Source organism: Aythya marila, assembly GCF_965140915.1.
Source record: "Aythya marila genome assembly, chromosome: 9".
Taxonomy (NCBI): domain Eukaryota; kingdom Metazoa; phylum Chordata; class Aves; order Anseriformes; family Anatidae; genus Aythya; species Aythya marila.
Genome location: NC_139050.1, coordinates 82,501 through 513,100, shown reverse-complemented (window position 1 = coordinate 513,100; position 430,600 = coordinate 82,501). Strand labels below are relative to the sequence as shown.

The 430,600-nt window shown below is 40.1% G+C and overlaps 4 protein-coding genes and 2 long non-coding RNA genes across 21 annotated transcripts; 3 read left to right on the top strand and 3 right to left on the bottom strand.

Annotated features, from left to right (window-relative positions):
- Positions 1-29,362: 29,362 nt before the first annotated feature.
- Positions 29,363-289,805, bottom strand: LOC309881382. Of its 2 annotated transcripts, none has more exons than XR_014318119.1 (5): positions 284,742-289,805; positions 224,422-224,476; positions 223,355-223,473; positions 210,274-210,372; positions 29,363-29,491 (listed from the first exon to the last, which is right to left on the bottom strand). It is a non-coding gene; the product is annotated as an uncharacterized lncRNA (long non-coding RNA). The 2 variants fall into 2 exon arrangements; XR_014318120.1 differs by lacking the exon at positions 29,363-29,491 and adding an exon at positions 171,370-171,642.
- On the top strand, positions 258,883-290,889 carry AGTR1 (angiotensin II receptor type 1). Of its 10 annotated transcripts, none has more exons than XM_082767252.1 (5): positions 258,883-259,020; positions 263,919-263,994; positions 264,164-264,302; positions 279,200-279,477; positions 281,390-284,750. In XM_082767252.1, the coding sequence occupies exon 5, from the start codon at positions 281,438-281,440 to the stop codon at positions 282,515-282,517; it is 1,080 nt and encodes a 359-aa protein (XP_082623378.1). In that variant the 5' UTR covers positions 258,883-259,020; positions 263,919-263,994; positions 264,164-264,302; positions 279,200-279,477; positions 281,390-281,437; the 3' UTR covers positions 282,518-284,750. The 10 variants fall into 10 exon arrangements, with proteins under 10 accessions (XP_082623378.1, XP_082623376.1, XP_082623381.1 ...); XM_082767249.1 differs by lacking the exon at positions 264,164-264,302 and adding an exon at positions 289,842-290,889 and having other exon boundaries at positions 258,963-259,020; positions 263,881-263,994; positions 281,390-281,985; XM_082767250.1 differs by lacking the exon at positions 264,164-264,302.
- An 18,976-nt stretch (positions 290,890-309,865) lies between these two features.
- On the top strand, positions 309,866-333,591 carry CPB1 (carboxypeptidase B1). Its single transcript, XM_082766785.1, has 11 exons — positions 309,866-310,015; positions 310,120-310,195; positions 312,703-312,827; positions 314,573-314,672; positions 319,899-320,000; positions 320,589-320,690; positions 322,894-323,004; positions 323,112-323,202; positions 323,832-324,034; positions 332,102-332,186; positions 333,364-333,591. Exons 1-11 carry the CDS (start codon positions 309,945-309,947, stop codon positions 333,549-333,551), a joined length of 1,254 nt encoding a protein of 417 aa, XP_082622911.1. The 5' UTR covers positions 309,866-309,944; the 3' UTR covers positions 333,552-333,591.
- Positions 333,592-347,290: 13,699 nt separating this feature from the next.
- On the bottom strand, positions 347,291-355,235 carry NCBP2 (nuclear cap binding protein subunit 2). The gene is made up of 4 exons (XM_082767076.1): positions 355,025-355,235; positions 354,648-354,829; positions 353,740-353,878; positions 347,291-353,102 (listed from the first exon to the last, which is right to left on the bottom strand). Exons 1-4 carry the CDS (start codon positions 355,103-355,105, stop codon positions 353,031-353,033), a joined length of 474 nt encoding a protein of 157 aa, XP_082623202.1. The 5' UTR covers positions 355,106-355,235; the 3' UTR covers positions 347,291-353,030.
- Positions 355,236-357,709: 2,474 nt separating this feature from the next.
- Positions 357,710-360,460, bottom strand: PIGZ (phosphatidylinositol glycan anchor biosynthesis class Z). Its single transcript, XM_082767687.1, has 2 exons — positions 360,332-360,460; positions 357,710-359,819 (listed from the first exon to the last, which is right to left on the bottom strand). The coding sequence occupies exons 1-2, from the start codon at positions 360,447-360,449 to the stop codon at positions 358,258-358,260; spliced, it is 1,680 nt and encodes a 559-aa protein (XP_082623813.1). The 5' UTR covers positions 360,450-360,460; the 3' UTR covers positions 357,710-358,257.
- Positions 360,461-366,689: 6,229 nt separating this feature from the next.
- LOC309881112 lies at positions 366,690-376,519 on the top strand. 6 transcript variants are annotated; one of them, XR_014318080.1, is made up of 5 exons: positions 366,690-366,796; positions 367,251-367,367; positions 372,633-373,081; positions 373,319-373,551; positions 374,714-376,519. It is a non-coding gene; the product is annotated as an uncharacterized lncRNA (long non-coding RNA). The 6 variants fall into 6 exon arrangements; XR_014318079.1 differs by lacking the exon at positions 372,633-373,081; XR_014318081.1 differs by lacking the exon at positions 372,633-373,081 and having other exon boundaries at positions 366,712-366,786.
- Positions 376,520-430,600: the final 54,081 nt, after the last annotated feature.

Genomic DNA, 430,600 nt, shown 5'->3' with positions numbered 1-430,600 from the left:
AGGGTACCCACTTCTCCCTAGAAGAAAAAGACAGGCTGGAAGTGGTGTAAGCCAGCAGGCACTCTGCATATATCCTTGTCAGCTTAGACAAGTTCCATGTAAGTTAAAATACAGCAAATTCATACAGTGGGGCTTCATCCCTTAATGGGGATACAGACCTTGTCCGAGTCTCAATGGCTCAGTAAAACAGCCCGTTTCTTTGCCAAATTGCCTTATAAGGCCACAGCAGGGTCTGGATTTACCCGTTACCACAGGGCTTAATGACCTTAAGCACAATGCTGAATTACACCTCCAATTGTAATTTCCATCTGATTAAGCACTGAAAAATGCAGAAGGCTGGATACATATATACAACAGTTGTAGATTGAGTAACACATTGAGCATGCAGTATTTAACCCTCACTCAACACAACTCATGATTATTTACTGAGGCATTCAGAAACGAATGTGTCACTACAAAGCTACAGAACTGAAGAAACTATTTTCTATAAATAAATAAATAAATAAATTACAAGTAAATAAAAATAAAATGAAGCACTTAGCAATAAAGTTTTAGGAAACCTATCACTGAAGTAATCTCATGAAGTAACTACTCCCACTTCCCAAACCAAGTCTCACCGAAGTCATGACTGTGCAAGTAACTACTCAGGAATAGGAACAATGGGTTCAAAGCTATGTGTTTGGACTTAGCCTAAAGCAAAATAAATGCAAACTTGACAGAGCTCCATTTGCAAAATACTCATCAATTTTACTATTGTTGCAAAAGTGTCCACAGTTCAGTCAAATGATCATCAACTAGTCTAGAAGTTTATCTAAACTGGGCATCACAGCCATTAAAAAATTCAGTGCAAATGAGAGGCAGGGTATGGCCGCAGAACAATAATACCATTTTAAAATTACTAAAATAGAACATTGAGTTATAATAGGAACCAGAGCTAAAAGTTGAATGCCAGCCTTTTGTTTTGTTTTGTTTTGTTTTAAGCTTTCATGTTGACCTCTGCTCTACACAAACTTAAATCTGTTTTACATCAGAAGTTGCAGGGACAAGAGAGTACATGGGAAAATATGTCTGGGAGTTAAGAGCAGACTTGCTAGATTTCTGAGCTCCAGTGATATTGGTGACATAACTAAAAAGCAACAAACAGCAGGTGAGAGGAAGGATTTAAATATAAATAAGGACACTTTGAAGCCATAGGTTTTTATTGAACACTTTCACATTTACAAATCAAAGTCACTGTTTTTTAGAAAAATGTGTAACTAAGAAAAAATCCAAAAGCCACAAAATACCAGGCAGAGAAAGAAAAGATATTAAAGAAAAATAAAAACAAGGAATAGTGTTGATATATATTCTCTTGCCTAAAAATAAACCAACTAAATACCCTATTTTCTTTAATTAAAAATCACTTAATTATTTAAGGATTTCTGACTAAATTAAGCATTGAAGACACATCAAGATCTCACTAGTGCTGTGATTAGTGATTTACGTAGTTATCAAGATCTGCCCATTTGGACCTGAATTCAGCCTCTAATTAGAAAAGTTATTAGAAATTCAGTCCCATAAATGCAGCATATACGTACTCCATGCTTTAAAATGGTTAACTATATTAATTTACACAATACATTCATTAGTAAAAGACCAAGCTTCCTTTTTTTCCTTTTTTTTTTCTTCAGTATTCAATATATACAGAGAGACTATGACGACTTAAATGGCCGTGGTTTAACAGATAGCTTCTGCTGTTTTACTAAAGGTGCTGTTCACACTCTATCCATGGGATCAGAGTTCAACTAGCAGTGCATTCAATCTGGAAAAAAGTGGTGGTTACAATAGCATAGTAATAACAGTTGCAGATAACAATCTGAAAAGCTGAAACCACTGAAACATGATGGCTTGCAGTTAGAAAATATTTGTGTGTTTTACCAGAATGTAACCCATTACCCTGCTGACTGGGAAAAATAAAAATCCAGTGGGAAAACATAAAATTAGATCAGAGCTCTCCTAAATGAAAAGAAATTCAGTCTTGCTGAACTGAAATGTGATCATTTGGATGGCATTTCTATCAGCTCATTCATTTAAAACTCAATTTAATGCTATGCTAGAGACTTTACCTTAACAAACACTAATATGTGTACGTGCAAGTTGGATCACAGGTGCAGGCCCATTAGCAGGTCTGTGCAAACTGGCCTCTGTGGGAAACCCACAACTATCCATTGCAAACAGAGGCACAGATTCACCAGCTTTAGGCAGATAACTGAGGTACTGGACACTATAAGAAGTCTCACCAGCTTGCAAAAGATGTCCAGTTTGTCATTAGCAGTGACCAAAAGTGGATGCTTGGGAATTACTGCAAGAAAGGAACTGTAGCAAAATTTAGCATTTTTTTCCCAGGAAACTCTTCCAGCCTCCAAAACTTTGCATCTCTGAGACTTCCTATTAGTCATCTTTAGTGGATTTCTCTTCCATGAACCTGTCCTGTGCCCAATGAATCTTCACAAAAGGTCAGTTCCCACAACACACGGGGACATCATAGTCAGCACATGGCCATCCGCCACATGCAGAACTCAGTCTGCTGAGTCTGAAAATGCTGTCTTCATTAAATGCCCACACTTTTGGTATCAGAAAAATTGTGGGCACTTCTACCTCTCTGCATCAGTCATGATCTTCTACAGTTTTTACATACCTCCCCTGCATATCTGCCCAGCTCAGTTTCTCAGTCTGAAAAATCTGGTTTATGCAGCTATTGGAGGGCTTTTCCAACCTTGTCTATGATTCCATTCCTTGTATAAAGTATGTGAAGCCAGGACTCCATGCATCCAAGGTTGCCCTTCTGCTTTTCTTCCTGGGGGAGGGTTTTCATACACCTTCCTCTTGTATGAAGGATTCAACTTATTCATGTTGAATCATTCTCTGAATATTTCTGTTTTGTTGTTGTTTTGTTTTTCTCCCAAAGAGGAAGCCTTAATGACTGTTCTTATCTAAGACCTAACTTAGATGTCAGGCTGGTGTTTTGAAGAAGGAAGAGTTAGATCAAATTTTACTAAATTTATCAGGTGAAGATCTGAGTGTTTCTGTTTAGCAAGATAAAGAAATTCATGCTATTAATGGTTGCTATTTGACAGTGGTTTCTTTTCAGTACATGAAATGAGAAAACAGAGCCAGTTCATTATGAAGATAGTAAAAGTTATAATAAAGCCAATACAGGCTGAATCCTACAATTGCATGTGGGAAATATAACATATGAAAATGCAACATCAAAGAAAAATGAGCAGGGGATGGAGAGCAGAGAAACATGTAATGAGACTAGTCAGACTAAAGTCTAAGAAAATTGGTTAAGGATAACAGAACTTTGGAAATGGTATCCTACAACATAAGTAGAAAATGGACTGAAAAGAGTGAGACCCAGTCAATCTGTAATTATATTATAAGGACCTGAATAATTTTCCTCATTTCTTCAGATGGAGAAACTGAGGCTCTAAGAGACACAGTATTGACTGTCTCACTTGGAACAGCTCAGAGATCTGGGATCAGACCTACCCCAACTTGTGTTTTGCCCACATCTCTTCCAAATATTTTTCATATTAACTCTGTGTCTAGATAAAACCTGATAACCTGTCAGTGTGAAATTATTAACTCTCTTAACAGCAAAGGCAAGATGTGGGGTTTGTGGCCCAGTATAAATTATTGCTGTTTGTGCAGTGTTAAATAAGTCCGTTGATCAATGGTGCTCTGATGATTTATTGACATCATGCTGCCAATGAGAACTCATGCTGAAACTTAAGATGGATCAAAATTAATTGTGAAATATTAAGGTGAATATTGTATCTTTCAAGGACTTATAGAACCAATTGTGCATTTATAATATTTTAACATAGAAAGCAAAATACATCTGAATAATAAGGACTCTATCCCTTTCATCAGTTCAAAGGGCTACAGCACTAATAGCAAGTAATTGTTTTATCATGTTTTCTTGCAATTCCACAAAAATGGCTCAATATCCCAGTGTCAAAATCAATTCCTAGGTTGCGTACTAAGTATCTTTGTTTTTCAAAAAGACCAAAAAAAAGAAAAAAAAGCCATAAATCTAATTTCACTTGGTTATGAGTACATTGTTTTCACATTTCAATTAAAAAATCTAAACGGCATGAATTCCCCAGTGAACAAAATTTGACTGTTATTAAAACAGATTAAACAAAACACTGCAAAAAGTATTTTTTTCTCTCATGAAAGATTCACAATGCCACACTGCCTTGGTTGGTATGATTATTTCTAAAATTTGATTAATGATTTATGCCTCATTTAGGGTGATACTGTACCTGCCTGGTACAGATTTATTTAGCAGCAGTCTGCTATACCAAGAGACTGCTGTTCTCCTTTTCTTTTATACATGTATATCCCTACACTGGCAGCACTGCACAGGAAACTGGTCTATAAACTATTACCATGCACTGAAAACCGTGTGGAATACCAAGCAGAGCTTATCTAATAAGCATTTAATTATTTGCATTGCCGTTAATTTTTGTGTATTTTTACAGTTCAGATCCATACCTTTTAAATTAGAAAGAATTGCATGAGGAATATGGGGCCATATTAAGAGTTAAAATATTTGTTATTATACTTCGGACTTACTCAGGCTTTCATCTGAGACGCTTACTGTTTGATAACTGTGGTCAAGTGTTATCTTCCCCATTTCACTTTTTAAGAACCTGAACCACAGACAGACCGAGCACCTTCTAACACCGTTGGCAAATAGTGCAGACCAGAAGAATCAGATATACAGAGCAAAACAGTTGACACTGAGGACAAAAAAACCTACATTATAAGCATTTATTTAAAAAACAAACAAAAACCAACCAAACAAAAACCAACTTTGGACTAGGTCTTGTTTGATCCCACAGACTGGGTGCCTATTAGTAGCTGGACTCCACCAAGATGTAGTTCTGGAGCACATCTGGTTTACTTTTATCCAAAACTAATTCTGGTTTATGTAACCAACACATGAATGAGGGCACAAAAAGTGGAGATAATCATAAGACTTGCTTTAGAACTACGATCTTCATGCAAGCTAAAATGGAAAGGCAGACTCAGCCTTTACAAAGTCAGCTGGACAGAGCCCAATTCAAAGCCCTGTGGAGCCAGCAATGAGGTGAGAAGAGGACACTTTCCAGAAGCTTCAGTAGAACTATTTGGCCACCACAATTAATCATTTGGTTGACACATCTCCTTGGCGAGGTCTGCCTCCACAGCTCCTGGATTCATATTCTGTCTGAAATTCTGAAAAACTTGCTTCATACCATGCATCATATTGTGCATTAAAACTACCCACATCACAGGCAGTCTTCTAAATATAACAATAATCTTCAGGTGATGCCAACAATTTGTATTTACTGGTTGTGTGCAGTGCTCTACTGAGCCCGGCCCCTCTACAACAGTCAGCTGAGCAACAAGAGTAACAGTCTCCAACTCTGCTATGCTCTGTCAGCTTTCTTAACTGTTTCAAGAAATTAGTTCTAATGACTTTGCTATAACATTTACATTAAAAGACAATGTACTTTCTAGCTCCCTGATAAATGTATTGGATTATACTCACACATCATATGCTGGGAGACTACTTGCATATCTCAAATACCAGGGAGTTTTCCATACTCCCAGGATTCAGAAATCTGGGAAAGCAGCAAAATTTAGATTTCCTGAGTCAGCCTTGGTGGATTTCCATGCCTGTGTAAAGAAAATGAACACTGAGTTTTGTTTGTCATCAGAGACTTGCTCTATCTGTGATGAGAACAGGATAACTGAGTGGTCCTGTGCAGATCCATGAGCTGGATTCAATGATCCCAGTGGTTCCCTTCTAACTCAGGATATTCTCATTTTTCCACTGTTAGCTTTACTTTGGATAGACAAGGAGAAAAGAAATTTAAATCTAGAGAGAGACAGAAGTCAAAAAGTATCAGAAAAGCTCCAGACCAAAAATCTGAAAGAATCTCAGTTTCATATAAAGAGGCAGTAGATTAGTTAGTTTACTCTGTTTTGACTTGAGGGATTTTCCTTCATGTGAACAAAGCATGCCCAAAACATGCCTCTTCTGAGGATTTTCACCCAGCCAATGTTTCAGTCTAATGTAGACTATAAGAAATCTGGCCCTGAGTATTGTGTTTATACCCCAAAATTCCCAAGGTCTGGAAAAAAAATTTTGAGTTTTACATTGAGTTTTGATTTACAAAGGTTTGCATGTGTACGCAGGCTTTTTATACAGAGATCCATTCTAAAGCAGGTTAAGGTACCTACATGCTATGTAGACATAGCCGTCGAGGCTTTTTTTTTTTTTTTTAAATAAATCAAAGAATACAAAAGTATCGTTTAAAAGTTGACAAGGATTTAGGACTTATTTTTTAGCCCCTTATGCAACCAATTGCTACCTTGTATACCTAATAAAATATAGTAGAGCAATTCAAGTTGATCTGCAGGCAATATAACTCCTACTTCAAATCTACCTAAATACAAAAAGTAATAAATTACAGTTAGTGATCCTTGCTTTTTAACTGGCATTCCAAGTCCATTTGCCTTTCTCATGTATTTTGAAAAAGATAAATGCTCAACACTTAAGCTGCACATAAGCTAAGAAGCTTTATATTATATTATTCCCAATAAATAAAAATATAAATGCTCGTGGTCATGCAATTTGATCTTTGAGTACACGGCACTATAAATCTAGTCATGATGCATTTCCCTTGAAAATAAATAAGACCTTTTATTGTAAAAATCCAGGACAAAAAGATTCTTTCTTAAGGGCATAAACACCTAATAATCTGAACAGAAACTTAGCCCTAAAAGTAAAGACAGTAAAAGCAACAATTGCTCCAGGGCATGCATACTAACTGGACACATGTTCTCCATGCCAGACAGAAAAAAAGCCCTTAGACAGGAAATTCTATGGGACAGAACTGTTCTATACTCAGCCTAGAGCGCCATGCCAGCATTATGTGGTACTTTGTATTTATTGCAGGCAAGTTTGGTATGGAACTAGTCCTCTGCATCTCTCTCCTCATATTTTCTTGCCATTCCTATTCTTCCAGTACCATTTCTTGTCCTCTGCTTTTGATTCCTATGATACTTACATCAAATCTCCATTTCTTACCTGTCAATATCTCTACTATCTTGCAAACAATTCCCTTTAAGTTCACTCTTACTCTTTTCACAGTGGCAGTCCTCTCACTCAGGATGCCCCTTTTTCTCTAAGGTTGTAATTTTCTGTAAAAAAAAAAACAAGGGAAAGTATGCTTTTCCTAGATATATCATAACAAAAAGTCTCTGGTCTCTCTCTTTTTTTTTTTTTTTTTGAATATGCATATGGGTACTACAATATTTGTATATATACTATTTAGTCACCTCATCACAGGAGATTCCTTAGGGTGTAACCAGCACCTACCTATTTTCTCCTCCATAACATTAAATTGTCATAATCTCTTTAACTATCACCACTTGCCAGTAACTGCTTTTAGTTTTTAGTATGTTAAACATATTAACACCGTTTGCACTCTAAGCACTAAGAGCACACAGATATGTTTACTTTCCATACATAATCATGCTTAAGATAAAAATAAATTGAATAAAATAATAAAAAAAAAGGAGTAAAGGATTTTCATGAACAGGACTAAATAAAAAGTATATAAAGGAATATCTGTATTGTTTTGATTACTCACACTATTCTGATCTTATGTCCTCTGCTTCACAACAGAAATCATTCTTTTGCTCTAACTGAAGTTGCCAAAATATAGCCTTCATCAACATTAATTCAACACACCATCATCTAAAACAAGGTGATAAAGCTGGTATTTATATCTATCAGGGGACTGACTACAGATGATGACAACAACCATCTCAAAAGGCATAATTCTCTGCCACAGTGTATATCAGTATTTTTCTTAATTATTTCTGACATTTTATCTATTACTCCAAGAACTTTCTCAGAGGGTGAAAATAAAGGGAAAAAATTGCTTTTGTGCCATAGATGAAGAAATACATCTTCTGCACGTAATTCCCAGAAGAAATCTTGAAAATCTTACGGGGTCAGGAAAGAGGTAAGAAAATAGTATTTGTCACCCTTGCTGCATTGGTCATCTAAACTTTACAGTAGCACCTGTGACTTATCTGCCACTCCTCAGGCAGGAAGAAAAGTGAGAATAAAGAAGTATATGGGGGAAAAAAGAGTATCATGAAAGTAAGTATCACCTGGATGCCTGCCTAAAGCTTTTGGTCTTTGAGCTACTTACCTTCTGTTTCTCCATTGCTGATGTCCATTCACTTCAGTTATTAGAAACCATACACAGCAAAAAATGAAAAACCATATAGCTGAGGTTATGGCAAGGACAAGAATGCACCAGGCTTAGGACCAGCAAATAATGTTTGAGAGTTGCCGGGAGAAAAATTTTCCAGCTGACAAATTGTACAGATGCAATAAGAGTGACCAATGTTCACTATCTACAGAGAATAGTAAGATTAGATGAATCAAAAATAGGCAGCTCACAAAACCGAAGGATGCTTTGAAAAAAGCACACGAAAAAGTTTGTTACAAGTCACTGCTTTTAACATGAGTTTGATTCAGAAAGGACAACAAGTTGCAAGGAGCAACTTGTCATAGAGCCCTAGAGAAATTTCAAACACAGTTGGCTGCTTAGCTTAATGACACCATTATTAAACTCAAGATAAGTAAAACAGGCTATAGAAGACACGAGCTTCCTGTTCTTATCTTAAAAACCTGAAAACACTGCAGCTGTCCCACAGCACTATACAAAAAAACCACGCATCATCTGGTTTCCAGCCTTGGAGCTAGTTTCTGCACAGTCTTCTCTCACCCTCTGAATCCTCCATCATCCTCTGTTGATGACCCGCCGGCATGAAGATAGTGATCAAAACATGAATTTCACATAGTTGTTGGACCTATTTTATATTGCATTACATGGATACAAATCAAGTTAATAGCACTCCATGGAAGCTCATATGTATAGAATTATATTGCTAGGTATAACAGTGTTTCTAACAAGTGTTAGGACAAACCAGGAGCATGTGAATTATTCAGTATTTAACAGAACGAAACACATAAGTTTCAGATATTCACTGGTCAGGTGGCTTGTCCTTATTCTACACTCAATGAGAAATGAAAAGTGCCTTTTCCCCCTTCTTCTAGTGTTGGCTACATGGTGGCCTGCCTTTAAGAAGGCATTTACTGCCTACCTCTGAGAGATAGAAGAGGAAGGGTGAATGATTTTCATGCTCTGGCACTCACTGTAGGCTGTTTAATTTGTCAGGACTACTAGGCCATGGTTTTGTACTCTGACAGGTTTTTGTTATTCCTGCTAATCCCATTTCTGTTGTGTAATGTGCGTGGCAGCATCTGGTGACAACAGAATAGAACACCTAATTGTGAATGAATACAGAGCGCCCTGTTCTGCCACATTGCCTGTTGCACTATTTTTGCATTTTTATGGTTGAGGGTGGGCTTCCAGGAGCTGCAAAGCAGACAGCCCATTGTTGTAATCAAATTTTCCATTTGCATGTGTGTGTTCCAGCAGCCTTCGTGTTTCTACGGCCCCCAGGATTCCCTGACTTTGGCTTTCTGGCTCCTTCTTCTGAGTAGCGAGGATGATCATACCTATTTATTAAACAACCTCTCTTTACTTTACAATTAAGTCACAATATGAAGCTGACAGATTTACATGCATTTGGGTGTGACTGAAGTGAGCAGAAGGTGGGGTGGGTGGATGCAAGACCTGCACGACTGCTGCCCCCACCCATGGCACAGCAACTTCACTCACTTGCTAGACACAAGGACCAGCCGCTGCCTGCAGATCCCCTTGCCATCTGACCATCTATTTATCTGCTCCACCTGTTCTGATATTCCAGTGGCTCACTGACTCCAAGTCCTATTCCACTTTGCCAGTCAGGGCATACAGAGCAAGCATAGAAACTCTGGGCTATGCTCATGTAGAGGAGCTTAGCTCCTTGTAGAGTACAATGACTATAAATGCTCCCAGAAGGCAAGATTAGATTATGTTTTTAAACAGTAGTCTTCCAGATTTCAGAGGAAGGAGTGGAGTTCAATAAATTCAAAACTTCCTGAGAGTAGATTACTGATTTAATCAAATTCTTACACAAATACTCTCCTGATAGGGTACTGATCAGATAGCTTCATCTCTGTGTGACCTAAACTGGTTCCAACTAATATTAGTATAACAGCAAAATGCCCTCACTTAGAATGAAAAATGTCTGAAAATATCATTTTGGAAGAAGCTTGGATCATGGTTGACAATTGGTGCGATATAGTTACTCAAAACATGTACAGATCAGAGTGGTATTGAGTTCGACAAAATGGACCAAGGCTATTATTTATAGAACAAAAAATATTTTGAGAAGAATGATAAACCTTTCTGTCAAGAGGTCTCTATGTGTTTTCAGCTTAGATTATTATCAGTCACAATCACAAGTATTGCATAACAAGACCGACAAAATTTACTGCCAAAATCAATCTTCCAGAAACTGTCAAAAGATTAATTAAGACAAAGCTCTAAAAACACAGAGATCTGAAATACATGACTGACAACATCAAAGACAAAAACTTCAAGGAGGGTGTCCAGAATTACCAATTAAAATGCAGACTTGAATTTTCTCCTGTAACACAATTTTTCTCTCAGTAAACTACACAGCTCTTCTGTATTTACCACAATAATACAAAATCAAAACATGAAACCTGTTGGATATGGCAACCTAAAAAAGATCTAAAGCTGGTATAAAATTTAACTGTTTATTCACACATTTTTTTTTTTAATATCCTCTATATTATAGGATGTCGAATTTACTAAGTTTAGAACAGGTGGTCAAACAGTAACAGTAAATATGAAAGCAGTTTCAGGACTGAAGCATGAAGCAGCATACAACTCACAAATGAAACTAAGATCTTGTCTTACACTTTCTCTTATCTGCTACAGTTCGATTCTAAACTGAGTTCTAAAGAAAAATAAGATAGTGTGAAAGCAAAAATATTTATGTACGCTATGCATACAAAATACACAAGCAAGGGAGAAATGTTCCTCCTTATCAAAGACTCGTATTAGATGTATCCTTCTTCTAAGCATCTGTGGACAAGTTCCTCATAAATGATGCCTTTCATCAATAATGGGAGCTGTTATTCATTATCATCATCTGTTTATAATCAATGAGAACACTCTTGAAAACCAATCCAATTATTTAGGTCAGTAGTTTTTAACCTTTTTCTATTTGTAGACTCGAGCATTTTCCAGTGGATGTGAGGCTCTGCTAGAAATTTGCTCATGTAGATAGCTGTCACTTTATCTGGCACTTACAACAAACTGTCTAGAATTTATCCCTTCCCCTCGCATCCCCTCAAGAAAATGCTTTTAGTCTCTAAGAAAAGAAAAGAAAAAAAATATTAATCAAAAAAATATATATTTTGTCTAAATTAAAAAAAAAAAAAAAAGCATACATGAATCCACACATTTTAATCACCTTGATAAAACACGCATGTAAAATTTCCTCAGTTTGTATCTAAAAGTCACACAAATTATTTTGATTACAATACAGGAAGGATGCAGTTCTGCTGACATTGCCCCCAGCTGGCACAAACAGTTAAGTTGGTGCTATGCCCCAGTCCTCCTTATCCAGCTTATTGTGATCAATGAATTGTGCTGTGGAACCAAGACTGATCAAGTAGGGACAAACACCTCTAAATCAAAATTGCTCTCAAAAAGTACTTTTGTGACACTGTATCCCAATAGCATTGTACATGCTACAATTCTCCAGAAAATTTTGAACATGGTTTTGAACAGAGAGGGAGGGAGAAGATTACAGGCAAGCAAGGGACAGCTCCAATTCCCTAATTCGGTAACAACAGTACAAATTAAAAGGTTCCAACTGCATCCAATATGTGACTTTATATTCCTAATCATGCAGTAGAACAAATGCAAGACAGATTGGGGCTGCCTTAGGAAGGAACATTGGCTGAGATCTGGCCATGCAAGCTTCTGGTGTCCCACCTAAAGGTACATTCCACCTTTACGGGAGATCAGTAGCAGCAGAAACTGCTCCAGGCACACAGGCTGTGTTCTAGGATTGTTCTGCTCAGAAACAGAACTGTGTCAAATAAGAATTGCTACAGCAACCACTCATGAACACAGACTGAACAGACAAGACAGTTGTTTGCAAGAACTTAAAAAATATCTAATGCCATTTTACTGTTTATTATAATTATTATAGTTACTGGAATACAAAGATTGCATATATTTTACTGTATCTTCACTAAACTACTGTGAACGTATTTGTACAGGCACTGTGCCTAACGCAGAGTTGCATTTAACAGATCAGGCTCTTAAGTTTCCAAATCAGTTCAACCTCTGACCTCTTAAACAACCAAGGAGAATACCTACATCAGCTCTGTGCAGGCTTTGGTAATCCCTAACACAAACCCCCTGGGAAATGCTCTGAACCAACAAACTCATTTCACATGTTGGAAGCAACGAAACAACTGTTGCACTACTTCAGCAAAGTAGCTGCTGAAAAGTTCCTAAAGGAAAAGCAGGCTGGGGAGGGGGGAAGAACTATCCTGGTTTTAATGAAAAACAAACAAAAACAACCAACTAACCAACCAACCAACCAAAAAAAAACAATTTAGGACTGACTACTGTATTTAAATTAAATCTACTTGCTTTTTAAACAGTTGAATAGATGCTTTTTAATTATTGCTAATTGTTTAAGATATTGTTGTATGCCCCTGAAGATTTAAACAGCATAAATTTAATTCCTTTAAAATCTCCTTCAGCTACAAGCAATACAGTAAGAAGCCCCATAGGTATGGCAGTAAAAATAACCATAAAGGCATAAGCATTTAAATGAGGAGAGCACGGAATACTTCCCACTAAAAAGAGAAAAGCAAAGGAGAAAAGAGGAGAGGAGAGGAGAGGAGAGGAGAGGAGAGGAGAGGAGAGGAGAGGAGAGGAGAGGAGAGGAGAGGAGAGGAGAGGAGAGGAGAGGAGAGGAGAGGAGAGGAGAGGAGAGGAGAGGAGAGGAGAGGAGAGGAGAGGAGAGGAGAGGAGAGGAGAGGAGAGGAGAGGAGAGGAGAGGAGAGGAGAGGAGAGGAGAGGAGAGGAGAGGAGAGGAGAGGAGAGGAGAGGAGAGGAGAGGAGAGGAGAGGAGAGGAGAGGAGAGGAGAGGAGAGGAGAGGAGAGGAGAGGAGAGGAGAGGAGAGGAGAGGAGAGGAGAGGAGAGGAGAGGAGAGGAGAGGAGAGGAGAGGAGAGGAGAGGAGAGGAGAGGAGAGGAGAGGAGAGGAGAGGAGAGGAGAGGAGAGGAGAGGAGAGGAGAGGAGAGAAGAGAAGAGAAGAGGAGAGAAGAGAAGAGAAGAGAAGAGAAGAGAAGAGAAGAGAAGAGAAGAGAAGAGAAGAGAAGAGAAGAGAAGAGAAGAGAAGAGAAGAGAAGAGAAGAGAAGAGAAGAGAAGAGAAGAGAAGAGAAGAGAAGAGAAGAGAAGAGAAGAGAAGAGAAGAGAAGAGAAGAGAAGAGAAGAGAAGAGAAGAGAAGAGAAGAGAAGAGAAGAGAAGAGAAGAGAAGAGAAGAGAAGAGAAGAGAAGAGAAGAGAAGAGAAGAGAAGAGAAAAGAAAAGAAAAGAAAAGAAAAGAAAAGAAAAGAAAAGAAAAGAAAAGAAAAGAAAAGAAAAGAAAAGAAAAGAAAAGAAAAGAAAAGAAAAGAAAAGAAAAGAAAAGAAAAGAAAAGAAAAGAAAAAGCTATGTGTTTTGGAGACACAAGAAGCAAACCATGAAATACACAGTTGAAACATTTAGGATGACTAAGAAAAAGGTCTATGTTCACTTGTTAAGGAATGCGCTAAGGCAGACTAAAGCATATGAATGGCCCTTTCACAGGTCACAGATTCTATTCAGTTCTTGGACATTGTTATTATCCAATAGAAATAGATGGGCCTAATTAATATTCTGAACATACCTGAGAGAACATTCTTAAGGAAATCATCCTCTGGTGGTTTAGGTTTGTTGTGTTTTGGGGTTTTGTTTTTTGTTGTGGTTTCTTGGGTGCTGTACATGCTTTTTGGTTTTATTTTTAACAAACAGCAGACATTACAAATAGCTTCTGGTTAATAAAGTATAAGTATAAGCATAATTTTGGTGTTAAAAGTTTAATAAAAAGTCTACTTCTGAATATATTTGTTTATGCAAAGACTTTTTTTTAAATTTTAGTAAACAGTTTTGCCATATAGATTAAAGCTGAACTGCAGTCATTTTGCAAGCAATTATAATCTTGGCACTTTTCTGAACATAATATAACAATTACCACAGCAACTGCATTTTTATCAGAGCACTGCAAGCATGCTGCAGGTTAATATCAGTGTTCAGCAACTTCAGATAATATTTCTAAGATGCTCGTGTTTAGCCAATTTCAAATGTAGCAGGCAGCTTCTGATATGAACTGAGTTCTGTGCTTTTAAGATAATGTGGTTATATAGACCCTGATTTTATATATATAGTTGGACTGATGTCCCCCTTACAAAATCCTGCTAAGGTTGATGAGAGTCTAGAAAATCAAAATGCAGGGCCAGCTCCACAGCAAGAAAGATGAACTCTGATGACAAAGTTAACTTTCCAAGGAGCATCACAGACTGCACAACTAGGTTAGGATCCCAGCTCTCCTATGGTGTGATATTGGGTGAGCCTTCCCCTTGCACAGCCTGCCTGTTTACATAATCAGTTTTGGAAAGCATGTGCTGTTGATGAGTGTTTGCGTGGTACTAACCACTGCCTTAAAATGATGTTGTTACTATCCTAATCTACACTGGATTTTAAAGATACACAGTTTGGTTTCAATTATGTGACTCCTCCTGAGCGATCCCAGAAAGAAATATCCTAATTTTTTGAGACTTGGTTCCTCTCACTGCTGACCCTTGCAGGAGTTTTGCTGTTGACTTCACAGGGAGCAGAAGCAGGCCCAGAAAATGGATAATCGCCCTGAGTCATTTGAGCTGCATCACTGCATTTTGAATTCAGGACACTGCTTCAGTACAGTGACTTGTTCTCATCTTAAATGTCTGGATGGCATACAAATATAGATAAAAGTAGATGACTAATTATCACAAGGCATGCATGGAGGGAAGCAGTAAAGAGGAGGGTAAGTTTGTGGGTTACTCCCACACATAAATCCTCTATGTGTCAATGGGTGAATAGACCCTACTTTAATCTATTGTACAAAGCTGTTTTATAACAACAATAAGCTGAAACAGAGAAGAGACTATATTAGAAAGGCAAATATCAAAATACATCACTACTAAAATGCTTGCAGGTAATCATGTAATTCAGTTCTGTAGTACACCCAGAAATAGGAGTCAAGTGTTTTGTACTGAAACCTTAATAAGGCGTATGTGGGGAAAATAAATAAATAAATAAATAAATAAATAAATAAATAAATCCCATTGAAATAGATAGGCCTATTCACTTCAGAGACAGTGAAAAAGAGAGGAACTTTCTTTGTCTTGCCACTTCAGGGCCCCTTGATAGCATTTTCCTTTTTTATTGTCTTTTAGATATAGATGCCCCTCTGCTTAAATATCACCAAGGCTACTAGTAACAAATACCTAAATACATGTATATAACAGATGCGTAAGTGCATCTTGGGATAAATACATTATGGACAATTAACTGTCATCATACCCCTCAATTACATTTTCACCCGCTCCTGTAGCGTACAGGAGTGTACCCGCTCCTGTAGTGTTAACCTGTGGCTTGTTAGTAATAGTGTTGTAAAGCAACTCTAAGGTTCAAAGATAGCTCTGCAAAAATCTGTTTTCCTCTTTTCTTAAATGTGCAGTACACAAACAGAAACAAACACATGCAAAAAAGAGCACTACCTTTTCTTTTACCAGCTGACACTTGACTGAATGAAAAATTTTAATTTGCCTGCTGTGTCATACAGGAAAGACCATTTGCATGAAGCAGCCGGACTAATTCTGATTTCACTAAAGTAAAAATTAACCTAGAGAAGAAGCAAGTGAAACTCATTTTGGCACATTTTGTAACATTATTTTAAATGTCAAATTTCTCAGCCATGAGGGGATAATATAATAATCACATACAGCATTTGAGATAATTTTGTAACACACATCATTTTTAGTCAAAAGTAAAAGAAGTTGTTAGAAACACAACTAAGCCTGATACATATCTAGGCTACAGTATAATTGTCTACAATTTTGCAAAACGAATATGTGTATAAGTTAAAGTAGCTATTGGATATCCTTACTATAATCACACTTAAATCCATAATAGTTCCTGGAAGGATTATTTGTTGTTAAATATGTGAGCCGCATAATTCAGTAAGCTCTGTATATGACATCAATGGAGTGTCTGTAAAGAAAAATATTAAAAATATACTGTACAAATGGTCTTGTAGCTAGAAGCAAATCTAGCACAGCAATACTAGCCTTGGTTAATATCCCAGTGGCATTTGTGTTACTGGTATATTTGTTTATGCTTTAGTTTTATATTATTAACAGAAAGCTTTTTTTTTATTCCTCTCCTGTATGCTTCCAATGTTAGTTACTATCTCTGTTAACAATTCTGGGCTACTGCATTACTTGGGAAGGGAAACACAGATAATCTGAGGCTTTTCGGAGCTTCAGGGGGAAAGATAGGGTGAGATTTGCAATCAATCACATCACTTTCCCATTATACAAGGGATGCCACCCAAAATCTCACATGCTGGATTCCAGCTGACCCACTCCACCATGAGTTGACAGCTTCCTTTAATTGTGTTGCTAGTTCTTTGCTTGTCTTTAAAATGGTCTGTGAAGCAAAGTTGAAGGACAGGACAGTGAGGTATTTACAGATAATATTGGAGAACAGCATTTCATTCTAAGATGCGAGTGACTTACCTGAGAGGTTGGTATTTATTTATAGATGAGAATCAAATATGCATGGCTCGATCAACATTGACGCAAGGACTGTCAAATGGCAATGTTTCATTGCGTTCAAGCAGTCCTGTAAAGAACTGGATTATCTGAATTAATGATAACAGCCACTGGCCAATCAGCATAAGCTGTGAAGAGTTACAGCATCTTACTTTACTAAATCCATTGTTTCCACAAAGTTTAATCATAGTTGGATGACACAAAACCAAATACAACCTGTCCTGCTTAGCAATGGCTGTCAGCTAATCTGCATTTTGAAATCATATATGAACAAAATATTACCAAACAGCCCCTTCAAACGGGTAGGAGAAAGAGCAAGAGAAAAGACAAATCCAAATATTTGGTAAAGTGTTAGCACTAGCTATAGGGGGAAAATAGTACGAAAGAAAAGTATGGTTAAAATCAGGAAAACCTTCTGCTACCTGCTATATACAAATCCACCGCTGTCTGGATGCCTTACTACTTGGAAGAGTTTAAAAAACCTGAAAGACCAGACCAAAGACCAGAAAAATTTGTCACGAGGGAAAATCCTACAGGATCCAGAACCTGGACTGGATGATACAATAGGACACCCTCATTTCTAGCATTCTTTTCTTGGCAGCTATTTACCTCTTTTGCTAAAATGCTGGCTCCATAAAAAGAGTTGCCTGTCTTTCCTGCCTCAGATATTTTTTTCTGTATGATTAGAAAATTTATCAAAAAAATAACATCTTAAAAAAATTATCTCCTTCAGATACTGAACTGAAGAATATGAACTGCAATGCTTTGGGATTCTAAATTCTGTAATGATGATAGGAAACACCCTGCCATCTATTGTCTAAGCTCTTCTATTGACTAGCCAGTGCAAAATTAGTATCAGTAGCATTTCCATTGACCTATAAATGGCCTGAGCAAAATCTCATAACAAATCCACAGTGTAGTTGGAACTCATCTGTTGTTTCCACTTCCTACTTTGCAGATGAGATAGTCTCAAAAGAGTCAGGGTAGGCTGAAGACTGGTTGGACAACTCTATAAGTGAAGTCTCAAGACTCTTGTCATTCTAGCTGTCTAAATTACTTAAACAGGACTCAGAGGGACTTAAAGGGGAGAAACGACATGACAAACAATTATATTCTAACACACTATTTATAACAATGCCCTTTCAGATTATTGTTCCACTCAGACTGACACATTACTGTAATCCCAGGGATAAATCAAGGGATTTAGAGTTAGATCGTTCACAGCTTGTAGGCATAAAAAAAAAAAAAAAAAAAAAAAAAAAAAAAAAAAAAAAAACGAATAAAGAACTGACATTCGGGAAATATAGTGACTCAAGGATAAATTCTGCTGGGATGAGCTTAATTTATCAATGTCAATAACAACGGTGAACGCATCGCAAGAATACATGCATATTAATTGAAAATAACTCAGATTAAATCACTGCAGTTTGACATTTTAAGATAGGCACTTTATCTTTTCAAGAAATAGAGCACTATAAAATCTTTAATCTGAAAACACATCTTAATTGCATGTTATCACCTCCTAATTGCTTCTATATTATATTAAACATTTTGCTAATTACTAGCCTGATCATGGTGTAAATAGCTTGAGGCTAGAGCTTATAACCAGCAGAAGACAACTGGGCACAATGAGGGCCACAAAGAAGTTTATCACTTCAGTGTATTATCATGGACTTCCATCATTAGCAGTGTCTATCACTCGTTATCTCTGCTTCCCTTGTGAGATAAAGAAGAGAGGCAATAATGTAGATCAGAGGTTGGCTTGCATTTCAGTTAATCCATCTATTTCTAGCTCTAGATTTCTAATATTCCCTGGAGACAAAAGTTGTCTGCCTACTGCTGTCACTAATATACTGCTTGAAGACTGAGGCCATAATGCTATTTGCTCTACTACAACACTGGGTAATGGAGGTGCTCCTGGACAGCTGGAGGTGCATGCTGCATCTGAATCCAAAGGACATGGACGAAATGCATTGCTATGAGCAATCTACCCACTTAGCTTCAGAACCCAAGTAATACAAATACAATGTATAGACAGCATCTCAGGCAGCTGTTTGTGCATTCATCAGGAATGAAAATTATTTATGTATAGGTAATAAAAGTGATTACACAAAAATGCCAGGTAACCTAACAATGCAGGCACTCGTTTGGGCAGCAACTAATAATTTAGGCACAGTAATTGTTTAGATAATTACTGCTACCTGAAATTAGCAGACCAGAATATTTTTTTTTTAAAGGAAAACAATTTTATCCAACAACGCATTCAAGAATGAAGTGACTTTGTGAGTTACAAACTGCAAGGTAAAACAGACTTATAAAACATGATTTCCATTTACCAAAGGGGAAAAACAAACAAACAAACAAACAAACAACAAAAACAAACAAACAAACAAACAAAAATAATAATTTGGTCTGTTCTCAGGTAAAACAGTTTTTCTTGCCTTGGCAGAACATCAGTTTGGCAAGTGCAAAGAGGAGGTGGTGATATATGGCCTATGAATTTTTCTCCCTCTGTTTAAATTAGACTTTCACCGTAGCTCCTTTGTCTGGCCTTACTGCAAAATGCCAGAGGCCTAAGTTTGTCCCTGCTTATAAAAGCTTACTTTTATATCCTTCTTTGCATTGTGGCAGCAGCAACGGATCCATGCCTGGAGCTTCATTTGATACAGGAAAATAACTCACAACTTCTTTTACTGAGCAGAAAGTATTCAAGTCGGGCAGAAAGAAAACAGACTGCAAATGAGGGAATATGAAAGACAGATGAGTTTAGGCCTGAGTCACGAGATGCCAAAGCAAACCATTCTCAGCTCCAAACTGTTTTTCTCACTGAAGACCACGCTTCATGAAATTGCACACAATTAAGCAATAAGTAAGCAGTGTACAAATCTGAAGAAACTCTGCCCTCTTATCCACAGGGGCTGACTCCTCAGCATTGGGACACATGACCCTTTTTCCAGCAAAACCAGGGGCACGGTCCCTACTTCGGCTTTCCCCTCCTAGGACCTTTACACCTACTGGACTCTCTTCTGTGCCATTTTTTCCATAATTTATTCCAAGAGATATATCACACTTTACCTAAATTTCTGTTTTTCATAGATTTGAACCTGTGCTTTCTCAGGGTTATCATAAAATAAGTCAGAGAATTGCGGTTAAATAAGGCGTGAGTGCTAACCATGGCCTTGGGTACTGCTTGTCGCTTAGTTCATGCCCATCTCCCCTGCGGCTGCTGTGACTCCTTGCTGTCCCATCTCTGCACCTCAGTCCCTTCAGTGACACAAGTTTCAGCATTACATTGACAGGAATCTTGGGCTGTGAAAGATTGTGTCAAAGCTTCAGAAACTGGGCTTCCTGTCAAAATTTCTCAGCTGCGAGCATACAGAGGAATGAAATACAGCACAGCTAACCTGAAGGAGGCAATGACGCACAGCTGTTTTATTGCCTGGTACAGGTAAGACATTTTTAGGGAATATATTCTGCCTTTTAATGAGCCCACAGCAGAAGGCCCTGGATTTATCTCAGCTGCCAGAATCCTTTCACTTTCAGGTTCTTATTATCTTTCTCTGTTTCCTTCTGTCTTTGTTTCTAGGCTGTGTCTGTTAAAAGCGCTTCAGCCCCTTTCTTCAGCTCCCAAGCAGTTGTTAGAAGTGCGTCTGCTTTCCCCAAGAATTTCTTAATCTGCCTTCTTTATTTCCTCTTAAACCTATGGGAAAGCTGTGCTGTGTTCTTGCCTGCCTTTGTATCCAAAGCGAGGAGAGGGAAATATTTCCTGGTGGAATAAATATTCTGCCATGGCAGACTGGTGCAAGGACAGGCCCCCTGTGTGGTAGCAAGTGGTTTTAAGAACTTATTACATTAAAAGACGGGGGCGCACACAGCTTAAAGGAAAGTCTGTACCATACAAGATTGGACTTTTGCAAGGGCTTATTTCTGTGGTTGTATTTTAAACCCATGCTACACAAGTTTCATGATATTTGCTTCTGTGTTTTCTCCTCTGTATTCACATATTTTATCTACACAGCCACTAATTCTTGATATAAATGATGCTAAGCAGTAAAGTATGGTCCATTAACTTGTTTTTTAAAAGTATCTAAAATTTACGAAGTGATTTAAATAATAATATAAATTATATTAAGTATGTGCAGCAGCAGAGGGTACAGCCTCCTAAACAGAATGAATTTCTCCTTGGAGAGCACTGATTAGTTCATTTTTCCTAATGCATCTTCTGTTATAGTCAGAAGTTCCCTTTTTTCCCCCTCACTGTCTTACTTATGAAGCATGCATATGTATATATGTAAGTTCCATTTATATATTTGATAGCTAGATTAAGTGGTATCCTACTTCACCTCCACAAAGGGCACAGCACTTCTCAAGGTGGTAGCTACGTTTCTTAGGCAGGGGAAACTGAGGACAAGGTAGCCCATCTGTGGGTTCTTGACCTGCTCAATATATGGGCTGACCACTTCCAAACACACAATCTGTTGCTAAGAGTCTAGAGAAATGTGGATGAATACTGTCGTTTCTCTCGATGAAATGTATTGTTGAGGCCAATTATAAGGTATTGTCCATTAAAACTGATCTAGCAGTTATTGCTCTGTCAAAAAGGTATAGCAGATGGCTTTGCTCTGCTTTCTCGAGTATCTAGCAATGCACCTCTGCTTCTCCTCTCCCCTCACTCTACTTATTCACACCTTGTTTCCCAGGGCAGGGAGAAGTCCCCTTGTTCCCTCACATGTGCTTTCCATACTCCTAGAAAAGAGGCTGCCATCTGGCCTAATGAGTTTTGAAAAAAACTGCCTTCAAGATAACTTTTTTTTACTTGCAGTTATGTTCCTTTGGTGGTTGTTTACCAGCACCCTGGTCATTTAGACTGTAGTTTAAGATGCATCATGGTTGTTTTTTTCCCCTAGAAATATCAATGTAGGTAGTGCTTTCCAATAAGTGGACATTAATTCATGCTAAATTACAGTGGGATTCCCATGAAATTACATATTACATCCACATGAATACTGAAAGAAATCATTATGATTAATGGTATAATTTATACGTGCATGTTGATGAAAGAATCATAATCTAGACTAAATTAGTAGAGATTTATGTACTAATAATTTTATTGTGCTCTAAGGTCCAGATGAAAACCAACTAAGTGATGTTGTATTGACAGCCAGTTCACATTATCATACCTTAAAGGGGTAGTAAAACAGTATCAAATAAACAATTTCTAATGTACATTAACTCCATTTTACTTTTTTTTTTTTTTCCCTGCAGAATCTTTATTTATGGCACTTCTAGGAATAAGGTTTCCATTCCTTTCATCTTCACATATGTGCCAAAGAATCTAGGTAGATGAGATGAATGGAAATATTTAAACATAAAACAACTGACTTTTAACAGAGCGAAGTAAACAAACTGATCTGCTCTGCCCATGAGCTTTTGAGTGCGTGAAGGCCATGTGGCTGCATGCAGGGAGCTGGTGCAGCTCTCCCCAAAGCTCATGGCACCCCAGCTCACTACTGAGGACGGCCATGGCAGCACCCTACACTCATCCAAACTACCCATGTTGTTGACACCCACACCACACCTGAGCCACTCACCAGCTGTATCCCAAACATTCAGCGCACTCCTGTCTTGAATGCAATCTTTATTGATTTTTAATAGCTTAATGCAGACAGTGGAATTTGGGGAGTAAAGGCACCATGAAATGAATTCATCCTTGATTTGCCATATAGGAAAATACCAGCAGAAGCACCTTTCTCATTGGAAATATTTTTTGAAGTGTTTATTGCTCAAACTGAAGCACAACTGAAGCTGATGGTAATGCAGGCCTTTTAAAAACTGAGTCTGTGTTGCAGGGACCATGTACCAGTGTCACACAGTCACCTTGTGCAGTTCAAAATGCAAAATGCAGCTGATGGTAAATATATGAGATAAAATGCATTAGTTAATATTCTAAAGAGAGGGTTGCAAATCATTTTACATTAATCACTAATCAAATGTTTATAAAATGCATCTCTGTATGTAATCACCAGCTGATCTTACCTCTGAAATTCTTACGAGAAATAGAAAGTGGAACATACATTAAATTCTATTTCAGTTACATTTTAAAAAGGATAAATTGCTGACTGGCAAAATCTGCAATTTTTTTTTCCTAGGATGCTCTTAGAACATCATCCTTTTCATATATTCTTTAAAGAAATCGTCTAATTTAGTCAAAATAGTCCTATGTTTTTGCAATAACTTTCTTTATTAATCTATAGCAACTCGGATAGGACTCCTCCCCAGGGAGTTGAGACTAAACTATTTGTAATTTCCTAGAAGCAAACATCCCCTGATCTCTTTGTCTAACACTGTAGTAAGATGAGACAACAGCAGCACTACCACTTATTGAGTAATTAAATTAGTAATTTAGTAATTTTAGTAATTAAATTAGTAATTTAAGCAAGATCCAGAATGTCTTCCCCTCCATCCTCCCTTTTTATGTTAAAATGTTAAAATTTGCTATTTTAACATTTTGCTGCTGGGGATGCATTTTCGTTATAGTACAAAGCTGAATATGAGAGGCAGTGTTTTAAATTTTACACAATCTCAGATATATTAGTTCATAACAAAGACTGTTGGAGGATTAACTCTCTTCTAAAGGGAACCCAATGTCAATTTGCAAAAGGAGAAATTACTAATGGCAACATACTAATGACAAGCAACCTTTTTCTATACATTTTACCTAGCTATTATTTATGGAACCTGCAGCCACCACTATACATTATGCAGAATACCTAACTAATTTTCAAAATCCTCGCTTAAAACTGAATTCAAGGGAAAGACCTCTTGATCTTACAAAAGGCATTATTGCCGGAGATTAAACTGCTTGATGCTATGTATTGTTCTAGCTGTAGTCAAGAGGGAATATTAATTGAGATGTTCCATGGATTACAGTGTGTATTCCACAGTGGTTCACATGTTTCCTGGTGGTCTTTCCAACAGGAATAGCACAAATGAGGGGAATAAGACGGATCATTTTGAACCTTAGTTGTTAAGCCATTGTTCTGTCGTGCACAAAAGGTAATGCTTGGTTGATTTGCTTTATTTCTGAGCTGTTCTGATTTTTTCCTTGTGCACCTAATCTCCGCCACTTCCTCTGTGAGTCATCAGCAGCTGGACCCAGTGAAACCACAGGAATTGGCTCCTGGTAAAGAGCTCTAATGGTGCTATTACTCAAGTTCAAATCTCTTTAAGCCTAGTAAAGAAGCATCATGAGTCATATGGTACAGACAAGAGTTCTTTTGCATTTGCTTCTTTAGGAAAATCAAAACCCATGCTTTGCTTTTTCAAAGTGATTACATTGGGTGGCTCCTATACCTATTTCTCTCTGCCTGTCCTTTGCAGTAAGGATGAAATGTTATTTTTATTTGAATTCCTCATTACTTTTTCCTTGTACTTAACCACTCTACTGGCTATAATTAAAAGCAAGTTCTTAAAAAATAAAACAACAAAAAAATTTACAACCATTTGGCTCTTCCCTTTCTGCTCGTTTTCATTGCACAGAAGTGCAATATGAGTCACACCTCTGATTCAGCTGATTTGATTAGTTGTTGCTGCCATACTCCTGCTGCTGTCACGGCAGTAGTCTGTATTTGTGGCATACATTCCTGCTGTCTGACAGAACAGGTGGATATTGTACAGTAGATTGAAAAGAATGGTTTGAATGGTAATTGTTCTGCATCCCTGTTACACAAACCCAGCAAAAGTTGGGTCTGTAAAATGAGTATCTCATGATTTGCCTGCAGATACTAGGATGGTCACATATCTTATTTAAACTAAGGCCAGATTTTCAACTGTAGAAGAGAATAACCTGGTCAAATGAAATTTACAGTTTGAGATGGTCAGACGTTGTTCATAACCTCTGTTCATTTAGATTCTAAGGCTTTTCTATACAAGACAATTTGAAAACTTCAGAGAGCTCTTTGACTCTTGGTAAGAGTTCCTTTCCCCTTCTTCAATTAAAACAAGTCATCCTTAACATTTAAAAATGGTCCTTATTAAAAGAATATCTCAGTTATTATCCTCTGAGACTAGCATTTTGCCTTCTGATGAAGTCTTGCATGCTGGTTGTAGGAGCTTTACTGAATTGTAATGTAATACTGCTCTGCATAGTCTGTGACAGCCTGTTAAAATGGGCAGTAGAAGAAGAAAAGGAAAAAATGAAAGAAAAAAGGAGAATGGGTAAAGGAAGGGAAAAACTCAAAGGGAGATTATTGTTCAGTTTACCAAGCAGAGTAAACTATATGGTAGTTAAGAGATCCTCTTGCAAAGTGGAGGGGCACCTCTGACTATAGAGGTCTTTGAATTATCTGTAAAACATGACATTCCACATGCTTCACAAATCAAAAGTATTTCAATGAAAACACAAGTAGCAGTTAACCAATAGGAAGAACTGGAGAAACCAAATACAGAAAACATGAAACCTAAAGAGAATGAAACTGTAGTCTCTAAATCAGATCCTTTATTTATTAGTGCAGTTGTATTTAAATGGATGAAAATCTCCAACACAGGCATTCCCAAGTTGCAATCCAAATACCACAAGTCATACACAAGTGTCTGCAATGGTGACTTGTGACCCCATGTACAGCTCCAGGCTGAGACTGCTATCACTACTGTTGCTGATAGCAGTAGTTGGCACGGAAAAGTTTGAAAATCATCATCCTAACAGAAAAACAGTTTTCCCTTTCATGCAAGATATTCATTTTAGTCAAATAGCGTGCCTCATCTAAAGTTTGCCTATTATTTCACCTAATAATCACCTATTATTTCTCCAGTTTGAACAAATCTATATGTTTTTATACTATAAATGCAATCTAAATACCAACTTACCAGCAGTGCCAAAATTTAGAATTGATTACTTCTGCCTAAGCAAAGATAGTGCTATTTCTCTTGATATATTTTTCAAGCTAGCTATTAAATCAGTGGCAGATTGTAAGTCATGATTCTGCAGTAGAAAAATCCAACAAAAATTTGAAGCCAATATTGTGCACATTTTTAACGTGCACTTTTTCAAATATGCTCATCTGAGCTGTTTGTTCTGCTATGGAAGAATTTGTTTTCCTAAAGGCAGGGAAAAAGCATAAACTGATAACATTTTAGGTGGACTGCAATTCTCCAACTTGGAAGCTTTACAAAGCTTTATGGCATTTATTTCAAATTAATTGATGCAAGTATTTTTTGTGCAATTTTTAGAATTATTAATTTGTTCAGCCTTTACCTTGTAGCTATACAGTTGACAATAGTGTTTTAAAAATTGTGATACTGACAGTTTTCCGACTATCAGGTACACAGAGGATAAAGCAGAACCAAAGAGCTTTCAGTTTTCATCCAATTCTAACAGATTTAGAATTATAAACAAATGTATTTGTTTTGCAGTAGAAGCTGGTTTCATATTCTCAAAAATGTAAACAATTTGCAGCTGCTTGATTTTTTGCTGCTATCATAAATATTCATTACAATTTTCCAAGATCTACAAATATAAGGTGACCTTACACCCGCTCCCTCCCCCCCCCCCAAAAAAAAAAAAAAAAAAAAAGTCTTGGGTGGTATAGAGCACAAGTCATCACTTCACCTTTCTAAGAATTACACAGACAGCTGCAAAGTCTGTGCTGCCCATCACATGCAAGGCTTCTGGCACATGTTTTTCTGTGTATTTTGAACAGAACTAATGAAAAGCCACTGCATTAAAGCTGTGTTAGAGGAGAGTCTGATAGCACAGTTTTGGTACAAGTATAATGTCCCTGAGAGAAACTGTTAGGTGTGTGATCAATAGCTCTGAACATGACTTTTAATTACATTACTACATATTTTTTAGTTTGCACCACAACAGTTTTCTGGCCATAAGAATGGTAAGAAAATCGAATGAGAGTGAATGGAAGAATTAAAAAAAAAATAATAAAAATCACAACTGGCAAAGCTAACTATTCTGTTTGCAAATGCATTAATTGTTCAGCAAATAACGCTGACACTAAATTATACAAAAATATATCACATTGTGTGACAATTTATTACATGACAAGATATACTGTGTTATCCTAACTTTACTCAACAAACAGGTACATCTTCCTCAACCTTGCAAAGTTCTGTGTTTTTTTTTTCATACAACTTTCTCCTTCAGTATTTCCACATACAGTCTATAACAGGTATGTTTGTGTTTCAGGTGAATTTATTATGTTCCTAAAACTAATAAAAGACTGTATACGGAGACAGTAATTGCATCAGTACCATCAGCCAGTCAGATAAGCCAGGGACGGGAAGGTAGGGGGTCCTGACTAATATGAGAAGATGTAAGAAAAGACTTGAGAAGGTGAAGTAATTCCACTCAGAAAGATGCAGGACTTTGAGGGAGCTGATCTTCAGTGGAATAAATTGCTTCAAGTGATGCCGAATTACACCGGCTTGCCTTAAACAATTGGGTCATCTGATATGTAATTTAAGTACAGCCTATATGACCCAGATTTCTAATGGTACTTCTCAGCAAATAATGACTAAAATGACACATTAGTGACAAAAACTAGGATTTGTACCCAGATTCATAGAACATTTTTCACTAAAGGACTACATCCACAACACACTTTTTTCCTGGGGTAGTCACAAGGTATAAATAAATTATGGGTAATATTTTCATAAGTACATATATGATTTAGAAATCTATGCCCCATTATTTAAATTGAAGGAAAATGTTTAAAATTATTTCAAAGGGATTGAGGTGCTGAAGTACTATAAAAAAAATCCCACTAGGCTCCTTTTACATTCCATGTCTGACCATAAATGCTTAGATGTCCCTTTGAAGGTCAGTTAGCATCCAAGCTGCTTTCAGAACTCTGAATTAGACCCCTAAACAACATAAGTGCTTTTGAAAATGAGAGCTAGCAAAATCTTGCATGTATGTTGGTTTTATAAGTTAAGAGTATCTGAAAATCTTACCTGTAAAGTTCAACAGCTTTATAAGCCCTTGACCAAAACCCAACATTCTTCATCTATCAACATGAGAAAGTAAACTAAGCACAGTCCTATAAACAGAGAAAGTGGTTTAAGTTTATTTTTTTTTTCTCACTTAAAAACATGCTCATATTTACAGACCTAGGAATCTTTTGCAAATACTCTTTGGAACTTTTGCATATATAACTGTAGCTTAATGTTTTCCCCTTAAATATGCCAATTACTTTCAAAATTTTCACCTCAATTAAACAAATGAAGAATAATCTCCTAAGAAGAGCTGAAACAACATCGTATATTTTGATACATTTTTATATACATATATATTTTTCTGATGTGAAGCCTTTGTATAGAAGGCAGTGTTATATACAGTCAACTGACTATTCATGTTTATAGGATACAATCCTCCAATATGAAAGGTCTAAATTTTCTTTTCCTCTCTGTGGCTTTAAGACAATTTGTCTTAAGCCTATGAGACCTGGAGAACTACTGAAGTAAATTGAGAAAACAAATTTGACAACTAGGTACTCATTTTCCAAGCTAAATTTTTAATTGTGGATATGGGAATTCTCTATGGCACTGAACACTATCCAGAAAGCAAAATGCTCAAAAAACAGTATATATTGTTGGTATGAGAATAAGAAAATATCTCTGCCTGATTCTCCTTGAAAATATTAGTCAAGTCAGTGTAATGCAGTGCTGAGGATACTTGAGACAGATATATTATTTGTTAATGTTTACTTTATGATATGTATGCAACATTAAACACTTGGGTAGATATGCGGTTAATATGAAACCATGCCTAGGTACCTTTATGATTTTTTCCCCTCAAAGCACCTAAAACATACTTTTATAAAAACTACTTTTGGGAATAGAAAAACTGTACAGAGTGATTTTATTTTAAAACAAAATCACATTTCCAATCCTATTCCTCAGCAAGTCATATCCTTTTTACATTTCACAGAAATGACATGTCATTAGGAAATGATGCTACTCTTGGTTACATGGGCATGTCATGTTACAGTACATTAGAAAACATGATGTGCTGACATAACCATGCATGACCATTATTCAAAAGACACTTTATATCCTGGCAGTTCAGTAAGAGGCATATTTAATTCTCAGCACACATATTCTGCATATATTATAATCTACACATGCAAAATGTAAAAGATCAGGAAAAAAAATAAACAAGAAAGGAAACAGGGCAATCATGAAGTCAAATTATCCTTCAGCATTCATCCACCTTCACATCTCAGTCCCCCCTTATACTGCATATGCAGAGTTTTCAGCATAGTCCCTGAGTGATCATTTATGCAAAACAAACCTCAAACAAATAGAAATAATTACTTTGAATTTTATTTTAGAAAATAAAATCACTTTTCTTTACCTCCATAGCTGTTATAGTTGACCTTTGGATTTTATTCTTTCTCTGCTTTTGGTGTGTGTTAACAACATCTGGGACTCATCACGCTGTCCAGCATTTCAACAAAGATGATGTCACTGGTGCCAAATACTTTGACAAACATGGCTACTGCATAAATCTAAAGAACTGAAACACCAGACAAATAATGTTTATGATTAGAGAAAAAATGAATCATTTGTACCATGAGTTTAAGTACTTTAAACAGACTTTCTTTCCAGAGGGAATACATTGACTTAAAAATGTAAAAGCAAGTATTTATTTATTTATTTATTAACTCTGAGAGTTTGGAAGAGCTTTTGATATTCCAGCGTTCGTTACAACTTTGGGGAAGGTTAAGTTAACCCTTTGAACAAACATTCCTACTGGCTTCCAATTCACTCCAACAAAGTAACTTAATTGCCAGCTAAATTGAATTCAAACTGCTCTTAGAGAACATGAACTGACATAGCTCAGCCCTGATGACAGGGAAATGAAGAACAGTGAATTTGTTGCTGACATGCACCAAGGGGTCCCAAACTCTCAATTCCCACATCAGTGTGATTTCACCGCACAGAAGGGTAGGTGCGCAGTTGGCCAAGGTGTGAGTTGTGTGCCAGAGATGCACACAACTTACAAGCATCACGACACCGAGCATCACCTGCAGTGCTGCTGGCAGGGCAGGGAGTGGCAGGACAGCAACAGAGGACAGCTCTGTGCTAGGCTGCCTGGCCCCACCCTGCTGAGAGAGCAGTCGGCAGCTGCAGAGACCACTCCATCTACCACCTCTTCTTCAGCCACACATCGCAGGAGGAATTTCTTTCTTAGCCTTTTCTTCCTGTGCACCCATCCGAAACCTAGCAGGCCTTTTCAAGGATTGCTTTGTTAAATATATAATTCTAAAGGGAATTATTCAGTTCAGTACTGACCACTCCCACCAAGAGTTCATAAAAGCAGCATGACCCTACCAGTCTAGCAGGGAAGGGATGCAGGAGATTCCCAAGAATGCAAGTTTATCAAGTGGAACAGCACCATAAGTGTTGCATTTCTCTGCTGCCAATGTTCACCTACAATTACAGGAATTGTGATCCACGGTTTATCCAATAAGAGTGCAAACAAAAAAGGTGAATAACAGAGGCATAGAATCACCTGGTCTTGCTATCAAGCCTAAACCTGGCACAGCAGTGATTCTGAAGGGCAATAAGTGCACAGGTAACTTCTGTGACATGGTCACTGATACATATGAGAGCCAGCTTAATCATGTAACTATCAAACAAGCAGAGAAAGATGTATTTCAGCTAAGGTATAAAAGTGAAATTCTAGAATACACATAAAATGGTAAAAAAGCAAACAAATTACAATATAGCAAAGGTGTCAGATAAGGATTTGAGTCCTTTAATCACATTGCTAATAAAGTTTGAATAAAATTAAGTCACCACCATTTATTATACCTGACAGAGTACAAGTTTAAATATTAAGCTAAAATATGATTAACTCAGCTTTCAGCTGACTCCGAAAGCATTCATCTGCAATTGATATTGGTGAATACTTTCACACCAGCAACTATTACTTTCAGCCCTCGGGTACAACATCTTGCACCCAGAAGTAGCACGAACATTTTTTTTCCTCCCCCCCCCACAGGAATATTAACCTTTATACAACTGTAATATCTCCTTACGCTTAGTCATGACAATATTTTCCTTTTGCTTTATACCACATGCCTTAATTTAAAATCTCTCTGATAAAACTAAAAGGACAGGGAATTTTATAAAACAGAATAATCCTGCTGAACATGCAATTAATTAATGGAAACATGGAGATGGATATTTTTGAAAGCTCCTTACAGGCTCTAGACAAACACTGTGAGATAACAATGGCAAATTGTTTGGCTTACTAACAGTAACCAAATGTATGCCATTCTATCAAAACATTCTCAGGAGGATATCAAAGACTCTTTTTTAAGTAAACATCTTGTGTCATCCTTTTACTGAAGTGGAACAAGGGTCTCTAATAAAAATAGTATATATCAAGGACCCTCAAAGAGGTTTATATATGTATTACTGAACTTTGAAAATGCAGCCTGAGAGGTACACTAATAATTTCACCCAGCTGAGCAATAAACATTCCTGCCAAAATAATTATGTAAAATTACATAAACCCTTTTTAAAGAGAATGCGTTTCAAGGAGATGTAAAGTATAGACTCAGTTACTTCAGCTTTTTTCTTTTTTTTTCTTTAAAGCTGTGTTCTCAGAAAGCATTTTAGTGGGTAAAATTTCTCTCCTTGTAAAATACTCCAAATTCACACCTGCTTTTAATGCATAGTACCTAGGTGGCATATGGTGCAAACTACAAAAAGTTTAGCATTGAGAAATAAGAAAACCACAGCCAAAATAGAAAGGCTTTTAACATCTGAAGCAATTCATAGAATAGCAATGAACAGATAAAGGCAAATACTTTTTCATCAAGGAATACTTTAACTTTTAAATAGAGTATGTAATCCAAAGGGAGTTATGAAATACTTAAAGCACTTGATCATTCTTAAAATGCAGATTGCAGTGCTGGAATGCTGAGAAAGAAAGGAAAAAATCAAACAAACAAATAAAAACAATTAAACACTTTTTTAAAAGAACCTTACAGTATAGCAATGGATCTAAGTCTTGGGAATTACATTAGTAAAACATTCATGCATGTTCCTGTTCAAACTTCACAGAAGAGTACTTTTCTTAAACAAATAGGCTAAAATTAAGAAACTTAAGGATAAACACAAGTATTTTGTCAGATTTGTCTTCTGTAATAAGTAAATCTGTTCTTCAAGTTTCCCCAAGGTGCTCAAAAAAAACTTATTCTAAAAAGTAGTAAAAATTACATTCATTTAATTCGCACAGAATAAATACCTGAATGGAAAAAAATATGCTGCCATGAGGTCTGAACTAAGAAGTTTTTTGCATGAAACTATAGGGAATTTCAGCTTTTACAGTGCTTCAATAATTCTTTCTTGGCATTTCTGAGAATTCCTAGTATAAATATAACATAAGAAAAAACTGCTTGATTGCAACTTGATTTTTAGAATCAGAAAGGAGCTCCCTCAAACAGATTTTTAGCACAGATTCCTCTAATGAACCTGCAAAATGTTTTCTCAAAGCTTGCCCTAGAGAAGCTTACAGGAAACTTGGACAAAATTTTCAAGATCCTAGAAAAAGTGAGGACATTGCTAGTTACCAACTCATTCCTCATAGTTCTTTAGTTCTGACATCCATGAGTCAAGGCTGCAGGAAATGCTCCCAAAATCTGTGGGAAAACAGGTGTAAGAGGCTGAGATGGTGGCTGACAGGATTATCACCCTCAGAAAGGCAGGGATGCCGTAATATTGGTTCTCTTCATCTTCCCTTTCTTTCTTCCTTCTAGGTGGTGAACAGACTGTAAAATGAGCACTACAGAAATGTGAAGAGAACTTTCTTCTGGTCCTTCTATCCTTTATAAATCTACCTATCTAAAAACAAAACAAAACAAACAAAGAATAAAAATCAAAGTGCATAAAAGTTTTAGCATAAGAATAATCAGGCTGCAAGAGACCAAAGTATTACCTCCAGCAGCGGCCAGTGGCAGAAACGTGGGGAAGAGCAGAGGAACCTGGCTTGTACTTAAGAGATCCCCCTGTCTGGTTGTACTTTTCCCAACCACTGGCACGCAGTGTACTTGGGACTTCCTCTGGTTGCTGGAGGCCAGGCTGTTCACTCTCTCATGGCCCTCTCTTTATGCTCACTAACCTGTCACTTTTGCCAAGGGATAGTATAGGACAAAACAGAGATGACTGTCAATGAGAAGAAAGAGCAAGAGGAAATTCTTTAGAAGAGTGATTGGTGTATGTACTGCTCAATAACCAAAGCAGAGGAGTAAGGTCTGTAATTCCAGAGAGGGAATTGCAAAGCCCCATGCAATTGTTCAGCAACTGAGGGCTGATCTACGTCATACAGGTTTAGCTGCACAATGTCCAGGCCTAACTAATTGCAGTTCTAACTGTAATCATTTTAGTTGTGATTTTTAAAATTATTATTACTCCTTTGTATCCAGAAGGCTGGTAAGTTGTTGATCTTACAGAAGCATAGGCAGATTCAATTTCTATAGAAAACTTAGTGGTATGTACAATGGGCAGTTCAAAGCATGGCACTAAATCATAGCAACAAGGAATTAAATCATAGTTAAAGGCATGGCCTTCCTAGATGAAAGACAACTAACAGCATTTTTTTTTCCACAGATTTCTTTAAAATTTCATGAAAGAAAATCAGCAACTAATGCAAGTGAGCCTTACAGCTGCTTTAACATTAATTTCATTGGAGATGTGGTACTAGTGATATGACCAAAAGAATGAAATAATAGGAAATGGGAAGCTGAAATACTGGAGGGAAGAGAAGTACTTTTAAAATTTCTGCTGGCAGTATCCAATAATCAATTTAATAATTCACTGTCTAACATGTTCCTCACAGATTATTTTTTTCAAGATTTGCTGTTTATTATTACTTCTTACAGGCCTGATATTTCCTTTCAGACTTTCCTGCTAGATCAGAGTTATATGAGACAGACAGCTTCAGAGGTATATAAAAATATATCAGAGGTATATAAAATCAGTCAAGTAACTGTATATTCAAGGATTTGGTGCTACATTCCAGCTGTTCTCTGGAAGAGCAAAGACTTGGGAACTATCACATGAAAAATGAAAAGAGTTGGCAAGGACTACTAATTAGTTCAGAAGAAACTGTATTATCATGATATACTAATAGAAATAAAACTGGCAAAAAGAAAATCTGCCTTTTCTTAGGTAGAATTCTTCTTTGTCCCCACATCATAATAATGACCATGTTAGAATTGCTCAGGTAGATAACAAACAATCTGAAATTATTCATTAAGACAAATTACTACAACTTCCTGCCTATATTCATTCAAATTTTATTACTAGATAAGCTATCCCACTGCAATTCGCTGCAATTAATCAGAGCCAGTATGAGTGGAATCCAATGGATCCCAATTCGCTGCAATTAATCAGAGCCAGTATGAGTGGAAATGGAAGAATCAGGCCCAATATAGCCACAGGACATAGATGTTTAGCAGTGGCTCCAAGCATACTTTCCCCCCTCTTTTCTAAAGTTTGGCAGCTTTCTTTCAGAGCATTTCTATCAAATAGTTTATATGAATGAGATAAAGAATTTTCTGGCTCACAGTCTGGAATCTCTTCCTCTAGATCTTGGAAAGATTTAACACGATGATGAATAAGCATCTTCAATTTTTAATTTATATTATTAAAACACTCCGTTATGATCGACAAGTTTGTGGGTTCATTTTAGTTTTATCTGAATGATGAACTATATTCTGACTGCAGCATTTCAGACTATACCTGAAAAATATCAGGCTCCAGATCCAGATAATTTTCTCTCTTCCTTTCCTGTTTCCCCCTCCTCCTCCATTCTTCTCCTATATTTTACTGCCCTTCTGAAAAGAGATTTTCTCCTTTATTTTCCCTTTATGTGCAGACCTTCCTTCAGACATAAGTTTAGAATGTAGTTTTCTCTTCATATTGAAATTAATATTCCATTGAATCAATTGAGCAGGAATGCAAATGTCTTCAGATTTTTTTTATTTTTTATTTTATTAAGGAGAAAAAATATTAAGTGTCTTAGCTAGAAAATGTACTCTGCTGCCATTGTGAACAACTCCACCTTCTCTCTGATTTCCTAGGCTGTGTATTTGAGCAACAGTTTTTTGCTCGCTGTTGTATTCTGGAACAGGTGAAATATTTCAGTTATCCTGTATGGCCAGATTGGAACCACCTGCCAAGACACGAAGGACTGGCATAGCCCGGGGGCAGGTTTCCCTAGGAATGTAATAACGTACCTGGTGCAGTTCTAAATGGCCCCTCTCTTAATGAAACAGTCCTGTGCTACATTCGGGATTCTGGATCTATTTTTCAGAGACTTCAGAAATGGCAAAGAGAAATGGTTTCAGCAGGAGATAATGGGCTTTATGACTTTTCCCAAATTATTCCCCTTTTTAGTAGCCATCATCTTGTCGGGTGACATCTGTAATGATTAGAGGATGATATTTTAGACTGACAACTGGGCTGTCATTCACACTGTCAGTCAGCAAACATCCATGTTGCCCAGGGTTACAAAGCTAGTTTATGCCTTTGTCCTGTAGTATTTAGTGCTGCTGATTCTATACGTTGATTTCAGATGAAGCGGTTCTGACAGCTAGTGCCAGAGGCAGGCAGAGAACTCCTGTTGATGGTGGAAGTCCCGTGGTGCTTTTGTGTGCGACAGTTTTAGTGCTTCTGCAGCAGCCCATCAGGTAGGACGTAGCCCTATAGTAGTAGGGTGGATCTAGTAAATTCCTCTGTTTTCAAAAAATAGAAGGCCAATATTTAATCTATACCCTAGAAACACATCTATTTTAGGCTTAAGTATCTGAATAGGAGCTTTCTTAAACCACGCAGTTGTCTGCAGAAATATTACCCTTAAGAAGACCATAATGAAAACCAGCCCAAAGCAGCAACTTGAGGCTCTGAGGATGAGCAGTCCCTATGCTTTCCTCAGCTTAAAAAAGCACCCTCACCAAATCATCCGTAAGAATAAAATAATTGTGCTACACAGCAACACCTTCAAACTGCACAACTGTCCCTTGTTACACAGTCCAAATACCTGCCTACTCACTCACTGCCTTTGTGTGCATCCCTGGCCAAAGCAAAGGCCTCTGCTTGTCCTGAAACCAGGACAGCGTTTTTGAGAACACAGCTTTGGGATCCAAAATCCAGATTTTCAAAGGGAAAGAGTACCAGCAGTTCTCAGAAACATCAAAGCAATTTTTTGAGTGTGTACCAACTCTGATATTCAACACCTAGAACATTACCATCAGGAAATCAAGAACAGAAACACCAAAGACAGCTTCCCTGAAGGTTTCTTTCATCTCTTTTTGCTTCAATGTATTCTTCTGTTAACACAAAAATAATAACATTTCTTACAGGAATACTGAGCAAACGGGATTCTCACAAAACTTAAAAATTTATAACTAATGAACTAGGTGATAAATTAAGATAAAGAATGCTAACATCCAGTTTGTTATCAGTGAGCAGCTAAGTTATTTGTTATTATTTATTTCCAGACAGGTAACAGTGCAAGACATCCTAGCACACTGTTTCACAGACCAATTTGAAACTCATAACACGCATCTGTGACATCTGCCTTCTGCAAGTAGGCTTGCAGCCTTGTCCTCAGAAAATGTAAAATGAAAAGAGTGTGCTCAGAGCAAATTTGCCTAAAAATTCAATGAAAGTGCCTTAAAACACAGGTAGAAATTGCATAGTCTGAAGGCAAGGAAGTCCTTCAGTAATGTTTCTAGCTAATGTTTCTGAAGCATGTAAAGAAGTAATCCAATTTCATAAATAAGCTGGACAAAAAGGATGCCTTCCACAAATCTTATTGCCTATTTTATGCATGTGAGAGCATAAAGTCCCTACTTGGGTCTGTCTTGCAGCCCCTGTGTATTCCTGGTGCTCTACTACAGGATGTTTACCAATTACAGCAGCAGAGAAGCTGAAAGTGGAACAGAACAAGCATTTAGATACGTGTGGACAGGGTGTTAAAACAAAAAGGAAAAAAGCTGTTTGAAGCGTGCTTTGGTAGCATTGTACTGGAGCAAAAACACCCCTCTAAAGAGCAACAGGAAAGCAATAAAATCACTATTATTTATTTACACTAACTTTTTTAATAGTTCACTGTGATTCTTTCCAAGTAGTATCTCACAAAACTGGTTGTTAAGTATAAATTAAAACCACTCAAGAGGTAATATTTGTAAAGCACTTTTGCATCCACAGATGAATGCTGCTGTATAATATGAACATTGACATATTTGACAAGGCAACAGAGTTAAGTGTGATACAGAGTCAGACCAAAGATTTTTTTCTTGTCTGAAAAGCCCTTGTTTTGTTACTAATATTAGAGCTACAGAGGCCTATTTGACAAAAAGCACCTCCTAATTTGAGAGCTGTAGCTCTTAAGCTCCATAGTAGCAGCTATTTACCTGGTTGGCTCACTCTTCACAAAATGTGCCCATTAAGCTCAGGGTATAAAACCAAAAAAAAAAAAAATAATAACAGCCACTCTACTGAGCATGACTGAACAAGCAACTGTGCTGGTATGTGTTTGATAAGAGACAGCAGAGGAAAAGGAGATAAACCTTGGGACGTAAAACAAGAGTTTACATATTATATTTAGAACAATAGGGAAAGCTATTATTGACTTTATTGAGAATAACTCATAGCAGCACAAATTCTCTCTGGTTGCAAGTGTTTGGAGGATTTTCCCTGAGGGAAGTTTTATGATATATATACATACATACATACACAACACCAGTTTATGTCAAGGGAATTTATGCATGCATTCTCAACCGAGAGTAAATTTTAGCCCTTTTCTTGTTCACTGATGTTACACAAGCATTTTCCTGGCTTGGCAGGGCTAAATTAAATTGGGCAATGTTCTGTGTGTGTTTGATGTCTGCTAAATGAAGTGAGCTTCCAATTCGTCATATTTACTCAAGCTCACTCAACTCTCGTAAAAATTAAAATGTTCCAGTTAATTTAACAAGATAATTTAGCTCTCTCAAATCTTTCTTGCTCAACGTTTGTTGCTGTTTAGAAGTGGGGGGTATGTACTGCCATGTAATTCTTTGGACAGCTCTGAGGACTTAATAGTTAACAGTAGACATTTTAGGTGCTGGTCTGACACTGTGTTTAATCTCAAATAAGTTCCTGAGCTGCCACTTGAGAGGGAAAGTCTAAGATCAGGCTCTTTGGATTCATTATTTAAAGAAAAGGGGTCATGCAAAAAGATACTGAATATTTAGTAAAGAATCAGGGTGGATAAGGTAGCACCTCTGGATAGAAATAAAAGCTTGCACACTGAATAACTTGGATACAAATGGAAGGTAGTGAAGGGCTCTGAGAACCAAAATAATCAACATATCCACACCTAAAGCTATTTACGCTCTATACTTGGAGATAACAGCTCTGTCCTGAGATGAATGTCTGCCTTGATCTTGCAACTCTCTTACATCAACCTAGACAAGGAAGCCAAAACATCATGCAGTATCACTGGTGTATATGCACTACAGTCCACTGAAATTAATACTTAATGAAAGGAATCAAGAGCAATAATTTAAGATTGCCCATACCTATAAAACAGAGATTACTCACAGGAACTTGTAGTATTGTCTCTCTGCAAACTGGCATCATTGGATGTTATCTGTGGGCTTGAGCAGTAAAAAGACAAAAAGGTGCAGTAACTATTAAAGGTCAGAAATCCCATTATAACCAAAGGGTAGGTCATGCAGCATATTGAATGACAGATAGCAGCACCAAAACATGTGCTGTATAATAGGTCCTCAAAGATCCGAAGCACTGAATTGTAGACAACACTGAAATACTATTCTCATGTTCATTTGGGGCTACAGTAAGAATCGGGGGTAGAATGAGGGTTAATTTTCCTGGCTGGCTGTATTTAATCACATTCAGTTGCTGGTGATCAACTTGCAGAAAGACAAGAGACTGTGCAAACATCTCAAAGGCCTTTGGAGAGATTTGTAGGTATTGAAGGGACAAAGTAGTGGATTGTGCACAGCCTTTCCTCTCCCCAGAGGAGATGGGCTGTTTGCGACCTGGCCCATGTCTCCTACTGCAGAAGCTGGAAGACTGGGGGTGCCAGGATGGTGCATGAGATACTGCTTTTGGCTTCACTGCACTTGAAAATACTACTCCTCTTGATGGAGCAGACAGGAAATTTTGAGAGATCAGACTCCTAACAGAATTGGATGTCTAAAGCTAAGCAAAACTCTTCTAAGTCTCACATATGAGTGACTTAACACACTCCGCTTTCAGTCTTTCTGCAATTTGCTTTGACACAGTGGAAGACACAATCACATTTTGGAAAGAATTCATTAAACAGCCTAGCAGCCTAGCAATATTCAGTATACCCTGAAGAACATGCAGACAGGTGAACTACCAAAAGCTAATACAACATGCAGAACAATTTAAACAAAATGGTGCTGGGGACTTGAATAAAATTACAGCTATGTGCCCCTCTTGCTGTAGAATCAAAAGCAAATCAGAGTGCACCTGGTTCTGTTATGTAAACCTTGGTGTAAGTTTGCCAAAAAGTTTGCAAACCTGTCAGCAAAACCAGGAAAAGAAAAGAAGGAAAAAAAAAAAAAGAGAGAGAAAGAGCTGTTAAAACACCTTCAACAATCAAGAATGACAGTAATTCACCCTTGGAGACATGCACCTGTATGTGTGATGAGATACCACTACCATGATAACAAATATACTCTTGATAACAAATATACTCTTTTTTTTTTTTTTTAAATGTGCTTTAATTCTTGCCCTCTTCCCCCTAACCCTCCCCCCGCTCCCCCCGAACCTTAGAGTGTTTTAGAGTGTTTTCATTTAAAATCCATTCAGAAAGACAGACAACATGGACATCAACAATGGTAATATCAAATGACAGTGAAAAGCAAACATGATGCAAGAACATGATGGCAAAACTAAAATTATCATTAAATGACTTTACAGTGCTAAAAGCATTTCAGGAATATAGCATGATTTCTCATCACTTTCTATGAAAGGGATAATGCGGAGATAAAGGGGAGCTGACAAAAATAAAATTAAGAATAGCCAAGAACCTGAAAAAAATAAAAATCAAAACTTCACCTGAAGTTGAAAGTACAGGATTATTTACATTAGAAAGGAGACACATAAGAAGGGCATGATCCAAGTATGAAACCTGAATAGCTGGGAAAGGTTAGGAGCTTCACTTCAGAAAAAGGGATTTACTGAAATGAAAAGGTGGCAAATGCAATGATGATAAAGAGAAACTTATTATTTTGGTTTCATAATTAAACTACGGTAGAGAGCTGAGTATGATTTTTTTTCAGTTTTTCATTGTACAGTGCAATGTAGTCAAAATGGACGTGAAGAATTTATAACAATATACATAAATGTATAAATCTAACAAACTTTTTGAGAGAAAATAAAATATTTAACTTAAACTTCACAGTATTGATTCGAGTTCTTTCATTTGGAAAAAGTATGTTACAGGTATGGGACCCTGTAGGAAGAAGAACATGGAGTGGAAGGAGCTGCAGAATCTGCAGTAAGAGTGTGGAGGGCTCAAGGCCAAACCAGCTCCCTAGCCACCCATAGCTGATGGGAATTCCTGAGATCAGGATTTCAAGGTGTCTTTTCTATAAACAAAAGGGAAAGGGCTTCCTGGAATGCTGCTGAAGCCTTGCAGCTCTCCTGTGAATGGAGGAGGGAACTGATATTAAAGGAATTTGGCAAAATGTTATCCTTTTATAGCTGAGAACTTGAATCTAGTAACAAAAAAGAGAGAATGAAATGGGAGCCAGAAGTGGAGATAGCAGAATAAAATACATTTTCAGCTCCGTTCAGGGTAAAAAAAAATAAAATAAAATAAATGCCATTGTTCAGCCCCTATATCGAAGATAGAAAAAGCACACACATGCACCAAATTCACAGGCTGAGCATTACTTGCAGCTCTTTCAGATGATGAAAAATGCAGATGAGGTTGGTAAGACGATGGAGGGGTTTCTGCTGGCTGCTGCAGCATGAAGAGGTTGCCTTCCATTCAGGACAGAAAGTCAAATGAGGCCCATGTAACTGTTCAAAATTTATTAGAATGACCTTAGTTAAGCTTTGCTTCCATGCACACTATGGTATACGATAATATAGCCTGGAGCAACAGCAGTAGTGGTGGTGACACTTCCTGAAATATTTCTAGTACTTGAAAGCCATTGAATTTGTTAAAATTTCTAAAAGGATTATAACAGGATGAACTGTATTTTTTTTTTCTTTTACTTTCTCCAAGCCATTATAATACTATTACACAGAACTTTTCATCTTCAAAGATCTTTACAAATCTTAGCAATTCACAGTAACTGAACAGTTATAAAAATATAATAAAATTCATTTTTGCTGTCTTGCTAATTTTTTCTCTTATTACTTGTAAGAATTAACTTCTTTAACTGGGATGGTTCTGTAAATGTAAACATAAAACTCATTGCTAAATTGAATGTTGTAATAATAATAATAACATATTTTCTAACTCCCTGCTATTCCAACAGTAGATGACAGTACTTTTCTCCTTTCAGTGTTCATAGCTAATTCATTGCTGTTTTATTATTTAAACCACAAGCAGGAATAACATCAAAAAAAGCACTACCAAAGAAATCATTTTACCAAATATAACCATATCTAATATCTGTGGCAGATAAGACTATAAGGAAGTAATTTTATTATTCCCCTTTTCCTTTCTGAACAGTTGCTCTAATAACATGTAAAATTTTCACACAGCTTTCACAACCACGTAATTTCTCTCCTTAACATTAAAGGTCTGTGCTTACCAACCAGGAGCAAATGCCCTCTGCTCTTGCTCACTTTAATGGATGCTGAAGGCACCCACCAACTGACAGGACTGACTCTTCTAGGCTTTACTTCACATCAAGAAAAAATTCATTACACAACACAAGGTGCTTCTCAGTGCAAGGAAGGGTACCTGGATCCAGGCCTTGATGAAGCAGTTCTGTGCACCTAAAGACTCACAAGCACCTTTACCCATTTATTCCCAACAGCACGTGGGAAGCTCAAAGGCTGCTAGCTTGCTCCTGGAGACCTTACTGATGCAAAATGCCTATTGAAGCTGAGCACTTTCTGCTCTCAGCACTATTACAAGTGTCCCAGTTTGAACAGTCTAATAATACTTAGCAGTAACTTCTTTGAAGGCAGAGAAAGGGTCAGGCTTTTGATGGCCCTAAAGCATTTCCTAACTGAGGCCTAATTCTGCAACCCTTTTTCACACTGAATAGCATTTAGCTGTCCCAGTGACAGTGTCCAAGGTGACAGCTTGCACGGAACTGTCACTGCAGTGGCAGAAGAAGGAACTGTAAAAATTAAATTTGCATGTAAAAATGACTGGGCATTAATATCACTCACTCATTCTTCTATCTTAGCTTCCTCCACAGTAAGAAAGTATTTCACATCATCAAACTGTATTTTGCAAGGGGTCCAATAAATTGTCATGAACATCTCAAAAACTCTAGAGTTCCTACTCTTGGCAGAAGGAAACTGAGGCAATACGTCCTCCACAGCAAGTGGAGTCAGAGCAAGAAAATGGGCAAGATCTAGCTTCTACACAAAGACAGGTTTGTAGCTTACTGTGGAATGTAGAGTTTTTGGCATGGCTGAGTGAATAGAAGACTGCATACCTAAAATAATAGAAAACAGGAGAGTGGCAGGTCATAAACATAAAGAAGCCTGCAAAGAAAAACCTACTCATTTTTTACCTCACAGCATCCTTTCGGCATTTTTTTGTGTTTTTGTTTGTTTGTTTTGTTTTGTTTTGTTTTGTTTTTTTCCTGTCAACCGATTCCAATACTGAACACTAAAGCCTGGGTTCTGGCCTCCTGGTAATAAGTAATTTGCAAGAGCGTGGTCACAGAGAGGTCAGAAAACCATGTAAATTTCTTGGATGGGAAATCTCTTTTCACAGGAAGAAGCAGTAGGTGGTAGAGAGGCTCCCTGCCACAATTTTGCATTCCCTAGACATAGTGATATAGAAAGAGACAAGAGAGCAACACTGTCTTCTCCTGTTGGGCACCCTTCAGCTGCCCTCTGGGGCAGGGATGGGTCCCAAGCCTCTGGATACACTGAAAATGTTGCTATAAGGGATAGAAACCACCCTCAATCTCAACACAGTTTTTCTGCTATTAGGCAAGCAATTTCTTGAAACGGGGCTCTATGGCTGCATATGTTACAGTGAGTTTTACTATACGCACAGTTGCATGTGTTTAACTTCTACTGTCACCTACCCAGAAAGCGGAATGAGATAATACACCTTCCGGTACTGGACTGGAAGATTTACTGGAGTAAATCTTTACTTCCGGTACTGGACAGAAGATTTACTGGAGTAAATCTTCTGGGAGATTTACTGTAGTGTTTGAATTTAATTTCACTGATGAATGCAGTTTGAAGAACATGGAAGCTTAAAGAACATGCTGCAGGAACTCTTACATGTTCAGCCAGGGTTGCTCTCACCCACATGCAGAACCAACTGATGGGTTGATTTGGGATAGCTCATTATAGAGAAAAGTCTAATTCATTGAGAAGCATCATTCTTGTGTGCTTTTCACTTCTGGGTTACCCAAGAGGACATGACCCATTCCTATGGGTCTTCTCTCCTCTCCCATGCCATATGACATGCCTCTACTGTTTACTCTGCAGACCTCCACGCAAAACAGCTGAATAAAACCCTTGGCAAACAATAATGGGAAATACTTCACTAAGGAGCTGGTACTGCCGTGATGCATACAACCCACCACCGAGTAAGTCATGCAGCTTCCTTCCACGTGTCAAACAAGCAGTTCTCATTGTGTGTATTGTGAAATGAGCATTCAGCTTTGCCAAATCCATTGTTCAGCTGCATCTCAAATCCTGATTGTTTGGTATTGGAACTATAGCAATCTTACCAAATGAGATTAAAATATTTTTTACCTAACAAGATTTGAGCTCTGAATATTCTATGATTAATCTCATTATACAGACAACAAGACATAAAATATTTCAGACAGCATTATACATCGTGTTTCTGTCCAAACATAAGTATTAGGATTAAATACAGTGGCAGTGCAATAAACACCATCACATGTCCCTTCTAGCCTTTGTGCTAAAAAAACGATGGCTGGTCTGTGCTATTTAATATTTAGGCTCAAAGATCACCCCTTGCTTTTTATTAATTTGACAAAAAAAAAAAAAAAAAAAAAAAAAAAAGCCTTTTCTCTGGATTAACACAAATAAAACTGAAACACTGTGGAATATAAAGGCCATGGGTTGCATTTTGCACAGGATAGGTTCTGGTTGAATGAGATCTGGGACGTGTGCCAAATTAATAGAAAAAATCCTGTTCTTCCTCTCCAATAGCCACAATGTTCATTATTAAGAAAAGCATATGAACCACAGGATTTGATTTTAATAACACCAATGTCTTCATTAATCTGTACTTTCCATTTAGCCTCATTATTGAGTAAATGCTGAGTTAATGCAGCACCTATTATTGTTGGATTTTCCATGAAAAACCTCCTTTCCCTCTTCTTTTTTTATTCATTCAAGCACTATCAGGTGTGTGTGTCGTGTTTTTAAACAGGCCGTCTGCTGTCAATGGCTGTTTTCTTACCTCAGGTCTATGCAGCTACTGCAGTAACGTGCAGTCTACAGTGCAGACAGTAACAACAACAACAACAACAACAAAACACCACCAGCAACAAAAGGCCCAACAATACACACAAGACATCAAAACCTTGATAAAACCTCTCCTAACCAAACCCCATATTTGTTTTGGTATTTTAAATGCAGTCATGTCAAGGAGCCTCTTACTATCACCTGCAACTAAGCTGATCTTTCCTGGATGCTCCATGCTGCCTCCTTCTAAATCAAGATTGCTGATGGCCAACATTGCTTTGTATCTGCTGAACAAATAGTGGCCTTTTGTCCAGCACAAGTTCCTAAACAAACTTAATCTCTCTAACACTGTGACAGATGACATTTAGATGTCCTTGTTACCCTTCAAATGAGTTTTATTGACAATCACAGAACAAAAAGAAGGCCCAGATAAAGCCCAACGTTTTATAGGCCTGCTAACAACATCTTAGTTCTTAATGCAGAGGGTGTAGAGAAAGCCTGGAGTTGCCCCCATTTTCCCCTGCTTTGCTATATCACCATGACAACAGATATAGAAATCACTTAGTGACTTCTAGAAAGAAAACACAGTGACACAGTACCCCTTGTATGGCGAATCAAACTAAAGCCTGCATTCAAATGGCTATTCAGCATGGGCATTCATGTAGAGGATGGGGTGGATTTTACACAGGTAACAACAACAGAAAGGCCAGCAAGCACTCCAGCCACAGCATATGGTAAAGTCTCTGTTTAATTAATGCATCCTAAATAGAATTTATCCATTTTAAATTTGTTTTCTTTTACTTGAAACATCATTAATGTAAAGGGCAACATTAATCAACATCTTGCAACTTAAAAGGGCATTAAAAAGTGATCTCACCCCCCTCCCAACACACACACACACACATCGCAGCAGAATCTTTTCAAGTACTTTCGCTAACTGCGTCTGCTTCCAGGCAGGCTGAGGCCTTCGTCGGAAGGCAAATCTAGAGAGGCCTCTACCGGCCAGCCTGGCAATGTGCAGCTTTTCTATTTTTAGTGGACTTGGAAACGCAAACAGTGAAGTAACTGCAAGTTTTTATCTTAAAGTCGCACACAGAACGGATTACTGATAAATATATTGTGCAAAACATGGGATAATTGTGCTTTTTTGAAGCTACCGTGTATAGTATAACTTTGCTTTAAAAAATTAAAAAATAGGAAGACTAAAGATTTATCCTGGCTGTGATGTATTTACTTCTATGACATTTTGAGATATTTTAAGATTATAGGCCTAAAAATTAATGGGCAATCATTTTTCTTTGTGCACGGGGTTCACCTGAAACTTGGGATTTAAAGCTACCTAAATTTGAAAATGTTGTATGTGGCATTTTATATATGCATTTCTCACAACTAGACTAAAACATAAATCAAAACTCAGAGAAATTAAATCAAGAGCACAAGAAAAGGAAGTTATTGGGTGATAGAGGAACTCTGCCTCTCTGGGCTTTCCACAGTGACAACACAAAGAACTTCAAAATCTCTCCTCCAGGTTCTTGGAGGTAAAAGTTAATATTTTAACAACGGTCAGTGTGCTCTATGCAAATATCAGTAGTTCTGGGGGGGGTGGGGGGGGGGAAAGCAAGCAAGAAAAAAAAAGCGTTTCTGCATTTTCTTCAAAAATATGAAGTGAGTTTGAAGATAGTTAAAACTAAACTTTCTTTTTTTTAATTCCTGGAATTCATATGGCCAAATATCAACCAAAACCATGGGAATAAGAAATAGCTACCTAAGAATCACCTAGTGCTTCACTTAAAGGAAACTTCTTAACATCTAAACCCAAGGAAAATGGGCAAACTGACAGATCTAGTGAAATGAATCCCTAGGTTGAAGGCTGAAAAATGACACATACAAATAAAGTGCAAAATGTTGATAGTGAATGTAATTAAACCTGGAAGTATTTAACTCAGGCTGTAGTAGGCTTCTCCAAAATTTAAGCTTAACTTTCAAAGATATTATTTTCCACAAAATAGAATAGTCATCCTCATAACTCCTAATCTTAAAGATAGTTAATATATGTATATTTCTTTTAAGTCTGCATTGAAGACTATTTGCATTATAGTTGTAGTTAGAAAACTTTCAGTTCTTGGGTGACCTATAAATAAATCTTTTTTTTTTTTCCTAAAATAAAATGGTCTAGTAAATATACAGTACTATTTACCCAAATCCTAACATTTATACAATAAATATACATCACTAATTTATTTGTCTTTCACCTCAAAGAAATGGGGGAAAAATGTTATATTGTTTTAATTTCTCTTGGATCCAGTATCAATAAATATACATCACTAATTAGAAAGGGGGAAAATGTTATATAAGAGAATAAACTGCGCGGGTTTAAGATAATCAGCATTCAATTTTTTTTTTGTTATTGCTAATTTCTGTATTTGCCCATACCTCCATATAAAAAACAGCTAATTTTACCCGTGATTACCTTTCCCCAGAAGGGCTGGAGTGAGGAGGGGAGATGTAATACAGGTCAATTCCTATCTCATGGTCAACGCAGTCTTAAAAAAATAAAGAGCAGCTCTGCAGCTCACCCAGCCAGTCCCAACAGTGACACCTCCTGGGGCAAGCAGGCTCCAGACAGCTGCAGGATTTTCTATGCTTTGAAGTACAGTGAGAGCTCCCCTTTGCAGAGCTGCACAAGTTACAGTCTGGGAGTTTCTTTGAAGAAACTTTTTGGTACTGAGGCACTGCAGGGAGGAAAAGGAACAATCCTGTTTAATTACATCAGTTTAGCGAGGACAGCACAAGAAGCCAGGAGCCATGTGGATGGACAATATGACAAATTAATGGTATCCTTCGGATATTTCATTTTAAAAATGGATTCAGTTAGGGAAATCATGTTCCAGAAATAGTTTTGCAGTACATCCAGCAAGTGTGTGGCAAACAGTAGCCGCTATGGCTTTTTTTTTTTTTTTTTTTCCTGGCTTTTGGTGCTTTTGTTTTGTTTTGATTTTGTAGTACAAGCTCACCTATGAGGAAAAGCTAGAAACACTTAAAATGAAAATTTCTACAAGATGTAGGCAATTTCATAAAATATATTTAAAAACTATGGGCCAAATAGCTTAAAATCTACAAGTCCTGCAATCTCTCCATAACAGGCACAGATCTTTGAACAACAGGAACTGAGTGAAGTCATGAGAATTAGACTTTGTAAGAACAAGACAAAATGTCCTGAAAGCAAATTGATAAAACATATTGGAGGAAAAACATATTCTAAATATGCCTAGATTTAGAATTTCCTTTACCCATCATTCTTCATGCACTTAAGATAACCAACCAAACAAAACACACACACACAAACAAACAAAAAAACATGCAAATGAAAAACAAGACCACCCTTTTGCAAGAGGAGCCTTTTCTTCCTTTAGATTCCTGCAGTACTAACAATGAATAAAAATATCACCAACCAGTTCACAAAGGGCAAAATATCCACAACGGTCTTTGATGTTAGCCTAGTAAAAATAAATTTTAAGAATCATACATTTTTAGGACTACAGACCGTCAACATTTCATAGAGGAATCTCTGGCATGTGGTAATTTCCTGACAGAGGTAGAATTACACAGATTTGGTAACATCAAAGGGTAAAAAATCTTTCACAAATTGGTTGAGAGTTTTTTACTTTACTTTATTTTACTTTTTATTTTATTTTATTTTACTTTTTATTTTATTTTATTTTATTTTATTTTTAGTGAGTTCATTATTATTTCTAAGAATCCAAAGACACAGCATATGTATAGCCAAATAATAAACACTTTCAATGTGTAAATTTGCAGGAAATGATTCTGTGGACAAAAGATACACAATTCCAATCAAATCTAACAAGTGATCGCTCAGATTTCTAGTAACTAGAAAGCATGTAGAGCACTAGGAATAATAATAATAATAATAATAATAATAATAATAATAATAATAAGCAAAACCTCTAGAGATCTGATTTTGCAGGTAAAGCCACAACAGAATTTTCTGCATTTTTATTGTAATCATTTGATAAATATGCAATTTACTGATTATAATGAAAAATCCAGAATGAATAAACTGGAAGTTAGAAAGTCACAAAAGAGAAGTTAATCACTATTCAAGGAAAGTATTTTGGTATTTTTTATTCAGCTGTAAATGTAGTAGAACACACTGCGTAAAAAAAGGAAAAAGTATGAAAACATATTATTCCTTGTTTTGCTAAAAAGCCGAAGAGCCTTACTTCCAAATATATTTTATTAACATTCTTCTGATTTTGTCCCACAAAATAATAAATATATAAAAGAAATACTGTATATTAGCTGTCACATAGTGACAAACATATCCAATACATGGAACAATTTTAAAAAAAACATTTTAAGAGTTGTATCTGTGTTTAATACAGAATATGCACAATGACTTACAAATAACTTATTTTACATACTTTTTAAAATTTTAAGGCATTATTGAGTTGCATGTAAATTGGAGGGAAAAAATCTCCCTTTTCTGCCTAAAGTACAGAGCTCTTCTTTAGTCACATTTGAGATACTGTATTTACTTTCTGATAGTGTGTTGTTGTTAATATATGATAAGTTTGGCACAATTAAAAAAAAAAAAAAAAGTTTGCAAAAGACCACAGAATACAGCAGCAGAGATAAAAGACAGTGGGGGAGGAGAAAAAAAAAAGGGGGGGGGGGGGGGAAGGACATGACCTGGCCTTATACCTAGCTGCACATTTGTGACCAATATTAAGGCTTAAGGAAGCCAGAAATTGCAAAATGTATGAAGTTTTCCCAAGTACCTAAAGTAGTAATTCACCTAATGTCTACAACAGCCAGGAAAGAGATACCCTTTCTGTCTTTGTGAAGCCCATTTATCCATTTCACAGGGGATTTCTGCAGTGTAAAGCTCCAGAAAGCCCATGGGCTGGTGGAGGGAGATGGCATCGAGCCGCACAGGGCAGCCCAGGCAGCCCATCAAGAGCAAAGGCACAAAACAGAGCCAGAGGCAGCTCCAAGGCTGCCAACACAACTGCCTACAAAAGCTGCCAATGAGCCAGAAACTGCTTGTGGGAAAATATCACTTACCCTTAGCATCTGGGTCCCATGATTACTGTCCAAAGAAACAGACTGGTAAGATAATGGCAGGATAAATAGAACTCCTTTTCTCCTCTTTCTTCCCTTCTACTCCTACAGATTTTTGACACCCCTTCAACTTGTGTGTGTGTGTATAAAAATAAAATTTTTTGTTCTTTTTAATCCTTGTGTTACTCATGAAGTAAAATGAGCCTTCCTACATCATCTTTAAAAATAGCTTTTGCACACTTCCCCTAGCTCCCGAAGTACAAGACATAGTGGGGCTATTTGTTACCATTATTGACATGTTTGTGGTGAGCTGCAGGCGTGTTTACAGTAGAAATGAAGTCCCTGCTCTCTTGGAGGTAATCCTGGGGTGTCTAAAAGGCTCACAGGAGTCCTTGACATGGATGCTCTAAAATTAATTTCTATTCCCATATAAATATAATCGTCTCATCATCAAATATTTATATTTTCATTGATTCAAGAAGGGATCAGATGTAAAAGTTCCTGGCAGCCCAAGAAGAAAGCCCCACTCGGTCTCTACTACTGGGGTTGAGAAAGAACACGAGAGAAAAGGAAGGGCTTGGCACTTTCCAGTTGCAGTATAATAGAATGAGAAATGGGGCTCTTGCAGCAAGTAAATAGGGCTAAGTAAGAATTGGCTCCCTTAGGTGAAGGGTGTCAAAAATGCTAGGGAACCTAAAGGACAGAAATGTCTTATATATATATACAGTGAATTGGCCTGAACTTCCCTAAATTACACACAAGGTTGCCCAGGAAATTTTACTGTCATTAGCTTTTCGCCAGTATTGATAGATTTCCATTTCCATGCATTATCTACACACCAAAGGGGGAAAATGGTTTCTAGCAAAAATATACAGTATTATCATCTCAACAGCATAGGCTGCTTTTTCTTGTAGAAATTCATTAAGAGAAGTAAACTCTAGCCAGAACTGCAGTTTGTACTTTTGCACCACACTGAAACAGACTTGGACAGCTGCTCGTTAATACCATTCAGTTATGTATAACATCTACAGGGTTCTGCAATGTCCGGGTGTTAAACAAAACATGAGCTGACATCATTCTGTGGCTTTTTTTCTAAAAAATATGGTCTCATGGTGGTTTACAGGGAAAAAATCACACTGCTTTTTGGTGAACTGCATATAAAATGGCTGAAGAGAACAAGTTGCTGTTCTGTACAGATTTTGATATCAGGTAAATCTCTATCTCTGCATGCACAAATTCATGTTTATAAGCAGAGACCTACACTAAACATTTTATTAAAATATTCTTCTTGGTAAGGAATAAGGAGCTTAGAGTAATATAAACAAAATTTATAGGAATATCTGTGGGCTGCAGATATATTTAAGAGTATAACCAGCAATAAAATATTCAAGAGAGACTATCAATAACATAAGAGGAAATTGTAAGTTGGATTTCCTGTATAATAAACGAAGCAATCTGGATTCAATAGCATAATTAGTTTTTTTGTTTGGTTGGTTTTTAAATTGTCACGGACAGAAAGGTGTTTGATTCCAGCAGTGGACTCTTTTGATTGATGGGCTATTTGATTGAATGGTGCTGAGAGATCTTCATTTCTATTCCTGTGCAAACTAATGAATTCCAAAACCCATTCAAAATGTATAGCATTATTTATACTTCCATTAAACAAATCAGAAAAATTACTACTGAAGAGTTCTGGTTCCTGCTTATGCATTGGGTAAGGTCTACATTCAAAACCAAATTTACCTCCAGTGTGAGGCTGAGCTCAAGAGAAAGGTACCATATACATAATTGGCACTAGGCAGCTTTGTACTTGGAAACAAGAAAAAAAAGCGTATGTGAAAATGAATTGCTTTTAGTGAATAGAAGTACAGAATACTCAGATACCTGTGATGTACTATGCAATCCTCATTTTCAATACTGTAGAAGGATGAGTACAGAAGACTGTGTTTGATAACTCTGAGTATGGTCAAAATGAAACACACCTTAGATAACATGTGTGTGCCAAGAGATGCTGGGCTAACTCTGATTTACATTAAGAAAAAAAGTTAATAGTTATATAAAGACATATTAAAAGGTTACAGATGAAGTCAGATTTCATATGCAGATTTTCTATATATTATCTTGTAGTATCATAGTGCTGTTTCTAGAATTAAAAAAAAAAAAAGTTTTATTTGTTCTTTTTCATAGCAAGTTAGTATGCAGAATATTTTGCTTGCTTTTTCCATACACATTCAGTTTATAAGCTTTTTCTTTCAATTATCTTAGTGTCTTGAATATTTAGTGACATGCAGATCTTGCTTACATTCTACATTTTCTTATTTCATTCTAATTACTTCAAAAACTTATACAGAAGCTGCATCATAATATTACTTGCTTCTACTTGACCGAAAATCATGTACATTTTCTTGAACATGGGAATATTTATAATTTTTATATGGAATTGCTTAAGAAGGCACACCATTTGAGTAGTTAGGCCAAATGTTCCAACTAAAACATGCCACCTGCATTTCAGGACAAAAAGAAATATTGAGGCTTACTTATTTTAGAAGAAAACCAATGTCACTTCACCTTTAACGATTTTATCGTTTCTACATGCCCAAGAAAAAAAATGTCAAAATTCTCACTAGTAAAGCAAGGAATATATATTCATCTTGAAAAACCAAATGTTTTCCCTAAGATTTTTTTTTTTTTTTTCTTGTGGAAAAAGAGTTATGCTTTTATACAGGCAAGTGTTTCTTTTCTCTTATGACACCAGCTGAAAGTGCAGAGAACTAGTTAGCTGCACACACACTCCATGTTCATCCTGTATTCTTTGGAATAACTGTCCAAATTTTATTAAGATTTTCTTATAATGATGTTATATGATGTTCTTGTTGTGATACCTGCATATGTAGAGATCTTAATATTGATTTACTATATCTTTTGCCCATCCTTGAACAGCGTAGATAGCAATTACAGCTGTTGGTGGTATCTATTTTGTCTTTTCATAATTGTCATTTCTGGTTCTACTTAAGATTAAAATATGAAAATTGCATCACGTGCACATGAACAGGGCATCAGCTAAGTTATCAGCAGTATCATGGCAACATCATCATTTTAAACACCTTCCTCTCTATCTTTTTTATGAAAACTGCATACTGCAATATAAACTTTTAGAAGGAATTACACAAGCAGTCCTGACAGAAAGCCCTCATTCAGATCATTAATATCTTCCCCCCAAAATCATCAGGGACAGAGAAACACCTGTACAGCTGCACCAGATGTTTCTGAATAATTTTGCTTAGCTTGCTGTCTGAGATTCTGAGATTGATCAGTTCAAAACTGATTCCTTAGCTAGATCTAAAATCATTTACAGGCTTCCTATTGCCAGCATTTTGCTCAGCTGAAGTTGCAGATATGTTGTGGAACACACGCTATTTTAATTGCACAATGGATTTTTAAAAAGCAGTAAAGGCAAAAACTAGCATTAATATTAAGTTATTGTTCATGCTCCCCAATAATTAACATAAATCATATTTCAACCACATGCTTGGATGAAGGGTGTGTAATTTATACAAAGAAACAGTAGAAAATATTTTCAAACTTCCCAGGTTTCTATTTTTAGAGAAGCAATTTTCTTTAACACTAGAAAAAGACATCTTGTACAGGGTTGGCCTGGAGTGGGTTTATTTACAATCTGTTCATGTACAAAACACAGCTGAGATAATGGAGAGTAAACTTCAGACGTAACATCCTTGCAAGCATCAACATTATCTACCAGTCCTCCTGAGCAGGGCATTTGATCACTTGTCAGTGAAGTTATCTTCTATTAAAAATGAAGTTGAACAAAGAAAAACAGAACGAGAAGAAAAGAGTAGGTATTTCACTTTTGTTGTTGTTGTTTTCTTTTTTTGGGGGGGGGAGGGGGGTCTTTTTTAAAACACTCTGTCTGGTATTTTAAAAAATCTTTTGCACATATTTAGATACAGATGAGAACAATAAGATACCCTGTAATAATTAATATATATGCAATCTATAGCGTACATTCTCTTCTTATTAGAGGCTGTGGGTTTTTTTTTGTTGTTGTTGTTGCAATCTAGCTAATAAAGGCTTTCTTTTCCACAAGAGAATTTTGACAGGGTTGACTCCAGACGGCTTTCCAGCTGAGGTCTGGGGCCTTGCTGAACCTTCAAAATTTTCCCATTTGAGCTGCATCAAAGTGAAGGAAATTCAAGGATCACTAACGTCTCAGATGGTAGCACTTGCCCTAACAACCAAGGTTCAGGAATTCTTTGGAGCAGGCTGAGGTCATTTTTCTCCCCTTTTCTCCTAATGCTTTTCTCTATTAATCAGAGCTCACAGCTCAGATTGGTCTTCAACTTCCTCCCAATCCTTGCTAAGCCTGTCATTTCTAGCTATTATTTACTTTAATGGACTTTGGCTGATCCCTTATGAAGCTTTGGATCTGAGAATAATAAGGCTGGAGAGTAACGGGCACAGACATGGGTGTGGGTTTGCCTGCAGATTAACCGTGGCAGATGGGCTTTATTGCGGTTTCCTGTGTGCCGAGTGTTGATTGAGGGGGTATAATGAGAGAGGTGGTGTCTGCACAATGGCTGCAGCCACTTCATTGCACCTCGCGTCTAAACAACCCCATTTTTCTAAATCTTTGGGTTGTGAAATTTTAGGAAGTCAGAGCACAAGAACAAGTACAAAAACAACTGTAAATAACCATGAATGTTAATCCAACCCTAATTGGTCCCTTCTTTCATTATGGGTACATTTTGCTGAGCTTTTTTTTCCCTTTTCTTTTAACAAATTAATTATATGGACAGTGATGCATACATTTGACTTTTATAAGTTTAACACAAATATTACTTCATATCAGTTATATCATTATTAATATTAATGTCCCATTAGTTTTGCATTATTAACATCAGCAGCAAAAGCTTACCTTGCGATCATCTTGTTATGCTTTAGGTTTTTGTCATCTTGGGGAAATTTGTTTGAATTAAATTATCTATTGTCTAGATAATATCAAAAATAACAGCAGGAAAATTGCTTATATCTGGCAAAATGTGTCAAAAAATGCTTTTCTAAGTCCAAATGTCATTAATTTTCATCAGCAATCAGATAATAAATTATTTTCAGCTATAGGTACTATCAAAAGATCTTTTACAAATTCACCATTTTAAAGATTTTACTTAATTCCTCCCTTTCACTGATGGATTAAATCACAACTATTGATTCTTTTCTTCTTTTGGGGCTTTACCCATCTGTCCTAACGCTTTCATCCCAGCACCCCTTGGCTGAGAGAAGTGTTCTACAAATGAACCAGTGAAAACCTGGAGAAGATTCCAGGTCAAGTTTGTGTACAAGAGTTTAAATTTTTAGTGACAGTCTTCCCTTACTGAAGACGAAAGTTTCCACACAGAGCTGTACAAGCTAGCCCCACCAATTACCCTCCTCCTTTGAAAACTATTATCAAGTTTTTCAAAACTTCTTTCATTTCACTGTTGTCACTTGATGAAAAGGAAACTAACCACCATGTCAAGACAACTCAGCTGCCTGGCAACCAAGGGCCACATTTTAATTCTGACTTGCTTCTGGTCTTGACTAATGGAAAGTGACTATGTTAAGCCAGTCAGAGGAGTTGTTTGTCACTTCTGAAATGCAAACAAAACTATATTGTTTCAGAAGTCCAGGATGTGATTGATGTAAAGATTTACAGTAACATCATTCACTTGCCCTTGTGTTTTAGTGGGATTGATGTCATATTTTTTCATGGTTTATTAAACACTTTGCAATAGTCCAAATACATGATGTTTTTTGTCCCAAAGGATCTAAAGAGATTTTCCTTATGCAAGAAAACTGGACTCCAACTTGTGAGACTTAATGATGCCATTCAACATGTGCCTATAATTTAATATGAAACATCGGGCAAGAAACAGGAATGTATATCAAACTGACCAGAGGAAGAAAAAAAAAAAGCCAGCACAGAAAGAAATCAGCAGTTTTGGGGGAGGGGAAGAAAAGATACACTGCTAACTTGCCAGTTAAATAAAGCCTGCTGGTTAAATAGAGCTTTCCCACAGCTGTGTTATTTTTTTTTCCCACTTCTAATACCAACACAAAAAGTTTAAATTTTGCTCTCCACCTCTTTCACAATATATGCACCAACAAATACAAAACATGTATATTGCACCAAATTGTAACTGAAAATATTGTAAGATCAGCATCAATTATCCTGACAACGTATGACATATTCAAACAGGTTTTAACAGTTTGTTTTCAAAGTTATCTAAAATAAAATCCCCCCTAAGTACAATTACATTGTAAATTATTTTTGTAAAGGTCAGATTAATTTTTCTAAGAAATTAATGATCAGAAGAGGATGAATGAATTTACAGACAGTTTTCTCCTCAGGGACAGGGGGACAGACTCACACACTCTCCTTGCATATGTATCATTTTTGTTATTATATATTCAAAATATGTGCATGTGTAAGCATATATATGCACACACAAAAATATAAACAGAAAGAAAACCACAGTTGTTGTGGTAGTTTCTGTTTGATTTCAATAGTATAGAACACTTTTCAAATGTCTATTATTAATTGATGCAATAATATGATGAATATTCAGGACAGCAAGCATAGTATAGATTTTGCAAATACACTTACATCAGCATCATTGCTATATTAGAGCTATAAGAGGACCCTTATTCATTTTTAAAAACAGATAATTAAAATTGAAGCATAGTAATATTTGCTGTCATCACAGTTACCATGTAGGACTCTTGGGAATGGTCCATGAGGTACCCACAATATCAGCTGCCTGGGTAGAAGCTTGCCAAGCAGTCCAAATGCAGTGGTCAGCTCAGCAGCAGTGCTGTGCCCTCCAATGTAACAGGATAATGGATATTGATTGCATGGGGCTGCAAGGAGCTATCATGCAGATCCAGTCCCCAGAGTAGGACAGTATTGATACCAGTGCTGTAAGCAGCTGTCAGAGCCAAACAAGAAGGCTTTTAGCTGTGGACCATGCTACAAGAGGTCAAAGAGCCTGGCAGAGGACAAGCAGAGATAGCCCAGGGCTGTTAACACTTGTTCTCCTCGTATAGCCAGGCTCAGCACAGAAGGATGCAGCACCCCTTTTACCTGCCCCGAGCCCATTGGTGTGACGATGCAAGGCTGTGCCTAGAACCTCCCTTCCATAGTCAGAAAGCACCAGGATATGGGGTCCTCCTAGGAAGAGGAATTTTGCTATCCCATTCAGGAGGCTGTGAAAGTACAGTGTTTTCTCGTTCCAGTCCCAGCCTCAGCAGAGGCCAGTACAGGACTTTGAAAGAATCCTGCATAATTGCACCAAAGCACTGAGGCCTTAGGGCTTGGATAAATAAGTGAATACCACTTAATGCTGATCATAAGAAAAAAGGTAAATTAGATGCGTAGATTTGTTGGGCAGATGAAAAAAAAAAAGTAAGGATGTGTGCCTGTCCACCTTCCAGAAAATAAAGATCTCTGCTAAGGCCTGTTACTTCAGCATTTCTCAATGCATGATTAAGCTGAAGCATTAGTGACCTCAAGGAAGGAGGAGGAGAAAGAGGAAGGGAAACAGCTGCCCAACCCTTCCACTGACTGGAAGTCAGGACTGGATCAGACACAATAACTCCATTGACTCAGGAAAATAAAAATACGTTCATTCAGAAAGATTATCTAATCAGTCTAAGTCTGGATATTAGGTCAGTGGATACCCAGTCATCTGGTAAATGTGTTTGATTTCAATAGTATATATAGCATATAGCATATAGCATAATATAGCATTACTCAGTCAATCACCAATCTCAGCAAGTCCTTCATCTCCCAGAAGGAGTGAATTAAGAACATGCACATTCCAGATCACAGCATTTTTACAGTCCTCATCATAGCCAAAAAGCAAAAGCTGGGTGTAAAACTGTCTCTCTATAGCCAAATTACACAGATAGCATGTTGTAAATCAACTTCATTCCAGGGAAGGCGAGCTGTAAACTACCTATCATTTTACATGGCTACATATAACCATCATGGTGGAGGAAACATGAAAAAGTCAAGAGATATTTCTAAACTACCTATGTCTCTGGAGTAGCTCAAGAAGCCACATAATCTAAGGTCCTCAGTTAGTGTCTGCTGTCTTTTTCCTTATGGAAATGAACATGTAGCTTTCTAACTGCCTTCAGCTTCTGCTGAATTAAACACATTCCAGAGTCTCTAGAGCAGCTCTTAGGCAATTGCGCTCCCCCTTGCATTCTCATGGGTAATCCTTCTGGGCAAAAAAATACATAACGAAGCCCTCAGCTGACAATTTGGGAGGCCTGCCACTGGTTATTGCCATCAATTATTTTTCAACTGATTCAAAGGTAACACAAAGACTGAAAGCTCGTAGCTACTTCTTTTGAGAAAACAGAGTTGGCTCAAAGTCAAAACAGTTCCTCTTCATCCTGAGGATTACCTGAAAGTTTCCAGTAACCTACTGGAGACTGACTCAAAATTAAAAAATAAAAAATATATATATATTTTTAAATAATATTGCAATATTCTATATTCCTTTCCGAAAATAAACATACAAATGAAATTGCAATGCAACTGACTGAAACCTTCTACAATTGCTCCAGGTTCATAAACATTTCATGAACTCAGATTAAATTTCAATTACAGTGCAAATACTTCCGTGAGTGGCAGAATGAAAGACTCTTGTTCTACCCTGGCTTTGTATGTGTAGTCAGGTTGCTTGGGACCTCAGGAGGTACAAAGCTCCAACTGAACATGCTGCCCCAGGTGGGACATTCTCTGTCCTGCAAAGACTGCCAATATCTAAGGAGCCTTTCCAACAGTGAGAACAACAGCACAACTTGCATTTCAGCAGAAACGCTTGGCCAGTAGATTCACTATAGGGCATAGCCTGACACATACAAAAAACATACAGAGAACTGTGATCATAAAAAGACTATTTCCAAACAGGCTGAAAAATATTTTGGCACAGTCAGAAGCAACAATAGGGGAAGGCCAAGCCTATGTGAACCGTTAGTTTCCCTGTCTGCCACAAAAAAGACATTTTCCTGCAGTTCATGGTTAAGCTGCCCTTTGCACAAGTTGTCTGTTTTTCCATCTGCTTCAGCTAAAGCTCTTTCATACCTTGTATACTGTTATTTTCTCTCTTTCAGCTGTTACTGAGCTCACCTTCTTCCCACACCACAGACATATTGCTATTCTGATCCCTTTGCTAATTCTCCTTAGTGATGGCATTCACAGCTCACACCACCACTCCCAGCAGGGCAGGCAGACCCTTCCCAGCCCCTGATTTCAGCTCCCTAGGCTCTCCCCAAGCTCTTCACCTCGCTTCTGCAAGGTTAGGGCTCTTCAGCTGTGCTCATAGTGCCCCCTGTCCCCAGACAGGTCTCTCACCCTACAAGCCCTTGAATCACGACTTCTTGTTCCTCCAGATGATGCACCAATGCCTCATGTTGTGCTTCTTTGTCATCCTCACATTGTATGTTCCTTTCTGCAGTGAACATAACTTATTTGTATTGCACACAGAGCCCTGCAAATTTAGGGGACTATTTTAATGTGAGATAAATAATTACTATAATTAACAGAAAAACAAAATACCTCCTGCCAATTTGTCACAACTAAACACCTCTTTCCTTGCCAGATATTTTCATATTTATAACATGTACATATAAGATCCCTCTTGCTTCTGTGTAGGGACATGCATCTCCCATTATCAGCAATGGGAATTATGTGTGTTCACTGAGGGGAGACTGTAGTCTACCCAGGCTTATGGGTTATGCTAGCTGTGCTTTATTGGATAATATGGAGCATGCCAACAAAAAAAAAATTAAAAAAATGTATCTTTTCCTTCTTCATTGTTCAGAGAGAGAAATATGAAATAGGAAGCCCCTGAACACAATCATGCTTTTAATTAAGTGCTATTGCAGGTGCTATATTGCTCCTATTTCCTGTAGCCATTTCTAAAAGAGCAATAACAAAAACTATCTGCAAAATAAAGTGATTAGGGATCAAAATTAGCTAGAGTTACTAGGCTGATGAGAAATTTAAAAATTAGCAATTTTAATAAACCAGATTTTGAAACTGTAAACATCCTTGTATGGGTAGATGCTGAAAAACACAAAACTTCATTTCACTATCAATTTTCTGTTTCATCTGAAGAAGTTCATTATCTGTTAAATTGAAGGGAAGCCTCCAACAGAGGAATGCTGTCTAACGATGGATGTGTTTGTGTGTGAAAGGATAGCCTTTTTTACCTGTTTATCAAAAAAGACATTCACAGACTAGTTAACAATATAATTCACTACTTTGTAAATATGAAGTACAATACATACATACAATCATATGACAGTGGTTCATTTCTGTCATCTGGTTTTGGCACATTAATACAAATTTAGTCCAAACATGCAAAGTTAGGTTGCAAGGGATCCTGCCATCTGGTTTTAATGAATATCTGGGGTCCTTTTTTCAGTTAAGCTTTTCTTATTGTGTTTGTGTGTTGCTTTTTCCAAGCTATCTGCATAATTGCTTAAAGATTTTACTGCAAAATTAATATCCTCACTGTGAATGAGGGAGAAGGGCAAAAACCAGGATGACAAAGGCTGAAATGAGGTGAAAGGCAAATTCAATTTTTCCTTGCACCATAGAAACCTCGTCAGGACTAGCTTTATCTGGTAATCCACATTTAAACTTTAACCTGTAGGGGGGCTCTTTGTGCTAGTTAATGTAAGCATAAAAAGAGTCTGAACAACTAATCAGATTAATCATATTTTGTGAGACTCAAAAGCTTCATTAAAAGGACCTCGTTTCCAGGCTACACATTTCAGAAAGGGAAAAAAAGTTGGCTATGAAAAGGAAAGAGTAACACTGAAATTCAAAAAGACACAGACTGTGTGTCTCCTGGAATTAAACCAAACAGAGTAAGAACTGGAACAACACTCACCTTCATAAAATACACCTTGACCATGCCAAAACAATTAGGACATTTTACTATTGAAATTTTGCATTCCCTACATTTACAAAGCTTTATCTTATGCACAAGAGAGAACTATTTATTAGGTAAATACAGTAAATGTCTTACCTTTTCTCATATTTATGGAAGTCTCTCTCTCCAAAGAAGTAATCATATTTCCTAAGTATTTCAGGTGACCACTCAGAGACAAGAAAATTTGAACTTCAGAAGAATAAGAACTGGAACCTGTTATCTGTTGTCAGGTTATTTACAGCCATGCAAGAAACACCACAGTTCCCTAAAGAGCACGAAAGTGGAAGAGCAAGATATTTTCCCAAGTTAGCACTGTGTTGTATTTGTTTTCAAAACCAGTGTAACTATATTTTTAATTAAAAAAATAAATAAAAATGCCACAAATGAAACTTCAGTGAGATTTTGTTTGCACTTTTGGAACAAAACATGGTTTAAGAGTCAGAATCCCAATCTCAGAATTTTGGTCATTATGTTCAACAAAAACAATTTGCACTTAAGGCAATGTGAAGCCCAGTCAGCAGAGCTATTGTGGAGTTAGTGAACACCTGAAACCAGAGGGAACAATGATGCAAATGAACAACAAAGCTGAAAGTCTTACATTCAGAAGGTTATTTGATGCTGAGCAAATGAAACACTTAAGCAAACATTTAAATACATGACATTAAGAGGTGGGCAAAGAAATCAAGACATGACATCACTGGGAAGATCACTTGAAATTACAAATATCCATTTTCCAATCATGGAACTGGGGAAATGGACTTAGTCTCACTTTTTTTTTCCAAGCAAGATGGTGCATCCTTATGCTGATTAACAGCCAAACTGTTTCCTCGTATTGCACCATCACATTTTAATTTTTCTTTTTCCATAACTTGCCAAGATCTCTTAATGTAGGCTCCATGATCCTCCATGCAACAGGTAAGTTCAGTCCTGAGCCACTTGGTTAACCTAAAAATACATTTTAATGCACACACTGAATTCTCCACTTGATGTGGTTAAGCATAAATTAATATGTTTTCAAATATCTGTTTACTAATTTTATGCATAATTGTACTGAGACTATACTGCCTTACATAGTTATACTGAAAGGCACTGTTCGTAGCCTGGGTAAGGAGATAACAGATGAGGGGAGGAGAAACCTTCTGCGGAAAATGACCAGACACCAAGAAATTGTCATTACACTGCATATTGCAGAACGGACGGACACATCTTGGGTACACTAAATCCCTCTCCCATCTTCATTTTTGTGGAACCAATGTCACTGCATGTGCTGCAGGGGCTTCAAAGAACAGCAGCTCAGCTTTCCTACGCTCCACAGGCCTTACCTGTGATAGAGCACACAGCTTTATCATAAGTTTTCATTTTATGGCTGCATTTCTGAGCGTGTGCCACTGTGTGCCATTGTGTGCCCTGAGGTCTTCACTGTTTCTTCATCAAACCAAGCAGCTGTCGAAATGTGCCTCAGCTTCATCCAGCACACATTCCCCAGCTTTCTCTTCCAAGGAAAAGGAGGGGAGAAAGGCCAGTCAATGCCAAGGTCTTGCTTGCTCCAGTGAGGAGCTGAGATGCAGCCAAGGACAGGCTCACAGGTTCCTAGCATAGATGCAGACTATGATACCATTGAATATCGCACAAACCTAAGTTACTTACGAATTGACTTCAGCACATGTTTGCACCACTGTAAATGTGGAGCAACTGCACCGGCTCTAAGCCAGTGCAACCTAGAGCAGAATCTAGCCCTTCAGATAAGCAAGAAATGCTGTCCTAAAAGTACAGAAAAAAAAAATAATTGCCTAAACACACACACGCACAAAAAAAAAAAAAAAAAAAAAAAAAAAAAAAAAAAAAAAAAAAACATTCATAGGTCTGACCTACAGATATGACTTTAAGTTACCCAAACCTAACTCTAAAAAAGAGAAAAGCACTAGGATGCATTATCATTTATCACCATTTTGTGTGTGGTCAGGTTTCCTCAGCCTTCCTCTCTCACCTTGTTTTATGGTGAATTCCAGCGGAACTCACACAAACATTCACAGAGAGCACAGCACAAACAACTATAATGAAGAATATCCCCAGTCAGCTTGTTACCTGAGCTGTGGTACTTCCCAGTCCATAGCAGAGCAGAGGTGATGGCGTTAGCTTTCAGCACTGCTCAAACTGCTGGGGAAGGTCTAAGCTTCCTGTTTGCCTTTGTACTGAGCTGACCAGGAGTTGTTCACATGCACATGTTCACCACATCTTAGCTGAGGCTAATGACTAATAATAGCCAGGAGGAAGCAAACTACTGCAGCTCTTCTGACTACACTCCGAGTATGTTTCTTACTTTAGGAATTGGGAGCCTCAAAGGTGTAAAATCACATGCCCATGCCCACAAATGTTTGTTTTGGTGACACTCACAGAACTGGACTCTTTGAACTCCATGTTTGCACTCAGTCCTCCTGGCTGTACTCTGTTTGCAATTCAGCCACTGGGGTGCAGGAGTTAGAGCTGGGTGCCCCCGTTGCTCTCCCCTACAGCAGTGCAGGTCATGCACAAAGCCTGGGTCACCTTTGTTGCCACTTGTGCTTCTACCTCAAGAGGACACGTCCATTTCTGAGAGACAGAACTGCAGAGGCATGCAGCAAACTTCAAAAGCTGGAATGGTTCAGCTGATTCAAGCTAAAACGTCCACATTTGTTCAGCCAGAATCTAGTAAATGCACATTTTGAAATTTGTTGTTCACAAAGATCTTAAGAATCTTTGTGACAGTATGATGTTAGTTATTTATGAATGTCCAAACCTGCTTTGCTTTAAATTTGTCAGTCTGTCAAAACCCAAGCAACTGGGGGACTGCTGAGACTGTTGCCTGATGAGGTCAGGTTCACATTACCTGAGCTGCATAATGTCACCTGTCTCTACTCACTCCAGAGTAGAATTTTCCCTCTTCAGGAAGAAAAGCTATTTAACCCCATCAACAATGTATGTTCACAACCCTCTGAGATAATTCATATTTGGTTGCAAAAGCCTACATTGATCTCCAATACGCAACAACAATAAAAAAGTAACATGTTTTATTCGTATTTGTATTAGAGAAATTCTTTTTAAAAGCAGTACAAACCTTATAAAAGACACCACTGGAATGCCCACAGGAAAGCAGCAGACCCAGTACTTTCACCACTTCAAACAAACAAACAAACAAAAATTGTTTTGCAAAAAGAAACTCCTCTCTTTTCTGTAGTTCTAGACTCTGCAGATCATTAGTTTGGCAAAGATATTTTGATCATTTGCAACTCCTTGGTAAGAAGCTTCCCACAAGGCTCACAATGCTCTAAGTCACCTTTGTTTCTTTTCTTTGGCCTCCCTCTCTCCAAGTTAAAACTCACGCAGACCAAAACAGTACTGCTGACCTCAGCAGCATTGTGAAGGAGGAATCTGTGGCACCCTAAGGCCTGATTGTATAAACACATGTAACGGTATCAAGAGAGTGGAGTAGGGAAACATTCCCATGACTGCTTGGTAGGGCTTCATGCCTACCAGGCATGTGTAAAGACAGCTTCACACCTATGAATATTGAAAAGAGTCAGACCCTCTACTGTGTTCTGAGATCTTAAATAATGATGGGGACACAAGTATGAAAATCTTTGCACTCAGAGAGCAAGAAAAAGAAAACACATAGGAAAGGTAACAATCGACAAAATTTGCATTTTTTTTCTATGTTACAAGTAATAAGGTTGCATTTCTTTCTTCCATCTCCTGTCACCCACCTTCTGTCCTTGCTGCACCACCATCAAAACACTCCTATCTCCAATCTTTTAAGTACTTCCATGAAGTTATGTCTAGTACACTTTAAGACACAAACATTACGTGGCAACCTCCAACAGGGGAAGAGTAAACCAAGTTCCCTTTACTGTCAGGGCTGCCCCAAACACAGGAAGGATTTCCATCCTTTAAAATTCCTGATAAGAATGACTCTGCACCGGGAAATGCAAAATTCATCTTATAACCCTGTGAAGTTCTGTAGAGAAAGCCTAAACCTACATATTTGGTTAGAATGGATTTCAGTGAATGTAATAGCCAAAAATATAGAAAAGGATTATTCCCTGAGTCTCATAAAAGATGTGGAGGGAAAGAAAGAGTACAAAAGATCAGGATAGTTCCCTAAATTGTCTGGATGTGATCTGAGCCAATTCCCTGTTGTTTGGATTTCTGTTTACCCTTGCAAATCTGAGGAGACAGTTCACCAGGGAATCCATTGGTTTGCTATATTTCAGAATGTTATTTCAGCTGGGGAGCCACTGGACAAGCTACGAGCAATTTTGCAGCTGCAAATGTATAATGTCTTAGTTTTTTAGTGACGAAGTGGCATTGTATTCTTGAGGCATTATAATGCTGTAGTACAGTGTTTAATTCAGATGGTTAAGGTAATAAAATAATAGTTTTCTATTGACCAAATTGCTGTTGAACCAAACAGTTCATTTCTCTACCTCGACATGAAGAGAAATAAGGTATTTTTCCAGTGTTTGGCACCAAAAGAGTATTTATAGGATTATTGTAGTTACAGCCCCATCTGCATCCTGTTCCACTGTCAGCTGCATAGAGGAAAGAGAAACAGAACTGCACAGTAACAGAGGAAGGACAAGCAGACAAAAAACATACTCTTAGTATTTTCCTCTCTCTTATACAAAATCAGATTTCTAAATACAATCACCTACCGTCTCATTTAAGAGGCTGCACTTTTCACCCATGATGAGAAAGCATTGGAATTTGCTCTATTGAAATCGTAGTTTGGGCACATTGCTAACTCATGTTTGCAAGCTAGTATCATCTAAATTACAGTTTTATGACACACTCATAGAAAAAGAAGGTTATGCACAGTGAAACCTAGTTTTAACTAGCAATGTAGTAGTCAGTTTAGTTGGAAAATTTAGACACTGAGGGAAAGATGCTTCTAAAAGTCACATTGTCTGGAGGAACAGATACACTGCTATCTTTCAGACTATTCCATCACAGGCCTTAATTGTAGTCAGTACTTTACAAAGTGCTTTTTGTAATGAAACAATGATTAACAATGAATCCATTGTTATGGATTACACACAAATCTCGGTCGCTATAGCACAGTCCCACTCTGTTCCTCACTCATCTCTTGCACAGCAATTCCCATTCTTTTAAATGTTTAAACTCTCTCCCCATAATTTGCTTGTAAATATATGAAACCCTTTATATTGTCATGCTTCACCTCTAGGTTCCACCCACTGCACGCATGCAGAAATGAACATGGCTAAATGGGTTGCATAAATTCATGCTGTAAGTTAGTATGAGGATTGAAAAACGAATTCTATTATATTCAGTTCTATGCTTGGAACACAGTTTCTACGACACAAACAGAAACTAGACGGAATGTAGACAAAAAACTGCTGCATTTGCCTGGCAATTCCTTTTTAAATGGCCATTAATTATTTATATCTCCCTTCCTGAGTGTCCAGGTTGAGATCACCTTAAGGAACCTCAGACTAAGTGCTCAAGATCAGTGGCATATTTGAAATCTTTCCCAAAAGTTGCTCTCATATTTGGTTTGAAAACTAATAACTGCTAACCATACTGTGCACCTGGTGAGGACATGCTGCTTGGATCCCTGATGTTGGGGAGCCTCATTCTGCTCCCTGGACCAACAGCACATTTCTCTTGTCTGTCAGCAAGAGAAGCAATGGGAGCTGTGCCTTCACAGTCCAGCAGAGGATCGAGTCTCTTCTGGAAAAATGTGTACTTCTAAACTTAAAAGGGCTCATGACAAATAAGCCAGAGACATTAGTGTCAGTACCAGGTTTTGGGACTTGGGTAAAAGTGTACTGAGTTTAGAACTAAAGATATGAAGCACTGCCTGAATATCGAGTATTAATTTAATATAAGGGAGAAATATAGTCAGGTACCTAACAGCCCTTTCTCTTACACTTCTGTCAGTAACTCTTTCAGCTCTCCACACAGATAGATCTTCTGTCTTCTTGAAACAATAATCACATAGGTGAAATTTCCAGTATTTTCCATTATTGCAAAACTATTTTTCCAAACTATTTTTCTTAGGAAAACATGCTCTTAGGGCTTCAGAGTACCATAACCTTTAAAACATAGCAGAAGAAAACAAATATGTTCCAGCGAAAAATCAACAATTTTACTTACGTAGTCAGGTATGAGCAATGACGTGCAGCTGGCTGGTGGTGGGTCACCTGCAGAAGAATTTGGAGGGTCTCTATTTAAGAACTGGGAAGTTTGGATTAGAAATGTGCATGACTTGAGGGAGCTTTAAGCAATTAACTCTGCACATGAACAAAAGTGAAGCACAAAGAAACACTAATTGGAAGAGATCATTAATGCAATCCGTCCACATTCTCCATCTATACACTCATTACCTACTGACAACAGCAGTAGGTTTTGCCCATATGAGGAAATGGACCAAAATAGCTGTTGCAGAATAAGCCATTTTTCAATAGCCCTCTGTTTGTCCCTGTGTGGACACTGTAGGAATAATTAGAGCACTTATTCTATTCTAGAATAATCAGTGCACTAATTATTCCAGACTAATCTTTTATTTCAAAACACTTTGTCCACAAGGGGAGCTATTGTGAAATAGCTGTGCTCCTCTGCTCAATTTCCATCTCTAAAAAGAACGTAATCCATGTTGTTGGAATAGCTGTACCCCTGGACTCCATGAACAAATCAAATTATAGGCAAGTTCTGATTCTCCCAGTGCTCATGCTGATTTGCTGAAGTAAATGAATATACACAGTTGTTGTGAAAACAGGATTCAGCTGTATGGCAATGGATGAGCTCCTCTTTTAGGAGCTTTTCCTTTATAAAATTATTTTAGTCACATTTGCATCCAAGCTTATTACTGGATTTAATGACTGTAGTGTATAGAAGCTGACATGGTAGATAAGACTTTGCCCACTCTTTTGCAAAGTGTGAAATGCTGAAATTGGATGAGCATATAGTATAAATAGCTAATTTGCTGGGGTAGTTTTACCCAGTCTACATGTTTAGAAACACCACTCATCTAGCAGTTTTTTGTGACACAAAGCAATTAAACTAGAAACAAAATATGACTAGACAGTGACCCCACAGGGCTGTTAAAATCCATTTAAAATGAAGGATGGGAATGGTGCCGTCAGATCTTGCTAAGCTTGGAGGAGAGTCCCAATACCTTGGCCTACCTACCACTCTACTCTAAGCAGCCCAGCTTACCAATTTTGCAGAGTTCCTTACAAAGGCAGATTCATATATATATATATGTATGTATTTATTTATACATGTATGCATATTTTTATACATACATATACATATATAAATATATATATATATTTAATTCTACCCCTTTTATATATATTTTAAATTCTCTGTGGAATATCCTACTTTGTAAAATTGTATACAAGACATTTACGTGCAATAAATTGTAATCTTAATACTTTTGTGTTTCATACAGGTTGCATTGTCTCACCATCCATCCTCTATCTTTGTCTCACCAGAGGAAAAACAAAGGCTGTTTGGAATGTGTTTCAAAATAAATGGCATCATTACTTAACACATATTTCAATAACATTTCCAATGGACATGGGATATTACTTGTTAGGGTTTTACTGATATCTCCACTGTCTAGCTAGGATCTAAGAAGTTGTCTGGTATTTCTCAAAGGAGATTCATTGCTTTGAAGCATTCAATCCCTTCTCATAGTATTATTTTGTTATTAATTAATTAGACTTTTATCTTGAAGTTTATTTACCCAAGATACATTGTTAACCATTAATTGCTCCAAATTTATTATTAATAATTTTTCTAAAATGTGTTGGAAATGGACTAAATTATAACAATTTTTATTATATTGTATACCCAGAAATCTACACTGAAAAAATGTTATTAAATAATTTCTTACTGGATGGAAATATTGACATTTCCAACATATTTGTAGCTCCAAAAAGCTTTGCTGATGGATTTATTTTCACTTTACCAAAATAAAAGAACAAATTTGATTTGTGACAAATACTATCTACCCTATTTAAGGCAGCTATCCTTTATAAGACAGCTTTTCACTAGTGATTCCTATAATAAGTTTTTGCTCAATTAAAGTTTGTGTTCATTTACAAGATGGATGCAATTAGAAATACAAGATGTTCTGTATTCTCAGCTAAGACTGTGCTATTATCTTATGCTTCTCATGTGCTACTGTAGCTGTTCTACCCTGAATTGAACTAAATTATGATTACTAGTTAAGAACAGAAAACACTGCCACCTTTACTTCTTTCTGACAGTTGCTTTATAAATAAATACTTCAAATTACAAAAATGTTCCCAAAGAAATAGGAATTATGTTGAAAGAACCCCACTGCTGCTCTAACAGTTTCAGCAGTGAGTCCTTCTCACTGTATTACAATAGCTCCTGCTGTTTTACCTGGACTAAAGCAATGCCAGACTCCAGCCTTGTATTTTTTTAATGTTTAAAACCATCTGGGATAAAAAATAAAACCAACATTTTTCTATCTTCAAGCTTTTGATTAGAATCAGAATGGAAATACTAAGAAGAAATTTTAAAATGTCCCTTTCTCATTTCCAATAGTTGGCTAAGAGCCATGCAGCTACATTTCAGTTTTACAGTTATCTCAGATTTTACAGGCAAGAGTCTAATTTTATTTTATTTGTATTTATTAAAGCCAACTCTAGCATAGCGGTTCAGAAGATACAGTGTAGTGAGGCAGATAAGAGAAAAAACGTGTTTAGCATTAAAACAACACTGAATTTGAAGAGACATACTTCCCCATCTGCAGCTATCCTACAGCTGGTGCTGTGCTCTTACAATCATTCTTATGAGGAAGTTTCACATCAAATTTCTCGATCTTATTGTCATAATCATTCAAGTGAGAATCCAGGCTCCAGATATTGCCTTTACTGCTGTACTAAGGTATGCTGAAATTTCAAGTGTTTGGATAATTTCACCATCCTGTTGCTTTAGTACTGGACTATTCTCATTTCTTTTTGGATGCAACATGAATTACAAAATGAAAGTTATATGATGACACTCCTCCTTTTTTATATATGTGCAGACCTATCTACTCAAACCATGCCTAACAGGAAGCAGAAATTTAAAATACTTTATGTTTTAAATTACTTCTTCTTTCCTTTCTATATATGTTTATGTACATTTACCCATTTAAAATGCACATCAAAAAATGCAGATCACAAAAATTACAGGCTACAGCATTTCTCCTCACCATTGCTTCATGATAACAGAAACACAAAGTAGTAAAGGTTCCAGAGTGAAGAAAAGCACTGTGGTTTTACACAATAAGTGACTCCAGCAGCCACTTCTGGTACACCAAGAGCAAGCATTTTCTATTTTTATTATTTAATTATTTTTAATTTATTAAGCACTCTTACGAAGTATGAAGGGAAGAGGGCAAATCTGCTACTGCTTCATTCTTACCCAGCACCTCGTGATCTAAAGCCAACTACTACCCATGCATTTTAATTGTCTCACTGAGGTCAAAGGGATTGTTGACTTGTCTAAACTGGTCCAAAGTGATAAGTAAGAGACCTAAATGATACATAGAAATTGTTCCAAAACAATATAAACAAAACCAGATCAGCTGTCTTGCCACTTACTCCCATGGAGATTCCAGAAAAGCAATCCATAACACATTGAATTCTTTCTTTTCATTTTCATTCTTGACAAACTATTTTTTCATAAGCACAAGGGTAGGAAAATCAACTGCCAGATGGCAAGCTGGGGTATCAGCTATTGGATCCAAAGGTATACTGAAAGTAGCCAATATTCTCAAGCAAAGACCTTTAATGATGTTTGAAATTGAAAGCCCTCTATTTTTGGGAAACTAACATAGAATTAACAAAATGGACAACTGCGAAGTGGATCCACAGAGATGATCACTGTGCAAGCTGAGATCAAAAGACAGTGAAATAAACCCAGGAGAGCAATTTAGGCAGTGACTCTTGTTATAAATTACATACACAGAGCAACTCCTGAAGATAATCAGCTTTTCATGCCAGGGGGAGAGAGAGCCTGTATATAGATCTATGCTGAATCCATCAGAGGTATCTTTTGCAGTTTTCTTTTTGTTGGTTGTTTTTTGTTTTGCTTTGTTTTTGACGTTCTTGTCCCTGTTTTTCACTGGTATTCCCTTCCCGAAGCATTACAGAGCACTTTCTGTGTTTTATCACTTGCCACCTTTGCAGATGCATTCAAAGTGTTACACATTACTGAAATTAGCCCTCCACGAGATCCTGGCAGTTTAGAACAGCCTCAAGCAGAGAAAGAGATAAACACATATTTGTACAACTATGAAATGCCTCAGTTGAAGGTAAGCAAAGAAATTAGACTTGGAGAGTTCATAAGGGGAATGCAGATCATAAAATCAACAGACTCCCTGAGATAAAAATAATGACCAAGCACTTTAAGGCTGTAACACACAGAAGATCACATGAAATGAGCTTGGCAAAGCACAATACACAGAACAGTCATTTGCAAACACCCATGCTATGCTCAGATCAGGGAACCATTCCATACAACCTCACAGATTTCAGGATTTGTTTTATGATAGAATACATAGTGCATTTCCAAATGTACTTTCCAAACAGACCATAACATAATCTCTGTTTAAAAGTTGGGCTACTTTCATTTTTGGGTTTCCTTCCTAAATCTAGATCACTCTTCCTAAGATTTAGAAGGGTTTTAGACTTCTCTATTATAATTAGTGGATTATTTTTTTTTCATCACTCAAGAGTGTATTTGAGCATCAGTTTTCCTGCACACCATCACTGTTAAGCAAGTAACACAAGCAACTGCAGTAGCATGGCTCCAGACATTCACTAGTTCAACCAAAATAAATGTTCAGGCTTTGGAAAATCCAAATACAGATTCTCACATCTATTTCAAAATGTTTACAGAACTTGACAAATACAACTTGAAGGTACCTCTAGACTGTGCTAATAATTAGTTTGAGAAAGAGATAAACCTTCAAGTTCACAGAGGAATCCAGCTTTTGTCTCCTAAATGTTAGAGAAAAACATCCTTTAAAAACAGATTATTCTGTAGCTGGTGATTGTAGAGGCTGATTTTAGCAGGTGCTTCTGGCTCCTCTAAGTCATTGGTCTAAATGGACTATGTGAAATAAAGTGGATACTTGCATGCACTGCCATTTTCATCTATGGACCTAACAAGCAAATGACCTTGTAAAATTACATTTTTCCTATTGACATCTAGTACTCTTCACAATTCTTTGCAGAGTCCAAATTAAAGATCAGTTGATGTCCAGACATTCTACAGATTTATTTCACCAGAGAATAGGGAAGGAACAAGGTCCACTGCTATGCCCTTCTACTACAGCACACAAATACAAAAGGACAGACAAGGTGAGGGAAAAGCAGGACCATGACTGAAATTCACCCAGTGTTTTGGCTACCAGAGCTGGCTGACTATACAAACAGAAAGATTTTTCATCCCCTGAAGTGGAGCAGCAAAGGGCTTCTGTGGCTGCCAGGACACCTAGTAGGGCTTCTACATTTTGAGGCATGATTCCTTGAGGCAATATGACTGAAGGGATGCGGCTCCCTCCAGTGCAGGGTTCTGCTTAAATGCAACACTGAGCCCTGGAAAAAGATATTAACTCATTCCTCATTTGAGCTGCCAAACGCACCAGAAATACCTGGCAGCAGCTCCCTGCCATGCTGCCAACCATTCTAGGTACACAGCCAGCTATTTCACTGATTTCAGAAGAACTCAGAGGACTTGCAGAACAGCAGCAATAGCAGTGGAAGAACAAAAACAACATTTGATTTCTTCTCACAAATGTCTGTCCCAGACTAGAGTGAAACTCACTCAGGCACAAACCTCCAGCATTAACTACTGCCCTGTATGGCCCGAACCCAAGCTCAACTTGCTCTATAAAATCAGATGATTAAACAACCAATAGCAAGCAATTGCCTCTCCTACTCTCAGAATGTTTTATGTTCATGTCACAAGCAATCCTGCAAAGCCCTGATAGGTATATTCATTATTTATGGTCTGCCATAATTATATTGAGCACTTATAGCTTAGCCTGCAGGAGGCAGTGTCATGTGTGGAAAGAACTCATCAATGCTAATGAACTTTTGCAGGGAATTTTGAAAAACTATGATTTCACTTAAAAACAAGAAAAGCAAAAAAGGCAATAAGTTTAGTAAGAATATCTGGTCTAGGGTAAAACTGGGGCAGGATGCCATGGGTTTTAAACATGATTTTTTACCCTCAACATTTCCAGATTTTCACTCAATTTAGTCAAAGAGATATTTTCCTCTCTAAAAAAGACTTTGCTTGAGCATTTAAATAGCATTAGTTCAAATAAAAGACAAGAGCAGAAGACTGGACAATATCTGTGTTGAATGCATTGCATTAACCAGTGCTGTTAACAGCAAACACCCAAATTACCAGCTGTAAAATCCTGGCCTCCCTTAAGTTTCCTTAGTAACTACCATGAGGTCCAAATGGACCACACTTTTAACCAAAATATTTTGGGGTTTGACTTTTAATGCCCTAAAAGGAGCAATATGTGAGCAGAAAGGACCATGCAAGTGCTAGAGTTCTAACTTGTGATTTAAGATTTAAGGACACTGTCACCACAGCTTTTTTCCATGGATGTGGGAAAGCTATGTAATTCCTCTGAAGCTCAAATATCTTTGTGTAAGACCAGCATATGAACAGGATTGGTTTTCCCCACAAGGTAACATGAAATGCTTGACTGATAATACAAGACATCATAACGCTTTTGCTAGGATAACTATAGTGTTATGGCACAGAGTTTGACTGAGCAGGAGGAAAAACAAAACACAACAAACAAACAAAACAAAACAAAAACAAGAACAACAACAACAACAACAAAAAACAAACAACAACACAAACAAACAGATTTACAAGTTTGCATCAAAAGTTTAGAACAACTGCTATTTGTGAAAAGGGGGAACTCTCAAACTTCTTAAAGGAGCTAGGCTGTAAATTTGAACTTTTGCAGTTGTCAGTACCAAAATAAGTAAGCTTCAGCTTGGGTGAGTTACTGGGCTTGCAGGATTCAGTGGATCTCCCACATCTTTGTACAGCACAGCTGAATTGTAAGTTAGAGACTGGTTCTGCAAATGGTAATCACCATGTAGTTACAGGGCTGTACAACAGGGTTGTTCCTGTCTTTCTGATTTTCCCCTCAAAATAAGAACTGCAGTCCATCTTTCATCTCCTGCTGACACCGTCTGGTGTCCCGGCTCTCAGTTCTCTGCACAGACTTGCATAGACTCCACCTGTGTTTCTTAATAGCAAGAGAATTAAGTAATAGCAAGTGCCCACCTTCAGACTAGCTACCTACCTACCTAGCTAGCTACCACCCACTGATACCATACATACAGCCTCCTTTTAATATTAAAAAGAAGAAAAAAAGTGATAAATCTGGATGTAGATCTTTCTTGGCGTTTTTACTAATGCAATTTCCACGACTAAAAAATGAAGAAAATTGCTGGTTATTCTAAAAACAGTATGGAAACTATTGGCATATATAGCCCCATTGTATAATCTGTAGGATTATACAAGATAATAAATGTTAAGGTCCAGCAGTGTAAGAAGCTGGAAGTGGTAGAAATGATGCACATCAATAAACTGGCAATACCAATAAGGCTTCAAATCTAAACATTCAGCTTTGAATTGAATTAGTGAAAAGAGATATGATAAAACAGACACTCAGCACAGCTGTGCACAGAATGCCAGACTTAAAGTCTTAAAGTTTCTTTTTTTTCCTCTTTTTAATAAAGTCTGCTAACTTGTGTTTAACAGTACAATGAAAGGTTGGCCATGAAAAGATATTCAGAACTTAAAAGCTAAAACTGGACTATGTTTCATTTTCTTTTTATTAACCATCAGTGAGTGTTCTGCACAGACACAAGCCATGAAACTAACAATAGAAAGAAATTAATTAGATGACTGTATTTCAATCTTGTGGTTTTCTTGACATTTTATACCAAAGGAATGCAGCTCAAGCAGTTTGTAACTGACAGCAGTGCCATGAAATTGCACTACAGCCTTGATAATTATCTTCTTCATTATTTTTATAATATATAAAGAGATAAAATACAATATTTCCCTTTCATTTTGTAATAGTATGAAGTATAATGGAAGTAGCTGAAGGAGGATGTTTGTCTTACAATGCTACAGTTTAAATCTAGTGACAAGGAAAGTATCACATTAATGATACACAGAGAAGAGCACTACAAGCAGCCATCCATTATATAATTATACTATACACACTATAAATATATGGATAAATATATACCCCAAACTTTTGTTACTTCCTCTCTTTCCTTAAATTTAAAGAAATGCCAATGACAACTCACCAGAAATAAAAATATATTAATCAAATTTACATGAATTTCTTTCTTTGTTAAAATCTAGCATCATCAAAGCTTTCTGATGACACATAAAGGGTTGGTCATTTTTTTATATAGCAGATGCAAGTACTTCTGCACTATACAAGCCCAGAAAATGAATACAAGCAAGAAGAGTCCCTTTGGCTGCAGATGGAGACTTGAAAGGACTAAAGGTCTTATCATATACTATCACAGAATCACAGAATCGAGTAGCAGTAGAAGAGTAACAATTCCATAATTTGGCACATTATTTTAGACAATATTCAGAAAAGGTAAGAAGGGAAGACTCAGCTGGAACATCTCAAATACACACAAAGAGATAAGTTACAGTTTCTCTGTCTATCCCAGTGTCAGCTCAATTTGGTATATGAACAACAGAAGTTGGCTCCAGATGGCTACAAACGAAGTCATTCTTTTACTTTTAGTAAAGCAGAGTTTGAAATCCGGATAACTTCAGGAACAGCAATTTTGCAGGTAGTTTTAGCAGAAGCTGCCAAATTAAGCCTGTAGAGATATGAAGCATTTAAAGCAGCTGTGGAGAACAGTAATCTCCTATCTCTGAGCATGAACTCAGTATATTCTCTTGGTGTGACACCTATAATAGGTATCACTATCCAAGTTTTAAATGAATCTGTTAAAACTTTGTGGGAAAATAAATAAATAAATAAATAAAAATATGGCTGCTTGCCCTGGTATTGTATGAATGATAAAACATATCTTTCTGCCTTTTCAAAAACATATTCCTTTAAACATATGTGACAGCTCTAAGCAATGTAGCCACACATATACTTTTGTAGTGAGTTTTGGTTAAATCTACTTCAGCCATTCAGCCATCCATTCCTGTGTCATACAGCTCAGCTGAACCAGTTGCTTTCCAGAAATGAGGAATTCTGGGGCAACACTCACTCTGCTTTACTTGCCTTTACAGCACAAGAATACACAACAAGGGGTATCCAGGATGGCCCTACAAAATACACCCCATACACTTTGTGTGTGCATCCACCACACTTCCAATGCATTCTCTGTATACAATCCACGCGCCCGACAGATCTGATGCTTCCTCATTACAAGTGATTCACTGTGTGTGTGACGTAGGGCCCACCCATATGCATGTTGTGAGTCCAGAATTGTCATATCATGAGAGATCAGCTCCATGCTAACAGTACATCTCTTGGACACAATCAACTATTGCAATCGTTTCCAGTGACACATTGGAAAAACACCTTTAAGTGCACCTAAAGTCAATCAGATCACAAGGGAAGAATACTTTTCTGTTCTAAAACACAGTGCAATTATTCAAGAACGTTCTATGCAGTGACATACATACCCCAAATGCTTATTTTCATTGGTTTGCAGTGGATCAGAATGGACTTTGATAATTCAGGGCATACAAATAATAAAGAAATACTTAGAAACAGTCAGACCTTTGAAATAATCCAAGGTAAAAAGTTTTCTTTTAGGAATATATGAGCAATGTGAACTTACCCTCACAAGGTAAACATTTTCAGAAGACAAGTCCTTGGAAATCTTCATAGTTGCAAAAATTGAAACAAGCAAACTAGTGGCTAGTTTAAGGTATCACTCCTTTGAAATGTCCAAACTTGCTTAATTTTCAGAAACATTTTGCAGACAGTTTCAGCAAAAGTCCCATTGTTATACCCATTATTATATACAAGAAGAGCTTCCATAGCAGAAATAAAGGAATTCAAGTCAAGCCTCAAGGAAAACAAAACAAAAGTCAAACACAAACACACATCTCACGCACATACATACAGGAAGGCCAAATCCTTCTGAAAATTTCATGTGACTTGAGTATCCAAAAGTACATGCTGTCAAAATTGCCCGTTAGAACAGAATCAGAAAGTGATTTGGAGGACTGAAGACCTTTCTACCCACAGGGTGTTCGTTATTTGCCTCTCAGCTTCCGTGAACTTGCTAGCGCTCAGCCTGCTCACATCACTTTTCAATCAGTCTATGTTGAACAGTTGAGTTTGTACCAAAGATGACAGCAAGTGCTCACACAAATCATTTCATCAATTTAATGAAAAGTTACTGATGGTTACCTGAGAGCATCTGAGACATACTCATTTAGAAATGTATAATTTTGTTGTTTTAAGAAAATTCAGACACATGGGAAAAACAGTACAACTAAATTTCCAAAGAATTGCCACTTAAATATGCATATGCTGTTTTCATTTGCTCAAGCTGAAGTTATTATTTTCACTTTGTCATTGCTAATTCAATAGAATATTAAGATTACGAAAAGTTTTAAATACATAGATAGGATCATTAAATTACGCCTATTCACATAAATCACTGTGAAGCTGTATTACCTAAGCACCTAAACTACCTCCATGTAGAAAAGAAATAAAGAGAGGTAGTTTCTAAAATGGAGAGCTTGAAGGAACATAAAGCATACAGCAGATACTCTATTAGATTTCTTCATATGGAGGCATCGCTGCAACAGTGTTGTTTCTTCAAAGAGGTAGCCCCTCAACAACACAAAAATATACAGATTTTCAAACACGGTGAAATATTTTATAATATGAACATCCTAAAAAGGGGAAATCAATAAATTGCATGAAAAACTTCAAAGACGGACCTCCTGTCAATGACAGAGGTTCTTCAGCAATGTAAAGTCTTTGAAGAAGGAATCCCAGTGCTGGGAAACCTTTGAAGTGACAGAAAGCAGACATTTATAATTACAGAAAGGTGCGGTGTCCAGCAGAGATAGTAAAAAGATATAACTGGGGTATGTGTGGGGGAGGTTGAGCGGTGGCTTGGGCCCTGAGTGGCCCTGTTCACTTGAAGCCTAAAAGCCCACAAGGTCAACTCTATATCCATATGAAAGAGACAATTTGTGAAATGGACAGGTGGATGGGACTTAAACACCAAATCAATGCAGCTTTCACACTTTTAGCCCATGTTTATTAAACAAGACATCTCTCTCTTCTCTCACTACCCCAGATTCCAGCACACGCATCACCACACAGTCCGTTTTCACTTCCCAGCGTAAAATTCCCTCAAGGGGTAATCTGAGCTTGTTTTGTCCATTGGCTTGGAAACTGGCATGTACTATGAAATGGGGTCATTCAGCTTTAGAGGGATTTTTCTCGATGTTTTTCATGGGTGTATCACTCCTTCCTGAAATTCCTACTTCCCTCTCCTTCCCTGTTTCTTGTCTATTTTTTAATTAAGTGTTAAAGAAATGCAGGGAAATGAAAAAAATATATATATCCTCGAAGAATGCTGTGCTTGGGCTGTGGTGTTCTTTGAATTCTTGGGTACTTGAAAGGGAAGATGTGAAAGCACAGGAATGGATTTTTGTTTTCCTGTCAGACTATGAGGTACATCTCTACGGTGTTTTTGGAGCAGACCAGGTGGATGGATAGAGGGAGAACAGCTCACTCTTGCTCTTACCCTTTGGAACTCCACAGCTCCTGATTGTCCTAAAGCACAGGCCCAGCTCTCTTGCTTCTGTCTCAAAAACTTAACTTAATCACTTAACTACATCCCAAATATTTATTTTTAACTCATTCCTTGCCTGTGACATACTAGAAGTAAATCATTTACAGAAAAACAACTGCCTGATGCAAGTCAAGATCTTCTGGAAAGCTTAAAGGAAAAACAAGCGAGCAAATCAGCCAGATGATGCCACATCATTTTCACCTAGTTGGTCTTTCTTGTATAGCTGGCCCAGCATCTGGAAGCAGGACTGCTCACAGCAGGCTGAAATGGGTCCTCCAATCAAGATGTCTGGTGTCAGGAGGACTCTAGAGCATTCTATAGCTGCGCCTGTGAACCTTAAATCCACACAGTCCTTAGCCAGTAAAAAAAAATGCACTACTGAGAAGGAGAAAAGGGCTATTTTTTCCTTGTGCTTCCCTGCAGGCTTGCATAGATGAATACTTCCAAGCAAAAGCTGGTGGAATATGACATTTTTTTAACACTGAAATAAACACATGGACCATGAAGTTTGTTACCTTTTGGAACACGGCAACTGCAGATCTCAAATCCAGTTACTAACCCAGTTTGTGAATGGGAAAACTGAAGTCCTGGACAGACATTCAGCCAGGCTTTGTAAAAGACCTTAAAGTCTTTAGGAAAAGCAAACCAACGTTTATTACTGCAGGAAATTTAGAGTAGACAGCATTGAGTCTTTTTCTGTTTTTAGATAACCTTCAGTCCCAGGTTAAGGTCAGAGCTAGAGAAAAAAATATCAAAGTCTAATGCAGGCTTTAGAGAATTGCTGAAAGATTTTTTTTTGTTGAACTCTTTTGTTGGTCAGATAGCAACTGTATAATTATGCAACAGCATTTTTAAGGAAGTGTTATAGAGAAAAACTCAAACTACAGTACATATTGTGGCACTGTATTTGTTTCCTCATGCATCAACAATTTAGTTTTTCTTCTGTTCAAGAGGTTAGCCTGAAGGGAATAAGAGAGAAGAAATCACAAAAATTATTACCTTTTTATATCTTTCTAAAAGTTATGGCATCAGCTACATGATGTGTATAGTAAAAAGAAGAGAAAAAAAAATCCTAAATACCAATGGAGAGACTGTATGGAAACTCAGAAGGCAATTAACATGCAGACAAAATTTTTAAGAGTAGTGATGAAATTAAGTATTGTTGCCAGAAGATGTTTACTACTTAAAATATCTTTCAGGTCTTTCAAAATATTGCTTGGAGGATTTGGCATGACAAAGAAAGCAGATGTCAGATAACACATAACACATCAAGAAACCAATAATATATTCTGAGCTTAAGAGTCATGCTGGTGATATGGGACAAAAATATGCATGGGCAATATGAAATAGCTTTTAAATAAAACAAAATCAAAAAATATATACATGTTATTTTTGAAGTGTCTACATATCATGTAAATTTTGTGGTACAGAAAGTTAGGCTACAGACAGGATGAACTCAGCAAAAACTGAGATTACCTTAAATGCAACAGATCAGTGGAAATTGTTTTCTGATGCATAGCATTCCCTAGCTTTGTAATACGCACTGATAAGGTTTGGGACATCTGATTGGTACACAGCACTGTTTATACTGTCTATTTAAAGCCAATGCTTTCATAGAATAAGCAACCTTAATTCCCAGATGAACTTTATTATAAAAGAAGGTTGCAAATGTAAAGACCTTTCCAAACTGAGAAGCAAGGAGATCTTCCTTATGGCTGCTACATGATAATCCTTCTGTAAGTTAACACCATGTTCAGTATATTCTGACATGAGATGACATGCGAAGACCTGCACCTATTGTTACCTGTCTTTTCTCCTATTCCTCCCTGTTAGTGGCATCTCTTGGCATTTGTTGCTCATTCTTATAGCCTAGATCCTAGGCTATTTCTGTAGCCAGTTCAACACAGACTTCTAAGAGCAGTGGCTTTACCCCTGAGCAGGGTGAAAACATACTCTCTGCTGATAATTTGAATTGGAGCAGTACTCCTCTGACAACAGTAGAATAGGTCATTAACAGCAGTCTGGGCAATGCCTTACTCACAAATGAGGTCAGAGTGAAACAAAATTAATTTTCTTCCTATTGTTAGTGCATTAATTACACCATAAGTATATCCTCATGGCGTGGTAAGAAAGGGATCTAAGTGACTATTCACAAAGGAACATGCAGTAAAGCCTTAAAAATGAGGACCAAACACCCTGAATTTAATACCATAAAATAAAATATGAGCAGACAGTAGTATGATTTAGGAAGATGAGGTATTTCTGGTTATTGGAAAGGCTTCAGGGTTCATTTGAAGGATGGATGATTTGTCTTACTGTCTTATTTTTAAAAGAAATTAGAAAGAGGCAAAGAGGTTCTCAGCAGATAGGATGATGAGGGTAGCCTTTTCATGCATTTAAAAGAAAAAAAAAAAAAAAAAAAAAGTCAGATTTGGCCATGGTCTAAGAATCAAGAGAAAGAGGAATAAAGAATGAGCCAAAGTATAAAGAATGAGCCAAAGTTACATGCCTGGTTGATATTCCTATTTTTTTCCCCGCTATAGATGATTATAATTTCAGTGAGTTTGCCAAGATGTCATTTTTGTCATATTCGTTTTTGCTGTTCTTTCCTTATATTTTGTCTGAGAACACAAGAATCAGATTTATGAAAAATGTATGCTGTTGTCAAGTACATACAAGTAATTTCTGTGAAGTGTTAACTAAGAAGGACTTATATGCCAAAACTTAAGTTTATGTTTGTTTTTAAGCACTTTTTATTTTCATTCTTCTGTGGGAATCATCAAAATATGATAATGTATTGTTTAAATTCTAAACTTCAAATATAATAAATTAACCTGAGACAGGACCAATGCTGAGAACTCAGTAATTCTTCTTATACCTATTGTATTTCAGGCACCTCTCTAGCTCCCAAATGCCTTTCAGATTCTAGAAATACCTCATAAAGGAAAAAAAAAAAAAAAAAAAAAGACTTCTTTTTTCAAATATCAATCAGAACAGATTGCTTACTTCATGAAATAGCGCCTTCCACACATGCAGGAGCTGCACATAATGATAACTTGAAATTAGCAGCTGCCAGTATAAAGCTATCAAAACAAACAAGGAAAAGAAAAGAAAAGAAAAGAAAAGAAAAGAAAAGAAAAGAAAAGAAAAGAAAAGAAAAGAAAAGAAAAGAAAAGAAAAGAAAAGAAAAGAAAAGAAAAGAAAAGAAAAGAAAAGAAAGGAAAATGAACAAACAAAAACCACACAAGTGTTTTTAAAACTTCTCCCAAGCAGATTCTGTATTCAATTCTATTCTATCTGGTAAAAATAAATAAATGTTGTGCCGATTTTCAAGAAGGGTCAGAAAGAAGACCCTAGCAATTACAGGCCTGCCAGTCTCACGTCAGTGCCTGGTAAGATCATGGAGAAGATGGTTCTCGAACTTATTGAGGCGCACCTGGGGGACAAAGCAGTCATTGGTCCCAGCCAGCATGGGTTTGTGAAGGATAGGTCCTGCCTAAACTAACCTGATTTCCTTTTATGATAAGATCACCCGTATGGTGGACCAAGGGAAACCAGCTGATGTGATTTTTTTGGACTTCAGCAAGGCTTTTGACACAGTTTCCCATAGGATCCTACTGGACAAAATGTCCACCATACAGCTAAATAAAAACATCATACGATGGGTGAGCAATTGGCTAACGGGCAGGGCCCAAAGGGTTATGGTAAATGGGGCTGTGTCAGGCTGGCGGGCGGTCACCAGTGGGGTCCCTCAAGGCTCCATTTTAGGGCCGGTACTTTTCAATATTTTTATAAACGATCTGGATGTAGGAATAGAAGGTATTTTGAGCAAGTTTGCTGATGACACCAAACTTGGAGGAGTTGTGGACTCGAATGAGGGTGGAAAGGCCTTGCAGAGGGATCTGGATAGGTTGGAGAGCTGGGCGATCACCAACCGCATGAAGTTCAATAAGAGCAAGTGCTGGGTCCTGCACCTGGGACGGGGAAACCCTGGCTGCACGTACAGACTGGGTGATGAGACGCTGGAGAGCAGCCTAGAAGAGAGGGATCTGGGGGTCGTGGTAGACAGCAAGTTGAATATGAGCCAGCAGTGTGCCCTGGCAGCCAGGAGGGCCAACCGTGTCCTGGGGTGCATCAAGTACGGCATCACTAGTAGGTCAAGGGAGGTGATTGTCCCGCTCTACTCTGCGCTGGTGCGGCCTCACCTCGAGTACTGTGTGCAGTTCTGGGCACCACAGTATAAAAAGGACATGAAACTGTTGGAGAGTGTCCAGAGGAGGGCTACGAAGATGGTGAAAGGCCTGGAGGGGAAGACGTACGAAGAACAGCTGAGGTCACTGGGCCTGTTCAGCCTGGAGAAGAGGAGGCTGAGGGGAGACCTCATCACAGTCTACAACTTCCTCGTAAGGGGGTGTCGAGAGGCAGGAGACCTTTTCTCCATTAACACCAGTGACAGGACCCGCGGGAACGGGGTTAAGCTGAGGCAGGGGAAATTTAGGCTTGACATCAGGAGGGGGTTCTTCACAGAGAGGGTGGTTGCACACTGGAACAGGCTCCCCAGGGAAGTGGTCACTGCACCGAGCCTGTCTGAATTTAAGAAGAGATTGGACTGTGCACTTAGTCACATGGTCTGAACTTTTGGGTAGACCTGTGCGGTGTCAAGAGTTGGACTTGATGATCCTTAAGGGTCCCTTCCAACTCAGGATATTCTATGATTCTATGATTCTATGATTCTATGGTAACATCTACATGCAGTTTCCATAATATGTTCATTTTTCAAAAAATATCAATAAACAAAAAGGGCATGGATCACATGGATCAGACCCCAAGTATTCTTCATGCAGAAAACAGTAAAACAGTAAAAACAAGTGCATATATTTCAGCCTTATCCTGCAAGCAGTGATGCATGTGTGAAATTCAAGGCCACTAATTTTTATCAATATTCAAGGCCACTAATTTTTATCAATATCAGTAGGATTAAATCTCCTTTTGACCATTAACTTAGCAGGATCAACCTTATATGTGAAATCTAACACAAAAGAGAGGACAAAAGTCACCACAGAACTGAAAATGTTAATTGATACAGCTGAGTCTTTTTCTTAGGACTTCTGCTGTTTGGCTACAGTCTGTATGTCCTTTGTGAAAGAAAATTGTATTGTTTGAAAGCAAAAGCAATGGAAAAGAGTAAGACTTCAAAGATCACAGCATCAAGATTTCTAGGACTTTCTAGACATCATGAAAATGGATATTTAGCTATTTCAGAGTGAAACGACAGCAAATAAAAGCCTCACATGCACAAGAAACAGGGTGAAGAGCAAAACACAAGATAACTAGTAGCTGGGGTATGGACTATGTTAGGCATTAGAAGAAAATAGTTTTGTGGCTTGTTTCCATCATGCAGATTTTTGCACGTATCTTCATTACTGAGAGCTCAGTTCCAATGCCTAAACATGGCTCTATGTCCCAATGGTATCTCAAAACATGGAGATGGTAGATATGATAAAGGACACACATAGAGCAGGACTTCAGAATCCCTGTGCCCTGGCTGCATAGTCACACCATTCCCTACAAAACCAGGGTGCAGCCACCTCATGAACAAAAGCCTGAATCCACATCATGCACAAGTCTGATCACAGCCAGGTGCTCACTTACATTCTGCAGTCCAGAGCACTTATTGTGGTCCTACCCTGTGTCGGTGATGGTGATGACTGCCCTTCCTCAGGCATGTTGGGGTGGGTACAGACCCTAAGTCTTCAACTTAGGCAAAATGAATCCAATTCCCACAACTGATAGACGACAAAGACTTCAGAGACACCACTTCTTCACTTTGAAGGATGGCAGGATACAGAACAGGAGGGAAAGAGGTGAGCCTTATCCTAAAGGGACTATGGCTGCTTAGAGAACCCCTCCACTATTTTTTGTAAAGGGAAACCACATGGTCCAAAAGCCACAGGGAAAAAGGAAAGCAACAAGGCAGCAGAAGATCATTCTTACTGCTGTATGGTTTAGATTTCTTGCAAATAACAGGGATTTGTTATGTTGCAGGAAAACTAAGTATCTAGCTGGAGCCCTCCTGCAGAAATCAAGGCCTGAAGTGCATAGGTCTTTGACCTTGCATGATTTTCAAGGACATTTTTCTTAGCTTTTTTGCAAACTGTTAAAACTTCAATGGTGGTACCAGTCTAAAATCCAAAGCACAAATGTCAGATATCACCCAGATTGTTCACTTTTTGATTTCTCTACAGTATATTGAAGGATTATTAGAGCATTCAGAATTAATCTGTTCAAATTGTTATTGTTTGGAGAGCATGCATTTTTCTTAGAATCACCTACCATTCATACCCATAAACTATGCACGGTATGGAGGGTTGGATAACATCAAAGGAAGCAGATCCTTTTCAGTAATATATTGTATTGCGTAAATCAGCTTGAAAGGTATTTTTCAGCTCATTTTGATTTTTATGCTTCCTTTTTCCTGCTGCTTGATGTAAAACTGACAACAAGCAGCAGAGAGATGCAAGCTTCCTAGTACAGAAGAGTAAACATTTCTCTTAACAGATGGAGTCATTTTCACTTTTATTGTCATTAAAAATTTCAAAATTCAGTGCAAGTGGAGGAGCCAACAAGCTAGCACTCAAGGATGCTGCTTTGTAGCTAGATTTTTAGAGTTACTTGTATATTATGTTTAGAAGATCGTGTAAGACAGTATTGGATACAAATATAGGTTAGCTTTGAAGAATGTGGTCCAATACTCTGAGTAGGACTGTGGTAATTGGACTGTGAAGAATAAGACAGACTAACTAATTTGAGTCACTGAACTGTTGTCACCCCGAAGCTGGTATTCACCACAGCAACACTGGACTGCTGTGCCTGCTCTCCAGAACAGAACAGATGAATTTTCTGTGTAGAAAGCACATAGATGCAGGTGACACTAGAAGGGCAAATATATAGGTTGAAAACGGGGCAGTAATGCAAATAAGGCCACTGCTTAGGCAGAGGGAGAAAACGCTTCTGTTGGAAGCAAATCCTTGGAGGATACCTGATGGCTGAGTTGGCAAAACTGGGCAGCCAAACTCTATTTACAACATATGACATCAACATATGACATCAGAACATCCATAGGATCGATTTTTCTTTGTCCCAGTGTTTATTAATCTTCCTCATGTAAACATTCATAGAATGGAATCACAGAATGGCTCAGATTGGAAGGGACCTTAAAGATAATCTAATCCCAACACCCCTGCCCCTTTCACAGCACAGTCACAGAGGAAGTTGCTATTCTTGTCCAACAACCTAGGGGGATATGTTATACAGTAATACATACATTACTGTAAGCAGCACCACATAATGAGGAAATCATTCTTCCAGTTAGGAAAAATACTGTAAATAATTATTAATTTTCTTTCTTATTTGGCTGTCCAATCTTGTACTGTCTGCAGTGTGTTTATTTTTTCTATAGTATAAAGACATTTAGCATTTAGAAATGTTTTACATAAATTATTTTGGAGAGGAATACACATTATGAATCACAACGGTTTTAAACTACAACTGCATTTCCAGACTCTTCGAAGCTGGCCCAAATTTAGATATAAAAGCTCAATGTACAACGTATCCTTTAAGTATTCTATTGTTTTATACACTTAAGTAGCTGGTGGTAAATTGTAAACTGCTAAAACCTGCAGAGATCCTTTTATAAAGGGTTTAATAAGCCATTTAAGATTTAAGCCAATGGGTTATTAATTTACTTCAACATTTGTGAGCTGTAAAACTAACTACAGCATTTTGTTTTCAAGTGTAGCTCATAGACTTTACTCATCATAAAAAGGATTTTGTTTGTTTTCACAACTTCTTGTTCTGCATCTTCTTTCCTACAGACCAATTTGTAAGAGCATTATGTTTGCCTGAAATGGGCAGCAATTTAATTTTCTTTTTGCTTCCCTAATGTATCAGCAGAATCGGATAGATGCTTCAAATGAGTAAGGAATAATAATATCCAGAGAAAATTACAGAAATAAAGAGTAAATAACTTAGTGTTAAAGAAGGATTAATATAATGGGATCACTCAGAAACTATCAGGATTTTTAATGAAATTAAAGTATAACCCATAGTAATTTAAAAATTCAGTTAAAGGCTATGTTTAAAATTACTAAATGTCAAGGGAAAATATATAAATTATGAAAATATTTATTATAGAGCTATGACTGGAACTACCCATTTACACAAGCCTAAAGTCACCCATTGAGTTTATATGCATTGATACTCGCACTAGATTATTTAGCAGAAAATTATTAAGGGAAACGACTTAGTTCTATTTACTTTCAAATATAGTTAAGATACAAATAAAGATACAAATGCATTTTTACTGTACTTCTTGCATTAGCTCCATCTGACTTTTACGATAACTGCTTTTAAATTAATGTGATTTTCTGAAGTATATCCTCTTGTACACGTGCTTATTTGGCAGATTTACTGACACATAGGGATGGTGCAGGGGTGATAGCTGTGCATCAGGGAAGAGGCTGAATTGCTGCTGCATTTGTTGAGCTCCTGTCCATCACACATCACAGAGTTACATCCACCCAACTCCATATATACACCTAGAAGGCATGTGCAAACACAAACATCTTGTATTCATGAAGTTTTCTGTGCAAACACCAGCAATTTTTTTGAGCAAAACATTTAACAACTAACAAAGATTTTGTGACCATACTCTAAAGAAGGTTGGCAAATAGTTTAGAACAGGAGCCCTAACAGAAAATCTGCTACCACTAAAAGACTAAAGCAAATGAAGAGATGCTTAATGTATGTCAGGATCACAAGGTGACATCTCAAACCCATGCATGTCTTGAAAGATTTTCAGTGGAGTTAGGATTCCACCCACAGTTTATGGAAGTTTAGGATGAAAAGTCTGTGGACAGCAGTAGCACAAGTTATTTGATACAAGCTATTAAATAGCTGAAGCTAGGAAAGCTTTCTTTACATTGCAGGTGTAAGACTTCCTTGCCAGTTTAAGCATGTTAGTCAAGTTTGGGTGTCTACACAGATCAACCAAAAACTAATGGAGAAAACAGGGCAGATTCTAGGGCATGGTTATGCAGAAAGTCTGAGCAAATTTTATCAATCATTTCTTTTGGATATAGAATCCAATTCTGACCATGAATTTTTTGTAGGTATCTCTTGTTCTCCACAGACACAGCATGGCCAAATTTTAAATCTTGGGAATTTTACAGGCAGTTCTGCTTTCTTCTCTATTTGTCCCATGTCCTGAGCAGTCCTGTTACTAACATTATACTGTGTAGGTATTGAACACTGGCAAGTGTGGAGGAATGGAAGCTGGCAGAAAAGGACTTGAAAATACCCTTCAAGGTTTCTACAAAATTAGTCCAATGAGGAAAGTAACACAAATGCCCCTTTCATGTACAGCGAGTCAATCATAAACTGCATTTGCTGTTGACAACATTCTGGCCATTGCCATGGACCTTCCACAATTACTGTGAGCTGCTAAGGCACGGTATGATGAAAGTCATTAAGCATGTAAAATCTGAATTAGCTCATTGACCTAAGTTAAGTTATTCCAAAGTTAGAACCACAAAACTACAGCCAATATCCAGATATAAATGAAAAATTACTGTAAATTCTAACTTCAGATGTCTGGATGGACTCTATAAAGCCTCTTCAAATATAATCAGACAAATACAGTCAGTCACAACAGTATTAAAACATCAAAATGGTCATGGTCTCTCAAATATAATTAATTTTGTCCAGTTTGTGAAAAGAAACATTTTGGGAGAGAAGCAAGAGCCGAGAGATCTTTTTTGTTGTTTGTTTGTTTTGTTTTTGTTTGTTTGTCTTGTTTTGTTTTGTTGTTGTTTCAGGTGACTTGATGATTTATTTCCAAATCTGAAATGGTCGGTGCTTTTCCCTTAAAAGCAAACTAGGAAAAAATGTGGCTTTAAAAACAAAAACGCATCTGCAGAAACATTTTCCTGAATGTATTTCTCTTTTGATCTATTTGAGATGACCAAACAGTAGGTTTTCTTTTATTCAATATCTCTCTTATAGCCAGTATATTCAATTATATTTGATGTACTTTAAAGCTACATAGAAAACGTGGAACAGAGAAAATAAAGGAAATAAAACTTTAAAGGAAACAGCAGTCGTTATTAGCACAAACATATACATATGTATATCTCCTGAACTGAATCATTAATTTCCCCTAGTAATTTAGTGACACCAATTACTGAGTTTTGTCTACCTTTTTCTCAGGGTGTGTCCCTAGCCTAGTTCCTTTAAAGTTTTACAGATCCAACTTCCATTAGCAGCAATGCAGGCAAGAAGGGAAAACAGATGGGGATACAATTACAACTTTTCTCTGCAATACACGAACTTAACTAGAAAGAAAACCAGCTGATTTTTCAAAATGTAACTGTGCAAAACACCAAACACAAAACCAAGACTTAGGTAAATCACAACTCCTCCAGTCCCTGACACAGACAGCAAGCAGAGCAGGACTCTAAAAGCAAGTAGGTTCTTTGTTCATGGTCCCAAGTTCTTCCTAACCAGCACTCAGCTCAAATCACTCTTGTTATCTTGCTCTCTCCCAGAGCAACATTAGCAGTGATTCTCTCCATAATGCTTTGGCTTTTCATCCTGGTCTCTTGCTGTCCCTTGCTACTTGCAAGGCATACTCCTGTCAAACTGCCCAGCAAAGCACTTCCGTATATATAACTATGCTTCACTTTGACTTGACACATAGTTTGCCTTTTTTACTGTTGAATCCCAGACATCTGTTGTTGTTGTTGTTTTGTTTTTTAACTTTGACTTTCCCTATACCTTCTACTAACCCTGCACTATCAGACAGTTGTCAGAAGCTGCTTGGTTTGAAACTTCTGTCCTAATGACAATACATACCCTTGGCATGTGTGTTTAGTAACAGCCTAAAAGCAGACCTTAGAATAGAAAGATATAGAAAGGGACAGAGTTTATGAAACCTAATAGTCAACTAGATAATGCATTTTAAAATTATTTAAGTCTTAGGGGCCTCAGAAAGAATCAAGAACTAATGCTCTCAAAACTCCAGGTTAATTTTTAAATACTATTGGAAGCATACAAAGGTTTGACCTCATTAACTAGAAGGTATGAAGCATGGTTTAACTTGTGGTTAAAGCAGTGCTAGCAGTAAGCAGTATTGCAATGAACAGCTCTTTTAGCCAAGATCCAGGAAAACTGTGCATTAATTCTTGAACTTCTCCTGAGTTCTCTGGTTTCTTCATTAATTCCTTCTTGAATTTGCTGTTGGACAAAAACAAGGAACCACATGGCTTTGTACTGCGCCTTACATAATTCTTTGAGTTCACAAATCTTCCACTGGATCTGAGTTCAAGGGCTTGCAAAGGCAGCATTTTATCCAAAAGAGTTGGCTAATAAATAGTCGGCAGGCATAAATACCTGGTAGGAAGTTGTTTAATTTCAGAAGGGGAAGGGGACAAAATAAGTCAGAATATCAGAATTCAATTAAGAGAAAGGAAATTGAGTTAAAGCATCACAGGTGCTCGTGAGACCATATAGTGCAGCGGGCTCACTTTGAAACAAAATGAACCCACAGAAAATCATCTGAAACAAAAAGTACCTGAACAAAAAGAAAAGAAGCAAAGTATGAAATAGCAGCTGCAAAAATCATTAAAACATGGGCTCCATCAAATTTAACAGTTTACCATAATGTTAATTGATATATATATAATACACAAGAATGATTTGTGCATTTGCAGTATAGCAATACAAGCAAGAACTCTCGTCTCTCTGCTTTAGCAACATCAAAATAATTATCCTGTTTATCAACCTTAATGTCAGTACAGTACACAAATATTGCCCAGCCTCATTGTGAAACTATCTAACCTCTTTCTTGTCTGTGCCTCAACCAGCCCAGATTTTCTTCTCAGCCCCAGCCCACAACTACTGCTGCTTTACTACCAGCAAGACTCCAGCACATCCTGACCCTAGGATTTTACTATAGAAATTTTTCCCATTCCTATATGTCTGGCCTTTTCGTGTCTCTTTGAGCTCATCTTTATCACAGTCTCACTGCGACAGTCCCCTATCCACAGGAAGTCTTAAGTCTACAACTATACCAACTTGTTAGCAATAACTGCCTTGAGCCCACACTGGATCTGCCATTTGTGAAGTGTCCCTAAATGTTCCTGTTCTGTCAGCAACTGTTTCCATCATTAATTTCATTGTTCATTTGCCTTTCTGTGTCACTGCCCTCATGCAAGGTCCTTCTTGACAGCTTACAAAAAGAAGCCTTTTTTTTCCTCCACAGCAAGCACAACTTGCAGACTCTCCTGCTGCCTCTTTCCTCTAGGGACTTCCAAACATACAGGCATCTGACGTCCCTAATTATCCTGTCACAGAAAAAGTAAGCAGCTTTCAAACTGCTTGTAGCATTACCATCCAAGGGAAGTAGTCAAGTTCCTATTGTATGAATTGTTTAAAACTAAACAGTACAAAGCATCGCACAACCACACAGGGAAAACCCAATATTGACAAGGGACAAAATTTGGCAACTTAAAAGGTGTTTTCTGTCCCCACTTTTTGTGATATCTTGAAGTGCTTTCCTGCACTAAGGTAGAAATTGTCACATTTCTTCCAATGTAAACAATGGCTCTAGGTTTCATTGCATTCCTTTACTGCCTTACCTTAGTTATCCACCTGCAAGTGTCAGTTTAATTTTCCTTAGCGATTTCATCAATTTTTCCTGTAGTACCTAGAGAGGATCTACCTTTGTTTCCTGCTTAGTATACTGGAGGAATTCAGCACAGCTCATGGAAGCAAAAGCATAGCTCTGCAGCAATCTGAAATCTTAACTCTTTTAAGAATCTGGTCTCTCAAACTATACATGGACTGCAATGGTGCTGGTCACTTCTCAAATTCTGTTCTGCCTTTGCCAAATGCAGATGAATTGGCATGCTTCCATTCATCGAGACAGGAGAGCATGGCTAGGGAAGGCATGGGGAGCATGCACATATGTGTACCACATGGGAGTGCAGATGCCTAGGGAAGCACAGGGGAGGAGAATGAGTGGAGAAGTCATGATTCATAACCAAGCAGCCCCTCTTTCCTCACAGAGAAGAAGCAAAGGAAGAATGCATGCATGGTCACGTGGCTTCACATTTCCACTGTGACCTGAGGGATGCTTTCTTCAAATATGTAGATGTTCAGAGTTTAGCCAAAAAAAGGACCCTTTGACCAGGGATGAGTTAGACTTGAACTTTACAATTAGTCCTCACAGCCTTCATTTTACTGTTTTAAACCTTAATATCTATATCAATAAATAGCAGACTCAACCATTGTCCAGGCTCCTCTCAGGTAAAAGTCAAAGATTTTTTCAGCTGCTAAAAAAAAAATAAAATGCCAAGGGGAGAGTAGAGCTAATATCTTGTAGCATTTATACATTTTCTGAAGCTCTGTGTAAATTGTAAAGCCTCTTGTTTTATTGCACACTGTTGGAAAAGTTGGAGCTGGAATCTTGTAATGTCAGCTGAGAGGACCCACACACAGTCACCACAACCCCAGGAAGAAAAGAATTAACAGCCTTCAAAAATTGAAAGGTTTTTAAAAGATATTTAAAAGGCTTGACTCACAGCCAAGTGTTAAACAGTAAATACAAGTTTTAAGTGTCTTAACGATTGAGATGAAGTATCATAATTCAGCAGCATGGAATGGGACCTCTTACTGGGAGAGGCTAAAAGAAGAAAACTAAACCAGTACAAAAGGAACTCCCTCTAGGGAAGATCTCACACATTTGGGCTTGGAGCCTAGTTAGAGTAGGCCAAAACCTGATACTTTTATCTCCAACCTTTGACCTTGACATCTGGAAACTTAGTTTCAGTCAAACAGAAGGAAGTTTTCTTTTCTATTTCAAATACTTTATAGAAGAAAAACTCCAAGTATCTACAGTCAACTCTGTTAGTACAAACTACTTTTATTTGTGCACTTGTAGTGAACTCTAAAATATGGAACATTTGTGCAGGAAATGCATGCGTCAGAACTTTTGGGAAAAGAGAGTAACTTGGTGAGACTGGCACATTGTTCGATGCTTGTATGGGATCCAGATAACAGCCCAGATAAACATCTCCAAGGGGGTGCTGAAGAGTATAAAAGGTCCAGTTCCTTTGATGTTCTTAGATGTTCTCATTTAATAGCTATCAGCCTGGGTGCCAGAAATAACAACATGTTTAAACATTCTGTATCAAAACACAAATTAAATTCATTTAGCGTGAAACCTGTGTTTCCAAAGTTCATTTTCATCTTTAGCTGGAACACTAAGTGTGATGTAACTCATGTTCTTCAGTTATTTTCATTATTATGTTTATTACTCATTTAAGAGGCATTTTTTTGAACAGAGGGATTAATGAATTTAGACTGCACATTATAACATCAAAAGGTTTGGTTTCAAATAAGCCCATCTGAGCTACGGGAGATTTTCTCCCCTTATATGAAGCTAAACAGCAACTTCAAAAACATATCTCTGTTACAGTATTATTTTCTAGTTGACTGAAGTCATGGGTTTTATGTCAACCTGTTATATTTGCATATAATAAATGACTATTTATTTGTATTGTCCAAGCGACTTCTTTAACCCTCAGATTGTTTAGAAGTCAGATGTTTTCCACAGATACAAGCTGTCTCCTCAGAAGGATTTCTGATCATGTGAAAGAACAAAAATAATAAGAAAGGAATTATCTTTTGTTCTTCAAATGACTGAGATCAGTTCATCAGTGGGTAAGAAGACACACAAACTGCTCAGGCCATTGTTAAACTATTATAGCAAACTAAGAATAAAATAGGAAATGAACACATTAAAACATAACATTTAGCAAAAATATTTGAAACCTGGATATGTTCCTTTTGATCACTAACATTTCTGTTTACATGTGAAATTATTTTTTTTAACCCTCTATTGATTAATAGCAAATGTGCAAAATCTCATCGGAAGTGCAAGCAGAGGTCTTAGAAATCAGCCTGACTTTACAACTGAAGGCAGATTTCTGCTGAATTTTCTGTCTAAAATATCTTTAGGATATATGGAGTCCCCCCAGTCAGTGATTTCACTAGAAATACTAAAACACTGCTTAGCACACAGGCCAAAATGCCAGTTTACTCCAGACAAAATATTTTACTCATTTTTAGTGAGCCTAGACAACTTTACAGCACTGTCTTTAAAAGACTATAATGTCCAAGGTAAAGGTCATGCCTCTGCATTTCCACATGCAGATGGAGTAGCTCTCATATACAGAAGATACAGTCTTCAGCTAAGGAAGTTATTTCAAAAGCTTCACCTTTGTTGTCATGAGAATTTACTGTGTCTTAAGGAACTGAGTTAGTAGGAAATATTTAAACGTATCAGCAATTGAAACCAAAATGTCTTCTTTGAAAGTGTTATAAGTACACTTAAATACCTTGAAGCTGCTTTTGATAAACACTGTGAAAGACCAAATTTGTTAAAAGCAACAACAACAACAACAAAAAGAGTCAGCAAATTCTTCTTTGGAAGGAGTTAATTACATATTTGTCTCTGGTCTAGCAAACAGGTACCCTTGTGAGAGACAAAAAAATGGAAAACTGCTCTGACATTTTTAACTATGAGAACGTAGTTTTGCTTCTTATTGTTTTCAGCAAGACTCTGTCATGTCTAGACAACTTGTATTCTTACTACTGCTTGCCATTGTTGAGATTTGTATCCTGCTTCTCAAAAACAGTTCAGCAATTCCCATCTCACCTCTCATACTAGAAGAACAACTAATAGCACTGTATGAAACACCCCTCATGCCTTCCTTCCTCATCTCAAACAATCCTATGATGCACCTTAATGTGCAGTCTGCAGATGTTTACTTGTCTCTTTCAGCTCTATTTTTCATGAAGGCGGACTAACAGAAGAAAACACACATCCACTTAAAAATCTTTTCCCCTGTACTTTGTCAACACACCTACACCATCCCAGTCAATATGTATATATCTGTATAGCAAGATGAAGTCCTTTCCACAGTCTCAGCTTTAGTTTAGGTAGCGGACTGCTGCTCCCCTTACCTTGAGAGCATCTTCAGGTCCTCATGAAAGGCCATCCCGTCGAGACTAAGCATCTATGTGTGTGCGGTTGACTGCTATACAGCTGCCAAACACAGCTCCTAACAATACTTCATTTAGCTCTTCATTCTTAAGTCCTTCAGGCTCTAGGAGGAAGGACATGCTATTTAGCTTAAATGTTGTAGTTTAATAAGACATCATTCACATTTGTTTTCTCAAAACTCACCAGAGCTGTGGGATCTGATCATTTCCAAGTTCATAGTTAGACTGTAGTTATTGATGCACATACTCATAGAACCTAAAACCATTACAAAGTTTTACTATATTTTTTTCTTATTTTTCCATTAGCATGCTCCAAGCACACAGTGTACAGGAAGATGAAAGGCCAGGTGATTTTAGTGATCCATCTCACAAGTCCATTAAACAACCAATGCAAAAAACTCAACTGGAGAAGTATTGACCTATTTCATCTTACATATAAGTGCTTAGAGAAGAAAATAAAGTTGATACAGAAGTTAATTGAACCAATAAAAAAAAGAACAACGGAGACACAATTTGACAGTCAAAATAATATAGAAGGGGAGAGCTACTTCTGTTTTTTCTTTACCGCTCTAAAACCAAATAAATAGAAGGACTGCTGAGACAGACGTGTTTTTTCATTTCCTAAATTTTCTTACGTCTCAACTACACAGTACAGCAAGGGGCATATTACCCTTTTGAAGCCCAGACCTAGCATTAACATTTATGGGAGTTATGCATACATCAAAAGGAAACCCTACTTTAAGCAATTTAAAAATCTGAATATTTTTTCTCTCTGACCAGTGCAAATGCAGGATTATCTGTAACAGAGTGCAAAATTGTCTCATGTTATTTTTGCTGCTGAATACCTATAAGGGAAAAAAGATGGAGAAGGAGAAAGGGAATAAGAAGATAGAGTGAGAGTGGATGAGAGAAACAGGGAGGAAGGACAAAGGGGGAGAGAGAAATGCCTTTCCCACTCTGATCTGAAAACTGTTTAGAACCGGTTTCTACTCTTTTTCATGTGCTTTTCTTATCATTTTGGGCACCAAAACCATAATTGTTTATATTTAGAACTATTTGTAGAAGCATTGCCCTTCCTGAAAGACTTTCTTACTGCTTTTTGTCCACTTAAGGAACCATCTGTACATGGCACAAGTTCAAGATGTTTAAACCCTCTGTACGTAATGCCATGAAGTACTTGTACTCCCTTTCATTTTTTTTCAGTGCCTTCTGATCCTACAAATTAATGTATGTTCCCATCATTATTTTGTGATTAAAACCCCTTGATCTTTCACAAATGCAAAAAAGGATTCCTTCCATATATTCCCATTAGAGAGAAAGCTGATTAAAGGAGTCCCTTATTCAGTTCTATTCTATTCCTTTCCAGTTTAATCTCTTGGAGAAATAACTCCACTTCCTTTCCCTAGACTATCTTTAATATATTTTCCCCATACATATTCTCTTTTATCTGTGTAAATTTAAATTCAAAAAAAAAAAAAAAAAAAAAAAGTAAACTTAAGCTCTTCCTTTAGAGAAGCAAGATGGTTTTGTGAGCATTTAACAACTTTCACTATGAAGTCATTGTACATTTGCTCTTGGTCATAGAGCCAAAAATCCCTGCTGAGAAACTTGGATTAGTGAATCAGAGATGTTTTCAAAAAATAAAAATAATTAAAAAAAAGGTCTGGACTCCACAAATGCACACTTTCCAACGATACCATGTTTCTTTGGAAAACACGCTGTCCTTGCTGCTATTCAAGACAAATCCCACAGATGTGACACCATGATAATGTGAGGTTGTCAGCTTATACTGCAAAGAACTTCCCTGTACACTGCACATCTGAACAACACGCACCCAACAGAGATGCTATCTCCAGTTGGTATTGAACTGTATGTATTAGCAGTACTAGACCCCACAATTCCCCACTGCATTTCTTATTATATTGTGTACTTTTCTTCATGAGATATAGAGTGAATTAACTGTAGAGAAAGCATTAAGCTTGCTGTGGCTGGGTTGGTTTGGTCCTTTGTTTACAGCTGTCTTGGGTACCTCTGCATTCTCCTGGCATCTAAAACATGATTCCTAATTTAAACCTCTTGCCTGTGCAAGGGGCCTTTCTTATAACAGAGCCTGTCACCACCTGTTTTCAGAGAGGATTTTTCAGAGACAAGACCATGGCCATTTGAACAGTTTGGAACTGGAAGTATTTCCTGTACAGGTTTCTAGTCATGAAATGTAATTGGGCCTCTAAAGAGAAACTTAAAGCTGGCCAAGTAAGATTCCTTTGGAATACAGCAAATGGGATGATTCCCTTGAAATGTGACCAGTGTTGATCTGGGGTTTGCTGCTCTCTTAAGAAATACTAACAAAAATATTCACCAGGCTGTCAAACAGACAGCAACAGCAGTGAGAGACAGGAATATATTTGCATTAAAAAAATCACCATGCAAAAATTTCCTTGTCAAAACTTTGCAAAGCCAAGATAAGAAGTTAGCATGCACAAGACAATAAAACAAAATGACAGAAGTAGTAGCTGGCATATTAGTTGTTATTTGAGTGTTAGTGATCAGATCAGATATGAAATAATAAAGAATTTTAGATGTAAGCTAAAACATTTATTACAGGTGCTTAATCATGAAATCCGCTTAATCGGGACATTTCCCAAGGAACCAAATTAAGCCTAATGATACTTAATGGCAAGGACTGCTGCTTAATTGGGGTGGTAATTCCAGTTAATTGGGATTCCTGCAGGTGAGTAAATGGTACTCAAATAGAGATACTGTATCTGGCCTTCATGATGTTCTGATATTGGTGGTGCTTTGTCTTCCCTAAAATAGCCTCTCCTGTTACTGGATCAGCAAAGCAAAATTACTTCTGTGCTCCCATTTTGGTCCTTACAAGCATTACTTAAAGTTACAATCACTCTCTTTGGGCAGGCAGTACAAGAAGCCTACTCTGAAATCTAGTGAATCTGGATTTATAGATTTATTTGCATTTAATCACAATAAAAAGATCACATTCAACCTCCTGGTTGTGACCAAGGTGAAGCTTTTTAGTAAGCCCTTAAAAGATGCACAAGGATATTTGAAATTTTTTGGTAGCAATTTCAACTTAAAAACAGCATGTCCTAACAAAATTGATTTTGCACTGGCTTATGAGGACAAAGATTTTACCACACAAAACAAAACAAAACAAAACAAAACAAAACTACCCTGAAGTCATTTAAGTCATTTTTCAATAATATGAAACGGAAAGACCTACATTCTCATGGCACACTTGCTATTGCTTGAGGTTTTGTTTCAGTCCATCACATGTACACAGGCACACACACACAACTCTTTAGATTATTTTTTTTGCCATTATTGAAATATGCTCAAACATTACTTAGGCTGCTACATAGTGCCACAGACCTTGAAACTAAAAACCAGTAATGGTAGTCATCTTATTAGAAAGATATGTTCTATCATTGTTTCTTGAGGTCCTTATTATCCTCTGAAAGACATGGTATACTGCACTTGGTGTGCCACTCTCTCTTGCTTAGCTGGAAGATAGGCAAGTTGCCAGTTCTTGGGAGAGAGCTGTACCAGCAGCGCCTGCAGCTACCTGGGGAGAGACACTCTTCTCTGCAGGTTTCTAAAAGCAGTAGAGCTGCTGCCTCTGACAAACCCAATGTGCATCTCTCAGCTGCTGGGAATTTTGGAGAAGGAGGGAATCTTGGTCACTGCAGCCCATACAAAACTTGGGCAGGCCGTGAGCCATTATCACCCAGAGTGCAGCCAGGTTGGCTGGAAAGAGTTGATCCCAGTCAGCTGAGAGAGGTGGCTGCAAGGTTCAGGTATGTTGGACAACAGCATCCCCATGTGAGCTCAGATCTAACTGGAGCCAGGAGATCCGCAGACAACAGACCAACAGACCTTGTCTCCCACAGTGGCATCTGGCCACCCCTCAGTGATCTTCAAGGGGGCTGCTGCAACCCAAGCAGTGTCTATACACAAGACAAGGATACCCCCACAGCCCCCATTTCTCACAGAAAGTGGGATGGTGTTTCTGCCAGAAGCAGCTGCTCCTGACTTCTGGCTGCTGCTGAGATCAAAACCATACGTTATTTTTCCCCTCCCACTCCAAGAAGTGATTCATCATCTCAAAATATTTCACAACAGAAATGTTATGAACAAAAGAAGGAAACATTCTGCAAGCACTTGGAGGGGGTGGGCTGGTTTTCCTACATAATAGAGTACCTGTTTGTAAGTAGGACTGTGTTTCACTGCTCCAGCTGAATACCAGCAGTAGCTCAAACTTGTACTAGAGACTACTATCTCTGCACACAACATTGCGAGCCTCTGTCAGGGTACAACTTCAGTCCCAAAGCAACGCACAATATGGGATTTTGATTCAGTCTTACAGTAGAGGGCTCCAGAGTGAGAAATCAGACACAGTAAAATATTAGCCAATAAAAGCACCAAGGTCAGATTTTCAGCATGCTGGGTTTTCCTTTCTCAAGCATTTATAAGCTGCAGATCAGGTTTTGCAAAAGGAAAATGAGAACAATAATTTAAGAATGAAAATAGATTGATCTTTGTTGTGGAGCTATTTAAGGTAAGTGCCGCAGTTAAAATGCAACAAAATTCTCAGGTGAAATACTACAAAAAATTTCACTTCAAATTTTCTCCCTCACACCACTTTCATTTACCTCAGATAAACTGAAATAACTGGCAATTTAATCATTTGACTAAAAATTATCAAGATATTTGTCAAGCTGCTGAAGTCCTCCTTCAGAAGACATGTTCCAGCTGAAATCTGTACTGCAATGACTACGCTGGTTCTGAATTTGTTACTCACTGCATCATGTGAGTAAGATGAGTAAGAGTGCAGCTACAAAATAGTCAATATATACACAAAGAGAAACCTAAGTGGAAACCATTTTTCACTCTGATCTACACTTGAAGTTACAGATTCTTCACAAAGCTTATCATAAAATATTCACAAAACTTGAAGAATATCAGCATTATTCAATTATTCACAATGAATTGTTAACTTAAAGTCATAGCTTTTCCTCTTCTTCAGAGCACCCACACTCGGCAAATCACTCACTGCGTAAAGTGAAGATGCATCCTACGTGTGAAACTAGCTTGGATGAAGGATTTGCCCAACAATATCTCACTAACAGACTCCAGACAGGACGAAATCAGAGGTTACCAGCCAAGTATATCCCTGAAGGAAGAAAACAATATTAAACTACTAAAACAAGTGGGGTAAACAGAACAATTTCTCCATTTTAAAATCCAGTTCATAAATTTTAACTGGTTTCCACTGGTAGGTGGATGCTGCTAGCTTTAAAACAAAGAAAGGTGATCAGGATTTTTTATCCTCAAGAAATGTTACTCTAATGAGAACTTGCACAGACTGCCTGAACCCACCAGGAATTAGCTGAGGGATTTTAATGGACTCTACAGCAATTTTCACTGTGTAAGGGAAGAAATTGAATGAGTTTAAATAAGTAAAATGTAAATTAATAATCACTATCATGAAAAAGTTGAAATGTCAGAAAAAAATTTGGTGAGATAAGATTAATGAGGACACCAAAGGAAAACGAGGAAAAAAAGAGAAAGTAAACAATACTTAGAAAAGTCAAGACTGTTAGTGTTAGAAATTAGTTATTGCAATGAAATACAAGGGCTCAGAAATGATTGAGTCAGCAGGTGATCAAAAACATAAATGAATATTAAAATAATGAAGGACAATAAGGCAAGGTGAACTAACTGAAAATCAACCTAGAAGGAGTTTAAGGAATTAGTAATGAACAAAAAGGGACAGCTCCTCAGCACGTAGAAATCCATCAGAGCTATGTTGATTTAGACCAGCTGAAGAGCTGGTCTCTGTGCAGTCAGAAAATACAGAAAAAATGACCTTTCACTCCTGAATCCTAACTGGAAGAAAGAAAAGAAAGCAACCACCAAGATAAATTTCTGCCAGGAGCATAGCAGGCTAAAACTTCTCAGACAAATGATGTATTCACTCAGAAATGCAGTCAGAAGTCTGACGTAACTATCTGTGAATTTGGATCAACTCAACAGATAGAACTGGACGAAAATAAATAAATAAATAAATAAATAAATAAATAAATAAAAAAAATACAGAACACATGTAATTCTGAAACATTTTGATTTGATGTTTTTGAAAGTATAAGGGTTTTCATACAAAATATTTTAAACTGACAAAAATTAATAACTGAAAAGGTGCTAAAAATCCATTTCAAGTTCGAAAAATGTTTCACTTGACCTAGAATAATTTGGGGTGGTTCATTTTGTGCAGAAAATTGAAAATCAATTCTTCTCACAGCTCTAGCTCAGGCCGTTTATGTAGATTCTGATATTCACTCTAATCTCAGAAGCATCCAAAATACAAACAAAACTATATATTTCCAGCATGTACAAGTGATTAAACAATGCAATATTCATAAACAAAAGACCCTATTCCAAATTCAACTGAGAACAAAAAGATCTGTATTTATGTTTAGAAACAAAGTTCTTACATGAATGAAAGATTATATGATATGACTCATGAATAAACTTAGTATGAGAAGCCTCTACATACGTAGGTGGTAAGACTTAGCAATGCAATCAAAATAATTCCTGAAAAATATTTTTCAATCCACATCACACAAAATTGACACAATATCCCAAAACACAGAAGAAAAGAAATCCACTAATATATGGCAAACAAGATCCCAATGTGCTACTCCCTTATAGTCCTGGGCACAAAGTTGAGCAAAACACACGCCTAGCCACAGAAAGGAGCTTTAGAGAAGACGGAAATCGTGTGAGCAGAAAAATATGGACACTACCTGTTCTGGGAGGAAAAGTGCTAGTAGTATGTTAAGGACCTCTGTGCTCAGCAGAAAAGATGAGACAATTCTATCTTCTGTGTTACACAAGAAACCACAGCATTTTTTTCCTTTCTCAAGTCTCTGAGTACTCATCATGACCAAGACCACTGAAACCAATGGTTGTAGACCTATATAAAATCTGGTGCAACTGAATAAAGAATTGGACTCCAGTCCCTGACAGCAGGAATCCCTCATGTCTCTTGAGCTCCTTTTCACTCAAATTAGCAAAATTCCCGACTACCACCTGATACATTCATACTTAATTTTGCCATATCTTCTGTAAGTGTTGTTGTTTTAACAGATGTTGCAATATTTACAGATCATACCTTACCTTGACTCTGTCATGACCTGTAGGAAAAAGTGTCCCAACAGAGAAGATAAAAAGAGGAATCAGCTCACCTAGACTCTTCCATCTGTAACACTGCCTTTACTGTTTTTTTCCTGCACTTTTAACAGTGATATATCATGTTTTGTTTTACAAAAGCAAATTCATTAAATGCTTATAAAGAATTCTGAGTTTCACAGAGGGAAAACTTTACCAACATTCAATATTATTAGAAATAGCATGTGGATTAAGCTAAAGTAATCTATCTCAATTTAAGTCAATATAAATATTTTTGTAGCGTCTCTCCAGTACAATCTTCCTGCTAACTGCTGGTAAATGGCTGCATTCTAAGACTGGCTTAAAAAATTGTTCACACAGTCAAAATTGTATCATGTGCATTTTAAACAAGAGTAAAGCCAGAAGCTAACTCTAATTCCACCCTCCTCTGCCTTACCCAGCAAACTCCACAGTAATGTACATTTTCAATTACTCTCCATTCAAAATTCAACAATTCAACAAACTGTCATATTAGCAACAATTGTGTCTTATTGGCAAAACCTAACACTATTATTACACAGAAACTGTCAGCACAAAAAATAGTGTAATTTCTAATTGAAAGAAATGTTCATGCAAAGTTCCATCCAACAGCAATGGATGGCACAATTTAGGCTATATAGCTTCTAAGCAGAGAGCAGTCATTTAAATATCATTTTCAAACAATCTCTAGCTCTGCCTCAGAAAATATAGTAGCATCCAACATCTAATTATTATCGTGGAACATTCTATATACTGTATCTCAGAACAACATGAAAATTAACTTCTATTTGTCTCTTCAAACATTGAATAGTTTAATGTTATGATAAATCAAAATGAACTAAAATTAATACCTATTGGGTGCAGAATACCATTATACTAATTCATAAAGCACAATTCACGTTTTCTAGTACAATGAATTATCTTGCTAATGAGGGCTGAAATATAACAGAGCAGCTAATAGAGAGACTCTAACTCACGTAATATAAGTTACCATAGTCAGTTACTTAGTTTAATCAGGTAAAGTATTATGGTATTACATTTTCAAGTTCCTTGGGGAGATAGTGTCCCCTCTGGCAGAAAGCAAGGTTACATGGTCATCTTCATCAGCTGAGGCTGTCATCTAAATTACCTCACATTTACTACAGGCTTGGGAATACACAGAGCAATTACTAATGGCCAGCTGATGGGTGGTAACATGCAGTCTCAGCGCCCACAGTCACTGCATCTAACCCAACAGAAAATGTAATATAATTTGATATAATTTACTTCACGAAAAAAAAAAAAAGAAGAGGGGTAAGTTGTCTCAGATATACTCTATCCAAATGGGCAGTAGCCACAGAAGCACTGATCCCTCATGTTTTCTTTATGAGGTCATACCATGAGGTCAGACCATGAGGTCTCTCCACTGTGTTCAATTCAAAATGGGAACAATACAGGGAAAAGACTGGGCAGAATCTCATAGGGGTGCATGCACTTTATGGAACCTCAGAAAAGCCAAAAACATTGTGTTAATAATGGGGAAAAATACCATGTAGTTAGTGCAGCATCACATATGATTAAGGTGAGTTCTACTTCAGAACTGTATGAAATGTTTGCAACAGAACATGATGAAACCATTTAATATATGATTGACTTCTGTGATGTTAAACTTGCACATGGAAGGACTACTAGAGCTAATGAACCTTAAATAATAGTCAGGGTGCACCTGTGTACACGTGTCATTACAGCATTGCTCAATTTCTAAATCCGAGAGGCTTGATTATATTTTTCAATTTTCTTGAACCCCAATCTCAAAGCTAAACTGTTGTCCAGTGAATGACACTCAGGGAAATGTTTGCAGCAACCCTAACAAATGAAAACCACAGCATTTTGCATGGCTCTTTCCTGCTAATGCAGTCCCAGTCACATCTGGTGTTCCTTTTATCCTAAAACAAAGATAAATTCATATGCAAGAACAAAGAGATATACATGTCATTTGGTGTTATTTTACAAAAGAAGAAGAAGAAGAAAAAAAAAAAAACTTTCTGGTTTTCCCATGTCAGCAATCAGAGCTTTAAATCCATGAAAGGAGATTTGCATTCATTATTTAACCACAAGGCAAGACAACATTTTTAGAAAGCATCCAAGATTGACTAAAGTTCCCCTCGGGTCTCCTTTCAGACATATCTTCTTCAACCCCTCACACAACAAACATTCCACTAGAAAAATGCATCTGCCAGGTTTTAAGATCTTTGCAATGCTCCTTATTTGCATATTATTTTCCTAGCCCACCCCCAATCAATAATACTTACCTTTCTGTTGCAGCATTTGATAGTTCTTAATCCATCCTGCAGTATCTCACTCAGCCTGCAGCTCTGGATGTGTCCTGATTTTAGAGCTTGTCATCCCTGAACATATTTCAGATAATTGTTTGATTCTTTTCCTAAATCCACCAGCAGTTTTGGAAACTTGCATTACAAATAAAATGATGAATTTCTTTAGCTTCAAAACTGCTGTTATTAATTATTACCATGGAAAATATTATTTAGTGACTTAGGGCTTGATCCTGTTCCCACCAACCTTGATTTCAGGGCTCCCATTGCTGTTAGAGGAAGTAGGATCAGGCTTTTAACTTCCAACGGATTAAATACATCATTAGTAGAGTTTAATTGGACTTTACAACATGATTCTGCTTACCTCAGACATCCTGTAAGACATCAGCACATTGAAATGATGAACGGTGGCAGTGAGAAACTAAACACTGGGATAACGCTGAAGGTGATTTTATTTCTTCTGTGTTCTGTAGTGTGTGTCAGTGATGGCACTGCTGCAGTGAGTGCTAGAAATGGAATTGCTGCAGGTAACTCCTGGAGCACAGCCTGGTGCTGGGCAGAATTTCTCATAAGCACAGCAAGACAACCTGAGCAATCTCAGAATGCAGAAGGAAATGGGGTGGTAGGGTAGATATTTTTGGCATTACGTGGATAAGGAACAAGACTTAAAATCCAGTCTTAAACTTTTGCTTGTTCTGCAGCAACTGCCATAAGCAAGCCACTACAATAAAAGCGGCATTAAGCACCCACTGAATAAAGAGGAAAAAACACATATACAGACATTCAGGGCATATTTTAATTGACCTTTGCAGCATGAAGATTTAAGTCCCATTCTGGGAAATCATTACTTATAATGCTTGATCAACTGTATGCACCTCTGTGCCCCAGACTCCAGTTGAACTGACTTCATATGTGAAGTTAGGTAAACATATAATTATGTGTAGGATTATCACACTTCAACTGTAAGCTCCCTGGGCCAGGCTATGTCTACCTCATTATCCTTTAGTAAGCAGAGTCCATAGTATCAAGCAATACTGTTACAATTGTGTGCTGAATTATGCAGCTCACAACAGGCAAAGTAGAGCACTTGGATGCTGTTCATAGATTATTATTATGATTATTTTAAAACTGAAGCACTTACCACACCAAGTGATGCAACTGCTTAAATTCATTTCTGGGTGAAATATGTGTGACTACTTTAAAGATATATTTCATATCGTTCAAATTATGTCTGGTTGCTTCACATTTAGACTAAAAACATAATAGGTTTTTAGTTTGGCAATCAGAGCCACACATGTTGACATGTAAATTTACATAGGCTTAAGCCATGATCTGCTTTTTTAACAAAACCTAACATCTGATCCCTTTTCTCAGAAATATCAGTACAAGTAAAATCCTGTTGACTCCAGTGGCAACTACTTAAACGTTATACCAGTTGGAAATATCTACCAGCATTACAGAATGTGTCTGAGGGTATGTCTACATCAGCATTTTATTTCAAATCAGAAACGCATTTTGCTTCCTAGTCATCCCCATTCAGCACATTTTGCCTGCATTCTCAGACTGCACAAACTGAATTCCTCTTGGCTAAAGCTATACTAGAAGATGTGCTTCCAGCATATCTACTGTACATCTGCTGCTAATGGGTATTCAGTCCATGGGACCAGAAGAAAACTGGATACATCAAAATCCCATGACTTCTGTGATGCACGTTGGGTCCTCATCTCCAACTGTATTACTCTACACATCAGGCTCTTTTTTTAGAAATTACCAGAACATTTGGGCACTCAAATTTGGTTGCCTATTACACTTATTCCATGTATATTATTTTATACAATGACTTTCGTAAACATTTTGATATTTCCTCTAAATAAAATAACCGATCAGAGAGTCCTCTTCCATACAGGGACAAGCCCAAACATTCAGCTACACATGTATTATTTCTTCCATGCTCCCAATTACAAACTCTGTTGCAAGGTCATAACTAAACACTGATGGAAAAGTTGACATTAGAGTGCTTCATTACCCAGCACTAAATTGAATTTAGCTTCACCCTAAACATAGCTTCTAGTTTCTGCAGCCTCTCAACTAGCACTGTAAATATTTGCTGCTCTTGGCTTAGACTGGCGCACGCTTCGTTGGGTTAGAAACTGGCTGGATAGCCGGGCCCACAGAGTTGTGGTAAATGGAGTCAAATCCAGTTGGAGGCCAGTCACTAGTGGCGTTCCCCAGGGCTCGGTGCTGGGGCCGGTCCTCTTTAATATCTTCATTGATGATCTGGACAAGGGCATTGAGTGCACCCTCAGTAAGTTTGCAGATGACACCAAGTTAGGTGCGTGTGTCGATCTGCTTGAGGGTAGGAAGGCTCTGCAGGAGGATCTGGATAGGCTGCACCCATGGGCTGAGGTCAACTGCATGAAGTTCAACAAGGCCAAGTGCCGGGTCCTGCACCTGGGGTGCAATAACCCCAAGCAGAGCTACAGACTGGGAGAGGAATGGTTGGAATGCTGCCAGGCAGAGAAGGACCTGGGAGTGATGGTGGATAGTCAGCTGAATATGAGCCAGCAGTGTGCTCAGGTGGCCAAGAAGGCCAACGGCATCCTGGCTTGTATCAGGAACAGTGTGACCAGCAGGGCTAGGGAGGTGATCGTCCCCCTGTACTCGGCTCTGGTGAGGCCGCACCTCAAGTACTGTGTTTAGTTTTGGGCCCCTTGCTACAAGAAAGACATCGAGGTGCTTGAGCGGGTGCAGAGAAGGGCGATGAAGCTGGTGAGGGGCCTGGAGAACAAGTCCTACGAGGAGCGGCTGAGGGAGCTGGGCTTGTTCAGCCTGGAGAAGAGGAGGCTCAGGGGCGACCTTATCGCTCTCTATGGGTACCTCAAGGGAGGCTGTAGCGAGGTGGGGGTTGGTCTGTTCTCCCACGTGCCTGGTGACAGGACGAGGGGGAATGGGCTTAAGTTGAGCCAGGGGAGTTTTAGGTTAGATGTTAGGAAGAACTTCTTTACTGAAAGGGTTGTGAGGCATTGGAACAGGCTGCCCAGGGAAGTGGTGGAGTCACCATCCTTGGAAGTCTTCAAAAGCCGTTTAGATGTAGAGCTTAGGGATATGGTTTAGTGGGGACTGCTAGCATTAGGTCAGAGGTTGGACTCGATGATCTTGAGGTCTCTTCCAACCTAGAAATTCTGTGATTCTGTGTGATTCAACTAGCACTGTAAATATTTGGTTGATGATTTCCTTTATGTCCTCTCTAATAGAAGTTCTTATACTAGGATACCTATGAGGAAATCAATGATATTAGAAAATCCTTTTTTTTTTTTTTTTTTTTTTCACTCACTCCTCCTAATCTCTGTGGCAATTTGCAATTTGCAAAGCCCAATTTGTCCTTTTGTTCAGTTTCACTAATCCAAGACGAAGATCGTAAAGTCTCCCAAGTGGTCTTTAATTAATAGCTGACATGAATATACAAACGTTCTCACTTAGACTAACACTGGAAATTAACAAATATGTCTGCAGTCCCTCAGGATTTATTGACAGTCCTTTCTTAAACTATTGCTTGCAGAGCTGTTGCTTATCTACCCTCAAAATATCTTTGTTCAATGTGGCCAGGTGGCCTTCTTCCCCCTCAAATGGTGATATAACTTCATGAAGGAAAATGACTACATTTTAGCTCACATTTTTTTCTGTTCCACTTGGTAAAGAAACATGCCAAATACATTAGGGACACATTGTCCAATATGTTCAGATCTCAACCTACAGTTCTGTGAAGTGTTTTCATAGGAAAACCCTCCAATACACTAAATTCTTCCCTTTTTTAAGGATATAACAATACACATATGGAAAGACAGGCCAATGCCTCATAGAAAAATGGAAAGATAATTTACATATTTCACACTGCATCACTGATGTTAACTCAGTGCATGTATGGCCATTCTGCTGCATATGCACATGATGACTTCCTTGACATCTACATTAGTTGCATTAACAAAGACAACAGAGAAATGTACTCTTTTAAAGAGTGCTATTGAAAGCACCAGAATGCCTTTGCTCTTTTTAATACCACTTCCTCCTTCCCACGGTTCAGCAAGGCTGTTTCTGGTTATAACAACATACAATAGAACTTCAATTCCTCTTTGTTTCTGGAAGCTTGTATCAGTAAGCAGGGTAACAAATAGTTGAATAGGTTACCGAAGTTTTCTGTGGTTAGTACTTGGAGCATACTACTTACATGTATTTATAAAAGTCACATTCACAAGCACACTTGCAAATGAAAACCTTCTCTCTCCAGCCAAGTTCACCCCAGAACTGCTCCATGCACTGAAAGGGACGAAGCCACATAACAGTCTTGTCACTGCTATTGAAATTTAGAAGATATTAAATACAAAAGTGTCTATACAAAGCAGCAGCAAGATTCAACAGAAGAGATCTTCTACTTTGCTATTCAGCATAACCAGGAGAAGTAAAGGGGCAACCAGTAAAGTAAGAATATCTAAAGTATTTGGGGATTTGCAATGAAGTATAAACAAAAATACCATTATAATAAGTATTATAGCAACTGAGCTGGGCAGGTAAGGTAGAGCAAAGTTCCAAGATACAAAATATCTCAGATGCATCCCGTGATTCCCATTCAGTGGGATACATAACATTGCACTTTTCCATAGGTTTCGCTAGTACCACATAGGCTGGGCTTGTTCAGCTCAGCAGTGGGAAATTTCACAGAAAAAAAATCTGTAAAAAAAATAAATTTCACAGAAAAGATCTGATAAAGTAACTGAATATTGGCAAAAGATTATTTGCAAGTTTGCTTGAAAGCAGAGAAGCAGCGTGGGTGGTTTTTTTTTGTTTTGTTTTGTTTTGTTTTTTCTTTAAGTAAAAAAGGTGTAATTACTTCATAGCGGTTAGTGTAAGTAACAACACTGAACAAATTGCAGTGATTACAAAATCCTCTATAAATATGGGTAGCACTATTCTTGACAATAATTAGTGTACAGCATCTCCTCAATAGTATCATGATTAATATTTATTCTGATGTTGTTTTTGTTCTGGGAGATGGGAGGGGACAAAAGGGAAGGGAGATAACATTTAAGTAGAGCTGAGTATGTTTTTGAAGCAGAACCAAAAGCACAAAAAAAATCTGTTTTATTTTTCTGGTTACTGTCATTCCTTCCTCCCCTCAAAAAGGCAATGCAAATGGTGCTGGTTTTAAAAGTAAAGTCAGAAATTATGTGGAGTTGGAAATGCTGAATTATTCATGAGTTCTGATTGAATGGGATCATTATCTCTGGTCTTACAAGCTAATAAATACTGTCTAATGCCTGGGTACTGTTTTGATCTAATGGTGTCAGAGGGAAAAAAATAAATAAATAAATAAATAAAAGGACTTATTTTTTGCAAGCTAGAGCCTAAATTGGGGAGGAGCTCCCTGATGAGTTCGTTGCAGGAAAACCATGTGTTTTTTTTTCCCCTTCCATTGACTACAAGGTTCACTTTGCAGTTCTCAGTTCCATTTGCTGCAAAGGCATTTTAACTTGGCCATGAGGTTAAGATGTTGCTCTGTGCTGTCTATACAATGACTTACTTATTTCTTATAATTTCTTATTCCTTTCCTATTTCCAGTAGTATCTTTATATTTTCTACCCCTCCCCCTGCTTTCCAATCTCTTGCACCTCACAGTACAAAATACCCCAAACATTCAAAGAGGCGGATAAAGCAAAGTAAGTGATTATGGCATCTAATCATCCACCTGTCAGCAGTCAAATAATCTTAAATTGCACTGTTCCGTGTTTTATTTCAGAATTGACTGTGGTGAGTCTACCCTCACTTGATTTAGGAACCCAAATTAAGGTTCTGCTGAGCCAGCGATCAAAGAAGGAGGGGAATTTGTTAGAGGTGCTATGCCAATGTCCATTGATAAGATGTGAAATAACAACAAAAAAATCATTCAAAAACTGTATAAATTAAAATGAAAGCCAATATATTTCGTTGGATAGAATTTCACATGCTTTCTTGAGGATTACTTTTAGAATGGGACTTGTTTCAATAAGAAGAAATAATTAGGATATTATTACAAGTTTAAAACCCCTCATAATTAGATAGGGATTAGTAACTTCGTTTTCATATGATTAACACAATAAAACCCATTTTTCCCCAAAGTAATTGGAGACCTATTAAGCAACATGAGATCATATATCAAGGGGCCTTTTAGTAATTCTGCAGTTTGTAACATTTACACAGACTGAGTCTTCCACAGACAAAGTCTTCCACAAAACAGCTGGCTTCATTCTGTCAAGAAAATACTTAGTTTTGGTTGTATTTATTTTGCTGTCTAACACAATCCTTGAAATTATATCGTTTAATTAAGGATTTTTTTTTAAAACTAGAGTTAGAAATGTGTGAACAGCTAGGGGAAAACTGTGAACACTTTCTCAAATACTGCATCAGTAGTGGAGTGCTCTGCCCCAGTTTAGCATGGGAGAACCTACCTGGTACCTCTACATTTAAGGGAGTATCTCCTAATATTTTGCACATTCCAAGCTTACAAATGCCTAGCAATATGTTTTTGTTCGTTTGTTTGTTTTTGTGTTGTTGTTGTTTTTTTTTTTTTTGCTAGTAAAATCATGTTAATGCTTAGCTCTGTTATGATAACTAGGCTGAATATGAAGCAAATTATTGACACATTTGCTCTTTGTACACACAGTTCATAAGCAATAAGTAATAAAGAACAGATGCGATATAAATTTAGTTTTGTGGGTCTATTCAGTAGAATAATTCCCCAAACATTACCTTTTCATTCTCCCTTTTTAGTGTTTTTAACTGCAGCAAAAATACAAAATTGTTCCTTTTGCTGTTATTAAGTGGGGACGTGATCACCCTTTCTGGTGATGCCAGTCATTGCAGCCAATGAGACCTTCAGACAGTAGGCATTATCTGTCACACTCCTGGACCAAAATAATAAATAATATGCCTGGAGGTGCCGCGTTTTGTGACTGCTAGTTTCCCTGCATGGCATATGCCTCGATAGACTCAGATGAGAGGCGATTGCACAGAACTGTGATTGTGAGATGACTTAGCAGAACCCATGATGATGTCCAAATGGCCTCCTGCAGAGGGAAACAGGGGTAATTGTTTGTCAGGGGAACGAGCACATCTGTATGGAGGCATCCTCTGCAAACCAAGCAGCCATGTGGAAAAAAAAGAAACAGAATCACAATGCAGCGATGCTGCACTGGAGTCTAATAAAACGAGTCACAAAAAGAGGTGGGAAATGAAACAATGTATTAAATGACCAGGTTAAAAAGCTGTTACAGGTGTGCACTAGACTGAAAACAAATTGAGTCATTTCCAGGCAGTTTTGTTCTTTTAAAACAGTCAGGTGAAATTCTAGGAGTCCCAGCAAGGAAAGTTAAAGCAGCAAACCTGTGAAATGTAAACACGTTCCCAAAAGCGAAAGCAGGCACATAGCAACCAGTGTGCCTGTACATTCTCACTTGTAATAGGGTGGTTTCGTAGCCCTCATCTCTTTGCTGCAGTATTTTCTTCTTCCAGCTTTTTAATTTTCTATTTACTTTTCATGTGATCACTGCATAGAAAACTAACATCCTCCCAACATCCTTTCTATAGCAAAGATACTGGATTTCAGAAACGAGAACCCATCAGTGTCAAGCCAGACAATTATGACATCAGTCACAGCAGTGGGAACTTGCCTTTAATGTCGACAGGGACAGAAACAGGCCCTTAGAGTATATTAAGGGCTTTATTTTAAACCCTTTCAGCATCTTCTGTTTGATCAGAAATAAACTGAAGCAAACAAGCTAATTAATCGTTTACTGAACTAATTCCCCAGTCTTTTCAACCCACATCTTAATTGTTTATTTTCTAACTACAGAAGAGCAGACATACTAATCTCAACAGTAGGAAGATTCCCTGTAAATCAATTAATCGATTACAGCTTTATTGATCTATAGGCTATAGAAAGGAGCCAAAATTCTTCAAGCTTCATCTGTACTCATAATCTACTAATTACACCTTACCAATGGACATCTGGAAAGGAGTCACAAAATGAGAGCCAGGAGTTCCTATACTAACTTCACTACACTAACATAGAAAAAATGTTCTTTTGTTTGTTTAAATGATGTTATGTAAACTCTCTCTTTAAAAAGTTAGCAGAGCATTTAAAAATACCTTCTAATCAGATCTACTTGCAATCAAAAAAGCATCTAATTCACAAATTATTAAATGAAATTTGCAAAGTGAATCAAACAAATAATAGCTTTTATTTTTCCCTGATGAGTGACTTGTAAAACTTGGGCCAAAAAAGGGTATATAATTATTTCAAGAAACAAAACATTACAGAAATCAACATAGCAATTACTTTGCACTTTTCCAAAAATATAGGTTGATCTTTTAACAGAAAATGATTCTCTGAAAAGTTAGTCTCACTGAAAAAATGTTCCAATGAAGCATTTTGACTTTTCTGAAATATCCTTGTTCTCATGTTTTCCTTCCATGTCTTTCTGTCAAAATTATCCACTGCAATTGATCTAAATTTTCAATTGCTTCCAAACCTTCAAAAATGATACTTTTGGGGAACTTATTCTCTCCCATACAACAAATGTTATATAGCCCTATTCACAAATATTTGTGACAAAGCTTTGAGTTTAAGAATGCTTCTTCAAAAATAAAGTAAAAATTAAAATGTAAAGTAAAAATTCTGGGGCTTATACAGGGCATGCTACTCTGTAGATGAATAGAGTTTGGGGCTATGTAACACATCCCACACTGTGGGTAGCTGCAAGGTGCACAGGCACACATTTTTCTACATAAAGTCTCAGAAAAGAATATGGGAACATCAGTTAAGGAATTGGTGGAAGTGCTGACCTGTTTCACCATCAGCTGAAAAGAGAGTAACCCTGTAAAAGCCCTTCCACTGACATTCAAGTTTTCCTTTTTGAAGGGAAAAAAAAAGGAGTTTCAGTAACAACAATTATCAATTGTCTTGTTAAGGCAAAATACACATGGTCATTAACAAGGTGGCAATATCTGAGGGCCAGTCACAAATTTCTTTCAAAAATGTTTTGATGGGACACTGGGCTTGCTTAAGCCCAGACTAAATGCTCTTGATTGATTGTTTCCCAAAGCAAATTACAAATTGAATAAAAAAGCCTTTATTTTTTTTCCCTAAAAAAATCATTTTCTTTTATCCTCTGCCTCAAATATTCACAAAGGTGAGTTTCTTACAGGCAAACCAGCCATGGGCAACAACAAAATACATGCTGCTGAAGAAAGAGGGGTTTGCTTTCTCGGTGCCTTGCCCACATTTCCCACTATCTGACTAGAGCTGCTGAGGTGTACCTCCTGTCTCAAAGTAGACCAGGTGGCAATGGTAACATAACTGAACATAAAGATGTTTTCTCTGGGTTGCCTGAACAAACAGAACCCAGACCTGACGAATAGCTTCCCAAAAAAATCTACATACAGCTGAAGAAGAAATAAACATGAAAGTACAAAGTGGTGAGGCGATCTACTGTTTAGGCTTTACTTGTTGGTTCTGAGCTCTCCTCTTCTCTGCTTAACAAAAAAGTTTATCTAGCTTTGTGGTGCCACGGGATGCCATGTTGTAAAGGTCATATTCAGAGCAATTACCCTTCTACTAAATTTAGCGTCCATGGAAATACACAGAATTTCTATTCTACATATAATAAGTCATATATTTTTCTACACATAGTATATTCCAATTTTGAACAACTCCAAGGCAATAGAAATCTTTTCTATTTCTACTATATTGTGTGCACAAGTAAAGCCTATGTTTTTATGTGATTGGAAAATTATAAAAAAAAATTTTAAAAATACTTAAGTAACAGTGATGTTAAAAATCACCATTTCTCTCCTCAGCTTTTACCACTGATCTTGTGAATATCATTTAAAACTGTTTTATTACACTACTTAAGGGTTTTTATGATTTTCAATTATTAAAACTGTACTTCTGAGTAAGTGTCCTTCTGTTGTAACACTGAGAATTTGTATCTAATTGCCAGGATACCAGCCTGTGCTTTAAAACTGAACATTTAAATATTTTAAATGGTGCTTTATTCCTATTAGTTTTGAAAATGATGAAGATCAACCACAAAAGTAAACTGGCAGCAAAGCTCTGCTTTAGCAGTGTTTGTCAGGCTGCACATACTGTCATCCTGACTTTCGCCATGCAGGAGACAATGAAATACTGCTAAAGACACATCTACCAAGGAGGCAGAAGCAGGAGTCTATAATTTGTGCCTTCACCCACACCAGCATTTTTGTCCTCCAAAAACATGGGAAGCAATTGTTCAAATCCTCTTCACTTTCTTCATAAGAGCTTTTTCAACTACATAGAATATGTCTGACTAACTCACTGAAATGTGGCTGGGTTAATAGAAAATATACCGCAGACAGTAATAATAAGGAAAGTTTTATTTTACCATGTTGAATCTATTGCACCATACTGACCCATTACATATCCCCTCACCTATACACAGAGGCTAATCAAGTAGAAAGAAGCAAAATTTGATGGGCAAAATCTGTAAATCTGTGATTACAATTACTGTAAGAGGAAAAAAAAAAAAAAACAAACAACAAACAAACAAACAAAAAACTTGCTTTGGTTTCATATAATATAAAAGCAGACAAAGTACAGTAGGAGCAAAGTCAGATAAATTTATAATGTCTTTTATAATGTCTCAGTACAATTTTGATAACCTTGCAATGATACAAACCATAGAAAGAATATTTATTATAGAACTAACCGAATGAATTTTACAAGTCCAGAAACTTTCTGAAAGGGACAGAGTAACTTACTATATTTGCAAGTGAACACTAAATATTTCTATATACTTGTAATGGAAAATGTTATTGAATATAATGGATGAACTTGCTAAATAACTAAATATGGTGAATTTTTATGGATTACAAAATGAAGCTAAGTGGATATCAGAATTTCTTTTCTGTATGAAGTAGTAAAAGCAGTAAGATGTAATTAGACCTTGAAAATGAAATGGTACAAGCAACTTATAGTAACTTGTAAAGAACAATACATAAAATGTGAAAGGACAGCACGCATTATAAAATATAGTGGAGATATTAGGATGTCTGCATGATAACTCATGAAGAAACTCATACTGCAGAGAAGTACGAAGACTTCATAGGAATCCAGGCCTTAAGAAACTAATGCAAGATTTGTTCTTGTGTTAAGATAAGATTTCACTACCTCAATACATAATTTTTTAACATAGAAAATCAAAGTAAGAATCATTAGAAAAAGAAATGGTGTGCCAAATGAAGTCTAATTTCTCTGCTACATGCTTTACTTCAGGGGTTGTATTAAAATCCGTAATACTAACAATGTGAGTGAGTAATCATTTGTTGAATTGTGTCCAAATTGGTTGCTGACTAAATCAGATCAGATTAAATAGATTTGGCAGCTTGAACTCAAGATTACCTATTTTTTCATTTTCTTTCCTTAATTTCAGACATCACACCTTGCCCAGTTTAACCCCCTGGCAGTCTATTAAATCATCATTTTTCAGTACAAAAATAGCATAAACAGCCTAAATTCTACTTTGCACAGAACTGAAAACAAAAAAGTATTTAATTTAGCAGGCACTCCAAATGAAATATTTCCCCTCCTACCAGGCATTACCTCTCTGTTCCAGCTGTACTTTCCTATCTTATTGTATGGTTCTCTGGTAGAACCTTTTAGTTGCTAGAAAAACCTGTAATGAAATTAACACACTGGCCAGCAATAAGTCACAGCTGGTAGTGATGGCAGGCAGCTCTAAATATGTCTCCATTACTTGTCCTTATTCAACAGAAAAATCATTGTTGTATGCTGTTATATACACACATGTCGTTGTATTTCACTAATCTGTGCACATGTATATGTATAAACTTGTATCTTACATAAGCTTTCCTAATTTAGCAGTGATCTCAAACAGTATTTTAGTATAGTAACATCATCTTAAAATGAATGATCATCAGTAAACATATATGTGAGCTTTCTAAGAGGAATCAAAGTGATGCCTTTCAACAAGGTATCTGTCCTGGAGTATAACTATGTTGAGATGCTTTTTACCAAAGCAAAATAAGTTTGTAAAACGTGATTTTATTTCCTAACAGCTAGTGAAAAAAGCATTTCAGAGATTTTCCTTGGAAAAATAGAGCCAAAGATATCAATACCTTATTACACTATCAGATCACTCTTCTGTGCCAGCATTTGCCTATAAATTTTCAGTTAGCACTGCTCTTTTTAACTTAGAACACACACCATGGGATCAAGGGCCCCATATAATCCCTGGCATCTTCAGGAGCTGAAGGAACTGGGAACGTCACAGGTGGTGCTTAATCAGGATGTGACAACAGCACCCTTTGGGGATTCATTGCTCCATGGAGAACTGATCAGGGCCAGGCATACTGACGGCTGGCCTTAAGGAACCCTTTAAGCTTATTCATTGTACAACCCCGTAAGGCCAACAAAACTCCTCAGGAGAGCACACAACATAGCTGTAGTATGCTCATGTTCAAATGGCACAAGAGGCAGATGCTGGACATGTCCTGTCTCTCTGTGCCAGCATATATGTCATAACTACATAAAATGGAAAACTCAACAGGAATTATTGAGAACTCTTTGTAACACCCAAGCCACTCACTTGAAAGTCCCTAGTTTGAACAAGGTCCAGCAGAAATTGAGGTAACCAGGAGACTGTCCTGAAGTAGGTGTCTCATGATATGCAGTTATGCCTGTCATCTGGGGAAGCATCAACAGAAATGATACATCCTTGAAAAAAAAAAAAAAGTCTTTCCATAAACATGATTTTTGTGGAAAAATAAATGAAGCATTTTCCAGTTCTTTCCACTGGTGACCTAGTCTTTCTTTCTGGCAGACATCTCCAAGAAATAGCATACAAAACAGAAAAATGTTGATTTGCCACGTTCTACCTCAGTCTGATTTAGCATAACATTGCAGTATTTTTCTGTGTCTTTTATATCCCCAATCACTTGATTACTGAGTTGCATCATTGCTGAACCCTGGCCCATAAAAACTGAGGGAACACAATGACAGTCAGCCAAAACATCACAAACAGCTGCTTGTCTAGACATATTAGTAGTGTCCTGAAACTCTGGCAGCCTGGTAACATAATCTAAAATAAATTGCACCACTATTCTTGAAATGTTTCATTGTGATTATGTAAATCACATTTATTTTCACTGGAAAATAAAAAAATGCAGGCAAAAGAAATCATGAATCATTGCCCCTTGGTTCCTAACTAAGGGTATGATTCAAAGGAAGGTATCTGCAAGCTTTTTTCTCTAACGAAAGACTCCTAAGAATAGCATATTCTATAGCATGAGGGGACAAATTAATAACAGTGTTACAATATAATTATTTTCTTTCTGTTGTGTGTGCTTATTTTACTGTTGCAATTATTTGTTTATAAGCCATTAAGTTATCTGAAAGGCCTATTTGATATTCTACCTCTGATTTAATTAGTAGAAGACAGTCCCTTTACAGTAAACAAAGTTTAATTTTGTGTTTAAATTCTCAATTGAATTTATCATTTCTTTGCTTATTTATATCCATTTCTAATTAAAAATATATGGTTTTGTTCAATCAAAATGTGCGATTAAGTCCTCAAAGTATGTAACAGATTGCCACCAATGGCACATAGCATTGAGAGTCCCCACAGAGTCACTCTGTACTCAAAGTTACTGGTTCCTCAGCTTGTGAAGAAAAATAAATGAGAAAAAGAAAAGCAGAAAATGGTCTCTGATTTGCACTAGCCATGAAAGACATCTGTAGTCAAAGCAAGGAAGAAAATCGAAAGCCATGGGCCTGAACTCTGGGAGCTTTACTCCCGTGCCCTTATTTGTGTGATTTTTCAGTCAGTTACCTCAGGCTGTCAATGATCCGAACTGCAACTTTTCCTGACTCCAACTATTGCACCTTTGAAAAACTGAGCATCTTTGAAGACTGAGCCCTACACCAAAGGGCTCCAAGTTTCAAGTGCATTTAATGGCTAGAGATATTCTGACTACCTTGGCTGCTCAGATAGGGCCTTAGAGGTAGTTAGAATGAACAAGGGGATGAGAATTTGACTGCTTGTTTTTGTCACTTTAATATTTGGCATTTCTGTGGCCTAAAAAGACTAGGGAAATCATTTAAGAACTAATGAAGAGCTATTTACCTCCTAAATCTTCTTCCCTTGAGTAATGAAATAATTACCCTCCCATAATCATGGAAATATTCAACTTGAATCTTAAATTGAGCTGTTGTGAAAAGTGGTAGTAATGTTACATAGGTGATCACCATGGTAACATTGGGAAACTGCACTGTTGGCAAGCCAGGAATATCACGGACTCACAGAATCACAGAACTGAAGGGGCTGGAAGGGACCTTGAAAGATGATTGTGTCCAACCCCCCTGCAGAAGCAGGTTCCTTAGAGCAGGCTGCCTAGGTAGGTGTCCAGACAGGCCTTAGATATTTCCACAGAAGGAGACTCCACAGCCTCCCTGGGCAGCCTGTTCCAGTGCTCCATTACCCTCACTGTGAAGAAGTTCTTTTGCATGTTGGTGCGGAACTTCCTGTGATCTATCTTGTGACCATTACTCCTTGTCCTGTCCCTGCAAACCACTGAAAAGAGGTTGTCCAGATCCCTCTGTCCCTCACACCTCAGGTATTTGTACACACTGATGAGATCCCCTGTCAGTCTTCTTTTCTCCAGGCTGAACAGACCCAGGTCTCTCAGCCTTTCCTCATAGGAAAGATGCTCCAGGCCCTATATCATCTTTGTGGCCCTCCGCTGGACTCTTTCCAGGAGATCCCTGTCTTTCTTTTACTGGGGAGCCCAGAACTGGACACAGTACTCCAGGTGAGGCCTGACCACAGCAGAGAAGAGGGGGTGGATCACCTCCCTTGACCTGCTGGCCACACTCCTTTTAATGCACACCAGGATCCCATTGGCCCTCTTGGCCACGAGGGCACACTGCTGGCTCATGGTCAGCCTGTCATCCACCAGGACCCCCAGGTCCTTGTCCTCAGAGCTCCTCTCCAGCAGGTTGTCCCACAGCCTCTACTGATACGTGTGGTTGTTCCTTCCCAGGTGCAGGACTCTACATTTGCCTCATTTGGTTTCTTCCTGCCCATCTCTCCAGCCTGTCCAGGTCTCGCTGAATGGCAGCACAGCCTTCTGGCGTGTCAGCCACTCCTCCCAGCCTTGTGTCATCGGCGTACTTGCTGAGGGCAGACACTATTCCTTCATCAAGGTCATCGATGAAGATGTTGAATAAGATTGGACCCAGGACTGACCCCTGGGGAACACCGCTTGTCACAGGTCTCCAGCTGGACTCTGTGCCACTGATCACCACCCTCTGAGCTCGGACAGTCAGCCAGTTCTCAACCCACCTTGCTGTCCACTCCTCTATCCCACACTTTCTCAGCTTTGCTATCAGGATGTCATGGGAGACAGTATCAAAAGCCTTGCTAAAGTCAAGGTAGATGCCATCCACCACTCTCCCCTCATCTACCCAGCTGGTGATGCCATCATAGAAGGCAGTGAGGTTGGTCAAGCACAATTTCCCCTTGGTGAATCCATGCTGACTACTCCTCATAACCTTCTTCTCTTCCAATTGCTTGGAGATGGCATCCAGAACAAGCTGTTCCAACACCTTTCCAGGGACAGAGGTGAGACTGACTGGCCTGTAGTTTCCCGGAGCCTCATTCTTGCCCTTCTTAGAGACCAGAGTGGCATTGGCTATCCTCCAGTCTTCATGCACCTCACCCGTTCTCCAGGACCTTTCAAAGATGATAGAGAGCGATTTGGTGACCACATCTGCCAGCTCATGCGGATGCATCCCATTGGGACCCATGGATTTATGTGCGTTGAGCCCACTCAGACACTCCCATGTCTACCAGGGAGGAGCCCTCCATTTCCCAGATCCTTTGTCCTATTGCCAGGGGCGAGGAGTCCCGGGGAAGTGTCCTTGAAACAAAGACGGAAGCAAAGAAAACATTCAGTATCTCTGCCTTCTCAGCGTCTCCCGTGACCAGGACACCCCCCTCATTCAGCAAGGGACCCACATTATCCCTAGTCTTCCTCTTGCTGTTTACATACTTGAAAAAATCCTTCTTATTATCCTTTATCTCTTTCATAGAGATAAAGCCTCATCTCTAGGTGGGCTTTAGCCTTCCTCGTCACATCCCTGCAGGCCCTGACAACACATCTATACTCCTCCCAAGAGGACAGGCCCTTTTTCCACATTTCATAGACCATCCTCTTCCTTTTGATCTTATCGATGAGCTCCTTGCTCATCCACGTGGGTTTCCTGCCCCCCTTCCCCGATTTCCTATTCCTCGGGATGCACCAATCCTGAGCATGGAAGAAGTGCTGCTTAAATGTATCCCAGCTCTCACAATTACCCTTGCCTTCTAGCAACCTATCCCATGACATACTCCCAAGCAGGTCCCAGAAGAGGTCGAAGTTGGCTCTTCGGAAGTCCAGGGTAGCAATCCTGCTTTTAGCCTTGCTTCCTTTGCCTAGTTCCATCTGGAACTCCACCATCTCACGGTCGCTGCATTCCAAGCTGCCCCCAACCTTCACATCCCTAACAAGGCCATCCCTGTTGGTAAGAACGAGGTCCAGGAGCACCCCACGCCTCGTTGGCTTCTCCACCACCTGTGTCAGAAAATTGTCCTCAACACATTGTAGGAACCGTTTGGACTACTCGTGCCTGGCTGAGTTGCTTACCCAGCAGATGTCGGGGTAATTGAAGTCCCCCATGAGGATCACAGAATCACAGAATTTCTAGGTTGGAAGAGACCTCAAGATCATTGAGTCCAAACTCTCACCTAATACAAACAGTCCTCCACTAAACCATATCCCTAAGCTCTACATCTAAACGTCTTTTAAAGACCTCCAGGGATGGTGACTCCACCACTTCCCTGGGCAGCCCGTTCCAATGTCTAACAATCGTTTCGGTAAAGAAGTTCTTCCTAACATCCAACCTAAAACTCCCCTGGCACAACTTTAGCCCATTCCCCCTCATCCTGTCACCAGGCACGTGGGAGAACAGACCAACCCCCACCTCGCTACAGCCTCCTTTAATGTACTTATTAGAGAGCAATAAGGTCGCCCCTGAGCCTCCTCTTCTCCAGGCTGAACAAGCCCAGCTCCCTCAGCCGCTCCTCGTAGGACTTGTTCTCCAGACCTCTCACCAGCTTCATCGCCCTTCTCTGCACCCGCTCAAGCACCTCGATGTCTTTCTTGTAGCAAGGGGCCCAAAACTAAACACGGTACTTGAGGTGCGGCCTCACCAGAGCCGAGTACAGGGGGATGATCCCCTCCCTAGCCCTGCCGGCCACACTGTTTCTTATACAAGCCAGGATGCCGTTGGCCTTCTTGGCCACCTGAGCACACTGCTGGCTCATATTCAGCTGACTATCCACCATCACTCCCAGGTCCTTCTCTGCCTGGCAGCTTTCCAACCATTCCTCTCCCAGTCTGTAGCTCTGCTTGGGGTTATTGCACCCCAGGTGCAGGACCCGGCACTTGGCCTTGTTGAACTTCATGCAGTTGACCTCAGCCCATGGGTGCAGCCTATCCAGATCTTCCTGCAGAGCCTTCCTACCCTCAAGCAGATCGACACACGCACCTAACTTGGTGTCATCTGCAAACTTACTGAGGGTGCACTCAATGCCCTTGTCCAGATCATCAATGAAGATATTAAAGAGGACCGGCCCCAGCACCGAGCCCTGGGGGACGCCACTAGTGACTGGCCTCCAACTGGATTTGACTCCATTTACCACGACTCTTTGGGCCCAGCTATCCAGCCAGTTTCTAACCCAACGAAGTGTGCGCCAGTCCAAGCCAAGAGCAGCCAGTTTCTTGAGGAGAATGCTGTGGGAAACGGTGTCAAAAGCCTTGCTGAAGTCAAGGTAGACCACATCCACAGCCTTTCCCTCATCCACCCAGCGCGTCACTTTGTCATAGAAGGAGATCAGGTTCGTCAAGCAGGATCTGCCTTTCATAAACCCATGCTGACTGGGCCTGATCGCCTGTTTGCCCTGCAAGTGCCGCATGATGACTCTCAAGATAATCTGCTCCATGAGCTTCCCTGGCACTGAGGTCAAACTGACAGGCCTATAGTTCCCCCGGTCTGCCCTCTGGCCCTTCTTGTAGATGGGCGTCACGTTTGCTAGCTGCCAGTCAACTGGGACCTCCCCCATCCTCCGTTTTGCATTGATGTATTTGTAAAAAGATTTTTTGTTGTCTTTAGTGGCAGTAACCAGATTGAGCTCCAGACGAGCTTTAGGCTTTCTAATTTTGTCCCTGCACAGCCTCGCAACATCCTTATAGTCCTCCTCAGTGGCCCGCCCTTTTTTCCAAAGATTATAAACCCTCTTTTTTCTCCTAAGCTCAAGCTGCAACTCCCTATTGAGCCAGGCTGGTCTTCTTCCACGTCGGCTCGTCTTTGGGCACGTGGGGACAGAACACTCCTGTGCCATTAAGATTTCCTTCCTGAAGAGCGCCCAGCCTTCCTGGACTCCTCTGCCCTTCAGAACCGCCTCCCAAGGGACTCTACCAACCAGTGTCCTGAGCAGCTCAAAGTCAGCCCTACAGAAGTCCAAGACAGCTGTTTTACTGGTCCCCTTCCTGGCCTCGCCAAGAATAGAGAACTCCACCATTTCATGGTCACTCTGCCCAAGACAGTTTCCAACCACCACATCTCCCACCAGTCCTTCTCTGTTTGTGGGGCACTACCCCTGATAGGCTCAGTAACTAGCTGCATCAGGAAGCTATCTTCCACGCTCTCCAGAAACCTCCTAGACTGCTTTCTCTGGGCTGTGTTGTGCTTCCAGGATATGTCTTGGAAGTTGAAGTCCCGCACGAGAACAAGCGCTGATGATTTCACAACTTCTGTCAGCTTCCTGTAGAACTCCTCATCCGTCTCCTCATCCTGGTTCGGCGGTCTATAACAGACCCTGACCAGGATGCTTCCCTTGTTGGCCTTCCCGCCCCCTAACCAAAGGGACTCAACCTTGTCATTCCCAGCCTCGAGTTCCACAACATCGAAAGATTCTCTAATACAGAGAGCCATACCACCACCCCTTCTGTGCTGTCTGTCCCTTCTGAAGAGCTTATAGCCAGTCATTGCAGCACTCCAGTCATGAGAGTGGTCCCACCACGTCTCTGTGATGGCAACCAAGTCATAGCCTGCCTGCTGCATGATGGCTTCCAGCTCCTCCTGTTTGTTACCCATGTTGCGTGCATTAGTGTAGATGCACTTCAGCTGGGCCATTGCCTTAACCCCCGGCCTTGCCATTGTTCCCCCTGGCACAGCTCCAACAAGCCTTGTTTCAGCCCCATCCCCCTTCTTACCTAGTTTAAAGCCCTCTCAATGAGCCCCGCCAGCTCCTGGCCCAGGACCCGTTTTCCCTTTAGAGATAGGGACCCGTCTGCAGCCATCAGGCCGGGTGCCGAGTAAGGCGCCCCATGGTCAAAAAAAAACAAGATTTCTGTGCTGGCAGCAGCCCCCGAGCCATGTGTTTATCAGGTGGGCTTTTTGTGTCCTGTCAGTATCTCTCCCTGCCACCGTAGGGATAGACGAAAACACCACTTGTACTCCCGCTCCCTCCACTAATCACCCCAGCCCCTTAAAGTCCCGTTTGATAGCCTTGAGGCTTCTCTCTTCAATGTCATCACTGCCTGGACTATCAAAAGGGGATAATAGTCAGAGGGGCGAACCAGGTTGGGAAGCTTCCTGGCAACATCCCTGACCCTGGCCCCAGGGAGGCAGCAGACTTCCCTACAGGTAGGGTCAGGCCGACAAATAGGGCCCTCTGTTCCACGGAGAAGAGAGTCTCCCACAACAATTACCCTTCTTTCTTTCTTGGTGGAGGCAGTCCTGAGGCGGAGTCGACTTCCTTGCCCTAGGCATCCTCCTGAGTACACTTTCTACCTTTTCCTCAGCTACCAGTCTCAGTCTCCAGGGCCTCAAACCTGTTGCATAAGGGCACCTGGGAAGGTGTGGCCAGTGGGGGAGGGCATCTCCTGCGACGTCGAGCAGGGACCTGTCTCCATTCCTCCTCAACTCCCAGGTCCCCTCTCTCTGCCCGACGGTGACAGGGCAGGGGGTCCACCCCCATTTGGGGTGTCTCACCCCGGTACTTCTCCTTGAGGCCCTGCAGGGAGTTGCTTCACCAGTCTATCTCCTGCTCACACTCCCTGATATCCCTCAGCCTCTCCACCTCCTCCTTGAGCTCCGCCACCACGTGGACCAGGTCATCCACCTGCTCGCACCTCACGCACGCAGTTTCTCTGCCTCCCACCGATGGCAGCAACAGGCTCAGACACTCCCCACATCCAGTGACCTGAACTGCTGCATTTTTGAACGGGTAGTCGGTCTGGGTGTGTACCGACTTTCTGGAGAGCGCACCGTGCCTGGTGGAGACCATTGCAGCCTAGCTAACGGCTGTCGTTAAGGAGGTGTTCGTATGGGCGGGGGAGAGCGCTCTGCCCTTCCTGCTCGCCCTGCCGCGCCACTCCCTTCTGATGCACCACACCCTGTTTGCCTGCCCTGTTCGCCGTGCTCCCTAGGGGCAGATTTTGAACGGCCGGGAGGGGGCGCTGCTGGCTCTGCCTACGCCTCGTCAGCCTCCCTCAGGAGGGCTGCCAGGTCCTGGCGGCTCCCTCAAGTAGTCTCAATGCCAGAAAATTTAGCCCTTCCTGGCCTGATCCCCAGTTCTGCTGCAGAATGCGTCTGCCCTGGAGCCGATCGCCTCAGCAAGTAGGCTCATGATCATGAGGCTACTACTAGCTGCTCGTAGAAGGCCTCATCGACTTCCTCCTCCTGATCTGGAGACCTGTAGTAGACCCCTACCACCATGTCTCCCATACCAGCCCAGCCCTTAATTCTTACCCACAAGCTCTCCACTTGTCCTTCACCCTCCCCCAGCTGGAGCTGGGTACACTCTAATTGCTCCCTCACATAAAGGGCAACCCCACCCCTCGCTTCCACAGCCTGTCTTTTCTAAAGAGGACATAGCCCTCCATGACAGCGTTCCAGTCATGCGAGCTGTCCTACCGCATCTCAGTGATCACAATGAGATCAATGTCCCAATTGATCGTGGTCACAATTGTCGTGGGTCACAATGTCCCATGACCGAACACAGATCTCGAGCTCATCCTGTTTATTTCCCGTGCTCCATGCATGGGAATATAGTTTTGCTTTTCCCATAAGAACCAGGGTTGAACTCTTCCAAGATCCCGTAATACAAGTAAAAGTGAACATTTATCTGTCTCACCCACATGGGAAAAAGGCTTTAAAACAACAACAACAAAAATAAAAAATAAAAAAATAAAAATTAAAAAAAAAGAAAAAAAAACAACCCAACCCATCAGTACACCACCCATAAAGTGAATTTATAATGTGACATCGCTGTTTGTTGGCGCTGTATTATTATTTTATTTTATTTTTTACCTCTGTACAAGACAGGTTCCAAAAGAACAATGCTGTGGGACTACAGGGAGAAATCAGATTTACTCATATAACTTATGTAATTAGACATCCTGCAAAATATTAGAGCAGTTACCTTTTAAACTGTGGTTATTTTACAAAGAGAGCCCTCCCATTTTGCTTGATTTTTGACTTCTCACACAAGATAATTTTCTAGACCAGCAGTGGTCATTGCATCTGAAGCTAGTTCACTTCAGGGTACCCAGTGCAAGTACCCTAAGCATGTGCTTAGGTTCAGAGAACTATTCAAGGAACAGTGAAAGGGATGATCAATACTACAGATATTGTTTCCATCAGCAGTCTGAGAGATACAATGAAAGACCATACACTGAATCCCTACCAGAAATGGTACAAGATTAAAACCTCATAGATAATGTAAAACATGAAGGACAATATAGAAGAAGCTGAGTAACTTCAGCTAGGGTTTCACAGAAACAAGGGGATGAACTAATGTGCTTTTAAATAATCCACCACAAATAAGTGATTGGAGGCTCTGTATCAAAGCTGAAGGACCTAACATTTTCCCAGCACAAGGGTACCATGATTTCCACTTTGATGTCTGTTTTTCTGTCTACATGCTGTGTGGTATGAAAGGCATGACTATTCAAAGGGCAGACTAAGCATTTGGGATACTAATCTTACATTAAGCAAGGTAGAGAAACTGAACTGTCAACAACGTCAGAGTACACAGTGCTGCAGAGATGGCAGATAAGATATCCAAAAGGCATTGCCTGTTTACAGCTAAGTGGGATTATGTGATCCTAAAATGTAAAGTTCATTAAAAATCCAGATGAGAAAATAGAAGATCTTGAGAAAGGATGTATAATTCTAGGAAATTACCAGGAAGCAAACGATTAATTCCTCCTGAAAAGGACATTCTACTGCAGAATAAACATACTTGAGGAATGTTCACATTCATTCTTTGGAGAAGATAAGGAAATCTTTTTGCCAGGCTGTTGCAATAAAATAGCAAGCAGTAGGTTAGGTGAGAACAATAACAAAGACAACATATGTAGACTCTGAAATGATTCTGTTCCTCTTGAACTTACAAGTGAGCTACAGACTGCTACTACTTTTCTTCCATTATGCACAGCAGAGCTTTATCTCCTAAAAATGGCCATCTGTTTAATTTTGAATTACTTAAACCGTTACAACATGTGAACTGCAGGATGAACCCAAGAGGACTGTCCACAGCTGCTCACTGACAATATCAAGCTTGGGATGGGACTGGTGGAATGCCATCATTTGGCTGTAAGCTCCCTGCTACCCAGCAGTTATGGTGAGTGGTCCACTGCAAAAGGTAGCCAGAATTCTATGAAACAGGAGTAGAGGCCACTGCCACATAGGATTCACCCTGTCCGCTTAGCACAGAAAGAGAAGATGGAGACAGCACGGAAAGAAGTAGGGTTCAAGAACACTTTGACAAGTGTAGAGAGGTGCTGAGGCAGGAACAGCATGTGGTATCAAGTAAAAAATACCTGCTTTAGCCAAGTACAGATAAAGACAACTCACAGACTTTTAGAGTGTTGCAAAGGCAGAGATCAGTGCAGAGCCTTAGACTTTGAGCAGCACTTCTTTCTTCTGTGGACAGCAGGGGCACATGACTAACGCAAGATTGCCTACAGTTCACTCTTAAGAGACTTCAGAAGTTGTAAGAGACCTCTTTATTCCCAGAGAGCCTGGAATAACCATTGTAACAGATGACACGTTCATAGTAGACTGTGGTCGTGTGAAAGAAACAGGAGATTTCTCCCATGGAAGAGGTTCTGAATCAAATGCCCCTTTCACCGACTCTGCCATCCAAGCAAATTCAAATTTACTTGTCAGCCTATGGTCAGCTGCCCATCTCAAAAGCCTTTCCATTTACACAAACATAGCACTGTCCAACTCCTTCCCTTCAGCAGGACCATATGGATTATCCTCTCATAACCCATTCCCAGAGTGTTCTCTGGAACGATCCTAGCTTTGGTCAGGAGATCTGAGAGGGCTCAGCACTCCACATGGCTCACCCCCCTCTAAATCTGTAGAGAAAAGAAACAGCTCTTTCAAAAGAAAAGTTCAAGCTCTGTGCCAAAGAACACACAGTTTAGGAAAATGGGTCCAAAGCACTGAAGAGCGTTATCTAAATATTTCATTACCTCAGTGCAACCACTTATCCAAATGAAGAGGGATCCAGCTCATTCCTGCCTCTCCTGGAAGACTCAGCTCTCTCTGCCTGCATCTGATCCAACCTGCTCACAAAGCCCTATTTCCTTTGATCTAAAGTTTAGGATTGAAAAAAAAAAAAAAAAAAATCTAGTCCAGGTAAAGATTTTTTTAGGTCGGGTGGATACAAGCCACAGTTATTCACTAATTAACATCTTCCCCATTGTGCTCCAAGAGCATTAGTATTATCTAGGATAGATTCTTATCTCTGCCTTTTTCTCTGCCCCTTTGTTCAGTTTTGGGCCCCTCGCTACAAGAAGGACATCGAGGTGCTTGAGCGGGTGCAGAGAAGGGCGACGAAGCTGGTGAGGGGCCTGGAGAACAAGTCCTACGAGGAGCGGCTGAGGGAGCTGGGCTTGTTCAGCCTGGAGAAGAGGAGGCTCAGGGGTGACCTTATCGCTCTTTTTAGGTACCTCAAGGGAGGCTGTAGCGAGGTGGGGGTTGGCCTGTTCTCCCACGTGCCTGGTGACAGGACGAGGGGGAATGGGTTTAAGTTGAGCCAGGGGAGTTTTAGGCTAGATGTTAGGAAGAACTTCTTCACTGAAAGGGTTGTGAGGCATTGGAACAGGCTGCCCAGGGAAGTGGTGGAGTCACCATCCTTGGAAGTCTTCAAAAGACGTTTAGATGTAGAGCTTAGGGATATGGTTTAGTGGAGGGCTGTTAGCGTTAGGTTGGAGGTTGGACTCGATGACCTTGAGGTCTCTTCCAACCTAGAAAATTCTGTGATTCTGTGATTCTGTGATTCTGTGAAAATCTCTTTGACCAACTCTGACCTGACTAATAGGTAGTGAAGGTCTTCACTTTTTTTCCCCCTCCCTACTCAAAAGTAAAGTTTATCTCAAAAAGTTTTTCTGTTACACTACTTAGAACCATATTCAAGTTAGGAGTGTATTTCATGAATGATTTATAAACTGAATGCTTTACAGGCTACAATTTTCACATAAGGAAACAAATGTCCTATGTACATCAAAGGCACACCCTACTGGAGAATAGGTTTCTGCATTGCTATTGGAGCAGTAAACTCATAATTCATTTTCCATTTGCTAGTCTTGGCCACTGTATTGTATAAGCAAGAAAATGCCATACAACGAAACCTTTTCCATTGACTGTTCTGACAGCAACTCACAAGAACCACTAGAGACCTAAAAGGAAAACTCAGACATTTCTGGGTGGGAGGCAAGCAAGGCTGCATAGTGTGTGGCTCTGTCCTTATGCCCCCTAGACCAGTCAAGTGATTCAGATCTCATACTTGGGATACATGTCCACAATGGCAGTGGGGTCCTTGTATATGGAGACTAGGAAAGAAAGAGATATTACTTGTTTATTTACTTGCTTCCAAACTGCAGTCCACCATGACCACCACATCATTTCCTACAAAACTCTCATCTCCCCAGTGCTCTCCAGGTCATTTATGTATATGCGTAAACCCATTGTCTCACTCCCCATTGGGAATTCCTCTCAGTTTGGCAGCACCTAAAAATTTAATAAGCTACTTGCTGGCCCATTATTCAGGTCATTAATGAAAAATAAGAATAATATCAGATCCAGAACAGAACCTTCTTGATGTTCACCCAACATACATACTGGTAGTGAACCACTGATAATTCCTTGCTTTTTACATATCTTTACATATTTCAATGTCTTTCCAGCAATTGAAATAAAGTTGTGTTCTATACATTTTCACTTTTCCCACTCCTTAAACATAATTACTAACTTCACATTTTCTCTCATCTAGGTAATTTTCTGTCTTTCAGAAGTTCTTATGGGTGGCTGTTCAAGACTCCAAGATTTCATCAACCAGCCCATTAACTACCAAGTAAAAACTTCACCTGTGCAGCTGATTTGAAAACATCTAAATTTTACCTATATTACATCAACTGTTTCTATCTTGTTCTTTCCTTGTGGTGCTGGTGTAATCCACATTATTGCAGCAGACCTTTATATTGAAATCCAACACAAAAGACATAAAACACTCAAATCCTTCCACTCTCGCCTTCCAATAGCCTTTCCTCCCTCTCAAATATTTTCTCTGATTTATATGCTTGCAGCTGGCCTTAGTGAGCTAACCTAGTTTCTGCTTTGTGTGATCTTCCTTTTCATGTTTGCAGTACGTGAAGAGCTCTTCATTTAGCCAACTCGGGCTCTTACTGTATTTCCTATCTTTCCTCCACAATGGGATAATTTGCAGTGCCCTTAGCAGCATTTCCTTAAGGAACTGCCAGGTCTCTTACTACATTTTTTCTTAGACCAGCCTCCCAAAAATCTAACCTAACTGTGTGTAGAGCAGACCTATTCCCACAAATGTAAGTCCTGATAAGGACATCAAGGATCACAAAAATCAGGTTTGTGGTACTCTCATTTATTGTGTTTCTTTGTTTGTTTAAATTTCAGACAGTTACCAAACTGTTGATAAACATTTTTTTCTCTTCATGCAGGAGTGGCTGAGTACCCTCTGGGTACATCTACACACTTCCACATCTTCTGAAAAACAGATTTTCTTCAAACTATTTTAAATTGATTGATAATGGAATTCATTAAGAAGTGAAGAATACAAACAGTGACTGGTCATGACCTCCAGCAAAAATAATACGCAGGTGATAGCTATGTGTATTATTTTTCTTGAGATGCTAGTCTAATGATTCCAGTCTCACTTCTCTAGTGTATCCCTGCCTCCAGTTCATTCATCCTTTTTCCTTGAAGTCATTCTGGTCAATATTGTGATCTTTGGTATTCCCAAAGTTTCTAAGTGCAAGTGGCATCTGTCGGCATTGCAATACAAACAAGAGCACAAAGAGGAATAAATGTAGCATACTACAAGACTAGAGAGCGTCAGTCTCTTAGATCTGCATCCATTAAGATGTTTTTGTTGTTGTTTTTGTGTTTTGTTTTTTTTTGTTGTAGATGTTTGTTTGTTTGAATTATTCACCTGCTTTTGATGGAGTTACCAAGGTTTGGATTCCCTTCACTTTCAAGTGATCCCAAGCTCCTAAACTTGAGGTAAGTACAATTTTTTACACCAAACATGTGAGAATTTTCAGTGCATAATATAATCCAGAAAAAAAGTCCATCCAAGAGTAGTGATTTATAAAAAAAAGAGGAACCAAAAATTAATCCTTGTACTGTACAAAGATTTTAGTGAAGAAATAAGAAGAGAATTAAGTTATCTCATCTTTTCAAAATAATCTAATTTAAGAGCATGTATGCCATGGACTTGTGCTCTTGTTATTTAGCCACCTTTGAAAACCCCTCCTCTGCACTACCAATTTATTAGTGCTCCCTTGTCTCTAACACTACTGAAATAAAAGCATAGCTTGTCTGAAATTGGGCTACCACAAATTAGTAAGCATTTTATTTCTGATAAATTGTATTGATACAAGCAACTTGTATTACTCCCCCATAAAAGTTGATAAAGAGCAACACATAGGACTTGCATTCATCAATACTACAAATTGTTAATTGAAACAGTAACTACCCTGTAGTTTATAGAAATGACTGGCAGACGCACTAGACTTACTATATTTGGTGACCTAATGTGTCCAGAAATTAAGACTACAGTCAAAAAGAATAAGGCTAGAGGCCATTTAGGCCTAAAAGAATAAGGCCTAAGGTAGTTTAAACTGTGATTGGAGAGCTGTTAATTTCCTCTCATGCACAGAAGGTAGCTGGTAACGGGAAGCTTGCTTATGCTATGTGCATTACACCATGGTTTGATGGTTCAGCTGCACAGGCCAGAAAGGGCACAGGCTGAAAACTAATCCCTGGCAACATCTCTACGCACCCATTTATCCTGGAAAAAACATCCATAGATAAATCACCCACTATAGATGATCCAACCCTTGAGGCCTTAAAAGATTGATGGTTTAGATTCACAAGCCACTACTTCATCAGCAAATTCTGATGTAATTTATGTGAAGAGCTAGATTCTGAGAAGTTTGTCTAGCCATATTTACTCAATGAACAATCTCCTCGATATTAACAGGAGAAATTCATAAATCAACCTACTTTTTAGGGTGAATAAAATCCAACCCATGATTACTAGTGGTAATACTTCATGTTATAACACTTTCATATGGTTTAACTGTCTATTTTGCAGGAGTAGACACCACTATTCCCATCCAGATGTAATAAAATCATTACTGAAAAGAGGAAATACATTGTGAATTTTTATCCAAGTTCTGAGGAAAAAATAAAAATAAGAATTATAAATTGGATTTTTAAAGGACTAATTGGATTACTTTGATTTTATAAAAAAAATGAAACATAACACAACACAAACATAACATCAGAAGAATTTCTTTGCATGCTCATAGGAAAACAATATTCATAAACAAAATTATTTTGTAAGATGAAGTTTTATTAAGAGATGATTTTAAAGAATTTTGTAGAGTTCTAATATCACTCCTGTTAAAGCCATACCCTGTTTGTAAGCAGAAAAATCCTTCTTCTTGAGTTTACTTGTCAGTGGAAGTCTTCATGTACAGATGACTCATATAGAACTAGACAAAGATTATATATTCTCTACAGAAAGCAAGTATTTTCAGAATTTGCCAGGCACTGTTTCTGGTCCTCATTTTTTGATTTATGGCAATACATTTTGATTGACTGCTTGACTGAGGAGTGTCCTGGGTAAGACCCACTTGACATTCTCAATCGTTTTCCTGAAGTCTCCAGAAAATGAACCGGTCCCTTTTGCTGTTCTTTTACCAAGCCTTATGACTCTGTATCTTTATATGGAATGAAAGACTCCAGATCTAAAGATAATCAAGACCACATGACTGAAGTGTGAGCCAATTGTATGCAGATCTAGGATCCAACACTGTAAGGTTAATACCTCCTTGTTGAAAGCATATAATCATTTTGAAGTATCTTCTTTGTTTTGTGTGTTTTTTTTTTTTTTTTTTGCTTTGTTTTTAAAGAATAACAAAAAACAGAGCCTGATGTTATGTGCCTGGGAGTAGCTATCTAAGCTTCAGGCAATACAAACGCTGCTATTACTGGGGAGTAAAAGCTCTGCATAATTAACAAACATCATCAGCCTTACAGTTCCTGTAGAATGTAGTAAGTTCCTTGCCTGAAGGCTGCTCTCAGCCTAGTAAGTCTGTTTACCCTGTCCAAGATTAGATTAGTTTAATTATTATGAAAAAGACTGCTAAGATCTTACAGCCTAATTATGCAAATGTTTCTAAATGTTCACAAAAGTAATTTATTTATTTGGAGATAAATGAATCTGTTTTGTCATAAACCAGATTGCAGTCCTGGCAATGTACAAGCAGGGTTATGTGCCCTTAGGCATATCTTTCACCACAAATATCAGTGGGACCCCTGGATTACAACATTTATAAATACATAAGTGGTTTTTATCAGGTTTTTATTGTTTTTGTAAATTATTATAATCCCAGAAAGAACTATCGCAGGTTTAATACTCACCAACCTTGTTATGAAAACAGGGTTTCTCAGCAGAAGCATTTAAAAGATGCTAACAGCTAAAACATTCCTAGTAGACCTATTAAGGTACACCTGTTTTATTATGCTTTGGAACTGATATCTTCTAGAGTTCTCCTCTCCTAGTACAGAGTCTTGCTGCTAAAATAACCTGCATCAATAAAGCACTATTATTCTAAATACTGTGGTAACATTCAAGGTAGACAGTGCTAAGCATAACTCGAAGCAATTCCTTTTTACATTAGAAATTATGTAGGTTTACCTTGTAAACATCATTGCAGTTCAGAGATTTAATTCTTCATCTATTTGTAATTACATGACAACACATGAAATAGATGCAGAAAAACTGTTCTATATTTAGCTACTGCTGTAGTTTCATTGCTATTATCATGGAGATAATCCCTAGGCAGCACACTGCTGCCTTCTGTGAACTCATGCACATTCAAGACAGAGGGCAGAGTACTTATATTTTGGAATGGTAGACGCTTAAAACCTGATCTTGACCTCCACCCCCCAAAAAAAATAACAAAAAAAAAAAAATAAGGCTTAATATGTTGCACAACTATGTAAAATGGAGCAGGACATATGCGCAAAATAAGACTGGCCTTCAAAGAGTTCAAATCTTTTCATAATGAGACAGTTCATCTGTGGGTAGGAGATATTTTGCACACTGCAGAGCATACACCCCTAACTCCTGGAGGCATCAGCTTCTGAGGGAACTAAACAACATGCACCTTTAAAACACAGCACAAGAAAAGTTTAGCTGTATGCTACCAGCAAAGCAGGTGAAACAGAATCACATCTCTATGTAACTGGGACACTTGGAGCCAAGTTCATTTAAACACTATTGTCTGTTTGATGCTGTAATGCTTTCTGGCATCAATGTTTGTTTTCTATTTGAGACATCAGCATGACATTTTACTGGAAATATACTGTATTAAAACCAACGCAGAGTGACTTCTTGATTTGTTTCTAAATTAACCATTCCTTAAATAAGCAGGGAATCTCTATATGGGAATTATACCCACAGTTCCGTGTATTAAATGGAGGATGTGAGCAATGATTTTAACTGGCTGCAATGACATCACCATTATCGTGGATATTCAAGACATTAGAAGCTGTTTGCTGTCAGTTAAATGATCACATCTCAAGTGCACCTGCTTTATAATTATTCATTTGGAGCAGGATCATTAGCATATTCCTTAAGTCATTTACAGGCAATTTGACTCTACTGTAATGATTTTTTTCCCTCTTTGTAACAAATTAATGATATATATAAATACGTGAGTACAAATGAAATTCACATAATTCATACCATAATTAGTGTATACCGAAGGACTGAAGGTTGTCTAACTTGCCTTTTTTTGTTGTTGTTAACAAGGCTAGAGAATGTGGAGAATCATATGACTAGTTGATAGGCACACATGAACACACAGGAGCATGTCCAAGCACCTATAGTATGTATTTTAAATACCGGTAACTCCTTTGGGGATTTTCCACAGCTCACATGCTGACAGAACTTCCCTAAAACCTCCATCATTAGTGCAAGATAGTGCTGATCTCACCTTGGCTTGCATACAAAGCTCTTTATAGAGAACATTACTGCTGGGGTGAAGGATACTGTAAGACTGTCAGAAAACTGCAGTGCACACTCATTTTGGCCCAAAGAATCACTTTTCTGTAACACCTGAGATGCCATAATTGCCTACCCTAGGCAACATCTCTTCCTCACAAGATGCAGTGGCCTGCAAAAATGCACAGCAGAGTTTGCACAGATCATTCCTACGTATTATTATTTGCTCTTAGCATGTGGTTAGCCAGTGTCATGGAATTTCTGCAGAGAGGCAGTGAGGAACAAGGGAATCAAGTCAAATTCCTTCATTAATGATATGCAAGCGAAGGGCAGCATGGTTCAGCAAACTACTGGGTTGAAGTCCGTTTACCAAGAGGGTCTCTTCTGTCTCCAGCAGCCCTGTTCATTACATTGGCAATGTGACAGTGAGCAGGAGACCTTCTGCAGGCACACATAGAAGGAGAGATGGGCATGGGAGCATTTCTTCTCCTAACATGCCTTGCCAAAAAAATGTGTGGAAAACACCCACCATTTGGGGAAATTTCTATTATACAGCTGCTCTTCAGGACTAACCTGAGAGCATCTGAGAGAGAGACATCTATAGATAGGGTGAAAAAAATATTTCCAGCTTCCTTTCAGGTGATGGCAGACGGTTCCTGAGAGTGCTAGAAAAGCCCCAAAGGATATCCACAGGAGCAGTATCACCTCTGCCCCTGCTGAGCAGTCCCTCTCGGACAAGTGTCTAAGAGGAACTGAAAGTGACCTTGGAAAGTGTAGTTGCATATGAGCATAGGAAACTTGGAGGTAGCATTTTTTAACTCCAAGCACCAGACCAAAGACCAAAGCATTCTGGATGCCATACGTGATTTTGTATGACTAACAAATGCAAAAAAACTCTTGGATTTTTTTTTTTTTTTTTTTGAAATTATTTTTGTGCTAGACTTCTGACTAGAAATCTTGGCCTTAAAAACACCATGATTTTTCTATTAGCTTCTGCTGCCATCACGATACCAGTCAGTGCTGGTGAACCAATGGCAGATGAGAAACCTAGTAGCATGATGCAAACATCCCTGAGCTCGTGATCTGTTTCCCTAATTATCCTGAGAAAATTACAGCACCCTTTATGGAACAAAAGCCTTATAAAAAATAATTGTTTGTTATATGGTTATCAAATTCTCTAGTTACAATGTGTAAATTTGACAGGTGCATAAAAAATTAAATCAACTTATTTACTAATGTCATCAGTGGGTGAAAGTGCCACTGTTATTAAAAATGTTACAGAAAGCTGAAGAATACTAATCACCAACGGACATACCAGTTATAAAAATCAAAGCACAGAGACACTGTGATGGAAGTAAAAGGAAACTGAGCCCTCAGTTGTTTTAATTTTTTTCTTCCAGGTGATAAACTACTCATACTTAGATAATCTCACAATATAACCATACCTACTGTGCAGGATATATATCATTCCCAAGTATCAGTTAGAAATGGAGATTCAAAAAGACTGCTTAAACCTTTGTATATTACACTCACTCTATCAGGGTAATTTACTGTTTTTAATATACAACTAAAACGTTACAGAAAACAAAACACTGGATTATAATTTATTTTACATTACTGAAAGACACTCCCTCCAACAGTGTATTCTGCATTATTGAAAAGTGAGCACTTGCCTTCCTTTTTCTCTTGGTACAGCTCCTGTCACCATTACTGGACCAGATGGCTCTGCTCTGCAGCCCTTTCTCAGGATCTGATGTCTGCGGTGTGGCATGGGAGAGGTTTTACCTCTCCCAAAATGAAATCTGACAACTCACCAGCTCTTAAATATGACCTGCCCTGCACATCCCTGCATAACAGCCATGGTTAGTTACTTACCAGACAATAAAGCACAGATTCCTCATAGGATTTCTCCTACTTTCCACCATGACAGCAACTGATTAAAGCAATTCACAAACAGAAGAAAGCATTCGTTATTCCTTCACTCAGTGATGGAAAGCATCAGTGCCACAACAGAAAGCCAAAGGAGAGTCCCATACCTATATTCTCCTACCTAACACAGACTCTTCCTTCAGTGCTCAAGCCAACCCAGTCTACCTGCCCAGCTTTGGATAAACAGCAAGTCCTCAGCCTGCAGCTTCTCAGTGCTGTGATTCTTCCCTGGCTCTGAGCTGCCACGTTTCTCTTTTGCCTTCTCTACTACACCCTCTCTAAATCCCCCTCTCTTTCCTCAGGACAGAAGAATGGGAATTCTCCCCGGCCATCAAATAAGCCCTGGAAATAGTAAACCATTATACTCTGCATTGTTTCTAGGCCAAATTAAAGCTGTGCATCTGAAGCTTACCTGAGCCAGCACTTTTCTTTTCCTTCTAACTTTAAAGACCATTTTACAGACTTCCTTGACATAAAGCTGCATTCACTCAGGCAGCAATGTGCAAGTTTGAAGAAACCGGTAATACATATCAGAATAATGCAGAGAGCTCATCACGACTCATTCTTACTTTCTTGGTGCTCACTGAAAGCAGTTTTAGATTCGTGAACTGCATGATACCACTGAACAGTACCTGAGTGCCTTCTCTGGGTGACAAACTTACACAGTCAATTTGTTGGACTTGTATTCAGAGCCAGGGCAGAGCAGTATCATTCCAGTTCCCTCCCGCTGAATGCTCCTTTCACCCTTCTTGGGCCCCTTTAGCCATAGCCACTGACTCACCACAGCACCATGGATTTCCAATGCCTTTTAACTTAGGGAAACAAAGGGCAATGGACCTTATTTGCTCTGGATTGCTGCACTATGGTGTGTGCAAGTGAAGCAGAGACCCCTTTTCCCCATATCTTTGCTATAGTTCTATTTGGATCACCTACTGGTGTGTCTACTGAAAATACATGCCCAGTAAAGCAGTTATCTTCTTTACCATCAGTTCAGGTGCATCGACATCAGACTGTCGTGGTTCCCCTCAAGTGGGCAGCCGAGCTCCACTACAGCCGCTCTCTCACTCCCCCTCCTCAAAGAGGAATGGGGAGAAAATATGATGAAAAGGGTTCAAAGGTTGAGATAAGGACGAGAAGATCACGCAGTAATTATTGTAACGGGCAAAACAGACTTGGCATAGGGAGATAGTAAGATTTATTGCTTATTACTAACAAACTAGTGAAGTGAGAAACAAAGGAAAGAAACTAAAAGCACCTTCCCCCCCATCCACCCTCTTCCGCCTCCTCCCCCCGAGCAGCGCAGGGGAACGGGGGAATGGGGGTTATGGTCAGTCTATAGCGCTTCTTCTCTGCCACTCCTTCTCGGTCACTCTCGTCCCCTGTGCTGTGGGGTCCACCCACGGGATACAGTCCTTGATGAACTGATCCGGCGTGGGCTTCCCACAGGCAGCAGCTCTTCCAGAACTGCTCCAGATATGGGTCCGTACCACAGGGTCCATCCCCCAGGAGAAAACTGCTCCAACCTAGCTCCCTCACGGGCAGCAGCTCCTGCCAGGTCACCTGCTCCTGCGTGGTCTCCTCTCCACGGGCTACAGGTCCGGCCCGGAATCTGCTCTGGCAGGGGTCTTCCACAGGTGGCAGCCTCCATCGGTGCAGGGCCACCTGCTCCACTGTGGTCTCCTCCATGGGCTGCAGCGTGGAACCCTGCTCCACCGTGGTACTCCATGGGCTGCAGGGGGACATCCTGCTTCACCATGGTCCTCACCACAGGCCGCAGGGGACTTCTGCTCCAGCGCCTGGAGTACCTCTCCCCCTCCTTCTGCACTGACCTTGGCACCTGCAAGGCTGTTCCTCACTCCTCTCACTCTCCCAGCTGCTGTGTGGCGCAGCATTTTTTTCCCTGTCTTAAATATGCTCTCACAGAGGTGCAAAACAACATCACTTATTGGCTTGCCTCTGGTCAGCAGTGGGGCCCTTACCAAACATGGGGCAGCTTCTAGATCCTTCTCACAGAAACCACCCCTATGGCCCCCTGCAACCAAAACCTTGCCACGTAAACCGACTACACAGACAAAAGATAAGGAAACATTATGGCATCTGTATGTTGCAAAGGCAAATAACCAAATTTAAATCAAGCGCTACATCATTTTTCATCTCTGACTATTCAAAAGTTTAAAAAAATAAAATAAAGTAAAAGTGCACTACACAGTACTTCACACTCAGAAGAGATTTATTTCATTTTACTGAGGCTTTCTGTATCACTCATCACTGAGGTATCCAAAACCAACATGTTTTGCTTATGAGAACAATAGCCTGTAAATTTCTGAATTTGAAATATTCATGAGAAATAGGTAATGACATTTACAGCTTAACACATGTTGGGCTTCTAATGAAAGATCAGAAAAAAAAAAAAAAGCCAGAGTGTAGTGTAGCATTATTCTTTGTTTTAGACTATTCTGAAAAACTCATTCTACATAGGAAAACAGCAAGTGGAATTGGGGGGTTTCCAGTTATAGAGGTCATTGTCTGGGAGAAGATCTATGGCTTACCCAAGACAGGGTGTCCCTTAGCACTGCTGAGTAACTCTTGCACAGCAGCATCCCATGAAGTGGAAGGGAATGTTATTTCCTATAGCATGGAGCAGGTCTGTGGCCTATCAGTTATAAAATACTGCTAAATTTTTTACCCTTCTTTGCATTTGATATGTTTACTTTTTAAATTGCTTTTTTTCCCCTCTGAAAATGTATCATTTGGTAGAGAACATCTATTTTAACTGAATGGCTAATCCCTGTTTTGAGATAAAAGAGTAATGATAAAAGGGTCTGACAATGTTATGCCTTATTTCATTTTTAAATCAACATTATCACATCATTACAGATTTGCCAGCTCTATACAACAATTATTCAGTTGATTATTTCAGATCCCACACCTCACTAATGCTAAGTCTTGAAAACTTTCTTTAAATAGATATTGCTCTTATGATACTTAGAAGCATTTCTCACAATTCAGTCTAGCTTCCCAAATCCTGAACATGACATGTCATAGATATTGCAAATATTAAATTACAACAAATAGAGCACTGATGGTAAAAACAAATCAAATCAAAACCATATGTTCATTTCTACATCAAAATTTAAAGTATGCTGTGATTCTGGTTGCAAAAATTTATCTCACTGTATATTTACTATTGATCTGTCAAAAGAATACATTACATTGAATTTGATCTCTCCTCACTTCACATCAAAACCATTCCTTAGCTCACAAATTCTTTGTAATATAAGGAAAAAAAAAATTAAATTTTTAAAGAACGCATCTAAACCAAGGCTGAGTTTCCCATTGGTAATGAGACTAAGCATGTTAAAAGGGATCTACATCTTTGATTAACAGGAATTTCAATACCCTCAGAGCACCTGTTGACTACAGTATTCAACGTTCTGGATAGCCTTGTGTTAATCAACACATACATGTTTAGATACATACATGTATGTGATACCCAAAGAACATGCAATAAGCCAACTTAAATTGGTTCAGCCTATTCCCTCTGCCTTCAAAGGGCATTTCAGTGACCTGGAACCACTCTTCCTCACCCCACACAGAGGCTGAAAAGTTCATCTTATTTGCTTAACTCAGGAGCAGAAGTTATAACATTAGGTGCTATTTTCATTTCTCTTTTTCAAGAGTTCTGACCTTCCTAGACAGGCATCAGGTGTTCTTACCAGGAGGATGCCCTCTGCTCTTTTTCTTCTACTTGAAGTGGGAGCCCCTCTCTGCTACATATAAGATCTTGTCACTCTGTTGTCACATGGCTCACAGCTTCATTACAAGCATTTTGCACATCTCTGGCTGGAAACCGTAGATGAGAACAGCTTTTTAATGTTTGCTGTAGTCTGAAAGAATTGTGCATTTATTCAACTGAAAGCAGTAACAACAAAGGAAAAAAATATTATTTTCAATGCTACTTTCACTGCACATTTCCAAGATGAGGCACTGAAGCTTCATTTGCAGTCTGTTACAAAGGATATCAAGACATATTTAATATCTAAATTGTGCACAGCAGCAATACAGAAAGAAGAGACAAAATTGCTGACTATGTAACTCAAGACTGGGCGACAGAACATGCTGCTCACATTCCCTGCTCGCTTAATGTGCCTTTGTGCAGAAGCTGACACATCTGTATAAATGTTATAGGATGCTGGCTTGTAATTGAGGTCTCTCATTGCAAAAATAAGGTCTACGGAATTAAGTTTCTGAAGCGTCTGCCTACTAAAACTTGAAGATAATTAAAGCAGTCATCCACAAGATGGCTCCCTCTCTCTGTTCGCATTACTGACTCAGACCTGAGCAGAGAGAACATAAATAGTATTCAGGTCAAAAGTGAGATTACGGTTTGGAGGAGTAAAACTGCCTCCACAGGGGAAGAGCTGACTTAGCTGACTTAGGGCAGCCTATGTGACGGTCGGGAACTATACATCGTCCGCTTTCTACAGACTGGAAAGTAGATGAAGGGTTTGGTGGGGTGTTTTGAAATCACGTCAAATTGTTAAAATCACGTTAAAATAAAGGCATGCACTTACTCCATCTGTACTCTAAACTAGTGGCTTCAGTTCCTCAGCTACACACCTCAGAGGCAGTGTCTAAATTAGCAATCCCTGCCCTTCAGGGCTAACAGAAGTGTTTAGCTTCTGGACTGGATCTGAACAGATAGCTCCTGATGTACTACACACATGGGCAGTGAGGCTTCTTTGCAAAGGGGAATTGAAACTGGCATTCCACATTTCGCAGGGGGGGGGGGGGGGGGATTAAAAAAGAAGTGCAGTAATAATAAAACACATTTCCACTGATTTTCTTTACAGTTTTTTGTTTGCGAAATTTTAATTCATCTCTTATACTACACCTATGGAAAATATCTTTGTGTCATCTGAAAGCATATACAGTTGAGTGGCTTTAAAACCTACTGGACTCACAGAATCCTTTCACACACATTTATCCTGGACCATTATGTATCTTTGCCTTATTTTCAGTGTAATGCAATTTACACTGTAAATTAACCTTGTTAATTAAACAATTAAATTTACCTTGTTCTGTTTATATGCTTATATATGCTTACCTTAAACTTGGGGATCAGACTTATTCTTGGGAATGAATGCTACAGATTTATTTATGAAATGATTGTTTAGTTCTAAAGAAAATTCTCAGAAATCATATTTCACAACAATCTAAATACATTTGACTGAAACAGAAATTGTAGTACCTTGCCTTATTCCACCATCACCAACAGCTTTACACTAAGTGATGATCTGCTTATACAGATACTCCTCATTACAAAACGTGCTCTTTCTATGCCCAGCATTTGAAGTAGCTTATCTTTAGGTGGTTCCATCAGGTGGATTCAGGATAGTTGTGCTTTCAAATAACTGCCCTTATGAGCAAGACACAGACACCAAAACATGAGACTGGGAACATTTGTCACACTGTGGCTTCCTCTGACTCCCAGCAGTACGCTGGGGCAGGGATAGGTGCAGGGAGCTGTCTCTATCCCCCACTCTCTATTTGCTGCAGAAAGTGGCAAAGGGCTGCAAGCAAAGTCTTCAGTTCTGTGGGATTCCTAGCATGGTTTGGAGCTGGTGCCATACGGCTTTCTTAAGTATATCATGGGAATAAACTGGGGCACCCTCTTACCACGTTATAATCTGAGGCACCTCCAACTTCAGGCTGCCTCATCTTTACCACAGCAGAAGAGTATATCACTGGCAGCTGCAGCAGGTGGGACGCTGTGAGATTACTGTATAATTTATCCTCACACACCCATGTTTATTGACCCTAGAATATAACTTCCTTGGTTGTACTCATTTTGGCAGAGGATCTGTGTGGTGTGGTAGACAGGTACCTTCTTTCTTCTTGCATCATCATGATGTTGTCTCTGCAGAGCTGTAAGAGGGTACCAAAAATGCAGACCTACATCTGACTTGATAACAGACAGCAGAGAGCACTGCTACTATAGGTCTACTTCATAGTCTGAGCACAGGAAAATACCTACAGTGTCCCCTGAGATTATGGTATATTACATTAGCAAAATGGGATTAGGTCTAGCATGATAAGGAGGTCTGCTCTCCCTATTTTATCTCACGCATACTAAAGCAAGCACTCCTCGGTCCATATCACATGATGTTACTTGGAGAAAACTGATCTGTAAAGAGCTGCTATTCTGCCCTAGCTGCTACCAGCCACAAGAAGGACAAGCAGCTGAGAGATACCAAGGAAAAAGAGAGAAATGCTCACAATCCTGTCTTTGCTCATGATGCCACTTACACTAGCTTTATGCTGAAGCAACCCCATCATTTTCTGCATGGCTGCACTAACACACACCATCAGGAGAACAGTCACACTCACATACTTGCACAGCAATGTGCAGCACATCACTGGATCCCATCAGCCTGTTCTGCCTCCATCTCCCATCATAAACTCATCTCAGTGTTCATAGGGAGTTTCTGGCACATTTCATATGTACCATTAAAATTAAGCAAAGAAGAAAGATTTTTTTTCCTTAAGTTTTCTTCAGCTCTGTCAATACCTGTTAATAGTTTCACCTGCAGCTTTGTAACTACCTTACCTCTCCAGCACATCAGACAGTCTGCCCCCAGTGCTATCTCACAGCCCAGGTAATGACCTCTTCCTCAAAAACCATTCCCGCTTTCTCCTTGTGCACCCATGTACAGAGTTCAGTTATCATTTGGTAGGCTGTACATAGTAAAGTACCTTTTCCTTCTGTTGAGGTGGGAAAAAAGAGGGTTGTGATTTATAACGAATATAAAGGTTGTCCTGGCAGCAATATGATTCATCTCCATACTGACAAAAAGCATGGAAGAGTTTTGAAAGAAACACAAGGATATATCCCTCACTTGCTCTCAATCAGTATTAACTAAATGTTATTTCATTGTCAGAGAAGCTTAAGGACATTACTAGAACCTTTAAGATCCAAATCTGATGCCATACTGATTTGAATTTCTTGTGAGAATCTTATTTTTTAGAACCAGTTAAAAAGAAAAAAAAAAAAAAACACACTCACACAACACCAAGCACTAACATTTTTGCTTGCAGCCTTGTAATTTCTCTGAATCATGCTGTGTTGCTGACTTTTAAGTAAAAGTCTTTATTGAAATCCACTGGAAGTTCTATTTAAGAACTGGTGGCAGGGTATGGGCCATTGACTTCAGTACAATTACCCCATGCTGAACTGCCTGCATCTGAGAATCTGTCCTTTGTCCTTCCTATAAACTTAGGCATGCTTAAGATGCTTCACACAAATAAGACATTCAACTGAGCAAAAACATGCACGGGATTCCTTTGGAACCTGTACGAACCTCTCTTCTTTTAGCTTTTGCTTCTGGGGGTCTAATTTATGCTTGAAGATGGACTCAACGTAAAGCCAGTTCGCTTTCCCTGCATATCAAAGTTTGCATTAAAATTGCTGAAATTGCTGTCATTGCATCATAGAATAATTTTTATTTTTTTTAACTTTCTATGAACTTTTAGAAGAATGCCTATGTCATCATTATTGCCATAATTCTTAAGAAATTACATTAAAAATCCAAATAAGGTCAACTGAGTGGTAAACAAAAATGGTGTATTTACCTCTGCTGGGATGTTTCAATATTTGAGGAATATTTCATGTCCACAGAGATGCAAAAGGCAAGTCATTTGAAAAGCAGTGTGCATGCAGAATATCATCATAATGCTCTGTAGGACCAATCTGAGCCCATCAAAATCAACCAAAGTCTGTCCACTGACTTCAGAGACTTTCAGCACTGGTCCTCAATGTGCATTTTCTCAACCTAAAGAATCGTTAGGCATTCTAACACCACTCTGTTACAACCAGCACTTTAACAGACTCAAAAACTCTCAGAACAACACACAACTAGAGTCTGATGCTGTACCACCCTATGGACTGCCCAATCTATTTTCTTTCCACAGTGGTGAGAGGAGCCAGACATATGCACTGTGGCAACTGGAATAAATGGCACAGATGGAGAAGTGTTGGATGCTGACAAGTTTAAGATCTAAGAGCAGCCCCTCCTCTAAAAGGAGATTCTTTACTACCAAATAACACCAAAGCCAGGATTAAAGGCCAATAAACATAATTATTTAGTGTATATTAAACGGGGCTTGACACTAGGAATGCAGATCAGTAACACTGGGAATTTTCACCGGATATCAAAGCACTTCCAAAATACTAATGGCCTGTGCAACCAGGCCCCCAGATTTGGGACCCAGCCCCTGAAATCATATTGCCACAGCTGAGATCAACAGAAGTCGCCACTGCAGAATTATCTACACTGAAATAAAAATAAAATAAAATAAAATAAAATAAAATAAAATAAAATAAAATAAAATAAAATAAAATAAAATAAAATAAAATAAAATAAAATAAAATAAAATAAAATAAAATAAAATAAAATAAAATAAAATAAAATATATATATACATAAATAATAATAATAAAAAAGAAATTCTAAAACCTCTCTATTTTGTTTCAAAGAAAGCTGCAAAACTTACTTTCCTACCAAGCACCGCCAGAAAAGCTTAAGTGGCTTGTTATGGAAACTGTTGTCATGTCTGTTGCATATTGACTCTGCAGAGGGAATATCAGTCACATGTTCTTGCATAATTTGAATTAAGCTTGTATGTAAAACAATTACTATAAACATCAATTTTTTTAAACTGAAAATGTTAAGTAGAAGTAACTTGAAAAGCTAGGTCTGTAGCTTGAAGTGGCTAGGTCTGAAAGCAGCCCTACTGTTTTGCTGCTAGTTAACTTCATTTTACACTTGCATGTATTTTTGGTGTAAACAAATGCTGGAGAAACTCAGTACTTGAATATTACAAAATATAAATTGCTTACCTATATTACTGACTTCTATAAACTCTCAGCGCACACAATTTTGTTCACAAGGATTTCTAGAAGCAGCATTCATTGTGAATACCTGTGCAAATATTCACAATTACACCCTGACACAAGTGATTACCACACTATATTTAGGGTGGTCAAACACTTCTTCCTCAGCCTCTAGCTGGCAACCTCCTGCTGTGGGACAGGTACCAGCAAAACATACATGTACACCTCTCTAGAGTGCATCAGCAAAGATCTGTGAATGCAGCCAGGGGGAGCTGAATGTGTCCTACAAGTATGCTCACTACCAAATCCTGGGTACTGCATACAGCAATGGCAGTTGCCCTAACCCCAGAAGCACAAGCTGAGCTGCTGCCTTATGATGAAACCAATTTATGTAGGTTGAAGACTGGACCAAGATGTTCTAATCTCAGCATTAAGTATTGAGAAAGATTTTATCTGCATACGAGAAGCGTACACTTTTGAAGAGAAAAAAGAAAAACAAAACCACATTTCTCATTTGAAATAAAACAGTTTAGATTTCAGTCAAATTATCTACATTTTCTCAGCTAGCTCTAGGTGAGTTCGTTTTTTTTTTTTTTTCCATTTTGTATTTATTTAAGAGTTACACATTTGCCCATCCCTTTTTTTACCCACTCAAGCCAGAATATGAGAAGACTGGGAATCCTTGTGGACAACATGTAAATCTTTTATATAACGAGCAACTTTCCAAAAAGCTTGGAATTCCTGTAAATTACTTTTTCCTGTCATGTGGATGAAAGATGGCTTTGACCCTTTATATAAAAGTCTGACAATCTTAACAAATATCTCCAAGCTATAGCAGCTAACACATATTTATATGAAAGATGGCTCAGAATAATTGATTAGGTTTGCTAAGGTTCCAGTTAAGGAACTGCAGCTGCAATCTGCAAAATTTATTTATTTATTTTACCTTCCCTTACTGTTTTCTTGCATAACAATTTCTTCCTTATCATTGCTTATTTTCATGTGGAGCATGTTTACTTATTTGTTATGGTCAGTAGACACTTCATTTTAATTACTTCAAAGATAAATGTATTTAAAAGCACTTGGCTGTGATTTCAGGTAAGAAAAAAAAATAACAAAATTGTTATAAAGCAGCATAGGAAAAAATGGCAGAAGTATGAGCCGCCAACACCTGAAAAACAGATAAAGTAATGAATATACTGTTTGTTTTGCTTTTGCCTAGACCTTTTTCTAATGAACATAGTAGTGGCAACATGGTAACTTTTTTACTACCTAAATCTTATCAGAGGCTACTGTACAGTTATTTATCAAATGCAAACCTACAACTTCGTTACTATAATTATGTAGTAACCATCCAATTAACTCCTGGGGTAAATGCATATTGCTCTTGCACTTCCTGTTCCAATACGCATTCAGCTTTCAATTCTTTTCCTTACCATGTGTGTGTTATTGGAGCAGTTATAAGGCCCTTTAGACATATGAATCCCACTGTTACTGATACTGGGCAATCAGATAACTTGAAAATGCAAGGGTAGCTTTAAGAAGTTGTCGCTAGGTAGTAGAGATTTATCATGAAACACCATGGAAGGCAGCAAGACAAGAAATTCCACTGTGCTGTAGACACCTCCTGTCCATTCCAATATGGATAAGTCAAGAGGAACCAGACCATAAACTAGCATCAATCACTGTAATTTCAGTTAAATTCATGAAGTACATGAAATATCACCAACCCAGAAAAAAATGCCTTTCTTGCCATGTCATATGATGACCATTGAAAGAAAAAGAGAAAAAAAAAAAAAAAAAAAAAGGAAAGTAGAAAGAGAAAAAAAAAAAAAAGAAAAAAAAAAAAGGAAGAATAAAAAAAAAAGAGAGAGAGAGAGAGAAAAGAGACAAAAACCACAACTTGATATGGCATGAGATACTGATGTAATCTAACCATACAGGTCCAGATGCCAGTGAACCTTGACAGATGCAAAATCCATCACTCTTTCAAAATGACTGCTACAGAAGCTTTACATGAAGCCAAACCAATAGTAAGTAAGCTGAGGCACAAAGCAGAGGTGTTACCTCCGAGCACCTCCACCCTACCAAGGCAGCGGCAGCCCAGCATACAGCATGTGGCCCTCTCCCCAGCATCACGCAGGGCTGCACATCCCCCACCTCGACAGCCCTGCAATGCAGCAGCCACATCGCAGCTGCCTTCTGATCTTCCAAGAGGCAGTTCAAGGGCAGGAAGAGAAACTTTGCTGTTTGGTCTTCTAAAATAAACGTAATGGCCTTTTTTTGTTATGGAAATGTGAATAAATGGGATATAGATTCCTTTCCAGAAACAGGCCAAAGAGAAATTTAAGAAAGATGTAAGCAAGTTCTTCCTGAAGATGTGCAGCCCATAAAACTGTCCTGAAATCCAGCATGGATGAGTCTGTTCCTTCCCTCCAAACCACTTCTGGGAATACGTTTATTGCCCTCATCCTCTTTCGCATTCCCCGATCTCTTCAAGGGCATGTTAAAAGAATTGCTTGGAAAATAGAATTTAATTGCATTAAATAGCAAATTAATCTTTTCCCCCTAGATATTCTACATTGTGACACCACACCAAAAACAACTGAAAACACAGCCATGCAAGTGAAGTCTCTTGTAAAAAGTTATTCCAGAATATTGGCTTCTATCCAAAAGGTAAGACTAACGGAGGTAATTTAAATATGCTTGAACACAGGAGCAAATGCCTAAGCTCTGTCGCTTTCTTTGTTGAAACCCATTCTTTCAGAAAATCATTTTCTTTACCCATTGGACAACAAAATGCATTGTCAAGAAATTTTATAGCAATAATTATAAAAGATGTCCATTTGAACCCATTGAGGTCTTACTGATTTTATAACACCCAGCAGACTTCCCTGCAGGAGAACACTATATTTATGTTAGCAATATATGCGAGAATTGAGATCGTAAAATTAAATGACCACATAGAACTGTCATTTATATGATGAGCACCTACATATGTGAAGGCTGATTTATCTTGCCAGATAGGGTAGTACTAAATGGTCCACTCTCAGTCAATGCTTTTAATCACGCATTTCTTCACCACTTCTGCAACATTACACTTGAAGGACTGGTAAGCAGTTTGCTATGAAATGTTAAATGGCTACTGACAGTACAAGCCCAATGGAAGTGCTCACTAAAATAGAAGTACAGTACATATTGTATGCAATTGTTTTATGAGAGACATTATGGTTACTAGAATAACATTTCACCATTACCAACTGCTGAGAGAAAAGTCATTAAGATATTTGGCAAGCCAGTGTAATTTTTCAGCAGAACTACAGTACAAGACCTCGGAATAGCTTCTGTACAAAAAGGCGAGCTGTCTCAAGAAAACAACTTAAGTCTTTGGTGTCATTTTATTCAGAGGGGTTTATTTTCAGATTCCAATGAGAAAGTTATTGTTGCTGGAGAGTGAACAATTGAGCCTTAACCCTTATAACACTGCAATTTCAGAAGCACTATAATAAATCTTGCAGCAGTGTTTACATTAAAAATCTCTTTTCCAAGGAGCTTTTATGGTCTGTAGTGTCCTTCAGACACTTTTATGAGAGATTTCTTTAAACTATTGTTCTAAAACTAAAGAGAGATTAAACGTGTGTTTAAGCACTGTTAAATGCTGAGATGGAAACAAACAAAACTCAGGTCACTGTTTTTATCTCTGCCTCTTTCCATGTTTTCTGCAAATTCCGCAGCAACAGAAATGAAAAATGTCCCCCTCCCCAAGGGAGGGGGGATCCACATGGGACAGAGTCCCTCTCAGGACCACCGCCTGTGTCCACAACTGCGCATTTGTCATATGGCCATCACCATATTAAATGGGGACTCACAAACACACGGATGTCATTCCATCCCAATCGTTTCCAGTAATATGCCTTTCCTCTTCCTAGAACTGTACTTTAATGATGTGACGAGACATTGCAGCTTCAAGGTACAAACATTTTCAACCAAACAGCCACTATGCATCACCGAACTAAATCCTTTTCTCTACAACAAGAACGGTATTGCCATATTACAGTATTATCACAAGGTAACAAAACATAAGGAATGAGGCCCATTGCAACCAAACACTTCTAGTTGTCAGTGTTTCCAATGGAAACACTGATTTCTGGTTAACACAAGCTGACAGCAGAGCTCACAAAAGCCCCGTAAACAATTCAGGCCAGCATTAAACAAACTGCTATTTTATTCCTCTTTAGTTCTTCATGTGCAACCATGACAATTTCCAAATGATTAGAGGTTTCAACAGGACTTGCTATTTATTGGATTTGGAAGAAGGCAAATTGGATGTTTGATTTTTTTGTAATTTGTTTTTGTATACTTTCCACACAAATACTTCACAACAGAAATTAAAACATACCATCTAGATTCAAGCTCAAGGAACCATTTGTCTGGTGATCCATTCACTAACAAGAATAAATGAGCAGAAACATGGTCAAATGTGGTAACAGTTTCAAAGATGAAAAATCATAGTTTATTATATTTGCCAGAACTAACACCCCCCAAAAAGAAAATATGCATCCCAGAAAGTGATGGTGGAAATGAACCAGTTCTCAGGTAAAACCATATGAATACAGAGGTATATTGAAATTTCTGGCCAAAGCCATTCCATTCAGAAAGGTGGGTCTCCCGTTCCCAGCAGAAGCTTGCATCTGTACAGCTCTTAATTTGCAAACTCTGCCATATATGTTTGATTTTGCCACTATAAGCAATTCCTACTGGTCTTCCTATTCTTTTATTCATAAGAATAAAATGGAGCCACTCACTTAAAGAAATGGTTAAGTCACTGACAGCATTCACATTCGTGTCCATCACCTCTTACTGCACTATGTCACTTAACTAGGACTGCTCCTAATGACTACCAAGTGATCTCTGTAGTCCCTTAAGGCATTTAATTGTAGGGCAGATAGCGGAAGGACAAGAATTTTAGAAGTATGGAGCTACACTTTGAAAGCCACAATAGAACAGAAGAAAAAATTAATGAATGCAAAGTTAAAAATATTTTCTAGAACTCAGCAGCTGAACTACACAACTAACATATTAAAAAAAAAAAAAAAAAAAAAAAAAAAAAAAAGCATTAAAAGGCACATTTATTTTTCTTACAAAAATAATGGCCAAGAACTTAAAGTAACTGCTTTTATAATCATTAAACTACTCCTCATACATCAGCAAACTAATTTTCACAACTTTATTCTGCAAATTAACTGCAATTTATTAAAGATGTATTTTAACTTTCCTGTCTCCTAATTTCATGAGTTTGTTAGTACTAGAACCAGACAACCAAATCACATATGGGAACACATATCTCTAAGTATTGATAAAAATTTTTTCCCTTTGGTCTGAACAATGAATAAATTTCCCTTTTATTTTAAAATTCAGTTATCACCATTTTCCCTCAGAAAAAAAAAAAAAAAAATCCTTTCATAAAGCTTTTACAAATAATTGTGAACATACACACAGATAAACTCAAACAAATGTTTTGTCTTTAAAGCTCATCTGTTGTGCCAGAAGGGTGTGTTCTTCATCATTTTTAATTTAGAATGCTAATTTTACAGAACGTGTGAATTTAGAGAGAGTTCTTCACAGCTGCTATTCCCATTAGAGCTCTCTCTGAAAAGTTAATAACATTAACAGTTTTTCTATTAATTTTACTTGACTTTACACTGTGTTGTTTTTTGTGTTTTTTTTTTTTAGGATCCCAAGAGAAAGGAAAATAACCTTAAACTTACAAACATTTAAAAAAGAGGTTGGTAAAATTTCCCTCATTAAATTGAAAATATCAGAGCTGCTAAATGCTTCACCAGGCTTTCCCAAAAGTCACCATCATTTCAATATCAATTAGCAAAAATAAAATAAAATAAAAATACAAAGCAAACAAACAACCCCCTGTTTACCTAAAACTTAAATTCATTTACAAAATTTTATGCATTAACTGGAAACACACCAGTAATTGCATCAGATGTTCTAGTGCACACCTTTCTTATTTTCTCATGCAACCTCTGATGCAAGTGACTCACAGGTATGCTTTATGCTTTAAAATCTTAAAAGATGTTGGGTTTTACATTTCTTAGAAGAAAATGTCGGCTTTTAGGCCGTTTGCAGTTTCCCCATTCAAAGGAGACTGTTTTCATATCTGTAAAATCTTGGGTGTAGTTCTTCAAACACAAACTGCTGCTTCCCTTTTTAAGAACAGTTCTTAGTATTAAACTGCTGAATAGCAATACTTCCAGCAGAATTTAAGGAAAGATACACTTCAGCCCCAAAGTGGAGCTGGGATAATGTGATAAGTAAACAGGATTACTTGTTTAAGCATTCAAAGTTCGACAAGCGGGAAAGCACAGAAAAAAACAAAAAAAAAAAAAGTAATAAAATTTGCACAAAGCAAACTTATTAGTTATTAGTGCCTGTGGGATAGTTTTGCAAACATAAGCCTACAGCATTCTAGGTTTACCACATATGGACCCCATTTACATAAGTGAAGTTATGCTGGATTTATGGTGCTAAGACTGATACAGAATTTTGTGCATTCAAACAAAGCAGTGATTACTACCATGCCTTTCTGACAAAGGAAAAAAAAAAAAAAAAAAAGAATCCCTCACAGGTCTCTTCACTATTTTGACAGATTACTTAGCTATTTCATTTACTCAGCACTTAGACATGGTGAAGATTTGGGATCTGATTCTCTTCTGTGCTACAAAAATCTGATGCCAATAAAACTTTCTTCAAGTCCGCATATAGTGAATATTTATAGATAATAATGGGATAACAGGTTCTTAACTCTATCAGCACATTATTTTCTTGTAATATTTCTGCTTTACATCATGTATTAAGGAGCCGTATTCAGTCCACATGCAAAAGCTTTCAGGTAATATCAGTTGTTTATCAACCACCTAGTAAAGATGAAAAGCATTTTTCTGACAAGAGCTCACTAAACTCTTAGAATCTTAGAAGCCTTCTGTATGCCATTTGATGTATTTAAAAAAAAAAAAAAAAAAAAAAAAAAAAAAGGAAAAGAATGGTATAGATTCTTAGATTCTCAAATTTTTATAGAAAACCTGTAGCAGCAGCAGATCGTCCCTCCTATCAGTCCTGCCCCAAGCCATAAAGTAAGCATCCTTCCTTTGGAAACTACAGGGCATCCAAAAGGCTGCAGAAATTTCACAGCTTTTTACCGCATCAGACAGCTCTTTCGTTCAATTAAAATAACAATAACAATAATAATAATAATAATAACAATAACAACAACAACACTATATTCCTTTCAACCATGTACTGCTGTACCAATCCAGCTCTTTTAGCAACTTTGCTACAGCTCTGTGGTTGCCTTCTGAAAGGAAAAAGGCTTGCAGCATTCCCATAGCAGCATCACTTGGCATTTTGCATAGGCTGGTTTGTCACCAGTCCTCAGGCACAACCAAGATTACAAAGTGCTGTTCAGGTTCCCAAGATGCCAAAGTGTCTGAATTTTAACAGGCTTGTTCAACAATGTTTGCAGGTGCGGCTGGAGTGCAACACAAGTGCAGGTCAGACTCAGATTTGACGTAATAATGTCACTCAGTTTGATGCATTTAAATTCAGTTTAAGCTACAGCAATGTGCTGCAAATCCCAGAGAAACAAATCTGTCATGGTGGAACAGCAACTGGCTACTATCTCAAAGGGCTTTAATGTACAACTTCCCTTTCAAATGGATTGTTTGGGCTAAGGAAGGAATTTCTTTAGCCAGACAACTGGCATGCCAATAGGAATGTGTCCACCTGCATCACTGCCCAATTTTTTAATGAAGCAGAATAAGAACAAAAATTGAAATCTGAGAAATAACAAAAATGAAATGTTGTCACAAATAGAAGGCTAAAAGGCCTCAACTTTTCAAACAGAACACTTCATATTACTTGTAGGAGAAAGTGAAATGGCTGGAGTTTTATGGAACAAGGTATGTTGCAGACGTGTCACCCTTCACTTTGGCAGGTGATCCAAAGGGAAATACACACAACATTTAGGCTTAAAAGAAGGAAGCTAAGCCTAATTTGTAACAAGGTACCCTGGGAGGTACCTAGACCTATTCAATACCTTATACTTAAGTGGAAAATAGTACTGCTATCTTCACCCATTTGTGTCTGCTCGTCTAATTGATAAAAATGACATGATGTCTCTTTGTCATCAGACACAACAATCAGTGCTCCAGGCACACACAAACCTAGTAAAATTATTCCCAGTGATATCACTTAAAAAGTTTTTTGAGAAAATCCAACCACTATTGTAAACCTCTAGTGCTATTCAAAGAAATGTCAGTGTTACTTGTCAAAGAACTGTTGTTTTACCTCTATGAATAAATGCAATATATTCCTTCTAGGAGTTTCTTTCATAGTTTTGCAGAATTGTGAAATGAGGTATTCCTAATCAGGAAGGGAGATTTGAAGACAAAAAGAAAGATTAAAACTGTGGAAAGGACCTTTGTAGGTATTGTGATTACAGAAATTAACTGCATTTTTTCATAGGGCAGATAAAATTTTTAAATAATAGTCAAGAAAATGGTATCAGAAAGAATATGCTAAATGAGTTTTATTTAGGAACCACCATGTTTAACTGGGCAAAGTCTCAGACTTAAATTATCTGCCCGCAGTGACCCCTGAAAAAGGCTTATTTTTGCAGTTTGAATATAAAAAGATCAGAAATGCTAATCATTCCATCTGGAAATCAAAATCATAAACTGTTAGATTAATGAATGCTACAAGTAGCTCTCACATGCAGAATAGCAAAGACATTGTTAGCAATTTGTTTTGACAAAAGTGATTAGAATATTTATTCTTTGTTAACACTTCTACATGTGGGCCTGGAAAAACGAAACATGTTTGTATAATTCTGTAATACACAAATCTTTATTAAAACTCAGAATGTTGCTAAGTTAATTATATGATATTACCAAGAAAAGGGATAATCAAGAAACCCTTCACAAATTCATAATCTCAAAGGCAAACAATGCTTCACTGGTCTAATCTGTAGTGCCACTTAGAGCTCTTTTAAATGGAATTGCTAATTTTTACTATAAATTATTAAAATGGAGGAAAAGCAGAACTGCTGATTATAGTTGTTTCTGATCATAAGAAATGCAACAGCACCTAAACCGTTACATCTGGTTTAGCTGCTAACAAATAGTGGGTCAAGAATGAGAAGGACAAAATGTGAAGGGTTGTTTTGTGATCTGTATTGCTTCTGCTTATTCCATTGTGTGTAACACTTGTCCAGAAATCTGGAACAAATATGTTTTCTTGAAGAAAAAAAAAAAAAAAAAATCGTGGTTTTGCCTACACTGAAAGTAACTTAAAAAAAAAAATAAAATTAAATTTAGTCTATGATTTCAAATTTCAATCCAAACTGTAGAGTTTCCCTCCTCTTTTGCTGTTAAAGTAACCACTAGTGCAGAAAACAGGCAAAAATTACTAGCAATTATTCACAGATTTCTAGTTCCATAGGAACCATGTAGTTCAGGGCTTCCAGCATAGCATAGGCTAAAGATTGAACACAACGATTTCTCGCTCAAGCCCCTTAGTTGTGGTTGAGATTTACAAAGACATTCCTCCCTGATTGCTAGCAATAGAGAATCTTAACCTCCTTCAGTTCCAGTGATTAATTACTCTCACTATATAAACCAATTTTGTCTGCCTTCAGTTTCCACAACACGGTTTCATTATGCCTTTTTCTACTAGATTGTAGAGCCCATCTAGTATCAGAGCACATTCTCCTATGGGAATAATGATAGGTTATAGGCATCACAGTTTAGATGAACAATTCCTTTTATGTTTGATCCCAAATGCAAATGGTTTCAGAGCAAAATTTACTTTTCACGTGTCCTTAATTTTAGAAATGTTTGTTCTGAGAAAGTAAGTGGAGGTAAGGAGTGGAGGAGAAGAAAACAAGCAGCAGGTCTGGGGAAGGTAGAGGGATATGATGTTTTGAATTGTTTTAATGTTTCCAACAAGGAGCAGGGAGTGTTGGTAAACACACATATTTTACTGTGCACAGCAAGCAGAAGTTCCCCTACCTGACCTGCACTCTCACATTCATGCTTTCTCTGATTACTGGCAAGGCAGCCACTAACCCAAAGCGAAGGACAGGCTCCAAACTACGCTGTGCTTTGCTGTTGTGAGGAAACTGCTGCTGTGCCCAATCTCCCCTGTGGCTCAACTATGGTTTCCTAGAGGAATCCACCCACATATAGTTGTAATCTCTGTCCAAGAGCAGCAGCCTTTAGGCCTAGTACGCTAGCAGAAAAGAGGAACATAGGGAAGCACCAGTGCAGGGAGAATCTGCTACAAAATTCAGAATTAAGGCAGTCTGCATTTTCTCATTCGTTTGGTACAATGTGTTTTTGTTATCAACTCTGTTCATATCTGCAAACCGTTGTCACCACCTTCTCCAGGCAAGCAGCTGCCTCTGAAATGTTCAGACCCATCTCTTGGCAGCAGCCTTTCTAGCGGTGCACCAGTGAAGCATTGCCTCTCCACAAAGCAGCAGCTGCTAATGCTGGTGCGGTACATAACAGTACGGTGCCACAGCAGGTTGGGTCCTGCAAGAAAACAAATTTCTCTGGCCTAGATCATTTGACAATTGCTATCGCATGAATAATTCAATTCACAAAACCTAGCAAATGCAAACAGCAAATAAAACAGCAACCTGGTACTGTGCTGTACAGCCAGAAACGGCACCAGTTCAGCCAAAGGGCATGACAGCTGCTTGCAGATCGTGACGGCCATAGCCACTGCATGCTGCCTAACCACCGAGCCAGTGGGAGGCATCCCAGGAAAATATTTCCATGTTTCCAACTATATGGCTTGCTATGCTGGTCCCGTTGCTTTCAGTTAGTAAAATTAGGTCTTAAACCTATGAAAGTAGGTTCATAGTAATTCCACCTCAAGATTAACTAACCTGGTTTAAAAGCATACATTCAGCTAAACCCATGCAATTTCCTCATGTCCATAAAGCCTTTAGCTTTGCCTTACCTTCTTCTGGCTTCTGGGATTAAAATTGTTTGCAAGGACAGAGAGCATGACAGTTCTGTTCAGAAACATTTTCCCAGCTTTAACTTTAGCAATATGCACAGGAAATGTACATTATTGGAAAGATATAACGCTTTCTTTTCTACCCTTAAGGTTTTTTTTGTTTTGTTTTGTTTTGTTTTGTTTTCTGCCCTGGTCTCACCCTCTTAAAGCAGGGAAGGAGAAAGCATTTAATGAGAACTTTGCCACTTCTGCCTTGAATTTATTCTGCTCATCATTTAAGAAATTATCTCCAAAAGCAGAGGAGACTGCAGCTCCAGCCCAGGCTGCATTGTGGGCCGTCTCACACCTTTTGTGGTCCACCTCCCTTTTGTGGCTCACAGGCAGCAGCCTGGGAGCGTGGAAGCCCCAGGCACAGGGTAGCCCACCTGGCCGAACAGACAAACAACCTCCACATTGTCTGCATCTCACTTCATAGCTGGTGTGCTTCCAGTGAGCTGCTTGGGTAAAGCAGCAGGGAAGCAAGTTAAAACTTCACATATTTGCAGAAATAACTTTGTCAAATTGAACTATTTGCATTGAGAACTTGGATGAATTAGCAGCCCCAGCGCTGCAAGTGTTCTGACTCAACCTGTTCAGTGTCCAGCTTAGTGAATGCAGTGGCCAGTAAGTGCCCCATGCTTGTGGGGGCTATTCATACAGGAACAGGAAAACAAAAAACACATTTTTTTTTTTTTTTTAATAACAATAAAACCTGGCTGTAAAACTACAATTGTCAGGGATATTTTCCAGGTTAGGAACGTTTGACACCCAAATTCACATTGCCTCTTTTATGTTTTTCTGCTTTGTTCACACTAACAACTCCCATCTCACCATTCCTGCTTACCCGCAATCACTCCATCACATAATGCATTACCGACTTCTATTTCTCCATTGTGCATAGCCTCTTCTGGTCAGAGAGGCTATCACCTTTGGTTTCTTTGTTCGTCAAACATCTGTCTACATACAGCAAGAATGTAGCAGGATATCAACGGAGACACCTAACTGTACTGTTTACACAGGAACTCTGCTGTGTCATTTTATTTGACCAGATAAATGAACAGATGACATTTATTGTGATTGACCTTGCCTTGACAACTACTGAGAACTCTTGACACATACATCCGCTTATAGAGGCAAGATGGATAATTTCTCCCAGGCCATAGTCAGTGTGAGGTTCCTTGAATAATCAACACCTAGCTTATAGCTTGACTTTGATAACGCATGTGGTACTCAGGGACATTAATTCAGAAACATTTAGCCAAGCTCTCTTCTAGGGAATTAGTAGGGCTATCTTGATCAGAAGTGGTCAGCTAAAATCTCACACAATCCGACTGCCCACATCTATGGTATAAATGCCCTACCAACAAACAACAAGAAGCCTCTGGTAGAGTACAACATAAATTAAATATTACCCATACAAGGAACAGAGTGACTGAGAGTGATAATGGTGAGGCCTGTTCATCCAACAAAACATGTTTTCTTCTGCGTGAAGAAAAAAGTGAAAGGCGTTTACAACCCTAATCACCCAAATTAAAATAAAACAGACTAGAAGACATCAGCAAGGTAAGCAGAGTTGAGCTTTGATGAAAAGAGTACTTTCAGACTTTCAGAAAGAGATGGCTTGTCACCATAGCAAACAAAAGAAGAAAAAGTATTGATAACTGAAAGCAAACAAGAAATATATTTTACTTTCAAAAGAGAAAGAAGGAAGGAAGGAAGTCTATAGAAACAAGACAAAACTGGTCATTCAGGAAGAAAAAACTGATGAGCATAGTGAAAGACAGGAACTAAAGAGTTAGATCTCACCAAGAAGAAAACAATTAAACAATCTTGTTCTATAATATGCACAGATTTATTAGTTTGGACTAGAGACTCTCTGTTGATAGACCTGCATCCAAAAGGCACTTCCACAATTTCCTGCCAAAGCTTGAGATTTTTTTTCTCCGAAACTAAAGGGTGGGGAATTGGGGAGGAGGAGGGTGGAATGACTTGAACTGCTCCTTAGTCTGCCCTTGGCCGCTTTGCCACACCAGCAAGCACGTTGTGCTAAGGCTTCCACATCACAGCCTGTGCATAAGTTGGTTCTGCAGCACCTCACCAGTCTCAGTCTCTACTGAGCAGAGTCCTGAACACACCAAATAGGACACTTTTCCCAGCCTTTATTTTCTGTAACCCTGGTCTGCTAAGCAATGTCATCCATGCATGCCTCTGACAAGCACGCACCCTCTCCCCAGCCAGTTCTGCCCGATCCAGCTGTGTACACTCACTTTCCCGGTTGGTCCTAGCAGAACTTTCATCTCCTCCTTGCTTCACAATGGGGTGCGCTCACTTCTCACACAGCTCCCACTTGAACGCATATTAACAGCTTATGCTAGTGCTCCAAGTTCCACAGAGCCCAGGCTCATGCAGGGAGACTTATGAAGCCCCCTGAAATCACCATCCTTCCAGGTAAATAAGTCTCTGACAACCCTTACTACACATAGGGCTTTATGCTGCATTTGCAATTCAGATGCCTACTCCAAATATAAAGCACATGTACTGTACGAGGGAACTTTCAACATAAAGGAGGTATGAAAGTGGAACTGATTCACACTCTCTGCTGCAATCAAACTACCAGAGGATGCTGAATGATTCCCTCTGCTCTGATTTTGGATGCAATTATCTGACCTCGTTTTTTGCTTGTGACATTTTCTCGGGCAGTGCAGTGCTCACACATCATTCAAGCCAGCAGCACTCAAAGCATACAAATGTGAGTGTATGTGTATGTCTCTGAAATGGGACAAGGCGTGGAGTAAATTAAAGGCTTTTAAGTATTACTGATTAAGAAAGAGAGAAAACAACATTTAAAAGCCTTTTAAATTGCTATTCCTTCCTTTTGATCCCAAATTTCTCTTTGTTTTGTTCTGTGCAGCTGGCTGAATGATGACAGAGTGGCTTGCAATTATCTGGATGACATTAGATGCCAGCTGAAATGGACACTAAAGGAAGAATCCAACATTCTGCATACATAATTCCTACTCCGTTTGGCATTGAACCAAGTCAACAAATATAATTCCCCCCCCCAGTTAAATCCCATGACCAGTGATGCTGCTATGGTAACAGAAGCCCAGGAAGGGAAAAGATCTTGGATATAAGCAGAGTTTCAAAATCCTGTAGAAGAGTTTTGACTCCAAACTGCACATGCCTTTAAGGTAAATCCCCGAAGCTCTGCACACTGAACATTTACACATATGCGACTGATGTGGTCTTACAATGCCTGGCGAATTCTGAAGGGCTTTCATTAATTTAGTGACTTGCATTTTCAGTCTTTGTAGGGTTCTTTCAAATCACAGGTACTTCTCCAACAATTCTATGAAGCTTACTAAAATAGACCTTAGAAACTGAGCACAGTTGCCAAAATAATGTTATTGTTTTCCAGAATCTGTTTCAAAGATAGTTATTCCAAATAAACTTAAAAGTTATATTCCTATATTAGCACACCAAGCAGTTCATAGCAGGTTAGTAAATCAAATATTCCATACTGCTAGCTTAATAAGATGGGGAGTCATGCATGAAATGACTGCCAGGTTAATGACATAGGGAGCCATGCATGGCATGTATTTGCATATAATAGCACAGAACATTCCCCTAAATCCTCTAAATTACTCATCAGTTCTTAAATAGGCATTTAACTAAGCCTTCATCCAGAATCAAAAAGAAAGAGTGAGCCACCTATAATTGAAAAGAACGATTAATAAAGACTAAGCAAAACCTAAAGTGCCAGCTTGTAGGAAGCTGGAAAATCTGCACATGCAAACCAATCAAGCCATACCAAATGTGTACAGCTGAACATAAACAGAACAGGTTTGTTTCTGGATATAAATTCTTAATGGAAACTAGGGCGTGGCTTTATATCAGGTGTTGTGCTATGGGATGTGCTAAAGGGAAAACATGACAAATCTTAAAACCAAGGCTGGAGCACAACTTGCAAAGAGGAGACATTGGGAACAGCATTTGTGCCCATTATTCCTGATGACTTACAGGCTCAGACTGTACAAGCTGAAAATTTTTCTTTGGTTTACTTTTGCAGAGGCCTTTTCAGACTGCCAAACATACATTCTTTCATGCTGTAGCTCTTGCTTTAGGCTCCATTTGTAGGAAGAAATTTGTTTTGAAGAAATAGGACACTAAAACCTGAGCGAAATTGGAGAAGTCAGGGCACGGAGAGAAGTCTGGAGCCTTCTCCCTAGGCAGCAGTTCAGAAGAACTGGGCTAAGAGTACCAAGATGTACTTAGAATCACGCAAGATGTTTCAACCCTGGTTTGCTTTTTTCTTCCTGTTGCCTGTTATAATTGCTCAAAGGGCAAGATCTTCAGGGCAAAGACTTTCAACGTGTTCGCAAATGGGCCCCCAGAGCATGCTCAGGGCGTCTCCATATCTCTGCAGTATAACAGGTTTTGTTCAAACACATTCAAGCACAAATACCTGTAATAAACACAGGAAAAAAAAATACTAGCTGGAAAAGTTTCTGCCTCACTTTAGCAAGTAGTACCTCATGTAAGCATCCCATCACCATCCCTACACAGAACAGAGGCATTCTCTTCTGGATCCTGGCTTACTCTTTCCTCCACTCACACAGAAAAACCTCCCTCAAAATCCTGCCCCAACATCATTTTTATATAACTGGATTCAAATGTCAGTAACTTCAGGCTGCAGATTACAATCTGAGTCATAGATTTATAAAACTGAAGTTTCTAAAGCTTGCCCAGAGGTATATTATTATTCCAGCATGCAAGAAGATAATATGCTTAATTTTTTTTGTTTGCTTGGATATGAAAAACAATTTAATCATTAATTCAAATTAAGCGAGTTTGGAATAACAAGCCTTGAACTTTCATGCAATTGCAAAAAAAGTTACATTGGATGAATAATATGGAGAAGGAGAGGAAATAAAGAAGGAGAGTTGGAGGGAGAGGAAATAAGAGTTTTGTAAAGTGTTAAAATATATCCACTGTATCATAAGCTGAGATCTTTTTGGTCAGAGAAAGTTCCTCAGCCTAGATAACAGCAGTGAAAAAAAACATGAACTTACTTCCCTTCCCACTCTCAACCACTGAAGTATCAATTTCAAAGCCTAAGCAAAATGAATTGCCAACATTATTAAATCCAAGCTCCCCTTTACTTCTTCATAAAATTAAAAATGCAGATGTTGTGTTATTGCCACTTCATGTATGCCAGTTTATAATTAAAAAAAAATAATACTAATAATAAAAAAAAAATAAAAAGGATACAAAATATAAAGTTCCAGAGAAATACCAGCTCATCCTTTTTGTAAGCCACAAAACATCTCTCTCTCTTCATGTCTTTAAAGACCAGGTATCACTGTAATGCAAAATGCTGACCATGGTTCACTTACAGTTCATTTTCCAGGGAAGAAAGCCAAGTTGATATTGCCAAAATATAATTTAAAGACTCACAGAAGTGCCAGTGTCCTAACTGAAATAATTTTACATTGTGAGAGGTAAGGGATGATAAGTAGTGCTCACTTCCTGAAGTAGCTGAAATATACTGGTATGCAATATAATAACTCTTTTGGACAAAGAGCAACTCTTTTAGGCAAGTAAACCATTTTGGAGAAATCTGTGCTCAGTCACTCAGTTATTAATATATTGCTATGAGTTGGTAAAGTATTAAAGGAACATATAAATAGGTACTATTCAACATCAACAAAAAGACTTCCAGTGTCTACATTTAGCATCAAATACACTGAGGAAATAAGTTAAGAAAAAGAAGAAATATCTCTTTATCTAAAACTATGTAGCCACAGTACCTAGATGCTTTCTAAGGATGACTTTCTAAGGATTAATGGAATTTCTATCCTTTCTACAGATTTGCAACATTTTCATTTCACTGAATACCGATAGTTACATTTTAGAGATCAAAGCATAACATTTCTCAGTTGTAAGCAACCAGAGGAAAAGCCTACATTTTATTTACCAGGAAATATTTATTTCTTCAGAATACAGCTCTTTCTAAACTATATCCTTATTTCTCGTAGACTAAGGCTCAAGCTATTACATAGCTTTTAATTATAAGTATGGTCTTTTGTGTTAAGAAAGATAAATGTCAGATGAATTAATTATGTATCTATAATTAGACACTGCTGAAAATGAGCTGAAACTTGTTTTGACATCTTCTTTGAAGAATGTATTTGTACATTGCATGTAGCACTGTGCACATGCATTTGCAAAACCTGAACCAAGTGAATGGCAGCTATGTACAAAAGCCAGTAGGCTTTACCAGGGTAAACAAAATCAAAGAAAAGCACAGCTGAGGAGTTAATAAGCACTGACTTACAGGAGGGAAATTCATACTAGACAGCTTCCTCAGAAAAAGCTAAATGGCCATCAAGAGGAAAGGAAGTCTCAGACCAGGAACACATGATAAAAGCTGTACTTTGGTGATTGCAGAAAGCTTTATTTTAAATATACCCCTCTAAGTGTTTAACTAGTTTCCAAGAGGCTTGACTGTACTTTCCTCATCTCATTTTTTTCCCCCTACTAATCTGGAGATAGATTGTACCTTAAAGCAGAGCCAGGAGCAAGGTGTGTGTGCTTAAGTGGCAGGAGCCCAAGAGTAAGTGTGGGAGGCATTGTGTTTCAGCAACAAAGCATCACTCCCTGCTCCCTCACAGAGGCAAAGGAGATGAATCAACCTTACCACTAACTGTGAATTCAAGTATGAAAAGCAGCAGCACACAGAACATGTTGCAGGATGTAAGCAAAGTCTCTTCTGCCTTTCACACAATCTAGGAATTTAAAGAGGCAGTGCCAGCAACCTTTCTATGCGAGTGGCCCTACGGATGAGGTAACCACATGTGAGTTTAATAACAGTAATAATAATAGTAGGAGTATTTAATGAAGACTCCCAACGAACTATGTTATTATTGTAGGATAATGATAAATGGTTTGACAATGCTGTTTCTGGGACTGAATAAACAATTCAGCCTTATCACAGCTGTTGGACTTCAACACCCAGCATTTAAGTGCTGTTATGGTCAGAAGAGTGACTCTGGAAAAATAATACCTTCTTACTCAAGAAAGCTGCTTCTTCTATGTATTCTGAGTCATATCTGATACCTTTACTGACAAAACAAGTTGTTACTAATGATAGCATGGAAGCACTAATCCCGATCTAAGAGGGGAGGCTGTATCCTAGTTTGTCTCACCATGACACAGGTCTGTCTGTGGCATGTAGCCCAGATCACCACCAGAGATGCGATGCAGGAACACAGGAGAAGAATCATTCCCAAACACCTGGGATTAGGCACAGCGCAATATTTCTCTTTGGAAGACTAACCTGTTTGTCCCTAATCCAAGCAACCCCTTTGCTGAAGTGGGAATAAGCATAGGCATTTGCCCTGCAAGCATGCTCCATGCCACACGTACATCTGAAAATCCATGTCACCAAAGAAGAGAGGCTTTACATTTGATCTCTTCCTTGTGCTTCACTGCCAGGTTCAGAATCTGCCAGCTCCCAGCTAGAGAGGACAGCCCTGTCTAAGCAGGCACTGTGACTAACCCTGTCCCCATGCCACCCTTGCCAGGTCATGCATCAAGAGGAAACCTTCTAAAGAAGAAGGGACTGTCGGTCATATACTTACTTCTGCATGACTCTGAAACAAATTAACTTTCAGTCAGGTTAAATCCTCACAGCTGCATAGATCACTTTAGCTGGTGTCAGTGATTTTACTGATGGGTTTACACTCAAACGGTACCAAAAAGGAGCAATTTCCTTGTTGCTCTTCACAAAGCCTATTCCAGCAGGTACTACTTGGCAGAGCCTTGCAAGCGTGCTTTTGCTGGTGCTTGCCAGCTTATCCCTGCACTAAACTGGCCACATGACAAGTGAATATAAAATGGTCTGTGGGACTTCTACCATAGCAGGAGCACATTAAACTGAGAAGTTTCTATAAAAATGAAATGACTAAACATCTAATTTTTGGTGTTCATTTTAGAGTTCCCATAAAAAAACTGAAGAGGAACAGGAAAATTCCCTTATATTCACTCAAATTTCTTATTTTCTAGAACCTTAGAAATAACTTCAGTGTTTCCATATCCGTAAGGAAACTACAGCATAATGGTTCTATTTTATGCCAATAACCTTCACTTTAAAGGACAGAACCAGCAGAAAGGCAAGATTTTCTCCTGGAAAGCTTTCCCTAAATGCCAGCAACACAGCAGTGCTTTCATACCCTCTCACTGAATTCAAAACAACTTGAAACAATCGTGGGCACTGCTTGCTATCTTGTGCGAATCAGGGAAGGGAAGCAGCTTATTTCCTGATTAGCAGTTTCTCAGTGGTAGTAGTGGGAAGGGAGAATCTGCCTACCAAAATCTTAGCTCTGTGGAAATATCAGCCTGTCTATAAACAGATGGTTGCTCCTCACGAGATACTGTCCTCTCTAAGAACGCTGTTCTACGTCCTGAACCTCTTCCAATGCAGCCCTGAGCAGGCTGCGCTCCTAGCAAAGGTGAGGAAAGTTAGAAATGGAACCAAGCCAACCTGTGCATATAAAAGCTCTAAATTTATTACTTTCAATTAAAATGAATGAGGATAAGGATTGCTTCCAAGTACATCAGCCAAAGAAAGTACCTGCTGCAGGAAAACAAAAGACACCGGTGTATACATGAAGGAAATTATTCATATGTTAACAAAATGTGTGCAAGTTAACATACATGGAACTGGTAAATTGTTATTCACCTGACAAGTAGTTACTACCTAGGAACAATGGGTTAAAAATCTAGAATTATTCTTTTTTAAGCCAGTTTCTAATCTGAGAGATACTTATACACCTGCGCACCTGCTTTTACCAAAAAAAAAAAGTGGGGGGTGGGGGATCTTCAAAGCCAAGTACTTTATGCAGCACAAACAGGAATATGATGTTCAGTTGGCAAGCACAAATTTACCTCTAAAGTAATTTGTTCTCTTAATTCTTCTATTAACTTTGGAGTGTCTTAAAAACCCTTAACTCTTTCTAAACTCAACAGCAATAGAAACTACTGAGAACTACAGAACTAGCTTTGTGATGAAGAAGAATCCTCAAACAAAAGATAATGCTTCTTATTTATCTAATGCTAATGTTTTTTATTTCTGGAAAAAAAAATAAATTCTTATAGTGATATTTCTCATTTTGGTTTTATTTTTGCTAATATTGCAGCCAAAAAGAGAAAACAATGTCAAGGTTTTGAGCTTGGGAAGTTTGCACAGAAATTTGGAAAAGGACAGAAATCAAATAATTTCTGTCTCAGTTTAGCTAATATTGCCTACATAAAAGCAGTGCTGGGAAGCCAGGTTCATTATTTGTAGTAACATATTTTTCCTTGTGCAGAAGGCCTATAGAAGCCTCTCATTAATTGAGATGTTTCAAGAGCTTATCATTTCTAAGATGGTAATTCCATCAACCTATACCACAAAGCACAAGAAATGTGCCTATTTCACAAGGTGTGGCAAAAAGGGACAACCCATTTCTGTTAAATTCCTACACTTAAGCTTATAGAAAAAAAAATAAAAAAAAAAAAAATGGAGGAGTAGCTGTAATAAATCAACATAAGCCAAAAGCCTTTCTGAGCACTGAACAATCCTGTAATCCTCCTCTGGGTGAAAATTTCTTAGTGTTCTTAAGAGCGGTTTATAAGCTACAGGGAAGTTGAAGCTTAACCTGCGGCACAGCACAAGGATTTTTAGATGCTCCCAGGATGACTTTCAATTATAGCCCCTGTTCTTGGGATCACACAACTAGTCACTTTTAGCAGGACACGATGCTGTCAGAAACTATGATGGCATTAAGCTTTCTTATACTAACATCACCACAGCATAGCTCTTGGTGGCACAGGTTTGTGCAACAGTCAACAAAACTGAAAGCAGCCCACGGTCATAGCAGTGAAGGGCCAAGAAGGAACCACAAGCTATAACGACACTACCTAAGCTCACCAGGCTGGGGACTGGGCTAAAGTTGATGTGCCTCCCACCCTCACATATTTGTTGATTCCTTCAGGGAAGCTGAGCCTCTCTACAGGCCTACTCACAGGCTGCAAAACCCAGCTGCCCTTGTAACTCTGGCAAGGGTAGATGGGATATGTGGTGGCCATCCATCCCATTCATACTGTGAAATATTTACAGCTACATTGTGCAGGTCTATGTTTTCTGTATGGCATTCCAATGCATCTGTGATATGAAATTAATTGATGGGAGTCATGAAAATACATGCCCATACAATTGAAACAAGCATTGTACAGACTGCAGCAAGCATCAACGTAGGAAGAGATGTTTCTTCCATCAGACTATGATATAAGGCTTTTTTATCTACAGAAATTTCCAGGACACCAAAAAGAGAGCTAAGATCTTCTCTAAATTTGGTCCATGATAAAATACAGACAAACTGAAAGAGACTTATACGAGGAGGTATTTGAGATCTCAAAGTAGCACCCTAGTGCTATAGAAGTGCCACAGAAGCTACTTCCCTTATGGCCGTTTCTAGCATACAATTAACCATAACTCATTATACATCTTGTGGTACCACATGTCTCATTAACAGCTGGTCAGGTAGAGCTCCTGACCGGAGGTCCTCCTACACCAGAGGGCAAGGTTTCAAAACAGGCTTTGAGAACTATGAATAATTTAAAACATAACACTATGCCCAGAATTCCCAAGTTCAGTTTGTCCGTAAATATACGATTCATTAAAACATCCTTGAGTCAGTATTAAAATCGGTATGATAGTTAAAGCTTTGAATCTGACACGATATTTAGAAAGGGCCTATACAGACTTACGGACTTGGCTTAGAGCTTGGATCCAGAAGATTAGTTTGGATTCCTAGTTTAAATATAAGATTCCTTTGTCCTAAGAACAGTCACTGCATCTCTTTCTATCCCAGTTCCACATCATTAATAGGGAATTTTGTTCATTTCTTTCCCCCTGCTGCCCTAGAAGAGATTCGTGACAGCTCAGACTGCACTTCTATCTTACACCCTGCACTACAAAGCTCGAGTCTTCACTGGGACAGATAAATGCCATCGAGATATAACTAATATCTCTTAAAACAGTAGAATTAAAACGTGTATGTTTATACACAAGCATACTTCCTAAAACTGGGGACTAAAAAAGTGCACTTCATTAACTTACTTAAGTTCTTTCCTATAAACCAAAAACTTCACTAGTTAGTCCCAGAGGACTTTTCAAAATTGATTTAACAGATGAGCGCTCTTGGGGACTCTTAGGAGAATTCACTAAATACATGTAATTCATGGATTATTTACTTTGATAAGTACAAGCACTTCAGATTTATATCCTCCATAAGATATTTTCAGACAAAATTCTCAAACACAGAATTTATTCATCTATCATTCAGGTACTGTCCCAGGGTATATACTGTCCCTGTTTTGGTTGGGATAATATTAATTTTCTTTACTGTAGCCGGTATGGTGCTGTGTAGCTGGTTGGATTTAGGATTAGAGTAATGTCAATAACACACTGATGTTTTAGTTGCTGCAGAGCAGTGCTTACACAGAGCCTAGGACTTTTGGCTTCATGTACTGCCATACCAGCGAGGAGGCTGGGGCTGCACAAGAAGCTGGGAGGGCACACAGCCAGGACAGCTGACCCAAACAGGCCAAAGGGATGTCCCATACCATGTGGTGTCATGTTCAGCAATAAAGACAAGGGAGGTTGCCTGGGGGGCTGCCATTGCTCAGGGACTGGCTGGGCATCAGTCAGCTGGTGGTGAACAATTGCACTGTGCATCTCTTGCTTCATTTTTTCTTTTTTTTTTCTTCCCATTTTTTTTTCTATTAAACTGGTTTTATCTGAACCCATGTTCTCACATTTTTCTTTTAAATTCTCCCCCACCCCATGGGGAAGGGGAAGAGCAAACAGCTGTGTGGTGCTTAGCTGCCTGCCAGGTTAAGCCACATGTACTCAGCCACATTATATTGAATTACGGTATGTATATACACACTGCTTACAACTTTCAGTCTGAAATTTACTGTTCCACCACAAGTCTCATACTGACTAGAGAGAGCTAAGAGAAAGCTAGCAATGTTCAGTTTGAATGAACTTTTCCAATCAAAGGTAAGTGTTTCACCAACATAGTTTAAATAGGAACAAGGGCAGATGGAAGCTGCAAGACAGTTTCTATTCTCTGAGAGCATTCAATGCCATAAAAGTATGAAAACACTAGATGGCAATAACAACTGTACATGTATTGTTCAACTCAAATTTACTCCTGTTAAGGCAGTTTATCAGCATCTAGGCTGATACACTTTACAAAGCACCATACTTATAAATAAATAAATAAATAAAAATAGCTGTATGTTAGGGTTGTTTTGTTTGTTTGTTTTTAAACCTAACCAGACTTCCTCGAAGGACTAGTTTTCACTTCAGGTTTCTGCAGTGGTTCACAGTAAACTCTGCTTCAGTGTGGATCAGGCTGGCATCTTTGTTATGAGACCTGAAGTTACTATACTAGAAAAGGGCAGAAACTGTGGAACACTGATATAGTGTTGTCATTCCTACTTAAGTATTTATTTTAGAATAAATAGAATACATAGCTTAGAATATACAGCTATACAACTGCTTAGAATACACAAACATCACAAAACAATCATATGCACTTGTTAGGATGTTAGCCTGAAAATGCATTCATAGCCCAAGAATGTATTAATTAATGAAAAGAAACCTTTATAGTTTTGTCTTTCATAATCAGGAAACGAAAAAAAAAGAAAAAAAAAAAAAAAAAAAACAACACTTCGTAAGTATCAGTAATGAAAATCATTTATGAATCAGACAGAAAGTTTGAATCATTCAAAACCTCACAGTAATTACTTTAAAAACCGTGATCAGACGACAAGTATCAAGAAAACCAGAAAACTCTATAGACCAGCTGGTTCCTTTTAGGATGGGAACTTGTCTCAGTATAGTAACAGCTGAGAGCCATAACCTTAAATCAGTCAATTGCTATTTGTACCTTCACAGTATTGAGGAAGCCTGGTCATGGATCAATGTAACTGCCTAAATCCTGCACACCTGCAGATTCATCGCACCCTAGTTTTGCTTGGAACATTCTCCAGGACCACAGCTGCAATTTTCTAGGAAAGTGGGGCTGGAGAGGACACTGCAAGGAACCAAACCTAGCTCTTGCCAGTCACAAGCTATAGCATAACCAAACCCCTTGCAAGCCACTTTGTCCTCAAACTCAACACTCCCTCAGTGGGAAGAGGCTGCCCCACAGAGCTCTGTCCAGGCCACAGGCATGCCTGCTGTATCATGCCCTGTTTCAATTGCTTGACTGCCCAGTATGAAGCCCACAAAGTTTCCTCATAGTGCTTTATACACAGAAGGTCCTAAATAACAGACACAAAGATTTCTGTGCACACACCCCACCAAACCAGATGTGTTTACAGGCAAGGGACCCGCACAAAAGCCGTGAGGCAGTTAAGGCCTTGCTGTGGGTTTGCCTTCTTGCACATCAAGGTTACCACATTCAAACCCTCTTCACCCACCTCACTGTGCCCTCCAAACAATGTAGCCACATCTGACCACTTCTGTTCTGTCATACATGTAGGTTATTTTCTGTTTGTGCATCCTTGGGCCCTTACAGACCTCAGCTCTCTACAAGGACTCAGTTCCAACAGAACATTTTTCCCTATGGAAACCTAATGTGAAAGCCTTCCTAAGGAAGGCATCTCTAGTGTTATAGAGCAAACAAGCTGTTCCATCAACAGTGCAAACAGTTCATGTTGACACTATATTACTGAATAGTTGTGGGGTTTTTTGTTTGTTTTTTCCAAATGACATTTTACCCATCAACACTACTACTCCACTACACACTATGCAATTTAACACACTGATTTTGGGTCACCAAGAAATGATGTGAGATATTTGATGCGTTCAAATGAAGGAAGTTTAAATGACACACACAAAAATTTCAGAATTCAAAAGTTGCAGACTTTCCTGTGAAAATAAAAATATTCTAATTTCCCCACTGATCCATCCCTAATCATCTAATTTCCTCACCTGCCTCAACAAACCAAAAACGGTTAAATTCATTAAACTTTTGACAGGTTTTTAGATCTAGAATTCAAGCTGGCTTAGCAATCCATCGGTATAACTAGAAGTAAAACCAGGAGTGATTCCTATCAACTTTTATTCCCCCCATTTATAAAATCTCAAGAACAAGTTAGTCTTTGGTTTAAAGAGTTTTTAGTTATTCCCAGCCCCTATAAAGCAAAGGGTAGTCTAATCATTCAAGTTTGATTAAGGAAAATTACCTACTACAGACAGTGATTAAATGCATATATAAAGCCTACACTCAAAAACGGTCAGTTTAAATATAAGTTTATTATATTTTCATTAGTAAATGAAAAAGAGGAAAGTAGCACAGAAATATTTAAATGGCTGTTTTGAGAAAATTTTGAGATATGAAACCCTGCAGAAATAAAGATATCCTAAAGTAAACATACACGAAACATATTATACATTGTACATTATGCAATGCTAAATCAATTACATATGTTGTCATCTACATATGTTAGAAATGCGACAAGTCTAATTTGAGATGTCTGTTTGCAGCTGAGTTCACAACGGTCTTATAAAGGATACAGAGCTCATCAGACACAAGACCTGCCAGCATCCACGATGGGGCAAGGGAATGGTGCCTTCCTAGCTCACAAGCAGTACCTAGATGAAGGAATGGACAAATTAAGACTCTTATTAAGCACTGTAGCAATAGCACTGAGCTTCCTCCTACACTCAGTGTATACAGACCCAAGTCATCATTTTACAAGGAAAAAGCTACTGTTTGCTAACTCAGTCTATATACAGAAGTCATCTGGGATTGCCATCATTATAATGAAAATGTAGTCAACAATCCTTTTATTATAACAGAATCCATCTCTCCTTCCAGTAACTATAGACTTTGCAATCTGAAAGAAAAAAAAATAGAGCAATTTATTTAGGTACAAGAATAGAGAAAATAGGTGTTCTCAGTACACAAGTGTGGAACAGTCTCATTGAGGAAACAAAGAGCTTTCTTGTTGTGAGTATGCTGTCACATACGGATTTTAGAAACAAGCAATATGGAAATAAGACAATTTATGTCCATACTCCTTGTATGTGAATCAGTAACAGTCTGGTAAACAGATTGGGAAAACACACACACACACACGATGTCCTTGCTTAAGTAAGAAAAATGACAGGAAGAGCAACTGCAATTTTCATAGTTTCTACACTGTTCACATCCCTGACAGAAATTCTAATGAAATATTTTATACTCTCTATTGTTTACAAAAACATCTTTACTTCACTGTTCTTGCTTTCAAAAGTTTATCTCCATGAAATAATGTTGCTATGAAAAAGCAAATAAATCATGTGATGACCAGAGACGGGAATTCTCTTACTAAATCATCACACTAAGGCTTATTTCCTCAGAACTTCATCTTGTAAGTCATCAAATCAGGTGACACAAAACAGCTTGGGGAGAGGTATGCAACAAAGACAGAAACACAAAATGTTTCTCCTATTCTCAGGGAAAAAAAAAAAAAAAAAAAAATCAGTTTAGGGGATCTTGGGAAATACTTTCCAGTGGGGACACCTATCTTTCTGTATTGCTTCTAGGCTTCCAACTATGCTGTCAGGGAAGGGGTGAGGATAATCCTGGGAAAAAAATTGCAGGCATAGAACTTGATAGTTTAGCTTTTACTATATATTACAGATTTATTGGTTTATCTACAGCAGATCCGTATTTGCAGTGTTAGCACCACCCACCTTACATGCTCTGGTTGGGGAAGCATGTATCAGTATTACCTAACCACAGAAAATGGCTCCAAATTAAAGCCTGTCTCAATCATGAAGCAGTTACAATCCCCTGAAAGTAAAGCATCACTGACCAGCAGGCAACGTTGGCGAGCGCCATGGCACCGAGACCAGAGTATGCACCTCACTATCAGTCAAACACTCTTTCTAGCATCAGACTAAAGAGACCCACTGAAGTCAATGATAAGGTTTCCATGGAAATCAATGAGGTCTCAGTAAGGCTGTAAAGATGCAGCATTAATTTTTTCAGCCTCACTTTCATACACATCCATTCCCTCTCTAATATCAGTTCTTATACTATTTATATAACTCAGAATCTAATCAAGACATGTACTCCTGCTTGCTGGGAGCCGAAAAGATCATGCTGATTTGTTACTTTTCTTTTATTATTTAGGAGGTACTCAGTTACACTGGATACATAGGCTCTATAAAAGCCTTTACAGAGGTGTTGAGAAGCACTTGGACATCTGTACACAAGAACTTTTACATCTAAAGACCTATGACAGTTTCTAAAGCAAAAATTGTTTAAAACCCAGCTCAGTAGAATTTAAATACTGCAATTACTGTGTTATTAATAACCAGAGAACTAATTTTTTGCTGGCTAATATAAATCTCATGAAAAAAAAAAAAATAATGCCTCAGTAAGCATCTGCCACGTAAGTGTTATATAATTAAATGCCTAAATTGTATTTCCTCTCTTCTCTACCTATTTGACACTGCTTTGTAAAACGTCCTTGAACTTGTTAGTTTATTGCTTCTGTTTTTTTCTTCTTTTTTTTTTTTTTTTTTTTTTTTTTTTATTCACAGTTGCTAGTTTATGTGGAAGCATTCAGAAGCATGGAAATTAATAACTGCAGAAGCTGTGAGATGCTAATGGCATTGTATTTCATACAACTAAAACATGGGCAACAGACTATATTACTGTTGCAAAGTACAGCATAAACTACAAGAAAAGATTTTAAATTATTTACCTTTCTACTTCAGCACAAATGTCCTGTAGCCAATTATCATGAGATATTGCCTAGAAATTAACCAGTCATCTTGTGTTTCTATCTCCAGATTTACAATTAGTAACGCTATTAATGTGGATCCTGTACTTAGCATCACTAATTACATTGCTATGAACTAATGGTGTTAAAAATAGCAATAGCCATCAACTACCAATTAATGCTTAATGAGAGCATATAAACCCTGGCATTGTAATGAATTTCCAAATTATTGTTTCTTGTGTGTCTCTTGAAATCATACACACAAAAAAAATTGTGTAGCCCATGAAGTAAGACGGTGACTAAAAGCACATTCATAAAAAAAAAAATGTGAATCAAAAACGGGACCAGGAACAATAGGAAATTAAGGATTTAGCCTACAACTTCCAGGCAAGTAAACAGTTAAACATACATTTTTAAAAGGGAACCTCTCAAATTTTGACAAAGGCAAGGAAGTTGGTGGTCACTGAGTTGTTTAACTGTTGACAGTCTTGGGCACAGCAGGACAAGAGGCTAAAATGCAGGAAGGACTGTGAACACTAAACAGCATTAATAAACCGTTTGTATATTGAGCTGTTGCAGTGCAGAGTAACACTGAGTTTTTCCATATCCAAACAAGGTTTGTTCCTCTGAAGGCTATGGTATATGTATCAAAAATGAACCCTCACCACTTCCACAATGAAATATTGCTTGTGCTGTTTACTCCAGCAACTTTCAGCAGCAGATGCTGAAAAAATCCTTTGGCAGAAGAAAATAAAAGCCCACCACAAGTCTGCTCTCTATGAACCAATACAGGACCAGATGCATCCAGGGCTGGAAGGTAAAGACAGAAAGAACAGGTTGTGGAACAGAGAGAACCTGCCAACAACATTAAAGAAAATATGTACTGCTAAAACAGTGAAGGTTATCTTTCCAGGAAGGAGCCAGTTGGACAAAACCCCTGGAATGGATAACCTTTGGGACCAAATCCCTGCTGCTCATTGTCATCCTTCATGCATCCTCTGAGTGCCAGGAGAGTTGAGATTAGTCCCACGACAGTGACTGCAGCAGAGAGCATAGGGAGCACAGAATTAAACTGCTTTCCTGTCCCCAAAATGTAAGAACAAGCAAACGATAAAGCAGATGAAGAAAACTGTGGTGCAATCATAGCCAACTTGACCAGCCCCAGCCTGACACCAAGGAGCAGGACACCTGCTTCCCTGCCAAGGTGTGCAGCCAAAGGGTGATATCTAAGAACCTGAGGAGAACATGACCAAGGTCTTCCATGCCCTGTAAGGTAAATGCAGCCTGGGGATGCCATAAGCAGCTCTTCCTTGCACAGAGTGGTTTAGCAGAGAGAGCCAGCCTCACATCTTCACGTGGCGAGCGCTCCAGGCTGGAGCAGCAGCCTGGGCAACGTGCTCCATCGGCGCAAGTTTCCCCAAGGGATACTTTTCCAAGCATGCTATTGTTCACCAGACAATGTAATGTTTCTCATCTTTGCTCACTAAGCTCTGCATGCAGCTTTGATCAGAAATAAGTCCCAGCAATTCCAGATATCTCCCTAACTGTGCTATATCATGAACACATGCTGGGACAACTGTAAAAAGACAGCAATTACCACCGGGAATAAGCTCCATGTTTCCTGTGCTGTTTTGCATGTCTTTGCAAGAAACAGGAGACAAGACAATCCCATACAAGGAAGACATTACTCGTTGCTTCCATTCTTGCTTTATCTGTGACAAAGTTGAGTAGTGGAAGATATCCTGTGCAGAGTTGCATGACAAGTGGATTTTTCCCTCCTTAAATTTCAATTTTTATTAAAAAAAAAAAAAGTTTTCTCCATGCCACCCGAGCAAAGCAGGTGGGGATGACAAGAAGAGAAAAAGTAAGAGAGGGTATTCCCTAGAGAGACTGGAAGACCACACACTCACTGAAAACAAAAAATGAATCTACATCTCCTGCACACCAAGGAAAGACCACAGCCACTTTGCTGCACAGTACTTTGGACTCAGGCTGTCCTAGACCTGAGTCACCTCTTCCAAAGGAAGTCTGAGATAGCTTTAGCTAATGACAAGACTTTTCTTCTCAGCAATTATCCAAACAGATCTAATATGAAAAATTCACCTCCAAACACGCCATTCATATTTCTCATACTGAACTGCAGGTTAGATACATCAGGACATATAGGAGAACACTGTAATTTATATTGCCATCTTGGGAGAAACAGTATCTTGATTTCAATGCATGTATAGTTGTCTGTTTTTTGTTTTTAACTTTTAAGTTCAAAGGACTAGTTTTTTATGGTTTTTGTATGTTTATTTGTTTGTTTGTTTGTTTTTTTAACTGTACACACTTGTACAGTGGCCTCTTACAGCTTTCAAAGCTAATATATTGAATTAGCTTTTATATCTCTCTTCTAGTTTCCCTACCAACAGGATACTGTCTCAGCTAATGTATTCAAATTATCCTAATAAACATCTGAACATTACATAATTATGGTAGGATTTTTATTCTCCTCTTCTTTGAACCCTTACTGTGTACAGCTGTAAACAGTTCATGAAAGTAAGAAAAATCCCCTTTATTTCAAGATTATTTTTATATTTTCTCATCTTTCACTATCAGGCATAGCAAACTCTAAAGCACTAGAGGTACTTTATTACTAGAGCAAACAAGCAAAATGAGAATGTTTTTGTAATGGGAACCAACTAATTTTGATCTGTAATGATTCTAAAATATGAGAATGGAAACGTTTTCTTACAGCTAAGCTCTTCACAATTTTTTGATCTAAAACAATCTTACTAAGCCATTATATACCTGCTTCAATTACTTCTCTAAAAGTAGGCATCTATGACATCTTTGCACAGGAAATTCAAACGTACTTGTCCAAGATATTGTGCTGTACAAAATAGTTGAATTTCCTGCACTTCTAAAGATGCAGCCATGATAACAAAGTCAGGCATTCCAACTGACTATGAATGCTCAGCCAAACCTGCAGCATCTCTGTCTCCTTTCGCCAAAAGCATCAATCTATCATGCCTTCATGGTGGGAAAACAGGCTTTATCTGATGTATTACAAAGGATTCAGAGCAGAACTGATAGTATACAGCTGGGATATTCTGGAAACACATGTTGGGAACACATGCTGGGATTCTGGGAACAGCAGGGAACACACATGTAGCCTGACAACCACTGTGGTTAGTTTATATGGTTCAGGGCAAATACTCAAAGCAAGAGTTGCATAACTATATACAGACCCAGACTCTGTATGCATGCAGTATTCACTGCTGGGACCATGATAAATATCATGTCTCTTTCTCTGAGATCACGTAATTAATTCTGAAACTTACCCACTGTTTTAAATTATTTGAAAAGTATGTTAGAGCTTAAATATTGCAATCTCTAGCATAATTCATGGAAGTAGATTTTTGTTTTTCATTCATGCTACATCTATTTTTTTTCATTCATTATGAAATATGTTTAATCCAAATACATTAAATTCCTCTTCACTTCTTTCAGTCTTTTTACTTCAGAGACTGATTTTGCCGTGTTTTTCTGCTTCCCTTCATACAATCCAATTCAGTTTAGAGTCAGACATTCACACACCAACTTAGGCATGCAGAGATTTATTCTTTATATTCCACTGGCTCCATCATATGGTGATATTTCTCTCCAGGTTCATTTCCATACTGGAAGAGCTAAGTTCCTTTCAGAAAACTCCTAATCAGAACACTGGTCCATCTATAAAAGGACTTTACAAGAAGCAAAGATTACCCATGCAAAATGAGAGTTATAGATTAAGTCTTCTTTAGAAAACTGCAAATGAATCTGCTGAAATGTGCATCATCTTAAAAAGATGACAGCCCTGATATAACTTGGCTGTGAGAATATTCTACTTTACAGCAAATGAAATATGATCAACGTAGGTTTGTATAAAATAAAATAGTTGAGATCCTCGACTCTTCCCTGTCTCCTTCACAAGCAAAGAATCGGGGCAGTGGAGCTTAAAGAGCAATGCAAAAAACATCACCCATATTTAAATTGATTAACTGAATGTGGACAATAAAGATGAAATACATCCATGGTCAAGCAACACAGTTCTCCTAGGTTATGTGTACATCACTGTAATGTCTTAACACAATATTGCTGGGAATGCTTCCCTGGCTTGTTCTCTAAAGATTAAAATAATGTGCAATATATCTACTATTCCTGTATCAGTAAAGATTAAGTATTTTTGTTTATTGCAATACTGATAAAAAATAAGTTAGAGCTATTAAAACAGGTTTTATTTCCCCTGCAATCTAAGCAAAAAAAAAATACATCTGAAATTTCCATTTTTAAAAGATGCTGAAAATACAATTCCTAGCTCTTTTGCTTTTGAATCCATTTTTCTTAAGGTCACCAAAGAAGATTGTATACTTCAGTAAAGAACTCTGGTGTACTGACACATTTAAAGCTTTTCTTTTCTTTTCTTTTTTTTTTTTTTTTTTTTAATGCATTATGGGCAAGAACGTATCAGTTTTATCCTACCCTTGTGAGAGTCGGTACATTTAAATATTTTAAAGTTTTACTTTTAATAAGCAAAAAATCATATTAAAGATTAATTATAGTCTATGACGTACACCCTCCCAGAATACACCACCTGAACCATAAGGTAATGAAGTACACGGAAAAGAAAAAAAATCAGTAGAAATATATATATTAAATATATATATATATATATATATATATATATATATATATATATATATATCTCAAATGAGTATTTGTGGATCTGAAGAGTTATTCATCCTAATAATAATGGATAGATTTGAGATACTTTCTTAAATGTCTGATTCAGTAAAGACATGGCAACACATTTGCACCATGGGAGATATTATTCAGTACATGCAGCAAACAACAGTCTCTTAGTAGAGTCATCAGCCTCATTACTGCTTACCAGAGATGTGCATACATTCAATTACGTCTCGAAGTGCATACTGCATATGCTTTAATTTTACTTAATGAATAAGCTCTTCTGAACAGTATCGGATCCCAGAAATCTGAACTTTGTATAAGAATCTGAATTCACAAAGCAACCCAAACTTTGTCAGTGTATGCACTGATGTGTGAATTCTGACGCTTAGTCCAGGTATCCATCTCTTAACCTCTGCACTTGCATCTTTTGTCTCTCTTGGCTTTCTACTGCACAAGCACAAGAACGCTATATAAGAAAAGTAAATGTTTGTTCTTTGATTGAACTCTTCGGGTAAACGTTCACATAGGGTGTTACAAGGTATAGAGACTCTAACACAAGGTGGTGCTCTCTTCTTATTAAACCGCTTGTTGTTTGGTTTACACGTTGAAAGGAAAACGTCAGGTTTCTCTAAAACTCAAAACGCTTTTCAGACATAGAATTTCAATGTCAGTAATTTAAATAAGCACTAAAGCGCCTTTTTTCCCCAAAAAGATGTTTCATTGGATGAAATGAAATTAAATCCCTCGCTGCATTTATCAGTTCTTCTGTCATAGTTCTGTCTCCAGATCTTTCAGTCCATCATCCAATCTCTCTAGCCATTTCTGACTTTTTTCCCCTCCTCCCACTATCTGCATGTCATCAGGACTGAGATTTTCAGCTGGGAAGGGGATACACAAGCTCTTTTCTGCTGAGAAGGGGCGGGGCAATAAAAATCTGTTTGTTAGGTTTGTATCAAGTGGTAACTAAGGATCCCTTTGAGAGTTTATGAACAAAGTCTCCTCAAATCACACAGGTTCCACCCATGAGACTCGACTCCAAGCTCAATCCCCTATTAAAGATCTAACCGTGGTTTACTTCATACTAGCATTACTAACAGGAAGTGTCAGCATTACAGTTTTTGCCACTTCTCTCCCCTGAGCAAACACTGGTGGGCCTTTATTGCCAGAACTTCCAAATCAACCCCCAAAGCACCGATCACAATTCTGTCCATGAGAATGACTGCGCATGCAGCTTTTCAAGATGGGGGAGAGGTGGTGGGGGGACACAACAACTCAGCTTGCTTGTTACAAAAGGCTTTCTTTTAGATACAAAGAAATATCAGATCTATTTCAAACTGCACATTTCTGCCAGGTTTTGAATTTTCCAAGGTAACATTGGTAACAAATACAGCAACACCCTGTTGACAGCAATCATCACAGACAGCACTCCCATAAATCCTGTGTTTTTTTTTCAGTGCAGTTCAGACACATGGAAACCTATGCATTACCTTGGAGTATGTGAAGTCCTTCAGCTCAGTATGCGCAAAATCATGGGTAAAAAAACTTGTCCCTAGTCTTTTACAGACCATTCTGACTTTCTTGTGAATATTGGCCATCTGCAGGAACCCTCTTAGAAATGCATGCTATAGACTGCAGAGGCACACCTTGTTAACTATAAGATTAGTGCATTTAATCTCTCATGAAGACACCAGTGGTGGAAATTTCATACTGAAAATTGGATTCTTGCCTTTTTCAAAAATGTAAGCTACCAAGTAGCTGACTACCTTTTCAATCACCTTTGAAAATTCCATGACAAATTAGAGACAGTGGAAATTCAAAAACAAAATCAACAAGATGAACATTTCTCATCCCATCTTTAGAATTAAAGAGTATCACAAGAATAGTAAGCATATGATAAATTAGTTAACTTTTAAAGACCTGTGTTACACAAACATCTCTTTAATCAGATTACTTTGGTGCCGTAGGAGTGTGCCATCTTATATTTCCTCAAAGAACACGCTGTTCGGTTACTGTAGCATTTCTATATCTGGATTAATTAGAAACGGAAATGTGGATACAATTAAGTTTGAAATTAAACACACTTTGTAGCAGTGAAGATAATCACTGCTTTAGAATGATCTGGCTGCTCCAACCTGTGAAGTATCAAGCTATTCTCTCAATTAATTGGAACAGTACTGTGTGTTCTTGGAACCAGCTAACCATGGCACACTGTACAGAATATCTACGGACATATCAGTTCTCTGACCTATTATTTGACCTGTATTATTTGATTATAAGAATAATTAATGTTGCTACGCAATTAGTGATGTCAAGCATACTACTTACACTTCTAAATGACTTTGTTTGATTCCATCTCTTATTCTAGCTACTGTTGGTTTGCACTTCCTGCTGTATTCAAACAAGCAAACTCAAGTGCCACAGAATTCAAAGTCCTTTCCTGTGAACCAGAGCAGAAGTGATTATTAATTTCAATTTCTATAAAGGGTCTGCACCAACAGTATGTTCTCTCAAAACAGTTAAAAGACAAGTCCCTTTCCCCAGTACTACCTGTTCTTGATGAAGAATGAAAAGTTCAAGTGCAGAAATCAAGCAAGGTTCAAGACCACAGTGACTGGGATAATACTAGTGTAACTCTGTTCATCTCTCAGTAGAAAGACAGCAGAGTAAACTACATTTTATCCTAAGAAGAAGATGCAACAATAAGGTGATGTTCTTGGGGCTACGACTCTAAGAGCCCTGTTAGCAACAGGCCATTGGGAAATAAACTACAAGGCCAGTCAGTCTCACCTCTGTCCCTGGAAAGGTGTTGGAACAGCTTGTTCTGGATGCCATCTCCAAGCAATTGGAAGAGAAGAAGGTTATGAGGAGTAGTCAGCATGGATTCACCAAGGGGAAGTTGTGCTCAACCAACCTCGCTGCCTTCTATGATGGCATCACCATCATAGAGTGGAGAGTGGTGGATGGCATCTACCTTGACTTTAGCAAGGCTTTTGATACTGTCTCCCATGACATCCTGATAGCAAAGCTGAGAAAGTGTGGGATAGAGGAGCGGACAGCAAGGTGGATTGAGAACTGGCTGACTGTCCGAGCTCAGAGGGTGGTGATCGGTGGCACAGAGTCCAGCTGGAGACCTGTGACAAGCGGTGTTCCCCAGGGGTCAGTCCTGGGTCCAGTCTTGTTCAGCATCTTCATCAACAACCTTGATGAAGGAATAGTGTCTGCCCTCAGCAAGTACGCCGATGACACAAGGCTGGGAGGAGTGGCTGACACGCCAGAAGGCTGTGCTGCCATTCAGCGAGACCTGGGCAGGCTGGAGAGATGGGCAGGAAGAAACCAAATGAGGCAAATGTAGAGTCCTGCACCTGGGAAGGAACAACCACACGTATCAGTAGAGGCTGTGGGACAACCTGCTGGAGAGGAGCTCTGAGGACAAAGACCTGGGGGTCCTGGTGGATGACAGGCTGACCATGAGCCAGCAGTGTGCCCTCGTGGCCAAGAGGGCCAATGGGATCCTGGCGTGCATTAAAAGGAGTGTGGCCAGCAGGTCAAGGGAGGTGATCCACCCCCTCTCCTCTGCTGTGGTCAGGCCTCACCTGGAGTACTGTGTCCAGTTCTGGGTTCCCCAGTAAAAGAAAGACAGGGATCTCCTGGAAAGAGTCCAGCGGAGGGCCACAAAGATGATATAGGGCCTGGAGCATCTTTCCTTTGAGGAAAGGCTGAGAGACCTGGGTCTGTTCAGCCTGGAGAAAAGAAGACTGACAGGGGATCTCATCAGTGTGTACAAATACCTGAGGTGTGAGGGACAGAGGGATTTGGCCAACCTCTTTTCAGTGGTTTGTGGGGACAGGACAAGGCGTAATGGCCACAAAATTGAGCACAGGAAGTTCCGCACCAACATGTGAAAGAACTTCTTCATGATGACAGTGACAGAGTGCTGAAACAGGCTGCCCAGGGAGGCTGTGGAGTCTCCTTCTCTGGAGATATTCAAGGCCTGTCTGGACACCTACCTAGGTAGCCTGCTGTAAGGAACCTGCTTTGGCAGGGGGGTTGGACACGATCTTTCAAGGTCCCTTCCAGCCCCTACAATTCCGTGATTCTCTGTGATTCTGTGAAATATAGCACCACGAGAGCCAAAAGCATTTGTTCCTTCACAGAGAGGGAGATCAGCTCTGTTTAGTTAAGAACAGAGATCTCCAAATCTGCACTATTATTGGAACACCTGAACAGGTGAGGAAAAAAGGGAGAATGAAAAATTAGAAGAATAAAATTTAAATAAGCTCTCTCTACCTAGAGTTGGTATGGCAAATTTTAGGTAGATCAAACTTTTAAATTTGCTTTTCATGTTTTAAAGCATCCACCGTACACATGTGAACAAAATAAACAAATAACAAAGACAATGGAAAATTATCCAAACAGCATAATTAGAACACTACGATCTTCTTATTGCCAAGCAGTTGGCTTTAACTACTGGACTACATGGCTCATGTCCTAATTAATAGAGAAATTCAATGTTATAAAAATTTCCAAATCTTCTTTTCTTTTTTTTTAAACCCGAGATGGAGATTTCCAGTATCAAGCAATTATAAGTGTCTTAATCCACTCAGATACCTCCTACAAAGCTTAGCATGTGGCAACAACATTTTGCAAGTCTTGTTTTTTGCCTTCACTGCTCTGATTTTTATTTCTTAACATCTATCAATAAGCTTTTCATATTTCATAATCTTAGTCACAAACCAGCTTTGCTGAGGATGGGAAAGTACTTTGTGGTTTCCTACAAAGCTACAGTGTAAATGAAGCAGAGATTCTTTTACAAACCTAAGGCAGCTGAGCAGGTCTTTATGCATCAGGTACAGAAACCGTCTTGGGAACCTGCACAACAAAGAGTCCTACGCCATATTCCCCACAAAGTGTTCAATTTTTATTTGTAAATGTAATAATATTGATAGGCAAAGAGGATTTAAATATCCTCTTAGGAGTTGGACTCGATGATCCTTGTAGGTCCCTTCTAACTTGGGATATTCTATAATCCTATCACCATGGGGCTATTTAAACAAATACCATAGACTGAGAAAAAAAACTTCTGGGCCATGTTTGTCATTAAGCAGTAATCTGATAATTCTCATGCACAAGTGCTTGTGGAACATGGGATAAGAATAAAGTAGAACAAGCCACGGAAGGTGCAAGATTGAGAAGAGTCCATATAATCATAGAACAGTTTCCTTTTTAATCCCGACATCCTTCTGTGAGCCCCTGGCTTTCCTGCAGAAATTTCCAGTATGTCAGAAAAATCTCATAAGTGGCTATTAATCCACAAAGGATATTTTTGCTTTAAAGTTTGGGGGGTGATTAGTCAATCTGGGTTTCATTAATCACTAAGAGTATTTTAAAAAAAAAAAAAAAAAAGAATTAAAATGGCCTTACTTTTACATACTCTAAACAAGCATAGTTTTTAATAATAGCTAGACATCTTTCTTAGAGCTTCTCAATAAAGAAGTATGCAAATACATATTAGTTTCAAACATATGATGAGTTCTAGGATAAACTCAGTGGACATTACAAGAATATGAAGTGTTATATGTTTCATAAACTGACATGCACAAGTTCCTGAGGCATATCCTGAGTGGTGACAAGCCCCATGGTGCTTGCAGTAGCTATGTAAGCTTCACCATCACCACTTCTCCTATGAAGCTTGAAAATCTTTTAGTCCTAGCTTTTTCCACTGGCTCATTATGATACTTGAGGAAAATCACTTTTCCAAATGGAAAAGCACAAATTTCCCCAATGGAAAATTCAGTAAGTCCAATGAATTCATATTCTTAACTCCCCAAGATGCTTCTGACATCTTCTCTGTCATATCTTCTGGTTTCCCATCTCTAAAATTATGGCATAATACACCTCACTGAAATGCTGGCAGAAGCCAGTTACGAGCTCTTTCATAAGTCCCTTGCTTACTGTTCCATGGGCACCAATGAACTACAAATGATGCTCTCTGAAACCACTCCTACACCAGTCACAAATCTCTGCACACAGGTATTCTGAGGTCATCAGTGAGGGAGGAAAAAAAAAAGGGGGGGGGGGGAGAGAGAGATTTTCAACCCAAAGCTTTTTTAATGTGCAGCTCCATTAGAAGTTAAGCAATCATCTTATTGAAAATGGCACAGTTAGTTCTGTAATCATTCCGCTATGTAACTTCACCAGTATTGCCATGATATCTGAAATATACCCCTAACACATTCTGAAGACATGGGATTTGAAGTGACTCTACACTTTGCTACTCAGTTACCAACCTCACTTTGGATAAAAACAGGAAACGTTATATAACCCTTACCATACAATTGTCACGATCAGAGGACAGCAGACACAAATAGATCCACTCACACAGGGCTGAGAAACGAAGGAACATTTCAGATCTAAAGCACAGCAGGCACTATTTTCCTGCTGATCTTTTCTTTGCAGCAAAGCGATGGCCCTGGTGAATAAATGACCAATCTTAGTCTTTTTTTGTTAAAATGATTTTTGCCATTTGGGGGCTCCAGACCTCTCCCTTTCTCCCTAGGAAGGCCTGTCCTCTCTGCAAGTTGCTCTCTGGGTCAACAGCAGGAGGTAGGGCTGGTGGCAGCTGCCTGAAGGGAGAATACAACAACCTATTACTGCTTCATACAGGAACAGCAGCCAGCTCTGATTTTGTGAAGAAAGAGAAGGAACACTTGTTTTGCCCTTAGCCATCTCCCCTATTTCATCCCTACCTATAAAAGGTATTCACACAGCCCCTACTGAGGTCTTGCAATCTCCACTGCCCTTACAATACTTACGCGTTAAAGAAAAGCATATCATATCTTTGTGCACATCAAAAATTGTGGTACAGGAAAATTGAGTTGCTTGAGATTGCTTGTAGGAGAGTGAAGTCACTCCACATTTGCAGAAAACCTCTTATAAAGAAGCTTACTCCCCAGAAAATTGCCAGTAATAGCAATGTTGATAACTCTGCAAAACATAGATACTACACCTCTTTTTCTTTCAGGTGCAATAGTTGTAAACATCATCTGTGCCTTCCATTTTAAAATACTTGTAAAGTTCTTAAAATACTTTAAAGCTAAGCTGAAGAATCAGCCATCCATCTTGCAATAGATCAGACAGGCAGAATAGGGTGGACTTAGCTTCCTCTACAAAATCCCTGGACAAATGCTTCTACAACCCCAACTCGGTGGTCCATGGTGGAAAAATACCAGTCAGTAGTGTACTCTCTGCAAACATGGAGCTGTGGGCACACCAGTATCTTAAGGCGGAGTGGGAAGAGAGAGAGAACGAAGTATGCCACGGGTGTCTTACAGCTTAAAAACTTTTCTGAAACAGAACACAAGGAGACAAACTGCTTCCAGAAAGTGAAGGGTTTTCAAATGACAGATTTCACTTGCTACCCACTCTTCTTCTTTTCCAGGTTGTCTATTAATTCACCATGATAATTTGGGTAATATGCACAGTCACTAGCTACCTAAAGGAATTGTCAGACATGATCACCAGCGTTTCTGAATAATCAAGGGTGGGTAAGTCACATTATTTTGGTATGACTGTACAATGAAAGCTGTGTTTAAGTGGTTTTCCTTAGCTTAGCCACTATTATATATAGTTGTAAATATTGACTTACTGGATCTACACAACACATTTCAGCTCTGCTTAAAGGAGGTAACTCATCTTGACTTGAGATTACTGTCATTTCATATACCACGTCTTTTAAAATCAGAATACATGCCCAATAAATATGTTTCACAAAACTTATATTAAGAAATTTATACTATGGGTGAAGATCACGTAGAATTTTATTTTATTTTATTTTATTTTTTTGATTTGCATAACTGCTTAAGTAACACTTTTGGGGTGAATTGTCTCAACGTAGGTATCATTTTTTCTCTTTGGCAGGGTATGCAGTATAAAAGTCAAGCTAGACATTTGTCTCAGGTAAAGAGGAATGAAGCATTTGTTGGCTATGCTGTTACCAGCTTCCTGGTACAATTTTTGGAGAGAATAATTATGCAAAGTGTGGAATTTATTATTTATTTCCAAGTTATATTTAGTACACAAAAAGCTAAATCACTTGTTCAACTACTATATGTACTGTAATTACACTCTAATTTCAAGCTTTTGGTCATGCAGTTAGCATAAGTAGTTGTAATTACATATTTAAGGCATGTAATCATGTAATAATTAAGATACACAATTCAATTATATAATTAAGATATGCAAATATGTAGGACCATCTTGTGACATTGATTTTAAGTAGACTACCCCATTAATTCTGAGGAGAGTTCTGCTTAAAACACATTTCACAACACAGCTTGCAAAGAAGAATTACACAGACGAAGAAAAAACAGACACGTTATTATACCCTTTTGGATATCTGCCTGAAATGTTAAATAAAATAAAATTGAACTATCAGATTTTAATCGTATTTACAAGCTTGGTTCTTGTCCTAACCTAAAATAAGTAAATAAAAATCCAGCGAGCAAGAGAAGTTGTATTCTTCTCCAAATGGACCAAAATATTTGCAGACTTGTTTTTAGGCAAGCATTGGTACAGAGAAAACAATCTCCACAAATATCCTACTACTTCTTAATTACCTGTTATGTCCCCAGAAAGACATGTTAAACAAGCAAGCCAAATAGCTAATCATCTCTTTGCATGTTGCAATACCAAATATGGTTTTCATAGTTTATTTCAGAGAACTAGGAAAGGAAAGAGCAATTTTTCTTGATTGGATGAAAACAAGGGAACACACAAAACAGAGTCATTTCCACTGTGGTTGTTTTTATGCTCAGCAACAGAAAATTTTTATCCAAAATTACAAAATCAAGATTACTGACCTCAATTTTACTGCATTATATTTATGTTAATGCTTTTAGCCTTTTTTCCCCCCTTCCCACAATTAAAACATACAAACAAAAGACAAACAAAACAAGGAGGACTCTGTGCAGAACACCACAAGTAAAGTTTAATGGCTCCTTCAGGGGTTTTCTCTCTAAGAGTAGAAGAGCAGAAGCAAGAAAGCCACTGCCAGAGCAAGGAGGGCAAAGTAATTGTTGCACTGACCTACAGAGATTATGCAATCACTGAGCCTCAACTTCCATACATGCTCAGCACTAGCAAACCAAATTAAGAAGGGGATTTCAAAAAAGATGGTAATACCTTGATGAGTAGCCCAGGATAGATAAGTTTCACCTTTCCCTTTCCTTTGACGTATCTTAAGGAATAGGCATTAGAAGTTGAGAATCAGTCTTCTACTAAGCAAAGTGATAAGGAGAAAAAGCTATCTCACCACAATGAGTTTGTTTAATAGCAGCTTGGTAGTAATGTGTCAGGAGAAATATGTGAAACGAAGGAAAACGCATCACTGAGTATATCCAGGTTGAAAGGAAGCACCAAAATACCATGGTATAACTCCTTTTACACCAATTTCCCTCTGCCATTCATAGCATTTGATTGTATGTAAACTTGTGATAAGGCTGTGTTGGGAAGTCTCTTCTATTGAAATGGGCGTATCACAGGGCAGCCTAACTGGGACTCAGAAATCCTCAAACTGGAACAGTGGTTAATTCCTGGTAACTCACCGTTATGCCTGACAGATTTATACTTGTTCTAGAAATAGACAGAGGAGCAAAATAAATAAATTATTTTTTATAAATTCTGTAGGAGATTTTTACTGTCTCTCTCTCTCTCAAAAAAAAAAAAAAAAAAAAGCCTCTGGATTCAAGATATAAATCATTCAATAGATCTGCATCAGTAACCAGTATTCAATAACCAGTATTCTCCTCAGATGACAGAAATGCTTTAAAGATCCTACTTAGAATATTCATACAATCTAGGGTGATTTTTAAATTTTTTTATTTTTTTGCTAAGATTAATATATTTTATCATTCTTTTAGTATTCATTTGAAAGATAAAAACATACATTCATAGTTCAGGATCTTAGGATGCTCCACTGCCTATTTTGAGTTTAAATAAACAACCATACCCATATGCAAGTATGCAATAAGAGAAACTGAATTCTGCCAGGAGAACATACGCGGGCAATGCTATTTACATTTCTAGGTACTAGAAGTCAGGAATAGATAGCTATTGTACCCAAAATATATCCCACAGGACAGAGAAAAACAAACAATCTCACTAGAAAGCTCAGAACTAGAGCCTATTCCAGCAGCAATTAGCACAACGTGACTCTGATTTTTGGTGGCATTTCTATTGCACGCTTTGCCACTCCACAACTAACAAATACCATTTATAACCTGGCGAGCAACATCTCTGCAGGTGATCTCAGCTATTTTCAAAGTACTCTTTTCTCTCATTGCTGAAGAATAACACAGCTTTGCTTGAAGAAGAATTTGTAGCCCTTTGAAGGGCTACCACTAGCATTTCTCTACTGGCAGTATTTCAAAGAGAAACAACTGCTTCCCTCTAAGGCCCTGAAGTTCTTTGGAGAAGGGAAGGCTACTCTGAAGTGTTATAATGCAGAAGCACGCAATCTTCTGTCTGAAATTCAAGTCAAAGTGAGAGGTCTTGAGGGATCTCACAAAAATAGGATGACACACTCCTATTCCTCCATATTTTCCACCTTATCTTTACATAGCACAACCAACATATGGTTTTCCTGTAATTTCAGAGGATTTTGCCATGTAATACTGGCAGTTGGGAGCTGATGCTGTGAGCCTTCCCCCCCTTCCCCCCCCAAAAACATGGAAAGAAGCTGACAGATGGATGCATATATTCATCTTTATTTACTGCTAACAACACCCAGACCCATGGTGATATGGTTTGGCCCATATCCTTTCAGCATTTCCTCTGGCCATTCCTTGATTTTCATCATTAGCTTACAAAGAATATTTCTACCTAGACATGTGGTTTTCTTTCCTTTCTGGATGATTACTGTACTGACATACTTCAATTTCAATTCCTTTTTGTCCTTATCTGTTTTTGAAGAACTGGTTAAAAGAAGAAAATAATACAAAAAGCTCTTTTTTTGTACACTTTTTTTTTTTTTTTTGGCAGATATTGAATAAGTATCTCTTTTCCAAATGCCTTAAGGAAGGTGAAGAGGTTCCCTTTTCTCTAACGTTTGTTCTGATTATTGATGGAAGAAATTAGCTCTCTGAAGTTTATCCTGTCATGAATTTATCCCTTGCTCAACACACACTCCTGACTCTTTCTCTGCATATTAAACATTCATGTAAGCAGGTTAGACTTCAAGCTTTCTACAGAGAAGATGAGTTCCTAACAGGAGCTAGCCTTCAGCTCTGACCTAATAGACCACAGTGTATCCCAGAGGCAAACCCTCACGTTGTCATCCTGCTCAATACTATTACAATGGCAATTGACCACTGCAAACGTTAAGATCCTGAAAGTTATTAGATGTTATAATTTAAATACATAAGGATTTTGATATTATGGGTAAATCCAGTAGTAGACTAAAATAACATATAGCATGCAATTTGGCAAACATCCTCAAGGAAGAAGTTAACACATTGCAAGACAGCAATTGCAAATGTTCACATGAGCTTTCACAATAAATGTGCTTCACACACACACACACACACACAAAAAAAAAAAAAAAAAAAAAAAAAAGTGTCAGTTTGGAGTCTATTTTGTGGGTAGTCTTAACATAAAAATCATGACTTGAATGATAGTGTAATATTTATTATTGCCAACAGATGTAAAGAGGGAAAATATATTTTCCTACTGAAGATAGAAATGATAATTGCATATATAGTATGCATCTATATCATATTAACCCAGTATACCAATCTCTATCATCATCTGTGGATCAAATTTGAGCCCCTTACGTGCAGTGTCCTTGAGATAAGGTGACTTCTGCACATCTGTACTATTTTTCATCACTTGCAACACCACAGCCCAAGTTCCTTCTCCTTCTATCCCTTGCCTTTGCTGTCTCACAGACTAACCAGGATGAAAGGCAAGGGGACTGTGTATAACATAGTCCTTTAGTAATACACAGGCCACAAGCATCCTCAAGAGCCTATGAAGGACTCACCTCATTTCTCCTCATGAGGATCCATCTTCACATCCATATAACCATGAATATTTGGCATTCAGTAATACCAAAAGCTGCTAACAAACCCAGAGGACAAGTCTAAACAATGATGGTGTCATAGGAGCATTGATCACCAGTGACCTTAACCTGTAACTCACTAACGTTGGTTCACACATCGAATGGCACAGGGACTGCGTGTTTTTCAATCATGAAGATGGTGTCAGCTACTTTAAAAATGTTCTCCAAGATGTGGTGAGAGGAAGACACACTTGTATATGCATTATGATTTGACACCAACCTCAAGATGCATTCAATTAAGGTGTCACATCTCACCTCAAGTGGAAACAAAGAAATCAAGTAGTAGTACAATAGCATTTAACAGCTGATAATAGTGTTTCTGTCTGATTTGCTATAATTACACAGATTGAACAGTCTGTGTTACAGGCAACCATTAATTACCAGTTCTATACCCCAAGTATATATTTTTCCTCAGAGTTTTAATGCTAGGTCCAAATTCTTTTCATAAGAGAAGTAATCCAGTAACATTTCCTTCCACACCAAAAATTTTTTACTCCATGTAGTGCAGACATTTAATTTCTCTGCTGGCACTCTCAAAAGCAACTAATACTTCCAAGAGAAACTCCATGTGAAATACCAAATTCTTATCAAGTCATTTGCTAACCAAGTATTTTAAATATATCTAAAATCATTTCATGGCACAACTGCTGCCTTTCACATTTATTAGTAGATTTTTAAAATGTTTATTATATTAAGTCATTCAAGGGCAGAATTCACCATGACAATAATTTAAATATGTTTTGCATTTCAGAAGGTTTACCATAAGACAACTTGCAGTGCCTGCAAAAATCACGTGTAATATTGGTAACATTATTCAGCCTATACATTTACTGCGCTCCACTGCTCCAAATTCTGAGAGACTTAAAATTAATACAAATAATGAACTGTTTCTTACTAACTATTTGTGATAATCATTTATGTCTCCAGAGCATATAACTCTGAAAGCGGTTTTGGCAAAAGTAACAGGCCTGTCAACCGGCTTTTCAAAAACATGCATTCCCACTACATTTATATAAATCTGATGAATCCAAAGCTAAAACTACTTAAAATAAGATAAATAAGAATATGCAAACACAATTCTTTAAAGTGAAGGAACACTTTGGAACTCTTTTACTTGACTGGTGACTTGTGATAGAGGACTGTGAATAATTATTGTTAGACAACAGGAATAATGCTATATAAAACAATTCTGAAAGCCTTCTTGCAAAAATGTACACATACATTTACTGAGAGCAAAGTGCTAACTGTAAAAGCAAATAATGAAAAACCTTGTTAATGGGGAATTTAGCTTTAAAATAACTCCATGATTTAGCTTAATGTCTCCTCATGTTGATACAGACATTTTGGAAACTAAATCTCTTGAGAAGAGTGCAGGCTAAATGCAGCTTCCACAAAGTGATCCATTAAAGTGACCGAGAGCACAAACCCATGTGTTCCACAATGCTGGATTTGAGTCTGTTTCTATTTCTCAGAAAGAAATTATCTTTCAAATTAGACTAATCTGATTTCCTAAGATATAAAGTACTCACAAATTGTAACCTGAAGATAAAAAAAAAAAAAAAAAAAAAGCATATGAACACTGTTAAGCAAGTACACAGTGACGTTACTAAAGTGACAACTACATATTAAATTACAGAAACAGTACCAACAAGAAAATAAACATTTTAAGACTTCATAGCAACTTCAGCCCATCAATAACCCCAGTGTAAAGATATTGAGACTAGGAGTCTATACTGAGACCTGCAACTATACACCATACTTACGGAAATTATGTGTTTCACTGCAATTCTGGTAAAGGCATGTTCTAGCTATGACAACTCAAGAACCCTCCAGAATGTTAAGCATAGCTACTTATTCTTAAAATTTTAGATGTGAGCCTCATACCTTGTTTCTTCCTGTTGTTCCAGTTATTACATGCTGAAGTCATTTCATATTGTGGGTGATCAGATGAGATGAAATAAAGAATCAATGTGTAAGTGGTTCCTGTTGTTTAACTTTGAGGAAGTACAACTTTTTCAGCCATCCAATCAAGGGATTAAGGTAGTTGTAAGGTTTCTATCACATTACTGAACATTCAGATTCAAATTGATATTCAGAATCTTTCAACATCTTCTTCATTAAAAGAACTTTGCATCAATACAAGTAACACGAGGAAAATGAAATAAGGATGATCATACAAAAACCTGTTTCCTCCCGTGAGAGTAAAGAACCCTTTGATGGCTCTCCCTCCTTCACTTTATTTGTCCTTAAGTCACCTTGGAGGCTTTTATACTTCCTACAATAATGCTTGATTTTGCTGTGGAAATGAGAACTTTTTTCCTCGTTAACATAAAAACAGACATTAGACTCAGCAGCTGCTGCTGAAGGACTTGTTTTCTTCCCTGGCAATTCACTGTCATAAGCATCTCCAAGCAGACAACACAATGTTGTGCATTGCTACCTCAGGTTGCAGTACCACTTAAACCAACTAAGTTTGGCCTCTCTTCTTCGTCTCTCTTGCTGAAGTATAAACATTTCAGCATTTCTTAGCCACACTATGGCTTAAAGGCACTACATATTCTCATAGATTAATTGAAATAATTGCTGAGGCAAACAGCTCTGGGGCAGACACGTTCTGCAGCAGAGCAGGGAATAGCAATAGGCAGGGCTTTTTTTCAGCATCGAGGCCACTTGAGGCAGCTGAGGGAGCTGCCAGGGCCCGGCAGCCCTCACAAGGGTGGCTGACAAGGTGTAGGCGCAGCCAGCAGCACCCCCTCCCCGGCCATTCAAAAGCAGCCCCTGGGGAGCGCGAGGTGAAAGCAGCAATTTCTGTAGGCAGGGCCCCTTGCTGCTCTCTTGCAGGGGTCTTTCCCTTCCGTACCGGTAGCCTGCTTGTGAGGAACCTGGCCATGGTATCAACCAGGCAGAAAACTTCGCTAAGAAAGTCAAGCGCCTGGTACAGCCCACCGACTACTACCTGCTACTGGTCTTTCAGGCTGGTAATAATGAGGTAGCAACGAGAAGTCAGAGCAATCAAAAAGGACTTTTGAAAAAGGCTTTGGGGTGACTACTTAAAGGATCAGGGGCACAGGTTGTGTTTGCCTCTATCTTTCCAATAGGGGGGATCGATGCTGACAAGTGGGCTCACCACATTAACACATGGCTTCAGGACTGATGCAACCGGCAGAACTTTGGGTTCTTTGATCATGGGAAGGTCTACGTGACACCAGGCCTGCTAGCACCAGATGGGATGCACCTCTCTCAGAGAAGGGTAAGGATTTTGGCTCAGGAGTTGGCAGGGCTGATAGATAGGGCTTTAAACTAGAGCTGAAGGGGGAAGAGGATAAAACCAGGCACTCCGGCGATGAGCTAAGGGATGGTGCACTAGAATCAGAGGGACTGTGTGCTAGTGAGGTCCTTTGGTCAGCTCCACAAGGTGCTGCATGTAGGGAGGCACATTTGAAGTGCTTCTACACAAACACATGCAGTATGAGGAATAAAATAGATGAGCTAGAAGTCTTGGGCCAGTCCCACAGCTACGACATCATTGGCATAAGCGAAACCTGGTGGAATGAGTCCTGTGGCTGGTGTGCTGCAATAGATTGTTACAGGCTCTTCAGGAGGGACAGGCAGGGTAGGCAGGGTGGTGATGTACATGTATATGAAGCATGGGCTGGACTGTGTGGAAATTCAAGTTGGCAATGGCAAAGTTGAGAGCCTCTGCATAAGGATTAAGGCATGAATAAATAAAGGGGATGTCGTTATGGGAGTCTATTACAGACCACCTGGCCAGGACAACAACGCCAATGAATTATTCTTTGCAGAACTAAGAGATGCCTTGAGATCAACTCCCCTTGTCCTTATGGGGGATTTCAACTTGCCAGACATCAACTGGGATCACCACACAGCTGACACGAGCAAGTCCAGGAGGTTCCTAAAGCACCTAGATGATAACTTCTTGGTGCAGGTGCTAAGGAAGCCGACTAGGAAAGGTGCCCTCCTAGATCTGTTGCTGGAGAACAAAGAGGGTCTTCTGGGAGACATGGCAATTGGCGGCCATCTCGGTCATAGTGACCATGATGTGGTTGAGTTTAGAATTTATGGTGACAAAAGGAAGACTGCCGCCAAAACTTCAGCCCTGGATATAGGGAAAGCAGACTTCAGGCTGCTCAGTGAACTAGTCAGCAAAGTCTCCTGGGAAACTGCTTTTGAAGGCATTGGTGTCCATCAGTGCTGGTCAGTCTTTAAGCACTGCCTCCTAAAAGCACAAGATCAGGCGATTCCAAAATATTGAAAGTCATGCAGGCAGGGCAGAAGACCAGCCCGGCTGACCAGGGATCTTCTACTGGAGTTTAGGCAAAAAAAGAAAGTGTACTGCTGCTGGAAGGAGGGTCAGGCAACATGAAAGGAATACAGGAATGCTGTTCATGTTTGTAGGGAGAAAATTCATGTAGGGAGAAAATTCAACTAGAGTTGAAGCTGGCCATGTCTTTGGGAGATAATAAGAAAGTTTTTTTTAGATATGTGAACGGAAAATGGAGAACCAAAGAAAACATAGGCCTGCTACTTGATGGGGAAGGTCTTCTCACATACAATGGCATAGGCAAAGCAGAGACATTTAATGCCTTCTTTGCCTCTGTCTTTAACACTGACGATGGGCTTTGGGACCTAGGGTGCCCTGAGCTGGAAGACCATGACAATGGGAATAACAAACTCCCAACCGACCCTGAACGTGTGCGGGATTTGCTGCTCCATCTGGATCCATACAAGTCTATGGGTCCAGCTGGGATCCATCCCAGGGTGCTTAAAGGGCTGGCTGACGTCATCGCAGGACCTCTCTCGATTATTTTCAAAGGTTTTGGGAATCTGGAGAGGTCCCAGTAGACTGGAAGCTATCAAATGTTGTGCCAATTTTCAAGAAGGGTAAGAAAGAAGACCCCAACAATTACAGGCCTGTCAGTCTCACATCAGCACCTGGTAAAATCACGGAGAAGATGATTCTTGAAGTTATTGAGGCGCACCTGGGGGACAAAGCAGTCACTGGTCCCAGCCAACATGGGTTCATGAGGGGTAGGTCCTGCCTAACAAATTTGATTTCCTTTTATGATAAGATCACCCATCTAGTCGATCAAGGGAAACCAGCTGATGTGATGTTTTTGGACTTCAGCAAAGCTTTTGGCATGGTTTCCCACAGGATCCTACTGGGCAAAATGTCCAGCATACAACTTAACAAAAACATCATATGATGGGTGAGCAATTGGCTGATGGACAGGGCTCAAAGGGTTGTGGTAAATGGGGCCACATCTGGCTGGTGGATGGTCACTAGTGGGGTCCCTCAAGGCTCCATTTTAGAGCCAGTCCTCTTCCATATTTTTATAAATGATCTGGATGTAGGACTAGAGGGTGTTTTGAGCAAATCTGCCGATGACACCAAACTTGAAGGAGTTGTAGACTCGGATGAATTTGGAAAGACCTTGCAGAGAGATCTGGACAGATTAGATAGCTGGGTGATCACCAACCACATGAAGTTTAACAAGAGCAAGTGCTGGCTCCTGCACCTGGGGTGGGGCAACCCTGGCCATACATACAGACTGGGCGACGAAACGCTGGATTGCAGCCCTGCAGAGAGGGATCTGGGGTCTGTGGTTGACAGCAAGTTGAATAGGAGCCAGCAGTGTGCCCTGGCAGCCGAGAAGGCCAACTGTATCCTGGGGTGCATCAAGCACGGCATTGATGGTTGGCCGAGGGAGGTGATTGTCCCACTCTACGCTGGTGTAGCCTCACCTCAAGTACTGTGTGCAGTTCTGGGCACCACAATACAAAAAGGACATTAAACTGTTGGAGAGCCTCCAGAGGAGGGCTACGAAGATGGTGAAGGACCTAGAGGGGAAGACTGATGAGTAGCAGCTGAGGTCACTGGGCCTGTTCAGCCTGGAGAAGAGGAGGCTGAGGGGAGACCTCATCACAGTCTACAACTTCCTCGTAAGGGGGTGTCGAGAGGCAGGAGACCTTTTCTCCATTAACACCAGTGACAGGACCCGCAGGAACGGGGTTAAGCTGAGGCAGGGGAAATTTAGGCTTGACATCAGGAGGGGGTTCTTCACAGAGAGGGTGGTTGCACACTGGAACAGGCTCCCCAGGGAAGTGGTCACTGCACCGAGCCTGTCTGAATTTAAGAAGAGATTGGACTGTGCACTTAGTCACATGGTCTGAACTTTTGGGTAGACCTGTGCGGTGTCAAGAGTTGGACTTGATGATCCTTAAGGGTCCCTTCCAACTCAGGATATTCTATGATTCTATGAAAAGGGAAGGAAATACTCAAGATTCTCTTCACAAATCATATTCATGTTTAAAATAAAAGCTCATGGTTCAATTCTCTAAGAACTTAAGTACTTCCAAAGTTTGCTTTCTTCCTTTTCTCCCTTATTTCATCTTTAAAGATGAATGGTTCTCTCCTTACCCATTTTTCCTTTTGTAGCATTCAACAAGTAGAAAGTCAGCCCTTTTCCACATACAACAGCTAAGATTGGTGTGTTTTATTAAAAAGAGGTGAAACAGCATCTCACTTCTTATACCTCAGTTATGTTCAATCAACCTGACAAAAAAATGCTCTGGAACTCTTAAATGTCAGAGCTAATTTTGTCAGATTTGCCTTTCTTTTGGAAGAAAAGAGCAACGATGATGCAAAATTGTGCCAAAATGCCTTTCTGAAGACCCTGTTGGTTTCGGTGTAACCTTAGGGGTAGAGGTTTTCCATCCAGTAAGACTGAAAACACAATGTTCCCTTCTAAACAACCTGCTGTCTTCTGGCTAACTGCCAGTGTATGGATGTACTTCTTACAAGAGCATCTATCCAAACTAAACACTAGGGAAAAAGTTGCAGTCCACAGGTGATGGAAATTATCTGCCTCCCTAAGGAAATGCTTCCTCCTAGTCACTAACCCTTTGTCTTCAGTAAAAGGCAGTAACAAATTCCCACCAATCTTCTCAGGCAACCTAGCTCCCAGGGCTCTCTGTGACATTGCACTGCTATACAAATGTAAGATAAGAGCTCAGAGACCTTTGAAGTCTCACGCAGAGCAATACTTTACTAAGGTGACTATATACAGAAAAATAGCTGTTTATAGCTTGCACTGGCTTATCACAGAAATGGGGCTCTCTTTCTAGACTGTTTAAAGAATTGAAAAATATTGCCTCTTTTCCAGTAAAGTACTCCGGGAGCTACTATTTATATTGTGGTAGTTAATAGTCAAAAATATATTATTTGGTTTAATCTAAGAGTATAAATGCTCAGAGGGTGCAAACTTCAGTTAAACTAGAAACAGTTTTTTATGACACTGCAAAAAACAATGTTGTCGTATAGAGCTACGAGCTATAGTAACCATCCATTATCACAGTGCAATTAAACAACCACTTCACCTACATACCAACAGCACAGCTTTCTCTATTTTTCTAGCACAGCAGAGTCCAGTAATCCCCATCGAGTTTGAGTGTACTTTAGGTTTACGTTTCATATTATTTTTAATTATAATGTAAATTAGTAATTTCCATCATTTACTCACAGAGGCAAAGTGATATATTTGAAGAGCTAAATAAAGGAAAATATCAAAATACACTTCCATAAGTGAAATACTCAAATCTTCAGTTTCCTCAAGGACAGAGATATTTTCAGAATAACCATTCATGAAATTCAGATTGAAATCAGAGTCTTACCCTTCCTGTGTTACTTTTCTCATTTGCCTCACCTCATTTGTTTAAGTACTAGCTGATTTTGTGTTACAACTTTGGCACAAATATGCAGCTTTCCAAGAAAGTCAGGGATGACCATAAGTTCTGAAACAAGGACTACCTAACAAAAATAGGACCAAAAAGGTGTTGAGGGATTTTTTGAAACAGCAAAAATCCCATGGATTGCTGCAGCTGAGCAAACCAAGCTACCAGGGCAACTATGAGAAGTTCCCATGACAGTGTTCCAACATCGCCCAATTGAGGAATTTAGAAAAATATTGTTACCAGCTTCAAGGACAAGGTCTACGTGACTGCTAATCACAAGGGGGTTGTTTTCTTGTAGTTGTTTGTCTGAGTGTTTTTGACCAATAATCTTGTGCGAGACACTATCCGCCCCTGTTAAGTTCACTATAAAATTTAGGCAATTCGGGCAATAAAATGGAGCATGATCTGACCATACTGGTGTCTGTCGTGCTTTCGGCCGTGCTTCTTGCAACAAAAAAGGGACATTTAATATCAAACCCACTCAACATAAACAGTCAGTCCTGTACAAATTTCTACCTGACTCTTCTGATAATGATAGTAATGGATAAAAGTGCAGGTTGTTCAGTCTTATACCTGATTATACACACATTATCTACCTACGTCTTTCTTTGTCAATATTTTTCTCAGATAAAAATCTGTTGAATTACGGCACTCTATGATTGATGGCAACTGTTAAAGTGGTGCCCTGAGCTACATGTGTGGGAACAGTCTCATTGCTTAATTTAGTAATGAAGCATCCAAATCAGATTGCCAGAAGCTGGCAGTTACCATACACTAGTTATGTTCTTGCATCCTTTTACAATGACTCCTCTTCTGGCCACAGTCAGATGCTGCATGCTAACACTAGGGAGACATTGGGCTGTTTCTATATGGCCATTTTGACGCATTTACAAAATTTAAATAAGATTGATAATATCATTAATAAGTCCTGTCTGACATAAATAACCTACTCCTAATACTGGACCACTCTCCTGTCATTTGGAAATGTAAAACAGGCATATGGAATTTGTTATTTTGTTTTTTGAGTCATACACATTACTCAAAAGACAGAAAGTTTAAAGATTAATGAGAGCTGATCACAGTGACTTGTGTAACTTCAAGATGAGGACACTGAAAAATGCAGCTCCTTGGCATTTATGGAGGAGGGTGTGTGGATGAATCACAAAATTGATAGATACCCTTGTTTCAGAAGGCAGCTCTTCTGCCAAGTCATGTTCTTTTTTATCTAATCCAATTAAGAAATCATAATAAAATCTACCTTACTACTTTTCCTGTATCAAGTATTCTTTTGCAAGATATTCATAGCTGTGTATGCAACAAACTTCAGGGGGAACATTTCAGTGCTATGGAGCACCCACAGAAAGGGCAAGTCTACATTCTACCAAATCTGTGTTCTTGCTCATCCAAGAGGGTCCTGTTTCCAGCATAATACTAAGAAAGCACAATACTTAATAGCATTAAATGGAACAGTTTTCACCCTAATAGAAACCACAGCAACAATGTTAAAGAGACATTTCACAATGGTCCTCAAGACCAGAACATTCGCACAAAGACACAAGTCCCATAAATTTAGCTGGTATCCTAGAGGCAAAGCAGACTTCACAACTCAAAGCATCAAAAGATAAACAACTGTGGGCAATATTCAGCTTTAGTAACAGTCAGAGGCTAAGAATAACAGAGAACATTGAATCTCTCAACAGCAATAAAATCTGCCCAGCATCACTGGGTCTGGCTTAAAAAACAAACAATAAAAAACTGTTAATGACTGGGGTCCAACGCTGCTCAATGGGACTTGTGTAAATAATTAAATAAGAAAAGCCAGCACTTTTTTAGTTTACATGATCACTGAAAATAAGGATGGAAAGGCAATACCATTTTTTTTCCTATTATAAAACTCTTTTCTTTAAGTACAAATGGTAGACTAACAGTATCAGGAAATCAGGAAGATGCGGGGGGGGGGGGGGGGGGAAGGGGAGACGGGGGTGATAAAAAAAGAGCTGTTAAGAAAAAATTCTTTTTGTCCAGTTAATGTTATAAAGTTACCAAAATATTTGTTTCTTTCTGAAATAACAGTAATATTCACTACAAAGAAGAAGATTTATTTTACTCATGGCCTTTTCTCCAAGGTATTTTCAAAAGTCTACAGATTTGGCCCAGTGTAAAAATACTAGCAACATTTCATTTTGCCAAACAGCAGCATGTAACAACCACGTGCACAAGTACACAACTGAAGCCTCATAAGTTGGTGCAAATCCTTCTACAGCTTCCCAGGCCCCTGTTTCTTGCCTTTTAGTCCAAGATGTGGCTCAGCACCCACCAACCCCCCACCAATGGGACATGCTCCCACTACGAGCATCTGTGTGAAGCTGTGGGGAGGCCGCGTGCTCCGGTTGTGTGGGGCCTTGAGTGTCTGATATGCTCCATCCTTTAGCCTTCACACTGGCAAATTAAATAAAGATGCTATTTCGCTTCTTTACACAACTGAGTGGCATTTTAATTAGTCTACAGTTAGAAGTGTTAATCACACGATGAAGTGAGGCGATAATTCACAGCTAGTAAAACTTCCTGCAATGGTTTTACAAGCACCAGTATACAGTTTACCACATCTGTTTTAAAAGGAAAAAAAAAAAAAAAAAAAAAAAAAGAGAGAAAGAAAAAAAGAAAGAAAGGGAACCAACCACACCACAACGGTGCAAACTCTTTTTCAATGAAAATCAGCTTCCAGAAATCCATTCCTAACAGAGGGTTTTTATTCCTCTTTGAAAGGATACTCTAAATCCCTAATGATTTCTTTCAAAGGGCTTTATATATTAACTTTATTTACTATTTTCATTTTGATAGATTCATAAAAATATATGCATAGTAATCCAGGCCTCTCCTTCCTGAAAGCTTCTTTCCTTCACTCCACTGAAAATACTGTATTAACAACTTTCGTTCTTCTATTTTTCATGTATTCTACTGGTGAAAAGCTTTTCTGTGCAGCAAGTTTTCAGAAAGGGAAGCTGTGTTTATTATTGAAAACACAGATCCAAAAAAAATGTTGAATTTAAGCAGCTGAGATCAAGCAGCAGTATATACATGCCACCAAGTTTATTTTTTATTTTTTGAAAAGAATGCAAGACCTTCACAATAAATATTTTTAAATTAATCATTCATTTGCTTATTTTTGTGGGGAGCACATTTGTGCAAGATGATTTATCTTCTGCACAGCTCAGCCATCTGGCTGTTCTGAAAGCCTAAAAGAACAGGATAGAAACAAATAGCTAAGCGATTCCTTTATTTTTCTAAGGAATATGATGGGTGTGGTGGGGCTGTTCTGGCAGGCTCCATGCAAAGGATGGCTATAACATAGCATCATCAATTTGATAGACAAAGTTTTTCAGTGCCATTTTAGATAGAATCCTAAAATGTACTTAACACTCACATCCAGTGTTTTCAGTGAGCAGAGGTAAGCAAACAAGTAAGTACCTGAGAACTCAAAGGTGCCTCTGTACACAGATGCATCTCCAATTCTGATTAGCACATTTAATACAAATTTACCTATCAGATGCAGACATTAAGATGAACTTCATTCTAACATGATAGGAAGCATACAGAAAGCTTCATAATTCCAAACTACATTATAGTTACCAGACGTAATAAATGTGCAAAGTGTCTCTCTGCACAGACTCTTTAAATTAAAAATCTGAAGCAAGAAAGAACCCCAGCTTTTTTTCCCCTCCCTCCATTTTCCGTTACTATTTTAAAGCACTCTTTAAAGGTTTCTTCATCAACAAACCAGACCCATGAATCAGTTTAGCAAAAGGCTAACATGGCATCATCTGCACCTATGCAGAATTTTCTTTTGTCATGATTAATCCATGACTCTGAATATCTTAAATGAACCAAGCCACAACAACATAAATGTCCTTACTTATTTAAGAGTGTGGTTTTGAACAAAAATTGGGCAAATCATTTCAAAGTCTATGGGTCAAATAATCAGGATATATAGAATTTCTCATATTTGTTTCCCTTTGAATGTCAGGCCTCAAGTCAGCAGGAACATTTAATAACTTGTCAATAATTTGTGCATGGAATGATCTGGTAAAATCTTGTCACAGTCCATGCAATTCATATACATCTTTTATCTTTCATTAGATATACATGTCAGAGTCACTGTCTATGCTTTTGTCTTTGAATGTAATCACATATGCAAGAAATCAGAAATAAGACGGCATTCAAACCACACACTGCATTGTATGAGGACTACTAATTTCTTAGTAACGCTGGCTTTTCTCATAAAGGACAAGGAGGAAATCAGCTTCAAAAACATCACTTTCACACACATTATTAAAACTTTTAGCTTAAGAAATGGGGCAAGGGTAGTTACAGACCAGTCCAACATGGTGCTTTGTTATCCATATGAAATATGGAGCTTGGCTCCAATGAGCTTGCCTTGGAGCCAAAACCGAGGGAGGAGGAAGAGGGGATTACTTGCAGGCCAGAAGAAAGTGGGTGTGATCACGGGTAAGTGACTAAACAGACCTCCCTTGTGCATCACATCCCCCCCCACACCCTGCTTTTTGCCCTTTTCTCTTTTTTTTTTTTTTTTTTTTTTTTTTTTTTTTTGGCTAGTGCATAGAGGTTACACTTCTCTTGGTCCAGAAGCACAGAACTACTACAGCAGTCTGATGTATTCCAAGCCATTGACTACAGCTAGTAGAAATATGCAGGATGAAATACATTGTTCCTGGCATTTTAATTCTATTTCAAACCAGAATATCTAAAAATCTCATATGAAAATCCTTTCAGGTTAATCTAGTTCATTTTTCACTCAGTGAGGTTCATAAATTATCTTGCCTAAAAACAAACAAAACAAAACAAAAAAAGTATTTGAGCAAAAACTCATCCACTATTACTATAGTGCTCATTGCAAATATTTCCTTTTATTGAGGTATCTTCCCAGTGTTTTTCAGAAATTGATTAGTTAATCAAGTAGCAAAATAAAATTTATGTGGCAGACGTTTATTGTTGATCAGATCAGAAATTATGAAATTGAAGTCCAAAGAAATTATGTAGCTCAACACCAGTCTTACATTTGATAACCAAACCCGTAGAATAAGATAGGAAGATAACTTAAGGTTACGTCACTAGGAAAAAATAAAACTACCACTTTACATTTACCTCACTATCACACAGGAAAAACAAACAAAAAATTATAAATGAACTTTGCTATTTCTTCCACCGAATCCTAAAGTTTCCACAGGTGTTATTGCTGTTGTTTGTTTAGTGTGGTGTATTTTTCATTTTGGTGTTTTGAGAAAGAGAGAGAGGGGTGAAGAGGATTTTCACCTGATGGGGAATTCAAACACGCTTTTGTCCTGAAACTTGCACTAATTGTACAGAAGTTCATGAGCCTTGTGCTGGCAAGTGTTCTTAAAACGTAACCTTATGGCTCATTTATGTAATTCCCAGTTCTCTGGTAAAAGAGAAACTATCAGCATTGTGTGCAGTACAGCTGAAAAAGTACTACTCTTACCGCTCCTTCTTCAATATTGTAAATAATGGGAATATTTTTTCCCCATGTTCTCAAATTCATAGCTAATTCTAAAAGAGAGCATCAGCACCTGGAAACACAAACAAATATTATCCAGCCACTGACAATAGGTTCACACATTGACCGGCTATTTGCATGAGAAGCCATCCTTTCACACTGAGCTGCAGAACAGCCCAAAAGCTGGTCCTTTATGAACAATAAGTGGACTTCCCCCACCCTTTTTTCTTAGAGCAAGTCAAAGATGTACAGAGTGTGAGAACACGCGTTGCTGCTGCTCATTCCCCACCTCATACATGCTGCCCCCTGCACCCCTGCCAGGTGGGGGTGTTGGGGATGTTTGTCGGGGAAACAAGGAACCTCCCTGCAGGGCCCCAAGCTCAGAAGAGCCTCACCCAAGTTCACCCTTTTCCTACCATCTTATGACACTTTATCACCCCATTTAACACACACAGACTAGTGTCCTCAGGCCATATCATCACACACTTCTGTTTAAAAGCAGCCAACGCACCAATAAAAGTACAAAAAAGTCCAGAGAAGCTAATATTGAGATTTCAAGTCTTTCAAAGACAAAAATTTGAAACCGGAGAGCACCTTTCTTTAATTGCACAACAGAAATGTGGATTTCACTTTGTAATTAAGGCACCCCAGTTTTAACTGTTTCACCCACACACACACTCTTCTTTGGAAGTGAAAAACTCTACTCATAGCCTCCAAAAACACTAAAGATATAAATTTAGAAATATCTTAATTTAGCTACAAAATAATGTTTTAATATTTTTTAGTTACTAGAGGATAAAATGCTTGGTTGATGGTTCTTAGTGTTATCAAACTTTGCAATTAACTTTTATTTGATCTTCTCCTGCTTCCAAGGAGAAAGTCATGTCAAGTATTTTGGCAAAGGCCCTTCAGTTCAGATTCTAGCAGAATTCATTATCAATACCACTGTATTGTTGTATCCAGGTAGGACATGTATGATACCTTTGGCATTATACTAGCATGAATTGTCTCACATTATTTTATATATAATATATAAAATGCACATATACGCACATGACAGACTATAGCCAAACATAAAACACAAAGTTATTCATCAGATTATGAGGAAAATAAATGGAACAAGGATATTATGTCCAATCTGAACAGTCTGCTATTACCAGTCATATTTTTAAAAAAGCAACACCTGAGAAACTTTATTTCAATTCTCATAAGACTGGGGTTCAGATCATTAAGATTTCAAAATGAATTTTCAAAACTTTGGCTTTATAGTACAATTTACATTTAGATGCAGCAGAATACAAACAGCTTGATGCATAACATTTTTTTCTGTTAAATACGTAGCACATTCTCAAAATTAACGACTTCTTCAACAGCACTTGCAAATAAATATAGTTGACCATTTTTCCATCTTCTAAACACCATAATCTCTCTTTAAGTATTAAGAGATGTCATGTTCTGAACTTTTATGGATCATAAAGCTTCCATTGTATATCCAAAGGTTACTAAACTTTAAACAGTTGACTGAGATTTATGAGGCAAATGCAAAATCTGCTTGCATGAGTCAGGCTTCGTAACTAAGCAAGGAGAAGGTAGCCCTAACCATGGAAATAAGGTATATTATTCAAAAACACTCCAGGAAATAAGGCATGATGGGGTAACAACATCATGAAAGCAAAATACCACAGAAAATAAACCACAGGAAAAAAAAAAATCAGGAAATGGAGTAAGTCAGATTTTGTTCCATTAAATAGTAACAAAATTAGAAGTAAGACATGTAAAGAAAACAAGATAAAGATTTGTCATCACTGAAGGGAAACGGAAGCAAAAACAGCTAGCAACCCCATGGGACATATAAAATAAAATCAGGATGCAGAAACGCAGAGCAGCTCAAAAATTGATGGACTTAAAACCTTCACTTTTTCACATCACCAAAGTGAAAGAGATTAAAATCAGAACTGTAATGCTTTAGGAACATGTCAGCCAGATCACATTTGCAAAAGATGCCCATCTTGATTAGCTGCAAGGGAAACATTCATTTCTACTAGATTTTGGATGAGAATGTAAATGAAACTCTTATCATTGCTTGAATCCCTGAAATGCAAATGTAGGGCTCTGATTTACCACTAACATTCCTGAAAAGCTTCTGACTTTCTTACCTTAATATCTCTAAAGTGAATGATCTGATGAGGAAAGAAAAAAAAATAAAATGTTTTGCAGTTCCCCTTTCCCCTATCACCTCAATGTTGAGTGACTTAGCCCTCAAGAGTTAAAACCAAATCAAAAGCAAACCAAAACCCTCCAAACTGACACCACAACCACCAAGGATGACATTATCTGTATATACTGACAGAAAGAGGAGGGGGGAATAAAAAACAAACAAACAACAAAAACAACAACAAAGACAGTCAGAAGCTGCAAAACTAAGCAGGATGGATGAAGGAAGAAGCAGCTGCTACTTCAACACTTCCCAATGTTTTTCTTCAACTCTTAAGCCCTCTGTTTTCAAAGTCTCTGGGGCCTGACATTGCTGGGTTACATTCTTGTGCATAATGTTTGCCAAAGAGGAGGAAGCTCCACACTGCAGGAGCTGTCTCATCCTTGGGGAGAAAATGTGACCCGTGCTCTGAGCCCCAAACAGGCCCATGCAGGCATGCCTTAGGGGCAGAAGCTAGGGTTGTCCATCACTGCTCCTGCTGCAGTGTCAGTCTATGGACAAAGATTCAAACCAGTAATGAATGAGCCAGACTCCAACTATGAGGACAAGTGAGAAAAAAAAAAAGGGGGGGGGGGGGGGGGGGGGGGCAAGAAAGTACTCATTCGAGAAGCAAAACTTACAAGATTACAAAAATATGAGAGCAACATATGAAGAGAAAAATAATAAAATGGAAATACCAGTACAGGCCTGAAGAGCTGCTTCTCTTTTGCCATGCAGTGAAGCAGAAATTTAAAATGTTATGACAAGGGATATTAGGATGATAACCAGAAATCAGGGAGACTCGAGACATTTAAGAAGGCAGGACATAAATATGCCTAGTTTTTCTGCTAGGCAACAGCTCTAGAAACCTCTGGTTTACTCCTAGAGACTGAAAATTTACAAAAGATCAAAAGTTGGACAACAGATTACATTTACAGAGCATTACACTCTACAGATTGCTAGATAACATCCTACATAACAGCAACAGATCTTTGATCAAACTCTGGAAATTGGTGTTTATATTCAAAGTAACTGCACTGAGCATAGTTTACATTCTGGAACCCAATTTGGACTCCTTTAAGCAAGTAGACAAGGCCAAGTTCAGAGCTGTGAGGTGTTGAGAGCTCTCATTGCAGTTTTTGCAGCATGGAGGGCAGACTGGATAGAGAAATTATCTGAGTTTTAAGACTGGCTGGAAATTTTGGAATAATTAAAAGAAATCACATAGATCTAATCTTCTACATGTAATGGGAAATATTAACTTGATGATCAGGCATAGTGATGTTGACTTACTCTAGGTGACAACCTGGCACAGGGATAGTCCAGAAGGCAGCTGGCAGCCTGTGGCTGGTGCTGCCCTCAGTTCTCCACTGCGCCAAGGGCTTCGAGTGCTCTGGGACTGCTCGGCTGCCTGCACACTGTTCTGAGCACAGGGGACTCACACCTCAGCTGTGAATCTATTCTGGAATGTACTTTAAAGGAGCTTAATAGAATAATAAAGGAGAGTGCATACCAAAATATGGCTCATACCACTGAGCTTTTTTTTTTTTTTTTTAAGCAGTAGAACTCTTACTGTTCTACATGCTACAAATAAAAGAGGTTTTATTTTTTAATTTTTTCTCCCGAAATGTCAAGACTTGTCCTACTTAGGAAAGCTTTTTTAATTGAAAGAAGAGTTTGAAAACACTTTTGTAAGTATCTTATGAAAAACAAAAAAATCACTCAAATTTTTTCCATTCATTTGTCAATTGTGCATAAATAAATGAACGGATTTTGCTTAAAACTATTTTTTCCTTTCAGTTGCCTTTCTTCTGATCAACTTTTTAACTAGAAGATTTCCTTTCCCTCCCATTTTCTAGTTACAATTCCTAGTGGAACTGGGTTTAAGGACACACAGCAGAAGGCAATGTTGAATTCCTCAGCATGCGGGGCTTCGTGTGTGACACACATGGCCACATGGCACCAGCACTATGCATGTTCTGACTGCCACAAAAGGCACCACAACACAGATGCAAGAAGTCCATACCTTCTTTCAATAACCATTTTTAAAGCCTACTTTGATGTTTCTTCAAGTACTGCAAGAAGTAAAAACTTAAAAACTTCCTCAGAGAAATAAAAATAAAAATAAAAATAAAAATAAAAAAGATCCAAATGTCTTTTCAAGTTATTTCTCCACAGAATCTATTTGATTTTCAGATTTTCAGTCAGTTCCATGAAAACATAATTTCTCAGTAGGGAAAAAAGAAACAGGACCATATGAAAATAAACACGACTGGTTCCTGACATGGTCCTCCAAGCTCTGTGCCCTTCCTGAAGGGATTTTGGCCCCAGATTTGCTCAAAGTGGGAAGAGTTGACTGTTCCCAGCCCTCCGCCAGGTGCTATCTGGTGACAGGAGGATCCTTCCAGCGCATTTCAGCAACCAGCCAGCTTGACAAACGTCCTGCAAAACTGGAATATTGTATCTCAGCAGTACGCAATGGAGTTTTGCCAAATGTCTAACAGCCCTATTATTTCTCCCTGACAGGCTGTTTTACAGAAGTTATTATTTTCTAATTACACTAAATGAAAGTATGGGTCATTGGACGGAACAGAAGGATATTTACATTGGGCCTCTGACATCATTATAACAAGATAAAGAGCAAATACAGGCCAGAAATGTTCCATTCAGAGTGACATTACAACTTGCTATACCATATATTTACCCAAAAAAACACATTCTTATCACAAAACAGATATTTCTCCTTAACATGAGACCACCAAAATAAAATAAAATAAAATAGAAGAAGATCGGAGTAGAGAAATACTCAACGTTTCAGAAAAGTGGAAAGAATGTAAGAGCAGTAGTGCTGTGACAATTCAGACCAGCTAGAGATCTAGTCTTAGCAAAGCAAATTTATTGTAATTCAAAATGATTAACCATTAACAGTCAATTACATGCATACTGCTAAAAACCATAAGACAAATGTGTGTCTTAACAAGTATGAAAGGTACACTGATAACAAGACCCTCCTTGGTTTTAAATGGACTTTAAACCCAACTTTCCCTCCAGGTGTTTTATGTTAAGTAGAAGTATCTGCCTACTGTTGGCATTTATCTCACTTCTCATGCACATAGCACTAATTTGGCAGTATTGGGGTCTTATGATAAACAATCCCCATGGAGCTTTAAAATTCTGCCTAATAACTCATTCTCTTTTCTTTAACATTCAACTGGTCATGGAGTGGATGAAAATGGTTATTAAATGGGCAGAGTCAGCCTTTCTGTACCATTTGTGCATTATCCAGAAAAAATGAGGATGCATCTAGAAGGAAATAATACATCTGACATCTTTGAACAATTTCTTTTCAACTCCTAAACTGTAGTAGTTCTATTGTGGCAAGTACAGATGTTATATCATTTGTGATGAGAACTAAAATCAATATCTGCCTTGTAAACTGCCGTTAAAAAAAAAAAAAAAAAAAAAAAAAAAAAAACCACCATACAGCCATTCTTTTTATATATATATATGTATATGTATATTTCGCAGTACAGTCATGGCATATGTAACAGTCAACATATTACTAGACAGATAGTACATAGCATCAGTAGTTCCTATTCATAGGAATAAAAAGCAGCAGTATATATGAAAACTATTCATATTCTCTGTCTTACTATTAAAAGATGCTTGAGGGGAAAATCTTTGCTGATAAGCATATTCTGACAACATAAAAATGTAACTGTACATTGAAATTATAGTCAAATACCTATTTGTGTAATTTTCTTTTTAATTTTGTTTTACTCAGACTTTTCAAGCTTACTTTTGATAATACAAGAATAAAATCAAATCTGCTTAGGAGGTGGAAGTTTCCCAGTTAAGCATGTGTTAAGTCTGCACTGCCGAACAGAAATATTTAGGCAGCCTCAACAAAAGCCACTTCCATCAGTTCCACTATTTAAAAAAATTAATCATCATTTAGAACAACATAATGTTAGGTGAATGCTATTATGAATTCACTAGTAAAAATGCCTGTAATATAACCTCTGAACATAAAACATTTCTATTTTCAGAAAGAAAATCGTTATAATGCATGGACAGACACACGTTTGCATCCTTGACTTTTGTTATCCAGAATGAATTAGATTTCATGGCAAAGAAAAACAAGGGAAGGTCTAATTTTCTTGGAAAAAATGTGTGGCATTTTATTTATTTATTTACTTACTAATACACTATTAGAGCAGGGAACACAGAGTTCTTCAGGAAGGTGGGGAGGTCTGGCAGGTACGTCTTTATAGAGGGTAAAACCACACTTAGATGTAACCTGAAAACAGAAACCGGTAGTGGATCACTGTAGCAATACTACCATTTCAACAGCTAATCATAATTCACCAATGGCAACTTTTACACATGTATCTCACCACAAGAACGCTGCATCACCTGTATCCCATGAAAGAGATCAAAAAACTTTTGAATGAAGGTAGCAGAACATGGTGCTCTTGAACAATCTTGCAAAGTCACCTGAACTTTCAGCAAGATGCATTTTAGTCTTGTCATTAACCACTCTGAAGAAAAACAATATGAATCAAAATCATTACTGCCTTAAAATCTAGCAGTACACCATCAGTCTGGTAGCCTGGCCAAGAGTCCATTCCTGGAACCTCAAAAAGCATGTGTGCAGTCGAAGGTTTTTTGTTGCTGTTCTTGTTTTGTCTGAAAAAAGTGAAACATATCATATCTACCCCCATTACAACTCTAAATTACCTGGGACGAATTTTGTTTTTCTCTAAACAGTCTGTGTGTATTTGAGCATGGGTTCACCTATCACACTGTAAACAATGAAACTCATCCTATGAAGTTCAAACCAACCCAAATAAAGATGTGAAATCCTTGTGTTTTACCTCCCAGGCAGCTATGAGGTCTGGCAAGGTAACAGATTCAGATCAGTTTAGATTTTGAAATTACTGCTGTGCAGCATTCTGAGGCCTCTACAGCATGCATTTTTAGAGCTGTAGACCATGTCTGTGCAATGTCTGTCAGTTAACTGACAGTTAACTGCAGTTAACTGCAATGTCTGTCAGCAACTAGTTAACTGCAATGTCTGTCAGTGACTAGGTAATGAAATTTATCACCTGGAAGATAAGGGACTATTTCTGAGGAGATAACAGAGCTCAGATTTCTGATGTTCTGGCAAAGTGCTGCCTGCACACGTACACAGTGCTGGAAAGGGTGCCAGGCAGCAAGGAGCATGAGTTCAAAGCTAACATCTGCAAGTTAGGCAGTTCACAGTTTCATACCTAAATATTCAAAAGCGACCCTACTCCACTCCTAAGTGAGAGATGAAACAGACCAGATAGTGAAAGGAAAAGCAGGGTAAGTAATAAGTCTTCATAAAATGGTAATTATAAAGAGGAAATAAATAAATCATAAATAATTAAATAATAGGAGTAAATAAGAACACATTTTGACAGCAGTAAGAAGAATCTAGTTAGAACAGATTACCTGAAAAGAAGTGGTGTCTGTAAATGGGAGACAAAAACATTCCTTTGAATTGACATAATTTCATCTTGCTGAGTGCAGGTCTTACCAAAGGCCCTCCTGGGATTCTCCTAGAGAAGAGGTCACTAAAGGTCCCACTCCATCCTACTTGGCCACCTTAGGGTTGCTTTTCAACCCATGTTTATTTTAGAAAATAACTTCAGAATAAAAATAGAGCCGGGCATGTAACAGTCCTCAAGATGTGTTGTGTACTCTGCTGATTAGTTTCATGGTTTAAAAATTCATTTTGAATTTCTGCATATACATTCAGTGTCACGTTCTGTTATAAAAGAAAATTCTTCTACATAGAAGGTCTGCACAGTGGCCTTGTGATCTACACACTTAACGTGATCCACAAAACACTGCATTCCCCACTGGACTTTGAGGGTGTTTTGAATTTCACAAGCTAGTGAAATCTGGTCATCTGTGAATTCATGAAAAGTGAAAGGCAGCAAATGCGTCACTTTCAAGTCTGAATGAGCATTTCTTCTCTGCCACAGACCCCAAACCTAGCAGTCATTTAAGCCTGGAGTATAATGAGCCAAAATTATCAGGAGAGCTGACCACAGCTGATATATTCTAAAGAGGAAATTGTTTTCATCAAAACATACTGTCATTAGTTTCTCCACATATACTACAAAAGCTGAAATCATAAACACAATAATGCATGGTTTCAAAACATTAACTGAGGCCACAGAGGCAGCTAGGTTAAAGAATCCACAAAGATCTCAGTGTTCATATAGAAGGAGTGAAAAACTCAAAGTGAGGACCTTCTGAGAAATCAGAAACTGAAATTATATATATTCAGGATAAAGTACTTATCTGAATATTTTAAAGGGTTTATTTCAGTTTGGCTGAATAAATTAATTTTACTCCCCATCTTACTGCGCTGCTAAGGATCAGTTAAATGAGTTGTCCTGGGCCACAGACCTGAAGCTTCAGCTTTAACCTACAGGAAGTGTGTAAGCAAGCGCTGCTTCAAAAGCATTGACCAACCACCTACTGACTACTGTGAACTTGGGATTTGACCTAGAAATTCATTACACTGCTGTTGTCTCAAAAATATAACTTTCTGTCATGGTCTAACTGAGAGTAACAGGGTTACATACAACTTGGACAAACACTTCAATTTCTCTTTGTATTGAAGTAACTAGGCAATTGCAGAACTTTCATGTTCTTATAACTGGAAACTCTTTTTTAAAATACAAATGTACATTTATACATGGTCATTTGGACAATATTAGGTGAAGTACCAAAAAAAAAAAAAAAAAAAAAAAGCTTTTATTTTTCCTGATATAACAGCCACCATAGGCTTCTTCCAGTTTTTCTATTTTGACATTGAGTAAGTCAAGTGCTTTCATCTCCTCTTGTACAGGGAGTTCTCCAGTCCTCTGATGATTCTGGCTGGACATTTCAGTTTGGACCCACATCTCTTGATCATAAATGATTAGAATTGCTCAAAAACATACCAATAAAGGTCTCAAGTGACTGAACATGAGTATCGGTACTCACTCTGGGATCACTTCATTTGATATGTTTCATTTTTCCACAGCCATGTCACACTGATGGCTCATACTCTTCCTGCGACCAACCAATGCACACAGATCCTCTTCTTCTTCAACTATTTCAATCTGTGAGCCTCCAGAAAAGATGCTTTGATTCCCAGGTACACAGCCCTGCGGTTTGTTTTATTGATTTTCTATTATTTTTTGTCTCCAAGCCTGTCCCATTCTTTCCTTTATAATATAAAATGGTCTGCTGCCTTCACAGTCCCTCCTAATTTTTTTTGTCAATTGATTTCATCAGCATAACACAATTGTTTGTGCCAAAGTTATTTTAAAAAATAAAAATAAAATTCAAAGTAATTTTCTCCAAACTAATCCTCAAGGAAATAAGAAGTAATCTTAATCCAGACAATCTTTCTTTCATAGCTATTTGCTGTTGACATATTTAACCAGCTCTTTATGTGTTGCGTACATTTTCTACCACTTACTATCATTACTAATAGGTTTTCATTATTCCTCCTGGTCCATAATTAATAATTTCCCAGCATTAGATTTAAATGGCAAAGACTTCAGAGTCTAGTCAAGTATATAAAGTATTGAAACTATCAATTTTGTTGTTCAAGCCATAGAAGATGAATTTTCTCTTTTCCCTTATGCACTAATAGACAAAGATTGCATTTGCAGCGAGACTTTAAAGTAAGAGAGCAAACATAACTATGGAAACAGAACCTGAAAAATATTTTAAATATCCACCAAAAGAGCTCCAAGCAGGGATACAATATGGAATCACCCCAAGAAACAATATCCTGAACAAAATGGGAGATTACAAACCATAAGAAAATTCTAGGCTGCTTCTTCTTCTACTTAGCCTTTCTTTGGGAATCCATTCCTGATTAGGAATGACAAGGTTTCATTGCCTGCTTTCTTGAATATTTATTCGAAAAGAAGCCAGCTGTCCCCATCACTGGGAAGCACATTCACTTTCTTCCCCTACCAATCAAAGCTTATAGTCTGCCATCTTCTCTTCCAAAGACCTTTAAAAATTTGATACTTTCTCTTGCTATTAATAACTTTCCACAACTCCAAACACCATTCCACAATTTTCAAAAATACAGGCAAATAATATAGCTTTCTAGAATACTGTACATCACAGAAACCTCTCACTAAAAGTAAAACTTCTTTAAACATATTCATTAAGTAACACAACTGTACTGACTCTTGGTGAACACACATAACAAAGAATCTTGGATCTTCTGGGAAGTTTTACACATACCACTTCTTTCTATGTTTCATTTCCTCATGAAAAAATACTTATCACTCCTATTCCTTGACTGGTCTCCACAGGCTCAAATCCTGTAATGCAGCAGATTTCTGAGGAGTCTCACAGCACAATTTTCATATTGCATGCTCAGAGCACCTTGCAGAAAAACTTTTCAAACTTGGAGGAATTATTTATTATTGTAGTATAAATATTCACGCAAAAATACAACAAAAAATTTTAAGCACTTAATAAGTAAGAAAGCATCATAAGTTAAATCATTTCTTACATAGCCCCTAGTGAACCCAGCCAAAAATACCGGAAAAAAAAGTTCAAGAAGTGATCCTCAAAAATAGCACATTGGTATTAAAAATAACCCAGGACAAATGAGTATCAATCTTGTTTAACCTTAGGTTTAAAAATAGGATGGTTTTATTCTGTGGTATTATCCAAATAACTTAAATCTCCACCATGAAGCCGTGAAAATTAAAGTAATCTCTAGCACAAAAGAGTCATTACAACAGAGCATAATAAGAAAACAGAAGGTGCCAAAGCACAGAAGTCTACCAAGAAAGGAGCTCATCTAGAGTGTATTAAGGTAGATTTTACATGTGGTCATTGGTCATTATTACATTGTAGGAATTTTCTGTACACCAAGAAGTGTAACACTCAGAAAGTGTTCTGTAAACCAAGAAGTGAAACACTCTACTGGAAGGAGGGCCAGGTGTCATGGAAAGAATACAGGGATGCTGTTCGTGTTTGTAGGGAGAAAATTCATGTGGCCAAAGCACACCTAGAGTTGAAGCTGGCTGTGTCTGTGAGAGAAAATAAAAAGGTTTTTTTTAGATATTTGAATGGAAAAAGGAGAACTAAAGAATACATAGGGCCGCTCCTTGATAGGGAAGGTCTCCTCACAGACAATGACATAGGCAAAGCAGAGACGCTTAACGCCGCCTTTGCCTCTGTCTTCAATGCCGATGATGAGCTTTGGGACCCAGGGTGCCCTGAGCTGGAGGACCGGGACAGTGGGGATGACAAACTCCCAACCGACCCTGAACGTGTGCGGGATTTGCTACTCCACCTGGATCCCTACAAGTCCATGTGTCTGGATGGGATTCATCCCCAGGTGCTTAAAGGGCTGGCGGACATTATCGCGGAACCTCTCTCGATTATTTTTCAACGATCCTGGGAATTTGGAGAGGTCCCGGTAGACTGGAAGCTATCAAATGTTGTGCCGATTTTCAAGAAGGGTCAGAAAGAAGACCCTAGCAATTACAGGCCTGTCAGTCTCACGTCAGTGCCTGGTAAGATCATGGAGAAGATGGTTCTCGAACTTATTGAGGCACACCTGGGGGACAAAGCAGTCATTGGTCCCAGCCAGCATGGGTTTGTGAAGGATAGGTCCTGCCTAAACTAACCTGATTTCCTTTTATGATAAGATCACCCGTATGGTGGACCAAGGGAAACCAGCTGATGTGATTTTTTTGGACTTCAGCAAGGCTTTTGACACGGTTTCCCATAGGATCCTACTGGACAAAATGTCCACCATACAGCTAAATAAAAACATCATACGATGGGTGAGCAATTGGCTAACGGGCAGGGCCCAAAGGGTTATGGTAAATGGAGCTGTGTCAGGCTGGCGGGCGGTCACCAGTGGGGTCCCTCAAGGCTCCATTTTAGGGCCGGTACTTTTCAATATTTTTATAAACGATCTGGATGTAGGAATAGAAGGTATTTTGAGCAAGTTTGCTGATGACACCAAACTTGGAGGAGTTGTGGACTCGAATGAGGGTGGAAAGGAGGGATCTGGATAGGTTGGAGAGCTGGGCGATTACCAACCTCATGAAGTTCAATAAGAGCAAGTGCCGGGTCCTGCACCTGGGACGGGGAAACCCTGGCTGCACGTACAGACTGGGCGATGAGACGCTGGAGAGCAGCCCTGCAGAGAGGGATCTGGGGTCTGTGGTTGACAGCAAGTTGAATAGGAGCCAGCAGTGTGCCCTGGCAGCCAGGAGGGCCAACCGTGTCCTGGGGTGCATCAAGCACGGCATCGCTAGTAGGTCAAGGGAGGCGATTTTCCCGCTCTACTCTGCACTGGTGCGGCCTCACCTCGAGTACTGTGTGCAGTTCTGGGCACCACAGTATAAAAAGGACATGAAACTGTTGGAGAGTGTCCAGAGGAGGGCTACGAAGATGGTGAAAGGCCTGGAGGGGAAGACGTACGAAGAACGGCTGAGGTCACTGGGCCTGTTCAGCCTGGAGAAGAGGAGGCTGAGGGGAGACCTCATCACAGTCTACAACTTCCTCGTAAGGGGGTGTCGAGAGGCAGGAGACCTTTTCTCCATTAACACCAGTGACAGGACCCGCGGGAACGGGGTTAAGCTGAGGCAGGGGAAATTTAGGCTTGACATCAGGAGGGGGTTCTTCACAGAGAGGGTGGTTGCACACTGGAACAGGCTCCCCAGGGAAGTGGTCACTGCACCGAGCCTGTCTGAATTTAAGAAGAGATTGGACTGTGCACTTAGTCACATGGTCTGAACTTTTGGGTAGACCTGTGCGGTGTCAAGAGTTGGACTTGATGATCCTTAAGGGTCCCTTCCAACTCAGGATATTCTATGATTTTAAGTATCTGTGTAGCAAAACCACTACCTATATTAAAAGTTGGAACTTAAATAAAAACAAAAGTATTCAAAGATGAACAGCTAAATAAGGAATCAAACAATAAATTTTAGCCACAGAGTTACTGTAAGGTAAGTAAATAACATTCACCATCACAATTGCCCTGACAGGCTCAGATTCAACTTTTTATTCAAGAAAGACTCAGCACCCTTCCCGCCTCCATTCTTGCCCTAGCAAAGACAGAACAGGATCTGTGCATGCCTATTTACATCCTTTTCACTGTAGTATCCAATCACATAGACAACTGGCACACAGCAACTAACAGAACTGACACTGCTCCAGCACCATCCAATATTGTTATCTTTATAGAGATAATTATGCAAGGTAATTGATGATACTCTGTCATTACCAGTAAAAAGAATTCTATCTTCTGATCGAGAATGCATCCTTTATGTAAATACTAACGTCACACTACTTCTGCAATTCGAGAAACGCAGGCAGGAAGAAATTGAAAGTCTTGCACCTTATCACAGCATGTCAACAGCAGATCTAGAAACAAAATGCAGAACCCCAGACCTGGTCCAAAGCTCTATGGCATGTCACATAACAACTTCACTCAAAGCAATAGCAGAACTGAACATCATCTCCCCTGCTTCCAAGTCTTTTCCAAATGACAGTCTAGACACATTAGTAATGCCCTGTGAAGGTGAATATGTTCAAAGTATACGTCTGTGCAAGAACTTGAGTTCCCTACATTCTGCATACACTAGATGTTTGACATATGAAATAGAAATGCCAAGAGAGTGAAAGGAGAAAAAAAAGCTTCACTTTCTCTAAGAGCATCAACATTAAAAGTGAAGGCATTAGAACAATTTTATCATACACAGGAACTTTTTTCTATTTAGAAATTTACAGCTTCCATCAGGCTATAAACTTTTAATACCAAATACATGACAGCCAAGCATTCAGATATCACATGGCCTCCACAGACACAAATGGACAATGGTGTTATTGCCCCTTAAAAAGTATTCAAATAGGGATCCAAATATGAATGTACCTGTACAATCATTAATGTCAGTTATTCTGCTGATGTAGATCCAGCTAGTTTTTTTTTTCTCCATTTAAATCTTATAAGTCTCTTACTCTGATCCTCGTTTTAAATTTCCAGTTGCTTCCATGATATTTGTACCTCAAAAATGTTACTAAATGAAGCTGTTATAAATAATAATAAAAACAAATCAAGCAAACATAAAAATCTACCTACTTTGAAATAAGCTTGTACTGAAGTTATTTCTATAGAAGGTAGGGAAAAAATCACAATGCACCTGTAAAAGCTTCTTTCCTATTACCTACATTGCAGCTCTCCTAGGCAGTTTTACATGACTTATAAGTTTGTTGTTTTAATTAGCTAAATCATGTTTTTCCCATATAAAGGTGTCTTCTGAAAAATTCATTCCTCTTCAGAACCCCAAGTTTTTCACTGTTACCAGATCCAAAGCAATCTAAAGTTTAACTAAGTCTTTAGTGTTTATAATGAAATCTATTTCTATTTGACTCAGCCATACTAATTATATGCTAGCCCCATATTTGCTTCATTTATATTTTGTCTTATTCTGATTGCACAGAGGAAATGCTAGTATTAGCCAAATTGAGCAGAGAACCCATGTCAGCCTGGGACCATTCATGAACAACCAGCAGGGAAGGAAAAGATAGAAATCCATTTATTACTTCTTATAACAGATTTTTAAGATGTGTGTGGACATTTCTGACATTACCTGTTATGCTGGATATATACACTAAACCACAACAATATTTAATATACTGAGAATTGCTTATATATCTTGTATTACTTAGGAGTGCTTGCTGTGCTTTATGTTTAAACCAGATAACACAGATGGTTTCCTCCTCCACAACTGTATAATAAATCAAAATTGTAAATCCCCATTTATTCTGACTGCCTTGACAAGACTCCTTTGAAATTATAATATATTTCATTTAAGAAATTTTTTAAATTTTTCCATGTCAAAAGGAATCTCCTGGGAAGGAAAAAAACAAACATTCTCAAAATAAAGTAGTTAGATTAAAATTAAAATATTATAAAATAATAAAAAGTGGAGCAGATTCAGAGCATGGTATTTTTTGTCTACAAATTGAGCATGAAGGTTTGTTGATTTGAGGGGGGAGGTATCTTTATTCTTTTCATCAATATAAATTGGACTAGTGGGAGAAATCTTTTGCTTGGGTTTTATAGCTTCTGTTGTAACCAAGGAATGAGGGTCCATTCAATATTATGGCCTGTTTTCATTTCAGCAATACCAGTTCAACTGATGACGATTATTAAGTGGTTTAGCAGACAGAGGACTAGAAGTTGGAAAGTCCATGTTCAACTAGTTTTTTTCTCGCATAGTCTATTGCTCCATCTCTCAGTTTCTCTAAAATTTACTGATATAACATAAGGAATAACATTCTGTATTTTGCCAGTTCAAACTTTACAATAAAACACCACAATACAAAGGGAAACATTATTTAAAGTGTAATGCATCAAGTCATTAAGACAAAGTCCCCAACTCCAGTCAAGATGTGGTATACGCATCTGATATACCATCTGTTATGAGACATATGCCAGAGTCAGTTTTGCTAAAAAAAAAAAAAAAAAAAAAAAAAAGAGAGAGAGAGAGAGAGAGGGAGAGAGAGGGAGAGAGACATGATTTAAAAAAAAAAAAAAATAGGTTAGACAATAGAATAGGCAAACAAAACTGTCAGGGAGTGTAAAAATACATTGACATGGGTCTTAAAATATGAGTCAAGCCTCCCAAGGTTGTGCTGGTGAATACACCATGGGTGTATTTCTTCCTTAGCCAGCACTCTAAAATTGTTATCACAGAGACTGACCAGATACCCTGCAATACCTCTGTGTCTCTTTTGTGATTTGCAGAGCTCAAAGAACTGTTCAGAAATAGTAAAATTATAACCAGTTTCTGTTTATAGATGGGGCAGCTGAAGGGCAAAGAGTGAACATTTATGTAACAAGCCACTAGCAGAGCTCGGTATTAGTCTTTAACCATTAGACCACTAAAATTCTTAGTTAGAATGTTCATATGATTTCTCCAAAGGCAGAAGAAATGTAGTACCATATGTGAAAACGTAAGGAAGCCAAGCTTCGTTAATTTTATTACTCATAAACTACTCATGGAAAAAGGAATCCACAAAGGAGAAGCAGGCATCGTAGACTTTTTTTTTTATTGTTCACACTGACAAAGAGCAGGATGACTAGTGGTAAACATCATTTATTTTCCTTTAAAGTATTTGCTCAATTCATCCAAGCCTCTTACAACCTTGAAAATGGATAGTGCATTACAAAATGTCCTAAGAATAATTATAGGAAATCTAGAACAGAAAATTGACCATGTCTATATAAATATCTTAATGTCTACACAGGAATATCCACCTCCCACTGTTCTTACTTCCATGTTGCCAGGAACCAGCAAAACTGATGGCGCTGCTAATATTTCTTTCCATATCACATTTTTCCTCTCATGAACTGATACTTCGTGTTTCACTCTAACCATATTCAAAAACAAAACGAAAAACAGCAGCACCTGGTCTGTTATTTCCCCATGATTTTAAACATGTACAGGAACAAAGAATTTGTTGTCTCTCATATTTTTGCCTCTCATATACTGTAAGTTTGTTTTATTTAAGTGGTGTACATGAGAGTCCAGCTATCCTCTCTAACCACTGCACCTGATGAAATGCATCCTGATTTAAACAGATAATAAGGGTTGGAACAAACTAAGGTTGGTAGAACATACTTGATGCTTCATGAAACTGAATGGGAGATTGCATACTGTCTGAAAGAAGCAGAAATTAAACAGAAAAAGAATGGCTCCCAGTGATCAAACTGAAAAAAAAAATGATATTTGCTAAATGATGGAAGAGACCAGCAACATAGACTTTATTTTCTACTGATTTTTCTACTCAGAAAGTAACCAGCAGCACTAGTCCTTACCATTAAGGATAACATTGTTTGTTTGTTGCTTTTCTTTCCATCATAATAATCAAAATTTCACTAAAAATAAATTGTTTTTTAAAAATAAAAGTTCTGGGACACTAAAGCATTCTGACTGAATTAAAGTAAGGAACTAAATGATGTCCTCTTAGTTGCTCCAGTTTTTGAAGTAATTGATGAAGCCTTTCCATTACTTCAAAGGAAGTCAGATTTAACTCTTGCAGACAGTTTAGGTGGGGGTTGGCACTAAAATACCCTAAAACACATAGAAAAGAACAGTCACTTCTGTTTGTACCAAACACATTCCATAGAAACAACTCAGTGATGGCAATTTATAGCACACTAAGTAAAGCTGAGGAAGAAAATGAAAATTGTTTTCATAGGAAGTGAAACTAAATTATGTATTTGGTTCTAGTTTTGTAAATTTAATTTAATTACACTTTTTTTAAAATATTATATGTCAGAATAGTCCATTAACTCATTGGCCAACATTCCACTGCAAGGACTGCATTACAAAACCAATTTTGATTTAGACTTTTAAACACTAAATCAGCTGTTACCACACAGCAGATATGGTTTCCACATAACTCTTAATTTGAGCTCAAGCTTCAAGTTTAGTCACTCATTGTATGATTCAAGGCTGTCCTAATTGCAGCCCCAGGACAAAAAAAAATAAAAAAAAGAAAATTTACCTCAAAATACATTACCAATCATACTGAACTACTATTACCTTATTAATAAGAATTAAATACTGCCTACAACTGATGCAGAGAATGTATCTCACCAAGAATGCTATTTCTAAATAACTAAGAATAAGAGAACTCTTTGGTCAAGAAGGAAAACATTATTTCAAAGTTGTCTGGATCTGTGAAATACAGGTTTGGATAGAGGTCAACAGCATAGGAAGAATGAAATCTCAAGCTTATTAAAATAACAATATTTTGCACCCTCTTCATGTGCTTCAGTATATTTAAAATGGTAAGCTAAATTTGCAGTGCAAGAGCTTGTAGTATATTCTCTCTGAGCTGTACCTATTGGTTGCCTTACTAAGGTTTTGTTGGTTTGTTTTTGGTGTTTGTTGTTGCTTTTTGTTAAGTCTCTCCCTCCATAAAGGCTGCAACCTTGCAACACTACCCCACCAGAACTTCATCTTGAAGACCCTTGAAGAATTATTGTGCATTACTCTATTAGTTCTCCCGCAAAGGAGGATCTTAAATGGAAGGACAGGTGGGGGGAGTGGAGCAAAAATAAAATGCATAAAATTACCATATGCTGAATAATTAATATTTTTTTTTCTGTTAGCTGATGAACTCCTAAGATTCTTCCATGAAGAATGGAAGATTCTTCCCTCTTCAATTATTTTACAGTTCTATATCTAAAAGCAAAATCCCTACAAACTGATCTATGTTGGTAACACAAGAGAGTAAAGCACAAAGACTATGAGGACCAGATACGATTATCATCTTTAAAATGCTTCAGTTGACTTTTATGGATTTTAGATTTTACTATTTCATTTTATTGCACAGCAACAAGGACTAAGATACAGAACACAATACATGCAAAGGAAGAACCCTTTCAGAAAAGGCTGAGTATATCCTTTGGCACCATTTCTGTATTGTCTTTAGAAGAGATTAGGAAAAAGAAAAGGCAGCACTATCTCATGGCATGGAAACTAATGATTCAATACCCATAAAGACACACATGTTCAAATGCCCCTCCACACTCCTTAAGCTCCATTTAAAACGTTTGTAGAACCTACCTTAAGGAATGCAAGCACCCCTTAAAAGGGTCTCATAGCCTGTAACTTAGGTTGGTCTCGCACTGTAGGACAGGGCACACTTTCTCATACATCAGCCTTATCTTTCTAGGGCTGGTATTCAACCTTTATATATGTGGATATATAAACCGCTTCACTTCCCAAATAAGAGTACAACTAGGGCCTTCATTTGGCAACATGGATTTGGACCAATTTAATGTTTACAGAACCAACTGTTTGAGAAGTTTCATCACTAAGTACATTCCCAGAAAGAGTGGATATTTTTAACCATAACTTATGCTAAAGCAGAAGTGAAGCTAAAACTCCTAACTGCCCCACTGCCTCCTGACATTTATTAGGCTAGCTGAATACAGTCAGGCCAAAGAACAGTTAAATGCTTGGAGCCATTCTTTCAACATTTGTTAGCGATAAGTTTTCACGATGCTTGTTGTTTTTTTGTTTTTTTCAAATGATCTATCAACCAACAAAATATCTTAGCAGCAGCATTTTCCCAATGTACACGTAAGTAGGAGAAAAACACTTAAAGGATCACAGAGCAAAGAACAAGAAGTTCACAGAGACAAGAAGTCAGAAATCACAGTTCTACACAGAAATCCCTACCATTTGCTCTGCTGACTGATGGCGGCGATAACCATGGTCTCATCGCTCACAAAGCATCAGATCACATGCTCCTTGCATTCGGTCACAGTGCTCAAATGCAAGATGTCAGACATGAGCAACTAGGAAAGAGAAAAGGTTTTTTTCATTTGTTTGTTTTTGTGTGTTTTTTTTTTTGTTTGTTTTGCTTTTTCACAAAATAGCATGTGCAGAGTGACAAAAGCTACTTTTTCTGGCAGAAAGCTCACATGCACCAAAGCACATGGACACTAATATTAAAGTTAATTAAAATACACTTTAAAAAAATTATGAAGAAAAATTCTCTGAAAAATCACTACATAGTTCTGACTGAGAGCTTGCAAGAATAATCAGACAGGCAATAATTATGGGAAATAGCACAAAGCACACCAAAAAATGACATTGCAACCACACATCCAAAAAGAACAACAGGAAACCAACACTCCAGCTCTTGGTCTGTACTGGGAAACACTCAACAACTGAGCTGAAGCTTCAGCTCAGTAGTAGTTCATTTGGTACTTGTGGTTGAGTGGACAATATTCTTGAGCCTACTAAAATCATACAGATTTCTAGCCCCAGTTTGACTTGGAGGTTCTTTAGAAAAGGTTTGAATGTTTCAAATATATTTATTATCAATCAATGGGACAGAGGATATACCTCTTAAATGCAACTTTTGGAATTGATCACATAAAATAAGAACAATTTACCCCATATACCCTTTCAGGGACAACATAGTTTATCCTGGAAACAGCAGCTGCATTCTGTTGCAGGGTAAAGAAGAAAGCCTTAAAATATTAGCTTCTGAATTGAATTTAGTGTCAGGGAAAAACAAAACAAAAAAAACTTACTGAATTTAGCAGTCAACCCAGACACTTTTGTTGAAAGCTATTTTTTCTCCTTCCCCAGACAGAGATAATAATAGTCTTGAATCACCCATTCATTTTTCCATTTTTCACACATTTAAACTTAAATCTCATAACAGTTTAGCTCTGACGCCAAGGGGAAATGACCACACAAGTCTGATTGATTGTCAAAGAAGAAACATCACTTACAGTGCCTTCTGGAACCAAAGTCTTTCCTTCAAAGGCTTTAAATGCATCCAATGACCTTTATTAAAAATAGAAAAAGTGTTTTTGTTTAAATACTGTCATTGTTTAAATTAATTAAACAATGTTTCCACTAATAAAGCAAGAAAAAATCCTATCAAGTTGTCTTGAATTTATCTTTCTTTATAAGGATAAAAGTTAGCTATTATTTTAGGACCCCAGGAGCAACAAAGAAAAAGATTAAAAAATAAAATCTTAGAAAAATATCTTATTATACAAGCACAACAATAAATAAGTTTCTTACCCTAATCAAAGTGGTCATTTATCCTGTAGCTCAAATAAATAACATATTTGGAAAAAAGTGCAGAATTTGGAGAGGATTAACTGTTTTGTCTATTAATGCATTATATTCACAAGGTGTTCCTTCTGACAGTAACCAAGAAAATACAATGTCTGTATTCATGCACATGCACCAGCTGCAGGGCATCGCCAGCTGCTGCGTGGATTTCAGCCCGCTGTTATCTGGAAAGGACTGATGTATCCCACTTGGTATGGACCATTTGCAAGGTCTGTAAATTGACTAAACTTCTACAAATTTCAATGAAGATTGCATTATTAATTATTTTCTTCCACCCTTAACATCTTATGTCCGATAAGCCACTGTTCTGCTGCTTACACAATACAAACACAGAATTTTACTGACTAGTTTCCATACTAGTCAGTATGTTTCCGTACTAGTCAGAGTGAAAGCTGTACCATATCTAGGGTATTATAGATACAACAGGAAATTCAAAGAATCTTGCATTTTGCCCTGTTCCTAACAATACTTGTTGCAGTCTCTTTACAAAACAATCTCAGCAGACAGCTTACATTTCTCTCAATGATACTGGCCCCATGGCTCTAATTCTTTATTAGCATCACTACACTCAAACATATTATTGACATTTAATACTTATAGGAGAGGAAAAATCCACGACCTCTTCCATCAGGAAGCTGTTCATCATTGGATTTTATCCAAAGGGAATGTTAATGATGATACAGAAATGTGGTTAACCATTTTTCATAAATATAAATGGCATCTCCCATTTAGGATATGTTTCCTGTTTACTGTGGGAAGTGCAGTCAGAGGTGACATATTAACCTTGGTTTGTTTGCATGAACTTTTAATCTTCAAATGTGGACAAGCTGACTCTGAAGTTATTCTACCTGACAGATGAGAAATTGCTCCATCTTGTTCGCTCATGACAGAAGATTTAAGCAGATTACATGGGGCATCAGATCAGGCCCCCGTGCATACATTGTACTGTGCAACCATAATCTATATGGTGAGACTTTTCGCAAGGCCCTGATGGGCAATTAAATTACAGGATTTATCAAAAGAAGAACCTAAGAATTGCCCTTGTGGCTCAAAACTAAGGTCCATGCGGCCCTGTGTGTTGTCTCAGCAGAGGCAGTAAGAGAAACTATTGGGAATAGCACAAGAGCACTGTGGTCCCTCTGACTTCCCCAGCGTCTAAAGCTCACAGCTAATAGGAATGCCAGAGGGCACATCTCTGTCTAGTCTCTTTAGTATCCTTATGGGCATAAGCAACAGCCTCTGCCTCCTTCATGGTAATCTTCCTGAGGATGCCTAAGGTTTTGTTGTTTTTTTTGGCTGCTGCACTCCAACACGCTGATTTCAGGAAACTGTAAATGATAGCTCAACAAGTTATCTGCCAGTTCCGATATCAGCACCTTGCAGGCATGTTCCTTCCACAATGTATCACCTGCACTACTTACATTGGAACTTATTTGCTGTCTTTTCCTCCTCTCAAAGTTTTGCAGATATCCTTGCTATTTGCTCTAAGAGACAATGAACTCAAAGCACTATCATAACACAGACACGTTAACAAATATCCAGTAACTGAACAGTAAAAATGGGTAAAGAAAAATCCAAGGGGATGTTCAGTTTAAGAATGAGAATCTTGTTAAGAGTGATGACAGGCATTTATTATTATTTATGTCAGAGTGGTAAGAAATCCACTTAAAGAAAGTCATTGCTTTTCTGTACTAAGTGACTAGGGCTTGCAGCTGAAGGAATAAATTAGATTTGTTATGTCTATAAAACTTTGAAAGCACAAAAAACAGTTATTTCTTTTCTCCTATGAAATTTCAGGAGTGACACGTTAGCATTAGCCTAGAGAGGGTAAGATGAGTCATCTATTACTATTATCAAACCTTTGATTTGACTAGAGCTGGGAAAATTACAACTCCCTTTTGAAAACTCATGGCATTCTGTTAAAATAGAATATTAGCATCCACCTCACAGCTGCGTATGCAGCGATTACCTAGAGGCAGCTTTACAGCTGAATATATAAGGCTAAGTCCTGACTTCAGCAGCTCGTCTGTTGCCCCAGTAAAGTTAGCATGGGCAGCAGTTCACACACAGCACAAGACCTAACAGGGTCAAATGCAGAACCTGCCACATAGCTCCCCAGAAGCAAAGCACGAAGAACATGACCCACAGTCATCAGAGTTGCCAGCGTTACACAGCACTGTCTCTGTGGCTTGTGTGCCTTTGGGAAAGTAGAGCCATGCTGCTTGAGAAAAGAGACAGAAGAGCTGCATATGGCTTCTTCCTCCCTACAGGAGGGTTCCTCACCTGCTCTTCTCTTGAGAAGGCAATAAGCCTGTTCTCAAACCCACCCTGCTCAGGGCAGAGCCACAGGAGACCTCAGCACTGAATATTTTCAAAAAGTTATAAAAACTTTGCTCCATTTTTGGAGATCTCTTGCTCTCTCTATGGCATTTTCCTTTGGCTATTCAGCTCTGATTAATAGGAAGCTACTCCAAGTCACGTGTAAAAAAAAAAAAAAAAAAAAATGGACCAGAATACCAACTCCTCCTTTGCCATCCTGGTGATGAATTAATTCTGCTCAACTTCAAAGCAATCAGCAATTTTATGGTTGTTAAATGAATTTACGTCCTTATTTACCAATAGAGCTGTTCACACAAATGAAGACAGATTACGCAATAAAAATGTCCTGAGTTACATCCCTAAATAATGTTCAATTACCATTAGGTTTTGCTGTTTGGGACCTGTCTTGAGAATGCTGAATGCTGTTGTATTGCAGTATATTTAAAATCTCTGACTTTCTGAAATGTTATTGGTACAGAGTCTCCTGTATTTCAAAATTGAATTATTTCACAATTTATTAAATAAATCAGATTCTAGCACAGCATGCAGAATGGATTCCAGTCACTGGTATTTATGATGCTTTTCCAATGTAAACGAGCCATTGCCGATTATATTTATGACCTTTTTCATTTGTAATTTCATTTATAAAAATAATAGCTGTTTATACAAACAGTAGCAAGCAGGTTGCATTGCAAGTGAATGTGTGTATACTTATGTGGAAGGTGAATATTACAAGGGGTTGATACACGTACCATACACCTAAACTTTTACATTATCAGCTTTTTTCCCCACGGTTTTGTTTTTTGGTCTGTTTGTATAGCATAAAGGCAGTTCATCATCCTTCTCAAATATACCGGGTTATTACTCATGTAAATCGTTCACTCTGAGTTACTCAGTTTCCCTGATAACAAAAATATGATTACACAGAAGCACCACACAGTGCTTTGGAGGTGAGAACAAACGCATTAAATCTGAAATAAAGGTAGCATAACATGGCTCTCACTTCCCAACAGCTGTTTGGCAGTGCAATGTGTGGATGTGACAGTAATGACAGCATACTGTCCTCAGAGGCAATAAGGCTCGTATCTAGACAAGCATAGAAAATGCGTCAGAGTTCCAGGGAGCCCCAGGATAGACACCTTGCTGCACAAGATGTATCACTTTGGGCTGCAGGAAAGCAGGGAGCAGGCATTACTACAAGCAGCAGTGATCTCCCTACTCAGGTGGGAAAGCTTTAACATTGTGCCACTACCAGAGCAGTATAGATAGCAGATAGAGTAGATTTAATAATATATTCTTATTCTTTCTTGCTGTTGATAAGTACTAAAATATAGAATTAAGGTTCTATTCTGGCCTCCTTAAAGGAACAGCATATTTACTTTCACATAATTTAGTCAATTTGAGAGAGAAAGAGAGTCTGCCTTCCCCTCCTCTGTCCCCCTCAAGCTGGAGGCCGCTGCTGTTGCTGACAAGCGAATAGGGTAATGCACCAGAATCAGGATAACCACATGAGAGAAGTGCAAGACCACTGACAGCTTCTAGTGGAGCATGAGAGAACAAGGCATGTGTATAAACCTACAGCCAAAAAGCCCAACAGACATGTCCAACACAGAAGGGGAAGAACAAGTATTCAGTAAGCTCTTTACATAGTTTCTATTATACTCTCTTCTGACAAGTGCTTTCTAACAACCCAAGTCAGAAAAAATTGCAAACCTAGCAAAAGCCCATTCATCTGCAGATGTAACCGTGCTGACTTGGGAGGAACTGTGCTCTCCCCCCTAGGCAGACTTTGCACATACTCTGTGTGAATGGGTGTCAACGCTCCAGGCCCAGCTGATCACACTGGGATGCATCCTGCTACACAGTGGCGGCTTTGCTGCCTGGCTAACTCAAGAATGAGCCTTCAAAGGGGCCTCCCCTCAGTGCACAGCAGTGGGGGTGCTCAGTGAAGGAGCCATGTCTCTTCCTCAAAGACTCCCTACCTCAGCTACCACTAAAGACCTTCTTTTTTAAAGAGAGAAACCATGCACAAGGTACTAGAGAAGGACTGTAAGAAATAAGAGCCACCAAAATGCATCCGATTCATCTTCTCTACCAAAATCAGTGGGGAGCTACATGACCCCTCAGGTACAGTGCAGTTGATTATAGCTCTGTACCATCACCTATCTTTTTAACTTGGAAAAGGAAAAGAAAAAAAAAAAAAAAAAAAGGCAGCATTTATCAGTGATAAATGTTCCTGGGCTGGGGGAGGAGGGGGACAAGACCGTTTGCCCTGGGTAACTAAACTGAGGGTCTTTTTCAGCTCGCAAGGTATTACTTTCTGTTGCAAGCACAAGAAACAGAAGAGAAATGCAGATTGATGTATATTTATCACAGATTCCACCTGGAAGTTCTAAAGGGCTATCATTGCCAAAGGATTGTTATTAACCATACATACACATTGAATTTCCTACAAAGTCCATATTTAATTACTAACAGACCAGTTCTATATCCTCCTGCATATCAAGAATTAATTTTTTAAAGTATTAATGTAAAAATAGAATCACAGAATTTCTAGGTTGGAAGAGACCTCAAGATCATCGAGTCCAACCTCTGACCTAACGCTAGCAGTCCCCACTAAACCATATCCCTAAGCTCTACATCTAAACGTCTTTTAAAGACCTCCAGGGATGGTGACTCCACCACTTCCCTGGGCAGCCTGTTCCAATGCCTAACAACCCTTTCAGTAAAGAAGTTCTTCCTAACATCTAACCTAAAACTCCCCTGGCGCAACTTAAGCCCATTCCCCCTCGTCCTGTCACCAGGCACGTGGGAGAACAGACCAACCCCCACCTCGCTACAGCCTCCCTTGAGGTACCTATAGAGAGCGATAAGGTCGCCCCTGAGCCTCCTCTTCTCCGGGCTGAACAAGCCCAGCTCCCTCAGCCGCTCCTCGTAGGACTTGTTCTCCAGGCCCCTCATCAGCTTCATCGCCCTTCTCTGCACCCGCTCAAGCACCTCGATGTCCTTCTTGTAGCGAGGGGCCCAAAACTGAACACAGTACTTGAGGTGCGGCCTCACCAGAGCTGAGTACAGGGGGATGATCCCCTCCCTAGCCCTGCTGGTCACACTGTTCCTGATACAAGCCAGGATGCCGTTGGCCTTCTTGGCCACCTGAGCACACTGCTGGCTCATATTCAGCCGACTATCAGCCATCACTCCCAGGTCCTTCTCTGCCTGGCAGCTCTCCAACCATTCCTCTCCCAGCCTGTAGCTCTGCTTGGGGTTATTGCACCCCAGGTGCAGGACCCGGCACTTGGCCTTGTTGAACTTCATGCAGTTGACCTCAGCCCATGGGTGCAGCCTATCCAGATCCTCCTGCAGAGCTTTCCTACCCTCAAGCAGATCGACACACGCACCTAACTTGGTGTCATCTGCAAACTTACTGAGGGTGCACTCAATGCCCTCGTCCAGATCATCAATGAAGATATTAAAGAGGACCAGCCCCAGCACCGAGTCCTGGGGGACGCCACTAGTGACTGGCCTCCAACTGGACTTGACTCCATTCACCACGACTCTTTCGGCCCGGCTATCCAGCCAGTTTCTAACCCAACGAAGCGTGTACCAGTCCAAGCCAAGAGCAGCCAGTTTCTTGAGGAGAATGCTGTGGGAGACGGTGTCAAAAGCCTTGCTGAAGTCAAGGTAGACCACATCCACAGCCTTTCCCTCATCCACCCAGCGTGTCACTTTGTCATAGAAGGAGATCAGGTTCGTCAAGCAGGACCTGCCTTTCATAAACCCATGCTGACTGGGCCTGATCGCCTGCTTGCCCTGCAAGGGCTGCGTGATGACTCTCAGGAGGATCTGCTCCATGAGCTTCCCTGGCACTGAGGTCAAACTGACAGGCCTGTAGTTTCCCGGGTCTGCCCTCCGGCCCTTCTTGTAGATGGGCATCACATTTGCTAGCCGCCAGTCAACTGGGACCTCCCCCGATCGCCAGGACTGCTGATAAATGATGAAATGTAATGCATTCTTAAATAGTAACAGCCTTTGTAAACCATGCAGATGCACCAGCAACTGTTTAATTAACTTGGCAATGCCAAATGGTAGGAAGAAATCATTTTTCTTAGAACTATTCTCCCTTCTCTACTTTTCAAGAACAGTTTTCAGGATACAAAATGATAGCTGTTGACACCTTGTTGGCATTTTGGTTTGATAAAGATAGATTTGGGATACTGTTAGTCCAAATAATATTTAATTATTTCTGCTTTCTCATTCAAATCGAAACAGTTCATAAGAATTATGCTTGGAAAATTTGGGCATCTTATTATTCAGCTAGGAATCTTCTGCTTTATTCTTCATAAAAAAAAAATTCTTCAACAACAGGTAAGCTAAATAATATTCTGCCAGTCAGTCATTGCATTTCAGGGAGATTAAATGGATTCTTAAGAAAAAATGGGTATTAGTGACAACAGGATAAGTGAGTTCTCTCTGGTACATGCTCTTCAGGGCATGCATGGGAAGAAGGATGGATTCAGAGAAGGCTGAAAGGCTAACTTGCTTATGAGTGTTTTTAAAAAAAACTTTTATAGCAAATATAATCTTATAAGCAAATTGCCCAGAATAGAACCTGATTCACTTTGCCATATTTTAACCATTGTTAAAGCTAATATCTAGTAAAATCAGTATTCATCAACACTACTTACGTATGCATTAAGTGTCATATTCAGACCATTTATACTTCAGGGCAACTGTCTTTCAGCCAGTGCAGCAAAACATGCATGGGCTAATAAAAACAACGATAAAATTATTTAGCACACAGGATGTGGAAAGATTTGGCCAGGCAGGTATTTGCTGCTCTCCAGGAAATTCACATTGAACATTATGATTCTCTGAAAGCTAATTCCAAAAAGCAAATATGACCCAAAAGAAATCAAGTGTGTTTCAGATCAGGATCTTCATTGAGAACTATACACATTGCACAGTCCTCACCAACAGATACAGCTATATTTTACCGTAACAAACAGAAATATTTAGAAACAGATAGAAGAACAGCACCAAAGCAGAATAGCATCACAAGGAAGACAGAAAGTAGATAAATGATATGTTATGGCAGATGCAAAAATGATAGGATTAAACAAATAGATATGTATGTATCCAAGGTTAATGCTCAAGCACAGTAGACAAGGAACATGAATGCAAAAGAACATTCAGAAGAGAGAAGCCAGAGGTTCTCTGTGCAAGGGACTGAAAAAAGACAGAATATCTGGCAACTGCACATGGAACAGATTTTCAGGAGAGCATGGTAAAAGGGTGTCTTCTAAAAACTCAATTCTGTAAGTGAAAAATAGTTTTGCCTGTCAACAATACAATCATTCCTTTAGGACTCAGGATCAGAGCAAAGGCCTACATAAGATCTAGCAATAGGCTGTGACCTGTAATTTTCCACAGGAGCGATTTTATTTTACAGCACATACAAAGCCACATTCTGCACAAGAGACAGTTCACTGTAAAGAACCACACCCATTCAGCTACTAAGGTCAAGTGTGAATTTTTGGAGGCTGAAGAATGGAACAAAGCAAATACTGCTTATATATTTCTAATCTTTAGCCAAACTCTCATTTATCAGTATTAGTCATTTCAGATTTGCTAGAATTGCTCAAAGTGGAACTAGTCCCACTGGATCTCTTATTTTGCATTCAACTCTTACTGGTGTTACCACAGACCTTCTCAGCAAGCATGTCTCTGATGCCGTGGCTATGACTGCTGCATATGTTAACTAGCACAGTAAAAGAATACTTAATGCAACATGTGTTTTGACTAAACAGCTGTGAATAAGAGAAATCTGCTGCTTATTATGCAATAAACTTCATAATTAAAACCAGATACTATTTAAAAAGAGTGAAGTACTCACGTGTAAGCTAAGAGATAAACTCAGAAACAAGAAGGTCAGAAACAAGGAGACTGATGAGGAGTTTTCGCATTGCTTGCTGTAAAATAAACCGACAAGCACTGCTTTCACATACAAAAAAGATATGGCAAGGCTGCACACTGACTTGCTGCTTACAAGCAAAACACATTTCTTCAAACCATTAAGTAAAACAGATGAGCATTTTGTTAACACTGAGGTAGAACACAAAGTTCACTTTGTCCAAAATAGAAACAAATAATTTCAAGTAACTGGCATTTCTCTCACTGCTTTGTGCTTTCCCATGACTGCAGACATTACTGCATGTAAACCTACTTTTCAGAAAGACTGTTGTAAGTAAATTTGCTCTCCAAAAACATGTAGCATACCCATGGAAAGTGATTTTCTCAGACTATGGAGAGCATCATTCTTATACCTGAAACAGCAAACTCCTGCAAGGACACAGGAAGATAAAGTGGAAAAGATGTTAAAAAGATAAAAAAATCACACGTGTCAAGTATCAAATCTTTCCATCTTTCAGCACAAAGGTTTAACAGAAAGCCACAACCCAACAACAGGACCAAGAAGTGATTAAATAAGCTGCTTCTTTGCTGACACATCTTGTCTGAGGGAAAATTTACAGGGGAGCATATGATTTTCACAAACATTTTTCTGGGTGTTTTATCCTCCCAAGATTGAAAACATGGGAACTTTTGCTATGGACAGATGTACACTGTCTGGAGTATGGATTCCTTGTGCTGTTTTTTTGTTTGTTTGTTTGTTTGTTTTTAAGTTTACACCAGTGCAAAACAACAATTCAGAGAAATTAAAATTAAAGCACAGTTAGTTGGACAAAATAAGGTTAGCCTGGACAAACTTCTGACACCGCTGTACAAGAATCAGCAGAAATACTATCTATAAGACAAGGCTGTCAATCAAGGATTTTTGCCTCAAGCAAATGATATATCTCAAGAAATTTCATTCCAACAGCATCTCTGAGCATACAGAAACACTGGCAGTCATCCTAGAACAGGACTTTCATTAAGTATCCCACATGTGCAACTCTTCAGATTTCATCTAAAGGATGAATTAGTTATTATTTTCATGCTGTCACCATTCTAGTAACTTAAAATGGAAACACACCCAATCTCTCCCCCTCCTGCATATACAAAAGAAAAAAAAAGAGAGAAGACAAGAGAAGTGCCAGACCTTTTACTTCATTTTGTTCACAGGACATTTATATACATGCTTTAGAAGAAATAGCCATATGGGCACTGTTTTCAGTTTTTACTGTCCTCACTGATGAGAAACATTAGATAAAAAGCTGCTCACCCAAAATCAACTGTGTGTCTGTAACAGAGAAAGAACTTGACGGTGTTAACAAAGTAGCATTTCTTTTTATTAGAGCATCATTGAAAGGGTCTTTTTGCATTGTTTAATCTAAAGCTTTGATTTCTGGGAAGAATGTCAAAGCTAGCAGCTTCAGTCCCTCATTGTTCTTTTAAGTCATTAACAAAGACATTGACTTTACACTAAGCAATAACAAATAAGCTTTAACTGACATTTCAATAGCATTTCTCTATTAATGTTTAACGTTGTTGAGAAAAGAGTATCATTTCACCATTAGCAGCTTCAAGGGCTTATGGTCCTCCATGAGGGCTGACTCTCTTGCTTTGCCTAGCACTGCTTACAAGATGTAATTCTTAGATAAAAGCCTTAAAATTTTACCCTAGAGTGCAACAGAAGCATTTGCACTTAACAGCTTTTCATGAGCACAAATAAGCCTGCAGCAATGAGAAATCAACAGCTTTATTCCAAGTTAAGGTTAGCTACTGTGTGACATCAACTCTGCCAATTCCAGGAGACAGCAGTGATGTGAGGTCCTGATGCAGAGCACTAGCTTAAAAGAGCAAGCACGGCTCACTACCACATGGTCCTAACCCTCAATACATACAGAAAAACAAAATACCTCCAAAAATGCAGAAGATCTTAATTGGGATTTACCTAAATCTGACATCAAAGTTAGAAACAAAGACCAACAACCTGCCTTTAAATTCTTAGTTCTTCCTCCTGAGACGTTTCAGTAATAATCTGAACTTTTATGACTCATTAATTGTATCTGAACTTGCAATTTTACTTATCTGGGTAAACAAGACTCAGGTTTTCCAATACAATTGCTCCTCTACAAATCTTTCCTTCATAACTGGAAAAGGACTGTAAATAAAAATAAAGCTAAAAACATCTGTGATTGCATACATGCATTTAACCCTCCAGATCTTATTCAGTTCATTTATTCAGTTCAAGTTTCACACTGCATAGAGCTGTAAAATAAAGTACATATTCTGAGAAAAAGAGCAGTTAAGTTCCCTAAACTCGAGTTCTCTAGACTCAAAGACTGATTCAGGATAGCAACTCATCCTCACAAATGAGCCAAATTAAATTATGGAAAAAACATGGTGCATATCTCCTTACTACTAGTAAAATGTACAAGCAATACAGTTTTCTGAGAGAAACTACATTTTACAAGTATAGATATGTGCCCACCATAGTCTCCTTCAAATCCATTCTTACAAATAGCTAAATTTCTTTCAGTTCATTTCTACCTCCCTTGTTTTTGATCCCTCCCCGACAACATTAAATTCTGTGGGTTTTGTTTGTTTGTTTGTTTGTTTTCTCTTCCTTACAAACTGAAATAAGAGTGAGCTCTCCAGGGCAAGGCTAATCACATTGGACAACTTTGCCTTACTAATAAGGGTTAGAGCCCTTTATCAGCAGTTTTAAAGGTCTTAAGACAACAGGTTGCCACTGAAGAATTTCTGGTTAGAGGTTACAGGGCTGTGAAGCGGACTTAAAGACAAACACACAGTGGTTAATCAAGATCAGTGTTTCTGCCAACTGCTTTAATTTTACTGTTCTCAGCACATCATCAGTTACTACCTGATCTAGCTCAGTACACAACATACAGACAGCCCACGTCACAAGGTGCTTGATACTGGAGCTGCACCCAGCCATGATTATAGCCTCCCAGTTTAGTAATGAACCACAAGTCATTAAAAAGAAAGCAAATCATGATGATAATAAATAAATAAACCAACAGAAAACCTACCTGACCAGATTATATCACCTCACTCCCCTTCAGCCTCCCTCTTCACCACTGGGCATTTTTCACAGGTGGGGCAAGCAGAAGTTCACAGCAATCGGGGCACCTCATTAACCCCACATGGGCTGTCAGTATTGCAAAGCTGCTTCCAATATTCAAGTATTTTTAATCATATGCCATCCCCATCAATCACAATCACTGTAGGTGCCTTGAAGATATTTTTAAATTGGTAATGCTCTTCCAAGATCAACTTAGTTTTGTTTTTTTTTTTGAGCAAATGTACAACAGTTAACCAAATGTAATATGTTTGCCCTGATTTGGGGAAGAAGACAGTTATGCAGTTGAAAATACAAACATAATCTAGCAAACTTGATCCAAACTTCTATATTCCTATATGCTTTAGAGAACTCTTGCATTTCTTTTCAGCTAGGAATATCCATACTAACCTTGAATAAAACTATGCTCTGATTTCTCAAAGGGAGGTAGGGCTTCTAAAGTTACATAAAGACTGATGACAATAACAACATGTACTTAAGCACCAGTTTTCACCCTTGTGAGCTCTACAATAAGAAAATCAGTGGAAGCAAGTTACACCATCTTAAGCTGCAGGCATCAAAATTAATTATTTTACACCAATGCATGCCTCAAAAGGGACCACTGTCATTAGCATAAGTGTTACTGCACATTGTGAATATTATGTGTGGGTTTTTTATGTTTATAAATCCCTTTTGGCCATAATTGTTGTGTTATTGTTATTTGTAATAAAAACACAAAACAAAAATTTGAAATCTTATTAAAATGTATGCAGTGAAACATGGACTAAAGTGTATATAATCATCCCACAACTTCAGACTTTATGGACAATATCTATCATGGTAGGTCTTTAAGTATATTAATTGCATGGATTTCAAGTATCATTAACATTCATTCAATATTGTTATTCCAGAAAGCTTCCAGCTAGGATTAGGACCTTTTGGAAACAAAATTTAATTTGCAGAGAAGATAATTTTAATCTATTTCAATGTATTAAAAATGAAGGGAAAAATCAACTAATATTGTTTTAAACACTGGAGACCTGGCCCACAGCTTACAGAAATTAAAACCAACCCCTTCATCGATAGCAGGCAGTAGAGCAGAGCATAAACGAAGCGGGGCCCCAACTGGGGCCCAGTTCACCACACATTCCCTACTGCAGGGAGGTGTGAGCTAATGCACTTTTTCATGCTCTCATCACCTCAGCTGAGTCCCCTAACTAATAGAGAGAGCAGATGCTGAGGTGGAAACAGACGGTGCATTAATTGCTTCTTTTAGGATTAGCATTAAAGTGTGTAATGTGTAATATTTAACCCCCACCCTCAGAAAACACCCTCTGCTCCTGCACTTTTTGATCAGCCACTAGCACGCTGCAGTGATAGAAAAGAAGGATTTTGCCTTAAGCCAACAGAACATTTATAATCATTTGACTTTGTACAAACAGCATAGCTTAATCTTGCTTCTGTTTCTGAATGCAATAGTTGTTTGCTTTCTAAAGTGCTACGAGGCAACATTGAGTCGCTGGTGCCAGATACCGTATTTATAATTACATCTCAGAGTCAATTTATGAAACAATTTGTTAACATATAATAACTGTTCTTGATGAGAGGAATATTTTTGAAGGGCAGTTCTGCAGACAGTCACTCTGAAACTCCTGGTACTTAATCTCATAAATTTACATTTGTTAACTCCAGGCTCCAAGCAATTTTTCCTATTAATTACTGCTTTCCGTCCCAATTTTCTCCAAAGTTTTGGTAGTCACAATATGTGCAATTTCCTCCCTCAGATTATTTCACAGCATTACAACTAGCTTTAAAACAACTCATTTTCTGCTCAGAATTTACTATGTTTTAGAAGTGAACAAAATATTTTTTCCTACTTTCAGCTCTGTTATAAAGACCAACTAGCATCTGTGAGTACTCCAGTACCCTAGATATAAGCAAAGGAAGAACAAGGAAAGAGTTCTTGTAACTGCCCATGAATTTCTTCAGGAAGAAAGGGGAGAGAAGTCTTACACAACATTTTTTTCTACCCCCTTTTAATAGAAGCACTGGATATGATATAGCATAAGATTTGGCAAAAATAATCACAATTTTCTTGCTAACAACTGTGACTTGTATTAATTGAATCATCCCCTTCAGAGGGAGAACACACATGCTGCAAACACTGCCTGAAAGGAGAAAGGAAAATTCCACTGAGAATTTGATCTGCCACTTACTGTTGCTGAAATAACAGCTGATAGCACGAATCACACCAACCAATCACACCGCTAACATCTCTCCCATGTTAGTTTCCACTATCCCTATCTGTGAGTTGTTGCTGTATACATCTTAGCTGTTTACCCACCTTACAGATATGCTCCTCAGGACTCAAGAAGCAAAAGGAAATGATGTTACCTTTCTGGTAACATCAATGGGCTTTGGATAAGATCTTTGAGCCACAGACAAGGGCAGAAAAGGCACCTCAGCTGTCTTGAACCAGCAACTATCAAGTCCTTGTCTACAAAATCAAACAGAAAAGAAGAAACCTCAGGAAGGTAAAGTTTCAGGACTGGTACCATATAACCCATGTAACCCATATATGTAAGACCGACATTAATTAGCTCACATGCAGCAGAACATTTTAATTAACTAACCACCATCAATGTCGTCTTTTTTCAGTTAAAAAATAAAATCTGAAGAACCTCAAAAGAAGTATTTCATTCCCTTTGTATGTGGAGGGGGGGGGGGAGAGCAGGTAGAGGGAAGCAAAGAGAGCATTATCGATTACATGACACTCTTCAATGTGAGAGAATTATGAGGAAGATAAACTTGACTGAATCACAGAATCACAGAATTTCTAGGTTGGAAGAGACCTCAAGATCATCGAGTCCAACCTCTGACCTAACGCTAGCAGTCCCCACTAAACCATATCCCTAAGCTCTACATCTAAACATCTTTTAAAGACTTCCAGGGATGGTGACTCCACCACTTCCCTGGGCAGCCTGTTCCAATGCCTAACAACCCTTTCAGTAAAGAAGTTCTTCCTAACATCTAACCTAAAACTCCCCTGGCTCAACTTAAGCCCATTCCCCCTCGTCCTGTCACCAGGCACGTGGGAGAACAGACCAACCCCCACCTCGCTACAGCCTCCCTTGAGGTACCTATAGAGAGCGATAAGGTCGCCCCTGAGCCTCCTCTTCTCCGGGCTGAACAAGCCCAGCTCCCTCAGCCGCTCCTCGTAGGACTTGTTCTCCAGGCCCCTCATCAGCTTCATCGCCCTTCTCTGCACCCGCTCAAGCACCTCGATGTCCTTCTTGTAGCGAGGGGCCCAAAACTGAACACAGTACTTGAGGTGCGGCCTCACCAGAGCTGAGTACAGGGGGATGATCCCCTCCCTAGCCCTGCTGGTCACACTGTTCCTGATACAAGCCAGGATGCCGTTGGCCTTCTTGGCCACCTGAGCACACTGCTGGCTCATATTCAGCCGACTATCAGCCATCACTCCCAGGTCCTTCTCTGCCTGGCAGCTCTCCAACCATTCCTCTCCCAGCCTGTAGCTCTGCTTGGGGTTATTGCACCCCAGGTGCAGGACCCGGCACTTGGCCTTGTTGAACTTCATGCAGTTGACCTCAGCCCATGGGTGCAGCCTATCCAGATCCTCCTGCAGAGCTTTCCTACCCTCAAGCAGATCGACACACGCACCTAACTTGGTGTCATCTGCAAACTTACTGAGGGTGCACTCAATGCCCTCGTCCAGATCATCAATGAAGATATTAAAGAGGACCGTGTAAATTTAAGTCAGGAAAACAAGCATGTTTAGATCAGTCCAAAATGAAAGGACTGAACTTAATTAAGTAGCATCTGGCTTAAGGCAAATCTCATATCATAAATGCTTTGGATAAGTATCTGCTGACCAAATCTGGACTTGTTCAGGACTTTCCAGTAACTGCTATATAGCAGACTTGTTTAGAAGCAAAGTTTAAGGTATTAACTTTAGTCTATTTTAGAATCTGTTTGCAGCCTACATAAGAGATCAAGCCATACAAAAGACTATCTAAATATTGCAATTTGCAATTGCTCTCAGGCCTACCTGAATGTGAATGACTGCCATTATCCACAAAGATGAAAGCAAGCTCTAAAAGTAAAAGAACATGAGAGGCTTAAAAACTGGAGGGGGAAGCTCCTGGACTTATCAAAATTGTCAATAAATTTCAGGAAGCAGAATAGGACAGCACTTGAAAGACTAGTGATGCTACTACGGCAGCAATGTTTTTATTTCTTGCCAAAAAGATGGTGAGTGACTTTGGCACAAAGCACTTCAGTTTTATAACTTTATAGAGCTCCTAAATTCAAATGCAGAGGATGAATCTATGAATGCTGGCCAGGGCCTGTCTTCTAAATACAAACCAGAGTTAATATTGCTGTAGGAAAGAAAGATGCTACCATATAAAGCATTTTACAACAGGAATAATCAGTATGGCAAAACCCCCAAGCACGTACAAAGGAACACAATTAGCCTGTGTAAAAGACTATACCATCTAGCTGCCTCAGATAGCAGCGTCTACACTGGATACCATGCAGTACCTTCTATATGCCTCCATCCCAAAATCTCAGTCACTTGGTTACCACTACACATGTATAGTGTAGGCATTTTCCTACCTACTGCTTTCTCAGTATCCCTGACAAGACACCAGCCCTTTTCCTGATACCTGTCTTTCAAATAAACATTCATTTGCTCCCTCTCCTAGGAAATTGGCTTTAGCCAGTCTTTCTTGATCTACCTTTTGGAAACACAACAGCAATTTATGTTCTTAATCATTAGCTACATTTTAAGTTTCCAGACACAGAAGGATTATAATACAACTACTTAATTAAAAAAAAGAAAAAAAAATAGTGAACTGAGCACTTGCACTTTTGGTCCATATCCTCATTTCTTAATTGGATGACCACTCCAATTTTCTCCAAGTGCTTATTTACTTCCCTACTCTAGAATTGGCATTTCATATACTCATCTCCCATAAAGCCTGTTTCTTTTCAGTCTCCTGACATCCAAGTCATGTTTTCATTGCTTCTCTCTATCATCAGATTTTTGCAGCTGTAACTCCTCTCCATCCAGCTGGAGTTCAGCCCATTTAAGCCCCAACTCAAGGGGGTGAACTTGACCCCTTGACCCTGAACAGATCCTTCCATTTTCTCTACAGCTTACAACAGTTGCTCTCTTCAGTGAAGCCTAGATATGACTAATTTCTACTATCAGAAATCACTACTTATTTTCACTATCAGAAAAGATCCTCATCTAGTTCCTCTCTTTTTTTTTTTTCCCCTTCTATCTGTTTTCTCCTAAAGCAAGGCACATGGATGCACCTTGGTCGGCTTATTGCAACTAATTCTTCTGCCACATTTCCACAGCTACATCACCTACTTCCTTGGCTGTTCAATACTTTTTATTCCTTCTTTCAAAAAATAACACAAATCAGTATTCTCTGCTACTTTTTAAGCATTCATATCACAGTGTTGTGTCACTTTCAAAAGAAAGCCATTGCATCCTGCGATTCCACCAGCTTGGACTCTCCTTGCTGTACAACAGAGCTCACCAACCTTGTGTACACCACAGTCCCTCTTGTGTGCCTGATAATTTAAGACAAAATTTGAGCATTCTGCTCCCCCAGACAGAAGTTTCAGTAATCAAATTCAATTATCAGAGATGTCCTACTTATGACTCTTAAAAACTTTTAGCTTTCCTTGGTCTGCTTCAGTAGTGATGGGGCTAGAAGGGTGAACCTGCCTTATCCAGGTGCATGGTGTTGACTCCCTCTTTTTTTAATGATCTTCTGGATCTTTCCTACAACCTTTTATGCATTTCAAACATTTTTGTCTACATTTACTATCTCTGTGTCCTCTCATTGTATTTGGGAAAAACTGGTTTATTCCTCTGGGCTTGTAATAATTTTGTAGCTGCTATGTGAATTGCCTTTTGGATGAGATAACTGAGCTACATCAATTCTCTGTACCCACTCACCTCATAGGGTTAAAGTGCAAATCTAGAATGATGTAATCTCTTTAATCCCAGTACTTCCCAGCAAACTAATAAAATGAGGCAAATTTAAAAAAACAATGCTACAGGAACCTCCTACATTTTCTTTAAAGCAGTATGTAAAATGGACAAAAATTAAAAAAAAAATAAATAAATCAGTGAGCTCTGATCAGGAACTACAGGCATCCCCGAGACAACACAAAACAGCATGAAATAAAACAAGTAGTGGTTCAAGCTTTTTTTTTTCCCCAGAGTTATGCAATAAGAAAAAGGAATATGTTATATCCATATTCATATAACCTTTGCATTTAAATTTAAAGGCATGAGAATAACACAGGTTAGAATTTGATTGTACAAGTGACTGATGATTCTGGAAGCAAATATTCTTTCTAGCAATGTTTTGGTGAGTTCTTTTTCTAGTCATATTTTATTCCTGGATAATTTCACCACTTTTTTTAAAATAAAATAACATTTTAAATGAAATCCTGTTGATATTTGTTTCTGCCAATTTTGCTCTACAAAATTCAGTTTTGCCTGCAGCAGCATTTCAGTTTTGACTTACAACTTTCACTGGGTGAGGCTAGTTAAGTCTCATGATATCACTTTTACATAACCTAAACAGAATTAGGAGTTTCCCTAAAAGCAAACTGGTTTCTTTCTAAGCCATGTTTCAGGCAATGCAGGAATGCTGAAAAAAAATACAAGTCCCAGACGAGAAAATACTCTGTTGTTCCACTGCATTTGGAAGCACTATCTGTTTTTTAAAAAGTGTGCCAAGAAAGGCTCAAAATGAGTCTTGGAGAGTTTGGAGATAGAACATTTTAGGTGTTGGAGGAATTTCTACAAGCTAAAGAGAAAAATAGCAGAAAGAAGAAAGAATAATAATTTCTGGTATGTGGAGCTTCCTACCCAGGACTGTCTGTTCATTCTTCATGAGTAAGGCAGCATCCTAAATTCTTACTGTGAGTTTCTATTAGACATCCTACTGCACCTAAGCCAAGTTCTTATTTTTGCTATGAATTTCCCCTATTACAATAATCTATAGACACATACCACTAAAAGTAGGCAGAAGCTGCTGAATAGCACTTCTGTCATCTTATTTTGCTCACATTTTTCTTAATCTCTGTGATCTGTCTATGGCAGTACATTGCCACACAGCTGAAACAACCCAAACTGCTTTCTTTTCATTTTCCCTAATTTAATACATTTGTGGGGCAATCCAAAAACACCTGATGAAAAACACCTGGTGATGGTATTTGGGTACCCATTTTCAACCTAATCAGCCCTGAATTGCTATTTGGGATTCATTTACCCTCTTCTCTCAGTAATAATACAGAAGAAAATGACAAAAAAAAAAAAAAAAACTTGCATTAGAGTAACATATCTTCATGCAATTTTAAGAAACCAGAGTTCTACAACAATAAATAAATAAATAAAATCCAAAAGACTTAAAAAAAAAAATAATAAAATGGGAATGCAGGAGATAGGTACTAAAATACCTTCTTGTGAATTCATATTCTTTCTCTTTCATTTCCTGATTATTACAAACTTTTCTTTCTTTCCTTTTTTTTTTTTTTTTTATCAGTTCTTAAAAACAAATAAACTTGATGCTTTTACTTTCTTCAGAACACACAGGGAGAAGAGATCCCAAATTAATGTGCAGGGGCAGAAAAATCCTGTAAGGTCTTCATAAATGGAGAAAGGGTAGGAAGCTGCTGCAGAGGAAGGAAAATCATGACTAAAATTCAGGATTCTGAGAAGTAGCAAAGTTTGCAATGAAAATGAGGCCTGATAACAAGCTATCAGAAAGCTTTCTCCTGCCAGCTCACTTCTCCCCATGCAACTGTGGAGACTTCACTACAACTATAACTTCTAGGTAAGTACAACTGTTCTAGGACCTGTTTTTTCCACCACCAAATTAGAATTAGCTTTTCCCTTGACCAGGAGTACAGAAGTAAATGGGAAAAATAGAAAACAAAATTCAGTCTATGAGAAACAGAGTGGTATATTTTGAGTCTAAAAAATCTGAACAACATACTGTGCTGATTTTATGCTGCTTGGATACAAGGAAAATTACTGAGAATGTTGCTGATTCTGTGAACTGATAAAGACTTATTATATCACAGAATCACAGAATCACAGAATTTCTAGGTTGGAAGAGACCTTAAGATCATTGAGTCCAACCTCTGACCTAACACTAACAGTCCCCACTAAACCATATCCCTAAGCTCTACATCTAAACGTCTTTTAAAGACCTCCAGGGATGGTGACTCCACCACTTCCCTGGGCAGCCTGTTCCAATGCCTAACAACCCTTTTGGTAAAAAAAGTTCTTCCTAACATCCAACCTAAAACTCCCCTGGCGCAACTTAAGCCCATTCCCCCTCGTCCTGTCACCAGGCACGTGGGAGAACAGACCAACCCCCACCTCGCTACAGCCTCCCTTGAGGTACCTATAGAGAGCAATAAGGTCACCCCTGAGCCTCCTCTTCTCCGGGCTGAACAAGCCCAGCTCCCTCAACCGCTCCTCGTAGGACTTGTTCTCCAGGCCCCTCATCAGCTTCATCGCCCTTCTCTGCACCCGCTCAAGCACCTCGATGTCCTTCTTGTAGCGAGGGGCCCAAAACTGAACACAGTACTTGAGGTGCGGCCTCACCAGAGCTGAGTACAGGGGGATGATCCCCTCCCTAGCCCTGCTGGTCACACTGTTCCTGATACAAGCCAGGATGCCATTGGCCTTCTTGGCCACCTGAGCACACTGCTGGCTCATATTCAGCCGACTATCAACCATCACTCCCAGGTCCTTCTCTGCCTGGCAGCTCTCCAACCACTCATCTCCCAGCCTGTAGCTCTGCTTGGGGTTATTGCACCCCAGGTGCAGGACCCGGCACTTGGCCTTGTTGAACTTCATGCAGTTGACCTCAGCCCATGGGTACAGCCTATCCAGATCCTCCTGCAGAGCCTTCCTACCCTCAAGCAGATCGACACACGCACCTAACTTGGTGTCATCTGCAAACTTACTGAGGGTGCACTCAATGCCCTCGTCCAGATCATCAATGAAGATATTAAAGAGGACTGGCCCCAGCACCGAGTCCTGGGGGACGCCACTAGTGACTGGCCTCCAACTGGACTTGACTCCATTCACCACGACTCTTTCGGCCCGGCTATCCAGCCAGTTTCTAACCCAACGAAGCGTGTACCAGTCCAAGCCAAGAGTAGCCAGTTTCTTGAGGAGAATGCTGTGGGAGACGGTGTCAAAAGCCTTGCTGAAGTCAAGGTAGACCACATCCACAGCCTTTCCCTCATCCACCCAGTGCGTCACTTTGTCATAGAAGGAGATCAGGTTCGTCAAGCAGGACCTGCCTTTCATAAACCCATGCTGACTGGGCCTTATCGCCTGCTTGCCCTGCAAGTGCTGCGTGATGACTCTCAAGATAATCTGCTCCATGAGCTTCCCTGGCACTGAGGTCAAACTGACAGGCCTGTAGTTTCCCAGGTCAGTCCTCTGGCCCTTCTTGTAGATGGGCGTCACGTTTGCTAGCCGCCAGTCAACTGGGACCTCCCCCAGTAGCCAGGACTGTTGATAAATGATGGTAAGCGGCTTGGCCAGCTCCTCTGCCAGTTCTCTCAGTACCCTTGGGTGGATCCCATCCGGCCATCGACTTGTGCACATCCAAGTGCCGTACCAGGTCACCAACCATTTCTTCGTGGATAGTGAGGGCCACATCCTGCTCCCCATCCCCTTCCACCAGCTCAGGGTACTGGGTATCCAGAGAACAACAGGTATTGCCGCTAAAGACTGAGGCGAAGAAGGCATTAAGCACCTCCACCTTTTCCTCATCTCTTGTAACTAAGTTTTCCCCCGCATCCAGTAAAGGATGGAGATTCTCCTTAGTCCTTCTTTTTGTGTTGATGTATTTATAAAAACATTTTTTGAAAATGTACGTATCTATGTTTCCCTATATAGATTCCCTTTTTTGGCTTCATGTAATTATACCAGACCACACATTGTTTCCAGTCAAATTGCATTAATGTTGAGGTAAATTTTTTTTGTGGTTATAACCATGTGCTCAATGCTAGAAGCCTAAATACAGCAAAAGAAATGATAGTTCATGGAAAAAATGTGCAGGATCCTGACACCTATAAATAATTTATTGAAATATGAGCAATAACATCTATCTAGCACTTCCAAGTAAAAGTTTATAGGGTAGTACCAATTCACTAAAATTAGTTCGAGATTTAAAGGGGATTTGTGTTTTATAGCTGCGTGTCACAACAAGGATGTAGTATGTTTTATGTCAGTGGTTCAAAGACCCCTGCATTCCTTCACTGGTACAACACTGTTCCAGCCAGGCTGCATCAGCTCCTCCTTCAGACAACAGGTATCCACAAACTTGCAAATTGGTCAGGAAACACTCTGAACTGAATATGAACTGTGCATGGAAGAAACACATTCTGTTTTCCAGTCTGATATTGTATAAACTCACTTTAGGATAGAATAAAACTTGTGGTTTGATATTGTATAAACTCACTTTAGGATAGAATAAAACTTTTGGTTAAAAGTTAGCAAGGACAAAGTAAACAACATCTTGTTATCTGTAGACCTTCTGTTATGTTTAAGCATCTTGTTATTTGAAAACTTCCCAGTATCTGTTAACCATTAGTCAGGCTGAGACTTGAGATAACTTGAGTCAACTGTCTGTTATGTCTTGTTAACTGAGACTTCCTGTTATCTGCCAACCCTCAGTTAAACCGAAAGACAACTCAGCATTTTTACAGCTTGGAAAACAACTGATTAAGCAAAGGTGAAAAGTACATTACAAGGAAGACCTACGACCTTCCTCCCAAAGACCACTGCCCACATCCCGAAGACCCCGGCCCACAATTCTTGGAAGGCTTTGCGCAAGCACAAGGACTGATAAGCTAATTAGCATACGAAGTGAGAGTAGGCGGGGTTAGGTAATGAATATGTATAGGTGCTAATAGAATATTAATTGTTTTGCTGTATAAATATGAGATAGTTTGTCACTTCAAACATGCACGATAGGCAGAAGGATCCCCCATGCATCCAGCGCTGCAATAAAGAATATACCACTTAAAGAAATTTCGGCTTTGATCTTTAAATCAAGTCTCTGCTGAAAATTGGCTTGAATGATTAAATGTATTCATAAATATAGCATCACTCCTTTACTGTAGTCATACCATACTTTACTTACCTGCAAGGAAGTACATACATTTCATCCAGTACACTTCTAAAAGGATATGCTTGTCTTTGTGCTAGTAGTATTTTGACTTCAGCAATATTTCAACATCTAATGATAGTTGACTGCGTAACATAGAATGAGCCTGACCCGTTACGTATGTTTCAGAGGAGAAAATTAAGAACATTAGTCATCATGATCAGAATTGTCTTTCTAAGCCTGCTGGTCCAAACTGCTGCTATAAAAGGCAACAACATCAAAATACACCTCTGTATTTTGGATAAATTTTTTTTGAATTAAATATATACAATGTATGCTTTTTACATATTCTTATCTAGGTATACAGAGAATATAGGTATGTTATTTAGACATGTTTGTATTCTTACTTTGTATGTACACTAAGAAAGTCTTTAAGAAACTGTCATTCACCTTCTGGAATTTTTATTTTCTAAATATCAAAGCATCCTAAATGCTGCTACTCATTGGTGTTAAAAACTTAGAAATATAAATCTATTCAATAAACACACACACAAAAGCACCTGATAACCATGCTACACTCCTCTTGTTGGTCTGTTGCTCCTATCCTCCTATTTACACAGTTCATTTAATAAACCATTCCAGCCCACTGCAATAAACTAAACAGTTTAAACAAGCTAAACTAAACAGTAAACAAGCTAAAGTAATCTAAATGATGTACAAACTAATATGTTCTTACCATTCATTAAGATTTCCTAGGAAACAGTTATACTTTTTTGAAAAACAGTTAAGGTCAGAATAAACAACACGGTCTCCATACATGCAGTAAAACAGGTAACATCCAAAAGCTATGAAACAGAAGTGTCAAAGGCACACCCTGGCCTGGCTGGGCTGCCCAAGAGTACTAAGAGACAATGGCTTAGAATTAGGGATGGGAGTGTGCTCTGGCCAAGAATTAAATAAAGAAAGCAGCCACCTAAGTTAGACTTTTCAGTCATATGTAATCATATAAAGAACTAACACGGTTCTTGGGCCATTAAGAACCAAAATTGGAAACAAACAACTAGGTCATCTTAGCATTCAAATGGAAGGGTAGTTAGCCACACTAATTAGCCTCATCCTCTGCCCAAAGATTTCCCTGTGTTTTTATGCAGAGCCACAATGTCTGTAGGCCCTCCACTACCTGCAACAAGGGGTGGAGGGCCAGAGAGAAAAAGTACAGAAGTGTCTTTTCTCCCCATCACAGCCTCACAGCACAGAGCTCTTGCAATGGGAGGGAAGCTCCTGGCTCCTGCATGTTCACCCAGGTGCTCTCACAACTCTTTGGCTCTGTAGCTAATACACACATTTTCAGTTCCATATTGGCTAATTAAACTGGATTTTGATAAAAGTGGCAGACATCTGAGGAAGAATTGCTTCCACAGTGGAACAGGTTCCGTTCCATGCTCAGAGACTTACAGCTGTTTTTTTGCAGTATCAGGCTGATGAGGACTAGAATTTAGCTGCTCCTTATCTTACTTAATAAAATGTTTGCTTTTACTTATAACAACTAGATTAGAAAGTGCTGATCACAGTGGTTTGCAGATAGTACTGCTCTGGGCCTCAGACAGTAGGGGCTTGAATTCTTGCTCTGTCAAAAGCTTCCTGAGAACCTCCAGCAAGTTACTGAGCATTAAGTGGCCTAATTCCCCTGTGAGATGACAGTAATAGTGCTTCTGCCCTGCCCAGTTTTATCCCACGGGAATTGGGAAGGGTTGGGTTGGTAACTGATAAGTCACTGGAACAACTGGGGTGTTCAGCCACAGCTACAGTAATCCTCATCCTTGCTCTTAAATACTCTGAGGAGGAAAAAAGTGGTGTTTTTGCATAAGGAAGAAAAGAAGCTGTTTAATTCCTCTGAGTTAAAAATACAGTCTTTTACTCTTCTGTTGGTTAAATTTCTTTTCAGAAACAGCAAAAATCCCTTGTAATAAGAAAAATAGTGTTTCCTCCAAGCAATCTGCTCAGAGAAAAAAAAAAAAATCATCTTTTTGTGCTTCTGCTTAGCTCAAAGAACATGGTAAATAATGTTACGATGGTCTTATGGCTGTGGTTTTTGGTAAATTAAATAATTCCAGAGGTAAAAATTGAATTCTACATCTTTCCACAGTTAGCCTGGAGAGGAGAGGTTTTTTACATAATAATTATCACTGATAACACTGCACACTCTCCATTAAAATTTAATCACAATGATTAGGTTTAATAAGAAGTGGAGGCAACTCAAACACCAATCTTTGTTTCTCCTCTCATTCCGAAGTATAAATATGTTTTTATGAATACGTACTGTTTTCAAGTTTGCCACAATGGGAAGTCTTGTTTGTTGTTTTGAGAAAAGACATTTTAAAATGACTAATTACACATTAGTCCAAGCCCATTTTTCAGGGATGATTAAGCAATGCAAACAACAGCTTGCTTTACCATAAGCACAGCCTTTTCCAGAAACTGATAATTTTATGATCAGTTAGAATTAAATGGGATATTTCTTAGAACCTTCAAGCACCTTAAATCATGAATATGTCAACAGCAGGTTTCCAAACTATCCTGTTCTACTCAACAATTAAAGAACTTGATAGAACTTGATAAAGAACTGAAGGAGCCACCAGTGTTACAGCTGGGATTTCTGTATTTCCATTTTTAACATGCTCTTGTCATATTTTAACTCATTTCTACGTTGAACCTCATTTTTACATAACATTTGCTTTGGATAAGATGAATTTACTCAGGTAGAGTAAGTAAAGAAAGGGTAAACAAATGGCTAAGATGTGTTCCCCTACTAACACTACTCAATTCAGTTCACACATAGTGTGACATATTGAGAATAAATCACACAAGCTTTCCAAAATGTACTTCACCACTATAAGCACTGCTTCCGGTACTAAGGAATTTAAACAAAATCCTTTCTACAAGAACACTTTCTTGGCTCAAATTTTGCCCTAGCATCACCTGAAACATAAATTATGCCAATAGCATGATATTGCATGGAGATTGAAAGAGATTCTCAAATGGACATGAGAGTCCCTGATGGAAATGGCTGTCTAGCTTCAAAGGCTTTAAGATCATAAAGAAATAAACAGGATGAGCTCAAGATCTGTGTTTGGTCACAGGGCCACAATCTCGTTGCAGTCACAGAGACATGGTGGGACAGCTCGCAGGACTGGAACGCTGTCATGGAGGGCTATGTCCTTTTTAGGAAAGACAGGCTGGGGAAGTGAGGGGGTGGGGTTGCTCTTTATGTGGGGGAGGGTGATGGACAAGTGGAGAGCTTGTGGGTGAGAATTAAGGGGTGGGGTGGTATGGGGGACACTGTTGTGGGGGTGTACTACAGGTCACCAGATCAGGAGGAGGAGGAGGTCGATGGGGCCTTCTACAAGTAGCTAGTAGCCTCATGATCATGGACACTGGTTCTCATGCAGGACTTCAATTTTCTGGACATCTGTTGGGTAAGCAACATGGTCAGGCACGCGCAGTCCAAACAGTTCCTTCAATGCATTGAAGACAATTTTCTGATGTAGGTGGTGGAGGAGCTGAAGAGAAGGGGGTGCTCCTGGACCTTGTCCTTACCAACAGGGATGGGCTTGTTAGGGATGTGAAGGCTGGGGCAGCTTGGAATGCAGTGACCATGATATGGCAGAGTTCAAGATGGAACTTGATGAAAGAAGTAAGGCTAAAAGCAGGATTGCTACCCTGGACTTTCGGAGAGTCAACTTCAACTGCTTCTGGGACCTGCTTGGGAGTATCTCATGGGCTAGGTTGCTAGAAGGCAAGGGTGCATGTGAGAGCTGGGCTACATTTAAACAGCACTTCTTCCAAGCTCAGGATCAGGGAAGGAGGAAATCGGGGAAGGGGGACAGGAAACCTGCATGGATGAGCAAGGAGCTCATCAATAAGATCAAACGGAAGAGGGTGGTCTATGAAATGTGGAAAAAGGGCCTGTCCTCTTGGGAGGAGTATAGAAGGGTTGTCAGGGCCTGCAGGGACGCAACAAGGAAGGCCCACCTAGAGATGAGGCTTGCAAAAGAGATAAAAGATACTAAGAAGGGTTTTTTTTTAAGTATGTAAACAGTAAAAGGAAGACTAGGGATAATGTGGGTCCCTTGCTGAACAAGGGCTGGTGTCCTGGTAACGGGAGATGCTGAGAAGGCGGAAATACTGAATGCTTTCTTTGCTTTAGGGACTCCCCCCCAGGACTCCTCGACCCTGGAGGGAGGAGAAAGAGTCTCGGAAATGGAGATCTCCCCCTTTGTTAACAAGGGAGTGCTTTGGGAGCATCTGAGTGGGCTCAACACAAACAAATCCATGGGTCCCAATGGGATGCATCCACATGTGCTAAGGGAGTTAGCAGAGGTGATCACCGAACTACTCCCTATCATCTTTGAAAGGTCCTGGAGAACAGGAAACGTGCCTGAAGATTGGAGGATATCCAATGTCACTCCGGTCTCTAAGAAGGGCAAGAATGAGGCTCCGGAAAACTACAGGCCAGTCAGTCTCACCTCTGTCCCTGGAAAGGTGTTGGAACAGCTTGTTCTGGATGCCATCTCCAAGCAATTGGAAGAGAAGAAGGTTATGAGGAGTAGTCAGCATGGATTCACCAAGGGGAAGTCGTGCTCGACCAACCTCGTTGCCTTCTATGATGGCATCACCAGCTGGGTAGATGAGGGGAGAGCAGTGGATGGCATCTACCTTGACTTTAGCAAAGCTTTTGATACTGTCTCCCATGATATCCTGATAGCAAAGCTGAGAAAGTGTGGGATAGAGGAGTGGACAGCAAGGTGGATTGAGAACTGGCTGACTGTCCGAGCTCAGAGGGTGGTGATCAGTGGCACAGAGTCCAGCTGGAGACCTGTGACAAGCGGTGTTCCCCAGGGGTCAGTCCTGGGTCCAGTCTTGTTCAGCATCTTCATCAACAACCTTGATGAAGGAATAGTGTCTGCCCTCAGCAAGTACGCCGATGACACAAGGCTGGGAGGAGTGGCTGACACGCCAGAAGGCTGTGCTGCCATTCAGCAAGACCTGGACAGGCTGGAGAGATGGGCAGGAAGAAACCAAATGAGGCAAATGTAGAGTCCTGCACCTGGGAAGGAACAACCACACGTATCAGTAGAGGCTGTGGGACAACCTGCTGGAGAGGAGCTCTGAGGACAAAGACCTGGGGGTCCTGGTGGATGACAGGCTGACCATGAGCCAGCAGTGTGCCCTCGTGGCCAAGAGGGCCAATGGGATCCTGGCGTGCATTAAAAGGAGTGTGGCCAGCAGGTCAAGGGAGGTGATCCACCCCCTCTTCTCTGCTGTGGTCAGGCCTCACCTGGAGTACTGTGTCCAGTTCTGGGCTCCCCAGTAAAAGAAAGACAGGGATCTCCTGGAAAGAGTCCAGCGGTGGGCCACAAAGATGATATAGGGCCTGGAGCATCTTTCCTATGAGGAAAGGCTGAGAGACCTGGGTCTGTTCAGCCTGGAGAAAAGAAGACTGACAGGGGATCTCATCAGTGTGTACAAATACCTGAGGTGTGAGGGACAGAGGGATTTGGCCAACCTCTTTTCAGTGGTTTGTGGGGACAGGACAAGTCGTAATGGCCACAAAATAGAGCACAGGAAGTTCCGCACCAACATGCAAAAGAACTTCTTCACAGTGAGGGTAATGGAGCACTGGAACAGGCTGCCCAGGGAGGCTGTGGAGTCTCCTTCTGTGGAAATATCTAAGGCCTGTCTGGACACCTACCTAGGAGGCTACCTAGAGCAGGCTAGCTCTAAGGAACCTGCTTCTGCAGGGGGGTTGGACACAATCATCTTTCAAGGTCCCTTCCAGCCCCTTCAGTTCTGTGATTCTGTGATAATGATCATATTCAGCATTCACTGTGTCCTGTGCTGCAGTTTGTAAAAAGAAAAATAAATAAATGCTTTGAATGGCATGATCTGTGTAATATTTTTACTTAATAGCATGTAGCATTTAGAAAATGCATTTCAAATACAGTGTTTTGCTGCCAGTTCCCAGAAAGAACATTGAATGTTCACGCAGAATGTGTGAACATCCACAAAGACAGATTTAAACAGCGAAGCCAAGCTACATGATACATCTGCCTGCAATGAAACACCATTAAAAAGTAAATCCTGTAAGTCTGGGGGGAAAAGGCTGATTTCCAAAAGCAAAGCAACATGTTTGGGTATATAAAGGACTCCAAATATCTGATTCCTCACAAATGGAATGGTTTTACAAGAGCCTGACATTTCTGAGGGGCATATAAAAGATGTTTCGTCTTGGCTCTCCCTGCCCCAGTCAGGTGAAAGGCAGCAGGAAGAGAAGCAGAATAAAAGGTTCCTTATCAAGAGTGTGCTTCATTCATTTAAAAAAATGCTAGATCTTTGACACGAACAAGACAAATGAGGAAGATAAAGAAAGGGACGGAAACACAGGAAAGAAACACATCCTGCAGCAAAAATAACCTCATACCTGCCTGCTTTAATATTAAAATAAATACTGAGTCCTGCAAACCAGGGTTGATTTCACATCCAGCTTGGTCTCAAATATTTTGTTCACGTGGGAAGACAGGTTTATGCCCTGCCAGTCCTATACCAGCCTATGCAGATGGACAGGTCTGTGTGAGCAACAGAAGCAGCCTCCTGCATTTTCTTTCCACATCCTACACAGCCCGTCTGCACCTGCACCCAACAGCCAGACTGCACTGCAGCCCTGCCAGCTGCCAGCAGCCACAGAAATGAGGTAAGAGCACGTGTTCATTGAACAGTACCATATTTCAATGCTGCTGTCTAGGATTTTCCAGGACGAACTTTATGTCATGAACCCTTGAGAAAAGTTTGTAGAGCAGAACGGGCTCAGTTCGGGAAGCCCAGCCCAGCCCTCTTCAGCTTCTGGGCTCATCTGGCTCTGGTCTGGCTTCCCAGCAGCGCAGGACCCAGCACTTGCTGCTGATGTAGGGGTCCCTACCTCAGAAAGAGATCTCTACCTCTCTCTCTTCCACTTCTTAAGACAGCAAAAAATGATATGGCTCTGCCACATCAGCTTCCTTCAGATCCCTGGGAGCTCTGACAAGGTTTGAGGAGGACAGGAGGTCTGCACTGAGGCAGACGGCCTCCTTCTGATGCAGACAGGAGAAAAAGCTCCTGGAGAAGGGCCAGAGTTCTGCATTAATCTGGTGACCTGACAGTTTCATCAAGCAAGGACTTACTCTGGAAGTAAAAAAAGTCTAAGTCTCCTTCTCTCCTCTGCCCATACCACCATCAAAAACTACTTCACCAGCAGAAGCAGCAGCTGCCCACAGCTGGGACACACTGCTCTCACTGCCCAGCCACAGCCCCACTGCAGGCCTGCAGCGATGCTAAGCCAGGGCCAGCAGCCTGCCCTTGCTGCCACCTGCATGGCAGTCTTTGCTCTCCAAGCACATTCCACATTATGTCTGCTTCTGGACTCAACGGTCCAAACTCCCAAAGCAGTTGTTGTTAAACTAACAGCCCAGAAAAACCCCACCTAGACAGAAAAAGCAGTACATAACATACCATATTTTATAAAATTTAAGAAGTGATGTCAACACTTTCACTTCAGTTCAGCTTCCTAAATTCACATAAGTTGATCAAAATATCTACTACTTATCTACCAAAATAATACCAATTAAACTTTCCAGTGCTGAGAAGATGCCAAGAATCAAAACATTGGCTTCCTTGGAGTCTTCGCATTTTTCAGCCCCCCTCTCCCTCCCCCCCCCCCCATTTTGCTGTATGCCACAATGACTATAGGGCATACAATTAAAACATAAAAGCTGAGAAAGAATAAAGTTAAACTGCATACCTTCCTAGAAGGAGATTAACTATCTTAATTACTTGAGAACCTCAACAGAAAAGAAATAATAATGTAAATTTCCATAGCCCTGGACAGGCAGACCTTGCGGATATTAATACCACTGCTGCTCAGAAGTCTACCAATGATCTCTCTCACTTGTCACACATTCCTCCCTCTCACACTTGCTCCTTCTCTGACATACACAAATACATATTACCCTTAGCAGAGCCTTCTAGCCTTAGCAAAAGCTTATAGTCTCCAACAGTCTCACGCAGATGACAGCAGTGACATACATTCCTGTTCCTACAAGACAAGCTGCTAGCATTTAGTCCTACAGCTATACAAGCTTGGGTTCAAGAGCAGGGCAGCGAGACTCACAGTGTTTACCTTTCTTCAAAATTTTCTTTACTCAACATTTTCCAGTAACTTTCAGTTGTGGTAGACAGCAAGAGAACACACACTGAAAATGCAGTTCATTAACAAAAGAGAATGACAAATTCTAAATAATAGATGCAGTGACTTGGGATCAATTCCTGGTCCCTTTTCTCGGGAAATATTTAGATGTGTAAACAGGACATGACTGAAATACTCATTATGATAGGAGGAGTGTCTTTTGATTAGAAGTGTTCCTAAAGAAGCATTTTTAACTTTTCTCATCTTCAGGCAAATCTTCAGCATGCTCAGATCAGCTTGCTACCAGGACATGTAGGGGTTTCCAGTACAGCGGCAGATCTGCCTCTGAATTACTTGTTCTATGTTAAGCAAGCGCACAGCCATATTCTACGTGCAAAAGTGCAATCAGTTTCCTGACATAACCAACAGTGGGAAAATACAACAGAAATACATAATAAAAAAGAATAACAACTAGAAGCAGCATGCCACAAATCTCACAGCCTGCAGTACTTTCCTAAAGCCTGGTTCTTGAAGTCCTGTGCCATAGGGATCCATGTGTGGAATGACAGCTTTCAACAGATAAAATATTTTCTTCTCATTCTTGCAGAACAAAAAATCTATGAAAATGTGAACAGCAACAACAACAAACACCTGCAAGTTTCAGATACAAAACATTACAAACATATTACTAAAAATCAGAGGTTTTAAAGACAATGTTATTTTGAGGTCCCAGTGAAGAAACACTAAAGTTTATAAACAATTTGTTCTCAATATTGTACTAGTGATCTTAGTAAACATCACTATTGGAAGAGGTATCTACTTGATTTTATACAAATCAAACTGCCCAGCACAGTCACCTTCAAGAGTTGTTTAATCTAACACAAGTAGTGGAATAAAACCTACTCCCCAAAGCCCTTTCTGCATTACAGGCACCTCACTCAATTTTGGAAGGAAGAAGGCTTTTTATTTACACAGTTCAATGAAAACGGAATTCTAGTCATCAAGTCTATTATTCACTGGATGTTCTTGTAAACCACATGTCTATAATGAGTATGTGTTTCAGTGCTCATCATATTAAAAATCTGTTACTGAGATTCCAGACACAAAACTCCTAGCAATGAGGAGATTCTCCTAAAATTACATGAAATTACATCTTCTCTCATGTGAATACTCTCCAGAAGTGGACTGAACTCAACAAAGATATGTAGAACCAAAATCAATTTATACATATATTTAAAAAAAAAATAAAAATAACAGTAGTTATTTTATATAAATAAAAAATACGGTGGTGAGGCACTGGCACAGGTTGTCCAGAGAAGCTGTGGAAGCCCCATTCCTGGAGGTGTTCAAGGACAGGTTGGATGGGGCCCCAGGCAACCTGACCTGGGGGGTGGTGTCCCTGGCAGGGGGTTGGAGCTAGATGGGCTTTAAGGTCCCTTCCAACCCAAGCCATTCTAGGATTCTATGATTTTATTCCAGTAAAAGTACAGTGATCATCTACTTTTGCTATCCCTTTCCTAAAACAACAGGATGATGGAAGGTAATAAAGGGAACAACTGGTTGCAGGCATCCGGGGACATTTTGGGACTCTAAATAGCAAGGGTTTGATGTGGGCATTGAGATTTGGCTTCAGTTTCTTCAGCTCAGCTTTAGGAGAACTGTTAGACCACTTGAGGACAAACCCCTGTAAGCTACAGGGTAAGGTAAACACCTTACAGAGGTCTCCTCCCCACCAGTTTCATCCAGCATATTTTACCATGGAAGAGAGAGACAGAGTTGTGCCTGTTACCCCAGCAATATCTGCCAGATACATTGATACTCATTGGAATTGTGTAATCACATCACACATACAAAGAAACATTTGGATAGAATAAATGTGTCCCACATGTCAGGAGCCCCACTTAATACAACCAATAACATGTCTGGGAATAAAAGAGCAAACTGCAGTAGTTGGCTTCAGGGACTGCAAAGGCCTGAGTAGTACTTACTGGCAGTGGCTTCCAGTCCTTGTCATGGGACTAAATCTGTCAACACACACAAAGTTGTGCACATTAGATGATACCTCAGCATGATCTCCTCAGAGAGGAAGCCAATTACAAACTTCCCCAGTGCAGGAGGGCAGCAAGCAGCCAATATAAATGGTTCCAATCCTGACTGTTCTGATGAAAATGCAGATGTTTTGTTCTTGATGTGACATAAATAAGGTCAGAGCAAAAGACTTTATCATTGGTGAGCTACTGGCTCCATGTAACACACCCGTGATCCATCCGGGAACAATTAAGTTCATGCAATACACCTCAGTTCTGTATTTCTATCCAAACCTCCATTTTAGCTAAGAGACTTTTAAAAACAAATTATAACTGGCCAATTCCTTGCTGATAATACACCTGCAGATGCTGAAGAGTAATTTTATTCCAGCAGAGTTATTACTGCAGAATGCAAATGTTTCCTTATGGTGTGCCTGCTCTCATCACTAAGATTGCTGTCAATCCTGATCACTCTTAGCCACAGCAAATTTACATTACCAGTCCCATCCTAGGTCACCACATCTTCCTTAAGAGGACCTTCAAAAATGCAGTGGATGTATAAAAGACTAGAAAGCAATGTGCAGTAGGGCAGTTCTCACTGGAAGCATTAGCTCTGTCTGTAACCGTGGAGCTTAAAATAAAAACAGAACTCATGAAACGCTGTTCCTGGTGAGCATGGCAATGTCAGAAACCCTGCCTGTTCTGTTTACCAGATCCAGGTTTAGAAAAGAGAAACAATAAAATAAAATAAAATAAAATAAAATAAAATAAAATTAAAAAAAAAAAAAAAAAAAAAAAAAAAAAAAAAGAAACAAAGAATCCCTCACAAAGTCTTTTCATGTCAGCAGTGACTTGAAGAGTGCACCTCCCGGGACGCCCGTTCCAAAGGGGGTAACAGACCTCCTTCCTTCTCCGCCCCACTCCCTGAGAATAGTTTGTCAGATTCATTGCGCCTTTTTGCATATATCGCAACTTCGCTAACGATGATCAGATCAGATCACTTCAGGTGTGCTCGCGGGCAGCCCGGGGAATTCCTAGAGAGACTACAAACGTTTGTACGCCTCGTGGCTGCTCCTTCGGCCAGCCGCAGGCAGGAGCATCCTCCTGCCTCTAAACCAGCAGCCTCGCGCCCTGTGCAGCGCCGGAGACGCCCGTCCAGTCCCATCCCGTCCCGTCCTGTCCCGGACACCCCCGAGCCCCCTTGCCCGCAGCGGGGAGGGGTTTCCGGCCGCGGGCGTGCCGGTGGCCTGGGGGCTGGAAGTGGGAGGGAGCCGGGTCGGAGGGGGGCACGTCCCGGGAGAGGGGTGGGGAGAGCCGGCGGCGAACAGGGCTGCGCCGCAACGCCCCTCGCTATAAAGCCGGGGGCCGCGTAGCCGAGCGAAAGGAGCGGTGCGGCCGGGGAGGGAGAGCACGGCGAGCCCAGTCACGGGGCTGTCCCGTCCCGCGGCGGCCAGCCGCCGCCGAGCCAGGTAAGGCAGCCCCTGCGGGCTGGCCGGGAGCGCGCTGTTGGGCCCCGGGGGAGAAAGGCGCCTGGAGGTCGGGGCGCTGCGTCCTGCTGCTCCCCCGCTCTGCTCCTTCGTAGGTGGCAGGGCAGGCTGCTGGCAATTAAATCGGGGCGGCTTGCGCTTCGAGACCCACTCGCTAAGCCAACACTACGCGTTTGTCTTGGTTTTGGAGACGGATAAAGGTCCCCCACATTCACGACCGTGCCCTTTGCATGAGCTCTCCTGGCCTGCACCAGCCTGAAGGCAGAGCAAAGGCACCCTTGGCAGAAGGTGCGGTGCTGGGAACAGTCACCTCCTTTCCCCAGTGAGGCGACTCCGCAAGCCCGCAGCAGCCAGCCCCTTCGCTCTGGGCAAGATCAGAGGAGCACTTGAAGTTTTCATTACTGTGCTAAATCCATGAGATAAATTAATCAAAAATCACTGAAAGCAATGCTGATTAATTTTTAGACTTGTGCAAACATTTGTTTTCTTAATTAATAAATAAAATGTAGCAGCCAGGCGATACAACTTCCACCAGTTAGCAACTGGTACCTGTTTCATCAAAAATGGGGTAGCATGCTGTCTCCATAACCAGACTTGTCCCTTAGCCAGCTCCCCAACTCAGCTTCAACTCATAAAACTAAATTCAATATGTTCTTTGACCTTTATAGGTGAAATTCTGTAACACTTACTGTCCTCCTATTCTCCATCTGTTAAAAAATACTAAGTTATTAACAGCTAATTACAGATACAGAAGCAAATCAACAACTAGATCACAGTATGTATGAGCATTAATTTGCAGGATTCAATCTTGCCAACGTGTATATTTCTACAAACCCACTGGAATTAATGAGTTGTATGGCAATAAATGACAGCAGGACTCTGTCCAAAGCATGCTACAGCTTGCTGTAAATTTCCATCGCTTCCATAAGCAGCACTATGTATCTCAAGTGTGCGGTGTGACATAGCATGAGGCAATCTAGTAAATGGACCCAGTAAAATCACAAGCATCAAGAAGGGATGAAAGGCTTTTTGTTTATTTGGAGGCAGGGAGGGGGGAAGCAGGGTCTGTCATCTTTTTTTTTTTTACTTACGTGAACCTGCACCACTAATATGATTAGATTTTTGCCTGAACAAGGAGAATTGAGCATGGCCTGAAGTAGGTTAATTACCATGGTGATTTAGAAGGGCTCTCCTAGCTCTGGTTTAGTGCCTGACAAATGTTTCATGCTCCTGACTTTGGCAGCTCATTTTGCTTGTTGCCATCATAATCTCTTAAATTACAGTATCTTTCAAAACCATGAAGTGCCTACAAAAATAAGCTCTCATTCATATATTAAGAACTTAAAGAACTTTAGCAATGTGCCTTTCCAGCAGGAATGTGGTGTTTCTGTACACTTCTCTCTACAGCTTGAACTACATAGCAGAGAAAAATCAGTGATTTCTATGGTGTGCTTCCTAGCTTATTACTAAACTGAAAAAGCAAAGTGGTCCTGTGCAATTAAGAGATGGAAGTCATCTTTACCATGAAATAGTTGGTTTCATTCTCCCCTTAATTTTGCCAAGGTAATAGATGGAAAGAGTTAATTCTTACACTGGAGTAGGTAAAAGTGGGCCCATTTCCAATGATATGAGATGTCCTGCCTTCTTGCTTGGAAAAAAAAATACCTTGCTTGGGTTGGACAGCACGTGCAAACTGCAACTAGAAGCTACTGCCTTAAAATACAGCAAATACCAGCCTGAAATGCTAGTATATACAGCACTGCAGAAGTGAGGAGAGCACTGCCTTTCAGTTTAAAATGTCACAACTCCACAACCTGTTTAGGACAAGAAGGTGTGAGATTTGTAGTTGCTCCCTGGTGAATATTACCATTTTTAATTATGTTCAATATCTAAAAAGATCTGGAAGTGCATCTCATTTCTTTTGCTACTACTTGGAGTACTACTTAAAAGAGGCAAATGCACACCAAAGATGATTTATTTACACTTTCCAGAATATGCTCAAAACAGAGACTGTGTTTGCAGACATGGAGATAGGAATTGGAGAGGGTCAAATGAAAATTTTCATTTCAGATAGTGGGTAGCCAGTGCATTTTCCTACACTTCTAGGCTTTCTCCGATGCAGTAATTTTGTTCTGTTTTCTATAAGGGAATGCATTTAGGGAGTTCTCTTTTCTTTCACTTCTATGGTTTCTTACTACAGCCACACTGATTAATGTGGTAGCTTAAAGTTTTGCATAAATCACAAACTCACAGTCCCAGTTAAACTCGTATTTATGCAAAAAGTATAGTCTTGATTGAAAATGTTTCAAATAGTTACAGATTGCTCTCATTTGCTCACTCCCTCTCCTTTCCCTTGGATGTCCAGAAGCTACTAATGTCACCAGAAGTATTCATAATCTCCCTTGGGTCTATTACTGTCCAAATTTTAAGCATCTAATCACAATGAGAACCACCCGATTGTTTGAGTCACTGGCATGCATCTCTGCATCCGACGCTTCAAGTGTCCTTTTCTCCCTTAGTAGCTTCATGAAAGGTCAAATTTTGCCACATGTTGGGTAGAGAACATGGATATTTGTCTATTATTTTAACCTACTATTATGTTAGACTCACTCTACTTGGTTAATCTTGTGTGTTTTTTTGTGAAGTCAATAGTTATTTTCTTACAGGAGTCACCTCTATAAAAGGAGAAATAGACTAAATTTAAATCTGAATGTATTACACCTAAAGCTGAGCTGGGGACATAGGTTATTAAGATTCATTGAGATATGAATAGATGTTTGGATGGTATATTAGATATGCCAAAGCAAGTGACCAAATGGATAAGCAAAATAAAACTGTCACCTACCTGTGACAGGAATACCAGCAATCAATCAACATGCATCCTCTGGCAACCAAAATGCTAACCTAAAGAGAGGTCCAAACAAAACACCCACAGTTTCCTTAGCTATAATGAAGGGAGCTTGGACAGGTCAGTGAAACAGCACAGACTGTGTGAAAGAGACTGCTGGGTGGGGAATTATTTGCTGGGGAATTGGATCAGACTGATTCCAACAAATGACAGAGCAGAAAGGCAAAAAGGAAGTCAAGTAAGTACCAGCATTCCAGCATTAATTCTTCTGGACTCCAAGACTGGCTAAAGGGTAATTGCACTTCAGACCCCTTGCAAATTCTTGCATCCATTCATTTTAAACCATTTATCTGCAGAAAGTATAATCTGAGAATTCTTTCAGTCTTCAAACCTGGGAAGGCTTCCAGCTTCAGGAGCAGGGACAGGGCAGCATAAGCCTGCCTACTACAGGCACATGGCAGTCTACTTGCGTTGCAGACTCTTACTGCGTGTTTATCAAAATAACCTTTAGGTAAACTCGTTTCAGCTTTTAAGCCTTACCTAGCTTACTGCTGATGTCTGTGCCTCATGCTCTCAGTTGTGCAACAATTCTATCAGAAATGTACTGGTCATTTGCACTTATGTTGTGTTCTGCCCTGTGTTCCTCTGAAATGTTAATTAGTAATTTTGCAGTATTGGGTAGTAACTCTGACTTTTGACAGTTCTTCCTTAGGGAAATTGTAGCATTTTTAAGAAGTCAGCCTCTGTTACTATCAGGTTTGAGAAGCTAGGTGAAAGAAAATTGCCAAGCAATTGTAGAGACATTTTTAGTATTTTGTAGAATTCTGAAGACAAAATGGAAAATGTGTTGCTTATGAGAAGAGGGAAGAGTGGAAGGAAGTCTTTCCCTATTTTACTCATGTAGGGTTAGCTTCCACCACCCTAGCAGGAATGAAGTGTTGCTCTTGGTGAGAACTGAACCCATGCTACTTATCAAGACACAATGTAGGAAGGTTCCATTCTGAAATTGTTACTGTCTTTCAGGTGAGTCAGAGCAGTTCTGGAATGAAAATTTTATGCAAAGTTGAAATTTTTGCACATACTCACAAAGTGAGTTCAAATGCATTTGAGAGTTTTAAGTAGACACAACAGGATTTTCTCTTAGAGCTTAAGAGTGTATAGACTTCATGTAGGGGGTCCAAATACTGCATCCTGAAGATCAGAAAGGTTTCAGCGAAGCTGTTTTGCCATATACAACTGCTATTGCAGAGTAAGTTCCTAATCGTGGTATCATTTTGCACCTCCTCCTTCTGGTCTTAAAAATTCTACAGTGAAAGCAAGCCAGTAAGCTTTTGGTAACCGCAATATTTCTTTCAGTTCACTCTCCGTCAACAATAGATCACTTTCAACAATACAGAGTCATTGTACTCAGAGCACTCATACTATGTTCTATACCATGTTCTAAAACTTATTGTTTGCCAAATTAAAAAATTGACAGATGTACTCTAGAAGCTTGTGTAATTTTTGAACATTTTGGGGAATTTAACAAAACCAACAAATAGGAGAAGTTATGATGCTTGCCTTTTTTTTTTTTTTTTTAACCTTAACTGTAACAGGCAAGTGAAGAGAGGCTATCTTTACTGTAAATCCTAACAGCTGTGATTGTTTGAGACTGCACATAAAATAGAATGGCTGGTCTAATCATTTACTGACTTATCCTCAGATAAATGATAGATTAGACTAAAATTACTTTGAGCTTTCAACTGAATTGCAACTAAGAGTAGAAAAACATGCTCAGAATGGCATGCTGTTACTATTCTCTGTTGCACTGCCTTCTGAAAGAACTACAGATTTGGGGCTGTCAAGCATCTTTTACAATTTTCATTCCATTTGGTTTTTGCTTGATAGCAAAACTGTCCAGGTATCTGCTATATAACAACTCTGGCTAGAATGCTTGGTTACTATTTGGGGTGTTTATCTGCTTTTATTGTAGTTGAGTAGCATTTCTCTTATAGGCACAGAAAATAGGTAATAACTGAAGACTATCTCACAGCAGGAAAGAACAATCAGATTGGCAATGCATCACTGAATGGCATGACTGAAGACAAGACAAAAAGCGGGTAACAAAGGTAACATTGGCAATATTTAAAGCAACTGGTATTGAATTTGGGGAAGGTCAATACTTAGACAGTATTTCACTGTTTGAGGTGAAGGCTTTAATTAGAGTTAAGGCCAGAACAAAGAATGATTTAACCAAATGCCTAATTTCACCTATTTAATCTGTTCCTTTATTTCTAGGTCAAAAAAAGAATAATCTGATACTGATCAGTTGTTTCCTATTGGTACCTAATAATCAGTAGATGAAATACAAGAAATTCTCAGTTTTCAAGTTTCAAGTCCTCTCAGTTCTCTGAAAATTGAGAGGGATATGCTGAATGTGAGTACTGTGCCTCAGCATTTCAAGCTCAGAGGACTCATGCAAATAGTAAAACATTCCAGAAAACCACTGAACAGCTGTACCCTTATGCTGGGGGGCTTACGCAAGGGAGAAAAATGCACTAGTTGACTTCCCTAAAAATGTTCTATTGGCAGTCATCCTCCATTTAACCCTGTATTGTCACAGCCTTTGCTTGAAGCAGCCAGCGCATGATGTACAAGATGCAAACTGAACTTGTTTATTTAGAAACCATGCATGTCCCTCCCAAACTGAGTTTATAGGAGTATGTATGTCTTCCTTTCATCTTTTTGTCTTTTTAAAAAAAAAAAAAAAAAAAAGCCTTTTTGTCTTTTCTGTTTCCCATTACCTCAGACTCAGATGATTTTCCTTCTTCCCCTGCCTCCTTTTCTCCCCTTATGGGCCCAAGAGCTAGTCTGATACCATTCAGTTTCTGGTAGTTGTGCAGGATTTTGTTCCTCAGGTTCTTTACTTCAGGTGTAACAATCAGAAAGGGAAAACATGAGGCAGGAAGACGCTTGTTTTCAAAGTAAAACTCTAGCTTTGCTGCTGGACATGTCCCTGTTTTACTATTGACTTGGTTATTAGCCAACATCAGCTTTGCTAATATTAGCAGATTACCATAGGACAGTTGCAGTTCTTGCTCAAATCAGGCTTTCATTTAGGTAAAGGATATTTCTTTACCCATGTGCTTTCAAAAAAGCTCTTGAAGAGACAAGGGCCCTAAAATACTTTTGACTTAAATATTGGTATTATCATGCTGCTCCATTTCACCAAGTGCTCTGAAGTATACAGTGAAAAAGTCATGTCAGTACAGGGCAGCCACATACCCAAGCATGCTCTCACTTCAAACAGTAATATTCCTAGCACTGAAGTAAAGCTCACATGGCATGTTTTGGAGGGCACAGTGCTACACCTCCCAAGGATCTTTGCAGTCACCTGTGCTTGAGAATCAAGAGTGCACTTGACTCAGGATGCACTGATTCACAACACCTTAGGTTAGCTTTGTGTGGTTTTGTGGGTTTATTTGTTGTAGCATTGTTTTCGTTTTTTCTTTTTGGAGAGAGTGGGGAGCAGGGTGATGGAACTGACATGCTCAAGAGATCATATAATACAAGGGCATTTCACCATTTTGGGTTTTACCATCCTTCTTGGTTTTGCTAGCTATATTACTGGCCCTTGGTACCCACAGGAGAAGTCTCAGAGCCAGGATGTTAAAGAGTTCACTGATGAATTTTATTTTCAAAATAGACCAATAAATTTTACTTTGATAAAAAACAGGAAACAAGCTATACACATTTGGCAGAACATCTATCTTGCTATCATTCTATTAAGTGTGCTGCTTTCCAGACAAAGCACTAGGGATTGCAATATCTGCTTTTTGCATGGGCGGTAATATCTCTCACACTGACTTGTATTAAGGTGTCTGTATTTGAGCTTTCATTCTCTGATTAACCCCTTAGTACCTCAGTAGTCCAATTGACATGTGTCAAAATCACAGGTTCATTGCTTGTCTTTATATTTGGCTACTCATTGAATTTTCACCTAGTCCTTATAATGATGTGCCCTTAACAGGAGTTTTGTTTAAGTGAAATCACAATTGGTTCTCTATGTTTTCCATGTTATGCTTACTAACAGTTACAATGCTACTAATTTATCTAGAGCTTAGCAGCATTACCCTTTTGAAAAGATTATTTTTTTTTTGTCTGAGTGAACTCTTGTACTTTACCAGTTATCCAGTTACTGTTTTCTTTCAGTTACCAGTTGCTGTTTTCTTTCCTTTCTGCCTTTGGTTTCCCTTTTCTGACCCTAATGAGGTATTCATTAGGAAGCCTCCATGCTGATCCTTTGCTTTTAATCTTTTAAACTTCTCCCTCCAGGCTGTTACTTACATTCTCATTTTTTAAAAAAGGCTTTTCTGAGGCATAGTGCCATAATGCAGTATTTTCCCACCATAAGAATATCTAAATTAATTATATAACAGAACAATAATCAAGGGTCTCAACTGGACCCAGTGAAACAAATCCTGTTACATAGTGCTGAATTATGACACATGGAAAACAAAGCTGCTTTTGAACAAGGGCGTCGAAATCTAACATCTATTTCCTTACACAGAAATTTACAATACACTTGCTTTCACTTTATAAGTTCTCCAGTAGGACAAACACTATTTTTCACAGTGAAGTTGAAAAAAAAAAATATTCAACATGGAATTTGTTTTTCCCCAGAGCCATAATGTCTTGATTAGCAGGAAGCTGTGTGAAAGTCACCAGCCATGGTGTCAGAAATGTAGTGCTAGATCTTCCATGTTAAATGGTTTAATTAACATGACATATTTTAGTGACATTGATAATGTCCATGTCCACGTATGAATGCTGCATCTGCATGAGTGTTTATTTTTTAGCAAATGTTTTCATTACTCAAGCAAAAGTTTCTATCAGTCACTTTAACCACTGATGATAGGTGGGAAACAGGGATGTGATTTGTCACAGCTTTTTAGTGAGAGTATATTAGATAAAAACATGCAAGTTTTTTTTCCCCCCTTCTTCCACTTTTTGACAGATTAGCTGTTGTTGCAGATGAAAATATCTGTACTGCATACATAATGTATTTCTCAAACTTGAAAACTCTTCAGTGGCTTGTTATTCATTAACTTACACTTGCCTTCTGTGTTTGCAGGGGGAAAAAGTAAAAATACGAAGCACAACCTGCAGAAGGGGCTGTGTGTTAAACTTGTAGAGCTCTTAGGTGCCTCATGGCCCATTTTGGTGACTTAGTTCATGGCAGGAAAAAGTCCTCCTGAATGTACAGGTGAAGCCTCACACACATTAGATATTTCCATGCATGTTAGAACGTTATCAATGTGCCACACAAGTTGGAGCAAATTTATGCACCTTTCTTACTGTTTTAAAAGTACATACAGAAAGGCTGTTCTTTATACCAGTTCCTGGTACCAAAAAGAGTATCTTGCAGAGTTTACTGCTCATATTTAATATCTCACTTTTAACTAAAGAAAACTGTTCAGGAGCTTGAGTTACATATATAGTGTTAACTTTTACCTCTTCATCTTCTAGTTTAGCAGAACATGACAGTGGGAGAGGGACTACCAGGGAAGCCTCTACTTGCACTAACCTATAATTCCACAAAGAAGCCCCATCACCCATCGTTGTCTACAAAGTTATTAGCTGTGTCCCCTGCCCTTCCTCCTGCAAACATCTATAGAAAACAACAGAAACCTAATTAGAATATCCCTTTCAGTAGTTTTGTACTAGTAACACCACTGATTTTGAGCTGCTTCCTTCACAGTAAATAAAACTAGAGATCTGAAACCTTGCACCTTGATTAAAAAAGAAAATAAAAGAAAGAAAAAACAACTTTTCTCCTAGAAAGACCACTTACTTTACAAGGAAACAACTGCAGCTCTGCCTTTCTATTCTGTTCTCTAATGTGATCTCTGCCAATGACAGAGAAGATGCCCACAGCAAGATGCAATCACTGTCAGTATGTCACTCGTGCATTAGACATTTTAGAATATTATTTTTAATTTAGATGCATGAATTCTAATTTTCTGCTAAATTATCAACCACCACTAGTTTGAACTCAGCAAATTTTACTTATTTTTGCCCATGTGCTGGTAAGTATACACTTAATTACCTCAGTCAGTAGTACCCAGACTTTCACAGAGTAGACCATAATACCCCTCTTATAGCCATTCCTAATCTGGCTATACTGCTTTTTTTTTTTTTTTCAGCTTCCATTTAGTAATACTTGTCTTCTATCATGTGATGACCCATGCCATTGTTATTTTATCATTCTTTGCAGAATTTAAGAGATGTTTTATCATTTACCACCTTTTTTTTTTTTTCTCCCTTGAACCAAAATCAGAAGAGTCCAGGGTTTCACCACATACTACATGTATATTTCATTTCACACAAGTTACCTAGCAGTACAACTGGGCTTAATAAACTAAAAGATATAACCATTAAAAGACATAACCATTTACCTTGTCATTGACTCATGTCAATTAATAAAAGCTGAAGATGTAGAAAGTCTTCAGTGTGGGGGGCAGGGGAGTCTGGAAGAGACCTGCATAGCTGTTACTTTCTCACAGCCCATGTTTGGGAGTAATATTGTATTCCTGAGAAAAAAAAATATTAATTGTTGCAGAAATTGCTCTGGCTAACAGCCATGTTAAATGATGCGCATTTCTAATATTTTAGACTTTAAAGTGTTAAGGTTTATATGCAGCAAAAACTGTTAGGAAGAACCCATGCATACATGTACCCTCTTCATGTCCTGGAGTCAGTTTGGGAATAATAGTTTGTGAGCAAGAAATCTCCATGAGACACTAATATTTTTGGTTTCAATTCAACGAGCCTTAGTCTGTGTGAGTAGCTGTTACTCTCAAGGCTCCAAAGCATCACCATAACTGTGATCATCAAAAAGATAAATCCCAGAATGCAAATAACCTCTAAAGTGGCAAAGATTTCATTTGACTCACAAAAAGAAAGATTTATGTAGCACTCCTGAGGTTCCTAACTTCTCACCCCTTTCTGCTGTATAAAATCAATTTCTATATTCTGTGAATTTTCCTTGGGTGTTTTAACAAATGAACAGCTACCTCTTTTCTTACCAATATTGGTATATCTGGTCCATTCAACCCTTTGTGTTTGAACACCTTAGGAAAGCCCCCCACCTTCTTTCCTTTCAACATACAAAACATTTCCATCTGCATTTTCTGTATTGTCAGTGTCCCTAAAAAACACGCTTTTTTGAAAAGTCCTTCTTCACACAACACCAAAAGAGCAATAGTTTACATACGAGATTTTCAGCATTTGCCCAACTTCATGAGTAGTGACATCAGTAAGAGTTTCCCAAAGTTTGACTGAGTTTCAGGAATTTTGTAGAAAATCACATAGTTACTATGCATATGATTTAAGCTAACCCACCAGTTAGCAAAAGTAAGCAGCAGGCTTACAGAACTCTAATGCATCATCTGTTAATTGTTTTAGATAACAGAAATGCGTTATTTCTGTCACAGGATCTTTATCTACATAGGATTGTGTAGACTCCGCATTTTCCTGTTTTCAAGAAGTTGCAAAGATAAAACATTTGCAGTATGCCATCAAAAGACTAGCCCCACTACTAGTATTGCAAAGATAAAACATTTGCAGTATGCCATCAAAAGACTAGCCCCACTACTAGTACAACACAAGTTGCCTCAGTGAAACCAGAGGAAGAGCAAGTGACTGAAGTACAAACATGTCAAGTGGTTAAAAAAAAAAAAAAAAAAAAAGAAATCACAGAATAAGATCATGCAAATGAGAAGAGAAATCCAGAAAACTTGCCTTTACTTGAGCATTTGAGGCGACCTCAGCTTGATAATTGTATTCATGCCTTTTCAGTGGTATTGCATTTCAAATTGAACACAAATAGCTAAAGACCTTCAGTACCACAAAGGCAGCCGTGCAAGTACCATTTCTTCCTGTCAGATTCAGTTCTGGTCTTGGCAATGCACGGAACAGTTGGGACCTGCAAGTTGAAACCATTGTCTTTATACATGTGAATATTTTTTAAAAGAGCTGATCAACATTGTCTCATCCTTGAACAGCAGTAGAAAGAAGGGCTCTTATCTTACATTCAGAGCAGTTTGTGGAAGTGGTCTTTATTTCCCCCAGAAAGACCACCCTCCAGGTGATAGCTATGTTCTAAAGGACTGGTGAAACCATTTGCAGATACTAAGATCTTGACAGTGAAACTAAGAAGTCTTTCAGTGTTGGATGCACAAAGACATTCACTCTAGCAAGAAATAAGAACAACCAGAGGCTGATGATACACCCAAGAGCATGGAAAATGTCTTGTAGCACCTTATTAAGCCCTTTGTGCTCTGAACCACCACAGTATTTCTGCTGCAAGGTGGAAAGGAAGAGTGGTAGTTAATGCTGTACCTGATGAAGGTACCCACAATCTTGAGTGAAGAGTACCCCATAGCTTTTAAGACAGAAACAGGTGTATTAAATACCCAGTAAGTCCAATCATGATTTTATGTGTGATTTGAAAACAGGTGAGGTATCTCCCGTGTGATACCTGGTCTCTGTTCTGTTAGAAGAGGGCATAATAAGGGTTTTCAGCAGTGCCTTTTACTTCAGTAAGTTTTCCCACCACCCTGTTTCTACTTAGCCTTTTTAACATCAGGCTGAAATACAGATCTGGATGTAGGCCAGAATTAATATAAGCTCCCTTACTCCTCAGATTGGAGGAGTTCACCATAGCAGTTTATAGTTCATTCTCCGTGGAAATGATGTGCTAACAGAAATTTCAGGTGTGTGTTTAGGTGTCCAGAAGCTACATTTGCGTAGGACATGTATTGCTATGCAATTAAAAAATACTTTAAAACTTATTCTGTGGAACTAAGCTATCAGAATAGTAACTTAAAATTCGTCAAATGATTTCACTTGCTCTTGGCAAACCTGAATTTGATTTCCATCTTTTATTAAAAATAATCACATGGGGCACACTATATTTTATATAGGCAATTCCAGCTGCAATAAAGGAAATGTGTTAATCCACTCATTTACTATCATTTGGAGAAAGTAACCGTTCAGTACGTAACCTTTCACAGTTCAAACTAATATCACTTTTATTCGTTCTGGGACTTGATGGCTTCATTCTTCTTAACTATGGACTCTTTTGGGTACTTCAAAAATACCCTAAAGATACTGCATAATGAGGCATCAGATTTGAAATTATGAATGTACAGTTAGCTGTATGTTTATAATAAAACAGTACCTTATGTTATGTTGCCCTTCAAAAAAATCTTTTCATGTTGATATTGAAAACTGTAGAAGTTCTAGTATTTCCTTTTTGGGCACTATGCAGTAAATGGTTAAAAAAGGGAGGAACTGATAGGACCCTGATAAACAGCCTTTAGGTTAGCCTAATACTCACAGATCATTTTTCTCTCTTAGGAGGGCACTACTCTTCCTTTCTGATAAAGCTAATGGCTAGAACAGAGGTGCAAAACTCCATGCTGATTGATAATGATAGGTAATACCCTCATTTCAAAGAGCCAATATATCCAATTGTCTTTGGTGTTTATTAGACAAAGAGGCAATTCTTTACCCTGTGGTATAAACCAGAAGAATGACTACCTTCTGTTTTAACAGTGAATTTCTTATATTTAAAAAGAAATTCAGCTACAGGTTTAGTAACCTACATGAGAAAAGATCTTCATTTATATCAAGACAGAACAAGTGTCTGTCCCATGGGACATGGGGATATCATTTAGAGATTCACCTTTCAGGCATTTTTTCTGAAGCTTAACCTTTTGATGTTTAGTTTAAGTACTGAACTAGAACTCTTAAGGTAGACGTTTATTTCACTTTATCAGTTTATTTATTTAAAAAAAAAATAAACTAAAACTAAAAAGTTTAAAACTAAAGTTAAAAACTAAAGTTTTAAGTTACTGCTGCATGGATAATTTTATATTTACATCTCCTAAGGATATATAATACCTAATGACATACTAAACACCAGAGAGTTTTAAACACACTCTTACAGTCTTGTTCAAAGAATGAAATAGAGTTTGCTATATTGATGATGAATATATTGAAGATGAATAAAGAAGAAAGAGACCAGAAAATTACATGAAAAATTTTAAGATACCCAGAGGTACACAGTCACACCAGAAACAGTGATTTATTACGCCACCACCTGATCAATATTCTTCAAGAGATTAGATGAATACACTGCATGTTGAGCATTGTTAGTCTTTCAGTGTTGTCGAATCCAGTTCTGCATTTATTAAACCCAAGGATGGTTTTCCTCCACTTAACAGTGAACTAAATTATGTGTGTTTACAGGAAAAAGCTCCCAGAAAATGTTTACTGCTAAGCACGTACCTAGAAGATGTGGAAAATGAAACCTATAAACTAAAATACTTCCTGACAGTTTACTTTTGGCTAGCCATAATGAGTGATCTGTGGCTCAGTCAACAAACTTTTGTACAAAATAACCTAACCATTGCCACGCCAGCACTTACTAAACCACTAAACTCTAATGAGGTTGAGAAACTAGTGAGGTTAAGCAATCCTTCCTTGACAGTAACATCTGTGAATAAATTTTCATAGAAATATATATATCAACTTCCCAACTTCTGGGAAAAAAAAAAAAAAAAAAAAAAAAAAGATGGAGGGAATAGGTAGCATTAACTTTGGCCAAAGAGCTAAGTAGCATAAATAAGTATTTCCAATGTTCCTGAACTCTGCAAGTACTACAAAAGTACAGGCAAAAACTTGTCCAATCTTTCACTGCTCCATCAGCAGATGGAATTCTAACTGTGATATTATTAAACTGTATGTTGTTGGAAAGAGCATGCAGAAAGTTTCTCATGTATTACATCGTAGTATTATTAAGCATTCAGTAATAGTACTAAGCTTTAATAGAGATGTTGCTTTTCTGAAGCCAACATTTTTCTGTTTAAAAGAGTTTTCTAGCACTTGGATTGCTCTTCATTCAAGGCATGATCCATTTTGCCTGCTTCTTTCAGCAAGTTTCCCCTTACACCCATGGGCTTTGCATCTAGACTTTCAATTTTAACAAGCTGAACTGGGTCAGAGTATCCAAAAACTAGTGCAGATCTCTTCCACTCCTAGCAGGATAGGACAGCTTTCTCAACTCTCTCCAAAATCTTGGGGATTAACAGAAGACCTTCAGTACCCCCTGAGAACAGAGGCTGCAATAACAAGACTGGCCTTGGTGCTGAGCCAGTCTCCTGCAGATGACTAGGATAACTGAAAGCCACTCCAAGTTGTTCTCTTTCTAAGCAGAAGTGGTCTGGAGGTGCTCTCGGTAACTCAATTACCAGCATGGTGGGAATGGAACCCCAATTAATTGAGGTCTTAAAGAATTTCATGGGTTCTACATGCTGAAGAACAGCTTACTTTCTACAGCTAAGTATTGTCTTCAAATAGTGTAACTGCAGGAAAATGTCTACAAAGAAAAAAAGTAATCAGAAGTTTTTTATTCATAACTCCACAGTGACATAAACTGGTGTTTTAGAGGTGGCATTTCACCTATAACACTGTTTGCCACATGCATTTCTAACACTCAGTGCTAAAATGTGCAACTGAAAGATTATTTTCATTAATTATGCATTTTAAATCTGGCTCTGTGTATCACTTTAATTCTCTCTAGATGCTTCTGCTTTTAGAAACTTCAAGATATAACCCTCATAGGCTTGTACAGTGTTTTTTCCAAACATCCCTTAAGTTCCCTGACACTGTATAACCCATTGCACATGAATATAGAACAAGACACTGAGTATTTCTACTTATCTGGCACAAGATAATACAGTTAATATAAACTTTTCAGTTCTTCTTTGCTCATCTACTAGTTTCAATAAAATAAATATGTCATCACAACACTAATAACCTTTCTTCTCTATCTGGATCAAAATATATTTGCCAGCATTAGAGGACTGGTTAGCTAAATAAATCATTTGAAGCAGAACCATCATCACATCCTGAGTGTCCAAAGGTGTAAAAACATGCCCAGCTGTATAGCAAAAAACAGAAAGTCTGCGTGTATGTATGGCTGGGGAGAAAGATATGTTTTCAAATTGTGACATTGCTTACAATTTCTTAAATATATACTACAGAAGGTCTAAAAATCACCAAACTGTAGACTCACATTGCCATTTCATCTAAAATTAAAAGTAGTTCTGAAGCAGCATTTTCATCAATAAAAACATCTTCCACTAAATAGGAAAATACATATTGGAGTCAAGTTAACTTAGAATTACTTTAAATAATAACCTGTGTGATACTTGAGGAAAAAAAAAAAAAAAAAAAAAAAAGAGTTGCATGTTTAATAACAGGTAGAGTTTAAAAAATTATCTATGAGTATGTGACACTTTTTTAAAATCTACACTGTTTAGGTAAACTATATATCCACTCTCCCTGTAAACATATTTTTTCTTATTTTGGCTTAAACCCTTTAGAGTTTAAGCTGCATATATCTGAAAAACTCAAGCATCAGGACCTTGCTCCATAACTTACTAGTGCATAAATCAGAGTCAAGGTCTGAAAAAACAGAAGCATACCAGCATAAAGGAAATTAGACATAAGCAAGTAGATAGTAAAATAAATTTAAAATGGCTCACACTGGTACATTATACTTTACATAAATGCAGATGTTTATGATGGGTATTTTGTCTTACATTGCATTTTAAAGAAATAATCTTGAAGGAAAGTGATACTGCGGAAAGTGATGACATTTCATTATGAAATAATAATCCTATTTTTAAATAGGAAATACAGACCTCTAGTGGTGGAAATATATATTAATCATAGAATCATAGAATATCCTGAGTTGGAAGGGACCCTTAAGGATCATCAAGTCCAACTCTTGACACCGCACAGGTCTACCCAAAAGTTCAGACCATGTGACTAAGTGCACAGTCCAATCTCTTCTTAAATTCAGACAGGCTCGGTGCAGTGACCACTTCCCTGGGGAGCCTGTTCCAGTGTGCAACCACCCTCTCTGTGAAGAACCTCCTCCTGATGTCAAGCCTAAATTTCCCCTGCCTCAGCTTAACCCCGTTCCTGCGGGTCCTGTCACTGGTGTTAATGGAGAAAAGGTCTCCTGCCTCTCGACACCCCCTTACGAGGAAGTTGTAGACTGTGATGAGGTCTCCCCTCAGCCTCCTCTTCTCCAGGCTGAACAGGCCCAGTGACCTCAGCCGTTCTTCGTACGTCTTCCCCTCCAGGCCTTTCACCATCTTCGTAGCCCTCCTCTGGACACTCTCCAACAGTTTCATGTCCTTTTTATACTGTGGTGCCCAGAACTGCACACAGTACTCGAGGTGAGGCCGCACCAGCGCAGAGTAGAGCGGGACAATCACCTCCCTTGACCTACTAGTGATGCCGTGCTTGATGCACCCCAGGACACGGTTGGCCCTCCTGGCTGCCAGGGCACACTGCTGGCTCATATTCAACTTGCTGTCTACCACGACCCCCAGATCCCTCTCTTCTAGGCTGCTCTCCAGCGTCTCATCGCCCAGTCTGTACGTGCAGCCAGGGTTTCCCCGTCCCAGGTGCAGGACCCGGCACTTGCTCTTATTGAACTTCATGCGGTTGGTGATCGCCCAGCTCTCCAACCTATCCAGATCCCTCTGCAAGGCCTTTCCACCCTCATTCGAGTCCACAACTCCTCCAAGTTTGGTGTCATCAGCAAACTTGCTCAAAATACCTTCTATTCCTACATCCAGATCGTTTATAAAAATATTGAAAAGTACCGGCCCTAAAATGGAGCCTTGAGGGACCCCACTGGTGACCGCCCGCCAGCCTGACACAGCCCCATTTACCATAACCCTTTGGGCCCTGCCCGTTAGCCAATTGCTCACCCATCGTATGATGTTTTTATTTAGCTGTATGGTGGACATTTTGTCCAGTAGGATCCTATGGGAAACCGTGTCAAAAGCCTTGCTGAAGTCCAAAAAAATCACATCAGCTGGTTTCCCTTGGTTTCCCTATTATACTCATGCAACTTCAAATGCAACTTCAATTTAAATATCACCATGCTGAACTGTGTCATTTCCCCAACCACTCAAAAGAAAAACAACTTTCAAAATAAGCCCAATTGCACTGTTCAGTCATTCTTCAAGCATTGATGTTTCCAGAGGAAAAAGTTGCAGAGTTGAAAGCTACTTGGGAAGTGAAGGGAAAATAATGAGAGTAGCCTATGAAAATGGAAGAGATGTTATTCTTTTCAGCATAAGTTATGAAAGCCATAACATAGAAGGACAGACTTTTGAAGTATTCTCAAAGAAACAAATACAGAGAATTCTTACAGAGAAGGTCAGAGTACATAAATAGTTTGTGTTTATGAGACAGCAATAACTAGTCCTCTGCTAGCACAAAATAAGTAATACCCAATTTAGAGTTTTGATGCAGTAGGACTATATCCTAGAAAGATCACAGGCAGTTTATTTGCCATTTCTATAGAGCTAGCATGAATGAAGGTGACCAGCTCCAACTCCTGCAAGGGGAAGATACAAAGAATCCACATATAGGTTACAGAATTAAAAAATATAAATATTTTTAGTAAGTTTTTAAACTGCACCTTAAGACAAGAAAACGCTAGTACACCTCACTTCTACATGATTCTTATATGTAATAGTTAAAATAATTAATTGCTGAAAACGTTTAACTGCTGCACGTTAGCATAGGGTAAGCCAAGCATAAGTTAATTAAAATTTATTTCAGATCAGGGCCCCACTCCTGTGAAACACATGAATATGGATAAGGCTCCACTTAACTTATGGAATAAGTGAGAGTAATAATTGAGTATAATACAGTTATTTGGAAATATATTAGCATAGGTCATAAAAATACACATTTATAAAGCTAATACTGTATATTCAGAGCATTCCTCTGAAGCAAAAAGTTAAACACAGTACTGTGACTCAGAAGATTACCAAAACCAAACACCACAAAATTGACAGCAATTTCAGACTGATTGTTCCTTTATGCAAGACTGAATAGGACAGCTATTCAAAGAAAACGCACAGCCAATTACAAGGTCCTGTAAATTCTACTTGTTCTCATATCAAACCACCTTTTGATCCAAAATTGCAAAAGCAACAGCCAACTTGACAGTTACTAATAAGAATCTTTTGAAGCTTGCTTTCTGTTCTTGTTGCTCGTGAACCAATGCACTGGCAGTGTTCCAGTTCTATACTGCCAATGCAGTTCCATTTCAGTAATGTTTTGATTTATTGTCATTTACCATGAAGTCAGATGACCTCTGTGGAAGATAGAGGCAGTGATGACAGGAGGCCTATGCACACAGCAAGGCCACACTAGCTTGAATTACCAGCCTTTGCCTTTGTTTGCCCAAGTGTTTGCATTGCTCTCACCCTCCTCATTTCACATATCAACTGTGGACTAAAAATACTTTTTCATATTTACAATTTCAGTGAAAGTGAGGCTGGAACATTCACTTTGAGAAACCTGAGAATGTAGTGCTGTTCTAGCACACCATCAAAACCACAGGATAAGGGCATCTCCAAATTAAAGAAATTAAAAACATTTCTGTCTTGAGCTGCTACATGTCACCTTGGGAACAGACTGGCAACAGGCATATGCTGCAGTGAACAGATTTCACTTATGAGACTGGTTTGGAGCCACTAGACTAGGGAGTGCAGCAAGCTCAGCTTTGCCATTCCACTGGGAATCTGCATATGAGTGACAACAGCCATGGGGCTCCCAAAGAGTATTTCTTCCTTCAGTTCTGGAGCATGGTTTTATAATTGCATGAGCACAGGTTTTCTACCAGAATATTTGCTCAGACAGGAACTGCAGTCAGTACATTTATATTCATTTATCTTCTAAATCCATATTTGTTAAACAGTAATTCTGTCTCTGAACAGACTCCTTCTCCATTTGATGCAGGGCATTTGTGGAATATAATCTTACTGCCAGGTGAGCAGTAGTACTGCTCAAGAACCCCAGGAAAGCAGGGGAGAGTCTGAAGTAGGTATAGGACTGGTATTAAGGCAGTGGTGATAAAGGGGGTTGTTCTGTTGGGTATAAAAAATGTAGTGAGATGAGACATTTGGGAGGTATCATTAGTTTCTCAACAATTAGAAAAATAAAATGCAAGAAATTAGGAAGGGGAGGGGAGCTAAACTCCCAAGATAAAGGAAAAAAGCTTATGGCACAAGAAGGAAGTGAACATAGTTAATATATTGAATGTATGATTCCAAACATTTCACAGCCTCTCTTCTACCTGTGTAATAATCTTATATAAAATTAGAATGCATCATCCTCAAACAGAAGTATCTTCTCATTTGTAAGAAAAGCAAATAATCCACCTACCATCAGAAGGAAAAAAACACATTACCTAATGTCAGGGTGGCTAAACTGTGGCAGGGTTGGTCAATCAGAGTTTACTTAGTCTGTCAAAGCAAGTATGAAAAACAAATTTTTGTTTAAAAATTGACTTGGGACATCTGCGTACCTATTTATATCTGATCAAGTTCTCACAGAAAGCCATGGTCAGTGTGATCTTATCTTTCACCAGGCAGAGTGCTTTTTAACTTGCACAGACCCAGCATTCCTTGTTTCAGTAGACAGTTTCATTAAGATGCATGCTCACCCAAAAGCAGCAATGAACAGAAAGATAAATAATAGTTGGTAGAGCAGTCTGAATCAGTTCACGATCAGTGACTTCTTATAATCATTGTAATTAAAAGTAAATAAAAGGTCACAGGACAGTAGCATACAACAGGGATTTGCTGCTCACCAGATAATATGGTTTGAGATGGATGTTGACATACAATTCACAATCACATCAATTCAAACCTCTTGGAAAAATCTCCTTGTGTATCAGCCTTCAAATGATCCAATTATCATTATATTAACTCAGGTCATTTCAGATGCTTTAAATGGTATTACCAATGTGCACAATTTCAGTTGCAACATTTTCAAACACATCAGTACTTCTCATACAGAAATACCTGCTTTGTATAAAATGTGTATAACCACTAATCTAGTCATGGAGAAATTTCTTGCTCAGCCTTAACTGCGCCCTGGTCTACTTTACCGCATGTCTGGCTTGCAATGCTCATGTTCTTGGTAGAGACTTCGCTTTGGTTTCTTACTGCTTACTTTGGCCATTATCTCAATGGGAATATAAGTGAGCAAAGGCTTCTATAGTGAATAAACCACACAGCACCTTTGCAGCAAGGCAAATATTGCATTGTGGAATCTACCAGTTATTGTCAAACCTTCCTGGGCACTTCCACAACCAAGGGTTGAGATATGAGTATTTCTTGATCTTGCAAACTTTTTATGTTGTCTCTCCCTGTCCTGCAGGCAGCATGACATTCCACAGAGGCAAACACCAACTACTCTAGATTTGGCGCAGTTTGAAAGCAGGAAGTTGAGCTCAGGACGCATTACACTGCCACACATGATCAGAATGGCACACATTTGTTTTCGTGAGATGCATTTGCTTGACTTTTTAATGTCTTAAACATGGTTAAAATCGCTGATGTCATATTGAGCCATCTTCACCAACCAAGGAAACAAGACAAATTCACATAATGAATTGGAGATGTTGGGAGGTGTTGCACTGCGTATCTTGACAAAAGGTTTGTCACTGCTTGCAGTTAACTAGATATTCCAATTCTGATAGAATTAGCAAGAACCTACATCTTGAAATTGCACTGTTAGCTTAATTGAAATGAATCAGCTAACTAATGCAGACCTAATAATAGAACATAAAATAAGACAGAAACAATAATAATATAATAATATAAAAAATATAAAAATGTATTTCTAAATAATATTGAGTATATATATTTATATATTATATAACATCATATAATATTAATTTTATATTAATATTAAATATATTGATATATAATATGTGAGTTGTATATACAATTATAAATTATAGAAATATAATGAATATAATGGTTATGATAATAAATAATAATATAAAATCTTAAAAGATAATAAAGTGAGAGCCACAGGGATACTTTGCTCAAAAGGTACAGACTGCAACCCCTGTTTTGAGTTTGGTCCCTGACTTTTCTACAGGCTTCCTATGTGGACTTTGCTGAGGTGAATCTATGCTTCACTTTCCTATTAAAACTTTAAAAAGTTTTTTGGGGGAGGTTGGTTGGTTGAAAAAAAAACTAATTTTTTGTATTCAAAAAAAAACTAATCTGTATTCATTTATTTTGTTAATGCAACATGTTAATGCTTAAGTGTAGTTTCTGAGATATCCGAATAACTTTGCTCATGAGATATAGGACCTATCTATGGAAAAAAATAACCTAGATAACTGTACATTCGTTTGGTACTTTGAGTCTCTGTTACAACATATGTTCATTAACTAGTTGTATTTTGAACTGTAAATTTATTAAGTAATTGAAAGAAGTTTGTTGGCTTTCATTTACATTAAAAAATAATCTAACAATGTACACCGAACTCCTAACATTGTTACCTCTGTTTTATTCCACAAAGTCTACATTAAAATAGAAATCAGTTTTGAAAACATTTAAACTTGGCCCCCCATATGACACCTGATATACAAAAAAAAAAATTTCCCCTTGTTCTTTGTGATCTGAGAATCAGTATGCTGTTTGCCTTGGACTGGTTTGGGATTTATTTATTTAACTACTGAACTGTTACATACTGCACTTGTGAACAATGGCTCACTTCCAACTCCCTACAGAGTCACTGATAAAGCTCCTGCTATAGGCATTGTATCAAGACCGTCATGAATAATCTGGTCTTTCATGCCGTATCAGAAGAAAAGCAAAGTGAAGGAAACTTGGTTAATTTTGGGTCTACTGGTTCCATCTGCCTGCATTCCAAACAAAAATGATCCAACAGAATTGTGTGGCATGAATTTCTGAATCCAGACAACGCAAGTTCCAGACAAACACATGCTTCGTAATTAAGCCAGCTGATATCTGTGGTATTAGGGTAGAACCCCACAGGGAATGAACTGCAAGTTCACAACTTTCAGATTTAGAACTTTCTATTCTGTTCTATTCAGATCTAGAAAGAGAAACATATCCTCATGTTTTTAGAAAGGAATTGTGATTGCACAGAAAATGGGAGCAGGATATGGCCCAGGAATTATAAAAATCAAGAAAAAGTATGAAATACTGGTAGCATTAGCCATAAGATGCATCCATGGAAAAAAAAAAAAGAAAAAACATAAGTAGATCATACTGTGTATATTTGTGAACAAAAATAAAGAGGGCAAAAAAAAACATTTTCATTGCTTTCCATTAAAAGTGTTTCAGGAGGTGTACTGATTAGCAATTGGGCCTATAATCCAGTTTTCAACTGAAAGCCATAGGTAGCAGTCTGTTAACGAAAAGTTGATTTCTTACTCTTCCATGACTTATTAATCAGAAATTGAATTTATTACACTGAATTATATCTCTAGTTAAACAGAAAATCTTGATATTTAATTGAAATTTTAAAAAATAACTAAATACCTTATGAATTACTTTTTCCTCCCTCTTTACCTTTGCCCTGTAGGTGTGAACTTCACATTGTTTCCCTGAAACAAGTGTACAAGAGATCAAGATGGTCCCAAACTATCCTACCGAAGAAACCCTTAAAAGAATCTACGTCGACTGTCCCGTTTCAGGAAGGCACAGTTACATCTACATTATGGTTCCAACTGTTTACAGTATCATCTTCATCATAGGCATATTTGGGAACAGCCTAGTTGTTATTGTCATTTACTGCTACATGAAACTGAAAACAGTGGCCAGCATCTTTCTGCTAAACTTGGCACTTGCTGACTTGTGTTTTTTAATAACTCTGCCACTCTGGGCAGCCTACACGGCCATGGAGTACCAGTGGCCATTTGGCAATTGTTTATGCAAGCTAGCATCTGCAGGAATAAGTTTCAACTTGTACGCCAGTGTGTTCCTACTCACATGCCTTAGTATTGACCGCTACCTGGCCATAGTACATCCAGTGAAGTCACGAATCCGGCGTACCATGTTTGTTGCCAGAATAACTTGCATCGCCATCTGGCTTCTTGCTGGTGTGGCCAGTTTGCCCGTCATCATTCACCGTAATATATTCTTTGCTGAGAACTTGAACATGACAGTCTGTGGTTTTCGGTATGACAACAATAATACAACACTTCGGGTTGGGCTAGGCTTATCCAAAAATTTGCTGGGATTTTTAATTCCTTTTCTAATCATATTAACAAGTTACACCTTAATTTGGAAGACCCTAAAGAAGGCATATCAGATTCAAAGAAATAAGACCAGAAATGATGATATCTTTAAGATGATTGTGGCAATAGTATTTTTCTTTTTCTTTTCCTGGATTCCTCATCAAGTATTCACTTTTCTTGATGTATTAATTCAATTACATGTAATAACAGACTGCAAAATCACTGATATTGTGGATACAGCTATGCCCTTCACTATTTGCATTGCTTACTTTAACAACTGTTTGAATCCTTTTTTTTATGTTTTCTTTGGAAAAAATTTTAAAAAATACTTTCTTCAGCTAATAAAATACATTCCACCAAATGTCAGCACACATCCCAGTCTAACAACGAAGATGAGCTCCCTTTCCTACAGACCACCAGAAAATATCCACTTGCCCACTAAAAAGACTGCTGGGTCTCTCGAAACCAAGTGATGCGGTTTATAATATACCTTTTTGAACAACCTTGTGAACAAAGCAGCAAGAATGACAAAATTCATCTGCAGTCACAAACATCACAGCTTACTACTCATTACTGAAACATTAAATCACCTCAGAGAAATCACACTGAAAAGATTTAGCAGTGGCCTTCTATTTTAGAGTATGTGGAGGACTACCTGATTTTCATTTTGTTTATCTTTGTTGAAAGCAATGTATATGACAGACAGGCACACCAGAGTTTGTCAGCATCCTGCCATTTGCGCAGAACTACAAAACAAAGGTAGTTGTTTTTTTTCTTTTACTCCTAAAAAGATCTCTGAACTTAAAGGAAAAGCTTTTGTAAGTTACATGAATTATGAAGGACATGTTTTACAAATGAGCTATTCCAAGTTTTGTTCCAGGAGCTGAGAGCTAAATGGCTTGGCTTTCTTTCTTTTCTTTTTCTTTTTTTTTTTTTTTTTTTAAACACGAGTTATATATCAGAGTTATATTATAACTTGTTTTTCAAATATATGCTGTATCTACAGCCCCAACTTTAAACACAAATGGAAATTTCAGGACCTTGAAACTGGTCTCATTCTAATTTGTGCTACTATTTCTCATTTTAAAATAACAAAAGTTCATAATATATGCAATAAAAAGCAGGTTTATTTACTAAGTATAGAAGAAATATATTTTTAGATTTATACTCCTACTTATAGATTTCAAACGTTGTTTCATAAGCGTTTTTATCCCAGTATGTATTTTTATAGTAGTAACATATATACACACACAGACACATGAATGGGGTTTACTCACCTTTCTCAATAATATGCCATGCTGACTCTGAAGAAAATTATTTATGGAGTGGGTTGACTGCATAATTTTAGTCATTAAGTCAAAAACTATTTGAAACGTGAGTTCTGAGACAAAGGAGATCAGAAACTTTCAAACTATTTTTGTAAAATATCCAGAGTACTCTAAGAGAAAAGTACCAGCTAATGAAATCCACTCTGTTTTTCAAATTCCTGGACTTTTAAACTCAGACTGACAAGCAGAAGTGTGACAATTATTATATTATAGTTTAACAAATAATGCTTTTAATCATATCACTAAACAATGGAGACCAAACTTCATTATTGACTTTTACTTAATTACTCTCCATTTATATAAAACAGATCTTGGAATGAGGAGCATACTACATAAATCAGAACAAAAGTCTGGCTCAAACTCTCCATACAAATGAAGGGGAAAAGGCGTTAAGCATTGTAAGAAGTTCCAGCTAATGATATCCTTATATAACCTTTTCATATTTGCTCTTGATTCACTCCCATTTATTTTCTTCAGAGATACATGAACTCATAAATGCTTTTCAACATAACAAAGCTAAAGAAAAAATCCAGAATTTTACATGTCATGTAAGCAAATATATGACCCTCAAGAATTTGCAATATTTATATTTAATGTGGCTTAGCTAGCAAGTGGCTGGATTTTCCATTTTCTACTTAAATGTCACAAGATATTGCGAGTTCAGTAAAACTTCTAAAGCTTTATATTTAGAAAATGCTCTTTCTTTGGAGGTTTATTTAATTGAAAGCTAGTATTTAAAAAAGAAAAAAAAAAATTGAAACCTGAATGTGACATTTAATGAGACAGGTAAATTGTTCTCACATACAATACTCTCTATTTAGCTTATATCCTTACACATGCATGTGAGGCAGCCATTCAAAAAGAATATAAGTCACATGCATTATAAATATCATCCAGAGCAGCAACACTGCCCTAGCACTCAGTAAGCTGATGTGGGACCAACAGAGCTTGCCATCATCTGTATAACATTTTGTTCATATACACATATACGTATGTCAAACTGAGTCAGGAGCCTCCAGTTCCAGAAGTAACTCTTTCTCAGGCATAATTCAGTGTGCTGTGCTTGCCACCTGCTGGATGCAGCCACAAAATTGTTGTTCGTCTTAAAAGTTGCTATAGGAAAAACAGCAGTATTTTCCTGCTGCTTGAAAGATCTGCAGATCCTTACCCATGGCAAGACTACTGTAGAAGTAACTGCCTCCTGGACAGATGATCTTGTATTTGGGAAGGGGCTAAGCTGGCATTTCCTCACCACCTGCTGATCCCTTTGGTCACCAGTATCCCATACTACAATAGATAGTTCAGTAGAAAAAACAAAGCACATTTGTATAAGTGATAACTAAGTATTTAACTGAAAGGATTCACTTACCACCAGGAAGAAAAAGCAGCAGAATCAGTAGTGACCACAAATGATAAAAATGACTGTATTGCATTGAAATATAGAGCAAAAAAGATTGGTTGGTGATTTTGACCACTTCAGGCCAAATCCTGCATGTTTCAGAGACTCTGTATCCTAGCTGTTGGTGCCACCTGTGCCTACCTGTGTCATGGGAAAAAGCAGGAGCATGCACATCTGGCTGAGCTACTCCAGGAAAGGCAGGAAAGGATTGCAGCTGGTGTGCTTTGAATAGAAGACCAACCTTGGATTGATAGGCAACAAATAAGATTGGGGGGAAAAAAATGTTCTAAAGGGTAGGAGAATGATCATCAGCTGCCAAGGATAGTGGATCCTAGTTTAGCATTTCCTAAAACAAACAAACAAAAACCCCCACAAAGTGATAGGTATTAAAAACCACATAAAACCAGAGATAAAATCTTCTAGCAACTCTAACTGGGCAGCAGCAGAACAAACTCCTCTGGATCACAGCACGGTTACTGTGTACAGCCAGATCCTGCCAATTCAGCCAACCCCACAGAGCCCCAGACTAAGAGCTAGTTGATGCTAGCCTTACTCCGCAGCTCAGCCACACCATTTTCTTCACCCATCCAGCTGCCGTCAACACAAGTGCTAACAAACACCTAGTTGCTGAGCCCCACACTCCCCCTGCCCACCTGCTTGCTTAAAATATTTTGCTGGAAACCTGTATATGGGGCACACAGCAGTGTCAGTGTTATCAAGCCCTTCTAGTCACAGCCTCCCATTGAACTACTTTGAATTATTCTGACCTCCAGCATGCAAGAGGCATAGACTAAATAAAAGTCTGTTGTGCCTCTGGCCACCAACAGGGAGGAAGGAGAAGGCCAAAGAACCTACCCCTTGCCAAGAGAGCAGGAAGAAGTGAGATCTAGCTCTGTACGACTACCATTTTGGGGGAACTTTAGACTGATCCTTTTTAATTCCATACCAAAATAAGAACTAGTTATATGTACTTTAGAACAAACACCCACTATCTTAAAGAACACAAAGTTAAATAAGATGCAACAGGATGTTAGTTTAAACAAGTATCTTAAGCACTTTTCCTTCTCAGGGTAACCTAAGTAAAATGCTTGACAAACTTAGTCTGCCCCTGTACTTTCCTGGTTTGAGGAACTCAAGCCAGTATTAATGGGGACAGCCTATAGCCCTAAATCCAGGAATCACTCCTCCTGAGCTATCACTGTTACAGGCTGCTGACTTGTCTGAATGTATACTTCCTGCTGGCAGAATAATAGTTAGATTGCATTATGTTTAACACATACATGCAGAATATTTATTTCTATTTATTGTGCAATTGTGCTTTATATGACTCATGTTTCACACTCTACTCACTTCCACGTTACATGCCTATCTGAAATCACACAATATAATCTGCACTGGTTAACCTGAATTCAAACAAAACCATTACAGACACAGTGGGAATTCATTTGGCTCCTCAGCTCAATAATTATTTTATGTTTATACAGTTAATCAAGATGTTTCAGAGTACATACTAGGCCAAGAGTCCTTTCCTTTACCAGAACTGCTGTTTAGATGATAATCAACTTGGACCTGTGACAGAAGCAGAGAATATAGGAGGATTCCCAGGTTTGGGCTTGCTTGCATAGCTTCAGCAATGATTTATCTTACTGGCCTCTTTTTTTCAGTACACTGAAGTACAAGTGTTCCCACAGAGTAGCTTGCCATGGAAAGAACAAACACATATTAAGGGGGAATGGCATGGGAATGGCTTAGAAAGGAACTTGCCCATTTTGGAAATACTTAGTGTTGCATGTAAATAGATCTTTCAGTTAAGTATTAAAAACTTCCAGAAAGTTTTGAGAGGCTCTTAAGTTTCTTTAGTACCTCCTGCTCAGTTCAGAACATACCGAACCACAAAACCCTGACCTTGCGAGCAGGGTAAGACAGCTCTGCTCTCCTCCATTACAGGCTTGGCCAGCACATCATCCCACCAGCTAGCAAGAAGCAGTGAGGTTGTTCTATCAATCATCAAGTCCATTTCATCAGTGACCTCGCTACCAAGGCTGAATTAACAAATCCTCAGTGCTAACCACAGGGCTGTCAAGCCCATTGTCACTAACAAGTTCTGCAGATATGGCTAGACACTGAAGAAAGAGGTACAGATAATGTTTGAGAACATGATTGTGCAAGTCTTTTTAGTGGGCTAGTGCTATGGCCTTCGGCTTTAAAAACACCTGATAAATAAAGTAGCAGGAACTAGATATTATTTTCATTTAAATATTTTTGTGCAGTCAGAATCTGTGAAGTGGCAGATGTCAACGTTTTCTACTTCAATAGAACAATCTTTATATTGTAAAAAGGCTACTACTGTTATAAGAACTTTTGTTGTCTGAAGCATTACCAAAAACATATATCATCAATAGATTATGTGTTTGTGAAATCCACCTCCGCTGCTGTATTAGTCCACCCAAAGAAAAGAGAGATGTTTCTGTATTATTGTAAGTTCTCCAGTATATCAGTGTATCTATGGCTATATCTTAGGCAATGTCATTCTTACCAAAGTATTTCTGTTGAATGCTGTAATACTTTATACCACTGTTCCTCATTCCTTGTAATCTAAAATCTAAGCCAGCTCCCCCTAAACTCCAGACTGAACATGTTGTGTCCATAATTCATTCTGGATAGGATACCCACATAGCACCAGCTAACTCCAGAAATCACACACACACAATAGGGGATCAGCAATTGGCTTGTGTTTCCAAGGACCGGCTTAATTAATTAAGTTTCCTTGAACTGAATATTCAGCAAATTGCTCATTTTGCTATATACAACTTAGAGCTTAAAGCAGAATCTAGGCTTCACATTTTAGAAGATAAATTAAACTATAGGGACAGATTTTAGAATACTGAGTCAAATATAAAGTCATATTAAATTACGAATATTTGGTCTTTAGAACAAGCTTTGGTGTTTCCAAGCAGTGCCACATTGTGTTCTGTGAAGCCCAGTGGCTTCAGCAGAAACAGGATCAGGTTTGAGCATAAGAGGGGGACTCTTGTTTTGGTGTGGGTTTTGTTGTTGTTTTGTTAAAAGAACAGCAGAATGGATCACATTTCCACTTTGAATTTGTATGAAAAATAAATTGAATTTAATTATTTTGCATATCCCTAGTAAATGCCACCTCAGATTAAGTTTTATACTGTCACACACCAGGAGGAAAAAAAAAAAAAAAAAAAAAAAAAAAAAAAAAGTAGAGTTATGGGCCAGACCTATAAATTTCTTATAACTTACTTACTGAAAAACTGATTTTCTATGTATTTTAATTATTACTTAGCTTTATATATTGGCAGTGTTGTGAGGTTGCAATAAAGCACAGACCCTAGTGCAAGACAAGATATTCATACACAGAGACATAGAGTCCCTTGGAGCTTTAGAATCAGAGAGCAAAAGTTTGTTAGAACAGAGTGGAAAGCAAAGCCTGTTACTGAACAAACAAAAAGACTGCAAGGATATTTTCATCTTGCAGTTAAATTAAAAATAAAAACTAAAAATGCCATGAAATAAACAACAACAACAAAAAATTATATCATTAAAAATAAGAAAATAAAAACAGCAGAAAGGAAAATACTGAAAGGCTTTAATGTTGGGAGCTTATACAAAACTGGCTGAAGAACACCCACCCTATGTGTGTTCAACAACTTCCCACTGATACTATCAAGCAAATGTAAACTTGGTTATTTTTATGAAATTGAATGAACAACCAGAAATGTTTCGAGTCAATGAATGTATAGGTATCATTTAAGATATTAGCTGATTTACTACTATTGATTTCTCTCTCATTAAAAAAAAAAAAAAAAAAAGTTAAATTATACAAATTATACACTGGATGCTCATCAAATAACTGTACCGGGAAAGGCAGACAATGTACCACATATAAATTTACATCAGCTTAGCCTACCTAGCTTGAACTCCTCCTCAGGCTCAGCAGAACATACAAACACAAAAGAACAGAAACCAAAAAAATTTAAAATAATTTCACAACAATATTACATATATTATAGTAGTACTATATATATATTTAATTTTGCTGAAGAGTTAAATACTATATGATCTACAATAACATTGTTTTCACAAGTTTTTATTCAAGTAGCACTTTTTTGAAGCTTTTGTAAGAATTCAGTTTGGCACTATAAAAAAACCTCCAAGCACAGTAAAAATTTGAAGACTCAAAGCCCCTTCTTGTATAAAAGCACCTATAAAATTAGAGAATGTCTATAATTTGCAGGACACCTTTCAAAGCAAGGATAAAAATAAAGGTACATGAGATGTAATTTAACCTACTAGAGAACTGTTAATGTTAAGCCTGTTTTTTGTGATATGATTACTCTAAATGGAAGTGTAAAGCAGCACACACAAAGGCATTCTCTATATACTAGACTGTTATACACTGCAGCATGTGCCTGATAAATACAGCCAAATAGTATTTCTGTTATTCTTGAATTTCTCTGTTTATTTATGATAGCTTTCTATAACATCACCTGTACATTTTATATGAGAGTGAACAGCAGATTTGCAATGCTCTGTTTTAAAAAGATTTTGCAAACTTTAGACAGGTTTTTCTCTCACTGAATTTTGCAAAACAAAGTAAATCATTTGCCACAAACACCTACATCAGAATGATGATATTTTGAAAAATTGGAAAAAATAATCTAAAATACATTTAACAGCATTGGTTCAAATTAATCTTCACAGATATGGTTAGATTGTTTCTTCCAAGTTTTGTTTTTCATCAGACCAAAAAGTAAATGTGTTTTTAGCTTTACTTCCCAACATCAGTAGCAGAACAAAGTGCAGGGTCTGACAAGATCACTGGATTCCTAGTGAAAACGAACATTGTCCTACAGCTCACCACCTAAAAATTCTGAAGTTGTAATGTGATTTTGTTTTGATCAAGGCTTGTGAATCAATTCCCATTAATTAAAGAAAACTTTAAAACACTTACTGGAAAATTACATTGTACTTATTGTTTGAATCTAGATAATATTCTGTCAAGGGTTATGCTCCTACAATTCTTTTACCTGTGCTCTCTTACAGCATCTAACTTCAGTTTTCCTGTGGGGCTTAACTGCTAATGTGGATATCCCATATGCTTCAGCAGCTGAGTAGACTGGCTCCAAAACAACATCAATATTCCTTGTTGTGACCCACAAATAGGTGCTGGATATAAATGGGGCACTCAACCATGATACTGTCAAGACTCCAGAAAAGTACGCAGTACATTTAAAAAGCATATTCCAATTTTAACCTCTTACCTCCAGCCCAAAGGAAGATTGCAAACTTAACATGCAAGATAAAATTTTTTCTTTACACTTCACTGCTTATCTTGGAGCTGTCTAAAGGCTGTTTTCTACCAAGCTAATTCAAATATTTTGACAAGGCTATTCCATGACGAAATATGCCTTTATCTCTCCTGTCACATCTTTTGATTGATGATCCACCTATGTCAAAGGAGAAGCTGATCAACACTGCAGAGCTCCACAACTTCCAGCTACAAGCAACAACAACACTTGCACTTGTACCGAGTAACAGCATGCTCAGCACATGTTAAGTCTAGTTTCACCCACCACAACTCATCATGATGAGTTCACTCATCAATAAATCCGTAGAGGCAATGGCATCCTGAAAAAACTGCTGTAGATAGGGTCATCCCTAAATTTCACTTACAGTGACATACCTGCAGTGTTTGCTGTAGTGCATTATAACACTGACTGCCATCCAGCACACACCACGTGTGCTCCATCAGGCTGCAAATATGCGCTTGTTTAAGGTTTTAAGGTTTTAGCCAAGCCCTGTTAATTAACCGTATCTACACTTAACTGTTGCTTTCTCTACAGTCTGGTCTCCTAATACAGAGAAAATTCATGTGTAGCTGTTACATTCACCACAGCAATGAAGAAGAATACACATGACAGTACAAAGAATGTGCTACATATCTGTATTGATCCTATGCTGTTTTCAAATGCATGTTTTCAGAGAAAAGAGGGGAATCTAAGACTTTCTCTATATGCTTTAAATTCGGGAAATACTTGATTTTCCAAAAGCACAGTGCAATTCTCTCAGAAGCTTTCTAACAAAACAGGGGGGAGGGGGGACGACACAAGTTAAAAAATTCAAACATTGTTATGCACAAATTTTGAATTGCAATTTATGACTAAACTTTTAATATGATTACTTTAAAAAATAAACTATTTTTCTGGTCCACTGTATTATTGTACATGCATTTGAGGGCATCTTGCTGACAGGCATTACAACGTTTCATTCTCCTTCAGAATGCCTCTGAAGGAGAAGTAACAGTAGATGTATTTTAAGCTGAGGGGAAGAAGTAAAACAGAACTAGAAACATTTGAAGATGGGTCAATGCAGATGTAGTTCCTAGAGCTGCATTACACACTATTACTTTCACTGCACTAAAAATGGGCACATTTCAAATCAGGAACCTATCTATGCAGAAGTTGTCTGGAGGCTTGTTATTACCTCAGGCAATTTGAAGAGTATAAATCTTCAGGCTTTACAGTAATCAAAGTTGCAAACATGCTTTTAAGTGCGCTTTAAACCCTCTAATATTCTACACTTAAATTTTCAAATTCCAACTTCTAATAGCAAGCCTGGCCTTTGATTTAGAGAAGGGAAGTGAAAGCAGTTCTGGAAACATGAGCCATAATCCTGTCACAGTTCTTCTAGCAAGCAAACATGGCAGTCTAAAAACTGCTCTGAAGATTTCTATAGTGCAGTACTACAATCTGCTTGCTTTATTTCCATCTAAAACTGTATTGCTGTAATAGTTATTGGGCATGATTATAACTGCTAGTCTGTTAAACGAGATTTTGCATTTTTAAGATTATTGAAAAAGAGAAAAATACGCAGTCACCTGTGATGCTCAAGAGCTTTGCTGTGGGGAGTGGTACCATGGTGTGCAAAATAAATTGATCACACAAGCATGAACACTGGTTGAAGCCCATTCACATTATGTCAGCTGGATTTTTACCACTGGCTTGAATGAAAAGACAACTCTCGGTTTTAAGAATCTCATATGCACCTTTAATTTCAAAAGCAGAGCAAAAACAGCACCTGAACAATCACTTCATCTCCTCCTGCATATGGATCAAAATATAGCATGCAGCCACAAGAAAGCTACTTGCATCATCACAGCATATACACTGTGCAATCAGCTGGGTTGCTCCACACAAAACAGAGTCAAAATGATGGAAGCAAGAATTTGGTCCAAGTAGATACTTGGAAGTGTTGTAATAGATACAGACAAGACAACTTAAAAGGTAACAAAAAAAATCCTTATGCTATGAATCTGCTATAGTGGGCGTCTTCGTAGCATATATTAATCAGGAAATTAACCTGGTGTTTTTCTGCCTCACTATCAGAAAATTTGCAGTAATTTGCATGAACACCATGTACAGTGTTGCTTAGTAACAGAGACAGCAGAATAAAGCCATAAATTGGGAGGAGGAAGATGAGGCAGGAGGAAATCAAAGCAGCATGAAAACTTTTATTGGCACTTAAGCATACTTTTCCCTGATTGTAGCAGAATTCATGAAACAATTACAACCCCATGACAAAGGATGGTAATGATTAGCCCTTAAGAACTACTGTTATTTTCTGACAGTTTGGAAACTGTTTTTGTTTATTGCAGGAAAGGAAATATCAAATCTTCTTTGGACTACCCAAAACCAGAGACAGAGATTAACACCAGCTAATTACCCAGTGCCAGCATTTCACTAAAGCTCCCACTGTAGAATAGATTTATGGAATAATTTAGAATTGTAATTAATTCTTGTCACCCAGAGTTTTTAAAGTAATAAGATGCACTTCTGTACCCACTACTTACATAATGCTGTACAAAAGTGGAAGATATATATCATTCAAGGAATTATTAGGGAAAATAATAAGGAGTTGCAACACTATTTTAATAAATTCAGTCAGAAATACCAAAAAAGATAAATGTTATAAGAATAATTTATTGTTATAAAGCCTACATCAAGTCTTTCAGACATTTCAGCAAAAACTGTAATACCATTAGGTAAACAAATAAACAAAAGCTTTCCCATAGTAGCTAAAAATGACTTCTATTCAAGATTTTGTGTTCTATGATTATTAGATTAAGAGCATACAACAAGATTTACATAGAACAGAGTATTTACAATTCCTCATAGCAGTGACCATGTTTCAGATATCACCACATAGACCATGTCTTTTTCCAGTCAAACTACTTAAAAATATATATAATTGTATCCCTACAGCAACTTGACTGCTAGATTGCAACACCCTGCTTTGTTCAACTGCTTATTGTAGAAAAGCAATATTGAGAAATAGACTGTATTTTTGTTTAGGTTTGCATTTATTACAATTGTTTTCTCATTTAGAGAAAACATATCCATGGTCTCTTTGTTCTCCTCTTCACATGCCTTTCCAAATAATCTATTCTTCTCTTGACCCAGGAACAACCATTTTGTTGTTGCTACTACTGCTTCCCAAAGAAGGCCCTGTGTCTTGGTATTCTCTAATGCCATTACAATCTTGGCTTTGATTTCATCACGAGTTCACTAAATTTTGAAGGCTTCAGTCATAACCTTAATCCATCTGAAAGTGGCTCAAAGCTTTAGACAGACAACAGCTTACTCCAAACACCACTTCCAAGCCCACCATTAACACGTAACTGTAAAGCCAGGCAGAAATGCAACAGTCCCCATGCCACCCAAGCAGAGCCATCTGTCATACTGTTAAGCATTGCAGGCTGCTTTCTCTGGCCAGAAGAGGCAACCTTCTTCAGCCTGTGCTTCTGCCACTGATATGTACAAAGCAGCAGGATTTTCCTGTTCTGGTCTTCCAAGTGAGAGCATGGAGTTGTAAGGGAGATGCACCAAAGCAGAGAGACCCTGTGTTAGGGCACGCGTGGTGCCACTCATGGTCATTACAGAGCCAGCTGTCCTCCATACAACACAGCTCCTGCTCTCATGAATGCCCTGCTCTCAATACTATTGTCTAGGTCTATTGCTGGTGGTACGCTGATCTTCCACTAACATACTAACATGAGGCTAATCTCATGAGCTTCTCAACTTGACTGCCAGGATTTGTTCAGTTCAGAACTTGGACATTTAGTCAAGTTTGCATCCCAGGCAAACAATCTTTTTTTTTTTTTTCCTCTAAGAAACTCAAGCAATCGTTTTTATCTAATCTACAAATTCCCAGTACTCCTCCAAATCACATTTTCACCCACTTCCTTTGCTTTGTTGTTGAACTTCTTGTTATGCCCGATTTTAAAATGCAGTGTTGTGCAGAAAGAGTCCATGAACTTACTCAGTGAGTTCATTTTTACATTTGTGATGCTGGATAAACAATAAATAAATGCCAGCTTACTGTATTGAGAAACCCAGAAACAAGACATCACATCTTAACCATATCGTGCTTCATATATATTAAAACCACTGAGCTGTTAGAAAACCACATATAAAAAAGAATTTCTTATTACAAAAGTATCTGAACTTACCTGAGAATCTACCCAGCCATAACTTGGAGGTCATAACATGTACCTTTGAAGATTTCTTTTTACATAAACATCACCAGTTTAAATACGTTTTTTGATAGATAATTTTTAAACCTTTACTTGTAACCTCAGGAATATGAGAGACAGAAGGGATAACTAAAATTTCTTTGCAAGCACCATCATCTATCAAATGAAACATGCAAGAAGCAAGGAATGAATGCAAGGAAAATACTACAGCTACACAAAGTACTTAAGAAATAGTAAGACTAGACTCAGGCTAACTCTGCCTTGTTTATGCATGCAGTATTCTATTTGCTAGAAAACATTTTCTCTCAGGCAACTGTTTTAAGATGGAAGCAACATGACATAATCTTTTGACCACAGCCCTTTAAGATTGTTTATTACATCACACCCCTCACGTCAGTATCAAGTGCATCCACAAAGTCTAAACCATTTAAATTTTCATTGACAAGTTGTTAAATACTCCCGTTTGCCAATTTTTCCAAGAAATACAAAAACTGCTGTGAAAGAGGATACTATGCAAAGTTAGATTCACAAATAAAAATAAATCATGCTAAGACAACATTCCATGTTATTTCCTGAGGGACAATACCCCATAGGATTTCCTGAGCTGAGACCAAAACAATGAGAGACAATCTGTAAATTAATGCTCGACTCCAAACACAAGGACTTTAGACACCAGAAGAATGACTATTCCCCACGCTCAAAAAAAAAAAAAAAAAAACTAAAAAACTAAAAAACTTTTTAAAAAACATATTTGTCAGCTCCCTTGTGCAAAATATTTGTGGTTTTCTTTTAAAAAATGATGAAGCAAAACAGATGCTGCAGTGCAGAGAGCAAAACAAAACAGAGAACAGTTGTTTTCTGGCCCTCTAGTGTGCCATCCATGTTATTTGAATCATGCAAGACCTCATTAGGCCATGTGCTGAGCAAGGATGAAGCCCTGCTGCCTTGGGAGCTGCACATGTGCAACTGAGATCAGAATTTGGCCGTGTGCTTTCTTTCCCAACCAAACCAACCTAATCCTCACAATATAAATTCTTACAGATGCACAGATAAACCGAGCCACAGTGTAACTTCACTGCTGGAAGAGCTCACGTTCCCAGCACCAAACACAACTCACAGATATCAGATTCGCACTCTCATTAGGACATCAACCAGTAAAACATTTACTTCATTTAAGCTAGCACAAAGGGCAAGGAGATCTTTTTAATTCTGTCACACCAAAATTCACCAAATTAACAGCTTACCTAAGCCAGCAGCAGAGTCTCAACACTGTGCACCAATGGCTGGCTCAGCTGCGGCATTAGTCCTGGAGCCTGGTACAAGTTGCTGGCCAAAGGGGAAGGCAGTTACACAAGTCTTTCCCTCTCTACAGCCTAAATATCTTGTTTTCCTTTCAAATCAGGGTTGGGGAAGACCCAGCCCCAAAAGAGGTACCCCATCACAGAGGAAAGAGAGGAGCTAGGTAGGCACTGCACCCTCCCATACTGCTCTTGACAGGACTTAGGTGCACTCTGAAGGAAGTGCCTTGCTCCTGAGGGAGCAGTCTCAGTGCCCTGAGGGCACTTATGGGCCTTAACCAGACCAGTCCCACCTGGCACCACATTTCAGTCCAGCCTGAGGCCACCTGTCCTAATCTAGGCCAAAATGAAGGATACCGTTTTCCAGTCCTTCCTGAGCATGGGCCCCCTGGGTTCAGACCTGACCCACAGACTGATGGCTTATGTTTGGTCGTGCTGCCCCTCATTGGGCCTGACCCTGAAAGAAATATGCTGTCAAATCTGAAATTACTTGGGTAGTGGTCTTGGGAGCCAGAAGTTGACCGTGGAGGAGACTGGGATATAGAAGTTTTCCACACAAACTTAGCTAGCACCAGGGTTGCACCCCACATGAACACCTAAATCACACCTTGGAATTCAAAAAAAAAGACCCTGCTTTGGTTGGGATTGACAGAAAAAAATCAGTCATGTTTTAACATCTAGCTGCTTTTTAAGATTGTCTCATCTGGGCTTGAGTTTAGTTGGAGATTTAAGGTGATTCAAGATAAACCAAAGGCTTCTCCTCTAGAATGCATTAAAAAGCCACACAGGGAAATGATGGGCAGCACGGTCTGGCTTTGGCCTAGTGATGAAACTCTTGAGCCAAGTAAAATTGGGTATTTATAGCTACATTCCTTAGCCATTTCCTGGTCGCCTGTTTAAACTAGTAACCAGGCTTGGTTTCCATATTTCAAAGATCATCCTGCTTTATCCATTCATAAACAGATTTTTTTTTCTTTTTTTTTTAAAGAGATTATCATTTCTTTTTATAGCACCTGTGAAAGCAAAATGTGGCATCTCTAGTACTGGAAATTTTTAAGAACAGGTAGCTCGGCCAGATATCAGGAATGACAGAGATTTTCCATTTGGGAATCAAACTGATGGACTAGCAAACCTGTGAGGAATTTTCTGGTGGTTTAGAAGGCACCTTCTGAGGCAGAGGGTTAACTGATGGAATAATTCACTTAGCTTTGGATTTCTCAACTCTTGCAGAAGTTCATAATAGCAGACTAACTTAACTGCTGTTTATTAGAAACAGTGTTGGCCTCAGCACAACTTGGGAGGTTTTTTTGCCTTTTTCCTTGGGATGGTATTCCTCTAATAGGTGTTGTTTCAACATTCTTGAACTAGTTTTGACTCTTTTAGAACTTGCGGCCTCTCTCAAAAAACAGCTTGCAAATTCTGATGACAGTGTATATATTTCAAAGAAGTCAGGAAAGTCTTTCTTTGCTATATGTTGTTTGTTAGTATGTTCTGAAAGAGGCATGAGTCCCAGTGGCTTATGTTTGTGATGAACCCTTTGTGTTGTGAACACGTGCATTGCAAGGTTCATCATTTTCTCTGCAGATCTTATAAAACCTTAAAAACATAAATGTTAGTGTAAAAGACTTCAAGCTTTGCAAACCTTGTATATTCTGCAATACAGAAGGTTCTTAGATTACCAAATCTATCAGTTAATTGTCCTTACTTGTAAATTGTAACTCACTCCTCTCCCCAAGTCTCAAAAACTTGGTCTAGCTTGCAAACAAGTCAGAAGTGACTCCTTTTGGGGTCAATTAAGGAGTAAAAGCAACAATCTAAAAGAAGAGGAATGGAACTGAGTTCTGAATGATATTGAAACAAAATTTCATAGGAGCCATGGCAAGATAAACAAATGAAAGGCTTCACTTCTGTTATTTACAGAATGTCAAATTTTCTTTTTAAACAAACCTTTCTCAGCTACTTCACAACAAACTAATTATATTTTTATAAGAAGACCATAAACCTTAAACAACTGCTTTACTAATGTGCAATTTGGGACAAGAGGGAGAATAAATAAATAGATAAATAAGTACCTGAAATAGTTTTAAAGCATTTTAAAAAAAAATCAACTTGTAATATTCTATAGCCCTCTGTAGTGATCCTCCAAGATCTCTACATCCTTGTGACTGCATGGGATTGTGGCCTAAGTCAGCAGTTCTCAAAATGCTGTCCCTAGTAAGCAGACTGTTCCTCTAAGTTTCCAGATGCTACACTGCAATAAAAGAAGTACAACATACATTAAACATTTTTCCATGCAAGTAATTGCTGCTGTAATGTTAGAAAATTCACTAGTGGCGTTCCCCAGGGCTCGGTGCTGGGGCCAGTCCTCTTTAATATCTTATCGATGATCTGGATGAGGGGATCGAGTGTACCCACAGTAAGTTCGCAGATGACACCAAGTTGGGTGCATGTGTTGATCTGCTTGAGGGTAGGAAGGCTCTGAAAGAGAATCTACATAGGCTGGACTGATGGGCTGAGGTCAACTCCATGAAGTTCAACAAGGCCAAGTGCTGGGTCCTGCACCTGGGGCGCAACAACCCCAAGCAGCGCTACAGGCTGGGTGATGAGTGGTTGGAAAGCTGCCTGGCAGAGAAGGACCTGGGAGTGATGGTGGATAGTCGGCTGAATATGAGCCAGCAGTGTGCTCAGGGGGCCAAGAAGGCCAACGGCATCCTGGCTTGTATAAGAAGCAGTGTGGCCAGCAGGTCTAGGGAAGTGATTGTCCCCCTGTACTCGGCTCTGGTGAGGCCGCACCTCGGGTACTGTGTTCAGTTTTGGGCCCCTCGCTACAAGAAGGACATCGAGGTGCTTGAAAGAGTCCAGAGAAGGGCAACAAAGCTGGTGGGGGGTCTGGAGAACAAGTCCTACGAGGAGAGGCTGAGGGAGCTGGGATTGTTCAGCCTGGAGAAGTGGAGGCTCAGGGGCGACCATATTGCTCTCTATCAAGTACCTTAAAGGAGGCTGTAGCGAGGTGGGGGTTGGTCTATTCTCCCATGTGCCTGGTGACAGGACGAGGGGTAACAGCCTAAAGTTGTGCCAGGGGTGTTTTAGGTTGGATTTTAGGAAGAACTTCTTTACTAAAAGGGTTGTTAGGCATTGGAATGGGCTGCCCAGGGAAGCTGTTCAGTCACCATCCCTGGAGGTCTTTAAAAAACGTTTAGATGTTGAACTTAGCAATATGGTTTAGTGGTTGACTTGTTAGTGTTAGGTCAGAGGTTGGACTCGATGATCTTGAGGTCACTTCCAACCTAGACAATTCTGTGATTCTGTGAAAATCAGTAAAGGAATGAAGGTCAGCACAATTTGTGAATGGGTGGGACAGGCAATCTTTCTCTAATCATGTGGCCTATTCCAGAAACAAACACAAGAACTCCTGATGCAAGTGTATTTGAAATGCAGATTTTTGTTTTTGTTTTCATTTTTTAATGCTTTGTGCTTGTCAGACTGCTTATACATGCTTACATAGTTTGTGTTCTTGCAGTCTCCTAGCCTTCTTGAATGTGGTTCCTCCAGGAAGAATGAATTACAAAAGAAAAATTATATAAATTAAAAGTCCTTGTAGATTACACTGTGGAAAAAATAATAATAAAGAAACATAACGCTCTTACCTCCTAGATCTCAGTTACAGAAAAATAGCATCAGTGAGAAAATTACTACTTTCATAATTACTTTTCTCAATAACAGTTTTTTGAAATCCCATGGAAAGCTCTCAGACTGCATTTTAAACTTTGAAGCTGTGAAGTAGATCAAAGAATACATGTGTTTAGTCTCTATTATTAAGGAAACTGTACAGTATTTGGCATCTACAGGCAATGTGAATTGTGTGAAACTTGCAGGATCATAACAGCAATAAACCTGAAGCACTATGTGACCCAATGATTTAAATACAAAATAAGTAAATAATATTGCCAGTTAAATTGTTTGTATTTTTTTTCTCTCCTTCTCAAGCCATGCATACAGTGTTTTAGACAAAAATGAATAATGGTTAGAAAGAAAAAATGGTATTTCTTTCTAGACAGAAAAGTTACAGGAAAGTATTGCTTTCCCATGTTTTATCCAAATTATATTTAAAAAATAAATAAATAAATAAAAATCTGAATTGAAGAGATAGAAAATAGTATATGATTAAATAGATTAGATCACCTCTGGAACAAATTCAGTCAAGAGCATTTGTGTTGCTATATACACTATCTACAAATCTTCAATACAAAATCTTCAATAGTTTTAATAGAGGGAGCAATTTAATAGAGAGAACACTTCTTTCTCTCATTCATTGCCTTAATAAGTCCCTCCGTATATCTGTTTCTTATAAGGCATGGCTACATTTGCTAGAGTTATATCTGTAAAGAATGTGGCCTCTGTGTCACTAGCCCAGCCTTTGCAAAGAAAAATTCATAGAGAAGCAAAATACTGAGGAAGATGTTGTGCCTGAAAGCACAAGTTCATCCTCCAAAGCAACATCTATCCTTTGCTTTGTCAATTTTCCAACAACAGCTGCTAGTTATCTGTCATATTAACATGCTTTCAATATATTGTGCTTGAAGTAGCTGGACCCACTTGAAACCAATTTGAAAAACATGTTTATAGAGAAAGGCGAAGGAAATGACCTGTAACATTGTAGACACAATATGTTCCACATGAGAGCTCCATCGGTCAAGTTTATACCAACTCAGTTGTTTTATTATCATTCAACATCTCCAGTTTTCATTTTGCTGCTGTTAGTAGATTGGAAGTCAGAGGTATCCCAGACCTATCTTCCCAATATTTTCTATGATTCTTTGGTCCCAGAGATGAAGCAGCAGTAAAACAGCCATTTAAGTGAGGAGCTTCACTCTCACATTCCTGTGTGTCTGCAGCAGCATGACTAAACCAGAATTTGTTTACTTAGTAGGTGAGTGAGAGGAGTGAGCAAGCTGTTATTTCTTTTCTTTCACAGTTATGAAAAGACAAACATGATGTTCAGAGTTAGTGCTACAGAATTTGGTGTAATATGACAGTTAAAAAGATTTCAGTTTTAATTATTTTGCATGTTAGGATGGCACTCTAGAATGTAATGAAGGAGAAAGAGTTGATGGAAAAAAATCATTCATCTTTTGTTCTACATAAAGTTATTAAGTTTATCCAGAAGTATTTCCACATTTGCTACAGTGCAGAAACTAAGGCTCTTGTCTTTAGTAATATATACTTTTCATTCTTCGGATTTCTGCTTGCTAAATTTTACAAACTTCATGTGCCAGTAAACTAAACAAATTGTGTCTTTCATGCAACTTTGAAGCTTAGAATGTAAACTGAAAACAATAATAATAAATTCCCTACAAATACTATATCTTTTTCCCCTTCCATAAAGAAATAGAAATATATGCATGCTTTTACATAAGTATTTGAGAAAAGAAATACTGCAGACCTGTTGCTGTCATTTGGCTCTGATAATTTTGAATGTTTTGGTGGGATTGCATTTAAATTCTCAAGCCTAAATCCAACATCTACAGAATCTTTTGTGTTTGTCCATGTGATTTTAAAATGGAAGTTACAAGTGACCAGTGGCATTTTTGAAATAATGACTTATTCATAGTGTCATCTGATTAGGAGGAAAAAAAAAAAAAAAAAGATTGACTAAAACACTTAGCTCTACACATTCTCTATCAGATGTTCAAGATGCCGTTGTTCTGCAGAAACATGCTTGTTTCAGTTGTGGTCAAACACAAGCTGATCATAAACTTCTGATGCAATGCCATTATGGGAAAGACACTGCAGTGCTACAATGTGTGACATGAAGAGTTGTCAAGAGTTAGGAAAGTACTGATGCTATTAGCAAAGTTTCTATTGATTCCTTTTCCAAAACACTTGTCTGGTAAGCCATGGTTAGAAGAAAAGTTGAGACTGAAACAACACAGAGCAAGACAGTAAGGAACAGAGCGTGTGCCTGGTTTAAACAAAAGCTTGTTTAATCCATCAAGTACTTTGTCTAGCAAAATAAAATCTAAGGTGATAGGATTATTCCTCAAAATATCACAGAAAGGAAAATGAAGCCCTTCTTAAGCTAAGGCATAGTGCTGGTACATGAATAATTGAGTATCAGCTTATCACAAACAAATTCAGATTATTAATTAAAAGGCAGTTTCCAAACATCAGAAGAGGGATGATCAGGAAGTTTTCTTATGGGAGTAGAGGGAGCAACAAGCTAAACAGACTTAAGGTGGCACTTGATATGTTTGTAAAAAAGATAACACGGTGTGATGCTTGAGAAAGCAAGGAACAAGGCTGGTTTGGAAGCACAGAGACCCTGTTCCAGCTGGGTCACTGCATTACACAGCTCCTGATTTTGAGGTATATGTTAATCCAGAACATCAGGGGAAATAGATACAAGGCCAAATTTTTGTGTACATAGAACATCCTGTGTCTGTAAATTACATTTTTTCCAGCTTGTACTACGTTCTGGCAACAGGGAGTATTTATTTAAATAATACTTATACAGCAAGTAAATGTGAGCACGTACAACTTGCAGGGTATCTGAGCATGCAATTACAAATTCCTAACTAATGACAACCACATTTTTTTAGACAGAACTGCATCCCCTAATGAACTGAAAATTTGCTGATAAAGAAGATGCAGGATGAGCTGTCCTCATCTCAGTCTCTCAGTTCTTATTCTCAGCCTGGATTCCCACTTCTTACTACACCTTCTGAATTTCTTATCTGTGTTTTACATCTGATCAGCCAGGTGAAAAAGAAAAAACAGCTGAAACTCAAGCAGCTTCAGTTTTTAAAGACTATTCCTAGCTTTTCTGGTCCATGTGTTGCAGCCAACTGCTTTGCCACCCAGTTTGAACTACATTGATGCCAAGTCTTACAAAAGATGTTTCATATATATATATATATACAAATACACATACACACATATGTATATTTCCAGCCCAGATGTCCTCATTTTGCTGACAGCAAAGCTTTAAGCCAAAGTAATTGTCTAATTTCTACCACACCATATAATGGAAATGCTGAGCATATTACAGCAACCTTTAATATACCAGTTTCAACAGGCATATTAATTTACCCTGAATCTGCGGAAAACCCTACAGCAAGTTTGCATCAGGACTTACACTGGCAAAATTGCAGTGCTTTGCCCTGTGCCACATAGCTTCATGAGCTCAAAAGCCTGAAATATTAGGCATTGCAGCTCTGTGCTCCATTTATTAGCACAGGGGTATTATACAGGTTTGGAAATGTCACCATCCCAACAGGCTTCTACAAATTCTACAAGGAGAAAAGTATGAACTATAACTCACCTTGAAGACAAATGCAAACTTTCCATCTGTAAAAAATCTTAGAAAGCCTATAAATCTATTCTTCTTTGAAATATCATGAAGCTCTGTACAGCAGGACCAATGAATCTTTATAGGATTTTTCCATTCAAAATGGAAATCAGATCACAATGGTAGGATAAGGAAAAGCAGATCTTATTGTCCCCTTGGACCTAGGTAAAATTCCAGAAGTGCTTTTAGTCAACTCCCTCACCTACAACTTACACTGCCACTAAGTACATAACTGCCTTTGCCTATATATCACTTCTGAAACTGTAGATATTAATCAATCAATGAATTAGATTTAAAACCAACGACAACAACAAAACAAATTTTACATGACAGGAAAAAAAATGGCAGCAAAAGAGGGGGAAAGAATTCCTAAGCCTTCCTATCAGCACTCTGCTGCTGAATAGACAAAAAACAGCTAACCAGGGGAGGAACTTCCTCTTTATAACTTATTTATTAATACATGTATATTCATATGTATTCCATATTTATACATAACTGTGTATATTTGTATATTTTATATCCAGCCATGCTCCTTGACCAGATCACATCCCTTCTGATGACACATGCGCCAAACCAGCAGCTGAGCTGCTGCACTGCATTGCTGGAGCCCTTAGTCACAGAGCATCACAGCTGTGACATACTAGCTGGAGAACAGAGCACAGGGCTTTGGGATACCTTCTGTACTACTTCCATGAAGCACTACAGCAACATTTCCACATCAAAATGTATCTTTTTTGAGAAAAAGTTTAAATAATTCACATAAAATATAAGGATTTCAGGTAGATGTGATGTTTCAGGAGGTAGCAGATCAAAGCATGGTCTCTCTCTCTCCTCCCTCACCCTTTCCCAGCAGATGTGATTTCAGGGTTGGAGAGTGGGAAGTGCAGAGAAACACAAGTAAGAAGCAGCCATAAATTAGTAGCAAAAAGCCTCTGTCTGAAATTGGACCTGCATAGTCCCAGTGTTTGGGATAGCTGTATTACAATGTAGAGTTTTATAAACTGCTTCTAATCAAGTTGGCAAAAATAATATTGTTTCAATTATACTCCACCATTAAAAAGGGGGGGGAGGGGGGAGGGGAAGAGAGGAAGAACAATTCAATTTAACAATACAGACTTGCATGAGCATAATACAGCAGAATCTGGACACTGAATTTAAAGCCTCTATCTTATCATCTCTAATGCCTAAACATTTCTACATGTATAGACCAACGTATTTCCCAAGAACATTGCTGTTTTATGTTCCACAGCTTGCTTCTTTTCCTTGACAAGACCACTTTCATACAAATTTAGCAGAATTGCATCTGACTGAATTAATTTCCAGACAAATTCATGAAAATAAGATTACACTATGTCTACATGAGAAAATTGTTTGCACTCCATATGTTTTTTTCTTTATACTGTGAAGTCTGCCAGTTACTGAAAAATAGTAAATTATTCATTCTTGAGAAGCCCAGTTTTGTCTTTAGCCATTGACTTATTTCTGTGAATAAAAGGAGCTTTTTTATCTAGACAGAAATCCATGCCTCAATCAGATTTGGTTCCACACACTTCAATAGCATGAATTTGATTTCATTATTTTTTCCTATCTCACAAATAGCTAATAAAAACGCCTAAATCAGACAGGGTCTCCTCTAAATTTGAGCTTTGTTTACTTACATATTCACAGAAGAACAAACAGTGCCAAGATTAATTTGTTCAGATTAATTTACTACCCCATACACTTAAAATGAACGAGCTATCGCTATGATTTTTGCAACTAACGTGTTTTAATAATGACATCCCAGTATATATTATTAGTCAAACAAGTTGCTTTGGGAAGAGTTTTATGAATATTTCTTATTAACTAAGAACCATGAGTCTTTTGAAAGGGAGCATATTGTTAAATGAGCAAATTGGTGCACAGAATACCTAATTTGTAATACTTGATCTATCTTTTTGGTTTCATAGTTTTTTCTTTGTTAGTCTGTATGTTTAACAATATGACACCACCAAATTATCTCCAAGCTCTGGTGGTAAAAAAGAAGAGGGAACTTATTTTACTGAAGACAGATAATTAGCTGAAGCCTCCTTGCTTTCAGTGGAGTTCCACTTTCTTCTGAAGCTTGTAAATTTATCTTTCTTCACTAAATGCAGACTAAGAAAATTTGTTCATTTCTACAGTCTTGTTTTTCTGAAATGGTAGAACTCCCTGACCTTTTCCCAGGTCTAGCAGTGGTTGATACAACCTGCCTTTCAGCAAAGGGCACCAGATTTCAAAACCATTCAGAGCTGAAGGTAACGTATCTAAGTGCTGAGCTTCAAACATTATCAAGTCACAAACAAGCTTCAAACATTGTCAAGTCACAAACAAACATTATCAAGATCACAAACAAGCTATACAGGAGAAGAATGTTCATGATTTACCTCATCCACAAAGGACAATACACACAAATAACAAAACAGAACAGTAGATTACTCAGCAAGCTGTAAAAAGGAATTTCAGTTAAGCCTCAGTGTGGAATAGAGCCATTGCACTCAGTCCACTCTCTTCCTTGAACCTATCTTGCTGGTGTTTTTGATGCAGCCTGGACTCTCCCATTACATTTCATCTCCCTTTACTCCCACTCATGGTCACCCTGCTGTGCTGTGTTAGCTCCAATACAACTTCACTATCTGGATCGCATTTAATGAGATGAAATGGAGATTCATCTGCCTGTCTAAATCCGTATGTTAAAACTGGAAGTGGATGATTGCACACTGACAGCCTGATTTACCCTCAGCCCCCTGTGGAGCCCAGAATTGGAACTGAGGAATACTGAGAGAGACAATGTGCTAACAACCCATATTAGATATCCTGGAGAGATGTCAGCAGTGGGCAGATACTCCTGTATCTCCTTACAGTATAGCTCTAGCACCCACTTCAGCAGCATCTGGTTCTGGCATTGATGGAAACATTATATAGGTGTAAATGGTGTGCTGATCCACACCAGAAAATAAACTCATCAGATACAGCAAAAAGTTGAAAGACCTGGTTCCTATCAGTAAGGTGCTGAGTGTCTGGTTACTCTTGTACTTTTTTAGATTATGATCTGTTCAGTATAGGCATGATGTCTCACTACACACCACGTGCTGATTTCAATGCCTTAAGAATTTTACGGGAAGGGACCTTAAGTTTTTTGGATCTTTGAGCTGTTGCTGAGTCCTGCCATGACCCAGCCAGTCTTACAGATGCCAGAGTATGCTTGAGTATGAGAATCCACCACAGCCTTGTACAAGGCATCCCAAGGACAAGCTAATTAAACAGAAGACATCCATAACAAATGGCTGTGAGGTCAGTCCTAATTGCTTCGTTAAATGTCTTTTTTCTGCTTGGCACTAAACAGTTAGATTCTCAGTGCTTGGCTTCAGGGAATTCTGGCACTGCCAATACCTTTATTCACTGCTTATATTTCAGTATATTTCACACTCTTTTCAAGCATGTAGGAATTCAAATAGTATGCACAAATATCCTCTAGCTAAGGATATAAAATATTTTTTGAACACTAAGCCATTCATTCAGTGGTCATATGATAAAGCTGGAATACATTCACTCTTAATTCTAAACAATGGTAAAAAAAAATCCCACAGGAGGTACCCTGCAAGAATCCACTGACCCTGCAAAATAACAATTACACATTTTGTTTCTCACCTGATGAGTCAATAGCAGAAGTAGAAACACTCCTAAGTCATGAGACCTACCTCTGTGGTCCCTAGCCTAGATCTCATCACTCTCACTCTTCCCTCTCCCAGTTCCTGCTCACATGTTAAACTGCATCTACATGTATAATTGGGGTGAGGGGGAAGATACCTACACATAGCTACCAAACAGTAGGCTATAAGCATGTCCGAGGGTACACAAGTTGAAAAATCCTTTGATGAATTACAAGATGCAATATTAATAATATATAAATACATAAAATAAATATATAAATAATATAAATTATATATACATATATAAATATAAATACGAATAATTATTTATATAAATAATATATAAATACAAAGAAAATACCAGCAAAGTTTGGAGTAGTGATTCTGCTGATCCCAGCATCTTCAAAGTACTCTCAGAGGTCTTCAGAATATATTCAATAATGTCACTCTTCAAAACTAATATTAGCCATAAAAACATATTACTAAATAATGGTGGTGAGAGGGTCCCCATAATTCAAACACGTGTGGCTGGTCTGGAGCACATGCTAGGATTTTGCTACATGACATCGAGATCTAGATGATTCTGTGAAGACATACATAAACAGGGTTATGATTTGGGCATCGAGAAGTTTCTCACTGATGTTTTGGAAATTAATAAATATCAAACAGTATTAAGAAGGCAAATTTGTCAGTCCAAGATTATAAAAACTGGCAATATTTTGTGACTAAAAGATAGTAGACTTTTTCTTTTTCTTTCTTTCTTTTTTAAATAGGTCAACAAACTATCTGATTCATGATATCTATAAATATTGAGAATTCCTAGAAAAAGAGGTATTGTTTAGCATCAGACTTTTGGACTCAGTTTGACAACAAATGGGATGAAAGGCTTTAATAGAATGCTTCTTTAAAGGATGCTTCTGAAATGGTAACCCTGATGCATATTTTTTCCTTTTATCAGTATGCACTTAACCTTCATAAGTTTTTCAAAGTGGAATACCAGAGTATTTTTATTCCTAAAACTGAAGAAATCACTTCTTTATCATATCTTTATCATAAAAATATTGAACAGTTATATTATACAGTTGGGAAGAAAAAAAAAAAAAAAAAGAAAAAAAAAAAAACAAACAGTGCTTAGAGCTAGTTTATGAGCTAATCTAACAGTTAACCATCAATCCTGAGATGCAAAATGAAAAATTTAAATAATATTCCAGGCCATTGTTTGGTTGACTCCTTTTTGACCTAGTCTGTGATGGAAACAGAAAAGACTGTCATCAGAAATTATAATATTCAGAAATTCTTGCCAGCTCAGTAGCTTATGGCACTAATGCTGTGTCAGTGACTGGAAAAAGGAAAAAAAAAAAAATATATATATATATATATATATATATATATATATATATATATCTCCAACTGCATGAAGAAAAAATATGTATCTTAAAAGTAAACTCAGGCATTGAAATCTGGCAGTCTTCTATTTCCAAGATGTTTCTCAGTGCTCAACAGGGAATGACGACATTTGTTTGATTACTTCTTATGATCATTTATTCATCGCAAGATCTGGGCTTGATCAGCTTCACATTATTGTTTTTGCAGTGTTCATGGGTCCACACCATTTTATCTAATTCCGTAGATCTCATCAACTTTAAACTGAAGTTTCTGAAGACTTTGCAGTATTGTTTTGGCATTCTGTCAGAATAACTCCTGCTGTCATCCTTCTTAGAGACTTGACTAAGATTATTGCAGGGCAAGAGCCTGCAGTGCTACAAATTAGGTCATTAATTGTAAAGTAAGTTCAAACTGTATGATTTGGCAAACACAGCTTTTGAATAAGCAGGTTCAGTAGTTTTGGAATCTCCTTTTAAGAACATATTTATCATGGGTCATATTGTTAAGTATAAACTGCTGCATTTTTGGTACATTGATTTTTAAAGCGTATTTATTGGATACTCTGTATATTAGGCTGCTGCAGCTTTACTGAGCTGACTCCAGAGAATCTCATTTTAAAAGTGCAGTGTCTGATGCCACAGTCATCCTTAAAATGGTCATCAACAATACTACATTCTGCACTTTGAAACTGTCAATATATCTTTTATTCTGAGACTAATATATTTCATTTTCACACATTATATTAAACGCATATATGCAGATTCCTGCAAAATAGCAGACATGGTGTCAAAAAACATCTTCAAGATTGTCTGTGTCTGAAACCCTGGAATCTACCAGGTCCCTTAGGTGTAACAGAATTGAGCTCAATTTTCATTTTTTATATATTTATACACTGATTCTTTTAGGGGCTGCCTTTCAAAAACATCAGTCACCTCAGGTCACAGCACCAGCAGACAATTAATGTAACATTTAATGCCAAGTACAAGTTAATGAAAATTAAGCAGATGCAAGCACTTAGCATGATACAAATCCACTATTCTCAGACATTTTAAGCACAACATGAAAGGAAAAAATAAAAATGTTTTTGTGTGACAACATTTTATACTATCTTGGCCTACAGGTCATTCCTACTGGAGAGTTAATTTAAAAGATGTTTACCTCTGATTCTCACATGACTAAATTAGAGAACATGCAAGAATCAGTGAATATATTATGTGGAGTACGTGTACAACTCTACTGTGACTAGAAATTTCTACACCTTCAGTTCTGCAGACATCTGATTTACTTGGAGAGAGGCAATTGAGCAGTGAACAAGTTCAGTACCTTTCCTCTCTGTTGAGAAAAAAAAAAGGATGATTCATATGTCCAAACTGTATTTCCTCTTCCTCTGTCAGTCAGCCCCAGTCCATTTGGGAAAAGAGACAGAGCTGTGTGATTAAGATGACTGATCACGCTGCAACAACATCTTATAGATGTCTGCCATTACATAAGGTGATAATATAGTAAATAAATACAGTAAATAAATAAAAGTAAAAAGTATAAAGTAAATAAAGTAAAGGTTGTAATCCAGCAGCCAAACTTTGAACAAAAATAAATAAATTAAAAATAAAAATTCCACAAATAACAGAAAAGAACAAAATTAAATTCAGTTTCTCAAATCACAAGTTTACTCAGCTCAAGTAGTGAGATTCCTTAGCACTCTCCCCCCACACCTTTGAGAGTTTCAGCTGTTTTCACAGGTGTGAATTAAAACAAACATTAGAAATCGTATGCAAATAAAACATGGCCAAAGGAATAATCAGTCAGCTGATCAGTAGGTTGTTCTGGTGTATTTTTGATAAAAAGGAGGACAAAACAAATTTATAAAAGCAGTCTAGAAGAACTGAAAATGTGGTTTTCGTCTTTGAAATAATGTGGGCCTTCTTGGTTCTCCTGGGTGCTGCAGCTGTGTCTGCTTATCCGAACAATCTTGCTTTTGATGGGTATGTAATGACACAGAGCTTATATTTGCAGACCTTCTTCTCCATAAGCTAAAGACTTTCAATTGACCTACCTTTTTAAAATCCACCTTTCTTTCTCCTTTCAGCCATATGGTGTTTCGTGTGATTCTACAGAATGAGGGCCAGGTGGAAATCATCAATTCCCTCGCCAGCAAAATGCAGGTAAAATAACTTGAGGAAGGAGCTCTATTGCATGCATAAAGAATGTTTCTTGTTTTCCTCAATTAATGAATATTTAATAAATAAATTTAAAAAAAAAAATGCTACTGAAATAAAGGCCTAATTCATTCATTGCATTAGGACTGTTTCTTCAGAAGAAACAGACAAGATGGTAAAGCTATTTACATAAATACATTCCAGTGCCTTCCTAGAAAGTCCGGTTAACCCAGCTTGAACATCAAAGTGCCCACCAGGATTTATTAATTAAATAAGTTAATTTGAAATTATATATTCCTTGTGGAGTTCTTTCAAGAATGTATTAGATTAAACATGGAACTTCCAAGTATAAGAATTTTTAGCATTATAGGCAAAATGTTCTGTTCATGAAAATAATCTAAAAATCTGTGCTCCCAACAAATTGAACTTTTCTTTGGCCTCTAGCCTCTGCTGTCATCTTTTCTTCACTGACTTTGCTTTAAAGTTTTCTTTCTCTCAAACCAAGCTGCATTTTTTCATACTGACCTTGATGTAGATATACGATGACATAATGACATGAGAAAAAACAATAAAGACAGCAAATGTGTTTTCAATATTTCTCTTCAGCTTTGATGTTGTAAAATAGCTGTTGGTGAAAAAGACACCATTATCTGTAGCATGAAAGGATGGTATTTTTAATGCAGCGCAGATGTGGAGAACTATCAGCAGCAGGCTAGTATAGCATGCTGAACCAGTACTCTATAGAAGAACATACTACTGGTATGTTGCTGCCAGTATTAAGAAAAGTAATATACCACACTTGCTTCCAAGTCTGTAGGATAAAGAGATGGTTTGTTTTCTTTTAACCAAAGAAAAGATTCCTGAGCTACCATTATTGTACAAAACAATCACTTAGGAGTGATGTAGCAGTATATACTGGAATAGTCATCTCACTTAAAGTTGCATGGTTTCTGAATATGCCTACCAGCCCCAATTTCATTTACTTTTAGGAGATGAAAGGCTGAAAAGGCACTAGGATGGCAAAACAGCTTTGTTTCTGTTGGCTTTTAATAGGTCTCTAATTTAGAGATCTTGAAATAATATCTGAAATAGTAATAGCACTGTCATTTATCCATTCTGAACTAAACAGCATCTTTCAAAGGCAGACTCCTCATACCAACTTCAGTGAAATGAGTCTTGAAAATACTTATACAGGCAACAGTCTTTCCCAGCTGATATATGTAAAGTATGTAAATAGTCATAGTCTCCCTCTACTATAGCTGGGAGGCCATTCCTGTCTAATGCTTATATACGAACACCTCAAATAGAATATGTACAAAGAATGAAAAAAGTCATAAAGATAACCATAAATTTTGCACAGCATTCAAAAATCCATATGTGTTCAGATGCTGTAGTAATAGAAAAAGACTGTTCAGGATACTCAGAGTAGACAATGTTCCATATGTTCTAAAATTCCATTCTCCTTTGCATCAGATTCTTTCAAATGAAGTTCAGAATATTCTTATGGATTTCAGAGCTACCTTCCATTTGATTTACAATGATACTTGTTTTCTTCTGTTTCAATTTTGAAAACAAAAACACCTTTATGGCACACTTGAAATAACAGATTACAACTGTCCTACTAAGCCAAAAGTAAGGAATGGTAAGGTACTTAGTATGATCAAAACATTAAAGAGTATTAAACAAAAGAAGGCAATAACAAAAATAAAATGAAGTAAATTATATCAATTATCAGAAAATTCTAATTGTCTTAAACTGGGATTACCAATTTATTGTAACATTAAGAAGATCTTGCTCTCTGCTTATATTATTTTAATTCTAAGTTAATAATGTTTTGTTCAGACACCAAGGAGAGGGTATATTTAAATACCCTTATTTGGATTAGCAACCTTTACTCCAGCAAAGTATACTGTTTAGAGTCAAGCATATACAAACATGTTAGGTACAAACATGTACTCTGTACAAATGTATGCACTTGCAACTAGTAACTGGTCAGAGGTGGAGCTCAATATCTGCACAACACTAACACTGCACTGTTCAGTCTTAGACTGGGGTCTTCTGTGAATTTAATGCCACATCTACTAGCAATATAAAGATCATCTTTACAGTGAGTCAAGGAGTTGGATTTTATAGGTGTGAGCATCCCTAGTCAGAAAACTAAGCACTGATTTTTGACACTGTGCAAGATCAGTGCAGTCCCTATTAAGTAACATAAAAGTTAAAAAATGGAATACACACAAAAATCAAGTTAATACTTGATATTTGTGAAATTGTCACCACTGTTTCCAGAAATCTGCCATATAAATTGGAGGATCAAATAAAATCTTGTTAATCAAGTTATGTTTAAAACTTAGGTCAATATTTCTGTCAAGCAAGACCAATTCAGTGTAATACAGGAATTAAATTTGTTGTACTAATCACAGTCAACATAACTATTACACATACACTTACCTAAAACTCACAGCCACATGTATGTATTTATTAGTTCATATATTTGTTTGGCCTTCTTTCAGGTTGATTTTTGGCAGCCAGACTATGTCACACTGGTAAAGCCAAAAATGCAAGTTGATTTCCGAGTTGAAGCTGACAAGGTTTTTGAGGTTGAACATCTTTTGAAGGAAAACAAAGTGGAGTATAGGTAAGTTTGTTCTCACTACTGTATTTTGAGTAGGAGGAGATTAAAAACTGGGTAAAATGTGTTTAATCTTTTAATTATTGGTCAACTCATCTTCCTGTCACAAACTTTCTGCCTCCTGTGGATGCCTCTACTGCATTCAGATTTCCTGTGACAGTTCAAACAGACTGTACCTGCTCTGCATTAAAGGGATAAGGTGATATATTGATAGGGGTAGGAGACCAGAAGTAAGGACTTACTATCAGATATTTCCCCAAGGTGAAAGCTCACTGCAGTGCGCTGGGGACAAAAAGGGCTTACCATTAAGACAAAATGCAGCAAAGGTCTAGAAAGAGCCAGAAAGCGCATCAGAAAAGTTCACGTGATACTATGAGTGAATTGAAGTCAGAAAATGGTGAGTCCCAAGAGCATTCATGAGAGGCTCCCCACTGAGTTGTCTAAGCTAGAAAACAATAGCTAGAGGGACAAAAAACACAACAACTGATGACAAAAAAGAAGACAGCTGCTGGTGAAGGACCCAGGGAGTGAAGAGAACTGGACACAAGTCATATAGCAGATCCATGACAGTGATTTCTCCAAAGAAAGAGCAATTAAGCTCAAATATTTCAAAATGTAATACCCAGAAGTATTTCCCAAAGGAGGAGTTACTATACATATGCTAGTTTTTCTTATGACATTATTGAACTCCCTCAGGTCCATGCACAAATCTTTTGATTGCAACAAAGGCCATAATGTCTGGAAGGTGTCCCTGACAAACTTCAGTGGAGTTTGTCCTTGTGACAATCCAAGCAGTTACACTTCTTTTGAAGTGCAGCTACAGTGTCGTGGAAATGTCAGTGTAGTCATTTGCACTGTTTGTTCTGAAGGTTGGTGGTGCCTCACAAACTGGCCTCCTGCTCTTCCATACAAATCACAGATGATCAAGGACATACATGTATCTTGAACGAGTAAAAATTTGTAAGAATATTAAGACAAGCATTGGAAACATCAGAAAAGTTCATTTCCTTGATAGCCAAGGTTGAGATATTAGCAAAAGGTTCTCAAGACTATGCTCGGTGATGAGATATGCCTTTGTATAAGCCCCAGGAAAAGAGGAACAGGAGAAATTCAGCCAATGCAGTAGGATACTGCATTTTTCTTACTGTGGTGTGTTGCTACTTTAATAGCCCACCTTACAAGCAGTAAAGTAGTTTGGCGGATGTATCATGCCACCCGCAACATGCACCTAAACTTTGAAAGCTTGGTTTGACAAAGAAATTAATCAGGCAAACATCTCAGCATTGCTGCAGGATGGTGCTGCAGTCTGTCTTTCAGCGCCAACAATTCAAGAAAGAGTCCTTTTCCTCTCAAGGCAGAGGCAATCTGGTAACATGAGATTAGTCCGAAGGAAAGAAGGCTGATTTCAGATGCAGAGCTGGTTTTCTACATGCTATTGTTTCAGCATTCTTCCTAAATCAAACTGTTGGCACCCTGGAGGTTTGCTGGGATGGCATTAAGTAGGCAGGTAATAGTTAGGATGAAGCTATTGCTCCACAAACATTGTCAGCAAGGATGAGGCAGGAAGTAAGTTGAAACTTGAACCTACTGTGTTATTTTCAAATGGGGGCCATAAATCAGGCCCCCATATTTCACTTCACATTCAACATGGCCTTAATTCTGGGCAGATTCTTAAATATCTAACTGGTTCTTGATTTCCTGCTAGTAAAGTGTATGCCTCTCTTTCCACTTTTCATGGTGGCTTATTGCAGAGTTCTGATCAACAACCTGAAGACTGCACTGGATGCTCAGTTTGACAGCAAAGCTCGTAGCACCAGTCACAGCTATGAAAAGTACAACACCTGGGAAAAGGTAAAGTGTGGAAGTTCATCAGCTTGGTAACTTGGCCATCAGAATGGCTTCTGATATTCTTCCAGCCTTCTCCCCTTTTCCTCTTCTGTTCCATCCATTAATATGATAACTCCTTCTCCAAACTCTCTCTCTTCTCCTTCACTCATTACACAGCTAATCCGCACAACCCATCACAACCTATACATATTTTCTCTACTGCTCCCAGCGTTGTGGGAAATTCTGGCAGAAATCCAGTGGCCAGGCTAACATGCTTCACTACCAATTTACTTTCCTTTTCCCTCTTTCTCCTATCTCTTCTGCTAAAAAGTGTTTCAGCAACAACTTGATTCTATCCCCTGACACAACTGTAGATCTTCGTCTTCCATCATAAGCTCTCCCCTCTCCCTCCTTTCTTCACAGCCATGATGATTTTTCCTGACACATAGTCTTGACCATGTCATCCCCCACTTTACATCTTTGCAGCGGCTCCTTATACCCATTGCATCACAGTTGCAAGTATGCAACCTGCAATTCTCGCATACTTGCATATTCACAAGTATGAGAATATCTCTTTCCTGTTTTTTCCTTGAAAGAATCTTTCATTTCTGTGCTGATCTTTGGCTTACCTGTTACATTTTCAAACAATAAAATTTGTGCTTTCTCACCGGGTGATATTTATAGATCTACATGTATATAGAAATATACAGAACTATACATACAGAACTAATTAATTTTCCTCCTCCAGAACTCTCATAAAAATAATTCATTAATTAAATCCTGCTTCTATAAGGATATCTAAAAATAAGAACAAAAGCTTCTCTGACTCTTCTAAGGTTATAAAACACCATCATCCATAGTGTCGACTATTATTTCTAATGTCCCCTTGCCAGTCTGTCTAGATCCATCTGCTGTCTCCTGTCTTAGTTTGTGACTCTTTGGGTAGAAATGCTTTTTTGTATGGATGTGATGACTTTTTTTGTGAGCATCTGAAGGCACCTGGTACAAAGGGAGTCTGCTCAAATACTAAAATAATAAAGGCTAGTTCTTTCCCTTAAATAATTAATAGATTGAAGGACAAGCTCGACATCACAGGCAAAGCCCCCTCCTGCCAGCCTCACCTTCCCAGGTGCCCTTACACATCAGATTTGGGGCCCTGGAGCTTGAGAGACCGGTAGGTGAAGAAGAGGTAGAAGGTCTACCCAGGAGGATGCCTAGGGCAAGGAAGTCGACTCCACGCCTCAGGACTACCTCCACCAAGACAGAAAGAAGGGTAATTGTTGTAGGCAACTCCCTTCTCAGGGGAACAGAGGGCCCTATTTGTTGGCCTGACCCTACCTGTAGGGAAGTCTGCTGCCTCCCTGGGGCCAGGGTCAGGGACATTGCCAGAAAGCTTCCCAACCTGGTTCTCCCCTCTGACTATTATCCTCTTTTGATAGTCCAGGCTGGCAGTGATGACATTGAGGAGAAAAGCCTGAAGACTATCAAACAGGACTTTAGGGGACTGGCATGGTTAGTGGATGGAGTGGGAGTACAGGTGGTGTTTTCGTCTATCCCTACGGTGACAGGGAGGGAGGACACGGAAAGTCCACACATGGCTCAGAGGCTGGTGCCAACACAGAAATTTTGTGGTTTTTTTTGACAATAGGGCACTTTACTCAGCACCCAGCCTGATGGCTGCAGACGGGTCCCTATCTCTAAGGGGAAAACGGATCCTAGGCCAGGAGCTGGCGGGGCTCATTGAGAGGACTTTAAACTAGGTAAGAAGGGGGACAGGGCTGAAACAAGGCTTGTTAGAGCTGTGCCAAGGATAACAATGGTAAGGCTGGGAGAGAAGGCAATAGCCCAGCTGAAGTTCATCTACACTAATGCACGCAGCATGGGTAACAAACAGGAGGAGCTGGAAGCCATCATGCAGCAGGCAGGCTCTGACTTGGTTGCCATCACGGAAACGTGGTGGGACCACTCTCATGACTGGAGTGCTGCAATGTCTGGCTATAGGCACTTCAGAAGGGACAGGCAGCACAGAAGGGGTGGTGGTGTGGCTTTCTATATTAGAGAGTGTTTTGATGCTGTGGAACTTGACGCTGGGTTAAGTCCCTATGGGTTAGGATCAGTGGGAAGGCCAACAAGGCAAGCATTCTGGTGGGGTCTGTTATAAGCCGCTGAACCAGGATGAGGAGACTGATGAAGAGTAGCTGACAGAAGTTGCGAAATCATCAGCACTTGTTCTCGTGCAGGACTTCAACTTCCCAGACATATCCTGGAAGCACAACACAGCCCAGAGAAAGCAGTCTAGGAGGTTTCTGGAGAGCGTGGAAGATAGCCTCCTGACGCAGCTGTTTAGTGAGCCTGACAGTGGAGGTGCCCCACTAGACCTCCTCTTCACAAACAGAAGGACTGGTGGGAGATGTGCCGATCGGGAACTGTCTTGGACAGAGTGACCATGAAATAGTAGAGTTCTCTATTCTTGGCAAAGTCAGGAGGGGGACCAGTAAAACAGCTGTCTTGGACTTCTGGAGGGCTGACTTTGAACTGTTCAGGACACTGGTTGGCAGAGTCCCTTGGGAGGCAATCCTGATGGGCAGAGGAGTCCAGGAAGTCTGGGCACTCTTCAAGAAGGAAATCTTAATGGCTCAGGAGCGGTCTGTCCCCACGTGCCCAAAGACAAGCCGGCGGGGAAGAAGATTGGCCTGGCTGAACAGAGAATTGTGGCTTGAGCTTAGGAGAAAAAAGAGGTTTTATACTCTTTGGAAAAGAGGATGGGCCACTTGGGAGGACTATAAGGATGTTGTAAGGCTGTGCAGGGACAAAATTAGAAAGCCCAAAGCTCATCTGGAGCTCAATCTGGCTACTGCCATTAAAGACAACAAAAAATGTTTTTACAAATACATCAACACAAAAAGAAGGACTAAGGAGAATCTCCATCCTTTACTGGATGCGGGTGGAAACTTAGTTACAAAAGATGAGGAAAAGGCTGAGGTGCTTAATGCCTTCTTTGCCTTAGTCTTTAGCGGCAAGACCAGTTGTTCTCTAGACACCCTAAGCTGGTGGAAGGGGATGGTGAGCAGGATGTGGCCATCACAATCCACGAAGAAACGGCTGGTGACCTGCTACAGCACTTAGATGTACGCAATTCGATGGGGCCAAATGGGATCCATCCAAGCGTACTGAGAGAACTAGCAGAAGAACTGGCCAAGCCACTTTCCATCAGTTATCAGCAGTCCTGGCTATCAGGGGAGGTCCCAGTCGACTCGCAGCTAGCAAACATGACACCCATCTACAAGAAGGGACGGAGGGTAGACCCAGGGAACTATAGGTCTGTCAGTTTGACCTCAGTGCCAGGGAAGCTCATGGAGCAGATTAACTTGAGTGTCATCACGCGGCACTTACAGGGCAGCCAGGTGATCAGGCCCCGTCAGCATAGGTTTAGGAAAGGCAGGTCCTGCTTGACGAACCTGATCTCCCTCTGTGACAAAGTGACGCGCTTAGTGGATGAGGGAAAGGCTGTGGATGTGGTCTATCTTGACTTCAGTAAGGCTTTTGACACTGTTTCCAACAACATTCTCCTCAAGAAACTGGCTGCTCATGGCTTGGACCAGCGCATGCTTTATTGGGTTGAAAACTGGCTGGGTAGCTGGGCCCAAAGAGTTGTGGTGAATGGAGTCAAATCCAGCTGGAGGCCGGTCACTAATGGAGTCCCCTGGGGTTCAGTACTGGGGCCAGTCCTCTTTAATATCTTATCGATGATCTGGATGAGGGGATCGAGTGTACCCACAGTAAGTTCGCAGATGACACCAAGTTGGGTGCATGTGTTGATCTGCTTGAGGGTAGGAAGGCTCTGAAAGAGAATCTACATAGGCTGGACTGATGGGCTGAGGTCAGCTCTATGAAGTTCAACAAGGCCAAGTGCTGGGTCCTGCACCTGGGGCGCAACAACCCCAAGCAGCGCTACAGGCTGGGTGATGAGTGGTTGGAAAGCTGCCTGGCAGAGAAGGACCTGGGAGTGATGGTGAATAGTCAGCTGAATATGAGCCAGCAGTGTGCTCAGGGGGCCAAGAAGGCCAACGGCATCCTGGCTTGTATAAGAAGCAGTGTGGCCAGCAGGTCTAGGGAAGTGATTGTCCCCCTGTACTCGGCTCTGGTGAGGCCGCACCTCGGGTACTGTGTTCAGTTTTGGGTCCCTCACTACAAGAAGGACATCGAGGTGCTTGAAAGAGTCCAGAGAAGGGCAACAAAGCTGGTGAGGGGTCTGGAGAACAAGTCCTACGAGGAGCAGCTGAGGGAGCTGGGATTGTTCAGCCTGGAGAAGTGGAGGCTCAGGGGCGACCATATTGCTCTCTATCAAGTACCTTAAAGGAGGCTGTAGCGAGGTGGGGGTTGGTCTATTCTCCCATGTGCCTGGTGACAGGATGAGGGGTAACAGCCTAAAGTTGTGCCAGGGGTGTTTTAGGTTGGATTTTAGGAAGAAGTTCTTTACTAAAAGGGTTGTTAGGCATCGGAATGGGCTGCCCAGGGAAGCTGTTCAGTCACCATCCCTGGAGGTCTTTAAAAGACGTTTAGATGTAGAGCTTTGTGATATGGTTTAGTGGAGGACTTGTTAGTGTTAGGTCAGAGGTTGGACTCGATGATCTTGAGGTCACTTCCAACCTAGACAATTCTGTGATTCTGTGACACTTTCAAACAAGTATTTGACTTCGGTGGACTGTTCTCACAAATCCCTGTCCAGTGCTTCTGTCAACAATTCAAAAATGATAATAAATAGAAAAGCTATGAAAGTGAAAAACATGTCAACATACAGAAGTTCTAAGGCATTCAATCTACTTAATATAAGAAGGAAAAAAAAAATTATTTTGTTAAGAGAGTTTAAGGGATGACAAGACCATAATCTCTAAATCCTATGTAGGGTCAGCATTCAAAAGGTTTTGTAATCCACCAACCAGACTCCAATGACATGAAGTGCTAGATAAATTCATACCAGAAAATATTAATTCAGGCAGTCATCGCAATAACTTGAGAGGTTGAGAGGTCTGCAATGAACCACTGTCACTGGAGGGAAAAAAAAAAAAAATATATATATATATATATATATATATATATATATAACTTTAGTTTAAGTAGGAATTAATTCTTAAAAATCTATAAACTCTTCTGGCTTGAAATCTATGAATTAGTTACTCTGGACCTGAGGACAGAGACATCAATAAATTATTAATTTCTATTATTTAAAAATATATCCTTATTAAACAGATAGCTGCTTGGACTGAGGATATTACTGTTCAGAACCCAGACCTTGTTTCTCGCAGTGTAATTGGGGAAACATACGAAGGACGGCCGATGTATCTTCTCAAGGTAAGTGCTTTGATTTCTCTATATTTTGTGCACTAATACTATAAATTTAGCAACACTCCTGTGAGCCACGTGAATGGTCTACCTCTATAATCTCTCCATCTGTCATTTGCAAATCCATTTGCTCTAACAGGATCTATAAATGTTGGGCTATCTAGCAACAACAAATTTGTTTGTATCTTCTTTAGGTACAATTTTTTGGAATAACTTTTATGAAAAAATAAGATACAATTAATTAAATACGGATGAGAGAATTAAGATTATTCGCCCAAAATTGCATAAGCATCTCTTATCCAACCAAACAAGACCAACTACTAGAAACACTACAAGAAATACAAGTGCAGAATAATCAAATAATCGTGGGAGAGAAGGCTTATCTACATTAATACAAATAAAATCATTATGATTGTATGGTGTTAGCTTGAATATCACAGTCAGCTACAGTTGAGAAGACTCCATAGACTTTCATTTAATCAAGGAATGCTACATTTATATGAAGTTTCACACTCTTTAGGTCAACATGCTGTCTGACTTATTCTACATACAAATTATCTCATTTGGAATCTGTTTTATCTTGTTTTTTATCCATAGTTGGGAAAAAGTGGTACAAATAAGAAGGCCATCTTTATGGATTGTGGTTTCCATGCAAGAGAGTGGATCTCCCCTGCTTTCTGCCAGTGGTTTGTGAAAGAAGTCAGTAAGCTTAACAATCAAAATGTGCTTTACAAAACGCAACTATTTTTAACTACTTAAACTAGATCTTAATATCTGGCCCTGTAATCTTTGGGCAGCTTAAGACTACATGAGCACGTGTAAGTAACAACTAAAAAGGCTACTTATAGTCTGCAAATTCATCTTTGTACCTGTAGTCAGAGGAAGGTAAGAGACAAGTAAACAAGTCTAGTAATACTATAGTTATGTAGTCATGTTCTTTACATAGTCATAAAGAACAGGAAAAAGAGAAAGTTCAGGGACATGTCAGAAGGCATCCAAATGTGTCAGAACAGCTGCCTTCTCCAGAACCAGGTGCTGGATTCCCTGCAAGCAGTCTTTCTCAGTAGAACAGGAATGATGGAAACCTACCCTCAGCTAAGCACAGTCAGAATGCACTGAGGAATGCACTCAAGAGGAGGAAGATTATAGTTTAAGCTCCCTAAACTCCACTTAGGAATAGGGAAATGTGTATATTTCCCTTTGAGCTGTCACATTAAGTTGCACAGAATGGCTTCTAAAACATTAAAACATATTCAAGAAAGCCTCACAGGTGCAACTGGCTTCACTTCAGGCTGGGACACTTCAGGCCATAAATGAAAAAAATTACCTCATATCTCTTTCCCTTCTCACCATCACGAATATAAAGCAGGTGGGAGTTATCAAACATTGCACAGTCTTCTGTAAAGAAAATAGGTACATTCTTCTTCGGGTGCGGAGGGGAAGGCTGGGGAATCAATCATCTTATCAGAACAGCTTACTGATCGAATCTCAAATTTTGTAACAATTTCTGCTTGAAGATTTAAAACCAAACTAAACAAACAGAAGGAGTAGCTGGAATTTAAAACCCAAATAAAGGAAAGCCAAAGTACTTGAGTAAGCCATGCTGGCAAAGACATTGGTGGCAAGTATAATCTCCATCTTCCCAGACAGCCATGCGGTTTTGTGTAAGGAGCAGTAGAAATTGAAAGTGACATGTCAGTGGAGTCAATGGGAATGTTATTTCATTATCTCCCAAAAAGGCTGCAGACAGCCTTATGTGCTACCATTTTTCTCACAGCTGTAGTGATGTGAATTGCTGACATTTTTACCAGCTGATCACTTAATTCATGGATGTACCTGACACCAACAGAGGCTCTGCACAGTGGATTCAAGTGTAGATAGGTAGGAACACTTTAAAAGCACAGTCCTCTGAAAACCATCAGTGGTTCACCTGGGATTGCTTTTAGACATAAAAGTCAAAAACTACAGAAAAAACATGAGCAAGGTAGATTATCATATGTATCTAAAAGGAAAGAAAAGAAAAAAAAAGGCAAAAAACAATAGACTAAACAAATAACAATCAAAAAAAAAAAAAGGGGGTAAATTCTAGTGATCTAATATCGCTTTTCTATCCAACTTGTCTGCTTCCTAGTTACAGGAAAATAGATGCCATTCTCCATTGCATTGCTCCTTATGTTTTCCTTTATGTCTGTATAGAGTAAAGGAATCATGGGCTCACCAAGCCTCTTAGAGCAAATTTCCATGACTAATGGAAATTCAGTTGACACTGACTTAAATCTGTGAACAAGCATACAAAGTGCCAGGTCATGAGCAATCAGGATATGTTCTTATGTACATTACTCAATGTATGTGACTGGAAAAGTGCAAGAAAAAAATGTGCCTCCCTAATAATACATGTACCTGACATTATGACTGGAAATGTGTAAGGATGTTCTCTGAAATATGCTTTATAATTCTTGTTAGTTCTGAAATTTGTCTATACAACAGATACCAAAAACAGGAAAAGATTTGAAAATAAATAATTTAAAATAAAAACAAACCTTTAAGTTGACAGGATGTAGGAAAGATATATGGACCGGCACTCTGTTCTGTCTTTAAACAATAAATTAGTAGATGGTAATCTCTCCCCAGGGATTTATTATCCTGTTCAAAAATCAACACTGCTTTAGCATGTAATTTATCCACCAAAGTAAGATGGCTCTCCAACAGCAGTGTGGTTTGAGTCAGTCTAAATCATCTAGGTATATGTAACATCAGAGCTGCCACTTCACATGGTGGAGTGACCTGCATGACTTTGCCTACCACATTAATTCCTTATCTAGACCCAGGCATTTAAATGCATACTGGAGGTGTTTTCATTCCATAAAGATATCATCAATTCTTTCTAACTCTCTCCAACTAGGCTGTTGAGACCTATGGAAAAGATAATGTCATGACCAGACTTCTCAACAACCTAGACTTCTATGTTTTGCCTGTTCTTAATATTGATGGTTACATTTACACTTGGACAAATGTAAGTACATTCTTCTTTCTCAAAAAAAAAAAAAAAAAAAAAATCTGGCTAAGCCAATGGTTAAAACTTTTCTTACTTTTGATCTGCATTTCACCATTTTATTTTAGGACCGTATGTGGAGAAAGACACGCTCTAAAAACTCTGGTAGCTTTTGCATTGGTACTGATCCTAACAGGAATTTTGATGCTGGCTGGTGCAGTAAGTGGCTCCTAACGGTTGCTGCAACAATAATACAGGAATACAATAGCCAAAATATTTAATTATAGGTTTTCCCCTACATGTTGGTCCATCTCATTTTTGAGTCAAGATCACCAATATAGCACTGTAGAATATCTTGTATTAAATTTGGGGGCAATTTGGGGAAAAAACAGTCCTTGTTTACTAGTGTCATCAGTATGGCTACTTCCATGAGAGAAGAGTTCAGAACAGAAGCCAGAATAGTTCTATTTTGATTGGTTTCACTCAGTGGAGAGGGGTGCCTTTTGAGTGGTTCTCACCTCACTGGCTCCCGGAAGCATCTTAGAGTTGAGGGAGATATGCAAGGAAAAGATTAAGTACTGAAGCAAATGATTTACCAAATCATTTAGACAAAACAGGGCTTTGCATCAATACTCATGTCTTTTCCCATATGCACACAATACATACTACAGAGCATATTTACTTAATACTATGTCATGTTGTCCAGTGTCTTAACTATGCAAGAAGAAATTCTCTCTTCTGATATGTGTGTGTCAGTAGGATATTTACGAAAGTGGTGTAGAATCACTCTCTTAACAACCAACTTTTTTTTGTTAAATATTCATTAAATTTACTATTTTTTTTTCCAGGTATTGGGGCCTCAAGAAGACCCTGTGATTCTACTTACTGTGGCTCTGCACCTGAGTCTGAAAAGGAGACCAAGGCTTTGGCTGATTTTATTCGTGAACATCTTTCTACAATCAAAGCATATCTGACTATTCACTCCTATTCCCAGCTGCTACTGTTTCCTTATTCATATACTTACAAATACCCAGAGAATTATGAGGAACTGGTAAGTAGAAGCTCTTTGTCATTTTGATATAATGAAAAGAATAAGAAAAAATCACTCGCTGTTTAGGTCTGTAAGACTTCAGGCACTTAGCTGCTCTTGGCTTGGACTGGCATACACTTTGTTGGGTTAGAAACTGGCTGAGTAGCCGGGCACAAAGAGTTGTGGTGAATGGAGTCAAATCCAGCTGGAGGCCGGTCACCAGTAGAGTTCCCCAGGCCTCAGTACTGGGGCCAGCTTTCTTTAACCTTTATTGATCATCTGGATGAGGGGATCGAGTGTACCCGCAGTAAGTTCGCAGATGACACCAAGTTAGATGCATGTGTTGATCTACTCAAGGGCAGGAAGGCTCTGCAGGAGGATCTGGATAGGCTGGACCGATGGACTGAGGTCAACTCCATGAAGTTCAACAAGGCCAAGTGCCGGGTTCTGCACCTGGGGCGCAATAACCCCAAGCAGCGCTACAGGCTGGGTGATGTGTGGTTGGAAAGCTGCCTGGCAGAGAAGGACCTGGCAGTGATGGTTGATAGTCATCTGAAAAGAGGATGAAATAGCTAGGGAAAAATGAGGACGTTTTTGTCAAAACTGTAACTAAAAACAGTTACACACAGAACAGTTGGAAAAAAAAATCAGTTCTGAGGCCTTTCTAAAGAGGCCTCAACTCAAACACACCTTTTATGTGGAAGAAGAGGGGATCAATATTGTGTTTTAAGTTACAACAACTCTTTTATCTATCCAAGATTAAGGACACACCCTAGTACCATTTACATAAGATAAAACAGTCTGGAGTATAATCTAGGGAAAAAAAAAAAAAAAAAAAAAGAGTGAGGTTAAAAATATTAAATCTATATAAAAGTTGCAAACATTTTATAAGGCCAATAATCAACAATCAGGAATAATAAAATTACCTCAGTTCTTTGGCATAATAGCAGCTAGAAGCTGTTGGCAGGGAAAGCAGCATAGCAAAATAAAACAAACAAATCTTGATTCCCCCTCTTTTCAGGATGCTGCCAACAGTCCAAGGCAACAACATTAAGTATGCCGGTCTGCTGTGGACGCTTGACAGATTTATGATCTCCCAAGTAGATGTCATAATTTCAAAGCACAAATGAAAGCTGCGGCCAACAGTGAAGTTTCTTGTTGCATTTTTTTACAGCCTAAAAAGAGAGGATGAAATCTACATGAAAATTTTGCCTTCTCAATTTATTTTGCAGAAGGTTTTAATTGTAATTATTCCAGGGAACTAAAGTAACTTCTTGTCTTCAGTTTTTACAAAAGTATTCACATTTCACACATTGCAGTTCAGTCTCAAGTAATAAACAACATAAAACCCTTGAGCTGCTTTATTGTCAAGATCACAAAGTTCCCATGTGTTAAAAATTTGTATGACATTCTGCCCAACTATTTGAATCAAGAGCAAATGTGATGAAACATAACTAAAAGTACAGCATGTTTCTCACAGTATTAAATCAAAAAAGTTTACATCAACAGCCCAGTATTAAAAAATATAGTAAATCCTATCCATTAAAACAATCCTTAACAATAAGAACTTATGTGATTTTTCTACATTTTCACATTCTTTTATCAAATTATAATTTTGTATTATCAATGCTCTATTCCAATATACGATTTAATGAATCACCCTATCGTTCTGCAGTTTTGATCAGTACGAATTCTTTTCCTGCCATAGAGAATGAGTCTACAATTACTATTCAGCATAAAAAGTTAAGAATGCTTAAGAATGCAAACTGTATATTTCTCTTCAACCATTTGATTTCATTTCATAAGTGAGTCTTTTTACTGTCACTTTACCTTATATTTTATATTGAGCCCAATGATCCCAGAGGGCATTCCATTATTTTCCTTTACAAAGCAATCACAAACCTCACCATCATGACAAGGTGACCCACTGAGGTATTTTCATGTCTTAATTACAGGAAAACATTTCTTTTACTGGTGATCCCAACAAAAAGACAGTGTGGTCCCAGAGAGGTTCAGCTTCTGTAGTATTTTACTTTAAAAAGATTTTTTTCTTGCCAAAAGTCCTTTTGAAGAATAAGATCAGAGTATCATCCAACCAAGCTTGTCTATAGTTGGGGTTATTAAACAAAAAGATCCCAATTCACTCCAACACCAGTGAATTAAACAGAAATGCTGACTTCCACAAGCTCTGGGTCAGGTTCAAAAGTGCAGCTTTTCAGGCTACTTCAAATAACTAAAGCACATTAATCTGAGTTGTGACTAAATAAATTTAAGGATTTTCCATCAACAATTGTATTTGCTTAAAATGATACACCTACAAAGAGAGATATTATGTTGCATGCCAATCATTATTTCATGTCTAAATTTACTGTATAGATTTGGAATTTAGGGAAATCTGAAAAATTAGATTCTCAACCTTTCATATAAATTGTTTAGGCAAATAAGAGGACCATAAGTCAATTGTCAAATGAAGAAGCAAAAATTATAGTGCCATTATATTATCTTAAATATTATTTTTACTCTGACATATGTAATAAATTATAGGAAATATAACTACAATTTCTTATCTCTTTCAGTGAGCAGCTTGACATGGTTAAACAAAATTTCATGTCTGCTTATCATTAATAACATTATGTTCCGTTGTATTTAATTAAAGGTAGCATAATACACTGGGCTTTGTGCTGCATTCCAAAGTCTGAGATACAAATGGCACAAAAATTGAGTAATTTGAGATTGAAAACACTAAGCCTACAGAAGAGAAAGATGTAGAGAAGGCTTGTACCTTCCTTTCATGCAAGAGTATTGAGCAGCGTCCAATATCCTTGGGGCTTAAAAGACTTTGTTTGCTCACTGCCTCAAGAAACCACCAGAAAGCATAAAACTATTCTGGTTTTGATTTCTCAGGTAGAAAACGGCTCTCTGTGAGTCCAAGAAAAAGAAGGATGCTTCATCCTTCATTGCTATAGATAATCAGAACAACTTCTAATTTATTGCAACTTGCTTTGAGTGGACGATTAGGACTATCCCTCAACCACCCCCAGTACTAGGCTGTAAAACAGGTGATGAAAGTCACATATGTCTATTGCTTCCCAAGCCTTTACATCCTTCTGCTCAGAGGTAGGAGGAGCTCTGAAGACCTCAACCCCACGGTACACAAGAATTTTCCCCCAATTCTTCTCCCTGCAATTATGGTTGGGTGGTTTTGTTTGTTTGTGTTTTTCCCTCCTGGGATGCTACACAGAACTTTCACCGCTATCCAAACAATATTTGAACAAATACAAACACCCAAGACAGGAAAATCTAGGTCAGAATTTCTCAGAAGTTACACAATATTCCTGTGATGACTCCTTGAAATAAATATGTACTCTGATTTGGTGGATCACATTTTGCTTGCTTCATAATCCTCACTTGTCTCATTCTTTACTATACCCCAGAGAGCTACCCTGCACACAGAATACATGCTTGAATCCATCTTCTGCTGAGAACAGAAGCATTAGGTCTTCACAATTAAAAATGTGCTTGGCAAGGCCAGCATCTCTCTCCACCCCAAAAAGATTCTTTTAATCTTGATTTTACTATTCACATATTTGTCCTCTTGCAATAAAAACCTGTGCATTTAATCACAATTTTCATAAAAAGTTCAGCCCATATATTTTAATCAGTTCAGATTTTGGCCATGGTTTCCTATAATGTCACCTTATAAGAAATAATAAATTATGAATAATGCTTTCCTCATTTTCAGCAAAAACAAATCTAGCTTTATCAGTTCATGTTTGTATTCACATTGGCTCTGAACTATGAATTAATAGATCAGAGGAATGTCCATCATGCTCTCTCTTCCTTTCCAGGTTCAATTCTATCTCTTAGCAGAGCAACAAAATAGGGGCCAAATACATGCCTGCAGCCAGCTCATATTCTGTTAGATTAGTGTATTTGTATTATTACTGTTTGGCAGGCTACAGATTATTATATTAACTCACAAATGAATATAATTTTCTAGACATGGAATGTCCATATTTGTTGTTGTTTAAGATCACTGAAATGAGTCTTCCATGTGGGGTTGGTCTACCATTTTGTTTCTTCTTAAGCCCTTAAAATAGAACATAGTAGAAGGTAGAGATATGCCTAGAGTCTATCCAGCATGCAAGAAGAATGAATTTCAAATATATTGTATGACTTTGTAAATATTAGTCTGATTATTCAACCTGATGGCTAGGAACAAAGTCTTTTAATTCCTGATTTAATTCTTAAATGTTTAAGATACATGAATACCTGTAGTAAGGAATTTTTGAACATCAAAAATCCTTTCATCTGAGGGATTCAGACATAACAATTTTTGAGTTGCAAAATCTCCTGTTGTTTTATATGTGCTGTTTCAAACTTCTGTGATTGTACTACTTGTTACAAGTAAATATTCAGTAAAGAAACTGGGAAGCACAGAAAATGCAAGCAGGCAGAAAAGCAAAATTTGGAAACTCTTTCACTGAGCTTGCCACAACAGAACTACTTGGTACTGACAGTCTATTGTAAAAATGATGTTTTTAGTAGCAGCTTCTTCAAGATGAAGTTGATGTGTGAACCTGGCTCCAAGACAAGATTCCCCAGTTGTATGGCAGGTTCACCTTAACTCAGTCACACTGCAAACCCTCTCACCAGGGATCGATTTCTTACTTAGTCTAAGACTGCCTTAGAGGAACTAGCTTGCAAAGAAAAAAGAAGCACTATACTAAAGTCCTCCACTTGGCTGGATTTCCTAGGCTCTTAGGGGAGATGCTTAACTATCAACAACAGAATAGTGAACTAAATTACACATCAATCATGGACCTTGAGAGGAGTCTGTTTTTACTGGCAAAACAGAAAGCCTCACAAGTTTTAGCTTCACTTGGCTGAAGTTAACTTTGCAAATACCACCTTTTCAGCCTCTCATTACAAAGGAAATTAAGGGAAGCTTAAGTAGCACACAAGACAGAAGTGAAGGGAAAATACAGTTTTCAGCCTCAGGCAAATCAATTTGCAGTCCAGTGAGAGAAGAGAGCAAGATGTCCAGACAATCAATGAACAGGCGTCTCCAGATCACCACCAGATTATGATGGCAAAGGGAATTGTCTACATGCAGCAGCTGCACAGTCAACATCCCTGAGGTGTTTCTAAATAGTCAGTTTGCTGGCAAGTCTGTCCCAAAGAGTAAAATAAAGGAGCTGCTCCTCCAAAAAATTACCTATTAACAGGCAGAAGATGCTTAGCCTGATAAATTACATTGTTAGTTCAAAACTCCAGATGCCGTAGAGAGAGGCCAGTAAGCCACATCCGTCATGAAGTAAATGTTCGTAGCTGCAGTTGTAAACACAGATGGATGGGCAGTGCAGGAAATCCTACCTCTGCTGAGGTGACCTGCCCGCTGAGTTCAGCTGCAAGTCAGAGGCTGAAGAGCCTTTTCTGCTTGCAGCTACAAAGTATTAATCTGGAGTTATTTGGAGGACTTCTGGGCACCAGTTGTTTCTTGGCTACTATAACTCTGAGCAGAATTTTCCTTGTAACAGAGAGATTCTTGACAGTCAAAAAAAAAACAAACAAACCACAACAATTGAGTTAAGCTAGTTATAGAAAGAAATTTTGAAAATAGGGTCAATAGTAAAGAGTATTCTCAAAGGTCAAAAAGACAGCCATGCCTCTCTTTGTAGCTGTGCAAATAACACACTAGCATGAAATGTTGCCTATTATTTATATAGCTCTGTATAAGTCACTGAGTTAGTTCCTCTTTACAGATGGTTTTGAATACTTTTTTTTTTTTCCTCTTATTTTATATTTAGACCCACGAGAATCTACTTCATTTTTATTATTCCTGTTTTCTATATCACGAGAAAGAGGTGACTTTAGTTCCTACAAACTTGAATTTTGTTTTGACCTTCGGATTTTGGACTATAAATCTATTAGGACAGCAACAGAGACAGAGTAGCTTAACAAAGAAAAAAAAAATCAGATATCAAAACTTCTGACAAAGATTCATTTCATGTTGAAGTCATAAATGCTCAGTCATGTTCTTCAGCTAATGAAGAGGGTCATTTAAAATACCACCTTGATCTCCAACCTGGGGAATTTAAGGAAGTTGTTTATCTGAATTCCAGTCTCCATATAGCTGAAAACTCCAACTGCTCTTTCTACAAATCTCTCTTTTTACAACTTCCAGGCTAATAATAAAATATCCCTTGGGTAAAAAGACTTCCTGACATACTTTTTGCATATCTGTGCTGGTATGACTTGACGCAATCATTTGACAGAGTGAAAGGTATGCCCCACTCTTTGCTTACAGCAGCTTTGCTCTTTTGTTGTCCCTACAATGCATTTTTCTAAAGAGGGAGCAAATATTAATTACCATCAGGTCCATACATAGGATAAAACTATCTTTCCAAATTTTGTTTTCACTTTTTTTTTTTTTTCTTTTTTGGAAAGAATAAGAATCAGCTTACATTTACTATTACGTCAGTTTACTATTGGCAAATTTAACTCAATCTCAGCTGCTGATTAAATGTACATATTATAAAAATAAAAAAGAAGCCTGAAAAAAAATGATATCACTAGAAAATACTACTCTCCAACCTCTACAATTTCCTCAACAAGTGATAAAATGATTATGAATTAAAAAAAGAGTCAGTTTGAGGGGACTTTAGAACAAAAGAAAACAAAACCATACAAACAACAACAACAAAATCACACTGGAGAGAGCTCAGCCACCCCAGTTGTTATGAATCCCAGACTGTTAAATGCAAAGCAACATTATATCTACAATAGGGTTGTGTTTTGATAACAGAGGCCAGAAACAAAACCTCACATTCAGGTACAGACAGTTTTATAGATGGAAGGACAAGTTTCAAATACTCTTTGGCCTACCTTGCTTAAATATTCTTTATACAATTAAATGACCACAGATTTCTATAGTAAACTCCTACAGTTCTGGGATGTTTAAAATCCAGCACCTGGGAGTGGAGAAACACTTGCAACCCTGTGCTAGACTAGGCAGCCAGTAGTAAAGCAAACACATTTTGATGCTGTTTTGTAGAAGCTAAGACAGGTCTCTCACTAAACTAAGATTTTTCTAAACTCATTGTCCAATGTGCATTTTTGAGTAATTCGCAGGAATACTTGAAGCATAAGGATGAACATAGAATACATGTATTATACGATCTCTCTTCCACTGGGAAGTAAGCCAGAGTATAACCTACAGAGAAAGAAAGGGCTTGAGGAAATTCCTAGAATAGTAAGCTGTTCAGCTGTAAGCTATAAAGAAAGATATGGCAACCCATCGCTTATTCTTATACTGCACATCTGTTTTCAAAAATCACTCATATTTATCATCTGCTAGTAATAGTTTTCATGTTTTATTACCAACATGCTGTATAATGTAGAACTGGAAAAGCCACACGTTCCAAAGAAAAGCCTGTAATTTTCCTTAATGCAAATATACAAAGCTTCACAGTGCTATTGATGGGCCTGATCCAACCCTCACTGAAATCAGTGGGAGTTGAATGAGTCCTTCTGTGCACAGGAAATGAATTGAAATTAATGAGACTACATATGGTTCCAAGGTAATTTATGCCTTTTCTGGCTGTTAATATTTATAAGACTTTAATCTGCTTCCACTTACAGGAGTGTTCAACTTCACTGACTAAACTGGCTCTACTCTGAATTTAGAGCTCCATGAACAGAAGGAAAAGAAAGGTTATTGTGTGTTCACAATTTACTGTGCAAGGTTATTTAGTTTTAATCTTGTACAAGTTTCTTCTCAGTGTAGAAGGTATTGTTAGCTATTGTCCCTTACCTAGCCAATCTATACAGCAGGCTATACACCAAGAGAGCTATACACAAACCGGACTATACTCCAGACTACAAACCATTAGAGCTTGAAGAACAAGCTCAATACTGACAAGCTGTGCATTGGCAGCTACTGACACCTAATAATTTTCAAAGGTACACAAGAGTTCACAAATAAAAACTTTCCAAACACTGCTTTTCAGATTATTTAACAGTGCATTTACTTAGATTCACTCAAAAAGCTTCTAAAAATATGCATTTATACTTCTTCCCCTACAGAATTCCATCGCTAGTGCTGCAGCCAAACAGCTGGCCACTTTGTACAATACTGAATACACGTACGGCCCAGGAGCTACAACAATCTGTGAGTACTGGCCTAAACTTACCAACTATACTAAGTGCTAGTCAGACTCTGAAATGCAGTTTTTTAGTGACTTTTGTTCCTCTTAATAAGCATTCAACTTCCTTCCTCACAAGCATATTCCCAGAGGTATATATGCAATCGCTTATGTCTAAAATAGGGAATAATATATGCCATAAGGATACCAGGGAGTGTGTGGCCCCAGGAAGGTAAACAGATGTGATAAAGTGTTCAGGAATTCATGTGCGTAGCATGAATTCCCAAAATCTGCCCAGTTTAGATTTAAATATAAAATCTGACCCTGAATTTTTCTATATTGCCAGCATATATAAGTCAAAGTAAAAAATTATTTGAATGCTAAAGAATAGTTCAACCACTTTACCAACTCCTTTAATTATTTCTTTACCTTTGCATTATGGTCTGAGAAATGTACCAGCTATAATTCCATTCTTTTATACTCCTTGGGAACTCAGCTGTCAGTGCATAGCCTTAGCTGTGTCAGAAGATGATCTGTGGCCAGTTCTAGATTTCTAGAACTTGTATACATCAATATTTAAGAGCTCTTAATTGCCTTAAGTACAGAAACTGATCTCTTCCTAATCTTACTTTTCTTAAATAACTTTTAAAACCTTTGATAAGTAACCCCCTTTAAAAAAAATATGGACATTTTTTCCTTTAAATGTATTTTAGTGATGCTTAGCAATTTTGGAAGCTCCTTCCTTAGGAAAAGAAAAAGAGACTACTTTCACTGTACCAAAGTACTAGAACGGTAATGTACTATTCTTCCAGAAGAAAAGGATCCAACTAATATCCCAGATCTGTGGTTCTTTCAGATCTGTATGAATCTCAAAAGTGATTTCTCTTTTGCAAAAACTACTTGTTTCTGCTATCAAATCTTTCTAAACAGCCCCATAAAAGCATGCCATTCTCCTGCTCCCTAGACACCATGGCATGCCCACAGTATTGATAAGGAGGGAACAGGATAACTGGTTAAGATTTCCATGTACACATCAGCTGAAATGGAGCTCACAAGTGGCCTAAATCAAAGAAGTCTTGCCACGACAAAGAGAAGTTAATCAATTCACTAAATATACTTTTTTATCACTTTATTCTGTATTTCTAGCTTTGTGACTTGACATTTCCACTTTTTCAATTATGTTTTATTTATTCTTTTTATCAGATCCTGCTGCAGGGGGCTCTGATGACTGGGCTTATGATCAAGGCATCAAGTACTCTTTCACTTTTGAGCTCCGAGACACTGGCTATTATGGGTTTCTTCTCCCTGAATCTCAGATAAAGCCAACCTGTGAGGAGACTTTGCTTGCTGTTAAATACATTGCCAATTATGTCCTTGATCACTTGTATTAGAATGAAGTTCTAAAAACTATTAAAGATTTATTCAAAGGCATCTTCCTCTTCATTCTTCAATAGTTTTTGTTTGTTTTTTTTTTAACTTATTGCTCTGAATCACATCCTTACTCCATCATAGGTCAATAAAAAACTTTGAGATAAATTATATATTTTATAAAGGCAACTGCTATAATTAGGGAGGGGGAATGAAAGACAATCCTTGCTGGTAAAGCATGCATGCCCGTACACTTGCCTGATCTTTTGAGATCCACATCATTAAGTACAAGTTTTCAATTACTTTTCCCTACCAACCTTGTCTCCGTATTTATTTATTTTTTATTTGGAATTACCTGGCTATATTTCAATGCTAACAACACAGTGTTTGGAGAATTTCCCTAGTGACTGGATTTGGCATAAATAAGCCAATCCTGTATACACGTATTTTGACTGTTAAAACACATTTTTAAAGGAATGGCACTCTCAGGCAATGAAATTGGATGTTGACTTCACTGGAATTGCACAGATAGAAAAAAGAACGTATACTAATTCTCTCACAAAATAGAATTGTGAAGACCGTCAGACTATTAATGTCTGACCTCCAAGTCAGCTTGCACTGTGGCAGCTACTGACTTCTTCCCATCACTAATAGGTGGGATTTCTCACTCAGGTTCCTATAATTTCTTCTGGTAAATATAGCACATACTTCTGTCTTTAATATCATGACTTCCATGTCTTTCACCATGTCTTCTGTTCTCCCTTGTCTCTGACACTCCTTCCCCTCAAGCCCTTCCTAGCTTTCTCTCTTTATCTTTCTCTCTTTTATTGTGTTCAGTACAGTAACCTTCCAAACTGAAAGTTTAATATTTTAAACTCCTGACAAACCAAAAGGTGAGAAAATACAAGGAACAGGAAGTTGAAACATTCTTCCTTTCTTCCTGAAATGATATCAAAATAATTTTGGGCTTATTAACCTAAAACTTGCTTTAAAATGCTCTACAGCTGTACAGCCTACACTCACAATCTTTTCAAAGAGCTGACCAAAACCTACCTCAGATTAAGACTGTTAGGACTTGGTTTTGGTAACCATAAAAACCCCAGATGCATTACATCTGAGTTAATATGTGCAGTTTACAAATCAGAAAGATGAATTATGCTTACAAGTAGCAGAGACAATCAGCAAATTTATTTTCCACTGTGTAATAAAGCATGATGCAATCTAAATTTTATTTAAACAGTGTGTGAAAATACCCATGTTGTTTTTTTGTTTGTTTGTTTTTAAAGTGTCCTGTGGGCCATATTCTTCCCTGATGCAGCTCAGTTAGGTCAATGTGACCATGTGCTCTAATCCAGGGGACTAGTTTAACTTTTGAGTATGGTGGTGTATTTAAAACTTGCAACAAGATGACTTTACTAAAAATAAAGGTTGAGATCTACCAGAAAAGACAGATGAAATCCATTTGCACATCTCAGTGATGAACATGGCATAGAAGACTCATGTCAAATGAAGCATTTTATAGTAAAGATGGATATGGGACACCAGACACATCCTGAGGGGAGTTCCTTGTGGGGGACTTCAACTTCTCAGACATATCCTGGAAGCACAACACAGCCCAGAGAAAGCAGTCTAGGAGGTTTCTGGAGAGCGTGGAAGATAGCCTCCTGACGCAGCTGTTTAGTGAGCCTGACAGTGGAGGTGCCCCACTAGACCTCCTCTTCACAAACAGAAGGACTGGTGGGAGATGTGCTGATCGGGAACTGTCTTGGACAGAGTGACCATGAAATAGTAGAGTTCTCTATTCTTGGCAAAGTCAGGAGGGGGACCAGTAAAACAGCTGTCTTGGACTTCTGGAGGGCTGACTTTGAACTGTTCAGGACACTGGTTGGCAGAGTCCCTTGGGAGGCAATCCTGATGGGCAGAGGAGTCCAGGAAGTCTGGGCACTCTTCAAGAAGGAAATCTTAATGGCTCAGGAGCGGTCTGTCCCCACGTGCCCAAAGACAAGCCGGCGGGGAAGAAGATTGGCCTGGCTGAACAGAGAATTGTGGCTTGAGCTTAGGAGAAAAAAGAGGTTTTATACTCTTTGGAAAAGAGGATGGGCCACTTGGGAGGACTATAAGGATGTTGTAAGGCTGTGCAGGGACAAAATTAGAAAGCCCAAAGCTCATCTGGAGCTCAATCTGGCTACTGCCATTAAAGACAACAAAAAATGTTTTTACAAATACATCAACACAAAAAGAAGGACTAAGGAGAATCTCCATCCTTTACTGGATGCGGGTGGAAACTTAGTTACAAAAGATGAGGAAAAGGCTGAGGTGCTTAATGCCTTCTTTGCCTTAGTCTTTAGCGGCAAGACCAGTTGTTCTCTAGACACCCTAAGCTGGTGGAAGGGGATGGTGAGCAGGATGTGGCCATCACAATCCACGAAGAAACGGCTGGTGACCTGCTACAGCACTTAGATGTACGCAATTCGATGGGGCCAAATGGGATCCATCCAAGCGTACTGAGAGAACTAGCAGAAGAACTGGCCAAGCCACTTTCCATCAGTTATCAGCAGTCCTGGCTATCAGGGGAGGTCCCAGTCGACTCGCAGCTAGCAAACATGACACCCATCTACAAGAAGGGACGGAGGGTAGACCCAGGGAACTATAGGTCTGTCAGTTTGACCTCAGTGCCAGGGAAGCTCATGGAGCAGATTAACTTGAGTGTCATCACGCGGCACTTACAGGGCAGCCAGGTGATCAGGCCCCGTCAGCATAGGTTTAGGAAAGGCAGGTCCTGCTTGACGAACCTGATCTCCCTCTGTGACAAAGTGACGCGCTTAGTGGATGAGGGAAAGGCTGTGGATGTGGTCTATCTTGACTTCAGTAAGGCTTTTGACACTGTTTCCAACAACATTCTCCTCAAGAAACTGGCTGCTCATGGCTTGGACCAGCGCATGCTTTATTGGGTTGAAAACTGGCTGGGTAGCTGGGCCCAAAGAGTTGTGGTGAATGGAGTCAAATCCAGATGGAGGCCAGTCACCAGTAGAGTCCCCCAGCACCTCGAGTACTGTGTTCAGTTTTGGGCCCCTCACTACAAGAAGGACATCGAGGTGCTCAAGAGAGCCCAGAGAAGGGCAACAAAGCTGGTGAGGGGCCTGGAGAACAAGTCCTACGAGGAGCGGCTGAGGGAGCTGGGATTGTTCAGCCTGGAGAAGTGGAGGCTCAGGGGCAACCTTATCGCACTCTATAGGTACCTTAAAGGAGGCTGTAGCGAGGTGGGGGTTGGTCTATTCTCCCATGTGCCTGGCAACATGGTTGTTTGAATGGTAAATTGTGCCAGGGGAGGCTTAGGTTGGATTTTAGGAAGAAGTTCTTTACTAAAATGGGTTGTTAGGCATTGGAATGGGCTGCCCAGGGAAGCTGTTCAGTCACCATCCCTGGAGGTCTTTAAAAGACGTTTAGATGTAGAGCTTTGTGATATGGTTTAGTGGAGGACTTGTTAGTGTTAGGTCAGAGGTTGGACTCAATGATCTTGGAGGTCTCTTCTAAACTAGATGATTCTGTGATCTGTTTCAGGTCTGTACTCCAGTAGTTTGCACAAGAAGCTTAAACAATTTAAGATAAAGGCTGCTTTAATGATTAAAATTATTTTTACACAGAGCAAATGGGCAGAGCATTAGAACTTATACAGCCCACTTATATAAGCATAAAGAAAATGTCCAGGTGATTTATATAAATACACTTTCATCCAAACTTTCATTGTCTTAAAGTCAACAGTAGCAAGGAAAAGTTCACAACACATACTTCCAAAATGATGTTAGCTGGGATATGTTCTTGGAATTGTCTTAAAACCCACCCTGGATCTTCCCCACCACTGAAATCTCCTAATTTGGACCCAAGGCCACTGATTGTCCTACCTGAACTCGATCTGAAGCTTATAATTAATACTAGTTTTAAAGACCAAGACTTCATAAAGCAAACAGTGCTATACACTACTATGTGTTTAAGGCTCTCACACTCACCACAGTAGCATTTCTCGCAGTATTCTCAGTCTTGGTACTTCCTGGGGCCCCACATGTTCCTACTGTCATTAGCAGGAGAACTGTAAACAGCCATAAAGAACAAGTTTGACGATAAATGATTAACTCTTCCTTTCAAGAAAAGCTGTAAAGAATTATCCTCTCCTGATCAATTGTCTATACGAGTAACGGGGGCCTGATTGGGTCAAAGTGGGTAAGAGTGATAAATAGCCCCTCTGGGCAGCTTTCTCACATAGCTGCAAAAAATGTGTTTGGCATTTATTAATGCTGTTTGGAGCTTGGCTAATATGGTCCACACTGAAGAAAGATGGAGAAAAGCCCTATGTCAAGATATGACCTGCCTGATCTCCCATCCCATCTTGAGCCATTGCTAGAAGCTCTAAACAGAGACTTTGTTGCGAGGACATTTGTTGTCGATGGAAGGAAGACAAGTGCGGTCAATATGAGTGATCAGCAAGCTCCATTTTATTGCCCAAATAGCCTAACTTTTATAGTGAACTTAACAGGGGCGGACAGTGTTTCACACAAGATTATTGGTCAAAAGCACTCAGACAAACAGTTACAAGAAAACAACCCCACCTGCAAGAAAAGAACCCCTTGTGATTAGCAGTCAGGTAAACCTTGTCCTTGAAGCCAGCTGCTGGTAACAGTATTTTTCTGAGTTCCTTAATTGGGCGATGTGGGAGTCATTGCTGTGGGAGCTTCTCACAGTTACTTTGGTAGCTTGGTTTGCTCAGCTACAGCAGGCCATGGGATTCTTACTGTCTCAGCTGCTTTATGTCTATGTGACCTATTTCAGTTAACCATTCCTCTACAAGACTTGATCTGTCCATTGGCACTCCTGCAATTACCACTATTTTTGGCAGGTCCCTAAAAAGATGCACTCAAAACAGGTCGTGAAACGCATGTTATAGAGAAAAGATTTCTCCAAGAAAATCACCAAATTCAGAGGTCTGAATGCTAAGTGTTCTCCTCTTTTGGCTCTCATCCTTGGAGGAGCACAGGACACAACATGGCACACACACTATCTTTACGTCACTTACCTTTCGGCTCCTTCCTTTTTCTCAGGCTAGTGTCTGATAGTAAACTAGCACAGAGAAGTCCTGGGGTTTTGACAAAAGATATGTGCCTTTGCACTTACATGCCTCTGAGAATCATTTCTGAAAATAAATTACATGTTGTGCTCTCTTTCACTTCCTGGAAGAGAATACAACGTCATCCCTGATATTCACAGTGTATCGGGCACCACCTCCCACCACTGTCTATAGTAGTGCTATTATTTGACTTGTTTTTTTAAAACTCTCCTATGATTTTATGTCTCACACAAGCAAAATACCAAAAAGCAGCACTTGCCATTAATTGTTTGCAGAGAAAATACAATAATAAAAGTGCATAAACTGTAGAGCACAAAACTAACTCCTCTTTAGCTTTAGGCTCTCAGATACCTCAGCCACAAGGTCAGCATAAGACTAAGCAGAGCACAGCAATAAACCACACACCATTGATTAAAGATACCAGGATGAGTTTGGCACAGAGTTCACAATTAGCAGAGGTAGCAAGGTCCAATCTAAAACAACACTTTCATTCATATTTATTTCCAGCAAAGAAACACATCCACTAGCCCCCTCCAATTAGCCCAGCAATAGCCAGATTAAACCAGTCCTCACACACACAACAGATCCATCTGTTCTTTGTCACCAATGAAACAGAACCCATATGTGAAAGCAGCACATACCAATAAAGAGACATGTCATTCAGTTTTGCAACAGAAGTGAGGGGAAGGATAATCAACGTTACCAGTAATAGCACAGGATGCAAACAGAACATACTGACCAGAGCCAAATATGTTACAAAGAGCAGGAACATAAATTATTCAGAATACCAATATTTTTTTTGGCTACTTTTAACTAAGTGCTAACAATCAACCAGGGATTATCCTGACTAAAATTGTATTGTTTTGGAAAACATCACAGGCCTTTTGCTGGTTACAAAGTGAATTGCTGATGCTCTGCACCATTCATTTCTAGGAAGATTGCAGGCAACCAAACACCGTTACAAATGCAGGTGATGGGCAGGTCACTGCACCCAGCAGCTCCAATGGTGTCAGGGTCACCCCAGCTAACTTAAAAAGTGTGACTACAAGGCAGAACATGGCACCCATTTGTTAGCTCTGAGCTTCACAAAGCCATGTCACAGCAAGGCAGTGCTAAGATTTCCATGCTCTTTCCAGCACTCACTAGCAACTCTGGTCAAATTACAGAGATGTATAAAAAGAATAGCAATCACACATGTTATACCATATATAACCTATGCAGCTTGGAACATAAAACTAAGAATACACGGAGAAATTTAAGCTGAGAAGACATGCTGCTAGCACGTAAGCTGTTAAAACAGAGACAAGAAAAAAAACAGCAGAAGCAACAAGTCACAATGCTTCAAATTTCAGCACTGCTTTCAAAAAACATAGAAAAGCCACGAGCAAAACTGATGGATAATATATTTTTGTAGATGTCATTAGAGTTCCTCAGAAGCAATTCCTCAGTTTTGAAGTGGTTCTTACAAATAAACAGGCGAAAGACGGGATAAGAAATGAAAATGCATTACATGGGTGATGGAGGTACATTTTGTCATTTTTTAACAGCAAATTTTTTTCAATAACCCTAAACAAAACTTTCCAGTGTTCTCCAGCCTGAGTCTTTTTCTTGTTTTCTTAAAACCAAATAAGTCTGTACAGAAACAGTGAATATTCTACCAATGTAAAAATATAAATAGAACCAACCTCTCAAACAATCCGTGGTTTCAACTTTTCTTTCACTGTACATTTTAGGCTGAGTCTTTACTGTGAACACTAAGTCCACACTGCAATTTTGTAGCATCTAAGAATATTTTTAACCATAATTATGTTTATGACAAAAAGTCATGAAAAAAAAAAAAAAGAAAAAAAAAAAAAAAAGATGATTAACTATTCAGCCCTCATATACCCCTTACTAAAGGCAGAGGGACTGGGGCATTTGTCACAAGAGACAAGGCTGAGAGGTCTGGGACTGTTCTGCCTCGAGAAGGAAAGGTTCAGGGGGATCTCATCAAAATGTATACATACCTGAAGGGAGAGTGCAGAGAGGATGCAGGATGTTGACCTGATGCAGGTCAACTAAGGATTGAGATGAACACCTTCTAATTGATTTATATTGCTCCTTTGAATAGATAACAAGAAAAGGAGCATGCTGTTTTCTTGGTTAAGAAACACATCAAAAAGTTGCATCTTTCTCATATAAAGCTATTGTTTTAGGCAAATGCATTCAGTCAATTAATTTCAGTGCTCCAAAACTCAAAAGGGACTAAGAACTGATGAAGTGTTTTGAAGACAATGTACTCTCCATGTGCCAGCTCTCATAGCAGTGATATCAGATATCAGACTGCTCGTGGAGGAAATGCCCCAGTATAGATCACAGCTGCAAAGGCCTGACAAAAACAGCATTATACAAATTCTTGATTCTTTAACATACAAAGCAGGTAACTGCATACAAAACCAAATGAAGTACAGTAAATCCAGACAGTTTTGTCAGAGTTAAACATGCTTCCAGGGCTGGTATCGCCCAGTTTGCTCAAAGTTCTCTAACAGCTACTGACACACAGCGGTAATTCAGAGAATTAAACTTGTTCTTAATGATTTAGACACAACAGCCTCAAGATCTCTGGTAGAAATTAAAACTGTGCTTGCAGTTCAGCCCATTCTGAACATTGCTTTGCTGACATATGGCCTCAGCATGCTTCCTGTCACTTTGAATTTTTCTAAGGACAGATGTGGCCCAGTGAAGCAGGTTGCCTCTGTGCTCCCCACTGCACTCCTAACAGCTGCATTACAGCTGCATGCACAGTCTTTTACAATAAGAGGAGAGGAAAGTGTTGCTCTGGAGAGTGGGGTTGCATCCCCAGGAAATAGGAAAATATATTCTGAGATAGTAAAATATTTCAAATTATATAAAAATTTTCCTTCAAATCTATTTTAAACAAAGCACTTCAGCTTCTTGCCATACATGAAAGCATTTTAATTTCTGCATTTAACAGAAGGCCTAAGATGCTTAACTCCAGACCTCCTCAAAGAAAGCATGAATCATGTTGCTTTAATACAAAAATCAACTCCCAGTTTCCTGAGTTCATGAGGAAAAATAAAATATTCATTTTTCTCTTTAATACATTGATAAAATAAACCATAAGAATAACAATAAAGACTGCAAGGAAGAAAAAGAAGATTCATTCAGGAGGAATGGCTGTCATCCTGCAGATCCCTATGTTGCTATGACATGGATCAGACCACAGAACACAGCTCAACATCACAGTGATCTTGTGTCCAGAAGTGATAGAGCTCAGAGAATCAGCGTTCCTACCACAGCCAATCCATAATCTAATTAACCTGCTAGAACAATCAAGAAATGCTAGAAAATTTTAAAAATGACAAACAAAATTGAAAGGCAAACATTGTGATGCAACACTGGCATCTTTGTTAACATATAAATTGCACTTTGTTAACATATAATTGCACTTATGAACATGGCCCCTTCTCCACCATTGCAAATGCTAAACACTCTCAGATTATGAGACCATAAATACAGCAGTAGATGCAAATAGCCTGTTCGTCAATGATATTACCATGCCCCTGTTTAGTGTATAAATATAATAACTTCACGTATATGAAGTTTAAGAAATTCAAGTGTTCAAAGGATGCATTAGGAATGTTCTAATGGCCAGGTTTATAGTACCTTCAAATCCAGAATCTGAGATTCTCTCCTCTTAAAAAAAAATATAAAAAAAAATCACTCACAAACAACAGCTGATGTTCTGTTCAGCCACTTTCTAGAATGCATAGTGATGCCACCAAGGTCAGTGAAGTCACCCTTCATCCATTCTGGGGTAAGCAAAAGGAGAAGCAGGTTCTCCTTGGGGTACGTTCAGCTAAGGAGTTCAGGCCTACCAAAATCAACAGCAACTCCATTCAAAAACGAAGTTGTGAATACTGGAAAAAACACTGCATGTTTTTTTTATCTTATTTTCACATAGCTTCTGATAATTTTTCAGTGTTTTAATGTCACCAGAAATTGATTTTGAAAGGTATAATTTTATATTGACTTGTAGAAAACTATTCTTACATTTTTCTCCTACAAATGGAAATGCTGTTCATGACCCAAAGGCTTTCTGTAAGGTTCATAAATAGCACTTTTCCTTTTCAAATGGAATTAGAATTCCTAATGACACAGATGATTTATACTTTCCCTTTTTTAATATGTATCTTTGAATCATATCTGAAAAGCAATGATACAGCCTTCATAGAAGTGGAATACATATTCCTCCATTTAAAAGGAAATCTGAATGGAGAATGCTTCAATTCTAGCTTTTGTCACCGATATTTCATTGTGGTTTCAGTCTCTCATCTCTCTATTTATGTTATACTGTCACAGTCAACAGTTGTGGCAACACACTCAGCAATAAAAATGTTTAGATACAATGAAGAATAAATGTATATATATATATTGTTCTTAGCACAAACTGAATTTGTACGACACTTTAAAATTAGAATATCCATTGCACCTAAGAACTTAAAAAACATTGTTTTTGATAAAAGCCCTATACTTGACTTCTTGGTTTAGACCTCTGTGCATTTTGCTTTTTTGTTTGTTTTGTTGTTTTTTAAGTGTACTAAAATATTTAGTCAAAATTATTAAGAACTAAAGTATCAAGAACTGAAAGATTGCAGTACCCTCACATTAACTTCAACCCAAACTAAAATCTGCATGGCTGTATCAGTATACCCATAGAATATACTAATTTTTCCTAGACTTAAAAGCTGTTAAAAAAACCTCTTCCTGAACAGACCAGGTGCCAGCCATAGCCATTAAAAAGGAAAAGCACTGTGCCTTCTGTGGTGTGCACTGCTCGTGGAGCACTGTCATCTACAAACTACTTGGCTCAATCAGGAAGGCGATTCACAGAGAAACAGAACCACTCACTCACGTACATCAAAGTGATTTTGTTTTCTAACAGGGAATGAACTAATCTTAAACAATTCAGTCCCAGACGAGTTTTAGTTCAATTAAATATGTGTAGGGAAAAATGCATGATCAAACAGAATCAGCATTGCATCCAGAGACTGCTGAGGGATGCCATGTATTTATTCAGACAACAGGGCCTCTTTTAATCTTTCATTAACTTTGCCTTGGTGACCATTTTATGTCTAGAGTCTGAGATATTGGATTAGCACAAAACAGCTGGAATCTCCCTCACTTTTCACATCCTGCCAGCCTCCTGCATTCTTTTGAAGCAAGGCCTTTCTCTGCCAGCCTCTGTACATTGACTAATACTTGTTGGCCCTCACAGCCCTGGATTCTGAGAATACTGTCCTGCAACTGATTTTGGACACTTACCCTGATGGATGTTGAATCTCTCCTACCAAAAAGATGTGATTACTTTTTGTGAAGTTGTTTTGCTCAGTGTCTCTGACTCACTTTGAGAAATAGCTCAGGAGTCAATACTGCTCCCACACACTCTTGACAGAGTTCCCCTGGCATGTTAGCTGCAGCCATTTCTTATAAAACTATTTAAGGCTGAAAGAACTACTTGAACATCTGGTTTACTTTCTCACTCTCCAGTATCTGTAGCCCAAAGACGCATTCCCTTAAGTGCTACTAAGCACTCACCTTGGGCTGTTCATAGCATGCCTTACCCTGGCTGTGTCAAGTAAGAGCATCACCAAAGCCGTTCAAAAGGAGAAATGAAAGACGCAATTAATTTACATGGAGTACCTTTGGCATTATGCTTACCCAAAATATTCTTAGGTTTCTCACAGACATTCATTTGGTCATAAATTTAAAGAAAAGAGATCACTCATCTGCCTGCAGTAATTTTAAAATAATCCATGTTAATGTTTATTTAGTCCGTATTATCCCTCTAACATTGCTCTTGATTCTTGAAAAAGACTATCTCGTGGAAGACATGCTAGACCAAAAGAGGTCAGGGCAAGTACACACACCAGTTAATGCATGTACATGCTAATGCATGTACTTTCTTAATCTATTTATTCATCTTTTAGGATATTCACCATACATCAACAGGCAGAGGTGGCCCATGCAATAAAACTCTCTGTTTTTGTCAGTATGTGACTCTGCAGTCACATACATATGAACATACAAAGCAACTGCTTCTATCCCAAAAAGATTTTAGGACATTAGTCAAACTTACAGAGGTTTAAATGAGTTTGTAGGAGAGCAAAATTTGCCTGTGTGGCAAATTTGCAGCTCCAGATGTCCAAGCATGAGCACAAATGAAAGCACACAAACATCTGCACACAGGTAAACCGATTTCCAGAAAAGGATCCAAGAAAGGAACTGGTTAGATAATAATTGTGTGACAAAGAGGCTGTGCTCAATGAGTTCTAGGTCCAGATAAGGGCCATCTTACATATACACAAGAAAAAATTATGGACATAAAGATAAGATATATCTTAAACAGCTTTCCTGTTATTAATAGCTGCACAAGTTCTAAAACATGACTGAAGTCTGTCCGATACTTACCAAAGGAAAAGCTATCAAGGACAGGTAGGTGATACACATCCTGTTCCCAGATCAACAATAGAACTCCTGCTGCCTTCAGGAAGCCAGAAACTGAACCATGATCACTAGAACACCTAAGGCAGAAGCAAACTAAAGCAAACTAAAAAGCATTTTTAGAAGCATGCTAAAAAAATAAATAAATACATAAATAAATTGACATATTTCTATGCCCCCATTGCATGTGTTGACAGACAGAACAAGCAGGGAACATTTTCCTAAAAAAGGAAACGTTGTTTTATCCATCTGTTCCTCCTAGCTCTTTAGTGTACAGCTCTCAGGCTTTGGTAACAAGCAGAACAGCCTTATGATGCTTTAGGTTTATTTATATTCATGAGAATAGTTTTCTATTGCAGTTTGGAGTTACGCTGACCTCATTCAATACTCTCAGATAAAATCCATGAATATTCCTGAGAATCCAGTACTTTTATCAACAAGGAGAGCCATGCTGATTACTTAGATATTAAACACAAAAGATCATACAAACTAAACCCACCATTCTTTTCCGAGATCACTCTGTAATCACGAAGAGGAGTCTTTTCACTTTTTAATATTTATGTTGGTAAAGTGTCGCCCTCCCAACCAGACATGCAGAACCCTTCTTCAGTTCTACAGTGCTCACTGGTATGAGGCATACTACACCTCAGCAATAAGGCACTTTTACCTCTGTTACTTTGGGGTATTTTAGAAGATCACTAAATCAGTCACCAGTCTCTCTTGTTTTGGAGAGAGTCCCAACATGAAAAAGAATTTATTCAAGAGAAGATATTGCATTAGCTGTATGCTGAAATGATGTGCTTTCAGAACACGTCGTTCCAGAACAACCACTCAACTTAGCTGACTGCCAAGGACTCAGAGCATCTTGGAGCGAGACACAGCTTCTCATGACATCTTGTGGCAGCACGACAAGCTGACAGGGTTTTTGGTTTGTTTTCATAAAAAGCAATTTAAAATGTTGCAAAACAGTGGTATTACAGAAAATCAAACACACAACAAAAACCACCAATTTATAATTAAATTAAGGTGAACAGAGTGGCAAAATTCACTTATTTGAGAAAAATTTCCCATACAGAAAGCATAACAACACGAAGCACAAAAAAATAGGATTGTTATTTTAAACTAATAAAAGAAAGTCAGAAAACTGACACGAGTTCATGCAATTCAAGCTACATGTGGGTGACAGATCTAAAGACAAGTATGTCTTTCTAACCCCTAATACATTCTTACCTATTATAAGTACAATATCAGTATCTCCTTCTTAAATTGTTGGCTTGCAATGTCCAGAAACTTAGCTACAAATGACTCCATCAGGCTAAATTATGTTGATATTTATGCTACATGTAATTGGAGAAATAACAAAATAGCATTTTTTTTCCATTTGTTTTTAAAATTGTGCTGAGGAAGAAGCATCTTTTAATCATAGCTGAAATGAATTGGGGATCCTTATCGAAAAATACTGATCCCACGGGAATCAATAAATGACCCTCCCTAAAAAAAAAAAAAATAAAAATAAAAATAAAAATAAAATAGAAAAGTCAGAGATACCTCTAACTTAAATAAAATTAAAACCAACAAAGTAACTTAAGATATAGTCTTATATCTGAAAACACGCTCATTCACAAGGCACTGAAGGCGATTTTCCTAGTCACTGACTAATGTTTAACTCACACCGTTTCTCGACTGAAGTTATTTCAGTTTCTTACTATGCAACTTGACTTCTGAAATCCTGATTCAGCCCTTCATCCAGGCTCTGAGAAAGTGGTAGATATTCCTGCAAGGGCAGAAGCAACTGGCTTTGTCTGGACTTTCTTGGAAGGGAACAGAATAAAATACAAGCAGGTTTCAGGCAAGCAACGGAGAATGAAGAGAAAGCTTCTGGGAGTCTGTCTGAGGAACATTCAACCAGAAATGCTGCTCTTTCTGAACAGTCAAGGGGATTTCAAAAGCACCTGTCTGCTCTGGTACACTCAAGGGAGTGAAACCATTAACATAGGACTAACTCGTATTTGGCTTCCACACATGAAGAACAAAATCTACATTCAGTTGTGCACTTTTAGGTTACTGATTCTGCCAAATTTAGCCACCACACAAAAGGTGAAATGAACTATGACTCTCCAAGCTGCAGAGGGAGGGATACATGTGAAAAGCCACTCCATGGTTTTTTGTTTACATTGAGTACTGTGAACTGTCAGCAGCCACTGGAAATTCAGGCTGAGGTGCTTCAGGGATGGAAGTGAAAGGAGAGCAGTGTAAATATATACTCAACTCAACCGATCCCAGCCTATATAGCAGTATGTCAGTACTATCAGATGCAGTACTATATATGCCTGCAACTACTTTGGAAGGTACTAAAATGAAGCACGTAATGCCAGTCCTGTGTGAAGAGAATTCAGTTTGCTAGAACTTTATTTCATTTTTAAGACATTTATTTTGTAAAAATAGGTTAAAAGAACTGAGCCTGCAAGCATTGCTCATCTTTCCAAATCATGTGTGAGAACTGTACTGCACATATTTCTTGGTCTCCTTACACTCATGTTACCACGTCATGAAATACATTTGTGCAGTTAGGAAAGACAGTTTTGTAGGCAGAAGATCAAGAGGTTCAACTCCTCAACCAGCATAGGCTTCTCTAACACTCTGCGTAACTCCTCTTATACCTTAGATCAAAAAAGTATGTAACATAAAGGACACTTTCCAAGAAAGATACTCTAAAGACATTAAAGTCTGCAAAGTGCTCAAAGGACTATTCTAACTCCATATAAGCAAATTTGACATTAAGACCCTGTCTGGTACCTTGACAATCTACATACATTTACCTTATGTTTAGTACAGAACTTTATTTCATAACATGCTAGAGACTGAAAAACAGATTTATGGCACACATGAATTTGCTGGAACACAGTTATAGCTAGTAAGTAGGAGGTTGTAAAACTTGGATTGGGAATCTAATAGTCAAACATCCCTTTAATATCACAGAAGTGCTTTTTGCAAAATTTTAGGAGGTTGCTAGGGGAGAAGAAAAGTCACTGAAGTTATTCCTTATAAATTCCACACTGGTTGCAGCCTTTCAGATGTACCAAACTAGAAAATGTACTACTGCATATTAAATAATTAACAAATATACACACCAAAATCCGTAGAAGTGAGTCATATCACAAACCACAGATCAGGAAGTCCTCTCTTCCTCCAGTACCAAATCCCACAGTCCTTACATGGACATCAACTGGCATAAAAACCTATTGAACGTAATTGTTGGGGAAGATACAAACCCTGCACATCTCATTCAAGGGTTATGGGTGTGGGAACGAGGTGACTGAGCTGTCTTGATTGAACCCTTCTGAACAGGTCTGTTGAACAGGGGAGTGGAATTTTGTGGCTGAAGTTAGAGAGGTAAGTAGGCATCTGCTTTCCAGGACACCACACCATGCTGGACCAATAATGTTCTACAGGAAGTAAGACCAGCTTGAAGCAATCACAACTTCTCCATTTTGTGTTGAATATAATATGGCAAAACACATTATAATAAAGTACAACTGCGTTGTTTTTTTTCAGAGAAACAGCAATGGGATACAGTCCTGATCTTTAATTGCTCCCACTCTGAAAGAAGGTTTACAGATTAAAATTAGTGGGGCTTTTTGTCCACTTTTACAACACAAAAGAAAGCAAAATCATAAGACAGTACCACACGCAGCATGCTGTGCAAAACAGCTTTCAGCAGTTGTGTGCTGTCAGAAAATAAGCACATACTAATTTTGTAGTCGCTAGAGGGAGCCATCTGGCATTTTTCTTCTGCTGCTCGTCAAATGTTCGAAATTCAAAATTCATGGTTCTGCTACGGGAAAGATTTGTGTCAGATCCAAACATACCAATTAGTAAATGCTGCAAAGAAGAGTTCGGATACGCAATTCTCCCTCTGTCTCCCAGTCTTTAGCTAGAAGCTAAAATAATTTTGGAGAACATTATCTCACTTAGGTAAAGTGTATCTTTGTCTTTGAAAGTAGGGTGGGAAGCAGGGTGGCAGAAAGATCATCTTCATAAACTGTGGAACGCATATACAAGAACAAGTTTCTCCTTCTTTCAGGATGAGGTTTAAGAAGGAGTTCAGCAAACTGTCTTCTTCCTGTAACCGTGTTCAACTTACAGGGACGCAACACATCCTCACAACCTTTGAGGTAGAAACATTGAGTGCAGGAAGTTACACACCCTTAATATACAAATGCTACAGTTATGGAATCTCCTGACCTAGATCATTCACTGAGAAATTAGAACGAAACATAATAGACTTTGCCCAATCCTTAACTATAAGGTGCTACAGAAAATAAAATGTAACTGGATGGAACGTTAAGTAGGAACTGCCAGAAGACAGACATGTAAATCAACCTTCAGTGAGTCTTCACAACAAAGAAGAGGCCAAAGACATCCCTATCTTAATTTTTAACAATCCCCTCTTTCATTAAGGTGTCTAAGCTTCCACTCCTAGTCTCAGATGCTGTATTACTTTATGGATACACTTCCATGAACATACCTAGTTATGATGAACAAGTATTTAGAAAAGCTAATATAGGTTACATTTCTGTGAAAGTGCATATCATCAGAGTGAACTATCTTCTCAAAAAAAATAAATAAATAAAATAAAAAAGGAGAGAGAGTCTGCACTTCCAAAAGAGAACCTAATCACAATGAATTTTCATGTTAGAAAACTAACCAAGCCCTGCACTGAAGTTTTACAACTTCAGTTATACAACACTAGCTTCAGCAGAGCCATGCCTGATTTGTATTGGGGAATGCAAAAATCAAACCAGGTTCAAGTGTTTTCCTCTATATTCTCTTTTGAGATAAATCTAAGACTTTAAATGGTATGTCCATGTGCTCTTAAATCCCATTGTTCAATACCTCTCCAAATAGAAAACCTCACATTAAAACTTTTTACTTCCATATTAAAAGAATCTGAAAGCCTCATACTACTAATAAAAAGCAATATAAAATCATTCTAACTCATTATAACCTTCCCCCACCATCTCATTAGAAACAGGTCAGGAATAAATCAAGTCACTTCCAGCCACCTGGCTTCCCATTGACCAGGCAAAACAAGAGAGAATCAGGATCCCCTAATGAAGACAGGCTTTAGCTTTTCTTGTAAGGACTGCAGTCAAATGTCAGAAGTTCTAAGCTCTTTCTAAATGTTATTCAGTACAACGTAGACGGATACGTAACAGAGCTGCTGCTCCAAACAGAACACACAGAGCACAGCCCCTTCAAGCATGCTGTCTAGTCACAGCGGAATAGTACTGTTACTGTACTCAGTAAGCCAGCCAGAAGTATAGAGAGGATGTTTTTATTAGACACCACCGAAATCCTGAAGGATATTGCTTGATCTAAACAAATTTGATTAAAACAAGAATTTGTCTTTTCTTATGGTATCACATACATTGGTTTCTTTCTAGAGACTTACTCATGGTTTTTCATTTGTTAAGCTCTACAGTTTTTGAGATTATTGTTACATTTTTTTTTGTTTTTGTTTTGTTGTGTTTTTGTTACAATTTTTGAGATTATTGTTACAATAATAACAGATGTGAACTTTTTTTTTTTTTTTTTTTTTAAGACTTACCTCACATTGCTTGTCACCACATCGAACATTGACATTAAACACAGCACCACCTAAAACTGAACAGGTGCATATCAGCCCTTGCCTACTGGTATGCTTTATTCTATTAAGCTCATATATCTCAAAAGCAGATCCTCTCAGGAAGGTAACATTGCTCGTTTGCATTCTGTGGTGCTTGGTGAATCACTGCAGAGTAAGGTTCATTTTCTTTTTTTTTTTTTTTTTCTTTTTTTAATTTATTTTTCATATACATTTCAATACTATTAACTCATTTCTGTTCTGTAACCCAAAAAATACCAGAATGAAGAGCATTAAGCAAACATCTTCACTTAAGAACAGAACAAGACTTAAAAACCCAGTCAAAGGGAAGGAATATTCCCTCTCCATCTTAAAAGATAGTAGAACGATGGTTGTGGGCAAGAGTCTGGATATAGCTCATTTCTTTCACTGACTCCATTTTAAGAAATAACAATCCACTTTAGTGTTGCAGCTTTATTTGAAAGTGACTTAAGAGTTTTGTTAACACCAATTTTTATACAAAATTGATACAGTGAAAAACAAACTTCAGAGGTTTCCTAGGGCAGATTACAGGCTGTAAACTCATCATCAAATGCAATATATAGAAAAAAAAAATAAAAAAAATCTGTTCAGTTGTTCAGTCACGTTTACAGACCTGCATCGAGTAATTCTGAAAATCTGGTTTTACTCTTTGCCATCTAGTTTTACTACTGCACAAAAAGCGCCCACCCAAAGCTTCACTTATTAAGAAAGGAGTCTTACTACCATTCTACCTCACTGCATTTCCAATTTATAGTCACAGTTTTGACAAACTGTAAAATAGAAATACATTAATATTTCCAACAATATGTTAAATTAGTAACGGTCAAATTTTACATACCTGATATTTTAAAGGAGTTTAAGAAGCTATGGACAACAAGACACTCGGACAAAACGTTATGTATTACAGTTTCCAAAGAACTCAGAAGTCCATTAACAACAAAACAAAAAAATCCCAAACTCTGTAACAGTTTCTTTCTAACCCTACCATTTCAGCAGTTCAATTTCACACCTGCTGGGATCTAATTTTTTTTCTATGTCTACAGTACAATATCCCATCACATGTACTGGCAGTATTAGTAAGATCCAGAAAATTAAAAAAAAATATAAAAAAATTTAGAGTCCTGCAATTCTTTTACCAGTCTTACCACATGCTTGGAATAATGTAAGGCTCCTCACAAAATTAATCATTTTTTGTTTGTTTGTTTAACTTTTATTCTTACCTTTATCTGCAATTGGCTTTCTCAAATAGAAAATCTATTTTGAGGACAAACTTTCTCATTATACATACAGTTCCCCAAACACCCCATTTTGACCAGGGCAGGGAGAGAGCAGGGATGGGGTAATCTGTAAAAGCTTGGTTCCATGTCACCCTTGTAGTCACAGGAAAGATACTGTTCCTCAAATAGTAGGCTGTAGAGAGCTACCAGACAAGAGCAAAATAGTACTACTCCAACTACGAAAATAACTGGTAGTGTAATTCTTGCACTTGCTATTCCCTGTATCCCATGAAGCAAAACGGTTCTGAATCATGCCATGTCACGCAATCACATTATTCTTTGTAGAAGACTGAAAGGATCTGTTTTCTCCTACCTGTTAGGCTTGCTTCTCACTTTATGATTATTGGGCTCAATCTGAATTGCTTTGTTGTGGCCCTTCAAGTATATGTGCTAACTCCACAAAGGAGCAGCATCAGTGTAAAAGGCTACTAATCAGTAACTCCAGAAAATCTGCAACTTTAAGTATTTCCTGGAAATTGGAACTTCACTTCCTGTTCATGTTCTGCCTTTTCCTCTCATCTCTGAAACACACATAAATCCTCCTTTATGACCCCTCTCCACCCTGTGATACTAATGTAAACAAAATCCAGTGATAGAATAATCAAGTTTTTGCCAGGGAAAAAGAAAAGCACCATACTGTTAAACCTTTGTTTCTTCTGAAAGAGTTACAGCAACTTCCAAAGACCAAAGTCTCATGCATAATATTGCTCAAAACTTTGCTCCCAGGTCCTTTGTATTAATGTACTCTGCAATGTTTTGAATCCTGGTATTAAAATGGAAGAGATACTGAACATTCCATGCGATTACAGGAACACTGAATATACCTGTGAAATTCTATTTATGTTAAAGCTGTGTGCAACAGACCTACTTTGTGCCTCGTGACATTTACAATGCAGATTTAGTTCTACTGCGAGGCTGATGAGTCATTTACTGTTCATTGGCATTGAACAGTTTTGCCATAGCCACCTCTTCCAGCATCATAGTCTTGTCGATATTCATCTCGGACCTTACAAAGGAGAACAAAAAAAAAAAAAAAAAAGTCTGTGAAAGATATAAAGAAAAATATTTTCTCAAAAACTATTGCACCATAAGACTATCTATTTCTCAAGAACTATTACACCATCAGACTACACAGTCAAACTAGAGACCACTGTATCTAAGTGTCCACAAGAAGTTGACAAGACAAAAGAGAATGCAAAGTGTGTCATGAAGAAGCCCACAATACCACATACACAAATTTCCTTTTTAAAGGAATTGGGCATTATTAATCAAGACAGCCAAAGTGAAGGTGGCTAGTCTCATTTTTTCATCAATAAAAGCATCTGCTACCTGCTCAACTGTAGGTAAGCTAAGTGCCATCCTTTGTGTTCTTGACAGTCTCACATTTTCTGAGCTTCATTACCCGGGACAGCCAACAAGTTTCTAAAAGTACTTTCAGTGAAATAAATACATGAAAAACGTTACATGTTCTTAGTGGATATCATCACCACAGACAAAATGTCTTCAGAATTAATGCATATTACTATCTTTAACAACAAGCCTGAAGTTGCTGTTTCTTAAGTCGTTCTGAGTGCGTTAATTCAAATAGCAATTATTCGGCAAAGTCACCAGTCCTTTAAAAACTGGACTGTACAACAACCTACCTGGCCCCCCGATCTTCCACGACCATACTGTCTACCCTCCTTAAAACCTGCATCCCAGTCTGTCCTTATGATCCTGTCATCAAGTCTGGTTCCATTAATGTACCGCATTGCATTTTCAGCATCTCCTCTTGCATAGTATCTTATAAATAAGTTAAAGGAAAAAAAAACAGGCTTCTAATAATTTCTGCATGTGGAAGGAAAAAATATATCCCATGAGCTGCAAAACCAAGTATTTGTTTGAATCAGGTTCCTGCTCAGATATTTTTAAAGGTGCCTGCCATTACGAAGCTACAGGGGCTAAGAAAACTAACATTAAATCAGAGTAACGTGCAGGAATGTACATGTCAGAAGTACATACATTGGGTCAAGTTGTGGAGCCACACTCTCCCTCAGAAGCACCAAGGTATGTTACCAAACAAAGAAAGAGAAGCCCCACATGTGTTCCTGTCACATCCAACTGCCATCACCTCAGCATAACAGAGTGATCCTCAGCAACACTTTGGGCCAAAGCCAATGCATCAATCATGCAATGCACCAACAAAAACCCTCAGACACGTACTTACGCTTACAGGAACCCACCTTCCCTTGGGCACCAAGGGCAGGTTCGTCCTTCAGAGCTGGACTGGCTGCAGGAGCCCGGGCTGAAGCACCAGGCTGAAAGCGGCCTAAGGGCCCTTGCCTTCCACCCACTATGCTGCCCAGAATCATAGACAGGGTTGGAAAGAACCTCAGAGCCCATCTAACTCCAATACCCTGCCATGGACAGGGATACCACCCACTAGATCAGGCTGGCAAGGCCCCATCCAGCCTGGCCTCGAGCACCTCCAGGGATGGGGCACCCACATGAGGGCGCCTCAATCACTTTGTGCTCAGCAGCTCCCCCACAGGGCCCCCCAGCACAAGGATACTCCACGAAGCAGAACCCGCAAGCGGTTTTCTTCACTTTGTCCAGCCCCATGATGATCTTCTTGATGTCGCCACTCTTGCCAAACAGCTCATGGATCTGTTCTTCGGTGGTGTAGAAGGACAGGTTCCCCACGTACAGTGTGCAGCTCTTCCGCAGCAGCCGCTCCTGGTCATAACGGGTTCCCTGCAGGACGGTCGCCAAGTCAGCCCATCTCCTAGGTACGGCCGCCAGGTCGGCCCATCTCCCGACCACCCCCGTCACTCCGCCTCCAGGTCAACCCGTAAGCCAGCCACCCAACCGCCAGGTCACGCCGCCACGCCGTCGCCCGGCCGCCAGGTGACCCCGCGCCCCGGCCCCGCTCCCGCTCCTGCCGCCCACCCGGAAGTGCTGGTCGCGGTACTGGCTGAGGTCCACGTAGGAGTCACTACGCAAGATGCTGAGGCTGCCCCCCGAGCACATGCTGCCAGCGGCGGGGCGCGTCGCGGCTCTCGCGAGACCCGCGCCCGCCGGGGCGGGGACGGAGGCGAGGGGGCGGAGACTCTCGCGAGAGCGCTTAGTGCCGGGGCGGGCGCGGCGGGAGGATGGTGTTGCGGCGGCTGCTGCTGGCGTTGCTGAGCGACCCGCGGCTCGTGCAGAAGCTCTCCGAGGCGCCGCCCATCCGCGCCGCTGCCCGCCTCACCGCTAGCGCTCTCAGCCGCGGCCAGCTGGGCGCCCGCCGCGCCGCGCGGGAGCTGGGCCCCGGCCTCGCCCGCCTGAGGGATGCCTTCCTGCGGCCGCCCGGCGGATGGCCAGGGGCGCCCGGCAGCGGGAGGGGCCGCGGCGGCCGGCCCGGGGCCGAGCCCTGAGCGGCGGCACGAGGAGGAGGTGGAGGTGAAGGTGGAGGAGGAGGAGGAGGAGGAGGAGGAGGGCCGCCGGCGGGACAGAGGAGGAGTTGGAGGAGGAGGAGGAGGAGGAGGAGGAGGAGGAGGAGAGGACCGCCACTGCCGGACAGGAGGAGCGTGACGAGGCGAAGCTGCTGCCATGGACTTACTTCAGCGCCGGCCCGCACTCTCCGCAGGACACGACAACACGCAGAGGACGGACTCAGCGTTAAACATCAACCAAGATACTGTCAGCATTGCCACTTTAAGTGCTTGATTAAGAAACTTGAAATAAAACCACATTTCGCACCGGAATTCCGTTAATAATTCCTGTCTGTACAACAGTAATGTTCTACATTTGTATGGCAACTTCAATACAAAAAGCTCCGAGAGTGCTTGATGATGAGGATGGTGGTGATGGATAGGATAATGCCCTGCTTTACAGGTGGGTGCAGGAGTTTGGTAGCTTTCCGAAAGGCACACCTTAAGACAATGGTAGCAAAAAGGGTTTAGGGGAAAAAAAAAAAAAGCCAAATACTGCTCTCCTAACTATAAATAAAGAAAAAAAAATTATTCATCTTACATAACACACAGGGCTGCTTTACTGTCATCGTTGTTTCTAACACTGTCCATGAGACTAAAATTGCCATCCCACACTGTGTTTTACTATGCACAGCTGCCTAGATGCTTAGTTAACTTGGGAGGGAGGTTTCCAGTCTTGCTCCAGGTGAAAGAACCTTGCAAACCAGATGAGATGCACGGTTTCCTGCACTGCTGGTAAAATTAAACTTCCTGCCAACAAAGACTTAGGTGTGCAAGGATGGAAAACCTGTATCTGTAGTATAAGTGATAAAAGTAGCAGGTGAGACAAAAGCAGTGTAATGTCATTCTGAATTAGTGTTTGTAGCCCAGAGTCTCTTCCTGGCTCCATCTCAGGTTACCTGTGTAGCAGTGGAAGTGTCAGGTTATGGAATTGGTGCTTCATCAACTCTGAACAGTTTCAAGATCTACCCTGCTTATACAGCCAGAGATTGTAAATTTCAAAATAATTTTCAACTTTTAAAGAAAGCTGTTTAAAAACACCTCAAAACAGTAAATGGGATGTGGAATACAAGCTGTGGCACAATACTGTTGTCCCAGTATAAAAGAGCAAAGAGGAAATGAACTTGGAAAATACAGCTGGTAAGTGTCATGATGCTTTTGTAACTTCTTCACTACTGGATGAGACATCAGTACAAACACACATGCAACCCCTCCCCCTACCTCACCAAAAAACACACACCTTCACTATGCAGGCCCGTCAGTAATGAGGGATAAAGGATATTACAGTGAACACGTAGGGGAGGCTTTTAACACAATATGCTTTATGAGAGAGATGTTCCTTAAAAATCTAGACTGAATATTTAATTTGGAAGATCCTGATTTAATTTGGCAAATCCTTCATGTGGATTTTTCTTAGCCTCCCTTTAGACTCTGGTATCAACCATTCTTGTCTCTGTTGAAAAACTGGAAAATAAGGTCTTATGTAAAGTTATATGGATGAAGAACTGCAAAAAGCTTTACTGCCATTATAAGCAGAAAGAATTAGTGTCAGATTCAGTTCATAGAGAGAGGTGTTACAAATGTACTGAACTAGTACCTCCCTCCAAGTCAGGATGTTTCTGCATTTGAAGTTCTAAATGTTCTGAAATAAAATGTTTAGTCATGCTACAGTATCCTACTTTAAAATGAAACTGGTCTCAACTAGGGCACCAGGGCTGTGATCCATCATTCCAATTAAGCTGGGAGCTGATCCTGAAAGGTGAGGGGGCATAGGGAATGTGACTCCTCCCTGGTAACCTGCACGCACTCCTGCAACAGAACTGGTGCCCCTCTAACCTTGCCATCAACCAGTTCAGAGATCTGTCTGGTCAAATGCATAAAAGGAATTGGGCCCCTCCAAGGTGCCAGTTTTCTGTCTGCACAGCTCCTTGAATCAAGCATTGCCGGGCACAGAGCCACCTGAGAGCAATGAAAGCTGTGACACTCACCTGGAATGCAAAAAGGACTTGCCCCATTTCAGGAGCTAAGCAGCAGATAGGCTTAGTCACATCAACCAGTGACCTCACATTGCTGTATGTAATATTTGTGCAGAATTTCTACAGGAATGAAACTGGCAAAAACAATGCTTGGATTTTAGGATTTAGCATAAGTGCCTATGCTGAAGTATCTTCCGAGTTCTAAATCAGATTCTGTTAGATCAATACTAGGGATTTTTCAAGACAGAACCACCTAAGAGCATCTCAGACAATAATATCATGATGCTAATGCCTATATTGTGACTGCAGTCTGGTCTAATGAGTGAGGAGGTTCTGTCTAGTCCAGTAACCTCTCTCCGGCAGCAGCAGTGTTAATGTCTGTTATCAGTAACACAGTCCACAAGCCCTCTATCCAAGTCTGTAAGAACTTTTAAAGTATATCTCATGTGAAAAGAGCTAAGCTTGAATCACAGTTTTTGTGGACTCTAAGTTCACCCTCTCTCATCAGGAAAATTACACAAGTTCTTAAGAAACACCACAGGGACTGAATGACTCGCATCTAGCAAGAGCTGGCTATCCTGAGGAGTGTACGAGCATGAAGAAAGGGAATGAAGAGAATCAGGGAGCTCATGGGCACTGCCCATACTGAGCATGGGACTGTGACAAGGGGGGTCTGACAGCACATTTGTGCAGAGTCAAAGTGTAGTGAAAAACTATCACATTGTTCTAACATCTAAGGGCTCTGATGATCTCTGCCTAGCTGAAGGATGTATAGTCCTAGCTGACTTCTCCAATTTTCACTGAAGAGGAAGGATATTTGTGGTGGGTCTTCCATTGATAAGTGTGGAAAGATCAAAGTCTCGTTCTTGAGCAAGACACCACACTTTGTAATTGTGGCTCTGACTGTTCCAGGGATTATAACAAAAAAATGGCAGTCATTGCAGGTAAAATTCTTTGCTTGCTGCCCTAATGTTTGGCAGAGGGTTTCTTCTTCAGATCCAGCCATATCGATTACTTCTATATTTGTGTCCCTTTTTTTGATATTAAGCAGAGACCTCGGAGGCATGTAGGTGTGAGCAAAGAGTAGAGTATAGTGTCTTGTATGGTTTGAGGACCCTGGAGAATGCATGAGATGTTCCAGGTGAAACAAACATGGTATCAGTCCCCCCTGGTGTAGCCACCCAAACACCAAAGCCCCAAGGACATTGAAAATAATAATGACAGATTTCCACTTCATAGCTCTGTTCTGTGATGTGTTGAACAGGACTAATGGCAAGATGAGAGGAATGAGAAAACGAGGTTCTTGGTGACTGAACAGGGAGAGGAATGCCAAAGGAACAAAATAAAACAGCAGTAATTTTGGATTGCCCTCGGAATGCACAAATACCCTAGGTGACCCACGGTAGTATGATTTGACCCGCATTAATTGATAGATGTATTTCTTTAGCATTTTAAAACCGGCACCAATGGCCAGAATATGTAAGATCCCAAAAAGCATTATTCCATTGACTGTAAAATGCGTAACTCGTGGGTGACTTCCATGCTGCGCAAGATTATGAGGATTGAGATTATAGCTGAGAAAATTTAAAGGAGTTACTACAATTTTGTGGTTCAATTGAGCTATTACATCAAATAGGCTGCTCTTTTTAATGCTGTAAAAGTTGTCTAAGCCCACAGAGGTAAAATATAAGGTGTCAGCTGTTATGAAAACAATGGCAGTAAAACATGCACAGGTGATTAGCTTCAATAAGGGGTTTATGATAGTTTTAATGCTCTTTTGGGAGTCAACATTTAAACCTGCCCAGTAAAGCAGGGGCATTAGTGCAAATGCCAAAAAGGTTGGCCTATTGAAAAACCCAGCAGTTGTTACAATACCTATGAGAGGGCTGCTTGTAGGCTTTACTGAGCTGCTGTCAGATTTGTTGGAGGAAACCAATACCAAGAGAAGAGCAAAGAGAAGTCCTTCAAGCGTGTTGGTAAATGTTCTTGTGTAAAATACCAGAGTGACATACGATCCAGCCAGAAGTACCAGCGCTTTCCATGGATCTGCTTCCCAGGAAGGAGCTAATTGATACACGCTATAGTCAAGTACAAAAGAAAAGATTGTAAAGAGAAGACGAGGTGATACAAGAAGGGTGTAGCTGTTGATGCAACTTGAACATATGTCCAACTGCTGCAAAGACTTGACCACCCAGTAGGTAACTCCAGAAGTCATTAGTGGGAAAACAACTGTTCTGCAAGGAGAGCTGGAATGGAACTCCCAAGGGTAATAGACCTGTAGGTTTAAAATATCTCCTACAAAGGAAGAAAGAACAAAAAAACAAACATACATATTACATTTTATTCAGTAATTCGGCAATAGGGATACAGCTTAGTGTAAAAGGCATCACGATGCAGTGCAGTCCCTAAATCTTTGGGACTAATGTCAACCATGATTTTTTTAGGATCACACCATTAATTTTAACCAAGTTTCGGAGACAGAACCACATCTCTTAGGGCAGCACGGCTCTGGCCAGCGCTTACTTGGCAGCAGCTGCCACAAAAAACAGACCACCAGGGGCGGCCGCCGGGCTCCCCGCTGCCTGCAGGGGCGGCGTAGCAGAGAGCACCCGAAGCAGGGCCGGCAGCTCCCCGCCTCACCTGCCGCCTTTGTGTCCCCCGGCCCGGGACCACGCCCGGGACCACCACCGCCCACGAGCGGCGGCGGTGGCAGCGGGGCCCCCTCACGTCCCGAAGCCCCGCGGCTGCCCCGCCCCATCCCCCCCCTTCCCCCGGAGCCGCCGCCCTCCCCCCCCGGGTCGCCTTACCTGCCATGACTTCGGGTGACTGGAAGAACTCGTCGGGATGCAAGTAGCCGGCCTGTGGCAATAGGCACCAGCCCGCCCGCAGCGCCGCCAGCACCGCCCACAGCCGCCACGCCGCCATCTCGGGACCGGCCCGGCTTGACGGCGGCTCCGCCGCGCCACCAGGGGGCACTCGCCCTCTGCATAGTCATGGCGGAGCGACCGGGCGCGCAGGTGCGGGCCGCTGAGGGGGGACCACAGAATGGGAGTTGCTGGGGGAGAGCAGCCAAAGGTAGTCGGCTCCTCCAGGTGGATGGAATCTATGAGAAACACTCTGTAGTCAAGAGATTAGTCTCAGGCGAGGATCTCAGTGAAGTAGTAATTTATTCGCGATTGCAATGGCGGGCGCCCCACAAGCAGGAGAGCACACCTACTAGTCACACAATACAGTTTATATACTTTATTTCTCGATGACGAGGCTCTCCTCTGTTTCCCTATTGACTGGGTAATCCAGGTTCACAACCTATCCGATGCTTCACAGACAATACATGTCCTTCAGTTGCCAGCCTGTTACTTTTCAAATTTATTTTGACTTTTTTACTGTTTGAAGTGGTAATGTTTCTTTACTTATCTGACTTGACACCGTGATTTTTGCCTAATTGTTCAAAGGAGTCTGGTTGTCTGCAAGCTTTCTTGTCACTGCAAGCATATCTCAATACCATGTTCCTTACCTCTAAACAATGTAACCCTGTGCTGATTAAGGAGACATTGAGAAGGCAAGGACAATTTCAAGATAAGGACTATATATCTCGAAATAGGACATTGGAATTCATGATAAGGAGACAGCAAGTAGAAGAATCAACAAAAGCCAGTTCTTGCGGTTAGGAAACGGGCCAACTCAGCAGAATCCTGATCAAAGGTGGAAAGTACACTGTGAGGAAGACTCGGGGTCTTCCTCCCAAAGACCACTGCCCACATCCCGAAGACCCCTGCCTGCCATTCTTGGGAGGCTTTGCGCAGGCGCAAGGCGCCAAAGAGCTAATTACCATGAGAAGCGAGGGAAGGCAGGGATAGATGATTAATATGTATAGGCGCTTATAGAATATTAATAGCTTGATTGTTCAAGACTGCTCTCCGCTTTGGATATGCACGATAGGCAGAGAGATCCCCCGTGCATCCAGCACTGCAATAAAGAATATACCACTTAAGGAAATTTCGGCTTCAATCTTTGAATCAGTGCAAAAACATTTTTATTCCCACAATTCCCCCCTTTTCTTCTTTATAAATTGTTGATTTTTGCAAAACATTTCTCTAGGTGCAATTTGGTCTATATCTTCCTCTTCTTCACTTTCTTTGCTTTCCATCTCCTCTAATACCACCTTATCTAAGTAAGGTGGTGGCTCCGTGGTCATTTGTTTCAGTAGTGCAGTTTCGATTAACCACTGTACTAGTTCTCTTACACAGGGGATAATGCAACAACCAGTGGCTGACAAAACTCCTGCTACTACGATCAAGGATGTAAATATGAACACTACCATCCCTTTCCATTTACCAAACCAAGATTCCAACCATCCAGTGATGGAAGTGTTTGTTCCTAGGTTTTCTGCCAATTCACTGGGAAGGGTGGTAAGCCCTTGCAATGTTCTAGTTCCTGTGCCATTTGGGGCAGTATTGTTGGGTATAAAAGTGCAAAAATGGTTGCTCAGTATCACACACACACCCCTCCTTTCTCCACGAGCATCATACCTAATGCTATTCTGTTTTCCCAAGCCATTTTGCTGGTGGCATCTAATTGTTCAGTGATTCCTCTTATTGCATCCCTTGTATAATTTATGAATCTCTGTGGATTATAGTAAATATAATGTCGTGGTTCCGCTCGAGTGGGCAGCTGAGCTCCACCACAGCCGCTCTCTCACTCCCTCTCTTCAAAGAGGAATGGGGAGAAAATATGATGAAAAGGACTCAATGGTTGAGATAAGGACGAGAAGATCACACAGTAATTATTGTAACGGGCAAAACAAACTCGGCATAGGGAGATAGTAAGATTTATTGCTTATTACTAACTGTTGGGAATTGGCATACAGGACGTGGACATGTGCCCGTGGAACAATTGTTCAATCTGAGCTTGCCTTAAGCAACTGGGGTAGGCCTTAGAAAATCTCATGGCCTGCTGTAGCTGAGCAAACCAAGCTACCAGAGTAACTGTGAGAAGCTCCCACAGCAATGACTCCCACATCGCCCAATTAAGGAACTCAGAAAAATACTGTTACCAGCAGCTGGCTTCAAGGACAAGGTTTACCTGACTGCTAATCACAAGGGGTTCTTTTCTTGCAGGTGGGGTTGTTTTCTTGTAACTGTTTGTCTGAGTGCTTTTGACCAATAATCTTGTGTGAAACACTGTCCGCCCCTGTTAAGTTCACTATAAAAGTTAGGCTATTCGGGCAATAAAATGAAGCTTGCTGATCACTCATATTGAGTGTCCCTGTCTTCCTTCCGTTGACAACAAATGTCCTCGCAACACTAACAAGCTAGAGAAGTGAGAAACAAAGGAAAGAAACCAAAAGCACCTTCCCCCCCATCCACCCTCTTCCACCTCCTACCCCCGAGCAGCACAGGAGAATGGGGGAATGGGGGTTATGGTCAGTCTACAGTGCTTCTTCTCTGCTGCTCTTTCTCGGTCACTCTCGTCCCCTGTGCTGTGGGGTCCCACGCATGGGATACAGTCCTTGATGAACTGATCCTGCGTGGGCTTCCCACAGGCAGCAGCTCTTCCAGAACTGCTCCAGATATGGGTCCATACCACAGGGTCCATCCCCCAGGAGAAAACTGCTCCAACCTGGCTCCCTCACGGGCAGCAGCTCCTGCCAGGTCACCTGCTCCTGCGTGGTCTCCTCTCCACGGGCTACAGGTCCTGCCTGGAATCTGCTCTGGCAGGGGTTTCCACAGCCTCCATCAGTGCAGGACTCCGTCGGTGCAGGACTCCGTCGGTCCGTGGTCTCCTCCACAGGCTGCAGTGTGGAACCCTGCTCCACCGTGGTACTCCATGGGCTGCAGGGGGACATCCTGCTTCACCATGGTCCTCACCACAGGCCGCAGGGGACTTCTGCTCCGGCGCCTGGAGCACCTCTCCCCCTCCTTCTGCACTGACCTTGGCACCTGCAAGAATGTTCCTCACTCCTCTCACTCTCCCAGCTGCTGTGTGGTGCAGCATTTTTTTCCGTGTCTTAAATATGCTCTCACAGAGGCGCAAAACAACATCGCTTATTGGCTCGGCTCTGGTCAGCAGTGGGGCCCTTACCAAACATGGGGCAGCTTCTAGATCCTTCTCACAGAAACCACCCCTATGGCCCCCTGCTACCAAAACCTTGCCACGTAAACCCACTACAATATAATTACTCCAATCCCCATTCTTATTGATTGTTACCTACCAGAACAGTGACTCAAACCCTGAAACAATTTGATTCCTGGCTTTCTGTTCATCAGGAACTCCTCTAGGCACCCCAATAGAATCTATGATACTCCTAAGCTTCTTTCACTTCTTCTGGGTATTTCTGAGAGAGGGAGTTAGGAGAATACAATAACTCACTAACCTTTTACTGACTCCACAATCAGTAAGATTGTAAAGTAGGTAGGTTTATTCAGCACTGGGCAGCATGGGTGGTAGTCCCGCCAAAGTCGTGTGCAGCTGACACGGCAACTTGCTTTGGTTTTATGTAGTAAAGAGTTACATATGCATGAAGTTTCACAATATGCCTATACATATTCATAACCGGTCCCCGCTTTGTATTAAGATTAGTTCCAAGGAGTCATTTCCATAAACTCCTCCCATCTGCACTTGCGCAGTGTATTCTGGTGGTGGTCGTCGGGGGTCATGGGGATGAAGATTGATGACTCTTCCTCATCACTGCTAGTTGACCTCTTGTCTTTGTGCAGACTCAGTTGCTCCTTGGTTCTTGTCCATCCGCAGGACCAGTTTCTACCAGTTTCTTAAGATAGGCTCACACTCTTAATTAGGAGACTGACCTTGGTAAAGGGGCCCAAGGCTTCTTGCTTTAGTTAATTTGCACAGTGCACCATAGTTAGCAAAGACACCAAGTAGCATCCTAGTTTAATGCCGTCAGCGCTCTATCTCTACTTGATAAGATTCTCCTAACTCCCTCTCTTACTGAAAGCCATGTATTGTCTGTGAAGCACTGGATAGATTGTGAAACTGGATTACCCAGTCAATGGGGAAACAGGAGGGTCCCGGTCATCAAGGAAAAAAAAAATATATATATATACTGTGTTATGGAACTAGTAGGTGCACTCCTGCTTGTGGGACACCCACCATTGCAATTGAGAATAAAAATGCTGCTTCACAGAGATCCTTGCTTGAACCTATGTTATTGGCTACAGTGTTTCTCACAAGGTGTTAGTGTTTTAAGTTTTCCCAGCTAGGGCAGTTATGATAGTTGTAAGTATTTTTCAGGGGTTGCCTGTCCGGATTCCATTAAAACAACATAGTACCTGCTGCACCACCTGAAATGCATGGAGATTAATATAACTGCTAACAAGCCTTTTCTTTCTGGCTTCTTTCAAGACTATCACAATTGTTTCCACTCCTTTCAGCAAGTAGATTGCCAAAACAAACAGGAACCTATAGATCTGGAAGACATCCATTCCTCTAGATATATCCATATTCTAAGCACATAATGCCACCATCTAATTTTCTTAAGTGTACTCCAGCAGCATAAGACAACAATTCAGCACTTGATTCCTTCTTAAAGCTTAACAAACAAGCCACCCAAAGACACCAACAGACCTTAAGCTGGACCAGTCCCCTCTAAACAAATAAATAAATAAATGCTTAACGAAGAAAATAAGTCTGATGGAGCTTGCTTCTATAAATAGAAGGCTGATGAGCACCACCCAAAATGCTGCATCCAATAGTTGTGTCATGGTGATGGAAGCTCACCTGCTTGACTGACTGCTGAAATGAAAGGGAAGGCTGGTAACAGAGGCTGTAATCAGAGGCTAATTTTCAGATTAAAAACAGCCACTGTCGCTGCATTGTAGAAAACCAGATGTGGTTATCTAATGGTGGAGTGTGTTTTTGATTGTATTGTAATTTTGAACACACAACAAAACTAAATATATATATATATTAAAAACAACAAACAAACAAAAAACAACACGTGGGGAGAGCAGCTGTGGCATGGTGGCGAGTCCCTGGGAAAGCCATCGTCTGGCAGAAGAAAGCCCGGGGAGACTTTTCAGAGGTAAGAAGCCTTCAAACATATGGGGACCCATAACTCATGCACCGAGCGTGCAAGACAAATGTCCGTGGCACAAAGATTGAGGATGACTTCTCAGAGGTAAGCAGGTTTCCCTTTGTTTCCCTGTCCTCTCAGGAGCCCTCCTTACACTCTTTGTGCACTCTTGAGGCCCGCAACTTTCATTTTTTTCCTCTACTTAGCATTCCTAGTCCCTGCTATGGGGAATAATTGCCTCACGTGACCTGAAAATTAAACTGATATTCACATTTTAAAAAAAGGTACAGTGCTGAAGAAGCTTCCAGGGCGGAGTGTAGCTGCACTACAGAAAAGATCCTGAGGCCTCAAGCCTTAGATGTTGATTGCACTAGGAAACCGGGCATGCTGACTCTGAGAGGAACAGCAGTACGGAGTGCAGAGCAGAGCAGAGGCGCTGTGGCTAAGCTCTGTGATGAGATGGGAACTTAGTTGTTCTTGTGCATAACTGAGACTGATTTCCAGTGGAATAACAATGCTATTAACAGGGTGTTCTCAGACGCCGAAAGCAAAGATACACTTGCCTTGGACAGACCCTGAAATGGGGCAGAAGCAACGATAGGGATGGACAGTTCTACCTCAGGGCCACCGAATGTATTTGGGCAAGTTCCAGAAGAAATTTTTGAGCAATTCCAGCTTCCAGAAAAGGTGTTCGTGTTCCTCTTGCAATATGCAATGAGAGAGGACCAAGCATACCCGGACCTTCCCGATAAAAACAAAAACAAACAAACAAACAAAAAAGTTGTTTGTTTTTTTTTTTTTAAAAAAAGGCAACACAGAGGCAAACCTCTGCCCTAAATTGTGTAAACGCATAAAGCTGTGAGTGGCGTTTTTTTTGTTTTGTTTTAGCTCGCACATCAGCACTGCTCCGTAAAGCTGTGCCTGCCGTTCTGCTTCCGCGCACGCGCGCAGCCAGGTGGCTCGCCTAAGGCGGGGGAGCCGGGCGGCGCCGCAGGACCTCTGCGCGCGGCGAAATGGCGGCGCCCTTCTCTGAAGCGGGGCCGGGCTCGGGACGCCACGCCACGTCGAAGCGCGGTGCCGCGACGAGGTTGGTGATCGGGTCGGTGCCTCCCCCGGACGGGGCGGGGCGGGGCGGGGCAAGGCGGCGGGCGGTTCGGGTGCCACGCGATCGGTGGCTTCTGCGGAAATGGCCCTTGTGCGGGGCGGAGGCGGCGCCGGACCAGACCGGGCGTGCGCGGGGGCCTGCACTGCGCAGGGCTTCTGGGGGCTGGGGGAGAGGGGGGCGGGAGGAGGCGGTGGCGGCGGGGGAAGGGCGGGGGGGGAGGTGCGGTTGCGTGCGCTTGGCCGACTCCCCTCTGGGTTGGATGGGTGCTCCGTCCAGAGGCATGCTGTGAGCTGTAATTCTGTGGTGCCGGGCGGCTACGTGGGCTCAGGGGTGCGCGGCCGGTCTTTCCCCGGGTCGGGCCGTGCGCGCCGGGAGGCGCAGGTTGCCGCTGGCTGCGAGCGCGGCTGCCGGCGGTGAGGCGAGCGAGAACTATCGGGGGTGCCTCCCCGGAGCGTCGGGCTGGGAGGGGTCGGGCTTGCGGCGGCCGGGCGCGGGTCCTCGCTGTGCTTGATCATTGGACTGTGCCTCGGAGGCTTTCCTCTCCCTGCGTTCTGACAGCCGGCTCTCTCCATGTTCTGCGGTTCACCAGGGCAGAAGCAGCTCCCCGCCGCTAGGACCCCTGCGGGGTTTGTTGCCGAGTGAGGGTGGTACGGCAGGAAAACTAAGGAAGGCTGCAGCTGGCGTGCTGCAGTCACAGGTTGTCCAGGTAAGTCGTAGCGACCTTCGGGTGAAATCGAGGCGTGAAGGGGATTTTGTTGGCTCTTTAGATAGCTGTTCCTACCGAAGATCCCACAGATCACAAAATGTAGTCGTAACCTTACAGTTTCTACGTTCTATAGCATTTTGTGAGAAACACTCTGTAGCCAATAGTTTAGACTCAGGCGAGGATCTCAGTGAAGTAGTAATTTATTCACAATTGCAATGGCGGGCGCCCCACAAGCAGGAGAGAGTGCGTCTACTAGTTCCATAACACAGTTTATATACTTTTTGATGACAGCACCCTCCCCTGTTTCCCCACTTGAGTGGGTAATCCAGGTTCACAATCTATTTGATGCCTCACAGACAGTGCATGGCCTTCAGTTGCAGGCTTGCTAAATTTCAAAATTCTTTTGACGTTTTTACTGCTTGAAGTGGTAATGTTTCTTCACTTATCTGACTTGACACTGTGATTTTCACCTAATTGTCCTAAGGAGTCTGGTTGTCTGCATTTTACAAGGTCGCCTGCTAAATTTTCTTATCACTGCACCCATATCTCAATACCACATTCCTTTCCTCTAAACAATATAACTCTGCAAAAATGACATTTTTATTCCCACAGTCTGTAGTAAATATACTGGCAGATGAATAAATGAGCACGTGACTCTACAGCTGAAATTAAATAACGTGCAGTTTCTTCTGTGTTTTATCTTTCAAAGCACGTTGCTGCCGAGCGCCTGAGCTTTTTGCTCACATTACCAAGGAAAGGAATGGCTGCGTTCTCCCCCACCCTTCTTTTTTTCTTTCTTCTCCCTCAATGACTGGGACTTAAAATGTTTTTCTCAGATGTCCACGTGTAAATTTATGAAAAAAAAATGCTGATGGTGTGCACTGACAGAATTGGGTGACTTTTTCAAGGTAGAGAGCAAAGAACGTATAAATTCCTAGTATGTTAGTGTTACTCTGTTAACAAAATCGATGTACTAGCCACTTGCTGTTCCTATTTTTTTTGGTTTGGCTTGGTTTTCCTTTCAGTAGTCTTTCCAAAGACCTTTGTGGAGGAAACTTTGTCCCACTTTAGCTTTAAGAATTATCCTAGAAATAATGAGCAAGCGCTTGCAGGGCTTTCCAGAATGCTAGTTGTGGTTGGTCAAGAAAGACTTGGGATGCAATTCCTTTCACGGAATCATAGAGTGGTTTGGGTTGGAAGGGACACTTAAAGATCATCTAGTCCATCCCCCTTGCCTCAATCAGCGGCATCTTTCACTAGGTCAGGTTGCTCAAAGCCCTATCCAGCCCAGCTTTGAGCAACTCCAGTAACGGGGCTTCCACAAATTCTCTGGGCAGCCCATTCCAGTGTCTTACTACCCTCATTGTGAAGAATTTCTTCCTTTTGTTCAATCTAAATCTGTCCTTTCAGTTTATAGCTGTTGTCTTGCCCTGTTGCTACAGGCCCTGGTGAAAAGTCCTTGTCTGTCTTTTTTATGAGTCCATTATACGTATTTAAAGGTAGTAATGAGGTCTCCCCAGAGCCTTCTCTTCTCCGGGCTGAAGTGTGACAGAGCTGCTGGTGCTAGCTTGCAGGTCAGTGCCAAACTACCAGAAGGAGGTTTTTACGTGCTTTTCCAGTTCCTTCAAAGGGAAGCTGAAGTACAGACAAGCTGACTGAGAACACTCCAAAGCGGTAGTTGCAAAACTTTTTGTAGGATGCTAGCTCTTTTCCTCTGTGAGCAGAAGGAAAGCTTGTTCGGGCACAGGTATCTGTCACAGGGATGCAGCTCTCTCGTTACTACTTCTGCTGACTCCTGAAACGATCCTCTGCGCTGGTCCGATATCTCTGCCCATCTGTGGCAAAAGAGTTTGTTTCTCAGATTGCAGAAGCAGCATTGTGGAATTTAGGTTTTGGTAGGTATCAAGGTTGTACCCCTGAAATCTCATCTATCTCAAGATACTACCTATCCTTGCAAACCTTGCTTCTCTGAAATCCAAGTTGTTGTCCTTACTCCAGTAATGCCAAAGGGAGAAATGCTCCATTGAGAGATTATCAGAAAGACAGAATCTGTATTGGCAAGCCTTCATCCCTTGGAATCTGTGGATTCCTTAAACTGGTCCTGGCATGAGTATTAGAAGCAAATGCTATCCAAGAAAAAAAAAAAAGATCTCTCATTTATAATTCTGTACTAGTTCCAGCTGACTTTGGTGACAGAATCATTTAAATTGGAAGAGACCTCCAAGATCATCGAGTCCAACCTCTGACCTAACTAACCAGTCCTCCACTAAACCATATCACAAAGCTCTACATCTAAACATCTTTTAAAGACCTCCAGGGATGGTGACTGAACAGCTTCCCTGGGCAGCCCATTCCAATGCCTAACAACCCTTTTAGTAAAGAAGTTCTTCCTAATATCCAACCTAAACCTCCCCTGGTGCAACTTTAGCCCATTCCCCCTCGTCCTGTTGCCAGGCACATGGGAGAATAGACCAACCCCCACCTCGCTACAGCCTCCTTTAATGTACTTAATAGAGAGCAATATGGTCGCCCCTGAGCCTCCACTTCTCCAGGCTGAACAATCCCAGCTCCCTCAGCTGCTCCTCGTAGGACTTGTTCTCCAGACAAGAGTTTGTTGCCCTTCTCTGGACTCTTTCAAGCACCTCGATGCCCTTCTTGTAGCGAGGGGCCCAAAACTGAACACAGTACCCGAGGTGCGGCCTCACCAGAGCCGAGTACAGGGGGACAATCACTTCCCTAGACCTGCTGGCCACACTGCTTCTAATACAAGCCAGGATGCTGTTGGCCTTCTTGGCTCCCTGAGCACACTGCTGGCTCATATTCAGCTGACTATCCACCATCACTGCCAGTTCCTTCTCTGCCAGGCAGCTTTCCAACCACTCATCTCCCAGCCTGTAGCACTGCTTGGGGTTGTTGCGCCCCAGGTGCAGGACCTGGCCTTGTTGAACTTCACAGAGTTGACCTCAGCCCATCAGTCCAGCCTATGTAGATTCTCTTTCAGAGCCTTCCTACCCTCAAGCAGATCAACACATGCACCTAACTTGGTGTCATCTGCAAACTTACTGCAGGTACACTTGATCCCCTCATCCAGATCATCGATAAGATATTAAAGAGGACTGGCCCCAGTACTGAACCCCAGGGGACTCCATTAGTGACTGGCCTCCAGCTGGATTTGACTTCATTCACCACAACTCTTTGGGCCCAGCTACCCAGCCAGTTTTTAACCCAACAAAGTGTACACCTGTTAGAGGACGCACGGCCAAAAGCACGACAGACACCAGCAGAGTCAGATCATGCTCCCTTTTATTGCCCGAATAGCCTAACTTTTATAGTGAACTTAGCAGGGGCTGATAGTGTTTTACACAAGATTATTGGTCAAAAGCACTCAGACAAACAACTGCAAGAAAACAACCCCCTTGTGATTAGCAGTCACGTATATCTTGTCCTTGAAGCCAGCTGCTGGTAACAATATTTTTCTGAATTCCTCAATTGGGCGACGTGGGAACGCTGTCGTGGGCACTTCTCATAGTTGCCCTGGTAGCTTGGTTTGCTCAGCTACAGCAGGCCATGGGATTTGCTAAGGCCTACTCCTGGTTGCTTAAAGCAAGCTCAGATCGAACAATTGTTCCACGGACTCATGTCCACGCCCTTTGTGCCAATTCCCAACATACGCCAGTCCAAGCCATGAGCATAGTAATAGTGAAAGTGATTTCACTCTACCAAATAAAAACATAAATTACTTTTTTTGACTGTCTTGAAAGAACGGTATTGATAATAGGTGGGAAAACCAGAACTGTTGCATTTCTAGAATTTTAGGTGGCCTGAGAAACACACAGCATGCACTAGAGTAGCTGCACGAAAGTATCTCAAAAATGGGCTCTTGCAAACAGAAAGACGTCTGGGAGGTTACTGATATTTGGTCAGAGTGGGCTGACTCAGCCATCATTCTGCCTTTGTAATATTTCATAGCGGTTTTGCGATATTGCTGGTCTTCAGCTCATGGAAGACTTTTCTTCCAGGGATTTTCCTTGCTGCTTTTACTTCAAACATTACCAGGAAACAAAGTCGGAAGTTCTCATGTGTCCCCTCAAGGCTAGAAGCTGGTTACCCAGCAAGAGGCTTGCTTGAGTCATGAGTTCACTAGCTGATTAAATAACTGGCCTGGGACAGGAGCGTGTGGAACAAAATACTGCGCACAGCACAATCCACGCATTTGGTTGCTTAATGCCACAGAGCTATGCTTTTGTAGCAGGAATGTGTCAGAAGCAGCAGTAATCCAGGGAAATGACGCAAACCTGGAGGTAGGCGGTCAGCTTTGTGAGCAGGGAGTGCTGGTGTGGTCCTGCTCCCCTGACTACACCTGTTGGAATTAAGTAGGAGAAGAGAGTATGGATGTGGTATTTCAGCCCTTTCAGGGAGCTGAACATCACCTGAAAAGATTATGATATCCCTGCCCTGAAGGACCTGCCCGCCGCAGTCTGTAGCATTGTGTGCATTTGTAGATTGATGGGCCTGAGAGTAGAGCACTGTGGGATGCTGGGGCTGGGATTTGATTTGGGGATTCTCCCCTCCCCTCCCCCAGCCCCACGAGCTTATGTTTTATGTTTAAGCTTGGGAAATAAAAAAGGAAAGCCTTACAGAGCCTCAGCTCCACCTAGGAACGAATAGCAGTGTGTTTGCCTCTGGAAGAACTTCCCACTGCTGAGGATGGATGGTGTGGATCCCAAAATGAGGGGGTTGTGTGAGAGCTGGTGATAGTGCCAGCAGGACTCCACAGCTGACAAGAGACATCGTTGGTTTTGATGTCCATCACAACAGAAAATGCTCGTCTCATTCAATTTGAGGAGGTATCAAACTCACAGACAAACAATATCAGTGAGGCTCTGTTATGCAGCCATGGTGAAAGTTTAACATAGCAAAGAAACAGTGTGTATTAGGTAAGGTGAAAAAGGGAGTCACACCTCTAAGAAGTCCCATTTTTTGGTCTTTAAGCTTTTTTTTTTTGGGGGGGGGTAGGGGGAAAGAGATGAATATTACCCTCCAGAAAGGTTACCAAATCCATGTCAAAAAAGGTCAGCTGCTAAAGCTTTTATAAATGATCTTTGTACTGCAAGTTTCTTTTTTCATGAAGCCAAATTGAGATAAATCCAAAAATGTCTATGGGTTTAAAATAACGCTTAGTAAAATATTCTTGTCATTCACAATAATAATGGAGTGAATGAACTTGTTCCACAGTGACCTTACTTTTTTTTTTTTGTATTCCAGCAAACTGTGTACAGTCCCAGGAGTACAGTGTTGTGTAGCATTGTCATTCTGCTCCACCACTCTAATGTCTAACAAAGTAATGCTTTCTGGATGTTGTCTACAAATTCTTTCCTTACTTATGTAAGAAGTCAATGCATATATTGCATAGTTTGTCATAGAGCATAGCTGAAGCATATATTGCATAGTTTGTCATAAAGCATAGATGAAGTACTGTTATATTTATATTTATGAAGACAGCCGAATCAGAGAGAGCAGCTCGGCGACTCCCCCCGAGAAGGCCATTAAGATAAAACAGTGAACTTTCTACCATATATTAAAAAGCCTGGAGGAATTAGCATAGCTTGCAGAAAATTATGCTGGAAAGAGATGATATTTGACAGCAATCATGAAAATGTCATCTTTTTACCAAGAATGATGAGAATTGATGCGTCTGCCCTGTGTTTGGATAGGTAAGTGAGTTAAGAGGAGCTGAGCATAGAGTTTGCAGGGGAAATGGGAAATGAATGAGATCATTTAACCTCTTTTCCATGCATTTATAATCCCATACTTTTGTTATTATCCAGAATTTTTAATGTAACTCTCTATTTCAACTGGTTCAGTTGTATGGATAGCAGCTAACTATAAAAAGAACTGAAATCCTGAAGTGTCCTTGGAGCTGCTAACTCTACCTCTATATGTTCCCTAAGAAAATGTCACAGATTTAAAGACGGTGTGTATTAAATGAAGGATGAGAAGAAACACCTTTTTCGGATATTTGCACTCCTCTTCTTCAGCTCGTGCAGAAGGCTGACAGCCTGCCTCACTCTCATTAGTGCTGTCCCACCAGCTCCTTTTGGAGCTCAGCACTGCGTTTGGCCTGCTGCAGTCTTCCCAATCCCCTCATTTCTATGCTGCAACACCACCATCCACTAGAAGTCAGGTAGGATCTGAAGACCTTTGACACTGCTAAATGATCAAACCTCAGCTGTCAGTTTTAGCCCTTTGTATTCCAGTTGTTTGCTTTGCTGGGCGATGGTTTCATTTTTTTATTTTGTAATATGTTCTTTGTAGAGGTTATTTTAAGCAGACAAGTAGGTAGCCTCCTTCCTTCAGTGGATTTGTGCAGGTTTTGGCTGAGCTTTGCACATCTGAACAATTGCCCATTGGTTGTTCTGGTCTTGACACATCTCTAAAAACTTTGTCTGCCTCGCCTCTCCTCTTTGTGTATTAAGATGCACATTCGTGCAAAAATAATGTATGCTTAAAGATGCCCAGTGGTTATGGGGCATTTTCAGCATTTCACATATAAGGCTCCATGTTTACTTAACTACTTAAGTGGAGTCCTGGCTTTAAGCGTAGGTGTAGCTAATGATTGTTACTCAAGTGGTTATAAAATTTAAAATGTTTGTTTGTATATATATAGATGAAACTGAGTCTGTGGAGTGAAAGACTTTTCTGCTTGTTGCATATACTCATGTATCAGCAGGCTCATATGCAAGCTGATTGAAACTGGATGCCAAGCTGTGCCTTTTTTGTTGCCTGGAATATGCAATCTGTGCGCCTTGGGTGTACCTTGTCTATTAACTATCTTTTACATTGTGTCACCCCATTAATAATATGAGTGGATGTACCCAGCACCACCTTGGGGCTACATAGAACGTGGAAATTTCTAGTATGTCAGTGTTACTCTGTTAACAAAACTGACTTACTAGCTGCTTGCTGTTTCTGTTTGTTTGTTTGTTTGTTTTTGTTTTTTGTTATTCTTTTCAGTAGTCTCCCCAAAAGTTTTTGTGGACATGTTGTGTATCTTTTCTATTCTTCCAGGATTCATTTGTCAGGAAAGATGACCATGAAATCCGAGGGTTGTGGACAACCATCTACCAGATGATTGTTGCAGATGCCTTTGATCACGTTATTTGTCCTTTTAGCTTGCTCTTTCCTTTATCTTGAGTTGAATTTTTTTGCAGTGCTATGTTTGCAGTGGTAATATTGCTGCTGAGGTGCATTTAATTAAAAGTGATTTTAACGGTAATTGTGAATTCATTGAGTGTGGCTTTGTATAATGACTCCCATGATCATAACATTTTTTTCCATTGTCACAGATATGAGAAAAGTTCTTTCCAGCAAGATGTAGAAGGAATTAATTATACCTCTGCCTCATCCTGTGAGACCAGAAGACATGGAGTAATTGTAAGCTGCGATTCTCAGGAGACGTACTAGGAGTCTCGGGTTCCTTCTCTGCCTGCCCCCCAAGGCCTTTGGGATGAGAAATCTTAGGCTATATGTTTTTCCCTGTGAAATACTGTTGTGTTAAGGGGTGTAGCTGACGAACTGTTATGGGTCTGGTCGGATTCAGGTTACTGAACTATAATGGTCTCATGGTCACGGATTCACCTGTAACATAGCATGTCCTTGATCTAGTCACGTTCAATGAGTACTACCACGGCTAGGAACAATGCAATGAAGGGCAGCTTATTTTGGGGGTGTGGTGGTTTTACCGTGCTGGGCAGCTAAACCCCACAACCGCTCTCTCACTCCCCCTCCTTTAGATGAGGAGGGGGAGAAGTAAAGCAAAGAACAACTCACGGGTTGAGATAAGGATAATTTAATTAAAGGGAAATAATAATAATAATTAAATAAAGATTATTATGAACTAAACAATTTAACTAAGGGGAAATAAAAAGGGAAAGGGGAAAAGGGAGGGGAAAAGGGAAAAATAAAAAGAAGGGAGGAAAACAAACAAATAAAACAAATGAAGGCTATATGGAAGTGCAGAGGAAAGAAATTACTCTCTACTTCCCACAAATGAGCAATGATTGACCACGTCCTTGAAGCAAGGCCTCAACGCACGTAGCCGGTGTTCAAGAGGAGGCCCGACACTTTCCCAACGAGGGCCCACCCCTCCCCTCTTCTTCCTGTTCCCACCTTTTATTGCTGAATGTGACATCACATGGTATGGAATTTTGATTGGTTTAGGTCAGCTGCCCTAGTGATGTTTCTCTTCTCACTTTTTGCCCACCCCCTAGGAGGGTTAGAGAAAGGCCCAATGCTGTGCCACTGCTGCTCAGCAGTAGACACAACACTGGTGTGATAACACTGCTGTTCCAGCTACAAGTACAGAGTACGGCACTGTATGGGCTGCTGCCAGGAAAGTTAACATTCCAGCCAGACAGGGCGGGGGGGGAAAGGGCAGCAATGGTGGGGGTAGGCCTGTGCCGTCTCTGCTCCCTGGGCCAGGTGTGCCAGGGCTGGTCTGTGCAGAGGGAGTGATGGGCGAGTGTGACCTGGGCTGTGGCTGCTGTGGAGGAGCAGGTGAGGGAGGGTCTGGGGCTCCCTGGTGTAATACACAATAAATGTTTGTTCATTGTCTTTTGTATTATAAAAACAAGGAGTTCCGTTTGAGGAGCAGGAGTTGCAAAAGCTCCCTGCTGAAGTAAGATGTATAATACTTGGCTAGACACTATGAAAATTCTTTTGCTTAATGTAACAAAAAAGAGAACCCCCTCCCCTTCTCTCCTTCTGCATCTCAGTTGCCTCTTTTGTTCAAAGACACTGCTGCAAAGTTCATGTAACCATCTCCTGATAAGTTGCTAAACTAGTGTATCAACATCCTGCATTCCTGTCTCACGCTGGGCCAACATGACCAAATAAAAAAAGAAGTTGAACCACAACGCGGAGGAAGACTACGGCCTTCATCTTCACGACCACCAGAGGGACAGAGACAACCCCCTAGCAACAGTGCGCGCAGTCGCAGAATACACCAGGATGTGCTGCGTAATCCTGAAATCACCAAGATATAAAAAGGGACCGTGGGGGGGGTGAGGTGCGCGCCGTTGGCGGAGCCGAGACTCCCCGGCCGCCCAGCGCTGTTTTGCTTGCTGTTGCTTACTCAATAAATTCCTTTCTATTATTAATGCAATGCTCTCTGAAAATTAATTAAGGGGGCAACTTATAACACCTGGTATGGGGGATGGAAGGATGTTGAGGAGGCTGGGTCCTGCGGGATCGGCAGCTGTGTTAGCATTCACAAAGGCACATAACCACAAAGTGATTATATATGAAGGTGCTTTTATTTGGCGCTGGAAGTTAGGGGCATGTCTGCCCAAATACAACTTTGATTTGCTCACACAGCAAACATTTATAGAATTCAGAAACATACATTTGCATAATATACTCGTAATCAGTTATCTTCATATTCATTGGATAAATGTATATTCCATCTTCTATAAGCACAGCCCCTTTATTAATCTGATTGGTCCCTTTACTTATCTCTATTTACCTTTTTCAGTTACTTAGATACTTTACTGATTACATTGGATTTCAATGGTATTTACCTTAGTTTCCAAACTATTCATTCACCTAGCAATAATCTCGCAGATACCCATAATACTTATCTTGACTATCTCTTGTTTAGATTAAATAAACATTTATGGTATGCATTGCTAGTAGCAATACTGGTTTCACTACCAAGACACCTGCTGCTTTGTTAATGTTTACCAAGAGCTGGGGTAGGGAAAGCTGCAGGGGGTAGGCGGCTGGTTAGGAAGCACAGATCGGGCTCTGGGATGGTGGCTAGGAGCATCTTGCCCCGGAGCATGCAGGGAGTTGTGGTCTTGGGGCTCTGGCCTTCTGGTCGGCCACATTGGTTTCCGCAACATGCCGGGAACGGTAGTTTCAAGTTGCCACTCGGCACGGAGCCATTTAGGATGGGCAGGTACTTCCTCCGCGCTAGTGGAGCGGGGTGCCTTTTCTGGTAGTTTCCGTCTGGTGTTCCCTCAACGAGCAGACGGCCTGGGAAGCCGTACCTGCCGTTCTGCTTCCGCCCATGCACGGAGCGGGCTGGCGCGGCGTCGAACAGCGAGCGGTGCTGTAGAAGAGTCGCTGCATGGCGCGTCGCTCTCTGCTGGCGAGAGGGAGGTACTGCAGGCGGAGACGACGCGCATGTGCTGTGGTAATTGCCAAGATTGGTGCCCCGCAGCATGCCGGGAGTTGTGGTCTTTGGGCTCCGAGCATACATTCGGCCACTTTGGCTTCTGTGGCATGCTGGGAAATGTAGTTCCAAGCCAGGAGCAACATGGTGACGGGTAGGAAGGGTAGTTGTTTCCTCTGCACCAGTGGACCGGGGTGCCTCTTTGCCGCTTTCATGTGGTTTTTCGCACGGATCCCACTGCTTGTGTTAACGATAAAACGTTTTGAGAAGCCGTGCCTGGTTCCACGCAAGGGGACGGCGAAAAAGCAGTACAGCCGGCAGGGCCCGGCGTGCATGCGCGGTAGTGGTGCGTCGCCCTATGCCGCCACCTGCTGCTGGGAACGTGATACTGCAGGTGAAGCAGCTGGGGCAGGGAAAGCCCCGGCGGGGCGGGGGGTGGGGCGTCGGGCTGCAGGGCGGGAAGCTGGGGGCTGGCTCCGGGGTATCCGCAGAGCCAGGTGACCTGAGGGGCTTGCTGGGAGTCGTGGTCTTTGGGTTTTGAGCTTCCTGTTGTTATAAATTAAGTCTCAACTCAATCTGAATTTAGTAATATTTGTAAAAGAAATATTTATCAAAGGTATAAAAGGCAAGTAAACAGCGCTGGGTGTGCGGGGAGTCTACGCTCCACCAACACGTACACACAAACATCAAACATTCTAAATATACAGAACATTGCTTTTACATACTAAACCTGAGTATGCCTATACAATCAGAAAAGGTAACAAACAATCCTTTAAGTTCCATGACTTAACAGTCTCCATTTTCCATTCCTTTTGAACAATATGTCTTGCTATAAGTTGTCAAGCAACTCGGCCTTCGGGCCTTATGTATCCCGTTCTTCCCGGATCGAAGAAAAGCATATCCATCTCCTTTTCAAGGCCAATGAGGCCTGGGTCAAAAGGCACATCCAGGTCACCAGGGGGCGTAACAGCAAAAGCTTTCGACGGCTGTAGCAGCAGAGGGGCCGACGGCGTAGCAGTAAACGAGCCCACAGCTCCCTCACTGTCTGGCAAACCACACGTTTCTGACTGTGGTCCCACACAGCTCTTTAAGGCCTCAGAGACTGCTCACCAGGTGCCAAGCAATTCCACTGCAACCTTGTCGTTTTTAGTTGCAGAGTCCCATACCTTGACCTTAACTTGGTCCCATATTTCAGGGTCATAAACTGTCTGATTGTTAATAAGGAGAATAAGCTGTAAAGTTACCAGGACAGTCTTTGTTTCTAAGGACGTATGATTCCCCATAATGCGCAACTGCTTACCAGTGAGGGGCAGTTGTGTGCGCAGGTTTGCTTCTCTCAGCTTGAGCTTCTTTCCAGCTCCAGTGCATCCATTTCCAGCGACTTTCAGTACGAGCTTCTCTGAGCGGTTTGCTGAGTTTGGCCGAACCCATCTTCATGAGGCAATCAAAGTGTTCCTGTCCTGGTCTCCATTCTGCTAGCCTGTTCCTTTTCATTCTTTTTTCCTGCTTCTTTATTGATGACGTAACTTCATCGTGTTGCCTTTTTTTATTTTTTTTTTATCTTGAGGACAGGCCCCCCTCTTATACCCTTCTCCCCACAGCAGTCCTTTTCAAAAACAACTTTTCATTGGTCAAACAACTTTGCAAATAACAGCAATGGCAAACACCCAGAAACTTTGGTTGGAGAACAAGCAACCCGAGACTGCATGGAGTCACCTTTCTTTGTGCCCTCTAAACTCTTTTACATTCCTGATGGCCTCATCGTTAAGAGTCTACTGTTATCATTAACCACGGGGTTTGCCGACCCCCATGGGCACACTCCCACATCTCCCCCTTCTTTATTAATAGCAACTATTTTCTCGACAAGAATGACCGCTCCATATACATGTATAACACTGTCGGCCATGTTGGTTTCCATGGCATGCCGGGAAATGTAGTTCTTCACATTGCTGCTCAGCTTCCTAGCTGGGAAGCGCATGTTGCTCATAGCAGTTATTTCCTCCCTGAGACAACGTGGGGTGTGGTTTTCCACGCGGTTCGCACTGCTTCCATTATTGAGAAAACTGTTTGGGAAGCTGTGTCTGTCGTTCTCGGGATGAGGGCGGTAGCGCCCTCTGCCACCACCTGCTGGCGAAAAAAATCAGTAACGCAGCAGGAGCCATGTAGGACTTCTCAGAGGTAAGCCTTCAACGGACGGGGACATCTAAACTCATGCACCGAGCATGCGAGACAAATGTCCGTGGCACGAAGATCAAGGACGACTTCTAAGAGGTAAGCGGCTATCCCTTTGTTTCCTCGTCCTCTCAGGAGCCCTCTTTACAATCCTTATACACACTTCAGGCTCACAACACTCCTTTTCTCTTCTACTTAGTATTCCTAGTCCCTGCCTGACCCGACCCCCTCCCCCCCCAAATACATTTTCTAAGGACCTACATGCTTTGCTCCTCCTGAGGTCCTACAGGTCCCTTAAATCTGCACAGTGTCCTTTCCAGCTTGTAGTGTGCCACTATTTTTTCCCTGCTTCTTTTGAGAATGTCTGTACCCTTCTCATATCTTGATTGGGTTGACTTTTTTGGACCCATCTGCATAGTTTCGGACCCATCTGCATTGTTTTTTAGATAGTCTACTAACATACGTTACTACTTCTGTGAGTCATTTTACACTTCAGTATAGTATTTTTGTGGTTTGTAATCTGCTACACTCCTAGATTATTTCTACCTATGTAAATAAAAATTTCAGCTAATCACAGTCAAAACCAGTTTTCGTTACCTACTTGGTCACATTGTCATTTCAATGATCAGAACTGAAGTAAAAGCACAGGAATTGCTGTTTTTAGTAACACTCCACACACTGTTGAGCTAAGCCAAATAAAAAACACAGCTGCTGCTCCTCCTGCTCTCTTTATCCCTTCCTGTGCTTTGCCCCTCCTCTTTCCCAGGTGATTGGGCCAGGATGCTGGGTGGGGCCTGATGGTATACATGGGAATATAAATGTTGTTTTTGCTGAGTTACATTGTTTAGAGGAAAGGAATGTGGTACTGAGATATGGGTGCAGTCATAAGAAAGCTTAGCAGGTGACCTTGTAAAATGCAGACAATCAGACTCCTTAGGACAATTAGGTGAAAATCACAGTGCGCCCACCATTGTCAATCGTGAATAAACTACTGCTTCACTGAGATCCTCGCCTGAGCCTAAGTAATTGGCTACATAGTGTTTCTCACAATTTGGGGGCTCGTCTGGGATCCAGTCACCTACTGGGGAGCTCCACTGCTGCAGCAGCAGGAAGGCATGCCCCGCTGATTTCAGTGGTCCTGTGCATCGATGGTGGCGGTTCTGCAGAAAGCTGACAGTGGGCCCGAGACTGGTTAAAGAGGCAGGATCTGTGAAGTAGTGGAGAAGGGAAGAAGGTAAGCACTCCGGGTTTTTAAGAATTGATCCGGTAACTCTGCACAGACCAAGGTAAGAAATACTAAGTATTGCCTTGGGGGTTGGGTGAGACTCTGTGTGATTTGTGAGTGAGACGTACTTCTGTATGAAGCGAGTGTGGAGTCCTGATCCGCAGTTCCGTAGCTCTGTGAGGGGCGCAGCCGGAGTTGGACAAAGCATGAGATAAAGGAGAGAAAGGAAGAGTCTCGGGAAATTTGGTGTATGGTAAGCCCTTGCACAGGGAAGTGCTGGCACTACACCAAGGAAATTTGGTGTATGGTAATCCTTGCACAGGAAAGTGCTGGGTAGTACACTAGGGAAATTTGGTGTACGGTAATCCTTGCACGGGGAAGTGCTTGGAAGTACACCAGGGAATCTGGTAAACTCATAGGTGTACGGTAACCCTGGCACAGGGAAGTGCTTGGCAGTACACCCCCATTTTCCAGAATCGGAACGTTAGTTTGTGGTACACTGCAGAAGGGAAATTTCTGTAGCAACATACTGACTAGGGCTAGGAAAAATGGGAAATATGAGTTCCAGGGGACAGGGAGATATCCCTGGGGGAGTGCCTACCAACAGTTCTTCCTGAAGAATGATAAGAAATTGGAAACATAATCCCAAAATTAGAGGAGATTGTAAAAGAAAAAAAAAAAAAAGGTTAAATATTGTGTATCAGTCTGGACAAAAGAACTAATTAAGGAAACAGCAGTATTTTGGCCAAAATACAGGTCTGATGAAAATTCAGGCTTTAAATTTATGTGTAAACAATAAGATTCCTTTTTTGGAGAAGGAGCCAAGTTATGCTACCTATAATCCTAATATTGTACCTGTGGCAGCAGCAGTCACTCCAGGAAGGGAGACAGGGACTGTAATTAACACTGTCCCTAAAGAAGGATCATACTCTAGGCTCTGGCAAGAATTAGAACAAGGTAGAAGATATATTGAGAATTTTGCCTTCCCTGATACTAACAATGCTAACACTAACTGTGTATCCTCTTATGTGAACTACCCCCCCTCCTTACCAGCAGAGAGGTTAGGACTTTTAAGAAGGAGACAGCTAGGCTGTTGGGGTCTTTATTCGAGGACCCCAACAGCCTAGCTGAACAATTAGACCACTTCCTACGAACTGACTTATACTCTTGGGGAAGGGAATTATGTCTATAAGTATGTTGTTTACAAGGAAAAAAATGGGAATGATCAGGAGGAGAGCTGCTGTACAAGAATGGGAAAGAGCTCATCCTCCAGTACCAGGGGTAATACCGGCAGAGCAGAAATACCCACTTGCCAATCCTGGCTGGAATAATAATAGTGTGCAACACAGAAATCATATGAGAGACTTGGGGTCAGAATGAGAAAGTACTCAGGGATGAGTCCTGAGGATCCCAAGGGCTCTTGAAAGTTCATTGTATGATTAAAGCCTGGCAAGATACGTAGAAAATGCTCCAGAAGGTGGGGGGATGTAGTGAACAGTCACTGGGGGACCCTCCTGCGGGAGGCCCTGGAGGTGTGTGTCCGGAGGGGAGATGAGAAGGAAAAGCAGAGAGCGAAACTAATGGTATTGACGGTGCAATGGGTAGTGAAGCAGAGGGTTGGAGAAAGAGGAAGAAAATCTTCAGGGGGAGTCAGGGCCAAGATGGAAAGGAGAGGAAGAGAGATGGAGGAATGGCAGGCAAAGAAGGCTACCTGTGTTGTGGCCTGAATCCTAGCAGGGATAGGCTTTGATAAGACGTTCTAAGTGTGGCCAGGCTGGCCACTTTGAATAGGAATATCCAGAGTGGAAGAAGGAGGAAAGAAGGAAAATGGGATGAAATATGGTATACTGATATGTTGTTTCAGCATCCTGGAGGGAGAAAGGTATGGAATTAAGTCGGCCCTTGACTGAGACTTTGGTGAAAGTACAGGCTGTAGAAAGATAGAAAGAAGTGTTTAAAAAAAAAAAAGTTACATAACACACCTTTTAACACCTTCAGTAATGTTTGACAGAGCTGTTTGAAGTTGAATGAGCAGGGAAAGGGGATGTAGGCATTATCTAAGTAACAGTCTAGAAGTTTTGGTATATTCGCTGTGGTGTTTGGTCAGTTTCCTAAGTATCAGGGAGGGGGATGGGGGGGGACAGCCTGTTCCACCAGGAGCCACAGACTGCAGGGGGGCTTCTGCTCCGCCACCTAAAGCACCTCCTCCCTCTCCTTCTGCTCTGACTTTGATGTCTGCGGGGAGGTTTCTCGCTCCTTGCTCTCCCAGCTGCTGTTGAGCAGCAGGTTTTTGTTTGTTTCTTTGTTTGTTTGTCTTCATGGATGTGCTCTCACAGAGGCACTGACTGTGTTGCTCATGGCTTGGCTCTGGGCAGCAGTGGGCCCCTTTGGGGCCGGATGAAATTGTCCCTTATCTGCCACGGGGAGGCTTCTGAATTCTTCTCGTGAAGAAGAATCTTCTCTTTCCCCCTTTCCCCCCCCCCCCCCCCCCCCCCCTTCCCCCCCCAACCCCGCGAACCTTGCCATTGAACCCAACCCAATACACTGGGGCAGCTAGGTCATTACTGGCTTGTAAAGTATCAGGGATTAAATTAACTAATGAAACCCTAAAAAGTGATGGGGGTAGAAGGGGCTGGGATAACAGTGCCACTTTTGGGGATACCAAGCTGAGACTAGGGGATAAAATGATCACTGGGCAATTATTGCATGTACCCAAGGCAGGGACTAACTTGTTGGGAAGGGATTTGATGATGAAATTGGGCATTCAACTAGTAAATTGTTAGAGTGGAATAACAGTTAATGGAGTGCTCTTAGACCCTGAGAGCAAAGATATACTCACCTCTGACTGGAAAGACCCTGAAATGGGGGCGGAAGCAACAATACAGATGGACGGTTTTACCTCAGGGGTTTACAGGGCCACCTATTTATTTGGGCAAGTTCTAGAACAGATTTTGGAGCCATTCCAACCTCCCGAGGAGGTGTTACTGTTACAAATATGTGGATGATCTTTTATTGTCAGAACAGGAGAAAACAGTTGTGAAGGAAGCTACTAACAAGTTATCTAACTTTCTGGGAAAGCAGGGCTTCGGAGTATTGAGAAATAAATTACAATATGTAGAAAGAGAAGTCAGGTATTTAAGGCATCTAATGTCTGAAGGAAAACAAAGAATAAATGCAGAGAGGATTCAGGGAATTGCTGAAAATTAAGAAAGAACTAAAAAGTTTTAAAAGGGAGATTTTTTTTAAGCCATGAAGTCTGAAGGAAAATGGATACTCCCTGATGGGAGAGAAATGCTGAATGAAGTGATAATGAGGCAAATATTAACTGTTTTACATCAAAAGAGTCATTGGGAGGTGCAAGCAATGTGTGATGTTGTGCTAAGAAAGTATGTCTGTGTAGGAATATAACTTTAGCGAAGCACATATGCAGAGGATGTACCATATGTCAAAAGGTAAATAAAAAGGTCTTCTGTAACCCATCTAGAGGGGGATGGGAGCCAGGGATTTGACCTTTCCAAAGTATAGAGGTAGACTGAGTTACTTGTTTGTCCTAATTGACCATGTGACTGGATAAGTGTAAAGCTTTACTGCGAGGGTTAAAGCAGGCCTTAGAGATTGAGTGGGATTTTCACAGCCCCTGGCACCCCTCCTCTTCTGGGAAGGTGGAGCAAATGAATCAAACATTAAAGAAGCAATTAACTAAACTAGTGTTAGAAACCCAATTTCCTTGGGTAAAATGCTTACTCCTACAGGTTCAAACAGCACCAAGAAAGGATATAGGAATTTCACCATATGAGATGCTGTTCAAATTGCTCTATTTGGGCATAATGGATGAAATACCACAATTCAAAACAAGAGAGTTTTCTTAAGAACTGTATTCTGGGGTTGTCCTCTTCTTTGTCATCTCTCAGGACCTGTGGGTTGTTGGCTCAAACCCCACGTTTGGAATTCCCTATTCACCACCATCACCCAGGAAACCGGGTCCTGATTCGGACCTGGAAAGAGTCAACTCCAGCCTGAATGGGAAGGACAACTACTAACCACTGGAACAGCCATAAGAACTGTGGAAAAAGGTTGGACTCACTATACTCAAGTGAAAGCATCTACCGACCCTAGTACCTGGGAAGCTGTTCCTACAGAAGACTTGTTGGAAGTTGAAATCGAAGAGAAAAATCTCATAATGGACTCTGAGTAGGATAAAAGCTTACAATTGTAAACTAACCTTTTATTTTCACAGGTAACTAAGAAGTGTGACTTGTGATTGAGAGAAAGGACAGACCTATAGTGAATTGCAGGGCTCCCAAAGGGGGGATTGTTATAGTAGTAGTGTACATCTTATTCTTTGTATTGATAATTATTTGGAAACCTAAGGTTTAAAAATAATGACAGGGAAAAATCGATTACTAATTTTGTTTTTAGTGATTCTAGGCCTCAGAGAAGGCCTCGGTCAATTGGCAACTTGGAAAAGGCATGACCAGATAATAGCAAAAACAGGATACCCCATCAAAATATGGGTGACTGTGACAGAGGGTTATGTACCACAATCCGTCACGTTTGATGCTTGTGAGGTGTTAGCGTGTGGAGATTTAAATGCCCAACGACAATTGAGCAGAGAGAACAAATAACTGGGAGAGACCCAACAGCCAGATTGGGAATAGCTGTATGGAAACGATCCTCTATTGCCATCAGAGAAAGGGAGAAACTCAAGGAGAAAACAGGAGAGAAAACAGGATGCCCTCTGAAATGTGGCAGTTCAAACATTTGAGATTCAAACAGGGTATTGGGATGTGAATGCCTGGATAGAATGGGTCAAATATACCATCCAGAGTCTCAACCGTAGCTACTGCTATGCTTGTGCCTCGGGATGACCAATTGCCCAGATAGTACCCTTCCCATGGGGGTGGACCAAGGATTCCCAGGGGATGCAATGTATGATTACATTGTACCAAAAAAAGACTGCCTGGGGAAATGAGGCCTGTAAGTCTCTCTTTGCTGTTCTTGCATTATAGCAATATTGCAGTTTCCCCTGCATTCTCTACAGCTATAGGTAATCATACAGCTTGCCTCTCACAGCAGGGTGTGAGTGCTACCCAGCATCTGGGAAAATTTGCCTTGTGCGACCAAGCACTTGATGGGAAACTGCTCAAGACTAGAGATCCCCAGGGCAGATCTCTGGTGGTACAGTGGAGGGAAGATCTTACGGTCCACCCTACCATCTAATTGGGAAGGCACTTGTGCACTTGTTCAATTAGCTATACCCTTCACCCTGGCATTTGAAAGAGAAACATCACAAATACCCAGAAGAAGTAAAAGAGGCTTAGGAATATCATTTGATGATAGAGTATACATAGATTCTATTGGGGTACCTAGAGGAGTTCCAGATGAACATAAAGCCAGAAATCAAATTGCTGCAGGGTTTGAGTCACTGTTCTGGTGGGTAACAATCAATAAAAATGTGGATTGGATTAATTATATCTATTATAATCAGCAGAGATTCATCAATTATACCAGGGATGCGATAAGAGGAATCCCTGAACAACTAGATGCCACCAGCAAAATGGCTTGGGAAAACAGGATAGCATTAGATATGATGCTCGCGGAGAAGGGTGGTGTATGCGTGATGCTGGGCAACCGTTATTGTACTTTCATCCCTGACAATACTTCCCTGGATGGCACAGTAACAAGAGCATTGCAAGGGCTTACCACCCTTGCCAATGAAAATTGGCAGAAAATTCGGGAGCAGACACTTCTATCACAGGATGGTTGGAATCTTGGTTTGGTAAATGGAAAGGGATGATAATGTCCATATTTACATCCTTGATCATAGTAGCAGGAGTTTTGACAGCCATTGGCTGTTGCATTATCCCCTGTGTAAAGGGACTTGTCCAGCGATTAATTGAAACCGCATTATTGAAACAAATGACCGTGGATCCACCATCCTACTCAGACAAAATGATGATATTAGAGGAAATGGAGAAGAAATAAAGTGAAGAAGAGGAAGATATTTACCAAATTACACTTAAAAAAAAAAATAAAAAGAGTTTTTGCAAAAATCAACAGTTTATTAAAAAAAAAAAAGGGAAAAGGGGGGAATTGTGGGAATATAAATGTCATTTTTGCAGAGTTATATTGTTTAGAAGGAGGGAATCTGGTACTGAGATATGGGTGCAGTCATAAGAAAGCTTAGCAGGTGACCTTGTAAAATGCAGACAACAATTGTCCGTAGGACAATTAGGTGAAAATCACAGTGTCAAGTCAGATAAGTGAAGAAACATTACCACTTCAAGCAGTAAAAACGTCAAAAGAATTTTGAAATTTAGCAAGCCTGCAACTGAAGGCCATGCACTGTCTGTGAGGCATCAAATAGATTGTGAACCTGGATTACCCACTCAAGTGGGGAAACAGGGGAGGGTCCTGTCATCAAAAAGTATATAAACCGTGTTTTGGAACTAGTAGATGCGCTCTCTCCTGCTTGTGGGGTGCCTGCCATTGCAATCACAAATAAATTGCTACTTCACTGAGATCCTCGCCTGAGCCTAAGTTATTGGCTATGGAGTGTTTCTCACATACATGAGCCACAGGTGTCCTATCAGAGAGCTCTTTCTGCCTGAGCTGCTCTTTGGGGTAAGTGCTTTTTTCTTCCTTCAGTCAGTTGCAGGTTGTTTTTTTTTTTTTGTTCTTTTTTGGGGTGTGGGTCAGAGTCTATGGGTTGATGTGTTTCCAAGTTGAAAGAGAGAAGTATATCTACTTAAGGTAAAATCTAGTAGGATCATTTAAAGTAAATCAGTCTATATAATAGTAGGTGCCTTTCTCGCATGCAGTTCTTCCTCAGGTGAGTAATTCTTATAGTAATTCCTATAGCATAAATAATTCTTTTCCTGTGTTTCATTCATGATGTTTGTAGTGTGCCTTTTTATGTGTGTGTTTGGCCTGGAGCTGTCCTGCCTGGCAATTAGTGATGGTAGCTAATATGGTGGTCCATCAGTGCAATAATACATTGTCCTGACTATTTTGGAAAAGACATCTGGTCTGTCTCTGGGTGAATAATCAAGCTCTGGGTGAGTACTCAAGGGCAGCTGGCACAGAGTCTTTTTTTCTTTTTTCCAGCAGCAGGTAAACCTTAGGAGGAACTGGTCAAAGGAAACAGTGCTTTCTGGAACTGTCAAGTTCTCGTTCAGTAACTCAGTGACTAGTTTGATCTACTTCTTAGGTATAGAGGTAAGTGGACTGCTCTTTTGAAATGATAAAATTAAAAAGATGAAGTTTGTCAAACGTGGCAATGCCTGTCTGCAGTCTCTTTATTGCTTTTGCTAGTGGTGGATAACACTTATAAGGAATCGGTCAAAGGAAAGAGCGCCTTCTGGAACTGTGAAGTTTTGCATTGGTAACTCAGTGACTGGATTGACCTACTGTTCATCTCCAGAGGGATGCAGACTGCTGTTTTGAAATTAAAAAAAAATATGGCACTGCTTTATGTGCTTTATGGAACCCAGAAGACCGCCAATCTATGGTGCCTGGAGGACCACTGCTCTGCATGGCAGTTAAAAAAATTTGATTTGGAGACAGAGAGCAGCAGAAGTAAAACAGCTGGGAAGAGATAGGTATTGCGGTAGGTAGAGTGTGGTTATGAGGTGCCTCAGAGTGTGCTTTTCGTCTTGTTTCTGCCATTCCCTGGTACAGTCCTGGAGAGGTGAATTCCCCATGTTGTGGAGTGGTGCAAAAAGGTTTTTTGACAAAACTAAAACAACCCCTACAATCATCCTTATTGGCATTGGGAACTAGCCAATGGCAAGTTTCAAAGGTGTTACCGAGATGGGAAAATGCAGAAGACCAAGACCACAAACTAATAATAGATGTACTTAGTATGGTTCAAGATAATGTATCCTTAGCTCTTAGTTGTATGCAAGCACAGTTATGGTTGCAGGCAACAGCTGCCTTGATCATTAGGGAAGGAAGTGAAGGCATTTTTCTGGCTGAAGCTATGATCCCATTGTTAACATGGCTACTACCTTTGTACGTAATGCCACAGTTTATGTTATCCACCCAATCATTGCACTAGGATTAAACCATGAGAAGACAGTGCTCTATCCTTTGGAGCATAGAACATGGGCACGGATGGAGAATGGGAAATGGCAGTCTGTAAATCTAGAATCACGTGTTACCTGGGAACAACAAGGATTTATTTGTGAAAGCAATACAATTGATGCTCAGGATGTATGTTTTGACACGGAGCAAGGTGTGTCAAACTTTGAAATTCATCCAAATACTAGTCAAAAGACTGTGCTTGTATATATTGGTCAAGGCTGTGTGTGTTTAAGAACTTCTTGTGATTTTGTAGAAATAGATAAGGAGAACATAACTCTCCATAGCAAAAATCATTGTAACTTCTGTATTTGTAACTTTGTCAGAATCGTCGGGTGTGATTTTCTATATTTGGCACCAGTGGTATCCCACCAGCTGGTCAAGTCTAACAACACAATGTATCGTAAGTTATTACCTACACCTATTGGGATGAACCTCACACTAGTGAAGCAACTAATAAAAACACCAAGACCTGATTAAAATTTTAAAAGGCAGTCAGGAAAATGGAGAGAAGACTCTAATCACTGTCCATCATGATACAAAGGAAATAAGCAGAGTTTTGCAAAGAGTAAAACAAGACACAAATCACAACTGGTGGGATACACTCTTTAGATGGTCGCCAACTGCAAATGAGATTTTGAACACACTGAGTCACCCAATTATTGTTTTATTGATATTAGTTGGTATAAGTTTAATATTGTCTTTTGTATTACTTGTTTGGAATTGGAAATTGTTACAACGAATGTCCATGTTAGCCTCCTTGACAAATGTGCATGGCAAGGTATTGAGGGGTACATATCATAAAGAGTGGGAAGAAAAATTTTCGTATTAAGTAAAAGAATTTACTAGATTTTCCAGAAAAGAGGGGAATGATATTGTATAAACTCACTTTAGGATAGAATAAATCTTGTGGTTAAAAATTAATGAGAACAAAATAGATGATATCTTGTTATCTGTCGACCTTCTGTTATGCTGAAGCATCTTGTTAATTGAAACATCCCGTTATCTGCCGACCCTCAGTTAGGCTGAAACTTGAGATAGCTTGAGCCAACACGGCATTTCTGCAGCTTGGAAAACAGCTGATTCAGCCAGCCTTGCATTCTTTAAGCAAAAGGTGAAAAGTGCATCACGAGGAAGACCTACGGTCTTCCTCCCAAAGACCACTGCCCACGTCCCGAAGACCCCAGCCCACAATTCTTGGAAGGCTTTACGCAAGCGCAAGAATTGATAAGCTAATTAGCATACGAAGTGAGAGTAGGTGGGTTTAGGTAATGAATATGTATAGGCGTTAATAGAATATTCATTGTTTTGCTGTATAAATATGAGATAGTTTGTTAGTTCGAACATGCACGATAAGTGGAGAGATCCCCTGTGCATCCAGTGCTGCAATAAAGAATATACCACTTAAGGAAATTTCAGCTTCGATCTTTGAATCAGTTTCTAAGGACGTATGATTCCCCATAATGCGCAACTGCTTACCAGTGAGGGGCAGTTATGTGTGCGGGTCCGCTTCTCTCAGCTTGAGCTTCTTTCCAGCTCCAGTGCATCCATTTCCAGCAACTTTCAGTACGAGCTTCTCTGAGCGGTTTGCTGAGTTTGGCCGAACCCATCTTCATGAGGCAATCAAAGTGTCTGTTCCCGTCCTGGTCTCTATTCTGCCAGCCTGTTCCTCTTCACTTCTTTTTCCTGCTTCTTTATTGATGACATAACTTCATCACATCGCGTTGCCTTTTTTTGTCTTGAGGGCAGGCTCCCCTCTTATACCCTTCTCCCCACAGCAGTCCTTTTCAAAAACAACTTTTCGTTGGTCAAACAACTTTGAATATAACAACAACAGCAAACACCCAGAAACTTCCATGCCTTAACGGCTGGAGAACAAGAAACCAGCTGGAGAACAAGAAAACGGAGACTGCATGGAGTCTCCTGAATCACCCTTCTTTGTTCCCTCTAAACTCTTTTATATTCCTGATGGCCTCATCATTAAGAGTCTAATGTTATCTCAACCACGGGGCTTTCTAACCCCCATGGCCACACTCCCAAATCTCCCCCTTTATTAATATCAACCATTTTCTCAACACGAATTACCACTCCATATATAATATGCCTAACTCCCCACTGTTAGGTAGAGATTTATTAGAGCAATTAGGAACAGCAATAAAATTTGAAAAAGGGGAGATTACTCTGGAGGTAAATGATCAACAATATATACAGATAATGAGTTTAGCTCTAGTCAACCTTCCAATGGAAGGAAAAGTTAATGAAGAAGTTGTAAACCAGGTATACCCAGGGGTATGGGCTACTGATGTACCTGGGAGAGCTAAAAATGCTGTTGAGATTAGGCTCAAGGAGGGAAAGCAACCAGTAAGGATTAAGCAGTACCCTCTAAAGTGGGAAGATAGGTGTTATAGAGCCTTAGTACTGAATAAGGAGATATTGGGGAGGCAAGGACAATCCCCAGACAAGGACTGTATATTTCGAAACAAGACACTGGAACCCATGATAAGGAAGCGGCAGACGGACAGAGAAACAAATGTAAGGACTATAAATCTCGAACTGGACATTGGAATTCATGATAAAGATACAACAAATGGAAGAATTAGCAACAGCCAGCTCTTGCAATTAAGAAACATGCCAACTCAGCAGAATCCTGACCAAAGGTGAAAAGTATACTGTGAGGAAGACTCGGGGTCTTCCTCCCAAAGACCACTGCCCACGTCCCGAAGACCCCTGCCGACAATTCTTGGGAGGCTCTACAGAGGCGCAAGGTGCCAAAAGGCTAATTAGCATGAGAAGCGAGGGAAGGCGGGGATAGGTAATGAATATGTATAGGTGCTTGTAGAATATTGATAGATTGATTGTATAAATTCAAGACTGCTTTCCGCTTTGGGTATGCACGATAGGTGGAGAGATCCCCCATGCATCCAGCGCTGCAATAAAGAATATACCACTTAAAGGAATTTCGGCTTCGATCTTTGAATCAGTACTCTAGAGGATGCCTTTCTCTGTAAGGCTGTAAGCTGCAAGTCAGTTGCCCACAGCAATGGGATGAATGCTAAAGATGAACTCTATCTCCAGTACACACACAAGTAAATCACTAGTGCACCAGATAGTGGCTTACAGTATCAAATGCATGCCTTTCGGTGCTACACATTTAATTTCTGCAGAAGGTGCAGAAACTGATGCCTGCTTGAATCTCACACTGATGAGCCACAAATCAAAATGACCTTACTGTAGCTGACTCTCAGAATTTTTAGGCTTGTAGAGAGTCATCCTTTGGCTAGGAGCAGCTCTAGCTACATTTTGAAGTTGCAGAGTGTTCAAACCTCATGCAGAGGAGTGGAAGAAGCACAGAATGGCACATAGAATTTCGCGGCATCAAAGGAGCAAGAAACTGGGAACTGAGATACATGCAGTTTTTATGCTACAGATGCGGAACTGGGAAATAAAGGACTGGGAGAGATGGAGAAAAACGCTTGTGGTCCTTGTTTGCAAGACTTAAAAGCGACCTGGGAAGACAAAGCATATATCGTCTGATCTTTCCTACAATCCATATTCCCTCTATAGAAGCTCACCTCTTCCTCCTTCAGAGGCCTAAAGACATCTCCAGGATTCAGGAGATGTTACTGCAAAACTGTCTCATGTGGTAAGTCTGTACAATACAAGAACACAAAGCAATCTGCCTGACAAGAGCATGTGTTGACTTGTCATTGGCCAGGTGCTCAAACACATGCCTTCACCTCCTGGAATAAGGGCACACAACATGTCTTCCTTGAATTAAACACAACTATAGATAGATTTAGCTCATAGGGTTCCGGTTGATTATGCTTACTACAGAACCAAGATTAGAGAAACTACTGCAATGTAAGTAGTTATGCTAATAACAAGAGCCCATAGTGAAACTGAAGCAGAAGCTTAAGGGAACAGATTGGTCACAAACCATTCTCTGTGACGGTAATGTCCGTGTGAGAACTTCCATACTTGTGGATATGTTCAACAGCCTCTTGTACACTGTCCACAACCTCAATGCAGCACTCCAGATCCCCATATTCAGCACAGAGAGATTTCACTTCTGAGGGGCTGAACGTCAAGTAAGAGGCAAACTTTGGGCTAGCATGAATCTTCACCTGCAATACCAGAAGTATTTTGTGCTGTAGATTTTACCAATGCATAACAGGTGAAAACTGCAGCTTGTTGTTCTGGGTATAGCTAGGATGGAGTTAATTTTTTTCATAGCAGTCCCTATACTGCTACATTTTGGATTTGTGCCTTAAACAAACCACTGTTTTGGCTGTTGCTACACAGTGCTCACACAGTTTCAAGGCTTTCTCTTCTTCCCCCACAGTGAGAAGGTCGAGGGTCTGCTAAAAGTTAGGAGAGGACATAAGCACAACTGATTCAAACTTAACCAGAGGGATAGCCTTTGCCATATAATGTCATAGTCAGCAATATAAAATGAGGGGACGGGAGTTTCACGGAAGGCAGACATTGCTCAGGGAGTACCTGGATACTGATCTATTTGTGGCAGGTGGTGAGTGACTACTTTTATCACTTGCCTTGTTTTTCCCTTTCTTCTTCCTCTTTCCTTTGCTAATTAAGCTATATTTGTTTCAAACCATGAGCTTTCTTGCTCTTGCTCCTCCCATTTGAGAGCATGAGGGAAAAGTGAGCAATGTGTTGGGTGATGCTTAGCTGCTGGACTGGGGTTAACCCACATTTGTAAATCAAAGGTTTGCTACATGCAGTGCAAAAAAAAAATAGCCTCAGTTTTCAGAGACAGCAGATTGGTGAACTAGCAATAAGGCACAATAGCTGAAATGCTATGTTGGCTATCTATCAAGACATGCTCGTAGTTCAGGGTTCATTTTAAATTATTTAAAGCTATTACATCATTTAAAGAAAGATATCTGTCTGGAGAACAGTACAACACTAGTAGTGAGAAAACAGCTACACACTGCACCTAGCCATTGTACCTGTATTTTTAGAAAGTATGTGGTCTGTAAGTGGTTGTAGCAAGCAACTTATTTCCAGGTTTGCAAGTCTCCCCTACAGAAGACTTTACCTGTTTTTAATCCTTCTGTTTTGTAAACTGACACCAGCCCTCTCCAGTGTATGTTTCAGGCACAAAAGAGTTACTGGGCCCAAAACAAGGCAAGGACTTTCCGTTATTTTACAGTCCTGATAAAGAAGATCTAATGCACCATCAATCTCTCAGATCTAATGCACTCATCAATCGTGGCAGCTAAGACACCTCAACAATGAGAGGGAGGAGTGGAAGGGCAGGTGCTGATCTCTTCTCTCAGGTGACAGAGACAGGACCCGAGGGAATGGCACAGAGCTGTGACGGGGAGGGTCAGGCTGGATGTTAGGGAAAGGTTCTGTACCAAGAGTTGGCTGGGCACTGGAACAGGCTCCCAGGACAGTAGTCACAGCACTGAGCCTGCTGGAGTCGAAGGAGTGTTTTGGCAACACTCCAAGATGCATGGTCTGATTTCTGGGTGGTCCTGTGTGGAGCTAGGGGTTGAGCTTGGTAGTCCTCATGGGTCCCTTGCAACTCAGGGTACTCTATGATACTTCAGACTTGCTGATTAGAATCCCTACCATTGAAGGCTTTCAGAAAGGTGCCTGGAAAATGGCATTTTCTTCTGCAACTATAAATTTTGTTGATACTGAAATCCTGACCAGTATTTGCATGTTTCCTGTTCTCAAGTCAGATTAGACAGCAGTAACATCAAGTCCTTCCCACTGTATTAAGGGTTGGGAGCTGGTGGGTGCTCGTGGAAATCCAGCAGTCTTCACACAAAATCCATAAATTTATCCTTCCCCCCTCCCCCTCAAGAAAAAAAAAAAAAGAAAGAAAATAAAACACAACCAACCCAGATATTAAAAAAAAAAAAAAGACAAAAAGAAAACACAAACAAGTGAGGACTTGCTGCTCCTGACTAGCTATCTGTCCAGCTTCTCTTAATATGACTTCTTTAACATTATCAAAACAAGACCTATTTTACCATGTTTTCCTGCATGAATCACTGCTTGTATACACTATTTGCCAAATGCAAATGCTATGTGAAAAATCCATGTTTTAAGTGTAATTTAAAGTACTTCACAAATATTTCTCTCCTCATGCATCTCTGCTACAAAACATTACACGTCAAAGCAATTTTGTAGGATAGCGGCTTTTCACTGTTCCTGTGGAACAGTGGGAGGGGAAAATAATGGGCAGGAAAATGGTGGGAATAAAGGCAAGTGAGGCAAAATGTTTAAACAATGTGGATGAAGCAGATTAGAGAAGGAGAAACATAAAATGGGAAATGACTGAGGTAAGAAGAGAAGTTAATAGATTTAATCAGAATAGTATTTGTGTCCGGGAGGTTGCCAGCCATTAAGTCAGAATTGAGAACAGTAGAGAAAGGGTTGTGGATATGCTCTTCCAAGGCAGAGAATGATTTTTTGCTATGTAAAAGGAAGTAGTTGTATCCCAGCAATGGCATGCAGCCACCCCGAAGAAGCTGCTTTCAGATAGTTTCTATGGAAAAGCTTGGGGTTGCACGGAGAAGCCAAGAAAGTTCTCCGAAAGTTCATTTAGGTGTACAAAGAGATGTGGGTAACATAAGCATTATGTTTTCGTAAAACTACATAGGGCTATGTCAGCAAGACCAAAGGCTCCTAAAATGAAAAAAAAAAAAAAAAGTAAATAAAACAAAACAAAGACCAACACAAGTATACATGACTACATTTATGACAAAGAATTTGAAGAGCATGTGAATTATTATTATGTATGGTTATTATTATAACCATGCCACATATTCCAAATGTGAAGTTCAGTTACACTTAGGACATCCAAGTCACCCTCTCACAGCTTACTTATTTGTGTGGCCTTCTCAACGCTGGCATCTGTGTCCACATACACATGACAGATCCCTTCACTGTGTCCCATCACTGGAATTCCCTTAGCAGCTTTCTGGATATTCCTGACTAGCTGGGATGAACCATGTGGAATGATTAGATCTACCAGCTTCTCCAAATGGCAGAGATCTTCCACTTCCTTGCTTGTATTCACACGTGAAAGTTGTGACACAGTCAATGGCCTGAATTCTCAAGTTCTGCCTGTGCTTTTTATACATGCTACAGCAAAAAAAGTTGTTGATTTAATTCTAGACACTTACTAGTTGCACTGCATCTTTGACTCCATGAATGGAGAGTGCTTCTTGAGTCAGATGATGAAGGATTTGATTGCTATATGTTGCCTCTTTCCCTCCTTTTAGTAGCAAGCCATTTTCACTAGCTACGGCCAAAGAAGACACCTGTCAGAAGGGAATTAAAGAAAAACAACAAAAAAAAGAAAAAGTGATCGGACTCCTCTGTGAGAATAACATCTGCAAAATAGAGTAAGAACAGGATTCTGAATTCTGCTGACTTACTCAATATTAATATATGACACAAAGAATTTTTTCTGAGTCAGAACATGTAACTCCAGAAATTAAGTATCTTAATGTTTCAGGAACAAACTTGAGCTTCAGGGTACTACTGGCAAAGGGAGACTGCAGTAAGTCAAAGGAAACCCTGAACATAAGCTCTGGCACAAATTCGGTAGCTGTATAAAACTATTTCAGATGCAAGAACTCTTATCCCTAAACATTCTGGCTGGAAGTAGCTAATAAGCTCTTCCTATGAAGAACATTTTTGTTGTGCTGTCTTATACAGAAGCCTTTTATTTTATTGCACTGATTTCACGTTTATAACCAGACGGTGTCCTTGCCTATGGTGGGGGGGAATAGATGACCTTTAAGTTCCCTTCCAGCACAAATCATTCTATGATTCTATGACACCTCCCACTAGACCAGATTGCTCAAAGCCGCATCCAACCTGGCCTTAAATACTTCCAGGGATGGGGCATTCACAACTTCCCCAGGCAGCCTCTTCCAGTGCCTCACCACTCCCACAGTAAAGAATTTCTTCCTTTTATCTAATCTAAATCTGCCCTTTTAGTTTAAAGCCATTACTCCTTGTCCTGTCATTACACTCCCTGACAAAAAGTCCCTCCCCAGCTTCCCTAAAGCCTGCTTTAGGCACTAGAGGGCCACTATAAGGTCTCCTAAGAGCCCTCTCTTCTCTAGGCTAAGCAACCCCAGTTCTCTCAGCCTGTCTTCATAGGAGAGGTCCTCCAGCCCTCATCAGCTTCATGGCCCTGCTCTGGACCTTCTCTAACAGATTTATTTCTTATGTTGGAGTCCCCAGAACTGAATGCATCACTCCAAATGGGGCCTCACAGGAGTGGAGCAGAGAACGAGAATCACCTCCCTGGACCTTCTGGTCATATTTTTGATGTGGCTCAGGATACAGCTGTTCTTCTGGTCTGCAACTGCACATCGCTGGCTCATGTAGAGCTTTTCATCCATCAGCGCTCCTAAGTCCTTCTCTGCAGGGCTGCTCTCAATCCACTCATCAGCCAGCCTGCATTCATTTTTGGGAGTGCCTTGATGATGGTGTTGAACAGCGCACTTAGCCTTCTTGAACTTCATGAGGTTCTCATGGGCCAACCTCTTAAGCATGTCAAGGTCAACTCAGACCAACTCCTTTTCCCTACTAGTGTCCTCTGGGTAAAAACAGTCACCATGTTTGATATTCTACTTCATCCTGCTGTACACAATTTGACAAGAATACTGAAAAAATAAGGAATACTTCAGAAAGATACACTAAATGACAATGATCTAGGAACCTTGCCGTACCCAGATACTGTGTGTCTTTAACATATAAAACTAGACATTAAAATGCAATTTGATTGTGTCTTGTTAAGAATCTGCCTCTCTGAAGATCAGCATCACAAAGGAAAACTGCAGAGACAAGCTTATTTAAATAAAAAAAAAATCCAGTCTTTAATGGGTTTCAAAACAGTTTGTTCCCTTTAAATAATAATAGAGCATGGCTATACTTCAGAACTATTGGATTTCTTGAAATCTATAGGAAGCAGTCCGTGAAATATGATCTCAGAACTTCGCCTTGTAAGTATCAGAGGCAAACATGCTATTTATATATGCTCATTAGAAGCTAAACTGTTAGTCTGCAATTGTATCACCTTTACTGCAGCTCAAGACTGAACTCTGAGCACTGACTCAATTCCATGTATACTATCTCCAGCTAGCTATCAGGCACACGCTACTCCATGGAGAAGTCAAATTCCCTCTGTAATTGCTTACCCAAACCAGTATGAGATGCAATAGCAAACTATGGAGGAAGCAACCTCTCCTCTGCACTCAGAGTCCATCCTACTATCAGCTACAGCATGGGAGAGAAACCATATTATTCAGATGCAAAGGTATCAAAGATGATCCTCTGAAGTTACATCGGAGAACTTGAGGATGGGGGCTGGCAGGAAGAAAAGTAACTAACAAGACAAACCTAAGTCTGTAAAAAAAAAAAAAAAAAAAAAAAAAAAAAAAAAAAGAGAGAGAAAAAGGTTGGGGGGTGGGAAGCCAGTAAGAATCAGCCTGATAAAATGTTTACAAATGAGATAAAGAAGGCAGCTATGCAGCTATGCAAGGCAAGAGACCCAGTAGGCAAAGATTGGAATCCAGGAAGGCAGACTAGAATTTGACAAGGAAAACTACTGGTTTTCTATGAAGAACAGAGCTAGCAGCAAGGAAGTAATAATGGCAGAAAAGGAAGACTAGTGTCTTTTCCTTTCACATGAACTTTGCCTAGAGCATACTCCCCTTCAGTATGAAACGAGGACAAACACTCACAAAATCCAGTTATGAAATATGAAGCTGCCCTTTGGCAGTCTCTTTTTAAGTGCCCATACCCCTCCCTTGCTCCTCAAATACTTGTTCATATGTTAGAGAAATGTTCAGTCTTGCTAAAAATACTGGCAGTAAGAGCCTAGACTTATCTTTCCACAAGTGAGTAAAAGCTACCATTCTTTCTCAGTGCAAATGCATGGGGCAGACCACTCAAAGCCTAGAACTTCTACTTTGTGCTTTTTTTTAAGCACATATTCTTAACAGTTGCAATTTGTTATTAACCATCTATATTAAACATTTGAGGTTTAATCGTAGCCTGCAATTCATCGGTATTTGGCATGGACAGGAAAATGCTCACTGGTAGGAACATCGAGAGTTACAAGTTAAGCAGGGAACCTGCTTAACCAATAGAACTCACCAATAACTCACCAACAGAAATACACTTTGGTTATCAAATATCTCTCTGACCTCCTCACATACCTCTGGAAGACAGTCAGGACGGGACTCAAAAAAAAAAGAAAAAACACAAGAAGGACCCCAACAGGCACTGTCACCTGCTCCAACTCTAGATCTTTTGCTATGCCGTTTCTCCAAACTATGAGGCTGATGCTGTCCTGTGAAGATGCTGCAATCTGACGTAGCCCAATAGCCAAGCTGTTCAGTTTTGATGTAGACAGACTTAGACGTTTCAACAAAGGAAGTGCCAATCTTCCTAGAAAAAAAAGAAAAAATTATGCTCAAGATAGATTTATCTGTCTAGTTTCAAGAAAAAGTGACCTAATGGTCAAACTAGGAAAAAAAGCATTTGTTTCCCACACCACAGCAAGAAACCTACCTAAAATGAACAATGTAAAGCATTAAGTTTAGTAGCTACAATAAAACGGCTCAAATTTGACAACGATTTCACGTATTTGTGAATCATTTAGGTGTATCACATATATACCTAATATGATAGGAATGATTTGCATATGAAGTAACATTCGCAAAGACAAAGTTTGTCCTATTTCTAGTACCATTACACAACCGTGTACCTGAATTTCTTACAAATTTCTACCCTTGCAATATTCCTGGAAAGTTTGGGCAGTAATTGCCTCTTTCTATTTCACAGATAGAAATCCCAAAGAGCAGAGGAACACATAGCATTTCAAATTGGGCAAGAGCTGCCAGAGTTTTCTAGTCTGAACACATTCAGTTTGGAAGTTTACTCAGAAATGTCCCTCCAGGCATTCTCCTCAGTAAAAAATGGTTGCTGTATGTCTTTTACTGAACATTACAATTTGTGATGTGCCAGTTTCACACATTTTCTAACCCAAGACCAGCTTCTTGATGCACCACTCTAACACAAAAGAATGGATTTAGTCTATGCTGCCTGAACTGTACTTTCCTCAGTCAGAAGGTAATGTGGTTCTTTCTGGAAAGCATCATTTTTAAGTAACAACCTTCCCCACAGGGGTCAAACATTACGTTAACCAGCCCAGGAGAATATTCACGCTATTTCATGCATGACGATAACAGGGAAGATACTTGCTAGATTTAATTTCTAAAGTGAGCAAAAGAAAACACTATTTTAGTTTTAGTTTTTTAAACAACGCTGGGGTTGCTGCTTTCAAAGGCCTCTCTGTCTTCTCTGATGAAGAAATCTCTTATGTAATTACAGAAGCTGCAGTTGTTTACACTGACAAGCTCTCAAAGTCCTGGGTTCCCTAATCTGTGACGGCCATAATAGCCAATTGCAGGTGACAGAATATTCTAGTTCTGCTCATTTCCCTTGAGGCCCAGAAAAGCTCATGAAAACAGGTGTTTGTGGTGGTTTTACCGTGCTGGGCAGCTAAACACCACAACGGCTCTGTCACTCCCCCTCCTTAGATGAGGAGGGGAAGAAGTAAAGCAAAGAACAACTCATGGGTTGAGATATGGATAATTTAATTAAAGGGAGATAATAATAATTAAAGAAAGATTATTATGAACTAAACAATTTACTAAACAATTTTGACGCCCATCTACAAGAAAGGCTGGAGGGCAGACCCAGGAAACTACAGGCCTGTCAGTTTGACCTCAGTACCAGGGAAGCTCATGGAGCAGATTCTCTTGAGAGTCATCACATAGCACTTGCAGGGCAAGCAGGCGATCAGGCCCAGTCAGCATGGGTTTATGAAAGGCAGATCCTGCTTGACGAACCTGATCTCCTTCTATGACAAAGTGACGCGCTGGGTGGATGAGGGAAGGGCTGTGGATGTGGTCTACCTTGACTTCAGCAAGGCTTTTGACACCGTCTCCCACAGCATTCTCCTCAAGAAACTGGCTGCTCTTGACTTGGACTGGCGCACGCTTCGTTGGGTTAGAAACTGGCTGGATAGCCGGGCCCAAAGAGTCGTGGTGAATGGAGCCAAGTCCAGTTGGAGGCCAGTCACTAGTGGCGTCCCCCAGGGCTCGGTGCTGGGGCTGGTCCTCTTTAATATCTTCATTGATGATCTGGATGAGGGCATTGAGTGCACCCTCAGTAAGTTTGCAGATGACACCAAGCTATGCGCGTGTGTCGATCTGCTTGAGGGTAGGAAGGCTCTGCAGGAGGATCTGGATAGGCTGCACCCATGGGCTGAGGTCAACTGCATGAAGTTCAACAAGGCCAAATGCTGGGTCCTCCACCTGGGGTGCAATAACCCCAAGCAGAGCTACAGGCTGGGAGATGAGTGGTTGGAGAGCTGCCAGGCAGAGAAGGACCTGGCAGTGATGGTTGATAGTCGGCTGAATATGAACCAGCAGTGTGCTCAGGGGGCCAAGAAGGCCAACGGCATCCTGGCTTGTATCAGGAACAGTGTGACCAGCAGGGCTAGGGAGGGGATCATCCCCCTGTACTCGGCTCTGGTGAGGCCGCACCTCGAGTACTGTGTTCAGTTTTGGGCCCCTCGCTACAAGAAGGACATGGAGGTGCTTGAGCGGGTCCAGAGAAGGGCGACGAAGCTGGTGAGAGGCCTGGAGAACAAGTCCTACGAGGAGCGGCTGAGGGAGCTGGGCTTGTTCAGCCTGGAGAAAAGGAGGCTCAGGGGTGATCTTATTGCTCTTTACAGATACCTTAAAGGAGGCTGTAGCGAGGTGGGGGTTGGTCTATTCTCCCACGTGCCTGGTGACAGGACGAGGGGGAATGGGCTTAAGTTGAGCCAGGGAAGTTTTAGGTTAGATGTTAGGAAGAACTTCTTTACTGAAAGAGTTGTTAGACATTGGAACAGGCTGCCCAGGGAAGTGGTGGAGTCACCATCCCTGGAAGTCTTTAAAAGACGTTTAGATGTAGAGCTTAGGGATATGGTTTAGTGGGGACTGCTAGCGTTAGGTCAGAGGTTGGACTCGATGATCTTGAGGTCTCTTCCAACCTAGAAATTCTGTGATTCTGTAATTTAACTAAAGGGAAAAAAAGGGGGGAAAAGGGAAAAGGGAGGGGGAAAGGAAGAAAAAGGGAGGAGAACAAATGAAACAAATGAAGGCTATGTGGAAGTGCAGAGGAAAGAAATTACTCTCTACTTCCCACAAATGAGTGATGCTTGACCACATCCTTGAAGCAGGGCCTCAACGCACATGTTCAGGAGGAGGACCGACGTTTTCACGAGAGCCCACCCCTCCCCTCTTCTTCCTGTTTCTATCTTTTATTGCTGAGTGTGACATCATATGGTATGGAATATCCCTTTGGTTGGTTTAGGTCAGCTGCCCTAGTGATGTTTCTCTTCTCACTTTTTGCCCACCCCTAGGAGGGTTAGAGAGAGTCCCGATCCTGTGCCAGCATTGCTCAGCAGTAGACACAACACTGGTGTGATAACACTGCTGTTCCACCTACAAGTGCAGAGCACAAAACTGTATGGGCTGCTGCAGGGAAAGTTAACATTCCAGCCAGACCCAGTACAGTCCCCCCGTGCCCTGAGATGGCCGGTGCCCGTGCGGCCCCAGGCCTGACCTCCGGGTCGCCCAACCACCGGGCCCTGGGACGGCAGGCACCTGTGCCGCCCGAGGCTGGCCCCCCGGGGATATGACAGCCGGCCACCGTGCCCCGGGAGTGCTGCCTCCCGCGCCGCATGAGGCCAGCACCTTGGAGCTCGGGACGGCCAGCACCCGTGCCTCCCAAGGCCGGCACTTTGTGGCTCTGGACGATCGGCACCTGTGCCACCACAGGCCGGCCCCACGTGCCAGGAGACGGCTGGCATCCGCTCTGCCAGAGGCTGGCATCCCAGGTCCGAGGAGTGTCTTCTCCTGCGCCACCCGAGGCCGGCCACCCGGGCCCCGGGAAGGCTGGCATCTGCGCTGCTTGAGGCCGGACCACCGGGCCCCGAGACTGCCGGCACCCACGCCACCTGCGACCAGGCCCCGCGACGCGGGACGGCTGTCCTCTGCACCACCCGAGGCCGGCCCTACAGGCCCGGAGACACCTGGCACCCGCGCCGTACCAGGCCCGACCCCTGGATTGCGGGATGGCCAGCCCCACAGCCGCCGAGCCCGGCCCACTGGGCTCCGGGACGGCAGGCACCTGCACAGCCAGAGACCGGGCCCCGCGCCGCCTGACATCCGGCACCCGCGGCGCCCGAGGCCAGCCCCACGGACCTGGGAAAGCCGGCACCCGCGCTGAACAAGACCGACCCTCCAGGGATCGGACAGACGGACACCGTGCCGCCCGAGGCTGGTATCTCAGGCCCCAGGACTGCCATCCCCTGCGCCCCCAAGGCCTCCCACACGGGCCCCGGGAAGGCTGGCACCCGCGCCGCCCGAGACCAGCACCTTGGGGCTCGGGACGGCCGACCCCCGCGCAGCCCGAGTCCGGCCCCACGGGTCGGAGACGGCTGGCATCCGCGCCGCCTGAGGCCGGCATCTTGTGGCTCGGGACAGCCGGCACCTGCACTGCCTGAGGCCGGCCCCACAGGCCTGGAGACGGCTGGCACCCGCGCCGCCCGAGGCCGGCATCCCGGGCCCAAGGTGTGCCATCCCCTGCGCTGCCTGAATCCGGTCTCACGGGCCCCGAGACGGCTGGCACCCGTGCCGCCTGAGACCGGGCCCTGCGCCGTGGGAAGGTCGGCACCCGCGGCACCCGAGGCCGGCTCCACAGACCTGGGACGGCCATCTCCCAGGCCCTGGGACAGCAGGCACCCGCGGCGCCTGAGGCCGGCATCCCAGGCCCCGGTATGGCTGAACACTGCCCCACCCTAGGCAGGCACCACGGGTCCTGAGATGGCCAGCACTCGCCCCACCCGAGCTCAGCACCTTGCGGCTCGGGATGGCTGGCACCTGTGCCACCCGAGGCCAGACCCACGGGTCCCTGGGCAGCCATCTCCCCCGCCACCCGATGCTGGCCCCACGGGCCCCGAGACGGCCGGCATCCGCCACACCTGCAGCCCTCACCTTGCGGATTGGGACAGCCAGTACCTGTGCTGCCCAAGGCCAGACCCTTGGGGCTTGAGACAGACGGCCCCCATGAGCCTGAGGCCGTCCGCCCCGGGACACCGGACAGCCGGCCTCCTTTCCGGCCGATGCCAGCCACCTGGGCTCCGAGATGACCGGCACCAAGACACCCGAGGCCGGACCCCAGCGGCTCGGGACGGTCGGCCCCCACTCCGCTAGAGACCAAACCCCGGAGCTCGGGAGGGCCCATTCCCGGTCCGCCCGAGGCCAGACCCTGGGCCCTGGGACCACCAGTCTCCGCGCCACCCAAGGTCGGCCCCCGGGACACCTGGCCCCCGCTCCGCTTGAGTCCGGCCCCCCGGGACAGCAGGCCCTTGCGCCACCCGTGTCCAGCCCCCGATACCCCAGGGTGGGTGGCACACGCGCCACCCAAGGCCAGCCCTTGGGACTTGGGATGGCCGGTCCCCTGCGCCACACAAGGCCGAACCCCAAGGGCTCGGGCTGCTGGCTCACGAGCTGTGGTGTAATTGCCTGAAGCAAATAGGAAAATAAAACTAACATTCACACAATAAGGGTTAGGGTAAGTGTAAAGGTTAGGGTAAGGGTAAGGGTAAGGATTAGGGTTAAAGGTAAGGGTTAGTGTAAGTGTTAGGGTATGCTAAGGGTAAGGGTAAGGGCTGGGGTTAGGGTAAGGGTAACAGTGAGTGTAAGAGTAATGGTAAGGGTAAGTGTAAGGGTTATGGTAAGGGTAAGGGTTACGGTTAGGTTAAATGTTAGTGTAAGGGTAAGGGTTAGGGTAAGGTTTGGTGTAAGGGTAAGCTGTAGCCTAAGGTTTTGGGTTAGGGTAAGGATAATGGTAAGGGTAAGAGTTGGGTAAGGATAAGTGTTAGGGTAAGGGTAAGAGTGAGTGTTAGGGTAAGATTAAGGGTAAGATTTTGGTAAGGGTAACAGTAAGGGTAAGAGTAAGGGTTAGGTTAAGGTTTAGGGTTAGGGTAAAGGTAAGGGAAGGGTTAGGGTAAGTTTTAGGTTTAGGGTTAGGATAAGGCTAAGGGTAACGTTTAGGGTAAGGGTAGTGGTTAGCATAAGGGTAACGGTAAGGGTAAGGTAAGGCTTAGGGAAAGGGGTAGGATAACAGTTAGGGGAAGGGTAAGTGTACATGTAAGGGTAAGGGTTAGTGTAAGGGTTACGGTAAGTGTTAGGTTAAGGGTAAGGGAAGGATAAGTGTTAGGGTACAGTTTTAGGGTAAGAGTAAGGGTAAGGGTTAGGGTAAGGGTAAGGTTAAGGTTTCGGGAAAGGTTTAGTATAAGGGTTAGGGTAAGGGTAAGGGTTAGGGTAAATAAAACAGTAATGTAAGTGTAAGGATAAGGTAAGGGTAAGGGTAAGAGTAAGTGTTGGGATATGTTAAGGGTAAGGGTTAGGTAAGGGAAAATGTAAGGGTAAAGGTTAGGGTTAGGATAAGGGTTACGGTAAGGGTTAGGGTTATGGTAAGGGCAAGGGTAAGTGTTAGAGTAAGTGTAAAGGTAAGGGTTAGGATAAGCCTAAGGGTAAGGGTAAGGGTTAGGGTAAGCCTAAGGGTAAGGTAAGTGTTAGGGTAAGGGTAATGGTTAGGGCAAGGGTATGGATAAGGGTTAGGGTAAGGGTTAGGTTAAGGTAAGTGTAAGGGTAGGGGTAACTGTAAGGGTAAGGGTAATGTTCAGGGTAAGGGTAAGCATTAGGGTAAGGCCTTTTTTAGGTTTAGTGTTAGGGTAAGGGTGATTAAGGAGACTTTGGGGAGGCAAGGACAATCCCCAGACAAGGACTGTATATTTCGAAACAAGACACTGGAACCCATGATAAGGAAGCGGCAGACGGACAGAGAAACAAATGTAAGGACTATAAATCTCGAACTGGACATTGGAATTCATGATAAAGATACAACAAATGGAAGAATTAGCAACAGCCAGCTCTTGCAATTAAGAAACATGCCAACTCAGCAGAATCCTGACCAAAGGTGAAAAGTATACTGTGAGGAAGACTCGGGGTCTTCCTCCCAAAGACCACTGCCCACGTCCCGAAGACCCCTGCCGACAATTCTTGGGAGGCTCTACAGAGGCGCAAGGTGCCAAAAGGCTAATTAGCATGAGAAGCGAGGGAAGACAGGGATAGGTAATGAATATGGCGCTTGTAGAATATTGATAGATTGATTGTATAAATTCAAGACTGCTTTCTGCTTTGGGTATGCACGATAGGTGGAGAGACCCCCCATGCATCCAGCGCTGCAATAAAGAATATACCACTTAAAGGAATTTCGGTTTCAATCTTTGAATCAAGGGTAAGGGTTAGGGTAAGGGTAAGGTTTAGGTTTAGGGTTAAGTTAAGAGTAAGGGTAAGGGTTAGGTCAAGGGTAAGGGTTAGGGTAAGAGTTAGGATAAGGGTAAGGGTAAGTGATAACAGTAATGGTAATGGTAAGGGTAAGGATAGGGTAAGTGTATAAGAGTAAGGGTTAGGGTAAGTGTAAGGGTAAGGGTTAGGGTAATTGTAAGGGTTAGGGTAAAGGTTAGGGTTAGGATAAGGTTTAGGGTAAGGGTTTGTAGGGGGTTTACGTGGCAAGGTTTTGGTAGCAGGGGGCCATAGGGGTGGTTTCTGTGAGAAGGATCTAGAAGCTGCCCCATGTTTGGGAAGGGCCCCACTGCTGACCAGAGCTGAGCTAATAAGCGATGTTGTTTTGCACCTCTGTGAGAGCATATTTAAGACACGGAAAAAAAACACTGCGCCACACAGCAGCTGGGAGAGTGAAGGGAGTGAGGAACAGCCTTGCAGGCGCCAAGGTTAGTGCCGAAGGAGGGGGAGAGGTGCTCCAGGCGCCGGAGCAGAAGTCCCCTGCGGCCTGTGGTGAGGACCATGGTGAAGCAGGATGTCCCCCTGCAGCCCATGGAGTACCACGGTGGAGCAGGGTTCCACGCTGCAGCCCGTGGAGGAGACCACGGTGGAGCAGGTGGCCCTGCACCGATGGAGGCTGCCGTCTGTGGAAGACCCCTGCCAGAGCAGATTTCGGGCTAGACGTGTAGCCCGTGGAGAGGAGACCACGCAGGAGCAGGTGACCTGGCAGGAGCTGCTGCCCGTGGGGGAGCCAGGTTGGAGCAGTTTTCTCCTGAGGGATGGACCCCGTGGTACGGACCCATATCTGGAGCAGTTCTAGAAGAGCTGCTGCCTGTGGGAAGCCCATGCCGGATCAGTTCAAGGACTGTATCCCGTGGGTGGGACCCCACAGCACAGGGGACAAGAGTGACCGAGAAGGAGCGGCAGAGAAGCGCTGTAGACTGACCATAACACCATTCCCCCATTCCCCTGCGTTGCTTGGGGGGAGGAGGTGGAAGAGGGTGGATGGGGGAGGAAGGTGCTTTTGGTTTCTTTTCTTTGTTTCTCACTTCTCTAGCTTGTTAGTAATGAGCAATAAATCTTACTATCTCCTTATGCTGAGTCTGTTTTGCCTGTTACAATAATTACTGCATGATTTTCTCATCCTTATCTCAACCTTTGAGCCCTTTTCACATATTTTCTCCCCATTCCTCTTTGAGGAGGGGGAGTGAGAGAGCGGCTGTGGCAGAGCTCAGCTGCCCACTCGAGCAGAACCATGACAGGGTTAGGGCTATGGTAAGGGTAAGGGTTAGTGTAAGTGTTAGGGTTAGGTTTAGGGTAAGGGTAAGCCTAAGGGTAAGGGTTAGGGGAAGGGTTAGGGGAAGGGGAAGGGTAAAGGGTAAGAGTAAGGCTTCCCTTTGGGGGTCATTTTTTCTTGTGCCTTGTGTTCTGTGTTTTGTTTGTAATGTTTGTAGAGTGCCTGTGTGTGTATGTGTTTGGTCTGGAGCTGTCCTGCCTGGCAGTTAGTGATGATAGCTAACGTGGCAGTCCATGGGTGTACTAATACATTGTCCGGTCTGTTTTGGCAAAGACATCTGGTAGGCAGCTTGGTGACTGGCTTGATCTACTTTCCAGGTGCTGAGGCAAGGGGGCTGCTGTTTTGAAATGACAACGTTGTAAATGGGGTCCCTTGTGTTATTGAGGGATGGGTGCTAATGCTGGCAGCTGAATGATTATCTTGTGACTGTTTTCATTTATTAAAGCTGAAACACAGTGTACAACACGGGACTTGACCAGAGCTGCTTTTGGCAAGGTGAGCGATGAACAGATGTAGCGGGTACTTTAGTGGTGCAGTTGTCACTGCAGTTACTTAACTACACAAAATACAGTAAAAATCCTGTTTATATTTCAGAGGTGTTGTAGCTGGCCTAAGAGAGCAGATGTAATCATCTGCCTCGAGGGCAGGTGAGGGAGCAGAGGTAAGGGAGCAGATGAGAGTAACTGTCCTAGCTATGCTGTGGCTTTGGATGCTGCTTCAGTTTATGCTTTTCTTTCTCATTCGCAGGTGTCTCGCACAGGCTCAGTGGGGCCAAACTGCACTCTGAAGAGCAGCATGAGAAGGGCAGGCAGGTCATGAGCTGGGTTGGAGCAGAATGGCCAAGTAGCACAAGGTGACTATGAAAGGTGTCCGTCTTGCTTTGCAGGTGCTGTGGCAGGCTCTCCACAGAAGTGGCTGAGGATTTGAGATAAGACCAGAGAGCGACAAGGAGTGGCACATGCAGGGATGGTTTCCAGGCACTTCGGTGGCTTTCTCTTCTGTTCATCAGGTGCCACAGGCAAGGTGGGTTGTAACATCAGTCTTTATAATCACAGGAAAGCAGGCCACTTAAATGCCACAGAGCATGTGAGAAGGGTGTTCTAGAAGAAAAAGCTTGTCTGGCACAGCAGAGCCTGATGGCAGTGTGTTTCCTCAGGTGAAGAGGTGCCTGAAGCCCCATCCTATCTAGCCGGCACACAATTATCTGAGAATGAAAGCTGCTTTCCAGTAATTCAAGTGAAGTTACGTCTCAGCCTTGAGCATCTTGGGCTTTTGCCTGGGCTTTTGGGCCTGTCTGTAACATTTGGCACCAGCACTAATACTTTTTTTGGTGTATGTTCAATGTTTGGGGCCTGTGTCTGGGATTTGGGACCTGTCTCGAACCACTGGGGCTTTGTCCTGGGTTTTGGTGCCTGCCTGTAGAGTTCAGGGCCTGTGATTAGGCTTTTGGGGTCTGTGTCTGGGGGTGTGGGGGTTGGGGCCAGTGTCTGGGGGTGAGAGGGGAGCTGCTTGTAGACCATTTGGGCCAGTGTTGAGGGGGTTGGGAGCTGATTGTATACCTTTGGGGAGTACCTCTGGGTGTCTGTGTCTGTGGGGGGGTGTTAGGAGCTTCTTGTACACTGTAGGAGTCTGCATCTGTGGGGGAGGATTGGGAGCTACTTGTACACGCTAGGTGTCTGCGTTGGGGCCGGGGGGGGGGGGGGGGGGAGGGGTTGGAGCTGGTTGAACACTGTAGGTAGTGTAATACACCATAAAAGTTTGTTCATTGTCTTTTGTATTATAAAAACAAGGAGTTCTGTTTGAGGAGCGGGAGTTGCGAAAGCTCCCTGCTGTAGTAAGGAGCTGTATAATGCTTGGCTAGACACTATGAAAATTCTTTTGCTTAATGTAACAAAAAAGAGAACCCCCTCCCCTTCTCTCCTTCTGCATCTCAGTTGCCTCTTTTGTTCAAAGACACTGCTGCAAAGCTCATGTAACCATCTCCTGATAAGTTGCTAAACTAGTGTATCAACATCCTGCCTTCCTGTCTCACGCTGGGCCAACATGACCAAATAAAAAAAGAAGTTGAACCACAACGCTGAGGATGAATACGGCCTTCATCTTCACGACCACCAGAGGGACAGAGACGACCCCCTAGCAACAGTGCACGCAGTCGCAGAATATACCGTGATGTGCTGCGTAATCCCAGAATTACCAAGATATAAAAAGGGACCCTGGCGGGGGTGAGGTGCACGCTGTTGGCGGAGCCGAGACTCCCCAGCCGCCCAGCGCCGTTTTGCTTGCTGTTGGCTTACTCAGTGAATTCCTTTCTATGGTTAATACAATGCTCTCTGAAAAATTAAGGGGGCAATTTATAACAGGTAGAGGCCTGCTTCTGGGGGGTGGTTGGGACCTGCATCTGGGGGAGGGGTGGGAGCTCTTTGTATTCCTTTGGAGCCTGGGTTGGGGGGGGGGGGGGGGGGGGGGTGGAGCTGCTTCGACACCTTTGGGGCTGGCATTGGGGTTAGGGTTTGGGTGCTGGTTGTGTACTGTAGGGGCCTGTGTTTGGGGGGGCTTGGGGACCTGCGTTTGGGGGAGGGGTGGGAGCTGCTTGTACACCTTTGGGGCCTGCATCTGGGGGTGGTTGAGAGCTGCTTGTACACTGTAGGGGCCTGCATCTTGAGGGAGGGTTGGGGCTGTTTGTACACCTTTGGGGCCTGCATCTGGGGGGTGTTGGGAGCTGCTTGTATACTGTAGGGGCCTGTGTCTGGGGGGGGTGGCTTGAGGCCTGTGTCTCAGAGATTTGTGAGCTGGTTGTACACCTCTGGGGCTTGCGTCCATGGGGGGTTGGAGCCTGCCTCTGGGTATGGGGTTTGGAGTTGCTGGTGCACTGTAAGGGCCTGTGTTGGGGGGGATTTTGAGGTGGTTGTACACCTTTGGGGCCTGTGTCTGTGGGGGGTCAGTGCCTGTGTCTAGGGGGTTGGGAACTGCTTGTACAATTGATTTAAAGATCAAAGCCGAAATTTCCTTAAGTGGTATATTCTTTATTGCAGCACTGGATGCACGGGGGATCTTTCCGCCTATCGTGCATGTTTGAAGTGACAAACTATCTCATATTTATACAGCGAAACAATGAATATTCTATTAGCGCCTATACATATTCATTACCTAACCCCGCCTACTCTCGCTTCATATGCTAATTAGCTTATCAGTCCTTGCGCTTGCGCAAAGCCTTCCAAGAATTGTGGGCCAGGGTCTTCGGGATGTGGGCAGTGGTCTTTGGGAGGAAGGCCGTAGGTCTTCCTCGTGATGCACTTTTCACCTTTTGCTTATTCAGTTGTTTTCCAAGCTGTAAAAAATGCTGAGTTGACTTTCGGTTTAACTGAGGGTCGGCAGATAACAGGATGTCTCAGTTAACAAGACCTAAGGGACAGTTGACTCAAGTTATCTCAAGTCTCAGCCTGACTGAGGGTTAACAGATAACAGGATGTTTTCAAATAACAAGATGCTTCAACATAACAGAAGGTCAACAGATAACAAGATGTCGTTTACTTTGTTCTCGCTAACTTTTAACCACAAGTTTTATTCTATCCTAAAGTGAGTTTATACAATATCACAATGTAGGAATCTGTTTCTGCGGGGGTTGGGAGCTGTTTGTACAACTTTGGGGCCAGGATTTGGGGGTGGCTGGGAGCTGCTTGTACACTGTAGGGGCCTGTGTTTGGGGGGGCTTGGGGCCTCCCTCAGGGTGGGACGGGTTGGGAGCCTGCCTTGTGGGTGTTGGGAGCTGCTTGTAGAATTTGGGGCCCTGTGTCTGAGGGGTGGTTGGGGCCTGTGTCTCAGGGTTGTTGGGAGCTGGTTGTACACCTTTGGGGCCTGCCTGCCTTTGGTGGAGGGTTGGAAGCTGCTTGAACATGGTAGGTGGCTGCATTTGGGGGGAGGTGTTGGGAACTGCTTGTACAATGTAGGGATCTGCATCTGGAAGGGGTTGAGTGGTGTTTGTACACTGTAGGGGTTTATGTTAGGGGGAAGAATTGGGAGCTGTTTGAACAGTGTAGGGGCCTGCTTTTGGAGTAGAGTTGGGATCTGCTCGTACACCTTTGGGGTCTGTGTCTGGGAGGGGTTGGGGCCTGCATCTGCGGGGGTTGGGAACTGCTTGTACACTGTAGGGACCTGTGTCTGGGGGATCTTGGGAGCTGTTTGTACACCTTTAGGGCCGGGGGGGGGGGGGGGGGGATTGGGGCCTGCATTTTGGAGGGTGGGAGCTGCTTATACAATATAGGGAGCTGTGTCTGCGGGGGTTGGGGTCAGCTTGTAGAATTTGGAGCGTGAATCTGGGGGTGGTTGGGAGCTGCTTGTACAACTTTGGGGCCTATTTCTGGGGGGGCTTGGTGCCTGCATGTTGGGCATTTGATTTTAAATACTCAGCTCCTGTCACTTCTTATCAACTTATTGCATCTAATTATATTCTGCTTCATGAACTGCTGCCTACTCCTATTGGAATGAACCTCACCTTGGTGAAAAAATTGCTGGTACATGAGGACCTGAAGCAGCTGATGACACAAGTCCGAGAAAATGGAGAAAAGACTGATTACTGTCCATCATGATGCACAAGAAATACATCGAGTGATGGAAAGAGTAAAGAGAGATGAGAGACACCGTTGGTGGGACACTTTGTTTGGATGGTCGCCAAGGCAATCTTCAACAAGATGCTTCACCCTGTTATCGTTCTGCTAATACTCACTGTGTTATGTTTCATACTGACAATTAGTTTGTATGTTAAACTCTGGTTTATGATGAAACGTTTAGCATCCCTACACAATGTACATACACTCGATAAACCTCATCCCGAGAATGTATGTGAGATCCCCGACATATTCCAACCGTCGTGAAGCTTGAGTGACTATAGTCACGGGGTGGATTATGTGGTGTAAATGCCTGAAGTAACTAGGAAAATAAAACTAACATTCACATTTTTAAGGAAAAGGTACAGCATTGAAGAGGCTTTCAGGGTAGGGCATAACTGCATTACCTGAGCATTCCCTAGGCTCCCAACCTTAGATGCTGTCGCGCTGGGGAAACTTGGTGTGCTAGCCCTAAGGAACAGCACGGAGCGTAGAGTGGAGTGGAGACACCATGGCTAGGCTCTGTAATCAGGTGGGGCCTCGATTGTTCTTGTGCACAAAGCTGCACTTTTTGCCACCCTGAGCCAAAGAGCTGTCATGTTTTGACAAATGCTGTACCCTAGTGTACTTTTTGCTCATTATAATATCATTATAATACCAAAACACACCTCCATCCCAAAAGCTACCCGCCTCCAAGGTGCGACCACCCCTCACTGAGCATGTGCTCTGAATTTCTTGGAGCCTATTACTTTAAACGGAGATGGGAAAACTTTACACCAATCATAACTAAAATATGCTTGACTAGAGCCACTCAAACTCCACTTAGAAGATAGAAAATAATATAAATTGGCCCAAGAATGAGGGGATGTCAGGGAAGATACCACCGTCAGGGGAGATACCATCCTGAGGAAATACAACATCCTTAGGACCTCCTGACTCCTGGGATCAGTCGACGGGCTGAGCCTCTCTTCCCCCCCCATTGGGACGCCTTTGGGTGAGATCTGAATACTTGCTTATAAATCTCTATAGAGTCTTTGATCCTTTTAACGTGTTTATTTCTAGGCTGCACACCTGTAATACCTGTAACATATATAACATCTGTAACACCTATAACACCTGTGTATTTCATGCATACTAGCTTGCTTTTGCAGACAGTCCCTATCACCGGCAATCCAAAAGAACCTGATTATCTCTTGCTGTAATAAACCATACTTGATTGCATTGTGATAGCACTCATTAAGTGCAACTAGGGTGAGGGTGGTTATCCGTGATAGTTCAGTGTTCTGAATCTAACCAGACCCCCAGACGGTTAATGCGTTTTTGGTGAATGTCTGACGGGACCCCCAGACGGTTAACGTGTTTTTGGTGATTAACAGACTGGTTCAGTACTCTGAATCCAACCGGGCCCATAACGGTTAATCAGCTACACCCCTTAAAGCGACACCATCGCAACACTGTAATGGTCCCTATAGCAATGTGGTCTTGTATTGCCTAAAGCACCACGGTGTCACCACCCCATAGCAACAACCCATAATCGCCATGGCAACACAAAAAACATGGTTGCCATGGCAACACAACACCATGGTTGCAATGGCAACACAAGCCCATGGTTGCCATGGCAACAGAACCCCATGGTTACCATGGGCACAACCCCATGGTTACCATGACAACACAACACCATGGTTGCCATGGCAACAATTGTACACTTCCTATAGTAACATACCCTTGTGTTCCCTATGGCACTACCGTGTCACCACAACATGGTAACACCCCATGGTTGCCATGGCAACACAACCCCATGGTTGCCATGGCAACACAACCCCATGGTTGCAATGGCAACACAAAAAATGGTTGCCATGGCAAAACAACCACATGGCTACCATGGCAACAGAACCCCATGGTTACCATGACAACAGAACCATATGGTTGCCATGGCAAAAATCTTACTCTTCCTATAGTAACATGGCCTTGTGTTGCCTATGGCACTACGATGTCACCACCCCATGGCAACACCCCATGGCTGCCATGGCAACACAACATCATGGTTGCAATGGCAACAATCCCACACTTCCTATACTAACATGGCCTTGTGTTGCCTATGGCACTACGGTGTCACTACCACTTGGAAACACGCCATGTTTGCCATGGCAACACAACCCCATGTTTGCCATGGCAACACAAGCCCGTGTTTTCCATGGCAACCAAACCCCATGGTTACCATGGCAACAATCTTACACTTTGTATTGTGACATGGCCTTGTGTTGCCAATGGCACTATGCTGTCACCACCCCAAGGGAACACCCCATGGTTGCCATGGCAACACAACCCCATGGTTGCCATGGCAACTCAAGCCCATGGTTGCCATGGCAACACAACCCCATGGTTGCCATAGCAACACAACACCATGTTTACCATGCACCAACAACCACATGGTTACCATGGCAAACCAAGCACATGGTTACTATGGCAACACAACGCCATGTTTGCCATAGCAACAAAACCCTAAGTTTCCATGGCAACCCATCCCCATGGTTACCATGGCAACACAACTCCATTGTTTCCATGGCAACTCAAGCCCATGGATGCCATGGCAACAGAACCCAATGGTTACCATGGCAACACAACGCCATTATTCCAATGGCAACACAATCCCTTGGTTGCCATGGCAACAAAAACCCATGGTTGTCATGGCAACAAAATCCCATGGTTGCGATGGCAACACATCCCTATGGTTACCATGGCAACACAACGCCATGGTTGCCATGGCAACTCAAGCCCATGGTTAACATGGGAACAGAAAGCTATGGTTGCCATGGCAACACCACCCGAAGGTTGCTATGGCAACCCAACCCCATAGTTGCCATGGCAACACAACCAAATGGTTACCATGGCAACACAACCCCATTGTTGCCATGGCAATCCAACCCCATGGTTGCCATGGAAACACCACCCCATGGTTGTCATGGCAATTCAACACCATGGTTGCCATGGCAACACTACCCCATGGTTACCATGGCAACACAACAACATGGCTACCATGGCCACACAACCCCATGGCTACCATGGCAACCCAACCCCATGGTTGCCAAGGCAAAACAACCAAATGGTTACCATGGCCACCCAACCCCATGGTTACCATGGAAACACCTCCCCATGGTTGCCATGGCAACACAACAACATGGCTACCATGGCAACAAAACCCCATGGTTGCCATGGCAACACAACAACATGGCTACCATGGCAACAAAACCCCATGGTTGCCATGGCAACACAACAACATGGCTACCATGGCCACACAACCCCATGGCTACCATGGCAACCCAACCCCATGGTTGCCAAGGCAACACAACCAAAAGGTTAAAAAGGCCACTCAACCCCATTGTTACCATGGCAACAAAACCCCATGGTTGCCATGGGAAAAAAAAACCATGGTTGCCATTTCAATCCTACAGCATGTTTACCATGGCAACACAACCCCATGGTTGCCATGGCAACACAACCCCATGGATACCATGGTATCCAACCGCATGGTTACCATGGCAAGACAACCCCATGTTTGCCATGGCAAAAAGAAACCATGGTTGCCATGGCAACCCAACCCCATGGTTACCATGGCAACACCACCCCATGGTTGCCATGGCAACAGAACCCCATGTTTCCATGGAAACACAACCCCATTGTTACAATAGCAACACAATAGCATGTTTCCCATAGCAACCCAACCACATGGTTACCATGGCAACACAACAATATGGTTACCATGGCAACAAAACGATATGGTTGCCATGGCAACACAACCCCGTGGTTACCATGGCAACACAACCCCATGGTTACCATGGCAACACAACCGCATGGTTACCATAGCAACCCAACCTCATGGTTAGCATGGCAACACAACCCCATGGTTGCCATGGCAACAAAAACGCCATGGTTACCATGGAAACAGAAAACCATGGTTGCCATGGCAACACCACCCGATGGTTGCCATGGCAACCCAACACCTTGCTTGCCATGGGAACACAACCAAATTGGTACAATGGCAACCCGCCCACAACTCCAGGGTTACAATGGCAAAACAACCGCATGGTTACCATGGCAACACAATCCCATGTTTGCCATTGAAACACAACACCATGGTTACCATGGCAACAAAACCCAATGGTTACCATGGCAACAACACCCCATGGTTGCCATGGAAATACAACACCATGGTTACCATGGCAACAGAAAACCATGGTTCCCTTGGCAACACCACCCGATGGTTGCCATGGCAACACAACCAAATGGTTACCATGGCAACAGAAAACCATGGTTGCCATGGCAACAGAAAACCATGGTTGCCATGGCAACACCACCCCATGGTTACAATGGCAACACCACCCCATGGTAACCATGGCAACACAACCCCATGGTAACCATGGCAACACAACCGCATGGTTACCATGGCAAAAAAGATCCACGGTTGCCATGGCAACACAACCCCGTGGTTACCATTGCAACACAACCGCATGGTTGCCATGGCAACACAACCCCATGGTTCCCATGGCAATACAACACCATGGTTACCATGGCAACATAAAACCATGGTTGCCATGGCAACACCACCCCATGGTTGCCATGACAACCCAATTCCATGGTTGCCATGGAAACACAACCCCATGGTTGCCATGGCAATAGAACACCATGGTTGCCATGGCAACACAACCCCATGGTTACCATGGAAACCCAACCCCATGGTTACCAAGGCAACACAAACCCATGGTTGCCATGGAAACACAACCCCATGGTTGCCATGACAAAAAAAACCCTTGGTTACCATGGCCACGGAAAACCATGGTTTCCATGGAAACACCACGCCATGGTTGCTTTGGCAACACAACCAAGTGGTTACCATGGCAATACAACACCATCGTTGACATGGCAAAAAAAACACTTTGGTTACCATGGCAACACATCCCCGTGGTTACCATGGCAACACAACCCCGTGGTTACCATGGCAACACAACAACATGGTTGCCATTGAAACACAACCCCATTGTTACCATGGCAACACAACTGCATGGTTGCCATGGCAACACAACCCCTTGGTTGCCATGGCAACACAACCAAATGGTTACCATGGCAACAGAAAACCATGGTTGCCATGGCAACACCACCCCATGGTTACAATGGCAACACCACCCCATGGTTACCATGGCAACACCACCCCTTGGTAGCCATGGCAACCCAACCCCATGGTTACCATGGCAACACCACACCACGGTTGCCATGGCAACACAACTCCATGGTTACAATGGCAACACAACCCCATGGTAACCATGGCAACACAACCGCATGGTTACCATGGCAAAAAAGATCCACGGTTGCCATGGCAACACAACCCCGTGGTTACCATTGCAACACAACCGCATGGTTGCCATGGCAACACAACCCCATGGTTCCCAGGGCAATACAACACCATGGTTACCATGGCAACATAAAACCATGGTTGCCATGGCAACACCACACCATGGTTGCCATGACAACCCAATTCCATGGTTGCCATGGAAACACAACCCCATGGTTCCCATGGCAACACAAACCCATGGTTGCCATGGAAACACAACCCGATGGTTACCATGGCAACACAACCCCATGGTTACCATGGTAACACGACTGCATGGTTACCACGGCAACCCAACACCATGGTTACCATGGAAACACAACCCCATGGTTGCCATGGCAACTTAACCCCATGGTTGCGATGGAAACCCATCCCCATGGTTACCATGGCAACACAACCCCATGGTTACCATGGCAATACTATCTCACGGTTGCCACGGCAATATAAACCCATGGTTGCCATTGTAACAAAACCCCATGTTTACCATGGAAACACAATCCCATGGTAACCATGGGAACAGAACCCCATTGTTACCATGGCAACACAAACCCATGGTTACCATGCCAAAAAAAAAAACATGGTCACCATGGCAACACAATCTCATGTTTCCATGGCAACAAAACACCATGGTTGCCATGGCAGCCCAACCCCATGGTTACCATGGCAACCGAAACCCACTGTTGCCATGGCAACCCAACCCCATGGTTACCATGGCAACCCAACCCCAGGGTTGCCATGGCAACAAAGCGCCATGGTTACCATGGCAACCCAAGCCCATGGTTACCATGGCAACACAACCCCATGGTTGCCATTCCAACAGAACCGCCTGGTTACCATTGCAACCCAACCCCATTGTTACCATGGCAACCCATCCCCATGGTTACCATGGCAACCGAACCTCATTTATGCCATGGCAACCCAAGCCCATGGTTACCATGGCAACACAACCCCATGGTTAACATGACAAAAATACCCCATGGTTGCCACGGCAACCCAACCCCATGGTTACCATAGCAACAGAACCCCATGGTTGCCATGGCAACACAACCCCATGGTTACCATGGCAACAAACCCCGTGGTTGCCATGGAAACCCAACCCCATGGTTACCATGGCAACAAAACCCCATGGTTTCCATGGCAAAACGACCGCATGGTTACCACAACAACTCAACCGCATGGTTACCACGGCAACCCAACCTTATTTTAGCACGGCAACTCAACACCATGGTTGCCATGGCAACTAAACCCCATGGTTGCCATGGCAACCACAACACCATGGTTGCCATGGCAACAGAACACCATGGTTGCCATCAAACTAAAACCCATAGTTGGCATGGCAAAAAAACGCATGGTTGCCATGGCAACACAACCCCATGGTTACCATGGGAACAGAACCCCATTGTTACCATAGCAACACAACCCCATGGTTGCCATGGCAACACAACTTCATAGTTACCATGGCAACAAAACCGCATGGTTACCACGGCAACCCAACCGCATGGTTACCACGACAACTCAACACCATGGTTGCCATGGCAACTAAACCCCATAGTTTCCATGGCAACCCAACCCCATAGTTACCATGGCAACACAACGCAATTGTTGCTATGGCAACAAAACACCATGGTTACCATGGCAACCCAAGCCCATGGTTGCCATGGCAACACAAGCACATGGTTGCCATGGCAACACAACCCCATGGTAACCATGGCAACATAACCCCATGGTTGCCATGGCAACACAACCCCATGGTTCCCGTGGCCACACAACCCCATGGTTACCAAGGCAACACTACTCCATGGTTACCATGGCAACAGAACCACATGCTTGCCATGGCAACTCAACACCATATATACCTTGCAACAAAACACCATGGTTGCCATGGTAGCAAAACCACATGGTTGCTATGGCAACACAACACCATGGTTGCCATAGGAAAACAAACCCATGGTTACCATGGCAACAGAAGCCAATAGTTGCCATGGCAACACAACTCCATGGTTACCATGGCAAACGAACCCCATTGTTGCCATGGCAACCCAACCGCATGTTTACCATGGCAACTCAACACCATGGTTGCCATGGCAACTAAACCCCATCGTTTCCATTGCAATCCAACCCCATAGTTACCATGTCAACACAACCCCATGGTTGCCATGGCAACACAAACCCATGGTTACCATGGCAACAGAACCCCACGGTTGCCATGGCAACTCAACACCATATATACATTGCAACAAAACACCATGGTTGCCATGGCAACCCAACCTCATGGTTGCCATGATAGCAAAACCACATGGTTGCTATGGCAACACAACCCCATGGTTACCATGGCAAACAAACCCCATTGTTGCCATGGGAACACAACCCCATGGCAGCCATGGCAACACAACCCCATGTTGTCATGGCAATAAAAAGCCATGGTTACCATGGTAACCCAACCCTATGGTTACCATGGCAACAGAACCCCATGGTTGCCATTCCAACACAACCGCCTGGTTACCATTGCAACCCAACCCCATTGTTACCATGGCAACACAACCCTATGGTTACCATGGCAAAACAACCCCATAGTTGCCATGGCAACTCAACACCATATTTACCTGGCAAGAAAACGTCATGGTTGCCATGGCAAACCAACCCCATGGTTACCATGGCAACACATCCCCATGCTTGCCCTGGAAACCCAACCCCATGGTTACCACGGCAACACAACCGCATGGTTACCACAGCAACCCAACCGCATGTTTACCACGGCAACTCAACACCATGGTTGCCATGGCAACTCAACACCATGGTTGCCATGGCAACTAAACCCCATAGTTTCCATGGCAACACAACCCCATGGTTGCCATGGCAACTCAACAGCATATTTACCTTGCAACAAAACACCATGGTTGCCATGGCAACCCAACCCCATGGTTGCCATGGTAGCAAAACCACATGGTTGCTATGGCAACACAACCCCATGGTTGCCATGGGAAAACAAACCCATGCTTACCATGGAACACAACCCCACGTTTTCCATGGCAACCCAACCCCATGGTTTCCAATGGCAACACAACCCCATCGTTACCATGGCAACACAACTCCATGGTTGCCATGGCAACCCAACCCCATGGTTACCATGGCAACACAACCCCATGGTTGCCATGGTAACAAAAACACATGGTTGCCATGGCAACACAACCCCAATGTTGCCATGGCAACAAAATTCCATGGTTGCCACGGCAACACAACCGCATGGTTACCACGGCAACCCAACCCCATGGTTACCATGTGTAGTGGGTCTACGTGGCAAGGTTTTGGTAGCAGGGAGCCATAGGGTTGGTTTCTGTGAGAAAGATATAGAAGCTGCCCCATGTTTGGGAAGGGCCCCATTGTTTTCCAGAGCTGAGCCAATAAGCGATGTTGTTTTGCGCCTCTGTGAGAGCATATTTAAGACAGGGAAAAAACGCTGCGCCACACAGCAGCCGGGAGAGTGAAGGGAGTGAGAAAACAGCCGTGCAGGTTCCAAGGTCAGTGTAGAGGGAGGGGGAGAGGTGCTCCAGGCGCCGGAGCAGAAGTCCCCTGCGGCCTGTGGTGAGGACCATGGTGAAGCAGGATGTCCCCCTGCAGCCCATGGAGTACCATGGTGGAGCAGGGTTCCATGCTGCAGCCCGTGGAGGAGACCACGGTGGAGCAGGTGGCCCTGCACCGACGGAGGCTGCCGCCTGTGGAAGACCCCTGCCGGAGCAGATTTCTGGCTAGACGTGTAGCCCGTGGAGAGGAGCCCATGCAGGAGCAGGTGATCTGGCAGGAGCTGCTGCCCGTAGGGGACCCAGGTTGGAGCAGTTTTCTCCTGAGGGATGGACCCCGTGGTACAGACCCATATCTGGAGCAGTTCTGAAACAGCTGCTGCCTGTGGGAAGCCCACGCTGGATCAGTTCATCAAGGACTGCATCCCGTGGGTGGGACCCCACAGCACAGGGGACGAGAGTGACCGAGAAGGAGCGGCAGAGAAGAAGTGCTGTAGACTGACCATAACCCCCATTCCCCTGTTCCCCTGCGCCGCTCGGGGGGGAGGAGGTGGAAGAGGGTGGATGGGGGGAAGGTGCTTTTGTTTTTTTTTTTCCTTTGTTTTCTCACTTCTCTCGCTTGTTAGTTGTAGGCAATAAATCTTACTATCTCCTTATGCTGAGTCTGTTTTGCCCGTTACAATAATTATTGCGTGATATTCTCGTCCTTATCTCAATCCTTGAGCCCTTTTCCTCCCCATTCCTCTTTGAGGAGGGGGAGTGAGAGAGCGGCTGTGGTGGACCTCGGCTGCCCACTCGAGCGGAACCACGGCACCATGGCAACACAAACCCCACGGTTGCCATGGCAATACAACCCCATGGTTGCCACGGAAACACAATCCCATGTTTGCCATGGCAACAAAGCCCATGGTTGCCATGGCAATCCAAGCCCACGGTTACCATGGCAACACAACACCATGCTTACCATGGCAACACAACCCCATGGTCACCATGGCAACACAACCCCACGGTTGTCATGGCAACACAACCCCACGGTTACCATGGTAACCACAACACCATGGTTATCATAGCAACACTACACCATGGTTGCCATGGCAACACAACCCCATGGTTGCCATGGCATCCCATCCCCAATATTACCATGGCAACATAACCCCATGCTTCCCATGAAAACACAACCCTATGGTTGCCGTGGCAACACAAAACAATGGTTCCCATGGCAACACAACCCCATGGTTATCATGGCAACACAACCCCATGGTTGCCATGAAAGCACAACTTTATAATTCCCATGACAACACAACCCTATGGTTATTATGGCAACACAAACCCATGCTTACCATGGCAACACAACCCCATGGCTTCCATGGCAACAAAACCCCATGGTTGCCATGGCAACCACAACACCATGGTTGCCATGGCAACCCAACCCCATGGTTACCATGGCAACTCAACCCCATGGTTACCATGGCAACAGAACCCCACTGTTGCCATGGAAACACAACCCCATGGTTACAATAGCAAAAAAAAAAAAACATGGTTACCATGGCAACAGAACCCCATTGTTACCATGGCATCACAACCGCATGGTTACCATGGCAACCCATCCCCATGGTTACCATGGCAACAGAACACCATGGTTGCCATCAAACTAAAACCCATAGTTGGCATGGCAAAAAAACGCATGGTTGCCATGGCAACACAACCCCATGGTTACCATGGGAACAGAACCCCATTGTTACCATAGCAACACAACCCCATGGTTGCCATGGCAACACAACTTCATAGTTACCATGGCAACAAAACCGCATGGTTACCACGGCAACCCAACCGCATGGTTACCACGACAACTCAACACCATGGTTGCCATGGCAACTAAACCCCATAGTTTCCATGGCAACCCAACCCCATAGTTACCATGGCAACACAACGCAATTGTTGCTATGGCAACAAAACACCATGGTTACCATGGCAACCCAAGCCCATGGTTGCCATGGCAACACAAGCACATGGTTGCCATGGCAACACAACCCCATGGTAACCATGGCAACAAAACCCCACGTTTGCCATGGCAACACAACCCCATGGTTACCATGGCAACAAAATCCCATGATTCCATGGCAACACAACCCCATGGTTACCATGGCAACACAACCCCATGGTGGCCATGGCAACCCTATAATTGTCCCTATAACAATGTGGCCTTCTATTGCCTATTGCACCACGGTGTCACCACGCCATGGCAACACCCCATGGTTCCCATGGCAAAACAACCCCATGGTTACCTTGGCTACGCAACCCCATGGTTTCCATGGCAACACAACACCATGTTTACCATGGTAACCACAACACCATGGTTACCATAGCAACACTACGCCATGGTTGCCATGGTAACACAACCCCATATTTACCATGGCAACCCAGCGCCATATTTGCCCTCGCAACACAACCCCATGGTTGCCATGGCAACACAACCCCATGGTCACCATGGCAGCACAGCCCCATTGTTGTCATGGCAACACATGCAAATGGTTGCCATAACAACACAACCCTATGATTATCATGGCAACAATATCCCATGGCGTCCATGGCAACACTATAATGTTCCGTGTATCAATGTGGCCTTTTATTGCCTATAGAACCACAGTGTCACCACCCCATGGCAACACCCAATCGTCGCCATGGCAACAGAACCCCATGGTCGCCATGGCAACACCACCCCATGTTTACCATGGCAACACAACCCCAAGGTTGCCATGGCAACACAACTCCATAGTTACCATGGCAACCCAACGCCATAGTTGCCCTGGCAACACAACCCCATCCTTACCATGGCAACACAACCCCATGGTTGCCATGGCAACACAACCCCATGGTTACCATGGCAACAGAACCCCATGGTTACCATGGAAACACAACACCATGATTACCATGAAAACCACAACACCATGGTTGCCATGGCAACACAAAACCCTGGTTGCCATGGCAACACAAAGCCATGGTTACCATGGCAACAATCTTACCCTTCCTATAGTAACATGACCTTGTGTTGCCTATCGCACTACAATGTCACCACAACATGGCAACACCCCAGGGTTGCCATGGCAACACAACCCCATCGTTACCATGGCAACATAACCCCATGGTTGCCATAGCAACACAACCACACGGTTACCATGGCAACAGTCTTACACTTCCTATAGTAACATGGCCTTGTGTTGCCTATGGCACTACGGTGTCACCACCCCATGGCAACACCCCATGGTTGCCATGGCAACACAACCCCATGGTCGCCATGGCAACACAACTCCATAGTTACCATGGCACCCCAACGCCATGGTTGCCCTTGCAACACAACCCCATCCTTACCATGGCAACACAACCCCATGATTGCCATGGCAACACAACCCCATGGTTACCATGGCAACACAAGCCCATGGTTCCATGGCAACACAAGCTCATGGTTGCCATGGCAACACAACCCCATGTTTGCCATGGCAACACAAGCCCATGGTTACCATGGCAACACAACCCCTATGGTTTCCATGGCAACACAACACAATGGTTGCCATTGCAACTCACCCCCATGGTGTTTATGGCAACACCCCATGGTTCCCATGGCAACACAACCCCATGGTTGCCATGGCAACAATCTTACACTTCCTATAGTAACATGGCTTTGTGTTTCCTATGGCACTACGGTGTCACCACCCCATGTTAACACGCCATTGTTGCTATGGCAACACAAGGCCACATTGCTATAGGGACCATTACAGTCTTGCCATGGCAACCATGGGGTTGTGTTGCCATTGTAACCATGGGGTTGTGTTGCCCACCATCCCAGAGACTTCTTCCATGTTTTGGGGAAGCCTGGTGGCTTCCCACTACCAAGCTGATACAAATCCTCATGGATAAGGTGGTTGTGCTTTTGCAGCTAGTTTTTTTTTTTTTTTTTTTTTTGAAAAAAACCTAGAGCATATGAGTGAGCCATCAAATGGGTCTCTGCTGGTCCAGGATGGAAATAACTAAGCTAAGGCAGGATTTGGGAAGGCAAAAAGACCAGTGAGATTTCTCACCCAACCTTTGATCCCCTTTTATGTCTGTGTTCTGCTGCAGAGCCAATGCTGATTGATGCTGGAGTGTCAAATCCTTCTAGTTTGATTTTTCAAAATTCAGGATCCCCACAATTGTTTTTAATGATGCTCTGTGGCATACACTTTTACGCGAAGGGAAAGTGCCATAGGCAGCATCACACAACCTGGGTTGTCTGGTACCTGTACAGTGTTTTGTACATAAATAGAAGAGTTTGCACGGATTTTTGTATCGTTCTTTTCTATTTCTTTTCTACAGTTTTTCAAAGACTGTATGCAAACTGTGTTTACAAATTGGTTTTGCTGTCAGTATTGTAGATTATCGCATGTCCATTTTGCTGTTTTGTATGGGCTTGTGAGTCCTTGTGTGTTACAGGTTGTCCTTCCTACTTAAAAACAATTGCATACGCTTCCATCCAACATATCCTGTGCCCTTCTTAAATATATCCCATTTCCCATGGTCCAGTGTGAGCTGTAGCTTGTAGAATGCATGAGAAAACCCTGCACATAAATTAATATAAATATGATATGCTCAATCCTGATGTAGTTATTAATATAGGTTTTAGGGGGTTGTACTTATTCTCTGGAAACTACAGTTTAGACTGAACTAAATTGCCTAGTATCTGTAATTTACAGACACTCATATTTTCATATAATATTTTCTATTTGACCATATAAGATAGGGGGATAGGCCTTTAAAGGTGATCTGTACCTTAGAACAAAACCAGTTTTCTCATAGCATTTAGGATCAATGAAATGTTTATGTGTTATGTTTAGTGATGAATTATAAACAAAGCACAAAACGCAAGAAGCAAATAGGAATTTCAAGATGTCCTTAAATGCTGCAGTTCATTATAGAACAATGTTATAATAACCTGAACAATCTTCTAGATTGACTGTCTTGGGCAATTGCCCCTCATTTTTGTCATTTTTCCTGGTATTACCTTTGCCAAATCTTGCAGTTCTTTCTTAGGACCTGATCATGTGTAATTGACTCACTCAGACTGCTGATGAAAGAAAATTGGAGATCTGGGTAGGCAAAAGATAGGTTGTCAGTTACCTAGTCCATCTTGCTATAATGTAATGTACTTGAGTTTAGCCTGCAGAAAGACTTCATGACTTGGCCACCAAGCTTTGCCTTCTTGAAAGGGGACCAACAGAACCACCATGGGACCACTGCAATTGGGTAGCATCTGTACAAATACCTCCTGCATTCTTATGTATTTTAAAGAGATCAAAGACTATTTTTTTGACCAGGACAAGTAAAGGTTGCTTCTCTTTTATGGTCGTCTGTTCCCATTAAGCAAATACCTGTTGGCATTAAGGCCATGGCTATAATAATTTTATTTAATGAACAAAGTACTGTTTGGAGAGGAATAAACATGACTTAATATAAATATTAATAATACTTACATCACAGAAAGGTTCCCTTATGGTCAACAAGTTCCTTGATCATGATTAAAAATGAAGAAAATATTGAACAGCAAATATTGCTATCCCAGTGTGACTGATAACTGGGCATCTCTTCACCTATTCAGAAATCTGTGGTGTGTGTTATTCTGCTGAGGTTTTGGAGACTAAATTTCTGGTAGATATACATGTAGGAAGTGTGTTGATGTACCCTTGTATTTTAATCTCTTTCTTGTATTTTAAATCAGTTTTACCAGGTATTATCTTAATAGGAACTGCAGGTAGAATAGAGTTAAGTGAGTCACTAATATTTGTAAAACCTTATTTATACTAATTTTGACATTTTGTTGAAGCATGATGTCCAGTGCCTCTCTGCACTTAGTGTAGATAATGTAGCTATCAATGTGTAATTTCAGTGAAATGGTGTATACAGTATGGGTAGTGGTGCTTTAATTGAATTTTACTCGTTGGTGTGTATTGAACAGTAGCATCAAATTAGGCCATCTTTTAAAATTCTGTTCTACTTTTGGATTTTGTTCTTTTGTCTGAGTTTGTTTTCCTTCTGGCCATTCAACTGAGTCAATTACGTAGTTTAGTAACTGCTTTATCTTTCAATTATGGGCTATCCTGTTCTGATAACATTCAGAATAATGTATTCAGTCAAGTTACTGTAAATACATTGGTTTTAGTTTTCAGGTCTCTAACCAGCATGGTACATGCTAGTACCTGCAGGGGTGTGCGTCCCTGGCAGTGAGCGAAAGTGATGCCAGCATAGATGTGTTCCTCATGAGTACATTTGTTATGACACTAAAAATTAATGCACGCACAGAATGATTAGTTTATGTTTTGTTTTATGTCTTGTTTGTCTGATGCGTTGGGACTCTACCACCAGAAGTTCAGTAAGTCACTGCTTAAATTAGCACAATGAGCAAGGGGGAAATCAATCTAGCTGCCTTATGCTGGATACCCTGTCTGCTACTTGTGCAGCGTGCTGCATGCTGCGGGCAGCAAGGGTCTGCCTGTCCTCTCTGGAGCACCAGCCCCTGCTGTGTCCCCTTGGTAGGAACAGACTGTAAGGAAAATGCACAGACTCATGGGCTTCTGACATTGTTAGAAGAGGATATTGATAGCTACTGGAAATTAAGTGTAAAGCTAAGTGCTTCTCAAGCTACTGTAGTTGATGTCCAGGATGCCTGCTATATACAAGAAGTATGTCTTATCATAAAATAGATAATAAAACAGACATACGTATTCAGTGGCAAAATTATTCTGAAATCAGGGCTATAATCTGTAAGAAAATTACTTTTTTTTTGTGGGCAAAAACTGAAGGTGGTTCTGAAAGATTTTGAGACAGCAAGAAAAAAAAAAATCTGGATCATGCCCAGGGAACCTGAGCCTGGTTCTCATAAATATATATGTTCATCCCCCATAAGTGGAAAAAGATCAAAATTAGGCCTTAAAGCATGGGAAGTATCCTTCTCGGTGAGTCCTCCTACGATATTTCAGTGTGAATCACATGCTGTGGGACTGTGCACTGCCTGCTCCTGATACTCCTTCCCCCTCTTAAAAGTGACCAATTGTAAGATTGTAAGTGTTGTACCTCTTCTGTACATATCGTCAATAAATGTTGATTCATATTTTTCCTGGCTTATATCTGTGAGTTTTACTGTCAGCCTGGATATAATTTGGGTGAGAGGTTACATAAAGAAGACAGATGTGAGATGCTGAGATCCGTGAGATCTCTGTGAGAGGTAGATGTTGGACCTGGATTTGCCAAAGCACCAGAAGTCTGCCCCCTCATGTGTATGCTCTAAATGCAGGGTACCAGCTGCATCTGAGCTTCCCTGCTGCAAAGTCCAGGATGTGCTAACCACAGTGAAGTCTTAAGCAGTCTTGGCAGTGAAAGCTAGAGGAGTAGGAAGAAATGTTAGACAAGTAGGAGGATGCAATGAGTTGCTTGCAGTTGCTTTAGAAACATGCTTCACTTCCCTGCCTGATAAAAAGTAAATCTCTTCATCCTAGCCTTAAACAAAAAATAAATTAAATAATAGATGCTTTTGCTGAATCCCTGGTAAACTTTGTAAAGAAATTGCACTTAGTACATGAATTGAGATATGCTCATGGTACGGACCATGGCCTGAAGGACTGGCCATTGCTATGTATGGAGAGAAAGCCCCGGCATTTATGATCCCAGCAGGACACAATATGGATCTCACCTAACCACAACTAGGTGATCAATAGATGTAACCTAAACCAGCCTGTGAGGCACAGCCTGCACCTCTGTGGGCTGCCATCCCAGCTGAGGAGCTTGCAAGGAGAGGCCCGGTGTGGCAGGAACAGGCTGAAGACCCCTGCAGCACTGGGGGATCTCAGGGTGGGAGACGAACCTGAGGCCCAGGAGGTTTGTTATGGTGTCTGAGCCTCTGGCATAGGCTGCCAGAGGCAGGGTATTACTGCGTTCAGGCCTGGCCTTGTTCATAAATCAGCTCTGCTGCCCTGGTCTCTTCAGAGCTCCGGATTCCCCATCACTGGCGTACTCACGAAGCATTGACCACACTGAGAGCCATTCCTCTATCCCTTCCCAGGCATGAAAGAGAAAGAGAGAAGACTTCAGGGCTGCCAAACCTCCACCAGTCTCCTCCCTTGTATCGGTGCATGAAAACAGAACAAGGATATGAAAGAAACAGGTGGCCCCAACAGGCTGCGGCGTAGGAGGGGAGCAGCGTAAAAAACAACCAGCTGGCAGGCTGGAAGGCACCCCTGCAGCACACACACACATGGCCAGCAAGGACTGGCACCCCGGCCAGGTTTGGGGCAGAGCTCCAGGGGTGCAAGGGTGGTTGCATGGGGCCTGTGCTGGCCCCATGTAAGCAGGCAGCCATGGCTCCCCTTTGCTGCAGGGGATGCAGGAAGGAAATGACTGTGCATGCGATGCTGGGCCTTGTGGTCGCGGCGGCTTTAGCGCGGCAGGCAGGTTCTGCAGTGATAAGCAAAATGCGTCAGCGGAGACAGATAAACAACAAAGCTGGTGGCTGCCCACTGAAACCCATGGGGAGGGGCGGCAGAGGAACTGGGCCTCTCACAGTATAAGGCACTTCCTCAGGACAAGTGCCTAAGAAAGTAGCCTAGGGCCTGTCCTTCACAGGGGTAGAGCAGTGGTAGTCGTTCATGGTTCAACTTAAAAGAGGGTAGCACTTCTCACACTCATTTGGTAAAACTGATCCTCATGGTGCCCAGGGGCCTTCCTGGCTCATGTTCCCATGGCCTGAATCACCTGAGAGGTTCTGCTGTGGAGATGCCCCAGAAAGAGAAGATTGGCTCCAAAATCTGTGAAAGCTTAGGAACAGAGACAAGCCTAGGAAATACATCTAAAAATTCACTGCAGGGTTTCACCCAAGTTGCCAGGACTACCTAAATTGCTAGCATTAAATAGTTATCTTGCCTTTTACCAAGAATTTTTGAATGCACTATTCTGTATGAGTGGGGGTTATTATGGAGAAGATTTTTCTGGGAGTTTTTGAAAAATTCCTGAAAGATAATGAAGTCATTGGTCTCAGACAAAGTGGGTTCACGAGGGGGGAGTCCAGACTAAACAATTGTGTACCCCCTGCTCTGCACTGGTGTGGCCTCACCTCAAGCACTGTGCGTAGTTTTGGGCACCACAATGTAAGGAGAACATAAAAATCTTAAAGAATGACCAAAGGAAGTGAAAGGTCTAGATGGGAAGATGTATGAGGTCACATTGTTCAGCCCTGAGCAGAGCAGGCTGAGGGGAGGCCTCATGGTGGCCTGAGGGGAGCGGAGGG

Coding starts and splice junctions, on each gene's coding strand:
- AGTR1 (XM_082767255.1), top strand. CDS start 281,438: ATGGTCCCAAACTATCCTACCGAAGAAACCCTTAAAAGAATCTACGTC.
- NCBP2 (XM_082767076.1), bottom strand. CDS start 355,105: ATGTGCTCGGGGGGCAGCCTCAGCATCTTGCGTAGTGACTCCTACGTG. Junction 354,830..355,024: donor ACCGCGACCAGCACTTCCGG/GTGGGCGGCAGG, acceptor ACCGTCCTGCAG/GGAACCCGTTATGACCAGGA. Junction 353,879..354,647: donor TGCGGGTTCTGCTTCGTGGA/GTATCCTTGTGC, acceptor CTTATTTATAAG/ATACTATGCAAGAGGAGATG.
- CPB1 (XM_082766785.1), top strand. CDS start 309,945: ATGTGGGCCTTCTTGGTTCTCCTGGGTGCTGCAGCTGTGTCTGCTTAT. Junction 320,691..322,893: donor GCCAGTGGTTTGTGAAAGAA/GTCAGTAAGCTT, acceptor CTCTCCAACTAG/GCTGTTGAGACCTATGGAAA. Junction 332,187..333,363: donor CCCAGGAGCTACAACAATCT/GTGAGTACTGGC, acceptor TCTTTTTATCAG/ATCCTGCTGCAGGGGGCTCT.
- PIGZ (XM_082767687.1), bottom strand. CDS start 360,449: ATGGCGGCGTGGCGGCTGTGGGCGGTGCTGGCGGCGCTGCGGGCGGGC. Junction 359,820..360,331: donor GTCACCCGAAGTCATGGCAG/GTAAGGCGACCC, acceptor CTTCCTTTGTAG/GAGATATTTTAAACCTACAG.